The sequence below is a fragment of the Equus przewalskii genome, chromosome X, assembly GCF_037783145.1.
Source record: "Equus przewalskii isolate Varuska chromosome X, EquPr2, whole genome shotgun sequence".
NCBI classification, from domain to species: Eukaryota; Metazoa; Chordata; class Mammalia; order Perissodactyla; family Equidae; genus Equus; species Equus przewalskii.
Window position 1 is genome coordinate 92,076,806 of NC_091863.1, and position 559,642 is coordinate 92,636,447.

At 35.4% G+C, this 559,642-nt stretch overlaps 2 protein-coding genes and 2 non-coding genes across 4 annotated transcripts; 3 read left to right on the top strand and 1 right to left on the bottom strand.

Moving 5' to 3' along the window:
• Window positions 1-107,286: 107,286 nt before the first annotated feature.
• On the bottom strand, window positions 107,287-136,322 carry LOC139080873 (uncharacterized). The gene is made up of 3 exons (XM_070603365.1): window positions 136,263-136,322; window positions 134,984-135,615; window positions 107,287-107,356 (listed from the first exon to the last, which is right to left on the bottom strand). The coding sequence occupies exons 1-3, from the start codon at window positions 136,320-136,322 to the stop codon at window positions 107,287-107,289; spliced, it is 762 nt and encodes a 253-aa protein (XP_070459466.1).
• HTR2C (5-hydroxytryptamine receptor 2C) lies at window positions 135,300-443,159 on the top strand. The gene is made up of 6 exons (XM_070603676.1): window positions 135,300-135,425; window positions 158,748-158,809; window positions 274,534-274,647; window positions 279,760-280,073; window positions 372,013-372,213; window positions 439,669-443,159. The coding sequence occupies exons 3-6, from the start codon at window positions 274,613-274,615 to the stop codon at window positions 440,493-440,495; spliced, it is 1,377 nt and encodes a 458-aa protein (XP_070459777.1). The 5' UTR covers window positions 135,300-135,425; window positions 158,748-158,809; window positions 274,534-274,612; the 3' UTR covers window positions 440,496-443,159.
• On the top strand, window positions 173,508-173,636 carry LOC139081248 (small nucleolar RNA SNORA35). Its single transcript, XR_011536370.1, has one exon. It is a non-coding gene; the product is annotated as a small nucleolar RNA SNORA35 (small nucleolar RNA).
• LOC139081216 (U6 spliceosomal RNA) lies at window positions 398,162-398,268 on the top strand. The gene has a single exon (XR_011536339.1). It is a non-coding gene; the product is annotated as a U6 spliceosomal RNA (small nuclear RNA).
• Window positions 443,160-559,642: the final 116,483 nt, after the last annotated feature.

Below are 559,642 nucleotides of genomic sequence, written 5' to 3' on the forward strand. Positions count from 1 at the left end.
GGAATGAATGACCTAGTATTAAAGAATATAATGAAGACATAATGACAGAAGTAAGCAATATGTAAACCCAGTAAGTAATTTTCTGTCTATACTTGGCATTGACTACATCCTTACTACAGAACATGGAACCACATTTAGTATAGGATTCTGTATTTGGAAAAGAATGTAGGTGTTATACAGTTGTTTTAGAAGAGTGAAAATAAAACGATTAAAGAAATCTAAAGGGCTGGAAAGTCTAAAGCACCTTTTTTCTTAGATGGAGTTTGTGTGTGTAGGGAGGGGTAGGGGCAAGTGTATACTTCCTTTAGAAAAATAATCTAGGGCTGAATAAATAAAAGAGGGAGAATGTTGACCAATTAATTCAGTAAACTAATGCAGTAAATATTTATATCCTAGCCAATGCTTCTTGCTATTATGATAGGAAAAACTACATGGCATTATCTCTGATTACAAGGAATTTACATTTTCACTAGAAAGACAAAATTAGCATAATCATTCTAAACAAAATAAGGCTGTATAAGATGCTCTATGATCTATTCCCCAGATGAGTAACTCAGACAATAAACAAGACCAGTATCTAGAGAAGAGAAACATGAAGATGGACCAGGCTACATATATTTTTCTCAAAGCTTGGATTTCCTTCTCTCTCCTTGCTCCCTTGACCTGTTTAATATCAGATCTCTGCATTGTTGGAACCTCCAAAATGCCCTTTCTGAACTATGCCCTCTCCAGGATCTAAAACAATGCACTTATACAAGTGGGTTATGTTCCCAATCTGTGCTCCCTCAGCATCTTGCATTTGCCTATAACTCAGTTATTCTCACTCTATAATTGCCTGTTTACTTGTCCATGCATCTCAATAAACGTGAGTTCCTTGAAAGCAAGGACCAGGCCTTATTTATTGCTCTATCTCTCATCTACTGCATGGCTGAGCATATGTTAAGAAGCTAATATTTGAGGAAAAAAAGGAAAGGATGAATGCTGTATCAGTGCCAAGGACATTTCTTCCAACGTAACAACTTGGTACCGCTAAGTTGCCAAAAATTTCTCTTAAAATGCTCCAAATTACAAGTAGAACTAATGTGTCAAACATGCTGTCATGATAAGTTAATGAGATCATTTATGATCATTTAAGTGCATTCCAATCTCTTCAAGTTTACCTCTTACCTCTCTCTTCCCACTATATGCCACAGTCACAGAGAACTACTTGTAGTCTTTTTCTAAACAATTTTTTAACAAGTCTTTTCTTGACAATTCACTCTTCAGCCTTTCCTGTGGGTTGACTTTGGTGTCCCTGCTTCATGCTCCAGAGCATCCTGTGCTTGTGTCTTAATGAAGTCTTCTATAAGCTCCTTGAGGTAAGAGACAGAGTCTTATTCATGGCTTTACAGGCAATGCTTAGTGAAGAGTTTGGCACAAAATAACCTCACCATAAATATTAGGAGATGGAATAAATGAATGTATTTGGAAGGTTTCATGAGGGAGTTAAATATAGCTAAAAATATTGATATCTTACTATACACCAAGCCCCATTCTATATACTTATATATTAACTCATGAAATCATCTCAAAAACATTATGTTACTATTATTATTCCAAATTTACAAAAAAGGAAATGGAGGTGCAGAAATCTATGTAATTGGTTCAAAGTTATGCACATCTGGCAAGTGACAGAGAAATTGTTATTAAGTACTACAACATATTGTCTCTGTACTTAGGATCTATGCTAGTCCATGAAAGATGGATAAGATTGTGAATGAAAGAATCAAGACAGGAAAGCATCCTTACAGAATCCTTACTATGAGCCATGACATGAACTGAAGAGCAGAACAAGATGTGTGAAAACATAAGACAAGAGAATGATCTAATTGATATTGTTTTGAATGTTTGTATTGGGAAATATTAGAAGACAGACTTGGGTAGAGAAATAGGAAGATTGCAGATAGAATTGAATGCCAAAATGTGGAATTCACACTAAATACAAAGTGGTAGAAACACAGTAGGTTCTTAAGTAAGTGAGTGACATGATAAAATAACTTTGGGGAAGCTTAATACCAGGGGATGTACACAATAAACAAGAATGGGGAGAACTACCAGCCAGCTGGGGTCTTTAGGCCAATAATACTTTGGTAATTTCACTGATACCCAAGGTCCAGCTCTTATACCAAAAGGTTTAGAAAATCTCTGTTCCCCAAGGTTTATAAGACTATGTGACTTATTCAAACAAAATAATCAGTCAAGTACATTTCATAGGAAAGAAAATAGAATCCAGAGTCTCTATATCAACCACAAAGTACAGGATACAACAAAAATTACTAGGGCATGTGAAGAAACAGGAAAACATGACCCTTATTGAAAAGGAAAGCTAATCAAAGAATACCAACACCAAGACAACCAGAAATTTAGATTATTAGAGAAAGATTTAAAACAGCTATTATAATTGTACTCAAGGACATAAATAAAAATATATTCACAATGTATGAAATACAGGAAATCTCAACCAAGAATAGAAACTATTAAAAAGAAACAAATGGAAAATCTAAAACCTAAAAATATAATAGCTGAAATAAGATTTCACTAGAGAGGCTTAATAGCAGGTTGAAGATAATGCATAAAAGAGTAAGTAAATTTGATAAATGAGTAAAAACAATTCAGTCTAGAGGAGAGAGAAAGAAGATAAAAAAATAAATAAATAAACCAGTTTACTTAGTGATCTTCAAGGAAAAGTGTACTGAGGGAAGAAGAAAATAACTTCCCTTAGAATGCATAACCATGAACTTGCCATATGTGAGCTTTCATCAAGAATTTACATTACCTAGCTGGTCCAAAAACCATTCATTCCTAGAATTAAATTTCTCTGGAACTGGTGGTGCCCACAGATCATCCCATTAGAAGCAATGATAAAAAATTTTCTCTGGAGGAATCCATGTTCACTCATGCCCCAAGAAATGACAATGGATATATTTTTAAGAAATAATCAGTAATATCACAAAACATGCAAAACGAAACAAAAAATTGTTTAAAAAGAACAAGAAATTATGAGAAGAAACAGCAGGCAACAAATCATATCTTCAGTATTTTCAGATATTGAAATTCTCAGGCTCAAATGATGTGTTGTATATTTGATATTTCAATAAAAAATCTTTTGAAAGTTTTGAAAATGTGGTTATTGAGAAAAGACTACAAAAATTAGTCAATGGGTTGGAAAAAATGAAAATAGAATCTCTATAATTAAATATAATGAAATAAAATAATGGCTCAATAGACAAGATAAATTGACTCAGCTGAGAAGAGAATCAGTAAACTGGAAGATAGATCCCAAAAGATTATCCAGATTTGCAGAACAAAACAGCAATAGAGAATAAAAGATATAGAGGAAGATATTTTTACTTCTCTAGAGTAGAAAAGGAAGCCAGATTACAGTGGAACAGTAAATTCAGTGTGAAAAGAAGACACATGGTAACCTAGGATTCTATAACTGGCAAAATTGTATTTTGATAAAGAAAGGTAAAATAAGGACATTTTTAGAAAATCAAAACTGAAAACATTTGCTGCTGGCTAAACCCAACTACAGAAAGTTCTACCAAATATACTTTGATAAAAAAAATGACAGATGAGAGAAGTAAAATCATAGAATAACGAAGAAATCATTGGCTATGCAAATAAATCTAAAAAGATGTTCTGATTACCTATAGTGCATAAAAATCACCCCTTTAGGGTAATAGAAAGTAGTGACCATTTTATTATGCTTATGAACATGGTAGGATAAGAATTCAGGCAAGGTACTGCAGGGGTGGCTTATCTCTCTTCTGAGATAGCTGGAGCCTCAACTTGAAATACTCCAATAGCTGGGGTATCTTGAACCACTGGGAACGGAAATCATCTGGAGTCTTCTTCACTCACTTGTCTGTTGCCAGAACTCGTACAACTCAAAGTCTGGGCTCATGTGGGGCTATCTTTAAAAGAAAATGCGTGTAGCTTCTCCATGTGTCATGGAGTTTTCACAGCACGGCAACTGGATTATGAGAGAATGTGTCCCAAAAAGAAACAGCTGGAGAAGGAGTGTCTCAAGAGGCCAAAGGAAAAGGTCAAAACTTTTTCTAAGCTAAGCTGATTTGTCACAGAATGTTACTTTTACCACATATTGGTCAAGCAAGTCCCTAACAGTAGCCCTAACAGACAGGGTAAATAAACTCCATCTCTTGATGGTAGAGTGGCAAGATAAGAATCTGCAATGAACAATAAAAATAATGTCTCATGAGATTAAGAAACAAGATAGAACTATAGTATATTATAACAAATGCATATACGTCAGGTGAAATGGTTATTGGCAACCTCTAAAATTCTTGTTATTTCAGAAGAGGATAAAAACATCAATTAAACTTAGAGCTTGGTAAGTTACATATGTTATGTTAAAATTTGTAGTGTGACCATTAAAGGAAAAGAAACAGAGTAAAAGTATCCCAAAATACGACAAGGGAAAGCTGGAATTTAAAAACTTGATCCAAAATAAGGCAGAAGAAAGATATACAAAGAGGAGATAAGTGGTAAGCACAAAGAAGGTGATAGGAATATTATGTTAGTAATCACAATAAGTAAAAAGGGACAAATATTGGAAAAGAGTATCCAGCTATATATTGTTTACAAGATATGTACTGAAAACATAAAGACACAGAAAGTTTGAAAGCAAAACAGTGGAAAACAATATGCCAAGCAAATGAAAGAAAGCTAGGGTGACTATATAAATATCAGATGAAATAAACTTGAATGCAGATGTTTTATTAGAGTTGAAAAGGATCACCACATAATGATAAAATACACACTTCAAGATGAAAATTGTAATAATTCTCACCCTCTAAATTTGGTTCTTTGAAAAAAGTGAAGAAAACTGACAAACATCAGATAAGATTGATATTGGAAAAAAGACTGAAGATACTCATAAGTAAGATTAGAAATGAGGATGACATAAGGATAGATCTTGCCAATATTATAAGGCTAAAATAGAGCTGTTCTAAACTTCATTCAAATGAATAAAAACTTAGAGGAAATATAAAAGTTCCTAGAACATATAATTTACCAATGCCAACTGAAGAAACAAACAATTGAAATAATATGATAAAAAAGAAAAATACAAAATCAATCACTTAAAATATCCCTATAAAAATTTTCCAATCCTAAAAGTTTTGACTGGTAAGTTCTAATAAACATCCATGGAACACATAATTACAGTCTTACACAAAACTTTCCTAGACAATGGCCCAGTTACTCACTGAAATCTTTTCCTTTTTCTGAGCAGTAGAAAACTACATTTTCCCACAAGTTTGGATCTAGGTGGGGCTATATGCCTAGTTCTCACCAATGGAACACAACATGAAATTCTGTGTCATCTTTGTTCTAAATCAGTTAGGAGTGATTTGTCTTCTTCACACCCTCTACACTTTCTTTTCCTCATCTCAAGGCCGTGTTTTGAAGATCCCAGAACCATGTCATTGAAGTCTTGCTTGTTGAATCAACACATGGAAGGTTCTTGGATAAATTCTCAAATAAAATGAAGAAGCTATGAAGACTTCATGAAGATATGAAGAAGCCATAAACTTTTACTGTGTTAGTCCAATGAGTTTGACAGTCTGATTCTAAATGTATGTGGATGAGCAAAGGACTGTAGAATAGGCTGACTTGCCCTAATGAATATAGTCCCCAACTCATTTCAAGTGTCTAGTATAATCTTATGCCAAAACCTTAAGAAGACATTAGGAAAAAATTATTGGCTGATATAATTCACATAGATGTTGAAACCCTAAAAAAATCAGCAAATGGAGGTATCTATGAGTAAAATAGTTAGTACATTAAGATCAACTTGGGTTTAACCTAGCATGTCTTCAGTTACTTATTGCTATGTGAAAATCCATCCCCAAACTTAGTGGCTTAAAACAACAAACATTTATTATTTTTTGCTCATATATCTACAGGTCCACTAGGTCAGTCTCAGCTTCATTCCATGCGGTCTCTCATTCTTCACCAGACTAGCTTGGACTTGTTCTCGTGGTTGAGGCTAAGGTCCAAGAGTGAAGAAAGCCTAATAACGCAGGAGAGCAAGTGGAAGGACACAAAGCCTATTGAGTTTTAGAGTTACAACTGACATACTGTCACTTCTGCTACATCTATTGAACAAAGTAAGTAACAAAGCCAGTCCAGAATCAGAGTGGTTAGGGACAAGAAAAATAGAGGGAAAAGTATAGGGATACAAGGAGAGCATTAATTGGGGTCATCCATGTTATCAATCATATCATTTAGTATGACTTATCACCTTAATCCATTAAAGAAGCAAAATCATGTGATCAGCTCAATAGATGGGGAAAAATTTCATTAAATTACGTATCTATTTGTAAAAAAAAAAAAAATAACACACAACAACAACAACTCTTTGGAAACTAATAATACAGAGAAAATATTTATCTGATAAAGGGTTTCTACCAAAAACCTACAGCAAACATTTATCTGATGGTTCACAATGGAAAATTTCCTTCTGAGATCAGGAACAAGATGGGAGACTTCAGTATCACCATGTCTATTTAACATTGTTCAGGAGGTCTTAGCTAGCGTAGGACAGAGAGACCCCCTTTCCAATAAAAGACACAAGAATTGGAAAGGAAGAAATTAAACTGTCATTGTTCTGAGATGATATGATTACCCACTTTAAAAGCGAAAAAAAATCTACTAAAAATTATTAAGATTAACAGAAGTTGAGCAAGTCTGCTGGATTTAAAAAATCAATATAAAAAGTTGAATTTCTAGGGCCCAGCCCTGTGGCCAAGTAGTTGAGTTCACGTGCTCCACTTCGGTGGCCCCACGTCCACCGGTTTGGGTCCTGGGCACGAAGCTGCACACCGCTCACCAAGCCATGCTGTGGAGGCATACCACATAGAAGAACTAGAATGACCTACAATTAGGTTATACAACTATGTACTGGGGCTGTGGGGAGGAAAAAAAAGAGAAATATTGGCAACAGATGATAGCTCAGTGCCAATCTTCCTCAAAAAAAAAAGTTGAATTTCTATACACTAGCAACAAATAGAGTATATATATATTAAAATATTGTAAATAGTTTCAAAAATATAAAGTATCAAGGTATAAATCTTAAAAAAGATGTGCAAAATCTTAGGAGAAAATTATAAAACCTCATTTTAAAACATTAATAAAGGCTCAAATAAAGGAGAGATATCCTTTATTATTAGACTAGAAGACTCAATATTTTAAAGATGTCAATTCTCCACAAATTGATTTATAGATTCAATCTAATAGCAATCTATCTCCCCGAAGTGTTGTCTCTGTTGTTGTTGTGTTGGGTGCTGAAATTGGCAAGCTAATTCTAAAGGTATGTGGATGAGTAAAGGACTAAGAATAGCCAAGATATTGCCGAAGAAGAATAATATACCTATTATTGTCATAAAAATACAATAAGGCTTTTTGGTCTTAGTGCAGGAATAGATAAGTTAACCAAAATAGTCAGAGATCCTAGAAACAGGGCACCCCATTAATGGAAATATTTTATGACAATCCTGTCATTAAGATCAGTGGGAAAGAAAAGCAGATTTCAAAAAAAATAAATTTAAAAAAGAAAATCAGATTTCACCAAAAATAAGTTGGAACCATTGACTAACCATGTGGAAAACATGAATTGGACTCTACCTTGCATTACATACCAAAATTACCCCTAAACTATAAAGTATTCATAATTATAAACTACAAAACATTTTAAAACAATATAGAAGAATATCTTTATGACCACGTGTGAATAAAGAATTTTTTGAGCATGACACAAAATTTGCAAATCATTAAGTAAAAAATTAATAAATTCAGCCACATTAAAATTAAGGACATCTGTTCAAAACACAACATAAAGAGAGAAAAAAGGCAAGGCAGAAAATGGAACAAGATATTTAAAACATATAACAAACAAAGTATTAATGTATAAAATATATATAAAGAACTCCTTTGAATCAAGCAAAAGATAAACCTAGGAGAAAAAAAAATGGACAAGAGAGTTTAACAGGCATCTTATGGAGGAAGTAACCCAAATGGCCAATAAATATATGAAAATATGCTCAATCTCACCAGTAATCAGAAGATGGCTAAATATAAATAAAATGAAATAATATTTCATACCATCCAGATTGGCAAAATTAAGAAATCTGTTAATACCAAGTGCTGACAGAGATATAGATCAATGGGAGCTCAAACACTGCTGGTAGGTGTATATATTGGCAGAACAACATGGAAAATCATTTTAAGATGCCCATACCCTACAATAAAACAAGTTTTGTCTGAGGAATATACCCTAGAATAGGGCTTTCCTGTCTTGAGATAGATGGATAGAATTTAAGGGCCATGTGAACTTGGATGGAAAACAATTACTTTTTATTTCCAGTAGCCCCTAAATAAAATTTAACATTTCCTTTGTTTATGTCTGTAGACAACAAATCATAGTATTAGCAATACTTGTAACTCTGTCACCAAAGAAAGAAAGATATTTTCATATCACGTTGCAATTATTGTCAGATAGCTGGGTATAAATATCCTTTCCATTCATCACTACTTCAAAATCAGGGAGGTAATTAGACATACCCCTAGATCTCATTATTTAATGCATTAATAAGAAAAGATATTTAATATTATATAACAAAAATTAACATTTCTATAACTGTTTCAATATAATTGGGGTTTTTTAATCCTATGATTTTATTTTGTGCATTTAAAAACTTACTCTGAGAAGGAGTCTAGAAGGCTTCACCAGACTTCCAAAAAGGTCCACAGCACAGTTAAAAACTCTACTCTAAAAAAAGCTCTTATACATATGTGTAAAAAAGAATATTGATAGCACAAACATCCAGCAACAGTAGGATGAATAAATGCACTGTGGTATATTCACACCATACATGAATATTTGTTGCAGTGAAAATGAATGATTTACACACAACATGGGTAAATCTTAGGTGAGTGAAAAATAGAAGTTGTAGAAGAATGTATAGTGTGTGATTCTATGCATAGAAAGTAGGAAAACAGGTAAACTAAACAATATACTGTTTAGGGATACAAACATGTAGTGAAGCTATAAATAAATGAGAGGAAATGATAAACACAAAAACTAGGGTAGTGATTTACCTGAGGAAGAAAAAGTATGGGATCAGAGAAGAAACTGCAGAGGCAATGTTCTTTTTCTTAACCTAGGTAGTAGGCACATAGGTGATAATCATAGCATGATTCTTTGTAATTTACATATATTTCTTATTTTTTCATCTGCTCAGTAGTTACTAACAACAATTTTAAAATGTATATAATTCTGCCTTCTGGGTGAAGGGTGGCTTCTAAGGAAGATGTCACAATAATCAAGGTGAAAGATGCTGTGACTTGGGCTAGGGTTTTGCTAGTAGGTAGATATAAAAAGAAGTCTATTCAGGATTTGTCTTTAGAAAAAGAAGCAAAAGATGCTGTTGAAGGAAAGAAGACAAGAAAGAAGTCTAGGATTTGCCTGAGCAACTGGATGGAGGTGGAGCTATTTAAGGGCCTTATCTATATTCAGGTAGTGATTTTAGATCTTATGTAGCTAGAAAACTTAAATCTTCTGGGTGCTTTATAACCTATCTGTATGGGTATTAATGAACAGTCCACTTGCACTGAAAAAAAAAAAGCAAAGGAAATGAAGAATTCTGTTTCAGACCTTAAGTTTTGAGAAGTCTATGAGACATCCAGTACAAAGGTCACTAAGCAGTTGCTATTTACATATTTGATACATAAACAGAAGCATAGGAACCATAACATCGAGTCAGAAAAGAATTCTGAATTCATTCTCCACCTTAAATCTGGGGAAAAAAATCCAGAGGGTTTCTTAGTGTCCATGCCTTTCCAATAATTATTGAGTTTGGTAATTGCCAACAGCAATTTGTTCTTTCAGGCAAGTCTGCTTTTTCCACTAAGATTTTCTCCTCTGAGTGAATTTATTTTCTGCCTTTATTCAGAATGCCCCTTCTCCCCTTCTCGGACTTCAGTACTGATTCATATTCTAGTCAAGTTACAGTGATGAATTTATAATACCTTATATTCAGAGATCACGATGAGCTTCCACATATATTACTTCGTGTACACCTTCTAGTACTTCTCTGAGGTAGTGTGGAAAGCGGTGATTATCCCCACTTTTTAAAATGAGGCAATGTGATTTGCCCAAGGTCATATAGTTATTAAATGGCAGAGCATAAACTCAACTCGAAGTCTGCTAATTCCTTGAGATCTTGTGTTTATTCTATATCTTACAGTGGTTTGCATGTTGAGAGGAAGTACTAGTTCTTGTCTACTGGGTAATTGTACTCTAAGGACATTTGCTGTAACTTTTTAGATTTACATAATGAGATTAGCAATTAGAATGATTGCTCCAATAACTAAGGTAACATCACCAATATTGCAATTAAAATGAAAAGAAGGACTTATGGTTGTTCAGGTTTTTTTTTTTTTTCTTAAAGTCATTTCAAGACACTTTCCTATCTATTGCTATTTGCTACTTATAACACTCATAATTTGGCTGTGGCAGATAACAATTTCATAATTTAGAAAATGAAGAAATGGAGCAAGAGAAAGGTGAAGGTAGCTGCAAAACAACTACAAATAGATCCCCATGATCCTCAAGATCTAGACATTTTGCTAAATTCTACTGTCATATATAATTGAGATTTCCCTTAGAAAATCCCTACATCATGTTAAAAATCATACTCCAACAAAAGTGTACTCTAGGTGTTGTCTTAGGCAAAATTTTAATGTTAAAGAGAATGCTATGGCAAAAATAATTTCTCAGTATTGATATATTCAGAATGCAAGGAGCATAATCAAAGATAGAAATTCCTCAACTAACAGAATATATTTTAAGGTGCTAACCAAAACACAAATTTTGAGTTTTAGTTGTTCAAGAAGCTTTTGTTTCCCCTGCTATAGTCGTTTAAAAGATAGTCCCACCAAGGAAGTTCTAATTTAAAAATTTCCCATGCTAAACTCTGTCCACTTACTTCTGTTGGCCAGAGTTTGAAATATGATTTCAAGTGGTTATTTGAGGTGGAAATTACAGATCACTTTCTTTTATTGCCTTGTATTACTCCATTGTTTGAAGTTACATTTTCATAATTAGTGTGTATCGCTTTTGTAATCAGAAAAAAATAGATAAAAATGATCATTTAAAATGCTCTAAACCGCAATGTTTTCTCTGGAATTTTTCAGAAAATATCATTTCATTTTGCTATAATAGCCAAATGTAAGATAATACACTGGAAGTTACTAGATTTGAAGTAACATAATTGCTATAACTCTTTATAAGTATTATGATTCATTGAATGTTTGCTGTGTTTTTATGCTAATCTAATCAGGCCATCTTAGAAAAATTTAGGACCAGGAATCCTGAATGATGCATCTTGAAACAAATTTAGTCTTTGAAATACACAAAAATAGATGTCATAAAGATTTTACAGGAAACATTTCTGCCAGCAATTTGGTTGTTACTTAATTTACTCTTAAATTTAATAATCATGAGGACACCCATGCTTAAAATATACCCTAACAAATACATGTTGGAAAATGCAATCAGACATATTCCTAGTTCTATAATGTTGAATCTGGATTTCAGTTCTAGAACTCTGACTCAACATCTTTACATTAAGCCCATTGAATCGATGTTTGATTCAAGCTATTTCAAAACTGGCAGAAATTTAGGGGCTAAAGACTAGTTTCCAATGCCATTATAAAGAGAACAGTGATTTGGGGAATCCTTTCAGTGTGTGTAGAAAAGTCCAGAATAGAGAATGAATACTTTATTATAGGAGCAAAAAGTCTTAGTGAAGTAGTATTTTCCCTGATTGGGAAAAATTTTTAGAACCCTTGTTACATATGTGTTCTTTTTTTTTTTCTCCTAAATGCCCACAAAATCTTCTTGCTCTTCTATTGTACTTGTGTTAAAGACAAAATTATTCATGATACTTGTTAAAGACACTAAGGAAGACTTTATTCAAGAGAGCACTATCAAGATAGGTGTAGGGACCCCTGCAATAGAATCTTACAGTTGGGGAAAGGGATTGGGCTCAACTTGGAAGAGTGGGAATTTATAGCCAAGGAGCAGGCTGTGGTCAGTGGATGGAAAATTACTGAGAGGAAACATCATGGGTAAGGGAGGTTTCTGACTAAACTGACCTAACAGGACTCTTGCTGAAGGCAGGCCAGGGTGATCAGACATCACCTGGGGAATGGTGGAGGATGAGGAACCCAATTAAATATCAAGGGTGATCAAATATGGAGAATGGAGGATTTTGGTTAAACTGACTTAGCAGGATTCTTGTTAAAATTGGACAATGCCCTGACAAACACAGAAGTGCAAAAGTTGAGGTCTAGTTGAAAAAGTGCTCAGAGGAGCCTGAGTAGAGTTTAGTCAAGGAGAGAATCTTTGTCATTGAACTTGTTTTTAAATTTGATTGGGAGACATGGCACTTCTATGGGGGAGATAGGAGCAGACCCTTACACTTTGTGGTTGATAGAAAACATTGCAGCCACTCTCTCTTAGATACTGTTAGTAAGCAATTATAAAGCAAAACAAAATTTTAAATTAAATTATAAGTTTTGCAAACCCTATGATATCTAAATTATCCAACCATACAATTATTTGAAACTCATATCTTTTCACTATTGATGGTACTTTGCTTCCCTTTAACTAGAAAACGTTGCCCCCTTAAGCCCCATCTACTGGGCAGTTTACCTCAAAGTAAAAAGGTAATTTTTGTACAAAGTGAGGTACCATAGCTTGATATGTGATAAAAAAAAATGTGTAATTTGAACAACAGCCAAGTAAAGCCTAAGTAGGGAATATTGTTCTAGTAATCTCCCGTCAGTATTGAAAATCTAAGATGGAAATGACCAGAAGACCACAAACTGGAAAAGAGTCTCTGATTGATCTTCCATGCAATCAAAGAAAATCCAAGTCTGGAGCCGTGGCCTATAAAATTGTATATCTTTCTCAAACAAAACCTAACTTGGAATCAAAAGAAGGCATTGGTAACTCTTAGCTTTTAAAAATCAACAGTTAGTAAATCAAAGGATCAAAAAGATAATAATTTAACCCCAACTGTTTAAGACCACTGTTATTTTGAATTTCTATTTGTCACAATTTCCCTCATATTGGAATGACTCCAGGTAATTTTAGGATCCATCTAAGGTGAGGTAACTCATAAAGTAACACATTTAGTTTGGGTTTATTGGGATATGTTTGTGTATTTGCTAATCATTCTGGTGAATAGTTTAGTTACTGCTAGCTGTCTCAATGTAAGAAGACTTTGATGAATTCTCCCACTTATGCTACCACCCAACCATCATGATATGAAGGTGCAGAGACAGAGATTATTTCACCCAACACCAAAAATATATAGATAATGGAGGCACGACAGAAACTAGTATGCAGAAAATTCTTCTCTGTCTTATATAGAACAGAAACTATAGAGTTTTTCCAAATTTGACAAGAATTTAAAATTCAATGTGAAACATTAAATAACAAATTTTGAAGCTTAAATAAAAATTTCTAACTATCAACAACAAAAATAAATTTTGAACAACTATCCTAAAGGAGAAAAAAAGCAAAAGGATGGAACAGTAAATATAAATAAATATATTGGACAATATTAAAAGAAATTTTTCCTTTATTTTATTTTTTACATTTTATGAGACTGAAAAGTGGCATTTATGACTGTAATCTTTACCAAAAAACTATTTTTGTTGTCTTAAATAATTCCTTTAAGGAGCTAAAATAGAAAAAAATGTTAATAGTGACTTTTCAAATACTGACCCACTGCAAAGACAAAGTAAGTTCTTTAAATCACAGGTATCAGATTCTTTTGCATCTTAAAAGACTAACAAAAAAAATTATTCCTAAAGATAATTATCATTGTATCTTTTAAAAATCTAATGTGTGTTTTCTTTGGGCGGAGGACACAAAGAACTACAGATAGACTTCTTCAGGATAAGGCTCTTGAATTCCAGGTAGAAAAACCTATGTTGAGATTTAATGCATTTATGTATCAAGAAATATCAGCTGTACTCTGATGCTTTAAGATTATATTATAACAAAGTTTGTTATTCAGAATTGAGATATTCAAGAAAGGGAATACATTGGGTATAGCTTTGGAAGTCTTTTAAAGTTTACTTTTGGAGAATTGAATTTTTATTATGAATAATATTTTTCCTAGGCCAGACCAGTTGTCGCTTCCTGGCTTTTGTGACACTTGTATTGTAGGGGAGGAAGAACAATCCCTCTACCCTCTAGGTCCTTCTGGCCGGTCTAAGAATTAAATTGATATGAGATGCAATAACAGGAGAAAATGAAACAAAGTTTAATAACATGTATACATGGGAGAAACCCAGGAAAACTGAGTAACTTGCCCAAACGGCCAAAGCTACCACCTTAAATACTATCTTCAGCTAAAGACAAAGGAGGATGTTGTGACTAGTGGTCTGGGACTTCAAAGGGGAAGGAGGCAATTTACATGGAGATGGAAAAGCAAATGTTTAATCAACAAATGTTGACTATGCCTTCCAAAGACAATGATATATGGAGAGAACTTTGATTTAAAAACCCTTGTTAGGTTCCTCCCTGTCTATCACACCTAGTTCATATTATACTATAGTTATCTATGGTGATAGCTCCTTCCTGGAACAGGCCTTCTATCTTACATTCTTTTAGGTAGTTAGGAGGAAGGTCAAAGTTTCTTTCCGAGTCTTTTGTCTTTAAAAATAATCAAGGCAAAGGGACACACTTTGGGGTGGCCAATTCTGATCCACCCCCAGTATACCTTAGAACTAACTGGTATTTTTAGTAATGAAACTGAAAAAGATTTTTTTCATTGTGGTACTTTTTGTTGCTTTGCTTTTTTGATGGGATGCAAACTGCAAGCTATTTAACATACTCAACGTGCTGTTAGAAAAAGCTATCATTAGCATTTTGAATGTCTTTAAAAATCCTGTCCAGTCTGATGGCATATGTATGGGATGATAATGAAGTAAAAGGAATGATTTAATGAATGAATAATGTTTTTCTATTCATAGGTAGCATATCTACAATGACAACTACAGCTGGGTAAATGGTCATGGAATAGTTTTATTCAAGCAGGCAGAAAATCTTGGTGTGGGGTTTGAGGAACAAATTATAATTATAACTTGAATCCCTCCAATGTTGTGTCAGTAATGAAAGGTGACACTATAAGTTAAGACAGTCTTGCTGAGAAATTCCTATTTTTATTGGAGTGTGCAAAATGAATTTTTCCTTAGTGGCTATAAAAAGAAATTTGAGATTTAGCACTGCTTAAAAACACAGAGGTGGGAAAGAGTGAAAACTTTAACTTTAAAGGTAAATTCAAAGTATCATACTCAAAATGTATAAATGTAAGTAGGAGAGAAGAAACTTCAATATTATCTTGCCACTCAATCAGTATAGGATTCTCACCAGGCTAAAAAGCAATAAAGTCAAAATGAAGTGGTAGAATTTAATCAATCAGGAAATATAGGAAAATTCCATTACTATGAGCATGGAGTATATGGGAACAAATGTATACTGTTAGTAAAATCCAAATGTTCCGATGCAAGGCAGTATTATCCAGGGGTACTTACCTTAAGGAATAATACCAGTGCTGTCATATTCCTAGGCAAAGGGGCTATTTTCTAAACTACCATGGATTATATTTAAATGAGAGAATGGAACAAAAAAAGTGACTGCAACCATTTCAGTTATATGAGAAATGCAGTTCTCTTCCTGTCTCCTGTCATTTTATTGGTAGTTTAAATTAAATCTTAAATCTTAAAAAGCATATTATCAAGTCCCATTCTAATGACAGACACTGTAGGCTACATAAGTGATGTGAAAGATGACATGAATGGAGTCATATTAAAATAAAGCCAGAGAAAAATTGCCTTGCACATCTTGTTGTCTTTATCCTCTAAACTGTACCAAACCACCAACATTCCAAGAAGTCAGTAAGGATAAGAATACCTGTTTGTAAGGACTGATGAAATGGAACTTTGCCGGTGCCCAAATTGCTAACCAATCAATTATGTATGAGTCTAGCCTTTTGCCTGATGACTCAATCTTGAGCCAATCTATGAAGTACAAACCTAGCCTTAACTAATCTAGCACCAATGAACTCTTCTTTAATACAACTCACCTCATCTTCCTCCCTTTTTCTTATAAAGAACTCTGAACCCCTTTGCTGTGATCGGGATGCTATTTTGGTTTCTGCCTGAATCTGTGCTCCCCGAATTGCAATTCTTTGAACCCAAATAGACACTTTGCCTCTTAAACTGGTTTGGGTTTTTGCAGGTTGACAGTGGATATCTTGATCAGTTAGTTATAGGAGTTCTTGCTTTGATAGCATACTTATTTCTGATTATACAAATTGTAATGTCTGTATTTTTGCAGAAGATAGTTGGAAAAGGTATAGTATAATATTTATCTATTATGATACCAAATTTTCCCCTCAACTTCACAAATACTAAGTAAATGGTAGTGATTTTCCTTTCCAGTTTGAATTTTTTTCCTGTTTTATAAATATAAATCTCTACTTCTATTGCCAACTAGCTAAAATTTAACAGCAAGGAGTTATTTGTACTGGTGTCAGACTTCTATCCCTCAGTCACACATTTAACTCTTTTTAATTAAAAAAGTGGTTTATCTCAAAAAAAATAGAATAGCTCAAGGTGCATATTAAACATCAACCTGCTAGCTTCTGGTATAACAGACTTGATGTCACCCTATTATTTTGAGCAAGAACATAGCAGTAATAACATTAGCTAGATAATTTGTATTTTCTAAGACCAATTTACTATATATTTTTTAAGCAATAGCATTTTTTCTTTTCTTTTTCAATAATAGAAACAAAGTTGGTGTCCCATCAATGTTGGCATGAAGAGAAAATCTAAGACCATTCATAAGGTATCAGTATTTTAAGACATTTCTTATGTTTTTCTTATTATTGTGAGTTTCATTTTATGATAATGTAGAATGTGTTTACCTTTGCATTTGATTGCTTGTGTTTTCATTAAAATTGAAGCACTCAATTCCTACAGGGCTATTTTATAATATCACCGGTTGGAACTTAGATTTGATTATGCCTCTCCCTCTAAAAACTTAACACCTATAAAATATAAAAGTATGATATAATATCATTCATCTGAGGCCAATATAACTCACTTTTCTTGACATCAGCATGGCAAGGAGGAATCATGTTTTTCTGATGTGTTTCTGTGTAATACAGCTGTTTACTTGCAGGTTATAAAGTAGGCCAGGAGAGAAATTAAATTTTATTCCTTCTTCAGATATGAATATGCAGATTTGACAGTGGCCACATCCTAGAGCAAGTAAAGCTCTCTAACAAAATAATTTTACAGGGCAGCTCTTTGAAATAGTATGTTCTTTTCGCCCTTATTTTTCTGACAAAGTAGAACTTTCAAAAGTTAAAAACATAATTCATACAAATATAAAATTAACACATGTCAAAGATTAGCTCAAATTATTCATTGATGTCAGAAACAGTAAGATGGTAAACTGGTTCCAAGAGGATCTGAAGAGATAGATATTCATAAGCAAGTTGATGGGGTTCAGAACACAGCCCCCAAAATATGTCACCTTGGCATATTGAATATTTTAAGCTGAAAAAGTTTGAGAAAAGAGCAGAAGCAGGAAGGTCACTCTGACCTTCCCCCTCCCCACCCATCTCCCCAGAGACAGCTCCCAAAATTCTCATCTGAGAGATGCCCTCTCTCTGCCCAGAGGAAAGGAACATCGTTACCTCCAAAGACAAAGAGAAGCCAAGAAGAATCCCAACGATCAGGCCTTGCAAATTTTCCCCAAGTTCTACACTTACTTCATACTCTTTAACCTCCACAACTGTCCGGCCTTCAACAAGCCTAGCATAAAAATACTCAAATCTGGATCATATGGTAGCTCTATTCTTAATTTTTTGAGGAATCTCCATACTGTTTGCCACAGTGGCTGTACCAGTTTGCACTCCCGCCGGCAGTGTTTGAGGATTCCCTCTTCTCCACATCCTCTCCACCACTTGTTATTTCCTGTCTTGTTAATTACAATCATTCTGATAGGTGTGAGATGATATCCCATTGTAGTTTTGATTTGCATTTCCCTAATGATTAGTGATGTTGACATCTTCTCATGTGCCTGTTGGCCATCTGTAGATCTTCTTTGGAAAAATGTCTGTTTGGATCTTTTGCTCATTTTTTAATTGGGCTTGTTTTTTTTTTGTTGTTGAGTTGTATGAGTTCTTTACATATTTTGGATGTTAAAACCTTATTAGATATATGCTTTACAATTATCTTTTCCCAGTTGTTAGGTTGTCTTTCATCTGTTGCTGGTTTCCTTTGCTGTGCAGAAGCTTTTTAATCTGATATAGTCCCAATTGTTCATTTTTGCTTTTGTTTCGCTTGCCTGGTGAGACATGGTATTTGAAAAGATGCTGCTAAGACCAATGTTGAAGAGCATACTGCCTATTTTTTTTCCAGAGGTTTTATGGTTTCAGTATGGTTACATTCAAGTCTTTAATCCATTTTGAGTTAGTTTTTGTGTCTGGTATAAGATAACGGTCTACTTTCATTCTTTTGCATGTGGCTGTCCAGTCTTCCCAATACCGTTTATTGAAGAGACTTTCTTTTCTCCATTGTATGTTCTTGGCTCCCTTGTCGAAAATTAGCTGTCCATAGATATGTGGGCTTATTTCTAGGACCTTCACTCTGTTCCATTGATCTGTGTGTCTGTTTTATGCCATATTTATCCAAAAAACATGAAAGCACAAATGTGTAAATATATTTGCACCCCTATGTTTATTGCAGCCATGTTCACAATAACCAAGATTTGGAAACAACCTAAGTGTCCATCAATAGATGAATGGATAGAGAGAATATGTGGTATATATACACAATGGAATCCCACTCATCTATGAAAAAAAGATGAAGTCTTGCCATTTACGACAACATGGATGGACCTTGATGGTATTATGCTAGGTAAAATAAGTCAGACAGAGAAAGTCAAATATCATATGATTTCACTCACATTTAGAAGATGAAAACAACAACAACAAACAAACAAATAGACAAAGAGATTAGATTGGTGGTTAACAAAAGGGAAGGGGGGAGGGAGGAGGGTGAAAAGGGTGATAGGTCACATGGGTACAGTGATGGATGGCAATTAGTCTTGGGGTGGTGAACATGACGTACTCCACGCAGAAATCAAAATATGATGATATACACCTGAAGTTTATATAATGTTATAAACCAATGTTACCTCAATAAAAAAAGAATGCTCAGGTCTATTTCTCTGGGTCTTCATTTCCTTATGAAGTCTCCCATGTCATGTAAAACTTAAATGAAATAAATTTGCATACTTTTCTCCTGTTAATCTGTCTTTCTCAGTTTAATTTTCAGACCCAACAGTGACCCTAAGAAGGTAAAAAAAAATTTTTTCCTCCCCTATAAACTTAGTAAGAGAAGGCTAGGATACAATTTTTTTAGGTTAAAAAAAGAAGTAGTCAAGGGCTGGCCCAGTGGTGTAGTAGTTAAGTTTGCATGCTCTGCTTCAGCGGTCCAGGGTTTACATGTTAAGATCCAGGGCACAGACCTACACACTGCTCATCAAGCCATGCTGTGGTGGCATCCCACATACAAAATAGAGGAAGATTGGCACAGATGTTAGCTCAGCAACAGTCCTCCTCAAGCAAAAAGAGGAAGATTAGCAACAGATGTTAGCTCAGGGCAAATCCTCCCTTCCCTCCAAGGAAAATTACTCAGTGTCCTTCAAAGCTAATAAAAGTAAACTTTAGGGGTTTATTTTCTATTAAAGAGAAATTACTTATATCTCTGTCAGACATAATTTACATGTTAACATGTAACTTCACTAACTCTGGGACCTTGAACCAATAGTAAGCTGTGAGTCAAAGTATGTAAACTTAAATAATCTAAGGGTGAACCTGAAAAACATTGCCTCCACATGATATTGAAAGGACATTCTGCCCCTTTCCTTTGTCTTATTTCCAAGTATTGGCTGAAGTTTCTTAACAATTCTCTTCATATGCAAAGCTTGAACAAAGATATCAGAAGACAAAGTTCTCAAATTTAAAATATATTTAATTATGAAAAATGTACAGAGGACACAAACACGTTTCTCCAAAGAAGATATACATCTGTCCAACAGGCACATGAAAAGGTGTTCAACATCATTAACTGTTAGGGAAATTCAAATCAAAACTACAATGAGCTATCACCTCACACCTGTCAGAACGGCTATAATTAACAAAACAAGAAATAATAAGTGTTGGAGAGGATGTGGAGAAAAGGGAACCCTCACACACTGCTGGTGGGAATGCAAAGTGGTACAGCCACTATGGAAAACAATATGGAGATTTCTTAAAAAATTAAAACTAGAAATACCATATGATCCAGCTATCCCACTACTGGCTATTTATCCAAAGGACTTGAAACCAACAATTCAAAGAGACTTATGCACCCATATGTTCATTGTAGCATTATTCACAATAGCCAAGACATGTAAGCAACCCAAGTGCCCTTCAACTGATGATTGGATAAAGAAGATGAGGTATATATATATATATACAATGAAATACTACCCAGCCAGAAAAAAAGACAAATTCATCCCATTTGCAACAACATGGATGGACCTCGAAGGTATTATGTTAAGTGAAATAAGCCAAACAAAGACAAACACAGTATGATTTCACTTATATGTGGAAGATAAACACACAAGGATAAAGAGAACAGATCAGTGGTTACCATAGGGGATGGGTGAAAGGGGTAAAGGGGCACGTATATATGGTGACAGATAAAAACTAGACTATTGGTGGTGAGCACAATCCAGTCTATTCAGAAACTGATTTATTATAATGTACCCCTGAAATTACACAATGTTATAAACCAATATGACCTCAATAAAATTTAAAAAATTTGAAAAAAGAATTATACACCATAAACAGTCAAAAAAGAAAATACATTTCAGTTTTCAAATGTTTGAAAGTCTTTCATTATAACCATGGCTTTCTAAACAATCCATCTGGTCCAATAAGTGAAGTAGATACAGCTTCCTTGAAAGAAATATAAATGAAATGGGAAGCTGCATATGATACCTAATAATCTAAGCAAAAAGTTCAAGTTGTGCCTCTCCTTCAAATTTCAGTATAATCTGTGTATTTTTGTTGTTGTACGACACTTGGGGTTGACCAGAAGAGTAAATATATAAAGACAGTGCTCAGATATTCTTTCAACATAAAATAATCTTTGCAAAGGTTTAGTTAAAATGGAATATTATGACCTTTTACTAGAAAGTCCCTAGAAAAATTTAATCTTTCCTCACAGATTTTAAGAAAGCATGTCCACAGCCTTAAATTCTCCCCCAACATTTTAATCACATGTTTCTCTGGTCCTTTTCATGCCTCTCCTTTTACATTTTCTAATTAAAAGACAGGAATTCATGTAGGCAAGAATTTTGTCTTCATTTATGTTTTCCAAGACCTACTGCAATGTCTGATCTATAATAGGTACTGAGAAAATATATATGAATAGATGGATGGATGGATGAATGTGAGTCATAGACGTTGATGGCTCTGTCCAGTGATGAAGCCAGCCTTCATCTCTCTGAGTTCTTAGCAGTGACAGCCATGTCCCCTTTCTTACTGTACAGAACTATATTAAATATAAAATGTATCTTGGTTAACCCTGACACATTTATGATTGTTTTTCTTACATTCCCTTTTTCCTTCCTTCCTGATTTCCTTCCTTCCTTTTTTATCATTATTTCTTCATTTGCAATGCTAGATCTTCATTTCTAAGAAATAATTAATCTGATCCAAAATAATAGTTCATAACACTAAGATACCTGATGTTTTAGTTTAACAATTCTGTGAGGTTTAATTGGAAAGCAAGAAGAGGATGAAACAAAGAATGAGGATACTAGCAATCTGAAATGCAAGAAGAGGAAGTATTCCTCTAGCTGTGCTGAGGATTACACAGAAAATGCGGGCGAGGGAGCACTGATGATAAGCCACCTGTACACAATTTACCATAGGTTGACTTTGTCTACATCAGGCTGGTTTTTGAAACCACTTCAAGTTGTTATTGGTGGTTCATGGTATCCAGAATATGTAGCCACATATTTTATTTGAGAAACTTCAACCTCACTAAATTTTTAATCTCTTCTTAAGAATTCTAATGTTTGGGACTGTAGATATAGAAAATAAAAGAAACAAAGAAAAAGATTCTTAACAGGTTTAGGCTTTTTCCTTGATTGGGCTTTGACTTGATTACTATAGCTGTCTGAGTGATTACCAGAGCTACTATAAGGTTATTTTAGTCAGTTTCTAGTTGTTTATTTAGTGTTTCTGTGGTGAAGCAAGGGCCTAGAGCTTTCTAGTCTGCCATCCTGCTAATGTCCTACTCTATTTATAGTGTCTTTTGTAATTACATAGTTTTGCTAAACATTTTTCTTTGTTTTTTCATATGGATTTGAATTAGTGTCTGGGAACACTTGCTTTCAGCCTTGAGAATTTCTTTTAGTATTTCTTGTGAGGCAGGTCTGCTGGCAATGAATCCTTTCAGTTTTTGTTTATCTGAGAATGCCTTTATTTCATCATCAATTTTGAAAACTAGCTTTGCTTAATATAGGATTCTTAGCTGACAGTTTTTTACTTTGACTATTTTGAATATGTTGTCTCACTGCCATCTGGATTCCATTGTTTCTAATGAGAAGTCAACTGTTAATCTTAATGGGGTTCCCATGTATGTGATGATACCTTTAAAAAAAATTTTTAAATGTCCAATTTACTTTACTAATTTATAAGCACTGTCAGCTATATATTTGAAGTACCTTTGTTTAATGGACTTGGCAGTTTAACGAAATCTAGGTAAATTCTTTTTTCTCTTGCTGCGTTCAAGGTTTTCATTACCATTGGTATTCATCATTTTTACTATGAGGTATCTATTTTTGAATCTCTTTGCGTTTCTTCTACCTGGAGTTCACTGAGCTTTTTGAATTTGTGGATTGAAGTTTTACTTTGAATGTGGAAAATTTTTACCCATTAATTTGTTGAATATTTTTATTCTCTTCTTCTGACATACCCATTACACGTATGTTGCTGCACTGAAGGGTGTTCCACATTACTCTGAGCTTTTATTCATTTTTATTTATTCCTTTTTCTCTGTTTCTCAGAGTAATTTCAGTTAATCTATGTTCAATTTCCTTGACTCAAATCAAATTCATATCTACCGTTGAGCCCCTCTAGTGAATTTTCACTTCGGTTATTGTACTTTTGAACTCCAGAATTTCATAATTTCTATATCATTATTGATATTCTCCATTTGATGAGACTTTATCATTGTACTCTTTTTTTTACTCTTTTACTCATGGTTTCCTCTTGTTTTTGAATATAATTATACTGGCTATTTTAATGTCTTTTTTTTGGTAAACACAAATCTGTTCACTTTCACAGTTTCTGTTGTCTGATTCTTTTCCATGGGTATAGGTCAGAATTTCCTATTTTTTGCATGTCTCATGACTTTTTGTTGAAAACTGAATAGTTTAGATAATATATTGTAGTAACTCTGGCTACAATCTCCCCATTTCTGGGGCTTCTTGTTGTCATTTACTTGTCTATTTGTGTATTGACTAGCTGGATTATTTTAGTGAAGCCCATCTGTTATACAATGACAGGGTTTTTACTGGACCCTCTTTCACTATCTCTTTCTCTTACCACGTCCAGATATTAAGCTCCAGTAATTGGTGGCTGATTATGTTTTCAACAAATATCTAAGGCATAAATTACCTCACAGAGTAACTCAATTAAATTTAGGCTTCTTTACAAATATGGTTTTCAAAGTCAGTGTTTGAGACTTGTTCTGAACCTAGGAAGGCTCTTCTTAGCTGTGTCATTCCCTGGTTCTCTCTGGTAAACTAGCCAGCCTATAGTTGAGTTTATATCTCTAATGAATCTACCTGTCTCCTCTTTAATTGTTTTTCACAACGACCTCCCTGGTTTTTTTTTTTTAAAGATTTTATTTTTTCCCTTTTTCTCCCCAAAGACCCCCGGTACATAGTTGTATATTCTTTGTTGTGGGTCCTTCTAGTTGTGGCATGTGGGACGCTGCCTCAGCGTGGTCTGATGAGCAGTGCCATGTCCGTGCCCAGGATTCGAACCAACGAAACACTGGGCCGCCTGCAGCGGAGCACGCGAACTTAACCACTCGGCCACGGGGCCAGCCCCGACCTCCCTGGTTTTTGAGAGTATCCTTAGGCTAGGAATTCTCCCACATTCTGTGGAAAATGAAATAATTTCCTTTTGGGAAAGCTTCAGCCTGTCTCAATCCATAGGCAAAGTCTCAGAGACATGGCCCTGGAGTTCAGGGTGGGGTCAGTGGCAGACTCATCTCCGAGTGAAACTTCTGCTTTAGTTGATGAGCACTCAGCCCGTGGTGTGGGACAGCTATGGTCTCTGGTATTCTCAGTTGGCCTCTCCCAGTGGGTTGCTTTGCTTTATGAAGGAGCCAGGATAAGGGTGATCAATAAGGGCCCTGGTATTCTCATTGCACCATACCCAAAGACAGCCTATGCCCTATGATTGGGGGCTGGATGAGAAAAAGGGAGCTCCTACTTCTCGGCACCACTTATCCTCTGCAAATTGCAGCTGGGGCAGGATAGGAAAGTTTGAAGTACTGCTTATCCTGGAGAGATGCTGTAGTTCTCCAACTTTAAGCTGGGTGAACAAGTTTGGAAGCCCTGTGTGTTCTTGGCTACAACTGTCTAGCTAGCTAGTATTTGTCATTCTGAGGCCAAGTAGTGTCTGTCACTCTGAGCCAAGAGCAGGGAGAAAGGAAGTGGCTCCTGGTTGATTTGGAACAGATTCTTACTGTTCTTCCTGAGTTTTAGTTTATTTTCTTTAAAAAAAAATATTTTTTATTGAGATATAATTGACATAGAGCATAGAGCATTTTGAAAGTTTAAGGTGTACAATATGTTGGTTTGATACATTGATATATTGCAATATGATTACCACCACAGCATTAGTTACCACCTCCATCACATCTCATAATTATCATTTCTTTTTTGGAGTGACAGCACTTAAGATCTAGTTTCTTAGCAACTTTGAAGTTTATAATACAGTACTGTTGACTATAGTCACTATGCTGTGCATTATATCTCCAGAACTCATTTATCCACTAGTTGCAAGTTTATACTCTTAAACAACATCTCCCCAATTCCTCCACCCCTAGATCCTGATAACCACCATTCTACTGTCTGTTTTTACGAAACTTGGCTGTTATAGATTCCACGTATAAGTGAGATCATACAATATTTGTCCTTCCTTGTCTGACATCTCACTTAGCATAATGTCCTCAAGGTCCATCTCTGTTGTCGCAAATGGCGAGATTTCTTTCTTTCTCGTGACTGAATAATATTCTGTTGTGTATATATACCATGTTTTCTTTATCCATTCGTCCATTGATGGACACTAGGTTGTTTCTATGTCTTGCCTATCATGAATAATGCTGCAGTAAACATGGGGGTACAGATATCTCTTCAAGATACTGACTTCAATCCCCTTGGATATACATGCATGAGTGGGATCCCTGGATCATTTTTTAATTTTTTGAGGAAAACTCATACTGTTTTCTGAAATAGCTGTACTGTGGTTTCTTTTCTTTTCTTTTCTTTTCTTTTCTTTTTTTTTGCTGAGGAAGATTTTCTCTGAGCTAACATCTGTTGCCAATCTTCTTTTTTTGCTTGAGGAAGATTAGCCCTGAGCTAAAATCTGTGCTAATCTTCCTCTATTTTGTATGTAGGTCACTACCAAAGCATGGCTTGATGAGTGGTATAGGTCCACACTGGGGATCTGAACCTGTAAACCTGGGCTGCCAAAGCAGAGTATGCTGGACTTAACCACTACATCACGGGGCTGGTCCCCTATAGTTTATTTTCTTGATAAGTGTTTCTTCATTTGCTGTATGACCTTGGTTAGGACCATTTCCAGAAACTTTAAATGGTTGCTAATAATTTTCACCAGATCACCTGGGGATAAGGTCTGGGAAACTCCTCATGTTGTAACATCAGAAAGTTTTTTCCACCCTTAAATAGGATTATTTGATTTTCATGATTGAATTATAAATTTTTTTAAAACATATATCTGTGTATGTGTATGATGAATACCATTATTTATCATATAATTGTTTTGTAAATATTGTCTCCAAGTATGTCAGTGTCTTGTCTTTATTTTGCTTAACAGGAAGTTTTGAAGAGCAAGAGATTTTAATTTCCCTAAAGTAAAATTTATCGTTTTCTCGTGGTTTGTTCTTTTTTTTCTTTGTCTTCTCCCTAAAGCCCCCAAGTAAGTAGTTGTATATTCTAATTGTAGGTCCACCTGGTTATGCGGTTTGTTCTTTTGGTTTTCTATCAAAGGAATCTGCATAACCAAAGATCGGAAAGGTTTTATCATATGCCATTTCTGGGATTTTTCTAGTTTTGGGTTTTGCATTATGTCTGTGACCTAGTTAAGTTAATTTGGGGGGAGATATGGTTTGAAGTTCATTTTTTGGTGCTATTGTAAATGGTACAATTTATTTTCCAATTTCCTATTATTTATTTCTAACATATGGAAATAAAATTGTATTTTTGCTTGTCTTATATCCTGACACCTTCCTAAACACACTTACTAGCTCTAGTATTTCTTGTGTATTCTTTAGGGGATTTCCTACAAAGACAGTTGTCATCTGCAAGTAAAGATGTTTGTTTCTTTCTTTACAATCTGTATGAATTTCTTTATTTTTATTCTGTCTTTGGATTGGCTAAGACCACCATTATGATGCTGAGTAGGAAGAGGGAGAGCAGATGTCCTTTCATTACTTCTGATCTTGGGAAAAGAGCCTTTGGTCTTTCACTAGTAAGTAAGATAAAGGCTGTAGATACCCTAAGTCCAGATGAGGAAACGATCTTCTATTCCCTTCCTCAGAGTTTTTATCATGAATGCATATTTAATTTTGTTGAGAACTTTTCTATACCTGTTAAGATAATCATATTTCCTTTTTTCATTAGTTAGTTGGCAGTGTGTATAGAATTGAGTTTCTCATGTCAAAACAACTTTTTATTTCCGAGAAAAACTACACTTGGTCATAACATAATGTATATTGTACAATGTGTATAGTATATTATGACCAAGTGTAATATATATATTTTCCTGGATCCAATTAGCTACTGTTTTGTGAAGGAATTTTGTGTCTATGCTGCAGAGGAATACTTTTCCTCCAACGGTTTTGTCTGATTTGTTTTCATGCTTCAGTAGCCTTAAATAATGAGGTCAGAAGGTCAGAAGTACAATGAGGTCAGAAGGTTGGAAGTATTCAATTGTCTCATATTTTCTAGAAGACTTTGTAGATACCTGACATTATTTCTTCCATAACTATCAGTACATTACCAGGAGGACTATCTCTGCTTGGACTTTGCATTATTGGAAATTTTTAAATTAAAAACTTCAATTTATTTAATAAATTTAAAACTACATGTGAGATTTTATTCATTTTTTAGTGAGTTTTGGTAGTTGGTGTCTTCTAAGGAATTGATCGATTTAATCGAAGTTATCAAACATTGGCATAAAGTTGTTTATAGCATCTCTGTATTGTCCTTTTTATAACTGTAGCATCTGCAGAGATATCCTCTCTTTCCTTTCTGATATTTATAATTTGTGTCTTCTCTGGAATTTTTTTGTCAGTCTGCATGAAGACATATTCAAGTTCATTGGCCTCTTCAGAGACTCAGACTTTAATTTAATTGATTTGCTCTCTTGCTTCTGTTTTCAGTGTAATTGATATTTGCTGTCATCTATAATATTCCCTTCTTTCTGCTTGATTTAGTTTATTTTCCTCTTCTTTTCCTAGTTTAAGTTGGAAGCTCAGAATGCTAATTTGAGACACTTTTTCCTTTCCAATATACGCATTTAATGCTCTAAGTGTCCCTTTGAGTACTGCTTTAGCTGCATCCCACAAATTTTGATATGTTGCATTTTCATTTTTGTTCAGTTCAAAATATTTTCTAATTATCTTTGTAACTCCCTATTTGACTCATAGGTTACTTAAAAGTGTGTTGTTTAATTTCTAAATATTTCAGCCTTTTCAAATAACTTTCTATGATTGGTTTCTAGTTTATTTCCGTTGTAGTGAGGGAACGTATGTTTATGGTCTCAATTCTTTTAAATTTAGAGATATCTGTATTATGGCCCAGAATATGGTCTATCTTTGTGAATGTTACAAGTGTATTTTAAAAGATTGTGTATGCTGCTTTTGTTGGATAAAATGTTCCATAAATGTCAATGAGGTCAAGTTGATTGATAGGTTCTTCAAGTCTTCTATCAATTATTAAGAGAGAACATTCAATTCTCCAACTATGTCGTGGATTTATCTATTTGTCCTTTTGGTTCTGTCAGTTTTGGCTTTATATATTTCAAATCTCTGTCATTAGAAACTTACATTTTTAGGATTATAATGCATTCCTGGGGAATCAATACATTTGTTATTATATAATGTCCTTCATTATCCCTGTTAGTCTCATTGTATTCATTTCTAGTTTGTATGATATTAATATAGTTACTATAGCCTTGTTGTAATTAGTGTTTTCATGGTATATTATCTTCCATCTTTTTTCTCTTAGCCTATCTATGTTTTTATATTCCAAGTGAGTTTCATACAGATAGCATATAGTTAGGTCTTACCTTTTATCCACTCTCACAATCCCTAACTTTTGGGACCCTTAAACCCATTTATTTTAAGGCTTAGAAATATGGTTCAATTTAAATCTACTATTTTTCTGGCTCTTTTCTGTATGTACTATCTGTTATCTGTCCATTTTTCTTTTTCTGTGAAAATTTAGTAGATTTTTGTGATTCCTTTTTATCTGCACTATTAGCTTATTATTCACACCTCTTTTCTAATTTTTCTTGGTTGCCCCATTGCTTACATATACTTCTTTAATATGTCACAGTCCTCCTTCAAATGTTATACCAGTTCATAAATAGTATAAGAAACTTAGGACAGGATCTAATTCTTCCCTTTCTTCCCTTGTGCTGTCACTGGTATGCACTTTAATTTTCTATACTGTAAATAACCCCATAACTTATTTTTACCATTTTTGCTTCAGAATATCTATTACCTTTTAGAGTGATTAAAAATAATTTTTGAAATGCCTTTCACATTTAATGTCATTTTTACCATTTTTGCTGCTTTCCATTTAATTTATGTCTGGTATCATATTCCTTCTGTCTGAAAAACTGAATTTAGCATTTTTTGTAGTACAGGTCTCCAGTCAATGAATTGTCTCAGATTTTGTTTTTCTAAAAGAAGTGATTTATTTTACCTTTATTTTTGAAAGATATTTTCACTTGGTATAGAATTCTGGGCTAACAGTTACTTTTTTCTTTCAGCATATTGAAGATCACTCCATCTTTTTCTGGCACATATATTTTCTGACAATACATCTGCTATAATCTTTATTTTTTTAATTCAAAATGTCTTTTTTCCCTCCAGCTGCCTTCAAGATTTTCTCTTTATCTTCACTTTTCAGGACTTTTAACTATAATATGTTTAGATGTGAGATTTTGTTGTTGTTGAGTTTTCTGATCTTCTTGGATGTGTGGTTTGATGTCATTTATTACTTGGGGGCAATTATTCATCATTATCTCTTTAAATATGTTTCTGTAATGTTCCTTCTCTCTTCCTTCTATGTTAAAATATTCAATATTTTCATGGCTCTTAGATGGTCTGTTCTGTTGGTTTGTTTTTTTTTTTTTCATTCCTTTTCTTCTTTGTGTTTCAGTTTGGGTGATTTCCATTGAACTGTCTTCAAGTTTAAAGATTCTTTCCTTAGCTGTGTTCAGCCTACTGATGGGCCCATTGAAGACATGCTTTATCTCTGATATTGTCTTTTTTGTTTATAACATTTCCATTTGACATTTTTCTTATAGTTTTATCTCTCTGCTGAAATTCCCCATCTGCTCATGCAATTGTTCATCTTTTCCACTAGATCCTTTAATATGATCATTATAGTTAACTTAATGTTCCTGTTTCAAAGTTCCAATATTTATGTTTTCTCTGTATCTGGTTTTGTTACTTGATTTGTCTCTCATCAATATGATTGTTTTTCTTGCCTTCTTTATGTGTTTCAAAATTTTTTATTTAATACCTGACATCATATGTAGAACATTAGGGACTGAAGTAACATCATTTTTGGCTGGAAATGGGTGTGTCTTTTCTTTTTTCAGGCTGTTAGTGTAGGAGATTGAAAGAATCTAGTCAGGAATTTATCTGCTTTTGGGTTTTGCTGCTGCTATTGTTTTCTGCAATGCACACAGGCTGCCATTAATTTGTGCTTTGGCTAGAGGCAAGTTTGGCAGTTTTTCTCCATTCTCAGATGTACGATTTCAACCCTCTCTACACTGCTGGTGCACAGCTGGCTCACTCTTCTGACTCTTTTCCCTCCTTACCAACAGACTGCTGTGACTTGTTATTAGCTGCTAGATTCATGGTAGAGTCCACAGGGGAGAATGTTGTCCTTATTCAACTTCATTTTTAAGCAGGCATTATGTGCTTCGGCCTCAAAGGAGGGGCTTTCTCAGCATTCCTGCCTCTAGTCTCCATGGCAAGAACCCAAACTCTGCCTTTTGAGGTGAGTTTTACGCAGGAGAGAATCTCCTGTCCCTCACCCAATTGGAGGTAGCATATAATGGTATTGGTACAGTATCCTGGGCCCAGAATTGTTTCATGCTCCAGGAAGCCAATTTTATTTCTTCTACATTTCCCTTAGCCACAGCAGAAAAGGGTTCCTGCCCCTTGCCTACTAGTCTAAAGCTCTGTAATTAAGAAAAGTGTTGGGAGTGATGTCAGTGAAAACGGCAACATAAGGACCTCTGAAAATCCTCTTCACAAACAAAAAATGACAAAAACAACTTTTTCAGAACTCTGGAAATTAATCAAATCCTTGCAGCAATCTGGGGAGTATTTACTTAAGAAAAACAGGTTAATCTCAGTAAGAAGAGTGAGCTAAGCAGTAAATATAATTTAAAATTTTTATTGAAGGCACAAAATTCTCATTGTCAGGGCCCCATTTTCCAACTCTAAAAAATAAAATGTTTGCACTAGACTATACAGTTTCTAACAGGAACATTCTATAACAAATGATTCTATTTCTAATAGAAATAATTAGAGTACTGTTGGCTTTCCAGAAAGATAATTTGTGTCTATATATACCATTAATGTCATGATATAGGCAGCCATCTGATCTATCAATTTTTAAGCTAATTTTCTAATTTACTACAAACATACTCACAGTTAAAAATACTGAATTATTAAAATGGTTTCAATAAATTCAAGTTCCTAATTACTTTGCTTAATTCTCTCTATATAATTTTATCTCAATAGGAAGGACTTCAATCAACACTTTGTAACATATTATAAACAGACTAATACATACTTAATACCTTCTTCCTAAATGACTATTTAGACATTAGAAAAGCTGTACAGATAAAAATTGGCAAATACACTAAATTCCTGTGGTGTAATAAGTATCTTTTTTATCGTAGAGATGGAAATTCATTTCAGCAATTTTAGCATTGCAAGACACAAGTACCACCAAAACTAATCTCCCCTTACTGTTATCTCCTCCCTTCCTCTCCTTCCCTTCATTATTTCAGGAAGGAATCCAAGTCACGACTGAATAGTCAAATGGAGAGAATGAAGCTGCTACTTCTTCCCAAACATTTCAGCTGATTCGTATTTTTCAAGAATCTGTGGACAAACTTATTGGTGTCTAACTTTAAAACTGTTTTAGTAATTCCTGTAAAACTAATATGAAAATTTAAAAGTTCATTGCATAATAATCACAAAGAAAAACAATCACAGGGTTAAGAAATAGGAAAACACTTGATGTTACAAAATAACAAATGAATCACTTAGGATCGTCTTAATTCTTAAGCAAAAACTATTGTAGAAACCACCACCTGATATATATAAACTGTATAATAAACCACACACACACACGTCAAAAATTGAATGCAATTGGAGTCCAACTAAAAGTCAGGAATATTTTGATCCCTTTCCCAGTTAATAAATGCCTTAAAAGCTATATATAGGGAAGGTAAGCCCAAAGCGTGTGTATACTAATATAGTTCCAATTTCTACCGATGGGTCCAGAGAATTCTTATTTTAGGGAAGGAAATCCCAGCCCCATCCAGGAAGAAGGAAATCACACGTAGAAAAATCAAAAGCAAAGGCGCTCACAATTAAAACAGCCAGATTTATTTGAAGAAATGCACATGTAGGTAACAAATAATGTTTTAGCCTTGGGAGGGACTTATGTGGAGTTGTGAGATAAAATACAAGATACTTAGTAAAATCTGAATTTCAATGAAAAGTGAAAAAAAATAGTATAAGTGTGTCCCTTACAATGTTTGGGATATATACTAAAAATGTATTTGTTGTTTATTCTGAAATTGAAATTTAACTGATCCTCTTGTGTTTTCCTTTGACAAATCCGACAGCCCTAATCCTACCCCAAGTATATAAATAGTTGAATCACTGCACTCTCATTTGTACTTGTTAAATATTTGCCAGTAATAGAAAGTAGTACTGATATCCTTCCCAATTACAACAGATTCTATCAATGAGAACTCATTTATGGGAGAAGTATGGGAGAGACATTTACTCAGCACAAGATTTCCCCAAAGATTGGAGTTTCCTTTTTTCCCTCCTCTTTTCAGAAAATGGATAATCTATGCAGGAAAAATTGGCCACATTGTCTTGTTAAATTCATGGTAAATTTAGAGGAAATATTCTAGTTTCTTAGAGAGCAGAACAATCACACAAATAGTGTCCTTGGGTGACCACATGAATTAAATACTTTGATATACAAGTTGTGGTTTTTGCTTCTTTCCTATGGCAATTAAGCTGATTTGCAAAAAAAAAATCCTACTTAAAGAGTTTAATATGAGTATATTAGTTCCTGCTAAGCTGCTTCAAATCCTGTCACATATTTCTATAGATCTGCACTGTAGGAGGCTTGTTTTAATAGTCCTTTAAAACATTGCCAAACTTTCTCAATATTAATTTTAAGATACTTGTAGTTATTTCATTCTCTTTCAGCACTAGCTCAGAAGCAGATATTCTTTTTTTTCCAAACACCTTGAAAGTTAATTTTAATTTTTTCCCTTAAAATGTTGAAAGCTTGGCAAGAGTGTAAAATAATGAGAATAGAGATTTTAGTTTATATGCTGATCACCCTAAAAAGTGCTGGGTCTTGTCAATTTTTTAAAAAATCTTTGCTCTTTGGAAGATTAGAATGCTCACTGGTTCCCTTTTTCAAATAAAACACCAGACCTTCCAACATAGCAGGCATGGAGGACATTATTGGTCCTGAAGGGCAGGTGCAAAGCTGCACAGTCAGGTTACCAGAAGGTGAATGTGGGAATTGGGACTACCAAATGTCTAGGCAGGTAGGCTTCAGAGCAAAATCTAAAGATAAAGAAGCTGTTTGGTCCAGCGGGAGAGAGGGCAGAGTCCCCAGCACATTTAAGCGCTGAAGTCCTGGGAGGTCTGCTTAATGATGACAGGGAATGTCTTTTGTTTTCTGTATCTCTCCTTCCCATTGTTTCATTCCTTTTTTCTTTTTATTTCTCTTGCTACCCTCATCTTGCTCTCTATTTGATGCCCTCATTTATCTTTTTCTACAGCTTGGCCATAGCTGTAAGTTAAAATAACGCCAGCACCTCCCTGAAGCAATTTCACTTTGCTCCCCCAGGAACCTTTTTTCTATCACACCTTATGGAGAAGAAGAAGAGACAGAACTAGATCACATTTGACACACAATGCCTCACTGCATTGAAAACAGAATCTTGTAAAATGTACTTTTCTATTCCAATTTCAATTTATATACAATGCAAGTTTGCTAAGTTACCCTGAGGTTCACTTGCCAGATTACTAAAACTTTTTTAAAAAACTTGATTTTGCACATTTAATTTGGGAATTAATTTGAGGAAGATGGGAGTTACAAATGGGAATTCCTTGAATGAATTCCTTTTATTCATTGTTATAATTTTGCCTAATATAACTTTTTTGTACAAATTACTATATTCTCTTATTTACAAAGACAAACTTTCAGGGCCAGCCCCCATGGCCCAGTGGTTAAGTTCAGCACACTCCACTTCAGCGGCCTGGGTTTGGTTCTGGGGTGTAGACCTACACAACTTGTCAGCAGTCATGATATGATGGCAGCTCACATATGAAAAGAGGAAGATTGGCAACAGATGTTAGCTCAGGGCAAATCTTCCTCAGCAAACAAAACAAAACAAAACAAAAGTCAAACTTCCAGACCATACTTTGAAAACTAGTTCTTTTGTGATATTGATCGGCTTTTTACTTCATTTTCTAGAGCTTTAGTACATTTGCCAGATAGAATGAAATTAAAATATGCATTAACTGTATACATTTTAAATATGCATTTAATGTAAATACTGGAAAGATTGATTACAATTTAGACACACACAGAAAAGTTATTTTTATGTGGACTGAAAAAGTGGAGATCAGTTTTCACTGAAAAGAATCACTGAATTTCCACTGTAAACTTAAACCTTCTGCCTTTTGGCTAAACACTAGAAAATAACTATGGCTAGTTGGAGATTTATCTCTTTCCTTGCTTACTAGCTACTCTTTTCTACTTCTTATTTTGAAAGTTTTTATATTCTTCCTTCTTTAGAGATAATCTTCATCTTTATGATCTTATTTGATTTATGCAAATAAGTCTAAATTTTCCTTTTCCTTTTTCTATGAAAAAAAAGTGCATAAAATCCAACCTTCTATTTGTGCATGTTGTGACAAATGCTAGAAATTGTACGGCACCTGAAAGGCTGTTTCAACCCTAAATACCACTTGCCTACCTTTGCCACTAAGCCTAAATTTTTTCCTTTATTCATCTCTTCTAAGCTAACACATGGGAGCAACTGAGTGAAAGAGATATATATATGGAACTTGTTCAAACAATTGCGTATCACCTCAGTTCTAATAGTATCCTATTTTAGTAACTCAGTAGAGATTTAAGGGAATAAGATAAGGGGAAGGAGAATGAGTCTCATTTCTCAGGGAAAAGCTCCAGAGGGATAGTGCAAAAAGGGGATTTATGAAAATTCCTCTTGCCTTCAATCTAATCCTATCACTCTAGAATTAAGGTGGGTACCATTTCTTTCATTACAACCTTTAAAACATTGAATGTGCTAGTGTCAGTAGCAACATCCTTCCTCTTTCATGTATATTGATACCAACCTCTTTCCGTTTGTACTTCCCATCAAACTGTCACATACCCTCATTAACTATAATTTAACAAAACTATATAAACTATATAAAATGAAGAAAACGAGACAACACTAAATTGAACTTTTGCAAATCAAAGGCATCTAAAAGAAATGATTTTACAAATGAAGACAATGCAGGATAAGAAAATCTTATTAGGACGAAATATAGCCAGTGTGGCACGTATATCTAACCTCCTATTGACTCAACTTGAAGTTTCAGATGAAAACGTTTACCCTCATCAAAGAATGGATAGAAATATTTGTGAGTTGATTCTAGTGGGAAGAATTCCTGCCAATGGAAGGGCAAAAGACATGACTTTAGAGTAGTACAGAGGAAATATGTAGCTTGATCAACACAGAGAGGAGAGTCACCAGAAAACAGATAATCACCAGGTCATAGAGAATAAGAGAATATTCTTCATTGCTTGAAGAAGGAACAAGAACTAGAAGGGAAGGTAGAGGCAGAAACTATGGAAATCACTATATAAAATTTTTGCTGAAACAGAAAAAGAAGTACATAAAATGGTCAATTTTGTTTGAAAAGCAATAGATAAAAAAAGGACCCTAGGGGCTGGCCCCGTGGCCGAGTGGTTAAGTTCGCGCGCTCCGCTGCAGGCGGCCCAGTGTTTCGTTGGTTCGAATCCTGGGCGCGGACATGGCACTGCTCATCAGACCACGCTGAGGCAGCATCTCACATGCCACAACTAGAAGGACCCACAACGAAGAATATACAACTATGTATCGGGGGGCTTTGGGGAGAAAAAGGAAAAAATAAAATCTTTAAAAAAAAAAAAAAAAGGACCCTGGCAGCATTAAAGAAAATTGTATATTAAAATGTTCATTTCTTAACTCTCTCTTAATTCTGCATGAGTATGCTTTTCTCTAAAAGCCTTTTCCACTTTGGTTACATACTTTAATGCCCTGGTACGTGGTGAAGAAAGGAATGAAAAGATCAATCTGTTTTTATAGCTAAAACAATAGTGTTTATCCGTAACCATAAGAGTTAATAACTACTGATGTTTATCAGAAGTAATTTATGTCTGGTAGGTTTCAGAACCAAGTGTACAAGGGGAACACTAGAAGACAAGGAAAAAAACGTCCATTTCATGGTTGACAGAAATAATACTGATAGTGAAAAACAGTTCAGCAAAAAGGATCAACATATTTAGAAGTAAGACCATCCTGACAGGAAGAGGAAAGATAAGGCATGAAAGTTATATCATACCATGCCCCACCTAAAACCCTTCAGTGGCTCCACATACAGGGTTGTGCATGATTTGACCCTGCCTTCCTCTCTAGATGTCATGATTTGCTGGTCTTCCTCCTCCCACTCAACACTCTAGCCATGGTAACCATCAGTACCTTTGCACAAGTTGTTATCTTTTGCCTCTCTCCCTCCTCCAACTCAAAGCTAGTTAATACTTATTTACTCTTCAGATCTCAGATAACCACAGGCTGGATTCAATTTGCTTCTCATTATACCATCAGGACAGATAGATAGATAGATAGATAGATAGATAGATAATAGATATTAATTATATAGTATATGTATAGATATATTAATCAGATATCAGGAATAAATTAACAAATATTTTATTTTCGCAAATAGAAAACTCATTTTTGAAGAAACAGCTCCTTAATATTACTATCTGATAGGATGATGGCACAGTGCAGCTAGGAAGAAGATGTCCTTAGAAGAAAATAACAATATCATTCTGCTCGTATTAGAATTGGTCATCAAATATTCTTGTCTTTCCATAAAAAATACTGCAACAATTGAGAGGTTGTTGGGAGGGAGGCAGGTATGAGACCATATTGAGGCTCCTCTACAAAGTACATGGTGATGATGTGACCGATTCAAATGCTTTGGGGGTTGCCATCTTCGAACAAGCGGCAGAAGAATATACGCAGTTCAAATTCTTTCTTGGATGGACACTTTGATGAGCTGAAAATAAATGATTAAGAGGTTCCCGCCACTGGTTGGGGCTTGCTTTATTCTTATGTACTTAATGCAAACAGACCATTTCAATCTCTTTACACAGAACTGGCCCTGGGGAGGTTTGCAACAACTTTCAATTAGTACCAGATAGTTTAATAAGAAGAAAACCACTTCTCGAACACAGTAAGTACCAGACACTGTGCTAAAAGCTTTTCAAAGAAGATAGGATATATATATAGTCCATTTTATCCACCTTTTCTCTGCAGTGTATGTAGTACAGTGGTACTCAGTTGATATGAAGGAATGAAGAACGATTAATTGTCACTTTATAGAAATCAGGAACCTAAGGATTTAAAAACTTGCCCAAGATCATTCAGCTAGTAAGTGGTCGACTATAGTCATTTTTGACGCTAAGAATGTTCTGAACTTTTTCCGAAACACTTCACTATACACTGCTTCCTTATTACGTGGTCATTGGGTAACAAATAATAACTAGTTTATTGCCTTAATTGTACAAAATTTCCTTCATTTAAAATGTTTTTTATATCTTAATATTATCATATTTGCTTTGCATGTCAATGATTATCACTTCATTATACTTATTTCTTAGACGTTTTAACCAGATAGCATATGATATGTCATAATTTACCATTTGGGAGACAGGTCTAATGAGTCACATTATAAGCTCTTATTTGTCTCTAAAAACACTTTTATTGACACCAAAATAACTTTATGAGTTTATGATTGGAGTCAATGCCCCATGTAAACAGAAACATGGCTACTTGCCTCCTCACACTCTCTCCACGGGAAATACAATCAAATGCAAACTCAATCCACACATATCACTTACTAAATCATATATTTAATTACTGTTTCACTTGAAGTACTTTTTAATGCTATGTAAATAAAAAATAAACAGTTACACTGACTACCACTGTTTTCAGAATCAGACTCAGATTCAACAAACAACTAATGAGCAATTTTTATGTATGTAACAAGCGCTCGTTCTACTTGGCACATTGCGTCCCTCGGCATTTTAATTTTCACAGCAGTTCTAAAGTAGGTACTGTTATTATCTCTATTTTACAGATTAGGAGAGGTTAAGTGATTTGCTCAAGGTCAAACAACTAAATTATAGAATCAAATTAGAATTTAGTAAAATCCTTTGGACACATGATGATATAAATATATATATTTTAAAAATAGCCACTACTCACATCAGAAACTGAGTTCACAGGGGCTGGCCTGGTGGAGCAGTGGTTAAGTTCGCACGTTCCGCGTCTCAGCGGCCCGGGGTTCACCAGCCCGGATCCCGGGTGCGGACATGGCACTGCTTGGCACGCCATGCTGTGGTACTTGTCCCACATATAAAGTAGAGGAAGATGGGCACAGATGTCAGCTCAGGGCCAGTCTTCCTCAGCGAAAAAGAGGAGGACTGGCAGTAGTTAGCTGAGAGCTAATCTTCCTCAAAAAAAAAAAAAAAGAAACTGAGTTCAGGTTCAGAGACCAGATGAAAAAAAATTATAAAGCTGGTTTTGATATCTTACTACTATTTGCTAAATTTTTAGACTCAGTTATTTTTACTATTTAAATTTTGCTCTAATCAAGGGCTTAAGAGTTAATTACTCCTTAACTTCTTTGCTCTTCTTGCTAATTGCAGCAATGTTTTCATTTGCTTGTTTTGTTTTGTTTCCTAAGGCCAATGTAACCAGACTAACTGGGAGATAGCTAGTACTTGTTTCTACTTAGCTGGGAGATAAAATACACAAGTATACAAGTTCTAGATAAACAAACAGCATTATTACCATATATTTTTTAACGTATAACAGAGAAATCATACTGAATTATCACATAGAAATTGCAATTGACCTATCATTTTACTATAGAAGACAAGATCAGATTTTGGCACAGATTGCTCAAAAGCTCTTCTATTGATGACAAAATTCTGCACTCCCCGTGAAAATCTATTCAGTTTTTACTTATGCCTGAGCTTCATCGTGAAAGGTAGGAAATATTTTAATTGGTTGTGTCTTAATGGAATTGTTTTTCCATCAAGATGTTTACAAACACTTTGTTTACTTAAAAAATACTCTAAAAGTCTATACTAGAAGAAAAAGTGATTACATTAAATTGAAAAAACTGTTATCTGAGTTTTCAGATATCTATAATGTATCCAATCATTTGCATGTTAAGACATTTGGAGGTAGATTCAGCTCTGATAATTCATATATCTACAACCTTGGCCAAGTTAGTTCTACTTGATAAGCCTCAGTTTCTTCATCTGAAAAACGCAGACAGTTTTAAAAATCTACATTCCAGGGAAGTTTTGAGGATTTGTGATTATGTATGGAGCTTGCCACAGTGCTTCACCCATAATAGTAAGTAATCTGTAAATTACAGCTACTCTTATTAGTGTAGCCACAAGTTGTCTATAAACACTATTTAGTTCCATTGTGTGTGTGTGTTTGTTTGAGTTTCGTCAAACTCCTTACACAGGAGTTTATTCTACTTTAGATGACTATTTAGTAATATGATCACTGAACCAGTTAACTTTTGCTGCATTAACAAGCTATCTCAAGATTGCAGTGGCAAACAGCAATAGCACTTATTTTTCATGTATCTGAGATTGGGCTAGGCAGTTCTGTTTATGTTGTCTGGGTTTGCTCATATAGCTATGGGTTAGCTGGCTGGTCTGCTCTCTCACCTGAGGCAGACAGGCTGACTCAGCTCTGTTCCACGTGTCTCCTTTCCTCCAATCTAGGGGTTAGCAGGCCAAATTCAGCCCACCACCTGTTTTTGCAACTAAAGTCATATTGGAACACAGACCTGCCCATTTGTTTACATACTGTATATGGCTGCTTTTGCACTACGACAGCAGTGTAAAGTAGGTACAACAGAACTATATGTCCTGCAAAGCCTAAAATATCTATTATCTGTCCCTTTATAGAAAAAATTTGCCTACCCCTTCTCTGAAAGGCTAGCTAGCCCAGGCATATTCTTCTGGTGATGATAATGTTATAAAAGAGTAGGCATTAACTTGTATGCTTATTTTGAGCCTCTGTTTATGTCACATATGCTAATACCAATTGGCCAAAGCAAGTCACATGCCTGAACCCAGAGTCAAGGGGCAAGGCACTACAAAGTTACACAGTAAAGGGTGTAGACAAAGGAAGGGTCGCATGATTGGGGCCAACAATGCAATCTTCCACAATTAATTTTTATAACCTTTCTTTTCAAGGAATAGTCACATGTGTATACTTGTTTAGAATTCGCTACTTGCTCTAACTTCCAACAACACTTTGAATACATAAAGAACCAATGATCTACCCCAGGGATCAGCAAACTTTTCCATAAAGGGCTAGATATTAAATGTTTTAGCCTTTGTGGCCAATACGATCTCCATCACAATTACTCAAATCTGTTGTCGTAGCATGACAGAAGCCATAGACAATATGTAAATAAATGAATGTCGCTATGTTCCAATAACACCAACAATCTAAGATGTACAGATGACACCATCGTACTGACAGAAAGCAGCAACAACTTGAAATAACTTCTGAATAAAGTGAAAGTAGAAAGTGCCAAAGCAGGACTGATTTGAACATCAAGAAGACAAAAATCATGACTACAGAAGACCTACAAAACTTTAACATAGATGATGGAGACATTGAAATTGTCAAAGATTTTGTTTACTTTGGTTCAGTCATCAATTTAAATGGAGACTGCAGCCAAGAAATCAAGAGACTGAGACCTGGAAGAGCAGCAATGAAAGAATTAGGAAAGATCATCAAGCGTGAGGAAGTGTCATTAGAGACTAAGCCGAAGATTATCCACAACCTCAAATTTCTAATTACTATGCATAAGTTTGAAAGCTAAACAGTGAAGAAGGCTAACAGAAAATAATGATTCATTTGCAATATGGTGCTGGAGGAGAGCTCTACGGATAGCCTGGACTGCGAGAAAGAGGAATAATTGGGTCCTAGAGCAAATCAGGCTTTAACTATCCCTGTAGGCAAAAATGACAAAACTGAGTCTGTCCCACTTTGGGCACATCATGAGAAGGCAGGATTCTTTGGAAAAGACAATAATGCTGGGAAAAGTAGAAGGCAGCAGGAAAAAAGGAAGACCAAATATGAGATGGACTGACTCCATAAAGGGAGCCATAGGCATGAGTCTACAGAAGCGGAGTAGGGCTGTTGAGGACAGAACATTGTGGACAGCACTCATTCATAGGGTCGCCAGGAGTCAGAGCTGACTTGATGGCATGTAAGAATAATGTTCCAATAAAACCTTATTCACGGGGCCAGCGTGATGGCGCAGCAGTTAAGTTCGCACATTCTGCTTCTCCATGGCCCAGGGTTCGCCAGTTCAGATCCCGGGTGTGGATATGGTACCACTTGGCAAAAGCCATGCTGTGGTAGGCGTCCCATGTGTAAAGCAGAGGAAGATGGGCATGATGTTAGCTCAGGGCCAGTCTTCCTCAGCAAAAACAGGAAGATTGGCCATAGTTAGCTCAGGGCTAATCTTCCTCAAAAATCAAATCAAATCAAATAAATAAAATTTAAAAACTTTGTTCACAAAACAAACCATAGTTTGTCTGTCCCTAATCTACCACAAATGGAAAATAAGAAAACTCAGGCACAAAAAGCTTAGATGACTTTCCCAGGATCACACAACTAATTGATGATTAAACAGGATTGAGATCCATAATCATACCGTGGCCAACCCAGAAGATGTGTTTTGTTCGATTCCATATAAAGCTATAAAAAGATTTGAATTGTTTGTCAATATGTAAGAATTGAGAGAATTCGTATAAAAATCTGAATGTCCAGATTTTCTCGGAAATTGGAACATCATAGAAATACTGGACTCAAATTCCCACATTGCAACAATTGGTTGGAGCAACGAAACTGCCACCCCATTAGATATACTGTTAGTTCCACCATTTATTGTGACCCTGCATTTGGCCCAGTTCGCTCATTTGCATTATTTTACTTGCGTCTGTGGGCATATGAGTTTACTGCCATGGACTTAGAACCTAGTCCTTTTAATTTCCAAGTCCTAGGTCTTTTCCATTTGAATACCTTATCTGGTCAGGGCACTCTGATATCGTAAGTTTTAGGTTTTAAATTTTAAGAACTGCTTTGTCTTTGAAGAAGTATTTCCCTTCTCTCTGGATTTCGGGAGATGGTGAGACTTTCTGACTTAATTAGTTTAGAATCCATAAAAATGTGTTTCAGAGAAGAGATTTGTGAGCAAATCTCTCCTTTATTACAGTTGAAAGTATAATTTGCAATGCCTACTGAGGTGATTTTAAACTGTGGACTGTCTTTAATAAATATTTCTTAACACCTGAGCTAGAAATATGAGAAGAGAAAGTGAACAAAAAGTGATTTAATGGAAAGTGCTCCCTGCACACACTTCCACACCTCTCTTGTTAAAATTTTATGGTCATTAAATGAATTTTAGAATTGAGAATTATTTGGTGCCGCAACGGTTGATAGATTCATGTTCACAGAGGTTCTCTGTCTTCATTTGAAAATAGCTGAAAGCAATGTCATTCTTAGAAAATACCATCTCATGCACTGAGGTTTGTACATGACACATATCTTCCTGGTAATTAGCTTCCTTTTCTCAGGGGTTCCAATCAACCACCTAATTATGATTAAAGATATTTCATCATACAGATTTACATCACACAGCAAATATCTCCAACTAACACTCCAAAAGACTTGTAGCTAATCCCATACCACAGACTGAAGGACACGTCTGTGGAAAGAAGAAAATAAAAGAAAAGAAAACTAACATTAATTACCTTTTACTGCAATGCCAACCTATATGTTAGGTGCTTTATAGACATTTACCCTCATTTAATCCACAAAACAACGCAGTGGAGTAGGTGGTTTTATTATTCCCATTTTATAGTCGAGGGAACTGAAGCTCAGAGAACATAAGTAACCTGCCCAAAACCATGCAGCTAAGTGGCAGAAGCTGGATTTTGTATGCAGGTCTGTCAGATTCCTGTGTAGTGAGCTGCTTGAGGGTAGAATGGAAAATAACAGTAATGGATGTGTTTGATGGACAGGAAAGCTAGAGAATATAGTAATAGCTTTCTATTTAGCTAGCTAGCTCGACTAGATCAAAGCAAGGTTCAATCAGGGCTAAATGCAAGGATCAAAGATAAAATAAGCAAAGCTACTATAAGGCTTCCAGATTATCAAAAGGTATCTCTTTGTGACTATACACAGAATGAGGCCAATACTGTTGTGCTTACTCTGGCAGTCAAATGAAAAATTCCTGCTTTGGAAGGTTTGCTCATAGAAGTGTTCCCAATTTGCAGAATTCTAATAAAAGGCTTTCAAACATTTCATCAATCCATTCTGAGCTATTGTAGCATTCTTTTTGTCAAGGATTTTGAGTGAGTTTATTTGCCTGTGATTATTAAGGCTCTTGCAGAGGAATAAAAAAGTAAGCTCTCTTGAAAGAAAATTTAACTCATTAAGTTCTGTTCTGCCTAACCTGTACACTTGCATTGTTTGGTCCTCCTTTCAGAGAAAATTGATGCGTATTCACCTTGTCCTGCAAAACTACTGGCAATTTTGCTGAGAGGAAAATTCTAAGAACGGCTCTTGGCATGGCATAAAGTGAAGTCTTACATGCAAATAAATGGAAATAGTTTTCAAAAGAGCTATTTAAGCAGTCGAGTGCACTTTGCAACAGGATTTTGTACACACTGTTGCATGCCTAATTGAGCATAAAGTTGCATGTGCAAAACATCGGATACTCAAAAAAGATTTTGTGCACAGACAGACATTCTGATCACTGCCCATTTTATCATTGACATAAATGACCCAGACAGTAGGCAAATAGCTTTAGGTAAGTTTCCTGTCGCAGCAAACGCTTCTTCAACATTTTGAAGAATTGCTTTGTGAAAAAAGTGTAAGGTTACTCGATAGGCTAGCCATAATCAAATGATGACAATCATTGAATTCTTTATTTTTGCCTTCCTATCTCTGTCTCCTTCATTGTATACTAGTTATTTTTTAATATTTTACAACTGTTTCCTATTTTTTTTGATCCTCTCCAGGATGTTTTTCTAATTACATTAACAATACCAGAATAGTTAAGATTAAGCAAGATGACAAAGCTTAAGTAAATGGAGATTTACGTATGTGAGTTCTCATGCGACCTAGTTGAGGCCATCCTAGCCAACTGATACAATTGTTTTTGGAAAATTGGTTTATGCAACTTGAAGTTCTTGATAATATACTGAAATTAGAATGCTTGGCCATTTTTACATATGTGACATAATTAATGATGTAGAACTTCAGAAATGGTTATGGAAAGTGTCCATCTATAAAATAAACCACTCTAGCTATTTTGAACAGAAAGAGATTTTTTATACAGGAAATTTGGTGCTTATAATATTATTAGAAGGGCTGAGTGAGCAAGATTTACACTGGGAACCAAGAATAACTCCAAGAATAACACAGAATTGTCCCTCACAGGAGCTGCTATCTTGATGACAATCAGCTATCAGGGAAATTAAGCAGCCATTGTAAAAATTGCTGGACAAAAGTGTCATATTACTTGATATGCTATGATTTGGAAACCAGAGAGCAACTGACAGAACTGTTGGGTGTAGAACCACACTGTCTCACCAAACCTATACCATCAAAATAAATGTTTCTTATGCTAGTGTCTCTCCTAACATTTAATGCAGTTAAGAATGCAAGCATTGGGTGAATGCCTCTGATTGGTAGAAACCGGAAACCTTAGCTACAAGGGATTTTGGAAACATAACTTTTAGCTTTCCATCATCTCCCATTCAGAAGGTGATACTCTTAAGAGTTGAAACAGATATTGAATAAATCAGTGTACCACATCTACTGTATCAAAGGACCCGGAGGAAACCTTATCACAAATACTAGTTTTAAAAAACAGAGAAACTGAGATTATTTTTAAGAAGGGAATCAATATCTGTAAATAATTTTAGTATAAAAATGAATGATATAATAAAAGCCCATTGCTGGCACGTTTTATGCTTACCATAAATTGCTACATGTAAGAACTCAATATTTCAAATAATAATTACTGAGCACCTACAATATTCAAACAATTGTGCAAGGGGAGCCATATATGGTCCCTGTCCTTGAAAACTCCACATTCTAACTGGGGATATAAGAGCTGGAGACAATTAACAATAAGAAGCAACATGTGGTAAGTACTGATGAAGTGCTGACTGGACTAGAGGACTCAGGGAAGCTTTCAGGAAGGATGTGGCATTTGAACTTGGCCTCAAAGAATGAATGAGGGCAAGCAAAAGCAAACTAATACTTGTAATTTGACAGCAATTTTTAGTTTACAAAATACGTTTACATATGTTTTCTCATTTCATTTTCCCAATAATCCTTTCATATAAGTAGAGAAATGTTTTCCCTAGTCCACAGATAAGGAAATTGAGGTTGAGACCACATATCTAGGAAGTGGCAAAGATGGGAAAAATGAAATCCTGTATGTTTCACTCCAATCCTACTGATCGACCATATCATATTGGCACCCCCAAAGGGATTTAGAAACATAAGGATTCCTATAGGAATATAAAAATGAACATTTCAGGCAGAGAAAGCAGCATGAACAAAATCACATTGGACTGAAGGTTGTTATGCCTTAGAGACTGCAAGCATTTGGTTTGGCTGGATTGCAAAGAATACAAAGGAAGTAGAAACACTAGAGAACAAAGGTAGATTAGGACCAGACAGTGGATAATTTTGGATCTCAGACTAAAGCATCTGTAGGCAATAGGCATCTAATTAAATTTTTAGAAAGACATGATTAATGCAGTGATTTATAAAAATCATCTATTGATTTGTATGATTGAACTGCAGTGTGAAAAAGACTCGAGATTGAAATGGGGGAAATAAGGATCTCATAATTGCCTAGGTAACAGCAATGAGGGTGCAAATTAGTCTGGTAAAACTATGAATCAAGACTTCTAGCTCTACCAATAAGATTAGCTGGATATTTTGACACAAAGCCACAACAATCTCAAAAATGCAGAAATGATGGGCAAAATCTAATAAATATCTTTTCAAATCAATACATAGCTGAGCTCATAGGAAAGTAAGGAAAATTCTCAGGGATTAAAACTGAAGAGAAAGCTGGAAAAGGAAATGGTATACTGACACTGAAATTACTGGAGCCCTGGAAGTGTTTGCCAATCTCCTTAAATTAAGAGGCTTGTATTTTAATAATCTGCCCCTTAGGCATAAGTGGCATAACCTTGGGCCAGTACAAGGTAGAGAGTTGCAACAGAGCTTCCTTACTGCAAAAAACCTGAAATAACTACTCAATGAATGGATAGATTGGAGAAAAAAATCTACCTGATGGCAGAGGCAAATAGGCATGGCTCTGAGTAGATAAAAGCTTCCTGAGAGTAATACCGTATCAACAGGCCTGACTATATCTTTATCCAGTCTTCTGGTTTTAATTTATAGTAGCTGCTTGATCCAAGGAAATATAAACTGAGAAATTAATTTAACTTAATCTTTGGTTGGTAGTAAACTAAGGTGTCTTTCAGAACCTAGCACACGTTTATCGAGATATAGACTATCAAACCAGCTTCCCAGGATTTCCATAGATAAAATTACACTGATCATAAATTTATAATCCAAAATTATCATACATATTGTGATCAGGCAAGACACCTCAAAGATAGTGGTAGTGGTGGAAGCAGTGGTGGTAGTATGATTTTTGCCTATGCATAAACTTACATACATACATACACACATACACACACACACACATATACAGAGCAAATAGGCTAACAACAACAGTAACCCGCAGACAACAAATCCAGGTAATAAGGTATCATGTCAAAGCCCAGAATATAAGTGAGTGGAACCAAATCATTTAGAACAGAAAGACCCATGGAGGAATAGTAGTTGTATGTGAGCAAAAAGTTGTGTGGGAGACAATAAAGAGGACATTTGGCAATTCTAAGAGCTAGGAAAAACAGAAATCACCAAAAAATGCTCATTTTCAAAAAGAGGCTTTTCCACTCAAACGTGGAGCACTTTGAAGGCAGTGTTGACAACAGTTGAAAGTGGGAATTACCTTTTCAGGCTCCACCTTGCCAATGAATATAAGTAAACTGTGAAGGGTGCTAGGGTGTCCTGAGTCCTCAGGGTTTGAAAATGCCCAATGGAAAAACTTTTCCAGAAGATTGTAACCCTGTACTAAAAGGAAACTGCTGGAAGTAGAACACAAATGTATTGGAGTCAGAACACTGGGAATAAGGAGAGAGAAAATTCAGATAATGATGAGGGAAAGGACCAGAAGTGCAGATAAGGTATAGTATTGAAGATGTGCGTGCGATGAGAGGACATATTTTTATTACTTTACAATAAAATAGAAGAGGAAGTCCTAGGGCAATGAATCTAGAAAAGCTGTGCTGGCCCACCCCAAACCCCTAAAGGTTAAAAGTACAGGAAATTCCATCTTGCTTAAGCATAACAAGAGAAAAGGAAGGTGGTTGAAACCCATTAAAAGACATAGTAAGAAAAAAATGATCCAAATAACATACTACAGAAAATGATGGCACACCAGAAAAAATACATATATTTGGCTACAAAGCCAATGAAAATTCTAACATATTATTTCAAAGCAAGCTAAATGCAATTATGTAAAAAAAATTATTAGTTATAGCAGAGCAACACAAGTCAAATGATCAAACTTAATAAATGAGATAGCTTGGCAACCATAGCTAACAGCTCAGGTAAGAATTGCAAATAGGAAAAAAATGTAAATTAAGAAAAACCACAAGGGATACAAAAGTGAGTGCATGAATTTAAAGTACAGTAAGAGAACTAGAGTATAGAAAGAAAAAGGAACAACAAATTGAACACATATTAAGAAAGACATTTTTAAAAATTTTGGAGAGAATGTGATAAGTACTGAAAACAGACAAAGAAAATACAACATATATACAATAAGAGTGCTAGAAGAATAAAACTACAATAAAACATTATACATATTAAAAACCACAATCAAGGGTCCAGCCTGGTGGCACAATAGTTAAGTTCGCATGCTCTGCTTCAGTGGCCTGGGGTTTGCCAGTTCAGATCCCAGATGTGGACTTGCACACCGATCATCAAGCCATGCTGTGGCAGCATCCCACATACAAAATAGAGGAAGATTGACACAGATGTTAGCTCAGGGACAATCTTCTTCACCAAAAAACAAAACAAAACAGAAAAACATAATAAAGATTACTTTTCTGAAAATAAAGAATGTTTGAAGGTCAAGGTACTTGAAAAAATCAATCCTGAATGATCAATATAAAGATATATTCAAACAAAAGTTTCATATATTAAAGAAAATAAAACATCTTTTGGGAATACAGGTAAAAATACCAAGCAAGAGTTTTAAAAATCAGATTAGCACCAGACATGTTGACTGCAATGCTTTAAACTAGAAGTTCCTAAAGTAATTTAAGAAACTCAAAGAACAAGTAAAAAACAAAGACTGAAAACAAATTGTTGTGAATATGCAAGAATTCGGGGAATATTGCACATATGAACTCTTCCTGAATAATCTACTGAAGAGTAAGCTTCAGACTACTAAGAAAATATTCAAATGATTATGACCATTAAATATACTTACTATATCACTAAGTATATATGATGGAGATAAGGGTGAATGGATAGATGTAAATGATATGGATTCTTCTAATGATGATATATTGCAACTATCAAAAATGGTGGAGAGAATCAATGGTAAGTAGAATAATCTGACTGATTGCCTTATATATATTTTATTGTGAGTATAGAGATATAACTTTAATTTAGATGATTGAGAAAAGAAAAGGGAAAAAAGAGTTTGTGGCTATTTTCAGTAATGCTTATGGTAAGAAACTAAGAGAAAGTACCTTAAAAGAAAGAAGAGATTAAAGATACTAAATAAAAGAATTAATATAGTAACAATTATCAGAACAAAAGATAAATTCTTCCTAAATACCAACATTAATATGAGAAAGAAGAGGTCTCATAAAAAAAAACTTTAGATACAGTATGAATAAGAACAGAATTGAGACTAAATATATCACACATATTAATAGTCTTGACTCACATATTAAAAATGTATATCTTTTATATTGACTGAAAAAGCAGAACCTAAACTTTATACAAAGACATATCTAACATAAAGAGATTCAAAAGATGAAAAATAAAAGAATACTAATTTCATAATAAACAAAAGCAAATAATAAGAGAGCAGAAGTCAAGATCTTGATATCTTACAAGATAGAATTCAGACAAAAAAGCATTAAAAGAAACACTTCATAATGTTCGGTCTACAATTCACAATAATGTAATCAATATTGTGCAGGTAAATACTATCCCTGTAACCCTGGATTATAAAGAATATATCTTTTCTTTCCAACTACTCATAAAACATTTGTGAAAACTGACTGTATATTTGGTTGTTGTGAAAAAATTTCAGTAATGCCAAAACATGGAAATGTTACAGACTGAATTCTTTGACTACAATGTGATAAAACTAGAAATTAATAACAAATTTTTTTCATAAATATCTTTCTACCTGAAAAAAACTTTAAAGCACAGTAGTGAACAACTTTTAGGTGAAAGTAGCAATATAAAACAAAAATTGGAGCATTTCTTGTAAATAACAATATTGGAACACAGCAAAAGCAGTTATCAGAGGAAAATTATGGAATTAAATACCTATATCAACAAAATTGAAAAATCAAAATAAATGAAAATCCAGAAAAAGAATAAAAAAATAAACCAAAAGAAAAATAAAGAAATAATAAAACCTAATATTAACGAGTGAGAAAATTGTAGAAATCATAAGTGAATAAAAAAGCTGGTTCATTGGAAAAAAATTCAAATGATATATCATTAAATAGCTTAATGAAAGGAAGAAATGAGCCACAAATGCGCATAATCAGAAATAACAAGTGGAAAATAACCATCAATTGTTTTATGTGAGACTATTTTGCACAAATCAATGCAATTCAATTTTAAAACCTAGAAAAATAAATAATTCTCTAGGACAGATAATTTACAAAATTTGACTGCAGTCAAAATAAAAATACTAAACAAAGTATTTCCCATAGAAAAACATAGAGACTGTTGTAAAGAATTCACCTGCAAAAAAGCACTGGACCTATATAGCTTTCCAAGAGAATTCTATAAAACCTTTAAAGATCTGTTAATCCGAATGTTTCTAAAACTATTACAGAGCATATAAAAAGAAAGAAAATTTCCAAATTATTTTTGTATGGCAAATATAACATTGATAACCAAATGAAAACTACAGTCTGCTATCATTATAAATATTTAATGCAAAAATCTTTCATGAAACATTAGCAAAAAGAGTCCAGCAGCATATTAAAAAGTATCATATGATTTAAGATTGTATAACTAATTGGGATTTATTTGAGAATGCAATTGTGGTTTAACATAAAGAGCAAATGAATGCAATTATCATATTAATAGAACTAAGAAGAAAAAAACGCATTATCATCTTTATATGATGCCTAAAAGGTATTCCACTAAATTCACCAACCATTAATTTTTAAAAAGAGTAAATTAAATTAAATCTATGTATACTTTAATACATATAATCATCAGCCCCAAAAAGCATATTTTTCAGCTGGTAAACGTCACAGACTTTCCCACTAAAGTGTGTTCACTGTCCCATGATTACTTACATTGCATTAGAGGTACTGACCAGTACGGTTGGATAAGAGACAGCACCTTAAACTATAAATCTAGAAAAGGTAAAACTATCTCTATCTGCAGATGATATGATTATGTAACTGAAAACCCAAAAGAATTGATGGAAAAATATTATAAATAATAAAAGAATTTACTAAAGTAGCAATATATAAAATTAAGATACAGAACACAATAGACTTTATATATAAAACCAAGGAAGTGAAAGATCTATATACTGAAACCATAAGGAACTGTTGAAAGAAATTGAAGAGGAGACAAATAAATGGGAAGATATCAGAATGGTCAGAGGAATTGAATAGATATTTCTCCAAAGAAGACATACAAATAGTCAATGAGCACATGAAAAAGTTCTTAACATCACTAATCATCAGGGAAATGCAAATCAAAACCAGAATGAGGTATCACCTCACACATGTTAGAACGGCTATTATCAAAAAGACAAGAGATAAAAAATGCTGGTAAGGATGTGGAGAAAAGGGAACCCTTGTGCACTGTTGATGGAAATGTGAATTGGTACAGACATTATGGAAAACAGTATGGAGGCTCCTCAAAAAATTAAATCTAGAACTACCATATAATTCAGGAATCTCCATTCTGGGTATATATCCAAAGGAAAAGAAATCACTATGTCAAAGAGCTATCAGCATCCTCATGTTCATTGCAGCATTACCTGCAATCGCCAAGACACAGAAACAACCTGTGTCCATTGACAGATGAATGAAAAAAGATAAATGAATGAATAAAGATAAATGAATGAATATAATAATGGTATATTATTCAGCTATAAAAAAGATGGAAATCCTGCCATTTGCAACACAGATAGACTTTGAGGGCATTATGCTAAGTGAAATAAGTCAGACAAAGACAAATACTATATGATCTCAGTTATATATGGAATCTAAAACAAAAAGCCCAAACTCATGGAAAAAGAGATCATATTTGTGGCTACCAGAGGTGGGGAGGGGGATGTGTGTGTTGGGGAGAATTGGATGAAGGTGGTCGAAAAGTACAAACTTCCAGTTATAAGATAAATAAATACTGGGGATGTAATGTACAACAAGATGACTATAGTTAACACAGCTGCATGGTATATTTGAAAGTTGGAATGAGAGTAAATCTTAAATTTTTCATCATAAGGAAAAAAATTTGGTGATTATATGAGATGAGGAATGTTGACTAAACTTATTCGGGTAATCATTTGGCAATGTATGTATGTCAAGTCATTATGCTATACAACTTAAACTTATAGCACTATACATCAATTATATCTCAATAAAACTGGAAAAAAACCTCAAGAAACCTAAATGCCCTTCAATAGGAGAAGACAAAATTGTGATCATATTCATACAATGGAATGCTATGCACAACATAAATGAATATTACACAACCACAGCCATCAATACAGATGAATCTCAAAAATATAAAATGTAAATTGTGGAGATTGCTGGGAAGATGGCAGCATAGGAAGACTCTGAACTCACCTCCAGCCATGGACACAACAAATTTACAGCTACCTGTGGAAAAATTTCCTCTGAGACAGAAGTGGAAACTGGATAAAAAGAATACCCACAAGAAGGTACAACACTGACAGAGGTGGAAGAGGCAGAAATACCTTTCTGCTGAGGAAAAAAAAACATTCTAGCCATGGTGCTTCAGGGCCAAGAGCAATCTTAAGGTACAAAGCTTTTCTTGGAGGAGCGGGGAATGTGAACAGATCTATGCCACAAGAAGCAACCTTTGAATTCAGCACAACCAAGATGTCTACAATAATACATGACTTTACTGGCTATTAAATCCAATGTGGAGTACTCCCAGAAAAGCTATCAAACAAAAGAGAAAGGAAAGCCTGCTCTTAAAGGGCCCATGCACAGATTCACCCATTCAAGAAACCAAAACAAAAGCACCAGAAAGAAAGGTACATAATCCTTTAGTAAAAGAGACTCACTTGATAAGCTCCAAGCATATCTCAGAGATGCAGGAGGTGGCTGGGTTCACCTCCCCAGGGACTGAGACACTGGGCAGCAGCCATTATTGTGACCTAGCACAGGTGTGCTGACACAGATGCTGGCAGACACCATTGGATTTTTTCCTCTCGCGTGTTAGTGCAGGGGTTTGCCACATCCACTAGAGAACCAATCTAATCCAGCTCAGCCAAGGCAGGTAGCCTGCCCTAGGAACTGGCCCTGCCCACCAGCAAGCCCACAAGGAACTTGTGGGCCTGCCTATTTGGAGTGTATGGGACCTCTGCAGCTGGGTGAGTGGATCTGCCTTGGTGGGGCAGGGCATCCATGAGGGTTGGGCCTGCATTGGTGGGAGGGACCTCTGCAGCAGGGCAAGTGAGTCCATCTCAGTGGTGCAGTACATGCACACAGGGCAGGGCTGTGTTGGTGGGGTGTGTGAGACCATGGGCAATGGGGCTTGTCAGCTGTAGCAGACTTATGCCACTGGCCTTCTCAAACAGCCACACAGGGGACCTGCCCCACCTTCCAACAACTAAAATGGTTATCTGCTGCCACGCCTGGGGCTGGCCCCATCCAACTGTGCTCCTGAGAGAGCTGACAAGAGCCTTGCAGACCAGAAGCCTATAGGAATTGTGAAGCTCTGAGCCTAGCAACCAGCCATGCTGGGGGCCTGACTCGCTTAACAGTAAAACAGCAGCAGGTATGTGTTATTAGACCTTGCAGCCAGCTGTGCTGGGGCTCCCTCCACCAGGCAAAGTGACTAAGTTGACTTTAGCAGCCACACACAGCTGAGCCTTACAACCAGTCAGCCCTAGAGGCCAGCCTAGGGTTCCCATGCACCCACAGTAACAGCAACCCTGCCACAACAGAAAGGCACATGTAGCCCACACAGGGAACACTCTTGGAACATTTGGGACTGGTGACAAGAGGTAAGCACATTGCTGTGTCCCATAAGACATTTCTTACATTAGGTTACATCTCCAAGATTGGAAGACATAGCCAATCTACCTAATACATAGATATAAGCACAGAGAAGTAGGCAACATGAGGAGACAAAGCAATATGTTCCAAATAAGGGAACAGGAGAAATCCTCAGAATAAACTCTCTCAAATTTTCATTTATAGATTGGTTATGGATTATTTTCGTCGACAAAACAAGAAATCAACTATAAGACGAAAACTTGAAAAGTCACAAATATGTGGAGATCAAATAAAATGCTACTGAACAATGATTGGGTCAACGAAGAAAGTAAAAGAGAAATCAAAATATAACTGGAGATCAATGAAAGTGAAAAAATGACATGCCAAAATTTACAGGATACAGCAAAAGAGGTACTAAGAGGGAAGTTTATAGCAATACAGCCCTACATCAAAAACCAAGAAAAATCACAAATAAACAATATAACAGGGCACCTAAAGGAACTAGGAAAAAGAACAAACAAAGCCTAAAGTCAGTTGAAGGAAGGAAATAAAGAGCAGAGCAGAATTCAGTGAAATAGAGACTAAACAAAAAAATAGAAAAAAATCGATGAAATTAAAATCTGGTTCTTTGAAAAGGTATACAAAATTTACAAACTTTTACTTTGACTCACCAAGAAAGGAAGAGAGAAGACTTAAGTAAATAAAATCAGAAACAAAAGAGGAGAAATTACAAAACACAACTCAGAAATATAAAGCCCTATTAAAGAATACTATGAAAAGCTGTACACCAACAAATTGGATAATCTAGAAGAAATGGAAAAATTCTTAGAATCATACAATCTACCAAAACTGAACCAAGAATAAATAGAGAATTGGGTTAGACCAATCACCAGTAAGGAGGTCGAAACAGTAATCAAAAACCTCCCCCAAAACAAAAGTCCAGGCCCAGACGGCTTCTCCAGTGAATTCCACCAAACATTCAAAGAAGACTCGATACCTATCCTCAAACTCTCCCAAAAAATTGAAGAGGAGAGGAGGCTTCCTAACTCATTCTACAAAGCGAACATTACCCTGATACCAAAACCAGACAAGGACAACACAACAAAAGAAAATTACAGGCCAATATCAGTGATGAACATAGATGCAAAAATTTTCAGCAAAATACTAGCAAATAGAATACAGCAAAACATTAAAAAGATCATATGCCATGATCAAGGGGATTTATTCTAGGGATGCAAGGATGTTTCAACGTCCACAAATCAATCAATGTGATATACCACATTAACAAAATAAACAAAAATCACATGATCATCTCAAGAGATGCAGAGAAAGCATTCAACAAGATACAGCATCTATTTATGATAAAAACTCTGAATAAAATGGGTATAGAAGGAAAGTACATCAACATAATAAAGCCCATATATGACAAACCCACAGCTAATATCATACTCAATGGTGAAAAACTGAAAGCTATCCATCTGAGAACAAGAACCTGACAAAGATGTCCACTCTGCCACTCTTATTTAACATAGTATTAGAAGTCCTAGCCAGAGTAATCAGCCAAGAAAAATAAATAATAGGTATTCAAATTGGAAAGGGAGAAGTAAACTGTCACTATTTGCAGATGACATGATTTTATATATAGAAAAAAATTTTCGGTGGATTCTTCACCACCAAAAAACTACTAGAAATAATTTATTAATGCAATAAAGTTGCAGGATACAAAATCAACATACAAAAATCAGTTGCATTTCTGTACACTAAACGAAATAGCAGAAAAAGAAATTAAGAATACAATCCAATTTACAATTGCTACAAAAAGAATAAAATACCTGGGAATAAATTTAACCAGAGAGATGAAAGAACTGTACACTGTAAACTATAAAACATTGTTGAAAGAAATTGAAGAAGACACAAAAAATGGAATAATATTCCGTGCTCATGGACTGGAAGAATTAACATAGTTAAAATGTCCATACTTCCTAAAGCAATCTACAGATTCAATGCAATCCCTATCAAAGTCTCAATGACATTTTCACAGAAATAGAGCAAAGAATCCTAAAATTTATATGGAACAACAAAAGACCTTGAATAGCCAAGGAATCCTGAGAAAAATGAACAAAGCTGGAGGTACCACATTCCCTGATTTTGAAATAATTACGAAGCTATAGTGTTCAAAACAGCATGGTACTGGCATAAAAATACACAGAGATCAATGGAACAGAAATGAGACTGCAGAAATAGACCCACACATCTGTGGACAGCCAATTTTCGAGAAGGGAATCAAGAACGTACAATGGAGAAGGGAAAGTCTCTTCAGTAAATGGTGCTGGGAAAACTAGACAGCCACATGCAAAAGAATGAAAGTAGAACACTATCTTATACCATACATAAAAATTAACTCAAAATGCATTGAAGACTTGAATGTAAGACGTGAAACCACAAAACTTCTAGAAGAAAACATAGGCAGTAACCTCTTTGACATCAGTCTTAGCGGTATATTTTCAAGTACCATGTCTGACTGGGCAAGGGAAACAAAAGAAAAAATAAACAAATGTGACTACATCAATCTAAAAAGCTTCTGCACAGTAAAGGAAACCACAAACAAGATGAAAAGACAACCTAACAATTGGGAGAAGATATTTGCAAACCATATATCTGATAAGGGTTTAATATCCAAAATATACAAATAACTCATACATCTCAACAACAACCCAATTAAAAAATGGGTGAAAGATCTTAACAGACATTTTCCAAAGAACATATACAGATGGCCAACAGGTACATGACAAGATGTTCAACATCACTAATTATTAGGGAAATGCAAATCAAAACTTCAGTGAGGTATCATCTCACCCCATCAGAATGGCTATAACTAACAAGACAAGAAATAACAAGTTTTGGAGAGGATGTGGGGAAAAGGGAACTCTCACACACTGCTGGTGGGAATGTAAGCTGATGGAGTCACTATTGAAAACAGTATGGAGATTCCTAAAAAAAAGAAGAATAGAACTACCATATGATCCAGCTATTCCACTTCTGAGTATTTAGCCAAAGAACACGAAAACACTCATAATGATATATGCACCCCTATGTTCACTGCAGCATTATTCACAATAGCCAGGACTTGTAAATGCCCATCAACAGATGAATGAATAAAGAAGTTGAGGTAAATATACACAATGGAATACTACTCAGCTATAAAAAAGATGAAATCTTGCCATTTGTGACAACATGGATGGACCTTGAGGGTATTATGTTAAGCCAAATAAGTCAGATGGAGAAAGTCAAATATCGTATGATTTCACCCATAAGTAAAAGATAAAAACAACAAGCAAACACATATATACAGAGTTTAGATTGGTGCTTACTATAGGGGAAGGGGGCAGGGAGGAGGGTGAAAGAGATGACAATGTACAGTGTGCATGGTGATGGATGGTAATTAGTCTTTGGGTGGTGAACATGATGTGGTCTACACAGAAATCAAAATATAATGATGTACACCTGAAATTTATATAATCTTATAAACCAGTGCTACCTTGAGAAAATTAAAGGAAAGAAAAGAGCAAAACCAGCACAACAAATACAGAAAAAAAAGGAAATTGCATAAAAATACATATGATATAATTCCATTTAAACAAAATTTCAAAACATTCAGGTCAATATTATAATATTATTTAGAGATATATATGTAGTAAGAGTATAAACATGAACATTAAAGATAAATATAAAATTCAGAATAGTTTATTCCTGGAAGAGGAGGGAGCAATAATGGAGGAAAAAGGGGGATGTGACCACAGGAAAAAGGGATACACAAGAGTTTTTTAATGTATTATGTATTAAACCACTTAGTTGGAGCTCTGATGCTCATTACATTATTATTTATATATTTTGTATGTATGATATATTACATATTATACTTGTTTAATAAAATATAAATTGTGAGACTTCGTTATAAGGGATAGGATTAAGGGTAGGCTACTGAATTTAGCCACGTCATCGGTGATCTTTCAGAGAGAAAATTTCCACAGAATAGGGCCACATGCAAGATTGTGAAGAGTGAAGGAGTGACTTTAAGGTAAGGAAGTAAAGGTGTTGAATACATTTTAGTTTTTCTATGTGCTCCAGAAGAGTCTATACAGTTAGAGGGCAGCAAAGGCAAGGCAGGGATTTTTTAAATGGGATCATAGGTCTAGGCTGAGGGAAAAAATGTTTTAAATCTTTGCATACAAAAAAGTTCAAATACTAACAGTAATATTTGGTGAACCCAGATGGTGGATCAATTCCATATATAGGCAGATTCGCCTTAGGAAGGAATAGAGATTCTTCTTTGAAATTCTACTAATAATAAAGAGGTGAGAAGGGTAAAGATCCAGAGATCGTGGTTCTCGAGAATTGTGTATAAAAAATCTGTGGGAAATGAAAGGATCAATCTTTCAAGCAGCAAATTAATATCATTGATGATACCATTGAAAATACGACTATTGTAAACATGTAAATATATACAAACAGGCAATGTCAAGCGTCTACGAGTTTCTCTAAATGATAAAAATACTCATCTAACACAACCTATAATGAGTGTAAATTATTTCGCTCTAACACAAGCATAAAAAATATTTCTCTGTTAGATAACTTCGTTTGAACAAAAGTATATACTAGTGTTTAAACAAATTATAGTGTTTGTGTCACTGTGCACCACGGTTGAGTTAGCTGCATGCATTCTATTAGGTTTAGGGTCTCTGGAAGCCTCTGCGGTCTTTTCAAGCTTCTTGCCGCTGGATGGTGATGCTGAGGAACAAGGACTTGAATAAGGTCTCTAATGACAATCACTTCCCATCAATGACTTTTTCATCAGATTGTAAATTGTTTATTTATATTACAATAAATATCACTGTGACTTAAGTAACCAATTATTAAGTACCCAAGTCTAGGACATGATTGAGTATGAAAATAGCAAAAGGAGCAAAGAATTAAAAAGAATAATCTGTTCAGTACTGATGTACTTTCTACCTCACTAAACACACTTTCAGAATCAGTGTTTCTGAAAAAGATAAATGTTTCTACTTGAAACTTAAAATGATGACTCATTTTGAAGTCACATTGAAACTCTAATGGCTCCCAATCTGAGCAAGTCCTCAAGTGCTGCAGCCTGTATCCGCTGGCTGCCGCCCAATGTTAAGCCATGCAATTTGGGTACAAATATGAGCCATTTAGGCATGTATCTAAATATTATTTTTTTCTGAAGTTGGATTCCTTTTTGATGTGTTTGGTCTCATTTAGTAAATAGTTGAAGCTTCACTTCTAAAAATAACTTTACATTAACTGTCAGAAAAACATGATTATTTCCAGGCTTTCTGCTTTCTGAGAAAAACTTAACTGTGTTTCATGGGCTGCTAGGAAATTGGATTGACTGTTATGGATCTGGATCAAGGTTCTTTTGCCCTCTCTTCTTGCTTCCTTTCTCTACCAGAAAGGGCATCTTCAGATTATATTTGACTGGGGACACTATTCCCTCAGCTAATAAGTCACTGATTGATGTGTACTTCTGCATGTTATTCATCTGCAGAATAACAGCCAACATGTTTTAAACAAATAGATACTAATACCTTTCCTTATATCATCAAGGTGTTTCTCTCTTCTGAAAAGTAGAAAATATGAAATAATAATTGATTATACAAATGTCCCCAAGCATAAGAAAAAATAATTCTTCTGGCTTAAAGCTATATCCTTTCTCTCTCAGCTAAGCTTGGCAGCTAACAAGAGGAGCAAAGAGTAACTGAAATATCAAGACTGGGTGACTGAGAAGATGGTGGGACCAATTATCTGAAATAGTGAAGCAACTTTAGACGAGAATTTGATGTGATATTGGTGGTAGATAGATCCTGGAAAAGGATGCTGAAAGAGGGTAACAGAGCTCTCCATATGAAAATATCATCCCATTACGTAAGTTTTCATATAAGGTATTCAATATTGACAGAATATTCAAGATATCCAATACACGTGTGAGTATTCAATATTGACACACAGGGCAGGTAAAAATTAAATGACCTTTCAATTACTGTTTCAGTACCATAATTAATGTTTCTCATAGAGCTTTCTGCTCACAAAATCCCAGAGTAAACAAGTAGTCCATTAAAAGTACCACTGAAATGCTTTCAAAATTCCATGACTTTGAAGAGAAATGTTGAGCTTTTGAATTAAATCAAACTGTGACTGCATTTTGTAAAAGTTACTTTACTTTTTTTTTATCTTGCCATTTATTTTCATCCTCCACAATAGTGTGGTCCATTAATTTCTATTTCCTAAGATAACCAAGGATGGCATTATCTTTATACAATTTCCATATATACTCAATGAGTGTTTTCCACTTACTAAATGCCACACAGAATTTGGAGTATTTATTAAAATAATGTCACAAAGGTCCAGACTACTGTTGCCCCAAATGAAAAGCCTACCTTTACAATTTAAAATTTCTTTGTGTCACAGTATTTCTCTTAAAGCTTTATCAGAATACTGGCTTTGAAAGAGAAAGCTGCATTGATGTTGATTTCCATAATTAAGAATATAATTTCTATCTTTTAAAAGAAATGTAAATGTTCTCAACCATGAACAAGTAGAGTGAGATTCGCCCTCACTTCACTGTATTGAATTTTAAAGGTAAGCCCCATAGAGATTACTAATTTTGCAAGAGTCACTTTGTCTGTAATTGCGGTGGCTGGCACCAGTTGATAGATAGCATTGATATTACATGTACAGTCAACTGAGCATAACTTCAAGAGGTGAAACAAAGTCTGCGTATCCATATGTTTTCTACTACAAGTTTTGGAATGATGGTGATGATGGTGATGAGTATAATGATGATGATAAACGTAACTCATTCATTAAGCATATTATTAATGCACCAAGCACTGTGCAAGGGGCTTTACATCTAGCATTGCATGGATTTGGGTGCTCTGTCTCACATGACAACAGTAGCCTTGCCAGAATTTTGTCTGAATTTGTCACAATTTTTGGTAGGAAGCTCGTAATGTGTTTTATTTGCCCACATTATTAACTTCAGCACTATTGATATAAGGTGGATCTGTCTTATTATGTAAGTAGGTTATCTATCATAAGAAGAATTAACTTCAAACCAGCCTTTTTGCATCAACCAGAATTTTTAAAAAGATTTATAATTTAATTTACTTACCATAAAATTCATCCATTTAAAGTACAGTTGAATGTTTTTTAGTATATTTACAGAGCTGTGCCACAATCACCACAATCTAATTTTAGAACATTTTCAACACCCCAAAAATAAACTCCATCTGTAGCCATTAACAGTCACACCCCATCTCCCACAAGCCCTCAGCCCTAGGCAACCACTAATCTATTTTCTCTACATATATATTTGCCTTTTCTGGACAGTTCATATAAATTGAATCATGTAATAAGGTGTCTTTTGTGATTGACTTCTTTCATTTAGTGCAATGTTTTTAAGGTCCATCCATGTTAGAGTATGTACCAGGTCTTCATTCTTTTTCATTGCCAAATAACATTCCATTGTATAGATATGTCACATTTTTGTTTCATCTAAATCAACAGTTTTGTGTGTGCTTGTTTTTTTCAAATTAGCCCGTGTGACATTTTGAACTTCACATGAAAGAGGAATAATCTTTTTAAAACACTTAAACGAAAAAATGCAGGTCAAACTCAGGAATGGTGATGTTTATGGTTCTTTTCAAGGTGTAACAAAAAATACAAGTGGAAAATTATGTGGGACTAAAAAATTAAAACTTTTAGTTAACCTACCCATCTTCTAATTTCCATTTCCTTTCTAGATGGCATGGGATAGATATGAATACATATATCTTTATGATTTAAAAAGAGTAAACTATAATTACTATATGAATATATGAATCCATCAGAATGTTTCACATGAACATGACTCACTAATGATATTTGGAAATTAAGTTTTGAGTTCCTAACTGCTATTAAACTTGGTCTTACAGAAAAGTTTTCCTAGGTGATGGTATCTTATGAGGCGTCTTTTAATCTTTATTGAGAGAATAACATTTTAATTTCAAAGGAAATTATATATAAATGTTATAAATATACAACAGGTGCAAAACTTGCGACATAAATTGAAACATAAGTGCTGTTATTTTCTGCTTAGACTGTAAGGTCCTAAAAAGTGATGATGAGAACATGCAGAGGTAAGTTGAAAAAAAATCTTGTGTGTTTTTAGTTGTTGTAATCAACAACCATGTTCTTTCTATACCATACTCTAGATAAGATTGAAAAATGATATATTAAAAAAGTGGATAAAAATTTAAAATAATAATCAAGAAAAATGTCAAATGAAATTATTTGAAATTACGTAATGTAAATTTTAAGCCAAAAGTTATACAAAAAACATATGAGTAATGCATTATGAAAAAATATTAATGAATAAATTAACACTGCAGTCGTGCTTGGGGAAAACATAATGTATAAGTAATCTGTATATCCTATGGTGTTTATTTTCTTTTATTGTGTGTTAAAAAAGGCTTGTTGCATTCAATTTAAGAAGTTCTATTAGGTCCTTAGGAAACTTATTCATCCTACAAAAGAGGTTCATGTCTCCCATTTGTATTCAATAGTTTATATCATTCTTATCTTTTTGGCTGTATATTGTTTTTTAGGACTGCATGACTAACACTTTAGAAAATAGCATTAGATCTAAGCCACATAAAAGGTTTGATTTTTACTTTGTTTTATAATTCAATATACCACCAAAGCATATGTCTCAATTTTTTGTTCTAATCCCAATAATTATAACCCAGTTGACCCATTTCCAATATATATTTTGTATATTTTTAAAATTCTTCAAAGTACTTTATCCCCAACTGTATACAGTTTTAGGTTAAATAGACATAATCTTCTAAGACAGTGTTTCTCAAACTTGGCTTCACATTGTCAATATTTAGAAAGCTTTAAAAATTCAAGTGCCTCCTTCACACTATCAGAGAGTCTTACATAATCCATGTGGTGTGTGGTTTGGCATTCAGGTTTCTCATGGCACACCAGGTGATTCTAATGTATAGCCAAGGCTCAGAATCACTGCTCACAGGGTTTACATAGACACCATTTTCTGCACCAACTTTCATGACTAGCAAGATATAATATAACAATATTGTCCCACTAGCTCTTATATTTTATGGATCCACCAAAAACAGGAATTGAAGTTGGGAGGCTGAATTTTGTCCACATGGAATCTACTTGTCCATGAAATTACCCAGGATTTCAAATAATACTGAGTAGAAGTGAAGGCTTTTGTTGTTGCTGTTACTGTTGTTGTTTAATTAGCTAAAATTAAAATGCATCCTAAAAGACAAAATTCCGCATCATCTTTCAGCAACATGAAGCTGTTTATAAGCACTTTCTTGGTTTCGTTATATAGGGCAAAATTATAGAGGCTTATTACTTCCTATGTGCCATCTGGAGATGTGCCACCAGATGGTATGTGGGTGGTAGTGATCATATGGCTTAAACAGAAAATTTCAAACGAATTTTAGGTAACTAAATCAAAGGGATTATATCATGTTTTCCCAGAGAATCAAGATTTCTCTTTTGAAATAGAGCTATATTAAGTCAAGCCTAAAAATAAATTAAACTCTAATAATTATATGTTAAGAGAATAGCACACAGTTTTGATTAATATTTAATTCTATTTATTTATTTTTAAAATGTTTTCTCAAAGTATTTAATATATTTTCTCACATATAAAGGACTTATAATAAAAAGCAACAGTTCCTTGCTCCCCAGAAGGAACCACTTTCATTGTTGTTCTGTTGTTTACTTACATGTTTTTTAATTAGTCCAAATGAAAGATGAAGAATTAGAGTGTTTTAAAATAAAAGCAAACATATATGTAGAAGTTAGTAACATTTCCAAAAAACTTTAATGGTTGGCAACTACTGCTGAAATGTAACACTGGCTCTATTTCTAAACTAGAAAAGAAGGTATCCTGATTTTATATTGACTTTTCCATGACATAGCTCTACTCCAGGACACCTGATTGCATATCTTTGAGGTACCGAAAGCACTAAAACACTTCCTCTGCTAGTGAAAGAAATCTTTTGACTACCATAGTCTTTCTTTTTCTGCTGACTGGTGTTTGACTCTCACCTTATAATTAAGTAACTATCCTCTGTTTATTTATTTAATGTAGAAATTGACTTTTTGCTCCATATATCTTACCAAAATCAAGTGGTGAGAGAAGTGTGGGGTCACTGTGCATATGATGACTATTTTCTTCCCAATTAGGGAAAATTTTACCCACCAAAGGAATTGAGTTTATTCTCTCCCAACAAGATAGTTCTACTAGATGTTTACTGTTTAATTATTTAATGCACATAGAAAAGTAGTTTCTCCACCAACAGTTTTAGCAAAATTTAAACTCATTTCCAAATTTACCTTCAGCACACTCTCTAAAAAAGTTTTCAAATTATGAATCTTGATCCATTATGTTGTTGTTGTGTCATGACCAGAGTAAACCTTTTATCTCTCTCTCTCTCTAGATATATATGTATATATATACATATATACATATATATCCACACACACATATGTAATTCAGTAAAACCCAAAACATTTTGAAGTGCATTATTCTAGAACATAGATTATTTAAAAACAGATTTAAACAAGGAATCATAGTTCTTCTACAGAATTATAAAATAATTTCTTTACAATAGTAAATCAAGGAAAGAGTCTGCATGAGAGGAGGAGACAACATAATCTAGTAGGGCTATTACCCAAGCAGAAGTAGAAGCATTAAACTTTAGTCCCTGGAAAAATATAGAAGATAGTGATGGTGCCATGGCAAATAGGATAGGAAAATTTAAAACCCTTGAATACCATCTACCACAAAACTAGACTTAAAACTATTCAATAAATACTCAAAAATGAGTGGTTGGGGAAAGACTACTTGTGGGTACAAGACCTACATAGTATGAGTGCAGTAAAAAGTGGAGACAAGCAACAAAGGATCTGACACACACAAGAGGAGGAGAACTTCCACGCTAATAAGTTCTCACTGGAAAGAGTGGTGGGAAAATTTGAGAACAGGCATTGAAACTGGGAAGGATTTTTGTACACTCCAATTCACATATAAAGCAAAGGGTCCTTGCTGAGATAAAGTTGCTGTAACAGTCTAGACCTTATGAACTTTAGAAAAGAACCAACTAAAACTACCCTCAAGGACAAAACTTCACCTTGAGAAGAAATTGCTAAAAGCAGAATCCAAAGTGACAAGGACAGAACAACTTGGGGTGAGGAAAAAAGGTTCAGAAAAAGTAAGTGGGAGAGGGCCTTTCCAACTCTAATTATTCTGTGATTTCAAAATTTAAAAAAAAAAAAAACTAAAGATGATTCTTGCTAGAAAAACAAGGAAACCTGGTCAAGTGAAGCAAATACTTGAGCTATTTTTAAGGTGCTTCTCAGCAGCCAAACCAAAACACTTGTGTTAGAACATGGACTTATCGTTGGATTGATCTCTCCTAGTTGATATCACTAGATAATTATTCCTCTAAGTCAAAAAATAATAGACTCATTGGATGTAGAATAAAGACAAAGATAATCCAACATCTACATAATAGTAACTCTTTAAAAATTAAAATAATGGAACATCACAGATATTATAAACTATAATTCAATAGAACTTTCCTTTAAAAATAGAAAGAGAGACTTTGAACTACATATTGAAAGGGCAAATCATGTTTTCTGGGAAGATTGACTTAAAACAGCCCAATCTGAGACATTTACTAGTAAAATTATTCTATCTTAAAGAAGCAAGAAAAAATTCATCCAGGCAAAATTACTGTCAAATCAAGTTCTCATCAGTCATTTCAATGGCAGTGTTAAATATCAAAAGAGAAAAAGAAGTAACATACTTGAGATACTCAGGGAAAAAAATTAAACCAAGGATTTTATATCTAATCAAACTGATTTTTCGAATTATAAAACCTGCAAACAAATTCTTATGCAGAATTATCATTTAGAACTGTTATGATTACATAGACATTCCTATAAAGAGTGGCGCTGAGCTTTAAACTTATTTATATCATTGAACTAAGACTGAATAATATTGTAAAAGAATAAAATATAGCATGTAATGCCTATATGCTTTAACAATTTTGATATAGTATAATTATAAAAAAAAGGGAGTCAATGAAGAGAGCCCATGAAAAATAGAGAATTATAATATAGCCATGTGTCACTTAACAATGAGAATATGTTCTGAGAAATGCATTATTAGGTGATTTCCTCATGGTGCAAACATCACAGAGGGTATTTACACAAACCCAGATTGTATAGCTTACTACACACCTAGGCTATGAGGTACTAATAATATGGGTCCACCATGGTATATGCAGTCTGTCATTGACCAGAACATTGTTATGTTGTGCATGACTGTAAACATGTTGATTCCCATTTGGCCTTGACCATGAATAAACTGATATACTTTTAAATTAAATTCTAGTGAAAAAAGAAAGGAGAAAGAAGAAATTATTAGCTAATCCCAAAGTTGTTCATAATAGGGAACCAATATTCTGTAACCAAAAATAAAAGGAAATTAACAGTATTATATAAAGATGCTAATATAGAGATACAAATTTTAAAAAGTTACTAAATATTTAAAATATATTCTTCTCATACTAAAATAAACAAACAGTGGAAGGATAAGCCATAATCTTTTAAATGGTTACCCATAGGAAGTGGGAGAAAATAAGATGAAGGGGAAGAAATAAAAGGTAGTCTTCTTAAGCATATCTTGTTTTCTGTATTTTAGTTTAGAACCATGTAAATATTTCATATAGTGATAAACCAAAAATAAATTTTAAAAGATCCACAGAAATAATTTTTTAAAACAGAAACTATATTTTTACGCAGTTGATGCCCTAACCACACGATAAAGTATATTAAAACATTAAATGAAGTGACATTAAAACACAATAGTATGATTGAACATTCCTAGTGAGATATAAACTAAGGAAAAATATAATTGCAAGACAAATCTTAAATTGTATTCAGTAATCACACTATGAGTAATAATGTTAGTATTGTTATTCTGAGACTAGTGTGTGGGTATTGTGGCATAAAACAAGTGAGGGACATTTAATTCTGTCATCCCCTGTGTCCTTGAGAACTGAGATTCTTGGCATGGGAGAGAGAAAAATGTAAACTAAAGAGATCAAGTAAAAATTCTGTAGACCAGTTTTATCCCTGGTAAAGGCCAAGAAACAGTGACAAAGCCAACAGCAATGAGCCCCTTTAGTGCCCAGACTCTGGTCTTGAGATACCTTTTCCAATTCAAAAGAACAAGGACTACTTAAAGAATATTTAATTCCAGATCAGAGGCAGGAAATGTACAAAATGAACCGGAAACAACTTGTCCTGGCAAATAGAACAAAAATAATCAGAGACAACTAGGGTGTGGGAAAAATCAGTATGGCAATTCCAGAGTCAACCTAAAGAAGTTCCCACTCACCAAAGATAGACCAAAAAAAAAAATTGAACATCAATAAGAATAGTAATTTCAATGGATTGAAACATGAAATATTTCTAAATCCATCAATTCTTAATAATAATAAAATTGGTCACCATTGGAGAAATAACTTATTATTTTGGAAATTAATAGGGAAATTGAAAAAAAAAATCCAAATGTTTACCATGCTTTTCCTGTATGAACTGGACTACTGGGTAACTGAATAGTAGATGAGGGGAAATTTTTGTTTATAAAATTGTTCCAGTTAATAAATGAATAAAAGTGGATAGAATATCATCATTTTAAAACTACTAATGAATTACTGGATCCAGGCATTGGACATCTATGGATCCAGACATCACAAACAACTACAATAACCACACCAAGAGCAACAAGACCTTGAAATTCATTGTGTGCTTCCTGATGGATAGACACACCACCACCTTTGAAGTGTTTGTGAAAACAAAATTGAACTTTGATCTGATAAAGCTTTCAGATTTAACTCCTAATTTACAGAAAATACAGAAGACGGAGGGACATAGTAAATAAAATTGCAGAGAAACAGTCTGAAAATTCAAGACAAAAAAACTTCAAAGCAATAAAAGGGAAAAAATACCTTACTTAGAGGGAAAAAATCAATTTGAAATGCAGTGAACTTCTCATTCAAAACTAAGGAGGCTACAGGGAAGTGGCATAACATTTTTCAAATGCAGAAAGAAAAGAATTATCAGCCCAGAATTCTATATTCAGCAAAAATTTCCTTCAAGTATGAAAAGGAAATCAAGACATTCTCAGATGAACGAAAACTAAGAGAATTTGTCACCAGCTGATTTGTCTTAAAAGAATGGCCCTGAGAATGTCCTCTACACAAAAGAGAAGTGATAAAAGAAGGAATCCTGAAACATTGGGAAAGAGGAAAGAACATGGTATGCAAAAATATTGGTAAGTACATTTTCCTTCTCCTCTTGAATCTTAGATATCGTGTTTGGTGAATTGAATAAAAATTGTTACACAGCCTGATATAGTTCTAAATACATAGAGAGAAAATATTGAAGACAATTTATTATAGACTAGGGAGGGTAAAAGGGTTTAAAAGGAGGTAAGATTTCTATACTTCACCTAAACTGGTAAAATTATTACATCATTAGTCAGCGATAAATTATGTATGTACAATGTGATTCATAAAGCAATAACTGAAAAAATCTACATAAAGTGATACACTCAAAAACATGAAATGTAAATCAAAATGGAATTCTGAAAATAGTTCAGATAATGAATAGGAATGCAGGAACAAGAATACAGAAATGAAAAACAGAGAAAATGAAAAGTAAAATGGAACAGTAGACTTAAGCTCTAACATAGCAATAATTACACTAACTGTAAATGGTCTAAATACACCAATTAAAAGACAGGAGTTAGAAGAATGTATTTCGAAAAATAACCTAACTATATACTGTCTACAAGAAACAAACATCAAGTATAATGATATTGGGAGGTTGAAAGTAAAATGATGCAAAGAGACAATCACACAAATATTAATAATTATAGAGCAAGTGTAGCTATATTAATATTGGATAAAGTAGACTCCAGAGCAAAGAAAATTACCAGAGACATAGAGGGACATTGTACAATGATAAAAGGGTCAATCTACCAAGAAGATAGAGCAAGACATAGTTTCTGTAAGCACCAAACAACAACTGCAAGTATGTGAGAAAAACGTGATAGAAGTGAAAGGAGAAATAAGCAAATTCACAATTATAAGTGAAAACTTCAACATCCCTCTCTTGACAATTGATAGAACAACTAAAGAAACCCAGCAAGGATATAGAGGAAATCAACAAGGCCATCAAACAACAGAATGTACTCAATAGTTATAAAATAATCTACCAAATAACAGCAGAACACATATTATTTTCAAGTCCCCAGAGAACATATACCAAGACAGAATTTATACCGAGCCGTAAAACAAACCTCAACATACTTAAAAGAATTAGAATCATACAAAGTGTACACTCTAACCACAATAAAATCAAACTACATATCAAAAACAGGAAGATAAGAAAATCCCAAAATACTAGGGAACTAAACAACACACATTTAAAGAGAAAATTTCAGGGAAATCAAAAAATACACTGAACTGAGTGAAAATGAAAAAAGAACATACTAATTTTACATCCATAGCCAAAAATATGAACCTTTGAATGATGTCAGCAGGAATGGCAGAGGAAGAACCTCCAAAACTTGTCTCCTCAATAAAAGAAATTAGAACATTGGCAAAAGTGTCAAAATCAACTTCTCCAGGACTCTGAAAATTAACCAAAGACTTGCAGCAATCAAGGGAGTGTTTATTCAAGAAGAGAGTGCTTTGTAGATTTTAACTTGCCTTAGTCCCATTCTTCTCTTCCCAGGACCATGACAACCTGGAAAACAAATAACCACACAATCATAGTAAAAAGTAGCAGCCTAGTGGCTAGGGGTGTGGGAAATGGGTAGATGTTAGTCAAAGCTTACAAACTCCCCCTTATAAGATGAATAAATTCTGGAATCTAATGTCCAGCATAGCGATTATTGTTAACAATACTGTATTATATTCTTGAAAGTTGCTAAGAAAGTAGATCTTAAGTGTTCTCACCACAAAAAAGAAATGGTAGGGGCTGGCCCCATGGCCGAGTGGTTAAGTTCGCACGCTCCGCTGCAGGTGGCCCAGTGTTTCGTTGGTTTGAATCCTGGGTGCGGACATGGCACTGCTCATCAAACCACGCTGAGGCAGCATCCCACATGCCACAACTAGGAGGACCCACAACGAAGAATATACAACTATGTACCGGGGGGCTTTGGGGAGAAAAAGGAAAAAATAAAAAAATATTTAAAAAAAAAAGAAATGGTAATCATGTGAAGAGATGGAGGTATTAACTAACAATACTGTGGTAATCGTTTTGCAATGTAGAAGTGTATCAAATCAACATGTTGTACATCTTAAAATTACATGATTTATATTTCAATTATATCTCAATAAAGTTGGAAAAAATTTAATTGTATTTCTATACATTTGTAATAAACAACCCTAAAATTAAATTTAAAAAACAATTTTATTTACAATAGCATCAAAAACCAAAAATAGGAATAATTTTAACAAAACTGTGTGAGACTTGTACACTAAAAGTTACAAAACATTATTAAAATTAGAGTAGATCTAAATAGTTGGAAATAGATCACGTGTCTATGTCTTGTAAGGCTTAATATTGTTAGATAGCAAAACTACTCAAATTGACCTACAGATTCAGTGCAACCCCTATCAAAATTCTGGCTGCCATATTTGCAGAAATGTACAAGCTGATCTTAAAATTCGTATGGAAATGCATGTGATCCAAAATAACCAAAACAATCTTGAAAAAGAAGAACAATGTCAGAGGACTCACACCTCCAGATTTCAGAACTTACTACAAAGCTACAGCAATCAAGACTGTATCATACTTGTGTAAAGATAGACCTATCAAAGGATTACTGTTGAGAGTCCAGCAATAAAATGTGACATTTACGGTCAACTGATTCTAGACAAAAGTGTCAAGTCAATTTAGTGGGGGAAAAAAATAGTATTTTCAACAAATGGTGCTGGGACAACTCCATATCAACATACAAATGAATTAAGTTGGTCCCCAACTTCACACCATATACAAAAATTAATACAAAATTTTCACAGAAATAGAAACTATAAAATCAAAGACCTTAATGTAAGAGACAAAAATATATAACACTCATGGGGCTGGCCCCGTGGCCGAGTGGTTAAGTTCGCGCGCTCTGCTGCAGGAGGCCCAGTGTTTCGTTGGTTCGAATCCTGGGCGCGGACATGGCACTGCTCATCAAGCCACACTGAGGCAGCATCCCACATGCCACACCCAGAAGGACCCACAACGAAGAATATACAACTATGTACCGGGGGGCTTTGGGGAGAAAAAGGAAAAAAGAAATTAAAAAAATCTTAAAAAAAAATATATAACACTCATAAGAAAACATAGTCATAAATCTTTGTAACTTTGAATTAGGCAATGATTTCTTAGAAATGAAACCAAAAGCACAAGCAATAAAAGAAAAAGTAGATAAATAAGACTTGATCAAAATTAAAAACTTCTGTACTTCAAAGTACATCATCAATAAATGGAAAGGACAATCAACAAAATTGGAGAAAATATTTTCAAATAATGTATCTGATAAAGGATTTGTATCCAAGATACATAAATAACTCGTACAACTCAAAAATAAAAATATAGTTAACTCCATTTAAAAATGGAAAATAATTTTAATAGACGTTTCTCCAAAGAAGATATACAAGTGGTTAATGAACATGAAAAGGTGCACAAGGTTATTATTCAATAGGGAAATACAAATCAAAACCACAAAGAAATACCACTGCGCACACAATAGGATGACTATAATAAAAAAATAAAGAAATCAACAAGTGTTGGAGAGAATGTGGAGAATATGGAATGATCCTACATTAGTAATGGGGATGTAGAGTAGTGTAGCTACCTTGGAAAACAATTTGGCAGATTCTTATAAGTTAAACATAGAGCTATCCCTCCTTGCTATATACACAAGAAAATTAAAAACATATGCTAGACAAAAACTTGTCAATGAATGTTCATAGCAACATTATTCATAATAGACAAAAAATTTAAAACAACCCAAATGTCCATCAATGAATGAATGGATAAACAAAATGTAGTATATCCATAAATGAAATATTATTCAGTCACTAAAAGTAATGAAGTATTTATACTTTCTATAATATGGATGAACATTGAAAACATTATGCCAAATGAAAGAAGCCAGACACAAAAGGTCATATATTTTATGAATCCATATATAAGAAATTTCCAAAATAGGGAAATAAATAGAGACTTAAGTAAATTAGTGTTTTCTAGAGATTGGAAGGAAGAATGTATAGGAATGACTGCTAATGGGTACAGAGTTTCTTTCTGGAATATTGAAAACTTTTTTGAATTAGGTAGTGGTGATGGTTGAACAACTTTTTCAATATACTAAAAACCAATATATTGTACACTTCAACAGGTGAATTTTATAGTGTGTGAATAATACCTCAATAAAAATACTATGAAAGAAGATATTTTAACAAAATGATCTTAGAAAATTAAATGTTCAACAAAATAAATATAAGTATATTACCTTGGAATAAAATAATAAAGTCACAATAATAGAACAAATAATATTAATCTGGACCTCCCACTCACACTTTATACAAAAATTAACTGAAAGTTAATCGTGGGCTTAAATTTAAAATAGAAGCTAGAAAATTTTTTAGGAAAAAAAATAAAGAAAACCCTTGATATTGAGGAATGTGAACAAAGTTCTTAGACTGAATATCAAATGTGTGATCCATAAAAGGAAAGCTTATTAAATTGTACCTCACGAAAATCCAAAACTTTTGCTCATTACAAGATGTGAATATGAAAAACCAAACCACAGAATGGGAAAAATATTAGTAAACCATATATCTAACAAAAGACTAGTATTTAGAATATATAAAAATTCTCAAGGGGCTGGCCCAGTGATGTAGTGGTTAAGGTCATGCACTCACTTCGGCGGCCTGTGGTTCACAGGTTCAGATCCCAGGCACAGACCTGTGTACCGCTCAACAGGCCATACTGTGGTGGCGTCCCATATACAAAGAGGAGGAAGACTGGCACAAATCTTAGCTCAGGGCCAGTCTTCTTCATCAAGAAAAAAAAATTCTCAAAACTCAACATTGTTTTAAAAAAAAAATGCAATCAGAAAAAGGAAAAAAGACATTTCACCTAAAAGGATACACAGATAGCAAATAAGCATATGAACATCACTAGCCATTAGGAAAATGCAAATTGAGACCACAATGAGATATCACTACTCACCTATGACTAAATAATAACTAAGTGACTAAAATAAAACTAGTGACAACATCAAATACCAGTGAGGATGTGAAGAATCTGGATCCCTCTGCTGGTAAGAATGTGAAATGGTACAGCTACTCTAAAAACTAATTTGGCAATTTCTTAAAAAACAAAATATACAACTAACACATGACCTAGCAATGCACTCCTGGGTATTTTTCCCAGAAAAAAAATGACCATTTATGTTCACACAAAAATCTGCACATGAATTTTTACAGTAGTTTTATTCACAATAGCCAAAAGCTGGAAATAACCCAGATGTTCTTCAATGGGTGAATAAATAAACTCTTTTACATCTGTTCCATGGAATACTACTCAGCAATGCAAATGAACTAACGATTGGTACAGTCAACATCTTAAATGAATTTCCAAAGAATTACATTGAGTGGAAAAAAGCCAATCTCGAAAGCATACTTGCCATTAGATTCCATTTTTATAGCATTGCTGAAATCCAAAACTATAGAAATGTAGAACAGATTAGTGGTTGTCAGGGGTTAAGGAGGGGTTGGGGGCAGAAGGCAAGTGGGTGTAGCTATAAAAGGGCAACAAGAGAGAAATCCTGCAGTGATAGAAACTTTCTGTATCTTAATCATGTCAATGTCAATAATCTGGTTGTGCTATTATACTATAGCTTTGCTAGTGGAGGAAACAGGATCTTTCTATATTATCTCTTACAACTGCATGTGAATCTACTATTACCTCAAAATAGAACATATAATTTTTTAAAAGTAGTCTAAAGAGGCATTTTCAATTGCAGTGCATGAGCCTTATTTACATATGGATTCAAACAAAAATAAATTTAAGTCATTAGCGACATTTGGAAATTTGAACACTGATTCGACATTCATTACTTTAAGGAATTATTGTTAAACATGGTTAGTTGTGATAGCTTGCTTCTTATGTTTAAAGAAGTTTTTATTTTCAGGGATCCATACTGATACACTTATGGATATAAATATATGATGTCTGAATTTTGCTTCAAAATAATATGTGGCAGGAGGTAATGGAGGTAACAAGATACAAGTTCACCGTGAATTGATGATCGCTGAAGTAGTATGATGGGTACTTGGAGGGTTAACATACTCTGCTCAATGCTTTTGTTTATGTTTAAATATTTCCGTAATAAAGAGATGCAGCTTTAATGAACCACAAGCGAAACATTTGACTGCTAAAGTCAAGAGAGTTTTTAAAAGTAATCATGGGTTAGGTTTTGCTTTACCTCCAATGAGTCCTGTCTTGTGCAAAATCAGACACATACTGGACAAAGAAAAAAAATTAGAAGAATGTTGCTTATAAAGGACACTCTCATCCCTGTTTCTTGTATACACCAGGTCAGTCCTAACTTTACATAACTTATTTTCCCAACTATCATATCACCCCATTTACCACATTTCCAATTACCCCAAATCTAGCCATCTTTTTTTGTTCATCTTAATAAAGAGCAGATGATATGTCTATTGATAATATTCTTAATTAGTTTAGTATCAGAGTAATAACCACCACAACAAAAAGCTATATTGGAACTTTTTTCACTAAAGAATACAGGGGCTTGAAAGCACAGTTTCTGTATTGCTAGGGTTCTGGAAGGACCTAGACCCAAACCATTCTGAATCACCCAAACCATGTTCATTTTAGACTCAGGAAAACTATGCCAGTCTATCATGCTCAGAGGGTTAACTAATTTAGCTAATCTAAGTAGATAAACCTACTAACAATATAGGGGGAATAGGGCAATAAAAGGTTGCTTGTGCTTGGCATTTTCACTACAGAGCCAAACTCAACTGAATCATATTTCAAATCCTATAGTAGAAAAATGCATAATTTTATCTTAATGAAGTTTATATATTTGGCTAAGAACATTTATCAAGATGTGACGCCTCCTCTATTATCTTACTTGAGATAGAATTCTAGTATGGATATTAATGAATAAGACAACATGATCTCTGCATTTGGGGTTAGTTATTCCTCCAGAATGGTTGGGACTTTTAAAGATGTTGAATCACTCTAGTCATATTTCCATAGAGAATTTAATTTCTAGCAATTCTCTGCATTAGGCTGCAATGATGAATGAAGTTCTCCCATTATTTTACATTATGAAAAACATCAACCTAGACAGAGTTTTAGGAATAGAGTGCCAAGGGAAGTAAAAATCTTAGAAATGAATTCTGTGAAGGAAGAAAAACCCAAAAAGGGTAAGCAAAGAATATGAGAGAAAAGTCCCCAATGTTTCCCAAGTAAAAGGTGAACACAGCAATAGTCTTTTTAAACTAAAAGATACTTAGCAACAATTTATATTGGTTCCAGTCTGAGTAGGTACATATCATTCAATGGGTTCTCAGTGCCTGGGCACATTGGGCTATTCGGCAGTGAGTTTAGGTATCTCTGGGCGGCCCTTGCACCCCATACCAACCCATTTACTATAGTCAAAATGGCATAATTAGGTTAAAATGCCTCCTCTACATAAGGCAACAAATTTTGTGGCATTCAATTCATCCCATGCAACATTATCAAAGCAGAAAAATTTCCAGTCAATCAATATATCTGTTTATTGCACTTCAGATCCTAAGTCATCCCTTTTTACCTCCAGTGAAATAGCTAGAAAAAAATAGATCTTGCAGCTTTCAGATTTGTTTCAAATCACCTACATAAACATGATAAATGTTAATCCATGGATTAAGGTACAAATCTCTTTTCAGCATATTATCCATTCCCTTTTGATTAATTTCTCCAGTAATATTCCAGTCTGGAGCTTTTAGTAACAGTGAATATCAATTTTATAAATTTTTCTACTAAGCTTGTTCTTGCATCAACTGTGACTTTGTCAGAGAACTGAACAAAAATGAATAAAGTAAGTAACACATGAATATAATTAAATATAGTCTTATGTGGAAGAGTAGAAACAACAACTCCTGAGAGAGGCAGTGCAGGCCAAAGTTTGATCACTGGTTTCCATACCAGCATCTCAGGATTCTGCTCCTGGGTCTTTCCCAACTAGTTTTTTGACCCTAAGCCAATGACTTCTCCTTGTAGGAATATTATGTTTTAACAGTATCTGATCTGGTAATTCTAAGACAAAACACATGCCAGTTTTTAAGTCATAAGGCACTATCACTTTTTGTGTCATCTATGTGCTTGAACATTTTCCCCTGAAAATACTTATTAAAAGTCTACTGTATTCTTGGCTATGTCATAGACATTATAGAAAAAATAGAAGGATGCATGAAACACAGACCTTTCCCCTAGGGAAGCTTACTTAGTGGAGTACAGTAGAGGAATATTTTGTTTGTTTATTTGTTTATTTATTTATAATGCATTTCTAATACTGGATAAAAACAGAAAAACATCATGAGACAAGTAGAAATAACATGTTACGGAAATTAATAAAAGGAAGATGTTCCTTTCAGCTAAAAAGATCATTAAGGACTTCATGAAAAAGGTGATATTTGAGCTGGGTTCTGAAAGATTTTCTATATGGCAAAAGTGGGGGAGAAAACAGAGGGAACTGGGTAAATAGAGGAAGAGAGTTAGGAAACGGTGAGGACTTCATGGGGTGCAGTAAAGATTTTAGTTCGGTGTGTTGAAATCATTATAACAGTGAGAAACTGGAGTCAGGGAGAGTAGATATTTTTTACTGGAAGCAGCACTTTTTGTTTCATGGATTCTGACTCAGACCTTCCCTATAGAGCATACTCGGTTATTCTGGGCACTTCTATGTTAGTTTTTTCTTTATTTATATATATTTTATTATATCATTTAAAACAAACTCTACTTGACATTCATACATCTATTAGTATAAAATAAATAAATATAAAATAAATTGAAATAAATATGAATTTTTGAAGAGAAAATTTTTTCATTTAGTTCTTCAACAACAAAATGTTATAGATAAAATGAGATAAGTATGTGAAGGCAATTGGAATACCAGAAGTGCTTTATATAAGCAAAGTATAACGATCTACTTTCCATGACAAAAGCTATCTTTCTATGTTAAGTCATGTGGAGTGTCATTTAGTTAAGTGTATGGTTAAATATATCATTTGTTTTTGTTTCTATTTTAAAACTTGTTAGCCCACTTAGGTTAATCAATACTTAGTGGCACAGATTTTCTGAAGCAGTTTGCAACCTAGAAGCCCTAGTCATTCTGTTCCCTAGCACACAAAAAAAGCTAGTTTTCTTCACTTTAAGTGAAGCAGGCCACCCCAACATTAGAGGAAAGCAATCATTTGACTGAAGTTTAAACAATATCCTACACATGATTAATTGTGTTTTGCCTTGGATTCTGTTGGACCTAGAATTCAAGGAGACCTCACTTTCCATTATCTCTATTCCCCACAGTTCTTTTAGAGAATGGCATTCTACAAATATATTCACTAAGAATGAGCCTATTCTAAGGCACATACACTTTTGTCCCACTCCCTTTAAAAGTAGATTAATATTGCTTACTTCATTCTGGTTGCTAGGTCAAAGAATTTTCTAGAAGAATATGACAAACATCATTTTCTTAAATGCTAACAGCATTCACTGTAAGTGTGTGTGTGTATATGTAAGTGTATATGTGTGTCTGTGAGGTACATGGCCCTCTTTGATCACCTCCTTTCTTCCATTTAACTCCAGAACCTTAGGTCTGGTTTTCAAACAGCACAACTTCAAAATTCTGAACAGGTTTATTTGGATGGAACTGCAGTACTTTTTAGCACAAAAGAGAAAAAGAGGGGCTAAAGGGAAGGGTTATCTATACAGGATGGATATCAGTGTTGTGGCACAAACATGACCTCTAAGTCATTTGATGCTACAAACCACAGAGATTTGGAGAGCAGAGTCTTCCAGAAGAAAGAAGCCTTTTATAGTGGCTTTCATTTTCGACTTGTATGAGAATCTGGGCTTTCAAGAAAGAATGCTCTAAACTTTAAATGTTTTCAAGCATTTGATAGCTCACAAGCTGTAGTCAGAATGGTCTGAATTTAGGTTAGAGCCTCTTTTAAAAAGAGGATACTTTTTTTTATGTCTCCTTCATACAGTTTTGCCAGAACTTAAAACTGTTAAAATGCTTAGAATTTAAAGTGACGGATGTTACAGAAGCAGCTTCTGAGAAGTTCATGTATCTTCTTTAAAACCACCATCTCTTCTAACTTAGATTGTATTCACTGTTGTGTTGAGATGAATGCTTACTACTCTCTGGATTTATTGGAAGAGTTTCAGAGTGCTACATTAGTGAAGATCTAGAAATTATTGAATTCCAGTTCAGTGTACTTCTCAGGTCCCTGTGGCAGTTTTTAAAGGTCTCAGCCACAGAAACAGGTACCCACTGAATGTCTGCTAAGTAAAAAGCATTTACCTAAACACTCAGGTAGAGTGATACATGATGAATTTGAGACGCAATATGCTCTCCAGGAGCTTACATTCTGAGTGAGATAATGAGGCAAATGTTTCTGAAAGGATATCTATAATTTTGGGTAGTACATGCTAAGTACCCAGATGAGTACTAACCATAAGTTCTTTTGGAGCTCTGAGGAGGCAAAAATAATAATCAATAAAGCTGGAGAAGGCTTGAAAGAGAAAGAGAAGTCTAATATGTGCCTTAAAGCATTTGTCAAAGCCATTTAGAAGGATGGGTAATCCTTGGTGGTAGGGGAATTGTGATAGGCAATTTCCACAATGGCCCCCAATGACCCCCATTTCTGATATTCACACCCTTATGTACTACCTTTCTCTTGAGTGCGTGTTGGACTTATTGACTTATTTATAATTAATACAATATGGCAGATGGAATGGGCTGTCTCTTCCAAGTTTAGGTTACAATAAGACTGTGTCTTCCATCTTGGACCCCTGTTCTTCCTCTGGAGAAAGTTATCTTTCTTGTTGTAAGAAGGCCCACATCTTCAAGATAAAAACTGATATCCCCAGCCAACAGCCAATGAATAACTGAGACTTGCCAACAGCCACATAAGTGAACTTGGGAGTAGACCCAAATAGACCCCTAGTTGAGCCTTGAAATAACTGCAGCCTGCTCAACATCTTTATTACAGACCCATGAGAGACCTTGAGCCAGAGGCACCCAGCTAAACCATGCCCAGATTTCTGACCCAAAGAATAGATAATTAACTTAGATAATTAACATTTGTTGTTTTAAGCTTTAAATTTTGGGATAATTTGTTACACAGAAATAAGTAACTAATATAGGATTGAGCTTGTAATGGCTTAAACCAAGGTTCAGAGGTTTAAAAAAAAAGAAATAAAGAGAAAAATAATCTTCATGACTAGGCTTGACACTGTGAGGATACCAGTTTTTTGTTTGTTTGTTTTGTTTTGCTTTTTCTTGTTTGTCTTTTTGATTGGGTAAGTCCATGTAAAAGAATAACACAAAGTAGAAACAAATCTCTTTGTCCTAAGGACTGATATAAGGAAATAGATTGGCAACTCAGGCAGATTAAAGGTTATGGATTTAGAGAAGTAGATTCCAGTTTGGGGAGCACCTACATAAGTAATGACATCAAGTTTGCAAATACTGGAGCCCAGAGTAAAGCATGATTACAAGGCATAGAAAACTTTACTGTTTTTGAGCAGCTTGGTGTATTTTTGTTCATTAAGGAAAAATTGGGTTTTCTTTTCTTTATCTGAAAAAAAAGTGATAATCCACATTTTATTTCATACTGATAATCATTTTGTGCTAGCACTCACAAATGAATAGGCAAATGAAATGCTTCACATTTCCTTCAATACTGTCTTTTAAAAGAATGAAACAGCTAGGCCCAAGATAAGAGTAACCTTTAAAAGAAGTTTCTTTGACTAAGCTGAATCAACTTTTTGAAATAAATCTCTTAGGTAGTCAAGAATTCAACTCTCTTACCACCTTGAGATAACCTCTCATATGCAGCCAGCACCATACCCCAATTACAGATTCTGTCTGCTTGACATAATGTGATTTTAGCAAAGGTGATCCTATTAAAATTTCTAGTATATTTGGCAAAGTTTGGGCCCAGCCATTCTTGGGAGAAGTCCAGGACAAACGGGTGTTTACTGAATCCTATCTTTGTGTCTTACTTCCTCTGATGGTGTCACGTTTTCTCAACATAAGTTAGAGCACATTGATTTTTATGTTTTGAACTATCTAATCCTCACAGACAGAACAGCATGACAGAAATTCAATTACATTTCAAATTGATGATATACTTTTGAGAAATCCACGGAGACATGCCTTATTTATATGAAGCAGCACATACTGGGAATGAGGAAATATTAAGAAAAGGTTCTCCTTGTTAAAAGAATATGTCCCACTCAGTTTAAAGATACCTTGATTTATTTAAATTTTAGGCTTGAACAAGTTTTTTTTAGTGTATCTAGTGCTGCTGTTGTAATTCTTAAAAAAAAAAGAAGTTTAACTCAGTTGTCTTGAAAGACATGCTTCACTAAAGGGCAAGCGATTACTAAAACTTAGAAACTAATAAAGCTTAACCATGGCTCTTTCTTTCAGTCCCCAGGTATAGCAAAAAGCACAAAGGTAAAGAAAGATTGTTAAAATACAATGTTCCTGGGCCAGCCCTGGTGGCCTAGTGGTTAAGTTTGGCATGCTCCACTTCAGCAGATCCAGGTTCATTCAGTTCCCAGATGCAAACCTACACCACTCATCTGTCAGTGGCCATGCTATGGCAGCAGCTCACATACAAAAAGAGGAAGACTGGGAACAGATGTTAGCTCAGGATGAATCTTCCTCAGCAAAAAAAAAAAAAAAAAAAAGTTCCTTTTTTGCTTTTCCCTTAAATCTAATTTATGGATTCTTAACTGCAGATCCTGTATCTTTTCTGCAAGCTTTAACACACTATGGATATTGAGAATGGTTACTGGGTTAAAATTGCTTGTATACAATGTCTGATATAGACCAGTATGCATTTCATCACTACTCTTCTCATCCCTAGGAATAAGCATGAAGAGAGAAAAAGTCGATGTCCTTGTATTTATATACCTGTTGTCATCATAGATCTAAGCTATGGTAATTCTCTTCTTATTAATGTTATGAAGCATATAATATCATAGAAAGTTAGAGTTTTGAGATCTTGCTGTCCAACAACCTCCTTTAAAAGAGGCCAGGTGATCTTCCTAAGGTTACAGAGAGAAAAACCGAGTTTCCCAGCCCCCAGTCTACGACTCATTTAATTATATTATTTTCCATTACAAAATATTTAGCAGTTAACTAATTTAGAATTTATGAAACTTTCAAGAAACATATTCCATTAACAACTCTCGCTCTGGCTTTCCTCAGGCTACTTAAATGAAAACACTTGCCAGTTTTCTCATTTATTCACACATTCACGCCACAAATATTTATTAAACCACATTCTATGAGGTAGATAATGTTTCTGATATAGGTATGAGCAAGGCATACTCCTCTTTCCCTATGTATCTTTAATATTAATCAACTGGTTGCTTGACACAGTTTTTTCCCACTAGCTTTTTAAGTGGACGGAAAGAAATTTAATTTTCTAGGAGCTTCTAAAAATCTTAGCTAAAGTATTTGGCTTTCTCCTATGTTAGAGTAGCTAATATCAAACGAACTCTCCTGCCAAAAAACACTATGGTGGTGAAATAGAAATGTAGACAGCTATTTGAAGGCTTTGGAGAAAAATAAAACTAGAACTTAAGGGGTCATATCCCAGAGAAAAGAAAAACACATTAAGATGACCCCTGAACTCTCAGTGTATTTTTTCCTCAAATTATTTTCCAATTAAGTGTGTGGTATATACAGGCTAAAGAAAAAGTCCTAGATTATGTGGCAATCTCACTGATATCTGAGATTATGTCATCAGTGTCATGTAAGAATAAGACAAATGGTAGAGACTACAAACGTCACCAAGAAATAATGACTTAAAACTCCCCGAATTTGACAAAAGACATAAACCTACAAATTCCAGAAGCTGAACAAATTTCAAACAGGAAAAATCCAAAGAAAGACACACCAGGACACATCATAGTAAATATACTGAAAACTAAAGACACATAAAAACTTTAAAAAGCAATGAGGGAGAAACACCACCTTACTATAGTGGAGAAAACAATCTGAAAGACAGTGGATTTTTCATTGAAAACAATGGACACCAGAAGGAAATGGCAAAACCATTTTCAAGTGTTGAAAAAAAAGAACTGTCAAACCAGGGGCTGGCCCTGTGGCCGAGTGGTTAAGTTCTCACACTCAGCTGCAGGTGGCCCAGTGTTTCGTTGGTTTGAATCCTGGGCGTGGACATGGCACTACTCATCAAACCATGCTGAGGCAGCATCCCACATGCCACAACTAGAAGGATCCACAACGAAGAATATACAACTATGTACTGGGGGGCTTTGGGGAGAAAAAGGAAAAAAATAAAATCTTTAAAAAAAAAGAACTGTTAATCCAGAGTCCTATATCAAGTGAAATATCCTTCACGAATGATGGAAAATCAAGATATTCTCAGCTGAAGAAAAACTAAGAAAATTTGTCACCAGAAGACCTAAACTAAAAGAATGTCTGGAGAAAACTTTCTAAAAGGAAAAGAAATTATAAAAGGAAAAGAAAAAAAACTTGGAACGAAAAAAAGAACATGGTAAGCAAGAATATAGGCAAAATAGAATAGGCTTTCCTTATCCACTTGAGTTTTCTAAGTTAAGCTTCAAGGTTGAAGCAAAAATTATATATAACACTATTTCATGTCATTCTAAATGTGCATAAAGGAAATATTTAAGACAACTATAAACAGAGAAGGGTAGATGGATATAAAGGAAAGTAATGTTTCTGTATTTCATTTGAATTTGTTGATGACACCAGTAGACTATGATAAGTTATGCACATAAAGTGAATACCTACAGCAACTACTAAAACAAACTATACAAACATATAAACTCAAAACACTACAAATAAATCAAAATTTAATTTTTGGGGAAATCTCCATACTGTTCTCCATAGTGGCTTCACCAGTTTCCATTCCCACCAGCAGTGTCTGAGGGTTCCCTTTTCTCCACATCCTTGCAAACATATGTTGTTTTCTGTCTTGGCAATTATAGCCATTCTAATAGGTGTCAGGTGATATCTCAGTGTAGTTTTGATTTGCATTTCCTTGATGATTAGTGATGTTGAACATCTTTTTTATGCCTGTTGGCCGTCTGTATATCTTCTTTGGAAAAATGTCTGTTTATATCCTCTGCCCATTTTAAAAATTCTAAAAATTGTTCAAGTAACCAAAAGAAAGGCGGGAACAACAAAAACAGAAAAAATAAATAAAAAGGAAACCTTAATCCCTAGCATAGCAATAATTGCATTAAAAGTAGATGGTCAAAATACACCAATAAAAAGACACGGATTAAAAGAGTACGTTAAAAATTACCCAAGCATATGCTGTCTGCATTAAACTCTCTTCAGATATAACCTATAACCATAGAGTCATAATGAAAGTAAATGGATAAAAAGAAATATATATTATGAAAATATTAATCAAAAGAAAGCAAAAAGATTTCTGTAATGGTGTCATAAAGAGCTCCACAGAACTTCTCAGTGAAAAAAATCATAACTGATGAAAATTAAAAAAAATAAAACTCCTGAACATTATCCTAAAGGCATACAGCAAATGAAAAAACAATTGTTCAGTGGTGACATCAGCAAGATGGCAGAATAGGAGATCCCAGCCACCATACCTCACCCAGAAATGTCCATTTTAATAACCGTTCATGGACAGAAATACCTCTGTGGGAACCAAGGAGTCCACTGGAGAGAGACTCCAGTACTTTATTTGTGCAAAAGTTCTGAGAATAGATACGAGACTTCGAAGAACATGAAAAAAGGAGGAGAAACAGATTCACTTCACCATGTCACCCCTCCCCAAGGCAGAGCCAAGAGAGATACACGAGCAGCATAAGCACAGGGCTTCACAAGCCTCACAGAACATTGCCTAAGAAGCCACTTCTGCCTTGCCTCACCAGATAATTGAGGGGATTAGCAGGGCTGAATAGTCTGAGCGGAGCTAGAAGCAGGTAAAAATGAACAGGGTCTCACAGCAACCATAACATGGACCTGAAAACCTGACCATAAATACTACTAAATGGCTCACAGACTCCACCAAGAGGCCCCGCCATGAATCTCATGGGCCACCTCACCTGCAGCCCTCTATAACTGGTTGATATGTGCCCTCAGCACTCTGTGCATGTCTCTAAGACAGCACATGTGAGCCTCCACATTCAGTGTGCATATGCTCCCATACATGGTGAGTGCAAGCTTTGCAGAGGGGGAGCATAAACCCCCATAGAAAGCACATTGATATCAGCAGTCAGTTCAATTCTGCAAGATTGGGAGAAGGCACACAACCTTGAACACTTCAGGACACTACATTGGGAAAAAGAAACGAGAGGCTGTCAGCACCTAGCCTGATTTTGTGAGATAGGAAGAAGACACAAAATCCTAAGACTTCTCCCGACAAGAGAGAACGAGAAAATTTGGGGGAGTCACATCTATGGAAAATGTGACAAAAAGTAATTATTTTCCTCCAGGAACAAAATGAAAAGACAACCCGCCATCTGGGAGAAAATATTTGCAAATCATATACCTGACAAGGAGTTAATCTCCAAAATATATAAAGAACTCATACAACTTAAAAAAAAAAAAAACCCAAATAGCCCAAAGAAGATATACAGGTGGCCAACATGCATATAAAAAGATGTTCAACATCACTAATCATTAGGGAAATGCAAATCAAAACTGCAATGAGATATCACCTGACACCTGTTAGAATGGCTATAATTACCAAGACAAAAAATGACAAAATTTGGAGAGGATGTGGAGAGAAGGGAACCCTCATACACTGCTGGTGGGAATGCAAACTGGTGCAGTCACTTTGGAAAACAGTATGGAGATTTCTCAAAAAATTCAAACTAGAAATATCATATGATCCAGTGATCCCACTAGTGGGTATTTAGCCAAAGAACTTGAAATCAACAATTCAAAGAGACTTATGGACCCCTATGTTCATTGCAGCATTATTCACAATAGCCAAGACATAGAAGCAACCCAAGTGCACATCGACTGATGAATGAATAAAGAAGATATGGTGTATACATATACAATGGAATACTACTCAGCCATAAAAAAGACAAAATCATCCCATTTGCAACAACATGGATGGACCTTGAGGATATTATGCTAAGCGAAATAAGCCAGACAGACAAAGACAAACACCATATGATTTCACTCATATGTGGAAGATAAAACAAATACACAGACAAAGAGAACAAATTAGTGGGTTACTAGAGGGGAAGGAGGTGGCGGGCATATGGGATAAAGAGGCACATATACATGGTGACTGACAAATAATAATGTACAACTGAAATTTCATAATGCTATAAACTATTATGACCCAATAAAATTTTTTGAAAAGTAATTATTTTCCTAAGCATAGAACATTTAAAAGTAATTCACCTGAGTCACTCTGAATTTATGCCTTCAAGATTTTAGAAACTAATCTGCAAAAGCATCTTGTTATTGCAACCTACAAAAGAGGATTATTACTTCCTAAGAGATGCTTAAAATATTTTTGGCTCCACTAAGTGGAGTTTATATGTTGGAATCTCCATCACTCTTAATTGAAAACTCCAGTTTATTAGAATAGTTTTAATGTGCTAAACCCTGAACATGGTTAGTCCTGGTAAATTCATTCCCTGAGAATATAAGATTAAAGAATTTTCTCCCTCTTTTCCACTCAAATCATTTGATTTTGACTGTAACGATTTGAAATAATGGGCATTTCATTGACCTTGTTGTTCATTTATTACAATCTCTAAGATCCTTAACTCTTGGCAATATATCACCTTGTTCTGCCCAGTTGGTAATGATCATTTGGCAACACTCTAAAACAAGATGAGCCTGTATCAAAGTAGTAAATAAGAAATTGGAATTAAGTTTTCATTGAGGTAACTACTTTAGATCCATTGGGAATAATTCACCTTTGCATGATTCTCAGAATTTGGGCTTTGTATGCCTTATGCATCTAATTAATTTCCTATTCCTGAATGAATTATAATAGTAACTTATATGTATCTATTAAAGCTTGATGTGTCATCCACTCAAAAACTATTCCAGTCAGGTTGCAATGAGGCAAGTTAAAATACAAAAAGAGATTAGGCAAAAACAAGGGAGAACAAATAAGATCAGATCACAAGGCAGTTCCATACCCAATAGATGAATACGAAAGTAGTTAGTGCGTGGCTTTCTTCTTTTATATTTCTACATATAATGTAATCCAGTGCCCACAGAGAAACCTGAAATCATAGCCATTCCCAAATGGTAGTCTATGAAGTAAACTTTGTCTACCTATGGTGACATTTTTAAATGTAAACATATAAAATTTGCTAATGATCACTTGCTGAGTTAGACAATGGGGGAAACTGAAGCCCACTGACATCAATTTAAGTGTCAAAATCAAGCAGCTGATGAGTTATGCATTCTGATTCCTAATTTCCTACTTTTTCTGTTATTCTACTTACAAATATTTTATTCTTGCATTGCTGTCAAACACTTTCAAATATAGCCCATTCACTTGAGTATTTGTCATTAATGATAGCTGTTTACTGCCTGGCAATGGAAAACTGTTTTCCGGGAGTATAATCACTTCTTTCAAAAAGACGTATATGTCACTCACTACAAAAATTCAAAGCATATTCATTGAATTGGATAAACTTGAAATATGGTTACTTAGAAAGTATTAAAAAGTAATCCATAGAAATTAGTGGTGGAGAGTTTCTACAAATCCGTTGAACTTCATTTTGTCTCTGCTGTGGATATTTTTTGGAGATTCAATTTTCAATTTATGTTGATTCATTAGCAGACCACAAATACTTCACTAGGAAAGTCTGTGTACTACTCATACTGAATTTTGAAATGTTAACAGGTCTATCTTTCATTTTATTTTGAGTAAATAAAAAGCCAGGAAAATCAATTAAAATTACCACTCACAGGAAATGCAGGCAGCAAGGCTGACTAGCTGTGAGAGAGCCAAAATTATTCAAATGGAATGTATTTAACAGGGTTGTTGGCTAAGGAAGAAAAAGATAATGCCAACTTAAAAAAATAATTATATGAATTGGCAGAGAGTACCACCATGTAGCACTAGGCAAATAGCACAGAGAATTCAACATTCCCATGATGTTCTCAATTCGAAGCCTTTTAAAATTGGACATTATTTTGTTTGGACCAATAATGGCAGCCTATGACTAGTAGTTAACATTGAAATGGGTTTCTCCTGGACCTCCTTACTGGGGGCATATGTCCCCATAATCACCAGTGTTGTGCATAGTGTTGGTAGTAATCTCACTGATAGAACACTATAATTGGGCAAAGATGAAAGCCTAACTGATGTGTACATGGGATTACTATATGGACCAATAGTTCTCAGAAGACTTTTACTTAGTGCTACTGATTAGATGCACCCTTACAACTGGAAATATCAGTTGGATAAAGAGGAAATGTTCATTCATTCCAAGTAAACCACAACTTAATATCAAAGAGAGCTTTCCTGTAAAATAGTGCTTTGAAATCAGATTATTGATTTTAGGAACTTCTTAATAAGGTATTTATCTAATTCCTCCACTTACTAAGCTGAATAAAATAGCCATCAACATGTAGTGGATCATATGATTAGATTAATTTTGACATAACTATGTTCAAGATTGTTTGATGGAAGAACAAGTTCCATCTCTACTCATTCCTGGCCTGGCACACAAAATGGAAACATGCTACAAATGAAATTAATTTAAAGGAGAAAAAAATTTGATATATGTTGTGGGGTCTAAAGTACACTTTATAGAATAAGGAATCTGAGTTATCCGTGACCTCATTTTGGAATATGCAACAGAAAACAGAGGTATGGATACTGCCAAAGTCATCATTTATTATTTTTAAACAGTTACTTACTTGCATCAAAGGTATACCTTCTTAAGATTTTTTTTAATTGCGAGACCTTACACCTCATTGCTGTTTCCAGCTTATAGGTGGTTACCAACAGAATGGTTATAGTACTTGCCAAGGGACAGAAAGAAAAATTGAAGGTCTGGTGAAAATTGGTCTCAAGAACTGAACAGATTTTTTTTCTTTTTTTCATGTATATGGAAAAGTTGGCTACATAAAATAACCAGAGTTGGCAAATGCACTGTTAAAGAGGAGAATAGCACCAGTCTGTGCCTCTTTTCTCTATCTCTCTGTCTCTGTCTCACTGTCTCGCACACACCCCTCACCTCAACACACGCAAAGAAACACACACACTCATCACCACGATCACACTCATGGACCAACAAATTTATAAGAACGGATTTTATAACTCTGATATTTATGGGAGATTAATATGTCACTGTGCTATTTTTCTTTGGTACTGGAAAACTAAGCCTAAATTGTTGCGTTTTTTTTTTTTTTTTAGGAAGATTATCCCTGAGCTAACATCTGTTGCCAATCCTCTTCTTTTTGCTGAGGAAGACTGGCCCTCAGCTAACATCCGCGCCCATCTTCCTCTACTTTATATGTGGGACACCTACCACAGCATGGCTTGCCAAGCAGTGCCATGTCCGCACCCAGGATCTGAACCAGCAACCCCCGGGCCGCCGAAGCGGAACGTGCGTACTTAGCCACTGCACCACCCGGCCAGCCCCCAAATTGTTGGTTTTTCAAAATCAGGTTAGAAAATTAAATAGTTCATATTACATAGTACATATTGCTATGGAACATATCAATATACGAAAATAATAAAATGAATTTTAATTTATTTTTATCATCAAGGTAATCAAATTCTTATTAATATTCCATATGTAGATAAATTTCATCCCATAGGACTTTGGTATCCTACATGTCACACTTTCGAAATATGTTGTCCAAATGTCTTGTGATGTCTATCGGATTGCTTACTTTTGGTTGCTCACATGAATGAATGAATGCTTATGGTAAGTCACTGTTTCCCCTCTAATAAACAAGAATAATTATCTGTTTCTAAATCACATTGCCTAATGCTTTACTCTATCTAGATGTAGCATATAATCTAAATCTGCTCCCACTGCAAAGAAAACCCAAATTTCTCTGTTTCTAAATGTTTAAGTGTGTCATAGGTATTTTATATGTGCCCTGTCTATAATTTCAAAATCTTCAGGACCACATGATAGCAAAGAAATATTTGGGGAAGATTTTAACACTTTTAAACAGACTTTGACAGTCAAAATTTAAATATAGAAATCGTTGCACAATACGTATGCTATATTAAAGAGGAATACCTCAAAAATACCTAGTATGGTTGTGAGTACGCCAAGTCATGTTCACCTTCTGAAATACTTTGTTTTTACTCCAGGTAAAGAAACAATAATGAGAGAGAAAATTAGATTAGCCAGATAAAACAATTTTCTTGGAATATGTTGACTTCATGTGGAAGAGCTAAATCACATAAATTCAGATCTCAGTACTTAATCTGTAGATTAACTCTTGTTGCAAATATTACCAATTGGACTCAGAGGATCCTGATTTTTTTAAATCCTATTTGGGATTATTGGACTAATGGTTAACACAGGTGAAAGTCAGCTATGTCTTGAGGAGAGAACATCTCCTGGGGTTTCTCTCTGAACTTGTCATTAATTTTTTGAAATGTCTAGCTTCATTCAGACAGAATAACTGGCTATACAGGAAAAGGCCAAATGATCACCCCAAGAAGATGTCAAAGGGAATCAAGCCAGAGCTACAGACAGCGGGGAGGAATGAAGAACATAAACCAAGCACCAGGTTTTTCTGTTTATCTCTAGCTATCTTATGAAGAATTAATATAAACAGCCACAAAATCAGTATGGATTTAGGAATTCTTGTTGTTCTTATTAAAAGTTAGCTAATAGAAGTACAATATTTTGATACATTAAAAAAACAGTTTCTAGACTAGTAAGGCTAACATGATTGCTATTTCTGATGAGGCGTCTAGTGTGTGTGTGTGTGTGTGTGTGTGTGTGTGTGTGTGTCTGTGTGTTTTGTTTTGTCTCCAGAATCACACTGGGTTGGCAGCCACAGAGCCAAATTATCTTTTAGTGAAATACTGCCAACTGAATTATGTTTCTAGTCAGTCTTAACTTACTTTCTAGCTTTCTAGAAACTTCAAACACCTTCATAGTTTTTATAATCACCAATCTGTGATTACTTCATGCTATTCATTAATACAAAAGTTCAAAAGAAGTTCAATATTTTTTAAAGTTAAAATTACCAAAATCCCCTTGCATGTGACAGAAATACTGGGAGTAACTCTCATCAGTGTTTCCCAGTCTATGTTTAGAAATCAATACCATGGGTTTGTGACTCACAGCAGAAGTCAAAGACCAGACTAGGTGCTGGTGCCAATTGCAGTGGGGAGTTAAAGTTTATGAAAGGAGTTTCATTTGTACTTCTCAACAGTTTATGAGAGAACAGCCCTTAACAAAATCTTCTAACAAAGCAGTATATCCTGGTTTTTGATTGATAGTTTGAACTGTGATGTTAAATAACCTCTTTTAGGTCCTTGATCAGAAATCCTCCTTCCTAGTTAAGTTAATATGACTGCACTGATTGCTACAAACAGGCATGTCAATTTCTTGTGATAACATTTTGAATTTAGTAAGTGATGACAGGGATAAACAGATGGAGATCAAGATGTGTCAGTTGGTAAAGAACAATGTGAGAATTTGCATATATAAAATGATCTTTGGAATAATAATAGTGAATAAATTATTTCTCCTTTAGATAAAAAGTATTTATGGAAAGAATTTCTTTTGTTGGAGAAAAAGTGAAAATTGAAAATTTATCAGAAAATAATTTGAATCTTCTTTTCTCACTACAGTTAAGAATCGGGAGTTCTGAACTTGACAGACTCCATTTTTCTATGTATACCCCAAACTACATAAGCGAGCAAACAGTGGTTGATTCAAGGTTTGGCCTTTAAATATTTGGTCAAAAATAGTCACTTTATTTACTTATTATAGCGCCTAAAATCCTACCATTAGCATCAGTTCAGTATTATGGAGGTGTAACGAGGTTTCAGAAGAATTGGATTTAGATTTCTATTTACAATTTATGAATTATATGCAATTTCTTTAATCTCTCTAAACATGAAATTTCCTTATTTGCCATTAGAATCATTTTCTGCACAGTGTAAAATGCAACAAAAATGTAAGGCTATCTTACGATTTTTCTTTGGGTTAAGATATTTTAACTCCCAGAGTTTTAAATCCTGGAAAAAAGGTCACATTTTACTATAAGTCATTAATAATCGCTACCATTATTAACTACTCATTTTGATACCAGGCTCAATACATATATTATTACATTTAATCTATGTAATCCTTGCCACAACTGTGTGAGGTTATACTATTGTTATTGTCATTGAGACATAAGGAAATCGAAGTTTTGAAACATCTGGCCAGATAGAGACTCGCACTTGGATTTCAGCTTCATCATAATTGTCTGATGCTAAACAGTCATTTAGCTTTCCTCAACTGTACAATAGATTTAGCAACACCAGCATTAGAGAGTTTTTGGAAGAATTAGAAATAAAGACATCTGGTGTTTTTAAGAACCGTAAGACAACAATAGTAGTAGTAGCAGTAGCATTAGTCATTTGTGTGGGGGCTAGCCCTACTAGAACATTCCCTCTTCCTTGCCAAAGATTCTAGAAGAAGCACTGTCGAATAGAACTTTCTGCAACGATTGAAATGTTCTATATCTGTGTAGTCCAATACAGTAACCATTAGCCACATGTGTCTGTTAAGCACTTGAAATGTAGCCAGTGCCACCGAAGAATTTACAAATTTTAGTTAATTTCAAATTTAATTTTAATAGCTACATGTAGCTAATGGCTACCATATTGGACAAAACAGCTCTAAAGTACATGAGAGTCATTACATCAGAAACAAATGAATGAAGTAACTCATAGCTTTCTAATAAAATATTTGAAAGAGCTTGTATATATTCCAGACACAATAACTGATACATCATACTTTTTTCTTTTATTGCATCCAGATAAATAAGGCACCCTAATGTAATGAAAACAGAAGGAAACCAGAAGGAAAATGCCTGGGTCCCACTCCCAGATCTGGCACAAAGTAGCTGTGTGACCTTGAGCAAATATCTCACCTTTCTAGGCTTTAGTTTTCCCTTTCTACTTTTCCAACTCAGTGAAGATCCTTCCAAAACCAAATTTTATAGTTTTTTGGACTAATTACATATGGGTTGATTTTCTTTTACAAAATACTAATATACATTTTCTTTTTCTCTTTTAACCAACTCCCAAAAAACACTGCTTAATATTCAAAATATAAATTTCTCAGTTTTATTTCTATTGATATCTGAAGTAATAAGTTTAATATTCCAAGTTCCAAGTGGGTTTATCAAGCAGAGAGACTCGTAATTTCTATTGACCATTAACTCTATTCATACATATATTACTTAACTGGAGCTCATTCTTTTTATCTCTACAAATAGTTTCTTTCTAACACCCATTTATAAAATCGGAAGCAGTAAGTCTCTGTCACAGTCCTCTCTGGATATTGCATACACTATTATTTCAATGATATTAAAAAAGTTCTCTTTGAAAGGTGGCCAATGAACAGAGTTCACCTGTATAAAACCCATCCTGACACCCACAGCTCATCTAATAGGTAACTTGTGTCTTGTCTGCATAGTACCTCAGTCGTGCTAGTTTACTTTTCTCTAACACACAATACTATTTACCTTCATTTTTTATATGTCCTAGTCTAAATAGCAAGCACAGAATACACATATCAGCATCACAAAGACTTTGCCTCAATATATATTACCCTAGAATATTTCACCAAGTGTTGTCAATATTATAATCTACCCATAGCTTCAAAATAATTACAAAATATAACATTTGAATAGCAGACTAAAGTTTACAAAACGATTTGATTATCTCATTGATTCCTCTCAACACTTGTGGTAGGTTTTATCATCCCCGCTCTAAAAATAAAGAAACTACATATCAGAGTGGTTAAATCTTTTACACAAAGCCACATTGTTAGTAATTTGTGAAAGATAAATTCAAACCTAAACCTGTCTTTCTTTTACTCTAACATGAATTCTTCCAGGAAAATATATCAATTATCTCAAATGTTCGAAATATTCTAGTCATGTATGACTTACCTTTAAGCTAAATGTAAGCAATTGCATCTTACACTAACAGACTTCTAAGAAGATCTTTGTTTGATTTGCCTTCATCTAAGAATCCAGTTCAATAGTTTTACTGTATAAAGGATTTCTGCCTTTTCTATCAGTTTCTCCTCTTCATCAAATGATTATGGCCTTTTCATAGGTTTCTTGCTGAAAATTTTGATTGGATAACAGTTGCCCACCCTATCAAATACCATCAAGCATACATACAGCAAATATTTGTACTTGTAGATACAGGCATACTTTAGTGAAGGAGCTAACTGTATCATTTTCAAGGCAAGAAGTCTAGGTGAGACGGAGAATCTGGTATTAAACATCATCACCACCACAACAATAACAACTATAAATACATGTGCACACATTTGTGTGTGCGTATGAGTGTGTGTATTTATCTGTACCATAATCTTATGATAAGTCTCTAGGCTTATAAAAAATGCTAGAATCTACACAAAAACTTGGTGTGATTAAGTTTAATTTACAAAAGAAAATAATGAAGAAAACCAGAGAGTGGTGTTACAGCTCATCATTAAGACAAGACAACTCTGGATTATAATTTTGATTTCTTTTTTTCAGGGAAACATTTGCCCTGAGCTAACATCTGTTGCCAATCTTCCTCTTTTTTTTTCCTCCCCAAAGCCCCAGTGCATGGTTGTATATCCTAGTTGTAAATCCTCCTAGCTCTTCTCTGTGAGCTGCTGCCATAGCATGGCAGCTGACAGACGAGTGGTGTGGTGCCATGACCAGGAAATGAATTTGGGCTGCTGAAGCAGTAGGAGCGCTGAACTTCAACCACTAGTTTCAGGGCCGGCTCGACATTGTTTTCAATGTGTCAATAAAATCCTGTGAATGTTGGTTTCTTTCTGAACTTCAAGTTTGAGACATTTATTTCTAATTCTAAGATAAAAGTAAGCTTAATCACATAAATAATGATTCATATAATTTCTATTTCACATATTAATTTTATCTTGGTGTATTCTAATTTGTGCATATTTTCTTATAAACTTATTTCCCATTCTATGTGACAAATGCTACAAAATATACAGACAGGGTCTTAGAAACAGAGAATAAACATTTTTAAGTTTAAAGGACAATTGAAATTTTTAAACAATTTAAAATTTTCCTCTCTTATGTTATTTGGGCTAGCAAAAATGAAAATTAGTTCCTGGGAAATTAATGTAAGCTTTGACTAAATGTAGATTATAAATATTGAACATCATATCTTGTGGCTAGTCAGAAAACTTAGAATCTCAAAGCAAGAACTAGAAAGTAATGCTAATGGAAATAATATTCTTTTCTTTCGAATTCATTTTGTAAAAAGAGCAGAGGATAAAAAAAATGGTGGACCAGACATATTAAATATTTTAATTTGCTTGTTTCTCTCAGCCACTCTGTAACTAGTAACTACTATAATTAAAGAAAACTGTATTGTGTTGTATCTTCAAGCTACTGACTTTTAGAAGTTTTTGTAAATTTTCAAAATAAAATTAGAGTTCTGTTATGAGTTTGTTCTTTATTGAGGATATAATACAATGTATTTTGTTGAATGCAGAGTTCACACAATAAAGTATTTTTCTTATAGGTACATGTTCTAAGGCACTGTGATATTCTACACAGAAATACTGCAATGGTTCCTAGCATTTGTATATCACTTTGAGAGCTTTCATTTGCATTACTTCATCAAGTCCCTATGGCGACCTCATAAGGAAGGACAGTTATTATTTATTCTCATTAGCAACTGAAGAAAACATGGCTCAGAGAGGTTATAAAACTCAAGGTTATTTGATAGGTAAAAGAGTTGGAATTTGATGTGCACTCCTTGGAAATTCAGCCTGAATCAAAAAGTTTGGATTGTAGATTACAGAAGATGTTAAAGATAAAAAAAGTTTTGTGGAAGTGCCCTTAGCCCAGTTGCTGGTTTACTAGTTTTTAAAAAATGTAAACAATTTGTTCCTAGTTTTACTAGCTAAATAATGAATTTGATTATATTAATAATTCAAAATGTTATGTTTGCCATGTCTTGGAACCATGCATATTATTTTAAACTCTTCCGTTGAGGCAATTGTTAAAACTAACTTTGACTAACTAACTTTTAACTATTGATTTCTTGCGGTTCTGTATAAATTTTTACCTAACTACTGAAAGTGGTTGGAAAATCAAAAGAAGGCACAATGATAATCTAAAAGTTAAAAGACAAAGAAGAATGCTAAATAGCACAAATTCCATGAAGAAAAAATATGACCATGTTGCTAATATCAAAGGTAAAATGCCTATGATATAAAAGAAGGCAGTTATAATTGACTGTCTTTCTATATCCATCTACCTTTTTCTATAGTGATAAATATTAGATATTAGATATATATCTGTGCAGTTTTAGATATATGGCAACTAGGTGACAAGATTCTTTAAGATAAGAGGAAAAATAAAGCGGAAATAAGAGGTTCATTTCTGGTCTGTCAGTATAAGGAGTTCTACGGACTCGCTACCCAGTGAAACAAGCATAACTGGTTAAAAAAACTATTTTAAAAAATTAGTCTCTGGAAATGGTCCTAAGGGCCTATAGCAAGTGAAGAAACATTTATTTAGGAAAATCTACGAAAACTTGGTAATAAAAGCCAGAGTCTGTCACGCTTGAGCAGTGATACTCCCTCCCCCTGCCCACACCTTAGCTTAATATAAACTCAAATATAGGCTTTTGTGGCCAAGGGGAAGATGCTGCCTCTTCCTCCGTCAGCTCCCATTTAAGAGTTAGAGTATCTCATCATGAGGGACTGGCTAGGGGCTGCCCGGTGGCGCAGCAGTTAAGTTCACACGTTCTGCCTCTCAGTGGCCTGGGGTTCACTGGTTCAGATCCCGGGTGCGGACATGGCACTGCTTGGCACGCCATGCTGTGGCAGGCGTCCCACATATAAAGTAGAGGAAGACGGGCACGGGTGTTAGCTCAGGGCCAGTATTCCTCAGCAAAAAAGAGGAGGATTGGCAGCAGATGTTAGCTCAGTGGCTAATCTTCCTCAAAGAGAGAAAAAGGGACTGGCTACCAACATTTCTCATCCTCTCCAAATTTAATTTGCAGAGGCTAACTTTCCAGAGTAAAACTAAGAGATGGTGGGCTCTCTCTCCCTTCATCCAGCTCCCAAGCACAACAGACCAAGCAATACTGGGGCACCAATTGCTGTCACCACAGCTTGCTAGTAGGACAGAGGTTCGACATAAAATGAAGCAATTCAAGAAGACCAGAGATTACGAGCTCTGTCCAGCAACCAGACTAGTGGCTCAGAGATTTTGTGCAGGGGAGAAGCAGTCCATAAGAAAAGAGAACTCCAAACCAAAACTCTACCCAAAAGAACTGACTTTATTTGAACAAAGTTTGGGGAAGTTCAGGCCTAAAGGCACTCTCAAAAACAATAGCTCTTCTTTGTTAAGAGCAACAAGGTAAACTATATGCCAGCTAGTTCATCAGAGAGCTATGGAAAAAGACAACAGGAAGAACCTTTCTGGGGTCAGAAAAAAACTGAAAAACTACCCCTGCACAATTTTAATTGAATCAGATTGTAGAGTAATTTATACCCCAGGACATTGTCAACAACAATTGAGCAATCAGCTGGGAATTAGTGAAGCCTAACAACTGCATGTGATGCCAAATGAAGAAGGTAGCTGAAAACAGAGATCAGTGAAAGTGGCAGGACTAAAACCATGATCATCCCATGGTGACTGTGTGCATGCCCAATTTTGTGCTCTCCTAGGAGCAACAGCACAGTTTTCACAAGCAAAAGGAAATAAATTTTACTCAAATACCTATCCAAGTAATTAAACAAACAAAGGGGAAAAAAGCAAACAGCAGCAAAAATATTCCCCTAAGAGGAGGGAAAGGAATCAAAATTCATATTTGCTTCATTACCTAAAATTACTACTTTTCAACAAAAAAATTGCAAGATATGCAAAGAATCAAAGAAGTGTGGCTCATAAAAGGAAAAAAAAGCAGGGAACATAAACTTCCTGTGTAAGGGCTTGGATGTAGAATTTAACAGACAAAAGTTTCAATGCGGCCATCATAAATACATTAAAAAACTAAAAGAAACCATACTTAAGGAAGTAAAGGAAGCCATTATGGCAATGTTTCATCAATTAGAGAAGATCAATAAAGAGAAATTTTGAAAAGAATGAAAAATAGTGAAGATAGCTTAAGGGACTTATGGGACAACATCCATGGGATCAATGTTCACATTATAAGGGTCTCAGAAGTAGAAGAGAGAGAGAAAGAGGCAAAAAGTTCATTTGAAGAAATGGTGGCTGAAAATTTCCTTAACCCAGAGAAAGAAACAGAAATTATATAAACATAAAACCACTAATTTTAAAGATATATGCACCCCTATGTTCATTGCATTATTGCATTGCATTATTCACAATAGCCAAGACTAGTTAAGTGTCTATCAATGGATGAATGGATAAAGAAGATGTTCCAGTATAAATCTGAAGCAGCCTCTTTTAAATTAAGATGTATATCATGAGCACTAGAGCAACCACTAAGAAACTGAATAATATAGTGAAGAGGAATTAAATGTTACAGTAGAAAATATTCACTAAATGCAAATAAATCAGTAAAGGAAGAACAGAGAGAGAAAAAAACATAAGACGTGGAAAACAAAAGGTAAAATGGTAGACATAAATCCAACTATATCATTAATAACATTAAATATGAATGTTCTAAACAATTCAATTGAAAAGCAAAGATAATCAGACTAGATTAAAAAGAGTTGCAACTATATATTGTCTACAGAAGGTATACTTTTTTTCAAAGATACTAATGGTTTGAAAATGAGGATGGAAAAAGAAATATCGTTCAAATAGTAACCATAATAAAGCTACAGTAAGTAAAATATTAAAGTAGATATTTAAAATGTTATTAGAGATAAAAAGGGATGTCTTACAATGAGAAAAACATTAATACAACCAGAATATATAGCAATTATAAACATTTATGCATCTAAAAGCACAGCCCCAAAATGCATGAAGCAAAAAGTAACAGATGTGAGGGGAGAAATAGACAACCCAACAATAATAGCTGAAAGCTTCTATACTCCAATTCCAATAATAGATAGAACAACTAGGCAGAAGATCAACAAAGAAATGGAAAGCTTGAGTTATACTCTTAACCAACTAGATCTCAGAGGCATCTATAAACACTCCACCCAAGAACAACATAATATACGTTCTTCTCAAACTCACATGGAACATTCTGCAGGATAGACCATATGCTAGGCCAGCGAAATATAGAAACTTTACTACTATCTAGTTTCCTTCTCTGTTTTGTATTGTTATTGCTATACATATTATATCTATATATGTTACAAACCAAATTACCCATCTTCCTCTACTTTATATGTGGGACACCTACCACAGCATGGCTTGCCAAGCCCCTATGTTCATTGCATCATTATTCATAATAGCCAAGACTACTTAAGGGCCCATCAATGGATGAATGGATAAATAAGATGTTTATATATATATACAATGAAATACTACTCAGCCATAAAAGAAAATTAAATCTTGCCATTTGCAAAAACATGGATGGGCCTTGAGGGAACTATGCTAAGCAAAATAAGTCAGATGGAGAAACCCAAACACTGTATGATTTCACTCATATGTGGAAGATAAAAACAACCACAACAACAAAGAAATAGACCCATATAAAGAATAGATTGGTGATTACCAAAGGAGAAGGCAGGAGTAGGGAAGGCAAAGGGGTTAAAGGGCACATGTATACAGTGGCAGATGGTAATTAGAATTTGAGTGGTGAACATGATATAATCTACTCAGAAATCGAAATATAACGATGTACACCTGAAATTTATAAAATGTAGTAAACCAATGGTGACTCAATAAAAAGAAAAAAAGAACCAATGGAAATCTGGATGATTAAAAATAAAATAAGTGAAATGAAAAATTTGCTAGAAGTGTTCAAGGGTAGATTTCAACTGGTAGAAGAAAGAATTAACAAACTTGAGGATAGATCAATACAGATTATGCAATCCAAAGAACCAAGAGAAAATACAATGACAAAAATGAATAGAGCATCAGAGACACGTGGGATACTATTAAACCAATATGTGTAATGAGAGTATCAGAAGGTGAGGAGAGAGAGAAGAGAGCAGAAATATTCAAAGAATTAATAACTAAAAACTTCCCAAATCTAATATTTTTTAAAAATAAATTATGTAAACATTCATGAAGTTCAATGAACTCCAATTTAATGTAAATGGAAAGAGACACCAAGACACATCATAGTAAAAATGTTGAAAACCAGAAACAAAGAGAAAACCTTGAAATCAGTGATAGAAAAATGACTCATCATGTAATAGGAACCCCAATATGGTTAACATTCTGACTTCTCGTCAGAATCAATGGAGGCAAGAAAGCAGTAAGATGATATAAGAAACTAATAAACCAAAAATATTCTATCCAGTAAAAATTATCTTTCAAAAATGAAGAAAAATAAAGATATTACCAAATAAACAAAAACTGAGAGAATCTGTGGCTATCAGACCCATCTTATAAGAAATACTAAAGGAAGTTATTTAGGCTGAAAGTAAGTGACCCAGAGAGTAATTTGTATCCACGCAAAAAAAAAAAAAAAAAAAGCAGACTACTGGTTAAAGTAATTAGATAATTTAAAAAAAATTATAATTGCATATTTTTGTCCTTCTCTAAACTGATATAAAAAAAGCAATTGTACTAAATTGTACGTATATGTATGTATGTATGTATGCATGTATTTAAGTGTATTTGGGGCCCTATAACATAAAAACTATAATATACTTACAATAAAAAGTTAATATAACAAACTATAAATATATAGTTATTCTCCTTTCTTCTCTCAGCTTCCTCAAGAGATATAAAATTGTATAAAGTGATAGACAAGTGACAAAACGACAACATAAAACAAACCTCATTAAATTTTTAAAAATTGAAATAATAAAAAGAGTCATCTTTGATCACTATGGAATGAAACTAAAAATTAATAACAGAAGGAAAACTGGAAATTTACTAAAACATGCTTAAATATTAAAAGTTTTTCTACACTTTGAGATAAACGAAAATTGAAAAAACTTTGAGATAAATGAAAATGAAAAGAAAACATAGCTAAATATATGGAATGCTGTTAAAGCAGTTTGTAGAAGGAAATTTATAGCTGTAAATGCCTATATTAGAAAGAAGAACGATTGCAAATCAACAACCACTTACTGGAAACAGCAGAATAAAAACACTTCACAAGTATACATGGAACATTCTCCAGGATAGATCATATGTTAGCCCATAAAACAAGCCTCAATTAATTTAAAAAGATTGAAATAATACAAATATGTTTTCCAGTTACAGTGGAGCGATATTAGAAATTAATAACAAAGAAATTTGGGAAATTAACAAATATGTGGAAATTAAACCACACTACTAAATAACCAATGGATCAGGGGGCAAAAATGACAAGAGAAGTTATAAAATACAATGAGATAAATAAAAATGAAGATGCAGCATACCCAAACTTATAGGATGCAGCTTAAGCAATGCATAGAGGAAAATTTATAGGTATAAACGCTTACATTAAAAAAAAAAATCTCGGGGCTGGCCCCGTGGCCGAGTGGTTAAGTTCGCCCGCTCCACTGCAGGCGGCCCAGTGTTTCGTTGGTTCGAGTCCTGGGTGCGGACATGGCACTGCTCATTAAACCACGCTGAGGCAGCGTCCCACATGCCACAACTAGAAGGACCCACAACAAAGAATATACAACTATGTACTGGGGGGCTTTGGGGAGAAAAAGTAAAAAATAAAATCTTTAAAAAAAAAAATCTCAAGTCAATACCCTTAAGACATTCACCTTAAGACACTAGAAAAAGAAGAGTAAAATAAACTCAAATCAAACAGAAAAAAATACAATAAAGATTAAGCGGAAATTAATGAAATAGAAAATAGAAAAGCAATGGATAAAACCAACAAAACTAAAATGTAATTCTTTGAAAAGATCAACAAAATTTGAAAACTTTTAGCTAGACTGACCAAAAAAGAGAGAATACTAAATTACTAAAATCACCATTGACTATTACTATTGACAGAAATAAAAAGATTATATGAACAACTCTATAGTAACAAATTAGATCATTTAGATTAAATGGAAAAATTCCTAAATCTCATTAGATTTATAACAAATAAAAAGACTTAGTAATTTTAAAAAATTAACAGCAAAGAAAACCTCAGGCACAATGTCTTCATTGGTAAATTCTATCTAACATTTACAAAAGAATTTATTTCAATTCTTCACAAACTCTTCCAAAAAACAGAAGAATGAACACTTCTCAGTTCATTCTAAAAGTCCAGTAATTCCCTGATATTAAAACCAGTAAAGAAATCACAAGACAAGAAAACTACATACCAATATCTCCTATGAATATAGATGTGAAAATGCACAAAAACCTAGTAGCTAAGAGGATCCAAGAATATACAGGAAGGATTAAAAATCATGACCAAGTGGGATTTATCCCAAGAATGCAAGGTTGGTTTAACATCCAAAAATCAATTTATGTAATATACCATATTAAGAGTAAAGGACAAAACCACATGATCATCTCAATAGAGGCATAAAAATCATCTGACACCATCAAGAAAATGAAGAGCCAGCCCTGGGGGCCTAGTGGTTGAGTTCAGTGTGTTCCGCCTCAGTGACCCGGGTTCATTTCCCAAGTGCAGACCTACACCACTCGTCTGTCAGTGGCCATGCTGTGGCAGCAGCTCACATACAAAAAAAGGAAGATTGGCAACAGATGTTAGCTCAAGGCGAATCTTCCTCAGAAAAAAATAAAACAGAAAGAAAGTGAAAAGCCAACCAACTGAATGTAACAAAAATGCAAATCATATATATGATAAGGGTCTAGTATCCAGAATATATAAAAGGTTACTTAACTCAAAAATAAAAACGCAAGTAATCAAATTAAAAATGAGTAAAACATTTGGATAGACATTCATCCAAAGAAGATATAGAAAAGGCCAATAAACACATGGCAAGAGGTTCAATATTAGTCATCAGGGTATGCAAATCAAAACCACAATGAGATACCACTTCACACACACAAGGACATCTACGATTAAAAAAAAATAAGAAGAAAATTGCAAGTGTTGAAAAGAATATAGAGGAAATTAGAACCCTAATACACTGCTGGTGGCAAGTAAAATGAGGCAGCCACTTTGGAAAACAGTCTGGCCATTCTTCAAAAGATCAGAGTTATCATATGACCCAGCAATTCCACTCCTAGGTATACACCCAAGTGAAATGAAAACATATTTCCACACATAAACTTGTCCGCAAATGTTCATAGCAACACTAATTATAATAGCCAAAAGATGTAAAACCAAATGACCATCAAATGATCACTGGATAAACAAAATATGTTATATCCATGCAGTCAAATATTTCTCAACCATAAAAAGGAATGGAGTACTGATGCATGCTGCAAAATGGATGAACCCTGAAAACAATGTGCTAAATCAAAGAAGCCAGTCACAAAAGACAATATATTGCATGATTCTATTTACAGGAAATGTCCAAAACGGGCCAATGTAGATAGATACTACATTAGCTGTTGCCTTGAAATGGGGATGGGGAAACGAAGGGTGATGGCTAAAGGGTGTGGGTTTCTTTTCGCAGTGATGAAAAGATTCTAAAATTGATTGTGATGATGGTTGTATGACTGTGAATACACTAAAAAATTGAATTGTACACTTTAAATGGATGAGTTATATGGGATCTGAATTATATCTCTGCAAATCTGTGGGGTATTTTTAAAGGTAAGAAATAAAAGCACTATTCAAAGATAGAATAAAATAGACAAATGAATAGAAACAATAATACCTTCATAGTGGTACATGGCAATTTAGCAGAGATAGTTATTATAATATTTAGGAATATTAAATTTAAGAATTATTTTACATTTATGATTTCGGAAGTGCTAGAGCTGGGTTACTTTTAAAACAATTACATTTTCATTAGTGTTATCTAGGGCATCATAGGCAAAAATTGTAGCTAATGTTTAGAACGAGAGTCTCGGCACACAGTATGAATATCAGGTCACAAAATATTTGCTGCTGCCTCTGTTCCTGCTAGCATTTTATCATTATTTACTGAGTTCTAATAAAATTTTTTATAAGCCACTCAACTTCTCACTCCTTTTGTCTGAGACCATGGTAAAATGCTTCAAAATATATTTAAGTATTTAATCATAAGTTTTAATTCTGAGTAATCAATAACCATATGCTACATTAATTCCTTTCAACTCATTCCCAAAACACCACTACTTTCCCACTCGTATATCTTGTTTTAATTTGGCTAAAAATTCATAATTTTCATTCTTCTATGTGCATGGGAAAAATAACAGGTCCACATTTTCCAGGCACTCGTCAAAGTCATTTTAATTGGCTTTGTGCATCTAGTGAGTTGGCAATGCATGGCTTTTTTTTTAATCAAAATGCCTTTTTGACACACACAAACATTTGTTGAACTCTAACAACCCAAAATGCAAATCCTTTCTCTTATTAGGAGTAAATATGCCATGTTTGGTGTCACACTAACAACTAATTTGGGTGGTAAGAAGTCACTTCAGAATCTTAACTTATTTTGATTTTACTACCATAAGATTTGTCTAAATTCACTGTGTTTTAATGGCATGTTTCTTTGTTAGAGACATAAAAATCCTGAGGGAGAAATAATCTAGCAGTCAGAGCATGAAAAGTCATTAAATTCTCACAACGCTGTTAGTAAAAACCAAATATGTGTCTGGGAATCTTTGACAGAGGGAGGGACAGGCAGGGACTGAGGTAAGTTTGGGGATGTGGGAAAGAGAAGCCAATTGAAGTTCTAAGCTAGAAAGTGGAGGAAAGAGTAGGACAGGTGGGGAGAACTGGATTAGCCTTAGAGTGGCTAGAGGGCTGGGTCCTTTATGGAAGAACCTGTGACAGAGACTCAGGTTCTGCCTCCCTAGGAAGCTCCTAAAATGAGGCCTCTTGTCCTCCCCAGAGAAGGTGAATTATAATTCCGAAAATGTTTAGAAAATTTTGAAGCATAAGATGACAAAATGCATAATGAAGCAGCCCGACAGCATTCTAAGTGTCAAGCAATTGCAAGAAAATGAGGAAAAACAGGGAGAGCAAATCATGAAGCTTTGTGTCAAACTTATCAAAGAAATTGTATCAAACACCAGAAGCATAAAAGTCAGTGAGGGGGGAACAAAAGAGGAAGGGAAGTGAATATGCTTCTTAAAAGATTGAAATGAAGACTAAATGGCAGAGTTCAGTTTATTTTTTAAAGTCAGAGAATTTGATAAAGAGAAGTGTATTCTATGATGTCACCCAATAATATTTCTTTCGCATACTAAGATATGAAAACACTAGTGACCCATTCTCATTTGGGCATGCCCTTGATCTATTTTCCAGGAGCAGTAAAATATTTGTACACATCCCACCAAAATCTTTTGTTCAATTGCCTTCATTATCTCATTTTAAGGAAGGGGCCCAGTTCCAATTCAACCAGTGCTACTATAACTCTTACATTTACACCATTTGATTGACAATTTTTATACTGCTAATAATTCTCACATTTTTTACACATCTTGTCTTCCTAACTATGTTACTGAAGGACAGAGACTATGTCTTTTTTCTAGCATCTTCAAGACCTAATTATAAGACCTTAATCAGCATTTGATGATGGTGATGAGGAATGATGAAAGAGACTATGTAGAAATTAAAACCATCATGACATTTTATTAGTCCTATGACCTAAATAGTGAATTGAACAGCCACAGATAAGCTTATGACTGGCCGTATGAAAATTCAAGCCACTAACTCAGGAAACTTAAGTTGTCTACAGCAACAACATGGTTAATAAATACTTCACACTCTACTTTCCCTTAAAGCATGTTTTATGATACTGAATCTTCATTTCATTTCTCATTGCACCATATGCATAAGAAAATTTCATCCTAGGCATGTATGATAAAGATGAAACATTATGGCCAAAAGAGTAAGCCCCATAAAAAAATTAACAGTAAATGTAAGATAACTTTTAGGGCAGTTATTTGAATCTCAGCTTGCTCAACAGTATCTTTAAAATGAGTAGCTGATTCAGAATTACACTTTCTAGTCTAATGGCTCAAAAAAAAACATAAACTTTCCTCAGAAGTCCTTTTCCTAAATCTATAAATAGCAGCAATTATTTACCAGTTGATGCAATAGATGTCAACCAGTAATCCCAGCTAATTAAATGTACATTTGTGCTAGTCAATTTCTGAATGGTAAGAACAGTACAAATCATTCACCAGCCAACCTGGCTGAGAGGGCAACAAAGTTAAATTCCTGTTTTAAAACTGCACATCCCCTTGTAGCTAAGTAGCAAACATATTATGTCATTGTTTTTCTGTCCTTCTGCCTAAATAAAATTCTGCATTTAGAAAAACATATGAATCATAAAGGTGGGACGATCGCCCTTAGATCATAGTTTTCTCTTTTATAATTGCCATGAAAACTGGATGTCATTTCCCTAGTCTATGCTTCATCAGCACCTTGAAATTCCTAACTTTATAAATATTATTTCCATAGGCCATTCAGCTGAAATGCATCTACCATATAGTTAAAGACCATTTATCAAATAATATCCAATATTCATGCATATATTTTTAGAAAGGATCCACCTTCTACTAAGCAGAAGCTGTATATTGCTTGGGCAAATTTCATGTGACTGAGTTAATTTGCTTTCAGATATTTTGTAAAGCAAACAAAGTATCACGAGCAAGTTTGACATATTTGAAGAAAGCTGACATAGTAACGCATACTACACATCATTCTATAGACAGCTTAAGTTGTTTTTATTTTTGACTACATTCTGATGTTCAAAGCTCTCTATTTTATGCTTCATTCAATTCAAGAACAAAACCATTTAAACTTAAGTTATTTATTTTCACACAAACCCTGGTAGTTCACAAAATAAGTAATTAAGATATCAGAAATCAATGACCAAGATAGCAAGAGAGTTCTTTTATTCTATATCACACCCTCGATTTCCACCCCTGGATAATAGAAACAAAACCAAAAATCCTTCTCCTTCTAATTTTGCTGGCTTATAGACCCTGTATATTGTCTATTCTACAACAACAAACCTCTCATTTGACCAAGGGACTAGAAACATGTTTTCTGAATATTCTAACGTTAAATATTTCGACTCACATTTTTAAATAAAATTTATCCTTTCAACTTCACAGTATTATCTGTAGCTTGGAAAAAATTATTCTCAAATGCCTTCTGCATATATTATTTCCTTCATATAGAGAATCTTAGTCAGCTAATAAAGAAAGGCTTCTATTACCACTTTTTCATGCCTCCCCATAACTTTTGGTGGCTGAAACCAAGAAAAGGTGACTATCTCTTTTCCATATTATTTTATGTTTATATTGATACAATAAACACTGGTTGGAAGAAATATTACACTAAGGTAATATTTTGTTGCCTTGTTTCTCTTCTTACCCATCTATGCATTATTACAAAGATATTTGCTATTGAGACAATTAAATTTAATAAATATTTATTGAGTACCTACTGGGCAAGGATCCACAGGTGATGTAAGGAAGAGTAAGACTTAGTTCCCCATGTGGTACTTCTAATCCTGTAAAATAAGAAGACAAGTATGCAAGTGACTACAACAAAATGTTGATTAAATTAAGTATCAATGGAAAGGTAGAGGCAAAGTCCCAGGGGGAATCAAAAGAGTAAGTATGATACTTGGGGTGAGTCTCAAACAATATAGAAGTTTTGATAAGGAATAAAGACAGTGAAGGCAGACAGAACTGCATGAACCAAAGCATAAAGATATGAAATTGAAAAGCAGGTGTGAAAACTAGAAGTAGAGACTAGAGATAGAGATTTGGCAATAATATTCTGAGTGATAAGATAGAAAGAGGGAATCCTGGGAACGTCAGCCCATTGGCACACATGGTTTTGCCATAAATTCCTGCCTCATTCAGAAGCAACGCTGTTTGGCAAATCACGATGGTGACGAGGGTATGCAGTAAATTAATGGACAATGATTCTGGCAGAAATATGGCAAGCAATAAAACAAAATCCATATCCATAGTATGTTTCTATTCCAAAGAAGACAACTCTCTGTCTACAACTCCTCCCCACCAAGATAGAGGGTAGCAGCCAGATCTTTCAAGATGCAGAGGGGCCTCAGAATTGGTCACTGCTATCGATTGACTGTGGACACAACAGTGATGATAGCCAGGAATGCCTTGGGAAAAGAAAGTCTATATAACTGAGCCACATGCATAATCTCCGTCCCTGCCACCAAGACCATTTTTTTCATGAGTTATTTTGAATAACCCCTGAAGTAGCTGAGGATAGAAGTTGACTGACAGCCATCTCATGGGTCATTTTATCTACCTGATTATTGAAAGTTACCTCTGCAATAGAGCCTTTTAGGGAGAATCCACCCAAGACTCCAATATCCACACATTTGAAACTATTCTAAGAGGTCCATCTAAATTTCTTATTCCCAAACGTCTTGTCATCAATCCTTTAGTCTTGTTCCTGATAAACCCTTGACCATTTGGTCATTCTAATAGCTATTGTCCATGAATTAGTGTAGATCCATTCTTTAGGCCATTTGTCCTTCAGTCAAACTGTACCTCCAGATAAACACTGGAGCTTGGAGCTCTGCCCACTTCGAGAATTGTCCTTTCCCATTACCCTTTAGGGATACTCCCTGAGTGGGGTTGTAATGTGACAGTAATCTACTTCAGCCTTGTGATAGCATACTGTGTGATAGCAGAACCTTCTATAAGTCCAATGTGAGTTTTCTCCTCCTAAACCAGATTATCATGGTGATCTTGTCGTGAGGCCATAGAAAAGGATTGAGGGAGAAGCAGCAGCTAGGAGGAGTAAGTGCTATTGGAATGTAAGCAGCACGCTTGTGCAAATTATTTGTGACTTCAGAACCAACTTGAGAGTGGCCCTACATATTTCACTTCCATTTGATGATAGAAGACTGGTCCGCATATCTAACTTCATGGCTTAGTGATCAACCATTATCTTTTTTAATGATGGAAAGTTCCATGTGCATACTTAAATAATTACGTAGTTAATATGTCCCATAGTCAGGCATTCCATCTCTACCAAAGCATGGAAGTCATAATGGAAGTTCTGGGAGTGCCTTGAAAGAAGCAAAGTGATTTTAAGTGATTTCAGCAAACCAATAATATATAATACTGTATTGCTAAAGCCCTCTCATTATTTAAATGGCTTTCTTTTAAAATTTTTATAAATTAAAATTGTAAATATAATATTTCCTTATGTAACAGAAAATTACTCCACCACAAAATCTTTATATCCACAATGACACGTTGGGTTTTACTTAATGCACTAGGCTACACAATTGCTTTTATAGATAAAGCAAAGTTGAGGGTGGATGTAGTGTGAAATGGAAAGACCAATGTTATCTTGGCCTCTCAGGGAGCATCCTTTCCTGAGTACCAGTCTCCTAGAATAAATTTAATTCACCACAATGGCTGTCACTAGTTAATACTGAAAACTTGACAGGTAATATACGTATGCTTCTGGACGGATGCGTGAGTTTTCTAAGACACTTTTGATTGACATTTATCCATCATGAAATGCTGAGGAAGACTCCCTGATGTGATTAAAAAGTAAGATGTATATAGGACAAAGCATTACATGAAAATAGCTGAAGTCTTTAGGATTATGTAATTCAGGAGGTATAATTAATTTCTCTTATATACAGCCTTTTTCATATTTTACATTCGTATGTAGCTCTGTGATTTTCTAAATGAAAGATTCTTCTTTTGAAAGGCAATCTTGGTGCTAGTGTTTCCCAAACCTCATTTTAATGTATGGAAGCCAAAGAGGAGTAAGCAAAAATTTAGACTTATAACACCACTATAAAAAACTGGTCTCAAAATCGTGCCATTTACAACAACATGGATGGACCTTGAGGATATTACGTTAAGTGAAATAAGCCAGACAAAGACAAACACCATATGATTTCCCTCATATGTGGAAGATAAACAAACACATGGATAAGGAGAACAAATTAGTGGTTACCAGAGAGGAAGAGGGGGGTGTGGTGAAAGGGATAGAGGGGCACATATGTACGGTGATGAATGAAAACTAGACTATCTGTGGTGAACACATGCAGCCTATACAGAAACTGATATACAATAATGTATGCCTGAAATTACACAATGTTATAAACCAATATGACCTCAATAAAATAAGTTTTTAAAAAACTGGTCTCGACTCAGGTTTCTCAAAAAGTTCTTCTATGTACTTTTTTCCTTTATATGTGAAAAGAATTACTGATGTGTGGGAGGAGAAAAATCTTCAGCAGCAGTCATTCTGGTATCCAGACTGGAAAACATGGCTATTTGGGCAGCCCCTAAATTTTTTCTTAATTTTCATCAACTTCCTTGCAAAGCATGCCACATCGTGAACCCAGTTGGTGTAAATGTTTGTTTGGCTTGGTGGATGTTTGTTTGCAGATAGAAAATTGATTGAGAAAAAAAACCTCCTTTACTGAGCGACTTTGCATCAAGGAGACTAAGTGATGCAGAACAAAAAAAATTGTATATTCATTTGCTGTGTTGGTACAAATGAAAGTGTCAAACTTACCTTTTGGCAATGTAAATTTACTCTACAGGCAAATAAACTGCAATAATATCAACAGGCCTCACATAAACGGAAGAAAATTGCCTTCCTAGAGCCATATATGCCAAGCCTGATTCAGAACATGGCACATTGCTTTGGAATTGTTTTTGTCTAGGTGTCCTTCGCTCACAAAGATGAGCTGTGGGTACACTTACAGCTACTCCTCAGTATGGTGGGGAGACAATGATGTAACAGGAAGCATGATTTACGGATAAAGTCAAATAATTTTACCAGAATGGCAAGAAAATAGGGTGCTCTGAATTAATTTCTGATTAATAGACAATTGAATAAAACATGTTTTGTGTTGGTCTTTTAGCTATAAAGCTTTCTGAAATATGCTGGCTCACATCCCCACCTAGCAGGCACATGGTTAAGGGTCTTGCAGGACTTTCTGATTTCTGTCATTAAGTCAATGATTTTGCCAATCACCCCTTCTATACTAAGACTCCCTTCTAGGAACATAATACATATTAATTCACTTAATCTTCGCAAGGACTTTATAAGATAAGCCTTTTCATAAACCACATTTTACAGTTGAGGATACTGAGGCAGGGAGAGATTGAACTCCAGCACCTTAGATATAGAGCCCACATTCTTAACCATGATGTCACGCTGCCCCAAAACCATAGCACACAATCACATAGATGTCAAATATTGCATATCTTTGTTTATTTCTCTCTTGGTTTCCAGAACCAGTTTTCAAGTGATAATCAATCCCATACCATCCTTTAAATTGCCATTGCTTCTTTCCACGCAATTTCTGGAAATTGTTTTATGTTTCCAGAACCAATACAGAGTATTCTAATTGACTGATCCATTTGTCTTCACTCTTCACCTCTAGTTCATCACATACAATTCTACAAGATTAATCTTTCTGGAGCACAACTTGATTTATGTGCCTATACACCTGTCCCTTGCTCTAATATAAGAATCCTTTGTTCTAGCCAAACCCACACCCTAATTCTATCCTTGCGTCTTGGTTAGTTGGCCCATTGGTGACATTACGCTCAATTGGAATGCCTTCTTCTCTATCTACTGTAAACCAGTATTCATATTTCAGGTCACATTTTGGGGCTTCCCTGATTTCCATAAAGAATCGTATTTATGATTCTTTATAGGAAATATATTTTTAATTTCGCTCCTTTCTCATTACCTATACCAAACTTTTGGCAACCATTCAACATAAAATCTAGCTGTCTGCTTTCACTTCATAGGTAAAAGCTGAATTTAGAATTGATGGCAGAGTTCTATGGTTATAGAAGGTTTAGCTAATGTTCAATTAAATATTAATTGACCCCAAAATATTCATCAAAGTTTTCCTTTTACCTAAATTTCTTCTTCTGAAAGAGTTCAGAAAATTCAACTTAATTTACAATTACTTTGAGTCTTGTTAAAAGAAGGATTACTGTCTTAACCATCCAGAGCTTACTTCTCCATTGCATAAAAATTATTTAATACTAGGAATTATTTGTGTTTCATAGTCTCCTTTGAAAGTATAACTGGACCATTTAAACACTTTAAAATTACCAGTAGTAAATTCACTCTGTGCTATGAAAAATACCCATTACCTAGAAAGAGTAGAATCTGGAAGTGTGAACACTTTCAGATTTGAGAATGACCACAGTCATGGATATTTCAATGTGTGTATTTAGGAGAGGGATGGGGAATTGAGAGAAGTGATGAAAGATGGAATGACTAAAAAACCAAATATAACCAACATTCATTTCCAACCTGTGCACGTAGAAAGATTGTTTACTTGGCTTGCATATATAGTCATGATTTACCAATCTTCATCCAATTATAAGCAAGATATCCACAAATTCATAAGACTGGTTCATGAAAATCAACAATATGGAAATCAGGAGCAGCATTTACTGTCTCAGAAGAATTTACCAGAAAATGTTTTGATCCTAGGAATAAGTGAAGTAAATCTTACAAACATATGGGGGAAAGAGCAATACAACGAAACCCCACATTCAATGAAAAGTTGAAATATAACTGCAAAAGCTTTCTTTTGGGGAAGCTTTAACTTACAGCAAACATATGCAGTTAATAAACTTGAATTATTTGATATAAGAGGTTATCATGGAAACATTGACAGAAGATTAAAATGTCATGAAAATCACCACCATTATCTAATGAGGTCTTCACACCTGGTGACAAAAGAAGTAATGATTAAAGTTACATTCTCAAAATCATCTGTCACTCCCACAGGTTAACAATTTTCCCATGTGGTAGAAAATGCCTATGATAAACAGATTTGTCACATGTCAATTAAAGAAAAATAAAGATGAAAGTCCTCCAATAATGTGCTGGAAAAAAAAGTAACATGTTTTGTTATTTTAGCATTACCAAAATTCACATTTCATTTCAGAACTGCCAGGAAAATAATGAAAAGTGCTGCGTGAAAAACATGTTCTTTAAATTCAATTTCCCACTGATGTGCTAATGAACTTGAAAAAAATCAAAGTATAATATAAAAGGCACGAGGCAAGTTCCAAATAGGGCAAGATGTTTTTAACAATCTACTTCCATAAAAGCAGACATTACTCAATATTTTCATTACTGAAATTTCTACAAAGATATTTTCCATTAACAGCAAATCTGCCTTCTCTGTCCACTAAATTTTTAGAATTTAGAAAAATTTACCCAGAGTCTAAATAGAGCCAACAGTAATCCACATGAACAGGCTTTTCTCGGACAAACAGAAACCTCATGCAGCTGTTCCTTGCCTTGTATAATAAATGTGCAGCTAAGGCACAGTTTTTCTTTTTTTATGTCTTACTTTAAAAAAAAGCAAGAGAAAGTATGTAGTAAATTGTTTTGTAAAGCCGATGTCAAACATTGGGCTGCTTTTTTTATAGTCAGTTCAGATTTTCATACAAAACAATATCCCATAACAAGTAGGAGCTGTTTCATGGATAAGAATTAGCCAGAAACTTTATTGTCAAAATTGAAATAATATAGGAAGTACAGAGGTTCATAGAATATTTTCTGTGATGGATGCAAACATAGGCATTATATTTTTTAATTTAGTTATTTAATCAGGAACATGTTTCTACTTAAGAATTTAACTGACTTATGATCACTTTTTCAACCTAGAAGGCTACTTTTGTCTCTATTCTTAATTTCAAGAGCAAAATTCTCTTCTCCTAGTACTGCTTCTTTATGTGGCAGCTATTTGTTTGCTGTTATTGGACATTTAAATTCTTTGCTCATCTTAAGCTTCTTTACTTTTTCACTCCTTTACAGGTCATTGATACCATAGTGGGAAAGTTTTTACAAGGTGCTAAATCAGCAGGAAAACTTCAAAAACTTTTAAAATATCTTGAACACTGGTAAAGTGAGGAGGGGAGATTCATCAAAAAAGAGTATGGAGTTTTAAAGTGAGCTTATGAAGCAGATTAAAACAGTCAGAACTTGCAACAGTGGAAATTAATTAGTTTCAGATTTAAGGAAAAATTCTGTAAGAAAGTGTGAAAGAACTTCAAATAGCAACTGAGTGAAAGTGACCTACATTTCCATACATGAATCAAGTTGCGTTCAGATACTTCTTCTGAAATATTCACACAATTATGAACTATTAATCCAAAATTAGGCTTGTGTCACAAATATAAAGTATCCAGATCATAAGTTGCAACAGTCCTACAACAAGATAGATCATATCAGCAGTATTATTAATGTAATTCTTGGCACCATATTTTAGAAACAAGTGTTTCCAGAAGCAGGCAAATGATATTGTGAGCAAGCCTGAAACTCCACAATGTTTAGAGTGAAGAAGAGAAACCTTAGGGGACATTTGATGTCCGTTTTCAAATAACTTGACTACCATATAAGAGAAGGAATACACTTACTCTGTGAAGCTCCAGAGGGTGAATCCCAGGGAAATGACAACTCAGGCTGAGGAAACATCTTACAAAAGTCCAAAGAAACAAATTTCCTCGTGAGGTAGCCAGCCACTCATCACTGGCCGTGATCCAGCAGAGACTGAAAGACAGTCCCTCCGGGGTGCAATGCTTCAGCAAGGTTAATTACACTTGGTTGTTGTTTTAAATAAGGAACGTTCATAGGACCATCTATAGGATTGCTACAAAAAGGTCCAATGATCTCATACAGTTTATTAACCTATTGAAATTTCAAAATCCCTTCCCACTATCAGAGTAAAAAGTACATTTTATGAAAATGAGCATAAGTAACTAGCAAAATAACTCCATGAATCACTTCTTATTCAAATGTGATTATAACTCTTATTTTGGTAAAATCTAACTTTTTAGAGATTAACTAATTTCTTTTAGGCCATAGGCCATTGGTCTATGAATTAATTATATAATGTAATTATACTAACTTTACATTAAAAACTTATTAATTATTAAGAATATAAAATGGGGAAAGGGTAGTCTCTTCAACAAATGGTGTTGAGAAAACTGGACAGCCACATGCAAAAAGATGAAACTGGACCACTGTCTTACACCACTCACAAAAATCAACTCAAAATGAACTGAAAACTCGAAGATAAGACACGAAACTATAAAACTCCTAGGAGAAAACATAGGGAGTAGGCTGCTTTACATCGGTATTGGTGATGATTTTTTGGATTTGACACCAAAAGCAAAGGCAACAAAATTAAAAGTAAGCAAGTGGGACTACATCAAACTAGAAAGCTTTTGCTCAGCAAAGGAAACCATCAACAAAATGAAAAGGCAACTTATGGAATGGGGAAAATATGTGCAAACCATTTATCTGATAAGGGGTTAATATCCAAAATATATAAAGAATTCATACAACTTAATAGCAAAAGGAACAAATAACCCAATGAAAAAATGGGCAAAGGACCTGAACTGACACTTTTCTAAAGAAGACATACAAATAGCCAACAGGTACATGAAAAAATGGTCAACATCATTATTCATCACAGAAATGCAAATCTAAGCCACAATGAAATAACACCTCACACCTGTTAGAATCACTATCGTCAAAAAGACAGGAGATGACCAATGCTGTTGAGTATGTGGAGAAAAGGGGACCCTACTACCCTACTTGTAGAAATGTAAATTGGTGCAGCCACTATGGAAAACAGTATGGAGGTTCCTCACAAAGTTTAAAAAAAGAACTACCGTATGATCCAGCAACCCCACTTCTGGATGTATATCCAAAGGAAACAAAATCACCATCTCAAAGAGATATCTGCACTCCCATGTTCATTGCAGCATCACTCACAATAGCCAAGGTATGGAAACAAGCTAAGGGTCCTTCAGAGGATGAATAGAAAATGTGGTATGTATATATATGTGTGTGTGTACGTGTGCGTGTACATATACACACGCACACGCACGCACACCAATGGAATATTATTCAGCCTTAAAAAAGAAGGAAATCTTGTCATCTGCAACAACATGGATGAACCTGAAGGGCATTATGCTAACTGATATAGGCCAGACAGAGAAAGAAAAGTACTGCATGGTACCACTTATATGTGGAATCTTAAAAAAGAAAAAAAAAAGTTAACTCACAGAAACAGAGAGTAGCCAGGGGATAGGAGAGGGGAAAATAAGGAGAGGTTGGAGAAAGGATACACACTTTCAGTTTTAGGATGAATAAGTCTGAGAATCTAATGTATAACGTGGTAACTATAGTTGATAATACTATATTATGTAATTGAAATTTACTGAGAGAGTAGAACTTAAGTTTTCTTACCACAAAAACAAAGGTAAATATGTGAGGTGATGGATATGTTAATTAGCTCAGTTGTGGGAATCTTTTCACAACGTATGTATGAAACCATCACCTCGTACACTTTAAATATATTTCAACTTTGTCAATTACACCTCAAATCAAGTTGGAAAACATAAAATAAAAAATAATTAGAAATTGAGTTCTGAGGCTGACCCCGTGGCTGAGTGGTTAAGTTCACGCGCTCCGCTTCAGTGGCCCAGGCTTTCACTGGTTCGGATCCTGGGCGCGGACACGGCACCGCTCATCAGGCCATGCTGAGGTGACGTCCCACATGTCACAACTAGAAGGACCCACAACTAAAATATATGACTATGTACTGGGGGGGAATTTGGGAGAAAAAGCCAAAAAAAACCAAGATTGGCAACAGTCAGGTGCCAATCTTTAAAAAGAAAATGAGTTCTGAAATAAAGAATTTACTCATCTGTACAGTATTAAGAAATTTTAATTTTCTATTTATCTTCAAACATTCTAAAATGTTTTCAACTTAGAATTTTTGACAAGTTCTTCCAGTAAAGTTTCTGTTCAGCTTGCTGGAGACAAACTAGTCTTCAACTAGTCATGTCTAAAACTAGAGCCAAGCACTGCATGGGAGAAACCAGCCTGATTTATAGCTTTACTTCTAGAATTTTTGCTACAATTGGGCCAATTTGTTCTTCAAGTTGACCATTTGCACGAGGGTAGATATTAACATGAAACTTAAAGAGAGCTGAGGAGTACATGAAGTTTAGCCCCCTCCAACTCTTGGACAAATTCTACTTGATGAATATTAATAAACATATGAAACCTCAACTATGTGCTAGATCTATTGAGACACTGGAAATACAAAAATGATCTATATATTAACTGTCACTATGCCCCATGCAGTTCAGTCTAGTGAGAGACAGACAAGCGATAATGGCAATATGATGCAGTATGTGCTGCACAATAGAGATGGTTATCAAGGGGCCTTGTAAGCATAAAAAAGAAGAGAAGGAAAGTTTGTTACAATAGAGATTATATTTGAAAATGAGTAGGTGGACAGGCAAAGAAGAAAATTCCAGACAAAAGAAATATGATACAAACAAGCAGATCACTTGAAAGAACATGAGTTGTTACAGGGTGAGTGAATTTTATATGGATAAGTGGTGGGAGTTGAGGCAAGAGATATAGTCAAGGGCTAGACCAAGAAGGGATTTTTTTAAACTCGTAATTAGGATTTTTAACTTTATTCTATACATACAAGTGGGAGCCACTGCCAGATTTTAAACAGCAAAGAGATAAAGAAATTCATCCATTTGAAAGTCACTTTAGAAGCAATGTGGAGAATTAACTTGAAGAGGTGAGACTAGGAGAAGGAAAGGTACCTGGAAATTAATGCGGTGATATCCTAGGTGAAATATAACATGTTGCTGAAGTAAAGCAGTGGCGCGGAGATGAAGAGGAAGGGACTTATTTGATAGATTTCTGAGGTAGGGTTAATAAAACAGTTGAAAATTTGGGACAAGGATAAGGGAAAGGATAGTGGGATGATATCACATATGACTCATCTTTCTCTCCGAGGCTATTGGGTTAGTGGAAAAAACATCAACTCAAGAAGACAACCAATTTGAGAATATTATAAATAATTTTGGTTTTGAGAGGCCTTTTTAGGTTTTGAAGCACTTGTAAGACATGCATGTATTTTGGTAAAAGTGTGCAGTAGGAAGTTGGGATTCTACATTTGGTGTTGAGCATTCCTTCCTCCAAGTGGCTCCTTAATTCCCCGGTGTTGGCATATTCAAATAGCTGTTATAGGTTAACGTATTTTAACGTTTTGCTCTCCTGAAATACAACATTTCCCACATCTGATGATGACATACTGCAATTAAGCAAGATATTTATTCAAATAAAATGCACATAGAATTATAAGGTGGAAGAAAACTTGAGAAATTATTATACTTTTCATTTTTGATTTGAATAGAAAACTGCACCTAATGCATTCCCAGAAACACCATGGACTTCTTTAAAATCTCTGGCACAGATGACTAACGACTCGCTTGATAACATAATCTAGCATCTCACTAAGCTGATAGGAGGATTTTTCTGAAGCTAGTCTATATCCTTCATGCTGCAAGTGTAGTTCCTTCTTTCTAGTCTTATCCTTAGTGGAAATGGAGAACAGCTGTTAAAAGCTAATGGCAAAATCAGCAAATTTAAAATTGTTGAATACACACTTTATATTTTAACTGAATTATGAACTTGGCAATATTTATGAATTTAAAGCATGAAAATATAAACTAGATTCATCACATATTTTTCCAACTGCTTGAAAGTGTGATAAAACAGTGTTCAGAATTCTCAACATTAAAGGCTCAAAGCACTGTCCTTGCAATGATGTTCTATGAATTCTAAAGTGATTAAATATTTTTAGATAAACTATATGAAAGCATTTTTAATCCATACAGATCTCAAATGAAATAGGTAGTCCTAAAAAATGAAAATAAATCATTATTTGCATTCCTAGTTGCAATATCAGCTACCCAGTCTTCAGAACCTCCAATATTGTATCCAACTATAAAATTTGTCTTTCCTGGAGGTTTATCTGTGTTTTAAATAAAATATTAATAAACTGTAATAATTTTTATGCCGTTTCATAGGGTAAACATAATAGTTTTTTGCAGTCCTAACAGCTGTATTTACTTGTGCTTGCTCATCCTCATACCCACTGATTTCAGGGATGGATAACAAAGAGAGAGAGAAATAAAGGAGAAAAATGATTTCTTGACTTAAATATAATTCACACCCTGACCAATCAAGTCTGAGTAAAAACATCTGCCATCTTCTGAACCTATCTAGCAATGTTTTTCCTAAGAAAACACTCGCAGTGTTTTTTCCTAAGAAAATAAAGCTGCCTGGTCATTGTTAGCTAAAATTGACCACTTCCAACTTCCTACTTACTTAAACTCTAAAAGGGGAAATGTACAGGGGAACATAAATGCTATGGCTGACTGACTTAAGAGGTAGTAGTTTTGTATATTTACAAATTTAAGTGATTTTACAGTGTTGTAAATAGACTGAACTATAGTGCAAATGGGGAATAAAGGAAAAATGTTTCTCTTGAAAATGCCCCATGAACCAAAAGGCCACATGAGAAGTCAAATGCATATACCACCAATATAAAAAAAAATGTGGGATGAACTTATTTGTTATATGAACTTATTATCTCCTGAGTGTGTACAGAGGAGAGAGGAGCCATAAAGAAAACCAGAACACCTTACCAAAGATTGGCCACATGACTGTGGCAAGTATTCCCAAACCTTTACACGACTCCACTCCATCTCTAGAACAACCTCTATCAAGTCCATTGCTTAAAAAATGTCTAAGAACTCCGATCCTGGAGTAAGAAAAACCTGGATTTATAATCCTGGTTCTACAATGTACTTCCTGAATAATCTTAGTCAAATCACAAACTCTAATCTTTGTTTTTTTCATCCATGAAAGGAGGATACGAATGCCTACCTTGTAGGGCCGTGTGATGTGTAAATGTTATAATGCATGCAAAATGCCAAGCACACCATGCTAAATTATTAGAGTTACTATTATGTCTTCATTGCCATTGTATCAATCACACTGTCCCCTAATTAGCTTAGTGTTGTTGCTTGTTTAATACTACATTTTCCACTGTTTTGTTATGACTGCATTTTTCTTGAGTGCACTGGTCACACATCTGAAGTACTCCCACATCAACCCTTACACAAAAACCTAGCTACTAATATAATGTTTTAGTAGCACATCCACATGTATCTGCCAATATTTTCCCTTTAGAGAATGATTCTGAGTACAAACTAAGAAAAAGACTTATGAATTCTATAGCACACTTAGAAGTGGCCAAACTTCCACATCTTACAGCACTTAGTATTACTAAAGGAGTAATTATTAACTGCTTCACAAATCTGTGATACTTATTAAAGATTGACAACTTATGTCTACTGCTTCTATTCAGTCTATCAAGCTGGTATTGACAAAATTAGCTCAGTGTCATTCCAGAGGAAACAGATAGAGATGACAAATCACAAGTGGGACCAGATGCAAACTATTGATTAAAGCAACATATCATTACACACTATATTTGATAAAGCATTAGGGCTATTGAGTGCTCCAAATTCCTCTTCCCAATATACATCATATTTCTATGCACCAAAGGACAACTCCTGCAATAATCGAATATTCTTAAAGATAGTGCTAAATTTTAATATCCTAGAAGTCCAAACTGTCTCTCTAGGCTTGACAGACTAGTCTATAATTTAGGAAATATGACGTTCCTAATTACAGCTCAATGTTTTAAGGGGATCATCAGTATAACAAAGAAGAAACAATTACTAAAATAAGCTACTATCTTTCTGAAAGCTTCTAAGATTCGTGTCACCTATAAGTTGAGTTTTAAAATTTAGAAACCAAAATTGGATAGTAGTGATTGTTTCGAGACTCTGTGAATATATTTTAAAAAAAACCACTGAATTATATACTTTAAAGGGGCAAATTTCATTACTTGTGAATTGTATTTCAATAAAGTTGTTATTAAAAATTAGAAACCATGTTTGAAAGTAATAGAAAAAGATCCCATTTGACTCCCCCCAGGAGAAAAAAATGGAGCACTAGTTTCAAAAGAAATCGAAATTGTCAGCTATGTTTTATAAATTTTAAGATGATTTAAGGATGATTGCAACAAATTTTTCAAGCACGTTAAATACATTTTACATGTAGGTATTTTTCCTAAGTAAAATCTAGGTGAATTACAAATGATCTAAATCTAATTGTTAGTATCTGTGAAACCACATAAAATAAAAAGGCCAGCTGCTTCATTTTCTTTCCCTGTCATCATTTGGAGGGCAAGGGGGATGCAGAGAAGAGGAGAAACAGGAGGAAATAGTGAGTCAAACTTTTATTAACTAGGAATGAATTAACATTGCTCCAGATGGTCTCCAGAGCTCTTATCACTTACCTTCTTTCTAAGTTTAAATCTGAAGCTAGGGGGAAAAAAGACAGAAAATGCATAAATCACCCTCTAAGGACAATATAAGAGTAAAAAGCCCATAAAATTTAAGAAAGGGAATAGTGAATGGAATGATAAATGAAAAACTGCATCAATAGAAACCATTTCAAGTTCAAATTGAAATTTCCAGTTGTTGAAATCAATCTCAAAGTAAGACTATGTGAACAGTCACACACTTTCTAACTTGAAAATACAGCAAAGGTGTTGAAATTTTGCTACTCTTCCTAGAGGTGTTTAAATGTGATTGGCACTGTTTATGTAGATGTGGAAACTTAGCCTTACCTTCCCCTAAGTTACTAGACTGATTCACCTCAAGTTTCTTTTTTTTAAATTTTTATTTTTTTCGGATGTACATCATATTTCCAATTCTGGATACATTACATCATGTTCACCCCCCGAACACTAATTATAGTGCATCCCCTCACATGTGACCCTAATCACCCCTTTTGCCCCCCCCCCATTCCCCAATGGTAACCACCAGTCCAATCTCCAATGCAATGTATTTGTTGTTGTTGTTGTTGTCATTTTTATCTTCTACTTATGAGTGAGATCATATGGTATTTGACTTTCTCCCTCTGACTTATTTCACTCAGCATAATACCCTCAAGGTCCATCCATGTTGTCACAAATGGCCGGATTTCGTCATTTCTTATGGCTGAGTAGTAGTCCATCGTGTATAAATACCACATCTTCTTTATCCATTCGTCCCTTGATGGGCACCTAGGTTGCTTCCAAGTCTTGGCTATTGTGTATAATGCCACGATGAACATAGGGGAGCAAGTATCTTTATGCCTTTGTGTTTTCAAGTTCTTTGGATAAATACCCAGCAGTGGGATAGCTGGATCATATGGTAGATCTATCCTTAATTTTCTGAGGATACTCCAAACTGCTTTCCATAGTGGCTGCACCAGTTTGCACTGCCACCAGCAGTGAACAAGGGTTCCCTTCTCTCCACACCCTCTCCAACATTTGTTGTTTCCTGTCTTGTTAATTATAGCCATTCTGACTGGAGTGAGGTGATACCTCATTGTAGTTTTGATTCGCATTTCCCTGATAGCTAATGATGTTGAGCATCTTTTCATATGCCTGTTGGCCATCTGTATTTCTTCTTTGGAGAAATCTCTGTTCAGATCTTTTGCCCATTTTCTAATTGGATTGTTGGATTTTTTGTTGTTGAGCTTTATGAGTTCTTTGTTTTTTTGGACATTAACCCCTTATCTGATATGTGGTTTGCAAATATCTTCTCCCAATTGTTAGGTTGTCTTTTCGTTTTGTTGATGGTTTCCTTTGCTGCGCAGAAACTTTTTAGTTTGATGTAGTCCCATTTGTTCATTTTTTCTTTTGTTTCCCTTGCCCAGTCAGACATGGGACTTGAAAATATGCTGCTCAGACCAATGTCATAGAGCGTACTGCCTATGTTTTCTTCTAGAAGTCTCATGGTTTGGGGTCTTACATTCAAGTCTTTAATCCATTTTGAGTTGATTTTTGTGCATGGTGTAAGGGAATGGTCTACTTTCATTCTTTTGCATGTGGCTCTCCAGTTTTCCCAACACCATTTATTGAAGAGACTCTCCTTTCTCCATCGTATGTTCTTGGCTCCCTTGTCGAATATTAGCTGTCCATAAACGTGTGGGTTTACTTCTGGGCTCTCAATTTTGTTCCATTGATCTGTGTGTCTGTTTTTGTGCCAGTACCATGCTGTTTTGGTTACTATGGCTTTGTAGTATAATTTCAAATCGGGGAGTGTGATACCTCCAGTTTTGTTCTTTTTTCTCAGGAATTCTTTGGCTATTCGGGGTCTTTTGTTGTTCCATATAAATTTTAGGATTCTTTGTTCTATTTCTGTAAAAAATGTTGGAACTTTGATAGGGATTGCGTTGAATCTATAGATTGCTTTAGGAAGTATGGACATTTTAACAATGTTAATTCTTCCAATCCAAGAGCACGGAATATCTTTCCAGTTCTTTGTGTCTTCTTCGATTTCTTTCAACAATGTTTTATAGTCTTCAGTGTACAGATCTTTCACCTCTTTGGTTAAGTTTATTCCTAGGTATTTTATTCTTTTTGTTGCAATTGTAAATGGGATTGTATTCTTAATTTCTCTTTCTGCTACTTCCTTGTTAGTGTATAGAAATGCAACCGATTTTTGTACATTGATTTTGCATCCCGCAACTTGACTGTATTCCTTTACTATTTCTAAAAGTTTTTTAGTGGACTCTTTAGGGTTTTCTAGATATAAAATCATGTCATCTGCAAAGAGTGAGAGTTTCACTTCTTTTCCAATGTGGATCCCTTTTATTTCTTTTTCTTGCCTGATTGCTCTGGCTAGGACTTCCAATACTATGTTAAATAAGAGTGGTGACAGTGGGCATCCTTGTCTGGTTCCTGTTCTTAGAGGGATAGCTTTAAGTTTTTCTCCATTGAGAATGATATTTGCTGTGGGTTTATCATATATGGCCTTGATTATGTTGAGGTATTTTCCTTCTATACCCATTTTACTTAGAGTTTTTATCATAAATGGATGCTGTATCTTGTCAAATGCTTTCTCTGCATCTATTGAGATGATCATGTGATTTTTATTCTTCATTTTGTTAATGTGGTGTATCACGTTGATAGATTTGCGGATGTTGAACCATCCCTGCATCCCCGGAATGAAACCCTCTTGATCATGATGTATGATCTTTTTAATGTATTGTTGTATTCGATTTGCTAGAATTTTGTTGAGGATTTTTGCATCGATGTTCATCAGTGATATTGGCCTGTAATTTTCTTTTTTTGTGTTGTCCTTTTCTGGTTTTGGTATCAGGATAATGTTTGCTTCGTAGAAGGAGTTAGGAAGCCTCCCCTCCTCTTCAATTTTTTGGAAGAGTTTGAGAAGGATAGGTATTAAGTCTTCTTTGAATGTTTGGTAGAATTCACCAGGGAAGCCATCTGGTCCTGGACTTTTATTTTTTGGGAGGGTTTTGATTGCTGTTTTGATCTCCTTACTGGTGATGGGTCTATTCAAATTTTCAACTTCTTCTTGGTCCAGTTTTGAAGTTTCTTATGTTTAACACCCAGTTGATTCACCATCAAATCTGGTCAGGTTTGACTTCTGCCCTGGTTACCCGATGGAGAGTTTATCATAGAGGTATCTGGAATACCAAGTTTTTAGAGTTTTTGGTTGGGAAAACTGCCATATATTTTTTCTATGATTATTTTCTGGTGAATATTCTATAGCTGAGAATTTTCACTAAATCTTACAGGTCTTACCTATATTAAGGCAAATAAGAAACTTAATGAATGTCCAATTCGTCTGGAAAAGGCCTTATGTAATTATAAACCTTTCAGTGTACTGGACTTTATTAGCTTCTTTGTATGGAAATAAAAGGTTAATGGAGAGTTAGGTTGTCACATGGGTTGATTGCAATATTAAAAATGTTTTTTTCAATAACATCTAATATTAAATTTGGAAAATTAATTGTATGTTTTATGCATTAGTGAATAGAACACAAATGAAACATTGCTGTTATTTCTTGTGTAATGTTGACTTCAAAGGACAAAGGCATATGTAAGTCTATAACTAGCTGTAAATGAAGATCAAACAAATCACCTATCAATTAATGGATTCTGTTCAGGAAAACGTTTTCAAGCCTAACAACTCTAACTTTAAAATTAAATTATCTTCAAAAAATAAAAAAAATGTAAAATTTCCACTTTTCAAATTATTAGAAGACTCTAGCAAGGTCTTTTATTGCTAAGAATTATTGCACTTATGAAATATTTCACAATCCAATTCCCAGTGTAGTAAGAAACATTATGAAGACAGTAAGGCCAAGGTCTACACCAGCAGTATTTAGTACAACTGTCAGAATAATAGAAGGAAAAGTTTTTCAATAACTTAACACTGCTCATTTTAAGAACTTTGGAAGTTCACGGTTCTTAAAAAACTAATAGATTATATTTCATCTATAATAATTCTGGTTCTACTTTGATTTGCATTTTAATCTGGTACCTGATCAAACTGTCTCTCTGTAATCTTCCCTTTTCTGTACCACATGGTGTATATTTTAGCTTCCTTAGAAAAGCAGTCAGAACTCAGGCTTTGCGACAAATAAGAAGTCAAGCACTTAAAATTTTTTAAGAGTAGAGATGATTGAATTGTGGTACACTATCTGCGATAACACAGAAGTGACATTTTCAGAGAAAATGTCTCTTTAACTAATCCAATATTGCACTTTAACTCTAAGCTTCTTTTCCGTTCCAAATGTAGCCAGTAGACAACCAGCATAGCCAAGATCAAAACTGTAGGTCAGTTTGTGTAGTAATTTTTGGATTTGGTCACTAAATCACCTAATGTTCACTTTTTCCTAAAGTAAAGCTTTCTTAATTAACTTCATTAATTAGTTTTGTGAGAGATTATAGACATACTAATGATTCCTCCATACATTTCCAAACCATATGCATCAATATAATTTTGGGCAAAACTCTCAAATTTAAAGGATTTCTAGCCATGGTTACCCTGTGAACTTATAAATATTTCAGATTACACAGCATGTAAGTGAATGTGGAGTAGGGATCAGCAGGTCTAATTTATATTGTTAATTTATCCATTCTTCTGGAAAGGGGGGTGAGAGGAGATATATTTATTTCAGTTTTACTACACTAATACAGTTAATATCCAGATTAGTGATATGTGCTTCTACAGAAATATTATTTCTCTTGCTTCAATTTTTGAAAAGTTAACTGCAAGCTTCCAGGAAAAGTTAAATCTTGGGTTTCTACTAGAGCAGATATATAAGGAGGTAGAACAAATAGAAGAAAACTCTTGCTTACTCTGGGATAAACTGTCACTCTAAATAAATTACATAAGCAAGGCACTCTTTTTTGGTTCCACCATTAAGGTTTCGGGTCATGTGCTTTGACTTGATTTGACAAAATATTAAGATCATAAAACTTTAATCACCAGATATAACTGTTTAATGACTTTGTAATACTTCCAAAAATTCAAAAGAATGTAGCATAGATTCTTAAGGCAATTTCAAAAGAGATGTTAGGAAATATTTTGATGAATCATAACATCAATGAAATATGTGTCTAGTCTTTGAAAACTAAACTGCCTTTTTAGATGTATGTCTTCTGTTGGGAATTTTTTCTCTGAAGGGTGGAATTGCAGATGACTCTATTGGGATTTTGTTTAATGCCATATTACTTTATCACAAACTTAAAGAAAGAAAATTTCAACAAGCCAGGGCTACTGATATAATCCAGCCACAATACTTTGTAATCAAATCAGACAATAGAAATGCTGCTTTCCGCTGTATCACTTGCCTTGAAATAATATAATAAACAGTACTTCTCTACATCTTTAACTTCCTTTCTTCTGTCTTTTAAACTTCAGGCAAGTTATATTGAACAAAAAGATTGAGGTAATCAGGAAGTCAGAAAGGTACAGACAAAGTTAACAATGATAGATTAAACCATTATCTAGCTCCTGATTTAGCAGCTTTGTTGGTTATTGTCTATCACACTAAAAGATAAAGGTTGATTTTTGTATCATATCTTAGCAGATGAAGATTACTGGCCAAATGGAAGGCTAACAAAGTTGAATTCTCTGGCAAATCTTGCCCCCCAACTTTGCTCTACCAACAGTGTAACCATTCATTACTCTCCACCACAAGATCACTTAGTAGAGTATTTTTACTGTAATTTTCCTAATAACTAGAAGACTCACAAAGAGGAAAATGATGTCACTTCAAAAATCAACAGGCCAGAAAATAAATTTTGACTCAGGCAGTTCTATTCCAGGACTCTCATTGTATGATAATAGACATCTAGTCATTGTTGTATTGGCTTTTGTTTCATATTAAACTCTACTTTGAGAAAATGAAGGATTTCTATACTTGTCCATAAATAAAAGGTATATAAAACTTTTGGTGATAAGAAAATAAGATTTTTTTCTTTAGTGTTGAAAGACAAGAAATTTGCTAGCACTTGCTTTCAATGCATCATCTTGAGTGAACTTGTGTTGTTCTAGGCTTTGAAATATGTGGAGACTTAGTCCTTCAATTTAGTTGGTGAAGAGGAAAAAAGTCCTCATTTCTTTGGTGTAATATTACAGCCTGTGGTACAGACTACTTTATATTTACCAATACAGCCTAACTGAGGCATTTTATTAAATAAACATTGTTAATAGATTATTCGTAGTAGGATAGGTAGGAAAATATCCATCAGTCTGTTCTATTTCCATTAATTTACCAGAAGAAGTTGATAAACTGACAAGTGAAGCTTTTTTGAGAGAAGTGTGGGGGGTCACTTGGATAGGGGAATGATGCAGGTCTTAATTCTATGTAAAATATATCATAATGAGAAGAGAGAGAAGCAGGGTCTGATAAAGAGAAGACAGTTCCCATTAACAAAGCAAATGATTGGTGCTTATTAATCAACTGAGTAATTCTTCTTGGCCAGTTTCCCAATAATGATGATGGAAAAGATGATGAGTCTGGTGGCAGTAGAGACAGTGGTGGTGGTGGTAGTGTGTTTTTAACATGTGGTTTGGTTCTGCTATGTTAAATCTGGTGTCTTCCAATATACGTTATTTTTAGGAGATGGCAGGTACTAAGGGTTTTCCAAAACCCCATGGCAAATTTGATAACATAGGTGAATTAGAAGATGGAATATGGAGTTTATAACCCATGTTATTCAAATGGATTAGTTAAACTCAATTGATTATGTTGTTTATTGGGAAAGGTATGAATGTCAAGCAAAACAAATAGCATAGCTCTGTGACTTCTGTAGTGAAAGTGATTATTGATTAAAATTTTATGTTCAAGATTTTTCTCTGTTAGCACCTTACAGTGAAATGCAGGCTTCATTATTTATATTCTTGCCTAACAAATATACACAAAGAGAATAATCTTTTTGAAAAACACAAGGTTTTCAATGGAGGATTCTTGGGGAGGAAAAAGTGCCATATCTCAGACATTAGTGATAAGTAAATTCCTTTTTATATTTGTTATCCTATCTGTAAGGCAACTGTTAATAACATTCAAAGGGGATTTATAAACTCAAGCTATTTTTCCCCTTTTGAATTATAAATTCTAGTTTAAAGAGTTCTTTCTCATCTTTGAGATGTGTGCTTGGCTCCCATATGTATTGGAGTTACAGTACATGTCTATTTAACGTGCAGCGTGTTCATTGCAGCCTCAGGGAAATCAAGAAACAACAGCTCTCTGAACTAAACTTAACTTTACATCATGCTTAACAAGTGGCCTCACTTGTAACACAGGTTTATGTGATGATAAAATTATTTCTTGAGTTTCAGGAAATATTTTTGAACATGAACTTAAATTTTATCTTTAAAAAATCTAGCAGCACTGAACTAATAATGAATAATAACTCTTGAGACAAGAAGAAAAGAAGAGAGTCAAATAAACAAAGGCAGGTCACTCAGTTATACAAAGACTGCATGATAAAGTACGTATTTTCAAAACTCCTTAACTCTACATTCTAAGCTTGATTTGAGCATATTCTATAACTTATCCTTCACTCCCATTCATCATATCTTGGTGAACCATATCATTTCTGACTAAAACAAACGTATAACCAGAATTTAATTCACAGGCTTCTTTGGTGTGGTAGTTAGCCTGAAATTCTTGCCAATTTGTACAGTTAAATAAAATGATTAATTGGGAAACAAAAAAAGCTGCCCAATACACTATTTCCAGATGTGCTTCAATTTGTTCTCTATGCAAGTTCTTAACGAAAATTTTCTTTGTGCAAATCTCAAGACTCTTAGGCAAAGATGTTACTGGAGAATATTGACATCCATGCATACGTATGATACAGGTTAATAAAAAACTAATTCTCCTTTCACTTAAATCTAACATTCAACTTGTGTTCATCAAATTCCCATAGTAACATTCAATTTAATTTACATCTTATAATCGTAACCTGATATTTTTAATTGGATCATTTTTGTATAGTATTCTAGACTTATAAAGAATGATAGCATCCCAACATAATACTGTTGTTTTTGTGATAATAAGCTCCCCGGAGCTTATTTTCCATGGAAGTCAGTAGCTAGCAAGTGCACCAGGCTAAGCGGTCGTGTCTTTTGGACTTGGTAAGAAGCTGCTTCTTTCCTGCAGCAAAACTGAATCTACGGCAAGTCTGCAGTACACAACTTCTTTGGTGTTTGCTTTTCAGAAAGTTCAATATTCTTTTTTGTCCCCTAAAAGTAGATTCAGACAGCATGTATGGATTCTGCAAGATTTAAGATTGGAAAGAGCTTTAAGTGTCATTCACTAGCTACCCATTTTTCCCCTTTCCTCATACATGACTCTTGTAATATCCCCATTAATTGATTAACTTCTATAGGGTTGAACACCCCAAAATCAGAGAACTCACTCCCTCCAGAAACAGCTGATTCCACCTTTTGACAGTTCTGAATGCTATAAAATTCTCGTATAGAGCCATAATCTGCAGGGCTCACCGTTAATTCCAGTTTTATTCTCTTGTGCTTGTAATTTCCTTTAGTTCAGAAATATTTATTAAATGCCTAGTTTGTGTCAGACTCTGTGCCAGGCACTGAGGGAAAAAATACAAATAAGATATAAATGCCGACCTTGGGAAACAAATCAAATCTCTTTTCCATAAGAAAATCCCTCAAATATTTGAAACCAGCCAGCACATTTCCCAAGAGTCTCATCCTGTAGAGGATACAAACACACAGCTCATCATATAACATGTCTCAAGCCCCCTACTGACCTGAACATCCTTGTGGATGAACACCAATCTACTGAGTTCATTCTTAAAATATGTGCCTGGAAGCACCAAATAGAGCCCAATTGTATCCTGACCCTTTTTACCAAAGTTGCAAAAGCCCGTGAGAAACTTAGGTTTCCTGGCAATCATATCACACTGAGGACTTGTTGATCCTGGTGCCAACTAAAATCCACCAAGTGTTTCCTTCTTCTGTGATAGAAATTTGTGCAGAGAAGTTTGGTAGCCAAAATTCAGCATTTCACATTTATTCCCATTAAGTTTGATCTTGGTCAGTTCAAATTGTCATGATCTCTTTGCATGATGGGCCAGTTTGTTAAAATACCTTCTATTTTTATATTCAAGTCATTGAGAAATTCAGGTTTTAACAGTCCTGCCTTTCTTGACCTTTCATCCGAACTCCATTTGTGTCAAAAATTAGTAATTATCATTGTTATTTATATTCTTTGTGCCCAGTATTAGGGTAGATGTGAACAAAGGAAATGAAGAAAAGTATATGACTAAATCTTTGCCCCTGCGATACTTAAAATTTGGTTGAGGAGATAGTTCTTACAAAAAGAAAAGAAGTAGTCAAATAGCAAGGCATGATGGTGTATCTCACTTGAAATAGTATAATAAGACTGATTTACAGACCAAGAAAACCAAGCCCATTACTTTAGCGATGACTCTTAAACAAGCAAATATTTTGATGCGTGGTAATGCGTGGTAAAAGCCCAATTAGTACAGGAATTCAGGGTAGAGATCAAAGTAGTCTGAAAGAGTCTGAATAAGATATAAAAGTAGCAAGACAGCCAGTTCAAGGACAAAGTAGTTTTGAGCTAAGAATGAAACAAAAATCACTGTTTCCCTGGCCTTTTGATCTTGGTTTAACTTAAACAAAAGGTTCTAACTACCATCTTTCTCATTGTATGCTGGAAGAGTGGAATGCATGTCCACAATATAAAATGCATTCATCGTAGCATGAATGTGCTCCATAACAACACACGTCTCTCTAAAGAACTGACATCTAAGTTTCTAGCTCTTTCTTCTCCTTGGTGAGGCTATTAGAGTCCACGCCCCTTCCTACTCAAACTTATATGTATATTTTGTTGCTTTTTAAAATATATATTGGATTATTAGAAGCCACAACTACAAGAATGTCAGATATAATTAAGTTAATTCAATAACATTTGTTCCCAAAAATTTAAGCACAGATTTTAAATCTTGCTATACTTTTTTATTTTGAGAAGTGGCAAAAACATGGGAACTTCCAAATCCACCCAAAAGGTTTTCAGTTTCTTTCTCCTCCCATCCGTGAGGGTATCAGAGAACCAGAGTTGATTGCTGTTTTTTGGCTAAAACAGGGATCCTTTCCACAAAGAAGTTGCACTCCGAGAAAGACTGACATGATCAGAGACTGCCCCCTGCCTTCCTACACAGCACATAGAGTTCAACTTCTTTGATTTTCATTAAAAATAATCCTACCAACTTTGAAGACTTCAAATATAATGGGCCATCTGTATCTAAGATTTTTTTTGCCCACTCAATGACCCTGATTGAGGAACAATAAGAGAGAAATTTGCTGTGGAAAATACTATAAAAGTTTATCCCTCCATATGTCATGCCTCAATGATGGACATTATGGATATGATCCTGGGATTTTCCAGTTAAGCAAAAATATGAAATGCTGAAAATATTATTTTATACAATTGCATAATTAACAAAAAAAAAAACCTTTTAGCTATCAGCTTTTGCTTTAAAACTGAAAAAAATATAAGTGGAAGGATTATCAAAATGCCTTGCATTTATGTCCTGTGGTAAACAAGGGGAGAGGGAATTTCCCGGTAGAATCTTTGTGTAGCTTCTTTTGCTCTTCAAAAATATCTGCCTTAAAGTTTTTGAGAAGGTGGTCACTCATTTTTAAGTTGATCACAGTCCACAATCTTTTAAGTTTGTTAAAATAGGGCTCTCGGGTCAAGAGGAGAAATAGTAATGAGTTGAGAAGTAAACTTTTCCAGTCGGTTACTAATATTTATAAGAAAGTTCCCTAAGTCTTAAATGATAAAGAACCTTTTCCTATTTAATAACAATCTTTTTAATTCCTTCCTGAATTTTTAAATTAGTAGTTTTGGAAAGGTATGTATTTGAGGTGGGGGAAAATCCTTCTGGTGCAGAAGTTGCAAAAACACGTCTGTATCCTTGGAAAACGGGGCGAGTTTTTGGAAACTGTGTTCCCGGGGCCGCTAGGGATTTGCGTCAAACTCGAGGATTTCACAGTGAATGACTCCCATTTCCAGGGACAACTTCCGTAGACCTAAGGAAGGGAAGGGAAAACCGACTCTCGGCTGATTCCCCAGGACGCTCGAGGCAAGGGTTCGAGAAAACCTCTCTGGCGACGACAGAGCGCGTCCGCATGTGCTTGTTTTGAGTTTGCTTCCCCGATCTTAAAGTGCGCCATAAATTTCTCCTTACATTATACTCTCCGGGGTGGTGTTGCCAAAACCTTCCAAAACCCGTCGGATCCGCCAGCCCTGGGCCCGACCGCAGCGCAGAAAACCCAAAGAGGCTGTAAGCGCCGCCAGTGCGGCGATAGCGGAGCTGGCGCTCCTGGCTGAACCGGGCGCGCCAAGCCCGCTGCAACCCCAGCTCCGGCTCAGCCTTACCGGCTCCCGGCCGCCGGTAAGCGCCGCTTAAAGGCGAACTTGCCTGCCTGTGTGTCTCCCCGAATTCAGAAGCCTAGGCGCGCTTCAGCCCGCCGCCTGGCTAGCTAACTTTCTCTACTACGCCTGGAACCTTCCCAGTCCCTGAGTGGGCTTCACCCCAGGTCCCTTTGGCACTTCTGCCTTTCTCAGGGAGAAGGAGAGAACAGCCTAAAGAGGGAGATATGAAGCAGTAGTAATACTATTAATAGTAATAACAATAATAATTATTGGTAGTATTATTACTATTATCCTCATCATCACTGCCCTTGTCTGCATCATTGTTGTTATCGTGGTCAGCGGCTCTAAGCTGCTTCCCCCAGGAGCTGGTGAGAGTGAAGAGGTCCCGGCTTCGGCGGATGCTATCTCCTGCAATCGGCTCGCCAGAGCCCATTTTGCCCTAGCGAATGTATCACAGTGGTTTATATTTACATTTTTAAATGTAAAACCAATTTCTCAGCCTCCGACACAATAAATATAAGCCCCGCCAGAAAAGCCAAGACGAAGCATTCCGTGTTTACGGGGATAGAGAAAGAGGACACTTGGGGAATTTTTGAAGATTAGTGCTTAATTATTTAAAGAGAAGACATACATTTTTTCTTGGATGCTTATGAATTACTGTTCGCTAACAAAGCATTTCTAAAGATGTGCGCGTTGTGCAGTCAGTGGTCTTGGCAGCGCTGCTGCCGCCACCTGTGTGGCATCATACAGCAGCATTCAACAGACGCTTCAAGAAAACTGCAATGGGTTTTTGCTTTGTGAAACAGAACTTGGGTGTGGACCGCATGTTCACCGCCAAATTAAATTTCAGAACCCTGAAAAGTGTTTGAACTCAGTGGGGATGGACGGAATCCCGAGGATTCCCAGATGCCCCTATTGGAACAGACCAAAAAGTTCCTTTTACAAATCGGGAAACCGAGGCACAGAGAGAAGTAACCCAGAATTAGGAAGGGACCAGATCCTTATCATTGTTCATACCGCCTCCCCCATCCCTAACTTTTGGGGCTACTGAGGCAAACAGTCCCAGGCTTCGCTGGCCGCTTCCTTCCCTTCCGCACTTTGGGATTCAATACTCCAAGCCGCTGCACGGCCTCCCTGTAGCCTCTTCGGTATAATCGCCACTCTGCCGTCTGGTCCCCAGTAGCTGAACCAGAGTCTTGATATCTTCCTTCGGTCCAACTACCTCGCGCCAGCAAGGAGCCAGTCCCCACTTCTACCCACTGTGGCCCCTAGTAAAGTGCTGCGGAACCTCGACCAAGACCTGAGGCCTCCCACTCCCATTCTCTTTTGGAAGAAATCTCCTCTGCCCCCCTTCTCGGCGGGAGCATCTACACTACTAAGCTTGATCTTGGTGCCTCCCAGGTGTCTTGGCCAAGGCGGCCCCGACAGCTTTTCTCTGCGCTGCAACCAGGACACCTCAGGCACCTGCCGGGCGCCCTGGAGCCCACGGAGAAGAGCTCTGCCGGTTGCAGCTCAGCATGCTGTTAGTTGCCAAAAGGGAGATTTTGTGGTTCACCCCTTGCCCTGATGCCTTGACCATGCCATGGCAGCCCTAGCAGCAGCTGGGCAACCTATTGGCTTTGAGCCCAATGCTTTGTGCCAGACAAATAGGTGCAGCCTTGTCTCAGAAACCCGAAGGAGCTGCTTTCAGGGTGTCATTCTAAGCACCTAGCAAGAGGCCTGTAGGGTCAAGAAGGAAACTGAATTGTGCCCTCTTGGGACACGAAGGCCAAAGGCTTTGCTTTCTCCCTTCTCTGTATTTGGGGCTGGGGACAAGGGTGGGGAAGTGGGCCTTATAACAGGGCCATGGCCTTTGAACACTAAATATATTGGACCCTGTGAATGCCTCAGTTGCTCCTCCTGAGGGAAGGGACAGCAGTCAGAGCCGAGACCCTCGGAGAGAGATTCAAAGCTCAGTGGAACTTCCAAGACTTGATAAGTGTTGAACTGAAATGTTCAGGTAGGGGTGTGGGGGGGAGGGGAGGAGGGGTGTTCTTTGAACCTTTAAGGGTGCATTCTTGAGACCCTCCCCCCATGACTGACCCCAGTTCCGTCCAGTCTCCAGGCCTCATGAATCAAGTTAATCACCATGGCCACCACCACCATGGGGTCTCGCGCCCCCTGCCAGCGGGTTACAGATGCACTAAGAGACTGGTCCAACTAGGCCGGGGGCAGTTTAACGCAGAGAGCTGATTGGCCGCTCTTGGCTCCGCCCCTCATCCCGCGTTTGGCCCAAGAGCGCTGTGCAGCCTCACCAGCGCGGGGTAGGAGCTCTGGTGCTCGCCGAGGACGCTCCCTTCCTCGGGTGCACTGATCTTTCCGATCCTGCCTTTGGAGCAGCTTGATTGCCAGCCTTGGCTGCTCCATCGGCCTGCCTGTCTCTTACCTGCGATTGCATATGAACTTTTCTTCCCTCTTCTTGAACACCTTGTCGTCGGAGTCGTCGAGATCGTCGTGGCGCTCGCGTGATGGCCTTCGTCCGTTTAGAGTAGTGTAGTTAGTTAGGGGCCATCGAAGAAGAAAGAAGACGCGAATAGTGCAGAGATGCTGGAGGTGGTCAGTTACTAAGCTAGAGTAAGATAGTGGAGCAAGACCGGCCAAACCTGTCCGGGAGCGCAGGGTCGCCCAGAGGAGGTCGACTCGCCGGCGCTTCCTATCGCGCCGAGCTCCCTCCGTCCCTCCCTCCGCGGAGGCGCGAGATTGCGGCGCGCAGCGCAGAGCAGCGCACAGACTGCCAAGGGCTCCGCTGGGCGATTGCAGCCGAGTCCGTTTCTCGTCTAGCTGCCGCCGCGGCGACTGCTGCCTTGTCTTCCTCCCGGACGCTTGTGGTAAGTTGGAGCCCCGGTCGGCATTGCCAGCTGAGACCCTAACGGTGTAGGGGGGGGATGGGATGGGGAGCGGGGACAGGTCCCGGATGGTTGCAGCTTGCAGGACCGCACTGGCCCGGGTGGGGGGAGGGGGCGGGGGAGTAGATAGGGAGGGACTCTGAATGCGCAGATCGCGGGGAAACTGGGGTCTCTGGGATGAGAGAGGGTCTTAGGTTCTACGGAGGGTCACCGGAGTCTCAAATAAGGTTGAGAAGTAGGGACTGGAGATGAAGGTGCTGGGCGGAGGCGAGGGTCTCGAGACCAGGCGCCCGGGAAGAGAGAGAGAAACTGAAGGCGGGCGTTGGGGTCTCAAGAAGTGAGAGTGGAGGGAGGGAGACTGAACGTGAGTGTCTCTGGGCAAAGATTTAGGCTGCAGAAGGTGCAACTGAATTGGGGGCGTGGGCTACGTTTATAAGAAGTCCGATTTCGGGCAAGTGGGAGGGGGCACAAGGCTTTGGGACAGTGGGAACGGAGGGGGCGAAGGATCTTCTATTATATTCTCATTGAAAACCGACCCTAATTTTCGGAGGGTCTCAGTGATCACCGGTAACTCTGGGGAGATAAACACTGCGGATCCGTGTCTTGGTCTAACAGCTGTTGGCTGAATCTGAACGGCGCTGCTGATGGTCACGTAAGTTTAAGAGGAGAGTATAAGGGCATACAGCAGGCCTTTTTATTACCTAAGCCACTTGGTGACAGCTTTATATTTTGAAAAGGATTGCGGAGAAGTCGCCAGCGCTGCCTCTTATTCCGGTTCCTTTACTCAGTTTAAGCTGACAAGCAGTCTTAACAGCGTACCTCGGAATTGCTAAACATGAGAACAGGTTGCCGTTCCTGACGCCACATAAAGTTCGTCATTGCAAAACGTGTCTGTGTGTCTGTTTCTTTTCTGCGCCATGCCTTTTGCCTTTTGCTTCCTGTTGAATAATATGGGATCTGAGGTGACACTTTGTATTGTGTTCAAGACCCCTTTATTTTAAGCGACAGCGTTTCTCCGCTCAAATTCAGCGGGCGACCCTCGGCACTAAGAGAATATCTAATTTGGTTGTGAATCACTGCCGGTACCGCGCAGCTTCTTCGTCAATATTTACCATCACAAGCCTCATCCAAAGAAGCCTCTGATTGCTGAGCAGCTAAGTGCATATGCCCCTCACCACATACCTTTTAGGCAGGCTAACCAAGGGAACCTCTCTCTAGGGGGAAATAGCATTGAGCTAAAATAATTGGGGTTGGGAGAGACGTTGCAGTAAGTAACCTCTGAGCTCCCCAGTGTGCAGACGTTTGTGACCTTACACACCATGGTGCAAAAAGACATCTGGGTTTCAGAGTTTAAATTTTGATTAAGAAGTTTATCTACACATCAGCCATTCTGACGATCAAAATATGGACACGGTAGAAACAAGGCGTTACTGTAGTTGACATTATGTGTAGACACAATGAAAAATGCCAACTGACATGCCCCACAGAAAAAGTGATTTCTACCATGATCATTGCATTTCTTTTGCAGTATTTAAGTCACACTGAATATCATCCTTTCAGAAGAGTATAATTCCTTCGCACCATGATACCTTGATCTTTGGGAGTCATCTACCCACCCCCATGAGTAGGGGGAATAAAATCATTTTTTCTATATTTTGAGGGAGGTGGGTTATAGAATGCTTAATTATATTTTTAATTCCTTAAATGTGTTCTTCTGATCCTCCTGAGGAGGAAATAAAATATTTATACTTTTCATCCACACAATTTCTTTCCTAATAGCTCTTGTTATCTACAGCAACAAGCCCAACGCAAGCCCTGAAATTTGGAAGGTGGATAAGGCTTGTGATTGTAATGCCAAGGTAGGAGTTGGAGTGCTTAAGCCAACACTGACAGTGTTTTTCTATCCGCATAACCTAGAGAGGGTTTTTAACCCTTCCTATGCTTTCTTGAGGGATATGTATCTAAAGCTGTCATGGATGATGGTGATGACTTTTTCAGATAATAACATGACAGTCTTTGGTGCAGTATGAATTCATAGGAAGAAAGGTGAGAAATGACATTTTTGTGAACCTACTGAATGCCAGGTGTGGAGCCAGGAGCATTACGTATATATATTATTTCACATGGTCTTCATAGCGAGCCTATGAAGGGGAAGATATTATTTCCATTCTATTGATACCGTTGGATTTTTTCCTTCCATTTCTCAATATATTCTTGCAGATTAATTTAAGGCAGTGGAATAAGAAATATTTCTTTGTGCTTTCAAGGCTACCTGGAAAGAGCATGTTTATTTCTTTAGCAATAAGAGTAAAATCTAAAAAGCCTAAGATCTCTGATAGAATGTTGGATAATCCATCAAGGGTTTAAGCAACATGGCCATCTCACCCACAGTGGCTTACAGATAGTATATTACTCCGCTGGAAAATAAATTCTAAAATCATGTTAGATTTGCAGGATTACCGCTACCATTTGGAATTTAATTATTTAGGAACATTTCTACATTTAGCTGGTAAATACCTAAATCTAAATAATAATCTGAAGCCTGCAGCAAAGCTCAATTATTTTACTGTTCCATTTATTTCCTTCAAGTAAAAGTTATTTCTCTCCAACTAAGGGAAACACAAAAATTAAAACGACATTTGAGAGATGTTATCAGTAACCAACATTAAGTATCCTCAGCTACTCTTATTGAAATGTTCAAGGCCCACGATTGAAGAAGATGGCTGCTTGCCGAGCCCCCACTAGCAGATAAGCCCCAAGTTATAATGGTTCCTGAAGCTCCAGCCTATTTGGCCAGTATCCTTGAAGAACCTCTTACCACCTTACTTTTATTGCAGTGAAATACCTCACACAATGAGAACGTATGGCCCTTGTATTGAGATTATTTTAGTAGAGCTTCGCATAAAGCTAAGTGTTGTCTAATAGAAAAAATAGTAAATTGTGTCCCACTAACAGCCTGGATAGCCATGAGCAAACTAGGAAAACCTGACCATAACTTTGGGTTAATAACATATTATATTATTGTAATATAATAATATATATTAATATGTTACATATTAATTAATAATATATTAACCCCATCTGATTGTTGTAAAACACATGGATATTAAGCGTTTTAAAAATTTTTAATTATTTCACAAAACTATATTTATTATTATTTGTCGCCATTTCAAGATACCTATGTTATGATATCTACGACTTCTGTACTATTGAATCTCAGAGAGAAATCGCCGATCACCAGCTTAATGTGTCCCATCAATAGATCGCTCCATCACTACCTTTCTTCAAAACATTTTAAAGCTTCCTTAAAATTGCTGCAGAACAGCCTAGCAATCTCTGTTTTAGGTGAATAACATTGAAACCAACCAAGAGATTAAGCTGCACCATCATTTAGCCAGTCACTAGCAGATTCGATAGTAATGCTCACATGCAACAACACTTTGGCGGTCACTTCTGACATTTTAAGGCACAAATGGTATAGCGAAAGCAGGATTTCAAGTAAGATGCACTTGAGCTAGAATCTTAATTATATTTTTGTCTCCCTGTACCCAACATCTCTACTTCATCCTACCTATTTCTTCCTCCTTTCAGCTACGGTTAAGACTGTGTCATAAGCGGTTTACTAAGATATTTGCTTATTACAACGTTGTACTTGTAGCTGGCATTTAATAAAGTCAATCTTGTTAATTAGGGTTAACCTTATTCATAGATGACCACTCCTATGGTCTAATTTAAGAAGCACTAGAAAGACCTTTTGAGCCCCAACTAATAGCCTTCGTGGTTTTCCACAGCATTTGAAATTCTACGTTCAGGAATTTCCTTCTTTAATATTACTCATTATTTCCTTTAAATCCAAATATCCACCTAGAGAGGTAAAATATTTTTATCACTAGCTATTAATAAGTAAACATAAATTTATTGACAGCTTTCAGAAAGCCTTTAGAACTGCGCTGTCCAATACAATAGCCACCAGCCACATGTGGCTGTTTAAATTTTTTAATTAATTGAAGTTGAATAAAATTGTAAATTCAGTCCCTCAGTCTCACAGACCACATTTCAGCTACTCAACAGCCACATGTGTCTAGTAACTACCCATCGGACAGTGCAGATATAGACCATATCCATCACTGCAGAAAGTTCTTTTAGACAACAATGTACTAGAAAGTAGAGACCATCAGTTTTTTCACTGAACACTTCCTCCACCTCCTTACCTTAACCAAAACCTGGATTTCTCCTACTTGGATTACTCCTACAGAAGCTTTCCTACTTCCTGACAGATCTCTCAAATGGAGATGAATGAATTCTTATCCTCTACCTCTCCCCACTTCATGAATCTTATTACCCCCTCATATATAAGGGCTTCAAGCTATGGTTGAAACTCTCCTTGTTCCATTTTGTTTAACTTCCAACATACTAGAACACGTCTTTTCCACTTTTATTTAAACAATCCTTTATTGAAGCTTATGCCACTCAAATATTTTCGTCTTGTTTCTGCTGTCTACACCTTCATTGAAATTTTTGGCACCAGTCTCTTGCTTACTGTTCATTTTTAATCTTGCCATCCTCTGGAGACTTCAGTACTTATGAAGATTACCTAATAACTATCTAGCCTCATAATTCCTTGGCCTCTACTTTTCCATTGTCCTCAGCTTCAGGCCCATGGACACACCTAAAATGCACCACTTTCTAACATTTTAAGTTCAGAAATACTACCCTCAGATTATGACATTCAGTACCTCCCCCCTCCCACCTCTGCCTCCCTTGTATCTGCTCTTCTATCTCATCAAGACTTCCTGGGCCCTTCCAAAAGCTCTTTGTTATAATGCTTTCTCTTGACTTCACATCATTTTCTTTCTAGTCTGACCGTCATTCCAGTCATTTCAGTGTTTCTCATCATCACCAAATATACACTTTTTGTTGCCCTTCCACTGCCCCTACCTTTTACCTCCACTGTTTTGAGTTAATCTATCCTATTTTCTACTCTGATTGCTGAGCATTATTAAGAAAACTAACGAAACTACACATTTATAATCTCCAATCTTAGCTAGGCCCTCAATACTGCTCAGCAATCCTTTTGCATGCCAATTTTACATGTTAACTCCCTTTCCTATTTTCCTAGACATATGTTCCACACTTTTGCTACTCTTCTCAGCTTCTCTATTCCGCTCCCACATCCCTTAATTTCAGCAATCTGACACTGCACAGAGAAAACAGAAGATAAGGAAGTGCATAAGGAAAATATCATCTTTATTAGCTTATCTCTCCTCTACCTCTAGACATTTATTTATTATTCCTATCCTTATTTCTTTTGCTTTTCTTCAGAAAAATAAATACCTTTATTCTTCTCCATCTGTGCACGGGATCCTATTTTCTTCCATATCCTGAAGATCTCATCTATGATATATTCTTCTCTTTCTGCAGTATCTTACATGGTTCCTTTTGGTTGTTTGCCCTCCACATAAAAACTTCTTTAATCTTCCTTATATTGAAAAATCTGTCCTTTGTGATAGGCTACTGTTAATGCATTTCAAGTGAGTTATTAAAATAACCACACTTTCCTTCTGACCCACTTTCCATTAAATGTTCTCATGAGCCTATTCCCCACCCATGCCCAATCACACTCCTCCATCAGAGTTTCTTTTGGCACATAGGAAAAAGTGTGTATATAGATGGTCAGCAATGGCCGTTTCATCTGTGCTAAATTCTTAAACATGTTTCTCATTATTCAAGTTTAGGTGATTATAATAAAAAGGGATCCTCTGGTGGACGATAAAAGGAGTATGTTTCTGATAAAAAAGAGTGAGTAATAGAGGAAGCAGACCATAGAGAGTTAGTTCAAGGCAACTTGGGGCAGCCTGAACTACTGTACAAGGTGGTTAGCCGAGCATGGGAAAAACAAAGGTGAGTGGTGAGTGTGGCTTTCCAAAGAAGATGAAGCAGCTTGATTGGAAGCGAGGAAGGGATGGTGAGCATTTAGAGCTGAATCAGTATTGTAATGCAGGATGTGGGGTAGACTCAGTATGAAAATTTAAAAAATGAAAATTAAACATTAGTGAAACCAAAGACAATGTCAACTAGGGTCTAGAAAAGAATAGCAATGAACAAACTGACATGGGTTCTCTTTAGCTTTTCATTTTGGTAAAAAATGACTGTTGTCTTTAAAGTGATTAGTAAATGCCCAAGAGTAAATGTCCCATGTTCAAACCTTTTTATAAGTGTATTTTAAACTCACATATCTCTCATTTTATCTCGTAATCAAGACGTACTCACCGGTTTCAGGTACAGGTTCCTACAATCAAAGTAGGAAGACTTGCCCCAGTTAGCAAGTAATTCTTCTTCATAAAAGAGGTATAAAAGATGATAATAATAGCTGTTACATATTGAAAATTACTATGTACTACAGATATCTAAGAGATTTACATGTATTTACTCATATAAAACTCACAATTAGCATAAGAAGGTACTACTAATATCTGCAGTTTGCAGATGGGGAAACTGAGGCACCACAAAGAGGTTAAATAATCTGCTCACACTAAATGACCAAAATCAGTCTTGAAGTCAGGCACTTTTGATCCCAGGGGCCATACTGTCAAGCAGCAAACGCTACTGCCTCTGTTTAGAATTGGCTAGTTTTTCTTTCATACTGTAGCCTCTAGTCTTTGGATAGAACAGATTTGCATTTGTGAACATGAGGATATTATTACTGATAGTGTCCATTAATCATTAATATGCTGCTTGGCAAGGTAGTAAGATAGGCATGTAACATTTCATCTGGAGATTCAGCCACTAATAAAAAAGTAGAGCAAATGAGAAAGCACCATTAATGCTGAGGGACTGAGGGTCAGGAAGCCTGAGTGAAGCTCAGGGGAGTTACAGAGATCATTTGAAGACTGAAATGAAATCAGAGAAATAACACTATTATACAGAGAAGATGACTGGAAAGGGTCAGGTGACACTACAATGAATTGGACACATAGGTGTGTGTGGTTTGTCATATACATGACACTACAACAAAGGCTATTCAAATTTGGTCATTTATATAAAGTTGCCTACTTGGAATTCAAACAGGAAAATTGAAGTCCTGGAAGTCTGAGACTGGAGTGACAAAAGGGTCATTAAAAATCATTTATCATGTATCAGAAAAGTTTGAAGTGTTGTCTGATCCCGTTTGCCATATATTACCTTTTCATGCTGGGGTCAGGAGAAATAATTTGCTATCTGTGACTTGGAAAATAGATACTTTAAAAAGCGATTATCAGTTTTTTAATTTACTGATCTGAGCCCAGGTAGAAAGACTATATCAGAGTACAATAATCAAACTAAAGTTTATACAGGGTTAAAAAGAACATACTTACAAAAATTTTGCATGCTTAAAGACTTATTTTAAGTTGGTTTAGAAAAACCAAAAGCTGGGCAAGCCCCATGGCCTACTGATTAAGTTCGGAGCGCTCAGCTTCAGTGGCCTGGGTTTGGTTCCTGGGCATGGACCTAAACCACTTGTTAGAGGCCATGCTATGGCATCCACCCACATACAAAACAGAGGAAGATCGGCACAGATGTTATCTCAGGGCAAATCTTCCTCAGCAAAAAAAGAGGAAGATTGGCAACAGATGTTATCTCAGGGCAAATCTTCCTCAGCAAAAACAAACAAAAAACAACCAAACCAATTATTTCCACTTTGGTAACACAAAAACTATGACTTTTGATTCAACAGTAATTTATTACTGGAAATACTGGAGTAAGAGTGGAGAAGTCCAATACTGTGGTATGAGGTCCTCCTCCCAAACGTATCTAAATTCTACCTGATATTCAAGGTCTAGCTCAAGCCCTACCTCTTGCATAAAGCTTTTGCTGACTAGCCCGCTTGTATGGCAAACTCTGCCCATAGTAGGGAATCAATTAATGTATCTTTACTAATTGTGTTGCCATATACATATGGTATTTCTATATCTATCTATCTGTCTATCTTCCTAGGAATGTATGTCCCAATGGTTAAAGTAAAGATGAAAGAAGATAAAGGAAGAACTAGAGTATAATTTTTAGCACACTTGCACAATAGCATTTAAGAACTCAAGGCATCTAACAGAGTGATAAATTTCTCTGAAGCAATTTCAGGTAATCTCGCTGAACATATTTTAGTGCCATTAAGAAATTATAAATCTTCTTAAAACTAGTCTAGCTAAAGCTTAGCCACGATATACAGTTTTATTTTTCCATTTCACAATGAAATATATCATGTTACATATATCAGTCATATATACGTATATATACACAGTCATGTACAACATAACGGTGTTTCAGTCAACAACAAGCCGCATATCCAATAATGGTCCCTTAAGATCAGTACCATCTAGCCTAGATATGTAATAGGCTATACCATCTAGGATGGTGTAAGTACACTCTATAATGTTTGCACAATGACGAAATCGGCTAACGACACATTATTAAGAACATACCCTCGTCGTTAAGGGACACGTGACTGTACACAAATTTGTATGTGTGTGTTATATATATATATATATACATACATAAGTCATATATACATATATATGTGAAAGAGAGAGAGAGAGACACCTCACTCTATTGGCTACATACATGTCTGGTGAAGATAAGATCAAAGATTAGTATCAGTTCCACATTTTGACTATAGAATTCCCTTGTTATTTAGCCTTTAATTGGTAATGTCAAAGATCTACGTTCATTTTGTGGTATGGGTTGGTGGTTCAGAGTGAAACAGAACTTTTTTCTTTCATTTTTTTTTGAGGAAGATTAGCCCTGAGCTAACATCTGCTGCCAATCCTCCTCTTTTTGCTGAGGAAGACTGGCCCTGAGCTAACATCCATGCCCATCTTCCTCTACTTTATATGTGGGACGCCTACCACAGCATGGCTCGCCAAGCAGTGCCACGTCCTCACCCAGGATCCGAACCCTCGAACCCAGGCCGCTGAAGCGGAACGTCCATACTTAACTGCTGTGCCACTGGACCAGTCCCCAAAACTTTTTCTCTTTAAAATAACAATTCCCAAATGCATTTGCAGCAAATAAATTTGTAAAATAGAGCTTTATTGCCTCACTTTTATAATGTGATAGGAAATCAGAGGTTACTATTAATGAATTGCTTTGAGTGATAAAATCATGATTCTGTTAGGTTTTTTTTATCTTCGATTAGAATAACAGCTAAAATTTATTTAATGCTTTGTGACTTCTACGTAGATTGTTTTTGCATTTTTTTGGTTAGCCACTGACTCCCAAAGGGCTAATATGCCAATTTCTTACATTATTAAACGTAACATCAGTCTAAATTAGATTCAGAGAGAAGTTGATGACTTTATTCTTGGTGAAAGTAAAACAAGAAATATCTGGTATCTCTCCAACAGATATTTTTTTTAAAACCAAGAAAGCGGAAACGAGCTGTTTTCTCAATAGACTTATTTCTCTAGTCCTTTCATCATGCTTCTATATTATTTAAAAAATTGCTATACAAATGGAAAAGAATTTATGATGTATGGTAGAATTATAAGCCCAAAAACTATTCATTGATACAATGACTCTTATTTTTAAATTACTTTTATTGTGGTAAAAAACACATAAAATTTACCATCTTAATCATTTTTAAGTGTACGGTTGAGTAGTATTAAATACATTCATGTTGTTGTGCAACCATCACCACCATCTATCCTCAAAACTCTTTTTATCTTGTGAAAGTGGAACTCTATACCCATTAAACAATAACTCGCCATTCTCCCCTCCCCCCAAGCCCTGGTAACCACCATTATACTTTCTGTCTGATACAATGACTCTTGCTCTCCAAAATCGTAAGTTAACAAGTACAGATTCATTAGTTTGAAGGCTCATTACCCTCCTCTCATTGGATAATCGTCTACCTCGACTTTTCATGCTTCTACTGCCAAACATCAAAATTTTTGTAAGTAAATTTACAAGATTTATTATCCATGTTTACCTGCCAAATTAGTCAACAATAAGGTGAAGGTAAATAAAAAAATTGTAAGAACTATGGAATTTCAACAAGCATTTGTTGAGGACCTACTGTATGCCCAACACTTTGTTGAATGTTAAGAGAGGTGATACACATGTTATGCAATACTTCCCTAAAGAAGCTAATAATCTTATTAGACAGAAAAGGCAGTTCCATCTGATATGTACCCATATTAAAATATTTCTTAACTATTCCCTTGATAAGAGTGTTGAGAGGAAGTACTCCAGGTTTAAGCGTAATCCTTTACATAATATAAGAAGAAGAGAAGAAGAATTCTGTGACCTTCTTACCTTCCTCAAGCATTAGGAGTACGAAAGTGCTGAATAAATAATCAAGGAGAGGCAAATGTAAACAAACAAAAAAGGCAATTCCATGTAATAATACAGTTCTACAATTTATGGTCTGGACACATTGATCTCTCTCTTTCCTACCCTCCCATTCAGGCTGAATGAAGGAAGAATGGGTCAGTCACTTGCTCTGCTTTGGCCTTAGTTTCTACAACTATAAAATGAGACAGTTGTACTAGGTGATCTTTCCGTAAGGGTTTGCAAACTAACCTCTTTGTTACAAACAAGCATACAGAAACCACTGAGGTTGAATGACTTACATCCCTAATGTTACAAATCTAGAGATACAATTATTTGAATATATAAAATGGGGAAAAGAATATGGAGAAAACTCTCACAAATTTTACCACTGAAATGAAAATAGTCAAAATTTTAAAGTTAAAAACATTGAAAATCTTAGAAGATAGTACATTAGTATAAAGTGATTTGATATTTTTTTACCTTGGTTTTGTACTTTACTTTGGGTAAGTACAGTTTTCAGAACAGCAGCCAAATTTGTTCGTATCCATAGTGGATATTCTAAGTCTCTTGATTCAGAGTGAAGCAATAAGATCAAATAAAAGTACATTTATTTCTGTAACATAATGCAGACTACATCTATGAGAACACTTAACATTGTTAGAAAGCTTTTAAAAATACGTTACCCCTTCTCTCACATTTCTTGACTTTCATGTGATAATTGAAATACTGCTTGTTCTTTCTGCCTTGGAGTCATTCTTGGATCACCTTTCTCCATCTACTCTCAATTAAATCCATCAATATAGCTTCTGAATTATTTTTACAAAACGCTGCTCAAATATGTCCCTGCTTTCATTCCCATTATGATTATAGAATCTTGGGGTTAGTGCTTTAAAGCTCACTTCAGACAACTCCCCAGTTCCATGTTTGAACTCTGTATATCTCCCACTCCCACCAAAATGGCACAAAATAATGCTACCCCTCTCCTCGGCAGAGTATATGTGTGGTTAATAGCTGTCAGATGCCAAAGTTGCTGTCAAATGACAAGATAAAATAAAGAGACTACAAGGTGGGTCATGAAGTAATGAGCTCCAGGTAGTGGGTGACATTGGGAAATGATTGCAGCCAGTCTCATGCTTAATTCAGAGAAAGAAGTATTGTTTTATTAAGGCATGGGGTGGAGGGAAGACGAAGGGTATTATGCAAACTAAAAAGCCAAGAAGCAGGGCCTAAAATTCAAATGTGCTGTGATTTTGTATATGCATTGTAAAAAGACTATTGGCCACTAAAAGAAAATCATCTAGGTTGGCACCCACGTACATAAGAATACTAGAATTTGAATTTCAAACTTGAAAGAAAGTAGACGTTATTGTTTTTATCACCACGTGGCACTTAGCACGTTGTATTGCATTTTGTTGCTGTTATTTGTCTTTTAGATCTCAGGGTCTCCTGTGTACCAGGCATGAGGTCTAAAGTTTTACATGCATCATCTCATTTTTTAATTTGAGTCTTATCTTTCCTATTGGATTATAAATTCACACAGGACAAAATTATATATTATTCATGTTTATAACTCCACCCCAACTACCCTCTGCATACATCATTATACATTGTGGGTTCTTTCAATATATATTTGCTGAATAATTAATATATAAAACCACATGAGTACTGTGGGAAAAGGCTTTTATAGTGCAAATTTTGAGTTAAAGGACCTGGGTTCTAGTCTTTTATGAGCTTCTATGTTCTCACCTATTAAAAAAGTAAATCAGACTGGATGGTTACTAAGATCATCTCAAATACTGCAATCTTATATAAAAACAACAACAGTTTTCTAGTTCTGAAATTTCACTTCAGATAATAATGCTCAGGAAGTTGATTTTTATAGCCCAGAAGGTAATGGTCATGACGTTTTAACTACGTAAGAAATCTTTGAACAAGCTAAAGCCAATCCTCACTTAGGGTCCTAACCTTGTCATTTTCCATTCACTCCAGTGACCTAAATTTGAAGTGATTCATTATTTAAAGATTACTGAATGAGTGAAAATGTCTCTTCTTTTTGTCTTTTATTACTTAAAGTAAATTTAAGACATCATTGGCTATAACAAATTAAGCATAACCATTTTTAGGAGGTTTAAATGAAACTGTCTGCAGCTACAAACCCTCCACCCAAGTTCATTAATATCTTACTGAATATCAGTGTTGTCAAGGCTTCGTTTCTGACTGAGCTTCACGATTAGGAATTGTCTTATTCCTTTAACATATTCTTAAATTTAATTGAATACGTAAGCTATTACTTTATAAAGGGCTTCAGAAGAAAAGGAAATTTGTGGACAGATAGTCATCTGGAGGCTTTTAATTACATTTCATGTGATCTTTTTTTCCCTGTATCAGAACTCTTCTTTTATAAGGAGTAATCAATTTACTGTATTTGTATTCAGAACTCTTGAATCTTTGAGGATGACCCCAGGTGGTAGGAAGGCGAAAAGGAAAGGTCTTTTATAGCTTGTTCATGACTTCGCTCTGTGTTCTATTTTGATTTCTAATTCCTTCCCCCATGAAAATAATATCTAGTTCCTTTATTACCACCTTTACTGAATCTAAAGATATGCCATTTGGGTTGGAATAAAATAATTTCAAAACAATTATCTAATCTTTTGTCCTTAGCCAGATTTTACCTGTGGCAGACACTCAAGCCTACTCTGGATGTAGATCAGTACTCATGGAGATTTCTATCATCATCACCACTTAAATATTTTTTGAAGCTCAATTACACCTGATATTGTAAAAACATGGCAGAGAACATAGCATTTATTCTTAGAGTCACAAAACTGTCAAGCCAGTACTTAATGAGCATTTTTTGTGTGTTGTGGTTCCTACCATGGAGGAACTTACCTTTTATTTATTTTCTTACAATATATAGACATGCATCAAAAATTGAGACACTATATAATGAAGTACTAAAGTATGTGCCATGTACAAATGAAGGGAGAGAAATAATTAAGGGAATTTTATTGGAAGAAATAGGAACTGGACTGAAGCTTGAGGATAACTAGGGTTTAAATTGACAGAGAAGAAGGAAAACCTTCCAAAAGGGCGTGGGATGTTCTTGTTTCAGTGTGAGAAAAGGTGAACTAAGAACTAATTACTTGGGGTCAGATAGTCACCTTTGATTGAAATATATTTCAGATAATGGGTGGGTGCATCATCAGATGTTCTTTGGATAGCTGATAGTATGATACTGGATCTCTGGAGACAGGGCAAGCCTAGAGGTAAAAGAATTTGTAGCAGCCCATATTACTCTAATTTAGCTGAATTTCAAAACTTTCCAAGGGAGAGAAAGCTGTAGAGAGAAAAGAACAGAGGTCCAAACATTAAGCACTGATTCCTCAAAGCTTTGCGGAATATCTAAGGATCATATTTGTCTCAGAATCCTCAAAAGGAAACTCTCAGTTTTTTTCCCCAACTTTATACATTATCACATTCAATGATTGTTAAGGTTCTGCTCTGTGCACAACATTTGACTGAGCACTCCAAGGCCTCCCAGAAGAGGAAAAGATACTTAGTTCTGATCTCCAGTAGTTCGGAGTCTAGTTGGAGATCCCGTATATGAACTTGACATAAAGGATTTGGCAGAAAAAGGTCACTGTCAAACTTAGAGAAGTTTCAGAGAGTAGAGTAGATAAAAAAGAGATTGTATGGGGGCTGGCCCTGGGGCCTAGTGGTTAAGTTCGGTGTGCTCCACCTTGGTAGCCCAGGTTCAGTTCGAGGCACCAACCTACATCACTCAAGAGTGGCCATGCTGAGGTGGCGACCCACATAGAAAATAGAGGAAGATTGACACAGATGTTAAAAGAGATTGTATTGAATTAAAATACTGATATGAAAACCTTTTTGTCCCAAAGCCCAAGGAAGGAATATAAATTTGGATAAACTCTCTCAGGTGGCTTTTTCACTATCACCTAAGCATATAGTGCCCAAATCTTTTTTGTACTGACTCTCAGAAATTTTCAGATGCATAATATTTTTGTAAAAAAGAAAATTTCCATGAGCGTGGAGTTATTCATGCTCAATCCTGTTGCTCTTAACTTACTTAAAAAGATAAATCAGGAAACATGAGTTCACACCTTCTGTGTGTCCAGTAATGGATTAGGTTAGTCGAACAATGCAAATACAAATAGTAATATCCTTACAGGTAGGAGTCATGTGAATTATTTGTTCTTAGCCAACCCTTAGACATCTGAATTATACCTTGGCTTACATCACAAGTGAGTAAATGATGAGCTACAGATTAGACTCTCAGATAAAGTCAATTGTCTGAATATCAAGTGGCTGTTAGTTCCCAACACCAACAGTCATTCATTTTTATTAGATAATTTATGGAGTTTGATATTTTTAGGAATATTAGCAAAGCACTCTATAATTCCTAAATGAATGGATGACGTTATGAAAGCAACAACACATTAAGTACTGAGCATTTTAATAAAGCAATAGAACTAAAGTATACTGATACCATTTGTAATAGATTTAATATTGCTTGCATTTTAAAGATGAAAAAATTAAGGCTTAGAGAGGGTCCCTGACTTGTTCCAGGTCACACAGTTAATTATTGGCAAAGCTTACAAAGAGAACCCAAATCTCTTAAGCCTGAAATCAGGTTCTTTTCCACCATGGTTCACTGCTTCTTGAAGGCTATTTGGCATATTAAATGAAAGCCTTTAAAAATTTGACTACATCATACTGTCCTTGAGAATCATGTCATGCTTAATAAATTCAGAATGAACAGAAAGTGCATTTACATTGTTGGCTTCAGTCATTAGAGAGTTAGTACAAGTAGGTGAACACTTTCAAGATTATGACTTTTGTTCTTACTGACGTATAGGTAAAATATGTGTGTGTGATATGATATACATTATACATATATATTCACAATAAGAGAAAAAGAATTGTGAAAAAGACAAATAAGAGCATTTTTTTGAGTTTTAAATTATATGACTGACCAGTTGACAGGCCATGTGAACTATTTATGTTAACCTTTATTTCTTAATTTATTAGAGTAACCGAAGTTTGAAACAGCTCAAAGCTGGATGCTTCCTTTCTATAAATTACATCTCTTAAAATGTACATTGCAAGGATGAGTCACTAGCTACAGAAGTCCAGCTTTAATCCATTATGTCATTTTTATAAGGAAACAAATCAATGACTTTCATGTGGTTTTAAGGACAATGAATCTGAACTACAGAGTACGTGAAAGATTAAATCATAACATAAACAATCAAATGAGTTCAGTGGCATGATCTAAAAGGCAAAAAAAATAAAGCACATCTTATACAGTGAAGTCGGCTTACTTCTGTGATTTTTATTCCGTTATTCACTTGCATGTGCACCTCCCATATATTGGACTGATTTGAAACCAAATTGAAACGTTCACATATCTCGTAAGCAAATTTTAAATACTTAGTTTTCATTTAGATGTGCACCAGAGGAAACAGGAACCTGGAGGAAAATGCGTAGCTCAAGAAAATCTTCAATGTACGTTTTGTTGAGTGGTTTCAATTTTCTAGTCACTCAGCCTCTTGTCAGAACTTTTAAAACAATAGTATTGCTGAAATTGTTATTTATATTTACTATTCCATCTAGTAAATGCAGAGCAGAATCTCTCAGGTAAGAGGTGGTTCAGGGAAGAAATCATGGGTACCTCTAGTAGAAAGAGGACAGGAAGGAAAAGGAATGAACAAATATTGAGTCCCCACCATATCCTAGTCAGTGCATTTGGCAAAGTACATACATCTCTTGTAATTTTCATGACAACCATAATAAATAGGAAATGGAGACAGAGAGAGGTGAAGTCACGTGCCCAAACACATAACTAATATGGGATAGAGCCAGCAATCAAATTCAGGTCTGTCTGACTACGAAAGTTGTGTATACTTTTTCCACAGCACCTTGATTAACAGCCTTAAGTTTTAAAACTATGCCAAACACTCATGCACAAAATCTACTCTCAGTATAACATTTACTTAGTCACTGACAGTGTTCTCAAAGATCTAAATAAATGAAGACGAGTCATATATCAGCTTCTATAAATCAAGAATGTGTGTATTTTCAAAGATCTCAGTTCACTTTTAAAGGTGAGGGCATTGTTTTTTACTAACAGAAATAAAGATGGAAAAAGTGTGCAAAATGTTATCTAATAATAGTAATTGGCAATGAAATAGGAAAATGGAAGAAATGAATCATAATATTAAAAGCAAAAGACCAGACATAAATTATTTAATCAGAGGTCTTCGTGATTAAGTATTTGAAGGGGCTGGCCTGGTGGTGCAGTGGTTAAGTTCACTGTGCTCAGCTTCCGCGGCCTGGGGTTGACGGGTTCAGATCTGGGTGCTGACCTATGCATGGCTCATCAAGCCATACTGAGATGGCTCACATACAAAATAGAGGAAGATTGGCACAGATGTTAGCTCAACCACAACTTCCTCAAGCAGAGGAAGATTGGCAACAGATGTTAGCTCAGGGCCTGTCTTCCGCACCAAAAACAAAAAAAAAGTATTTGGAGTATGTAAAGGTAAAAAAAAAAATGAACTTAAAGCTTTTGAAGATGATGTTTAAGATTAGATGAGGAATATTGTTATATTTGGGCAGGTTAATATTGTTACCTGTCTACTCTTTACCATATAGTAAGCAAGTGTTCTAAGGGTAGTTTGTGGAATAATTTGAAGAGCAGTTTACATAGGTTTCAGGGTCTAAGCTTTCTCATCTTAAAAACATGAAGATAATAATTTGTGCCTTGCAGGATTGCTTCAAGGATATAATGTGTAATGTATACACAGAACCTGGCACACAATAAACTCTCAGTAAGCGATAAAAGAAAAGACCAGACAGATTCACCTTAAGTTCCCCCAACTCACGTTTACTAGGGAATGAAAGGCAGTCAGAATAACACAAGAAACGTTTTGACTACATATTCCATGAAATTCCATTCTGTCTTTATATCTTCATAACATAATTAATGCTTCTATTTTAATTTATTTTCATATATAGTAGTTATATATATTCATAATTTGGAAAGCTCAAATCTAAAGAAGGCATCTGAATTTTAAATGCAAAGCATACTTATGTCAAATTTTAAAGCTCCCATTTTATGCCTTTTTATATCTTTAAAATGTTTTCTTCTGGCTTGTAGCTTCATAATGATAATATATTTTGTACTGCGTTTTCCCTATGATTTTTACAGTGAAGCTTATCACTTCAAATTGAGTAAATATTATGACCAGATGGTTTTCAATAAAAACAAAACATACCAAACAAACCCACCTGCTATCTAAGAGTATTTTAAGAATCAATTTCCAAATGCTATTCAGAGCAAAAGCCTATAGAGTTTTCGGAATCTGTCTCTAGTTTTTAACTCAATTCTGAATTCATTAGCTTTAAAATCTTTTTTTTTAATGAAAATTATCAGTTATATATATGCTGGTACAATTTAAATAAAAAGAGGGCTGAGAAAAAGATAAAAGCGTGCATAACAAAGTAAAGGATCCCCCCAAATAACCTTTAATGAATATCAACTGTGAATAGAGAAGTTAAAATGAAGTATCAAACACAATTTTTGCCCATAGTAAAGAAGATATAGAGTCTTTTCTACTTGGCCGTTTATTGGATGCTTAGGGCAACATTTTCTTCCCCAGAGAAGTCACTGGAAAGTATTGTTTGGTGTTAAGATTAATGATTAAAAAGTCATCTTGAACAGAAAAGTTTGCATCATTCTGATTATACATAAACACTGAATATTTGCTGATTTGAGATAGGGGCCAGATAAAAATGGACCTTTGAATGTATCTTATTTAATTAAAAAGACTTTGTTAATGCTTTAGTTGTTTTGTCATATTTGTCATAGTTTTAGTTTTTCTCTTTAATGTTCTGCTCCAGCTTCCACATCGCTACAAAATTTTGAAGACATTTTGTTCACACATGCAGAGTTTCAGATATTAGGATTATTATTTTTAATTAAAACCTTGCCTTTCATGATTCTTAGATGTATAAACGTTTACACTATTATTGTGTGAAATTAGTATATTTCCCAGTATAACTTTTAAAAATACAATCTTTCAAAGTTATTTTTAAGATCTGATTTTTCATTTGAAGTAATGAGTTCAACCCAAAATCTTTTTTAACAGTTTTATTGAGATACAATTAGCATACTATACAGTTCGATGGTTTTTAGTATATTCAGAGTTGTACAACCATCACCACAATTTAGAACATTTTCATCATCCCCAAAAGAAACCCTAAACGCGTTAGCAGTCACTCCCCACTCCCCTAGCTTCTCCCACAACCCTCCTCCCCCCAGCTCTAGGCAACCAGAAATCATTTCTATCATTATAGATTTGCTTATTGTAGGAACCAGCAAACTTTTCACAGATGTACTTGCTGCGAATGTCAGAGAGATTGTTTTATATTAAGAGGAGTTGGCAAATAAAATAAAAAATTCCTGATTAAAGTCAGGCAATAAGGTCTTGACTTACCTGGCTCAATCCTTAATTGTAATACAATTTTGTATCTGAGCTTCCATCATCCTTATTTTTGTTATTTTGTTGTTTTTGTTATTCAACTTTATTTTAGTACTGTAAAATCAATAAAAAGAAAGGCATCTTCAAAGTACTGCTGTTCAAAATCAATTGATTAGGAAACCTAAATTCAAACTCAGGAAAGTTAAATTTCTAGTCCATTTCTTTCATTTTTCCCATCCTACCCAATCAACTCGTGGCGAACATGACTATCCTTTCCAGAAAGGAGGCATTTCCAGCAGAAAACTTCTGTGTCTGTGCTATTTGCAGTCAAATAAGATGCATAAGGCACAGTTGATCCAAGTCTACTGTCTGTTTTTTCTAAATCTCTAATATGGAACACATTTTCTTAAAATTACAGCTATTCAGAGGATTTTTATGAAGTAAAACTGCCTCTCATTCTGATTGGGTTTGCATCATTCTTTTACAATAGTGGTGTAGCACATAATACATTAGTAGGAACTTTCAATTGGTATACATTTTAGCTGCCAAGGTCAAAAATCTTTATAAAGTACATAAAACCTGAATATAAAAACTGGGACCCTCTTCCCAAAATGTGCTATTTATTATTTAATATACTTCCCATTAAAACAATCAATCTTATAATATCTAATAAAATATATAAATAGATGCTAAATATAAATATAAATATCCCCATATTTGCTCTAGGCATGCTAGAAATAACGGGTTTTTTTATCTCTATTGTGCTAAATATGAGGATGTGATAGACAGTGTATCATTTTGTATTTGAAAGCGTTCTCCGGTGGTTTTGTCTTTTATAATTGCTCCTTTGGTTTGCCATGTTCTGTTGGACTTAAGATCCATTATTCCAAGTGTCACCAAGTCCACTCCATTGCTCTCTTTGACATGACACAGTAAGTCTAAAAGACAGCATCATGTTAGACAAAGATTGAGGTAATAAAGAATCCACGATAACTTGAAAAGAAATGTAAGAAAATATAAATTAATAAATCAACAGGATAGGGCAAAGGGAAATGTGTGCTTTAAATAATCTATAAATAAGACTCAGGGAAAGAGAAAAAATGTTTTGAACAGAGGATGGAAGAAATAGAAAAAGAGAAGAGCATACTCTATGGTTCCATTTATATGAACTTCCAGAATTGGCAAAAATAACCTTAACGATAGAAGTCGGAAAGTGGTTGCCTGGAATTGGGGAACAGGTGGATGGAAACCTTCTGTATCTTCATTGGCGTGGCAATTTCACAGGTATGTCTACCTTCATCAAAACTGATCAAACTCTATATTTAAAATATGTACTTTTTACTATATGTAAATTACACTTCATTAAAGTCGATTTTTAAAAAAGTCAAAGTAGGCAGTAAAGGATAGCACTGGGTGTGAATGTGGTCATGTTTTAATCCTGAATGAAAGATGACTTCCTTCATTTTAAATATGGGATATTCATGTCATTCCACAGAAGTACATTAAGCTTTTTTGCAATGCTAGCATTTACTCCTTCTGCTCAGGATTGAGTACTGGCATTTTAATGTCGACTATTAGCCTCAGTAAGATACACATTTCTTTGATAGATATTCCACTTTAAATGCCTGCTTTTTCCCTATTATTTCAACTGAGGAGAAATAAAGCAGCAAACTTATCCATTAAATTATCGCAAGGTTCTCATGACTTTTAAAGCACCATTTTGAATAGAAACTACCATTTTACAATATCTCAGGGTAGGCTGAGAGCAAAATAACAACAATTTTTGTAGGAAAAGTAAGATGAAATCTGTTTGGAACAATCACAAAATTACCCTTAATGTCACTTTGTAAGTCGGTTACAAATAGCGTCTGAGGTAACAGGATTGCCCACGTGAAACTGAAAAACATTCTGGGCACTGTTTTGTGAGAGGCAATGATACAGTGTTTGAATTAATATGTAGAGCGAGTTTGTGGTCGGGGTATCTTTCTTTTCTATCTAGAGTCACTAGCCTGCAAAGAAAAAACATCGATCAAAATCATGTGGGAATTTTTTTTTAAAAGTTCGGTAAGGTGGATAGAAACTTGAAATGACAGAACGTTGATAATACAATATATTTCAGATTTATGTATAAAGAGCTGAGAGAAAAAGACTGAGAAATGAGAGTGTATGATAGATGCACCCATATTAATATAAAGAATGTCATGGTCGTGGGGGAGGGGCAAAGCAAGTGGGGCTAAAGAGACAGAAATTGAGAAAAGATTTAATTTCATCTAGCGTATTCCAGAATTTTTCAAAATTAATTAAAATTTTAGAAATGTACGCTAAAATCTTACAAACATCAGAAAATATATTTTCAATTGATAAGTCTTGAATCAATTTTTTTGACTCTCAGATTATTTTTTCTTTCTTTTTAGGAAGGAGCAGAAATATTTTATTATAAGGTATCACAATCCTCCCCCAAGAGAGGGAAAAATTCCTCAATAAATAAATCAATCATGAATAAATGGCATAATCACAATCTTAGCTCACATGGTTATGACTGCAATAGTCACAGTTAACCACTAGGGGGCTGTAATTCCATTGGCAGCAGTTCTCCGACCATAAACGTTTTATTCCCTGCACGTACCTGTACGTTAGGTAAAATTAAGTGGGAGCTACAGCAGGTAGGATGGGTCGTTACTACGTGTTGAGATGATTTCATGCTTTACTGCAATGCTGTGTATAATTTTTATTGTACAGACTAATAACTTGGCCACTTCCTTCTTCACCAAGCATGGAGTTTCATCATTGTTCAACAATTGCTATTGCTCTGCACCTTGAAACATATTAGGGAGAACCAGTTTTACATCCCTTTTCATGAAGAAATTATTTTTATTTACTATAGGACCCCTACCATTTTATTAAAGTACAAGTTTAATGTGATCATGTGTACTCACATATTTATTTCAATAAATCTTTGTATTATTTGGAGCTGTAGGAGAGACAATAAAATGCTAGTTCAAATTTATAACATTAATTATATTTTCTGAAATTTAGATTAAAATAGCAAAGCTTTTACCCAAGTTGATTTTCATTAATTTGAAGTGAGAACTGTTTTTTATTCACCGTCATAAGGAATGAAAAATATAACAGTTTACTGTTATAGTTCACTGTATCTTGGATGATTAAAGGGGTAGTCACACTAAACTATTTAAATAGTGATTTTAAAATTTATCACACAAATATTTTATGCTATGCTGCAAATATGTTAACTTATATTGATAAGTTTATGAGATAAAATATTTTAATGTCTTCAAATAATATGATAATTAACATTTCCTATGTATTTCTCCTAACTCTAATGATCCTTGCATCACTCTATTTCACCTACTTGGATGAATGGAAGAATTAGCTTTTCCTCTTGGGAAAAATGTTCCTCTACCCTCTTGGGTTCAAAGAATGGGGCCTGCAAATTAAACTGACAAATGAGAGATTAAAAGGAGAAAAAGGTGTATTTCATATGCATATCGGAGCCAACAAAGACAGCAACGGACTTGTTAAGTGGTTCAAGTCAAAAGTTTACATAGCTAATCTAATAGGGAAAAGGGAGATGGTGAGGAACGGATTCTATGGGAAAAACAGATTTCTTTAGGAAAGACAAATGGGTTTGTAGGACAATGCACAGGAGATGTTTATGATGTTTGTTTATACAGATATGAGTGGTCTTTCTGTCTTCTTCAGAGCCATAAAATGCCTTGGAGGGGGAATTTATGGTAGCATCATTTCCCAGAAATTACGGCTTTTTGTCAGATAATGGAAGCTCCCAGGAGGCTTTTTCCACACCTGTTGAATCTCAAAATGTCTTCAAATTAAAATAATCTTTACAACCAACTCTGGGGTTCTGAGTGGGTTCCCACAGCTATATACTTTAGGAAAATTCCTGTATTTAAAATTTTTGGTCATGTTTTATGTGTTTTGGGAAACTTTTTATGCTTAAAACGTGTTAAATCTTAACATTACACTAAATTTATTTGTCCTACTGCAAAAATCTAGCTGGCTAATATTTGTTTTAATTTTTCCTTCAAGTCCCAAAATAAATACTGTCAACTGATACTTGTAAAATAATTGATACTAACATAGTGTTTTTTCAAATGTTATTTCCCTTTCCAGCTTCTAGTATCATTTGAATACTTAATGGTAAAATACCATTTAACTACTCCTGGTCTGTAATATTTTATGTGAAATAATGTTTTAACTTAATGTTTGACTAGAATTTTGCTGATTCATTTATAATACTTAAGTGATATTTAATTTCCTCTTTGATGGACATTGACATACCTCATACTAATACTTGTTTTTTAATTCATTTTATATAAATGTCTTTCTTCTGGTGCTTATGGCTATCAGCCTCGCTGCTTTTCGATTAAGCTTTATATGTGAATAGTGTAAACAGTTATCCTAAATAGCACCTTATTTATAGAGTTCTTATCGCATTTTTCTAAATGTTTGCCTTTAGGTTTATCAACCAATGTCCACGAGCATCTGTAGGCCAACCATCGCCATCCCTCAAACATAATTGTAAGTATACTCCTAAACATGCTTCAGGACTCTCATTTTGCAATAATATTCAACTATTGTATTTAGAGGATTTCTATTATTTTGCTGATGCATACCTACTTCTGAACTATTAAAACATTTGCCATTACTCACTTACCATATTTAAAAGGAATATTATTTAATTGGTAAATGACATTTTAATGAAACCTGAAAAAAGCTGGCTTATTTTATTACTAAATGTGTTAGACACCCTTGCTAAAGTGTTTAACCCCCACCCGGACTTTACACTAAATAAACATGAAATAAGATAGCATAAATAAGAACAATTAGGTTCGTGAAGACAAAATATGAATACTCAGTTTTCTCCTTTAGAAACAAACTCTAATATCCAAAATTGGGGCATAGGAAATCCAGCTGTTGTTTTCCTATTATAAATTTTAGAAAGTGAAGCTCTTAATGTTGTTGATAGATGGACCTAAAAATCTCAGGAGGAGTAGGAGAGGAGACTGAGAACTTTGTTTCTCAAACGGGGATATCAAGTTATCAATGCTGAAAAACACTGATCTAGAGAATGGGCAATTCTGCATTCCCTAGGCTTTCTGAGCATGATATTCCAAGTTAGGCAAGGTGGGGCAAAATTGAAGCCCTTATTCTAAGCTCCCGACTGCACAAATGATTCTCAATTAGATTTCTGATTGTTCTCAGAGTCGTGCCCATACATTTAATATTACAAAATATTTTTAGAATGATGGTATTAGAGGAAGAACTGATAACATCAGAGAGGTTAACTCACTTTGACAGTAAAATTTTAGTAGACCTTTTTAGTTAATAGGCCTTTTTAGTATAAAGTTAATATGCACTCATTATATAAAAGAAACTAAACAACACAAAAATAAAGTAGAAAGTAGAATTCTGTCAAAATAGAAAGAGGATAGGGATGAAATAGGATTGGGAATGTCTGCTGAACATATTATTAATGATCGAAAAATAAAAGACGAAAACAGTGATTGTACATCAAGACAGTTGCCTCAAAACGGCTGCATTAAAATGTATCCGTAGTCAGAATGGCCAACATCAAATTGTCCTGCTTTGTTACTTAATGACTCATCATTTAAGATGATAACAAAGGTTACACTTCGTTTTAAAAATATATATTGAAGAAGCTCTAGATGCTATAGGCAGCTTTCTACAGAGAAAAAAATGAAATTCAAAAGTGTAAAATGTAAAATTTTAAAGAGCCCAGCAGCTGTCCTGAGCATGCGCAGGAAGTCAGTCACTCATTATAAGTTTGTGAAGATCCAAGTTTGCCTGCAGATGTTTTCACTGTGCTTGTGAAATGGGCTAACACAAACGTGCAGGTAAGTTTACACTTTCAAGCTTCAAAGAATGCTGGCGCGAGGCCATCTCACATATATCGATGGCGTCGTAAGCCCTGCCTGGGTGTAAAGACCAAGATCAGTCTTGGTGGAATGTGATGGAAGCCAATTTCATATTTACTATCTCCCTTTCGGTGCTATTCTATCCTTCCCATATTGACTCCATAATGCTTGCCCCTTGCTCTTCTCCCAGATACATGTACCCCTCTTTGTACACATGCCTGTTGACATCTTGTTCTTGCCCAGGTGTTAACTGGACAGGATTTGATACACAAATTCATCCTAGGGTAGCAATACCTAACAAATCCTACCCCATCCCGAGAAAGGAATGTTTTAACGTTGAAAATGGCTCCAACAATTGAGTTCCTTAATGGGCTGAAGGAAAAACTATGCCCCAAATCTTATCACGTTGGTATGTAAGGTTGTTGCCTACTTCTCTTCTCCCAAAAGGCTGGCTCGTCAAGGCATGTTAGCGACATGAAAAATATATGTACAACATATTTAATAAAAAATGTTAGAGACTGGTTATTTATGGTAAATAACGTTGTTAATGTTACTAAATGTGTTAATTCTCAATGTATGTAGAAGAATACCGAGAATTTTATTATAATGTGTATACATCCACAACCTGAAATTCTTCAGTTGTTTGAAATGTGGGTCCCTGATGATTTCTGTGGCTATTTTAAACTATATAAGATTCAGTTGACCCTAAAACATAAAAGTCAGTTGACTCGACTTGTCTCTAGCTATCATTTGAACTTAGTAATACCTTCCCCAAAGCCCTACCTATGTCACCTATGCTATGGTGAGATAAAATATATATATATATATATATATATATATATATATATATATATAAAGAGAGAGGGATAACGCAAAGTAGTAATTTAGATAATGTTTTCAATGTCTCTTGTGAAAAATGATCACTTGGACAGCTATGCTTCTCCTGAGCTGGATAAGGTTTGTAATATCAGTAAGTATTAAAGGTAAACGTTATCCTTTTTCTGTAAAACTGCATTTGAGGTTTCCTCACAGAAAAGCCTAATGTAATGAAGAAATGGTATGCATACATCGGTTCTACAATGTCGTGACAGGATTTATACTTGTGACTCTCTTAACACCCATATTAACAACTTAAGAATTTTATCTTTTATGCTTTTGTCTTTTATTTGTATGCTTTATGTTGCTACAAATAAATGCAAATTCACTTAGAATTTTTCTACAATATGAGTTTCTGTGATTTATAACTGGGTATTATTGCAGAGTTCTTTACTCTAGGTTACTAAATTACTTGAATTAAAACATAAATAGACTATAACAAAAATAAAATATTATTTACATTGATAGACAATTCCATTAGTTCACTTTGCAGTGTGTTGTAGTTATTTGCTTTATTTACATATTTTAACTTCTTGGATTTGATAAAATTAAATATATTTTACTGCTCTTCAACTCTTCATTTGGTTAAAGTAAATAACACATAATCAAAACTTATGAAAAGTATACAGAATTGAGTATTAAGTAACAGAATATATGTGTCCTATGCAGAGTATATGCTTGTTGTATCACCTACAGGAACTAATGGGGTGTCTTGCACATAATATATGTTTAATAATATATTCAATAATTAGTTCAATAATAACTATTGAACTAAGAATGGTAAAATAATAGCACTTCTAGAAGAGAAGTACTCAATCAGGCATGCTTTTTAGTAAATGAATATATATATGAATTGTAAAGCATAGGAAAATCTGAGCTTTTATGAAATAATTCCATATTCTTCACAGTTTTTACTTTTATTAATATTCAAAAAATTAAGTAATCCTTTATAACTAGTTGAACTCAAGAACATGGCATTAACTAAGTATTTACAGAAATATTTATTGATTTTAATAATCTAATTGAGCCAACTGATTACTTGAAAAACTATATCCCATACATGTTTTCACTCTGAGTAGCCTGCACCAAAAACCAACAAGGCTGACAACACAGTTTAGAATGCACACATTCTAAGACACTTCATCTTTCTAAAATAAATGAAAGTTACTTTCTTTTGGAAAGATAAGTAGTCAAGCTGCTTCAAAGTAGAGCATATCCATACTAGATAGTAACAGTAAAATGATTTTACATGTATGTTTTCTGTTTTTGAAAATAATGCCTTTTGATAATATGCTTGTACTTTTAAATTATAGATTTTCAAAGCATCTATCTCCTTAAATATAAAATATGGATGTAACTTAAGTAACTGCAACAAGTATATTAACATATGTCATATAAGAGGATATCATGATCAAAGAGTTTATGACATAAACAATGTTTATTTTTTTATTTCACTCATTTAAAATATTTATTATTCTTCCCTTTAGTACATATTGCTCTAATTTTAAAAATAGCACATATCTCTCAAATAAAATGCAGATATTTTAATGGCTTGGAAGTTTTTACATGTTGTTTGAAATGAGTATCTGCATATTTAATTATGTTTCTATTGCATTTTACCCTTATTTGAAAATGATTTTTCCTCCACCAAAATTAAACATATGACCCAGACAAGTAATACATTGCATATGTGAGCTTGTTAACAATTGCTTTTTGAAATCTTCCCTCTTCGTACATCTAGATAGGGTTGTTCATTTAGCTTTCTCAAAACTAAATATCTTTATTTGTACCTTTAAAGATACTAATAAACTAATATTAAACTAATAAAAAGATACTAATAAAATATGAAAATCAAATCGTATATTTGTGGTATCTTCATTGAAAGTATACATCAATTAAAATCTCTATATAATTAATTGCCATTCCATTGAGTATTCTCATTGACTTTATAGGATTTTGATTACGTGAGAACATGCTCTCAATGTGTTGCAAATTTCTTAGCATCATTGGTAATGATATTGTCGTAGATAGTTGGATTAGGCAAGAAACTATCAGTCATCCTTGAACACCTTCCTATCCCTTATGCCCATAACCGAATTCATCACTAACTCCTGTCAGCTTTAGCTCCTAAATATCTTCACTCCATTTCTACCGCCATTATACCAATTTGGCTTTCCATCATCGCTTGTCTCAGTACTGGAATACCTTCTAACTAATCGCCCCAATTACACATTTGCACTCCCAAATCCATTCTCCCAATTCTTGTTGTTCTTAGAATGAATACCAAAATCTTTATCATGGTTTACAAGAGACAGCCTGATCTGGTCCCTTTCTATGTCTTCAGTATCATATTTTACTCTTTCTCCTCACTCTCCTTGTGAATGCTTCAGCTACACTGTCTACTTTCAGTTCCTTGAATGCATCACACTCTCTCTTCTGTCATGATTACTTCTTGCACTCCTCATCTCTCCTGACACACATATCACTAGTTAACTCCTATTAAGCCTTCAAAGCACAACCTAAAAGATATTTCTTCTGGAAATAGAGAAGCCTTCCTGCTCACCCTACCTCCTGAGACTAGGTCAGCTTCCTCTGTTATATACCCTAGTAGATAACACTGTGTTATCTTCCATCATATTACTTATTGCAGTTTGTAATTATATTTATCTTTGTGATTGGTTGGGGATTGCTATCTTCTCTACGAGATGCAAACACCATGAGATCAGGGACAGTATTTGCTTTCATTCAATATTGTATTCTTAGCATCTAGCACAGTGCCCAGCATATGATTCCACAAATATTCATTGACTGAATAACTGAAAGATAAAATAGCTATCATCTATTAAAAAGTCATTTGTGTAACTTTCTGAGATGGTTAATCTGTGGTTGTTCAATTGCAGAGGATATTTTTCTACCTTGCTCCCAACCCCACAGTGGTAGCTTGTAAATATTGCAGCCTGGTGAAAAATGAGAAGTGTCCATTACTAAGACCTTAACATAGGGTTGCAGATATGAGCTATCAACTAACTGTGACAGCAGTAAAAGTATTGCCATGACTTTAAATGTAGCATTAGCTGTACAAGCAGCTGACACTTATAAATGCCTAATACCACATTTGAATTGTTGAGCAGTCCAACAGCGATTTTGAACAGGTCTCTCTTGCCCTGTTTCATGCACCAAGAGCTTCATATTCAGAAAACAAAATCATATCACTGCTATGCGTTATTAAATAAGCAAATTCAAATTTGTGACAAATGAATTAGAGCATAACCTACAAAGTATTAAGGCTTATTGCTAGTGGGGCTTACATTTCACACTAAAAATATATAGTATATATATAATGAATATCGTATGAATATATGATTGGATATATGAATATATGGAATACATATATTGTGTTATATATATATGAATATAATTGAAATGTAATGTTACTAAAAGAATACATTGCTAAGTGATAAATTCTCAGTTCATATTTCCTCCTGGTTAACTAAGCTTTCTTATGGCTGCTTTAATTTTGTATTGTACTTTATTCTTATTGCACTTCACTATTTTGGAGTGACCCAAATTTGTCTTAAGTTACATATATCTACCATAATTCATACACTTTAATATCCTAGTCATGTTTTCATTTTTTCATCTGTTACAATATTGAAATATTGACAAAAAAATTTAAGACAGCATGATGAGTGCTAGAGCAATATTTCTCGACCCTTATAGTGGATGGAATCATCTGGGGATCCTGTTAGGCTTCAGATACTAACTGAATGGGTGTGGAGAGGGGCTGGGGATTCTGCATTACTAACAAGCTCCCAGGTGGTGTTGATGGGGTTGGTCCACGGGTTACACTTGAAGTACCAAGGTAATAGGAGGTCGACAAGCTTTTTCTGTAAAGGGCCAGTTAGTACATATTTTTGATGTTGTGGACCATATGGTCTCTCACAATTACTGAGCTTTGCTGTTGTAGCATGAAGTCAGCCGTAGACAACATACAAATGAATGGGCGTGGCTGGGTTCCAATGAAACTTTATGAACACTGAAATTCAAATTTCATACAATTTTCACGTGGTATGATATATTATTCATCTTTTGATTTTTTTTTCCAACCATATAAAAATGTAAACACCATTCTTAGCTCTTGAGCCACACAAAAACAGTTTGTAGTTTGCCAACCACTCTGCTAGAGTATAAAAATTCCATGGACAACTTTGCCAGAGGCTGGAGGTATGTGGTGGAACAGGCTCTGTAGAGAAGATTACCGTTGAACTAGGACTTTAAGAAGTAAGGCTTTTCTGTACAGAGAAGTGAGAAGCAGTGAAAGACAGAGAGATAGGCAAGCAACAGCATTAATGTTTTCTAAACTGAAAGCATAGCAGTGTGGCATGAGAACAAGAAGCCCTTCTGGGTTGAGAGGGCTCAAAGGAAATGGGAATTCCTTATATGCATATTTAAATGGTTTCAAATTTTAAGGAGTTGTAGTTTCAGGTAAGCATGCAGAATGAGAAGTGGAGGATATTATTAAGTTCCACATTCTGGAATTTCAAGGGAGGACTGGTATGCTGGGAGGGAGAAAGAGAATAGAGTTGATTGAGGGAACCAGGAAAAAACTACATTTGAAAGATCAGGACTCTCTGCAAGTGACTGCAGACTGTTCTCACATGAGAACTTTGTGGAAGCATTTATATAAATGATCAGGACTTGCAAATTCATTGATGAAAAGTGAAATGAGTATCACAAAGCCAGGCAGAGCAAGGCAGTCAAGGCATTTGTACATTATTACAAACTATGCAGCAGACTATAGGGGAGCAGAATTTGCCACCCCAAAATGTGTCTCTTTGGCTTGAGGGTTATTTGGGGCTGATTATTTTTAAGGAACAAAAGATTCAGGAAGAAACTTTGACCTTCCTCTTAACCACCTAAAAGAATTTAAGATAGGAGGCCTGTTCCAGGAAGGAGCTAATACCACAGATAACTGTAGTATAATATGAACTAGGTGCAGTAGACAGGGATGAACCCAGCAAGGCCCATTTAATCAAAGTCCTCTCCATGTCCCATTGTCTCTGCAAGGCATAGCAAACATTTGTTTACCAAACATTTGCTTTTCCATCTCCTTATGAATTTCCTTCCTCTCCTTTGAGGTCCCAAACCACTACCCCCAACATCCTCCTTTGTCTTTAGCTGAAGATGGTATTTAAGGTGGCAGCTTTGGCCATTTTGGTGAGTTACTCAGTTTTCTTGGGTCTCTCCCATGTATACATGTTATCAAACTTTGATTTTCTCCTGTTAGTCTGTATCATATCAATTTAATTCTTAGACAAGCCAGAAGGACCTAGAAGGGTAGAGGAAAATTTTTTCCTCTCCTACAAGACTAAAAGGGAAGCTGAGAACTGAGGATTGAAGATTTAAGAGATGGTCTCTACAAATGCCTCAGCAGCTGACAAACTTTGTCGATGAGCTACAGAGTAGGCATACGCACTGAGGGGTAAAATGAGCACATAGGTTTTATAGAAGATGCTTCTATTATTTCTCTAGAAGTGGCAGTGGAGTGAGATGATAGAATATTACAAAAAACACCAGAGTTCAGAATTATCAAAGATGGAATATCAAGTACAAAATTAACACAATCTCAATACTTTTTGGAATGCTATTCTGCTAATTCTCTTTTCATTTCCCATCTCATCCTCCCCAAAAGGACTTTGTCTAGTTGTTCTGGAGTTGAGTCTCATTGGAATGCTGGAAGTGAATTAACATTTGTTGAGAACTTAGTATACACAAGGGACTGAAGGAGTTTCTTTTTTCAATTCTCCCAACAATCTAATGAATTGGGATTTTTTTTGCCGCTACTTATTTACCCAAATCTTCCCCAAAATAGAGGGTGCGTCTGGTATGTAGTTACTGGTAAGTAGCACTGGCTTTGTCATAACCCAGGGGTTAAAAAAAAGAGAGGTGGAGCAAAGGGAGAGTTTCCATTTTTCCACAACAGAGGGAAAGCTATAATTTTGGTTAAAAAGTTTTAGGTTATTTTTAAATACTGACTAACCAGATGAAAGGCAACATGGTTTTATTAATGGAAGTTAGGAAGAGTAGCAAACATAGACATAAGAAACTATTAATGTTAGTTTTTAGTTAATTAATTTTAATTAATTAATTAATTAATATTAGACATATTAATATATGTAATGTGTTATTTTTTTAACATTCAAAGGACCTATGACCAAGTTTCCCATCAAATGAAGAAAGATGTTACACGTAGTTATAATATAAATTATCATTTATTGAACATCTCCTCAATGTCAGGCAACATGCTAACAATTATATAAATTATTCCATTTAACTTTCACAGCATTCCAATTAAAGTGGTTATTATTACCCATACTTAACATATGAGGTCTACAGGGCTTAGTGAGTTATCCAAGCTCCCTTGTGTCTTACGGAGTTGCCTAACAAAAGTGCTATTGTGTAAATCCAGTAATATTAAGTACATAGCACATGCCAGATGCTAAATAGAAGTTAGCTACTGTTCTCTTGCTGTTATTGTCATTAGTATTATTGCCATTTACTTAACACCTCTAAACCTTATTTACCTCAACTATGACATGTCAATATAATATGTTTGTCAGAGGGATTACATGAAACAACCCACTTAAGATTTCTAGCATATAGAAACCACTTAGTAAATGTCAAAACCCTATACATTTTCTCGTGAAGGATGCTTTTCATGTTTAAATAAGACCAAATAAGACAGTAGATACTGATACCTCCAGTTATTTATCAGCACGCCCCTGGGTAATTAATTTAACAGTTTATCTTAAGAAAACAATATTTGACTAGAAAGTGACTTTGATTTAAATGCCTGGAATCAGGAGGTTTAGAAAGTTTATAGCTGAAATACTCAGCACATACTTCAAAGTTTCTGAGTTTTTTTCTGCCCTATCCACTACTTCCTATAGTTTGTATGTCTAAGGACTTAAATATTTTCTATTTGTGTGTTTAATGAAATACTATTATTCATAATGCTATTAAAATCACATAATTCATTCACTTGTGCCCCACTTCAAAACTTGTTTGTTAATAGTTGACGCAATGTTTATTGATAGTATGGAAGTGCCCAATAGATGTGTTCAATAAATGTTGGATGAAAGTGTGAATGAATGACTCATTTTTATTTTCTATTATTTTTATATCTTTAGATTTCTGCTAAGAAATCTTCATCTAAATTGAATATATACTTATCTCTACAAATTCATTTTAATAAGACACATCATATTCCTATGGATATGAAAGCAGAAAGGGATAAGTCTTTGTTACACTTTATTCTTTTAAATTATATTTAAAATTGATTTTGGTACTTGATGTGCTAACACTTAAGTGCAGCACACTTTCCTTACATTGTTTGCTCCTTGGTGCTTTTCTGAATTTAATATTAATTTTGATGAGTTTTGGCACTCTTCATGCTTTTAAAGGGTCAGCCAAATTTTCAGTTTACAAACAGATCTTTATGTTATTGGCTAACAGTAGCCTCTGGTTCTAAAAGGAAGGAAAATGACCAAGTATCTCTAGCATCCTAAAGAAACTTGATATTTCAGTGTCTTCTCCAAATTTGTCAAATAAAGGCAGAGCTAGGAAGTACATTTCTAAAGAGAGTGATTCTATGGGAAAAAGTGTTTACTTGAGAGCTTATCATTGAAATGATAGCTCAGGGAAGAAAGCTATAGGGTCAATTAGGGAAAACAAATGGGGTAAGATTAGCTTGTGTTGTAATAAGGTGTAGGAGTGGCCTGTGAGTTCAACACTGAACAAAGAATTGAATTTAGAATGTGGAGAGGGCAGGAAGAAGAGCACATCAAGTGTGTGCAGTGGGGAGGCAGCCTTCACAAGACTCTTGGAAATGAATGAGCGTTTAATGAGGCAGAACTGATGGAGCCTGTGACCTTATTGGGTTATACTGAGTAACGAGATAAGGTGGGATAGATAAGGTGAGAGAGCAACATGGAGAAGATAGTAAAAGGAAAACGCTGCTTAAAGGGCTTTCATAATGTTTATAGTGGTTCTTCCAAAGAGAAACTCCTACAAGTACTTAGAAATATGAGACTGGATCTCTCATCTTTCTTTGTCTCACAGCTCTGATGCATTGGTATTGTGCTCTCCAGTTATTACACCAAACAAACACCCCCTACCACCAGGTAGCTACAGAGTCATGTGATGCTAGGATGGTTTTCCAGTATTTGGGACTCTGGTGTGGTGAAAGTTTTTCCAAGTCACAACTTTAAAGATCTGATCATTTATTTAATATCTTATCTCCTCTCTAGACAACTTTTCAGGGAAAGTTAAGTTCATCACTTCTCAGTATACATAAGCTTAGGGAATTGATTTCTACATAAGAATCCCAAGGGAGGCATCAAAACAAATGAAATAGGAGGAATAAATATGATTTGTATCAAGTTTCTATACACCCTCCACTATAATCCATGACTTATTCTCAGACAACTTTCTTTAGTGTTATTTGCTATCCAACATTGAATTCTGTCATTAATTTTTTTTATTCCTCTCCCACAATTGACTGATTGAAATTCCTTATGGCAGAGTTATAGCTGTGAGAAAGGATATTCAGTGAGTTAGAAGAAGAGGAAAGGCGGTGAGGCTCTCTAAAGCCTTCCCGGGAAGGTCAGCAGCAGTTTGGAGAGGAGGAGTTGGCAGAATAGAGATCCAGCCTTCATTATACTTTATGATATCACTCTCCAGAGAACATAAAGTTCTCAGTTTATTTTCTGGGAAAATTATATAAATCCAAGATCATTATTTTTGACTCTTCATATAAATAGGTAGTGCATTGTTTGCATTAGAACGAAAAATGGTGTAACATAGTTTTTAAAAAGCAAAATACTACAATTAACATTTCAAAATACCCCTGTCACAGGAAAGGGATGCTGTTTAATGCTCTGAATTATTCAGGAGTTTTCACATAATTTCCTGTAAACATCTGACTAATAGGAAAGTCCAGAACTAGTAGTTGATGGTGATACGCAAAATTTCATCTTTGTTCTTTCTATTTGTGTCTGTGGAGGTTATAATAAAGAATGAGTGGACTGAGGTACCTGGATAATATACCCTTAATGAATAGATTAATTAACTAGAATAATTATGGAGAAGTATTACATGATCAGCACTATGCCAGGAATTACAGGGGTTGCAAATAACTATTGGCCAAGATCTCTGACTTCTCAGGTTGCTCATAATCTTATTGGTGAGACAAGATTAATTAATGTAAAATTTTTTAAAAAGGCAGAATGAGCCACACCTGATGGCCTAGTGGTTAAAGTTGCACACTCTCACCATTTTGGTGGCCCAGGTTCGTTTCCTGGTTGCGGAGCCACACCACTGCTCTGTCAGTTGCCATGCTGTGGTGGCGGCTCACATAGAAGAACTAGAAGGATATACAACCATGCACTGGGGCTTTGGGGAGTAAAAAAAGAGGCAGAATGTTACAAAGAGCCAAATAGTGTGTTCTAAACAATAATGATTTTACAGGTACAAAAAGGGTAGGAATCAATGAAGCCTGCATTTCAGAGGGACAGCCTTCAGGAAGAAAGACTATAAATTGAGATGAATTGTACATGTATTTGCCATCATTATCTCTTCTATCTCATTAAGTATCCATTTGTCTTTTTATATCCTATCCAGGCGCTCATGTAAGTACCTTCAACATGGTAGACACTCCATAATATTTGCTGATAAATTAATTTTTGAGAAGGATATAGTAAAAGCAATCAAAAGAGAGACATTTTGTTTTTCTGTCAAATACTTAGTTATCTTGAGAAAAAGATATTTCTGTATTGACCATGGATAGAGTACCTTAACATTAATGCATAGTGCCAATCTGAAAGTAAAGCATTTAGAACTGCTTCTTAAAGAGTGAGTGCCCAGTAGTTTAGCCTCACAACACTGAAGAATAAAGGTCAAAATATGAATGCCTATTGGATTCTGAAAACTGTTTTAGATCACTGGTATGCATCAATTAGTCATGACTTATAGTATCAAGATTATATAAGGCAAGTAGTTAACTTTTCAGGAGAAGTGTTTCCCTAATCCTTGGTATATTTAAAAATTGATGTAAATATTTAAGTACAGTGAGTGTTCTCCTTTGAGGAGGAGTATTTAAGTAGTATCTATTTTATGCCTAAGAAAAGTAGGGTTTTTTTAATCTTCATATCTTTGTATTTAGGAACTTTTGTTTGCTTAGAGGTGCTTCTCTCAAATATGTCTCCCACAAAAACAAAAGACATTGAATGACATTGCTGCAATCAATATTAGTCAAGTATGTAATTTTCCCAGGATATGGCTAGACACAATTAGAATAGTGGCACATCATCAAAGATAGGGATAGAATGACAACCGTTAATAAAGTCCAAACCTTGACTAAATTTCTTTTCATTAAATGACCTCCACTACAACATTGCGTTTTGATGAGTATGCCTATTGAAAGTAGTACTGTAATTTAGGATTAAAGCTGTTTTAGTCATACTTACATATAAAACAATTACTCTAGGAAACAGCAACTGCTTTGCAAAACTGTAGAATAACGAACACGTCTTTTTTCTGACTGATGAACTAAATGGGCCCACAACTTCATAAATGAATGGTCTTCTAAAGGAAGTGTAAAATATTAAAACCCATAATTAAGAAACAACTTGTCAAGTTGTTTTCCCTCTTTTTGTATTTATTTCCATCAGATGGTCTGAAAATTCAAGAAAGTGTCTATATTTTAACTGGTTAACTAATGTTTGTAAATAGGTCTCCTTGATTGGAAAAACAGAAATAATGGTTAATTCATATTTTTCCCTTAAGTTTGCCGTTATTCTGGAATTTTAAGCAGGAAAATAAGTTATTTTATGAGTAACAGATAAGCCTGCACATGCACTTTAGTTTTTGAAATGCACTTTTTTTCCCACTCTTAAATTGGATACTGCTTACTTTTAAATTGCTTTCTTCCTCCTGATTTTTAAAAACCTTTAGCCGAGAAGAGCCTGGAATGTCACCTGTAGTTCTCATTTTGCTGAGAAAGTTCTGGTATTTGATTCCATTCTGCTTCAAGTGTCTAAGAAAAGTTCTAAACCTCAACTTTGGTAATGAAACGTCCTCGTCTAGGGAGGGTAGGAAAGAAAGAAATGGAACATTTTATACTCTTCATATTCATAAAATTTAGAAAGTTTAAAAGAACCAAACATTTGGGTGAATATGAATCAAGTAGATCTCTTATGCATTGCTGGTGGAAGTGACATTCGTGCAACTACTTGGAAAAAAAGGTTGGCATTTCTCTCTTAAAATTGAATATTCACAATGCACATACAATGTACTGTTTTATTTTTAGTTAATTAATTATATCAATGGATCCGTGTTTGGTGAGAGGATAATGGTGATTCGCATACCAAGGGTTATAGTTAATCCACTTCTATGCACTTGGGACCAGATTATTCTTAGAATTCCAGGATAGCTGAGCACCCGAGTGGGCAGCATTTGGTAAGGTACCATACCAGGTTAGGACAAAACTAGAAGGGATAAAGACAAAGGCTTGTTTTGATGCAAACACTATATATTTAGAGTAGTGCTTGATTCATAGAATTTTATCAATGACTTTATGAAGCAATAAGTGGAAAAAGAAGTAATATGATTTTGCCAGTGGCTGCTTGAGGTAGCACATTTTTATAACCAAGAGAAAAAAATGGAAGGCACATCACATGGTTAGTTTTCTCTTTTGTACATTTTGGAGAATGAGAGTTCCTTCCAGCTGCACAGGAAAAATATGTCTTTGCCTTTCACATAATGCAAGAATAATGATCTACAAATTCTTCTCAGGAAACTTTAGGCAATTTTTAAATAGTCACAGTCAACATTTAAGCCAACATAAACAATTAGGTATAAAGCAACTTGGCTTTTGTGAGAGGAAATTATGAGTAGAAAAAAATGTATAATTAGAATTATTAATTTAAAAAATCCAAAGTTTTTTAACCAAGTTTCTCACAAATGGTAATTTGAAACAGCAAGAAAATTGCCATTGGCAAGAGGGGAGATGTGATAATAGCTATTATTTATTGAGCATCTACTAATGTCAGGTACTGGACTGGACTCTGTAAATTCTTTCTTCTAATTCTCACAACAGTCAACTGTCAATGAAGTAGTTATTATTGATGCCATTTAACATATGAGAAAACACAGGCTAAGAGAGCTTAAGTGAGTTTCAAGGGTTCCACAGCTAACAAGTGACAGAGCTGGGATTCTGAACTCAGACTACCTGACTCTAAACTCACATTTCCTTCCTCTGAAGCTGACCCATGTATATATACAGTAGCCATGCTAAGAGAATGAAGCAATGGATCCTGAGATGTTTCAGGTCTCCAATCCACTCGCTCCTCCAACCTGGTTCTTCTGCACAGAGCATGGGGTCCCAACCCTAGCTCTGCTGTCTACAGCACTGGCAAGTGACCCATTGGGCTCCTCCTTGACCAACTGGGCATCGAGCAGTGCAAAAGCAAATCCCTCCACAAAGCTGGGAGAGTCATGCTGTGGGCTACTCCTGCATGCAGGTGGGTACATATCTCCCGGGTTCTGTCACCTTGCGTAAGAAAAGTGATGTGGTGGAGAGACAAATCAAGCAGCTCAGCCTGCTACTACTAGATAAAGGTGACTATGTCCGTATCAGGTTAATACCAGGCAATGGATAAATATAGTCACCATTATTAAATTATTATCACTATTATTACTAGCTGTGTAGCTCTTAGCAATTTACACTAACCTCTCTTGGACTCAGTGTCTTACTCCATAAAATAAGGTTGACACTACTGGAATGATCTAAGATTGTCATGATGATTACAAGATAAATTCATTTAAATTCCCTGGCAGATTGCTCATTAAGTCTTAGTAGGATAGGAGAGATAAGTTCTTTTCTCCTTTCAATGTGATAGAAATGAGATTATAATTATCTTGCAGATGTTGGTTCCTGTGTATTTTACTTCCCCACATTGCTACGAGCTTCCTGACAGACTAGCCTTCCCCAGCCTCTGCGTCCCCTGTATATGACAGTCTGTTTAAACCTAATGTTGACAGAATTCCTTTCCCAATTATTTCTTATAATTCAGATCTACATTCAAGACCCATTCCTGGCCCCTTCTTTCCTTCATAATACTTTTAAATACTCAAGTTCCCACTAATCTCTCCTCCTACTACACAGTTTGGCAATGACCACTTTCCCATTTTTTATATTCATTTATGTTATCTCACTAGCTAAGTTGTAAACTCTTTGAAAGCAAAGATTCTGTCTTCTCAAACATCTTAGTACTTGTTGTAGCTCCTAGCCCAGGGCCTTGCATAAAGAAGAAGCTCAATAAATAATTACTGGTAGATAAACTCATGTAAGTTATCTATGAAATCAGTCATTAATTCTTGTGACCAGAACTTTAAGAAAGCCTCTAGAAAATTGAGTATCATAGTTTTAGCACCATGTAAAACATGGCACTATTTTATGTGGTAAATAAAATATAGACTGAAAACTCACTTAAAATCCAGGAAAAATTAGGTTGTGAGAGATGAATCCATGATAAGTTATTTAAATGAAAATAATGATTTTGAAGGAAGAGCTCACACTTTTTTGTGTTAATTATGAATGGTAAACTTGCCTTCCTAAGACATGTCTTCAGCGCCTTCTGCCAGAAAGGACATTGGGCTCATAAGTCTAATCTCAGGTTATAGCTATGTTCTGATAATTAGGCCAACATTGTAAAAGAATGTACACAACTTGCAGCTCATTATAATATCACTATTTTCAGACAATTTAGATGAAATATATCAGTGAAAAATATATATTGAACTAAATAAACCCTTGTTGATTGAAATACAAAACCCAGTAAAAAAAAAAAAGACACTTTTTTCTGATAATTGGCAAAGATACATTAGAGAGACTTTTTTATACAGTCTATTTTTTTAAATTATTGTTCTTTCAGCTATCATCGTCTTTATTGACACTATTGAACCAAATGTAAAAGAAATTTGAATGTCAAGTATGTAAGCGATACAAGATGGAAGTAGAAGATGGGTCACGTGCCTCTATGTAAACTTCCTTGTCTCGAGGTTCTAGAAATTGGCCTCTTTTTTGAAATGAAAATGAATATCTCCTTCCTTAGAAGTATGACAAGATAGAGTGTTCATATGCCCTACTAACCTTGTGAGTGAATGTGTTATAAATGATGCAGAATTTTATTATTTTCCCCTTATTATTTAGTGTAGAATAAATACTATCTGAATATCCCCAAACCTCTCCCCAGCCGCACACACACATATTACACTGATAACAAGATGTGGGAAGAGTCTTTTAAAGAGATTTTTAAAACTTCATTTCTTAAAATAGTGTAGTCTAGGGGCTTGTCTTAGAGGTCCATGTGGGTAGGTGAGAATCTGTCAACATAATGTCTGTTCTCAGCATTTTCCCCAAGGGCAGCATGCTATTTTGTTTCCCATGTAATTATTTTTGCTTTTTTTTTTCTGCTGGTACACTTTAATTTAATTTGGAACTTTGAGGATGCAAAAGTATGATTGATTAGATTCTCTCAATATAAAACAGTTTTTGTGATAAAGACTGAATTCTCTTTGATAAACAGCTGCTTATAGTTGAATGAAGTGTCATTTGGCATAGAATGTAGAATTCAACAGAAAAAGCAATTTACCGAAGAAATGCCTCCTCCCTCACTGCATTTACCCTCCTACAGCCTGATGGATTTGTATTGCCTATTTGTCCTTTATTACTGTCAAGACAACAAATTTCTATCTAGAGCAGATGGTATAATTGCCCCTGTTCAAGTGCTTAAAATTCATTCTGCTGCAGGGAATTTTTATCATTAAACCTCTAATTTAGCAAATTAATAAATTGAAACTATGCACTGTTCTGCCTGGGATGTCTGAACCTTTGTTATATATCTGAACATAAAAATATGTATTTATATTATGAATATTGTATCAAAAAGTTTGATTATTTCTTAACAAATCAATGTAAAGATTTCATTAAGTTAATATACAGTATAATGGGGTGGGTAAATGCCATTAAAAGTTTAGTCAGCCACTAGTTATATGTGAATTTATCATGGACTTTACTTGTTTTCTTTGCTAATGTCTCCATAATTTATCCCAAAAGGAATTAAAAATCATGATTTATGTCTTGATATATTTGAATGGAATATTTAAATTTAAATCTATTTTTAAACTTTAAACTTGGGCCCTTTTGTCCATAGCTCCTAACATGACCTCATATGACCTACCCAACATGGAAAGCCATCAGATTTCGTATTTTACCATCAGGAAAGAATTAGAAAGAATGCCATTTTTTCACCTCAGTCACATTTTCAATATTGGAATGATTAAAACTGGACCAACAAAAGTTTTGCATTTAACTTTATTCTTACAATTTTAAAAACTAAGACAACAAATGAATATTTTCTGGAAATATTCATAATAACTTTTAAACGAATAACACATACAGATATGTATTCAATAAATATAATTCCACAACTCATCATGATTTTTCAGTGATTACTGTGTTAGTGTACTAAGGTAAATTGTAAACATTATCTCATATTTGGACAATTGTATAATCAGCAATGGAATGATTCTAATTGAACACATACTGAGCAAGTCAACTGTTATTAGGGTGACTATACATTCCAGTTTGCCCAGGATAGTCACAGTGTAAATACTTACGACATAAATATCAATATTTTCTTTGACTCTCAAAAGTGTCCCAATTTGGATGCTAAGTTACATGCTTATTCTATTTCTTATGCACTCATATAAACCTAAGAGTTACATGCTAACATATAAAAAGAACTATAAGCAAATGTCCCTTACCCGGAGGAGCATGCAAATTTATTAATGACACAAGAAATACATGTGAAATAATTACTAAATAATCCATAATTCTTTGTGTTAAAATTCTAAATTTGTGGTACAGACATTAAGCACTGTGGGAATTCAGAGAAGAGATAAATGGATGTGGACTGGAGTGGTTAGGTCTAGTTTAAGGAGTTGCTCCACTAAAGGGCATTACAGGCGTGAGGTCACATGGACGAAGTTCTAGGCAGGGAGATGATTATAGTTCACAGCAGATCAGTCAACAGTGGAATGACTGAGTAAAAAGAAGGGTATAGTAAAAAGAGTAATGGATAAGGACCCAGAAATTCTGATCTCTCATCCTGGTTCTGCCACTGGCTAACTTTATGACCTTGAGTAAATTACTTCTTCCCTTTGGTTTTAGTTCCTTCATCTGTAAAAAGAGTGAACTGGATTTATCCATTCATCAGTTATTTATTGTGAGCCTACTATGTGCAAGGCACTCTACTAAGGACTATGTAAATGATCTCTAAAGTTCCTTTCCTGCTCTGACTTCTGTGGCGATCACTTCCACCACCAATGTTTCCAGTGACATAGTTGTAGCCTGTTTGGAATCATGTGCTCCTCTGTCAAAAAAGAACATTTCTTCCAGGTAAGTGAATCCAAACCAGCAAATATTTGCTGTGTTAAATTGACTTGAAACTTTTCCTAGCAAGTGTCCTTTATTTCCTAATTGAATTAAGACCATATTTTCATTCCCTGTGATGATGATGCAACCCCAGAATGGTAGGGGCCTCTACCAGGAGAAGCTGGCATTGCATATTTTCAGAGCGTGAAACCGCCATTATGCTAACAGGTAATAAGGCTACAGTCATCTCATCTGGAAAGCATGTATACCATGCACTGGTCTCTTTTGTCACTTCTCATGCCTGAGGCCTGTTCCCTAATTGCTCTACCACTCCGATCTCAGGAAGCTTGCTCTTGTTCCCAGTGCTAATCACTAACAGGAGTGATCATGCTCTCTGGAGTGAAGTTGTAGCAACGGAACAACAAGGAACTCTACCAACTCAGAGAAGCTGAGCCATCTTCTGTGAATCCAGCTGGTTCAAGGCTACAGGCCCACTTCCCTTGGCAGGTTTTCCTATTGCAGGGAGTGGGGAAAGTGGCCCTAAACCATCAGAATGGATTATACGTCACTTTTAATAATACACATGGACGCTCCACTCCTTTAACTGGAGAAGTTGGTGGTAGATCTAGTCTAAACTGAGGAGCAATAGAAAATTATTTTTACTGGTCTAATATTTATTCTGTACTTTAAAATACTGTGGTGTGATAAAAGTAACTGTTTATCCATAAATAAATCTGGGCCTTCTTAATATAGTAGATACAAAATACAAGATCAAATATGATCAATGTTTACGTTGATACTTAGTCCTTTTACCTTTGTGACTTATCAAAAAACAGAGACAGAATTTTTTTTGGTAGAAGTGCCAGGATATTTTTAAATCCAGCAGCAAGTGACTAATGTTGGCTTTCAGCATTGACGGTGGTTGTTATGGTCATAGTGGTAGGGGATGAGATGGAGAGAAGTCAAGATTTTGTAAAGAATTGTGGAATGAAAAGTTGACATAGAAAAACAGGGGCTACAGTAGATGTCTGATCATAAATGATATCTGCAAGGAAAGCAAATTATTGAAATTTAGAATTGAGGGTATTTCTTTTCTCCACATTGTACCTTTACACACAGAACACTTGCAAACATCCCTTCAAGGGGTTTCCCCTTACTTTTTGTGTGCTTACGCATGAGAAGGGAAACTAAAGTCTTTTCAGGAAAATATTCTTAGTCAGTACCTTTCACTAATTAAAAAAAAAGTGAATTCCAAGTGTTAAGAAATTTTAACCAGCTTTCCACATAGTCCCATTGGAATCTTTAAACTTTCAGTGTATGTTTTTCAGAAATACATTCTCCTGTACATTTAAATTTATAAATGTACTAAGGCAACTACATAAAACGTTAAATCAGAGATATGAACAGCTGAAAATGGAGGTGTAAGTAAATCATTGGGAGTCTTTTCTAATACACTGCACGTGAATTTTAAATCAATCTGTTTTATTCTGCCAGTCATATCAGATTGTTCTACCCCCTCAATTTATAAAGCACTTAAACTTTGAACACGACTGACTAAAAGTGGGGGAATAAGAAGGGGAAAAGCAAAAAGCATATGGAGTCACTTGACAAGGTGCTGAAATATTAAACTGCAGACATCTCTGACTAAGTGTATGTTTAAAATAAAGGCCAAATTTAAAAGTAGATTTTTTTTTAAAAAATGGGCTCAATTATTTCAGGGTCTAGAAGCTAACACAATTCAAACCCCTATTCAGTGTGTGCGTGTGTGTGCATGCAACTAATCATTGTTCTGTCAAATTAAGAGCATGATCCAAATTGTATGCCTCATTTCAAAACTTCTAGAGATTGGGGACACCTTACAGAGCTGTTGCAAGGGGCCAAGCATAGGATGAGAAAAGGAAAATGGAGATATTAACTCACACTGGGATCTGGAGGGGGTAACCAGCTGTAGAAAACCTGAAAAGCCAAGGCTTTGAGCAAGGCGAGCTTGTTCTTAAAAAGGCTTCATATTTTGCAGGTGAAGAAAGCCAGGACATCTTAAAGGTGAGTGAGGGTAAGAACTGAAAAAAAGAAAGCTGAGTTGGGACCAATAGGATGATGGGTATTCCCTTTCTTCCTGATGAGATAGGAAACTTTTCTGGGACAGAAGGAATAGTAAGAAAGCAGATGTGCACCTATGGTGTTTCAGGGCAAATGACTGGGCTCTATCACAAAGTTATAGATAACTTTGTCTTTTTAATTTAAAAGGAAATGACTGATTAATGGGAAAGTTTCACTAATTTCCCCAAACAAACGTACTTATTGAATTTCAAGAGGGAGTGCTTCTCAGATGAACCTACTCATGTCCTGAACCATGTGTTGAGAGAGGGCAATGGAATAGCCTGAGAGTTCAACAGAATATAAAACTTCATAGTTTAAGGACAGAGTTTGTTAGTTTAATATCTTCAAATAGGAATTTAACAGCATCTGTTGCTGTCCATTTTTGAAATGCAGAGGCATGAGATGTTATATTCCCAGGGCTTTTAGATTAGTAAACATAGAGATCAGATATGTTATAAATGGAATCCTTGTACAACTTTCTACTTTTAAAGCGATCATTTGTAACATGTTTTTCACCATTACGTAATGCTATCTCATTACATTATGTAACACTCTGTCAACTGTTTGAATGATATTCTAAGGGAAGAGTGAATATCTTTACTGATCTTTAATATTTTCGGTTTTGCTTTTGCTTGAGCAGCTCCATAAATAAGTATTTATTTGGTACATTATTTTTATTATGAAAAGAAAATAAATGGCTTTTCTTGTTGCAAAAAGTAGCTCTATAAATATTTTAATCAAACTTTTATTGATTTATATTGTGATAAAACAATGTGAAATAAATACCTCAAATGCCGTTTACTGATGCTTAAGTTGTAAATATTATTAAATTCCATTTACAAATTCCTTGAGGAGTTTGTTTTTTAAAGAAAAACATCATAATCAAGAGTACGGACGCATCTTTTAGGGGACTCCCAGCCTTTTTCAAAAGGTTATATTCTGCCATATATAAAGAATCCCAGTTTGTTTGAGTAATATTTTCGATCTAAAATCTAGGAGGCAGGTGCTCACTTGTCCTCCTCCATGCTTGGGAAATACAGGGAGGAGGCCATAGTGGCAACTGTCACCATGATTGATTTCGTTGGGATGGAAGATTGACCAGCTGATTATAATCAATGCATTGAGGACTCTCAGAAAAGTGAAACTGTTACATTGAAACTGCTCAAGTTAGGAGAGGCTGGCCTGGTGGTGCAGCAGTTAAATGCACACATTCTGCTTCTCGGTGGCCTGGGGTTTGCTGGTTCGGATCCCGGGTGTGGACATGGTGCTGCTTGGCAAAAGCCATGCTGTGGTAGGCGTCCCACGTATAAAGTAGAGGAAGATGGGCCTGGATGTTAGCTCAGTGCTAATCTTCCTCAAAACAAAAAAGAAAGAAACTGCTCAAGTTAGAACAAAGCAGTAATGTTTTGAAACTTAAAGATTTTGAAATGCAAGATGCTTTTCTTGTGTCATCTTTTCTTCTAAGCAACACAATGTTTAAGCCATGTGTTGTTCACAGATTATAATGTTGTAATGATAAAACATACATGCAAAAGACAAAAATAGTGATAAAATGATTGAGATTCTTTATTTTAGAACCTTGTATCTATTTGAATCTTGTATAACACTACTTGGAAAATTTCTGTAGAATCATAAGTAGATATAAGAAGATTCATATATGACCAGCATATTTTACAATCCTTATGTCCTTGAGTTTGAAGTATATTACAGGTTGAACTCAAGCCAGGAAATAAGATTATTTTATAGAACTCTATGACTCTCAAAATTAAAATTTGAAGTGACTGTGCTATCTTATAGTAGTAAAATAATAGTAATTATAAATATAATAATAATTAAAATACAAATTTGTCATTCATTTCTTTATTCAGCAAATATTTACATAATATCCAATATGTGCAAGATATTTTCCATGCATGATCCATTCTCAAGGATAATCATCTCAGCAACCTAGTAATGGAGGTAGTATTGTCTTCAGTTGACTGTTGATAATGCATCCCTGAACCGTGGAATGTAGAATTGGATGTCACCACTCTACATTTCTGCTTAGATGTGTTTAATACTCGCTTTGAATGAAAGAGAGAAACACAGATATCATTAGGAGTGATTACTCGGTAGGAGTGATTACTCGGTAGGAGTAATCAAGGGAAGCTTCCTACATGACATGGACCACTGGCTAGGGTGAAGGACACAGATGGGCCATTAGGAAGGGGAGCATTAAAGACTCTGTCAATCACATCTTCTCATCTGCAAGACCACAGGTAGACGTTTATCCACATTTGATCTTATGAGACTCCAACCTCATACTGCACAGAAGGTAAGTGTCACAGAGTGCTCCGAGGCTATGCCGTGTCACAATGAAGCTGGAGAGCACATGTTTAACTGCAGTTTGGGTAACAAATTACGCCAATTTTGAAAATTATTGAAACCCATTTTGAATTTGGTACTCAATACAGTCACACAAACATCTTTTAAAGACTTCATGGGTACCAGACTATGCAAATGCAATGAAGACAAAACCATACTCTGTGCATTCAAGTCGTTTATAGTCTAAGGGTAGAGATCTCTTGACCTCTTTTCAAAAGTGGGACTCTTCTAACTTATGCTTTTGAGTTACATCATCTTTTATTTTATTGTGCTTTCTGTTTTTCCTTGTTTCTTAGCTCAAAGGATTAAGTGTTCATTGGTAGATTTTCTGCTTAAGCAGATGCTACTTGACTACGTTGGCATATACAATTCGCAAGTAGATTCAGATATTTTCTCTTCACATAAATCTGCTTTTGCTGAGCCCTTATGTTTAAGGACATGAGATCAGAGCGCTTGTGCTCTGTGGGAGGCTCTTCTTTCTAGTGTGGAGACCTTGGTAAGTATATTCTCATTTAAAGGTGAAGAACCAATTCTGCGAAATGCTGAGAGTGATTATCTCACTAGCCCTTCAGGTTGATCCCAAGAACAGAGAAGTATGACTATATTTCCCAGCAGACGATAATGAAAAAAGATAGTTGAGAAAGGATAGTATGCCATTCCATCAGGATGTGGTCTTCATTCAGGCAGTGATAAAGTAAACTGCATTAATTTCTATACATCTGTGGAAATGTCAAGTCTACATTCTCATAGCAAAGTTCTTATTACTGTACCTTACATGAAAAAAGATGCAATTCGAGCAGAGGAGAGGGAGTTGCTATAAATTATAACTGTTTTTTTATTACTACTATGTGATAGCTATATCAAGACTTTTAAAAAACCTGAGCAAATGTCTCATTTTGAAACTATCGTGAGAATATACAAGTTAGTATTTTATGTATAACATGGGTAGATGCTATTCAGAATAATAAATGTGACATATTTATTTATGTGTTTTATTTATTTTTTATGTATTATGTTTCTAATTGTTATCTCTTGGTTTTTGTCTGGTTTGTAGGGTTACTATACCAGAAGGATAACATTTTTATAGCTTCTGAGCTTCTTTAGAAAAGTGTATGATATTGTAATTTAGAGTATTGGAGCTTATTAGTCTTTTGCAAATTAATGTTTCTTTTTTTTAGAAACCCAGTTCCAACCATATTAATTAAATATAGCTAATACAGTGGCTCAAATATCCAAACTAAAATAAAGCAGGGAGTAGTACAGGCCTTGGAATTGATGGTATCCTGGAACTTGGAAATTGTCACAACCACTCCCTTTCCCATTTCTTCGTTTCTTATTTCAACTTTTATCCAGATGCTATCCTCATTCTCTTAGGCTGCTCCATGTGTCAAGAAATGTGGCTATTATCATCTCTAGAGATCCATCCTTACAGATCATCCAGGGAAATTGAGAATGCTTTCCCTTAATTTCCACCTTGGAAAAATTGAGAAGCACTATAATTGACTTATTTGGATCAAATCATGGTTCTAGTTTCATTACAGTGACCAAGAGGCTAAGGTAATATTATACACCTAGACTGATAGACTACCCACCACTGACTGGGGGAAGGAAGTTCAACAGAATCATATAGGGTGGGGAAAGTAGTGTTCCCCAAAAGAACGAACACAATGGTAACAAAAAGAGGGAGGAGGAAATAGTGGAAAGACAAAAACAACTGATGTCCACTACATTATCCAGTAACAAAATTATATATATATATAATGTATGTATGTGTATATATGTATATATATATATGTATATCTACACACACACGTGTAAATACACATGTATATCTCCTTTTAAATCATTAATAGATTTTTATAGTCATGTTCATATGGATTCTATATACTTTCTGCTATTATTTCTGTTTTTTTTTAATTGAGGTATAATTGCAAATTAGTTTTTAACAAATTAGTTGTTTTTTGTTTTTTTGGTGAAGGAGATTGGCCCTGAGCTGACATCTGTGCCAGTCTCCCTCTATTATTGTATGTGGGACACTGCCACAGCATGGCTTGATGAGCGATGTGTTGGTCCTTGCCCCGGATCCCAACCTGCGAATCCCAGGCAGCCAAAGCAGAGCACACAAACTTAACCACTACGCCACCAGGCCGGCCCCACCAAATTAGTTTTTTTATAGAAAGATTTCTTGGAATGCTCATGAATTTTCACTTTACTACTGACACACACATTTGTTTTCTTGTTAACAATCAATATTGGGGCACAGCAATGATTTGATAATTGACTCCCAACTTTTGCATATTGGTGCTATTGATATGTAAATCAGGAAAAAAATTCAACAATGAATTTTGCAAAACAGAACTTACTTTCTAATAAAATAATCAGAAACTGGGAGACATGATTTTTTAAAAAGGAGAAACAATATTATCATTAATGAAGTGGATGTGAACTTTGTAATATCATTTTACTTTTGCTCCCTTTCTGGTTCATAGTTTCTATATAAGAGAGGTTTCCAGATAAATGAATTTTTGCAGTTTATAGAGCATCTAAAATAATACCTCTTTTAGTGTTCACATGAGCCCTAGAATTAGGTTACTAATTTGTCTTAGAAATGGATGGAGCAATATTGATTACTTTCTAGTCTCTATTTTGTCTTCTTTAATGTATGCACTGGTGTTTTTTATGCAAACTTCTCATTGCTGTAATGCTTTGTCAGCCTTCACGTATTATTTATTAAAATCTTGATGTTTTTAAATGAAAATATGAACCATAGATAAATCGGGTGGTTTAACCTACATAGTCCAGGATGGGAACAGGGTAAGGGAGAGCCTTCGAGCTCTGACTTTCTCCATCCTTCCTGCCAAACCAAGATTAATCAGTTTTAACAGGATAAAGCTCTCAGTGTGAAAGAACTTTGCTAAGAAATTATGAAAGTACAAGTTAATTAGAATACAGAGCTACTTGCGTGGGATGACATTTATTAATTACATGTTCTTGGGCTGGCTCAATTTCAGGCAATTTGCTGCTAAACAAAACAAAAAAAAATTCTGTTAGTTTTCAGTCTTGCAGAGAAAAGCAATCCCTCAAAGCACCAACTGAGAAATAACTGCTCTATAAGGTGGAAAGAAGGCAGATTTTAAATTAAAATTCGGGGGCCAGTGTTTTTGGAGGTTTATTCCGTTTGCTATATATTACAACTCCAATTATAGTTAGCTGAGCAGTTTGGGAGCCTGTGTGCTTGCCTAAGTGAATAGCTGAGATTGTTCAAAAATCGATGTAGCTAGCGGGAGATAAGTGTCAATTTGCCTTGTTAGGCAATACATTTCTGAGAAGCTGTATGTAACTGATCTTCTACCAAGTGAATCATATTTTAAGTGCATGGAAAACGTTTAAAGCACCTCATGAGCCTCCTGGATTCACATGGGAGGATTACTAGAACTACTGCGTTGTTGCCCTTTCAGGTTTTTCCCCTCACACTTTAATCAGATTAGCTTCTCATTCTTGCAAATTAGATATGTCACTCCTATTTCATGGTTTATTGAGTTAGCATATCACCTACTTGTGATATCTGAAGTTTTTAGCACTTGAGCCTCTGTTAATGAGTCACTCGCCCTTGCCAATAAAATAAATGCTGCTAGAGGCTTCAAGGTAATTATTTTGTCAGAATTCAAAGTATTAAAAATTGTTGGCAACATACTGAGGAAATAAATGAAAAGTGAGAGCATACTAAATAAGGTTTTAGTTCTTAAAGCTGAGTTTCTTAGTTGTGCTTAGTCCGTAGTCAGGATCTAGGTGGCCGAGGACCTCAGGGTATGGGTTAGACATATAGCAAGGAGATGAGTCAACAGAGAAAGGTGGCTCAAAAAATAGCCAAAGTATATCCTCTACGAAAAGCGTTTCAGGAATATAGCATTTTTCAGGAAGGGACTGTGGGTAACTGGAGGGGAAAGACACGTGAGAAAACAGCGCACAAGAAAAGTGTAAGAAAAGCTAGCACTGAATACCTCTGTTGTTTTGGAGGTCAAATGGTATTTCTGAGCTGGTGACAAGAGTCCCTGTTCTACTGAGTGCTAAAAAGCCACTTAACAGTTACAGAATATAGGGAAGGAAATTTGAGGAAGCTGAGGAGAACTAGAAGAAAAGAAATATAAATATCAAGTGGTGACAAGAATGGGAAATATGGAAGAAAATAGATACATTAAGGCTCATATAAAGAAAAAAATGCTTCAAGAAGACAGCATGAAGGTGATAGCTCCACGAGGAGGAATAAATGAATATGAGAAAATATAGGGCCGGCCCGGTGGTGCAGCAATTAAGTTCACACGTTCCACTTTTTGGCGGCCCGGGGTTCGCCGGTTTGGATCCCGGGTGTGGACATGGCACTGCTTGGCAAAAAGCCATGCTGTGGTAGGCATCCCACGTATAAAGTAGAGGAAGATGGGCACGGATGATAGCTCAGGGCCAGTCTTCCTCAGCAAAAAGAGGAAGATTGACAGTAGTTAGCTCAGGGCTAATCTTCCTCAAGAAGAAAAGAAAATATAACGGAGAGGCTGACAAATAGTCATCAGCTTCCCCAGGGGAGCTCTTCCGAGAGGGGAAGAGGTGGAAGGAGGGAGAAAGAAAAAATTTTAAAAACAAAAACTTGAGTGAATAACAAAGAATTAGGGAAACAAGCTGCCTTAGTTGGAAACTGACTTTGAAAGTATAAAGGGCAAAGTCAAAGGGAGTATTAAAGAGAGTTTAAGGGAAATCTTGAAGAACTAATTAAAATCAAACAACCAAGAGTAACACAGTTGAAAGCATGTACATGCCCCATGTTTAGTATAAGAATACAATAGGCACAATTACAAAAATGCAAAAATTTGTCGTGGTTTATGCAAGTTCAGGGCTATGAATTAAATTTAATAGTGAAGAGAGTATTTTTATGAAAAGGGGCAAATATGGACTATTTCTGAATGACCCATATCAGTCACTAGAATTTTTCCAGAACAAACATAGAGGAGTTATTAAAAATATAGGAAATCTAGGAGGGACGGTAGGTAATTGTGGACGAGATGAAAAAAAAAAGAGAAAATCAGCTTTGTAAATATTATGCACCACAAGAAAATGAGATTACTTCTTTTCCATGGACAATCAAAAGTTCTAAAGATTTTCCTATTTGTTAAAAAAAAGAATTCTAGAGAACATAAAAGAATTTATGCATGTTACTTATATTTTCAGATTAACTACAGTTCATCTTCAAATCATTAAGTAAAGATTGGATCGATTAGTTAAATTTATATATTAATTCAAGAAGTAATTTTAAAGGTTCCATTCATTGAGAAATATTGTTTGAAATTCTTAGAATTGTCTGGGTTACTAAACTTATTTAAAGCACATTTAAATTTTTGTAATATTCATAGACACATCTTTGATTTGACCATATGTTTGAACATTTTATTTTTAGTGCACACTAGATATTTGCTAATGAAGGGTAAATTGACTTCAAGTTTAGGTTCCAATTTCTGACTTACAAAGCTATAATAAATTTACATTGACTTTACAGTTTTTCCTGAATCCACATAGTAAGTTCTGAATTACTTTAGCAACACATTAAATGTCGTTTACACATGTATCTTTTCATCCAGAAGTGTAAGTCGTCTAATGTACACTACATAAAGTAGTCCATATAACATTAGGATCTCTTCTTTGTATCAAAAAAACAGTATTTTGGCAACATGTTTCGATTCCCATTTTCCAGTATGAAAAAAGTCTTTGCATTCAATGTTAAAGCAACGTTTCTATTTTCCTCAATTTCAAGTATCTGCAAATAGTTAGCTTAGCACTGTCCAGTTCAGTAACAGTTTACTAAATGCCTATTGTGTGCCAAACACTGTTCCAAGTGTTGACCCAAAAAAGGTTAAGTTACAGTTGCTGTTAATTAATTGCTCCCAGCCTCATAGAGGAGACAGATGTGCAGACAAATAATGAAAATAAAATGGTGTGAAGGCCATGATGAAATAAGTATGAAGTCCACAAGTAATCTAGAGGAAGGACTGGTTGGCACTCTCAGGGCGGGGTTCATAGAAGACATGATATCTAGCAATGCTCTATGGAATGATTCTGAGATGGTGTAGGGAAGGAAAAAATTTTCTTCTCTCCAATTCTGGGTCCTTCTGGCTGGTCTGATCATCAAATTGACATGAGGCAGATCAACAGGGGAAAAATCAATTTAATTATGTATGTATGGGGGCCCCACAAAGCCAATGAGACCCCAGGACAAGTTGGGCAGTTCAGGCTTACATGTTATTCTGAGCTAAGGAATAGGATAGGAGCCTGGGGCTTCAAAGTGGAGGAGGGTAATTCACAGGGCAATAAGAAGAGCAGGTGTTTGGTAATTAGATATTTGTCCTGCCATACGGGTAAGTCATTCAGATAAAAAGTTACCTCTTGGTAATAGCTCTCTTTCTGGGCCAGGCCCCCTATCAAAATTCTTTAGATAGTTAAGGGAGAGGTAAGATTTATTTTTCTAGAGTCTGCTGGGTGTTGATTGCCTTCAACTTAAAATAGTCTGCATGCCAAAGTGGCGCATTTAGGGGTAGCAAATTTTGTTCCCACAATGGCCAAGTATGGAAAGGATCACAGATCTTTCCAGACAGAAGAAATAGCATGTGCCAAGACAGAGATGTCTTAAAACAATGTAGTTTGTGTCGAGGAGGAAAAATAATTTTCTCTTTACTCTTGTGAGTTCTTGGCTGAGACTCCTTGTGATGAAAGACAGAGTAAAAAGAGATAAACCAACAAGTTTAATAATATGTATACCTCCTGTATACATGGGAGATACCCAGGAAAACTGGGTAATTCTCTGAAATGGCCGAAGCAACCACCTTTAGCTAAAGACAAAAGAAAGATGCTGTGGGGGAGAGGGAGACCAGTTATGAGAGGTTACCAGGAAAAGTGTGGTAAACATGGGTAAGGTTTATTATGCAGACTTAAGTGCATGTCTTCTTCATTGATAACATTCTCCTGTGATTAGAGTCATCCTTCTCTCCCTGGTACAGAGGGAGACACTCTTACAAATGGAGATTTCCTCTATAAATGTAAATTTCCCTTACAAAAGGATAACTTCTCTGTTTTCAGAGCTTCTCCTGGTCTGCTGTTTCTCAAAAGTAACTGGCTCCAAATAATCTTATTCCAAAGAAGCATATTCTGGGCATATTCTGTGGCATATTCTGCTACCCTTTATCCATAATTTGGTATTGCTGTAATACTACTGTCTTCTAGAATCCTCTCTTTTTTCTTTTCCTTTGAAAGATATACAGAGGTGAGCCCTGTGGCATAGTGGTTAAGTTTACATGCTCTGCTTTGGAGGCCTGGGCTTCACGGGTTCAGATCCTGGGCTTGGCCCTAGCACCACTTGCCAGGCCACGCTGTGGTGGCATCCCACATAAAATAGAGGAAGATGGGCACAGATGTTAGCTCAGCGACAATCTTCCTCAAGCAGAAAGAGGAAGATTGGCAACACAAGTTAGCTCAGGGCCAATCTTTCTCCACACACACACACACCACACACGCACAAAAGATATACAAACTAACAGGCTGATGTTATTATTATTATTGGTTAGATTGTATCAGGTTCCAGTATTTTAAATAGTTTTCTTCTGTATATCTCATTTTGGAGCAATTTTTGACTAATTTTCAGAGACATGAGAAATATACTGGCCTCAGTAAAATTTTAGGATTCTGTTCATCAACAAACTAATACTTCAGAATTTTCTGTTTCTTTATTAGGATATGGAAACTAACAGGTACCAGGAAGTTTAGTTCAGTGATAATTTATTGATTACCTACTGTACACTAGTTTCAGATACTTTAATATCAATAGTCCTTGGCTCCGAGGCAATAGTAGCGCATCAACCCAGGTGCAGGCATTATATGCTCCATTTTCCCCAATTATTTCATGTAAGGATTTTCCATATATGATTGTGACAATTGTAGTACTAAATCCATAATGCCTAATACACTTTTCAAGCACTTGGGCTAATATTCTATTTTTCACTTATCAAATTCAGGTTTTTTTCGATACTATTTAAATGTTATATAGAAAATATTAACAGTTGGGAGCACATTTTGTCATCTCCGTCTATCGGCCAACAATGCAAACAGTAGTTTTTATTCTTGTGGGTTTTTTCTTGATGATTAATTCATTTTGATAATTCCTAATGCAATATGATACAGCAGTATTACTTTTAGTACAGAGAAAAGCAGTAAGTATTTATCCTACTGTTAACTGCCTCTTTCTCTGAAAGATTGCTTTGTTTATTCTAGGGGGTTGCGGGGGATGGGGAGGGCATCAGCAAGGCTTTTAGGTGTAGCTGTAGGAATCTGAGAAAAGCAAGGATAGTCTTTAGTCCTTCCTCTTTGGTTTTAAAGAATATCCGCATAATAGCACCATTCGATCATTTTCCCACTGAATGACAGGTGAGGAGTAGGAAACATGTTTTTATCCACAGAGTGGCTCTGTAATTGTGCATGACTTCCTATGAAATGGAGACAGCATGGGCCTGACATGTGAGTCTACTTTGGCAGATCTGGAGAATGAGGACAAAATGGGTGGCACAGATCTCCAAGTTGACTAAATTTGTCAGTCATTACTCTATTGCAAAGCACCGTAGAAATGACTAATTAGTGGTTACTAAACCGAGATGAAGGGGAAAGCCTAAGATCCAGTTTGCAGGTCACTTACAAGGTGAAAGAGACCCCAGGTGGGACTTGTTTGAATGTATTGAGAGTATTAAGAAATCACTGGATAAACTCTGAAGGTTGGTTTTTAGTTCATTGCCACATCATTCCACGCATAAAACCAATCAATGCCTTCTTATCTCAAAACTTACTATGATTTACAACACCTCAATGATAAGGTCCCAGGTTTTTCTCTCTAATCTCATCGTACACAATTTATTCACTATTCCCCAGCCCCAGTGACTCACCCACCTTAAGCCATTTGCACTTGATGTTCTCTCCAGAACACTATTCTCCCTTATTCTCAAATGATTAATCCTCCTTGTTTTTCAATTCTTAGGCCACACATCACTGCCTCAAACAGTTCTTCCCTGACCACCCCATCCAAATTGCTCACCCCTACGTGAGAGTTCATCTATCTTATTTTATTTTTCACAGCATTGTTACTATATAAAATTATCTTATTTGTTCACTTCCTTACTAATTCTCTCCCTGCCCCTATCTTGTAAACTCCACAGTAACCAGACCATTTCTGTCTTGTTCCCAGCTGTGTTCCAACCAACCAGTTTGCATGTTTAGTGAAGTAAGAATGATAATAATAAAAATAGACCTCAGCCAGCTGACCAAATAAATCTTAGATCTAGCTCAGGGCAGTAGAATTAGACAATGCTGTAGGAGCTCTTGAAAAGATTTCAGAGGAGAGATACAAAGATGGTGAAAGGATTAGAAAACAGGACCTGTGAAGAGGAGAAAATGGTGATATAAGTTGGACAATTACTACTCCAGAGAAAGAATCCATAATAATCACTTGCTTTTTACAGTTTACAGAGCACTTTTGCATGTAGAAACTCCTTTAATCTTTTAAATAATAAGTAAGTAAATTTGTTATTATCTCTGTTTTATAGGCATAGAAACTCTGGTAAAGAGAATTTAACTGACTTGTCCAAAGTCACATGGTTATAAGGTATAATTCATGTTTTCTTAGTTTCATGTCCAATATTTTTTTCCATGACACCACCTCTGGTTTAGTCTGCAGAGCAAGGAATTTAATTTGACTATACTAAACAAAAAATGTTTCTTATTAGTTTATAAGTTCTGAAAAGAGTTATCCCAGGTTGTTCCCAGACATCTTTGGAATTGATTTGGAATAGATACTCATCTGTCTGCTGTGGTTTGGAAGAGGGTAGAGGGTAAGAGATTACTTAGTTATGGTCTCTTCAAGCTCTAAGATTCTATAGTCTTTCGGCCAAGGTTTTGACCTTCAAAAAGAATCCTTTCCAATTTATTTTACATTTAAAATTTGACTAAATGGTACTACCTTTGGAGCTTTATATCACAGCTGGACTTGGCTCTAGGATGTGCTCATTGCATGGGCTGTGTATATTTTTATTCAATACCCAGAGCGTGCAGTGTGAACATAATAGAGATTGAAAGACAGCCAAAAGGGTAAAATACAAATTCTTAAAGGGTAACTTTATGTTTCATGTAGATTTATTAATTCTCCATTTTAAGCTCTTTACTAAACTCTCAATTCCACAACCTACACTCCAAACTCCTAACTAGAATCTGTATACTGAGTCTATTTTTATAACAAATTTTTATTTCTCTTTTATTTAGATTAAAAGTCTGTTAAAATCTCACATGGATAAAGTTAACTTTCAGTAACTGCTAGAAGCATTCTTTTAATAGAGCTATAAAAAATACATTTGGAAGAAGACAATTATTATGATTTTTAATCATTTTATTGAAATTTCTTTTGCTGACACGTCCGATGCTCTCTATTTACAGTTGATAATTGAAATCTCCATAGTATGATTTTGCCCCGTGATAATATTGGTGAACACATCATCTCATTATCAGCCAACTGGAAGTTTAACTCCTTATTTAAAATTTTCCATAATTTCCAATATTTTTACAATGAGAATCTAGCACTTCAATAACTGTAAATTGATTATAAGTCCTTAAGTTGAAATAGGAAAAAAATTTTCCTAGAGTATTAGAATTTAATTAGTTTGATTTGAAATCAAATCATGTGATCTTTGCATAAAATCTCAAATGTAAAATACACTTGCTCCATTCATGACTTATTCCTTATAACTAGAAAATTAGGATTATAAAATTGTTTCATTATTCTTATTTTGGCTTCTCCTTGCTTATAATAGGAACCAAAAGCTGAACTTAGATATCTAATAGCAAAATAAATATTTAGAAGTATTTATTAAGAGACCTAGTTCAAAACATGAATAAAAAATATTATAGGCCAAAGAAAAATAGCAGAAGTTCACCTAAGTGAACCTATAAATAAAATTGAGAATAAAAGTGGGTTTATAGGGAAAGAGGAATTTTAATAAATGCTGATTAGAAATATTGGGCCATTTTCTGTAATATTATCAAACTGAAAACTATAGTATAATAGTTTTAAAGAAAAAGTCTAAATATATTCAACACATTGTGTTTCTTCATGCCTGGCATATAGCAGGTCCTCAATAAGTATTTGTTGAAAGAATAAATGAACCAACAAGTCTTATTTGAGCACCTGTTATGTGGAGGATAAAAAACTACGACTCAGACAGAGCTTATGATCTAATATGGGAGAGAAGAAATATAAGGCAGATGCACAAATGACCGCTGTGTAAGAAAGTGTGTGATGGGGTCGGCCCAGTAGCATAGAGGTTGGGTGCGCACATTCCCCTTCGGCGGCCCAGGGTTCGTCGGTTCGGATCCCGGGTGCAGACATGGCACCGCTTGGTATGCCATGCTGTGGTAGGCGTCCCACATATAAAGTAGAGGAAGATGGGCATGGATGTTAGCTCAGGGCCAGCCTCCCTCAGCAAAAAGAGGAGGATTGGCAGATGTTAGCTCAGGGCTAATCTTTCTTGGAAAAAAAAAAAAAAGACAAGACAGTGTGCAATAAGAATAAATGTATCTTAAAAGGTCAGAGGAAGGCCAGATCATTTCCCGTCTGGGAAGGTTTTAGGGAGAAAAAGGGACTTGAGCCTCAGAATTGGTAAAATTTAAGTGAGCAAAATTATTTGTTGTAGAAATTTATCAAATATATAAAAATTACTAAATCAATATTATCATAAGACATTAAACAAATTGAAAACAACAAATATTGGATCATCAAGAAATCTTTTTATGATCATTCATTATTAAAAATTCCATTGACCTTTTACATTAATATAACATGAAATAGTCTAGGTTCCCATAAGCCTCTTTGTCTCTTGTTTTTTTCCCTTAATATGTTACATATATCAGTTCTAATGTAGCATATCCAAAATATTTCAGTAATTACTTTGTCAATCATTTTTTTATTAAGGTTAAACTTCTAGCCTAAGTTATTAGAAATGAATTTAAATAATGAAAATAGCATTAGATATTTCTAGCATAAAGACTTATAGCTGTTTTTCTTCCTGAGAAGATTAAAGACTTTAACATTTTTCTTATTTCCTTTTAGGTCATCTTTGTGAGTAACTGGTATTAGGAAATGCTGATTTCGTCAGAGTAGGGAGAGGTATTAGGAGTAAAGCAAACTGATCGTCCCACCCAGGCTATTTATGCCTATCACATGAATGATGTGAAGATCCCTTTGATTCTCAGCTAGTTTTCTCACCCCTTTCACACATATTGCTCCTAACTCACTTTCCCATTTATCAGACAGGATCTAGATGTGCCCATTTTCTTCCTTCTCCTATTTCTTCTTATTGTTCTTTCATCTTTATTAAATGTACAAGGATCATGCAGGTTTTGTTCACCATTCTATATGCAGCTACTAACACGGCCCATGAGTTTGAATGGGCATCCATATAAATGTTTGTTGAATAAATTAATAACCACCTGTTCTGGAAAAGTAAAGTCATTTAAATATAGCAATCAAGAAACATAGTATAGGAAGGTCACTCTGACTCCTGAAGTATATAGTACGTCCTAAAATAAAATTCAAAAGGCTTTTATTTTATTAACTCTTTTGAAATATTTCTGCTAGGACTACTCTACACAACTCTACCTAAAAGGACAGAAGACTTAGGGCCTACCTGCCTCACTCCCATTCAACACTTATTAGCTATGTAACCTTGAGCCAGTGCATTAAGATTCCCAAGCTTCAGGTTTTCTCAATGTAAAATCTGACTAATAGTGTCTTGTCTATCTGCAGGCAGTAGATTGAATGAGAAAATCTATTGAGCCACCTTATGATGGATGCAAATGTGAATACAATTTTTAAAAATGTATGTGGTAAATGTATGTGGAGATTTTGCTCTTTACTTATTAATTAATACCAATAAGTTACTCTAAGTTATTTGACATGAGATTCCAAAACCACCAAAGTAAAAATAATACATATATATGTGTATTTTACTAACAGAACTCATGATACCTACTTAGTATCCTACTAAGATAAGATATCTACTTAGTAATGCTGATTAATACTATTATTTAGATGTATGTAATCCCTGAAATTTCTAAAAGAAAATTAAGATCAAAAGCTTTGTCATACATGATTGTATCCCTATATATTTAGTGATATATTTTGAAGGATTAAAAGTTAAAGAACCTTTACTAATGTCCCTTCAATTGCAGTCATTGTAGAATACTTTCACTGATGAGTTCCTTTTTTTACTTGCACTGAAAATTTACCCCATATTGTTCTTTTATTCATTCAATAAAGTTGTACCTAATGTTTGGTCCTGTGCTAGAAGCTGTAGATGCAGCAGTGAATAAGACAGTCCCTCTCCTCAAGGAGATCAAATTTTATTGGGAGAAGCAGGCAAGTAAGCAGACAATTAAAATGTTGTGTTGTAAGTGCTACAGCAGGAGTGAGCTCAGGATACTTTGGGAGCACATGAAAGCTCTCCCCATCCAGCCGCCGGGTGGAGGAGTCAATCAGGGAAGGCTTCCTAGAGGAGGTGGTATCAATGTTGCACTTCTGCCTATTCATGTCCTTCCCAGGGAGGTAGAAATGCAAATTATTCAAATATTTAATACCCAAGTGACAGTTATAGTAAGAATTTATTGCCTGATTACTTTGAGTTTTGTACGACATGGAACTTCAAAATACATTTCTGGTACTAAAGGTGGAGACAAAAAGAAAAGAAAAAAAAACCTAAGAGGCAAAGATGCAGTTTTCATGAACCTAGTAAATAAGGAATGAGGTGTGATTAAGAATCAAATGTTCACTAGTGAAATTCCTGGAAATTAAGAATTAGGAGGTTGAATGCAATCTGATAGGTGAAACTGCTAAGGATTTTTCTTAGAGGGTGATATACTTAGATTTTTTAAGTAACAAACAAGACACACATTTTGAGTTGTATGCATCAGCTTGTTTATAGAACTGAACGTTGCTGCCAGGGCGAGTTGTCATTGCACTACTTCTCTAGATGTGTTAAATGGTCTGGCAAAATGTGCTGACATGTTGTAACAGTTACTTTAATATCTATTCTTAATTACACTCCTTCAGTATGTTCTCAACCCTTATGAGAGTATTGCTAATGAATTATGTTAATATTCTTTTGTTATACTCGCTAATTTCATAGTTATCAGTGGCTTTTTTATTGTTCCTCAAGTTCCTATGTATTTTTGGCACATATCATCAACTAAATGTTCCTTTACTATATTTTTATAAATAATTTTACAACTACCTCATGTACCAACCCAAAGAATGTTAGTAAATGACTTGGCCGACTACAAATCCTGGAGGAGATCTATGTATGTCTGCCATTTTAGGAGACTGATGAGAATACTCATCGTAGAATTCTTTTCTACCTCTTAAATTCCTTTGACTCATTTGACTGGATTCTTTTGGAAGATATTGTACCTTCTCAAACTCTACTCATTTCAATTGACCTGTTAATTAAAGTTGCAAAAATAACTTGCTGAATCATGATACAATTATTTTGATTATTTTCATCCTGGCTTTCTTCTTATTTTCATTATCATTTCAAATATGCATTTAATTTTTGTTTGCATGGTCATTTCAGCCAAGTTACCTTCATCTAGGTCACTTTGTACAAGAAAATGAATTATCTCATTGTTTCATCCATTAGAATGATTTCTGCTACTGTATATTCTTTTGAGCTGTCCCAGATCTTTTCTGACTTTCTTTATTATCTTTTCTGAACTTCTTTTATCACAGTATCTTTTTATATGCTCACTTTGTTGCTCTTAGATAATTTATTGTCTCATTTCTTATTAATAACTAGTGAAATTAAAGATAGAGATCAAGATGAAAAGATTGGTTTAATTTATTCTCCCAACTTCTTCCTGTTCTCTCTGCCTCTTACACAGTATTCCTCCTAGAATATTTCTCCAATATGAAAAAAAGGAATACTCATTTAATCACCCATCTATCCATTTATTCATTTATTTCATAACTATCATCACAATACTTCACACTCGATTGCTTGCAAATTAATGGATATATCCATTAGTTTCTTAATGCAATCAAAGGTCCTATTTCCATCAAGTCCTCTATTGCTTTACCTTTAAATCACTATGGTCTGAAAAAGGAGAGAGAGAGTGAGAGTGTATATATATATATATATCCACTATTGCTTAGAAGGAGTTTACTAAGGTAGACTTAAGTGTCAGGTAATGTCAAGTAATTTTCTTCCTGGAATTGGTTTTATTTTGAGCAAAAATTATCTAATCTAAAAATACTCTGTGTTTGAAATTGCAATTCATTATCATAGACCTTTCATAGAAACCTTCTCATGGAAGTTGGATAAATTTTTCTGAAGTCAGTTTTAAATGTAACCAAATTATATCAGGTCATATAGCTTGAAAGTTAACATGTTGATAATTTCATTTAATTTCAATTTGGGTCAAAGGATGTTGATCTGGAAAAGGGAACAACAAACAAATTAAATACGCTTGTGTCATGCTTAACTTGGTGGGGAAAAGGTCTAACTTATCTCAAGAAATAAATATGACATAATAAAATAATAAATCAATAATGTATACAGAGATAGTAGGTTGTCTTGTTTCCAAAAATGAATTTTCAAGTTGTGATTGTGAAACAATCTTATAAATAAATAGCTGCAGCTCAATGAAATTTAGAGACATATATCTTCAACATAATTCCATTAGCTGCTATGTCTTTTGTCACACTTCTTGATTTTCAAGGTATTAGTTTAAATGAGAAATATTTTCATACATTTTTCATAACCTGATTGCTCTTTTATTCCAAAATAATGATGAAATGGAAGCAGAAAAAAATCATCTCCCAAAATATGTTCATTTATGTGGTATTTTATATTTTTAGATCACTGATATTCTAGGATATTTACCTAAATTACTTTTTTTTTTTGATGAGGAAGATTGGTTCTGAGCTAACGACTGTTGCCAATGTTCCTCTTTTTGCTTGAGGATGGTTGTCGCTGAGCTAACATCTGTGCCAAACTTCTCCTGTTTTGTGTGTGGGATGCTGTCACAGCATGGCTTGATGAGCGGTGTGTAGATCTGCGCCTGAGATCTGAACCCACAAACCCTGGGCCACCAAAGCGGAGAGTTCAAACTCAACCACCACGCCACTGGGCTGGCCCCAATTAGTTTTTATTTGAATTGTTTGAATCTTAAGAGGGTGGTTATTTTATTTGTCAGTAATAAATAGCAGGTTACATGCATAAAACTCATAATAATAAGAATATGAGCAAAACTTTTCCACTTTATAAATAATTCATGCAAATTCAGCAATGCACCCAGAAAATGCATTTTTTAACCTACATGTAATATAAAAAGCATTTAGTGATGTTAAGAAGTAACCAATTTTCATTAATAGAAGAAATCTGTTTTAATATGGTAAGTCTACTTCCTTTACGATACAGCTTGTCTAGAGCAAGCATAAATATGTTTCTATACTTCATGCACCTAATCAAATTCTTCAGAGGAGTTACTTTATTTCATTTTCATATTTTTAGAGTTCATAATTTCCATGATAAAAACAGATTATTGGTAACTATAAATTAGAACTCCTGAAAAACAAGCCAACAGTTTGTTCTTTTCTTTTGGTGCCTTCTGTAAAACTATCGGCCTTTGTCAATGACTTGATGGTTTGGGAGGCAGTTAATCATGTGGTGAAGATCTAATCCATCTAAAATAAAAACCAAGGTACCTTGGCTTAAAATCTCTTGGTTACTGGCAAGGCTCTTGACTTATTCATCTTTGAATTCCCAGTATGTAGATCAGTATACAGTAGCTTCCCATTAAATGTTTACAGAATGAATTAAATTAGTTTCTTTCAGCAGGCATTTATAGGCGTACTTGTTATTGCCTTCTGTCTCTGAACTCCTGCTACTCTTCTTGTTTGTACTATTTGATTTCTATTTAAATACATACCTCATTGTCTTATGATTATTTCACTAAATAGTTTGGCACTTATTTTATTCATATGTAGCTTATCAACAGAATTAAATTATATTTCTCATAAGCAGGAATCAGGTCACTCACTTCCTTTGTACCTTTCATAAAGCCAACACAAAAATACACAATAAATATTTTGCTGGTTAATTTGAACAGTATGGCTGAACATGAAAAAATGCTACCACATTTCCTTATAACATTCAACAAACCATTCCAAAAAGGAACACGTGTTTTAAGGAGAGGGATGATTTTTGTGTGTTATGAAGTAAAATTTATTTTTAACTCCAGAATGTCAGTTAAAAATGCTGAAAACAAAACTTGCATGAAATAATTTGTTTAAAAGAACAAATCAATTCTGGGGGAAGTCTTGCATTGTTTAATTTGCAGAATATACTTGCTTCTTAAATTTTGAGTTAGGTTTTTATTTGAAATTCAGTTATGAATTATATTTATTGCCTAATTTCTTAATTTGTGGATAATATCTTGCTCTTCTGTGCCTGTTTACTTTCCAAATAATATTAAGACTGGAAGGCAATATGTGTGCACTTCATTGTCTTATTTTTATGGTCCAATGTTTCCTTTTTGTTTATCAAAGAGGTTTGGATAATGTGAAAATAATATATTCAGTGTACAGAATTTTTCTATGCATATTTCAATTACCCAATGCCAAGATTAGAGATTCAAAGAATAGGTTTTATACATTTAAACCTAGCACGTTTATAAGAGTATGACTTCATGGCACCTATAATCTCCCAGGATACCATGCATAAGACTCAGCAACAGCAGAAAAGATTTAATTAATCTTGTCATTCTTCTCAAATCAATCATTTTTCAGGAAATCTAATTATAAATAACTATTTATTTGTCACACATCTATCCCATTCTGCCCTCCTTTTGTCATCCAGTACTCTCAAACCCCTAAACTGTTCAGGGATCACTACTATAATGGCCAACAGTGATTTGGTTCTTGATTTATTTAAATCTCTCATGCAAACACACATCAATCAAGTCTTACATTTCCTAGGTCCCATTCTTCTAAGGTTTAATTTGCAAATTGATCTACAATGCTATATTAGTCAGCTTGTTACCCCTTTCAGATGGAATCTTGCTGCAAACTAGTTAGTCATTTCAAACTGTTTAAACATATGCAATGGATTTGTATGTATTGCACAGTCAATATGTTTTTTATTCTATATTGATTTCTCTTTATTGGCAATTGTCTTCCTCTCTGGGCCTAAAACAAATGCTGAAGTAAAATAGTGGCAAAGTTTTTCAGTATTCTCTGGGAATACAAAATGAAGAGACTGCTTTTTTGAAATAGCAAGGTGTCTAAATACCTCACGTAATATTTCTTAATTTCATACTTATCATAATCATGATAAAGAATGTTGACAAGGATATAGAGTTACTGAATATTTTGCTTAATTTTGTTCACATCCGTATGACTATTATAAAATTAAATGCTTCTTTGACTGGAGGAAACAATAAAATTCAATAAGCCCTAAATCGCAGTCAGTTTGCTTTCATATACAAATACTTTCACAACCTAGAGTCAATTTGAGGTGATTTAGTTCTACACTATGTTCTGTCTATCTGCCTTTTTTTCTATCTACCTATCAACACACACATCAAGATGTAAATCACATATACAAAAAAGAAAATTGTTCCCTTGATTTAAGACTTGAAAATCAAGACTTAAAATGAATAAATGATTTGAAAATAACTTTATAGGTTTTTGCACACATAATAAATCCAAAGGATTTTATAATACAACGAAATATACTTTTTTCCTAAATGACTAGGCAGACATATGCAGAAACTGTTGTACGTTAAAAGGACCAATAACTTGAACTTACAATGGTAATAATTCACATAGTCTAATAAATAATACTAATCTTGCCAGAAGGAGATCACCTCTTATTCTTTTTAAAATTGTCAATGGATCAGACAATTTATCTGTTCTGTGCTGGGAGTAAGTGAGGAAATACAGAGAGTAAGGGAGAAAATCATCCTAAAACAAAATGTGTGTAATAGTATTGCCCTTGATTGTTAAGTAATTGCATAAGTAACAAGAAAATCAAGTTTCCTAATGTAAATGTCAAGTTAATAAGAGTGGCTAACCACATGAAAGAGTACTCAATTCTCTAACAAAGAAGTTAGGTATATAACTTAATTCTTGTAATATGTGCTGATAATGGGTTTGCCTGATTGAGTCTATTCCACGGACCTCACCTTGGTTCTTTAACTGCTTTAGATCTTCCTTCTTGATTAGATTGTAAGCTCTCCTACATCAACCTTCCCCTCTTCTTTTTGGTTTGTGTCTCCCCTAGTACCTAGAACTGTACTGAAATCTTAATCAGTAGTCAATAATTGCCTGTAGAACCTAACGGAATATATAGTGTATTTATTCCATCAACATGCTCAGCCTCTTTCATTGAGGAAAGGAGATAATAGGATGTTATGATAGGAAATATACATTGACATGGATTTTTAAATGAAAAATGAAAGAAATTAAAATCTTAAATATTAAAATAGGTACACGGAATAGTGTGTTAGTCTGTTAGGGCTGCTATAACAGAATACCATAGACTGGGTGGCTTATAAACAACAGAAATTTGTTTCTCGCACTTCTGGAGGCTGGAAGTAGGAGATCAGAGTGCCAGCATGGTGGGGTGAGAACTCTCTTCCTGGTCTCTAACTTCTTGCATCCTCGCCTGGTGGAAGGGACAAGTGATCTCTCTGGAGTCTCTTTTATAAGAGAATTAATCCCATGATGAGGGCTCTGCCCTCCTGACCTAATCACTTCCCAAAGGCCACAACTGCTAATACCAGCATATTGGGGATTAGGATTCAACATGTGAATTCATATGCTAGGATTCAACATATAAATTTTGGGGGGACACATGCAGACCATAGCAGATGTGTAGTCACATTCTTTATGAGGCTTTGAGTGAAAATATGGCAAGAAGAGGATCATAAACAACTGATGTTTATGCTTGCAATTTTCATTCACATGTGGCATGTGGAAGTTTATTTCAAAACCCAATCCTTTACAGCAGGTAGAAATCCCAGCAAATAGGCAAATCATGATATCGGTGGAGACTAGATTAGGTATCATCTCTCTTCCCATCTGATTTACACTGTAGGAAGTTTTTGGATTCAGCAGTAAAGTTTTTATTCTCCAGCCACAATCACTGTGGCTGCCACTGGCTGTGAACATCATTTCACTTTAACACAAAACCACCTCAAGCTGTTTTGTAGTTTAAGGTGGACTTTTCCACAATGCTGACAAGTGTTCAGTTTTCCACTGATGATTTTCATGCAAATTTCTGGTTAATTTCTTAAATAGCATTACTGAGCATAATTTAAATGTTTTGTTTGTTTTTGATATGCCTTTTGTTGGGGAAGTGGGAGAATTCCACCTGCCCCTTTTCCTTAAGGTTCTTATGGCTGATCAAATAATTAAAAAGGCAGGTCAGCAAGAGAAAATCAAGCCAAGTTTAATAGCATGTATACATGGGAGAAACTGAGTAACTCAGCCAACTGGCCAAGGCTGCGTGTTTAAGTATCTTCAGCTACAGACAAGGAGGATGTTTGGGGTAGTGATTTGGGGCTTCAAAGGGGAGGAAGGCAACCCGCATGGAAATGGAAAAGCAAATGTTTGGTAAATAGAACTTTATTAAGAGTGGGCTTAGCGAAGATCCTCCCAGTTTCCCTGAACCGGGCCCAGTGGCGCAGCGGTTAAGTTCTCACATTCCACTTCTCGGTGGCCCGGGGTTCGCCAGTTTGGATCCCGGTGCGGACATCGCACCGCTTGGCAAAAGCCATGCTGTGGTAGGCGTCCCACGTATAAAAAGTAGAGGAACATGGGCATGGATGTTAGCTCAGGGCCAGTCTTCCTCAGCAAAAAGAGGAGGATTGGCAGTAGTTAGCTCAGGGCTAATCTTCCTCAAAAAAAAAAAAAAAAAAAAGGAACCTGGAGTTATTTATGGTGATGAACTGTCCTGGGGACAGGCCTTTATTTTAAATTTCTTTTAGGCAGTTAGGAGGGAAAAGTCGAATGTTCTTCCTGAGTCTGAGTCTTTATTGTCTTCAGCTTGAAATAATCTGCATACCAGAGTGGCATATCTTGGGGCGGCCTGCCCTGCACCCCATCCCTTTCTTCTCAGCACACAAGCCCTGTAGGAAACTAAAGACCTCTTTCTTTTATTAGTATCCATGACATGTTATTTTCTCCTTTCCTTAAGAAAGACTTTGCTTCTTAAAATGAATTCTTTATCTCTCTGATATAACACCTGCCTCTCTTCCATCCCTATCATTTACAACCTAATTATTTTGGGGACAAAAATCTGTTTATAAAGGAGATGTGTTTACCTGCTTCATGCTGCTGACAAAAGATTCATAGTGAAAGTTGGGAAAGTGACATGTTCAGTTATCAATAAAATACAGTAAGGCAGGAGAAACAGATTAGAAATAAGAAGATACAATGACCCAGTGGCTAAGTAGATTGAAAACACAAACTACAATTGTGAGTTTTGAGCTCAATTCTCTTCTGAGCTTGCTCTCTTTGCTTCAGCTGTCTCTGTATAAAATAGAATAAGTAATGCTAACCAACCTTGAGAGATACTTTTGAGGAATGTTGCCAAAATAATAAAGTGTAACAGTCACAAAGAGAATTTTCTGGAGAAATTGAAATTAAAATCAATCTGAATATCCAAGACATAATTTTTTAAAAGTTTATTCAGAGAACAGCCTTTCTTTCTAACAATCAATTATCTTATTTCTCTTTACAATTATCTAATTTTATCATATTAGCATCACCAAGGTGCTGTATTATGTATGATGAGCAGAGAACTTGAATTCTGAGCAAAATTTACATTCTAGGATTTGTAATAACATTGAAAAGATTCAAGATATGAGCTTTGTTTGTTTATTTACATCAGTAGTTGAACACTCCTTGTTTTTTTTCCTTCTATTAGATTATTTTTAAGGACGTATACATTAGAGCTTTCCTTCCTAACTCATACACATACCTAAGTATTATTTTGTCTCTTTAAGTATAACCCATTGTACAGTCAAATTATAAAATATTTTAAAAAGAATTTGAAAATATCTTAAATTCAATAAATAGCAATATTGGATACTAAAATGCAATGGGTAGGTTATTTTTGGTAGAGCTTTATTTTAAGAGTATACTTCATATTTCAGAAAATGTACTGTAGCTAAATTACTTCCCTATGCTTTTCTGAATAACCTTTTACTTTCTTTCTTTTTTCTTAAAATGTTACTTTGTAACTATAGCGATGATGTAGATAATAGAGCTACTTTACAATAGCCTTGCATTATATTCAATTTCTGCTAGGCTGTATAGCATTCTATGGTCTATGGATTATTGGAATCATTTAACTCTTTCTTAAGTCGAACTTTTTAAATTTGGAGTGGACATATATTGGGGATTATTAAGTGAAAAGTAAAAAAAAGGTATGAGGTTTAGGAAATACTCCAAATTCCTTCAGAAACAATAATGTTGTAAATCAGAAACTCCTGGTGTTTCCCCTTGAAAACAATTTTTTTCCTTTGCATCATGCAAGATTTCTTAGAAATGCAACTGTCACATTATAGTAGAATAGACAAGTGACATGATGGGGGTTATTAATTTTATCTTGAACAATGATTTCAAGTATTGTATAGTATATAATTATATCTGTTCTTAAAATAGGTTACAGCAAGCCCTTTGCTAGTTACTTCAATCATTACTTGCTATCACTCTATAATTATTAAAATAATTTAATAGTTTTAAAATTTTATGATTCATGGAATCATTGAACTCTTAATCATTTGTTTGTTTCTTGAGGTTTAAGTGAACTCTGGGCTCTACCAAATAGAGGAATACATAATATCATATTCAAGGAAACTTAATATATTCAAACCTGTAAGCAAGAAATCTAAATACTAGATTATAGGCTAATCTGAAAATAAAACTATAATTTATAGAATCAGTTGTTTTTTAACAACAACAAAAAAAACCCTAAGGAACAACAATAAAACATTAATTATTTACACATGGCTCTAATTCTGCTCTCTGTGAGAGGATACTTGGTTTCTGTCTTTAAATGTTTTACCGAGACGTTGAGAATAAGGCAATCAAATTTTGGAGAAGAGGATTTCTTTAGTTGTGTCTCATTCTTTTTTTAGTATTAGTCACTAAACCTCCTTGTAATCTGACATAAAAAATTGAATTATTAAATTAATCTAAAAGGAGTAAAGATCAGGCATCTATACTAGGAGGATAGCATCTTATTTTTACTATTGCTCAATCTAACACTCAAAGCTTACTCTTTCCTTCTAGGGTCTCATAAAATATATACTGACTTGTGTTTTGAGGAATCTAAACTAAATGAAGAAAGGACTAATTTGCTGAACTTGGAAAGCTTATTAGAATGTTTATGTTATTTATTATATGTTGAGGCTGTTGCAGGTGGAACTGGAGCTGGGGAACTGGATGGCATTGAAGTCACATGCAACATTAATTTCTAGGAAGCCAAGGAATTAAATTGGACCCAATTAACTTTTCTTAGTTTTGTGATCACAGACTGCACACAGACCCTCTTGCAAATGTGTATTGCAAACCCAAGGCAGCTATAGAAGCAGACATCAGAGTGTGTGTCCTCATTATAAGCCAGACACATGACTTTTCCTGACAGGCAATGACACAATTATTGGCTGTTTAAATACTTCTAGAAATCCACAGACTTTTTAATGCTTGCATTAAGATAATTTTAGCAAAATTAATTTACATACTTTCTTCTTATGTATGGCAAAACTTACTTTCCTCTAAGCATGGTAAAAAATATCACCCATATCTGCTAATGTCTTGGAAGAGAGAGGACATACCAAAACCTGTTTCATTGATATTGAAGAGCAATATACGCATTTATCCAGAATACAAACATGCCTTAGTTTACTAAGCATAGTAAATAATGAAAGGGTTTTGATATAATAGACTCTCAATAACAATTCCTATGATTTTTTTCTTTCTCACACTTTTTCTTTTGCAGAAGATATTGCCTTACATTTCTAAAGTGAGACTGTCGGGTGGGTTTATCCTCCTAGCATAGATGCCTGATCTGTGCTCCTTTTAAATTAAAATGAATTCTTTCAGAAAGAGCCTTACACAATACGTTTGAAGGTACTTTGAGAACAAGTCTTATGAATACCTGAAATTAATGACTAATCATCCTAATTCAAAATGAGTGCACTCCCATCTAATTTTACACCTCACCCACACATTTTTGCTTTAAAATTTTTATTTAGCTCTCAGAGACGCTGTGAGGGAAGCCATCCTCTGAAGGACCAAAATTCTATAATTATTTAAAAGATGTGTATTTATGGCTGAGTTTAAATTAAAGATAGGTGGATGTAAAACCTGAAAAGACATAGATAGAAGGAGTAAAAATAGATTTTACAGTACATGTGCTCCAATAAATAAATTCCACTCCATATATTTCCTTTTTGCAAATACTCTAAATCTGGTGTCATTCTCTGGTGTGGTTGTAATTTGCATACCTCATAAGCATCAAAATAATAATATAATCATAAAAATGGGTACCAAGAATGATTTTCTTTGCCTATAACATTTCATAAAAATGTTCTTATATATAACTCTTCCGCTTCGGAGGATCTAAAACATAAAACTGAAGGGTGATTGTACAGCCACAATAGCTCCTCGGAATCATTTAGCTATTTCAAGTAATGTAACATACTTTGGACTAAAAATTAACCTCTACTTCAACTGAAACATATAAAATACATATATATGATATCCTTCAGGCTCTTTTTAAAACAAGTAATTTTTGAGGGGTAATGGTACTGCTAGCATATCAGGGCATGAACAAATATTTTCTTTCAAGTGACTTACAGAGGTCAAAAGTAAAGATACATGTGTTACGCAATGCTGTCTATGATATATTTTCTATATTTGTGTCAATTTTTGATATTTAAAGGAAAGTAGCACTAATTTTCCTTTTTCACTCTAATTCCTATCAACAGGTTCTTTTGTTATAAAGTACATTTTAGTTGATAAGTTGTCATTGTAAAAACTAATAAAAATTATTGCAACCATAGGTTAGTTTTTAATCTTATAAATTAAGCTGAGAAATATATTCACACATAAATAATTTCATGGTAATAAATTAGAATTCCCTCAGCTCATGAAATATTGTTTTAATTTGAAGAGCAAGTTGGTACTTTAGAACTCTTTTATTGGATTAGAAAAACTTCATAAAGCCTAATTCCCTGGTGATTTATGCAATGGTGCCCAAACCATTACTAAGCCCCCTTTGTCTATTAATTTGAATTTTAATGATCAGATGAAATGTGAATCACTTAATCAAGCATAATAGTCATCAGTAAGCCAGTATGAACCAGGCTATTGAACAAATTAAGCTCATTACCACTAAGAACACCGACTTCAACTTTTCCCATTCAATACTTGCCAAACAAAATTATATTTTTTCTCTTTAAAGTTTTCTTTGTAGAGAAAAAAATAAAAGGTGACTTTGGCATAATAATAATTGGTTATTTCCAGACTCTTCTAACCTAAAGACCATGAATTAGTTGTATCACTGAGCTACAAAATTTTCCATGCAGCTTTCATTTCTTCTCTATGTGCTGGGAACCATGTTGAACAGTTTTTTAGACACACTTTTAGTTAGAATTTACTTTTGAATAGTACCAGAAAAGATATAGTGACCACTTTATTGAGGAGACATACATTTCTATCTTTTAAGCGCTGGGTTGAAAGAATACATTTGTGCAATAAAGTAGGAGTGTTTTTTGCGCCGATAACAGCTCACATTCATTGAACACATACTATATTCTTAGCATCATTCTCAGAGTATTACATGCATTTTCACTATCTCCTATAACAGCCTTTTATGATAAGTTTTGTTAGCATCCCTACTTAAAAGATGAGGACACAATTGCAGAGAGGTTAAATTCCTTGGCCAAGATAAGACAGCTTGTATATGGCAAAGCTGTAACAACTCCTTTAGAAATTTACTCCATAAGATTTTCTAATTTTATGGTTAGAAAATCATTCTTTTTATGTTTTGTCTTTATTAACTATGTAAATATCATAATGACTTTTGCCCAAAAGCGGTGCATACTTGCCCTGAAATAAGCAGTTAAGCAGTTGTACAGTTAAAAGAAAATTGATTTTTCTTCTTCTAAGTCTAGCATGTAATAACATATCTTATGGTGTTTTCTTACCTAATAGTGTAGGTTCACTGTGTATAATGACTATGTACTGACCAAAACTGAAATTTATGCAGTATATTGAATTTCTCATTAAATATATAAATTTGTGGCAGGTAGATGATTAATACCCCCTGCAAGCAAATCCACAGACTGTTATTAAGCGTTGGCCATATGGGGGCTGGACCCGTGGCCGAGTGGTTGGGTTCGTGTGCTCCGCTGTGGGCGGCCCAGTGTTTCGTTGGTTCCAGTCCTGGGCGCGGACATCACACTGCTCATCAAGCCACGCTGGGGCAGTGTCCCACGTGCCACAACTACAAGGACCCACAACGAAGAATATACAACTATGTACCGGGGGGCTTTGGGGAGAAAAAGAAAAAAAATAAAGAATTTGCCATGTGTTTGCTTTTAGGCAGATTGCCTGAATAAAATGTATTCAGGAATAAAATATTCTTCTCTTTCATGAAAGTAGTCTGTTTTTATAATTAATGTATGTGTTTAACTGGAAAACAGAAGTGAATAAAAATTTGACTTAAAATTCGTTCTTATTTAAAGTTACTGGATACATTCTGTGAATTATCTATTCTCGGTTTCATAAATATGCCTGGGGGCAAGCCATATAAGCCATGGACTTGCCTCATCATCAGACTTACGTCATTTGTTTGATCTTGTGAAACAACATTTTTGGTCAATGATTTTAAATAGAATGTAACTAATATCTTTCCACTTTGCAAAACTGCTTCTGTACAGTTCTTAACACACCATGGGGGAAATCAGACTGAGATTAACATTTAATTTTCATACATGCCCATCAGAATACACAGAAGCAAAATACCCTAGAATGTTTTCTCTACCAAAACTTATGGATAACTCTTGACATATGAATTTCAGAAATTTCAGAGAAATTTAAATGAAAATCTAATTAAAATAACAAAGAGCAATTACATGTAAATATAGTTATATGCCTTGTTTTCAGATCCTAGATGCTTGAGCCCCCCATTACATAAAAATTCTTATTAATCTCAATAAAAAATTTTAAAATGAGCATTTTGCTGTTACTGGTAACTTACACTTTTTAATAAATAGACTGAAAATTCATAAGATTTGGGTTTGCAACATTTAGACTGCTTTAGATTTCACATTTGCTTTAACTTTTAATTCAATTATTTTTACATTTCCATCATGTTTGATATTGCACAACAATATAGTGTTCATTTCTTCAATTGTTAAGTTGATCTATGATGGCTTAGAAAATATATAACATTCTTTAGTGTTAAATAGCATAAAATTTTCAGAATGTTTCTTTGATCATTAGAATTATTATACTGTAGTCATTGACATTATTGATGGGGGCCATATTTTTAAGAAGTTGGCATGCACAGCAATGGTTTCAGGCATTACCATTATTCAGTTGGCAGTTCATTGGCAAGTAAAAATAAAATTTTAAGATACCATTATGATTTCTTGTTTAGAAATGTAGATCATTGTGTTCACTTGCTACATAGTTGAGAATGAGTCTAATATGCACTTGTCATAGAGCCTGTTCATGGAAAATGAACACTGACGGTACGCAAACGTTCATCTTCTCCTTCTTTGTAAATTACAGAAGTGAAAAAGGTCACTACTGATTTACGTAAATATGTGCCAAAAATGTCAGAATTCTGTTAGCTACAGGCAAATGAAACAAGAAAAACATCATCAGGAGCGTTTACCTTTATAGGAAAGAAGTGTTAAATCTCAAAAGTGGAGTAACTTGAACTACAAAATTAAAGTTTATTTTAAATATGGTTTAAAATAAAATTTTTCCCCACTTGAATAAAATCACGTGAAAATTTCAATTCAATTTTGTATCCTAGGTTAAATAAATTTATATGTAATTATTTACTTATGCAAAATAATTTTTAAAAAGGAATACACTAGCCATATGACTTTGGGCAATTTACCTAGCTTTCCTGTATAGTGGGATATTCTTTGCCTATAAAATGAGGATGGCAGTTTTGATATGAACATTAAATGAAATAATGCAATTACATACATAGCTAAAAATAGCCACAGGTGTGTACAAATGCATACAGACAACCAAGACTTCAAATTAAGGCATGTACACTTATTCTGCGGATTTTCAAATATGACTTTCAAAAATATAGCAGCCGTATATACCCATATATATTTAAGCTAATATGCATAAATTGAGATTATTAGGCTATGTTACAATTTTGCTGTTCTTAACTTAGATTGTTTGGTCAGTGTTTCCTGCTTTAAATTTTTATTATTAAATAAAACTTGAACAGCATAACTATGAAGTAAGGTTATTTTGCTTTAACTATAACAAGACTATTATGGATCAGGAGGCTTATCTGACTGCATCTTTAAGATCAGCTGAATTAAGTTAAAGTGCTGCTTCCCATGTGTAACTGGACTTAAAAATTCTGATTCTCCATTAGTGAGCCAGACTTTCTCAGGGCAAAAGTTGTCTACTGGTTGTCGCGTAGACAAACTTGAAAGCTTTATTAACTCTTAAGGTTGCTCAAGAACAATAATTGACCTAGATTAATAACTCACTGAATCTTACTTTAGTGACCTGAATTAATTAGAAATTAACTTCAGTTTGGGGTGAACCTTATATTGGATAATAAATTCCAAGAACACCAGAACACTAAGAAGTACAAGTTATGTGCCACATAACATTTCAGTCAACAACGGACCAGATATATGGCAGTGGTCCCGTAAGATTAGTACCATCTAGCCTAGGTGTATAGTAGGCTATACCATCTAGCTTTATGTGAGTACACTCCATAGTGTTCTCAAAATGACGAAATTGCTTAACAACGCATTTCTCAGAATGTGTCCCCGTCATTAAGTGATGCAAGACTGCAAATTATTTCACCAAATTATCAAAATTTTTACTTTAAACCTCATTTGTATCTTATCTATGTTCCTATGACTATTTACAATGGATTTTATGGAAAATATGTGAATTGATAAATTTGACATATATGATATTAAACTAAACAAACCAAGATTTTGATTATAAGGTTAAGAAATCTAAGATTGTTACAATTCAACTTTTTCTTCATATAAAATCAAAAAAGCCTCTTAGCCACTGCCTCTTCTCAGGATCGCCATCCTCAATGGAGGGCATGCAAATAAGTTCCAAAAAGAAGAAAGACATTCATCATTTGTCATTTGCTTTTCTTGAATCTTATTATGGACTATCTGACATCATATGGCAATGTGAGGTTTTATTTTAAAGGAAAAGTCTTGATGTTAAGTAGAAAAATATAGGTTTAAAATTAAATATTTGACTTCATCTACATGAAAATCTAAATAAGTTTAAAAGTAGTTATATGTGGGTGTTAAAATCACCTGGGATTTTTACATTTTTTCTTTTTTGTTTTTCAAATTTTATACAATGGACATGTTTATTACTTGTAAGCAATGGAAATAATAAGTAATATATTAAAACGTTAGAAATTTGTTTGCCACAAAGACTGAAGGGAATCTGAAAAATTTCTACTTCTATAACTAAAACTTCCTGCTTCTAAATCTCTCAAAATAGTTACATTAATAATATATTATATTATAATATAATCTACTAAGAAAGCACATTTGCCACTGGCTCCTTCAAGGCTATGTTTGATGAGTCTTTGAACTCCCAGCTTGTTATGGGCAGTAGAGAGAACAGCTCTGTTCTCAGCAGTTGTGTTTTTCCAAAGACAGTTTCTCAGAGCAGTGCAGGGGCACCTTTGAACACAAGAACAAATGTGTTTGTTGGTTAAACAACATCCAGGCTCTGCAATCATAGCCCAGCAAAGTGCTTCATATCTTTCCACCTATTTCATAGTCTAGTTTTCCAGGATATAGCTACTAAGAAAATCTTTATCAGAAAAAAATGAGTGACATATAGTTCATTCTATCCAATGTCTGAAGCTGTGTTTCTATGGCAACATGTAGAATTTGAAACACTCCAAGCGCTATCATTTCTCACGTTAAACAACAAACTTTCTTAGGGAAATTGCTGAACTCATAGTAATGACCTTAAAAGAGTGAGGCATTTTCACGAATTTATTTTTTCTAAATCTGCAGTAGGTGGGAAAAAAAGAAAAATGTGTCTCTGCTTCCCCACTTCAGATAGGCTTCTCATTGTGCTTCTGCCCATATTTTCCCAAATTGTAAATCAAAAATTTGAAATAATATATTTGTGATATGTAATCGAGGCTGATCAACATCCTTAAGTCAAAATGTACAGCACAATAAGAGATACTTTATATTGCATAGTGTCTTAACCTGAAAAAAATTATAGTGTCTATTATGTCATTTAAGCTTCCAATAATCTTTCCAAGTATGTAGTACAGTTATTATACCTACTCAACAAGTAGGTAATTAAGTTATGAGGGAGTGTCCTGCCTAAAGTCAAATGTGTATTAAAAGAAGTGGTGGTTCTAGAATTCATGTTTTATTTTTTTCATTGTGGTAACATTCCTTTATAACATTATATAAATTTCAGGTATACATTATTATATTTCGAATTCTGTGTAGATTACATCATGTTCATCACCCAAAGACTAATTACAATCCATCACCAGACATATGTGCCTAGTCACGCCTTTCACCCTCCTCCCTCCCCGCTTGCCCTCTGGTAACCACCAATCCAATCTCTGTCTCTATGCCTTTGTTTGTTGTTGTTTTTATCTTCTGCTTATGAGTGACATCACATGGTATTTGACTTTCCCTCTATGACATATTTCACTGAACGTAATACCTTCAAGGTCCCTCCATGTTGTCACAAATGGCCGGGTTTCATTGTTTCTTATGGCTGAGTAGTATTCCACTGTGTATATATACCACATCTTCTTTATCCATTCGTCCCTTGATGGGCACCTCGGTTATTCCAAGTCTTGGCTATTGTGAATAATGCTGCAATGAACATAGGGGTACATGTGTCTCTATGCCTTTGTGTTTTCATGTTCTTTGGATAAATACCCAGCAGTGAGATAACTGGATCACATGGTAGTACTATTCTTAATTTTTTGAGGAATCTCCATGCTGTTTTCCATAGTGGCTGCACCAGTTTGCACTCCCACCAGCAGCGTATAAGGGTTCCCTTCTCTCCACATTGTCTCCAACACTTGTTTCCTGTCTTGTTAATTATAGCCATTCTGACCAGAGCCAGGTGATATCTCATTATAGTTTTGATTTGCATTTCCCTGATAGCTAATGATGTTGAACATCCTTTCATGTGTCTGTTGGCCATTCATATATCTTCTTTGGAGAAATCTCTGTTAGATCTTTCGCCCATTTTTTAATTTTGTTAGTTTTTTTGTTGTTGAGATGTATGAGTTTTTGTATATTTTGGATATTAACCCCTTATCTGATATATGGTTTGCAAATATCTTCTCCCAGTTGTTAGGTTGTCTTTGCAGTTTGTTGATGGTTTCCTTTGCTGTGCAGAAGCTTTTTAGTTTGATGTAGTCCCATTTGTTTATCTTTTCTATTTTTTCCCTTGCCTGGTCAGACATGGTCCTTGAAAATATGCTGCTAAGACGGATGTCAAAGAGCATACTGCCTATGTTTTCTTCTAGATGTTTCGTGGTTTCAGGTCTTACATTCAAGCCTTTAATCCATTTTGAGTTAATTTTTGTGTATGGTTTAAGGTAATGGTCTACTTTCATTCTTTTGCATGTGGCTGTCCAGTTTTCCAAACAGCGTTTATTGAAGAGACTTTCCTTTCTCCACTGTATGTTCTTGGCTCCCTTGTCAAAAATTAGCTGTGCAAAGATGTATGGGCTTATTTCTAGGCTCTCAATTGTGTTCCATTGATCGGTGTCTCTGTTTTTGTGTCAGTACCATGCTGTTTTGGTTACTATAGCTTGTAGGGTATTTTGAAATTAGGGAGCGTGATACCTTCAACTTTGTTCTTTTTACTCAGGTTTCCTTTAGCTATTCGGGGTCTTTTGTTGTTCCATATAAATTTTAGGATTCTTCGTTCTATTTCTGTGGGAAATGTTTTTGGAACTTTGATAGGGATTGCATCCAATCTATAGATTGCTTTAGAAAGTATGGACATTTTTAACTATGTTAATTCTTCCAATCCAAGAGTGTGGAATATCTTTCCATTTCTTTGTGTCTTCTTTAGTTTCTTTCAATAATGTTTTATAATTTTCAGTATACAGATCTTTCACCTCTTTCGTTAAATTTATTCGTAGGTATTTTATCCTTTTTGTGGCAATTGCAAATGGGATTATATTCTTAATTTCTCTGTCTTTGTGTTAGTGTATAGAAACGCAACTGATTTTTGTATGTTGGTTTTGAATCCTGAAACTTTACTGTATTCATTTATTATTTCTAAAAGTTTTTAGTGTATCCTTTCAGGTTTTCTATATATAAAATCATGTCATCTTCAAAGAGTGACAGTTTCATTTCTTCCTTTCCAATTTGGCTCCCTTTTATTTCTTTTTCTTGCCTGATTGCTCTGGCTAAGACTTCCAATACTATGTTAAATAAGAGTGGTGAAAGTGGGCGACCTTGTCTGGTTCCTGTTCTTAGAGGAATAGATTTCAGTTTTTCTTTATTGAGAATGATATGAGCTGTGGGGTTGTCATATATGGCCTTTATTATGTCAAGATACTTGTCTGCTATACCCATTTTGTTCAGAATTTTTATCATAAATGGATGCTGTATATTGTGAAGTGTTTCACTGCATCTACTGAGATGATTGTCTGATTTTTATTCTTCATTTTGTTTATGTGGTGTATCACATTGATTGATTTGTGGAGGTTGAACCATCCCTGCATCCCTGGAAAAAATCCCACTTGATCATGGTGTATGATCTTTTTAATGTATTGTTGTATTCGAATTGCTAGTATTTTGTTGAGGATTTTTGTATCGATGTTCATCAGTGATATTGGCCTATAATTTTCTTTTTTTGTGTTGTCCTTGTCTGGTTTTGGTATCAGAGTAATGAGGAAGCTTATCCTCCTCTTCAATTTCTTGGAAGAGTTTGAGAAGGATAAGTATTGTCTTCTTTGAATGTTTGATAGAATTCACCAGAGAAGTCATCTGGTCATGGACTTTTATTTTGGGGGAAGTTTTTGATCACTGTTTCAATCTCCTTACTGGTGATTGGTCTATTCAAATTCTCCATATCTTCTTGATTCAGTTTTCACAGTTGTATGATTCTAAGAATTTATCTGTTTCTTCTATATTATCCAATTTGTTGGCATATAGGTTTTCATAGTATTTTCTTATAATCTTTTGTATTTCTGAGGTGTCCATTGTAATTTCTCCTCTTTCATTTCTGATTTTATTTATTTGAGCCTTTTCTTTTTTTCTTGATGAGTCTAGCTAAAGCTTTGTCAATTTTGTTTATCTTCTCAAAGAGCCAACTCTTGCTTTCATTTATTTTTTCTATGGCTTTTTTAGTCTCTATTTCATTTATTTCTGCTCCGATTTTTATTATTTCCTTCCTTCTACTGATTTTGGGCTTTGTTTGTTCTTACTCCAGGTCCTTTAGCTGAACTGTTAGATTGTTTACTTCAGATTTTTTTTTTGTTGAGGTAGGCCTGAATTACTATAAACATCCCTCTTAGAACCACTTTTGCTGTATCCCATAAATTTTGGCATGTTGCATTTTCATTTTCGTTTGTCTCCAGGTGTTTTTTTATTTCTCCTTTGATTTCTTCATTGACCCAATCATTGTTCAGTAGCATTTTGTTTGATCTCCACATATTCGTGTCTTTTCTGATTTTCTTCCTATAGTCGATTTCTAGTTTCATGCTCTTGTGGTCAGAAAGTATGCTTGGTATCATTTCAAACTTCTTAAGTTTATTGAGACTTGTTTTGTGGCCTAACATGTGATCAGTCCTGGAGAATGTTCCATGTGCATTTGAAAAGAATGTATATTCTGCAATTTTGGGATAGAATGTTCTGTATATATCTACTAAGTCCATCTAGTCTAACCCATCTTTTAAGGACAATGTTTCCTTATTGATCTTCTTTTTGGATGATCTATCCATTGGTGTAAGTGGAGTGTTAAAGTCTCTTACTATTATTATGTTACTGTCTACTTCTCCTTTTATGTCTGTTAATAATTGCTTTATATATGTAGGTGCTCCTAGGTTGGGTGCATAGATATTTACAAGCATTATATCCTCTTGTTGGATTGTTCCCTTTATCATTATGTAGTGCCCTTCTCTGTCTCTTGTTACAGTTTTGTTTTAAAGTCTATTTTGTGTTATGTAAGTATTGCTACTCCAGCTTTCTTTTCATTGCCATTTGCATGGAGTATCTTTTTCCCTCCCTTCACTTTCAGTTTGTGAGTGTCTTTAAGTCTGAAGCGTCTGTCTTATATGCAGCATATATATGGGTCTTGTTTTTTTTTTTCTTTTTTTTTTTGAGGAAGATTAGCCCTGAGCTAACTGCTGCCAATCCTCCTTTTTTGCTGAGGAAGACTGGTCCTGAGCTAACATCCATGCCCATCTTCCTCTACTTTATATGCAGGATGGCTGCCATAGCATGGCGTACCAAGTGGTGCCGTGTCCACACCTGGGATCCAAACCGGCGAACCCTGGGCCACCGAAGCAGAATGTGCACACTTAACTGCTATGCCACCAGGCTGGCCCCTTGCTTTTTTTTATCCAATCTGCCACCCTATGCCTTTTTATTGGAGCATTTAGTCCATTGACATCTAAAGTAGCTATTGATAAGTGTGTATTTGTTGCCATTTTGTTACTTTTTTTCTGGGTGTTTTAGTAGTTCTTCTCTGTTCCTTTCTTCTTCTCTTGCTCTCTTCCCCTGTGGTTTGATGGCTTTCTTTAGTATTATGTTTGGTAGAATCCATTTTTTCTGACTTTAAACTCTGCTGTCTACAAGACAGTCTTCTTGATACTGTATTCATTACTGTGGTCTCAGAAGGTGGTGGATCTTAGATTTTATTTCACATTTTCATACTCTGTTCACAATAGAACCTGAATGCAAAATCATATTTGTCTAAACTTCAAAGAAATATAGAACTATAGTTAGTTTGGTTAGAGCTAAATATAAAAGGCATTGTGCCAGTTTCTGCCTTTTGCTCCTACGTTATGTCTACAAAACAAGTAAACTAGAGGCTTTGTAAATATTACTTTAACATTTTCCTCAACACAAATGTATTATAAATAATCTAGTGGCATAATTATGAGAAAAGCTGCATATTTGGCAGCAAATGTTTACTATTATTTAATACATCTGTGGTTAGCCAGGTTAAACGTTTGTATGTATGTGATATAAGAGCTAACATATTCCTTGTTATAAATATTAAACAAAAATCACCCCTATACTATTTGACTTTGGTTAATTGGAATACTCTGGCAATAAGAGTTCTGGTTAAATCTTTTTTGTTTTTTAACTTCAACACTTATAGTTGTACATCCTTATAAAACTCATGAGTCTTCTGTTCATATTTTTATTCAAAGATCTAAGCTGTCACTTACATCAGTGGAAGGACCCCAAAGAGGTAACCAATCTATAGTTATAGACTCAAGAGTGGAAAGGGACCCGTAGAATGGTACAATCTATTTTTTCTTGATGTGCTGTACTTAGTCTAACAGGTGCTTATTTGAAAGCCTATTTTTTGTTCTCTCCTTGACAGTTGCAAATCAGGGACCTTTGGAATTTATATTATTCCTTTTATTTTCCTGGGTTCATTGTTGTACAGTGAAATAATTACTCATCAAATAATATGTGATGACCTGAAATAGTCGCTGTAGCTTCCCAAGGTGCCAGACATAGAAATAGTTTAAGTCCTGACATCTTGTTCATTTCATTGAACAAAAATCCAAAGTAACAACAGTTGCCAAAAAAAATGAAGAATTATTGAATGTTGAGAGATTTGTAAAGTTTTTAAGGAGTGTTTTGATAACCATATCTAATACTGAGTAGGTAAATATCAAGCCTGAAAATCATTTGCTTACGATCATAAGTTTTGCCTGTGGATGCCTACAATTTATAGGGAAAAAATACATATAAATGAAATTGACTAATCTATCAAAATGACTAGGCAAAAAGACTTCCTCTCCAGCACTCAGAATTTTCCTTACTTTTGTCATATAATCACCTTCGATTGTCTATAGCCATTATTCTATTCTGAAAATAGAAATGTGTTCCACTTCAGCTTTCTGAGGTAAGAAAAGACCCACTTTTGAGGAGGAAAATAAAAAGATCATTTGGGCTGCAAAATCTTTCCATTTTTATGCATATTGGAAAATTCATTGCTAAGAAATCATTTGAAAAGAAAGAATTCATTGTGATCTGCAGTAGTAACAACTTTTGAATTGCAATATAAATTTTTTCTTTCATAAGAATTTGTTAACTGCTGAAAGAATTACTCAAGAGAGTTTTTAAATAGCAATGTGGAAACCCACTTCTCCAAAAAAAAGGGTTTAAGTAATTTGTTATTACTGCCCTATGAATTTTTGGTTTTTGTTTGTTTGTTTCCTTGCTTACTTCCTTTTTACTTTTAGATCAGAATGAATATGCTCTGCACAAAGTGTTTTTTTTTAATCCTTAGAAAATCATTAAAAGATTGCTCTAGACCTATCTGCTTTTGAGCTAAAAACTAGACAGATAACAGGTGGCCTGAGTGGGTGAGTGTAAAACTCAAGTGGTACAAGAGCGATATTAGCTTACTTGAAATCCTCCTCCAGTTCAGTGTTTGATCTCCTTAATTTAATTCAAATATCGAGCAATTGTATTTTATTTCCTCTCTGTAGGAATAAAGGCATAGAGCAATAAAAGTGTCTGACATGTTCAAGAAATGTGTTATGATTTGTGTTTTATGTGTGTGCATGTATGCATTTGTTGTATGTTTGCAGTGCCAGTATTGAAGGGGTAAATGAGAAGTAGGCTATGGGAATTTCGTGATGGGCTAAAGAGTTTAGACTTTGTTCTGTGGTCAATATGGATTTCTTGAGCTCTTGGATGATATGATCATATGTCATATAGTAAGTAAGCTATGGTGGTAACTTTGAGAAGAATTGGAGTGAGTAAGAGTCTAGAGGCAAGGAGAACTATGTGGAGACTGTTGGAATAGTCTAGACAAAAGCTGATGAGGGCCTAGATGGAAAGGAGGGGACAGATTCAGACATATTTTGATGAGCTGCTGCTTAAGTTTAAATTATCTTGGAAAACTACCAGTGCATAACATCGCAATGAAGTATTGGTCGTATCTCCTCCTTGGAGGGTAAACCTTATTTAACTACAAGAAAATGTTTAGCCCTAGAGAATAATGAAGTACTTACTAATATTTTAACCATGGCACAATGAAACAGTATACTGGACAGAGTTAAAAATACTATTTTTCAGTCACCAGCCTCTTAAGGACAAAATAAGGCCTTGTATTTTAAAATACCATAAGATTTGGAGCTTTTAAAAAGTGAAGAGCTCAGAAGGTAATCTTTCATTAGTAATAAGTCACAATGGCCTTTATGGTGGGTAAAAAATATTGCGTACTTGTCAAGAAAGGGGAAAAGAATAATAATTACAAACAAGCTAAACGTTTGCAATTACATTCTGCCTTCTTAGAACATAAATGAGCTCAATCTTATGTATCTGAAATTAAGAAAAAATGAGAATATCACTATGTCCATTTCTAATATACTGCTTTTCCAAATCATCAAAATGATCGTCTAGGCCATGGCTAAAAGAATAGGTGTCCTAAAGCACTCTATTTTACTTTTTCTCTTTTCTAGAGTTCTTATGACATATAAAGACATTCAGTACAACTTTGAAACAATGCCATTTTACAATATAAAATTACTTTTGGAACAGAAGTTCTGGCCACTCTCCTTTCCTTTTTCCACGGCCTTGAATTAGTTTTGGACCCCAGAATAAGTCAAGGTAAATAGACCCTGTAAATAGAATGGGCAGAGTGATGCTTCTTCTGAACATGTAGTAAATATTAAAGTTTGATCAGATAGGATGTGCTTGAGAAGATATTTTAAGCCTGCATGTTTGGGTATGTGTGCATACACACATTTATAAAGACTTATGCAAAACAGACTTAAATTTAAAGAATCAAACTAACCCCTCAAATCCTGTCAACCTTCCCACCTGTATTCTTATTTCCACGTCCCTAACTCAAACTGGAAAACAAGTAATAGGCAAAACCACAAAATGCTGGTGTTGATTTGGTAGTGAGGATGGGAATAAGAGAGAGAAACAAATCTCTAGTGTTGCAGTGGTATTGAAGATTAGCAGCCTGACCATCCTCAGAAATGAATAGAGCCTCAATACTAATTATTGAATAGGAAAGGTGGCATTTACTTTGCTTTTTTGCCTCCTCTTTCAAATTCTGGTAATCTCAATCTTGTGAGGTTCAAATGAGACGATGAATGTGAAAGTGCTTTGCAAACAGTAAAGTACCAGAGATTTAAGGAAGAGTATACATTTGGGTCTAGGTACCAACATTTCAAAGGATATAGGAATTTTCATCTCTCCTACCCAGATTTAGTTTCTCAGCTACCTACGCATCATTTTGAAAGTGTAAGCTTAAGACGTTTCATTTTTATTATGTAACTACTTAGAAGAGCTATGAAGTTAGCTGATAAAATGCTTTTGCTGCCTAAGTAGTCTGACAATTAAAAGAGCTTATTTTCACACACAAAAAGTTGTCCTCTTAGACTTCCACAGAAGTTTCTTAAAGATAAAAAAATAAAATAAAATATAAATTAAAAAGGCAATAACATGAAATGTTGGAAAAACAAATCTGCTAAACCACAAATTGGAAACACATAGTTAGACTCAGTGAAATGATTATGTGAACAGTTATGAACTGACCTTCTTCTATGAGCATGGGTTTGATTATTTCCCTCTTTTTCTCGTTCTGTACCTAATGTGCAGTTGTTACATGCCCTTCCTTTCCCTACACATGATGATGGCCAATCCTTTGCAATCTGAAAGAACATTATTAGTACAGAATTTTAAAAGTGATTGTGAACTTAGAGATTATCCACTGAGAAAATTACACCCATATAGAATGTAAGCTCTGTGAAGGTAGAGGCCATTTTACACTTATAGCCGTATTCCTAAACCTAATAGCTTGTACATAATGCATAATTTATGTTTATAGAAGAGGAAATTTAGCTGTAAAAAGATTGAGGCTCACCTAAGTTCACAAAACTAGAATCTGTATCTTCACTCCTAGCTCAGGGCTTTACCCAGCATGCCACATTGAGCTTGCTTAAGGATCTGATCTCATGTCCAAATAAATAAAATTTAGGCTGTAGAATAATATTTTCTTGGTTATTAACATATAACTCACACTAAATTCATAACTCTTGAGTATGATTTTACTGATATATACTTGGCAAATTACAAACTATACCTACTTCACTCGGTTTTATAATTGGACGATATTTGATTACAATTTCTCTACTTAAATTTGGAACCATGGGAAAGACAAATAGAATTAGGTGACTAAAACATCAAGAAGGGTATTGTTGTCCTCTTTGAATAGGCAGTAATTAATTACCAGATTTAAAACCATTTCTAATACCCACAAAGTTTCTTAGTTATCTTACCAAAAATAAAAGCTAAAGAAAAAAAATTCTCCAGAAGAAAATTATGCATAAGATTAGTTGATAGGTCGTATTCTGTGAGGATTAAAAGCATTTAATTAAGCAAGTAATACGTACAGATATACATGTACAGAGACTTTGTTTAAAGCAAACTTTGGTGGTAACAAAAGTATTGTATCTCCCTGTATCTTTTTAGTCCCAAAGTTTTGCAATTTCAAACAACACTTTCATGGGAAAAGCCTGCCGTTGCCTTCTACTGATAAAAATATTGCCGTGCAGATCATGGTGCCTATATTCGATGTCTAATTTAGACATTGGAAGGGAAAGTCACATATTATACTAGCTAACAGGGGTGACAGCCACGTGGAAACCAAAGAATGTGTTTAGCAAGGATCCTCCTAGTCTATTATACCCAGAATTGTTTATGGTGATGGCCTGGCCCGGAGCCAGGCTTTTTATCTTAAATTCTTTTAGGCAGTTAAGTGGAGGGTCAAAGTTTCTTTCAGAGTCTTTTGTTCTCAAAAATAAACCAAAGAGACACATTTTGCAGTGGCCAATTCTGATCCCCCACAAAACAAAAGGATAAAGGGGGTTCAAGTTCTGATATGCAGTTGGCTTTTGTAAACTGTAGCTCCAAAGAGAGGAAAAGGAAATAAGAAGAGTCAATGCAGTCATCAGTAAGTTTCATTCAGACTTTTGAGTGAAGAGATCATTTTGATCAGGCTTTCCCCAATTTGTCTTTTACCTCTCAGACTAACGTGAAAAGCACTCTTCTATAGAGTCCCAGATGTTTTAGTAATCTAATCCCAAGAGGTAATCAGGATAGTCAGCTCCCTTCTTTCTAGTATAAAGTTATGCTGAAAGGACTACCCCTGATGTTTCTGTAACTGTTAAAATGTGTTAGAGCTCTCTACTGTCAAAACATGTTCCTTGCTGCTTGCCTGTTTTCTATTAAGCATGTTCCTCTTTCTGCAAACATAGGGCTTCAAAAACACATTGGTATGGCTAGCAATATCATACACACGCACAAAAAGAAAATGCAGTAAATAAAAATGAAATATGGGACAGTGGTTTTCTTATTTTAATTTTTAGAGGCAATTTTTCCATCTGAAAAATTTAAATTAACACTTATTTTTAGTCAAGTTTTGCCACCTATAAAAACTCAGTTGTTTAAAATGTATATATGCCATTAGTATATTATCACATTGCATTCAGAGAAAGTATTTAAAGATTAGGAAATTCAGTTCACAAGATAACACTTATTTTCTCAACAGAACAAGAAATGAATACCTTGGGGCTGGCCCCAGGGCCTAGTTGTTAAGTTCTCACGTTCCACTCCGGCAGCCCAGAGTTTCACTGGTTCGGATCCTGGGCACGGACATGGCACTGCTCATCGGGCCATGCTGTGGCAGCGTCCCACATGCCACAACTAGAAGGACCACAACTGAAATATACAACTATGTACTGGGGGGATTTGGGGAGTAAAAGCAATAAAAGAAAAAGATTGACAACAGTTGTTAGCTCAGGTGCCAATCTTTAAAAAAAAAGAAAATGAATACCTAGAACCATAAAGAAGCATACGTTAAAAGCATTAACAGAAGAAAGATAAATGAGTACCTTTAAAATGCTATGACTGAGATTTAATTGATGTAGATTGAAATTTGCCATTTTTCTCTCAACGATAACTTTTATATGTACTTTTAAAGTGAATAGTACTATTTTAAGTAGAAACCGAATCTTTCATAAAACCGGACCACTTAGTAGCTATAATTAGTGGGGGGTAACACATTTATATTGAAATTTCTGGATGATATTTCCATATGTAAATGTGCTTTTTATATTGTTTAATATGCTGCTCTTTTTAGAATTTCAAAGTTCAGGGAAATGAGGCTACCTTAGAAATGAGATTTATTTTTCATTGTCTTAAAGGAATATTTCATTAGCTTTCTGCTGCTTATTAAGTTTTATCGTAGGGGTTCCTAACATCTTCATTGAAATAAACCTTTTCTTTTTTCCCTTCCCAGAAAAAAAAAATACATCTACAATTCACTTAGAGATAAGATCTGTCTGTCTCTTTCCTCCCTCCCTCCATCTTTCTTTGCACTCACCCAATATCTTATACTCGTGGCTCTGAAAGCCTATAAAATACCTCTGTATAAGAGGCTTCACCCAGACTGCTTAAGCCGCTATTTTTTTAAGAAGTGGAACTGTCTATTGCATATAAGTATTTGAAAAGGAGCAATATGCCCTTATTCACTTCATTCAAAGTTTTCCATTAACATTATTCAAATGTAAATAAAAGCTCCACTTTCTGCCAAATTGGAAAATATGTACCCATACTGACGACACCAGGCAAGGAGAGCCGCCTCCCTCTCTTACTGACATAATCATAGTATGAGGTTGTAATTATGGTCGTAAGATAAAGAGATCAAGCATGATGAGGATATCATAACTTTGTGTTGCTATTGTAAGTGTGATGAAACACTTCAGTGTTCAAAGCACAGGTTGAGTTTTCAGCTATTTTTATTCGGTAGTTGTTACTGTAGGGGAGGAAGACATTTCCTTTACCCACTCTAGGTCTTTCTGGCTGGACTATTAATTAAATTCACATGAGACAGAATAACAGGAGAAAGACAAACAAAGCTTTATAACATGTATACATGAGAGAAACCGAGGAGAACTGGGTAACACTCAGAATGGCCGAGATTGTCATCTTAAATACCATCCTCAGCTAAAGACAAAGGAGGATGTTGGGGGTGGGGTAGTCAGTTATGAGAGATGACCAGAAAAGCACAGTAAACAAGAGTGAGGTTATTATGCAGATTTAAGTCCTTGCCTTCCTCATTGATAAGAGTTTCTAGAGATAAGGTCATCTCACTCTTCCTGGTGCAGAGAGGGAGAGATCTTTACAACTGGAGATTTCCCTTACAAATGTAAATATCTCTTAAAAGGGTAACTTCTACTTCTACTTGGTTTTCAGAGTTTTCCCATGTCTGCAGTTTTCAAAAGTAACCAGCCCAAAATAATCTTTATGTCAAAGAGAAACATTTTGGGATGGCCAATTCTGATCCCCTACATTACATACACAAAAGATAAATGTTTTCTCTGTGATTTTCTTTATAACAGGTGGAATTACAAATGATAAATGAAATATATTGTGGATAGAGAACTTATCTTTTTTTTTTTTGAGGAAGAATAGCCCTGAGCTAACTATTGCCAATTCTCCTCTTTTTGCTGAGAAGACTGGCCCTGAGCTAACATCCATGCCCATCTTCCTCCACTTTATATGTGGGACGCCTGCCACAGCATGGCTTGCCAAGCAGTGCCATGTCCGCACCCGGGATCCGAAGCTGGGAACCCTGGGCCACCAAGAAGTGGAACATGAGAACTTAACTTCTGTGCCACCAGGCTGGCACCAGAACTTATCTTTATACTATAGTTCATCTGTGTTAGTATATCATTTAGTCATACAAAGCAAATACTTTCATACACAAAATGTCCCTGAATGTTGTATTTGCACTTCTAAATCTTTTATTCCTAGTAAATGTAAGCTGAAGTTTCACTACATTATTGGGTGAGGATGAGTGGGGGAGACTCATCATCCATCAGACTTGTACATTGGCAAAGAAGAATAAGCCTTAAGAACCCCAGACAACGGTGAAGAATCACCTGATATTCAAAATGCTTGACTTCTGAGAATTATGTTTTTTTACACTTAAAAAATTTGTTATGAGAATTATCTTTTGAAAAAACAATATCCTCTTTACAAGTTCATCCAATTGCTAAGGTACATTCTTTTCCCTGAAAATAATGACCCTTGGCAGCAGTGAATATATTTAATTAATGTAAATTATAGTTTTATGACATAAGCAAGCAGCTCTGTATTGAGAACTCTTTGAGAGAGTCTATATCAGCAGACTAACCTGTGGTATTAACTACTTACCAATTTAGTATTTTTATATTTTTGCATCAGTTTTATCTTAGAATTTCACTGAAGTATTCTAAGATACTTTGTATTATGACTGCTTCTCACATTTTGTAAAATGGTTTGCTTACCAAGACTGAAGAATGCAATAAGATGACGTTATACACTGATCTTAAGTAAAAATATTGCTTTAAAAACTTTTAGCCTAGTGTTAAATGTAGTTGGACAAGAGTCCAAAGATTATCCTTATTTAAAAAGGGGCATCGAGTTTACTAAAATTCAATATTCTTCACAAAGAAAAATCATGCTTTGGAATGTGCTTTCATTTTCTTCTTCAAAGCCAGATGTGTAATAACAGAAAATACTTCTCATTTCACAGTTTTGAAATTTGTAAGTTATTTTCATTTAGTAGTTACCCTAGTTCTCTTGGTTATTTGTTGGAAGGGGGAGATATTTTCCTAAAGAAAAACGGACAGGTAATTTTCACTTTCATAAGACTATTTAAAAACACACTAAGAATAAGTGCAAAAGGTTTTTTGGCATATAAATTATTGCAGTTTTTCCACAAAATATCAAATTTATGAAAATGGGAATGGTAGTGGGAGGATTATATTTTTGCTCACTATGGTATTAAAAATATATCTTTATAGGAAAAAGACTAAAACAAGATACCTTCTTAAAAACCACAATATCAATAAATTTACAATTTAAAAAGTTTAATTTAAAACACCTCTTTTTCTATCAAAAACCTATACTGTAAAACTTTTATCTTTCAGTCTAGACAGGTGAGAAGTTTATATAAATACTTGAAGTGATACATTGGTTGAAAGACTAAAATCTTTCAACTAATACTGAGATGAAGTTTGATGCATTGGAAAGAAAACTAGAAGAGCAATGATAGATTTTGTGTACTGTAGTCAAAACATTTCAGTAGCCTGAAATTTGATGAATGTTTTTTCTAAAGGCTACATTCATGTTTTAGAGATTATTGTTTTACTAATTTGTATTACTGGTACTATAAATACCATTAATTTGTGTCGTTAGTAAACACCATGATAATGTATTACTGAACCAGTTAACAATTGTTGTAAGATTGATTAACATTTAAACTTTTATTAATAGTTTCTAGATGCCCTGGGCTAATTAAATCTTCTCATCCCACAAGAACAGTGTTTAATTATCTTGACTATATAGCTTATAAACAAGATTAATAGAGTATTCTTGTTTCACATCTTCAGCGGTACTTTGGTACTAACTTTCAAAAGCCACGAGATGAATTCAGCCTAGTTCTTTACCTGTTAATTATGAATAACCTGGAGACTCTTTCAGTGAAACTATTCTCTTGACTTGGTGATGCTTCATTGCACTGATCATATGAATTCTGAATTAGTCAATGAAGTATTAACCTACTACTGTAACTGACATAATTTTTATTATTACTATGTGTGCTTACGTCTGCTAATACAGCTTGAGGAGTTGAAGTCTTTGCCTAAAACAAATAAAACTGAAATTAGAGGAACCTGTTACCAGAGGGATTGTCAGTCCCTGGATTGCCTGTCAGATGCTTTCCTAGTGCCACACATTTATCTGAGACAGGTTATGACAGTAGATTGTTATAGATTTTTAGGACTTTAGAAAGAGAAGGAATCTAGTCCAATAGTTTTATTTTACAGTAGCAAAAAAGTGAGGATCCAATTAAGTGTTTCTACCTAGCCCCTACTTTTTCCCCATGAAAAATGTTACTATTCAAGTCAATGAAGTTTAACAGTATCAAACCTTCAACAAAGGGCAGTTGACATACAGCAAATCCTTTTAAAATCAACAATATAAATTAAGGTCATTTTGGTAACTCTCATGACAGCCCTTCTTGTTAGCATTCATCACTTACTTTAAATATTTTATTGTCCTCAGACATGATTAAAATGCATCTTTCATAAAAGTAACTGTTATCTAAAACTCTTGACCAAATTAGGGTCTGAGAATACTCTACCAGAAGGAAGAATATTCAGCGACTCCACTTCACAGCATGTTCCAGAAATAATTCTCCAGGGATTCCACCTCCCCCAGAGCTCTTCCTCGACGGGCAAATAGAAAGAGAAACAAGGAATGTAGGCACTCTCATGCCACTCAGCACATGTTTGGAACTAGTTTTTCTCCAATCAGAAAGTACTAACTTTTCACTCTTACTTTGAACAAGTATTTCCAGTGGTAACACTTGATGGTTTACTGCTAAGAATATTCATCTTCAGTCGAGGCTGAAGCTTCAGCATGAGAATGCTTTAGAACTTATTTCTGAGCAGGCCATAGGTCTATTGGGGGAGGGGGAAGCTTTTATTTCTAATTGAAGTAACGTTTTGTGAATTATTTAAAAATATAAGTTTTTAAAAGCATCCACAATTTAAAATATTTCATTTAATTTGGAAAGTAGGCAAAGATAGAAAGGAAGGAAAAATTTATCCATATTACTTCCATCCAGTATTATTAAATCAATTTTCTGAAATATAGGTTAAAAACAGATTATAAAAACAGATTTATGACACATGTCAAGGAACACAACTGTAAAATAGATTGGATAACCATTGTGGAATTATATTATATATACGCTTACCTTAAATAAAAATAACAGTACTTTAATAATATAATATTTCAGATAAGGACAAAATAAGTTAAATAATAAAACTTCATAAATTTTATTTTGTTTTCTTTTTGAAAGAAGTGAGAAAAATTTTAAATTACGTTATTTTAATATTTGATGTATCCTATGTAGGTGAAGCTTTTCTTAGTTTAAACATTTGTACGTAAACTTAGTGATACTGGAATTCTTGGCATTGACTTTATTAGGCTGAGGTTCAGAAGAGATTTTGTGAATTAAAAGGATTATTCCTGTCATTTACACCAGTTATCTTTTCTTCCAATAAGATTTTAAAATTTTGAAAATATTATGCAGTCCAGTTACTTGGTAAGTATTAGAAGAGATAAAATGGAAAATACAGATGAAAAACAATATTTTGAAAACTTACATTGTTCAGAAAACAACTAGGTCTAATGCTAGTTCATAGACACAATTATATTTGTACTTTCACAATACATTTTGTGCATTCTTCATCATTTAATGATATATCTATGTTTTATACATTTTATGTACTTTTATTGATTTGAGAATTTGAATGTCTTTTGACATCACCTCAAGGTATCCTATACCTTAGCAATTAGTAGTACATTGCTTACAAAATTAAATTAACTTTTTTTAACATTTTATTTTTTCTCCCCAAAACCCCCCAGTACATAGTTGTATATTCTTCGTTGTGGGTCCTTCTAGTTGTGGCATGTGGGATGCTGCCTCAGCATGGTTTGATGAGCAGTGCCATGTTGGCGCCCAGGATTCGAACCAATGAAACACTGGGCCGCCTGCAGCAGAGCGCGCGAACTTAGCCACTCGGCCACGGGGCCAGCCCCAAATTAACTTTTGTTGTATCTTTTCTTTAAGAACATTTGTAACTCCTTTAGAAGAGGATAGACAAATGCCTAAAATCTGTTTTTACTTTATTATGAATTTTATATGCTAAATTAAAATTAGGTTTGTCGAACCTCAAGACCAACTTGATATGATCTATAAAGTTTAGCAATATAATTTCAGAGTAATCTGTTTTGAAAAGTATAATTTTTTGTAATCAACTAAATAATAGAATAGACAATTCATATATAAATGTTAAGTGCGTTTGAGATTCTTAGCCTTATGGTCTCTTAATATGAAATTTATTTTATTAGCTTTTCTTTATAAATATCAATTCTATTCCTTGTCAAGTTTTACTATATGTGCTGCCAAAGTGAGCAATATTCTTTGTCAAATTTTAATGTCTCAAGCTCTTCCTTTTGTACTATGCTTCTGATTTTCATTAAATTATCTGTTGGATTGTTATAAATGTTAAACTGGTCATAAATGTTAAACTCTGCTCCAATTGTCTCATAAAGCACAGCAGTATTTTTAAGAAATGTGGAAATGAGGGGCTGGCCCGGTGGCACAGCGGTTAAGTTTGCATGTTCCGCTTTGTCCTGCTTTGGCAGCCGGGGGTTCGCTCGTTCGGATCCTGGGAGCGGACATGGCACCACTTGTCAAGCCACGCTGTGGCAGGCATCCCACATATAAAGTAGAGGAAGACGGGCACAGATGTTAGCTCAGGGCCAGTCTTCCTCAGCAAAAACAGGAGGATTGTTGGCAGATGTTAGCTCAGGGCTAATCTTCCTCCAAAAAAAAAAAAAAAAGATGTGGGAAATGAAATTCACATTAGCATCTGGGGAAAGTGCTATATCAATGCTGTAGTAATTGGCCTACAGTGCACATACCTGACCAGAAAATGAATTATGATTACCAATTAATGATAAATATATATGTAAGGTACTGAGACATAATAAAAAAGCCATCTTATAATTTAAAAGTCAGTTTAATAAGTAGTACACTTAATTCAGCTGTTGCCACCTGGGATTAGAAAACTATTTTATCATTTATTCTTTGATGAAAGCTTCACTGAAATAGGAAAATTGAATAATAAAGAGGAGAATTCTAATTTTGGCAGATTTTTATTCCTGGTCATAGAAGTGTGGATGAAAATTTTGTCCTCAGATCTACTTATTATATGGAAAGATACAATACAGAAAGAGTAGAAGAAAAAAAGAGAAGGACCAAATTTGCAGATAACATTCCTCACTCCCATCTCAAGTTCTCTTTTCTATCCAACTCTTCTTTATCTTCCAAAGTTCCCTTACTATAAGGAAGCTTTTTAAAATTCCCATGTCTCAAAGAGATGTGTTTCATATTGGCTCTCGTAACACCTTGTATGTACCTCCATCACAGTATGTGAGTCTCTGGCTTGCAATTGCCCACTTCTTTTTCTGTTTCTCCTACTAGACATTTCTCTAAAACATGATTATTTAATCTTGCATCCCCAGAAGTTACTACACAGTAAACATATATGAAAAATGGTAAACAGTTATCCCTTTCCAAAACCAACCTCCATTGTACAAAGCTATAAAATAGCCATATATAGGGTTTAAATAATAGCCTTTCTTAATGTGCTGTGGAGCATCATACTGTCCTCGCAAACCATGACTGCTGTACTTACTTAGTTTCTGCTAGGTTATGGGATGGTGCTTCTTGGTAAAATAATATGGAGTCTCAGGAAACTGCAACTGAGTTAAAAGATGACATCTGTCATTAGATCTTTAATCAGCTCTTCTTCTGAAGCAATGAATTTTTTAATCAAGTAATCGAAAATAGAAAAAATGATACGTCTGTTTTCTGTCATGATAAAAATTCTCAACAAGATAAGTAAGCTAGATACTGAAGAGGGAAAGGATCACAGCCTTGTAGAATCAGAACAAACCTAGTAGCATTTTATTTGAACCAGGTCTAATTCGCATTAGAATAGTTCAGCCTCTCTAGATCAGAGTCAAATGATGTTTCTGACGATTTTTTAATAATGCATTTAGAAGGAAATATCTGCACAAACACTTACTTCCTAAAAAGCTCTGAAAATTCAGACAACTGCACTTTTAAAATCGTCTGCCCGACTGAGAGAGAGAGAGAAAGAGGAAGAGACTTGGTTTTAAAAGAGCAAGATTTTTGGTGGCAAATATTATCCAATGGTACCTCTCCATATAGATTTATCCCCTAGGGTGTGAGTGCGATTCAAGAAGGGTCTTCTGCTTAATCTAAAGAGAAAGTTTACTTTGAGGCTAACACAATGTATTTCTGGTTCTCTTTTAGTTTTGTTACATCAATTTGGCTTCCAGAATGACATGAACTCAGTTTCTTGAAATAAGGAGACATAAGTACATTTTCTCACTTTAAATTAGTAAATAAATAGGCTTTTTGTTTGACAAATTAGACTCATTGGAGTTTGTTACCACAATTTGGCTGGCCACGGCCTTATCCATAAAGGGAAAACTGGGAACACATGCATGATTGTGGCATTCCCAACTACCATTTCTGAGACTGCAAAGACAGCATCATTTTCCTAATGGAAGTGAGCACAGGATTTGTAATGCATCCAGTGATTCCTTATAACCAAAACAATGCAAAAGCATTCGACCGTAAACTATTTATTTGTTATAATTTTAATATAGCACTAGTCTTCATATTAGTCAGTAATTTAATAGTTCAAGTGGAGCTCACAAAATGGCAGATCAACTTTGGTTTGTAACACAGTAATTTTTTTAAGAGGAATTAAGTTTGCAGTTATTGCTGGAAACATTTCTTGTCATTTGTAAAATAACTCCTCTCTCATTTTTTTAAAAAAAAATCAGTATTTATAAAAGGTATCAGTTTGACAGCTCTGGAGACACACTTCATATTTTTTTATTCAAATAATAGAAACAGCAACACTGCAACTTTCTATATAATTTCCAACTAAAGCATCTGTCGTGTCTAACACTATTTTGAAAAGTCTGTTTCCTGGGTGAGGAATTATTTTGGTCAACACAGCAGCACCCCAGAAAAGCAGCCCTTTTTCCTCAGAGCACTAATGATGATCAAGACACTTCTTGACTCTTGGGAGATGCGGATGTCTATCTGGTTAAGAATTTTCAATTTGCAACCCAGCCATCTCCTCCTCTACAAATTGAGGGCAAGAATTAAATATCTTAACGTGTGGAAGTTCCTAGCATAGTACCTGGTATTCAATACATGATAGATTTCCTTTCTTTTTTTCTTTGCACTTCCAGAAGATACTGAAAAGAAACTAAAACCAGCACTACATGATTTTGAAAGCCTGTTTTCCGTCTGCTTTGATACCCTTCAAGATGTTTTTCTTTTTTCTGCATCATTTTCTTCTGATCTAACATAAAAAATTTCTATATAAAAAATAGAATACAATGAAACAACTTTAACTAAAAGACTATATTATAGGAAATAACTCACAAACAAAAACAGATGAACCATAAAAAATTCCTTTACTCCATACTGAGTAAATTAGTGTAACTAGTCAATCATTGCTCCTGGGATAATAAAGCAAGTGCTCTTTTATGGTTAGCTTGAGGTGAGCATTATAAAAATAGAACTCAGTTAATACAGATCAAAAACAATAAGCATGCAATGTTTTACTTATTAATTCTGTGTAATAAAAACATTAATACTTAACACAATAATAGAAAAAATGTTGACAATCGCTCAATAAGGGTATTGTATGATGAAAAAATGTGGCCTACATCCTAGACTTAGACCCTTTTTGACAATACACTGCATCTTATTTATGGACAGGAGTTGGCTCATTAAATCCCTTCAATGGATATCACTATTTTTATTTTATTATCACAATCATATTCATAACAACAATAATCTTAATTTCTATCGTTCTCAATTCTCATAACAATCCTAGGAGATTGACACTATTATTAACTCTGTCTTATGGAAAAGGAAATTGAGATTAAAAGTGATTAAGTCCCTTTGTACAACAAGTCACACAGAATGAAAGGAATTTTATTTAAAAGAAATATTAGAACACTTCCCTCTTTGGTTCCCTTGGACATTTTTACTCACTAGTGAGATATTAATTATATGGAAATCAACAGCAAACAAGTGCATGTGAACTAGAAATGGGCATATGCTCTTCAGTCTTATATACAAGACTGTTGTAAAATAGAAATCACACTACCAAATGCCTGATGCTAACTGTTAGAAGTGACAAAACAATAGTGGTGAGGTAGCCTACTTAGCATTGAAATTAGGCTTATGGATTTTGCTTTGTCACATGCTAGTGAGAAGTGATATTTAGAAAGGATTTCTGTATAAAACCAAAGCTTACAGTTTATCATATAACCCTTTGCTTTTTTCTTAGCTCTGTATCTTTGACAAGGCAAGATTTATACAATTATTTGAAATTTCTTTCTTTGTTTATTATTTTCTCTGTCTTACGTGCCTCCTTAATTCTGTATAAATTCTTGACAAAAATCTCAACCATTCAACAGTTTCCTCATTGACCAGATATTTACTGAACTCCTACTATATGCCAGGTCCCGTCTTAGAGAATTTACTGTCAAATACCTTCAGTGATAGTCAGAGACATGGTTGGGACTCAGTTGATCAATTATATTTGGTATTTTCGCATGTTCAAAATAAATGACTTTCAAATATATTGGTACAAATAACAGGTTGTTTCATAAAATGTGTTTGTCCCAGATGGCTACTGCTTGTTAGAAAAAAGAATAACATCTATATATCTTGTTGATGTAATCACTGCTACTAGCTTAGAGTTCCTGAAACATTAGGAGAGAAAATGCAACAACAGAGCAATGTTGTGGCTTTCCTGCTAAGGGAAGACTCTGCCTCTTCCATAAATAAGAAATATTACATTTCTCCTATTATCTTTATTTTCACAGAGAAAGAACTGCTTTAGGAGAAGTGACTGTCAATTTTTCAGTATTTGTTCCTCTCATGTGAGAAGAAATGAACCAGAAATTAAGAAATATTTTTTAAAAATTTTTTATTGTGGTCTAAATAGCTTATAACATTGTGAAATTTCAGTTGTACCACATAAATGCGCCCCTGCACCCCTTGTGCCTACCCTCTCCCCCTCTCCCCTAATAACCACTAAATTGTTCTCTTTGTCCATAAGTTTGTTTATATTCCATGTATGAGTGAAATCATATGGTGTTTGTCTTTCTCTGTCTGGCTTATTTCACTTAACATGATGCCCTCAAGGACCATCCACGTGGCTGTGAATGGGGCGATTATGTCTTTTTTTATGGCTGAGCAGTATTCCGTTGTGTATATATATCACATCTTCTTTATCCAATCACCAGTCAATGGGCCGTTGGGTTGCTTCCACGTCTTGGCTATTGTGAATAATGCTGCAACGAACATAGGGGTGCCTAAGTTTCATTGTATTGTTGATTTCAAGTTCTTTAGATACAGACCCAGTAGTGGGATAGCTGGGTCATATATATGGTAATTCTAAGTTTTTTTGAGAAATCTCCATACCGTTTTCCAAAGTGGCTGCACCAGTTTGCAGTCCCACCAGCAGTGGATGAGGGTTCGCTTTTCTCCACAGCCTCTCCAACATTTGCTATTTTTTGTCTTGGTGATTATAGCCATTCTAACTGGCGTAAGATGATATCTAAGTGTAGTTTTGATTTGCATCTCCCTGATGATTAGTGATGTTGAGCATGTTTTCATGTGCCTATTGGCCATCTGTATATCTTCTTTGGAAAAATGTCTGTTCATGTCTTCTGCCCACTTTTTCATTGGGTTGTTTATTTTTTTGTAGTTCAATTGTGTGAGTTCTTTATATATTATGAAAATTAACCCCTTATTGGATATATAATTTGCAAATATTTTCTCCCAGTTGGTGGGTTATTTTTTCATTTTGATCTTGGTTTCCTTTGCCTTCTGGAAGCTCTTTAATCCAATGACGTCCCACTTGTTTATTTTTTCTTTTGTTTCTCTTGTCTGAGTGGACATCGTATTTGTAAAGATCTTTTTAAGGTTGATGTCAAAGAGTGTACTGCCTATATTTTCTTCCCGAATTTTTATGGTTTCAGGTCTTACCTTCAAATCTTTGATCCATTTTGAGTTTATTTTTGTGTATAGAGAAAGATAATGGTCTACTTTCATTCTTTTGCATGTGGCTGTCCAGTTTTCCCAGCACTATTTATTGAAAAGGCTTTCCTTTCTCCATTGTATGCTCTTGGCCTCTTTGTCGAAGATTAGCTGTCTGTAGATGTGTAGTTTTATCAGAAATTGAGAAATTTGGGTTCCCATTGCTGGTTTTACAGTCAGTGATATGGTCTAGTTAGACAGGTAGGAAGCTGGAAGAGAAAGAGTTTGACCGAAGTGGCAAACCAGAACTTTGTTTCCCATATAGTACCAGAGGTCAAGAGCTTATTAAGTGTTTGAGAACCAAGAAATCAAAGTTGTGCCTAGGGAGTTAAGGTGTCTGTAGAGCCAGTCTGTATGTCTTCAAGCTGAGAAATGCAGGTGGAGTTAAAAAATCTGAGGCATTCATTGTCAGGAGCAAATCAGGTCTTTGGCCATTGGATAATAGAAGTAGAATTGCATGGGAGCAACCTGACTCCAGTATTCAGCAGAAGCAAAGGTCCAGAATCCCAGAATGTCAGCTTGGAAAAGAAAACAGGACTCTGCTCCTGGTCGTTTGCTTTCTCATCCCTTTTCCCGCTGAGAGTAGGGATCCCTGGTGCTGCAGGTGCATAGACAAAGTAGTTAGGAATAAGCTGGAGAGAAGGAACTGGAGGACTGCAGGTGTGCACTAACTGCCACCATAGGGGTGGTAGGAGTTTGAGGATTGGGTCCAACAATGATGCTTTAATGTATAAATGATCTTTGTGTTGTCATTTTTTAAATCTCTTCATTGAATTCCCAAACCTGTCTACTATCTCATGGGAATGATTGCAAAAGTGAGTTAAAACTGTTTAGATCTCTTCTGCTGAAAAGGTTGTTCATGAGTTCCAGATGTTTAGGTTAAGCAGAAAGTGTTAAAGACGTGAACAATTCTAATTCTACAATAGAAGAAAGTTAAGGCAACTGGATGGTACTTTTTTTCTTTAACTTATCGTTTGGACGGGTGTTTTGTCTCACTTTAGCATCTCCTTTATTACTGTGAAAAGCAAAAGAAAATTGACATACGTTTCCAGATTGCTATACTGAAACATTTCCTCTTGGAGGAAGAATTGATTGGCAGTAATTGTTCCCAATAATATAGCATTTTGCTTTTAGAGATATGAATGGAATTGAAAGGAGACTTCATTGAGGTTTCTGAAAAGGCATGGGCTGGGTTCTTTATAGGGTTACCATCTGTCCCCATTTGCCCTGGGCTGAGGGGTTTCCCAGGCCATGGGAATTTCAGTGCTCAAACCAGAAACAACTTGGGTGAATTGTGTCAGTTGGTCACTGTGAGTGAAGAATTTGAAATGATCACTTTTATAAAAGTTTTCCATTAACTGAATGTTGATCCACATTTATACTGATACCCCTGCAAGTAAAGGAAGCTCTGTTGAGGTTTTATAAAGGTCTGGGCCTGGATTGTTTCTTTTACAACTACGCAATAGCATGTATTGCTCCCTCTGCTGTGAAAGTTTAGAGGCAGAGCATTTGCCTAACTCAGGACATTCAGTCTAGACAGTCAGCAGCCCCCGGTATTAACACACACTCATGAAAGACTTACCAAAATTCAAAGCTGGAGCTGTTATTGATGACTTTATTCAAGCAGAAAAACTGGAGGTGAGTAGTGGCAGGGAATCTAAAAGAATTTTTTCCAGATCAAACTAGAACAAAGGAAAAGTGACAGGAATTTGATCACAAATGTAAAGACCATTGTCGAGGTGGGATGGTATTGAAGATTTTAACTTAACTAGTTATACTTGGAGTTATAGTTTATAACCCCCAACAGATTCTACAAATTTAATACTTACGAGTGATTTTATAGTGAGATTTTTCTGCTGCAATTTACTATATGTTCATATTGCAATCTTTGACTATTATGCAGCTACCTTCTACCTGATTTAAATGGATAGCCTTATGGAATTCTGGGATAGGTCTGTGTTTTGAATAAATATTCATTAAGGGTGTAGATTGTGATATGCATTATATGTAATTTCCCTCATATGAAAGCCTTCATCTCTTGAGATGGAATAATGTGAAGTCTATTAATGCATAACAGGAGATATGTTTTAAAAAATATCTTAAATGATAATGCTTTTTATACTTCAGAAATATTTACTTTGAATATCAAAAATTAAGTAGCTTCACCTTATCATCTATAGTTAAAAGATTTAAGAATTTAGTGTAAGGTCCATTCTACATATACATTTATTAACTAGAGGTGTGTGGCTTGGGCATCAGGAAATGAGTTAGTATCTCAATACATTCTTTAAACTTCCTGCCTCTACTTTATTCACCAATTACTGTATGAGGTGTTTTGTTTATGCTTTAAACCTTCAGTGAAACTTTTCTTTTAATGTTAAAATAGCTTTCTAAGTGCTAAATAATACAGGTATTATGAGAATAAGTGTTATGACAAAAGAAGATCATCAGCACAAATGCTGCCTAGAAGATAAATTTGTAAAACTTAATTAGCACACCAAACCTTATTAGGCCTTTCCCATCTCAAAATACGTAACTTGCTTTTTTTTTTTGAAAGCCAATGGCTCACAGAAAATGTCGTCAACAAATGTTTCTTGAATGACTGCTATGTACAAAACACTGTGCTGGGACTTGGGAGCAAAACCATAACATAATACAAGGGAGAATATGAAAAGAACCATGTGAATAGAGGCACGTCAAAGGGCTCAAAGAAGTTCAGAGGTAGGAGAGATTATTTCTTGCTGTCAAGGATCACATAAGTAGAAAACAACCTGTTTTTCTGGATAAATATTACAGCAATCCCTCAACTTTTAAATTAAAAACAAGAATATAAATTTTTCAGTATGTGTGTCAATTAAGGAAAAGAATGTTTCAGTGTTTTATGTTTGTTAGACTGGATCGAAGGACAAAGGGAGGAGTAGAAAAAGGTAAGTGAAAAGGACCGACAGAGGAAAGAGATACGCAAATGGGTTAAAGGAAGTTTACAGAGACAATGAGAACAGGACACACATTGTGACCTAAATTTGATTTCTTGCTCTGTCAATTATTAGCTATGTGGCCTTGGGGAATACTTGTAACCTCTCTGAGCCTCAATTTCTTCATCCATAAAATAAACCAATCTCAAAGAGTTTTTTGTGAGGATAAAATGTAAAGCATATCACACAAAGCAGAAGACAAATAAACAAAAGTTATTATTAATAGGGTAGAATTCTGTGGAGTAATATCATTAACGTGGATCTTTTAAGCTTATTACTACTAAAAATATTTCATACATCTAGGTAAAATGGGGCTATCACTGGTACTAACACCCAAGATAGGGAGGTAGCGTGTCTATCCTGTGCTGCTCCACCCCTCCCAACTACCAGTTTGTCCATTGCTCTGCGATAACATTTGCTACCCTGTATTGCACTTTATCTAATTATGTACCCCCTGCAACCCACTGTGAGGTCTCCAAGGAATAAGGATGCTGTTTTAATTGTTTTTATATCTCCTAGCACTTGGCATATATAGCAAGCACTTAATAAATGTTTGAGGAATTAATAAAATCCACATTCGTTGAAGAACCTTATACTTATAAGCTAGTTATTACAGCTATATTTGGAATAGACTAACATAAGTTAGTCTACTCTGCACGTTCAGTTGCATACCAAAACACTGTTTTTCTGCTTTGAATTCAGACAACCCTAAGTTAGAATCCTGGTCACTTCCTTAATTCCTCCATGCCCAGTTTCTCTGTCTACAAATTGGTGTAATGGTACTTTTCCTCATAGAATTGTGAGAGAGGCTTTAGTAAGATAATAAATATAAAGCACTTGGCACATAGGATGAACTTGCTAATTTCCTTTCCTTTAATTTTTAATCTCTCTACTACAAAGAACTCTCCTAAATTTCAAAATTCTTGATTTCTGTAATTCTACACAGAATATTGATATTAAAGACTTACAGTGCTAATGGCTGTGAAAAATCTATTCTGATTTAACCCATTTAATGCTTACTTAAGATCCATAAGTTAACCTGACTACAAGAAAAAAAATTACATGAAGAAAATAAAGTCATTTAAAAAATATGGTTGAATCATGAATCACAGCAATTTCTAAAGATAAACTGGGGTTTAAGATCCCTGGAGACCATTATACTTAAGGGGACTTTGTTCTCTCCACTAAAGGCTACATGGTAAAGACAGTTAGGTTTCCTGAAAGTACTATTGCAACAGCAAGGTATCAACTCCATTCAGTTTTTGTATCTGTAGTAAAGATGGAATTTGTCCTTATAGCGGGTAAGGTACTGCTATCCCAGACAAGATTAACAAGGGGATGATGGGGTTCCACCTCCCTCACATCACTGTCATAATTGAGTGATTTAGCATATTAGAATTCAGATGAAAATATACCCAATGGTGTTTAATTTGGAGAGTGGTACTTAATTGAAACTTTGGTTACTGTCAATTGCAATTTGCCTTCAAATTGTTTAATGCAGTACTGACATTACAATTAGAAAATAACTTTAAAGAAACAAAGTGCTCTAAAGGCTAAAGTTTTGTTCTATGTTGTAAATAAAAGGAGGAATAAAAATTGAATTCAAAATGTGATAATGGATTTTAAAAAATAAACAATTTTGCTTGAACGAGGAAGCTTCAGTATATGAATTCTGCTAGATTGCTCTATGTTGTTGAAGGTAATCAAGAGTTTAGTGCATTGGCCACCATATTTTGAAATAGTAGTAGGCTAACAGAGTGTTTCACTTAATCTCGTGTTAATGAAGAATGTTGGAAATAAAATGGCATCATTTGAAGAATAATTAAAGACATATATAATATGAGTAATGAAAGAGAAGCATATTCATATTGAGAATTATAAAATAGCTTCAGATAACCAATATAAGACCTCTATGTAGAACGTCCCAAGACTTCTTGCCTCATAAAAGATGATAATGGAAAATAGATTACAAAGACCTGATATATATGAAATATATATCATTAAATACAAAAATCTAAAATCTCTCCGTAAAGAATTACTACAAATAAAAAGGGAAGGAGTCCTTGGCAGGGTATAGCCAGATCAGAGTTTCTCAGCCTCAGCACTATTGACATTTTGGGCCAAATAATTCTTTGTTGTCAGGGGCTGTGCTATGCATTGCAGGTTGTTTGTCAGCATTCCTTTATCCACTAGATGCCAGTACCAACACTCTTTCAATTATGACAATCAAAAATTACTCTAGACATTGCCAAATGTCTCTTGAGAGGCAAAATCACCCCCAGTTGAGAACTACCAACCTAGACACTAAATATTTCAGCTGGAGTGAAGGAGAAATTTGGAAAATGAAGGACAATTACTCTACCCAAAAATACCCACAAAATAAATGCTATAGGAAGAAGAGGCATTTTTACCTGATCTAAAGCTGTGAAACTCTCCTGTATTCAAGACAACGTGCATGGATTATTCAAAAACAACTCTGTTGGACTGCTTGATCCTCCTTTTTGAAGAAAAGAGCTGCTTTTGATGCCTAAGAATGATAAAGAAAAACAGAAGCCAGCAAGACCAGCAACTTTCCCTTCATTCTAGCCCCAAGTGAAGTCTCTCGTTAGTTGCAGCCTGACTTTAATCAGGGTGGAAGCGCCAGAAGAAACGATAACTTCACAAACTAAAGTATTTTAATGCTTTAGTTACTCACTGTTATCAGTTAGTCACTCATTCCCACCATGAGACACTAAGATGAATGTTTGAGGTTGGCAGTAAGGGTAGAAGGTGTTACCATTAAAAATAAAAACAAGGAGAAAAAAGAACCATAATGAAAACACTTTATTTTTTTTACAGTTTGCAGTGCCTCATGTCTGAAGCTTAGTCATTTTTTTCTACCTATGGAAAAATAGGCAAATAACAGTATGACCAAGCAAAATGCTAGAAAAGAAGAAAATGTTATTTTGTGTCAAACATGATTGTAATTAGCAATCAGATTTTACTACATTTTTTTTTCTGAAAGTTTTTAACAAGGCGTATCTTTGGTTCTTTCTGTCGCAGATTTTGGAATTGTTCCACCTACCTTTTCCTTGGCAAGCTCATGTTGCTCATCTTTAAAAAAAGATAATTAATGAAATTGTTTCTTTTGCTTCACTCTTGAAAGCCTGAAGAATTCACTTTATTCTATAATTTTTTTCTTGGCTTCCGTTTATTAGCAATTTCCGCATAGTAAAATCCAGGTATTTTACATAAAATTTCTTTATTGTAAATACCCCAAATAAATTTCATCTGCTTGGGCTTTATAAAACTATGAATTATATGTGTTCCAAACCCTGCTCATTCTATTCCACAACTAAATATTCATTGGACAGTTTGAGGGTAGAAATGTCAAAAACAACTATACAGACAGATCAGAGGGATATATTTTTTCCCACTGAACACAATTTTGCATGCTTAACTACCTCATCTACTCTGTTTTATCATAAACCTAGTCTAGTCCAGTCGTTTTTAATTTATTTTCATCCCTTTTTCATTCCTTTTAGGCCATCTCTCAAACTAGTCACTTTAGCAATCACAGCCAACTCAAGATGATTTATGAGAAATACACAGATTGCGAATAATGTAGTCAGCAAGCTGGTTAATTTTTAGATGTAATATTTTGCTACTTCTTGAAAGGATTAATTTTCTCAATAAATGTAGTTTTCTTTCTCTGTCACTTTTGATGCAATTCAACGTATCTCTCTTGCTATGTTTACCAATGGTCTACATTTTTCCATTATGAAATAAAATCACAATTATTTGGACTGTACATGTTACTTTGGAGATTTTTATTCTTATTATGAATTATCTTCTGTATAGCTGGAATAGTTATTTGGCACATGATTAAACAAAACTTCTTTCAATTGGCCAAGTATGTCTTTAGATATATGTATATAATGTATATTTTCAGATTTTTGTATATCTCAATATTTATGAAATCTTAAAAAATTTCCAAAACTTTCCCTTGTACAAGTGATAATGTCTTTCCAGTGGACTTCTGATTGATTCTGGAAAGAATGCTATGGAGGTTTTATGATGAAATAAGAAGCATATTTGATAATAATAAAATGTTCAATGTTTCAACTCAGGATCTAGATTAGAGATTTACTTTAGATTTTTCTCCAGGATTTAGTTAAGGAACTCTCCTCCTAATAAAATAGTATTAACCTCTAACATTTTTCCTAAACAAGGATATTAGAATCTCATTTGAGCTCGAAAAATGTATCTGCTTTGCAAAATAATTCAAACACATGTATCATCTTAGCGCCAATGTCAGCATTAACTAATGGGAGATTTTTCTTGTAAGCATACAAATAAATGAACATTACCAGAGCAGAACATTTCTTTCTTCATATAAAAAATTATTTGTAAAAATTTTTATGTGTTTTATGAGACTAATATTCAGTAATAATCACATTGATTACTTTTTTTTCTTTGAGCAGCTTCCTGGGAAGTAATGCATTTGCAATAATGGCATCTGTGATTTATGTACATCATTGCATATTTTCTGATAAATTGATATGTTCAGTTGACTAGCATTTTAATTTTAAGCTGTTAAGAGAATTTTCTTTATGAAGAACTAACTTTTTATGGGAACAAATGAAAAGTAATAATAAAATTATAATTTTTAACTGTATAGTTTTTAAGAAATAATTTTATCTCTCTGAATGTTGAGTCCTTAGATTATTTGCAAAGCCTCAATGAATGACAGATTTTGAGTTGAGAAACAATCCTAGGTTGTCCTTGACCTTCTGTTTTGTTTCAACCAACAGAGTAGTCTTCTCAGTTGTCCCTTTACACTGAGTATTTTGAAAACCATATCTGTGGTAGGGACTTTGCCAGGTGCTTTGTTTATTGTTTCATTTATTTACTTTCCCAGCTTCATTCTAATTCACCTAGCCATGATGAATAACATATTTTGAACTGAGTGCATCTTCTAGGCAGCTATTCAGTGACTTCCTCCCCTCAGGTTATTTGCCCCGAATATAGTCAATATCCACTCTTCTGAGCTCTGTGTTTTCTGAAGACACCCAAAAAGCCCTTAGTCTGTGGAGAAAATAATTCAGGTCAATGAGTGGATAGCGATCTTCATTACACATTTTTCATACAAGATTCTGAACCCTTTCTTGCTAAGGACTGTGTTTTATTTATATGTTGGTCCCCAGAAGTCTGCCATTATGTGCCTGGTACACAGTGAACAATGAATGAGTGAGCTTGTTGTTATAGACATTTTTATGAATAATTTGTCTCCTCTACAAGATTATATTAATTCTTTTCTGCAGTATTAAGAATTGGTATTTGTAATGTTGGAAATGTGTGCATGAAATTATTTTTCCAGCGTTTTATCTGTGGACAAAACAGGTATTATCCATATTTTACATATTGGGCAAATCAAGGTGCTTGTCAGAGTATATATTGTTTGTAGTACGGTATGATCACTTTTAGTCAGTCAATGCTTATTGCTTTGGATACTAATAACATGGTATTCTTCTCTACATATCCTTTTAGACTTCCTCTAACAAGATTATGATCTCTGAATACTAGTCTTTGAAAAGTGCTCCTGGCAAACATGAGCAAAAAGTATTAGACATTGTTATCTGTGAACTTTTGAGAGTACTATTTTCTGTATCTAATAATGTCAGAACAAGCTTAGTTTCTTTAGTCTGCCTAAAGTTGGCATTATAGTGCTATGTCAGTATTCTTTACCAAACATATTTCTGTCAAATTATGTATTTGAAGAAGAATTCAGTTAAAATACTTGCATACATGCTTCAGATTTCTTAATATATCACAAGGTAATTTAATCATATCAGAGTGATTTGTATTAATAAGATCATCAGTAATTCCAGATAAGAACAATGCAGCTTCCAAAATTCATTTGCTATTCATATTTGGACTTCACATTCTTAAATCAATATGATAGATTAAAATAAGTAATCAACACAGTATCTTCCTAGAGGATTGCCCATACATTTGGTAAGAACTCACAAGATCAGACAGGTTCTCTCTCCCAGGTCATAATCATGATTCTTAATAAAATATTCATGTTTGATATAGGGGAAAAAGAGATGGGATAGTTATAAATTTGTCTGATAACATATTGTATTCCTAGTATTCAAGAACATTTTAGTAGTGGAAATAGTTGTCATATTATTCTGTATTTACTTCCACAGTGTGTTTAAAACCAATGTCGCCTATCTTCTTGGATTATGCTCTCCCATCTTTGTAATAAAAGTTGGCTGAAATGGAAGATTAAAAACCAAGACAAGACAAACAAAACACTCATCAAAAATGTAGACAGAATCTCCCAAAGAAATCTAAGGGAGTTACATGAGAGCTGATTTTTGAAATATTGTCCCATGTCATGAGCAAATTTCACGTACCACAACCTTTTTGACTCTCCTTGTGTTTTTCAATCTGATAACCATAAAACTCAACATGGAAAGTGACCTTGCATGTGCAACCGCAAAGATTCAGTGAGAAAAATCATTGTTAAATTGCTCATAGGAATCTCCAAATTCCTGGTACCAACAGTAGACCTCAGTGTCGTCCACTCTGCACTTATGTACAGATAGAGCCGGAGTAAGACTTTAAAGATTCTAAGCGCTGAAAAGATTATGGCGCCTTCTCATATGGCACTTAGACCACCAGCAAGCCAAAATAAAATTTTAAAACTAATAAAGTAACATAATTTAAGAGTATTTTTAATGATCTATTAAATGTTGCATAAGCTCAGTGCAGAGACAAATATTCCTATACTTGAGACCTTAGGGCATCTTGTTGAGGGCTTCCTTTTAACTATCCCTAGCACACCAAAACAATGGATACTTATTCTAGCTACAGTTACCAATTAATTTGCTTTTTCTCAAACATATTCTTCAGTATCTGTTATGTTTACGCTTTCTTGGACTACTAAGATTATATTGCATTCACAATAAAGTTTATACTCTCCTATGCCTTATACAATCTCTTTCAAACCTCACTTGTAGCGCAATGTACTCTGTATTTCTAACCAATAATCGAGAAATTACTGCTAGATTCTGGGATTGGAGGGTTGCAAAAGGGATAGAAAAACTTTAAGAATTTTTTATTTTAACATTTCCAGTTAATTTCACAGTTTCCCACTGAGGCTTTAAAGTTAAGGGGTAAAGATTATTGACACCTTGCTTCTCTTTAGGCTTGTTGTCTAGAAGGTTATATCTTCTGGTATTTTTAAGATAAGAGTTTGCTGACTGCAATATCATCCCTTAAGGGAAATTTGTCATACAAAGCAATTATCTAATTTATTAAAGCTTATAGAAACTTTGTATGTTTTTAACAGTGAAAAAGATTATTTGATGGGGACGTTTTAAATAGAAGTGATCCTTTAGTTGTATTAGAAACTCCTAAAATGAACTGTGAAAAAGAAAATATACCAATTGTTTGATGTTGAAACATAGACTTAGTTCTGGGTTCTGTTTTCTTTTTGATATTATGGATTCAGACTCCTTAGGTGAGATTAGAACTGGGAGTTTTAAAATATGTTTGTGCAGGGGAAGAAGACATTTCCTCTACCCACTCTAGGTCCTTCTGGCCAGATAATGAATTAAATTCACATGAGACAGAATAACAGGAGAAAATTAAACTAAGCTTTATAACATGTATACATGGGAGAGACTCAGGCAAACTGAGCAACTCGCCAAAATGGCAGAGGTTCTCATCTTAAATACCATCCTCACCTAAAGGCAAAGGAGGATGTTGGGGGTGGGGGGGGCGGTTAGTTACGGGAGACTACCAGAAAAACACAGTAAATAAGAGTAAGGTTATTAAGCAGATTTAAGTCCTTGCCTTCCACATTGATAAGAGGTTCTAGAGATAAGGTCATCCCCCCTTCTTCCTGGTACAGAGAGGGGGACACCTTTACAGATGCAGATTTCCTTTACAAATGTAAATGTCTCTTACAAAGGGTGATTTCTCCTTTTCAGAGTTTCTCTCGTGTCTGCAGTTTTTAAAAAGTAACCAGGTCAAAACAATCCTAATGCCAAAGAGACAGATCTTGGGGTGACCAATTCCAATCCCCCACATTTGCTTGTATGTGAGTAGGGACAAGAGACAACAAAGAGAAAGAAAGGTCTTTGACTTTCCTAATGGTGAATATCTGCGTTTTCTAAATAATCCCACTGCTCTATCTCGAAACCAGTTATCTTCAACCTCATCATGTTTGTCTCTCTTTACCCTCACAAGTTCATTGTAATAAACACAAAGAAGTCATTTAAAAATATTGCATTATATAATTCCTAGCACTATGATCTCTATTCACTAAAATATTTTGAGGAGCTATGAAATTTTTAACAGCAGAATTATAAACATTAATTTAAATCTTTTCCCATTCAGTAGTAAACCTAGCTGGGAACCACCAGTGCTATAGAAATAGTAGCTACAGTGAATAATTCCCATGAAGTTTTGTAAGCTTTTCACTTGGTTAATTGAACAATAGAGTTATGTGCTCACCCTGACTCCCCAAACTCAGTAGGAGAGTTAATATGAGGTCATTTATCTTGCGTATTGCAAATATGAAGGACCATATAAATGTACCACAATAATAATGACAAGTTGCAGTGAAGCTTAATGTCATACTTCCCATTTAATTATATCTTAAGATTTGATTTAGCAAACTTCCCTCTTTTTATTAACAGCAGGAATCATATATTCACACTAGGAAACAAATGAATGCCACTAATGAAACTGTTTTGTTCAAGTAGCATGCTTTCAATATGAGCCAGTTCTTCAGTCATATAAAGAAGCATGCTTGATAGAGTATTGAACAGGATTATATAGGCATTACTCCTTCTCCCAGAGTTTAAGTAAGACCATGTCCTAAGCACACCAGAAAAAATGAAAATATATATCCATTCTCTAAAGACTGAGGTAAAATTTGATTCACTGGTGCCTCTTATTAACTACAACCGTCAGGTTACCCATCATCCCTTACAGTATAGTGACTTCTAAGCTATACTTGTATCTGCTTTATCCTTCTTCTTTTCACCCCTACTTGGAAATAAAATCTGTATCTAATCAACAGCACCTATTAAGGTGATGCTTGAAATTTACTAAGAAACCAATAAGTATCTGCAGAAGAAAGAAGAGAAGTCTTATATATGCTACTGAAAATCATGAAATTAAGTGTAGCATTTACCCATAACATTTGACAGTGGAAAATAAGGTTAAGAACTCTGGAAACAGTATTTTTCTTCATGAAATTATTTTTCCAGCATTTTATCTTTGGACAAAATAGGTATTATCCATATTTTACATACTGGGCAAATCAAAGTGCTCCTCAGAATATACATTGTTTATAGTACGGTAAGATCACTTTTAGTCAGTCAATGCTTATTGGTTTGGATACTAATGTGGTATTCTTCTCTACGTATCCTCAAAGATGGACTGTAATAGAAGTCCACAACGATGGACCGTGACAGAAGTTACAGGAGCAAAATTGAATAAAAGTACATTTATAAAAGGTTTTTATTTTTTCATTTAAGTTCAAAGTGGTTTATTTCCATTCTTTTGGACTCTGTTAAAGATGTACAAGAGGAAAAAGATTTGATGATTATTGACAAAACTATACAGTGATGATACTTCTTGTTCATCTTTCTTCTATTTCCTTAGAGTATTAATTCTCTGGGGGACTAGCATTTGCTCTCATGTTATATAAACTCTAAAGAGAAGAAAATAATGTCTTGTTCGTAGTAGTTGCTTATTAATCGTTTTCTATGAGGTTTCACTGCAGGGAAAGGATTTAAAAACTTAATAATCCTGCTAGCTCTTTGAGCAGTTTAGAGCACAGGAGATATTTAAAGTTTTATGACATTCTCCTGGGAAGCCATCATATCTTTGCCTTTCCTCACACTTAAGATTTTAATTGCCTCAGTGTTTCAATAACAATTGCAGCCTATTCAGAAATTTTCTTTTCAGGATCTGACAGCTCTGAGTTTTAATTTCTGAGAACTTTTCCTTAAGTAGGTTATATTTGTTATTCAAAGTCTCAGAGGAATTTCAGTCTGTGCAATGTGGAATCAATTTCCCATTTATCAGCTTTGGATTCATCATTGTTTTACCTGGTTCTGTATATTAAACAACCAGAGCTTTCCAATGTTTCCATTTTCTTTTGTGCCACCAATCTAAAAATGTACTGACTCCATCACTTGATTTATTAGTCTGCATCAATCCAAAACAGTGTCTTCCGGTTTTTTGGCATAAATTTAATTCAGTTCCTATTCATGCTTGTTCAAATCCAATAAAGCTTTTCTATTAAGATGGATTGTGCTATGTGCAGCCTGTAAGTTTTTCCCAGACTTCTTTGTCCTTCAGAACATATCTTTAGAAAAATTTGAGCCGATTCTCACATTTCTATCTAAGAGAATACTAGAAAAAATAAATCAAATTAATTAAAATGTAAACATTTTAAATGGGAGTGAGCCAATTTTCTTTGATAGGGAAAAAATAGTTTTACCTCATGAAAAGTACAAGCCTTCACCTGCCGAATCTTGCACGTCTTCTGCTCCTTGCCTCTGTCCTCTTCTAGTCATTTTTCTGACTCTACTTTTTGCTCATGCCATCATCTCCACTCCTTTGTTCTATCTCACAATCATTCCTACTCCTCACACTTTGATCCTTATTTGCTCACATCTCTGCCACTATAATAATTCAACATCTTTCCTATACCTTTTATATTAACCATATTGACTAAGTGTATTCGTTTTCTATTACCATGTAACAAATTACCAAACACCTAGTGGTTTAAAACAACACCCATTTATTACTTCACAGTTCTGTAAGTCAAAAGTCCAGGGTCGTCACCTGGGTTCTCTGCTTAAGGTCTCAAAAGGCTGAAGTCAGTTTGTCTTCTGGGCCGAGCTCTTATCTGTGGGTTCTGGAGAAGAGTCTGCTTCCACATTCATTCAGGTTGTTGGTGGAATTCAGCTCCATGGGGCTGTAGGACTGAGGTCCCTATTTTCTTGCTGACTGTCAGCTGGGGGCTGCTCTGCTCCTAGAGGCAGCCCACTTTCCTTTGCACATGGTCCCCTCGATCTTCAGAGCCAGCAACTGCGTATAAAATCCTTTCCGTGCTTCAATTCTCTCTGACGTTCTCTTCACTTACAAACCAGAGAAAATTATCTGCTTTTAAAGCACTAATAGGATGAGATTAGGCCCACCTGGTTAATCTCTTCTGCCACATAAAGCAACAAACTCGTAGGAATGATATCTCCTACTTACATGTTTCAGTCACACTTAAAGGGGAGGGGATTATGCACGGGTGAGGGTCACTGGGGTCATTCTAGAATTTTGCCTACCACGCTAACCCATTATCATGGAAAACCTTCCAGTGCCTTTCAAAATTTTTCGACTGATATGCACAGCATTGAAATACATTGTAGTGTGCAACTCAGAACACACACACAAAATAAATGCTTCATAAAAAAGTATTTATTCTTACTGTGTGCAATAAATATTTTCTATTCTCTTCTACTTCATAAAAAGAAAAAATATACTAAATTTAGAGCAAAATATTTTTTTGTTTTACCAGATTGGGAAAGACAGTCACTTTTTTTCCCTTCTTTGGGAAGCCATTTGTAATTTTGATGATCTGCAAAATTGATCTATCAAAACTGGGATGACACAACATTTGAAGTGAGTTATCTGTTATTTTTAGTAGTAACGTATCCTATTCTCCTTTTTACAGTAGTGTCTTTGCCATATGCACATAGAATTACTCTTCATGTAAAGAAAGAGGCTCAGGAATTCAATACGTACTCACATAGACTGTTGCATCTAGGTAGTAGTATTTTATTCTGTGTAAAAACCACCACAGTGCCCACCAACATAAATGACCACTTTTAGTAGTTATTCTGGTAGTCACTAGATGGCAGCTCTAAAATGTGTGCTGCCCCAAATGAAAGTTGCCTACAGAAGAGAGTCTTATTTATTAAATATTAGAATTCTACCTCAGACAGTCTATGGACTCTTGATATTGTTCAACAATAAACCAAGCAGTAATGTGGTATAGTTTAATGTCCCCCAGTTTTCTTTTAGAAACATTTATAATAGATTTTTCTTTTGCCTTAAACTGACTTTCTAATATACTCATATACAACTCCTGCACCATAAGTGGCTTAGAATCTGTTGGACTTGAGACTGAAATGCAATTTTTTTCCAATAACCTTGTAGGCTGATGAAAAAATGGCATATCATGAATCTCCCAGATCCCAGTTAATTATTACTTCTTAAAGAAGCCACATTTGACCAACCAATCGAAATTACACTTTCATAGGACCCTATTCTCTCACTTCTAAGCACCAATCACAACCTCCAAGGATATGGAATTCGTGTGATTATTCATGTAAGGTCTGTTATATGCAGTAGACTTTCTTCTTCGTACAAAAAGGGTCATGTCTATTTAGCCTATCACCATGTCACCAGCACTTCACACAGTGCTTAACACATAAAAGGCCTCAATTAAGACCATTCAATAAATTAATAATGAATATAAGTATGGATTCGTTTCTCTTTTCGTCAAGTGTTTTCTTTTCTAATTTTTTTATTGTGGTGACATTGGTTTATAACATTATATACATTTCAGGTGTACATCGTTATATATTTCGATTACTTGTAGATTACATCATGTTCACCACCCAAAGACTAATTACAATCCATCACCACACACATGTGCCTAATGACCCCTTTTGTCCTCCTCCTACCCTCCTTCCCCTCTGGTAAACACCAATCCAATCTCTGTTTTTGTGTGTTTGTTTTTATCTTCTACTTATGAGTGAGATAATGCAGTATTTGGCTTTCTCCCTCTGACTTATTTCACTGAGCATCATACCCTCAAGGTCCACCCATGTTGTCACAAATGGCCAGATTTCATTGTTTCTTATGGCTGAGTAGTATTCCATTGTGTATATATACCACATCTTCTTTATCGATTTGTTCCTTGATTGGCACTTAAGTTGCTTCCAAGTCTTGGCTATTGTGAATAATGCTGCGATGAACATAGGGGTGCATGTATCTTTGTGCATTCATGTTTTCAAGTTCTTTGGATAAATACCCAGCAGTGGGATAGCTGGATCATATGGTAGATCTATTCTTCATTTTTTGAGGAATCTCCATACTGTTTTCCATAGTGGCTACACCAGTTTGCACTCCCACCAGCAGTGTATGAGGGTTCCCTTCTCTCCACATCCTCTCCAACACTTATTGTTTCCTGTCTTGTTAATTATAGCCATTCTGACCGGAGTGAGCTGATATCTCATTGTAGTTTTGATTTGCATTTCCCTGATAGTCAATGATGTTGAACATCCTTTCATGTGCCTGTTGACCATCTGTATATCTTCTTTGGAGAAATGTCTGTTCAGATCTTTTGCTCATTTTTGAATCGGGTTGTTAGATTTTTTTGTTGTTGTTGAGATGTATGAGCTCTTTGTATATTTTGGATATTAACCCCATCAGATATATGGTTTGCAAATATCTTCTCCCAATTGTTAGGTTGTCTTTTCATCTTTTTGATGGTTTTCTTTGCTGTGCAGAAGCTTTTTAGTTTGATGTAGTTCTATCTGTTTATTTTTTCTATTGTTTCCCTTACCCGGTCAGACATGGTCCTTGAAAATATGCTGCTAAGACCGATGTCGAAGAGTGTACAGCCTATGTTTTCTTCTAGAAATTTAATGGTTCCAGGTCTTACATTCAAGTCTTTAATCCATTTTGAGTTGATTTTTGTGTATGGTGTAAGATAATGGTCTACTTTCATTCTTTTGCATGTGGCTGTCCAGTTTTCCCAACACCACTTATTGAAGAGACTTTCCTTTCTCCATCGTATGTACTTGGCTCCCTTGTCAAAAATTAGCTGTCCATAGATGTGTGGGTACATCAAGTGTTTTTTGTTAGAGACCTTGGTAACACTTAGTTACATGGGAGCTTTTTCTCAGGGACTACCAAGGCTAAAGTGAATCACCTTTATTGTCACTTCAAAAAGAAGGCAACCACTTTAGGTATAGTTTCAAAGTGTGCCTTTACAACTTTTTAATGAAAATGTTGATTTTGAAAAATCTTTCCATACCTATAATTTTCATGGAGAAAGAAAAGAAATATCAGGCTGCTAGCCAATGTGTTCCTTCTTGCAATTGTATTTTCTTGTCCTTCTTGCAACTGTATTTTCCATGATCTATCTGATTTTATATGACTGCCAGTTCCCTCATTAACATCAAAGGTTTCTGCCACAGATACTGGTCTATTGCATTTCTTATGATTCAATTATGATTTTCTTGGCTGGGAAAGCATGAGTCTACAGATTTGAAAGGATATGTAATATAAGTACAATAAATGTATCTCTTCATTTCATTCTAATAGGTTATACTGGCAGGTGATTTTGTACTCATTCACATTCTTTTTCTTTTATAATAACATAACTAATGTAATGAAGCATTGAATTATTCCTGGAGTGGAATCTGAATTATGCCTAAGTGTAAATAAGACTGACATGCTACTCTAAATCATTATGAATATATGTGAAGGTATGTGATTCTACCTGCCTTTGTCAATAAAAAGCATTCTATCACGTTCTAAAGTTTGATGGACATAATACATCTTCCCTAATTCACTGGCTCTTCATTTTATTATTGTCTTATTTTAATAACAAATGCTGTGCTGAAATAGAAGCTTCAAGGATGTTTTGCTGATGGGCTTTGAATCAATATAAAGGCTAAATGAATTAGACATGCTCATTTTCTCCACACCTACTTATTCTGATTGTTCTGAACTTAAAAGTAAAAATATACCAGGTAATTGGCTCTTTTGGGCTCATTTCAAGATTTAAGAGTAAGAAAATTGTGATCTATAAAATTTGGTTGCATAAATATACTTTCCAGTTGGCTTCATCCCCTTTATAGTAGACTGGGTTATAGTACCATCTTAAGCTGAAATCTATAGATTTTGCCAATCCAGTCAAGAGAAAGGTCAGTCACATATAACTGACATATAATTTTATAAAATAAAAATATTAGATAGTAATAAATTGAAATACAATTTACTAATCTTTCAAAAAATTAAGAGTTGTCCATGCTGGTTTTTTCTAGAGTCTATTAAAAACAACCAAACCAAGCCAAAAAGACTTCAGTTACTGTTGTATATAGAGAGTAAATACAAACTGTCAATGACTACCAGCCAGCCACCCTAACTTAACTCATAAAAAAATCTCTCAAAACTCTTTATCCTTAAAACTTCAACTCAAAAAACTCGGGAACTATTTTTGAGTGCCTACTATGCATCTGCTTAAAAAGTAATGAAGTGATAGAATTCTTCTTAAATGAATTCTTACTCAAAATATCATTACACACATTTAGATTAAAAACATATTTATCAAGATGTATTAATAATGCATTGTTTCAATGGGACTATAACACCTACAGATACAAATATCACTTTGAAAACCTACAGAAAAGGCTCACAGATTTGAAAGCATTTGTTTGTATAGTAAACCATCATGATTGTTCAGTTACCACTTTTCTCTTGACTGGATCACCAAAAGCTGTCCATTTCAGCTCAGGAGGGTACTATAATTCAGCCTTTAGTAAAGAGCCTATTGTACTGCTAAAGAGCTTTTTCTTCACTATAAGAAACAATTTCTTCTTTTGACTGGACATTTATTTCCATGCTACCGTTCATGACTTAAGTGAGTGACTTTGTTTCTTTCCCTATGTGTGTAAATTCTCAGTGTTTGGGTAACCTCCTCATTTGAGTGTCATGGAAACCCTACTAAATTCAATTCTAGTCTGGTACAAATATAGTCAATTCAGTCTTTGTGATTTCAACTTTGCCTTTTTTTCCAAGTCAGACTGTTTAGATAAATGTACTGTATTAGAACCATTTCTAACTGATTTGCTTCCCAATCTTTGAAGACAAACTTAAAGAAAAAAATCTAGAGAAAATAAATTTTTATTGTGAGTTGTTTCATTAAGAATATATCTTATTAGAGCTGCATATTAGGAAAGTAATCAACGTTAACTTAAATAATTTTGTAACTAACCATGTGACTCAACATGATTTAAAAATAATCAGATAATTCTATTCACTACTTTTAGAAAATGCACTTACTCATTAAATCAACATGCCTCTTTATTTTAGTATCTGCCAATCATTTAGCTTTTTACAGAGCAATTTCATGCTTATCAGCTTTTTGGCCACATAGTAGATTAAACAAAGTCACAGAAGGATTAAATGAGTTTCCCAAAGTTATAAAGTTAAGAAGTAAAAGTTGGTCTCAACTTTCCATCTTTAGATCCCAAAATTCTATGCTCATTCAAATATAACATATTTATGTCTCTTCTGAATAACAAAGCTAGCTTATCCCAGTACTGTGTGCATCTTATCCTAAAGGTTTAGAGACATAATGTCCTCAAAAAGTTGGTTAGCTGACTCAAAAATTTTAGCATTATTCAGCTTCATTTGTAATGGCCAAGACTTTCTCTGTGATTTAACTATGTGACCTAGAAGGAGAAGGCATTATTTGGCAACTCTTAGACTATAATTGAATACTTTATTGCTTCAAAGGAATCTCTGCTTTCAAAACAACTTGCACAATTGCACAATTTTAGCAAGATCAAAGGCAATGTCATCTTGTGAATCACTTGAGTAAATCCTAGTGAGCCAAAACTAAAAGCTATCTTCCATTGCTATTTAAAACCTCCTTAATGGACTGTTTTGCCTACAGTTGTGTTAAGTATGTTAAATTCACAAACTGTGCTAAAATAATAATTTAGGACTATTGATTGGTGAGATTATCTCTATACTACTTGCTTGAATATGTAAACTAGTGTGTTTTCCAGCAGAACAAAATTGCCTTCTTTACATTTTTGTTCTAGTCATGGAAGTGTTAATTGTATCTAAAAATCACTTTGTTTCCCTGCTGTTGTTGTGAGTAAATTAAATGATCAAAGCAACTGTAAGATTCAACAAAGTTTGCATAAACAACTTATGTTTGAGACTGGTCCTGCCAGCATATTCCTGCCAGTTAGTCCCTGAAACAGTATGTGTAACAAGTGGGGCTTCCAGACATCTAGGAATTAGTACGGATTTGAGAACAACAATTTTCTTTCCCTTTCTTCCTTCTGTTCCCTCTCCTCCTCCCTCCCTCGTTCCCTCCCTCCCTTCCTTCATTTCTTCCTTCTCTTCTTCCTCTCCCTCTTTTGTTCTTTTTTTCTTCCTGCATTTCTGCCTGTCTTCCTTTTTTTGAATATTTGAAGAGCCAAGTGTTCAGGATTGCATTCCAAAGTAGCTTTCTACTGCATTTAATTTTGTAGTCTATGACATTTCCTTCATACCTTTCACTTAAAGGGAGGATATGAGACATCAGTACTAAAAATTGTGCATAAACTAGTGAGACTTCAATATCTGTGACCGTTAGAGGCCCTTTGCTCTTGGTAAAGCTCAGCATCAAAGGCCTGGAAAGAGAATAGGATATTTGTTTCTAATCTTGGCACTGACAAAAATTACATAAGGGCATTGGACAAGTCATTTATCTCTTCTGGGTCAGCTTCCACAGCTATCAAAACAGGAAGTTGGATGGCCCTTAAGCACTCCCCAGGCAATACCTTCCCTGAAAGTATACTTATTAGACACAGAGATTGACAGGTACAATGTTCAATTTGGAGAATTTTATGGCTTCTTACAGGAATCACGAACCACTGTAAGGGTTAGTGGTACAGAGTGAAAGACTATAAACATTGGAGTGAACAATTCTGAAATTGAATCCTACTCTACCACTTACTACCTGTATGTGGTATTTTAACATCTCAATTTAATTTATAATGTGGTATTGCATTGTTGTCATGGTAAAGATTAAATGAGAAAAAGTATATAAAATATTTCTCACAGTGTTTGACATATAATAATAAATTAGTAGATGAAAACAATGATTATGCATCCCGTTTTCACACTCTGTTCTTGTTGAGAAATTTCTACAGGGATTACTCAGTCAAGAAGGTTTATTCTTCTCTCTATCTTAGGGTGATAGATGGTGAGTTAGTAAGACTTTCCAGGGCATACCACAATGACAGTTTCAATGGCATCAACTTTATAAAGTCTTATACTAACAGCTTCTCTACTGCCAAATGCAAAGCAATCAAGCCAAAAGGTATGTGGGAAGCTGATGAATAAGTTTCCACAAATATTGGCAAGAGCTGGGTACTTGTTTTATGAATGTAACTTCTCGGTTTTTGGCAAGTTAATTGCAATGACCATTTAGAATAATTTCTGGCTTTCTCTGAGTAGCAGGTGTTTTGTGAAATCTGTAGAATTTTTCAAACCTATGTATGTATATATGTGATGCAATACGATCGGCTCTGGAGACACTACATTGCCAACTCTTCTATCTTTGGCTTTCATTTGTTTTAGTTGCTTCTCTTTACAGATGGTTTTAATTTGGACCAAAATATTTTAGGATTTTAAAGTAAGATTTTAAAACTTATGGAATCTTTCTTACAATAACAAGTAATACAGTAACAACTGATTCTATTTCAGAACTCCAATATGAGCAGATGGTGGGAAAAAATGAAGTTTGAAGAGAGAGGAATAGTGAATATATGTTCACAAATATGTTAGTTAGTAATCTTAAGGATACAGGTAATTTGCCAAAAGCAGCCTGCATAACTTTTATTCCTTTACCTATAGAAGAGGTGAGTGAAATCTTGAAAACATTTGGAAATTATACCAAATTATTTTACCATACATTCTCAATAAAGAAATAATTGATACAAGAACATAACCTCTTCATCGCAGGGGTCTTTGCTTTATTTACTGGTGTATCCCAAGTGCCTAGAATATTACCGAGCTGTAGAAGGCATTAAATAACTGTGTTGAATAAATGAACAATGCCCTGATGAAATCATAAACTCTTTGCTTATATTGTTTTCCTAAATGTGCTGGTTTTTAAAATTTTGAAAATGTACTTTTAGAATCTTGATCTAGCAATTTACTAGTAAAAACTGCTTGACCTATTTGAACTTAGCAATTTCTTTTTCTGTAAAATGAGTTGTGAAACTTAAATTAGGTGAAACTAATTATAGAGCCTGGCACAGAGTAGGCGGTCATTAAATGTTTGTGGCTTTTGTTTTGTTAGCACTGTATTGGCATTCGGAAAAAATAGGGCCCTATAACTTTAACCTAGACATTGTCATTTATAAAATAAGAAAATAGGACTCCTTATGACAGCTTTTAAAATGTAACAATAGAAATAACAACACAGCCTATGATTTACTACCTAAAGAAGAACAAATGTTCATGTTGATGCATGTAATATATTTTTGTTAAACCAATGCACAATTTAGTCAGCATCCTATGCAGTTTAGAAAAGTAAAGCATTATTTAAATGCCATTTTGGTGATATCATGAAATATTGAGTCTCTGAAATGAGAGAAAAGAGTAACATACTCTCGTTAATTTATTTCCAAGCATATTTTAGAAGGTCTACAAAATCACATGTGAGACAAAAGTGTCACACCATGCCTTAGTGGTGATTTGTGCCAAACACATTTTCCTTTATAAGTTTATAAGGATGTATTAATACTGCATTGTTTCAATGGGACTATAACACCTACAGATATAAATATCACTTTGAAAACCTACAGAAAAGGCTCATCAATTTGAAAGCACTTGTTTGTATAGTAAACCATCATGATTGTTCAGTTACCACTTTTCTCTTGACTGGATCACCGAAAGCTGTCCATTTCAGCTCAGGAGGGTACTATAATTCAGCCTTTAGTAAAGAGCCTATTGTACTGCTAAAGAGCTTTTTCTTCACTATAAGAAATAATTTCTTCTTTTGACTGGCCATTTATTTCCATACTACAGTTCATGACTTAAGTGAGTGATATTGTTTCTTTCCTTACGTGTGGAAATTCCCGGTATTTGGGTATCCTTCTTACCTGATGGAAATAAGTTTGAATTTACAGCTACTAGATAAATTCATAGCAAATTTAAATACTGTAATATGCATATTGCACAGGTAGCTGTCAGCAAACCTTATTTACAGTCACATTCCTCTATATGGTCACGTTGTGGTTCTGCAAAATTTTTAAGACCTTTACCAAATTAGAGCTATGCCCTGTATTTAATGAGTCACCATTACTGCACCTCCCTCAAGAGTTTAGATGAGAGTTCAAGTTTATGTAAGCTGTTGCTAACTGGAGAGGGTAGTACTAATGCAAAGACTTTAACGAATTGGTATTGAAAATGTGGTTTACCCGAGGACTACTTTTCTCAAAATGCATTATCGTAACATCCACTAAGAATAAAGTCATCAAAGAAAGATGCCTATATAATTTTATAGTTTCTAGAAAGATCAGTTTTTTCTAGGGAAAATACATCATGCTCATCATTTTAGATGGTTAATAACAATGTTTTGTGTTTTGTTTGTCTTTGTTTTTAACAAGTGGGCTAGTGGCACATTATGGTGCTAAAAATAAAAATTGGATTGTGCATAAAATAATGAAGTCTGCCTTATTTGAGAAAACTAAATATTTTTCATGCTATATTACCTGAGAGCATATCTCATTTGTAGTTATAATTTCTTTTGAGAAACTTTCAAACACACAAAGTAGTAGAGACAATAGTACAATGATCCTCCATATACTTATCGCCCAGATTTAGTAATTATTAAGATTCTGCAATGCTTGATTCATATATCCCTTTGCCTTTGTCTCCCACTCTCTTTGTTGGATTATTTTAAATCTTTTTGCTTTACCTCAATAAGCATTTCTAAAATTGTGGGTATATTCTTGCATAACCATGATGCAGTTACTACACTTAACAAGATTTTTGTCATAAATTTTTAATTTTTTTTTTACTGAAGTAACATAGGTTTATAACATTATATAAGCTCCAGGTGAATAACATTATAATTTGTCATCTCTATGTACTACAGCATGCGACCACCAAAAGTCTAGTTTCCATCTGTCACCATACAATTGACCCTCTTCAACCATTTTGCCTCCTCTCACTTCCCTTCCCCTCTGGTAACCACCAATCTGTTATGTGCTTATATGAGTTTGTTTTTATTTTGTTTTGTTTGCTCACTTGTTTTGTTTTTTTTATTCCACATAAGAGTAAAATCATACAGTATTTGTCTTTCTCCATCTGATTATTTTGCTTAGTATAATACCCACAATCTCCATCCATGTTGTCACAAATGGCAAGACTTCATCTTTTTGTGGCTGATTAGTATTCCATTGTATATATACGCCACATCTGCTTTATCCATTCATCTGTCAATGGGTACTTAGGTTGTTTCCAAGTCTTGCTATTGTAAGTAATGCTGCAGTAAACATAGAGGTGCAGATAACTTTTCAAATTAGTATTTTCCTATTCTTTGGATAAATATCCAGAAATAGCTGGATAAATAGCTGGAACATCTGGATCGTGTGGAAGTTCTACTTTTAATTTTTTGAGGAATCTCCATTCTGTTTTCCATAGTAGCTGCACCAGTTTGCACTCCCACCAGAAGTTCATGAGGGTTCCCTTTTCTCCACACCCTCTCCAGCACTTGTTTCTTGTCTTGTTAATAATTATAGCTTTCTGATGGGTTTGAGGTGATATCTCATTGTGGTTTTGATTTGCATTTCCCTAATAATTAGTGATGTTGAACATCTTTTCATCTGTCTGTTGGCCATCCATATGTCTTTGTTGGAAAAATATCTATCAGATCTTCTGCCCATTTTTTAGTCTGTTACTTTATGTTTTTGTTGTTGAGTTGTATGAGTTATTTGTATATTTTGGATATTAGTCCCCTATCAGATATATGATTTGCAAATATCTTCTCCCACTTGTTAGGTTGTCTTTTCATTTTGTTCATGGTTTCCTTTGCTGTGCAGAAGCTTTTTAGTTTGATGTAGTCCCATTGTTCACTTTTGCTTTTGTTTCCCTTGCCTGAGGAGACATATTCAAAGGATATTGCTAAGACTGATGCCTGAGTGGATGCTCTTATGTTTTTTCCAAGGAATTTTATGATTTCAGGTCTTACATTTAAGTCTTTAGACCATTTTGAATTAATTTTTGTTTGTGGTGTAAGATAATGGTCTACTTTCACTCTTTTGCATGTGGTTGTCCAGTTTTCTCAAAACTATTTATTGAAGAGACGTTTCTTTCTTCATTGTATGTTGTTGTCTCCTTTGTTGTAAGTTAGTTGTCCATATACGCATGGGTTTATTTCTGGGCCCTCAGTTCTGTTCCCCTGATTTGTGTGTGTGTTTTTCTGCCAGTACCCTGCTGTTGTGGTTAGTGTAGCTTTGTAGTATAGTTTGAAATCAGGGCGTGTGATACCTCCAGCTTTGTTCTTTATTGTAACAATTGCTTTGGCTATTCGGGGTGTTTTTTGGATCCATACAAGTTTTAGGGTTTTTTTGTTCTATTTCTGTGAAAAATGGGATTGCATTGCATCTGTAGTTTGCTTTAGGTAATATGGACATTTTAACAATGTTAATTCTTCCAATTCATGAGCAGGGAATATCTTTCCATTTCTTTGTGTCTTCAATTTCATTCAGTAATGTCTTACAGTTTTCAATGTACAAGTCTTTCACCTCCTTTGTTAAATTTATGTTTAGACATTTTATTCTTTTTGTTGCTATTGTAAATGGAATTGTTTTCTTAATTTCTTTTTCTGATAGTTCGTTGTTAGTGTATAGAAATGTAACAGATTTTTGTACATTGATTTCTGTACCCTACTACTTTACTGGATTCATTTATTATTTCTAACAGTTTTTTGATTCTGTTTTGGATTCTTTAGAGCTTTCTATATATAGACTCAAGTCATCTGCAAATAGTGACAGTTTTACTTCTTCCTTTCCAATTGGGATGAGTTTTTTTTTTTCTTGCCTATTTGCTCTGGCTAGAACTTCCAATAGTATGTTGAAAGAAAGTAGTGAGGGTGGGTATTCTTGTCTTGTTTCTGATCTTAGAGAGATAGCCTCAGCTTTTCACCACTGAATACGATGTTAGCTGTGAGTTTGTCATATATGGCCTTTCTTATGTTGAAGTACATTCTGTTTATATCCATTTTATTGGGAGTTTTTATCACAAGTGGATGTTGAATCTTGTCTAATGCTTTCTCTGCATCTATTGAGATGATAACATAATTTTTATCCTTCATTTTGTTACTCTGGTGTATCATATTGATTGATTTGTGGATGTTGAACCATACTCGCATCCCTGGAATAATTCCCACTTGATCATGGCGTATGATGCTTTTAATATATTGTTGTACTCAGTTTGCTAATATTTTGTTAAGCATTTTCGCATCTATGTTCATCAGAGATTTTGGCCCGTAATTTTCTTTTTTGTGCGTTGTTCTTGTCTTCTTTTGGTACTAGGGTAATGTTGGCCTTGTAAAATGAGTTAATGTTTCCTCCTCTTCAATTTTTTGGAAGAGTTTCAGAAGGATACGTGTTAAATCTGTTTTAAATGTTTGCTGGAATTCACCAGTGAAGCCATTTGGTCCTGAACTTTTGTTTTTTAGGATGCTTTTGATTACTGTTTTGAACTTTTAAACTTGTGACGGGTCTATTCAGATCCTCTATTTTATCATGGTTCAGCCTTGGAAAGTTGTATGATTCTAAGAATTTATCCATTTCTTCTAGATTTTCTAATTTGTTGGCATATAGCTGTTTGTAGTAGTCTCTTATGATCCTTTTTATTTCTATGGCAGCCATTTTAACTTTTCCTCTTTTGTTTCTGATTTTATTTATTTGAGACTTCTCTCTTTTTTCTTAGTGAGTCTAGCTAAAGGTTTATCAGTTTTATCTACTTTTTCCAAAGAACTAGCTCTTAGTTTCATTGATCTTTTCTATTGTCATTTTTGGTCTCTATTTCACTTATTTCTGCTCTTTTATTTCCTTTCTTCTACTGACTTTGGACTTTATTTGTTCTTTTTCTAGTTACTGTAGGTGTAAGGGTTGATTATCTATTTGAGATTTTGCATCTTTCCTGAGACAGGTCTGTATTGGTATAAATGTTCCTCTTAGTACTGTTTTTGTCACATCCTATGGATTTTAGTATGTCGGATTTTTATTTTCATTGGTCTCCATGTATTTTTTGACATCTCCTTTGATTTCTTCATTGACCCAATAGTTGTTCCATAGCACACTGTTTAGTCTCCACATATTTTTAACTTTTCCAGCTTTCTTCTTGTGGTTGATTTCTAGTTTCATACCATTGTGGTCAGGAAAGATGCTTGATATGACTTCAATCTTCTCAAATTCATTGAGACTTATTTTATGTCCCAACATATGGTCTGTCCTGGAGAATGTTCCATGTGCACTTGAGAAGAAGTGGTATTCTGCCACTTTTAGATGGAATGTTCTGTCCATATCTCTTAAGACTATCTTGTCTAATGTTTCATTTAAGGCTTATATTTCCTGGTTAACTGTCTGTCTGATGATTTATCCATTGATGTAAGTGGATTATTAAAATCCCCCACTATTGGTGTGTTGCTGTCAGTTACTCCCTTTAGGTCTGTTAATATTTGCTTCATGTATTTTGGTATTCCTATGTTGGGTGCATATATACAATATATGTTATGTCTTCTTAATGGATTGTTCCCTTTATCATTATATAATGTCCATCTCTGTCTCTTATTATGTTTTTTGGCTTGAAGTCTATTTTGTTTGAAATAAGTATGGCTACACCCACTTACTTTTGACTACCATTTGCTTGGAGTATCATCTTCCACCCCTTCATTTTGAGCCTATGTTTTTCTTAAGAGCTGAGTTGAGTCTCCTATAGCCAGCATACACTTGGGTCTTGTTTTTAAATCCATCCAGGCACTCTGTGCCTTTTGATTGGTGAGTTAAATCCATTTACATTTAGAGTGATTATTGATATAGGAGGACTTAATACTGACATATTGTCTTTTGTTTTCTGGTTGTTCTGTATCTTCATTTTTTTTTTTTTTTTTTTTTGCTTATGTTTCTATCTGCCATTATAGTTTGGTGGCTTTCTATACTGTTTTTCTCAATTTCCTCTTTTTCTAATGTTTCATCTTTTTGCTCTAGATTTTTGTTTTGTGGTTACCATGATACTTGTATAAAATGTCTCATAGATAAAATACTAGTTTTTCTGCTGATAGTGTCTTATCTTCATTTGCCAATACAACTTCCGTTCTCTTCCTCCTCCCTTTTTACGTTTTTGTTGTCACAAATTGTTTCCTTTTATATTGTGATTTATTATCATATGAAAGTAGCTTTAGTTATTTTTAATGCTTTTTCCCCCTTTAGCCTTTATGATATAATTAAGTGTTTAACACCCTATTCTATAATAGTTTTGCAGTTGTCTTGTTCTGTCTGTTTATCACCTATTCAAAGTTTTGTGTACTTTTGCCTTTTGTTTCTGGTAGAAGAGCTCATTTCAACATTTTTTGTAAGACAAGTCTACTGGTAGTTGACTCCTTCAGTTTCTTTTGGTCTGGAAAGCCTTTATTTCTCCTTCATATCTGAAGGATGACCTTTTGGATAGAGTATTCTTGGCTGGGAGTTTTTATCTTTCTGCGTTTTGAATATGTCATTCCACTTTCTCCTGGCCTGTAGAGATTCTGCTGAGAAATCTGCTGATAGCCTAATGTGAGTTCCTTTTTAGGTTTCTTTTTTTTTTCCCCAGGCTTCCTTTAAAATTCTTTCTTTATCATTGACTTTTAACAGTTTTATATAATGTGTATTGGAGAAAGTCTTTTTGTGTTGAGATAATTAGGTATTCTATAAGCTTCGTGGACTTGTATATTCAGTTCCTACTTCAGGTTTGGGAAGTTCTCAACTATTATTTCTTTACATAAGCTCTCTGATCCCTTCTTCCTCTCTTCTCCTTCTGGGTAGTCATTATTCTTATGTTGTCTTTTTTAATGGAGTCAGATAATTCTTGTCGAGTTTCTTCGTCTTTTAAAAATCTTAATTCTCTTCCCTCTACTACCTGAATCATTTCTAGGTTTCTAACTTTGAGCTTGCTAATTTTCTCTCCAATAAGGTCTGCTCTATTTCCCGTACTTTTTAATACCTTCTTCATCTCCTTTATTGAGTTCCTCAGCTCCAGAATTTCTGTCCAGTTGTTTTGTAGAGTTTCAATTTCTTTGATAAAGTACTCCTTGTGCTCATTAATTTTCTTCCTGAGTTAATTGAACTGTCTTTCTGAGTTTTTTTTATAGCTTATTGAGTTTCTTCATAATATCTGTTTTGAATTCTCTATCAGTTTGATTGCAGTCTTCCATGACTACACTTATGGTAGTCAACATCTTTCTTATTTGTGAGGCTTTGTTTATTTTGATTCTGAGCTGCCTCTGGTTATATTTGAGAGCCAGCAATTTCTACCCTCCACGTCCTCTGCCAACAGTGTCATTGATGCTCTCATGCACACCTAACAATTTTAAGAGTAAGTCTTTGATACCATCAAATATTCTAGTCCATATTCAAGGTCTCTCAATTGTCTCAGAAATATCTTTTTGTTCTTTTCTTTTCAAATTTACTTCAACTTTGGAAGAAACTGTAGAATAGCATGTTGATATTTTAGCAAAATTGCTACAGTTTGTTTATATTATAGTATAAATATATGTGATAGAAAACTATGTCTCTACTGCACATGAGTGGGTAAAACAATCATGACTGCCTATATATAGAATAATCTTTCAGTGAGATGTAACAACACATGTTGCTGTTATTTCAGAAATGGCTTATTTTTTCCAAATTTGCAGTGATCAATATTTCATAGGTTTATAATATTAGATAAGTTAATTTGCCTGCTTCAAAAATATGAATGAAAATATTCAACCACTCATGAAATTTCACTTATGAAATCATGGTGCCTTAAAGGGTCATAACAATAAAATTTGTATATTCATTGCACTTTTCTTTTCATTAACCACCTCTAACGTAAATACACACACACACACACACTTTGAAATCATGAGCAAAAGGATTTGAGGATTTATATTGGTTTGAATTTCTTGACAGATTTTATTTTGTAAATTGAGTTGTACAATATGTACTCTAGGAGGATAATTAACAGAATTCTTCAGGCATCTAGTTACAAAAAGCCATGAAAACTTTATTACATCATTTGTGGTCTGAATTATAGCTTTAATCTCACTGAGAGGAGTTATAAAATAGGCAGATCTGTTTCTCTAAATATTGACACTATCTGATATAAAGTTCACAGACCTGGTGCAAGAAATGGAGTATTTTCAAAGTTGTCAAACTGAAGTACTATTTTTTTCCTTAAGTAAATAAAAAGGGAGAAAACTACACAAAGCAATAAACAGGTTTTAGTTGAGCATTAAACTACTAAAACAGAAGTCAGGCTTTAGATAGCGACAAAACTAGCCATTACTTCTTACTTAACTTTTTTGTAAAGTATTTTGGCAGAAAAACTTTTTAAATCAGAAAATCACATTAAATGACTTTGTTTTAAATTTTTTGTGAGTCTGTGTAGTCTCCCAACTCTTTGAGAATGAGATATGTATTTAAGATTCCTTTAGGAAAGTAGAAAGAAGAGATGAGACAGAATACATGCACATTAATTTGTGGGATATGCAGGCTGCATTATGAGGATACTCAAGCTAAAAATCACTTTCACACTCTTTTCAAATCAAGAGGCTTTCTCAGGTGATTGTCATATCTTACACTGACTTGGCAATAAGGAAGTAGAATCTAATTGTAATCAAACAGCTATTTAGAAGCCTCTTATTTGTAAAATACCATAGAATAATGTCAAATATTTATGAATAAAACCTTAATCACAGCATTTCAGAGCCAGATGGTATAGAGATCCTCTATCATATTCCCCTCATATAATGGATGAGAAAACCAAGACCGAAATTGGTTCAGTGACTTATCCTAAGTCACACATCAACCACGTGATAGAGTTAAGACTAGAACCCATGTCTCCTACTTCCCTGCCTAGTGTCCTTTATGCTATACTACATATATTTAACATATTGGGTACTGAATGATACTAGAACAAATTATATATTATTTAAATTGTTAATTATACAATTAATTTTGATTTTGACTTATTTTTTTGTTTTTGTGGTATATCTTTTTTTATGCTTTTTTTGGTAAGGAAGATTGGCCCTGAGCTAATATCTGTTGCCAATCTTCCTCTTTTTTTTTCTCCCTAAAGCCCCACTGTATAGCTGTATGTCCTGGTTGTAGGTCAATCTAGTTCTTCTATGTGGGATGCCACCATAGCATGGCCTGATGAGCAGTGCATATGTCTGCACCCAGGATCCAAACCAGTGAACCCTGGGCTGCTGAAGTGGAGTGCGTGAACTCAACCACTCAGCCACAGGGCCAGCCCCCTGTGATATATCTTAATTTAACATTGTTAATATGTTATTTATAGGTATTGTTGCATTTTAGTGATTTATATGCATTTTATAGTAATAAGTTATAAAACAACTGGTAAGATTTACTTTTTTGTAGATGGGACAGCAGAACCAGGAAAAAATTGATCCTTCTACTCCAAAGTAGATATTTGTTTCTTTCTTTCTTTCTTTTCCTTTTATATAGGTGATTGTGAAGCTGTGAAATGAAGAGCTATTGGAAAGATGAGGAGTTAAGAGTTCATTCGGCTGTCCAGATGTATCCAAGTACCCAGTTATTTGGCAATAAATACATCTGGGCAACTGATTGAACTTTTCGCTTTTCATGACTCAACTGGAACCTTCCACAGCCAGAAGGACCTGCTATATAGTCAAAAGTTTGTGATCTCTTAACCTAATGAGATGGGAAGTGGGAATTGCTTATGGGGGAGGAGGCACCAATGTAAATGTAAGTGGGAACACATTTTACTTTGCAGTTAAATCGAACGTTAAGTATTTTAGCAAAAGATGAACAGATTTTTCCCCCTGGTTTGCAAAATTAAAATCAAACTAACAGAAAATTTTAAAGTGTTCCCATCAATGACACTTGTTATATGCTTAACTCCCCAGTGTAAACAAACTGTATTTTTTATTGTGATTGAGAATAACCAGCAAATGCTGGCTAATATTATTAGTATATTATAATATTTTTTAAGTATTTAACCTCAAGCTATGGCTACATTCATAGGTCCATCTAAAGTATGTCCCCCAATCACTCTTTATCCATTATGCCATTTTAGTTTATTTCTAGCAATTCTTACTATCTGAAATTATCCTACTTATTTGTTTAAATGTTTGTTGTCTGTATCTCCTGCTAGAATGTGAGCTCCATGAGAGCAGAGGCCTCTTCTATCTTGTTTGCTACTACATGCCCAGCATTTGGCAGAGTGCCGAGCACATAATAGACAAGCAATAAATATTCAAATACATTAAAGTATTGTTATACAGAGTTTTCAGTCCTGTAAATTAGTCACAGTTGGTCTCCAAAACAGAGATTTAGCATATGGTTTGCTCCAGTGAGCTCCGCTGTTTAAAAGCCTTCGGTTTACTCTGCTATGTGGATACTTATGCTGAGATAATTCGGGGATAGTGCTACTACCACCTATGGAGAAAGCAGCTTCAAATTGCCGGGGACTCTGCCCACTGAGCCAGCTTCTCTCAATGTCTGGTACTACTATTGTGGAGTGATTTGGTAGCTATTTTAACTCTATCAATTTGGAAGCGGTGTTGTTTTTGAAGTATTGTTTTAGGTAAATGGAATAAATCTAGCTGTGAAAAACTTAGGATCTTATATACTGTAGATTTTACAAGGTAACTATCTTGTTAACGCTCACTAAATTTAACAATAATCACTCTCATAAAATATGTAAAACACAAGCAGAATCTTTTATTAAATACAAATAAGGAGAAAATATTTCATGTTTCATTTAAATTCCAAGAACAAGAGAAACGTTTAAATTTGTTTAAACGTTATCTTGAGGGGCTGGAGGAAAGAAATGACAGTAATGACACTAGACCTGCATTCAAATAAAATAATCACCTTATTACCAGATCTCATGAAATGCCCAGGAGACACCCAGAGTCTCATCCAGTTAATGCCCTCCTGCCCTTCCCTTTCAAAAGTGTCTCAGTTTGGAGAAGAAATTATAAAATCACCCAATATACATAATTGTACATTCAGATTATATACGTTAGATTTCACTATGACGCACTATGAGGAAGTGTCCAGTTCTGTGTCTGAAGCACTGCATTCTCAGGCAAGCCAAAGAAAGATACAGTAAGCAAGTCGCTAGTATTGCATTATCCTATGGTATAGATACTTGACTATTACAGAGCTAATCATTCCCATTGAAGTCTCTTACCTTAAGGCTTTTTGCCTAATATAAAATAACACTTTCCGGCAGAGCAGATTGCCAAACATTGGAACTTTATAAAATTGCCTCTCCTAGAGGTTGTTCTAAAGAACATCAATTATCAACTTTCTTCAAGTGGTTTAAATATAGACCTGTCTGAAGGCAAAGGACTAGATTATTTGATCACTCATCATTTTCCAGCCGTAGGAGTTGTGTGAATTCATAATTTTAGAATAAATTAAGACCTTATACTTGAAGATAGACAGTTGGAATTTATTTAACTTCATACAATAAAGTTTGAAATGAGCTTAACATGCTTAAAGATCCTTTGTTGACTGGTAGAAGAACAGGCTCTAGTTGCATTGATTATAACTGGACTACTTAGTAACTTTTTATTAAAATCATAAATAGTTATTATTTGATTATAGTTGGCAAAAGTGAATTTTTACTATGATTGTTGTATGTTTTATTAGAAAATCCCTACAGTACATTTGAAGTTGAAAGGAAAATTCCTACAACATTCATTAGTCCTAAGGATAGTTTTTGAATTAAAAGATTTCCCCCTAAAATGTAAATCTGTGCCACAGTAACATAATTTCCCAGGACTGTTCTGAACATTTATGACTAATTCACTTTTGATCTAGCCATCTGCCAAAAGCTCTGTGGCTATAGTACCCAGAGGGATGATTTTTGAATTATGAGTCCATAATTTCTGAACCGTGAAAACTGACAAAAATTAAACATCTACGTTTGTTATTAATTATTCAATTCTTAAAGGCTGTATTATAAAAAGTCAGACAAGAATGATCTCAGTTGACTGTATATTCAATAATTTTTAAAAACATTCAGCGTCAGATTTAGTCTCTTCAGTATGAGAGAAAGTAATCTGCTGCATCACCATGATGAGCTCATGGTATTTCCAGAAATTTAATATAAACTATGTTTTTTTATGGGTTAATCTATACCCCCCAAATTTGTTAAAACACCAAGTAGAAATGCTGGCATTTTCTTCTTAGTCTCATCAATAATATGTTTGATCTGGTATTGGAAAGAAATAATAAAAAACAGAGGACATAAAATGTGATTGAAACATGACCAATCTCTCTTCAGTGTCAAAGAGTGGAAAAGGTAATGGTACAAATGAATTATAAATGGTTAGCTTTAGAAGATCCAAGAAAATGTCCAGGGTTTTCAACAAAGTTGTAGACTTCTATCCACTCCAAACTCAATTTGGACAAAGCCACAGCTCTTCCTTTATTCTTAGGATCTTTTGACTTCACACCTTAAATCTCTGCAAGTCTCTCCCTTTCCCTTCCCTTCAATTAGCCCATTGCTTTGCACCAAGCACTTGGCTAAGGACCATGGGAGTTACATGGGAAGTACATTTACATGACTCCTCCTCTCAAAAGGGTCTTTAGTACACATTTAGTACACATCTGCTTCTGCTGCATCAGACAAAACTTTTTAAACATTTTCCATTTCCTCAACAATCACCTTCTCTCATCTGGCCATTCCTCTTCTCTTCCCCTTCATCCAACTGCATTCTAGATCCTTTCTACACTACTTTATTGCAATGGTGCTAAATTTACTAGCAGTCTTCTTTAAGCAAATCACATAGTATGAACTCTGTTCCTTCTCAAAACACTCTCCCTTGACATTCTCCCTTTTGCCTATTCTCTCCATTTTATTTGCTGCCTTCTCTCCTTGTTTTTCCTTTCTCTAATTTAATGTCTACTCTTTACTGGCTTAACAGTTGATTCTTAAACTTAATCCCCAACTATGACTTTACTGGATTCCAAAATTTTGGGGGTTTTCCTTGTTGTTATTATTCATGTTTTTACTTTTACCTCCCAATAGAGAGCAAAGTAGATGCTCTTTCATAAGCTAAATTTAGTATGTGTAAAACTGAAATGATATGCAAAACTGATTTTCCCGTCTCACCTTTGTAGTTTTCACAAATGAATTTAATATACAGTATTCCACAAGCAAAAAATAAAGGCCACATATATCCCACCATCTGGATGGCAAATTAGCATGGAAAACTAGATCCCTTAGAGAGAGCACAACACTGGTCTTCCAAGTGAATGAACCATCACATTCTTTTACAATGAATGCAGGAGGTGTAGCATGACTTAAATTCATACCCATGCAAAACCCTTAAAAAGCTACTAAGAATAAGTCAAAATAGGAGCTGTGATCTGAAGAAATCTTAGGTCCCATCATAGTCAATCTTAAGTTTAGACCTAAATAGGAATTAGCTATGAAATTGACAAATTCCCAAGTCTAGCCTGAGGTCATGTTGGAAGAGACAAAAGTAGCCTTTGCTCTTTTTAATTTGTGCCAGCCTTTCTTCCCCACAGAGTTTTTACTTTTTGTCATTATTTTCACTTCCATGATGATTATTGATAATGGCTTTTAAGTATTTCTGTGAGTGATACTGATTCTGATATTATGAAATTTATTTCTGAATATGCAGTGGAGATCTTATTTTGGTTCAATTGTTCTCAAGTGCTCACACTATGTTTTTGTGATATATGCTATATGACACATGACATTTGTTGATATATGAGCATAGATTTCATAGGCATCAATTAAACATAATGCTGAGGGTATGGCTTTTGCTTAATTAAAATTCCATATTAATTGAGGTTATTCTGCAGTTTTTGTATAAAATTATACTATAGAGAACTATATGAAAACTAATATTTGTCCCCCTTTTTGCCTTAGCAAATGTAGTTACTGTTATTGATGCCTGAAGATCTTACAGAGCTTTAGAAAGAGGATGAAAAGGTTTGTGATTTATGCTACAGAAAGAAATGAGATTGGTCTGAATGTGTATTTACTCATCTGGAACTTACTTCTGTGATTTAATCTGTGATTTTCTCTTCATGCTTGAGACAGCTAATTGATTTCAAGTTAATCAATCTTTTTCTGTACACACACACATGTATATACACACACATATAAACATGTATATATTTTTATAACATTATTACCTTGTTACATGATCAAACATAGTTTCTATGAGAATTAGTAAATTCTTATAAAAAATTAATCATTCTGTCAGCTATCCCACAAGTGACTTTTTTCTTTATTTTATAAAACACAAATCTTCCCAAATTTGAATACTTAAATTTAAAGGTATTCTTTTTGTGTTCACACAAGCATGAGAATTCCATTATGAAAAATTGGTGGAGTTTGAGAAGTATGCAGATCAGAGCATTTAATTAGATTTGTTTTATTTTTTTGTTTGTCTAACTAATTTATCTTATCCAAGGATTTAAGAGGGTTTGCATCCCCTCCTCTTTTTGTAGAATTACTCACAGAACGTTCCTCATTGCGAAATACCATCATAGTGACCTGGCCCTTTGGGGAAATATGTAATGTGGCATTACTTACTTACATAACTTACATAATATATTCTTGTCTATCATATAATATCTCTAAATTTACCACCAATCCAGGGGCATTTTCTGTCAGGTATAGTCAACTTTCAAAGGATGTAAATATTAACAGCACAGAAAGATATTATTTTGCCTTCAAGGTATTTTAGTTAATAAATTGGAGATATATACACATAATATACTTTTGTGATTACTACATGCTCTTCTCAATCAATGAAATTGGAACTTAAAAAAGTAAATATTTGTTATTCAATTTTTCTGTTTATATTTCCCAGGAAAATTACAGGTAAAAAGGATGATGCAGTTGATTAATTTTTAAAGGAATATAATAATATTCTGAATAACAATAATGAGATTTTACCATGACTCAGAATATGGATAATATAATGTTTAATGAGATGATTATCATATCAAGCTATGGCAAACACAATTTCAATTGATTTGTTATAATCTATAGAAATGAAGAATATTTTACTATGAAACTTTTGAATTATTTTAATCTTTGGATACTTGAAAAATAAAAATTGAAAACAATTTTTATATTTCATTATTGGGAAAAAAGAAGAATTTTGATATTTATTGAGGGCTAAGAAGCAAAATAAAACTTTTTTGTCTCCCTTTACCATTTTTTCTCTCACTTATTTGCAGACCTCCCAGAAAAAGGGACTTATGTGTTGTCTGGCAGTATTTTATGGAATAGAAACGGTCTGGCTAATGTCACTCTCTCTCTCTCACAGACTATTTTGAGTTTCTAGATACTGGAGGCCATATTTTACGTATTACTGTAGTTAAGGGGATGATTTTCAGATAGATTTTTGTGCAGATAGCACTGATAGAAATCACAAGTGAGAGTTGAGGGATAAAAAAAGAGAATAAATTAAATTTGTAGCTTGAGTCTAGAATAATAGTTCTATTAAATGAGATGTGAAACCTGGGAAGGGGCAATTTGTTCTAGTAAAATTTTATTTCCAGATTTCTAAAAGAACCTAGAAAACACTAAAAAGGGTTATCGACAGATTTTTATTATATTCCTTAAAAATATTTACAAATTGGACAAAATGGATGCTCTTTCAATGTTATTCCTCTCTCACACACACACAAACACACACACTCAACTCAACTAAATTTTTCTCATTGACCACTCATTGCATGCACACTTAACAACGTGACGATCTTGGCCCTTGTAATAGCTTGTGACCCCAGAAAGTAATACAATTAGATGTTAGATGTTTGATGTGGGAAAAGAGTATAATCCAAATCCTAGAATAAAAGATAAAGAAAAGGCAAGATGGAGAACAGAGGTTTACCCATTCTATTACCAGTTAGAACCTCTAGGCAGAAAAACCAGAGGGTCTGTATATTAATCACTAGAATTCACACTGAATATTTCTTCAATGTCAATGTAAAGATTCATAGTGACCTGTTCTGCTCTGTAAAGATGTTTCCACAAGGAGCACAGCAGAGATTCTCAGCAAATTTGCGTTCTTTCTACTCTTGGCCAGTATTTTAGCATTCTGAACATAGTGAGTGCTAAGTGGTGAATAATCGGCTGTGTAAATATTTGGTGATGTTTTGCAATGCAACAAATAACTCCTTGAAAAATAGCCCACAAAAATTGAAGATATTCATTCTGAAATTCTTTGAAAAGTTTCTTAGAGAGTTTTCATGCTTCCTTCCTAGTACCTCTGAAGATGCATTGTCACCTCTCAATCAATAAAATAAACTAAGGACTTTTGTTTCAATTATCTAGTGCAACTGGCCTTTTGTTTGCAATTTTCAGCATTATTCCACTTGCTGTAACTGTAACATACTATCTATTGGATACTAACTAGTTGGTTCCTAGAGTGGTTGCTATATTTAATATAGTAAACTTGACCAACTCATTTATTTTGGTATAAATCTGTTGCTGCCCTCTGGAGAATATTGTTGGTTAATGCAAAAGTCTATGTAAATGCAAATTGCTTCACTTTGAAGAAAAAAACTGGAAATGTTATACAAAATATGTTCACTTTGTAAAAATGCTGAAAACTTGTTTTAGTTTTCCATATTGCTATAAGATGAAACATTTTTTACTTTACACACGCTACTTAATTATTAGATCACAAACTTTCCCCCAATGGTTAGCAAATTAAGAAATGTATATTCTTACTTGCTTCCTCAAAACACTGAATTGAAGCTACATGTACTCTAATAGAGGGAGATTTAGTAGAAGCCCTATATAAATAAAATGCATACAAGAAATTTTAGCAAAACTATGATGGTTGTATATTAGTAAATAAATGAAAAATCTATTCTGTCTTTTTTTTCATTTATATGATATAACATGCTTACCTGTTTGCTAAATTTAGTATTGATTCTTATCACTTAATAAGTATATTTGTTTATTTAATTTGTTGTTATGCAAGTTATTTGGACTTTTGACTAATTTTCTTTCTCTTTTTTTTCTTTCCCCAGAAAGGATGGCATTATGAATCCAATCTGTTAGTTTCCTCTTCTCAATTTTAAACTTTGGTTGCTTAAGACTGAAGCAATCATGGTGAACCTGAGGAAAGCGGTGCATTCGTTCCTGTAAGGATCTTATTACTTACTATTTTTGAAAAGATAACTTTTTTATGGTAGCTTGCTCAAAAATGTTAAAAGGCTATTATATGATCATTCAGCTATATTTGCTTCAATCTGTGCAAATGACTTGCATCCCAATAGACTAATATTGTGGGTGTTTCCTAATCAAAAAAAATAAACGGAAAAAAATCTGAATAATTTGAATGTCAATTAAACACAAAAGTTCATGTATTCAAACAAGTAATATGGTAACAATACCCTCAATTCAAAAATAATTCCATTGCTCGTGGTTGCTTTCTTCACAGTTAAAACGTGAAAATGAGAAAGGTCCTTTCCTTTTCTTTCCTGCATGAACTAAACAGCCAAGGGAATAAAATATCTTTATAAGCCTCTGGTTTTATGAAATTTATTTGATGTTGCAAAAGAATGCGTCAGAAGTCAGGGCCTGGGGGTTAAGGGATGTAGTTGGACAGAGGAAAACTATGTCATGTTCGTGAGTCTTGATACAATGACTCAGTAGTTAAAGTCCACAGAATGTAATATAAAGGGGATAAGTAAAGAACTGGATTCAAGTACTGAGCAACTCTAAATGTGATCTAACCCAGGTACATCTTCTTTTTAACTTAATAAAATTTGGGGTTTGTTTCTTCCAAACCCACTTTTCGAGGAATGGGGGGGCATGGAAACAAAGATCCAGGGCTCTGTAAACTCTGATCAGTACAGTTGAGAAGCCTTGAATTGCCTCACTCCTCTATGATTCCTGTAACAGGACTCACCCAGGAAGAAGTTTACAGAGTAACGTAGATATAAAGTGCATCAACATTGGATCCTCTGCAATAGGCGCCACTGTAGCCCATCTTGGATGTCACTGTACACTGTAGTAATGAAAGTCTCAAAGATGCATTATTCCAAAAGAACTAGAGCAGACAGGAAAAGGAAAGGGTGAAGGACAATGATAAAAAAGGGAAAAAAAGAGTAAGGAACGGGAAAACGAAAGGACAAATGTTCTTACTCCATGCGCCTGTGCCAATTCAGCCTATAGCCATGGGTCTATGTACCAAATTGTAGGGCTACCTTAACAGGCACCAAATTATTCTGCTATGAAACTAAGGAAGTCATACAGAAGTTTTTACACTCTGTTAATAGAAACAAGGGACCATTCATCTTTTCTAATAATGTCCATTGTCATATGCCATGCAAAATCCCAGTAGATTTAAAATGTACTCAGACTTTTAAATGAAATTATCGTTTTTTATCTACCAAGAGTGTAAAATTATATTTTCATTAAAAATTTAGTAACAGTGAATAAATTATTTGCATTGTTCAGAGAGAAATTGTGATTTTGTGTACATATTTTATGAGATTTCTGTGGGCTTAATAACAATTAACAGAAGCTTTAGGAACAAGACCTAAATTGTTTTACTTTTGTAAAAGGACTGTACATAATTCACTGAGCAAACAAATATTAGAAATTAGGTTAAATTATAATATAGCCAATTCTTGATTACAAAACTATAGAAAACAGGATTAAACTGCAATAAAAATCATAATACTTTGCCCATAAGTAGTACTCAATAAGAATTTATTAATTTTAGTTGAATTGAAACCAGGAAACTGAAGTAAATACTCTTTCACGATCTTCCCCAGCATCATTAGTTTATTTATAATTCACAATAGATATATTTAGATTCTACAAACTTCCTCAGTAATTAGGTATTTGTCTCACAGACTCTTTAATAAAAAATAAAAATGTATCTGACCAGTTGAGGTAGGCAAGATGACCACTTGAAGTAGTTTTCTATCTCAAAGTTCTAAGATACTCAAATTATAAAATTTATAATTGGACACAGTTTTTCATCTATTCTTTCCTTATATACAATTTTATCCTGGAGTTCTCTATCATTCTTTGAGAAATATGAAAGGGTTTAGATGTTTTCATAATTTACTTAGAAAATTTGAAGTTGGACTGCATATTTTGCTAGGACTTTATTTTCTAGGCTTAAGGCTAAATATATTTGCGGTTCTCTTACTGACAGTTGAAGATGCAGTATTTTATTGTGAGCGTAAAGTCCTGTGAGACTACTTGAGATGATCGTCAGCTAATTTAAACCATAATTTTTTTTTAATGCCAGAAAGACAAGGTGTTCATCAGCTAGATCAGAAAAGACCTCAAATTTAAAATTACTATCGGAGCACAGTTCTGCATAAATAGGTATCTTCCGAAAATAAAATCAGGACTTAAATTCTTGAAAAATTTTGAAATACATGAGTTGAGGGGTAGACATCCTAAAATACTTTTGTTTATCTTTGAAGGCAGAAAGAGGGTAAGCTCCAACATTTATTGAGGGCCTATTATGACAAAGTACTCTTCTCAGGATTTTACATAGATCATTTAGTTTTCACAACAATCATGTGACAGAGATCATCCTTGTTGAACAGATGAGGAAATTGATGTTTTAAGAGGTTAAGTGACTGGTCAAAAAAAAATCATTAAGATCACGTAGCTAGGACATTGGCCACATGCCAAATGCAACAAATACAGTGACAGAATAACCAAAGCTGAGAGTAAATAACTTGCTTCTATTTATTTGGCTCTTTCTTTCAACAATTTCTTCTCACGTTAATCACAGACTAATTATGATATAGAGTTTTTGAATCATGTAGTGTTTTCACTTTTTTTTTTTAGTGAGGAAGATTGGCCCTGAGCTAACATCAGTGCCCATCTTCGTCTATTTTGTACATGGGATGCCAGCAAAGCATGGCTCAATGAGCAGTGTGCAGGTCCACACCTGGGATCCAAACCCATGAACCCTGGGCCACTGAAGCAGAGCACACAAACTTAATCACCATGCCACCAGGCCAGCCCCTAGCTTATTTATTTATGTTCCAAGAAAATAACACGGCCAGCATTTGAAGGAATTTACCAATTGCTTCTCATTATTTGATAAAAATTACTATGTATGCCTCTCCCCTCCATGTTGCTTAGGACATCAAGTAACTTTGACTAATGAGAAGTAATTTTAAGCTAAATGTCTGAACTATTAGTTTTCTATTCCTTGTAGAATGAGAAAGTCAAAATATTTTTATGATTTCTTCATTATCTTAAAATACATAGAGGGGCCGGCCCAGTGGCGCAGCAGTTAAGTTCGTGTGCTCCACTTCAGCAGTCCAGGATTCGCAAGTTCCAATCCTGGGCATGGACCTATGTACTGCTTATGAAGCCATGCTGTGGCAGGCATCCCACATATAAAATAGAGGAAGATGGACGTGGATGTTAGCTTAGGGCCAGTCTTCCTCAGCAAAAAGAGGAGGACTGGCAGCAGATGTGAGCTCAGGGCTAATCTTCCTAAAAAGAAAAAAAATTCGTAGAAGTATATTAACAAGATATTAAGAGAAATAATTATTAAATATGCTAAAAATTATTACAATATTTTTACTTAAGTTTAAATAATGCCAATAATTTTTCAGGCTGTTTCACTCAGTTCAGAAAGGATGGTGTGTGTGCATGTGTGTGCGTATAAAATATTATAGATATGATATGATTATGATAATCATAATCATCTAGCTTTACTACTGCAAGTTTCTCTGATGATTGATAGTAAGTGATGAGTCAATCCAATCACGCATATATTTTCCCTGTATGGAGATAATATTTTTAGTTCAAAGAACAAGTGAGTGAGATAATGAAACGAAGGCATTTGCATGGAAAACTCATAGACTCTGGTTGTTGTATTGTCATGTGTTCCATCTCCCCAATTCCTGAAAGAATCTGACTTCAACTGGCTAGCGTTGAAAATTGTTTAGCACATATTGTACCAGTAGAGGAAATTTTTTCCTCTATAAATAATGTCAGATTTTACAACCACTACGTATAGTATAGTTGATGCTTAATACTCGTTAAATATTACTGAACATAGAATACACATAAGACAGTCTTTTACAGATAATTCTTGCTTTTAAGTAGGAAATATTGAATATACTTGTCTGTCTTGTCTATTTTATTAAGGAAAATGTTAGTTTTATTAGACACTTTAGGAGCTTACACTTGGAGAGGACACAATGTACGTAACCTGATTAAATCTCATATCACCATCAGGGGAAATTAATTTGAAACTTGCAAAACATAACCATGTCCAGTTCTCTTGCATTAGCCTGCCACTTGGCCTGAAATTCCTACTAGTAAAATCTACCAAAATACCATCATGAGAAATGTATGCTTTAAATGACTTAGATTTCGTTTCCAGCATACGAAAGCAGCAAACCCATATGAATTAATCACCACAAATCACTTTCTAGCCTAGAACAAGGCCCAGAAAACATAGGACAGAAATGGGGAGAGTGTCAGGTAGAAGGGAAATTTATAGCACAGATAAAAACTATGTACCAGCATAAAGTCATTCTGCAGCTCTGAGAAGGTAAGACGAGTTCTAAAAAGAATGAATATGTACTGTTGCCAAAACCCACTGTGCCTCATCCAAAATCTTGCTTGAAGTTTGTCCGATGGCAATTTATTCCTTCTTAGCTTTGGATTAAAAGAAGGCAACTTCAATTTTCTTGTCAAGGTACTGCACATTTAAAAGAAAATCTCTTCTCATTCTGTTGTAGGTTGTCTCAGAGGATATCTAGAAGAAATTAATGTTTTAAAAATATAAAGAATAGACCATTACAGCAATTCAAACAATACTGTGGTTTCAGATTATTGTACAGAGTAAAAGTTTGAAACACAGGCTTTGAAATCAGTGGCACCTGAGTGTGGACCCTACCCCAGCCACTAACTGTCTGTATTGCCTTGAGAAAGTTACTTAACCTCTCTGAACCTCAGTCTCTTCATTTACGTAATAGATATAAACCAGTACTAACCTCATGAGGTTGTTATATGAGATCAAATGAGATTATACATATATATATTTCACTAAGCTAAGTGCCTGACTCATCATAAGCACTCAGTCAAAGTTAGTATTCCTCGGATAGAAAGAAGTACAGAGGTTTAATTAAGAGAATAGAAGTGATGGCGATGAGGACAATGATTGTTAAGAGAAAAGCAATTGTTTTGTATGAGTAATTTGTTAGGTATAATCAATATGATATGTACCTGATTATTTTTTTCTTAATTTTCAGTGTGCACCTAATTGGCCTATTGGTTTGGCAATGCGATATTTCTGTGAGCCCAGTTGCAGCTATAGTAACTGACATTTTCAATACCTCCGATGGTGGACGCTTCAAATTCCCAGACGGGGTACAAAACTGGCCAGCACTTTCAATCGTCATAATAATCATCCTGACAATAGGTGGCAACATTCTCGTTATCATGGCAGTAAGCTTGGAAAAGAAACTGCACAATGCCACCAATTACTTCTTAATGTCCCTAGCCATTGCTGATATGCTGGTGGGACTACTCGTCATGCCACTGTCTCTGCTTGCAATCCTTTATGGTAAGTACAATTTTATTAATTTTTCAATCTCAGATTATGTCATAAATTTGTGTCAGGTATCAGAGTAAACACTCACAAAGTTAATTATTTTACTTGTATCATTTTGGAAATGAAAAAAGCAAATTGTGTGACAGAAGAAATTGTGTGCATGTATCATATTTACTAAATACATCGGTAGCAGAGGCTTAAAAAGCAAAACAGACACTTTATAATATATTAAGATCTTACATAGATACATTATGGCTCAGTGTCATTTGTAAACAATGACAGTCGTCTTACAATGTACAGAATGGGACAGTGACAGAAACATGCTCCCGCTCCTATATTCTGGGCAGTACACATACCTAGTACCATCTCTTATACAAAGAAGGAAAAAGTGGCTTATCATCTTTAGTAAATATACTTTCAGTTATTTTTTTAAATATTGGCAAACTAAGTGTCTGGTGCATAATAAGCACTCAAGAACAGCTATTCCTCTTCATGGAGTCTACAATTCATGGTTCTAGGAGGAAACGGGCGATAACAAATTAATGACTAACTATACAAGTGAAAGGTCACGTTATCACAATAAAAATTCAAGCATTGAAAGTTTTCATATGTTGATTTTCGAGAGGTTTTTTGTTTTTCTTTTTATTTTTCTGCCATGTCTTTGTCCTATTCATTTTAACCTAAGTTTTGTTTCTAGCTAATATTTATAATTAACAATCAAAATCACTTATACAAAGTATCTTTACTAGGGAGTTGGAGAACCCAGTTTGAATTAAATTGCTGATATGCTCATCTCACAAAGGAGTGGAATAGACACTCCATTACCTGGGGTGTAAAATGGAATTAGGCCAGAAGGAATAACACTGAAAATGTATCTAGTTCTCAAATCCTAACAGAAGATCACCGCATCTAGAAAATAATCTCTCATGGAATTTGAAAATCATTTATCTTGGTCTAAACACACAGTGGTAATAGATTATCTTAATAGGCATTTTATAAAATTCAGAAAAATGCTTTTCTTATGTTTACTGAGATTCAATGATGCATTAACCTCAAAGCATAAGTATTTTACCTGCTCAGTGAGTACTTTCCCGCTCTCCAGCTCCATCATTATGCAAGAAAAGCTTACTGGAATGAATGTACTTTAGAAGGTGTACTTTGTCTTCTGGTATGTTTCATTTTGCCAGTTTCTCTCTTAAAAAATATATGGATGGTCAAATAATTGCATCAGCCTAAAACCAAATCTCCTAACGCGTCCATCCTCCCTCAACAATACAGAACAACAAGAACAAATAAAACTGCGCTATACCACCACCAAATTTGGAGAATATCTAAACTCCAAATTATCTGTAAATAGAAAAATAAACAGGATATCGGAGTGGGCTACCTATCAGGCCCCCATCACATGCTCTTGTGTAGAAGAAGGACAGTCCAGGAAAAACTGCGTGAACGGGAGAAGAGGAAAGCTGGCAGGAAGCCTAAGATTGATCTAAAATCATCACAGAAAAGAGAGTCTACCCCAAGTCTAAAAATTCTGAAAACTTTCCCTGAAAGCTCAGGCTTTGGGGAAGTGACTTAGAAGGGTGCATAGGACACAAGAAAGCAGTCTTGGAAAAGGAACTCTTTGGAGGTAGAAAAGGGTAGGAAAAGGAAGGTAGAGGTGACTTTTGGAAAAAATGCACAACAAAGGGAAAAAGAAGCAAAAGGGGAAAATTTACCACTTTATAAAAAAAAATGTTAACACGTAAAGACCCATCAACCCCCCCCCCTACTGTCCCTCACCATAGCCCAAAAGCCCTCCAGTAAAGAAACTATATTTTTTTCCATGAAGAGAAGAAGATAGTCTTGAGATTGAAATCTGGGAAACCATCCACAAACTTCCAGCCATGTTCATATAAATTCAAAAATGCAACCAATCTTATCTATACCAAGTTACTGTAAGAAGAAAGAAGAACATGAGAATCAAAAAAGGCATTTGATGGGGCCGGCCCCATGGCCAAGTGGTCAAAGTTCCACACACTCTGCTTTGGTAGCCCAGGTCCATGGGTTTGGATCCTGGGCATGGACCTACTCCTCTTGTCAGCCATACTGTGGAAGCATCCCATGTACAAAGTAGAGGAAGATTGGCATGAATGTTAGCTCAGTGCTAATCTTCTTCAAGTGAAAAAAAAAGAGGAAGACTGGCAACAGATGTTAGTTTGGTGAGGTAAGTCTTCCTCACCAAAAAAAAAAAAAGGCATTTAATGAAAATTCCCACTAATAAAGAATGATCAAGAAAAAGAAAACTATAACAAAACACTTCAAACAAAATTAAATTTCCCCAAACATGTATTTGAAGGTATGAAAAAAATACCATGAAGTAGAAATATAAAAACTAAGAAAAGAAATGGACAAAAAAATTGGTCAAAATAAAGCAAAAGTTGACTGAACCCAGGACAATAAAATAGAAGAAAAAGGCAAAACCATGTCAGAAATGAACATTAAATTAAAAGTGTCTAAAGAACAGATTTATATGAAAACTTAATGAGGAGCATTGAAGAAAAACAGGGAAACAAAGAGAAAGAAGGCAAGATAAAGAAAGAAGTAAAAGGGGTCAGAAAGAAAATGTTTGAGATGGAACACCAGCAAAAATGATCTAACGTGGGTACAGTCATGCAACGCATAACATTTCGGTCAAGGACAGACCGCACATACAACAGTGGTCTCATAAGATTATAATCAAGGTCAAAAATTTCTGTCACGTGGTGATGTCATAGCCATCATAAAGTTGAAGCACAATGCATTACTTACATGTTTGTGGTGATCCTGGTGTAAACAAACCCATTGTGCTGCCTGTTGTATACAAGTATAGCACATACAATTATGTACAGTACATAATACTTGATAATGGAAATAAATGACTATGTTACTGGCTTATGTATTTACTATGCTACAATTTTTATCATTATTTTAGAGTGTACTCTTCCTACTTATAAAAAAAGTTTACTGTAAAACAATATGCAGCAGCCTCATACGTCTAGTGTCTACTGCATCTCTTGATTACATCATTTTCTCTTGTGCTTGATTCAATCTCGTTGTTTTGTTTATCATGGCCCCTAAGCATACAAAACTGCCAGTAAAAGGCCATGTCGAGTGATTAATCAGGAAATGAAATTAAAAGTGATTAAGGACCATGAAGGTGGAAAATCAATGGTAGTTATTGCTTGCCAGTCAGACATGTCTCATTCCACCATAGCTGTGATCTTGAAGAACAGGAACAAAGTAGCAGAAGCCATTAAAGGATCTGCTTCATTGAAGACAATGAGACTAACAAAAATTTGAGAAGGGTCTATATCAGACATGGAGAAACTTTTAATGACCTGGATTGAAGACCAGGCACAGAAGCACGTCCCTCTCAGCAACATGATGATCACAGTTAGAGCAAAATGTTTGTTTGTGATGTTGAAAGAAAAGGTTGAAGATGACTACGATGCTGAAATTTACTGCTAGCGCGAGTGGTTTAAATGATTCAGGAATCATTATGCATTACATAATGTGAAAGTGAGTGGTGAGTCTGTGAGTGCTGATGTGAAGGCAGCTGAAGAATTTTTGGAAACTCTAGATAAACTGATTGGAGGAAAATTGCGTGCCAGAGCAAAAATTCAATATGAATGAAACGCCTCTATTCTGTAAATGGCTGCCTGAAAGGACTTTCATCCATAAGGAAGCCAAATCAACGCCAAATTTCATGGTTTTTAAGAACAGGGTAACAGTCTTGCTTGGGGGCAATGTTGCAGGCTACAAATTGAAGCCCTTTGTGATCTGGCACAGCGAGAACCTCAGGGCCTTCAAGCGTATCGATAAGCACACACTGTTAGTATACTACAGGAGCAATAAGAAGTCCTGTATGACCCCAATCCTCTTCCTAGATGCCCTCCTGAATTGCTATGCCAGCAAAATGGAGAAGTACTATGTGGAGAGTAACATACCTTTCAAGATTTTGCTTATTGTTGGTAAAGCTCCCAGATATCCTCCTTTTATTGGTGATCTTCAACCCAATATCAAAGTGGTATTACTCCCTCCAAACACCCCCTCTGTGATGCAATGTATCAAGGAGTTATATAATCATTTAAGGCCTACTACCTGAGGAGGACCTTTGCCCAGGCTGTTGCTGCAACTGAGGATGACACTGAGAAGACATCAATGGAATTCTGGACAGATTACATCTATGACAACAACAAAAACCATGCTTGGGCTTGGGGTGATGTCACCAGGGAGCATATGAGAGGCATCTGGAAGAAGACACCCAAGAGGTTTGTCCATGACTTCAGAGGATTTTCCAAGGATGATAAAGTTGCAAAAATCAACAAGGCTGTGGTTGAGATCGCAGACAACTTTACCCTGGGTGTGGGTGAGGCAGACATTGAGGAACTCCTAGAGGTGGTTCTTGAGGAAATGACCATTGCGTTGTTGGAACCAGAATAGGAACACATAGCTGAAGAAGAGGCTAGAAAAAGGGAAACCTCAGGAGAAGAAAAAGAATCTGCAGGAAAATTCACAGTGAAGGGTTTAGCAGAAGCTTTTTCAGACCTCAAAAAGCTCCTTAAAAAGCTTGCAAACATGGTCCCCAACACTGAAAGGTTTTCATTAATAGAGAGAAGTGTTCGTTGTGCCTTATCTGCTTACGAGCAAATCTATGATGAGAAAGACAAACAAACCAAGCAAATCACCATAGACTTACTTCTGAAAAGAGTGACACCTCCTCAAGAAGAGCCTCAGGCAGGTCCTTCAGGAGGTGTTCCAGAAGAAGGCATTGTTATCACAGGAGATGGCAGCTCCATGCATGCTATTGCCCCCGCAGACCTTCCAGTGGGACAAGATGTGGAGGTGGAAGACAGTGACACTGGTGATGCTGACCCTGTGTAGGCCTAGGCTAATGTGTGTGTTTTTGTCTTCGTTTTTAAAAAAAGTTTAAAAAGTAAAAACAAATTAAAAATTTGAGAAATAGAAAAGAACTTATGGAATAAGGATATAAAGAGAATATTTTTGTACAGCTGTACAATATGTTTATGTTTTAAGCTAAATGTTATTGCAAAAGAGTCAAAAAGTTAAAAATTTTTCAAAGTAATAAAGTAAAAAAGTTATAGTAAGCGAAAGTTAATTTATTATTGAAGAAATAAAAATATTGTTTAATAAATTATTATTTATTAATTATTAAATAAATTAGCACAGCCTAAGTGGAGTGTTTATAAAACCTACAGCAGTGTACAGTAATGTCCTAGGCCTTCACATTCACTCACCACGCACTCAGCCAGAGCAACTTCCAGTCCTGCAAGCTCCATTCATGGTAAATGCCCTATACAGGTGTGCCATTTTTGTCTTTTATACCATATTTTTACTGTACCTTTTCTATGTTTAGATACAGAAATACTTACCATTGTGTTACAGTTGCCTACAGTATTCAGTATAGTAACATGCAGTATAGGCTTGCAGCCTAGGAGCAATAGGCTGTGTCATATAGCTTAGGTGCATAGTAGGCTATACCATCTAGGTTCTGTAAGTCCCATCTGATGTTTATACAATGACAAAATCGCCTAACTATGCATTTCTCAGAACATATCCCCATCGTTAAGCAACACATGACTGTATAATGAGAATCTTTGAAAGGAAAGAAATTATTGAACAGAATTAATATTTAATACTATAATCCAGGAAAATTCTCCAGAAATAAAAGTTTCTGAATCTACATATTGATAGGGCCAACTTAATACCAGAAATTTGACCTGGAACAATTAAGTTTAAGATATACCTGAGACATTAGATTTTAAGTATAAAGAAAAAATCCTCAGGGATTCTAGGCAAAAGTAAGAAATAATTTATAAGAGCAAGAGAATTAGACTGGCTTATTTAACAAATTAAAAATTAACAAAATTTAACAGTTAACAAAAATAACAAAGCTAAGCCACTGTGAAGCAATATTTTTTTAAAAGTCAGCCATTTGTAGGGCATTCTTCAAAGGCAAATCTATAAAGACAGAAGACATATCATTAGTTTCCAAGGGCTGAATGTAGGAGGATGACTTCAAAGAAGCATTTACTTTGGTATTGTGGAACTATTCTACATCTTGATTGTAGTGGTGGTTATATAAAATATATATTTTTCAAAATTTGAAAAGCTATAAATTCCAGTCTGCAGTTTTAGAAGGCTGAATTTTACTATATGTAAATTATACTTTAAATTAAAAACAGAAAAATATACTCAAATAAAGTTTGAAACAAGGATTTTACATCCAGACAAGTTGGCCATCAAGGCTATTAAAAGTTTAATTTTTTTTAAACGCAGAGAGTTCTAAACCCACAAGCCATTCTTAAGAAATTGAATAGTGGATGTGATTCATCCAACCAAGGGATGATTAGGAAAATTTCGCCAAAAAAACTGATGGTGAGCATTTAATATATTTAATTTTAGAGCTCAGATAAAAATAAAGGTGATATAAGGGCAAAAGAATACTGTTATATCTTATATGATATATATTATTTGTTATATACTTTAACATATTAGAAATAATGCAACTAAAACTGAGAAAAGAAGAGAAAGAGAAAGAAGAAGAAAGTAGAATAATTTCATTGATTTTTACATAAACAAAGGGTGAGAATTAAATGATACCAAAAAATATTCTGGTAAACAAGAAAGTAATAGATTTAATAAGAAAAAAGGGGTCTAAGGCCATTAAACAGACGTAAATAAAAGATGATACAAATATGATATAAAGTTAACCACTAGGACAAAAACAAACCTTCCTAAAACCAAAATAAATTTAATTAATAGAAGAGGAAGAGAAGAATCAACTGGAGGAAGAATTACAACAAAATAAAACATAATGCTTTCAACAATATACCATGATATGTGACAAAGTTGAAAACAAACATATCAGTAATAGCAATAAACTTGAATGGACCTAATTCACTATTAAAAATAAAATATTTTCAATTTACCAGCTATGTTCTATATATAAGAAGAACACTTAAAACCCAGTGATTCATAATTGCCAAAAATAAAGGGATGGGCAAAGGTGTATCAAGCAAATGGAAACAATAAGAAAACAGAAATTGTAATCTTTATATCTGATGGAGTAAATTTCAAGTGAAAAAAGAAGAGTGAAAAAGAGAGATTTTTTTTTCCCATAACAAGAAAAGGATGCTTATTTATAACAACAGCCACAATTAACAACAAAGGTATAACAGTAAAGAATATTCATGCCCCCAATACCATAGCAATGCTGTTTACAAAGCAAAAACTAAAGAACATGGAAGGATACATTCATGGATACATTCTACCAATGAGAGATTTTTAACACATCACACTCAGTACAAGAAAGATTAGGCAAAAAACAAAGAAGGATATAGATCTTAATGGATATATGTTGAAATTTATACCCTTATCATAGTGAGTGTACCTTTTTCACAAGTGTACATGGAACACTCACAAAAATTAATCATATATTAGGCCACAAAGAAAATATTAGAAAAGTAGAAATATTACAAAAAGTACTTTCTGGTGAGATGCAATAATACTAGAAATTATTAACAACAAAAGTTCAAAAACCATCTCATCTTGAAGTTATAACAAATTTTAAACAACTCTTGGTCAAAAAGAGAAATGCAAATTGAAATTACAGATTTTTTTAGAACTATAGTAGCATAAACACTGCATATCAAAATCTATAGAATATACTTAAAGCAATGATCAGAGGAAAATTCTTAGCTCTAATCACATTTATCTGTAAAAATAAAAGTATCAAAATTAATTCAATTCCCAGCAAGCAATGTTAGAAAGAACTACAAGGTAAATCAAAAGAAATCACAAAGAAGAAAAAAACTAGGGATAAAAGCAGAAGTTGATTAGATAGAGAATAGAAAAACAATACATGTAATTAATAAATCAAAATCCTGGTTTTAAAAAAAAACAATTTTTTTTGAAGATTGGCACCTGAGCTAACATCCGTTGCCAAGTTTCCCTTTTTTTTTTCCTTCTTCTCCTCAAGGTCCCCCAGTACATAGTTGTATATTCCAGTTGTAGGTCCTTCTGGTTGTGCTATGTGGGATGCCTCCTCAGCATGGCTTGATGAGCGGTGCCATGTCTGCACCCAGGATCCGAACCACTGAAACCCTAGGCTGCCAAAGCAGAGCATGTGAACTTAAGCACTCAGCCATGGGGCTGGCCCCCAAAACCAACTTTTAAATGAAATAAAAAATCACTAGCTAACTTAAGGAAAAAAGAAGAAAGCATAAAAATGCAAAATAGGATGTGACAAGAAAAACAACTGCTGAAGCAAAATAAATGTTTTAAATCATGAGATTACTTTTTGGATTTACATGTAAATCAATTGAGAACATAGAAAATAGGGAATTTTCTAGAGAAAACCAGGTTAACAAAATTGACCCCACAAGATGTAGAGAGAAACATACCAATTTCGGTAGAAGAAATAAAGTTATCAAGGAGCTATTATACAAAAAAACACCAGCTATTGCACACATAAAAAGATCCAGATAGTTTCACTGGGGGAATTCTATAAAATCTTCAAAGACTGGATAGTCATAATGCTCCATAAATAGTTCAGAGCATTGAAAATAAAGGAAAACTTCCTAATTCTTATATGAAGCAAGCATAGCTTTAACACATAAACCAGATAAAGAGAGTACAAAGAAAGAAAATTATAGACCAACATGACTTATGACTATCAATACAACAATACAGTCAAGCATAACATAACGTTTCAGTCAATGATGGACCTCATATATGACGGTGGTCCCATAAGATTCGTACCACATAGCCTCGGTGTGTAGGAAGGTATATCATCTAAGTTTGAGTAAGTACACTCTATGATGTTCACACAATGATGAAATCACCTAATGATGCATTTCTGAGAACGTATCTCCATCATTAAGCGACATGTGACTGTACTATATAAAATATCAACAAATAGAATCCAATGCCACATTAAAACATATTACACCATGACCAACTGGGATTAATTCCAGTAACACTATATTGGCTCAATATTAAAGAATCTCTTAATAAAATATATTAATATACATGAACATTATTACTAATTAAAGCTAAAAATAATTAATATCAATTTGATACAATAGTACTATTAACACAGTGTTATGTTTATAACATCAACATATTATTTTAAAAGTATGTGATTTATCTCTAAAGATATTGAGTGAAAAAGCTTTTGTCAAGCTCACAGTTCTTTCCATAAAAATTGTTCAAGAAAATAGAAATGGATAGTACTTCCTTAATATAAGAAAATATGAATAACATAGTTGTACAACCTGCATTGTACTTAATGGAAAAACACTTAAGGCACTTGTTCTGAGATTAGGAAAAAGATGAGTAAGCCTCGCACTTCCACTTATATTCAACATTTTAATGAAGATGGACAATGCAGTTAGATAGGAGAACTTAGAGTTGTAAAGACTGAAAAAGAAAAAGTAAAATTATCTCTTTTTCCAGCATATCTCAAAAACTCTAAACAAATAAGGATAAAACTACTAAAAAAATAAGATATTTAGTAAGATAGCAAAATAAACATTCATATGCAAAAATCAGTAGCATTAATATAAACAAATAACCAATTGCAAAAACCCCCATCTAAAATAGCAAGAAAAAGATAATATACTGAAGAATAAATGTGCACAGCCCTTACGAGGAAAACTTTAAAACATCCCTAAATGACATAAAAATGGACTGGAACAAATGAAAAGATACCTCATTTTCTTTGATAAGACAGCTCAACAACATGAAGGTATCTGTTCTTCCTAAGCTAATTTATTAATTAACTCAATCTCAATAAAAATGAGAATGAACTCTTTAAAAATTTTTTAAATTTCATTTTATTGTCATAAGAACTTAACATGAGATCTACACTCTTAACAAGTTTTTAAGTGTATAATACATTGTTATTATTTACTTTAGGTGCAATGTTGCATAGCAAATATCTAGAGCTTATTCATTTTGCTTAACTGAAACTTTACACTCATTGATAAATAACTCATCTCCTGGCAACCACCATTCCACTCTTTGATTCTACGAATTTGGTTATTTTAGATACTTCGTATAAGTGGGATCATGCAGTATTTGTCTTTCTGTGACTGGCCTATTGCACTTAGCGTATATGCCCAAGGTTTATCCATGTTGTCACATATTGCAGAATTTCATTCTTTTCTAAGGCTAAATAGTACTCCATTTTATATACTTATATACGTATATTTTCATATATGTATATTTATATATATCTATATAAATAATGTGACACTTATATGTATATTTATTTATATCCCACCTTTTCTTTTCCCATTCATCTGTCAAATGGACATTTAGGTTGTTTCCACATCTTCACTATTGCAAATAGTTCTGCAATAAACATAGGAGTGATAATATCTTTTCAAGATCCTGATTTCAATTCTTTTGTATAAATACCCCGAAGTGAGATTGTGTGATCATATGATAGTTCTATTTTTAATTTTTGAGGAACTTCCATACTATTTTCCATAGCAGCTGCACCATATTGTGTTTCCACCAACAGGGTGCAAAGGTCCTCTTTTCTCCACATCCTCACCAACACTTGTTATTTCTTGCCTTTGTAATAAAAGCCATCCATGACAGGTGTGAGGTGATGCCTCATTGTGATTTTGATCTGCATTTCTCTGATGATTGGTCATCAGAGATCACTTATGTTGAGCATCTTTTCATATGCTTATTGGCCATTTGTATATCATCTTTGGAGAAATGCCTACTCAAATGCTTTGCCCTCTTTTTTAATGTTTTTCAAATAACAGCTTTATTAAAATATGACTCACATACCATAAAATTTACCAGTTTTATAGTGTACAATTTCATGGTTTTTAGTATATTCACAAGTTTGTGAAACCATCACCACTATCTTATTTCAGAACATTTTTATCACTATGAAAAGAAATCCAGTACCCATTAGCAGTCACTTATTCCCCCTTGCCTAGCCTCTGGCAACCTCTAATCTACTTTCTGTCTCTGTGGATTTGTCTATTCTGGACATTGCTTATAAGTGGAATCATGCAATACATGGCCTTTTGTGTCTGGCTCCGTTCACTTAGCATAATGTTTTCAAGGTTCACCCATGTTGTAGTATATATTATACTTCATTCCTTTTTATTGCTGAATAATATTCCATTGCATGGATCGGCTACATTTTATTTGTCCATTCATCTATGATGGACATTTGGGTTGTTTCCACAGTTTGGCTATTATGAATAACGCTGCTATGAATATTCTTGTACAAGTTTTTGTGTGGACATATGATTTTTATTTCTCTCGAGTATCTATATAAGAGTGGGATTGCCGGGTCATAGGATAACTATATATTCAACATTTTGAGGAATCACCAAACAGTTCTGCAAAGTGGCTGCACCATTTTACAATCCTACTAACAACATAAGAGTTCCAGTTTACCCACATTCTCGCACATACTTGTTGTTACCTGTCTTTTTAATTTTAGCCATCCTAGTGGGTGTGAAGCAGTATCTCATGGTGGTTTTGAATTTGCCTAATGACTAATGATATTGAGCATCTTTTCATATGCTTGTTGGCCATTTGTATATCTTCTTTGGAGAAATGTCTACTCAAATCTTTTGCTCATTTATAAATTGGATTATTTGTCTTTTTATTGTTGAGTTGTAAGAGATATTTTACATATTCTGATACAAGTCCCTTATCAGATATGTGATTTGCAAATATTTTCCCCCATTTTGTTGGTTGTCTTTTCACCTTCTTGAAGCACATGTTTTTATGCTATGTCATTTGGTGCACATTTTGTCTTCTGGGATCTTGTCCCACTCAGCATTATAAAGAGATCTGCTTTGTTCCATGTAATTCTTTCTGAGTTGAATTGCACTGTGATCTTCAGGTCATGACCTTGTTTTTCTTTTGGTTTGCATGTGCCTGTGTATCTTTGCCCATTTTTAAAGTGGATATCATTGTTTTGGGGTGTCTCTTCTAAGTGTCTGGTCAGTGCTCAGTGAAGATCCATTTCCTTCCTCCTCTCTGTCCTCACAGAATACCCCTCCCCAGACAGGGCCCCCTGGAATAGCCACTATTGTCACAGGGCTGAGGTCCTTAGTTCAGCCCCACACAACAATATGCGACCTCTGTCGAGCCTCACCCACCCTTTCCCTTCCCTCTTCTTTCATTGGAAGCCATTGGTGGAGCAGGTCAGAGCCACTGAGCTGCTATTCTCCTCATGTCCACCAGGGGCCACCCTGCCCCTGCCTGAGTTCCCTCCAAGAACCTGTGCTTTAATGAATTTCCTCCCACCCAGTACTCCCATCTCTCCCAACACCACCTTTAGGCTTAAAGCCCCAGAGCAGCATTCCCAGTTACCCAAGGAGCTCATCTGTGCAGCCACTGCCACTAAAGCCATCCTGTGGGAAATTAGCCCAGTGCACCCTGGCGCTCCCATTCAATACCTCTGTGCCTCAGTTTCCTCACGTGTAGAATGTGACTAATTTCCCACATTGCTCAGAATTAATATATATAGTGTTTAGCATGGTGCCGGGTGCACAGTAGGCACCTAATGAAAGCAAGCCACTTTACCAAGACTTCAAAGTCCTATTGATATCTGTCTCCACAACCCTCCCTAAAGCTCTCCAGGCCATAGGGAGATCTGTCTACCCTTCACCCATTTTTTAATTGAGTTACTGTTTTGTTTCTTTTTTTAACTTGAGTTGTAGGAGAAGTTCCATGTATATTTTGGAGATTAACCCTTATCAGATATATGGTTTGAAAATATCTTCTCCCATTCTGTAGATTGTCTTTTCACTCTGTTGATGGTTTCCTTTGCTGTGTAGAAGCTTTTTAGTTTGATGTAGTCCCACCTGTTTATTTTGGCTTGCCTGTGCTTTTGGTGTCATAGCCATGAAATCATTGCCAAGACCAATATCATGAAAATTTTCCCCTGTGCTTTCTTCTAGGAGTTTTACAGTTTTAGGTGTTATGTTTAACCCTTTTTGGATGTTATCTCACAACAAGCTTTTTTATGGTGATAAATAAGGTAATATTAAAGTTCTTTTGGAAAATTAAACATGCAAGAATAGCTTGAAAAAAACTGAAAAAGATAAGCTACGAAAGGGAACTAGCCCTATGAGATATTGAAACATACTATAAAACCTTTATAATTAAAAGAGTGTATCATTGGACCATACGTAGAAAAACAAGCAGAATAGACTAGAAAATAGGAAACAGATTCAAGTACACATGAATATGCAATATATGGTAAAAGTGTCATTCCAAATCACTGGGAAATGGTGTTGTCCAACTGTATAGCCTTTTGGAAAAAGATAAAACTAGATTTTACCACATATCAAAAACAAAGATAAACTCTAAGTGGATCATAAATCTAATTTTTAAAAAATGAAACCATACAAGTACTGGAGGTAAAGAAAGGAGAATTTATCTATAACCTAGTTGTATGCAAAGGATTTTTAACTATGACTCAAAATTCAGATGTACTAAAATAAAAGATTGATATCTTTGGCACAATAATAATAATAATCATAATTACAATAATAAACGACAAAAGTACAAATAGCAAAGTTCAAAAACAAATTCATAGAAAATATTTGCAACGTTACGTATATCACTGATAAAGGGCTAATATATAAAGAATTCTTTAAAACTGAGGTAATAAGATCCAACACTCAATAGAAAAAAAGAATGAGCTAAATATGTATGTAGGTAATTTGTGAATTTTTTATATACCATATATATTTCAAAACATTTGTGAATATTTGAATTATATATATACAGTCCTTAAATAGATGGCAATGTTTAATTTCAATCATTATAAAAGAAATATAAAATAAATGACACTGTGATACCATCTTCTACCTATCAGACTGGCAAAATTTTAAAAACTTGACTTGGCATTGTCACAAGGCTTTGGAGACATAGGCATTCTCGTACATTAGTGGTGGGGATGCCAATTGGTACAACCATATAGAGGGGAATTTGGCAATACTAAACAAAACTACATATACATTTACATTTTAATCCAGCAAACCAGCCTCTAAAAATTTGTCCTGGATAATAAACCTCTGATAATACAAAGATATGTATGTATAAGGTTATTCACATGAGCATTGCTTGTACTTGGAAAATATCTGAAACAACCTAAGTGCCCATACATAAGAGATTAATTGAATGTATTATAGAATATCCACATAATGGGGTACCAAGAAACTATTAAAAAGAATGAGGAAGTTCTGTATTAACTGACATGGAGTAATTTCCAATATATATTATTAAATGAAAAAAGCAAAATGCAACAGATGACATGGAGTATGCTATCATTATGTAAGAAAAAGGAGAAATACAAAAATATACACATATCTATTTTTCTAAAAAAGAAACAGAAAAAAATCAATGAGAACCTAATGAGATCGATTACCTTCAGGGGGAAGATGGGAACTAGAAAGAACGGTGTCGGGCAGGAGAATTACACTTCTCTGGATACACATTTTATTGAATTTCGACTTCAGAAACTGTGTTGTTTTAGATATATAAAAAAATAGAATAAACAAATATTGGAAGAAAACTCTGAAATGGATTATGGACAGAGTCAAATGAGCTTAACTCTACTTGAAATTAATAACATAACCACACTGAGTAGAGAGTACAAAAAATCCTAACCCATATAACTTTAAAGCACAATCTTTGTACTGTATACATGATCTAAAGATAAATAAAAATGTAAATAAATGAATTTTAGGTATTAGGTTTGATTTTATCATAGATACACAATGGTAATTCTGAAACTACTTCCTGTGTGTTCTGGGATGCTATAAGTATATAAGTATACGAAAGATAATAGAAACCAAGTTTCTCAGTGTTGCATAAGGGAGATGAAAACTTGGAAAGGGAGAAGCAAATAATGAATCCTGTGATGCTTGATTAATATTCATGATATCAGTATGAATGCATGGAAATGATAATATAGATAATAATAGATCAATATAGAAACCAATATTCATATGTATATGTATATGTATGCATATACTTAGAATTATTTTCTATCTCTGTCTATTATGAGGGCTTAAAATCAATGTCACATGAGTAGCAGTAAGCACAAATAGCGACAAGGACTCCACAGAGAAATGGTTGACTCTATGCCTGGGACTTGGAACATCTTTTGATCTAGAAAGTAAGAAAGTACTCAAAGAGTGATGGGAATATATAAAAAAGAGACAGAAGCTAGCTTAAAGGGGCCCCCTTACCAAAGCTGAAAACATTTGAGCATTAAAATTAATAACGATAGTTCTTTTTTTTTTAAAGATTGGCACCTGAACTAACAACTGTTGCCAATCTCCTCTCTTTTTTTTTTTCTGCTTTTTTTCCCCAAGTGCCCCCAGTACATAGTTGTATATTTTAGTTGTGAGTCCTTCTAGTTGTGGCATGTGGGACGCCGCCTCAACATGGCCTGACAAGTGGTGCCATGTCTGTGCCCAGGATCCGAACCAGCGAAACCCTGGGCTGCTGAAGCGGAGCGCATGAACTTAACCACTCGGTCACAGGGCCGGCCCCAGGGCTGGCCCCTAATGATAGTTCTGATGCCAACAAAAATGGAGTGAGCCCACTAAAGACTCTCTCTTTTACTGTATTCATGTAATAATTCTGGAAAAATTCAAAAGCAACTACCTGAGGACTCAGAAAATTAAACAAAAGCAGGCAGATTGGGAGGTAAATCAAAGCTTAGAAAAGTAACCATTATTTTCTTCCTCTTTTCTCCAGCGGCTTTGCCCCAAGGGCAAGTACCCAGTCACAGAGCTGTATGGTGGTAGTACAGGAGGGGCTAAAACTCTTATAGAAACCCAGTCTTCCCAGCCAGAGTAACTGGCAAAAGGAGTCTCTGTGGTCTACCGAATGTAGTTGAAATATCTTTTTTTCCTACCTTTTTTGTCTTCTGGTTTTGTCCAGAGGGATTGCTGTAGTCAGACAACTGTGCTTTGGTTGACCAATGGACCTGAAAAATGGGCCTCTGTAGACCAGAGAGTATGGAAGGGAATCCCATGGATGAGAAAGCAGGTTAAAGATTTTCCTGATTCTATGTATGAACCTGCACAAGTGCCAGTCTCAACTCTGACCTCTACCTAAACAGGAAAGGCCCCAAGAAGCATAGAAAAGCTTTAGAGATAGAACTGATTTAAACAATCATCCCAGTCTCAGACCATGCCCTGAGGGGCACGTGCGTGGAACAGACCCAAAGTATCATAAACAAAGCTTATGAAAACAGAAAAGATATTAAACCTATGGCCCATAGAGGCAAGACTGAATGTTAAGTCTGAAACTAATCGGATTGATGGCCTACTAAAACAAACAAGTAAAGAAAATCAGCATTCTTGAGAGGATTTTAACAGGACCTAGAATCTACAAAACATAATATTCAAAGTGTCCAGGATACAATCTAAAATTACTTGACGTAAAAAAAAATCCAGGAAATATGAAAAATTCTTAAAGGAAATGACCATCAACAGATGCAAACCCCCAAATTACCAAGATGTTGGAACTATCAGACAAAGCCTTTGAAGCAGCTGCTGTAACAATACTCCATGTAGTAATGAATGGAAATATGGAAGTTCTCAATGGAGAAAAAGAAACTACAGAAAAGAAGAAAATGTAAAATATTGAATATTTTATGACAGGAAAATACAATATCTGAAATTTTTTTAAATCAAAGGATGGTCTCAATAACAGAATAGGGATGACAGAGGAAAGAGTCAGTGAAGTTGAGGATGGATCAATAGAAATCATCCAAACTAAAGAATAGAAAAATTGAAGAAAAATGAACAAAGCTTCAAAAATTTGTGGGACTGTATTATACTGTAGAATATTTGTGTCACTGGAGTCTCAAAAGGAGAGGCATAAAAGATGGGTGCAGAAAAAAAAAACAAATTAAAACAAAAAAAATGGCCAATTATTTCCTAAATTTGATGATATAAATTTAGAACTTCAAGAAGTTCATCAAACCTTAAACAGGATAAACTCAAAAAAAACTGAACACATCATAATCAAATTGCTAAACACTGTCAATAAAACGGAATGAACTATTGATAACACACAAATGGTGGACAAACCCTAAAATAATTAAACTAAGTGAAAAGAGCTAGGCGGAATGAGTACGTATTGCATGAGTCCATTTATATGAAATTCCAGAAAGTGGAAACCAATCTACAGTGGCAGAAAGAAGATCAGTTGCTGGAGACCATTGGAAGTGGGGTGGGCAGATGAAAATGGATATTAAATGGCATGAGGAAAATAAGGTGCATAACATGTATCTTCATTATCTTGATAGTAGTTATTATTTCACAAGTGTGTATATGTCAAAACATATCAAATTGTACATTTAAATATATACAGTTTATTATTTGTCAATTATACCTCAACAAAGCTGTTAATAAAGCTATTAAAATTGTAAGACAACTAAAGTAGTGCTTAGAGGAATATTTGTGGCATTAATTACTTATTTTAGAAAACAAGAATGGTCTCAAACCAATAATCTAAACCTGCAGTTTAAGAAACTAGGAAATGAAGAGCAAATTAAACCTAATGCAAGCAGAAAGAAGGAAATAAAGTTCAGAGTAAAAATCAGTGAGATCAAAAATTGGAAAGTAATAGAGAAAAACCAGTGAAACCCAAAGCTTGTTCTTTTACAAGAATAATGAAAATGATAAATCTCTAGCCAGACTGATCAAGAAAAAAAGAAAACTCAAATTACCAGTATCAATTATGAAAGAAGAGGCATCACTACAGAATTTACAGACATTAAAACATAGAATATTATGAAAATCTTTATGTTTATAAATTCAACAATTTATATGAAATAGATTAATTCTCTTAGAGACATACACTAGCAAAGTTCACTTATAAAAAAAATGATTAACCTGAATAGCCCTACTTAAAAAACTGCCAAAAATATCTCCAAACTCAGATGGCTTTACTGGTAAATTCTATCAAACATTTCAGGAAGAAAAAAATAAGAATTCTACATGATCTATCCCAGAGAATAAAAATAAAAAGAATACATCCCATATCATGTTATGAATCCAGGATTACTCTGATAATAAAACTAGTCATTAAAAGAAAAAGAGATTAGTATGCTTCATTAACATACATGCAAAAATCCTCAAGAAAATATTAAGAAATTGAATCCAGCAATATTTAAAAAGGATAAAACATTCTAACACAGCTGGTCTAACATTCAAAAATAAATTAAAGTGATTCCCCATATCAACAGATTAAAGAGAATAAAAACCATATGATCATCTCAATTATGGATTAGTGGATACAGAAAAGACATTTTGGAAAAATCAGCATCCATTCAAAATGAAACTCTCAAAAAACTAAGAATAGGAGGGAAATTCCTCAACCTGATAAGGGAATTTACAAATGTTCTTAAGCTAACATCTTACTTAATGCTGAAAGACTGAATGATTTCACATAAAGAACAGGAATAAGATCAGGATGTTCACTCTCATCACTCCTCTTTAACATTATTCTACAAGCTCTGACCAGTGCAACAAGGTAAGAAAAATTAGCATAACTCTTACATATGGGAAAGAAAGAAACAAAACTATTTCTATTCAAAGTTGCCATGATTGTCTACATAGAAAATGCTAAGGGATCTATAAAAGAGCTCCTAGAAATAATATGGTGGGCTCCTTCTAAAATGGCACCCAATGATCCTGCCTCTTGGTGTTTACTCTCTTGTATAATCCTCTTCCCTTTTGTGTGGGCTGGACCTAGTGATTTTCTTCTAAAGAAGAGAGTGCAGAAGAAGTGATTGGATGCAACTTCTGAGATTAGATTATAAACAACTGTAATTTCTGACTTGCTTACACTTTCTCTCTTGCTGACACTCTCTCTTGCCTGTTTGCTGACTTGCTTTGATGAAGCAAGCTGCCACATTGTAAGTTTTCCTATAGAGAGGCCCACATGGCTAGGAACTGAAGGAAGCCTCCACCAACATCCAATGAGGAACTGTGTCTTTCAATCCAAAACCTATGAATTATATTAAGTGCATGAGTGATCATAGAAGTGTATCTTTCCCCAGGCAAGCCTTGGTTGGCTGCAACCAGGCTGACACCTTGATTGCAGCCTGTGAGACAAGCTAAAGGAAAGGATGTGATGTGACCACATTCCTGATCCACAGAAACTGTGAGATAATATATGGTCTTTTAAGCCACTAATTTTGGGGGTAATTTGTTATGCATCAACAGATAACTAAGACAACTAATGAGTTTAGCAAGCTCTTAGAAAGCAAGGTCCCTGTACACAAATAAATTGTACTTATATATGCTAGTAATGGAAATTGGGAGTCAAATTAAAAAGAGTACCATGCCTAATAGCATCAACAAACATGAAAATCTTAGGTGTAAATCTAACAAAATATATGTAAGAATTGTAGGCTGGAAACTTCAAAACACTGATGAAATAAATTAAAGAATATCCCAATAAATGGAAAGATATACACTGTTTACAGATTAGAAGAATCAGTATTTTTAAGATGTCAATTCTCTCTCAAATAATCTGTAGATTCAACACGGTTCCAAATGAAATCCCAGCAGATAATTTTTTGTAGAAATCAACACACTGATTCTAAAACTTATGTGGAAAGGAAAAGGAGCTAGAATAGCCAAAACAATTTTGAAAAAGAACAAAATTAGAGGACCCAGAGTACTTGATTTTAGGACTTACTGTCAAGTTACAGTAATCAAGACAGAATGGTATTGTTGGGAGGATGAATGCATATATCAATGGATCAAATAGAGGATCCAAAAATAGGCAAATACTATCAATTAATTTTTGACAAAGTTTCGAAAGCATTTCAAAGGAGAAAATAGTCTTTTCAATAAATGTTGTTAGAAATATTGGACACCCGCATGCAAAAAGAGAGCCTCAATCCATGTTTCACACCTTATACGGGAATTAACTCAAAATGGGATATAGAACTAAATGTGAAATGTAAAACTATAAAACTTCTAGAAGAAAACACAGGAGTAAATCTTTATGAGATTAGGTTAGGCCAAGAGTTCTTAGCTATGACAACAAAAGCTGTGACTCATAAAAGAATGGATAAATTAAATTTCATCAAAATTTAAAATTTTTACTCTTTGAACAGCAGTTTAGAGTGAATTAAAAGGGAAGCCACAGGTTGGTAGAGAATATTAAACAATAGCATGTCTTGTAAAGGATTTGTATCCAGAATAAAGAACTCGTAAAACTCAAAAATAAGAAAAATAAACAGCTAATAATAAATTAGCAAGTGATCTGAACAGACGCTTCACCAAAGAGGATATGTAGATGTCAAATAAAGATAAAAAATAAGATGTCAAAAAAAGCATCTGTAGTAATTAAACAACACAGTAACAGATCATGTATCTTTTAGGAAAAAAAATTAAAATGATTACCAGCTTTAAATATATTTTCTTAATAAATTGAGTGCAACCTCAAATTCACCATTATTAGTACATGATGTTTCATTTTACATATATGTTTTCACTCATAGAGCTATTGTTTACAGAGTAAAGCTGGATTACACATATGGTCCATTCAATCCCCAAATAGCTAACAGACTTTAAGTTTGAAGTTAAGTGAACATGAAGTCTTGAAATTTTAAAAATTCCTATTAGTTTAGGAGACCAGATCATACCCTCTTTCCTTATGGCAACTTGGCATTTTATTTTTCTGAGTTTATGTAGCTATGTGTAAGTACAACTACTTCAAGAAATGGCAGAATTAAATGGCAACTTCAGAAGCAGTGAAATATGAGTTATCATTGTACAGCATCCCTGCTCTTCAGTCCACAATGAACTCTCGAACAAAATGAACGAATTTGCCTCTCCTAAATCCCACTTGAAAACAGTGAATCTGTAACATTTACCCTGTCTTATTCAAATAACATCTTTTCTGACGTTCTTTTTTCATCCTGTTATCCTGTCATTGCATGCATATTTAAGATGTCATATTTACTCTGTTCTATTTTGTCTTATTTTAAAGAAATTAGAATATACATCCAAGATCTGTGTAGATAATTTAATTATATAAAGATGTGTTGTTCAGCTTGACAATACTGTCTAGAAGCAAGTCTTTATGAAAGTTGCAGAGCATATAATTAATTGTATGTAGCTTTGCAGGAAGCTACAATAACCATAGCTAACATGTGTTGAGTATTTTCTATGTGTTAGGCACTGCTTTAAATGCTTTACATGTACTAAATCATTTAATTCTTACAAACCGTACGAGTTAGATTCTGTTTTCCCCCCAATTTACATATGATAGAATGGAGGAATGAGGCTATTATGTAACTAAGAGAAGGCACATAGTGAGGATATTGTAGAGTAGGATTTAAACTGAGTCTGTCTTGCTTTAGAGTCTATTCTCAAACACTATGACAGGTAACAGAGAGGATATAGCCCCCTTTGTCAAAGAGGCAAGAGTAAAAGGGACAAATCCAGGTAAATACCTTCATAGGAAAACAGCAGACTCATAATAAAAGCACCAATATGTCCAGTTTCAGTCATACAGCAAGACATATACATATCGCATTGAGAGGTAAAGAGACTGAAGATGTGTGAAACGATTGGACAATCTAGAGCTGGGTGAAGATAGTTCAGGAAAACTTCACAGAGATGGTGAGACCAGCCAAATTTTGAGGAACAAATAGGGTTTCATTGGAGTTTTAGTATATTAATATGCCAGGGCCTTAACAGTTGTGGTAATTTTAAATTCTCACAAAAATCTAATTTTATAGATGTGGAAACTGAGAATCATTGATTCAACAGATATTTATTGAGAACCTACTGTGTGCCAAGCACTCTTCTCAATTCTATGGCTAGTGGACAAAACCATAACGAATTTCTCTCTAGGAGAAGGCTCAGGAGCCTCACTACGGTTTGGTCGCACAAAGACTCTCTGTCACTTGATGCAACTTACATATTCCTCACTTAGGCTTTGACTTCCCCGAGGTCACATGACTAGACTAGTAAATAGCAGAGTCAAGATTTGAACCTAGATGTAGTGCTGTAGCTGATTCTAATACCCATTTCATTTTTCACTATGTCACATGGATGCTCACAGACTACTTTAAAAAGTCAGGACCGTTTTGTTTTGGGGGGTTATGTAAGCTAAATTAGAGGAAAATTAGAAGTCAAATTGTTCCCAAGAATGTCAAGAAGATTGGCCTGCTGGTTTTTAAAAATGCTTCATGGTATTGGCAGGAATTAAGACAGTTCTGTGAATTAGTTCAGTGCCTGAAACGTTCATTTCACATCTGAGGCCTTTGGTTCTCACGGAGGGATTTCGTTCAAACTACGCATCAAAGTGATTATTCTTGCTCCCAAAAATATGTAAAGCTTTTTGCACTTGTGAACTTCTACGATGTCTTCAAGTCTCTAGTTTAAAAACATTGTTATTGCTATAAATGTCTTCCTCCTTTGAAATTCCTGCTCACTCCAAACTTCTGGGAAGATGTACTATGGTAACAGGTAGGATTTTGTCCTTAAAATGTGGATATAAAAAGATATGTAATTAATAGAGTGTAAATAATTAAAGTGCGTGTACATACTCAGAGGTTCAGCCATCCACATTCCCAGCTTTCTATTTCTCTCCAACTATTTTTTTCATCCCATTCTCACTTGGGCTCTACTTTCATTAAAAAACAAAACGACTTGCAGAGAGACTCAGAGCATTAAACTTCAGAGGTGTCAAATGGAGACCTGGGAATGGGTATGTAACAGAATTTTCAAATTTCTATTGCAAGTGAGCATGCACTATTAAATTTGATAAAGTTCAGTCACTTTTTAATATAATGATACAGAAGCTCTCAGACTTTAGATATTTAAGCCAGGAATAATTTAGAATGAAATAAAGCATTTAAATCAGAACTTTTCAGATTTAGTATTTTAAACAGTACGTGATTATTTTAGTAGAGTAGAGCTATAAGAAATAATGAGAAAAAATATTCAAATGTATTTGAAAGTTCATTATGTAGCTTGTGAAAGTCGCAATATCTCTTGTGCATTAAGCTGCAGTTTTACTTAGAGGATTATTTTTTTTCTTTCCATTATTAAGCTACAGCCAGGTCCCCTCCCAAGCCACCTAGCAATATTCTCTAGGTACCCTTTAACTCTCTCAAAAGAGAATCATGCTCTCTGGTCCACTGCACCAGAATTTTAAGGTTTATGGTACAGAACTGACTGACTAATACAATATGCCTAAGAACAACATAAACATGCAGCAGTAGACAAATATAAGTTAAGCTCTATTTCTCCATACAGATTGGCAAAATGCCTGAGGGGAATTATTTGTGTTTAAATAGATAAGACTCACGTCACAAGCACTCACACCCTCTCTCTCACCCAACAGACTACAACCACAGGAGTCCCCATCCTGTTACCTGCCTAGTGCCTCCTCCTTTTGACACTGGCAGTTGATTTGCTAGACTTCTTCACCCACAGCCAACTCTAGCATCCCAAGAAATCATTTCAAATAATTCTAAGTTTCATAGTAGCAATAAGATATTCTAGGCTCATCTTTAAAAAAAAACAGTTGTATTATTATGTAATATTTAATAACATAATAATTTGTAAAATACATGGTTCAGGGATAAGATGGAGTAGTTCACTTTTCCCTGCTACTTTCCTCTCAATACAACTAAATACCCTGTAAAGAATTTGACAGACAATCATCAAAGGACTCTGAAAGCACAACGAAGAAGGCGCACTGGCTAGGAAACTCAGTACTTGAAGAATGACACTGCAGTGACTTCTCTAGGGTTTCTTTTTATCTCCCATATGTCCTAGTCTGGATACTGGAGAGGTCTGCAACTCAGGATCTTCAACAGACATGGACAAAAAACCAAACAAACAAACCAAAGAAGGGACTTAGCAAGGAGACCCACACCCAGTGACAGGGCAAGCTCATCTGCCCATGGCAGTGGAAACTGTGTGCGAGGCTGAAGCTTTCCTCCTAAGATTAGGAAGGAGTAAAGAATGTCTGCTCTCAGCACTGTTACACAACGTAGTACTGAAAGGTTTAGCCACTACTATAAGAAAAAGAAAGGCATATAGATTGGAAAGGAAGCAGTAAAACTGTTCCTATTTGCAGATGTCATGACTGTCTATGCAGAAAATCCCAAAGAATTTACAAATAAAACTCCTAGAACTAATAAATGAGTTCAGCAAGGTTGAAGGATACAAGATCAACACACAGAAATCAATCACATTTTTAGACCAGCAATGGTCATGTGGAAACTGAAATTAAAATTCAATATCACTTACAATTGTCCAAAAGAAAATAAAACACTCAGGTCTAAATGTAATAAAATATGTACTGAATTTGTACACCTAACCTTACAAAGTGCTGGTGAAAGAAATCGAAGACCTATATAAAGCAGGAGACATACCCTGTTCATAGATAGGAAGACTCAGCATAGTAAATATGTCAATTGTTCCTGTATTAGTTTGCTAGGGCTGCCATAACGAGGTCCCACAGACCAGGGGGCTAAAACAACAGACATTTATTTTCTCATAGTTATGGAGGATAGAAGTCAGAGATCAAGGTGTCAGCAGGGTAGATTTCTTCTGAGGCCTTTGTCCTTGGCTTACAGATGGTCACCTTCTAACTGTGTCCTCACCCAGTCTTTCCTTGTACTGTCTGTGTTGAAATTTCTCTTCTTAAGGACACTAGTCATTGAATTAGGGTCCACTCTAATGACCTCATTGTAACTTAATTACCTTTTTAAAGACCACATCTCCAAATGGTCATATTCTGAGGTACTGGGGACTTCAACATATAAATTTAGGGGTTCACAATTCAGCCTAACACACTTCTCTAATTGATCTACAGATTTAGTGCAATTCCTATCAAAATCTCAGTAAGAAATTTTTTAGATATAGACAAGCTTATTCTAAAATTTATATTAAAAGGCACAGGCAGGTCCTAAAGTAGTTAAAACTATCTTTTAAAAGAGAAATAAAGTGGAAAGAATCACCTTACTTCATATCAAGTTTTGCTACAGAGCAGCAGTAATCAAGACAATATTGTATTGGCAGAGGAATGGATACATAGACCAATAGAACAGAGTAGGGAACCCAGAAATAGACCACGTAAATATGCCAAATTAATTTTTGACAAAGGTGCAAAAGAAATTTAATGGAAGAACAAATGGTGCCAAATAAATTGGTCATCCATGGGCACAAAAATGAACCTTGATCTAAACTTCACACCTTATTAAAAAATTAACTCGAATCACATACTTAAATGTAAAACTGTAAAACTTTTAGAAAAAAGATAATCTTCTGGATCTAAAGCTAGGCAGAGTTCTTCAGTCTGACAGCAAAAGCAGAATCCATAAAAGAAAAATGTATAAATTGGATTTGATCAAACTTAAAAACTTTGGTTCTGCAAAAGACCCCTTTAAGAGAATGAAAAGAGAAACTACAGAGTAGGGGAAATATTTGTAAACTATATATCCAAAAAAGGAATAATTGTGTAATAGTTTATTATGGCTACTGTAAGAAATTACCACAAACTTGGTGGCTTAAGATAATAGAAATTTATTCTCTCACAGTTCTAGAGACCAGAAGTCAGAAATCTGTATCACTAGGCTGAAATCCAGGTGTCTGCAAGGTCGTAATACCTCGGGACTATAGGGGAATATCCATCCATTCTTTGCCTTTTCCAGCTTCTGGTGGCTGCTGGCATTCCTTGGCTTGTGGCTACATCACTCCAATCTCTGCTCCGTGGTCACATTGCCTTCTACATGAAATATCCCTCTGCTTCCCTTTTATAAGGATACAAGTGATTGCGTTTAGAGCCCACCCAGATAATTCAGAACCATCCCTCCATCTCAAGATCCTCAATTTAATTACATCTGCAATGACCCCTTTTTACTGCCATATAAGATAGCATTCGCAGGCTCCAGGGCTTGGACATGGATATCTTTTGGGAAGTCATTTTTCACACTAGTACAACTAGTATCTAGAATATATAAAGAACTCTCAAATCTCAGCAACAACAAAAAATAATAATCCCCTTAAATAATGGGAAAAGACATGAAGAGTCTTTTCACCATAATGACTATACCGATGGCAAATAAGCACATGAAAAGATGTTCGACATCATTAGACATCAGGGAAATGAAAGTTAAAACCACAGTGAGATATTACTACATACCTATAAGAATGACTAAAATTTTAAAAAATGACAAAAGTAAATGCTACTAAGGATTCAGAGAAACTGAATTGCTCATACGTTGCTGGTGGGAATATAAAATGGTACAGACACTTTGGAAAACAGTTTGGCGGTTTCTTGAAAACCTAAACAGACAACTACGTATCCTATCCAGCAGTTGCACTCCTGGGCATTTATCTGAGAGAAATGTGTATTTATGTTTACACAAAAACCTGCACAGTGATGTTTATGACAACTTTATTCATAATAGCCCCAAGCTGGAAACTATGTTCAATGAGTGAATGGCCAAAAAACTATGGTACATCCTTACCATGGAATACCACTCAGCAATAAAAACAAATGACTGAATCACACAACAAGCTAGATGCTTCTCTAGAAAATTATTCGGAGTGAAAAAATGCCAATCCCAAAGATCGCATGCTGTATGCTTGCATTTATGTAGTATGCTTTACATGGCAAAATTGTAGAACTAGAGAACAGATTAATGGTTTCCAGGGTTTAATGATGGGGTTGCAGGGGAAGCAAGTAGTTGAGGTTGTAAAAAGGGAAATAGGAGGAGTCATGCAATGATGGAAATGCTCTGTATCAACTATGCCAATGTCAACATCCTGGTTGTGATATTTACTATAGTTTTGCAAAACGTTACCATTGGGGAAAATGGGGTAAAGGGCACTCGTGATCTCTCTGCATTATTTGTTACCACTAACTGCATGTGAATCTACAATAATCTCAAAATAAAAAGTTTAACTTAAAAATATATATGTAAGTCATATATAAGTTTTAAAGTATTGTAGAATCATTCCATTCTCAGACCTGGAACTCCTCATCTCTCAGGGGAACTTGATCTCTCTAGTGAGGAGTAACATATATAAAAATAAAAGCATATAATAATACATGTATAATATTTAAGATATAAAATACAAATGTAGACAGTAGAAAGTTGATATATATAAAATTGCTACTATTTTAGAAATTACATACTTCAGTGAGGACGGCAACTACTCCTAAGGTCATAAAAAATCAAAAGCAATTGGACTAAGTTATCCTTGGCATCATTCTATTAGAGATTAACACAGGTTTCAATTAAGTCATGAATTGAAAACCCTATTTTCTCTAAATAATATTCCACAGGTTGTTAAAGTCCTACAACACCACTAGCCCCAAATCTATATTTTAATCACATCTCAGATATTTTCAGTACAATTTTGATTTATTCTGGCCACCCTTTTAGCCATAGCTTCATAATCGTCAAAAACATAACAAAACAAAACAAAAACCAGGAGAATCTCAAAATGTATAGGATCAAGTCTTTACCTTTCCTTTATAAATACTCCCATAGCTGCACGAGTACCCAAATTGTTCAGGTGGATAAGACACTGTGTGCCTACAAACTCAACTTGACATTCCATGGTGATGACACTCAAAAAAGCCACCTAATAAAAAGTAAACTCTCTCAATATTCATATTCACCAGCCAAAATTTCTCTTTCTTCACCTACTTAGAATCACCATTATGTTAATATCAAATAGTCAAAATGTGTCTAGTTAGAAATTTGCTAACAGGATTATATTATATTCTACAATTTCAATTTACAAACATAATTTTATTATTTATCAGAAAACAATACCCAGACTAAATATTTCTATCAACATGTAGTAAAAAACAAATTTCCCTTGCCCTCCCTATTTCCTGCCAGCCTGACAAAATTCCTACAAGTAGGTCGATATGTGTTCCTATAGTTGCAATTTTAGGAGGAATAAAACCTAGAAAACACATACGCACACATACAAGAATAATAAATATATTTGCCTAACCAGGTATTATATGATGCTATGCCTTTTTCCTGCAAATGGATTTGCTACACAAAGTCTTAATAATGATCAAACTCATATATAGTGAAATTATAACAATTTATTGAAATCAGTATACAAAATTGAATATTATCTAATTTATTCAGTTCAATTGTAAAGATATTAGGATATCTCAGTTTATTTCATTTTTTAAAAATCGCTTTTCAATAACTTCAGAAGGAAACGAAAGGTAACAATGATAATGAATGTCTAACTTAAAGGTGTTTAGTCATCAAATTGCCTTTAAGTCCCTATTAGGTCATTCCAAAATGGATGGTTTTTCTGAGATTTCAAGGTCATAAAGCTTTCTCCATCATATACAGCCACCCGAAACAAACATAAAAAACACTGAATTACCACGAGAACAAATTAATGCTCAGTCAACAAGTAAAGACACATAGGTAACTATTACATTCAGACACGAATATTTGGACTTATTCACTCATATTAAACATTCCACAAAAGTGTGCAAAATATTTATTGAATCGTCTATTTGAACTATCTATCTCTCCTCTTCTCTTTTGCCCGACATGGACGCTTTGACCTCAGATGTGTAGAACTATAATAAAGAACCAAGAAGAATAATTTTTCCATTCACATAATAGTGACAATTTACCCCCATGTTCTTACACAACAAAAAGAATTTCTTCTCACATAATTATAGTCTCCATTTTTCAATAGGAGGAATTAAAAATATTCACGCTCAGATTTACAGATATTTACCGTTTCCAACTTTGAAGAAATCAGTTCCCAACTTCCTAGTGCCTATAATTCAAGTTAAATTTCCCCTTGTTCTGTACTTCTAGGGCTTAACCAGTTGTATGCCAAGCCTTTCAGATCAGCTGTCTTGAATCCTATCCTTTTCTGCCTTTGAAAAATAATTTTCTATTTCAGCCATCCCTCTTTTCAGCAGCTTCCATCTGATAGGTCTGCTAGGCTACTATTGTGCATATATTTGCATATTGGTGTGCTCAGAGTAGAGGTCAGGCTGCCTGGTTTGCTAGGTCTTCATTTATTCCTTTTAATTTGGTGATCTTCCTGCTCTTAAGACATTTTAATGTTTACACTCAATATACTCCACATTTATTTTAAATTAAAACATATATATGTATGTACATATTAAGATTATATGTTTAAAATTTAACTGATTAACATATAAAGTGAAACCTTAAAAATATCAAGTGAAGAAAATTTGGTTTCCAAACTCAATCTAACTATAGATCTTGCATGTTTAAAGTAATTTTTGTTTTGGTTTTCTTTACTAAATTTCCAAATACCTAAGTCATGTTTGACTTTTCACTGGGCTCACCAGACTAATGATCCCTAATTTATCAATCTCAACTCCTTGGGTTGTTGCTGGACTTTTAGTTCTTTATACAAACTCATTGCTATAGTGAAATAGAGCCATGCTGTCTGGCACTTTCTTGCTCTAGGGTCTGATGCCTCTCTCTCACACGTCATGGAGTAACAAGTTCCTAGTACGTTTTACTGAGCCTTAGAAATCACCACCTTTTTTCCCACCTATGGCTCTTCTCAACCCATCCCATTACCATTTACTCAGATTCAGTGGGAATCAATTCAACATCATTCATTCATCAGTTTTGACCACTTACTACACATTAGGTGCGATGCTAGACACTGGGGACACAGCAGGAAAAGGAAAGAGACATAACTTCATGAAATTTATAATCTAGTTGCTAGATAGAAGCAGAGCAGTGGCAAAGCCCATCTGCATTTCAGAAACGGACATTCATAACGCACAGATACTTTGGAGTAAGGAGGAAGGGGGAATGAATGACTGGGAAAAATACCCTTCCTGGTAATAAGCAAAAGCAGTAGGCAAAAAGAGAAAAAAATAGCTATTTAAACTACATATTTGCCAATTTATGTGGCTTTGCAGGATTAAATGGCAATTCATTATTGTTATTATTATCATTATAAATTTTTATATGGTTTTATAATGGACGTCCCCCAAAAGAAAAGTATTCCAGTCAAGTTTTTATAGCTGTTTTCTTTGGTAATTTCCTCCTACCAGTATTTGGGGATACCAGATGAAAGCGATTTCTCCTTCAAAGCCATTGGATTAATTTATGCAAGTACAGGGAGTCCATTCTTGAACTTCTGATGCTCTATCCAGACATATCACATAATATCTGTCATTGAGCACTCATGATGCTTTCACATACATTATTCAGTTTACCACAATGGAATATACCAGCCCAAGCCCTGTTTCTGATAGCTATGATTTCTTTTCAGACAACATCGTATTTATAATTCATTTGCAAGTCCTCAACCAAACTAGGCATCCAGGGGATTTGGGGAAGAGAGATTTCATCACTGGCATGTAGTCCATGCAGTCAAACATCTGTGTACAAAAGTAGATTCTAGATTATTTGTTAAGGAAATGCATTATCTATTTTAATAGCCTTTATTTTTATGTAGAGGAAATACTGTCAGAAATTGAAAATGACACAATTTATATACAACCATTTTAATGGGCTAAAGCGAGTAAATATCTATGTAATTATTTTTAAGATTTTTTAAATTTCTTATAATATTATGCTTATGTTTCTAAAGTAGGACTAGTTGTAATAATTACCTAAATATTCAATTTGGATCCTTTGAGAAGGTAAGTGTATTGGGTTTGGTCCTCCATTCACTTGCGTCAAGAAGTCTGTTCATCAGAAGTAGATCTGGGAGCTAAAATTCCTGTGGAAGTCATAAAAGGGTTAGTTGTTACCAAAATATAGCATAGGATCATCCATGTACAAGGAAAATTAAGCAACTGTTTAAGTATATTAATGGGAATTGGAAAGGATTTGAGGACTGGAAGTGGAGAAAACTGAAATTGTTGATTAGTAACTCTACAAGGCGCTGGACTACAATCACAGCATTTCATCTTCACATTCATAAGAAATGTCATTAGTTGAGAACATACTATTTCCCATGTATTCTGCAAAGAATTTTGCGTATATTAACGCATTTAATCCTCACAAAGTAATCTCTATGATTTTTTTTCATATTTTAAAGACAAAGAAACTAATGTTTAGGGAAGTTAAGTAATGTGTCTAAGGCTTCAGGACTTGTCAGTGACATAACTGATCATTACCCACAGGCCTAACAAACACCAAAGCCGCCTTTTTTTTTCCTTCTTCTCCCCAAAGCCACCCAGTACATAGTTGTGTATTCCAGTTGTGGGTCCTTCTAGTTGTGGCATGTGGGACGCCATTTCAGCATGGCCTGATGAGCGGTGCCATGTCTGCGCCCAGGATCCGAACCGGTGAAACCCCTGGGCCGCCAAAGCAGAGCGCGCAGACTTAACCACTCAGCCACTGGGCCGGCCCCAAAGCCCTCATTCTTAATCATTGTTTCATGTTACATTTCACTTAGAACATTCCTCTCAAGAATAACTATACTAAAAACAGTGAGCTGCTAAATTAGCCACCTATCCTCCTACCAAACAAAAATATATATATACAAAAAGAGAGAGAGAGAGATGATAGTGAATGCTCTTCGGAATTTAGTTATTCCATTAAAATGGAATATACGCTTATAAGCTAAATCTTCCTCCATTTTATAATTTTATCTTCACGTCTTTTGAAGAATTCCTTAAACTCTAACTCCCTTTTGCTAGAGATTTATACCTTTTAGTAAAGGATAGATATTGTCCAACTCAAGCTTCAGAAATGCATCTGGGAAAGAGGGTTTGGGAATATATTTAGAAAATATAAATCCACCCTCATATTTTCCACTGTCATCCCTGGGGATTTTCAGGGATTCCATCAAAAGTCGTTCAATGTGTCCAAGTTGTCCTAAATATTCTGGAAAAGCTATAGTTTACAGAAATAAAAATGTGATCAATACAATCTCTCTGATTTCTTTTAATTGGTTAACAAATAGCAGAAGACAATCTTCTCATATACATGAAATATCTCCAAAATTTGTATACCTGGAGTTCATTCTTAAAATGAAACAATTTTCTTATTTGTCTAAAGGTAACACCACATTCTTAGGTAAATGCTATATTAAGCTCTAAGACATTGATACTCAGTGTTCACCTAAACCAAAGGTCACGAACTGACAGCCTTTTATCTGATTTCTGCCTGCAGGTGTGTTTTGTTTTCACCTGGCCAATGGTTTTAAACTTTGTAAACTGAATACCTTTTAAAAGTGTGTAGGTTCCATCTTTGCTATGTTTTCTACCACTCCCCATTTTCTTACCCTTAGCTGTCTTGCTCACTGATATTACCTACCTTATCCCTAAAAGCATTTAAGTTTGTGACAGGTCTCACAGCTTGTGGGCACAAAAGATACAACCTTGATATTCATACCCTGGTCACTGGCTTCTTATTCCCATGTGTTTACAAAGTTACTCCAATCCTAGAAAAATACACACCTACCCTCCAAGTACTTCTAGAAGTCCTCAGAAGTTGTCTCACATGTGATTGTGAGTAAATCAATTTGCATCATGCACTGCTACCACTATTCTGGGCTTTCATTGAGCATGTATGTATCCACCATTACCTGCCACCTTTCACTCTATCTGCTGGTCATCCATCATCTCCCATTGGGCATCCATCATCTGCCACTGGGCATCCATCATCATTCGCTGGGCATTTGCTGAGTACCGCCATGTCTGTTGGGCATCCACAGTCTCCCACCAGCCATTGTGGTCTCTGCTGGTGCTCTGCCATTTCACCACCAGTGCCTTCCATGAGAATGCTGCTTACCTGTCTTGGGTGCTGTCATCTGATGCTGCCAAACCTACAAACCCTCAAGACACCGCATGGTGCTGCATTTGCTTTAGCCTTTTTTGTGCTTATGTTCCTTGTAAAAACTGAGAGTATGTCCCTCCATAAGTGTGACACACTTTCTTATCTAAACATTGAAAAGCAATCCTTGGCCCTTCCTCCTTCACAAAATTCCTCTGTAAAACAGCTTTCTATTTCCTTTTTCTTTTTCACTTATTATTGTCTCCCCAGGGCTTACACATTCCATAGGGCTGATTGAGAGTCTATTTACTGATGCCTTACTTCCTATTCTCAAGCATCTACACAAAAGCTTCCCTCTGAAAGGCTAAGTAGTGACCTTCTCTACTTAGAAGTCTTACGTAATTGTATATACCTAGCATTTATCCCTGTATCTGACATTTTTTAATGAATAAATGAAGGCCTCCTTCCCTCTTACAAATCAATTCATGAGGTTAGATACTTGGAATTTCCTGGCCCCACACATCTAAACCTGTGAATTTTTACTTTTTGGTTCAAATGTTTTCTCTTAATATCTCCTATTCCTCTCTCAATACACATAATCATTTCACTGCAGGCTCCTTAGCCTAAGGGAAAAATTTTTTTCCAAGTAAGTTTCAATTCTAAATGTAAAAAGGAAGGATGGCACAAAGTATATTTACCGAAAATTACAGTGACATATGTTAAAGAATACAGTCCAGAGGTGCTGGTTCTTGTTCTTATCCTTAGAGTCTGCTATTTCTAGTCGTTCTTTGCACTTTGTCTCTGCTTAAAGTGCTTATCTCTGCTTAATTACTGCTTTAATTATCCAGTAAGTTCACAAAATAAATTCATAATGTAATTTTAGTTAACATTCTAGTTCTACTTGCAAAGGTCATTTCACTACAGGCAGATAGGCAGCACTATCTAAGCTAAGTAATAGCAACTAACATCTAACTGAATGCTTGCTGGGTGCCAGGCCCTGATGGTAGGCAAGATGATTACAACAATAATTATAATAGCTAACTTTAATTGAGCCCTGTATGAGAGGGAAAACGTTTTCCTCTGTCCTCTTAGTTTCAGTGCTGAGATGCTGAAAATTAAATTGACAAAAGACAGATTAGCAAGAGAGTTTATTACTTATTCATATGGAGGCCTTCATAGAAAAGAAGCAAAGACCCAAAGAAGTGGTTAGACCCCAGGGCTTTATATACCATTTTAACAGAGAGCAATAAATTGTGGAGAATTGACAAGACAAAGGAAAAGGGATTTTGGTTTCTAGGGGTAGAAAATTGTGGGAAGGTAAATACATGGAAGAAAATAATGGAAGATAAGGGTTATTTATTTTATTTTTTATTGAGGTAACATTGGTTTATAATGTTCTATAAATTTCAGGTGTATACCATTATATTTCAGTTTCTGTGTAGACTATATCATGTTCACCACCCAAAGACTAATTACCATCCATCACCATACACATGTGCTGAGTCAGCCTTTCCCCACCTCTCTACCCCCTTCCCCTCTGGTAACCGCCAATTTGATCTCTATGTCTATGTGTTTGTTGTTGTTGTTATCTTCTATTTATGAGTGAGATCATACAGTATTTGACTTTCTCCATCTGACTTATTTCACTTAGCATAATACCCTCAAAGTCCACCCATGTTGTTGCAAATGGCAAGATTTCATCTTTTTTTATAGCTGAGTTGTATTCCATTGTGTATATATACCACATCTTCTTTATCCATTTGTTGATAAAGGTTATTTTTATAAGATTTGCTATACAGGCTCAGTCTCGTGTAGCCTTGGGGCTGTTAAGTGTGTCACTAATGTTTAAGAATCATTCTCCTCTTCCTGATATGGGGGGAGACACGTTCATAAAGGGAAATTTATACCCTGCCTTTAGGCAGAAAGGGGGAGGGTAGAGAGTTTTTCCTGTATCAGCTGTTTTTTAATTGCCTTCAGCTCAAAATTATCCTTATGCCAAAGTGGCATATTGTGAGGTGGCATATTCTTATCCACTTCAGCACTTACTCTGTGTCTATTACTTCATTTAATCTTCACAACCAACATGTAGATAAAACTTTATATTTTCCCCACTTTAGAGATGAGGAAAACTGAAGCACACAATTTTACCTGATTTAGGGCCATAAAAGGCTAATATCCATTCTCACTTAGATCACTGATATTAAGGGCCCCATTTCCCCAGCTAGCAGACTGGTATTTCTGCCACAGGTTCATAGAAATGTGGAACATGCTGTGTTCTTGAACACTTAAACCGAGCACTGTTTCTTGTTTCCTGTCTTGATATTACTCTAGAGACACAAAGGAGCATAACAACAAAATAATCTCTTGTATATCCAAGAGTAATTTCCAAGCCCTACAATGACAACAATAGTTAACAGTTATTGTACACTTACTAGTGATACTGTCTCAGCTGATAGACACTCTTTTAGAATCATAGCTTTGCTCAAAGTAATTTCATTTCAGTGCATTTCAGACTATATTCACACCCCGTTAAGACAGAGTTTGTAGACCCAGATTTCAATGCCTTTGTTGCCATGTGATTAGAGTATGGAATTAAGGAGAAGTGGTGGAGGGGCAGGATGTATCTTCAAATAGTTGAAGGATTTTCATGCTCGTATGGCTCCACAGGTGAAAGTAGGATAAATGGTAAAAAATACAGAAAGAAGCAGATTAGGGTTCCTTAAAATGATCTTTATTGATGAAAAAGTCTGTCTTTGAAGGAGGGGAACCATCCCATTACTGGAGGTTATACAAGGAATTTCTATTTTGAGTAGAAACTTGAGCTAGATGTTTTCTAGGTTTTCTTCTATGTTTTAAGATTCTATAATTAAGTTTTGTACTGATGTCACTTTGAACAAGTTACTTGGAGTCTGAAATTATCATTATGGAGGTAGACGTATAGTGCCTTTGTGAATGACAGGGAGATGAAAAGAAGAATTACTATTTCATACAACAGGGTTACATTTCACATGTGCTTTTATGTGCCTTTGATCTTTATAATCAATTTGCTTAGTCCCAGTAAGAGACCCTGGATGAAAAATAGACTCATTAATTGTATATTATTTTAACAACACAGAAGATGTTTCATCTCTTGTTGCCATCTAAGTGAACATAAAAGAAAATTTGCCTAGAACGAATGGATCCTATATCCGCAGCCCTCACTCTTAAACGTTATGAGATGAATAAGAATAGCCTACTTAGCCTTTACCTCAAAGGGCAGTAATTCATGCTTGAAAGCTGTCTTTCATATGCTAAATAGAATCTCTTACAACTATGAATCTTAATTGTTCTCATTTATCACTGTATAGCCCAAACATAGTGCTTGAACTGTGCAGTATCTGAGTGCCTGAACTGATTGTTAAAAGTTGATTTCTTCCTTTTCCTCCTTAGTCAAATGTCTATAGTCTGCAAGTGCTGAAATTTGTTTTGTGTTCCAAATGAAAGATATCAAAAATCTAAAATCTTTTCATGCTAATTTTTCTGCATTTAAAATATAGCAAAGACAAGCTGCTCACCAATTGTTCACATAACATTAAGTCCCAAAAATACACTTCATGAATTTTTTTCCATGACTTAATGCCATTGTTTTTTTAAAGTAAGAATATCAACAAGACAATCAGAGTTGAATGAGATTTTTTTCTCAGTGTAGAATTTCTCATTGAGAAATATTTAATAAAATAGGTAGAGGAGACAAAATTTTAATTTCCAGCCTATTTATCTCTACTTTCGTTCTTTAATTACTTTTTAAGAGGTATTTGAGGGTTTTTATGGAGGTGTGTATGACTACAAATTAGCCCAAGTCATTGTAGATTCTTTATTACCATTTTCCATGTAACTGTAGGATCACAGCATCTGTGGATTTTAACCCTATTCAGAACGAAGCAGGAAAGGAAGTATTCTGAATTAGCTCTTAGAGTCTTAGAGTATACATAAGATAACAGGGTCAGGCCAGCTTCTGGAGAGCAAAAGCTTTCCTTAGTCTAGATCAAGATTATTTTCAGAACTCAAAAGAATTTAAAAAACATATTTTCTCCTCAAAATTATGTAGAAAAAACCTTGAAAAAGATCTAAAACAAAAGGCCTTTGATATTTATTAAGCACTGATTCACTTTTCTGTTTTACTGTAACCTCATCTCATAAACTCTCAGCTTAATATGTCCTTCATATTTATAGAGAGAAAGAACTTTCCTGGGTTTCCTGCTTTAGGAATAAGTACAGAGGAAGCTAAATAAGTGCTATAGAACTAGTAGCTGAAGCTAACTTTCATGTACTTAATTTCAAATGGGAACTATATTCAAAAGAGAGCATAGATAAATAATGATAAGTAAATTCCTTACGTGCTTTGAAGTATTTCTTGTGATGGGAGAGAATGAAGTCTCTAATTTTCAATTCCTCAAAAATCTAGAATTACAATCTCTGTACATACATGAATTTCACCAGTGGGTGGCACATATAAACCATTGTAATCAACCCCTGTGTTCTCTAAAAGGGCTATTGGAGTAAAAAAATAAAGATAACAAACTATTTCCACTAAACATTGAATTATACTTTGCTTAGTTACCAATAAAAAGAAATTGTTTAATGGAAAAATTATATAAAAGCTGAACATTAATAAGTTAATCATTTATGTATTTGAATTTTGATAGTTTCATTTCCTTACCTTTAATTTTGGCTAAGATCTATTATGTTTTAACTAGATCTTTTTGATCAAATGACTCTTAAATAATGCCACATTAACATTGTGACTTTGGGTAAATCAATGGATATCTCTAAGAATTAGATTCTCCTTTATGAATGATCAGTTTTTATTGTGTACCTATCATCCTGTGTACTTTAATCTACATTATCTCACTTAGCATCAACTTTACAGGTATTTGTGACTAGTAAAGTCTTAAGGTGAAAATATTTCATAAACTGGAAATTTCTATACAATTTTAAGAAATTATTATTTTTAGTATTAAAGTCAGGTGCCACATAACGACATTTTGCTCAACAACAGACCACACATATGATGGTGGTCCCAAAGATTAGTACCATATAGCCTAGGTGTGTGGTAGGCTATACTATCTATGTTTGTGTAATGCACTCTATGATGTTCACACAATGACACAATCGCCTAATGATGCATTTCGCAGAACATATCCCTATTGTTAAGCAACTCATGACTATACATTGAACCAAGCTTCTATCTACAATTAAAAAATATTATGCAGGGGCCAGCCCGCTGGTGCAGCTGTTAAGTGCACACGTTCCACTTCCGTGGCCCAGGGCTCACCAGTTTGGATCCCAGGTGCGGACATGGCACCGCTTGGCAAGCCATGCTGTGGTAGGCGTCCCACATATAAAGTAGAGGAAGATGGGTACGGATGTTAGCTCAGGGCCAGCCTCCCTCAGCAAAAAGAGGAGGATTGGCAGCAGATGTTAGCTCAGGGCTAATCTTCCTCAAAAAAAAAAATTATGCAGGTGCTGGCCTGATGGCGTAATGGTCAAGATCATGCATTCAGCTTTGGTGGCCCGGGGATCACCAGTTCAGATCCCGAGCATGGACCTACATACCACTGGTCAAACCATGCTGTGGCGATGTCCCACATACAAAGTAGAGGAAGATTGGCACAGATGTTAGCTCAGTGACAATCTCCCTCAAACAAAAACAAAAGAGGGTTGGCAACAGATGTTAGCTCAGGGCCTACCTTCCTCACCATATGTTATGCATATGAAAATATAGACTATGTATTTCCACATCTACCAAAACAAATGTTCTGAAAGTATTTTCTTGATTTAAATATATAATATATAAATTTTCTCAGTTTAATTACAATGAAGTAAGGTAAGTTTCTTGTGGTTTAAGTAGAATATGCTTTAAGTAGAAAATTAAGTGACTACTTCCCCAAAACTTATTTCATTTAAAAATATAAGGGTGGGGCTGGCCCAGTGGCATAGTGATTGGGTTCACATGCTCCGCTCTGGTGGCCCAAGGTTCTCTGGTTGGGATCCTGTGCACAGACCTACACGGTGCTCATCAGGCCATGCTGGGGCAGTGTCTCACACGGAAGAACTAGAAGGACCTACAAGGGGGATATACACCTATGTACAGGGGCTTTGGGGAGGGAAAAAAAAAAGAGGAAGATTGGCAACAGATGTTAGCTCAGGACCAATCTTCCTCATCAAAAAAGTATATATATAAAGGCAATTTTTGAAGATCAACATTTCGCAAATAATTTTTTTAGCATGCAATACTATGACAAATTACTCAATTAACTTTTAATGTGACTTATTCATCTAAAAGTTTCATTCTAGGTTAGTCACAATATTATTTTACACATAATTGGGAAACTCTAATTAAATAACTTATATAAAGACTGAACAAAAGAGGGGAGATGTGGTAAGGGAATCTAAGGCCCTATTTAATTCTGAAGTAAAATATTGTGACAATGTAATAAAGAATTGTCCAATTTTTACTGTGAAATAAACAAAAAAAAGCTTGAAAGATATTGCATATGCCATTATATGAAACTTGTAGCCCAACCTGATGTTCTCTTATAGTATTTTTTCCAGACATGTTTTAGGATTACTTGAAAAAAGAAGATAATTCAACAGTACACAAAGGTGATAGTTAATAGGAAAAATAAGAGAGTACAGAAAGGAAAAGTAGTAGAACAGCAAAATTAAATCTAGGCTCAAACTTCTTTCTTATTGTTTTTTGTTTATTCATGCCTACTACAACAGAGCTATGGCCTTAGGGAAATTATTGTATGCTGTAAAACCAATAACAATAACAAAAATAAAACTAATAATAGTGATAGCTCTGATATACATTGGGGCCCAGCTATATGCTAAGAACTTTACTCAAATCTTATAATTTAACTTAATGAAATTACATAAAGTAGATGTCATTATTCACCTTTTACAGATGAGGAAACTTAGGCTCAGGTTGTACAATGGAGGGAGTACAAATTCAACCTCAAAGCATTTGCTCTTCCAGTATGCTTTGCTGTTTCACACAAATAAGAGCGGTTTCTTAGATTTGACATTTTTACTTCTATTGTTCATCAAAACCTCAGAGCAATCCTTTATTACAGGTATTATTATCTATACTTAACAAATCTAGTAGGGAACAATAATGTATTTGTGGTGACTTGAAAATAATACGCTAATAAGTAATAATTATACAGGAAAGCCAGCCTCCTCACATATACCTCATAAAGAATGACACATTTGGAGAAAAATCAAGGTCATTATTTTTCTGCACAATTTCCTACCATCATGACACTATTCTGCTGGATTTTGAAAGACCAACTACTACTACTCATAGAAGATTCTTCATTATTTTTTACCTTTGTCAACAAAATGAAGATGACAGAGATATTTTGTATTGTACCGTCTAAACTTCTTCGGTGAATATTTTTACTATGTCTTTTTGAATTTTCCTAGTGGTGGTTCTAGGGCTTACAACATGCTTCTTTTTATTTTCATTCCTTTATTAAAATTGAGATATAATTTATATAATGTAAAGTTCACCTTTTCAAAATATATAATTCAGTGGTTTTTAGTATACTCACAAAGTTGGGCAATTATTGTTATCTAATTCCAGACTGTTTCATCACCTTAAAAAGATACCCCATAAGAATTAGCAGTCACTCCCTACAATAAGCATGTTAACTTAATCTTGTTAATATTGATATTAAATTTCAATAGTATATAGGAACTTTGTTCTAATATACTTCCATTCCTTCCCTCTCCTTTGTGCTTTTATTGTCATGCAAATTACACCTTTATACATTATAGCACATCAAAATACTTCCATAATCATTGTTTATATAGTTGTCTTTTAAACCATTTAGGGGAAAAGTGTTTTAATTCATATGGATTCAAGTTACCATGTAGCTTTTCATCTTAGCTGAAGGATTCCCTTTAGTAGATATTGTAGGTCAAGTTTGTTGGTGAGAAATTCTCTCAGTTTTTTTAATCTGGAAATGTCTTTATTTTTCTTTTGTATTTGAAGCGTAGTTTTGCTGGATACAGAATTCTTGGTTGACAGTCTTTTCCTGTCAGCCCTTTGACTATGTCATCCCGATGCCTTCTGGCCTTCATAGTTTCCAATGAGAGGTCAACTACTAACCTATTTTGGGACTTCTGTCACTTGTTGAGTCATTTATCTCTTGTTGCATTCAGAATTTGCTCCATGTCTTTGTCTTTTGACTACCTATAAAGTGTCTAGGTGTCTTTCTTCAAGTTTAATCTAATTGGTATTTCTTGATAAGTGTAAATTGTTTTCCATCAAATTTGGGAAATTTTCAGCCATTATTTCTTCAAAGGTTTTTCTGTCTCTTTCTCTCTCTCATCTCCTTCTGGAACTCCCACTATGCATACAATTGATGGTGTCCAACAGGCTCTTTTCATTTTTCTTCATTCTCTTTTCTTTTTGTTCTTCAGACTGGATAATCTCTTTTGACCTATCTTCAAGTTCATTGATTCTTTTTTCTTCCTGCTGAAATCCACTGTTAAACCCATCTAATGAACTCACCATTTCAGTTATCATACTTTTTGACTCCAGAATTTCTATTTGTTTTTGTTTTTTTAAATATTAGATTAATTTGTATCTCTTAATTGATTTTTCTCTATTTGGTGAGACATTAACAGCATAGTTTCTTTTAATTCTTTATAGTCTCCTTTACTTCTTTAAACATATTTCTATAGATCATTTAAACCCTTTGTAGAATAAGTCCAACATCTGAGCCCCCTCTAGGACACTAGAAAGTGACCACTTTTATTCCTGCCTATGAGCCATATTTTCCTGTTTCTTTGTTACCTTCTGTTTTCTTGTTGAAAACTGGGCATTTAAAACAATATACTGTAGCAACTTTAGAATCAGATCTTTTGACTCCCAGTGTTTTGTTGTTGTTGCTGGATTTTTTTCTCATTCTGCTTTCTTTATAGACTTTTCTAGATTAATTCTGTATTCCTTGCAATTTGTAGTTGCTATTTTCTCTGGTAGCTTTCTTTTTTAATTCTTGTTTTTATCTTTAAGCCTGGCTTCTTAGGAGTTGCCCCTGAACTGCCATAGTTTGTTATCAGGTGATGGTTGGTCAGAATGTTTTTCATTAGATGCTTTAAGTCAGTTATTCCTCCTCCCTCTTTCAAGGAAATTTTGTGTGAAGTCATCCCTTCAAATTTCTGGGAGTTTGCAAGTCAGTCTTGGCTTTTACTTTCTACTTGAGCAAGGTAGCAAAGACAGCAAGAGATGAATTACTGGGGTCCTCTCTGGGCTTTCTTGGGAAAGTGCATAGCCATGCGTGTGTGCAGCCTTTTAGATCTCCTGGAATATGTTGGAGCTTTTTAAAGTCTCTTATTTTGGTCTGATTCCCATTAGCAAGGTGTTCCATCTAAATTTTTAGTCAGGTTCTTATTTGTTCTGACTGAATTCACAGACTTAGGCAACTGCAGTATTATCAAATCCAACTTATTGCTATTGTTTTCAATATTTCTATTGAAGTTTGAGTAGGAAGAAAGGGTAATATCTCTATTTTACTAATATAGTCTATATCAGTCTTTTCTGAGAAACTGAACTCAGAATCATATCAAATAGCTACAATGCTTTGAGGACAGGATTTTGCAAGGAATTTACTGTAAATGTTATAAAAATATTTACAGTGCTATGGAGATAGAGCTTTGCATGGAGCTCCAAAACAAGCCAGGCTCTATTCTACTGGCTGCTGGCTTTTCATGTCTACTGTGCTCCATTGCCGGGATGGGAGGGGTATAGGAGTGGCCCCAAGTTAAAACAACACAGACTCCACTGTTCTTATCAAAGCTTAGTAGGGTTTTTTTTGAAGAATGTCTTTTAAGTTAATTCTGTGCCTTTGGTTAATTTCCAGAATTCTGAAATAGTTGGTTTTCATAGTTTTGCAAGTATTTCTGTTGCTTCTGTGAGAGAAAGGATTCACCAAGGTCCTCATTCTGCCTTTCTGAAGTCCTTCCTTTGTAGATACTTTAATTATAATGACATTTTAAACACAACACCTTAACATTATCTTAGCTAATAAAATTTAAATGGTTACTTTATATCCTCTACTACCTAATCTATATTCACTTTTCCAAACTGACTCAAATTAGGATCTAAACAGTTGTTTTATTTAAATTGGGACCCAAGCAAGGTCCACACATTACATTTGGATTTTATGAAACCATTTTTGTAGAGGCTTGGTTCTGACCCTCAGAAGACAGAGCATTTATTAGAGGGAAACGCAAAACCTAGGAAGTATTTTAACTGCAGATGAGAGACTTATACATGTTTATAGGCTCAAGGGAAATCACAGTAGTTTCTGGCTTACAAAACAATCCTCCCCATGTTCAAAGGTCGTGTCCACTAACAGCTATTAATTTCAGTTCAGCCTGGGGTCCAAATGAAGAAGCAAAAGCTGAGACCTGAAAAAATGAATCTAGAAAGGTACAAGATCAGAGAGGAAAGCTGGAGGAGGAACGATGTCAAAATTTGAGGGCAAACCATCAATAATGCAAGGGTTTACTTTGGGATGCCAGATTCTTGGTGAATTACTCTTATTTGTGAATTATTTTTCTAATCTGCATTTTTACTTTCTCTTTCTATTCGTTAATACTAAAGGATAGTAGAAAGGTCATTATAGGCCTAGTTTCTATTTTCAGCTTTGACAGTAGCTGTGTGATCTAGGTTAAGCCATTTGGCTTCTTTGAGCCTTTTCCTGATTTGTAAAATGAGAAGACTGGCTTCGATTCTCTAAAATTGCTTTTATCTCTAAAATGTAATTATTTTAAGGCCTTTCTTAGGTAAATATATGCAATAAGCATAGATTGTCTTCAATGATTGAGCTTACTTACCCTTTTTGCTTTCCTTATCCTGAACATCAGGTACCCAAGAACTTCTTTCTTTCTTCTCATCATAACTTGTTTTATAAAAAGAATTCAAATCAGAATTAAAGACTGATATAGACTATATTAGTAAAATAGAGATATTACCCTTTCTTCCTACTCAAACTTCAAAATAAAACAATATAATTATGACAGGTTATACTTAGTTTTTGTAATAAAAGCCAGTTTCATAAGTGAAACTACCTCAAAAAAATATCTTTGAGGGAGTTGAAGCAAAATAATGTATTGTGATTGAGAATAGCCACATACAATTTTCAAAAGTTAAATCCTCGAGTAATCTTTGTCAAATTGGAGCATAGGCTCTTAAATCATCTCAAAATTGAGACAATTTTGTAGACATCATGGAGTCATACCCTTTCTCAACAATAAAAGTTATATTTGGTAATGTGCTTTTGGGATTCTGATCAGAAATTTCAGAGGTCACCTTTGCTGAACAATATGATAGGTCGATTGCAAAAATTGCAGTTGCATATTCACTTATATTATACTTTCAGTAAGCCAAATCAGATTAATGAAACCACAGAATCCATCCAGGGATTGGAATTAAACATTTTTTTATTAAACTGGTTAAATAATCCAGATAATTGCCAAAAATGCCTTTCATTTTGTGCATCTAATCCTCAAGCTATCAGATTTGATTTCTGTATCACTTCTAAAATATACACCTAAATGAAATTAAAACTTTTATTTTACTCAGAAGCCTCCCCATCCCACCCAGCCTGTGCCCAAATTCCACTATCTTTAATACTTTAAGGAGTTCTTATGGGCCCAGAAACAACCAGTAAGCCACCAAGATGGAGAGGATCAAAGACAATGATCAGAGAAAACAAACGTCAAAATTAACCTATTATAGCTCATGGGCCAACCCACAATCAACATAAAAACACTTACTGAATATCTGCTTTTTGTTAGCACTGAACAAAACACAGTGGAATATAGAAACGCGTTAATCCCAATCCTTGCCTACAAGGGAGTTTATAATGTAATTATGTGAATGCACATATGTATTTGTATATGTTGGTGGAAGGCAGAAATTTATATAAAGAGATAATGAACAATGGAGTGTTATGTGCAAATGATGCAAGATATTGAACATGTAATAGATAGTCTAGAAGTTCAGAGGAGGTCCCAAATTACCACATAAATGGTCTTTTTCATGCTTACTAAATATATTCATAAAGCCAACCCAACTTTGAGAAGAAATAGAGAAACCCAATTTCATTGTACCTATACTTTTAGGATTAGATCTTTCTACACACAGTTTATTAAAAATGCAAGTGGTTATATTTCTGTAACTTTTAGAGACACATTCTTAACACATTATTATCTAATTCTTGTGAAGGAGAAATAGATGTAGTTTAAAATGTCATGACAAGCATTATGAAACAGAAATGTAATGGCAAAAGTAAGATAAAAGCTTACAAATAGAGCGATAAGATAAAAATATAAGATAAACTACTATAAGATAAAAACTTACCTCAATTACTATCTGCTGCATTAAAAAATGGCATCAAAGCATAACTAAAATTACCACGAATAAAATGACCAGTAAATGTACAACTGTCCTTACAAGGGCTTTCTAGTCCTTATTAATTATCATTTAAAAGTGTTGAGATTAGGTACTATAAAGTTAACCTGTCTCTATACTTTTTCTGAAAATTTTCTTGGTTGCCCTTCTCTGCGTTCATACTTCTTCATCTACTTCCAGTTCAATTAGTTTTATGTTGATGTTTTAAGACATGCCTCATTCTGAACAGTTCATAGGATCTAAGGGAAAATGGCTTTTGAAGACACTTTCTGGGATCATGTGTCAACATTTCAGGTCACCAAATATTAATTGAATGCTCACCCTGTGCTTAGCATTAGGAATATAGAGGTAAATAAACAGGGCTCTAGCACCCAAGGAACTTATTCACATTTAGAAAAATATTCAAATTATTTAAATAAGTTATGTAGTCTGGTATTTTCCATTTTAGTGTCACTAGGTAAAACATCTAATTTTCAACATCGGCCTTGAATAATTTCTGGAGAATTTTCAAAATCAGCAATGACTAAATTCAGTGATTCTGACTAAGGGCAGCTAATGGAGAGCTGAAATGTCCAATTCCAATTAAAATCCTTGAGGCAAATAGTGTTTTGGTAACATTATGTAGGAGATAAGATGAATTCCTGCAGAAATGTATAATGCCTGTGTCGATGTGACAAGAAATGTTTGGTAGGAAATAAAGTGCTGTACCATTTGTGGGTGGTACTGCCAATGTGGAATTCGTGTCAGTTCTTTTCTGAAGAGATTTTTTAAAAATGCAAGTAGAATGTATTGAAGGTGCCATGTCAGTCCATCTGTCAATGCATCTGTCAATGCATCTGTCAATGCATCTGTCAATAGCATGAAACACCATTAATTCTCAGGGGTATTTTTTGAGGTGTAGTGCAGTAGAAAGTGGGCTTTGATATCAGGTGGACATGGGTATAAATCCTTACATTACCGTCTTCTCACCTTGGGCAAGTCACCTTTTATTTCTGAGTAACATCTCCATCTATATAACAGGGAAATATCTAACCGGCATGACATTGAGAGTTAGAGGTCATGTGTATAGAATCTCTGGTACTTAGTATGTGTGCCATATTTTAATTATTATTAACAACATTACTCTTAGGAATTGATTTTAGTAAAATCTTATTTTGGAAACCCTGAATAAAAGTGATAAGGCACATCATATTTGAGTTCACAAGCCAGAAGCTTCTGAGACTCTGTCCCAGATGAACAATAGGATAGTAGAATGAGATCAAAGAACAGGAAAAAATAATACAACGTCTCATAAGTCAGCTTACAAATAGGAGTGCCCTCCAGCCTTGCGAATAGTATTTGATTAGTGTTTTTGTGTGCAACATATATATCTTGGCGGAGAGGGAAATGATCAGACATATTTCATTTTCCCATTCATGTATCCCTTTGTTGCCATTTCCATGTTAAAAAAAAAAGAGTTTGTGTCTGTCATTGTGAAAACAGAGCTACCTAGATGAAGCTCCCTATATAAGAGACAGTGACTGACCTCTGGGACCTAGATGGAGGGTTGTGCTGTATGGTAAGGATTCTTTGCCATCCCAGGTCACAGATGGAAAACTTTAAGTTCCAGGCTAGTAGACCAGTTCCCATCCTGGTTCTCTTTCTTTATATCTTTTCAGACTCTACATAAATGAAAGAAATTGAGAATAAAAAATATGTATGGCAAAATAATGAAAGAGAATATTAAAAGTTTTGTGTATAAATCCTATATCCTTAATCATGGACTGACTAAACTCCCCAGGATTCCATTTCAGAAGACATTTGGCAAAAGATCAAATTGGCTCTTGCAGCATCATTTTCCAGTTGTCTGCATAGGCCTTTGAGGGAAGAAGGGGTGCCTAGGTGTGAATCTGGTTTGGTTCAGTGGATAATTTAGGAGGATAGTGGAAGCACAAGCAGCAGAAGTGTGTTATCTTGGGTGGAAGACTGTAGTTGATATCTTAAATATTTAACTCATTCATACACAGTATTTCAATTTATCCTTGAACAACCTTGCAAAGTAGATAAAACAGGTAATTTTCTTGAGCTTTCAGAAGGGAAAACTAAATTCCGAAGTGGATATACACATACAGATGATATGTGGCACAGCAGGTACTAAAACAAGTCTTCCTCCTTCCCTACGCTCATTAGAACCGTAGAATATGCTTTCTCTTGTGCCCTGCAGGTTGGAAGCAGACTTAAGCACCTGTTAACAGTATTAATGCTTTGCACATAAAATCTGTAATACAGCTTCTTATTCTAAGGAAAAATTCTTTAAACTCAAGCAGGACAGTGGGGCCCTGAGCTCATTCAGACTCATATTGTCACTACTCTGGAAGGCCACTGAGGGTATGGTTATAGTCAAAGACTAGTACATATTTCAGATAACAGCTCTACACTTTGATGAAAATCTCTCCAGTTCAGAGCCTGGTTTCCCTTTGTTTGCACGTGAACTGATTTGTAAGGGACTTAAAGGCATTAGGTACAGGATGAGATTTTATATGTTTATTTAGCAATGAGTTCTGTTTTCTAAAATATGGCAGACTAGGTTTTTTAGAACAACACTACCAAACAAGTATATTGAATATGTGTGTGTGTGTTTGTGTGTGTGCGTATGTGAAAGAGCTGACAAGATAGTAATTATCAGGGCAAACTTTTAGTCAAGAGTGGAACCCAGATGTAGGCTCAGGACTGAAGAACCTTTTGTCCTGCAGAAATTTGCTAAATGAAGGAGTTTGAAAGTATGCAGACAAGAACTCAAACAGAAGATCATCCCCATTTTAGGCTGGCATCTTAACAAACTATACCCTACTATAAGGGTGGACCAGGGGTAAACCTGAACCATACCCTCACCACTAGGGTCTCCAAGGAAAAGTGCCTTAAAGTTGAGGGGCGGAGGAAACCCGTCCCTGAAAATTTGTAACCTCAAGTCAGAAGTTGTAGTGATTTGCAGTGGTCCAAAAAGTTCAAGCTGCAAATTTAGTTGATAATATCCTTGGAATATAGTACTCCTATGCATGAATAAGGAAACAGCAAACAATGCAATTGACAAAAAGACAAAATTGAAGAGGTACTTTACAAAAGCAATCCAATGGCCAATAAACATAGGCAAAAGTGCCCAAAAATTAATAATCAGAGAAATTAAAGCCACAATTAAATACCAGTAAGTAGTCACCAGATCAGCAAAAATTAAAGTGTGACTATACTTGTGTTGGCAAGCATGTGGAAGGGCAAGCATTCTCACCCAGTTGTGGTGGGAATGTAGATTGCTACAACTCTATTGAAAAACGACACAGCATTATATAGCAATTTTAGAAAAGTGTATACCCTATGACCCAGAAGTTCCATTGCTGAGAATATAATCTAGAGAAAGGCTTACTCCTGAGCACCGAGATACTTGTAAAAGAATTTGTAGTACTATTTCTTGTAATTACCCAAACTGGAAGCAACTAAATTGTACAAGCAACAGTAAACGGGATACTTAAACTGCTGAATTAGTGATACAACCAAATGTTGTACAGATGAGGAAGCTGAGGCACAGAGAGGTGCATTTGCCCCAAATCACACAGATGTTAAATGACAGAGGTGGAGTTTGCCTCCAAGCAACCCAATCCTAAAGTCTGGTTCTGCAGGAAATGAATAATATTAAGTTGAACTATACAAAATTAACATTTTTGTAAGTCAAAAGAGTTGAATATTAGCAAATTCACATGGTTCAATCTAATAGTTCTTTAAGTTCTCAGCCCAGGTGGCCTGAAATCACGTTGCTCAGTGTATCAGCCCCCTTCTCCCTAGCTTTCTCACTCAAAATGACTTTCTATGCTGTCTTTTACTTGTGAAAAAAGTTTCCTTCGCTCATTTCCTCTAAAAGCCATCATTGCCAAAGGTCTTGGCTGCTTCTCTATTCTGGTTTTCATTTTATTAAGCGACTGTGGTACAAAATAAAACAGTCTGACTAACCATGGGGAAGGGAAATGATGAAAGTAATTACAACTGTCGACATCTGCCAAGAAATGTAGTCTTTGTCATGCATTTGTCCTAGTCACTCACTTCGGGCAATAAAGTCTTCCCAAATGCAAAAACCCATAAGGATCTTTTTCTGGGCCACCCTTCACCATGAATGACAGTGAACTTCTGTCCTTGGGCCTTGTCCTCCAGAGTATTCTGTATAACACAAACTCACCCATTTTGAAAGATCCTGCCAAAATTCCATGGAAGCAAATAAGTAAATACAATTCATCAGTTTAAACACGCAGAGAAATTTTTCTCAGAATTATAAGCAAGTGATGAAAACTTTGGTTACAAGAAATCTCTATGATTTCACAGGTCAAAATATCTATCTGTTGGGTATGGCGAAAATGAATTAAAACTTTACAAATGCTTGAGAGAACTTGTCTTATGTATAAGAGATTGAATTAAACTAAATAATTTGTGAAAAAAGAAAGTTATAAAATGGCCGTGTGATTTTATTCTAAAAGGTGCAATTTTTTCTAATGATTCAAAGCTAGGTTTTCTTTCCATGCAGAAATAAATATACCAAAGCTAAATTTTAAATTCCAAAAATAATCTCTAGAATGATGAAGAAATTTATTTTTCTGCATATTTTGTGTTTAGATAAGAATTTGGAGAATGAGAAAATTCTGTTTAAGTTCAGGGATCACTCCTCCATTTTTCACCCAATAGTATTAATAAAACTGGGAGAAAACTAAGTAATTCCCTGTGCCTGCCCCTCCATTCCCTTACCCCCCCTCCAGAACAGCTGTAAATAAAGATTTATTTTATAAATTTCAGAATCTAATGACGTTTTATTCTTCATTAATATAACCTTCCCAATTCAGATGAAATGAGATATAGATTTGGATAAAGTCAGGGACATTTTTGGAAATTTGTTATTGTATCTCAAATTCAAGCTTTCATCTTTCTACTTTAACTTACGTCTGGGGAGGAAATGACTTTATTAAAGTCAGTCTTCTCAAAGTACACTTGCCATGGTCTATTCTCAGAAGAAACATTAGAAAAATTACAATTCTCAAGAAAGCTGAGACCTCCCCCTTAGTGACACCTTCTCAAGAAGAAAATCATTTGCTTCAGACTTTTGACCCAGGGAGAGTTTTATAGGAGAGATTTTGAAACAGTTTAATTATCCTTTTGTGATTCTTAAAATAGAGGACTACTTGAGATTCTGTCACAGAATGCCATATATTTTAGTGTAGTTGTTATTTTGTTACTTACAAGAGATTTATGCTTCATCCTACTTTATACTCACAAGGAACTGAATACCCCGGTGTTTCTCATTAACTGCAAGCATACAGGCTATACAGTGTTAGATGCTCCTAGTGCTGCAGCTTCTCATTGGAAGTTAAAGCCTTTAAAAGTGTCATCAATTCTTTCTCAGTTGATTCCCGAAAGGAGGCTAACCTGTTACAGGTCTTTCTCAGAAAGAAAATAATTACCAGTAATTATAATTACTAATGATCTGAATTATAAGTTATCTTAAAGGATAAGGCAAAAAAAAGTTCCCACGTTCCTCTGAGAACTTGAAAAGTGAGCTTTGAGCTTAGAAATTACAGAGCATGGAGGCCACAAACAGGAAATACTGCAAGCACACCCACAGCCAAGGACAATATTAATAAGAAGGGAGAAAGTAATATCCTCTTCTCTTGTGTTTAGATAAGAGTTTGGAGGATGAGAAAATGGTTCAGATTCACTCCAGATTCCTCATCTGTAAAATGGGGGTGATAATAGTACATACCTCACATGGTGTGAGGACTAACCAACGTAACAAATAAGCAACATATAAGTATCACCTACTACTGTTGTAAAATAATATGTTTAGTATTCTAAAGATTTTGTTTCTTACCAAGTTTTTATATTTACCTGCAGGCCCTTAAAGTATCTTTTGAACAATGCTAAGTTATGTTTGCGCAACTAAGTACTTATATTTTGGCTATATTTTTCATAAAATAAATTGCTTTGTTTATTCTTAAAGACAATAAGTGATTGAGTGGACTGTGAAGGACATTACTGCATTTTTTTGTTCTTTAGTCATGTTAGAACATAAAAATATCCCTATGATACGTGTAGTTAGATGTCTGCCTCTTTCTTCAAGATATCTAGGAACAAAGATCCCACTGTTCTTTTTCAAGATAATCGAAGACTACTGTGGTATTCAAAAAATTCCACAGTAGCTCTAAATGTGAATAGTTACTTCTATGTCCTTCCAAAGCCTTGTTTCTTCTACTCATTCTGTTGTCTTAATACTGAACTTGAAATGCAATTGCTTCCTATCTATGGCTATGTTTAATGGCACGGCTCTCCATAAGTACTGAATTAAATGTGGGAAGTAAATAAAGTCCAAAAGTACCATTCTGTTGAAATGTTTTACAAAAACAAAAAGAGTTCTGAATGCCAGCCAATGAACCACTTAGGTTAGGCAATATTTGAGTTGATCCAATTCATTACAGAAAAAAAAAATTCTATTTTATGGGCATTCACTATAATAGGATATATGACAGGTAGGTAGGTAGATAGGTGATAGATATTTCACTCTACTTATAAAATTTCATTTTTGAAGTTAAGTTGAAAAATAAGCACTCAAACCAATATACATGTATATTAGAGATACATACAGAGTAGAAAATGATAACACTTTTTCTTTCTCCCATTTAGAATATAGACTGTTTATCTTCCCACAAACATATTGAATAGACTATGACCCTTGTTTTGTCTGCATTTAAATGAACTACATGAAGCTTTAATCACAAAAAAGGGTATTTTGCACATTTATTCTCAATCACACATTTTATTATGGAAACATAATGCAAATGTCCTTGATCAAGATCATTCAATTCATCACTGGAACATTTGGAAATTTTAAAATAAGCAAACTAAATGTTTAATATAATTTTCTAGCAATAGCAGTAAAGGACCATTTTAAATTCTGAACAGATGTGGCTTTTCTGACCATGACAATGAACAGCACCATGAGCACATCAACCAAATCCATAAATGGGATTGCATATTATGTAATAATAATTCAGCCACATTACAGATGTGATCATATGACTGGCAGAAAAATTAAGTGGCCAAACACATTTATCATGTCTTAGTACATTAATCTGAACACGCTTATGAATATTTGTATATGAGTATATGCATCAGTGTGAGAATGCATCCTGACACAAAAGATATACACAGGAACATGTCAAGAATTGACATAGTCCACAAAATTTTCTCAGCCCCTCCTTTAATCCAGAGAAAATCAAAGTAGAATTACCTTAAGAAGAGCTAATCCATTGAATTGATATGAGGGAGGGAGAGTGTAGGGTAGAGGAAACAAATTAATTCTTCCTCTCTTCTCAGAAAACATTGGAAAGCTTCCATCCATCCCTAAGTTTATGACAATTTCATGTCCAAATAATAAGTAGGAAAATGGGATAGCTTGAGCAAAATTCTCTCCAGTATTTGCCACTTAGGTAGTGAATTCACTCATTCATTCAAATATTTACTAAGTATCTATATTAGGTGCTGGGTTTACAGTGGTAAAGAAAATCAGCATTGTCCTTACCTTCCAGGAGTTTGTAATCTTGTAGAGGAGCCCAGACAATAGGCACAAAAGCAATAATATGTAGACCTTGGGTTTGAACCCATAATTATGAAGAGGCTAAGGGATTTTGGAGACGAGTTTATCAGTTCATACTTCTGCAAACTAAACTTGGCCTGTCATTTTTAGATGGTCATTCTCATTCATTGTAGCCACAATTCTTGGAATGTGACCTTCTGCTTCAGAAATACCTAGTGTTTTAATCAGCATTTTAACAAGTTCGTCAGGTGATTAGATGTACCCTAAAATTCAAGACTCACATTCTATATCATGTGTCTTTCTTTTAGAAAGACAGTTTCTACTACTAAGCCCAAAGATCCACCCATTATTATCCAGACATAGACAGCAGCAGCACAACAATTTTCTAAAGGTCATTCTGCCTTATTATTTTCTTGAGCAAAGACTCATACATTAGTATATTCATCTAAGCCAGTGCAGAAGGAGAGTGAGAATTTGCATCATCTTTTTAAAAAAAATACATTATTTAACAGTGAAGCTCTCAGGAAGATATTGATGTTTAACTGATGTAATCTCTATACTTCAAATTACTGAAGCTATGCATCACTGGCCTCTCACTGTCCCTTGGACTTAGAACAATGAACTTTTGACAGGAAAAGTTACTATATAAATCAATATTTTTCAAATAATCTTCAAAGAATGCTCTTTTCATTACATGTATTACCTGTATTATCCCATTCCCACCTTCCTATAGGGGGAAATTATTATGGATTTTTAAAGTTGTCTTTCTCTTCCGTTGATCAGTTACATGCATGGTGTAATACAGAGAGTACAGGACTGAGAGGCAGGAGATCTGGGTTCTAGGTCTGGCTGTACTACTGAATGATGCACAAACACAGGCAGATCAGTAAACAGCTCCCTAGACTTTATTTTTTTCATTTATTCATTTATCTATCCAAATTCATTCAAGCAATATATAATAAGCACCTATTTTGTATCAGGCACGCTTCTAATCACTGTGACTGGAGCAGTGAAAATAACAGGCATAAAGCGTATATTCATGGTAGGAGAGAGACCATAAGTAAAACCAATGAGAAAATATAGAATGTTGGATGGTAATAGGTGCCATGAAGTGAAATAATTTGGTGTTCTACCTCGTGCCCAGCTGGGTGAGTAGTGCAAGATAGGTTGCCAAGAGACTGAAGAAAAGACCCAGAGACAGTGAATGAGACATGTAGGTTTACTGGGAGTTACTTACAGGTAATGTCCAGTGGTGGCTGGTTGGACAGAAATGTGCATCTACCACCACCCCTTGAGAGAAGCTTGCTTGAGTAGGCAGAAGAGCAAAGGCTGCCTGCATGCCAAGGGGGATTGTCCCTGTATAGCCTGCATTCCAAGGGCCAGAGCTCCCCCGGAGGGCCTCCATGGTCCCTGAGACCAAGACATTCTTTGTGCTATCTCATGAGAAACAGCTTGTTTGACCAAGCCCAGCACTGTTAGCATCATGAGTGCTGGCACATAGCCCAGACAAGGGGCTTCAAGGATGCATGGCTTAAAAGGCACTATATAGGGGCTAGTGCCCCTGCAAATGATGAGAGGGAATAGGGAGTACTAGTGTGTATGTGTACACATGTACAGTGCTTTGTTAATGATGCCTGTACAAAACTACTTGATGGTGATCAATGATTTTAGTATTTGGTTTGTGTTTGTGACAATTTCAATCCATGCTTTACTCCTTCCTCCCTAAATCAGAAAACAATATGAAAATAGTAAAAGCTTACAGAAGACTCACTAATGTGTCAAACACCAAAATTACATAAAACCAAAATGCCTGCACCTTATTTCTAAATGTATACTTTGTTGCTTGTGTAAGAGGCAAACGATAATAGAAGCAAACAATAATAAATACCTGTCATGTTTGTTTTTACTAATTTATCTATTAAGCAGCCGAATACAATCAAGTAATATTACAAGGACGTGCCCCTCTTTAATTTACTGTCTAGTTTAGCCACACCACTTTGAAATGTAGAAGGCTATTCTGGCCTCACATCAAACAGACCAACTCACCAGGAATCAACCATCCAGGCTCCAGACTGGAGGGATCTTTCTCCTGCTTGCTGTGCTTACGGAGAGCTCTCATTCCTCAGCTAAAAGCACTGGGTGACAGAATTGTAGGATTGCAATGCCTCAGAGATAATGTTGTTGTTGCTTTCCCGAGATTTCTTCACAGATGGCAGATACTTTCTAGCTTATAGGGATCAATTTGGATACATCCATGCCAAGATCTTAAGGTGTTTGTTTACAATGAGAGAACCTTGGTTGATAGTAAGTAGCTGCAAGCACTTGGGAGATACAATAAATGCTAGAGGCCTGATTTGCTAATTCTTGCCACCTTTAAAAATTCTAAGTCACGTAAAGCTTAAGTGTTAGATTTAAGAAAACTTCCTGGATTTGTAGAAGAAATATGTCTGTAAAGTTTAATTCAAACAACTTAGAAAAAATAAAACCAAAAATAAATACCTAGAAGCTCAAGACCGAATATGCTATATTTATATCCTCTATACACATATCTGGCAGTACAAATCCATTGTTGTATAGCTAAGACTGTTAGATGCAGCAGAGGTAGCAGAAAAAGCTTATATATGACTGACTCTTTGGGAGACAGATATGCCTGGATTCAAATGCTAATTCCTGCTGCTTAATAGTTACATTACTTTCAGCAGGTTTTAAATGATCTAAACCTCACTTTTTAAAAAATCTGTAAACTGCAGAGAAGACGAATTGCTTTTAGTTATTAATATCAAGAACTACATGCTCACACAGTGCCATCTCCCAAACTTCTCAGATACAAATGACATAATTTTCTTTCTTTTGGCTTCTTATCATGCCAAAGGACTCCCATCCAGACAATTAATCTTACATTCTTCTCTTTACCCTCCTAAGACCTGATTTTCTTGATTGTTACCTTCTGTGCCCATCTTTCACCATCCAATGATGATACACAAGGGCAAAAGCTACCGTAATCTGAGAATGGCATGCCCCTGCCCCACTGCCACCTCACAGAGGATAATGTCTTAGTTAGTTGTACCTGGTCACTCAGGTGAGTATTCCAAAAAAACGTTCCTCTCATCTGGTAACAGGACACAATAAATTGTTTAGGAGAATGTCCATTGTAGTTGGAAACACTCCTCAGACAAACGTGAGTTGTCCCTAAAACAATTCATACTAGTAAAGTAACTTTCATTGAATCTGGCTCCAATATCTCTGTTTTTGCAAATCTGCAGCCAGAAAAAGATTGGAATGAAATAGCACATCTTGCAGGAATACTGTCTTATTGATGCAAAAGCCAAAGTTAGTTGGCTTCCTTTAGCTTACTTTCAATATTACCTTATTCCTGAGTAGAGCTTGTTGTAATTTATGAGACTCCAGTTAAGGAAGTTATTTTAAAAAACTATCCTGTTTTGGTAAGACCAATATATTATCACTTTAAATCCATATGGTAATATTTTTGTCTACCTTGAATTTTGATGCCTCTAAGGGCTACTTATATAGATTTATCAAAAATAGAATAGTATTGTTTCACCTATGGCCAAGAATTCTGAAGGCCTTCATTGTCTCTCTCTTCCCCAAATCCAAATACACATACTCTTCCCTTACCTCTATGTGTCTCTTCATTCTTTGTTAAATGTTTCAGAAGCAGGGGCTATGAGTCAAATATCAAAAAAGATAGTAAAAATAGAAAAGTAGAAAAAGCAAGTCTTGGCAATTCTAAAGACAGTAATAATATCATAAATAAGAAATTAGAAATTCTATAATATAACCATACTACTCAACACTCTTACATGTTAAATATCTTTAAATTTTAAAAGTACTTTCACATGTGGCATCTCATTTAATTATTATTATTTGTACTAATTACTGAATGCTGCAACCCTGCAAGTTGGGTGTAATTAGCTCCATTTTTAAAGCAAAGAAATTGAGGGTCAGAGAGATTTAAAAACTATCCTAGCTCAGGAGCGTAGAGTTTAGATTAGAGTGCAGCTCTGTCTGACCCCAAAGCTCTTTACACCATTTAATATGCCCAGTGACACAAAAAGGTAGATAGTGGAAGCAGTATCATTATTCTCATGTATCAGGGTCTAGTGGGGTATTAAGTGCAACATCTGCAACCAAGTGTTCCTTTTTTTCCTTCCAGTCCATTGACAACCACAGAGGGTGATATGCTTATAATAATAAAACTAGTCATAGTTAACATTGGAATCAAAACTCATGTGTCACCCTTGACCCTGTTCTCTTTCCACTATACCTTTATTTCTGCCAAGTTGTGGCCCTCAACTCCAACCCATCTGAATTTGGCTTGAGGTAAATTCTGGGGAAGACCATTTAATATAGGATTTTCTAATTATTAAGAGTTCAGTTTCACTGATTGGGCGACACTCTGTCTTAAGTTTCTAACTTAAGCTACAGTGTATATCAATTAAATGTCCAGGGGCACAAAAGTTATTTTACTTCTTATCCTTAAACTAAAGAATAAATTAATTGTTGTGTTATCAGGATTAAATAGAGTTAGTGGCTTTAAAAGAGCACATTGTTCCATAAATGTTCTCTCTTGGGAAGATGACAACAAATAATAATCATGGCAGACAGTGTGTGACTGAAATACCCCTAGTCAGACTGGAATGATGTCTGTACTTAAAAATAGAGCACTGGACTGTAACAGAACAGTATATATGATAAAGGATCATTCTTAGGAAATGAGGAATGGACCATCATCAGTTAGGGAAAGGGGACAAACACTGTCCCATTGGGACACAATAGAAAAGTTAACTTTGTACTTGTCACCTAGCCTGATGTTATGGTATGCTTGTGCTAAAAAAAAGTGTCTTAGGAAATCGGATATTTGAAATGGTTAGCCAAATTCTGGTAAGGATATTTGCTTCTTTCATGTGATTTCAAACAGTTCTGAGTTATTAATCTTGCTGTAGATTAATAATATTAGTATTAACACAGTCCTGTTAATACAATTTCCATGAACTTGAAAGAATGGTTTGGACAGCTCTATATTCCTCAGATAATTAAAAAGACAACTACTAGTTTTATACTCAGGGTCTGAGAACTAGAAGAGACCCTAAAATTCAAAGAGCTCAGTTCCCTTGTTTTACAAACTTGGGAACTAAGGTTCAATGAGGTTAATTGATTGTGCTAATGACACAAAGGTAAGTAGTATGAGAGCCAGAGTGGAGTCTATATCCATGGTCTGTCCATTGAACCAGACTGCAGTCCTTGAAAAACAAGAGAGCCCCAGGCACTTGAAGTTTCCCAAGCTTCCCCAGCCTTGATTCTGCCAGGAACTGATTAATCTGACCAATTCACAGTGTTTGGAGGTTTAATGTCAGAAAATGACCTAAGTCTTTTCCTGGTATGTGTGTATTTCAACATGGGCTTTCAATGACTAAAGTCTTCAGTCGCACATAATAATTTTTAAACGGGAATGTGCTTCGATGTTGATCAGTGATATCGGCCTGTAATTTTCTTTTTCTGTGTTGTCCTTGTCTGGTTTTGGTATCAGGATAATGTTGGCTTCATAGAATGCGTTAGGAAGCCTCCCCTCCTCTTCAGTTTTTTGGAAGAGTTTGAGAAGGATAGGTATTAAGTCTTCTTTGAATGTTTGGTAGAATTCACCAGAGAAGCCATCTGGTCCTGGACTTTTATTTTTTGCGAGGGTTTAGATTGCTGTTTTGATCTCCTTACTGGTGATGGGTCTATTCAAATTTTCTACTTCTTCTTGTTCCAGTTTTGGAAGGTTGTATGTTTCTAAGAATTTATCCATTTCTTCTAGATTATCCAATTTGTTGGCATATAGCTTTTCATAGTATTCTCTTATTATCTTTTGTATTTCTGAGGTGTCCGTTGTAATCTCTCCTCTTTCATTTCTGATTTTATTTATTTGAGCACTCTCTCTTTTTGTCTTGGTGAGTCTAGCTAAGGGTTTGTCAATTTTGTTTATCTTTTCAAAGAACCAGCTCTTGGTTTCATTATTTTTTTTAACTTTTTATTATGATAGTTTGCAACCTTCTGAAATTTCAGTTCTACATTATTGTTAGTCATGTTGTAGGTGCACCACTTCACCCTTTGTGTCCTCCCCCCACCCCCCCTTTCCCCAGGTAACCACCAATCAATTCTCTTTGTCTCTATGTTTAACTTCCACCTATGAGTGGAGTCATACAGAGTTCATCTTTCTTTGACTGGCTTATTTCACTTAACATAATATCTTCAAGGTCCATCCATGTTGTTGTGAATGGCACGATTTTGTCTTTTTTATGGCTGAGTAGTATTCCATTGTATATATATACCATACCTTCTTTATCCAATCATCAGTTGATGGGCATTTAGGTTGCTTCCATGGGCTCCATTAATTTTTTCTATTGTTTTTTTCATCTCTATATCGTTTATTTCTGCACTGATTTTTATTATTTCCTTCCTTCTGCTGATTTTGGGCTTTGTTTGTTGTTCTTTTTCCAGTACCTTTAGATGTGCTTTTAGATTATCTATTTGGGATTTTTCTTGTTTGTTAAGGTAGGCCTGAATTGCTATGAACTTCCCTCTTAGAACCACTTTTGCTGTATCCCACAGATTTTGGCATGTCGTATTTTCATTTTCATTTGTCTCCAGGAGTTTTTTGATTTCTTCTTTGATTTCTTCATTGACCCAATCATTGTCCAGTAGCATTTTGTTTAATCTCCACATTTTTGTGGCTTTTCTTGTTTTCTTCCTGTAGTTGATTTCTAGTTTCATTCCTTTGTGGTCAGAAAAGATGCATGGTATTATTTCCATCTTCTTAAATGTATTGAGACTTGTTTTCTGGCCTCATATGTGATCAATCCTGGAGAATGTTCCATGTGCATTTGAAAAGAATGTGTATTCTGTGGTTTTTGGATGGAATGTTCTGTATATATCTACTAAGTCCATCTGGTCTAATGTGTCCTTTAAGGCCAGTGTTTCCTTATTGATCTTCTATTTGGATGATCTATCCGTTGGTGTAAGTGGCGTGTTAAAGTCCCCTACTATTATTGTATTGCTGTCTATTTCTCCTTTTATGTCTGTTAATAACTGCTTTATATATTTAGGTGCTCCTATGTTGGGTGCATACATATTTACAAGTGTTATATTTTCTTGTTGGATTGTTCCCTTTATCATTATGTAGTGCCCATCTTTGTCTCTTGTTACAGTTTTTGTTTTAAAGTCTATTTTATCTGATATAAGTATTGCTACCCCTGCTTTCTTTTCTTTGTCATTTGCATGGAATATCTTTTTCCATCCTTTCACTTTCAGTTTGTGAGTGTCTTTAGGTCTGAAGTGTGTCTCTTGTATGCAACATATACATGGGTCTTGTCTTTTTATCCAATTGGCCACCCTATGGCATTTGATTGGAGCATTTAGTCCAGTGACATTTAAAGTTGCTATTGATAAATATGTATTTATTGCCATTTTTTTACTTTTTTTCTGGGTGTTTTAGTAGTTCTTCTCTGTTCCTGTCTTTTTCTCTTGCTCTCTTCCCTTGTGGTTTGATGGCTATCTTTAGTAATATGTTTAATTTCTTTTGTCTTACTTTCTTGCTTGCTTATTATAGGTTTCTGATTTGTGATTACCATGAGGATCCTAGTTAACATTCTATGTATATAACAGTCTATATCAAGTTGATAGACTCTTTAGCTTGACCTCTTTCTAAAAGCTCTACTTTTTCACACCCCTCCTCCCACATTTTATCTTTTTCAAATCATGTATAGTCTCTTGTTTAGTGTGTGTCTATCCATTACCCTCCTATCATTGAAATAGGTGATTTTAGTACATTTGTCTTTTAACTTTCATATTATCTTCACAGGTAGTTGATCTGCTACGTTTACTATATTTTTACCTTTTTACAAGTGATTTTATTGCCTGGGAGTTTTTGTTGTTGTTTTGCTTTTTTGATAATTTTATTTTTCATCTCTATTTGTGGTCATTGCTTTCCCACTTAAATAATTCCCCTCAGCATTTCTTATAGAACTGGTTTCTTGGTGATAAACTCCTTTGATTTTTGCTTGTCTGGGAAGTTCTTTATCTCTCCTTCCAATCTGAATGACAAACTTCATGGATAGAGTATTCTTGGCTGTAGGTTTTCTCCTTTTAGCACTTTAAATATGTCATGCCATTCTCTTCTCGCCTGTAGGGTCTCAGCTGATAAGTCTGCTAATTGCCTGATGGGCTTCTCTTTATATGTCACTTGTGGCCTTTCTCTTGCTGCTTTTGGGATTCTCTCTTTGTCTTTAATTTTGGACATTTTAATTATAATATGTCTTGGCGTGGGCCTCTTTGGGCTTATTTTGTTTGGAGCTCTCTGTGCTTCCTGAACTTGGATGTCTGTTTCCTTCCTCAGGTTAGGAAAATTTTCATCTATTATTTCTTCAAATAAATTTTCTGCCCCTTTGTCTCTTCTCCTTCTGGGACACCTATAATCCAAATGTTAGCACGCTTGATATTGTCCCAGAGTTCCCTTAGACTGTTCACATTCTAATTCTTTTTTCTTTTTTCTGTTCTGCTTGGGTGATTTCCTCTAGTCTTTCATGTAGCTCGCTGATCTGTTCTTCTGCATCCGCTACTCTGCTTTTGAGTCCCTCTAGTGAATTTCTCATTTCTAGTATCATATTCTTCATTTCTGATTTTTTTTATATCTTCCAGTTCTTTGCTGATGTGCTGTGTTCATCTAGTCTTCTCCCCATATGTGTGAGCATCCTCATGATATTTTGTTTGAACTCTTTGTTGAGTAGGTCACTTGTTTCTGTTTCATTTAGTCCTTTTTCTGGGATTTTGTCCGGTTCCCTTGCTTAGAAAGTATTCCTTTGTCTCATCATTATTCCTCTTTCTCTGTGCTTATTTCTCTGTATTAGGTGAGTCAGCTACATCTCCTGATCTTGGAGAAGTGGCCTTATGTATGAGATGCCTTATGAGGCCCAGCAGTGTGCTTCCCTCTTGTCACCAGTCCAGAAGATCCAGGAGTGACCACTTTGTGGGCTACTTGTGTCCTTCTGCTGCAGCAGGGTTGCTCCCACTGTGGGAACCCAGGGAGTCTAGTCTTTCCTTCCCTGGCCAGCTGTTTGTAAATCTGGTTTGGGGAGCCTCAGCACCATTGGCTACAAAGTCTATCAGCACATTCCTATTGCAGTTTTCCTCTTAATTGGGTTGGTACCCAGTGTAGCTGATTGCTATGCTCAGGGGCTTACAGTTGTGATAGGCCTCAGGCCTACAAGGCTGTTGTCAGTTATCTTAGGAGTGCAGCTGAGTGGGGCTGGCCCTAAGCACGGGAACACTCAATTGTTTCAGGCTTTGGAAGGTGGGGCTGATCCTTTTTATGGTTTTTTGTGAAGCACACGTCTTCTGCTGCTGATAAGCCTTACCACCACCCCCCCAGGACCACACACGCAGTCAACACAGTCCTGGTCCGTGCACACTTCTCAACCCTGTGGAGCATACCCCGATGCCACACTGCAGAGGCCCCCACCTCTCCACCAATGCCCCCCACAGTTCACCTGGTCCTCACACAGGCCCTGCCCCACAGAGGCAGACACCCTTGCCTGCCTGTAGAGGACCAAGGCACCCAGTCAATGCAGGCTGAAAAGTAGCCTGAAGGCTTGCTGTTAGGTGGGGCCAGTCCCTAGGGCCGGTTGCCTGCCTTGGCTGAACTGGATTAAATCAGTGCTCTAGTGGGCGTGGCAGACCCCTGGGCTAACAGGCCAAAGGATGAACCTCAGTGGCACCCACCAGGGTCTGTGTCAGCATGCCTGGACCAGTTCAGAACAATGGCCCCCACCAATGTCTCAGTCTCCAGAGAGATCCCTCCTCTCACCAAGATGCCCCCAGAACCCACCAGGTGAGTCTCGTTTCACCAAAGGACTGTCAGCCTCCTCTCTGGTGATTTTACGTTGCTGCAATGAGTGAGTTTGTGCGTGGGCCCTTTAAGACCCAGATCTTTTCGGCTTTCGGCCGATAGCTTTTCTGGGGGTATCCTCGCTGCAGTTAATAGCCAGCAAAGCCAGACAGTAAGACCCCTGTCTCAGTTGGGCTGAGTCTGAAGGATGCTTATAGCAGTATTGGCTCCCACTCTGGTCCTCACTCTTCCAGGGAGGGCTGCGTACCTTAGGGTGTCTCCTGCCTGGCCAGCTGAGAAGCTCCGCTGCTCCCAAAGGTGGCTTTTTTCTTCTCCAGCAGGAATTTCTGTCTTTTCTGCCTTAGTCAGAACTGTGCCTTGTTGTGGGGGTTCTTTTTATCCAGTTTGCAGTTTTCTCTCCAGGGTAATTTTTCCAAAAATAGTTGTAACCTGGTTGTGTTCATGGGAGGAGATGAGTTCAGAGTCTGCTTACACTGCCATCTTGATGAGATCAGCCCATTAAAACTTTTGGAAAGAATGTGAGTTTGATTTTAGAAAAATAAGTTGTGTAGTATTACTGGATTCAAGTAGAGGAAGATCAGAGGCAGCTATCTTTATACATACTCATCCTTTATATATGTTCTCAAGCTTTCTCAAGTCACTATCATATCTGGAGGAATTTTTATGCCCTGGAAGTAACTCATGGCATCAGACTGACCCTGGGTATACATTAGATTGATGGAGAATTTAAGCATTAGAATTTACTTCTTTGGCATTTTTTGCTAATCATATGTATTTTCCCTTGGTTGTCCTTATTTTTCTCATATATTATGCCAAAGAGCAAACATGCATCCCAGACATCAGTAGCTAGTAATAAGCTGAAACTGCTACATATGTTTCTGCAAGATTAACATAAAAATAGATGTTACTAGCAGAACTTTAAAGCGTAGCCATGACCTTTGTGATAAAGATAGAGACCAATCTGATTTAGAAATTAATCCAAAGTATTATTAATTATATAATACATACTGGCCCATTCCATAGGAGCAAGTTCTTATGGCAGTTTATTTATCCTTCTTATCACTGAAGCAACTCACACCTCATTGTAAGATGTGACTCAGTAGGCCCGTCTGTATGTATGTCAGCCCATGTTAATCACAAAGGCATTGTAATTTTGGAAACTGCAACAGGGATTTTGCAATATTTTTTTGCAATATCATGGGAGCTATCTAGTGAATATTTGGCACTGGCTATGATGTATTCATATGTGATTTTAGCTACATGAAGCTCCAAATACAAGATAATGAGCTTTCTTAACTATCATCTCTTTACTTGAACAAATAGGAATCTGTGATGAGAAATCATAGAGCGAGCTCAGGAACTTTTGCATGGAGTTTCTGTGCTGTTTCCTGACACTTCCATGAGAAATATGAGCCTAGTAAATCCAAAAAGGAGGGCAGTCATCTTAGAACATGCCATAGAGTTTTACAATTCAAATTTTTTCAGAAACATGCTTCAATATTTTCCTTTTTTAAGATTTTATTTTATTTTTCCTTTTTCTCCCCAAAGCCTGCCAGTACATAGTTGCATATTTTTAGTTGTGGGTCCTTCTAGTTGTGGCATGTGGGATGCTGTCTCAGCGTGGACTGATGAGCGGTGCCATGTCCGCACCCAGGATCTAAACCATCGCAACCCCGGGTCGCCGAAGTGGAGCACACAAACTTAACCACTCAGCCACGGGCCGGCCCCCTTCAATATTTTCAAAGAGGTCAACCCTAGTGGTCTAGTGGTTAAGACTTGGTGCTCTCACCACCACGCCCTGGGTTTGTTTCCAAGTTAGGGAACCATACCACCCGTCTGTCTGTCGATTGTCGTACTGTGGCAGCGGCATGTCACTGTGATGCTGAAAGCCATGCCACGGTATTTCAAATACCAGCAAGATCACTCATCGTGGACAGGTTTCAGCAGAGCTTCCAGACTAAGACAGACTAGGAAGTGGGAACTGGCCACTCACTTCCGAAAAAATTGGCCATGAAAACCCTGTGAATAGCATTGGAACATTGTCTAATGTAGTGCCGGAAGATAAGAGGATGGCACAAAAAGACCAAGCAGGGTTCCTTTGTGCTGTACAGAAGGTCACTAGGCGTCAGAATCAACTCCTCGGCACTAACAACAAAATTTCCAAAGAACCAAGTTAATTGCTAGAAAGTCCTCTGTCCACCTAACCAAACCCAAGCTGTTATATAGTGTGTGATGACAATCAGAACATTTCAGCATGAGGGCCCTACTTGCTTCATCAAGTTTTGCTCAGGATGATGCCTTTAGTTTCACATTCTGTGGTCTTATTTTACTGACACACTATGCTTAGGTTCTTTTTATCCACGTATCTGAAAAAAATGTTATCATCTTTCTCTTTTCATTCTTCCTTTTAAAAAAAGATAAATCAAGCCACTTAAATACTGTCTATGCATCTGTCTTTTCTAACATTAAAAGGAGTACCTAAAATGTGCTGGGCTCTGTGTTGAGTAAACACTCTCCTTTGCCTGTAGCAGTTGTAATGGGGGAAACTGACACAGTGACTGGTAATTTTAGTACAATGTGGCATAATTGCAAAGTCAGATCTGTGTCAGAGTATCTTGTGAACACAAAACGAAAGTAACTAATGAGGGAGGGGGAAGAGTTTCAAGAATGGCTTCATGGAGGTGGTGACACCTAAGTTAATGATACTATATCTGAAACTCGGGTTTGCCTACTTTCAAAGTCCACGTTCATCCCACTGTGGTATAGTTGAGAAGAAGCTGTACAATGCTTAGCTAGCAATTAAATGTTGCTGAACAGTAAAGTTCTCAATTTAAGAATAATATTCTTCTACTTTATATAAGGTTGTTGAGATAATGAAAATCATTAAGAAATAAGTGGTTCCAAAATGATGTAATGTTAAAATTTCATATAATTACTTTCTGTTTTTGCAAAATTTTACAATAGTAGAGACATTAAAGCAATCAAAAGGAATAAAACAACAATTTAGAACCCTTCAGCTTTAATATGTGGATTCTGGAGTAAACTTCTGTAATTTACTTTTTAGAAGGAGAAAAGCAAAATGTTGTCGACTTTTTACATGATTGCTTACACCAGAAGACTGTAGAATGCTGATTAATTCTAAGTATCTTTAAATGACAAGTAATCTAGTCTTTTGCTGGTAGCGTCCTGTGCTAGTGGTCCCTTGGAAGCCTTCAGCTGGCATTTCCAGGGACTTGTTGCAGTAACATAAATTTCAGGTAGAAAGTCTGCTTCCCCTATATTCTTTCCCTAGGCAATATGTCCACTCTCATGTTTGCAGCTACCATCTGCTGATGACAGCCAAATCTAAAATCCAGGCCATAAGCTTTTCTTACACTTTAAGCCCTTTATCTTCAGATTTTATGAATATTTTTATGCCAAGAGGAAAGCTTATCTGTCAAAAAGCCAAGCCACAAAAAAGAAAAAAAAGCTGATCAGGATCCAGGGAACAAAACATAAAGCTTGAAAGTTAGGAATGCAGCCAAATAGTTCATTTAATCTACAGGAAACAGACAAGACAGAAACTGGGATTCACCAGAGATATCAATGGGTTAAAGGAGGCTTTTTACTGTTATATTTGTCCTAGCGTGTCCCATGAGGCACCACAGTTGCTCCAATTTACTTTCTAGCCATTTCTGCTTGTCTTTTTTTCTTTTGCTCCCTACCTACCTGATTCTCAAACTTTGGCACATGATTCATCTGTTCCTCAAGCTGTAGACACACAGCTCCATTCCCAAGTTAGCCTTTGTTGTCCCCTTGACCGGGACTCAGGGCCTTCTCTTGTAAGTTCCACTGTCTGTCCATTACTGCAACCCTGTACCTGTCTCAACACCTTTTCTTTTGTCATTTCATGTCTTCAATTTCAATTTTGAAGCAAGACTTTCATCACATAAAAAAAATCTATAAAAATTCCTACACCTCACCACAAAGTGATCATATGATGATAGTCCAGCTAAAATTTATAGTTTTTGATTTTTAAAACCAATTTATATAAACATTTTATAGTACATTATATAGAATATTAATGAATAAAATAGAAAAAGCGTGGCATAGTCTGACTAATGAACTGCTTGTTTCTTAGATAGAATCGCTAAGTATGTTCTAGGAAGCCTGGGAATTCTTAGAAATTCTGAGTAAGCCTCTGATCAGATGTCCTTTGCGGGACACTGCTAAAGTTGCTTTGTCTTTCCACACCAGCCAAAATATTTTCCTATCACCTGTCATTCTCTACAGTTCCGATCATAGAAACTTAATTTTAATTCAAAATGTTTTATTAAATTATGGATACTATTAATGGGAGAAAGAGGTTTGAAAGTGAAGAAAGTGCCCAAAGACAGATTTTCTCATTTCATAATTTCCCCCAGACCCCACTCTACATGTTTTTTTAAAAGATTGACATGCTAATGTTTATATAATGCTTTAAAGTCTTTGGATAAAAAAATTCTAAATAGTATATGACAAAAATCTAAGTATATGACAGTAGTAATATAGTAAAACGTTCAAAGAACATATATATGTCACATATACATAGGAACACTCATATCGGGGGAACCCTTACGTATTTCCTCTTTACTTTTACATGAAATTTCTCCTTCCTTTAATCATGGCAATATCTGCCTTATGGAAAAGACAAGGATCATGGTAATACGTTCCCATTGCAGGCACTCATTGCAAAGATTTAATTCACTGAGAAATATATTAGCATATTAAATCTGCAGTTTTCCCACCAAGGCTAAATGTTTTCTGTCAGTAAATTTCTAAATGCATAGTCTTAATGGAAGATAGAGGAGTTATTGCAGGAGACTCCTTCATGGGAGAGTTTTTGCTATCTGCCAAGCTACTACTTGTTTCCAGCATGTGCTTTCATTAGTCATCCATAACAACCACCTGTTCATGCTTCAAACATTCAAGTTTCCTCATGGTAAAACAACCATTTCTTCTTAGCGTCAATTTTTCCTATTGCTTTATGCAGCCACAATTTTTGAGATATTTTTAGTCCCATTACTTTCTCTTCTGTCCCTTACTAAACTGTGAATGGTTATTTACTCACTTAAATTGATTTTCCATAGAAAGAATTATCTAGAGTGGTAGATACCCCAAAACTCTGTGGCTCCTTCCTCGGTTACCCCAATTTTGTTCCCAATCCCTTCCATGGGTTATAGACTTAACAAACCCACGTTATGAAAACCAGGCCATATTCTATGAAAACATTCTCCAGTAGCTTAGACAGATCCACAATATGTTTAAAGAGAATGATGAAAATGCCATCTTGTTAAGCCTAAATAACCTTAGTGAACTGAAGTAGCTGATACTGATTTCCAATCTTCCTGAGTAATATCAGTTTATAAATTGAATTATTATGATAACTAGTGGATATTTTGTTAAATAAAAGTAAAAACATGGAATAGTTTAGCAAGTATTTGAATATTTTTACCAGACAAAAGGTCCTTTAATATTTGTTTATGATTAGTTAATTTTTAAAAAGTATACTTTAGGCTTATGAAGTCAAAAAAGACTTTATAGTTTCATCTAATTAAATTGTTTACATTCATAAAAACAGTCACGCCACCCTGCAGATGAAAATCTACCCCCAAAAAATCATATACATTCAAAATATATTTCAGTCTCCTTTATTAATGCATGCAAACATTTAAAACTACACTCTTGATGATTAAATAATGTCAGAAACATACTGAAGAAATAACTCTTGATGACAATTTGGTGGAGGAGGCCCATTAATAGCCTTCGTAAATTTCTTCCAGGGTAGGATAAAATAGTTGAGCAGAAAATGCTATCCCCATTTTGGAAACTGGTTCAGCAAATTGAATCCAAATTCATGAGCCTAAGGTACCAAACTACAGTTCAGACATGGAGTATATGGACAGTATAAGGAAGTTGTTTGTGATGTCTCATCAGATGTTTCCAATAGTGTTGATATTCAGTCTTGAGAGAAAGTACAACAGAAGAGAAGATTTTAATGCAGAGGAATCTAGACCTGAGATGAGATGAGATGAGATATGGAAGATCAAAAGTAGATATTCTGCTTTCAGAAAGAATGACAAGTTATGTCTCTAATCAGCCAAAGATCTCTTTCTGTACAAGGATGCTGGAAAATCTAGGTACCAGGAACCTATGCAGTGAGACCAGCTGCTAAGCAGCCTGGCCACAGAGGACAAGAGTTGGTTGTTAGTAGCTCCTAATACACTGCTAGGTCTGTCTCTCATTTGTCCAGAGTCTGGGTGTGGCTGATTATGCCAATAATAATAATACTAATAATAACCTGGGGAATTGTGACACCACAGAACATGTAAAGACTGGCATCCATGTTATTAAAGGAGTTGTGTGAAACATTACACAGTACTAAGACAGGCTATAACCTCAAGAAGTTTAGTGTTCTAGGAGGGATAAGGATACAGATATACTCACAGTACTATGGGAAGATATAGCAAGGAGTAATTAACTCTGGATGTGCAGTTTTAGAAAGGGCTTCCCAGACGAAGTACTGTCTGAGCTGGGTCTTTAATTATGGGTAGGAGTTTGCCTGGTAGACCAGGAAAGGCATCTGAAGAAGGAATATTTTACAGAGGTCATTCTAGGCAAAAAAAAGTCAAAGCGTGCAAAGGTATGTGGAAATGAAAAGGGAAAAATAGCTAGAGATGAGATTGAAGTAGAAAGCAGATATCAGATCTCAGAGTAACCTAATTCTTCATAACATAGTTATGACCTGTTTACTCAGGCTTTATAGTTGATGGAATGAGGAAATATCTGTGCAAGAATACTTGCAAGTCGTCATTAATGTTGTATTTCTCTGAAAGCTAAGCAACATTTGCTACTTAATGAAATCCTATAGATTTATTTTCATAATGCTTATAATCGTCTTAGGGACTTTCCTGTGAAGTTGTGGAACCTAAAACTATACCTAGTGTGTACCTAGCCAGTGTTAAGAATTTGTAGGACAACAGACCATTTTATATGATTATTTAGTAGGGAGTAACTTGAGTACTAAGAATATAAAGCAATATTAGATAATCAACGCCTATAATGTTATGCAATTATTAATAGAATGACAAAATAATAACAAAACATAAATCCTCCTGATCCAAACTGAAGCCATGCGTTGTTCAAATTATTGGCTGAAAGAAAACCTGTGTTTATCTATCAAGTTCCACAAAGCAAATTATATGATAAATCGTATTCTGTTTTGTAAGCATTTCTTTCCCTTACTAAAATAAAGTTGTATTTATCCTTGGCAAGTTTTCCAGAGAATATTTAACTAGTACAGTGCTTTTTCTCTGACTTTTTCCTCTCTATCTGCTTTTACCTGAGAGCAGTGCCCTATTTCAGTCTATAAATTTTCATTCTATCTCCTTTCAAAATCAATTTGTTATGTTTAAAAGGGCTAAAGAGATATTTAGATGATGACCTGAAAGAGATATTGCTACTTAGGCAAGTAGGCACGCCTTTCTCCTTTATACCTTCCCTCAATCACACGCTAAAATTAAAAGAATAGCTTTCAGTTTATCTTAAAGTAACAGAATGGGTAAAAGTGCTGGAGACTGCTCTTAGCATTTCACACAAGTCCTGTAAAATCAAACAAAAATAAATCGAAACCCTACCAGAAATTAATAAGGAGTATTGAATGCATGGCAGAATTTTTTAATGTTTATAAAAGCTACAATAATATAACTAGAATTAGAAACAATACAGAAGTTTGGCTTAAGTTCTCTCTCCTCAATTAGGATGCGGAAGTGGTGAAAGGAGATCTTGACTCACTCCCAGCCATGGTTTCTAACTTATTGATAGGACAAGGGAAGCTGGAAGATGAGAAAATCTGCATTAACCTAAAAAATTAGCAGTAGAGAAAGTATAAGATACTATATAGCAGGAGTATATGCCAAATAATGTATTAATAAACATTTTTTAAAGCACAACCTTCTTGGAAATTCAGAGTCTCATGATTTTTATGGCTACTCTTATAATGGGTCAGAAGTTAAGAACTGCTCCACCTTTATAATCAACTTCCTACTTCTCAATATAAAGCTCTTCCTTCCAGCTCTTTAACTCTCATTCACAGATACTGTGTTCTATGACAGCATTGCTGATCTCCTTGACACTTTCTCCAAATCTCTTGCTTCCGCCAAACTTTACTTTCTTCCCTCTCCGGTCTTCTCTGAGAAGCCTTATCTCATAAACCTGGAGAGAGTTAAGTATATCATACTCAGCATTCCCAGAACATCATGTGTACTACCTCCGCATGGCATTGAACTGAAACGTTTGTATATTTGTTTCTCCATTGTACAGTGAATTCCTGGTTACTAATATAGAAAAATTCTAAATAAAATCCAGGACAACTTGAATAAACAGGGTGGAATCACAGCTTTTGATATATATATATATACATATATATGTATATATATATATATTCAAATCCAAATTAGCAACTGCATCACTTTGAGCATTAACGTCACCAAGCCTCAGGGTCTTTTTGTTTTGTTTTGTTTTCATCTGTAACTACTTATAAGGTTGTTGTGAGAAACAAATGACATAATTGATGTAAAGTTTCCCGCAAAAAAATATACTTAACTAATGCTGGTTTCTTTTCATTTCATGAATTTAAATATTTTTCATTATATTATGAAATATGTAAATATAATATTGCAATAAATTAAACACAATCAGCTATCGTTCATCCTAGTAGAGGTGGAAAATCGTTTAATAAACTTCAATGCACATTCCTAATAAATGCTTTTCAAAGATGGGAAGTGAAAAGCCATTTTTTAATATATTCTAAGCCAACAGCCAGTATAATAGTAATGTGTGGGTGTAGAATTAAACCAATAAAACCATAAGAGAAAAAAAGTACAGCAATAGGTCATACTATTTATGATAAATGAGGCAGCAAAATCAAAGATAGAAGAAAATATGTTGGATAAAATTAGGTTCTCACCTCATTTCACACTCAAAACTCTAGGAAGATTCAAAGTTGACTATCTAAAACCTCTCCAAAGAAAAACAAGAAGAAATTCAACAGGAAATTTACCCAACTATTGAATATTTACCCAATATCTAAGATAAAGAAACTATAGATGATTACACAATTGAGAAGACTGACAGATTTGGCTACACATAATTATAAAACTTCTGACTATGACAACATTTTCTTTTAAAATGTGAAGTAGGGATAAAATAACTGCAGCAAAAAATAAACATAAGCAAAATTAAAAGATAAATAACGGGGCCAGCCCGGTGGTGCAGTGGTTAAGTGTGCATGTTCTGCTTTGGCGGCCCGGGGTTCGCCGGTTCGGATCCTGGGTGTGGACATGGCATCACTTGGCACGCCATGCTGTGGTAGGCGTCCCACATGTAAAGTAGAGGAAGATGGGCACGAATGTTAGCTCAGGGCCAGTCTTCTCAGCCAAAAGAGGAGGATTGGCAGTAGTTATCTCAGGGCTAATCTTCCTCAAAAAAAAAAAAGATAAATTACTAGCCTAAAATATTTGAGACAATTATTGATAAGTTAAAATTCTGTATTATAAAATATACTTCTAGGTTTATTTAGAACAGTGTATAATGCACCCCCTAGATACTGGGAAATGAATACAAACATAATATCTCCATATTCTCATTCATACTTCTATTCAAAATCACCATTTCCATTCTTGGTATTAGTAATGTGGTTTCAGTGTGCAAAACTTTCTATAAATGCAATTTCTAAACTCTGTGAGATTACAAAATTTTAAGATGTGTTCATAACACAAAAATTACATTGTGGACATCAGCCAAAAGGGTGGACTAAGGACTTCCAAAATTCTCTCTTTCTTAAAAGCAACAAGAAAATTTATAAAAATTGTCCAAATTAACTAATCCAGGACTCTGGAAATTCACTAAAGGCTTGCAACAATCCGGTGAGTGTGGAGCTCCTTCAGAACCTCATTTTCAGAGAATTGTCATTATTTGGCTTGTCTAGTGGTTCCCCAGAAGAATTAACACCAATCCTTCAAAAACTCTTCCAAAAAATAAAAGAGAGAGTAATTTTTCCCAATTCACTTTATGAGACTGGTATTATCCTCATACCAAAACCAGACAAAGACATCACAAGAAAAACAAACTACAGACCAATATCCCTTATGAATATAGATGCAAATATCCTCAAGAAAATGTTAGCAAAGGGAATCCAGCAATATATAAAAAAGGATTGAACACCAAGAAAGCAGGTATTATCCCAGATATGCAAAGTTGGTTCAACATATGAAAATCAGTGAATATAATATACCTTATTAGTAGAATAAAGGGATACAAAAACTACCTGACTAGCTCAATAGACACAAAAAAGCATTTATCAAAATCCAACCCGTTTCTATGATAAAAACAACAAACTAGGAATAGAAGAGAACTTCCTCAACCTCATCAAGAGCTACTGGTGAAGGGTACAGGCTTATGAGTTTGTTATGTTTATTTGAATTCAAGGTCTTTGATTAATAAAAATAGAAGATCTTAGTACCTAATGAAATTGAACTTCACATGTTCAAATTCACCATGAAATTTTCTCACTGACTTGGGTGAAATACTGTTTAACTTCCTTTCTCTTTTGAATAGTAATATCCTTCAAGAAATCTAATGACGATCCTTACTAATATGCTTATCTTATGCAGCTAAAGCAGAAATCTTCTTGTGTGCCTGGATTATTTTTTCAATCCCCAAGTTCATGCTAATATATACAGAGTTACCTCTCTCCATGATAACCCCAAGCAGCAGCATTGAAGATGATACTGAATCGTCTCCATCAATCCTAAACCATATCTCAGTTTCACCCTTCCTAGCCCTCGAGGCCAGGGGTCCACTAAGTGTGGTCCACCGGCCAAATCCTGCTGGCTACCTGTTTGGCTAAGTGGTTTTATTGGAATACAGCCACACCCATTCTTTTAAGGATTGTTTTTGCCTTCTTTCACCCTACAACAGTAGAGTTAGGTAGTTGCAAAGACTCAAAAATATATTATTTGGCCCTTGACAGAAAATATTTGCCATTCTCTGGTCTAAGATACAGTTCGAAAATCCCAAGTTTTTACTTGTTTACTCTTTTCAATTTGTTTTGGTTTTCCTTTGGTTTTCTTCTCTCTCTGTTAATTGCTGAATGTGGGGGAAAAATGCCCTTCGACTCCGTGTGTGCTTTTCTTTTGACCAGTTCATTTATTTAGTTTTCTATCATATGATACTCCTCACTATACTATAAAATCAACAGAACAAGTATAATGCTTGCCTTCTGAATCATTATCTTCCTCTGCCTAGTACGTATTAAGAACTGAATATTTATTAAATACGTTAAATCAATGACACATGGGTAAAACACCTTAAACTTATTTTGAAACAAGGAAGAGAATATACCCATAAAGTAATAAAATACACTAGTTATTCTAAAACTTATTTCAATATTTTTCTATTATACCAACAATTTGAGTAATGTATTACTCTGTAAAGAACATTTTTGTTATACAATATAGTAGTTAACTTCAATACTTAGCTCCTGAAACACATTGTCACTGTTTTCTTTTTAAGCAAACTTGTAAAAGTTTTAGGGAAATACTGTTAAATGGCAATAATTTCATTGTAAACTACAACTTTGTAAGTCATATATATATGCAAACACATATAAATGATATGTATAATATAATTTATTCTTATCTATGAAACTGTAAGTAAATATTATTTTCTGGTCTCCTTTAGAAGCTTTAGAAGGAGTTTCTGTGCACTCAGTTAAGTTTCATAGTCCTCAACCATACTTCAATAGAAAGTAAATAAGTCTATCAAATATAACAAAAAAGTAAAATTTCATGGGCGCATTTTTTTGTAAGCATTTTTCCCCCTTCTTCTTCTCCCCAAAGCGCCCCACTACATAGTCGTGTATTCTAGCTGTGAGTGGCTCTGGTTGGGCCATGGGGGACACCACCTCAGCATGACTTGATGAGCGGTGCCATGTCCATGCTCAGGATCCCAACTGATGAAACCCTGGGCCGCCGAAGTGGAGCACGCGAACTTAACCACTCGGCCACGGGGCCAGCCCCCAGAGTCACTTTTAATCTATTATTATTCTGCAGAGTGAACTGTTTGAATAAAGAATAAATAAAAAGTGTAAGGCATCAGTGACACTTGGGATGTGGGGATGTTTGAAAATTGGGCCTATGAAAGGAGTAAATAAGCACTGGTTTCAATCTAAGACGTAAAAGAAGGGAGATGATGGGGGCATTCAAGGTCAAACACCTGGAGAACACTTAGAGATGTATTTCAAACCTTGGGGGATGATGCCAGTAATCAAGAGGATCACTAACTAAAGAAAGCAGATGTGAGTACATGTTACAAGTTCACAAACAGTAGTTATCAGGGTGATCTAAGACTGTAGATGGTGTCTCTTTGACCTAGCGGTACTTTGAATGACCTAAAATTATGATTGCTACCGGATGCTTTAAGAAATCTGCCTGGGACCTGACAGCATGTTGTTGACACCAGTATCAGCAGCAATTAATTTAGACTTGAATAGATTGGTAAATATTGATATATAAATACGTTATGTTCTGTATGCTCAGCTTAAAATGTATTGTAGAAAATAAGGTATACAACAAGGTAAGTTCCATGGCAAATTAATCAATAACAACCAAAGAAGTTAGAAACATTGATCTAAAAATTTCTAATGATGAATTACTTGGTCAAGGATGTTATTCATTATTTAGAATACTAATCTTTAACAAAATGTGCATTTTAGTATTTATGGATACATTATTGGGGATTTAAAGGATCGCTGTAAAAAAGCATTATTCAAAAGAACATTTTCCAGTTTACTGTGGTATTTGTGAACATTAGAATGCCAGAGTTGCCATTCAAGTACCTAGGAGAGTCAGCAAATTTTACTCCTGCTAGTATTGTCAAGACTTGATCAATTATGAATACTAGATACACTTTTTAAAAATTTATTTTGTCCTATTGACTTAGAAATCACCTTGCATCAATGACATAGTCAAATAGGCTTTTTTTTCTTTTGAAAATAAAGTACCAAATTAAGAGTGTGCTTAATGTAATAAAATGAAGCCAAAATCAAAACCAGAATATCTAGAAGCATAAAGTTAAAGCCACAATTATATCTTATTCCCTTGCCTGCATCATTTCTTTTCCCCCACTACTGACAAGGTAGAGCCACAATAGTACACATAGCAGAAGTTCTCATTAATGTATACTTGGTTAGGCAGAGAGCACCAGGAAAATATTCATAATTTCTTCTTTGTCCTTCTCCTTTTCCCTCTACCCAAGATCCATAAAATTGTTGAGTCTTCCATTTTGTTAAGAAAATATCAACAGAGAAATGGAAATCTTTACCATATACCCATAGGGAAAGACTTGAGGTCAGCTTGAAAGGAACTAGCTCAATCGCAAATCATATGAAAAGCTCCAGGGTAGACAGGTGGTGGGACTATTGCAGGGGAGCAAATCCAGGGTGTTTTTCAAAAGATATTGTACATCATATTGAACCTTTCAGCTGTCAGTTCCCGGTGGCACCGCAGTTTCACAAGTTTTACAGGTAAAGTTCTCAGAGCTAAGAGGCTTGAGATGGGCAAGTATGTAATGCAGAATTTGCTCAGCTGAAAGAACAAGGCTGGCAGAATCCGTCCATAGCTAAGTTTCTTTATTCAGTTCAGAATGCGGTGGTCAGATTGCACAGCCACAGACCATCAAGTCTCAGGACAATGCCTCTAGACATGCGTTTTTGGCAAATAAGTTGTGATACATATGAGATAGGTGATTTCAACTGGGGTAGCTTGGTCAAAAAATTGTATGCAGCCCATTTAGGGTCTTCCAGCAATAGAAGTGCCTCTATTGTAGTTTAAGAAGTCTCTGTCTATATTATTTAGAGAGGCTTATATTATGTAAAGGTTTATATTATTTAATACGGGTTGACTAAATTGGGAGTGGAACTGGAGATTGGTTGTATCTCGTGATATAGCTTGGAACCTGTGTCAGAAGGATTTTCTCTTTTCAAGTTGAGAATTTATATTGTTAGAGATGTGGGGTTTAAGTTTGAGTATGAGGTGGATTATTAGTTACCAGACTTCTAGATTATTTCAGCCATTAGTAATCACAGCAAGTCCATCAGGAACAGAAGACCAGGTTGGAAGAGACCTTCATGAAATCGTTCACACAGAGAAGCATCAATCAACAGCAAGCCCTTCGACAGAAACTGGAACTTCATGGTGCAGCAGTTAACCTTCACATGGGCGGGGAGGTTGAACATCCTGCATAGTGCTGCCAGGAAATCCCCATTTTATACTAAGAGGGGGCTGGCTGGTTGCATATGTAGGATGTCCCATCTCCCCGCCCGCTTCATCAGGACAGATTCCAGAAACACTACTCTGCCTTGCTGAAGAACCATAAAGTCTGCATGTCAAGGAAATACGGATGCTGACCTACATCACTAGAAAGGCACTCTGTGTATGTAACAAATGTATTTACTAGAGGATAGAGTGCTGAGTGCTATGACCTTGGCTCGTAAGAGGAGTGGGTATGCGAGTGCATCTGTAAGCTCATGGCCAGTCAGGATGTATTGAACCGTATTAGCCAGCTGAAGGACCTGCAGAGTTGCCAGCAACTTCACCAGCCATACAGATAATGCCTTGAGAATTGCACCTCCTACTCTCAGCACTACACCACGGTAGGGGAATTTAGTAGCTGGGCATATTTATTTAGGATGCCCAGAGGCATAGTAGCTATGAGAAAGAGTCCAATTTCTACTTGTAGAAGGAAGCAAAGGATATAGCCTGAAAAGCAGCCCAGAATTTCATGTCTGAGGGTCAAGGTAAAACAGTAAATTAAAAAAAAAAAAAATGTCTCAGTGTCAGAAGGAAACAATTTGGGACCAATAGCCCATAGAAGACCCAATAATTGTAAATCAAGTTCAAGTGGGTAGAAACACAGTCTAATATCAGGGGAAAATCAAGTTACAGGGGAGTGGGTGTGATTCCAAGGGAGAAAGTTAGCGGCATGCCCCCGCCAAACATTTAGAAGATATAATTGACGTCAGATGCAGTATCCAGTCATATCCCGCAAACTTTGTCAAAGGCAAGGTGTTAGGAAATATCAAGAGCAGGGCTGAGCTCTCAAAAACATGGGGGCAGCAACAAAGTAGTAAAGCAAAACTCAGGCAATCCTATGGGCTGGACTCTTCTACTTTTGGATTCTATAGGGAGAACATAATCTCAGGAAAAAAAATAAGCCATTTAAATGGAATATAGTTTTATCAAAAAACCAATCTTATACTTAATTTTCCAGTTTTCACCATAGAATGCTGAAAATTTCACTATGGACCTGTATAAGGGAATTACTGATCTATAGGAGATGCTGCTGGCGGACAATCGGTTCTATCAACACCACCAGCTTGACTGATGCTATTGAGTTTTCCACAGACTCTAAGTCAAGAGCTGAGTTACCAGGCCATCTCAAAAGACTGTAGTTCTACAAAGGGTTTATTCGATATGCGTGCAATTCTAGGTTAAGTTTCCCCTCAGCTGTCCTGGCTTTGGCTCTCTTTAGTTGGTGGCAAGTGGGCCAATCTTACACTAAGGAAAAGGCTGACTCAGGGTTGGGGATTTAGAGCATTTGTATCCTTTTTCTTGCCTCAGTAACGCAGACTCTCCACTGGAATTCAGGACTGAGTGCGTCGTTCAGAAAATTTGTGGTTTCGTGTCTAAGGACCTAAAAATCCCGTGCAAATTATGGGCAAACTGTTGTTTATAGCATTCCCTTATAATTGTCTGTGGAGTCTGAGAGATATTTCTTCTTTCACCACTGATATTGGTCATTTGTGTCTTCTACTTTTATTTCTTCCTCAGTCTGTCTAGAAGTTTATCAATTTTACTGATCTTTTCAAAAAACCAGCATTTCATTTCATTAAATTTTCTCTATTATTATCTTTCCTCTATTTCATTGATTTCTGCTTTTATATTTATTACTTCCTTTCTTCTGATACTTGGATTTAATTTGCCTTTCTTTGACTAGAACTTTGGACTAGATTATGGATTAGAACTTTTGTCTAGAATATGGAAGCTTAGATCATGGATTTGAGATTTTCTTCTATTCTAAAATAAACCATTAATGTTAGAAATTTCCCCCTTAGTAGTGCTTTAGCACCATCACACAAATTTTGATATGTTTTAATTTTCATTTAGTTCAAATTATTTTCTAATTTGTCTTCCTCTTTGAGACATGGATTATGTAGAACTGTGTTTAATTTCCAAATACTTGGACTTTTTCAACACATCTTTTTGTTACTGGTTTTTAGATTAATTCTGTTATGGTCAGAGAACATGCATTGTATGATATCAATCATTTTAATTTCTTAAGATCTGTTTTATGACCCAGGATATGGTCTCTCCTGGTCAATTTTCCATGAGTTCTTGAAAAAAAGTGTATTCTTCTATTGTTGGGTACAGTGTTTTGTAAATGTCAATTTGGTCAAATTCATTGTTGGTGCTGTTCGAGTCTTTTATATCGTCGGTAATTTTCTGTCTACTTGTTCTGTCAATTACTGGGGAAGGGATGTTGAAATCTCAACATATAATTGTGATTGTATTTTTTACTTCTTTCTTTTCTATCATTTTTTTCCTTCATGAAATTTGAAGTTCTGTTATTAGGTGCATAAATGTTTGGGATTGTTATATTCCCTTGAAGAATTGATACTCTATCATTATGAAATGGTCTCTGATGTCCCTATTAATATTCCTTAATCTGAAATTTACTCTGTCTGGTATTAATGTAGCAACTCCAGTATTCCTTTGATTAGTGTTTGCATGATATATCTTTTTCCACCCTTTTACTGTGTATCTATTTATATCATTATATTTAAACTTATAAGATCTATTATAGGCAGCATATAATAGGGTCGTTTATTTGTGTTGTTTTTAATCCAACATGGCTATCTTCTTAAGTTGATGCAATTTATACCTTATATTATTTACATTTAATGCAATTTTTGCTTTGTTTGGAATTATGTCTATTATTTTGTTTCTATTTATCTCTTCTCTTTTTCATTTATTTTTTCCTATTTCTGAATTATTTTAGGATTTGTACATTGTATTTTAGTATTCCATTTTTTGATCTATTGTGTTTCTGACTATATTTCTTTGTACAGCTTCTTATGAAGATTGCTCTCTAGATTAAAATATATGTACCTAATGCTTCACAATTTCCTTGTAGTTAGTATCTTATCACTTCAAGTGAATATAAAAACCTTATAGCAATACGGGTCCCTTTATTCTCCCCCTTTTTGTTTTAGTTATACTATGGAGTACGTCTATGTACATTAAGAACCTTCTCAGACAATGTCATAATTTTTTGATGCTCACATCTATTTTAAAGACTTACAATTTTAAAAAATCTGTTATATTTTCCCAGATTATTTACCATTTCTGTTGCTTTCCATTTATTCCTAAAGTTGATAAGTTTTCTTCTAATATAATTTCTTTCTTTCTGAAGAACATACTTTAACATTTTTTAGAGAAAGTCACCTGGTAGTCAGTTCCTTAGTTTCCCCTTATATGAAAATCTCTTTATTTCACCTTCATTTTTTTGAAGATATTTTCACTGGATATAGAATTCCTGTTGGTGATTAGACTGCCTTCTGGCCTCCATGAATTCTGATGAAAGTTCTGAAGTTGTTCAAATCATTGCTCTCCTATATGTAAAGAGTCCTTTTTCTCAGCTGCTTCAAGATTTTTTTTCTTTATCTTTTGTTTCCACCAGATTATGATGTGGCTAGGCATGATTTTCTTTGAGTTCAATCATTTGGGTTTTGCAGAACTTCTTAAATCTGTAAATTTATTTTTCATCAAATTTGAATGTTTTAGACCATTATTTCTTCAAATATTTTTTTCTGTATCATTCTTTCTCCTCTCCTTTTCAGGTTCCAATGGCATGAATGTTAGATATATACATATTGTTCCATAGGTCCCTGCTAGGTTCATTTATTTTCAATTTTTTTCTCACTCTTGTTCAGTTTGGATAATTTTTATTGATTTACATTCAGTTTTAATGATTCTTCATCTGGCATTGTATTGAGCCCATCCAGTGATTTTTTTTCTTTCAGATACCCTATTTTTTTTCAGCTCTAAACTCTTCATTTGGTTCTTTTTATCAGTTCTAGTTATTTGAGAAGTCCTCTTTCTGTCTATTTCAAGAGCATCCAACCTTCCTTCATTGAGCATGGTGATGGTAGCTGCTTTGAAGTCTTTGTCTGTAAATTTCTGTGCTGTCGAATTTTTGAATTTAATGTAATTGAAATGTACTTACAAATTATTTTTTATAATAGTTGTTGTTGGTTTTTTTCTCAAATTTAAGGAGATTCCTTTTATCCCTATATAATTAAAGTTTTAATTAGGAATGGCTTCTGTATTTTATCAAATTATGCTTCAATATCTATTAAACGATCAGAACATTTTTTTACACATGTAGTACAAGGGGTTATTTCCACAGATTTTTATGATACTGAAGTACCCTTGCGTTCCTGGAACAATTTTTATGTTCCCATGATGCATTGTTCCTTTGATACTTTGCTGGATTCTGTTGCTTAATATTTTCTTTGTGTCTTTGAATCTATATCAATGAATGCTATTTGTCTTTAATCTCATTTTTTCAGTGTTTTGTAGGTTTTGATATTGACATTAGATTGTTTTATGAAATGAATTGGGGGAACTTTTAAATCTTTTTCAGCTTGTTCATCTTTTCATATATATTAACTTAAAGACATCAGTTATAACTTCTGAGTTCCATTCTAGCTTTGAGATTACTTCACAGTTGTCCTTATATCTCTGAATTATATTACCAGAATAATGGACAATTATTCTTTTCTGTGTGGTGGGATTATGATCTGCAGGGTGGGGATATTCTTGTATGCGCTTAACAAATATTTATTGAGTGCCTAATTTGTGCCAGGCAAAGATGTTTATTTCATAAAAATAAAGCCCTTTCATATTTCATTTGCACAAATGAAATTTTACAATGAATTTTACATTTAAATTTTACAATGTATTTTATTCAATCTTTGTCATTATCTTCAATATTGGGGAGGAATGCCTGTGATTTTTAGTTACTAAGGATCATGCAAACTTTGAACGATTAAATGAATGAATGAATGAATATATGAAAATGTCTTATGAAACACTATACACAATTTTTGCCTCTGAAAATAAGGTTTAATCTCACTCAGCTATGAATTGACCTCCCCCACTGAAATTATGCTACATAGCCTCTTTGCTATGCAACTTCCACCAAACTTTTCACATCTTTCTTCTCTGCAATGTACCTGGATCATATAAATTTATCTAAAGCAAACAGACTTTAATTTCATTGAGATAACTTAAAATGTCCATTTGCCTTAAAAAGGCAAATGAGAAAACATTAAATATTCACTGAAATGCTAAATATTTTGAATTAATAGGTCTTCACTGAGGTCCAGGAAAGAATATTTTTATTAAGAATCTTTGTTGATAATCGTGATCAGTCAAGTGTGAGAAAATCTAGCTTACAGAAATTCAGAGAAAGTTTTCTGCAATTATTCTTGATTGTGAAGTGAATCCAGAAGTTACTGATTCAGTTCCTTCTGATATGGCATCCTTTGGGATAGTTTTTACTTTAGGTGCTTGTTCATTGACTTTGGATTTTGCTGTGTTGTATGTTTGGAAGTAGACGTCTTGGAAAAATCTGTATAAGGAACTTTGTCCTCTATTGGAAAAGCAACTATATTCATTATCTAGTAAGAAATAATGTATGGTGATAGGAGGTAACGTAGTGCTCAGGAAAAAATATCAGGTTTGGACCAAGATCTTTTATTCACACTGTGGACTTAATGAGTCCAAAACTTTATGAGACACATTTTCCTTACACTGTAGGATAAAGGAAACTACATTGTGAAATTGCTTTTTGTGTGTGGAAAAAATAAAATGAAGTCCTTAATGTTGTGTTTGGTACATGACAGATCCTGCAGAATAGCTATTGCCATTTTTGCCATTATTAAACAAGTAACAGCCGAGAACTGACCAGATAGTGTATTGACTTTGCAGAATGGATATGTACCCAAATAAGAATATACATTGTCATATGGTGAGGTTGAGTTTAGAGTGAAGTTACGATCTGTTGGGTAGGGATATTCTTTTATGCATTTAACCAGTATTTATTGAGTGCCTTTGCCATGCATTGATCTAAGCATTATGGATAAAATAGTGGAAAAATTAAAAAGGCAATAATGACCTACACAATGGATTTTATATTCTAGTAGTTATGGCAACAAAATTCTCCACATAATGGCAGTCAGGTGATACTTGTGCATTGGAAGCACAATTGGGAAAGTAATTTCTGAAAGTGAAACAAGTCAAGAAGAATACCCAAACCCTCAACACAGTCAACTTCCATGGAAGATACAATCTGAGGAGATTACAAGAAAATGTTGGACAGAAATGGACATTCATAACCATTTTTGCTTAGAAGAATTTCTTTGATTTCTTTAGTGCATGGTTTGAATTCTAATGATTGGTAGTTCCACTTCTGGCATGGCCAATAAGCTTCTATTGAACCAAACTTCCAGCAGATAATAACTATCAATACTAAATAAAATATGAAAACAACTACTTGAAGGTACTGGAGAAAAAACAAAACCAGAGAGATTCTGGATGGTCTCAAGACTTGGAAGAAGGGGCCAACACTGGTTGAGTTTCCAACTTTCATGACTTATAGCCTAAGTCTGTGCCATGTGAGGTGGCTAAAACTCAAAAAAAAAATCTTCATTTTTATAGGCCAAAGAAAGTGAGGACAGAGTTTGAGGAAATCTCAAACCTGGAAGGTGAGGGAACATCTGGGGAAAGGTAGAGATAGATGGAGGGAACCACAAATTCTGCTCTGGATAACTATAAATTCTTCCTAAACATTTAGCTGACCTCTGAACCATGCTTGTCTGGGGCATACTTCAAGCAGTCAAAGAAAGGATAAATGAGCCAAACTAACTTTTGAAGTGTAGCCCAAGAGACAGAGATAGCAGTTTGAGTACAAACAAGCTAGTAACCATGAAAAACAAAAACACTAACACTTTCTAGAGAAATGTAACAGAATCCAACGTTTCAACATTGTAACAGTCACAATGTTTAGGTTGTAATCTAAATTTTCTTACTTTAAGAAAAAACAGGAAAATGTAACCCATTCACATACATATATATGCATGTGTGCACACACACACAAACTTTTCAACAGAGACCTATCCTATGAACACCCTGATGTTGAAATTCACACAGATTTTATCGCTACTATTATATTTATGTTCAATAACATAAAAGAAAATATGCTCATAATGATTGAAAATAGGAAATCTCAGAAGATAAATGAAAACAACAAAAATAATCAGATGGAAATTTGAGAGCTTAAAAACAATATGTAAAATTTTTTAAAATTCCATGAATAGGCTAAACACTGTAATGGAGATAGAGAAAATAGCCAATGTACTTGAAGATAAATCAATAGAAATTATCTGAAATCAAGATCAGAGAGAAAGATATATTTAGAAGGAAAAGAATACACTCTCAGGAACCTGTGAAACAATATAAAACATGCTGACATACATCTAATTGGAGACTTAGAGGGGAAAAGAGAAAGAATGGGACCAAAAACTATTTGAGAAGAAAAAAAGGCTGAAAATTCCTCAAATTTGGTGAAAACCATAAATTTATGGATTCATGAAGCTCAATAAATAACAAGTGGTATAAGTATGAATTAATGATTTATCTAAGAAAATTACATCATCCAAATATGCATCAATAACTCATATAGATTGAAACAGCACCAATGACAAAAATGAAAAAACTAAAATTGACCACCTCTAGGATAGAGACCTAAGGACACATTAAATCCTGGTAAAGGCTGGGGATGCAGCCAACTAAAACAGGGGTATTAAGGGATAGGACCCCAAAACCAAATAATAATCAGTTGTATAGATCTCTTGCTAATTAGAAATAAGGTTAACCTTAAAAGTAAGGTGGTTTGATCAGTGCTGCCTCATTATTGAGAAAGTTTTTTAGATCATGAAGCACCTGTTGATCAGTCTATATCTTGACATCCTTCAGCCCTTTCCTGAAGAAACCAAAAATATCCGAAGAAGGATATCGGTCATCCCAAATATTTCCATAGCCAGATATCTACTTTTTTTCTCTTACTTCTCCTTGAAAATAGCATTCTGCATTGGTTATTTTGTAAAGTAGAAATGTTACCAAGTTTGCACAGGAGCAGAGCCCAGTATCTAAGATAGTTTTCAGTAACAACTCCAACAGACTAGAATACAACATTATAAAACAATTCAATAAAGAGCTGATAAAAAAGAGTTGACTTTTTTTGCCGGATTCAGTTGCTAGATCTTGGCTATCAATGTCATTACAGAAACTTTAAACCTGGAATGATTCTCCAGTGTGCAAACTTTAGCACTATGGAACACCACTTGGATCTCAACTCTTTCATTAAGAACACCAATATTTTTTGGAGCCAGCCCAGTGGCAGAGTTGTTAATTAAGTTCACGCACTCCCCTTCAGTGGCCTGGGGTTTGCAGGTTCAGATCCTAGGCATTGACCTACACACTGCTCATAAAGCCATGCTGTGGCAGTGTCCCACATATAAAATAGAGGAAGATTGGCACAGATGTTAGCTCAGGGACAATCTTTCTCAAGAAGAAAGAGGAAGATTCACAACAGATATTATATCAGAGCCAATCTTCTTCACCAAAAAGAAAGAAAAGAACACCAATATTAAAAACAACTTATTTGAAGCATTCTGTCAATCTTGACACCAGCATAGTCAGAAGTAATGCCACACCAACAATCATCATCAAAATGGAATCAGGAATTTAACCAGTATCTGGAAAAGTGGAAACAAGAGTTTTTGCCATGTATTAATATTTACTTCTAGTACCCAACAAAATATTTAGCACATAGTAAGCAAATGAATAAGATAAGTTAAATTAAGGAATAAAGAATTTATGTGACAGAGAACACCAGTGTTCTGTCCTTCCACAAGAGCAACAGATGCCCTGGCAAAAATGGTCACTGTCAACTTTTATAGAACTCTGAAACCTGGGCAAAAATTTAAAACAAACAAGGGAAGGCTTGGTGAAGAAAGAAGCAACTGCTTTGTAGTAAGAGAACACTGTATCATTTTAAGTTGCCTGCCTACCATACCCTAATTTCCAGATCAGCAGCTGATTAGGGGATGACAGCTTGCCTGCCTGGTACTGGTTCTTAGTGCTAGAGGGAATAATATAGACCCTATTCTCAAAGAATTATGCTTCTCTTTTTATACTTCTCTGGTGGATCCCTGAAGTATAGGCACAAGGATATGCCTTTGTTTTACTTGACTCAGCATTCCTAGATCTAGACTGATGTTCTGGGTGGGGTTTGCCAGAAACATTTAAAAGTATAAGGATTATCTGCAGCAGACTGATACAAGAAACAACAGACCAGACAAGCAAGAGACAGGCTGAATGACCTGAGAAGGAAGAGGTTGTGCAAGGAGATATAATGGGAAATAAGACATTATTTTTAAGGCGTCCATATATACCACAGTGAAGAAGGGCACACACATGCCCAGGGATGGATGCATGCTTATAAAAAGCCTGAGAAGACATTATTCTTTCACCTATGCTTGAGCTGACCTTCAGCCTCTGAGCCTCTGTGCAAGCCTAAATTGAAAGCTAACACAAAGTTATAAACAGCCTCACTAATTGTTGAAGAGGAGTCCCCAAACAGAGCTGATCTGCAAAGACTAAGAATTTTTTTTCTTTCTTTGTGTATAAATGTCTAAGAAACCTCTACCACAACACTAGATGGCCAGTAAGCTGACATAACACTGATTTCAGTGGCTACACAAGATAGAGAAAACAGACTTTGTAAAAGTAGTTTAGAAAAATCACTAAATAGGCAAAGAAAATTAACTCACAAGTAGGAATAACTAACCACAGGAAGGGGGGAAATCTGATTTCCAGAGATGCCACATTATAATATTCAAAGTGTTCAAGTGTCACCAAAATTATGAGGAATGCAAAGAAACTGGAAAGTATGGCCTATTCATAGGAAAAAATAAATTAATAGAAAATGATCCTGAGGAAGCCCAGGCATCAAACTTACAAGACAAACACTTTAAATCAACTCTCTCAAATATGCTGACATAGTCAAAGGAAACCATGAACAAAGAACAAAAGGAAACCAGGAGAACTCTGTCTCAATATAGAGAAAATATCAATAAAGGGATAGAAATTATAAAAATAAATCAAATAGAAATTTGGATACAACAACTGAAATAAAATTTCAGTACAGTAACTAAAATGAAAAATTCACTAGATTGATTCAACAGCGGAATTGAGCAGATGTAAGGAAGAATCAGGGAATTTGAAAATAGATCAATTGAGATTATCCAGAAAGAGAAAAGAATGAAGAAAAATGAACAGCACCTGAGAGACACATGAGACACAATCAAGTTTACTAATATACACATAATGAGAGTGCCAGAAGGATAGAGGGAATGAAAAGGGCAGAAAGAATAAAGAAATAATGGCCAAAAATTATCAACTTTGGGGAAAGACATGAGTCTACACATCTGATAAGCTCAATGAACTCCAAGCATAAATTACTCCAAGAGAGCCAAATCAAGACAAATTATGGTCAATATTGCTAGGGATCATTAACAAGATTAACAATGAATTTATCTTTAGAAACCATGGAAGCCTGTAGCCAGTAGGATGACATATTTATTTAAAGTTCTTAACCCAAAACAAAAAACCAAAAAATTCTTATCAACCAAGAATTCTATATATTGCAAAACCATCCTGATAAAAATGGAAGAAATTGAGATTTATTGCACAGTATAGTGAATATAGACAACAATATTGTACTATAATTGTCAAACTTGCTAAAGACCAGAACTTAATTATTCCAACTACTAAAAAGAAAGGATAATTATGTAACATGATAGAGGTGCTAATTATTGCTATAGTGGCAATCATATTACAATATATAAATGTATCAAATTAATATGATGTACACCTTAAACTTCCACAATGTTATATATCAAATATATTTCAATTTTTTTTAAATCCCTTGGTTAACAAAAACTGAGGAAATTCATTACTAGTACACTTGCTCTACAAAAAATGTTAAAGGGAGTCCATCAGGATGAAAGGAAAGGTGATTAGACAGTAACTCAAAGGCTTAAGAAGAAATATACAATAAAGGTAGCTACATGGGTAAATATAAAATCCAATATAAGTTTACTATTGATTTGTTATTCCTCTTTTGGTTTACTATCTTACATAAAAGGCAAATACATAAGACAATCCTTATAAATCTATGTTAACGAGCATGCAATGTATAAAGATGTAATTTGTGACAATAATAAATAAAGAGGAAGGAGATATAAATGAGCAAAAACTTTGTATACTATTGAAACTAAGTTTGCATTATTTAAAACGTAGTTGTTATAATGTTAGGTGATAATTTTAATTCCCAAGTTAACCTAAGGAAAAAACTAAAATAATATACAGAAAAAGAAACAAGAAATAAATCAAATGGTATCCTATGAAATCAGTTAATCACAAACAAAGGCAATAACAAAGGAATTTATCAGGAAAATGGCATGCATCAGATAGAAAACAAATAGTAAATGGTGTAAATAAGTTCTTTCTTAACTTCAATTACTTTAAAAGTGAATGAATTAAACTCTCCAGTTAAAGGGCAGAGATTGGGAGAATGGTTAAAAATGCATGATGTCAGAATGAATTTAAAAAATAAAAATCATGGGGCCGGCTCCATGGCCGAGTGGTTAAGTTGGCGCACTCTACTGTGGTGGCCCAGGGTTCGGATCCTGGGCACGAACATGGCACCGCTCATCAGGCCACGTTGAGGCGGCGTCCCACATCCCACAACTAGAAGGACCTGCAACTAAGATATACAACTGTGTACAGGGGGGGGTTTGGGGAGATAAAGCAAAAAAAAAAAGAAAGATTGGCAAGAGTTGTTAGCCCAGGTGCCAATCTTAAGAAGAAAAAATAAATAAATAAAAATCTTCATATATATGCTGTCAGTAACAGACTTATTTTAGATCCAAAGTCACAAATAGCTTGAAAGGAAAAGAAAAGAAAGGATATTCCATGCAAATAATAACCAAAACGAGGTGAAGTTGCTAAATTAGTATCAGGCAAAACAGAACTTAAGACAAAAATTGTTATGAGAGACAAAAAAGGGCATTATATATTGGGTAAAAGGGTCAAACCATCAAGAAGATATAAAAATTATGAATATATAGGCACCTAACAACAGAGACCAAAAAATATAGAAAGCAAAACTAACAGAAATGAAGGAGGAATAAACCAGATCTATAATACTACTTGGAGACATCAATACCCCATTTTAAATAATGGATAGAACAACTAGACAGAAGATCAAAAAGAAAATAGAGGGCTTGAACAATACCATAAAGCAACTAACTCTAACAGACATATAGAACACCCCATCCAACAACAGCATAAAAAGCACTTTTCTCAAGTGCACATGGAACATTCTCTGGGATGGGCCAAATATTAGGTCTCAAAACAAGCATAAAAAATTTAAAATATTATCATTCAAAGTATATTTTCCACAATGGAATGAAATTAACAGTAGACTGAAAAACTCATAAATATGTGGAAATTAAACACCTCACTCAATATTAAACAACCAATGGATCAAAAAAGAAATTACAGATAAGATTAGAAAATATTTTGAGAAGAGTAAAATGAAAACTTAACAAAACTTATGGGACGGAGCTAAAGCAGTGCTCAGAGGGAAATTTATAGCTGTAAATGCCTACATTTAAAAAGAAAGGTCCAAAATCAATAACCTAACTTTAGATCTTAAGGAACTAGAAAAGAAGAATAAACTTAACCCAAGATGGCAAAAGAAAGGATATGGTATAGATTTAAATGGAGATAAATAAAATAGACAATAGAAAGAAACAAATACAATTAAGAAGGCCAAAAATTGGTTCTTTGAAAAGCCAACAAAGCTGATAAACCTTTAGCTAGAGTGATTAAGAAAAAAAGAGAGAAGGTACAAATTACTGAAATTTTAAATGAAAGTGGGAGAGGGCATAATTACTGACATTACAGAAGTTAAAAGGATTATAAAATTATACAGTGAGCACTTGTACTCCAACAAATCAGATAATCTAGATGCAATGGACAAATCCTTAAACACACAAACTACCAAAAGTAACTCAAGAAGAAATAGAGAATCTTATGAGACTTATAACAAGTAAAGATATTGAATCAGGAATCAAAAAAATCTTCCAACAAGGAAAGTCCAGGACCAGATGGCTTCACTGGCAAATTTTATGAAACCTTTAAAGAAGAATTAACATCAATTCTTTTCAAACTTCTTCAAAATAGAAGATGAGGGAACACTTTGTAACTCATTTTATGAGACCAGAATTATCCAGATAACAAATCCAGATAATGACATCACAAGAAAAGACATGTGGGCCGGCCTGGTGGTGCAGCGGTTAAGTTCGCACATTCTGGTTCTCGGCAGCCCTGGGTTCGCCAGTTCGGATCCCAGGTGTGGACTTGGCACCGCTTGGTATGCCATGCTATGGTAGGCGTCCCACATAGAAAGTAGAGGAAGATGGGCACGATGTTAGCTCAGGGCCAGGCTTCCTCAGCAAAAAGAGGAGGACTGGCAATAGTTAGCTCAGGGCTAATCTTCCTTAAAAAAAAAAACAAAACAAGAGAAGACATGTATAGACCAACATCATTCATGAATATAGATGCAAAAATCCTCAACAAAGTACTAGCCAACTAAATTCAGCATCATATTATACACTGTGACCAAGTGGGATTTATTCCAGGAATGCAAGTATAGTTCAATATACAAAAATCAATGTAATGCATCACATTAATAAAATAAAGGTAAGAAAACCATGTGACCACTTCAATTGATGCAGAAAAACCATTTGAGAAAATTCATCACTCTTTCATGGCAAAAATACTCAACAAACTAAGAATGGAAGGAAACTTCCTCAACATGATAAAGGGCATTCATGAAAAGCCCACAGCTAACACCCTGCTCAATAGTGAAAGAATGAAAGATTTCATTTTAAGATCAGAAAAAGACAGGATGTCTGCTCATACTACTTTCATTCAACATTGTACTGGGAAGTCTATCTAGAGCAATTAAGTAAGAAAGAAAATAAAAGGCAGAGGAAAATTAGAAAAGAAAAAATAACATTATTTCTCTTCACAGATGGACATGAACTTATATATAGAAAATCCTAAAGACCCCCCCCACATACAAAAATAAATCTAATAAATCAATTCAGTGAAATTGCAGGATAGAAGATTAACACATGAAAATGAGTTCTAGTTTTATACACTAGCAGTGAGCAATCCATAAAGGAAATTAAGAAAACAAATCCATTTACAAGAGCATCAAAAATATCTCAAGTGATAAAAGCATCAGGCATAAAAAGGAATGAGGTACTGATAACATGCTACAAAATGGATGAACCTCAAAAACAGTATGCTAAGTGAAAGAAAAAGTGAAAAACGAAAGGTCACATATTGTATGACTTCACTTATATGAAATATACAGATTAGCTAAATCCATAGAGACAAAAAGCTGATTAGAGATTGTGAGGTATTGGGGAAGTGGAGAATGGGTAGTGACTGCTTGCTAATGGGTAGTGGTTTCCTTTGGGATGATGAAATGTTTTAGAACTAGAAAGAGGTGATAGTTGAATAATACTTTGAATGTACTAAGTGCCACTGGATTGTACACTTTAAAGTTATTAATTTTATGCTATGTAAATTTTACCTCAATAAAAAACAATGTACAGAACACTGAATGCATTATCATCATCATTGTCAGCATCATCATTACTGTGGAAAATAATGTTTCCCAAATTTCAGTCTTTAAAAAGCTTAGATTATGAGAGGAAAAATAAGTAGACTAAAATTGAAAACTATAGTCAGTATAACTTGGATAATATGTTCTTGTTTTCTCTCTGTTCTCTTTTAGATTATGTCTGGCCACTACCTAGATATTTGTGCCCCGTCTGGATTTCTTTGGATGTTTTATTTTCTACAGCGTCCATCATGCACCTCTGCGCTATCTCGCTGGATCGGTATGTAGCAATACGTAATCCTATTGAGCATAGCCGTTTCAATTCGCGGACTAAGGCCATCATGAAGATTGCTATAGTTTGGGCAATTTCTATAGGTAATTAACTTTCTTGGCCATTAGAATTGCAGCGGCTATGCTCAATACTTTCGGATTATGTACTGTGAACAACGTACAGACGTCGACTGGTAACATTTGCGTTTAATCGGGATTCTTCTATTTAATAATTATTCTTAACCTATTTATCTGATATTTAGGTTAACAATAATGAAATAAATGTAATGTGTATGAATACGTAAATGCTAAGTTTCCATTTATGCTGCTAAATTATTTTATGCATTGATATGCCAATGAATTCTGCAACACAGACACAAGATCTTTGAGAAATTTAAGACGATTTGAAGATGACAAAGATATATGGCAAAGTCCAAATTTTGAAAATAAAGCATTTAAATCTTAAGGAACATAAATATATTCCAGAATATTAATCTTAACGTTTTTATTCTAATTCCATATATTCTTCAGTTGAAAAAGTAATAGTTCAATACAAATCTTCATGAAGTAAACGTATCTAAATTTATACTTTTAATCAATCTAAAATATACTATCTCTCCTCTGTTTTTAAATATCTTCTTGGATTCTGGTTATATAAAAAGGAGAAAAATCTATTGGTTTCTTTAAAGATTTGGAAGAGGTTGAAGGGAAAGAAATGATCATCTTATTGTATATTTGAGATATTCATAAATGCCATAACAACACTAATATTCAAGTCATAAAACTTAACCCATTAAAATATAAGGGCTTTTACAATTCTTTTTTTCCTTTTTTTTCTCTTCCAGTTGGAACTTGCATTTAGTGTCTCATTAAATTATTTTTCTTCAAAGTTATGTTTCTGTAAAAGATTTTGGTAAAGTTTACAAGATCAAGACCTCTATGCATTCTTCACTGATATCATCTAAAGATTTTGACGCTAGGTTTATTGATAAAATAAGTTTTTAAGATTGTTCTATTATAGGTGAAGATAGATTAGATAGAGAGAGAGAGAGAGACAGAGAGAGAGATACACATCTTTGGATTAAAAGCAATGAAACTTCTCCCAGAAAAAAGGTGAATTTATATACATAATTCGACATACATATGCAAATGCTCACAGATTTTACCCCTTCCACCTAGAAGAGCTCATCTAAAAAGATACCCGTTCTTATGGTGCTCACAAAGGAAATACACTGCTAAATTAAATTAGACTATTAGAGGCATCAGCTTCTAATAATGACAGTAATTTTCAATGACTCGTGCTTAAGACAACTAAAAATATGGAAACAATTCTATAAGCATTGAGAAGATAATAAGTGAGAGATCCAGAAAAAGACAGGAATTCAGGAAAAATGAGTATGACTTTGAGGTCACTTTTGCCAATGAAGCATGTGCTAACGTGAAGATGTGACTGACAGATTAAGAAGCTCGTTTTACAGTGTCAAGAGCAAAGGAGGATCAAAGCTGGAATACAAAGCCTGGCAAGGGTCAACCAACTGACTTACTTTTGCATCCCAAAGGCCTGTACACTAGAAATAAGGATAGACCAGAATTAAACCACCCTTGACCAGGAATTCAGGCCTGCTTCAAGTCACCTATGTAACCAAGAAAAATCTTGAGCCTAGAAATTAGGTTAAGGAAATTTCAAATTCTTCATGTTTCCAAATTTTTTGGTATAAGAAAAAAATTATCTTCTTAGGCTCAAATTACTTCTTTCAATAATTTTCAATTCTAGTAACTGGAATGTAATGATAAAAAGACACATGAAGAGACAAGACAACATGAACCAGATCTAACACAATAAAGGATAATACACGTGAACCCACAGACACTCAAGACAGTTGAATTACCAGACACAGACTTTAAATAACTATTTGTAATGTGCACGTGGAAAGTACAAGCTGAACTTAAATATTTCATCGAAAAATTGCAAACTATAAAAAGTGACATTTAACACTTGAGAAACAACTAGAAAATCTGGAGCTTATACACAACATGAAAACTTCAGAACTCCAAGACAGATAAGACATGGCTAAACAGAGCATTACTCGAGGTCAGTTAGAAGAAACTGATGAATGAAGCAAGAAAAATTGGAAGGATGGAAAAGAGAGAAGACAGAATAAGAGGATAATAGACATACAGTATAACATGAGAAGAGTTCCACAGAGGAGAAAAGAATGGCAGAAAAGTAGTATTTGAACAGAACGATTGTGTTGCTGTATTAATAATCTGTCAGAATAGACTTTTCAGCAAAAAAATTATTTTAAAGAAAAGATTACTTGATAATAAAGATTTAATTCAACTGGAATATATAGCATAATGAACTTGCTTGTATATAATATTATGGCTTCAACATTACTAAATCAAAAATGGACAGAACTATAAAAATTGATGAAAGACACTGATTCCCACATTTAAAGAACTCACCAGGTCTCAAGCAGAATGAATAAAAGGGAATCAATATTTAGAACCATCATAGTGACATTGCAGAAAAAAATGTATCAGCTTTAAAGAAAAAAAAATAAAGAGATCAACTTCAATAGAGAAACGATAAGATGGATGAATGCCTTCTCAACAGCAACAATGAAAACTAGAAGATGTTGAAATGGTAGTGTCAATGTGCTGATAAAAAGTGAATGCTAAATTAGAATCATATACTCAGCAAAATTATACCTCAAGAATCTAAGTGCAATACAGAAATTAGCAGACAAGCAAAAACTAAGAGAACACGACAAAAGCAGACTCCTACTTAAAGAAATACTGAAGAGTGTTCTTAAAACAAATGAAAATGACCACAGATGGAAAGTTGGAGATGCAGGAAGCAATTCAGAGCAATGAAAATGGTAAATGTGTGGTTAAATATAAACAAACATGGAATGTTTAAAACAATAATAATGTCTTCTGGAGCTCAGAATATTTATGGAACTAAAATGTGCAAAACAATAGCATATAGGTAAAGAGGATTGAAAGTAAACTTTCCTCATTGCCCAGGAGAAAGATAAAAATGATATTTAATATTAAGCTTTGATGAATACAGTATAACTTGCTGTACATTCAAGAGTAATCACTAATAGAAAATGAATGTTTAACTTCCAAATTTACAGAGGAATATTATAGAATAATAAGATAAGTCCAAAAGAAGGCAATAAAAGATAGAAAAAGGAACACAGATCAGGTGGGAAATTATAAAACACATACTAAGACGGCATAATTAAAACCAAATACATTGATAATTATATTAATTGAAAATGGGACTGAATATTCTAAGACTGTCAGGATTTGAAAAAGCAATCCAACTATGGGTTTATAAGAGGCATACATAAATCATAAAGGAATCAAGGGATAAAAAAGGTACTTTACACAAACACTAACCAGCAGAAAGATTGTGTAGCTATATTAATAGTCTGTCAGAATAGACTTTTCGGTGAAAAATTATTTTAAAGAAAGGTTACTTGATAATGAAGAAAGATTTAATTCATCTGGAAGACATAATGAATTTGCCTGTATATAATAGTATACACTCAACATTACTAAATCAAAAATGGACAGAACTATAGAAACAGATAGACAAATCTACAATCATGCTATATAATTTTAACACACCTTTATCAGTGATTGTATAATGAGAATGAACAAAGCTTAACTCATTGACAAGTGAAAAATACATATTCCCATTATTTGCACAAAAATTATTTATCAAAATTGACCTTATATTTGGCCATAAATTAATTCTCAATAAATTTCAAAGTGCTGAAATCATAAAGTGTATATTCTTTTTCTGAAATTCAAATGAAATAGAAATATTTACAAAAAAGTAATTAGAAAATTTCTATATATTTTGAAATTAAGAAATTATTTCCCAACAAATTATTACCCAATGGATTTAGAATCCACTAATGATTCTTCCTTGGACCATTTATTAATATGTGATTGTACAATGATAATTTTTCTTACTTTATCATTCTTTCTTCCTTTATTAGTTGACATTATACAGTAAGGAAGGGTTTCACTCCCACTATTTGTTTATTCATATTGGTAAAGATTCCTGAATTCTGTTGTAATCAATGCAACAATTAATTACTGCCCTTAATTATTTTGATGCTCAAATTGTCCTAGAGTTGTCCAGTGAGAACTCCTTTTGATATGTCCCATGGAGCACTCTCTTACTTTCTGGCAAGAATTAGGCCAGGTTCACCTTCTACTTTCCATACCCCCATTTTGAAATCAGTCATTCATACAAGGAACCCCTCCTGTTCTTTTTAGTGGTCAGTTGTTTTATACACCAAGGTATGGAATCTAGGTATGCTCACTGCTACTAGGATATCATTGCTTCTATATATCTATGCCTTTAATCCCAGTCCGGTAACACAGGGTTCTTCTGCTACTTTCCCAATTCATTATTATTTCTCATTTTTCTCACAGTGTGTAGCCTGGTCCCCAAAAGCAACAATATATTTATTTGGTTATTATTTATGTTTTCTAAATCCTACAATACAACAAATTCATTTCAGAATCGCTATCCTCATACCACTACAATAAATAAAATGGTATGTTTAAAATTTTATTATAATTTTTTTTTGTCCTTAGAATGTTTCCCTTCAAGGGTATATAGTCAAGGCATTGTATTCAAAATGCTAGCATTAGTTTGAAACTTTCTTCTGTGTTATTCTGTTACCAATTTTTGACAGTTAGAAACTTTTATGGTTTCTGTACGTATTCAATATTGATTTACCCAACCTTGTTGACTTTATTTTTTAATATGTAAAATGTTAACATGATGTTCCAAAAGTCAAAACTATGCAAATAGTATACTCAGAGAAATGTCACTTCTTCTTCTATCCCTTGGGTAACCCATTCACTAATTTCTGAAGTATACTTTTGAAGTTTATTTTTGAAAAAAATTATATATTGTTGTTTCTCCTTTCTTAGATAAAAGATGAAATACTACATGCATGTTAATGCTTTGCTGTTCTTTACTCAATAATATGTCCTAGGAATCAATCTGTATCACTTCATAGCAAGATGGTAGATGTAAACCCAAATATCATGTAAATGGCCTCAACACTCCATTTAAAGCCAAATTTCTTCTGTATTTTACACACGCTAGTACTGCGTTGTGTAGATATATATATCATAATTTATTTAACCAATCTCCTATGTAGTATGAGCATTTGTTTCTAATATTTGTAATTACCAATAATTCCATCAGAAATAATCATGTGCTTCTCTCTCTCTCTCTGTTTCACTCTGTGTGTGTGTGTTTCATACTTTTGGAAGTTTAATTTCAGCAAAAATTCCTAGATATGGAGTTGATTTATCAAGGGGTAAATATATATATACATTTAGTTAGGGGTTGATCCATTTTTTATTCCCACCAGCAATGCAAGAGAGCTTGTTTCCCCAAAGCCTAGCTAAAAAAGTGTATTTTAAAACTGTTAAAATTTTGCTAATCCAATAGGTGATACATGTTATCTCAGGGTTTTTTTGCTTTTTAATTATTTTATTGACATATTGATTTATAACATTATGTAAATTTGAGGTACATTATTATATTTCAGCTTCTGTATAGACTACATCATGTTCATCACCAAAAGTCCACTTTCAATCTGCCACCATATGTATATGCCCCTTTACCCCTTTCACCTTCCCCCAACCCACATCCTCTCTGGTAAATACCAATCTGTTCTCCTTATCTATGTGTTCGTTTGTTTGTTTGTTTGTTTTCCACATATGAGTGAAATCACAGGGTATTTGTCTTTCTCTGTCTGACTTATTTCGCCTGGCATAAATACCCTCAAGGTCCACCCAAGTTATCACAAATGACACAATTCTGTATTTTTATGGCTAAGTAGTATTCCATTGTATATATACACCACATCTTCTTTATCCACTCATCTGATGATGGGCACTTGCATTGCTACCCAGTCTTGGCTAATGTGAATAATGCAGCAATGAACATAGTGGTTCATATAGCTTTTCAAATTAGTGTTTTCATGTTCTTTGGATAAATACCCAGTACTGGGATAGCTGGATCATATGGTATTTCTATTATTTTTTTTGAAAATTCTCCATACTGTTTTCCATAGTGGCTGCATCAGTTTGCATTCCCACCAGCAGTGTATGAGGGTTCCCTTTTCTCCACATCCTCTCCAACACTTGTTATTTCTTGTCTTTTTAATAATAACCATTCTGATGGATGTGAGGTAATATCTCATTGTAGTTTTGATTTACTTCTCCCTAATAATTAGTGATATTGGACATCTTTTCATGTGCCTGTTGGCCTTCTGTATATCTTCTTTGGAAAAATGTTCCTATCTTCTGCCTATGTTTTGATCAGGCTGTTCATTTTTTTGTCATTGAGTTGTGCAAATTCTTTATATATTTTGGAAATTAACCCCTTGATGGATATGTGATTTGCAAATATTTTCTCCCAGTTTGTGGGTTGTCTTTTCTTTTGGTTGATGGTTTCCTTTGCTGTGCAGAAGCTTTTTTGTTTGATGTAGTCTCATTTGTTATTTTTCCCTTTGTTTCCCTTACCTGAGGAGACATGGTATTCAAAAAAATACTGCTAAGACCAATGTCAAGGAACATACTGCCTATGTTTTCTTCTAGGAGTTTTATGGTTTCTGGTCTTACATTCAAGTCTTTAATCCATTTTGTGTTAATTTTTGCATATGATATAGGACAATGATCTACTCTCATTCTTTTGTATGTGTCTGTCTAGTTTTCCCAACACCATTTATTGAAGAGAATTTCTTTTCTCCATTGTATATTCTTGGCTGATTTTTCAAAGATTGGCTGTCCATAGATGTGTAGTTTTATTTCTGGGCTTTCAATTCTCTTCCATTCATCCACGTGTGGGTTTTTGTTCCAGGACCATGCTGTTTTGATTACTATAGCTTTATAGTATATTTAGAAGTCAGGGATTGTGATGCCTCCAGCTTTGTTCTTTTTCTCAGGATTGCTTTGGCTATTCAGGGTCTTTTGTTGTTTCATATAAATTTTAGGATTCTTTGTTCCATTTCCATGAAGAATGTCATTGGGGTACTGATTGGGATTGCATTGAATCTGTAGATTGGTTTAGGTAATATGGACATTTTAACTATGTTTATTCTTCCAATCCATGAATATGGAATATCTTTCCATTTCTTTACATCATCATCAATTTATTTCAATAATGTCTTTTATCTATATATGTTTTCAGTGTATAGGTCTTTCACTTCCTTGGTTAAATTTATTCCTAGATATTTTATTCTTTTTGTTGCAATTATAAATGGGATTGTATTCTTGAATTCTCTTTCTGCCAGTTCAATATTCGTGTGTAGAAATGCAACTGATTTTTGTATGTTTATTTTGTACCCTGAGGCTTAACTGTATTCATTAATTATATCTGATATTTTTTGATGGATTCTTTAGGGTTTTCTATATATAGGATCAGATCATCCACAAATAGTGATGGTTTTACTTCTTCTTTTCTAATTTGAATTCCTTTTATTTGTTTTTCTTCCCTAAGTCCTCTGGCTAAAACTTCCAGTACTATGTTGAATAAGAGTGGCAAGAGTGGGCATCCTTGTCTTGTTCCTGTTCCTAGATGAATACCTTTTAATTTTTCACTGTTGAATATGATGTTGGCTGTGGGTTTGTCATATATGGCCTTTATTATGTTGACGTACTTCACTTTAATACCCATTTTATTGACAGTTTTTATCATAAAGGGATGTTGGATCTTGTCAAAAGCTTTCTCTGCATCTATTGAGATGATCACATGATTTTTATTCTTCATTTTGTTAATGTGGTGTATCACATTGACTGACTTGTGGATGTTGAAACTTCCCTGTATCCCTGGAGTAAATCTTACTTGATCATAATGTGCGATCATTTTAATCTATTATTATATTCAATTTGCTAATATTTTATTGAGGATTTTTGCATCTAAGTTCATCAGCAATATTGGCCTGTAATTTTCCTTCTTTGTGTTGTTCTTTCTGGTTTTGATGTCAGGGTAATGCTGGCTTCATAGAATGAATTAGGAAGCATTCCATCTTCTTCAATTTTTCAGAAGTGTTTGAGAAGGATCAATTTTCTTTGAAAGTTCAGTAGAATTCACAAGAGAAGCCATCTGGTCCTGGACTTCTGTCTTTTGATTACTGTTTCAATCTCTTTACTTGTGATTGGTCTACTCAAATTTCTATTTTTTCTTGATTGAGGTTTGGGAGATTGTATAATGCTAAGAATTTATCCATTTCTTCTAGGTTATCCAGTTTGTTGGTGCATACCTTTTCATAGTATTCTCTTATAACCATTTGTATTCCTGTGGTATCCTTTGTAGTTTCTCCTCTTTCATTTCTGATTTTATTTGAGCCTTCTCTCTTTTTTCCTTGGTGAGTCTGGGTAAGGGTTTGTCAATTTTGTTTATCTTTTCAAACAATCAGCTCTTAGTTTCACTGATCTTTTCTATTGGTTTTTTTAGTCTCTGTTTAATTTTTTTCCCTCTGATATTTATTCCCCCTTCTACTGACTTTGGGCTTGTTTGTTCTTCTTTTTTTCTGGTGCTTTTGGGTATAGTGCTAGATTGTTTATTTGAGGTTTGTTTTTTTTTTTCTTTTTGAGGTACACATGTATTACTATAAACTTCCCTCTTATTACCACTTTTGCTTCATCCTATATGTTTTGATATGTTGTGTTTTCATTTTCATTTGTCTCCAGGTATATTTTATTTCTCCTTTGATTTCTTTACTGATTCCATAGTTGTTCAGTAGCATGTTTTTAAGTCTCCACATATTTTTCACTTCTCCAGCTTTCCTCTTACAGTTGATTTCTAGTTTCACGCCAGTGTGGTTGGAAAAGATACTTAATGTGGTCTCAATCTACTCAAATTTATTGAGGCTTGTTAGTTTTCCAAACATATGATCTGTCTTTAAGAATGCTCCATGTGCAATTGAGAAGAATGTGTATTCTGCTGCTTTTGGATCGAATGTTCTATGTATATCCATGGAATGTTCTATATACATCTATTAAGTCCACATGGTCTAGTGTTTCATTCAAGCCCGATGTTTCCTTGTTGACTTTCTGTCTAGACAATCTCTCCATTGATGTAAGTGGGGTTTTAGAGTCCCCTACTATTATTGTGTTGCTGTCAATTTCTCCCTTTAGATCTGTTAATAGTTGCTTTATATACTTTGGTGTTCCAGTTTTAGGTGCATACATATTAACAAATGTTATGTCTTCTTGGTGGAATGTCCCTTTTATCGTTATATAATGGACCATCTTTTTTTCTTAACTATTTTGACTTGAAGTCTGGTTTAGGGGCAAGCCCAGTGGTGAAGCAAAGTTCACACATTCTGCTTTGGCAGCCCAGGGTTCACCAGTTTGGATCCCAGGTGCAGACCTACGCACGGCTTGTCAAGTCATGCTGTGACAGGCGTCCCACATATAAAGTAGATTAAGAGGGGCACAGATGTTAGCTCAGGGCTAATCTTCCTAAAAAAAAAAAAGTCTGGTTTATATGATATAAGTATGGCTACACCCACTATCTTTTGGTTGCCATTTTCTTGGAGTATCATCTTTCATCCCTTCATTCTCAGCTTATGTTTATCTTTAGAGCTGAGATGTCTTTCCTGCAGGCAGCATGTTGTTGGGTCTTGTTGTTTAACCATTCCAGTCAATCGGTATCTTTTGATTGGTGAATTCAATCCATTTGCATTTAGAGTTATTATTGATATATGAGGGCTTAATATTGCTATTTTACCTTTTGTTTTCCAGTTGTTCTATATTTCCATTGTTTCTTTTTTCTTAGTATTTCTGTCTACCATTTCAGTTTGGTGGTTTTCTGTGATTTTTTTTTTCAGTTTTCTCTTTATTTATAACTTGTGAGTCTGCTCTGATTTTCTATTTTGTAGTTACCATGAGGTTTGTATAAAAGATCTCATAGATGAGATAGTCCTTTTTTGACTGATAGCATCTTATCTCCATAAGCCTACACAAGTTCTGTCCTTTTCCTCTCCCCTTTCTGTATTATTGTTGTCACAAATTATTCTTTTTTGTGTTGTGAGTTAGTAACCAAATTGAGGTAGCTATAGTTATTTTTTATGGTTTATTTCCCTTTAGCCTTTATGTTATATTAAGTTTTTACTTAACCTATTCTGATATAGAATTACAATTTTCTGATTGTATCTATTTATCACTTTGCTCAAAACTTTGTAAACCTTTGCTTTTTTGTTTCAGGTATGAGGGCTCCTTTCAACATTTCCTGTAAGGCAGGTCTAGTAGCAATGAATTCCCTCAGCTTTTGTTTGTCTGAAGGATAACTTTCCAGGCTAGAATATTCTTGACTAATAGTTTTTGTATTTCAGTATTTTAAATATATCATTCCACTCTCTCCTAGTTTGTAGAGTTTCTGCTGAAAAATCTGCTGAAAGCCTGATGGGGTTTCCTTTGTAAGTTATTTTCTTCTCTCTGGCTGCCCTTAATATTCTTTCTTTGTCATTGACTTTTGACAGTTTTAATATTTATGCCTCAGAGAAGGTCTTTTTGCATTGAGATAATTAGGAGTTATTAGCATCATGCACTTGCATATTCAGTTCCCTCCCCAGGTTTGGGAAGTTCTCAGCTATTGTTTCTTTGTATAAGCTTTCTTCTCCTTTCTCCCTCTCTTCTCCTTCTGGGATACCTATTATCTTTATGTTACTTTTCCTAATGGAATCGGATATTTCTCATAGAATTTCTTCATTTAAAAAAAAATTCTTAATTCTCTCTCTTCTTCCACCTCAATCACTTCTCGATTTCTATCTTTGAGCTCCATATGGTCTCTATATTGTCTGCTCTATTTTTAATGCTTTGTACTTTATTTTTCATCTCATTAATTGTGTTCTTCATCCCCAAAAATTCTGTTTGGTTTTTTTCTTTTAGAGTTTCAATCTCTTTGGTGAAGTACTCCTTCTGCTCATTAATTTTATTCCTGAGATCATTGAACTATCTTTCTTAGTTTCCTTGTAACCCATTAAGTTTCTTCACGGCAGCTATTTTGAATTCTCTGTCAGTTAAACTGTAAACTCCTGTGAGACTGTAATCTCCTTTAAGTTTGGTTTCTGGAGAATTGTCATTCTCTTTCTGTTCTGCAGTGTTCCTGTAGTTCTTCATGGTTCTTAATGTGTTGATCCTCTGCCAGCACATTTTTGGTAGTAATTATGTTTCTTTTTTGCATAAGTCTTTGGTTACTTTGGTTTTGAGCTCCTTCTGACTGTATTTGAGAGCCTATACTTTCCACCCTCCACTGCCTCTGCTAGAGGTATCATCAGTGCCCTCCTTGTGCTGCTTGTGCCTTTGAAGTTGCTGGTGCCCTGCTGCTTATGATGTCACTGCAGTCTCAGGTGTCACCACTGAGGTCATCAGACTGCAAGCACATATGCTGCTTGTATTACCCCACTGGCTTTCAGTGGGCTCTCCACGGTCTTGAATGCTGCTGCCACATGCACCAGCTGCACTGCTGCTCCCGGGTTTTCTGGGGGTCCTGTTTGCGCCATTGCTGTGGGATCTGGGTTCACGGGTATCATTGTTGCTGCTGGGGTCTTGGGGACCTGGAGACTTGCATGGAGCCCCTGCTGCTGATAAAGCTGGTGTTGGGGGTGCAGCCATTGGGGGCTGGGTCACAGGTTCCGCTGTGGTTCCTGAGGATTCTGTTCCCAGGTTCCACCTGCCACTGCTAGGGGAGTAGGAACTAAAGAGGGAGTGACTGTCATTGCTGCTCACTTGTGCAGCTTCTGGTTGCTGGTGTGAGCTGGTGTGTGTGGAAAACTCAGGTCAGGGTGCCCCCTCCAGCCAGGAAAATCTGATTTTTGTCTATCGTCCCCACTGTTGGAAAGACTGGGGATAGGGAAGAGGGGCCAGGTCACCAGCTCTTCTCTGTGTCTTGAATCCTCGGGATGTGTGCACCACCCACCACTGCTCGTGATGGGCACTGTGGCTATGCCACAAGTGCCATGTCTACCCCTGCAGCCTCTGTTCACAAGCATGTACACCAGCTCTACATTTTGGATGGCCACTTCTGGGGGAGGGGGAAGGGGCTGGGTCACTGACTCTGCCCTGTGTCCTCAGTTCTCTTGATACTTGTGCTACTCACCACCATTAAGTGTGCAGGGACTAAGCCACACATGCCATGCCTGCCCATGTAGCCTTTGTTTGCCAGCAGGCACCAGTGTAAAGCTTCGTGTTTTGGATCACTGCTGTCAGGGGAGGGGTAGGCTGTTCCCCTAGTTCCACTGCCTCTTGGCGGTCCAATCCACCCACTTTCAGATGTATAGATGCATGGATCACTTAGGCATTCTGTTGTGCTGTGTAGGGAGTCCTTTTTTGGTCAATGGATGTCTGATCAGTTGTAACTTAGAGGGGAGAGACAACGGGAAGAACTCACTCCCTCATGATGCTGATGTCACCCTTTATTGTAGTTTTAATTTGTCTCTGCTTTATCATGACAGAAGTTAAGCTTGTTTTCATATGTTTAAGTGTCATTAATAAATCAGTTTTTTGCAAAGTGATTGTGCCTTTTTCTCACTTTTCTATCTGTTTCTTTACCTTTTTATTTCTTGATTTTAGTAGCTCTTTATACATCACAGATAATAAACATTTTAAATGTTATAAACGAAAATATTTTCTCTGTATTTTCTACTTGCTATGCAAATGTCTATGGTGCTTTTGGTGTGCAAAATTATTATTTTTTTAAAGATCATTTTATCAAATCAGATTTCTTTTCTATGTTGAGTGATAGTTATAAATTCTTTCCCCACACTCAGGCTAGACAATAAATCACCATATATTCCTCATTTTTTACATTTAGACCTCTGATCCATTGAGTTTATTTTTGTATGTGGTGAGATATACATTCAATTTTATCTTCATCCACCTAATCATTCAGTTATTTCATGCTATTTATTTAAAAAGTTCATCTACCCTGTGATTTGTGATGCCATCTTTATAGTATAAAAAATTATCTTACATTATCTGGGCCTATTTCTGAAGTTTGCATTCTATTCCACTAGTGTGTCTATTTGTGTGCCAATTCCACACTGTTTTAATTATGAAAGTTTTATAACAAATGTTGTCATCTGGTATGATTAATCATCACTCATTACTCTAATTTTTCAGAGCTTGCCTAGACATTCTGGATTGTTTAATTTCCATATGAGCTTTAATATTAACTTTCCTAGTTCCATTTTAAAAGTCAGTTTCTATTTTGATGGGATCTCTTTAAATTTATAAATTAATTTAGGAAGAAATTAGCTGAATTTTTAGAAAATACTTTCTCCAATCTATATACTAATTTAGATTATGGCCAGTCTGTCTCCTGGACTTTACAGCCAAACTTATATAATCACTTTCATGTCTTCTTTGTCACAGTTTATTGTTCATCTCATGAGAATCGATTTTGCAGCTCCACCACCTACTGAAACTGTTCTCTGTAAGTTCATTAGTGACTTCTTAATTGTCTAATTCATCAGTTCTCAAAATTTTTGGTCACAGGGTCCCTTTACACACTTAAATATTATTGAAAACCCCAATGAGCTTTCATTTATATGAGTTGTATCTATCAATATTTATCGTCTTGGAAATTAAAATTGAGAAAATTTTTAATTATGTATGGATTTATTAAAAAATAGTAAACTAATTACATGTTAGCATAAGTAACATAACCCTATGAAAAATAGTTACATTTTCCTCCAAAAATGAAGTTAATGAAAAGAGTGACACTGTCATAATGTTTTAAATCTCTTTATCCTCTGGCTTAGTAGAAGACAACCAGATTCTCATCTCTACTTATGCATTTAATCTGTTGCAATGAGTTGCTTTGCTTGAATTACGCAAAGAAAATACATATCCTCATACAGATAGGCAACTTCAATACAGGAAAGTTTTCAAATAGTAGTGAACATTCTTCTTTGATACTATGCTACAACTCAGTAAGTGGTAGTTTCTTAAATTTAGTTGTAATGTGGAGTCAGAAATGATATCATTGAATGTTTCATATGCTATTACATTAATATCCACTAGTCCTTCTTGCACTTTGAATGAATATTTTATCCATGCTTTATTTTCTAACATCAAGCATAGGTCATTTGCAAAATATTGGTTCCCTGAATTGTGCGGATTTTCCAAATGTTAATACAGTATCAAAAAATCACATTCTTTAATAATCCCTACAAGTCTTAGCAGAAAAGGCTCTAAATATTGAGAAGGTGTTGACTTCCAGGGGTGGATGCAAATTTTCCAAAGTTCTGATATTCACTTGAAAGCTCAAATTTTATCATTAGCAGCAAATACCACCTGTTTTTTCCTTGACATGACAAGTTTGAGAATATCCAAGTGTGAATAATGCTAGTGTGTCTGGCAGTCATTCTTTCAAGTAAAAATGTTATTCCATGAAAAAAGTGTCTAGTTCAGCTTCCAATTCTAGCAATTGCATAAGTGCTTTTCCTCAAAGCAGCTGTCTCCTATCAGTGCACAGCAGAAGTGCTCTCTGTATACTTCCATTTCATCACATGGATTATTAAAATGGTCAAAATTTAACAATATTAATAATTTCTACTGCTTCATCAAGGACATTCTTAAGTAAAACTAGCCTTTTTTTCCCTAAAAGTGTATAATGGTGAACAATACAATGACTACTTGTACAATTTGGTGTCGCTAGCCTGATCGAGCCAGCCCTTTTTGTCTAGAGGTTAAGATTCGGTGCTTTCACCTACACAGCCCGGCTTCATTTTCCAGTCAGGGAACAATACCACCCATCTGTCTGTCAGTTCTCATACTGTGAAGGCTGCAAGTTGCTGTGAGCTGAAAGCTATGCCACTGGTATTTCAAATACCATCAAATTCACCCATGGTGGACAGGTTTCAGTGGAGCTTCCAGACTAAGACAGACTAGGAAGAAGGACCTGACCACCCTCTTGTGAAAAAGCTGGCCATGAAAATCCTATGAATAGCAATGAAGCATTTGTCTGATATAGTGCCGGAAGGTGAGAGGATGGCACAAAAAGATGGGGCAGAGTTGAACTCTGGGGTACACAAGGTCACTAGGAGGCAGAATAAACGCCACAGCACTAAAAACAAACAGCAAAGTTTGATTTATGCTAAGACACCAGCAATTTTACCCACTATTATTTTGCACCATCGGTAAAAACATAAACACAGTAAAAACAGCAAATGGCACATTAATATTATTGTGGAAGTAGTTTTGGCTTCACAAAACCATTGAAAGAGTCTTATAGACACTGAGATACCCATGGACCACACTTTAAGAACTATGTTTCCAGCCCTAACTCCCTTTGTGGCATTTGAAACAGTTTGAGAATGCTTTTCTCATAATTCTATCTTCCTCTGCACACTATAACATCATTTTGTTTGTTTTCTTTTCTCCTATCTTTCTGTCTGCTCCTATTCATTTTCTTCATTTTCTGCTTTACTCTCACACTTCCCCAGGATTCTATTCTTTCCAGTTGCTTGTACAGTTTTCCTGGCTTACTTTATCCACAGAAAAAAACAAAATCTATCTACCAACGACACTCAAAAACTATTTCTATCCAGGTTATATCTAGATCTCTAACTCAAGCTATATGGGGGTATAGAAATGAACGTTAGACATATATCTCAAATGCCATCTCGCCAAGATTTCACTCATCACCTTTCTCCCATCTCCATTTTTCCCTCCTCCTACATTTTCATTTCTCAAGTGATGGCAATGGTGTCTCCCATTTACCCAAACAGAAACCTGAGAATCATTTTAGATTTCCTCTCCCATAGCCAATCAACACAACCTGTCCTTAATATTTCTCACATCCCAGTCTCTCCACTCCCTCACTTGCTTTCTTAGTTTAAGCCTTTATTGCTAATCATTCTTAAGCCCACATCTCCTTCTCTCCTATCTCTGTGGAAGAGATGGGAGAGATATCCAAGACACAGCTTTACTTCCTTAAGTGAGCAGGGTGCACACAAGGCAACAAGAACTAAAGATTCTTCTCCAGATCTCTATGTCCAACTACTCAGAGAATTCCTTCAAACATTGCTTTTCCGTTATCTTCTCTGTATCTTCTTTGTTTTCTGCCTTGTTTGACTTCCTAATCATTTTACTTTTTTTTCTCTTCTCCTTTGGCCTGGGCCATTTTGTGTTGCTACTCAAAATTCTCTACCACATTTGCGATTGAATTATTTGGACAACCAATAAGGCGGTGCCTCAAGGAATTTTGTCCACCTTCATGACTCGTTAGTAGCCATGGCTCACAAATTCAACCCATGCCCTCAGAATATCCCCTCTGTCGCATCTTTCAAAAGCATCTTACATATAATTTTCATCTTAGGTCAGTGGTTGTAACCTTCAATGTCTGTGAATAGAGTTCAGGGTTTCCACAAACTTTAGAAGTTTAAAAAAATTTAAGTATAACATATACAGTAAAGTGTACGAATCTTAAGTGTATAGCTTGATGAATTTTTACAGATGTATACACTGCTGTAATGAACACTCAGAAAAAGGCACAGAACACTCCAAATATCCAGAGGGCCATCTATTGCACCCTTTCTGTCAGTAATCCCCTATGGGTAACCACTGTTCTGACTTCTATAACCACAGATTAGTTTTGCCTGTTTTGGAATATCATATAAATGGAAGCGTATAATATGTACTCTTTTGTGTACTCTTTTGGGTCTGACTTCTTTCAATCAATGCTGCTTCTGTAGGATCCATCCATGTTGTTGCATTTATCAGTAGTTGGTTCTTTCTCATTGTCACAGCGTTCCACTGTATAAATATCAAAAAATAAATTTACCTTCTTAATGTTGATGAACATTTGGTTTGTTTCCAGTGTTTGGCTATTATAAATAAAGTTGCAAAGAACCTGAGTGTCTATGCTTTTTCATGGATATAAACATTCATTTTTGTTGTACTTAAAAGAAAAATCTGAGAATCTTTTTAGACTTCTTTAGTATATACTATCAAAGATTTTTTCAAAGAGATTGTATTCATTCACAAAGTCATCCACAATATTAAAAATGAAAGAAATGCAATGTAAGAAATGGAAGAAAAACTAAACTTTTGTCAAAAATTAGTATTAGTGGTCATAGTTGCAGGCCAACGCACATTTTCTATTAGGGTCAGTTAGTAAATATTTTAGGCTTTGTGGGCCACATATGATCTCTGTTGCATATATTTTTAACAACCTTTTAAAAAATTTAAAATAATTTTTAGTCCACAAAAACCCAGCTGCAGTCCAGATTTTGCCCATGAGCCACAGTTTGCCAAACCCTGGACCTAATAATTAATGTGTTCCGGTAAGTTTGCGGTGATTATCTCATTTTAGTATTCATTTTTATATCTCTATTGACTCATAGTGTTTAACACTTTTCCTTATGTTTTTTATGCGTTTGGATGTCCTCTTGTATATTTTCTGTGGTACATCTTTTCTAATCATTTGCCTATTTTCAATTTAATTCTTTTCTTACTTGATTTCTAGAGTTCTTTTTATAGTCTACATATGAGTCCTTTGCCAAATATATATATTTAAAATATTTTCTCCCAATCTGTGTTTAGCTTTTTACTCTCTTAATGAAGTTCACTTTGTCACTGTTTACTTTAATAGTAAGCAATTTTTGTGTCCAGTTTAAGAAAAATTTTTTTATCTAAAGTTCAAGAGGATAAACCTCTCTGTTTTTTGTTTTACTTTGTTTTTTCTTAATAGCTTGACGATCTTAGTTTTCACATGTAGGTCTAATAGACATCTCAATTTAATTTTTATGTCTGATATAAGAGGGGTTGGATTTTATTTCTCATACGGATATCTAATTGATTCAGCACCATTTATTGAAAAGATTATCCTTGCCCACTGAATTGGAATGGAATCATTCCCAAAAGTCAGGTGACCTTATGGATGTTGTTGCTACGGGACTATCTGTTCTATTCTAATATTCTGTCTTTGTACCAGTATTACGACATCCTAATTGGTGTAACTTTATGCTAAGTCTTGATATCTAGTGGAGTAAGTCCTTTAACTGTGCTCTTCATCAAAATTGTCCAGGCTGTTCTAAGACTTTTTCATTTTCATTTAAAATTGAAATTACCTTGTTAATATTCAAAACAAAATATACTGTTTTTTTTAAAATCAGGATTACATTGAGTTTACAAACCAGTTGAATGAGAATTCAAGTTTTAACAATATTCTGGCTTCTGATCCATGTACCTATGTGTATGTACATGTAAATATTCCTCCATTTACTTAGGCCTTCTTTAATTGATTTTGTAGTTTTCAGTTTAGGTGTCTTGTATATCTTTGTTAGATTTATCCCTAGGTATTTGATTTCCTAGAATGCTTTTGTAAACAGTATTAGTACTTCATAAATTTATTTCCACAAGTTTATTGCTAGTATACAGAAAGACATTTGATTTTTGCATATTTACTCTGTACCAAGATATCTGGCTAAATTCATTTAGCATTTCTAAGAGTTTGTTAATAGATTCATTGGAATTTTCTGCATACCCAGTAATGTCATGATAATAAATTTATTTCTTCTTTTCCTATTTTAATACATTCTTTAATTTATTGTTATTTTATTGCACTGAAAGGACTTGCAAAACGATGTTTAACAAAAGTGGAGGTAACGAGCATCTTTTTCTTGAGTGGAATAGTGGAAAAGTGTTCAATATTTATTTCAACACTAAGAATAATGTTTTGTTTTTTGTTTCTTGGGATTTTTTTTAAAGATTGACACCTGGGCTAACAAGTCTTGTCAATCTTTTTTCTTCTTCTTCTTCCCAAATCCCCCCAGTACATAGTTGTATATCCTAGTTGTGAGTGCCTCTGGTTGTGCTATAGGGCACGCCGCCTCAGCATGGCCTGATGAGCGGTGCCATGTCTGTGCCTGCGAACTGAACTGGTGAAACCCTGGGCCACCGAAGCGGAGCATGCGAACTTAACCACTCAGCCATGAGGCCGACCCCTAAGAATAATGTTTGTTAGTTGTAGGTTTTGTGAAATATCTTTCATCAGATTAAGGAAGTTCTCTTTTATTCTGTATTTGCTTGGATTTTATTATAAACAGTTGTGAATTTTATCAAATCCTTTTTCTACATCTATTGGGATGTTCATAGGATTTCTTTCTTTGTGCTGTTAGCATGGTAAATTAAATTTTTGAATTTGTAATTAATCTTATATTCTTACAATAAATTCCACTTGGTAATGGGCTCTTTTTTCCTATGTCATTGAATTCTTTTTGATAAATAGAATTTTTGCATGTGTTCTCATTTCAAGTTTAAAATTGTATACAGTGTGAAGAGATGAGATTCCTTTTTTTGCACATGGCTATCTAATACTTCCAGCACAATTTATTAGAAAGATTATCCTTTCCCCCTTGAATTGTTACATCACCTGTCTCAAAAATCAACTGACCATATGTATTTTGGTCTATTTATGGACTGTCTGTTCTGCTCAGGAAATCAATATGTCTATATTTATGCCACTTTCACAATGTCTATAGTAATGTAGCTATAGTAAGTATTGAAATTATATAATGTGAATTCTCTCTATTTCTTTCTTTCTTCTTCTTCTTCTTCTTTTTTTTTTTTTTTGCTGAGGAAGATTGTCCCTGAGCTAACATCTGTGCCAATCCTCCTCTACCTTTTATGTGGGTTGCTGCCACAGCATGGCTGATGAGTTGTGTAGCTCTGTGCCAGGGATCCAAACCTGTGAACTCGGGCCACCGAAACAGAGTGTGCAGAACTTAACCACTATGCCACGGGTTTGGCCCCTGAATTTTCTCATATTGCTCTTCTTTTCAAAATTATTTTGGTTAGTCTAGGTCCTTTGTATTTCCATATAAATCATAGAATTGCACCATAATATTTGTTAAAAACTCCAGGTGGAATTTTGGCTGAGATTGCATTAAATCTGTGAATCAATGTGAGGAGAACTGACATCTTAACAATGAGGAATAAGTTGATCCCTGAACACGGTATATTTAATGTCTCTTAACATTGTTTTATAGTTCATGTTCTTGCACATATTTAAAAAAATTTTTTCCTAATTTTTATCCCTAGTTGTTTTTAATTTAATATTTAATTATACATTCTTATTTCACAGAAATACAATTGATTTTATGCTGCAAACTTGTTAAACTCATTTAATATTTCTAGCGTTCTGTATATTCCTTTTGATTTTTTATATGGATGATCATGAGATCCATAAATAAAGACAGTTTTGCTTCTTATGTCCAATCTGTACAATTTATATCTATTTGTTGATTTTTTGCATGAACTGGCACCTCCAGCACAGTGTTAAATAAAATGTATGGTAAAGGCGGAAAAACTTGCTTCATTCTTTAACTGGGGAAAAGACATTCAGTCATTCACAATTAAGTACAATGGTAGCTATAGTATTTTTGTTTGCTTGCTTGTTGTTTGTTTTGGTAGGTGCCGTTTCAGATTGAGGAAGTTCCCATCCATTACTAGTTTGTTGAGAGTTGTTATTACGAACAGATATTGAATTTTTTTTTATTTTTATTTTTTTCCGATGTACATCATATTTCAAATTCTGGATACATTACATCATGTTCACCACCCGAACACTAATTATAGTGCATCCCCTCACATGTGACCCTAATCACCTCTTTTGCCCTCCCGCCTCCCCCCTTCCCCAATGGTAACCACCAGCCCAATCTCCAATGCTATGTGTGGTTTTTTTTGTCGTTTTTATCTTCTACTTATGAGTGAGATCATATGGTATTTGACTTTCTCCCTCTGACTTATTTCACTCAGCATAATACCCTCAAGGTCCATCCATGTCGTCACAAATGGCCAGATTTCGTCATTTCTTATGGCTGAGTAGTAGTCCATCGTGTATAAATACCACATCTTCTTTATCCATTCGTCCCTTGATGGGCACCTAGGTTGCTTCCAAGTCTTGGCTATTGTGTATAATGCCACAATGAACATAGGGGTGCAAGTATCTTTATGCCTTTGTGTTTTCAAGTTCTTTGGATAAATACCCAGCAGTGGAATAGCTGGATCATATGGTAGATCTATCCTTAATTTTCTGAGGATACTCCAAACTGCTTTCCATAGTGGCTGCACCAGTTTGCACTGCCACCAGCAGTGAACAGGAGTTCCCTTCTCTCCACACCCTCTCCAACATTTGTTATTTCCTGTCTTGTTAATTATAGCCATTCTGACTGGAGTGAGGTGATACCTCATTGTAGTTTTGATTTGCATTTCCCTGATAGCTAATGATGTTGAGCATCTTTTCATATGCCTGTTGGCCATCTGTATTTCTTCTTTGGGGAAATCTCTGTTCAGATCTTTTGCCCATTTTCTAATTGGATTGTTGGGTTTTTTGTTGTTGAGCTTTATGAGTTCTTTGTATATTTTGGATATTAACCCCTTATCTGATATGTGGTTTGCAAATATCTTCTCCCAATTGTTAGGTTGTCTTTTCATTTTGCTGATGGTTTCCTTTGCTGTGCAGAAAGTTTTTAGTTTGATGTAGTCCCATTTGTTCATTTTTTCTTTTGTTTCCCTTGCCCAGTCAGACATGGGACTTGAAAATATGCTGCTCAGACCAATGTCATAGAGCGTACTGCCCATGTTTTCTTCTAGAAGTCTCATGGTTTCGGGTCTTACATTCAAGTCTTTAATCCATTTTGAGTTGATTTTTTTGTGCATGGTGTAAGGGAATGGTCTACTTTCATTCTTTTGCATGTGGCTGTCCAGTTTTCCCAACACCATTTATTGAAGAGACTCTCCTTTCTCCATCGTATGCTCTTGGCTCCCTTGTCGAATATTAGCTCTCCATAAACGTGTGGGTTTACTTTTGGGCTCTCAATTTTGTTCCATTGATCTGTGTGTCTGTTTTTGTGCCAGTACCATGCTGTTTTGGTTACTATGGCTTTGTAGTATAATTTGAAATCAGGGAGTGTGATACCTCCAGCTTTGTTCTTTTTTCTCAGGAATCCTTTGGCTATTCGGGGTCTTTTGTTGTTCCATATAAATTTTAGGATTCTTTGTTCTATTTCTGTAAAAAATGTTGTTGGAACTTTGATAGGGATTGCGTTGAATCTATAGATTGCTTTAGGAAGTATGGACATTTTAACAATGTTAATTCTTCCAATCCAAGAGCACGGAATATCTTTCCAGTTCTTTGTGTCTTCTTCGATTTCTTTCAACAATGTTTTATAGTTTTCGGTGTACAGATCTTTCACCTCTTTGGTTAAGTTTATTCCTAGGTATTTTATTCTTTTTGTTGCAATTGTAAATGGGATTGTATTCTTAATTTCTCTTTCTGCTACTTCGTTGTTAGTGTATAGAAACACAACGGATTTTTGTACATTGATTTTGTATCCTGCAACTTGCCTGTATTCCTTTATTATTTCTAAAAGTTTTTTAGTGGACTCTTTAGGGTTTTCTAGATATAAAATCACGTCATCTGCAAAGTGTGACAGTTTCATTTCTTCTTTTCCAATGTGGATCCCTTTTATTTCTTTTTCTTGCCTGATTGCTCTGGCTAGGACTTCCAATACTATGTTAAATAAGAGTGGTGACAGCGGGCATCCTTGTCTGGTTCCTGTTCTTAGAGGGATAGCTTTCAGTTTTTCTCCATTGAGTCTATGAGATGATCATATGGATTTTCTTTTTTAATCTCTTGATATGGAAAATTATATCAGTTAATTTTTTAATGTCAATGAATCTTCTATTTCTGGAATAAACAGCATTTGATCATGTTGCCTTAATTTTTTGGTTACTGGTGGGTTGAAGCTGCTAAAATTCTGTTTAAAATTTATGCATCAATGTTCATGAAGGGCATTCGTCTATAGTTTTCCTATTATGTATTTGTCCAGTTTTGGAATTGAGGTAACACTGGCCTCATGGAATGTGTTGGGAAGCATTACTTCTTTTGTTTTTAGAAAGAATTTAGAATTAGAATAATTTCTTTCTTAAATGTATGGTAGAATTCACCACTGAAGCCATTCAGGCCTGGCGTTTTCATTGTGGGAAGATTTTGAACTGCAACATCAATCTCTTTAATAGATACACAGTTATTTGGGTTTTCTATAACTTCTAAGGTGACCTTTGATAAGTCTGTATCTTTTAAAGAATTTATCCGTAACATCTAAGTTGTCAAGTATATTGGCTTAAAGTTTTTCACATATTATTCTCTGTTAATATTTATAGGATCTGTAGTGCATTCTCCTACTTCATTCCTGATGTTGATAATTTGTATCTCGTCTATTTTTCCTGATTGATCTGACTGGATTTTTATCAACTATATCACTTTCTTGATTTCATTGTTTTTTCTTTATTGCTTTCCTATATACTTCAGTGACGTATTTTTATCTTTAGTATTTGCATTCTTTTGCTTTACTTTGGGTTAAATTTGATACTTTGTCTAGTTCCTTAGGGTAAAATCATAGGTCATTGCTTTTAAACCTTTCTTCTTTAGTAATATAAGTATTTAATGCAATGAATTTTCCTGTAGGCATCACTTTAGCTGTGTTCCAAACATTTCGAGATGCTGTTTTTATTTTCATTCATTCAAAAATACTTTATAATTTGCCTTGTGATTTCTCCTTTGAACCATGAGTTATTCAGAAATGTACTGTTTAGTGTCCAAATATTTGGAGAATTTCCTTATGTATTTCTGTTATTTAAATCAATATTGAAATTAATGACATCATTATAAAATATATTTTATATTTCATAAAAATAATTGATAAATTAATAGTTATTAAGGTAAATAAAATGGTCTACATTGCTAAATGTCCTGTGTGCCCTTGGAAAAAATGGTATTCTGCTATTTTTGGACAGATTATTCTCCACATATTAATAGCACGTGTTGGCTGATAATGTTGTTCAAGTCCTCCTTGTTTTTATTGGTCTTTTTCCTCCTAGTTCCATGGATTACTGATGAAGGGTGTTGAATTCTCTGATTATATCTGTGGACTTTTTTATTTCTACTTTCAGTTCTATCAGTTTTAGTCAATGTATTTCTAACCTATATCATTAGGTGCACATTTATGACTCAAATGAACTTTTGATAAATTTAGATATTATGATATTAAAATAGACACATCCGCTTTCTTTGATTTGTGTTAGCATAATATAACTTTTTCCATGTCTTGCTTTCCTGTAATTGAGATATAATTCACATATGTTCACAATTTTAAAGTGTAAAATTCAGAGATTTTAATTTTTCCAGATTTATTGACATATAATTTCATTCTAATATTGTGTAAGTTTAAGGTATACAACATGATTTGAGATATATATATATATATGATTACCATAATAAGGTTAGTTAAAAAATCCATCACCTCACATAATTACCTGTGTGCATGTATGAGGTGAGAACATTTAAGATCTACTCTCTTAGTAGCTTTTGAATATGCAAGTATTGTTAACTGTAGTCACCATTCTGTACATTAGATCCCCAGAGCTTATTCATTTTATAACTTGAAGTTTGTACCCTTTGACCAACATTTCCACATTTCCCCCACATCCTGGCCCCTGGATAACACCAATTACTCTTTGTTTCTATGAATTTGGCTTTTTTAGATTCTACCTATAAGTGAAATCATACAATACTTGTTTTTCTCTGCCTGACTTAGTTCACTTAGCATAATGCCTTCCAGGTTCATCCATGTTGTTGCAAATGGCAGGACTTCCTTCTTTTTTGTGGTTGAATACTATTCCATTCTGTGTGTGTATATATATACATCTTCTTTATCCGTTCATCCATCAACGTATGTTGATGTTGTTTCCATGTCTTGGCTATTGTGAATAATGCTGCCATGAACACAGTGGAGCAGATATCTTTTCAAGATAATGATTTCATTTCCTTTGGATATATACCTTTGGATCATATGGCAGTTCTGTTTTTAGTTTTTTAAAAAATCTCCAAACTGTTTTCCATAGTGGCTATACCAATTTACGTTCCCACCAACAGTGCACCAGGGTTCCCTTTTCTCCACATGTTTGCCAACACGTATTATCTCTTGTCTTTTTGATAATAGCCATTCTAACAGATGTGAGGTGATATCTCATTGTGGTTTTTATTTGCATTTCCCTGATGATTAGTGATGTTGGTCACCTTTTCACATAACTGTTGGCCATTTGTATGTCTTCTTTAGAAAAGTGTCTATTCAAGTCCTTTTCCCGTTTTTAAAAATTTTTAAATAAGCTTTTCATTTTGAGATAATTGTAGATTCATATGCAATTACAAGAAATAATAGAGAGATTCTGTATACTCTTTTCTCAGTTTTCCCCATAGTAACATCTTCCTTTACCCATTTTTTAGTTGGGTTATTTGCTTTTTGCTGATGTCATATGAATTTCTTATATATTTTGGATATTAACCCCTTATTAGGTATATGGTGTACAAATATTTTCTCCCACCCCATAGGCTGCCTTTTTACTCTGTTATTGTTTCTTTTACTGTGCAGAAGCTTTTTAGTTGGATGTAGAGCCACTTGTTTATTTTTGCTTTTGTTCTGGGTCCTTTTGGTGTCATATCCAAAAAATCTTCACCAAGACCAATGTTAAGGAGTGTTTTCCCCTAGGAGTCTTATAGTTTTAGGTCTTATATTTAAGTCTTTAATCCATTTCAAGTAAATTTGTGGTGGTGTAAGTGATATAAGGTAAGGGTACAATTTCATTCTGCTGCATGTGAATATCCAGTTTTCACAACACCATTTCTTGAAGAGACTATCTCCTCCCCATCGAGTATTCTTGGCCCCCTTGTCAAATATTAATTGACTGTATACGCAAGGGTTTATTTCTAGGCTCTTGATTCTGCTCCATTGGTCTATGTGTTTGTTTTTATGCCTGTACCATACTGTTTTGATTACTATAGGTTTGTAGTATAGTTTGAAATCAGGAAGCATGATGCCTCCAGCTTTGTTCTTCTTTCTCAAGATTGCTTTGGCTATTTGGGGTAATCTTGGTTCTATACAAATTTTAGGATTGTTTTATCTAATTTTGTAAAAAGTGCCATTCACTGCTCGCTTCGGCAGCACAGATACTAAAATTGGAATGACACAGAGAAGATTAGCATGGCCCCTGTGCAAGGATGACACGCAAATTCATGAAGCGTTCCATATTTTTTAACTCCTCAGACAAGGGAAACAATAGAAAGAATAAACAAATGGGACTTCATCAGACTAAAGAGCTTCTTCAAGGCAAGGGAAAACAGGATTGAAACAAAAAAAGAGCCCACTAATTGGGAAAAAATATTTACAAGTTATATATCTGACAATGGGTTCATCTCCATTATATATAAAGAACTCACACAGCTCAACAACAAAAAAATCAAACAACCTGATCAAAAAATGGACAGGGGACATAAATAGACATTTCTCCAAAGAATATATACGGTTGGCCAATAGACACATGAAAAGATGCTCATCATCACTAATCATCAGGGAAATGCAAATCAAAATTACACTAAGGCACCACCTTACACCTGTTAGAATGGCAAAAATATCCAAAACAAAAAATGATAAATGTTGGAGAGGTTGTGGAGAAAAAGGAACCCTCATACATTGCTGGTGGGAATGCAAACTGGTGCAGCCACTATGGAAAACAGTATGGAGATTTCTCAAAAATTAAAAATAGAAATACCTTATGACTCAGCTATCCCACTACTGGGTATCCAAAGAACTTCAAATCAGCAATTCCAAAAATCCCATGCACCCCTATGTTCATTGCAGCATTATTTACAATAGCCAAGATGTGCAAGCAACCTAAGTGCCCATCAACTGATGATTGGATAAAGAAGATATGGTATACATATGCAATGGAATACTACTCAGCCATAAAAAGGATAAAATCGTCCCATTCACAACAACATGGATGGACCTTGAGGGTAGTATGTTAAGTGAAATAAGCCAGACAGAGAAAGATGAACTCCGTATGACTCCACTCATAGGTGGAAGTTAAACACATAGACAAAGAGAACTGATTGGTGGTTACCAGGGGAAAGGAGGGGGTGGGGGGAGGGCAAAAAGGGTGAAGTGGTGCACCTACAACATGACTAACAATAATGTACAACTGAAATTTCACAAGGTTGTAAACTATCATAGTCTTAATAAAACAATTTTTTTAAAAAGTGCCATTGAAATTTTGGTAGCGATTCCACTGAATCTATAGATGGCTTTGGGTAGTATGGGCATTTTAACAATATTGATTCTTCCAATCCATGAACATGAGATATCTTTTCATTTATTTGTACCTTCTTCAATCTCTTTCACCAAAGTCTTGTAGCCTTCAGTGTACAGATGTTTCACTAACTTAAATTTATTCCTAAGTACTTTGTTGTGTTTGATACTATTGTAAATGGAATTATTTTCTTTATTTCCTTTTCAAATTGTTTGTTGTTAGTGTGTAGAAATGCAACTGATTTCTCTATGTTGATTTTGTATCCTGAAACTTTATTAAATTAGTTTGTTACTTTTAATAGTTTTTTGATGAAGTCTTTAGAAATTTCTGTGTATACAACTATGTCATCTGTAAACAGAGTCAATTTTACTTCTTCCTTTCTGATTTGGATGTCTTTTCTTTCTTTTTCTTGCCTAATTGTTCTGGCTAGGACTTCTTGTACTATGTTGAATAAGAGTAGCAAGAGTAGGCATTTTTGTCTTCTTCCCGATCTTAGAGGACAAGATTTCAACCTTTCACTGCTGAGTATGATATTAGCTGTGGGCTTGTTATATAAAGACTTTATCGTGTTGAGATACATTCCTTCTATACCCAATTTGTTGAGAGCTTTATCATAAAAGAATTTCAAATTTTGCAAAATACTTTTTTTGCTTTTATTGATATGATCATAAGATTTTATCCTTCATTATATTAATGTGGTGTATCACATTTACTAATTTGTGTAGGTCAAATCATCCTTGCATCTCAGGGATAAATCCCACTTGATCATGGTGTATGTTCCTTTTAACATTCTGTTAAATTCAGTTTGCTAGTATTTTGTTGAGGATTTTTTCATCTATATTCATCAGGGCTATTGTCCTGTGGTTTTCTTTTCTTGTAGTGTACTTATATTGTTTTTTCTCAGGGCATGCTGACCTTGTAACATGAGTTTGGGAATGTTCCCTCCTCTTCAATTTTTTGGAAGACTTTGAGAAGGATTGGCCTTCATTCTTTAAATGTTTGGTAGAATTCACTAGTGAAGCCATCTGGTCCTGGGCTGTTCGTTGTTGAGAGGCTTTTTATTATTGCTTCAAACTCCTTACTCATTATTGTTCTGATCAGATTTTCTAATTCTTCATGATTCATCTTGGTAGGTTGTATGTGTCTAAAAAAGTATCCATTTCTTCTAGGTTATCTAATTTATTGGCACATAATTGTTCATAGTAGTCTCTTATGATCCATATATTTCTGTGGTATCAGAATTGTAATGTCTCTTCTTCCATGTATAATTTGGTCAGAGGTTTTTAGTATATTCACAAAGTTGTGCAACCATCACCACTAACCAATTTCAGAATATTTTCATCACCCAAAGAGAAACTACTTACCTATTAGCAATTATTACCCATTCCTCCTCCCCCTAACCCTGGGCAAACAGTAATCTACTTTCTGTCTCTATGAGTTTGCATATTCTGAACACTTTATATACAGAAAGTCATACACTATATGATCTTTTGTGTATGACTTCTTTCAAATAACATAGTGTTTTCAAAGCTCATCCATGTTTTAGCACATGACCGTGCTTCACTCATTTTTATGGCTGAATAATATTCCATTGTATGACTATACCACAATTTATCTATTCTTCTGTTTATGGGCATTGGAATTATTTCTAGTTTTTTAAATTATGAATAATGCTGCTATGAACATCCATATGTAAGTTTCTGTGTAGACATATGTTTTCAGTTCTTACAGGTATATCCTAGGAGTGGAAATCCTGCATTACATGATAACTCTATGTTTAACTTATTTAGGAATTGCCAACCAGTTTTCCAATGCAGCTGTACTATTTTAAATTCCCATCAACCACGTAGGAGAGTTCTAATTTTTTCATATCCTCATCAACATTTGTTATTGTCTGTATTTATGATTATACTCATCTTAGTATTTGTTAAGTGACATCTCATTGTGGTTTTGATTTGTATTTCCTTAATGGCTAATGATGCTGAGCATACTTTCATATTAATATCAGTCAATTGTATGTCTTCTTTAGAGAAATTTATATACTTTGCTAATTTTTAATTGGATTATCTTTTTGCTATGGAGTTGTAAAAGATCTTTATATAGCCTAGATAAAAGACACTTAGATGATATACGATTTGCAAATATTTTCTCCCATTCTATTAATTGTCTTTTCACTTTCTTGATCTTGCATTTGCAACACAAAAGTTTTTAATTTTGATGAAGCCCAATTTATCTATCGTTTTTCTTTAATGGTTTATGCTTTTGGTCTCATGTCTAAGAAGGCAGGGTCTTGAAGATTTACTCCTATGTTTTTTTCCTTAGATTTTTATAGTTTTAGCTCTTCCATTTAGCTCTTTCATTCATTTTAAGTTAATTTTTGTAGATGTTGTGAGGTAAGAGTCCAACTTCATTCTTTGTGAGCAGATATGCAATTGTCCCATCATCATTTGTTAAAAAGGCTATTCTTTCCCCATTGAATTGTATAGGCATCCTTCTCAAATAATGAGTGACAATAAAATAAGAGTTTATTTTTGGACTCTCAATTCTATTCTGCTGATCTACAAGGCTCTCCTTATTTCAATACCACACAGTCTTAATTACTGTGGCTTTGTAGTATGTTTTGAAATGCGAAAGTGTGAGTGCTCCAACTTTGTTCTTCTTTTTCAATATTGTTTTGGCTATTCTGAGTCCCTTGCAGCTCCATATAAATTTTATAAGCAGCTTGTCAATTTCTTTTATATATATATATATTTTTGAAAGTCTTGGGGTTTTTGTAAATTTCAGAAAAATAAGTCATTTAAAATTTTGATACATATTACATTGAATCTGTAGAACAATTTGTAAAGCATTAACAAATTAAGTCTTCCAATCCATGAACATGAGATATCTTTCCATGTATTTAGATATTCTTTAATTTCTTTCAATTTTTCTTTTGCAATTTTCAGTGTACAGATCTTGCACTTTTGTTAAATTTATTCCTAAATATTTTATTACTTTTTGATGCTATTGAAATTGGAATTGTTTTATTTCATTTATAGATTTCCCATTGCTATTATATACTACTACAATTGATTCTTTCATATTATCTTTTATCCTAAAGACTTGCTGAATTCATTTCCTAACACAAGATCATGTAATCTTCAAATAAAGATGGTTTTACCTCTTCCTTTAAAATCTGGATGCCTTTAATTCTTTTTCTTACTTAAATGCTCTGCTTAAACTCCAGTATAATGTTGAATAGAAGTGGTGAAAGTAAACTTCTCCCTTTTTGATCTTCGTTTTTCATAATGAAGTATGATATTAGCTGTAGGTGTTTTGTAGATGCCTTCTATAAAGTTGAGGAAGTTCCCTTCTGTTTCTTGTACGTTCACTGTTTCATCACAAAAATGCAATGGATTTTGTCCTTTATTCTATTATTATGGCCTGTTGTGTTGATTAATTTTTGTATGCTGACACAGCCTTGCGTCCTTTGGATAAATCTCATTTGATATGATGTATACTCGTTTTGTATGTTGCTGGATTTGGTTGGCAAGTATGTTGTTGAGGGGTTTTTTTGCCTATATTAATAAAAAGTATCTGCCTGTGGTTTTCTTTTTGTATGATGTCTTTGTCTGTTTTTGGTATCAGGGTAATACTGGCTTCATAGAATGAGATGGGAAATGTTCTTTCCTTTTCTATTTTTTGGAAAAGTGTTTGATGAAAATGTTTTTATGACCACAAGGAGAAATTCTATAGCTATCACTACCCCTACCTACCCAACAACATATGCCTAGGCAAGAACTAATCAACTGTCTCTACATGCTTACTCTGGCAATAGTTGGAATCTCATGTAGTTGCAGTAATATAATATGTAGTCTTGTGTGATTGGCTTTTTCACTTGGTAATGTTTTTAAGGTACATCCATATGGTGGCATGTATCTATGATTCCTTTTTTAAGCCTGAATAAGATTTCATTATAAGAATATACCACCATTTACTTTTTTTCATTCTTCTACTCATGGGCATTTGAGTTGTTTTCATTCTTTTTCATCGTGAATAATCCTGCTATGAACAGTTTGTGTTTGAACACCTGTTTTCAATTCTCTTGGATACATAACTAAGGAATTCCTGGGTCATACTGTAACTGTCAAATTGTTTTCCAAAGCTAATGTACCATTTTAAATTCCCATCATCCGTATAGGAGGGTTCCAATATCTTCATATCATTACTGACATTTTTTGTTGTCAATGTTTACGATTATACCCATCTTAGTGTGTGTAAAGTGTTATCTCATTGTGGTTTTTATTTGCATCTCCCTAATAGCTACTGATCCTTTTCCCAATTTTAATTGGGTTATCTATCTGTTATTATTAAATTGTAAGCATTTTCATGTATTCTGGATGAAAGACATATAGAAGATATATGACTTGTAAGTATTTCCTGCCATTGTGTCAGTTATCCTTTCACTTCCTTGATGGTATCATTTGCGGTGCAAACATTTTCAATTTTGATGAAGTTCAATTCATTTTTATTTTGTCACTTGTCCTTTTATTGTCATATTTAAGAAAACATTACCAAATCTATAATCATAAGGATGTATGCCTATCTTTTCTTCTTAAAATTGTCTAGTTTTTGCCTCTTACATTTTGGTCTTTGATCCATTTTGAGTTAATTTTTGTAGATGGTGTAAGAGTCCAATTTCATTCTTTTGCATGTTGGTATCCACTTATTCCAGCACCATTTGAAAAGACTATTTTTACCACATTGAATCATTGTCTTTGTCCTTCAGACTGCTATGACAAAATCCTATAAACTGGGTGGCTTATAAACAACAAATATTTATTTCTCACAGTTCTGGAGGCTGGGAAGTCCAAGATCAGGGCACTGGCAAATTCAATATCTAGTGAAGTCTCACTTTCTAGATGGCCATCTTTTCACTATAATCTCACATCACAGAAGGGCAAGGGAGCTTTCTCCAGCCCTAATGGAATAAGGGCACTAATCCCATTCACAAGGGCTCATCTCTCATGACCTAATCACTTCCCAAAGGTTCCTCTTAATATCATCACCTTTGGGTTAGGATTTCAACATATGAATTTTGGGAGGGACACAGTCATTCAGACCATAGCAATGGTCCTGGCAGCCTTGTTGAAAATCAGTTGACCATAAACACATAGGTTTACTTGTGGACTCTCAATTCTATTTCATTGATCTATCTATCTATTTTTGTCAGTACCACATGGTCTTGATTATCATTGCTTTGTAGTAAGTTTCAAAATCAGGAAGTATGATTTCTCCTACCTTGTTCTTCTATTTCAAGATTACTTTGGCTATTCTGAGTCTTTTGCAACTCCATATGAGTTTTAGAATTGGCTTGTCAATTTTTACAAAGAAGTCAGCTGGGTTGCTGACAGGAATTGTGTTGACTCTTTAGTCTACTTTGGGCATCTTTTCCATCTTAACAATTTTAAATCTTCTGATCCATGGACATGAGCTTTTTTCTATTCATTTAAATTCTCTACTTTTTTCAACAATGTTTGGTAGTTTTCAATTTAAAAAGTTTGGATTTCTTTTTTAAAATTTATTCTTAAGTACTTTATTCTTTTCAATGTTATTGTAAATCGAATTGTTTTCTTAATTTCATATATTGGATTGGACATCAATCTTGTATAATGCAATTTTCCTGACTTATTTACTAGTTCTACTAATTTTTTAGTGTATTCTTTAGGATTTTCTGTATACAAGATCATATTATCTGCAAACATAGATAGCTTCAAGTTCTTTTCCAATCTAGATGGCTTTTATTTTGTTTTTTTTTGTGTCATTGTCTTCTCTAGAAATTCTAGTACAGTGATGAGTAAAAGTGGCCAGAGTGCACAGCCTTGCCTTGTTTCTGATCTTAGGGGGATACCAAGAGGTCTTAGGAGGTCTTTCATCATTAAGTGAGATGTGAGTTGTGAGTTTTTCATAGATGTCCTTTGTCAAACTGAGGAGTTCTCTTCTATTAATAGTTTACCGAGTGTTTTTATCATGAAAGGGCAATGGAGGTTTTTCAAATGTTATTTATGCATTTATTGAGGTGATCATGCATTTTTTAAAATTCTGTTGATGTTAAACCAACCTTACCTATCTGGGATAAATCCCACTTGATCATGGTGTGTAATTTTTTATGTTGCTTGGTTCAGTGTGCTAGTATTTTGGGGAGTATTTTTGCATCCATGTTTCTTTTTTTGCTCAAATATAATTGACATATAACATTGGTTAAGTTTAAAGTGTACAAAATGTTGATTTGATACATTTACATATTGCAATATGATTACCACTATAGCGTTAGTGAATACCTCTATCACATCATATAATAATCACTTCCTTTTAGTGGTGGGAACAATTAGCATCTAGTCTCTTGGCAACTTTGAAGTTTATAATACAGCATTGTTGACTATAATTACTATGCTGTGCATTAGCTCTCCAGTACTTATTTATCTACTTGTTCCAGGTTTGTACCCTTAAACAACATATCCCCAATTTCTCCCACCCCACACCAAGCCTTTGGTAACCACCATTCTAATCTCTGTTTTTACAAGTTTGGCTTTTTTAGATTCCACATATAAGTGAGATCATACAATATTTATCTTTCTCTGTCTGACTAATCTCATTTAGCATAATGCCCTCAAGGTTCATCCATGCTGTTGTGAATGGCAGGATTTTTCTTTTTTCTCATGGCTGAATAATATTTAATATTATATATATACCACAACTTCTTTATCCATCAATCTGTTGACTGACACTCAAGTTGTTTCCGTATCTTGACCACTGTGAATAATGCTGCAATAAACATGGGAGTGCATATATCTCTTCAAAACCCAGTTTTCTTTTCCTTGGAATATATATCCAGAAATGGAATTGCTGGATCATATGGTAGTTCTATTTTGAATTATTTGAGTAATGTCCATACTGTTTTCCATAATAGGTGCACCAATTTATATTCTGGCCAGCAGTGTAAAAGGGTTCCCCTATCTCTACATCCTCACAGACATTTGTTAGCTCTTGTCTTCCTGATGATAGCTATTCTAAAAGGTGTGAGGTGATATCTCATTGTGGTTTCGATTTGCATTTCCCTGATGATTAGTGATTTCGAGCATTTTTTCATGTACCTGTTGCCTATTTACATGTATTTTTAGAAAAATGTCTATTTAGTTTCTCTGCCCATTTTTTAATTGGATTGTTTGTGTTTATGTTATTGAGTTATATGAGTTCTTTATATATTTTGGATTTTAACCCCTTATCTGGTATATGGTTTGCAAATATTTTCTCCCATTCCATAGGTTGCCTTTTTATTTTGTTGATTGTTTCTTTTGCTCTGCAGAAGCTCTTTTTAGTTTGAGGTAGACCCATTTGTTGATTTTTGCTTCTGTTGCTTGTGCTTTTGGTATTGTATCCAAAAAGTGATTGCCCAATCCAATGTTGAAGAATTTCTCCCTATGTTTTCTTCTAGGAGCTTTATGTTATCAGATATTATATTTAAGTCTTTAATCCATTCTGAGTTAATTTTTGTGATTGATGTATAGAGGTGCAATTTCATTTTTCTGCATGTAGTTATGCAGTTTTCTCAACATCGTTTGTTCAAGAGACTGTCCTTTCCCCTTAAGTGTTTTTGGCTCCATGTGAAATATTAGCTGACTGTATATGCTAGGGTTAATTTCTGGGTTCTCTATTCTGTTTCACTGGTCTGTGTGTCTATTTTTATGCCAGTACCATACTGTATTAACTACCATATCTTTGTTATGTAGTTTGAAGTGTGATGCTTCTGGCTTTGTTCTTCTTTCTCATAATTTCTTTAGCTATTCGTGGTCTTTTGTGGTTACATACAAATTCTAGGATACTTTTTCTACTTCTGCAAAAAATGCCATTGGATCTGTGCCAATCTTCCTCTGTTTTGTATGTGGGTTGCCAACACAGCATGGCTGACGAATGATGTATGTGTATGCCCAGATGCGAATCCGGAAACCCAGCCAACCAAAGCAGAGTGCACCAAATGTAACAAGTACGCCACAGGGCTGGCCCAAAATCATTTATATTAAGTGATAATATATTAGCATTTGTGTGAAAAATAAGGGGAAGGATGTTTGTACATTGAAAAAAATGCCATTGGAATTTTGATAGGGATTTCGTTAAATCTATAGCTGGCTTTGAGTAGTATGGACATTTTAACAATATTAATTCTTCCAATCCATGAACACAGGATATTTTCCATTTGTTTGTGTCCTCTTCAACTTCTTTCATCCGGGTCTTGTAGGTTACATTGTACAAATCTCACATTTATTTGGTTAAATTTATTCCTAAGTATTTTGTTGTTTTTGAAGCTCTTGTGAATGGGATAGTTCATTTCTTTTTCAGATGTTTTGTTGTAAGTGTATAGAAATGCAACTGATTTCTATATGTTGAATTTATATCCTGCAACTTGATTGAATTCATTGATTAGTTTCAATAGTTTTTTGGTTGAGGCTTTAGGGTTTTCTACATATAAGATCCTAACACCTGCAAATAATTACAATTTTACTTCTTCCTTTCCAATTTGGATGTTTTTTTATTTCTTGTCTTGCCTAATTGCTCTGGCTAGAACTTCCAGTACTATGGTTAATAAGAATAGTGAGAGTGAGCACCCTTGTCTTACTCCTGATCTTAGAGGAAATGCTGTCAATTTTTTACCACTGAGTATAATGTTAGCTGTGAGTTTGTCTTATATGGTCTTTATTATGTTGATATATGTTCTTTCCATACTCAATTTATTGAGGGTTTGAATCATGAAAAAAATGTTGAATTTTGAAAGATTCTTTTTCTGCATCCATTGAGATGATTGTATGATTTTTATCTTTCATTCTATTAATATAGTATATCACATTTATTGATTTGTGTATGTTGAGCCATCCTTGCATCCTGCAGATAAATCACACTTAGTTATGGTATATGTAAAGTTAGGTTGTTTATTTGAGATCTTTCTATTTTCTTATCTGTGTTTATTCCTATAAACTTCTGATATATTGTTTCCATTTTCATTTGTTTTGGGATATTTTTTATTTCTCTTTTGATTTCTTCTTTGACCCATTGGTTGTTCAAGAGTGTGTTGTTCAATTTCCACATATTTGTAAATTTTCCAACCTTCTTCTTTTTGTTGTTTTCCAGTTTCATAACATTGTGGTCAGAAAAGATACTTGGTATAATTTCAACATTCTTAAAATTTGCTAAGAGTTATTTTGTGACCTATCACATGATCTAGCCTAGAGAGTGTTCCATGTGTACTTGAGAAGAATGTATATTCCACTGCTGCTGGATAGAATGTTCTATAAATGTCTGTTAAGTTATTTTGGTCTAATTTATTGTTCAAGTCCATTGTTTCCTTGTTGTTTTTCTGTCTGGATGATCATTGCTGAAAGTGGGATATTGAAGTCCCCTACTGTTATTGTATTGTTGTCTATTTCTCCCTTCAGATCTGTCAGTATTTGCTTAATATATTTAGGTATTCTGATGATGGGTGTATATATATATTTACAATTGTTTAATCTTCTTGATGAATTAACCCTTTTATCATTATATAATGACTTTGTTTGTCTCTTGTTACCATTTTTTGGCTTAAAGTCTATTTTGTCTGATATAAGTGTAGCCATCTCTGCTTTCTTTTGGTTTCACTTGCGTGGAATATTTTTTTCCATCCCTTCACTTTGAGCTTATGAGTGTTCTTAAAGCTTAAGTGAGGCTCTTATGGACAGCACATAATTAAGTTTTGTTCTTTTAATGAAGCCAGTCACTCTGTGCTTTTTGATTGGTGAATTCAATCCATTTATGTTTAGAGTAATTATTGATATGTGAGAACTTACTAATGCCATCTTAATAATTGTTTTCTAGTTGATTTTTTATTTCCATTGTTTCTTTTTCCCTATGTCCCTGCCTATCTTTGTAAATTGGTGATTTTCCGTGGTGATATGCTCTGTTTTCCTTTTCTTGATTTTGTCTGTCTCTGTTCTAAGTTTTTGCTTTATGGTTACCATGAGGCTCACATAAAACATCTCATAGGTAAAACAGTCTATTTTAAGCTTAAAGCAACTTAATTTTGATTATCTACAAAAGGTTCACCCTTTTACTCCCCTCCTTTAAGACTTTTGGTTCATTACTTATTTCCTTTTATATTGTGTATTTGTCAGTACATTATAGTAGCTATAATTATTTTTCATACTCTCTTCCTTGACCTTTATACTATAGTTAAGTGATTAATCCACCATCTTATTACAGATTTAGAGTTTTCTAAGTCTGTTTGTATATTTACCTTTACTAGTGTGTTGCCTACTTTTGTATGTTTTCATATTATTGATTAGCGTCTTTTCATTTTTACTTGAAGAACTTTCAGCATTTCTTGTAAGGCAGGTCTAGTGGTGATAAACTCCCTCAGCTTTTGTTTGTCTTAGAAAGTCTTTATTGCACCTTCCTATCTGAAAGAAAATTTTGCCAGATAGAGTATGCTTGTCTGGCAATTTTTTCCTCAGTACTTTGAATATGTCTTACCACTCTCCCCTGGCTTGTAAGGTTTCTGCTGAAAAATCTGCTGATAGCCTAATGGGGGTTCCTTTGTACGGTACAATCTTTTCTTCCTTGTCTACTTTTAGAATTCTTTTTTTATCTTCGATTTTTGACAGTTTCATTATAATGTCTCTTGGAGAAGGTCTTTTTGTATTGAAATAATACGTGATCAATTAGATTTGTAAACTTGGATGTCCAATTCTCTCTCTAAGATTGGGCATTTCTCAGCTATTATATATTTAAATATATTTTCTGCTGGCTTCTCCCTCTCTTCTTCTTTTAGAGTCCCAATTATTCTAATATTTGTGCTTTGCATGGATTCCTGTAGATCACATAGGTTCTCTTCACTCTTTTTACTTTGTTCTCCTCTGAGTTATTTCAAAATCCCTATTCTCTAACTTATTCTGTCTTCCATTTGCTCTACTCCACTGTATATGCTCTGTATCATAGTTTTCATTTCATTCATTGAGAAATTAAACTCCAGAATTTCTGTTTGGTTCCTTATTATGCATTTATCTATTTTGTAAAATATCATTTTGATCATATTTTTTTCAAGATTTTGTCAAATTGTCTGAGTTTTCGTGTAGCTACTTGAATGTCTTCAAAACAGCTGTTTTGAGTTCTTTATTAACTAGATCACAAAATTACATGCCTTCAAACTTAGTTATCAAAGAAGTATTATTTTCTTTTCATGATATCACATTTCCTTCATTTTTTATGTTTCTTGTAGTTTTGCATTGCTGCTTTCATGTTTGAAGTAGCAGACACCTTTGTATTTCTATTTCTGCAGTGTCCATTGTACCTTCTCCTCTTTCATTTCTGATTTTATTTATGTGAGTCTTTTTCTTCTATCTTTCCTTCCCTCTTTTCTCAGTGAGTCTGGCTAAAGGTTTATCAATTTTGTTTATCTTTTCAAAGAACCAGCTCTTAGTTTCATTTATCCTTCCTATTGTTTTTTTTGGTCTCTATTTCATTTATTTCTGTTCTGATATTTATTATTTCCTTCTTTCTACTGACTTTGGGCTTTGCTTGTTCTTCTTTTTCTAGTTCTTTTAGGTATGGTGTGAGATTGTTTATTTGAGATTATTCTTGTTTCTTGAGCCAGGCCTGTATTGCTATAAATTTCCCTCTTAGTACCATTTTTACTGCATCCCATAAGAGTTGGTATGTTGTGTTTTGATATATTTGTCTCTAGGTATTTTTTGATTTCTCCTTTGATTTTTTCATTGACCCAATAGTTGTTCAGTAGTATGTTGTTTTGTCGCCACGTTTTTGTGACTTTCTCAACTTTTTTCTTGTAGTTATTTCTAGTTTCATACCATTGCAGTTGGAAAAGATGCTTAATATGATTTAAATCTTCTTAAATCTGTTGAGGTCTGCTTTGTTTTCAACATATGGTCTATCTTTGAGAATGTTCCATGTACACTTGAGAAGAAGGTGTATTCTGCTGCTTTTGAATGGAATCTTCTATATATACCTATTAAGTCCATCTGGTCTAGTGTTTAATTTAAGGCCATGGTTTTCTTGCTAGCTTTCTGTCTGAATGATCTATTCATTGACGTAAGCATTATCTTAAGGTCCCCTACTACTATTGTGTTGCTGTCAATTTCTCCCTTTAGATTACTTAACAATTGCTTTATGTACTTTGGTGATCCTGTGTTAGGTGCATATATATTAATATGTTATGTGTTCTTGACGGAATGTCCCTTTTATCATTATATAATGCCTGTCTTTGTCTCTTATTGTCTTATTTTGAAGTCTGTTTTCTCTGATATAAGTATGGCTACACCCACTTCCTTTTTTTTTCTTTTTTGTAAAGATTGGCACCTGAGCTAACAACTGTTGCCAATCTTCTTTTTCTTTTCCTTTTATTTCTTTCTGCTTTTTCTTCCCAAATCCCCCCAGTTTATAGTTGTATATTTTAGTTGTGGGTCCTTCTAGTTGTAATCAGTAGACATAGGAGTGGAGTCATACAGAGTTTGTCTGGGATGTCTATAATCCTTATGTTATTTTCCTAATTGAGTTGGCTATTCCTCAAAGAATTTCTTCAATTTTTTTTTTCCTTAGCTTTCTCTCCTCCACCTAAATCATTTCTAGGTTTTTATCTTTGGGCTTACTAATTCTCTCCTCCATATGATCTGCTCTATTTTTAATGCTTTATAGTTTATTTTTCATCTCATTAATTGTGTTCTTCATCTCCAGAATTTGTTTGGTTTTTTTTAAGCGTTTCAATCTCTTTGGTGAAGTACTTTGTTTGTTCATTTATTTTACTCCCGAGCTCATTGAACTGTCTTTATGAGTTTTCTTGCAACTCATTGAGTTTCTTCATGACAGCTATTTTTAATTCTCTGTCATTTAGATAGTTATCTTCTGTGACTTCAAGTTTGGCTTCTGGAGGGCTGACATCCTCCCTCTGTTCTACCATGTTACTGTAGTTCTTTGTGGCATTTGATGAATTGATGCTCTGCTGGCATATTTGTTGTAGTAACCACCTTTCTTATTTGGGTATAGTTTGGTTACTTTGGTCCTGAGCTGCTTCTGGTTATACTTGAGAGCCTCCACTTTCCACCCTCCACTGTATCTGCCAGAGGCATTGTCAGTGCCTTCCTTGTGCTGCTTGTGCCTCTGGGGTTACCGATGCCTGTTATTTAGGACGGTGCTTCAGTCTCTGGTGTCACCACCAGGGTCACCATGCTGTGAGCACTTCTACTGCTTCTAGGATCACCTGGATCTTGTGTTCCTCCACTGGCCCACCACAGGCTCAGATTCTGCTTTCTCATGCACCACCAGTGCTGCTGTTCCTTGGTTGTCTAGGGGTAGTGGTTACACCTCTTCAAGGCATGCTGGGTTCATGGATGTCACTGTCACTGTCAGGGCCCCAGGGGTGCAGAGAATTGTACACAGCCCCCACTGCTGGTGGAGCTGGTGTTGGGGATGCCACCACTGGGGGCTGGGTCACCTGTTCTGCTGTTTATCCTGAAGCCTCTCACTGCAGATTTCACCTGACACAACTAGAGAGGAGCAGGGGCTAAGCAGGGAGAGGTTTTTGTTGCTGCTTGCTGTGTAGCCTCTGCTCTCTGGTGCTAGCCAGTGTATTTTAAAAACTCAAGTCAGGGCTCCCCATCCCAGTGGGGAAAACCAGAATTGTGTATACTGCCCACACGGTTGGAAAGACCTGGCCTCTGCTGGGAGAATGGGGGAGGCATGCATACTGGGTCTGCTGGGAGATGGGCAAGGAGCAAGCTGCACCCACCTTCTCTGCTCCCACTGCAAGTGCTCACGGACTTGCAGCCTGAGTCCACTGGGAGACAGGCAGGGTGAAAGCCATGCCTGTTTTCTCACAGGTGTGCAGGCCAGTGTGAGGATCTGCACCCCGGATCACTGCTGCCAGGAGAGGGGGAGAGAGCTGCTCCCCTAGTTCCACTGCCTCCCTGGGGTCCAGTCCACCCACCTTCAGATGTATAGGTGCATAGATCTGTTAAGCATCCTATTGTGCTGTGTAGGGAATCCTCTGTTGGTAAACGGATGTCCAATTGGTTGTAACTTAGAGGGGAGAGGCAAAGGGGACAACTCACTCCACCAAGATGATGATGTCACTCCCTTTGAAATTCTTATCTACCTCTTTTCTAACCTCCTCCCTCTCCCCAGTCATGGAGGCCCTGCCTCATTAATCTGGGTGCTGCTGGAAAGAAATAGGTTTCTCCAGCCACATCTGGCACTACTAGGGTAGCCAGGCACTCAGTCACCAGTCTTCCTTTCTCCTGCGGGAGAGATCCCAAGCACTGGACAGATCAGCCCCATGCAGTGTTTCCTTTGTGGGATTGGGGCGGGGGGTGCAACACTCAAAAACTTTCTCTTACCACCTCCACTGCAACCAAACTTGTACTTCGTTGTTTTTGTTGTTGTTTGCTCCATTGGTGTTTGGAACCTCCTCTGGGGAAGGCTGGACTTCTGCAAATTCTCTCTTGTGCATGGGTATCTATCTAGGTCAGCCCTTTCCAGGTTTTTTCCCAACTGCTGTGAGAGGGGTCTGGGAAGGTTTGCTGGCTCTGCTGGTTCTGCAGCTCATACCAAGGTCATCTCCCTATTGCTAGATGCACAGTTGGGTGAGAATTTTCCTGCTTCCCTTGGTGTATGGAGCTAGATCCCACAACTCTCACAAATGCATTTTTGTTCATGGATGAATGGTTAATTTGTTGGTAAAAAGGAGGAACATCTTGTGCTGCCATGATGCAGATGTCCCTCTCATATTTCTATGAAATATTGGTCTGTAGTTTTCTTTTCTTATAATGTCTTCATCTTCTTTTGGTATCAAGGTGCTACTGACCTCCTAGAATAAGTTTGACAGTGTTACTTCATCTTCCATTTTTTGGAAGAGTTTATGAAGAATTGTTAATTTTTCTTTAATCTTACTTAGTTGTCTCATTTATTGGCATACAATTGTTTTTTTAGGGATGCCTAGTTTTCTTTTTTTTTTTTAAAGATTGGCATCTGAGCTAACATCTGTTGCCAATCTTCTTTTTTTTCTTCTTCTGCCCAAAGACCTCTCCACCCCGCCCGCGCCCCCCACCCCCACCCCGCCAGTACATAGTTGTATATTCTAGTTGTGAGTGCGTCTGGTTGTGCTATGTGGGATGCCACCTCAGCATGGCCTGATGAGTGGTACCATGTCTGTGCCCAGGATCCAAACCAGCGAAAACCTGAGACACCAAAACAGAGCACGAAAACTTAACCACTCCGGCCACAAGGCCAGCCCTAGCATACAATTATTAATAGTATTCCTTTATAATACTTTATTTCTGGAAGGTAATTAGTAATGTTCAATTAGTTGATTTTAACAATTTGGGTCCTCTCTATTTCTCTCTCTTTCATCAATCTAGATAAAGGTTTGTTGATTTTGTTGCACTTTTCAAAGAACCAGGTTTATTTTCATTAACTTTCTCTACTGTTCTACTATTTTCTATTTCATTAATTTCTTCCCTAATCTTTATAATTTCCTACCTTCTGCTTACTTTAGGTTTAGTTTGCTCTTTATTTTCCAGTGTCTTAGGTGGGTCTTAGGTTATTGATTTGAGATCTTTTTTATTTTTTAATATAGTCATTTAAAGCAATAAATTAACCTCCACATGCTGTTTAACTGCATCTTGTAAGTTTTGGTATGTTGTATCTTCATTTTTATTCATCTAAAAGTATCTCTAACTTTCCTTTTGATTTCTTCTTTGTCTCATTTGTTATTTGGGAGTGTTTAATTTCCACATATTTGTGAGTTCCCCAAATTTTGTTCTGTTATCAATTTCTAATTTCATTCCATGTGGCCAGAGAATATACTTTTTTATTTTTCTAGTCTTTATAATTTATTGAAGTTTGTTTTATGGTTTAGAATATAATCTCTCCTGGAGAATGTGCCAGGTGCACTTGAGAAGAATCTATCTAATGTATACATGTCTTTTAGGTCTAATTGCTTTATAATGTTATTCAAGTCATCTATTTCTTTGTTGATCTTTGCCTAGTTGTTCTGTTGAATGTTAAAAGTGGGGTATTGGAGTCCCCAACTGTTAATGTCAAATTGTTTATTTCTCCCTCTATTTCTTTCAATTTTGCTTCATGTGTTTTGGTGCTCTGTTATTAGGTGCATATATGTGTAGAATTTTTATATCTTACTGATGGATTGGCCATTTTACCATTATAAAATGTCACTCTCCATATATAGTAAACTTTTTTGTTTTCAAGTCTATTTTATCTGATATTAGTATCAAATCTCAAGTGCTCTTATGGTTGCTCTTTGCATTATGTATCATTTTTCATCTTTTAATTTCAATCTATTTGTATCTTTTAGCTCCTGTGAACAGCATATATTTGAATCATTTTTTATCTAGTCTATCTCTGCCTTTTGATCGAATTTTTTAATTGATTCACATTTAATACTATATTGATTTAGTTGGGATTCAGATCTGCCATGTTACATTTTGTTTCTATATATTTCATGTCTTTTTTTCCTTCTATTCCTCCTTTACTACTTTCTTTTACATTAAGTGAATATTTTCTAATGTAACAGTTTATTTCTTTAAGGATTTTTCAGTATATTTTTTTAGTTACTTCAAAATAACTTAAATAATTATTTTGAGTTATTTTGGTAGTTCTAGCGATTACTATATACGTCTTATGTTATCAAAATCAGCTTCAGATATGTACTAATTTAATTCCAATAAGATATAGAAACATTCATTCTCTATAGTTCTATTCCCTTTCATCCTTTTGTAGTATTATTTTTATACACATTATACCAATAAATTTTAGAAACAAAATATATTACTGTAATTATTACGTTATATAACTTTATATCTTTTAAAGAAGATGAGAGAGAATAGAAGAGCAAGTATATATTTATAGCTTTGTTATATTAACCTTCATTTTAGATTCTCTTCCTTTTTTCCAATGGATTTAAGTTACCATCTAGATCATTTCTTTTGCCCTTTACATCTTTGTTTCTACCTATCTCCTTTGTGCTGTTATTGGCAAATATGTTACATTTCTATATGATATGTGGCCAACAAAAGATTATATATATATAATCAATTAAGAAAGGAGAAACGTTTATACTTATGTAATTAAAAAATTACTTTTGCTGGCATTCTTTTTATTTTCTGCATACTTGCATTACTGTTTCAGGCCACTTGCTGTTAGCCTGAAGAATTTCCATTAATGTTTCTTGTAAGATGGATCTTTTGGCAAAAATTCTCTCAGGAAATGACTTAACAGTCATGTACCACATAAAGACTTTTTGGTCAATGACAGACCACATATGTGATGGAAGTCTCATAAGAAAATAATGGAGCTAAAAAATTTGTATTGCCTAGTGACATTGTAGTCATTGTAACGTCATAGCACAACACATAACTCACATGTTTTTGGTGATGCTGGTGTAAACAAACCTACTGCACTACCAAGCATATAAAAGTAAAGCACAAACAATTATGTACAGTACATAATACTTGATAATGAAAATAAACAACTATGATACTGATCTATGCATTTATCTTACTATATTTTTAATTGTTATTTTAGAGTGAGTGTACTATTTCTATTTACAGAAAAATGTACTATAAAACAGTATACTGTGTTATGCTGGCAGTAGCTTCATACATCTCACGTTTACTGCATCTCTTGATTGCATAACTTTCTCTTATGTGCTTGATTTAGTCTCATGTTGTTTTGTTCATCATGGCCCGAAAGCATACAAAACCCACTGCTAATGTTGTTAGAAAGAGGCCACATTGAGTGATTGACTTAAAATACAATTAAAAGTGATTAGGGACTGCGAAGGTGGAAAATAAGTGATGGTTATTGCTTGCCAGTCAGGCATGTCCCATTCCATCACAGCTATGATCTTGAAGAGTAAGAACAAAGCGACAGAAGCTGTAAAAGGATCTGCTTCATTGAAGGCAACAAGACTAAAAAAGAAACCAAGAAGGGCTTTTATCAGGCATGGAGAAACTTCTAGTGACCCAGATTTAAGACCAGACACAAAAGTTTATATCTCTCAACACCATGATGATCACAGCCAAAGCAAAAAGTTTATGATATTGAAAGAAAAGGCTGGAGATGACTATGATGTTAAATTTACTGCTAGATCTGGGTGGCTTAAACAATTCAAGAATTGTTACTCATTACATAACGTGAAAGTGAGTGATGAATCTGCAAGTGTTAATGTGAAGGCAGTTGAAGAATTTTTGGAATCTCTAGATAAGCTGATTGTGGAGGGAAATTATTGCCAGAGCGAATATTCAATATGGATGAAACCTCCCTATTCTGGAAATGGATGCCTCAAAGGACTTTCATCCATAAGGAGGCCAAGTCAACACCAGGTTTCAAGGTTTTTAAGGAAAGGATAACAGTGTTGCTTGGGTGCAATGTTGCAGGCTACAAATTGAGACTGGCACAGTGAGAACCCAGGGCCTTCAAGTATATCAATAAGTACACACTGCCTGTCTACTACAGGAGCAATAAGAAGTCATGGATGAACCAGTTCCTCTTCCAAGTTGCCCTGCTGAACCACTATGCCAGCAAAATGAAGAAGTACTGTTTGGAGAATAACATATCTTTCAAGATTTTGCTTACTGTTGATAAAGCTCCCAGATATCTTCCTTTTATTGATGATGGTCCTCCCAATATCAAGCAGTGTTTCCCCCTCCAAACACCACCTCTTTGATCCAACCAATGGATCAAGGAATTATAGCAGCTTTTAAGGACTACTGCCTGAGGAGAACCTTTGCCCATGTTATCACTGCAACTGAAGAAGACATGAGAAGACACTGATGCAACTCTGGAAGGATTACAACATATATGACTGCATCAAGAACCTTGCTGGCACTTGGGGTGATGTCACCAAGGAGTGTATCAAAGGCATCTGGAAGAAGACACTCAAGATGTTCATTCATGACTTGAAAGGATTTGCCAAAAGTGAGAAGGCTGCAAAAATCAACAAGCCTGTAGTTGAGATGGCAAGCAACTTTAACCTGGGTGTGGATGAGGATGACATTGAGAAGTTCCTAGAGGTAGTTCATGTGGAACTGACTAATGAGGAGTTGTTGGAACTGGAACAGGAATGCATAGCTGAAGAAGAGGCAAGAGAAAAGGAAATTGCAGAAAAAGAAGAAAAACCTCCATGATAATTCACAGTAAAGGGTTTAGCAGAAGCTTTTGCAGACGTCAACAAGCTCCTTTAAAAGTTTGAAAATATGGACCCCTAACACCAAAAAGTTTTCATTAATAGAAAGGAATGTTCATGGTGCATTGTCTGCCTACAAGCAAACCTATGATGAAAAAACCAAGCAAACCACCATGGACATATTTCTGAAAAGAGTGACCCCTCCTCAAGAAGAGCCTCAGGCAGGTCCTTCAGAAGGTGTTCCAGAAGAAGCATTGTTATCACAGGAGATGGCAGCTCCAGGGGGCTTTCTGGAGAAAAAGGAAAAAATTTTTTAAAAAGTGTACATTTTCTCATTGTATTTTTCAAAATTTAATTAGTAACTCAAAAAAACATTATAGCAATATGTCGTGGGGTTACACCATATTTAGAAATAAACCATATGTAAACAATCACACATATGTCAGGGGGTATAAATGGACATATATAATTATATGATTATTAAATTATACATGAAATAGATAATACAGCTGATCATAACTGATTGTAGTATTTCCTTATTTTTATTTAATGTCTGTAGCATATGTCATGATACCTTCTCTTTTGTTTTTGATATTGGTAATTTGTGTTCTCTCTCTCATTTCTCTCCTTTTTGTTGATGTGTCTTGTTAGAGATTTATCAATTTTATTAACCTTTGCTACGAACCAACTTTTACTTTGTCAGTTTTCTCTAATATTCGTCTGTTTTCTCATTCATTGATTTTTTGTTATTGTATATATTACTTCCTTCCTTTTACCTAAAATGTAGTTTCCTCTTTTTTTAAGTTTCTTATGATGGAAACCGAGATCACTGACTTTAACCCTTTCTTCTTTTCTACTATAGACATTATGACTAAAATTCCCTCTAAACACTGCTTTTGCCAAACTCACAGATTTTATGTGCTGGGTTTTCAATATATTTATCCAAATGTTTTTACCAATTTTCCTTGTGATTTCTTTTTTGACCCATGAATAATTTATATACTTGTAATTTGATTTCCAATTATCTGGGGAGTTTTCTCATTATCTCATTGTAAATGATTTCTAATTTATTTCTGTTGTCAGAGAACATGCTGCAGAAGATTTCAGTCTTTTGCAATAATTAAGATATATTTTATGCTCCAGCATATGATTTATCTTGGTGAGAATTTCATGTAAGCATTCAATACCCGCTGAAAAGAATGTGTATTCAGAAGTATTTGGTGTAACGTTCTGTATATGTCAATTGCATCGTTAGTTGATAGCATTGTTCATATTTTCTATATCTTTACTTTCCTTTTCTAGCAGTTACTGAAAGAAGAATGTTAAAATTGCCAATTATGATTTTGGATTTGTTCATTACTTCCTTTAGTTCTGTTAAATTTTGCTTCATGTATTTTGAAGTTGTGCTATTAGAGAAAAACATATTTAGGATTGTTATGTCTCACTTTTAAATTTATCTTTTTATTGTTTTGAATGTCCCCCTTCATCTCTTGTAATATTTCTTGTTTTAAAGTATACTTTACCTGATTTTAACATTGCCACACCAGTTTTCTTATAATTACTGTCTATACAATATATCATTTTCCGTAATTTTCCATTTTCAACCTATAAGTGTCTTCATATTTAAAGTTCATCTCTTTTAGACAGTGATAGTCTTACTTTTATATGCTACTCTAAAAAGTGCTGCTGGATACTCTAGCTGGAGTATTTGGTCCAATTACATTTCATGTAATTATTGATATGACTGAGTTAAAGTCTGTCATCTTGCTCTTTGCTTTCTATTTGTTTCATTTGATTTTTGTTCCTCCATTCTTCTTTTCTTGCCTTATGTTCTCCTTATCAAATATTTCTAGCATTGCATTTCAGTTACTTTATTGAATTTTTTTTATTCTTTTTAATTTAAGTAACATTGGTTCATAACATATAAATTTTGAGTTTACATCATAGTATTTCAATTTCTGTGTAGATTACATCATATTCACTGCCCAAAGTCTCATTACCCTCTGTCATCATACACATGTGCCCTTTTACTCCTTCCTCCCTTCCCCCCTTCCTCTCTAGTAACCATCAATCTAATTTCTATATCAATGTGTTTGTTTGTTGTTGCTGTTTTTATCTTCTACATACGAGTGAAATCATATGGTATCTGGCTTTCTCCATGTGACTTATTTATCTTAGCATAATACCCCCAAGATCTATCGATATTATCATAAATGACAAGGTTTCTTCTTTTTAATGGCTGAATAGTATTCTATTGTATGTATACATCTCACATCTTCTTTATCCATTCATCCATTGATGAACACTTTGGTTGTTTCTAAGTCTTGGCTATTGTAAGTAATGTTGCAATGAACATATGGGTGCATACATCTTTTCAAATTCATGTTTTCATGTTCTTCAGATAAATACCCAGAAGTGGAATAGCTAGATCATATGGTACTTCTATGCTTAATTTTTTGAGGAATATGCATACTCTTTTCCATAGTGGCTGCACCTGTTTGCATTCCCACCAGCAGTACATGAGGGTTCCCTTTCCTCCCCATCCCCTCCAACATTTGTTATTTTTTGCCTTGGTGATTACAGCCATTCTAACGTGTGTAAGGTGGTATCTCATTGTATTTTCGATTTGCATTTCCCTAAAATTAGTGGTGTTGAACATCCTTTCGTGTGACTGTTGGCCATCTGTATGTCTTCTTTGAAAAAGTATCTGTTCAGATCCTTTGCCTGTTTTTTAATTGTTTTGATTACTATGGCTTTGTAGTATATTTTGAATTCAGGCAGTGTGATATCTCCAGCTTTGCTCTTTTTTCTAACGATTGCTTTTGCTATAGGGTCTTTTGTGGTTCCATATAAATTTTAGAATTTTTTGTTCTATTTCTGTCAAAAATATTGGGATTTTGATTGGTATTGCATTGAATATGTAGATTGCTTTAGGCAATGTGGATATTTTAACAATGTTAATTCTTCCAATCCATGAGCACAAAATATCTTTCTATTTCTTTGTGTCTTCTTCAATGTCTATCAACAATGTCAGTTTTCAGTGTACAGGTCTTTCACCTCCTTGGTTAAATTTATTGCTAGAAATTTTATTCTTTTTAATTCAGTTGTAAATATTATTATTTTCCTAATTTCTCTTTCTGATAGTTCATTGTTAGTGTATAGAAATGCAACTGGTTTTTGTATTTTGATTTTGTACACTGAAATTTTACCTTATTTGTTTATTATTTCTAATAAATTTTTGGTGGAGACTTTAGGGTTTTCTATATATAAAATCATGTCATCTGCAAATAGCAAGTTTTACTTCTATTCCAACTTGGATGCCTTTTATTTCTTTTTCTTGCCTAATTGCTCTGGCTAGGGCTTCCAATAATATATTGAATGAGAGTAGTGAGAGTGGGCATCCTTGCCTTGTTCCTGATCTTAGAGGGATAGCTTTCAGTTTTTCACTGCTGAGTATGATGTTAACTGTGGATTTTTCATATATGCTCTTCATTATGTTGAAGTATTTTCTGTCTATACCCATTTTATTGAGAGGTTTTAGCATAAATGGATGTTCAATCTTGTCAAGTGCTTTTTCTACATCTATTGAGATCATATAATTTTTATGCCTCATTTTGTTAGTGTGATGTATCACATTGATTGATTTGCCAATGTTGAACCATCCTTGCATTCCTGGAATAAATCCCACCTGATTATCGTGTATGATCCTTTTAACGTATTGTTGTATTCAGCTTGCTAATATTTTGCTAAGGAGATTTGTATCTACGTTCATCAGAGATATTGGCTTGTAATTTTCTTTTTTTGTATTGTCCTTGACTGGTTTTGGTATCAGGATAATATGGGCATCATAAAATAAGATAAGAAGCATTCCCTCCTCTTCAATTTCTTGGAAGAGTTTGAGCAGGATAGATATTAAATCTTCTTTGAATGTTTGGTAGAATTCACCAGTGAAGCTGTCTAGTCCTGGACTTTTGTTTTATGGAGGGTTTTTGAATACTATTTCAATCTCCTTACTAGTGATTGGTCTATTCAGATTTTCTATTTATTCATGATTCAGTCTTGGAAGGTTGTATGAGTCTAAGAATTTATTCATTTCTTCTAGGTTGCCCAATTTGTTGGTATATAGCTGTTCATACTAGTCTTTTATAATCCTTTGTATTTATGTGGCACCCACTATAGCTTCTCCTCTTTCATTTCTGATTTTATTTATTTGAACCTTCTCTCTTTTTTTCTTAGTGAATCTAGCTAAGATTTGTCAGTTTTGTTTATCTTTTCAAAAACCAGTTCTTAGTTTCATTGATCTTTTCTATTGTCTTTTTAGTCTCTATTTCATTTATTTCTGCTCTGATTTTTAATATTTCCTTCCTTCTACTGACTTTAGGCTTTGTTTGTTCCTCTTTTTCCAGTTTCTTTAGGTGTGTGGCTAGATTGTTCATTTGAGATTTTTCTCTTCTTCTTTTTCTTTTTTTCTTTTTTTGCTGAGGAAGATTCACCCTGAGCTAACATCCATGCCAATCTTCCTCTATTTTCTAGTATGTGGGCTGCCAGCACATCATGGTTGCTAATAGAGCAGTGTAGGTCCATGCCTGGGAGCCAAACCTGGGCCAGTGAAGCAGAGCTTGCTAAACTTAACCACTAGACCACCAGGGCTGGCCCAATATTTTTCTTGTTTTTTTTTCTTCTACTCCCCAAAGCCCCCCAGTACATAGTTGTATATTCTAGTTGTAGGTCCTTCTAGTTTTGCTATGTGGGATGCTGCCCCAGCATGGCTTGATGAGCACTGCTATGTCTGAGCCCAGAATCTGAACTGGTGAAACCTCAGGCCACAGAAGCAGAGCACACAAATTTGACCACTCAGCTACAGGGCTGGCCCCTATTTTTCTTGTTTTTTGAGGTAAGCCTTTGGTGCTATAAACTTCCTTCTTAGTACTGCTTTTGCTACCTCTTATAGATTTTGGTATGTTGTATTTTCATTTGTCTTCAGGTATTTTTTTATTTCTCCTTTGATTTCTTCATTGAACCAAATAGTTGTTCAGTAGCATGTTGTTTAGTCTCCACATAATTGCGATTTTTTTTCAGTTTTTTTCTTGTCATTGACATCTAATTTCCTACTGTTGTGGTTGAAAATGATGCTTGATATGATTTCAATCTTCTTAAATTTATGGAGACGTTTTTTGTCCCAACACATAGTCTATCCTTGAGAATGTTCCATACGTACTTGAGAAGAATGTATATTCTGCTGCTTTTGGATGGAATGTTCTGTATGTATCTATTAAGTCCATGTAGTCTAATTTTCCCTTTAAGGCTGATTTTCCTGGTTGACTTCCTGTCTGGATTATCTATCCATTGGTGTAAGTGGGGTGTTAACGTCAGCTACTATTATTGTGTTGCTATCAATTTCTCCCTTTAAGTCTTTTAATAGTTGCTTTATATATTTTGGTGCTCCTATGTTGGGTGCATATATATATTAATAAATGTTATGTCTTCTTGATCGATTGTCTCCTTTATCTTTATATAATATCCATCTTTTTCTCTTGTTATCTACTTGCCTTGAAGTCTATTTTGTCTGATATGAGTATGGCTACACCTGCTTTCTTTTGCTTGCCATTTGTTTGTAGTATCGTCTTCCAACCCTTAACTTTGAGACTGTGTTGTCTTCAGAGTTGAGATGTGTTTCCTGGAGGCAGCATATTGTTAGGTCTTATTTTTTAATCCATCCAGCCACTCTGTGTCTTTTTATTGAAGAATTCAATCGACTTACATTTAAGGTGATTATTGATATATGAGGACTTACTACTTCCCTTTTATCTTTTGTTTTCTGGTTGCTCTCTATTTCCATTGTTTCTTTTCCCTTGTATTTTTGTCTGACATGTAATTTGGTGGTTTTCCATGCTTTTCTCAGTTTCCTCTTTTTTTATGTTTGGTGTCTCTGCTTTAGATTTTTGTTTCATAGTTACCATGAGGTTTGTATAAAAAATCTCATAGATAAAATAGTCCTTTTTCTGCTGATAGTGTCTTATATTTTCATTTGCCTATACATGTTCCACCCTTTTCCTCCTCCCCTTTTATATTTTTGTTGTCACAAATTATTCCTTTTTATGTTGTCAGTTTGTTACTAAATTGAAGGAGATATGGTTATTTTTAATATCTTTTTCCCTTAAACCTTTATGCTATAATTATTTAACAACTTATTCTGATATACATTTGCAATTTTCTGAATCTGTCTATTTATCACCTTAATCAAAGTTTTGTGTACTTTTGCCTTTTTATTTCCAGTAGAAGAGCTCCTGTCAACATTTCTTGTCAGTAAGGTCTACTGGTGATGAGCTCCTTCAGCTTTTGTTTGTCTGGGAAAGCCTTTATTTCTCCTTCATATCTGAAGGATATCCTCACTTTATAGAGTATTCTTGGCTAAAAGTTTTTATCTTTCAATATTTTGAGTATGTCATTCCACTCTCTCCTGGCCAGTAGAGTTTTGGCTGATAGCCTAATGGGGGTTCCTTTGTAGGTTACTGTCCTTTTTTTCCCTGCCTGCCTTTAAAATTCTTTATCATTGACTTTTTTTTTTTTTTTGAGGAAGATTAGCCCTGAGCTAACTGCTGCCAATCCTCCTCTTTTTTTGCTGAGGAAGACTGGCCCTGAGCTAACATCCATGCCCATCTTCCTCTACTTTATATGTGGGACGCCTACCACAGTATGGCTTGCCAAGCAGTGCCATGTCTGCACCCAGGATCCAAACTGGTGAACCCCAGGCTGCTGAAGCAGAATGTGTGCATTTAACTGCTGCACCACTGGGACAGCCCCTATCATTGACTTTTGACAGTTTTAACATACTGTGTCTTAGAGAAGACCTTTTTGCATTGAGATAATTAGGTGTTCAGTTAGTTTTGTGAATTGTATATCCAGTTCCTTCTACAGGTTTTGGAAGTTCTCAGCTATTATTTATTTAAATAAGCTCTCTTCTCCCTTCTCCCACTCTTTTCCTTCTGGGATATCTACTATCATTATGTTGCCTTTTCTAATGAAGTCGAATAGTTCTCAGAGTTTCTTTATCTTTTTTTTTTAATCTTAGTTCTCTCTCTCCTTTTCTATATGAATCATTTCTAGATTTCTATCTTCGAGCTAAATAATTCTCTCTTCATATATTCTTCTTTATTTCCAGTGCTTTCTAATGCATTCTTCATCTTGTTTATTGAGTTCTTCAGGTCCAGAACTTCTGTTTGGTTCTTTTTTAGTGTTTCAATCTCTCTGATAAAGTATTCCTTCTGTTCATTAATTTTATTCGTGAGCTCATTACATTGCCTTTCTGAATTTTCTCGTAGCTCATTGTGCTCCTTCATGACAGCTATTTTGAATTCTCTATCAGTTAGATCACAATCTTCCATGACTTTAAGTTTGGTATCTGGAGAATTATCATTTTCTTTTTAGGATACCATGTTATGATGGTTTTTCATGGTGCTTGATGAGTTATTCCTCTATCAGCACATTTGAAATAGTGAACACCTTTCTTATTTAGGTATTTGTTCACTTTGATTCTGACAGTTCACAACATTGGTAATTAGAGGCCTTTCCTTTTTTTCAGTAGGTGGCAGTATAGCACAAGTTTTTGGTTTCTCCTACCTGAGCTGCCTGGCTACTTTTGAGAATCAGTACTTTCTACCCTCTTCCACTTCTGCCAGAGGACATTTTGTCACTCTCTTCATTGCCGCTTGTGCCTCTGGGGTCTCTGGTGCCTTGCTGCTGCTGGTGTTGCTGTAGTCACTGGCATCATCTGGCTGCCTTTTAGATTTATTATTTATATTGTTTATACATAGTTTGATTGTGATATTCTTATGTTTTGGATTTGTCTTCGGATTTATTCTACTAAGAGCTTAAGCTTCATAGATCTATAGATTCACACTTTTCACCAAATTTTGGAAGTTTTACTATTATTTCTTCAAACATTTGCCTGGCCCATTATTTCTCCTCTTCTGAGATTCTAATTACCCGTGTGTTAGAGTGCTTTACATTCTCCCACAGGTCACTGAAACTCTATTAATTGTTTTAATCTTTTTTTCTTTCTGTTCTTCTGATTGATTAATTTGTATAAATGTCTTCAAGTTTGTGGTTCCTTTCTTCTACTATTTCCGATTGTCTATTAAACTTGTCTAGTTTATTATTCATTCAGATATTTTTGCCTGTACTTCCAAAGTTTCCATTGCATTCTTTTTTAAAAATTTACATTTCTCTGCTAAGAATCAACATCTCTTCACTCAGTAGAACCACATTTGCATTTAAATCCTTGAATGTTTGTGTAATAATTGCTGCAAATTCCTTACCTGATAATTCCAACATTAAGTGATATAGTCTTTTTTGACTTTTTCTGTGATTAATATAATAATTTCCTATTTCTTAGCATATATTTTTAAATTTTTTTAATTAATTAATTTTTCTGAGGAAGATTAGCCAAGAGCTAACATCTGCCACCAATCTTCTTCCTTTTGCTGAGGAAGATTGGCCCTGAGCTAGCTTCCATGCCCATCTTTCTCTACTTCATATGTGAGATGCCTGCCACAGCATAGCTTGACTAGCAGTGTGTAGATGTATACCCAGGATCCAAACTGGCAAACCCCAGGCCACTGAAGCAGAATGTGTGAACTTAACCACTGTGCCACTGGGCTGGCCCCTATTTTTTAATTTTATACAAGGTATTGTAGATGATACATTGCAACAAAACTGGAATATATTGTTTTCTTTTAAAGAGTGTTGAATTTCAGGCTGGCATGCTGTTAATTTATTGTTTGTTCTTCTTGAACCTGCTGAGGTTTAGTTTTAGGCTTTATTGTGGTGCATCTTTTAAGGCCATGATCCTCATTGCTAAGCAGAGTCTTTCTTTTGTTTTAACTGAATCCTCAAGATGTTAGTGATGTCCTAATGGAGTCTCTTCATTCTGTCTGGGCCAGACTTCAACTTCTAGGACTATATAACCTCTAGTATCTTTGTGCTGTTCTTGTCCCCATAGCTGCCACTCTCCGCTAGGCCTTATGGAGTTTCATCTGTGTATGTGCAACCTAGCCCTCAGCCAGGTACCTGGAAGGTATGCTCACAAGTACTTCTTGGTGTCTCCTTCTGTATAATTTCCTCTTCTCTTATACCTTGCCCAGAAAGATCCAAGTGCTTTGGCAACCCTGAACTCTGATCTCTACCTCCTTAGTTCAGGAGGAAAATCAATCCCTGCTTGGTCTCTACTTCTCTGTGCCACAGTCAAGAAATTGTCTCCAGGGGCTGGCCTGGTGGTGCAGTGGTTAAGTGTGCACGTTCTGCTTCGGCAGTCTGGGGGTTCACCAGTTCAGATGCCAGGTGCAGACATGGCGCTGCTTGGCATGCCATGCTGTGGTAGGCGTCTCACATATAAAGTAGAGGAAGATGGGCACGAATGTTAGCTCAGGGCCGGTCTTCCTCAGCAAAAAGAGGAGGATTGGCAGCAGTTAGCTCAGGGCTAATCTTCCTCACAAAAAAAAAAGAAATTGTTTCCAGATAGAGAGGGGAAGGGTGCATATAGGAGTTATCTTATGTGCTTCTTTTATCTTAAAAAGCACAGTCCTAGACCAATTGTTACCAAATGCCTGAAAAGAGTTGAGTCATATATTCTGTCCAATTTTATAGTTGTTTTTGGCAGGATGGCAAGTCAGGTACCAAGAATTCTGTCATAGCTAGAGACATGAGTCCAATGTTTAAAAATATCTTTTTATCCTTGTGCTCAAGTTTGAATGTATTGACCTTCTTCTAGTTAATTGTTCACTGCTTCTACTATTAATCCCATTCAATTATTTTTCTTAATTTTAAGTAATGAATTTTTTCAGTTACACTATTTCCTCTTTTCTCTAGTTTCCACATCTCTCCTGAAATTCCCATATCTACAACCATGTATTTATCTTTTCTGGTAGATTATTTAGCATATTTATCATAGGTAAAGCCCTTGTCTGTTAATTTCAATCTCTGGGTCATGTATGGATCTGTTTCTATTGACGTATTTTCCTCTTTATTATGGGTCACATTTTTCTGTTTCTTTGTATATATAGTAATTTTACAAATATACTCTTATGGAGGCTTTGGTATTGCTTTTTTATGGTGGACTCTGGGTTTCCTTTTAGTTCTAGGGCAAATCCTTTAGTCCTAAAAAACTGGCTTTTCTCCTAAGGCATGCTCCTTCTCAGTATAAATAAACAGGCTAAAGTGTTTACTAACCTTTCTGACTTGGTGTGATGCAAACTCCCAACTCTGTTTTCTCTGCAGTAGACAACTGTTGTTCTTGAGTAAATACTTTCTTCTCTATTAAATACGTTGAACCTCTCAAATGTTGCTGGCTTTATGGGTTACTTGGAGTCTCGCACATAAAGGATACAAGTGTCAAGCAAGAATTTGAGGGAACTTTGTTAAACTTTTTAAGCCCCCTCCTCCCCGTGGCTTGTCCTTTCTCTGATTGCACCCTTCAAATAGCAGCTGTTCTGGCAGCCCTTAACGCTATTTTTTGACTCCTCAGTTCAATTAGATGGCAACTTTCTGTTTTAGATCTAACCTCCATGCTGCAGAATGCCCTCAGGGGAAGAAAAATGTAAATTTAGAACTCAAACAGCATGGTTCCCTTGTTTATATGACATGTGATAGATGCTCGTCAATATTTCAAAATTTCACTAGCTATTAGACCCAATACTAGATTTTGTTATTTAATGGGCTAATTAAAAGCACATATTTTGTTTCTAAAATTTACTTTTAATATTTTGATAGCAGAATGCCAAAATAATTTATTTCCTTTGCAATCCCCTCTATGTCATTTTATGCATTTAAAATAGTATTCTGAGAAGAGGTCCTCAGATACAAAAAGGTTCAGAACTCTTGCTGTAGATTCTTATATGATCTCTTTTCTCTTTTCACAAAAATTCTCCCTAGAAGGTCATGACCTTAAAATTTTCCCTTATAAGAAAAATACTGTCCCCAACCCACACCTGTCTCATGAGTTCCAAACACCTATATTCACATGGAATTCCATATTCATACTCCACAAGCACTTTAAATTTAACACAATCCAAACTGAGTCTATTACCTCCCCTGCCACAATCCTGCCCTTTCACCTGTGTTCTTATGCTTAAATAGCACCCCCATCTACCTAGCGACGTAGACCAAAAACCCGCAATCACTTATTCACTCTTTCCTCTCTCTCACATGCCACATCCAATCACCATATCCTATCAATGGAACTTCTAAATATCTCAAAAATCTGCCCATTCCCCTTAGTCCCCTTTATTCCTCCCTTAAATTAGACACTCTTCTTTCCCTTGCATAATAATCTTTTTTATACCTCTTACAAGAGAATTGAGGCCACCTTTTACTCAAGTCTTGACTTTCTGCCTGGGACCCAGGAGTCCATCTTTTCTCAGGTTCTCAGGGTCCGATTCCATTTCCCATTGTCTTTCTCGCCTGCATCTTCAAACTCGCTGTCTTGAATATTTTGCCAGTAACATATGAGTGTTCAACTGTTTTTATTTTTAAGAAAAGCTCACTATCCACACATATCTATCTGCATTCACTCTCCTTATTTCTCATTGCTTCACAGAATCAACAAATATTCATTTGAATCACTCTGTGGATCCAGCTAACAATTCTGCTCTTTTGCCACCTAACACTTACTTCTAATTTTTATTACTCTTTCATCTTCTTATATAGGCTCTGATAATTTCTGCCGCTCATTCATACTACCATCTCTTCTAACAGGAAGTAACAGCCATTCTTTAGTCCTAATGTAATTCTTTCAATTGTTTCTGACTTTGCCTCCTCAGGAACCTTTATCCATCATCTGTAATCTTTCTTTTCTCTATCTTTAAGCTCTTCCACTCGACTGGCTTTCACCTTTAACGTTTAAGCACGTTATTACACCTTAAATGCAGTCTTAGTTTCCTCAAACTTCATTAGCTTGTGAGTAGTGTAGGGGAGGAAAAATAATTTCCCCTCTACCCTTCTGAGTTCGTAACTTAGACATCTTATAATAAAAGAAAGATTAGCAAGAGAGAAGCAAACAGAAATTTATTAACATGGTATCCTTATGTATACATGACAGATATCCAGAAAAATTGAGTAACTCCCCCAGATAGTGCAAGCCACCACCTTAAATATCATCTTCAACTAAAGACAAAAAGATGTTGGGTGGGGGGAGGCCAGTTATGGGAGGTTAGTAGGAAAAGCACAGTAAACAAGAGTAAGGTTTGTTATGCAGATTTAAGTGGGTGCTTTATCCATTGATAAGATTCTCTTGTGATTTAGAGTCATCCTTCTCTTCCTTGTACAGAGAGGGAGACACTTACAAATGAGAGATTGCCTGTATAAGTGAAAATTTCCCTTACAAAATGGTACCTTCTATTCTGTTTTCTGAGCTTCTCCTGTGTCTGCCATTTCTCAAAATAATCCTTATGCCAAAGAGGCATATTTTGAGGTGGCATATTCTGCTGCCTTTCAGTAGTAATATGGCCATATTTCAATGCTACTTCAAATTTCACTTCCTTATGCCCTCAGCCCTATTGTAGTTAAATACTAGGACCTCCACACCCACCTCTCACAAATTCCTATCCAAGAATATCTTCCAAATCATGGGCATTCCTCTTGTCACCTCATGGACTGCCTTTTCATGCTTTCCTGCTTACAATCTTTCTCTTGTAGTTCAACTTTCCTCAGTCATTTGAGGTCTTCTCCTTACTACTACCATTGTAATTGCTTTCTTTTATTCATGCATGCCTATGTTCCTACTCTTCCCAAAGCTAAAAACCCCTTGAAGTTCAAAGTTGACTCTGAACCTAACTCTGAATTCCTTAAAATTCTCACTGAACCAACACCATACTGATTTATTTGCTAAAGCACACAACAAGCTTTTCTCCCCAACTCTCAGTCACATTTTATCCCCTCAGAACTGAGGCAGAGCTGCCTGTGTTTGTTTCTATGATCTTCTCTGAAAATAGTTCCTTTACCTTCTGCTGTCAACTCTCATGTTCAAGAGGCTCACTTATTACTCCATGAGGCAACCACTCGTGTTAGCTTGACATTGTGAGATCTTCCTAGGTCTTCATGAAAAAATTCTTCTCCATGAAAAACAATTCACGAAAATAGATACCTCTGAGACAGCCCTGCACTTTAGAAATATTACAGAGCAAGGGCTGTCTCCACTTGTGTACACAGAAGCCAATACTATGTACACCAGTCTTTGACGGAAGAAAGCTTATTATGTAATCCATTGGTAAGGAGATAGGAGGCCAGGCTCTCAAATCTGTCTCCCTGAGCCAGTGCATGGGATAAGGTTTAAGTGATCAGAGAGGGCAGACTGGTATGCAGAAGCCCCGGCAGGATAAGTTTCAATTCGCGGATCAAAACTTTCTCTTCTGTGCATACTGCTGGCTGGCTCATCACCCCTGAAAAGTAACTTTAACATTCTGTTATTGCAAATAGGATGATTTTGTCTTTTTTATGGCTGAGTAGTATTCCATTGCATATATATATATATATATATATATATATCACATCTTCTTTATCTATTCATCAGTAGATGGGTACTTGGGTTACTTCTATGTCTTGGCTATTGTGAATAATGCCGCAATGAACATAGGGTTGCATAAATCTCTTTGGATTGTTGATTTCAAGATCTTTGGACAAATATCCAGTAGTGGGATAGCTGGGTCATATGGTATTCCTGTTTTTAATTTTTTGAGAAATCTCCATACTCTTTTCCATAGTGGCTGCACTAGTTTGCATTCCCACCTCAAAGGAATGATTGTTAAGCAAAATAAGCCAGACAGAGAAAGACAAACACTGCATGATTTCACTTGTTTGTGGAAGATAAACAAACACATGGATAAAGAGAACGGATTCGTGGTTACCAGAGGGGAAAGGAGCTGGGTGGTGGGTGAAAGGGGTAAAGGGGCACATATATGTGATGATGGATAAAAATTAGACTATGGTGGTGAGCATGATGCAGTCTATTCAGAAATTAATAAATAATTATGTACACCCAAAATTATACAATGTTATAAACCTTTTTGATTTCAATAAAATAATTGAGGGAAAAAATAACTTTAATGTTCTGTTGTTAGGATGAGGTCAGCACAGTAAACAAGGGTAAATTTGTTATGTAGATTTAAGTCATTGCCTTCTCTATTGATAAGAATTTCTAGAGATTTAGTCATCCTCTCCTTCCTGGCATGGAGAGTTCTCTTATAAATGTAAATTTCTGCTATAAATGGGCAACTTTTACTAGGTTTTCAGAGCTTTTCCCTGTGTCTGCTGTTTCTCAAAAATAATCAGCCTAAAATAATTTTTATGCCAAAAAGGTATATTTTGGGGTGACAACTTCTGTTCCTGGTCTGTGAATACAGTAATAATTCCCCTAAGTTGTTTTCATTTTGATGTTGGCCAATCTGTTCCAGGAAATTTATCCGATAATCTCTCTCTCCTTTTTTGTATCACTATTTATTATTCATCTCTTGGCAATCTGTTTCCTTTTTTCACTATTCTACTATAACTGTTCTCTCTGTAATCACCGGTGACCTCCTTATTTTCAAAGACAGAGGAAATGTTTTGAACTCTAGGACCCCTCTGTGTCATCTGATGCTGTTGAGGATGACTTCTTCAGAACAATCCCTCCCTAGCCTGTTATGATGTAATTTTTCTTTCACACTGAATTGCTGATACCCATTTTGCAAATTTTCTTGCTGGTAATTTTGGTCATATCAGAACATGTCAAAAGAAGTTTTTCAGGCCAGTTCACATGTGCACTGACAATGACAACTATGTAATAACTGCTGTCTGGCCAACAGTGACTGCAAGACACTATTGGCTATAAGATGCATCACACTTTCAAAGATGTTAAAATCTGAAAGACATGTGCATTGAAGAATCATTGGCATATGGTGTTACTATCTGATAGTTTGAAGAGAACTGATCTGTGTTGCTTGAATTCAAGGCTTTAAGAAATAATTTGAGCATCTTTATACATTCTCTGAACTCACTTGCCTTATTTGCAGTAAAATAACCTCATCAAGTTATTTTATGGCTTTTGTGAGGCTGGAATGAGATAATGCATATAAAGTATGTAGTGGAGATAAAGTACCAGAGTCAGTAAGCACTCAATGAGTGATAGTAGTAGTCATAGTAGTAGTAGTAGTAACATATTTTCAATAGAAACTTGAGCTATAACTATGCTACTGAATTCAACGTTTCTAAAATGCTAAGATCTTATATGCTTATTGAGGGTATTTTTTGTCTCTGAGTTTAAGTTACCTTAATAAATAATAATCACTTTTCAGGGTTTTTTGAGAACTAAATGAGATAATGCATGCAAAATATTTGACTTTATTGGTTGAAGTAGTACCTGACACTTTCAGCAGAACATAAATTATAACTTATCTTTGCTGTTTCTAAAATTCTAAAGAAGGTGATATAGATATATTGAAGTTAATTTCAGAAAGATTAAGTGATTCTAGCTAATAATTCCTTCTTTCTATGCTCTTTTCTGAATTGAATAAGATAATATATGAAAGTATATACTATAAAGTAATTGACTCAACGTGTGACAAATAGGAAGCATAGGAAGCATTCAGTAAAAGGTAGTTATTATTGCAATTATTGTTATTTGTATCTGGTATTTTCTATGGGAGTTCATTTTTACTTTTTCTTCTTGGCTAAATCAAAGGTTTTTAAAATACCAAAGATTGTTCAATTATACTTGCTAAACTTAACTTTTCTGAAGTTAACTTCACCAAATAACATGTGCCTTTCAGAATTTTTATGAGAATAAATGAGATCAAGTATATAAAATGTTTTGTTGCTATTACTGATGTTGCTTATATTTACCTGACCTTAAAGTATCGCCTAAATTTCTACTGGTTGACAAGTTTAAAATACTGAGAAAGACTTCACAAATTTGCTGAACTTAACTTTCCAGGGCTTAACTTCATCCATTAACATAGAACAGCAGTTCTCAATCTCTTTGATGTCAGGACCCCTTTAAACTCTAAAATAATTGATGACCCTAAAGAGCTTTTGTTTATGTGGGCTATATCTACACTCATGCACTGCATAACAATGTTTCCGTCAACTGTGTATGTGAAAGTGGTCCCATAAGATCAGTACCATATAGCCTAGGTGTGTAGTAGGCTATACCCTCTAGGTTTGTGTAAGTGCACTCTGTGATGTTCACACAATGACAAAATCACCTAACGACGCATTTCTCAGAACATATCCCCATTGCTAAGTGATACATGACTATATTGATATTTACTATATTCAAAATTAAAGCTGAGAAATGTTTAAAATATTTACAAATCACTTCACTTTAAATAGCAATAATGAATCCATTTAATGTTAACATAAATAAATAACATATTTTTATGAAAACTAACTATATTCTTCCAAAAGAAATCAGAGCAAGGACTGGCATTGTTTTACAGTTTTGAAAATCTCTTTAATGTTTAGTTTTATGGAAAGATAGTTGGATTCTTATATATGTACCTGCACTCAATCTGTTGTGATACGTTGTTTTGGTTGAAGTTTGTGAAGAAAATGCAGTTTAAAAGACAAATATTTGGTAAAGGAAGACTAGAAAACTCTTTAAAAGAGCATCAGAGGCCACCAGGGTCCTTGAATCACACTTTGAGAACTGCTGACGCATATCTTTATTTCTTTAAAGCATTGAATAAGATAATCAGTGCAATATATATTATTATTAGTGCTGCTTTACTTCTTGCTATTATTTATCACTTCCTGATATTGTCAAAAGAACGTGAATTTCTTCTTGTTTTGTTGACTGCATTCACTGTTTTAAAAAAAAGCAACTAATGATGGCATAGATTTGGTAAAGTGGTTAAGTTGCCTTACCAAATAATATCTCTATTATAGAGATTTTAACCAAATTGGGATAATACATTTTACACCTAACCCCTAACCCTAACCCAAATTGGGATAACACATTTTACATCTGTTTTGTCAGTGATGTATGGCTCAGTGCCTGGCACATAAGATAGACTCAATAAAGGGCAACTTCACTCTTTGCTCAATGTACATAAAATTATACAAATAGATGCCAGGGATAAAATTGACCTCACATATCCAATAACAGCCTCAGCTCATCTGGAATCACTCTGCTACCCTCTTTTGTTGTCCCTTGACAAGGCCTACTTTTAAGCCCAATAGTCTCTTAGGAAAGTGAAGAAATCTTTTAATAGAGGCAAGCTAACACCACTCCAGAGCTGGGCTCTGAATAATACTGACTTCCATTGCTCTTACGGTCACTGTGTGAGGCCTTTCCCAGAGACTTCTGGTGTCTCTAGGAATACCTAGAAGATTGTGCAGCATTTTCTATGGGGAATTGAATCTCCACTTCACCATTTTTTTCCTGAATGTAGGTATGTCTACCCTTGTCAAGATTCATCCAGAGTGCAAATTCCCCAGACCAAGTCTCTAGGCTCTAGTTCCCACATTGCTGGGGGTAGAGGACGAGGAGAGGTTGGAAGGGGAGCAGTTCCCCTGGACTTCTCTCACCTTGCTATAGGATCCTGAGAAAGCATAACGGAGTTTTCTACCAATATTTTTGTCAGAAGATAGCCTTCTTCCCTAAAATATATCAAAGTGGCGAGTGTTTCCACCCAGGAGTCTAAGTCTTTTGCTCTAGAATTATCACTTTCAGGGTCAGCAGTGGCCACTAAGTCTTGGAGACTGTTATAATTCCTTCAAGCATTTCATCAAACTTTGTGAAAATTGCCTTCTGATACTTGCCACCCTTCCCATCCAGGGTCCAAAGGTCTCTTCGCCAGGATCCCACACTGTATTACCGGAGGAGACTTTCTGTTTGCAGTGCCTCCTGGTTTTCACAGACTTTCTTAGGTTCTTGCATGGCATCCCTAGGTTCAGTGTTATAGGCATGTACCAATACCCCAAGGAGTCTTGTCACATTTGTTACTGCTTCTCACACCATCAGTCGGTCTTTTTCTCTAGGACTAATAGCAACTTCATTGTCTGTTTCAGACAGGACCTCTACGTCTTCTTTTAGTTTTTCAATTTTTTAAAATATTATTAAATGTTTTTATGGAAACTTTCAAAGATTACAAAAGTAGATAGAATTATGTAATAAAGACCCATGTACTTGTCATCCAGCTCCAAGATTTATCAATGTATAGACTATCTTGCATCATCCATACTTCCATTCATTTACACCTCCCATATTATTTTTAAATAAACTCCAAGCATCATAATACTTTGTCCAAAATATTTCAGTATGTATATCTAAAAATATAAGAACTATTTTTCTACATAACCACAATATCAACATCACTCTTAAAAATTAATGAGCCATAATTATTTAATATCATCAAAAGGTCAGTCATTGTTCAAATCTGTAGCTGTGTCCTCAATATTTTTAAAAGTTTGTTTGTTTGCATCAAGACCTCAAGCAGATCCATATATTATAATTGCTTGCTAGGTCCTATAAATTTCCCTTAATCTGTAGATTCTCCCTCTAATTTTTTCTCCTGTAAATTATTTGTTTTGAAGAAACCTTCCCTCTTTTCTTAATCCCATATTAGCTTCCCTAACTCCAGAAAACTTCCCGTAGCCTGATCCATCACTAAAACACTTCATGAAGGATAAACCAATACTGAATTCTTTCAGGCAAGCTTGATCTATACTCTTTCTAGAGATTCCCCTATATTTTTGACTTTTGGAATGAAGCTTCTAATGATAGAAACTGACAGCTTTCTTACTTGCGTTTTTATAACTGTTAAGAAATGTAACCTGTGTGATTCTATATTCCCAAATGCTTGTTGAAATTCCTTCAAGCATTTCATCAAACTTTGTGAAAATTGCCTTCTGATACTTGCCACCCTTCCCATCCAGGGTCCAAAGGTCTCTTCACCAGGATCCCACACTGTATTACCGGAGGAGCCTTTCTGTTTGCAGTGCCTCCTGGTTTTCACAGACTTTCTTAGGTTCTTGCATGGCATGCCTAGGTTCAGTGTTATAGGCATGTACCAATACCCCAAGGAGTCTTGTTACATTTGTTACTGCTTCTCACACCATCAGTCGGTCTTTTTCTAGAGAAAAAATTTCAGAAATTCAGTGTCTGAGGAAGAAGGTTTAAAGATCACTTTCCAAACACTCTCCATTCCTTGTGTATTCCCAGAGATTAAATATCAAGCAACATCCTCAGCAAGCTCTTGCAAAGAAAGGTTGACCATTTTTTCCTTCTTGATCATCCAGCCAAACACTCTATATCTGATGAAAGGCATTAAAACGGCTTGGAGGGACTTTCAGTTTCAGATTAGTTACTGTTCCTTGTGTGTTCCCTAAGGCCAGCGAAGATCTCTGACAGTGCACTTCTACCTCCTCTTAGAGTTTGTAGCATAGATATCCACCAGCCCAGGATTCCTAATAATAATCTCTCATAGAATCCTGAAAAAGCAATCTGAATTTCCCAGGCTTCAACTTCCTGTGGCTCCAAAAGAAAATAAATTAACATTAAAATTTGAATTTCGCTTGCAGGTTACCCCTACTTATTGATGCAGGACCTCTCCAAGATCTACCATAGTGATTTCTGACCATTTCCCGTTTCCTTATTTATGCTCAGGCACAAGATCACCCTCTGCTCCTATCTCCTTGTTGATATTTTCTGCCTATGAGCCTATTTATTAGTGGAGATGCTTACCTAGAGTACTATCTCTCAGTATTCTGTAAAACAAAAATGCTCAAAATTCCACACAGAAATGGAAAGACTGCATCTCTCCCAACTCTGCATTTCATTCTGTCTCTTGACCTTGAAACAATATTGCTTATACCCAGAGTCTCACAAAAACTCTTTTTTTTTTTTTGAGGATGATTAGCCCTAGCTAACTACTGCCAGTCCTCCTCTTTTTGCTGAGGAAGCCTGGCCCTGAGCTAACATCCGTGCCCGTCTTCCTCCACTTTATATGTGGGACGCCTACCACAGCCTGGCACGCCAAGCGCTGCCATGTCCACACCCAGGATCCGAACCAGTGAACCCGGGGCCACTGAGAAGCGGAACGTGCAACCCTAACTGCTGCGCCACCGGGCTGGCCCCACAAAAACTCTTATTAAAGGCCAGCCTGGTGGCACAGTGGTTAAGGTCACACATTCCACTTCTCGGCAGCCTGGGGTTAGCCGGTTCGGATTCTGGGTGTGGACATAGCAGCGCTTGGCACGCCATGCTGTGGTAGGCGTCCCACATATAAAGTGGAGGAAGACGGGCACGGATGTTAGCTCAGGGCCAGGCTTCCTCAGCAAAAAGAGGAGAATTGGCGGCAGATGTTAACTTAGGGCTAATCTTTCTCAAAAAAAAAAAAAAGAAAAGAAAGAGAGAGAGAGAGTTCTTTCCGTTTCTGCATATAGATTATTTCTGCATAGTGGTCAGATCTAGTCCCTGTAGCGTATTTGGGGACCACACTCTCCTCATCATCTCCAGTAACTCCAGAGCTCCCCAGCCTTGTCTCCAAAGGACTCATACATAAAGTTTCCTCTTCTTGGCCCCTTTCCTTGGGAAAGCGGGGAGAGGAAATAGATGTTGTCAGCTAAAAACTCATCTCAAACCCAGTCTAGCCAAGGCTGATATACTATTATTACTCTTATAGGTGGTATTCACATCATTTTTAATGCATTTGGAAGATGACATGCTAAAAAATGAATGATTGGCTTTACTAATGTCATTGAGTACAGATATAAATTTATTCATTCATTCAACAAATATTTATTGAGTGTCTTCTATGAGCCAGGACAGTTCTAGGAAGTAGAAATAAAACAAAATAGGCATAATCCACTCTTACACACAACCATATCTATAATAGTTTATCCCAATGATAGTAATTTCATGCCTTCTACAAAGATTTGGGGAGAAGGCATTCCTAACATGAAAAAAGTTGTCATTTTCTGATATCATACGACTACTCTTTCATGTGGCTATCAATTTATGCTGTGAATTGCTTTCAACAAATATCAGCTCTAAATTTTGTTCAGTAAAATGCAGTTGAATGTATGCCATTGCACAAACCGATTCAATCCTTCCATATGCTGTACCAATGTTCCACCTCCTTTTTTTGTTCGTTTAGGTGTATCAGTTCCTATCCCAGTGATTGGACTGAGAGATGAAGACAAAGTATTCGTCAACAACACCACCTGCGTGCTGAATGACCCAAATTTCGTTCTTATTGGGTCCTTCGTAGCTTTCTTCATACCACTGACGATCATGGTGATTACATACTGCCTGACGATTCACGTTCTTCGCAGACAAGCTCTGATGTTACTGCGCGGCCACACCGAGGAACCACCTGGAATGAGCCTGGATTTCCTGAAGTGCTGCAAAAGGAATACAACTGCTGAAGAGAACTCTGCAAACCCTAACCAAGATTTGAACCCACGCCGAAGAAAGAAGAAAGAAAGACGTCCCAGGGGCACCATGCAAGCTATCAACAATGAACGGAAAGCCTCGAAAGTCCTTGGCATTGTTTTCTTTGTGTTTCTGATCATGTGGTGCCCATTTTTTATTACCAATATTCTGTCGGTTCTTTGTGGGAAGGCCTGTAATCAAAAGCTCATGGAAAAGCTTCTGAATGTGTTTGTTTGGATTGGGTATGTTTGTTCAGGAATTAATCCTCTGGTGTACACTCTTTTCAACAAAATTTACCGAAGGGCATTCTCCAACTACTTGCGCTGCAATTATAAGGCAGAAAAAAAACCTCCTGTCAGACAAATCCCGAGAGTTGCTGCCACTGCTTTGTCTGGGAGGGAGCTTAATGTTAACGTGTACCGGCATACCAATGAACCGGTGACGAAGAAAGCTAACGACAATGAGCCCGGGATAGAGATGCAAGTTGAGAATTTGGAGCTACCAGTTAATCCCTCCAATGTGGTTAGTGAAAGGATTAGTAGTGTGTAAGAAAGAGCAGCACAGTCGTTTCCTACAGTAAAGCTACAAATGCAGGAAAATGTTCTATAATTCTTCTGTCGGTCATAACTAATGTAAATATTGCTATCTGAAAAGAGTGTTTTTATATATAGCTTTGCAACCTTGTACTTTACAATCATGCGTACAATAGTGAGATTTAGAGTTCTATATTTACTGTTTATAACAGGTTGAGAATAACTTATTTTGATTTTTTGATGCATAAAGTGTTGATTCTTTTTCTTTCCCTTCCTTCCTCCCTCCCTCCCTCCTCCTCCTCCTTCTCTCTCTTTCTCTTTCTTTTGTTCATAAGGAAATGTTGATGTTCATCTCAGGTGGCATTTGCAGGAGACCAGAATGATGCACATGACAGTGGTTATATTTCAACCACATTAAAATGAACAAATTTGGAGGAATCTTTTTCCAGGTTAACAGTAAATATACACTTTAAATTCTTGCTCTGCTCATTTACACACATAAACACAGTAAGATAGGTTCTGCCTTCTGGTACTCTATCACACCTATTAGTGAGGCAAGGGCAGAACTTAGACTTGTTATCACACATAGGGACAAAATTTGACCTTGTCAAAATGTTGTGTTGGTATTTCACCACAATGTCTGTCCCTAAATGTAGTGGTATTTTAACATAGCAGCTTGTTAACCAGGACTACAGAAGTGGAAGGATTATTTGAGATATATACACCAATAACTTTTCACTTCTTAAGGATAATGTTCAAATTCTGATTACAATGACAAGCAAACTGGAATTAGTGTTTTCATTCTGGTCCTTCGTAAATACCTAATTTGATGATTAAACTGGGAAATGAGATCCCAAAGTTATTTCCCAGTCCAGGATTCAACATCAATTGGGTTTTGATCTCAGGATCCTGGAAATTCATGTGCTACACCCAAAATAAAGTTAGCATTTGAGCCTTATTAAAATATTTTCTTAATTATCGTACCTCTATCTATAGGACCTAATTTAGCAGTCCATTTTTGAGTAAAACTTGTGTTGGAAACATAGATGATCAAAACCTTGGAAGTTTTACTTGATTAAGGACTACAGAATTAAGCCCTTGGAATGTGAAAAAAGTAATTTAAAAGAATCTTACTGAACTCTGGGAATAACAGAAATAGAGAGTTTCCATTTGAATTTTAAACAAAATTTATCTCATTTTCAGATCCTTCCAAACTCTAGTGCAGGAAAAGGCTGCAGCTAATTTGTGAAAGTGGCAAGCTCTTCATTGTACTGAAATTATGTACCAGAAGTTTAAATCTTTGTTAAAATATAGTGTTGTGTAACAATAAATGTTGGCCATCGTTTCATTCATGGGCCTGCTGCTCTCTAAGAATTCAGTACCATTTTATTAGTTTGTTAACCGTGAAAGGTTTTCAAGCACTGCTAATGTCAGACCATTAAGTCTATGCTGTGTGCAGAGTATACGTTTCCAGTAACTGTATTTCCATGTGTGTCCATTTCACACAACTGTGGATCAATTTCTGAAGAATTCATGATGCTATTTCTTATACCTGACAGTTACTTACACACATTAAAGTGTGTGTCTCTCAATACCTTGAAATTGGTGAAGGCAGAACCTGAATTTCTAAAACCCCCGGTCTGTGTCCTCAACACACAGCATAGATAAATCCAACAGTCTGCCGCAGGGGCAGTGAGAGAGCTGCTGTATTTGAAGAAACTCATACAGTCTCTACTTGATTTGCAACACTGCCAAATGTCAGTCAATTGCTTGAGCATGCCCAAATATAACACGAAAGTAAAGTCTACCTGCCTGTTAGCTCTGTCTAACTGCATGTAAAAACAATTATATGAAATTGAATGAGATCATCTAATTCTTACTAAAATGAAAATGTCTGAAGAAACACAGCATGCATTCAGCATGAGTTCTGCACATACAGATGGTTTCCTGCATGTATGCCATGTATGTTGCATGAATCCATCAATTTATAGGGCATCAGGACATCAATTAACGTAGGACAGAGTAGGTGATATAAAAAGAACTGAAGAAAATCCTTCAGCAGTCCTTAAAAAGACCATGTATTCAGATCTGAAGTATTGTGAGTATTAGAGAAAATTGGAAACATCTGATTTCTTAACTATCAGGGCAAGCTCATAGCACATGTTTTACAAAGAAATAAAATATAAACCATGGATTTTCAAAAGCACTAGCAATAAGTTGAATGATAACAGCTTATAGCACATTTGTTAATAATTCTTATGTCATCAAGTAGTAGTACTAAATAGTACCCAACACAGTAATTATCCTCAAATTGTGTGCTATTCGTAAGTTCCGTGCAGTTTGGTATGAAACAAATATGCTCATTTGGATATAAATCTTACAGTTCAATGTTAAATCTACAAACTTTTATAAATGTTTTAAAAAAAAAAGTCCATGTGATAAATGTAAACGTGGGAATTTACTGTCAAACAAATCATTTTGATGTACTATTATATACATACGTATGTTTAAGACATGTGCAACAGACTGCCTTATATTATTTCCTGTAAATCTTCTCCTTCATCAAATGGTACTTTTTGTGAGTGGTTGCAAAGTGCTGTCTTATTCCTGGTTCCTGTATGTTATCCACTCCAGGTTTTTGTGATACTTCCTATTAATTTATTAAATTTATTAAATGTTGGCTAATATGTTACATGTCTTTCTTCTCCCTGCATCTTTTGAGGGGAAAATATACTGCTTCACTTCATTTTCTTTGAAAATTAAATTGTACCCTGTAAAATAAGTTCACAAAGATAAACACAACCAGGAAATATCACTCTGCTGAGTAATTCTCCATGTATTCAAAGACTACACCACCAGCGGACAGACAATTAAGAGGCATAAACAACAAAACCAATATTAACACCAACATCCCTGATTCCTCATGAGCAGAATAACTGTACTCCCAAATTATCCTACCTTTCTTAACCTGAGCAGGGGCCTGGGGTGGCTCACATGTTCTCCTTGCTATGGGTATCATTACTATCTTATTACCACCAGACTCTAAGCTTCCCAAGAACAGAAAGGACCATGTCTATCTTGTTGATGGTTTTATCCCCAATTGTTAGTGGCCACTCTACATTCCACAGATATGTTTTGAGCATCAACATTTGTGGGCATTGTATTATCTGTTCCTGTTGCCAAAGTGGGCCTCACAACTCCCCGCTCTTCAGTCATGCAACATGAGATGATCACCTTAATTGCCCTCTATCCCAAATGGCTTTGGATACCTCTGAAATCATCAGGGTCACCATACTAAGTTGCTCTGTTGCTCCACACCTGGAGACAGGGATGACAAAACACATTAGCCTTTTCTTTCAACATGACTACCTTCCCAATGCTGAGTGAGCCTGGGCAATACTGGTATGACGTCAGTTGCCTGAGAAGAAAGCAAGAATACTTCATTCCCTTGCCACTATGACTGGGTTGATTCCTAGGAGTGGATCAAGAGATAAATGTTGAACTGTCCCTTGAAACAATGGGACCACTGCTCTCCAAAGCCAGAAATATCTGTGCCCCTGAAACTAGGGGCTGCTCTTCCCCAACAACCAGGTGATGGAGAGAGGTTGAAATTTCTGATGGCAGAGATCTGGAGTCTCTACTACCAGTGGAAGGAAAAGTGGGCAGGAGAAGACTGAAGTGGCTCGTTCCACAGCACTGGAAGGTCTTTGTGGTCTGAAGAGAAAACAATGCTTCTTGCTATCAAGTAGCAGTAAGTTTCTGCTTACTGCAGAAACACATGGTTTCCACACAGACTCTCAGCTCCCACTTAGGCCAATGCAGTCTCCACAGTGGAGGCTCATTTCTCTTTGCATACTCTCCCTACACATATGTTAACGTATTACCTAGAGAGCTGAATATATTAGAAAGAGGTATTTTTAGAGGCAATGCCAGTGGGAGTAGGTGACATCATAGTGGTTCTCAAATATTATGTGACCTATAGCACACTTATAAACATAAATAGCTCTAAGAGATAGGTTGGGTTCCCTGGGATGTAAATTCTGAGATGGAGATAAAAGTGGGTAGGACGTTTATACATGGGGAAAGGGAAGAAAGCAGGACTGGGCAGAGGGAGAAGTTGGGCTGTGACGTAGTTACAATAAGGACTTATTCCCCCTGCACCTTTGGAAAGGAAAATATACCACTTTACCTCATTTTCTTCGAAAGTTAAATTGAATTCTGTAAAATAAATTCACAAAGACAAGCACAACCAGAAAGCCTTCCTGATTAATTCTGCATGTACTCAAAGACTACAACACCAGGGGAAAGACAATTAAGAGGCGTGAACAACAAAAACAGTATAACACTTAGTTGACTCCCATGGGGAGTTTTGAACCTAGGATATCGCTTAGGAGTTGTTTCAAGTTGAAGCGTGAAGACCAAACCTCTATACTTCCACTGCCCTCAAAAGAGATGCATGACCTTATGCCAGGCCACTCTCTGCAACAAAGGCAAGTACCATAGAGGGCTTATAGCTGAAAGCTGCCAGTCCACAATCATCCCCGTACCCAAGGAATAAACCCTTCAGCCCTGAAGGTAGGATCTTGGCAGGGTAGCATAGCATCCATAACAAGAGTCTATTTGTTAGTGGAAATCTAGTTCACCACCTATATAAATAACATGAAAGAACCCGGCTGGTTGTCACTTTAGCCAAAATCAAAGCCAATGGAGGTGAAAGGAAATACAAGTTTTTATACGTGGTTTCTCTTCTTATTAAAGGTGTTCTCAAACAGCAGCTTACTAGGATTCTTAGATTTCTGAATCCATCTGGGTAGTCTAGGCTAAGCTACAGTAAAAAGCAATCCCAAACTCTCAGCGACTTAACAAAACAAATGCTCATTTTGTGCTCACACTCCATGTCCAATGTGGGTTACCAGGAAATCTCTTCTCATTATGGTTACTCCAGAAAAAATGGTGATAGAGACTCCATGGGAAGGGAACTTAGTGAACGTATTTCTTCCACTAAAGCTAACCCCACCTTTAATTTTCAATTTAATCTTAACTCTATCCACATCCTCATGCCTTATATATAACCTTATTTCCATCCTTAACTTTATTCTTAAAACTATCTCCACATGTAATCCTACCCTTGGCCTTAACTTTATAATTAATTCTAACCCTAACTCTTGTCTCTAAATTCTAACGTTACCTCTAACTGCGATCCTGCCTTTCTGCAAACTCTAACATTACTCAAACCTCTAACTCAACACTTATCATTAACTCCAATGCTTCCCCTTCTTTTAAGGCTCCCTCAGAGCTAGCTCTAAACTTACTTCTAACCTTACACCTAAGCTTAAGCTTTAGCACTATTTATTTCTATTTTATTCTGAAAAATCTTCTTTTTGTTAAGATCCTGAGAAGCTTAGACAGGAAGACACAGAAGGAAACGTTATGACTGATCCTTTTTAACCTCTCTGCCTTAAAACCTCACACCCAAACCAGCTTCACTTGGCCTACTCCTGGAATGCTCTCTTGATATTATTAATTTTAATATAATTATCATTTATTGAGCACTGACAATGTGCCAAACACAACTGTGCTTTGTTTTATGTAGATAAGTTGGTCTATTTAAAATCCCCACTTTGCTACTGTAGAAACTGAGGATCAGAGAAGTAAGGAGTCTTCACCTAAGTCACGCTGCTGGAAAGAACAGAGGTGGAAGTGTCTGGTTTATAAGCCTGTGCTGTTCCCAATATGGCACATGACTCCTTCTTAGTGTTCCATAAGCAAAATTCACTTTCTCAGAGCAGAAGGCATAGCCCATCTCAAAGTGCATCTTTCCACGTATTACCACTTCAAAATGGGGTAGGGAAGTAGATGGGTGGAAGAGAGGAATAAGCCTTTAAAAATTCCTTCACTCCTGCCAAGAAAGTTAATAAGAATGGCCATGTATAGTCCACTGTGAATCCCTATCATGAGAAAGCCCTTCCCTGAAGAGGTTGGAAAGAGGGACAAGGACTGGACAAGCAACTAACATGAGATTCGTAGCGACAAAGACACCTTTTTCAGAAGGGACTTGTTTATGCTTAAGAGGAAAGGGGTGCTTGAAGCACAGTAAAATAATTATGATGATGAAGATCATGTTACCGATGATGCTCTAACATCAAAGAAAATACAGCTATTGTTTCAACAGAGGATTCATCCTAGTGTCTTAGTCCGTTTGGGCTACTATAACAAAATACTTCACACTGGGTGGCTTATGAACAAAGAAATTTGTTTCTTACAGTTCTAGAGTCTGGGAAGTCCAAGATCATGGCATCAGCATGACCCATTCTGGTGAAGGCCCCCTCCTGCATTGCAGACTGCCCCTGTCTTGCCTACATCTTGCCTGTCTTGCTGTGTCCTCATACGGTGGAAGGGGGCGCAAGAGCTCTCTGGAGCCTTTTTAATAAGGGCACTACTCATTCAGCAGGGCTCCACCCTGATGCCTGAGCACCTCCCAAAGGCCCACCTCCTAATACCATCACATCAAGCATTAGAATCTCAACATATGAATTTTCGGGGGACACAAACATTCAGCCATAACAATAAGTTTAATTTTACTAGGCAAAAGGCTAACACCTTATTTAAATGTTTAATTCATAAATTAACTATTGCTTTTATGCAGAAACCAAGCTTAACTCCTCCTAGCTGGAGTATTCTTTCTGTGTAGGAGAATCTAACAGAGGCAGTCAACACAAAGCCTCAAAAGGAAAAAAGTAGGGAAGACACTCAACTCCAAAATCTACTAGGATATTTGTTTACAGAACTGGCAATAACTTATATGAAAGCTTCTCCTGGATGCTAGTATATTTTGGTGTCTCCACTGTATGGTTTTAAGGAGAACTTTGCAGGCTTTTAAGCATCAAGGGTCTGGGTTCTCAGTATACCGTGGAAGTGTGGAGCTACTCCAGTTTCAAGTGTCTCCAGACCCCACCATCAAGCACTTGCTCTCTAATGCTCACTCCTTTCCTCTTTCTTACTGTACTATTTTTTTTAGTTTTAAAAATATTTTATTTTTGACAATAAATATAATCAATATTGCAGGAAGCAATATATGATAATATTTTATTTGGATTACTTTTTAACAGTTTTGCTGAGGTATAATCTACATGTCTAAGGCTGGAAGTAGGAGTGAAGATACACTGCAAACAGGCACAAGGGAAGTTTGAGGGGTGATGGAAATATCCTAAAACTGGATTGTTGTGACAGTAGAACAACTCTATCAATCTACTAAAAATTATGGAATTATACACTCACAATAAGTGTCTGTATTATTTTGAATAAATGCTCTGTGAACAAGGCATTCAAGCAGGTAATGATACCGCCACAGGGAGTTTGGCAACCTCTGGACAAATCACAGCCCATGCTGCCACTGGAGCTTCATGACAGCCTGGGTCTTTTATGTGGGTGGAGACTAAGGACTATGGTAATTCTATTGGTTTCTCCAGAACACTTTGACTTTTTTACACTATCGTTGCTGTGCTATAGCCTACAGGGGTTTGCAATAAACTAAACCACCCAGATGCCTCCTGGTCCTGATGTCCCAATTCAGAAATAGCACCTCAGGAATATGTCATCTTTAACAATTGGAATGGGAGCCAAGTGCTTTGAAAGTACCTCTGATAAAAGCAGCTTAGAAGTACACAATATGTCTATACACCTTCTCAGCCCCTCCTCCTAGCCTACCAAAATGATATCATAGGCCCAAGACTATCTCGAAAAGATGTTGCCTCAAGGGAAAGACATTGGGTCCTTCATTTTGTTGTAGAAAACACTTTTTAGTTCAATTTTGGAAAATCTTCACTCATTTCTCTGCTAAAATTCAGTAAATAGGTCTTCTGCTCTCCAAATGTACACTATTTTCCCTTAAGTGATTAAAAAAGAATAGAAAATAACATTGCATATTACTTAGTAGTTCAAGTCACTGGGTTTACACACGTCTTTCCTTTGTTAGTGGCTGATAGCTCAATGAAACCAGTAGGGACAAAAATGATAGACCAGACAGAAGTTTAACAAAGAGAACCAGAAAAAGAGGCAGCCAAAAAGGGCCCTGTTAAGGTTATACTCATTCCTGGAGGTCTGGAAGGCTGTGCACATGTGCTAGGCTGCACCCACTCAGGAGTAACTAGAGTGGGAGTTTGAGAGCTACTAGTCCTTGGCTCAACATGGGACAGAACTGAAAGCCTTCCCAAGTCACACACAGATCTACCTGCAGAGAGTGGAAGTTTTACCGCCTCATAGGACCTGAGAACCAGTTATCACAAATCACTGGCAGAATACTAAGCTATGATAACCTTAGGGAAGACTCCTAGGAAGCCAGACTTAAAAATATAGGCCAAGGGAAAAAATAGAGTTCTGTCATCAGAGACTGCACACTGTGTGGGAAATAAATTTTTCAGAATTAGCCTGGATAAGCCATTAAGAAACAAACAAAAACAAAAAACCAAGCCCTTTTGGGTAATCAAAATCCATAGTTGCTACAATACACGATCTAAATATTCCATTATCGGTAAAAAAATATAAGACATGCAAAGAGACAAAACAGTGTGATCAGAGTTCAGGAAGAAAAGCAGGCAATAGATTTTTATTCTGACGGGCTCCAGGTGTTAAATTCAGCAGAAAAACACTTCAAAGTTGCTATTATTAAACCATGTCTAAGAATTAAAGAAAGTATGACCACACACCTGACTAAACAGAGAATATCAGTAAAGAGAAGAAATTATCAATAAGAACCAAATAGAAATTCTATAGTTGTAAAAAGTACAATAATTGAAATGAACCTTTTCTAAGGTAGTCTGGCAGGTTCTCAAAAGAGTAAACATAGAGTTCCCACATGATCCAGCAATTCTATCCGTAGGTATATACCCAAGAGAACTGAAGACATATGTCTACACAAAAACTTGTACACAGCAACATTATTCATAACAGCCAAAAAGTAGAAACAACTCAGATGTCCCTCAACCGATGAATGCATAGATAAATTGTGATAGTCTCATAAAATGAAATATTATTTGGTAACAAAAAAATGAACTACTGATAGATATTACAACATGAATGAACTTTGAAAACATTATGCAGAGTGAAAGATAGACATTTTCACTTCACATACTTCATAAATATGATTATGTTTACATGAAATGTCCGGAATTGGCAAATCCATAGACAGAAAGTGTATTAATGGTTGTCTAAGGCTAACATTGGGAACATGGATTAACTGTAAATGAGCATGAGGATCTTACTGGAGCAAATGAAATATTCTAAAATTAAATTGTACACTTAAAACAGATGAGTGGTGAATTTTATGGTATGTAATGAAAATTTAAGAAAGCTGTTAAAATATATATCTATTTATATAACATATATATAGTGTGTGTTGTTGTGGGACTATAAAAATGAGTGATTCAGCCATGTCAGAGAAGTCAGAGACAAAGAAATCATATAATTAGTTTCTGGCATTATTATTATCTCTCTCAACATTGATTCACAGTGTTTCATAAAATGAGTTTGGAAGTCTTCCTGAATCATATCTCTAGACTAGTTTGAATAACAAACTTTGCTCTTTCCTTGAAGTTTAGAAAGACTCCATCCATAAATCCTGGGTCCTGGGGCTATAAAATCCTGCCCTAGGAATTTTCTTTGGAGTTAGAGGGAAACCTCGACAACGTTTTCCATTTCTTCCATAGTAATTTATTTCTTCTTATTTTCTGACTCTTGTCCAAGCAATTTTAAGTTCAAAAGACTAGTTTCATCTTATTTCAAACATATTTGCATAAATGTAGCAAAGTATTATCTAATTATTTTCATTTTTTATCTATCAGTGATTATGTCCCCATTCTTAGTTCTAATTAAGTGTATTTATGCTTTCTAAATAAATTTCTTGATTATTTTAGGCAACTTGCTACTTCCATATTTGACAAATTACACTTCTTTGATATATTGATTACATTTCACCTGCTCTTTTTCAGTATTTACATGAATTGGTTTAATTTCCTAGAAGTTATTTTAATTTTATAAAAAACATTTTGAATCTATATTTCCCTAACAACATGAATGTAAGAATATTTTTTCCATTCCCACATGTAACATGAGATATGGATTATACTTTTAGGCCCTCGTTTATATTTTCCCTCTAGCTAGTTTTTCAATAATAATCTCAGGGACTTTGATATCCATATTATTGATTTATTTTGTGCATTATTTAGATTCTATATTGAAGGGTTTTTGACGTGTATATTAACTTCACAACCTTATATACATTATCCATTAATTTTGAAGCTTACTGGTTTCAGTGATCAATGCCGTGAATAACTTGTCCTTGCTTCTTAAACTCTTGATTTAGCTCCATTTTCAGTTTTCTAAAATTTTTTAAACAATATTTTTCCAGGAAGATTAGTTGTCAGTATACTTTCTGAGTTTTTGCAAATATGAGAATATCTCTTTGTTATTCTTGCACATAAATGATAGCTTAGTTAGGCATAGAATTCTTGGGTAAAATATTCTCCCCTCAAATCTATATACCTGTTACCTAAATTTCTTTAGAATTTTTAGTATTGTGATATTATGTTTATATTTTCTTTTATTAGTAATGTTATTTTCTGACATTTTCTTTTTGAGGAAGATTAGCCCTGAGCTAACTGCTGCCAATCCTCCTCTTTTTGCTCAGGAAGATCGGCCCTGAGCCAACATCCATGCCCATCCTTCTCTACTCCATGTGCAGGACACCTGCGACAGCATGGCGTGCCAAGCAGTGCCATGTCCGCACCCGGGATCCGAACCCCGGGCCACCAAAGCGGAACGTGTGAACTTAACCGCTGCACAACCAGGCAGGCCCCTGACATGTTATTTTCTTGATGCTTGTAGAATTTTGCTTCACTCTTAAAATTCAATACTGGATGCATGTAGATTTCTTTTCACTAATTTTGTCCAGGGCTTAGTAGGCTTGACAGTCTGAAACCCCTGTCCATAGCTAAGGGAAATTTTTCCATTATTTTTTATTGTTCCTTCTGAGCCATGTACTCTGTTTTGTGCTTCTTGGATCCCACGATATACATGTTAGATGTTCTGTATCATTTTTCCATGTCTTATCCTTTTATTCATGATATTCATTTATACATCTTTTTTTCTAAGTACTAGCATAATTTCTTTTTTTAACTTCTTTTTTAAAGATTTTATTTTTTCCTTTTTCTCCCCACAGCCTCCCGGTACATAGTTGTGTATTTTTAGTTGTGGGTCCTTTTAGCTGTGCCATATAGGACTCTGCCTCAGCATGGCCTGACAAGCAGTGCCATGTCCGTGCCCAGGATCTGAACCTGCAAAACCCTGGGCCACAGAAGTGGAGCACGTGAACTTAGCATAATTTGTTAAACTGAACTTTGACTTACTGATATCCTGTTCTGAAATCCTCAATATGTTATTAACTGAGTATGTTTTTTAATTTGTATTTTTTATCTGAAAATCATTATTTCTGATCTCAAATTGTTTCCTTTTTATGGATGCAATGTCCTCTTGTCCACTTGAACTGTGCTACTCTTTTGGTTAGAATTATTATTGTTTTGTTGGTGCACTAGTTACATATATTTTGCATCATCTTTTGCAAAGTTGCATACATTTTGAATCATCTGCTTCTACCTTATTTTCCAATAAACCTTGTTACTTTTAGTGAAAGATTATGTGCTATATGAGATTTATTTTTCTAGAATGTATATAACACATTATAATAAAATGTGATATTCTGTAATTTAATTTGACTGGATTAGAGAGGAACCACTTAGTCTAAAGATTCTCACAATAGGGATAGTCACCAGTGTGCTCAACGGTTTCTTTCCACTACATTTTCTGAGAAAACTCTATTTTAGCTGGCACATCACCCAGGGCCACTGAGTTGCATGACTTTGGCAGTGTAAGTGTATAGCACCTTGCAAAATCCACCCAGCCATAAATGATAGCCATGGCACTGCACTTCCTATTTAGTTGTCATGCTTGTTCTCATTAGGAATCTGTAATTAAGGTTCCCACTTTAGTTATTACGCACTTCCATAGTTAAGTATCTCGTCAAAATCTGAAGTGTCTCCCTTCGCTACATCCCCCTCCATCTAATTCACTGACTATTTATAAAAGGAAGGAGAAAAGATTTCAAAAGACCAAGAAAGAGAGATTAAAGTGTATTTATACACCTCCCTTTCTTTTCTTTTCCTTAAACAACAGACAATTATTTCTCACAGTGCTGGAGGCTGGAAGTGCAGATCAAGGTGTCCGCAGATTCGGTTCCTGGTGAGAGCCACTTCCTGGCTAACAGCCAGCCACCTTCTGGCTGTGTGTTCACGTGGCGGAGAGACCAAGTTCTGGTCTCTTCTTTTTTTTTCCCCCACTTTAAATGGTTAATTTCATGTTAGGTGACCTTTACTTCCAAAAAATGAGCACACACAGAAGATAAAGGACAGAAAGGTAGGGGTAAGAGTGCTGTGGTGTTCTAGCCCCAGTGAGAATACAGAACTGCCAGACGTCTAACCTGGCACTAGGCTTCCTAGAGCTTCACCTATGTCTTACGATGCTAAATTAACTTCTCTCCTCCTTGGCCTTGAGTTAGTTTCCTTTTAGGGGGGCAGGGAGGTATCTATTTTTTTCTTTTTTAATTTATTTTTTTATTTTATTGAGGTCATATTGGTTTATAATTTCTGGTATATAATAAATATATGTGCCATTTTAGTTTTTTCTAGTTCTCTTAGGTGTCATTTAAAATTACTTGAGATTTTTCTTTGTTGAGTGATGCCTGTATTGCTGTAAATTTCCCTCATAGTCCTGCTTTTGCTGCATCCTATTAGAGTTGGTATGTTGTGTTTTCATTTTCATTTGTTTCCAGGTATTTCTTGATTTCTATTTTGATTTCTTCATTGATGCAATGGTTGCTCAGTAGCATGTTGTTTAGTCTCCACATATTTGTGACTTTCCCAGCTTTTTTCTTACAGTTGATTTCTAGTTTCATAGCATTGTGATTAGAAAAGATGTTTAATATGATTTCAATCTTCTTACATTTATTGAGGCTTGCCTTGTTTCCCAACATATGGTCTATCTGAGAATGTTCCATGTGCACTTGAGAAAAATACTTATTCTGCTGGTTTTGGATGCAATGTTCTATATATATATCTATTAACACTATCTGGTCTAGTATTTCATTTAAGGCCATCATTTCCTTGTTGGTTTTCTGTTTCGATGATGTATCCATTGATGTAAGTGGGATGTTGAGATCCCCTACTTTCATTGTATTGCTGTTCATTTGTCTTTTTAGGTCTGTTAATAGCTGAATTATATACTTTGGTGCTCCTGTATCAGGTGCATATATATTCATAAGTGTTATGCCCTCTTGATGGAGTGTACCTTTTATCAGTATATACTACCCCTCTTTGTCTCTCATTGTCTTTTTTATCTTGAAGGTTGCTTTGTCTGATATAAATATGGCAACACCTACTTTCTTTTGCTTGTCATTTTCTTGGAATATTCCCTTCCATCCCTTCATTCTGAGCTTATCTTTGTCTTTAGAGCTGAGACATGTTCCTGGAGGCAGCATATTTTGGGGTCTTGTTTTTTAATTCATCCAGCCTATCTGTGTCTTTTGATTGGAGAATTCAATCCATTTATATTTAGAGTGATTATTGATATATGAGGGTTTAATACTGCTTTTTATCTCTTGTTTTCTGGTTGTTCTGTATTTCCATTGTTTCTTTTCCTTTGTATTTCTGATTGCCATTTCAGTTTTGTGGTCTTCTGTGATGATTTTCTCAGTTTTCTATTTATTATGATTTGTGGCACTGCTCTGGTTTTTTGTTTAGTGGTTACCATGAAGTTTGTTTAGAAGATCTCATAGATGAGATAGTCTATTTTCTGATAGCATCTTATCTGCATTATCCTAAGTATGTTCCACTCCTGTCTTCTTCCCCTTCTAAGCTATTATTGTCACAAATTATTCTTTTCTGTGTTGTGAGTTTGTGACTAAATTGAAGTGCTTAAAGGTATTTTTGATGCTTTCCTTCCTTTGTCTTTTATAATTGTGTTCTAACCTATTCTGATATAGAGCTACAATTTTCTATTTCTATCTATCTGCCCATCTCCTTACTCAAGGTTTTGTAAGCCATTCCTTTTGAGTTTCACATGGGACAGTTCCTTTCAACCTTTCTTGTAAGGTGGGCCTAGTGGTGATGAACTTCCTCAGCTTTTGTTTATCTGGGAAAGCTTTTATTTCTCCATCATATCTGAAGGATAGTTTCACTGGAGAGAGTGAAAAGTTCTGTCTTTTGATTCTTAGCTGAAAGTTTTTGTCTTTCAGTATTTTGAATATATCATTCCACTCTCTCCTAGCCTGTAAGGTTGCTGCTGAGAAATCTACAGAAAGCCTCAGAGGAATTCCTTTGCAGATTATCTTCTGCCTTGCTGACCTTAATATTTTTTCCTTGTCATTGACTTTTGCTAGTTTTAATATTATATGCCTTATAGAAGCTCCTTTTGCATTGATGTAATTAGTAGTTCTACTGGCTTCATGTACTTGTAACTCCAGTTTCTTCCACAGGTTTGGGAAGTTCTCAGCTATTATTTCTTTGAACAAGCTCTCTGCTCCTTTGTCCCTCTTGAATACCGATAGTCCCTATGTTGCTTTTCCTAATTGATTCGGATAGTTCTCAAAGAATTTCTTCATTTTTTAAATTCTTAGTTTTCTCTCCTCCACCTGAAGCATTTCTCTATTTCTATCCTCTAAATAACTAATTTTGTCCTTCATAATATCAGCTCTATTTTTTCTGGATTCTAGATTATTTTTCATCTCATTGTGTTCTTCATATCCAGAATTTCTGGGCTTTTTTTTTTATTTTAAAGTTTCAATCTCTTTGGTGAAGTATTCATTCTGCTCATTAATTTTATTACCAAGCTCATTGAATTGTCTTTCTGAGTTTTCTTTTAACTTGTTTAGTTTCTTTATGATATCTATTTTGAATTCTCTGTCATTTAAATTGCCAATTTCTGTGAGTTCAGGATTGGTTTCTGGAGACTTGTTATTTTCCTTCTGCTCTGAAGTGTTAATGTAGTTCTTCATGGCGTTTGATGAAGTCATCTTTTGCTGGTGCATTTGTGGTAGTAATAGGCCGCAGATTCCACCTGCCACCACTGGGGGGTCAGGACCTGTGTTTTCTGTTCTCCCTGTCTGCTGGAGTTTGTGCCAGTAGGGTTTCTCTGCATTTGTGTACTGGCTGCGGCCATTCTGCAGGTCACACACATATGCACAGGTGTGGCCTCTGTGCTCCACCATTGGGTCATTCTGGTATGGAATCACTGTGCTTGGCAGGGGACCAGCCAAGCTGATGCATTAGGTGGGATGGGAAGAGCACTTTCTTTTGCATGTGGGTCAGCTCTGAGTTTGCAGGAAGCTAGGCTGAACTGCTGTGTTGGTAGGGGCTCCTTCACAAGGGCTGAGCCTCTCCACTTGGTGAGGAGTGTTTCCACAGGCAGAGTGCTGCAGCACCGTGGGTGTTCCCATGACCTGGGCTACAACTCCAAAAGTGTTCATGCAGGCTGGGCTGCCCCTACCTCCTTTCACTGTCACACCAGCCACTGGGTGAGGACCCATGAACTAGATTGCTGCTGCCTGGGAGGGAGAGGTGTGCACTCACCTAGTTCTACTACCTCCCAGGGATCTAGTCCATCCAACTTCAGATGCATGGATGTGTGGATCTCTCACATATCCTGCTATGCTGTGCAGGGAGCCGTCTGCTGGTTATTGAATGTCCATTTGGTCATAACTTAGAAGGGAGAGACAAAGGGAACAACTCACTCCACCATGATGCTGACGTTACTCTCTCACCTCCCTTTTTTTTTACTTAATCTAATATTAATGGTCAGATATTACTTTCAAGGCTTTTCAGATCTCTGTTAGTGAGATTTCTTTCTCTTTTTTTCAGAAGTTTTAATAGTTGTATATCTCTTCCAAATGAAGGAATAAAAAGTGAAAGCCAAGCCCAAAGTCAAGCTTCATGGACATATTCTAGTAACTGCTTAGAAAGAGAAAAGTGTCTTGATCTTGACTTTTATAACCTTTACTGAGGCAGCATTAATTGACAGTAAATAAATTCAATTTTTGCATTTTACATTTCATCTCCATTCAAAGCACTGAAAGATAGACTTCTTTTTCCTATCTTACAACAGAAACATTAAAATGTTGTACACTTACGTGGTTTATGGACAATGAGATATATAAAGATTTTGGAGATTAATATCTGTGTTTATTTCCTGCCCTTGTTTACAGACTGTATAAATCATCTTGGAATTGAATAGACAGAGACTTCTAGTATTATGCTCTAGGAACACTAGTGACAGTTCATCAGTCCTACAGCAATAGGAAATCAACCATAGAATGAATGTGTTTATTTTTTATAAGTCTTAGGAATAAGATTTATAAAATAAGAATAGGAAAATATGAAATGAAAATAGTCAGACATGTAGAAGAACCAAGTAGAGTCTTAGGAATAAAACAAAATAGTGACTGAAAAGAAGAGATCAAGTAAACAATAGGCTAGACAGAGATGAAAATGCTATTAGTGAATTGACTAATAGATAAATTCCCCTAAACATAGTGGTAAGGGATAAACAAATGGGAAATACATAAGAAATGTCAACAAATATGAAGTATAGATTGAGCAGCACCAGGATAGGGCTAAAATTTTCAGAAGAAACAAATAGAGTGAGGTATAAGCAATTTTTGAATGTACGATGGATTATTCAGCCTTTAAAAGGAAGGAAATTCTCACTTATTCTACTACATGGATTAACCTTGAGGACATTATGCTAAATGAAATGAGCAAGTCACAAAAAGACAAATACTGTATGGTTCTACTTGCATGAAGTACTTAGAGTAGTAAAAATTATAAAGGCACAAAGTAAAAACATAGTTGCCAGGAGGTAAGGGAAAAGGAAAAGTGGGAATTATTGTTTAATGGATATAGGGTTTTAGTTTTACAAGATAAAAAGAGTTCTGGAGATGGATGGTGGTGATAGGAGCACAACATTATGAAATGTATTTAATACCACTGAAATGTACACTTAAAAATGGTTAAAATGGTAAATTTTATGTTATGTTTATTTTACCACAATAAGGAACTGGGTAAAAAAAGGATCATAGATGTAAATGTAAAACATAAGACTATAAAATCTACATGATATTAACAATAATGAGTTGTGAAGCTGAAAGAATTTTTTCTAAATTTTGAATAATAAAACTATTTTTATCAATCATAGTAGAAAACAGACTGAATTATCATTCAATAAGATCTATAGCAAAATATACCACAAAATTTTTGACATATGAAGGGGTTATCAAACATATACAGCCAAAAAATGCACAGTAAAAAATCTGATGGAGTTTAGGATATGCTGACTAAAATATGTCACCTTGGCATATTACACTTGTGCTAAAGAAATACTTCTCTGGAAAGCTGCCTGCTGCTCCATAAAACTACTCTCCAGTTATGATTTCTAAGAATTTGAAGCATGCATAAGTGAACTATTTAAAGTTGCTTCCTCAAAGGAGATAAGTTTTTCATAATTTTGAGAATTCATTAGGAAAAGTCACTTTTGGGGAAAAAAACACTTATAATATGTGTCCTAAAATTGCCCCCACGGTTTTTCTGAATTCTCTATCATTCTTTGACTTTGGAAAAAGGATTGAGCTCTGATTAATTTCCTTAAAGAATCTGTACAATAATTCCTTTGAATTATTAGGGACCATGGATAACAAAAATATATTTTTTAGCAAGCACGCATTTTTGTTACTGCCTATCTGATAAAATGAACTAAGAAAATTGTTTGCCTCTGTTAAAAAAGAAACAGCAGGCCCCAAATGGAGTCACGTGTGCTAAGCCCACATCACCAAACTGAGACTTAATACCTAACCTAATTGCAGCTTCAACCTTCCTCAGGAGTGTAATCTTAACCAGTCAATCTGGAATTTTCTGGTCACCAGCAGTGAAATAATTTGCCTAATAGACCCCTCCATCCGCCAAAGAAGGATGGCGTAAGCCATTCTTTCTTTGTCTTGGCCAAATCTCTGCCTACAAAAGTACAGCTCTTCAGAGCTCACTTATTTGCTAGATGGGAGGCCCAATTCATGAATCATTAAATAAAGCCAATTAGATCTTTACATTTGCTCAGTGGAATTTTGCTTTTTTAACAACGGATATTTTTTACATTGCAACCTGCACCTCACCTCTCCCCTAAACCTGAGCCCTACATTTTCTATCTTCCTCCCCTGCTTCCTTTTCTCCACAGCACTTATAATCCTGTAATAAAAATCTTTTTTTTTTTACCAATTTTTAAAAAGTATTTAATTCTTCCTACTACAATGTAGGCCTAAAGTAGTGACTGGCATAAAGTAAATGCTTAAATAAGTATTTGGTGAATAAATGAATTATGCTGATCACATTATATTCTTGACCACATATCTCAAATGGATAATCAATAATGCCTAACAATCCACGTATATTTCCCTAGCATGTTTTTGCCTCCACTCTCAAAAATGACTGTCAAACCTTTTTCTCATTTCTTAAATACTCAAATTTCCCCCACCTTCACCTGATGACTTTGCCTCATATTTATTGAAGAATATAAATGCAACCAAGCTGGTTCATGTCTGTCCCTCCACCACGAGAATGCAAGCTACCTGAGGGCAAGAAGTATTTTCTCTGTTTTACTGCTATATCCACGGTGCTTAGGAGAGTGCTTGGCATATGGAAGAAGCTTAATAAATATTTATAAAATAAACAGATGAGTTAATCATCACAAAGATGGATTTTAATCCTGTTTCCTTGAATTTATGACATCTAGTATCTTATAAGAATCCAGATACCTATCATTGGTTGACAAAATGGACTTCTAGATTTTATCCATGGGTTTACAGCTTTCTGGAATTTGGCCTCATATGTTATTTAATTCTTTAATAACAGCTCTGAATCCAAATCCAGTAATACGTTCTGCTCACTTTGCCAGTATGCTCATAAAAAGAAGCAAATAATGTTGTTTTAATCCTTATGTATTGCTATAATCAACATTCACTTACATGTGTGCAAGTTGTTCTCTACAAAAATAAATGATGTGTTAACACTTGCCTTTGACTTACTCAAAAAAGTATTTTTAGCAGATTCTTATGTGTGCAAATTACAAAAAAACTCACTAACATTGTTATGTTAAGGCTAAATCAGCCAATAAAGACTTGACTTAAATTTAGGACATAATAAAAACTCATAAGATGTTGTGCAACTAAAGTGAGTTTCATCTGCTTCCACTTTTTTGCTGGTTTGTTTTTTACCTAATAATAAGTGGTTGTAGCGGAGGAAAAATTACTTTCCCTCTACCCTTCCAAGTTCTTGGCTGAGATGTCCCTGTAATGAAAGACAGATTAACGGGAGAAAAACAAACAGAAGTTTAATAACATGTATACCTCCTATCTACATGGGTAAGACCCAGGAAAACTGAGTAACTCCCCAAAACGACCCAAGCCACCACCTTAAACACCATCTCCAGCTAAAGACAAAAGAAGATGTGGGGGGAGGGAGGCCAGTTATGGGAGGTTTCTAGTCACAGTAAACAAGGGTAAGGTTGTTATGTAGATTTAAATCACTGCCTTCCCCCCTGATTAGAGTTTCTAGAGATTTAGAGCCATCCTTCTCTTCCTAGTACAGAGAGGGAGACACCCTTACAAATGGAGATTTCCCTTATAGGTGTAAATGTCTCTTACAAAAGGGTAACTTCCACTCAGTTTTTAGAGCTTCTCTTGTATCTGCTGTTTCTTAAAAATAACCAGCTCAAGATAATCCTATGCCAAAGAGGCACATTTTGAGATGGTATATTCTGCTCCCCTTTGTGGTAAATAAGAACATAGTTCTAGATTCAAACTATATGTTCAAACAAAATAGTACATGATATTCTGGGTACTCTAGACCTTAGATTTACCTATATGAAGTACAGTTAAGATTAAGACAGTATTAAGAAGCAGGCAATATTTGCATTAGACAGCCAGAGAAAGGAGATAGAGGGTAGGCTTTGTAGAAAATATGGGAATAGAAATACGGGAAAGGAGGATATTCAGAAGAGGAAGAAGAGTGTACTTGGTACAATTGAATGCAATCACAGTACCTGGATTTTGCTTGATGTTGGGGAGAAGGAGAAGGAGTATAAACTAAGCTTATGGTATTTAAAAATTATTGAACACTGGTGTTTATTCTATCTTCAGATAAAATGTTTTGATGGTAAGAAATTATTTTAATTTCATTGAGATGACTTTTTCAAGTACAGGAAGACAATCATGTTAAGAGAGGAGAAAGAAGTATAAACAATTAACAGTGTTCTTTGTACTATATTAAGATTTTTCTTCTGATAGTAGTGAACTCATATTTTGCTTTGAAGACTCAGAGTAGAAATATTTAGAAATGTCTCAAAATGCTTCGCTGCGACAAATAGAAATGGCAAGCAATAGGATATATAGGGGTATACGACGAACCCATTTTCTGTAAACCTAATTTGGCCCGATTTTGTTTTTCCAAAGAGGCCTGACATGGCTGTTGAGCATGCATTGTACATCTGCTTTAAGCATTTGCTATGGGAAGAACAAATGCCCTTAAGATAAAGGTGCAACTTCCTTCATGTTGGCATTTCCTTAAGGATAAGCATCTTTCCTTAGGCTGGGAACTGATGCTGTGCTCAGCTGTGACCACCCAGTTTGAGACACCAGACCTGCCACCCTGCTGTGTCCATCAATCGCTTGCCAACAGAGCAGTCTCGTGACTATTGTAAAAGGGACATCTCGATAATGTGTGAAACATCCTCTTTGAGGGTATAGAACCACTCTGTACACCTCACTTCTTCAGAGCCCTTCCTTCCTTGGGGAATCAAGGCCCTGGGCTATGGTCCTCAAATTTCGTCTCAGAATAAACTCACCCCAATTTTCATTTATAGATTGGTTATGGATTATTTGCATCGACACCTGTAATATTTAGTTAAATATGAACTTTTTGTTCAAAGTAAATGCATGTACTTTTCATTCTTTTAGCACAATTTATTGATACTTTCTAATATAACAGTAATATATATTTATTATAAAATGTTCAAAACATAGTAATATATAATGAAAAAACTAAAATTTCCCCATAATCCCAGTGCTGAGAAAAAAACCTCTATGCAATGTTAAAAGATAAACTGAGGCACATTAAAAAATTTTAAGAGTTTATCTGAGCAAAAATCAATTTGCATCCAGCAGCGTCCAATCTAGCACATAGAAAGGAGCTCTGAGGAGCCGTACAAAAATGAAAGACTTATAGGCATATTAACCCACAAAAACATATACTAGTTTAAGAGGCAAAGCATTTATTCGGGATCAAAGAATTGCAATTTGGGAAGCACAGATTCAGGTAGAAATCCAAATGGCATCCCACTAGGGAGTAAAAGCCAGGGATTTTTAAAGGCAAAGAGAAGAGATATGCATTACAAAGAATGTTAATTGCGGTTGGAGGCAGAAAGCTAACCTTGGGGAAGTGTAATTGATTGCTAAACCTATCACTAGAGGGAGGCAAAAGTCTGTCATTGTGACAAGTTGCAGGTTTTCTTTCAGTATTCTCAGAATATTTGTCTCAGTTCAAACATTCATGTTCTGCCCAATGAGGAGGTGCATAAGACCCACTTCCTTAGTGCCCTCCCACTTCCATTTTAGAGCCCTTAGACATAAGTGACCCTATTTTGTTTCACATTTCACGGGGAGAACGAAGCGGAACAAGGAAGTTATACTAGGCAAAAAAGCAGGTTGGTTATTGCAAGATTACCTTCCTTTAGGGGATCGCAGGGGTCTATCAGGCAGATCACCTAACTAGTGCTGATCAGGAGATTCCTGAATTACTAGTTTAAGATTCCACTTCTGGGAGAGCCAAAACTAATTAAATCATGGTTTGGTGATGTGGAGCTTAGCATAAGCAACTCCATTTTGGATATGGGGTGGGGGTGAAATGATCGTGACAATCTAATTAGGAATTGAGCTGACTTTTGCTCGATTTAACTTTTCGTAGCGCTGTTTACCTATACATTACCAGTAATGCTACAGCATGTCCTCCATTGGTTTTAATTGAAAACTTGGTAGAGCTTTGTCTCCTCAGCCTGAAAACTTGTTAGAGATTCAGTTCCACTCTTTAGAAATTTTCAGCTTCAAAATTGGGTAAATGTCTTGAGTAGGAAATAGCTATCTTTTTGAAGCCCTTCAAATTTTCCAGTTTTGTCATTCCAGCCTCACACAAGTGCTGAAATCTCTGCTGATCCCTTTGCCCCTCAACAGTGGCCTTCTAAAAGAGACCAGGTGAGTCCAGGATTAATAATGCCCCCGGATAAAAAGGGACCATACAGCCTGAGTATTAATTCACCACCTCTTCTAAGGCTTTCATTTCTTTTCTGTTTTGGCTTTGCAGGCCCTTCCTGTTGGCTAGTCTCTCTTTCCTCAATACCCTGAGACTATAGGATATTTTGCTCAGCTCTTCAGATGCTTTGAGCTTAGCTATTTAACTTCCCACACAGAATCATAATAAAGCACTATCTGTGTATTTGATGCCTCTCTAATTTCTAATTTTGTCGCCCCAGCCTCATGTAACCAATAAAAGCTTCGCTGGTTTCTCTTTCCCCAGATGTGGCACTTTGTTCATACCCAGAATCACAATATGGCTCCAGTGGGGAAAAGGTGCCCAATAATCTACTCACTTGTGGGGAGTTTTCCAGAGTCTGAATTTCAATTAATTTTGTGATTGCTGCTTCCATAGTTTTCTGATGCTTTTAAAATATAATTTTGTAAAATACCCAGATTTTTTTTCGTTATAGCCAGTGGAAGCATTAACGTTCCATACTTATTATGGGATACCTAGAAGTAAAACCCCTTTTGTTGCTTTTCAAAAAATGATTATGAAAATAAAACTTGCTTTGGGTGAAAATTTTTATTGTACGTATGTGCAGTCAAGGAAAAAGCTCCCTCTAACTCACTCCATACTGCATAATCACATATCTTAGAGATAATCATCATCACAGTTGTTTTGTTTGTCCTTTCAAAAATCTTCCAGATATATACATACATACACCTATCAGTACTGTGGGTATCTCTTATTTATAAAGGGCATTACTCTGCATTTGAGTTTCTCAGTCAACTTCATATTCCAAAAGATTCTAACTCAACTGTGAAACTTTTTGCATTCAAAATCAGAAAATGAAAAGCTACTTCATTCAGTTGCAGAAAATTCTTAATAGCTTTTGAGATTTCAGTGCTTTGACAAAAGTTGTCTACATTCTAAAATTACTTGAATGTATACATTGCCCAGAATTCCTGCTCAGACTTTAAGGTTACAGTTTTAATAAGTGGAAGTTAAATTTAACTAGTATTTCTGGCAAAACAACGCAGTATCTTTTTTAAAAAACACCAAAATGCAACACATACATATCTTAAATTAAAGATAATAAGTATCTTTTATATGTGCAGTTCTCAAACCTAGCTGCCATTATAAACAGTTGGGGAACTTTAAAAAATACTAATGCCAGGATCTCAGTCTCAGAGATTTGTATTTAATTATTTTAAGTTGGAGGCCACTCACCAGTGTCAGGGAGTAAAACTTTTCCCTTCTTCCTTTCTAGGCTCTTTGGTTGGCCTAATAATTAAATTCACAGAGGGTATGTAAATAGGAGAAAAAAAATTAAATTTTGTGTGTACAGGAGGCCCAGAAAGAAATGAGAGACTCTGACAGTCAGGCAATTGAGGCTTATATGCCATCTTCAGCTAAGGAGAAGGGAGTAGGTATCTGGGACTTCAAAAGGGAGGCATAAGATTCACAGAAAGGTGGGTAAAGCAAATGTTTGGTAAACAAATGTTTGCCATGCTAGGCAGATAAGTCTTTCTGCTATAAAAAGTTATCTCTGGTAATAACTCTCGTCCCAGTACAGTCCCCCTATCTAAATTCTTTTAGACAGTTAAGGGAAAGGTAAAAAGCTCTTCCTCAATCTGTTGGGCCTTAATTGTCTTCAGTTCAAAATAATCCACATGCCAAAATGGCACATTCTGAGACAGCCTGCCCTGAACCCCATCATCAGTATTTCAGTATTATTAAAAGTTCACTCCATGACGCAAAACATGCTATCTGGGTTGAGAACAGCTGTTTCCAATTCATAATAGCACTCAAAACAAAAGACAGTACATCTCCAAGGATCAAAAATAAAGAAACTGGAAACCAGGGTGTTAAGTTACAGTGGAACCTATGGCTGCCCTGGGAGCGTTTTCTCATTACTGTAATGATGAGACCTGCATGTTAAATGGCCAACTGCCTAAGGAATAGGAGATGATGTCTTTGTCCAACACAAGTTAGGGAGACAAGAAAAGATTGAAAGTAAAAATAAAAAAAGATTCACCAAGTATTTACTAACCAAAACACACAGACAGACACACATGCTGTTAAAGAAAAAATTATTCGGCAACATTTGTTAAAGATGATAAAGAAGATTTTATTCAAGGAGGGACTATCGTGGTACATATAGGACCACTGCAATGGGGTCTTGCAGTGGAGGAAAGAGATTGAGCTCAACTCTGAATACAGCATGGATAAAAGGGAACTGATAGCCAAGGAGCAGGGTGGGGCTCAGTGGACGGATGATTACTAAGAGGAAGCATCAGAAGTACGGGAGGATTCTCACTAAACCAATCTAACAGAATTCTTGCTGAAGGCAGGCCAGGGTGCTCAGACATCACCTGGAGGATGATGGAGGATGAGGAACTCCATTAGATATCGAGGATCAGAGATGGAGGATAGGGGATTCTAGCTAAATATATTTAGCAGGATTCTTGCTAAGATGGGAGAATGCAGAGAGGAACACAAAAATCCCAAAGTCAAGGCCTAGTTGAAAAAAGTTCAGCGGAGCCTGAGTAGAGTTTGGTCAAGGAGAGGATTTTTGTCAACACGTATGCATACACACATACACACAGTCATATCCATTTTGGGTAGTTATACTAGTATCTAGCACGATATACTTTAAGACATGAGGCATTGTTAGAGGGTTACTACATAATGATAAAATGTTCAGTTGACTTAGAAAATATAATGATCCTAAGTACTATAAACCAAGTAAAGTTGACTCAAAATGTAAGCAAAATTGACACAACTATGGAGAAAAATTAATAAATTTACATTCATGGTGGGAGATTTCAAAATGATTTTCTAAACTGCTGATTAGTCAAGGAGAAAAATACTTAGAATAAAGAAGATCTGAACAACACAATTAATAATCTTGATTCAGTGGTCACATATAAAACTGGTAGGAGATCAAAATATGCTATCCTAAAATGTGCCTCTCTTAAATAAGGGTTATTTTGAGCTGAAGACATTTCAGAATCAACAAATGCAAGAAGAGACTTTCTCTGAATTCCCTTCTCTTCTTAAAAACAGATGCTCAAAAAAAAAGAACTCAATTGTCATAAATCCCCTCCCTGAGAACTTAATCCACCAGGGAAGACTGACTCTAATTAGAGGAGAGGAGAAATCAGTATCATACTTGAACAGACTGTCACACATTATCATATCTCCCATCTATTCTTCTAAGGGTCCATTTATCTTTCCTAAAAATCATTTGCTCTGCCATAAGTGACCTTTCCTCCCTTCTCTTTCCCCTATTAAGATGGCATATAAATTCTCAAATCTCACTGCTCCTTTGGGTATTCACTTCCTTCTGTGATGCTCCCATGCATATAAAATTAAGAAGTAATAAATTTGTATGCCTTCTCTTCTGTTAATCTGTCTGTTATCAGTTTATTTTGCAAATGCTGCCAGAGAACCTAAGAGGGTAGAAGGAAAAGTTTTTCTTCCCCTACAAACTCAGCACCCAACAATTAGGGACTATAACTTCTTCTCAAGCACACAAAGGATATTTATAAAATTGGTCATGTACTAAGCAATAAAGTAGAAAGAAAATTTTAAAGAATTAGTATTATACAAACTATGTTTTCTGACCACAGGCAATTAAAAAATAAGTAAATAAAAGATACATTTAAAACTTAATATATTTAGAAATAAAAAATACTTCTAAATGGGTCAAAGAAAAACTATTCTGGTGATTTAAATCTTTGAAGCAAATACTGCATATTAATCATTGCAGCAAATGATATACTAAAAGTGGCACTTGCAGGAAATATAACCATAAATGCTCGTGACAAAAGAGAAAACAGAGAGAAAATTAATGAGTTAAGCTTGTAACTTAAAAGGCAATAAAAGGAAAATTAATAAAGCTAAATAAACTAGACGGAAGATGATTATAAAGTCAAGAGCAGAACTCTATGAAACAAAGAAACAAAGATATAATAAAGAGGATTATCAAAGCCAAAAATCAGATCCTTGAACAGATAAATAAAGTTGAACGTATTTTGGAGGGTGGTACCAAGATGGCAGAGTGAGTAGTCTTTTTTGTCTCTCCCCTTTCGAATCTACAACTAATTGGACATTCACCATTAGTGGAGAGGCCCCGCCCAACATTCAGAACACTGGGAGGCTCTGGGAGAGGAGGATCCCAGGCAGGGCAGCAGCCTGCCAACTGCCTCTGACTCACGGACTCTGGCTGTGTCCCAGAGGGGGCAAGGGACATGCAGAGATCCTGTGGGAGTGGCCAGGGGTTGGGTGGAGCTTCAGTGGCCCAGCTCTGCAGCCCAGGGGGAAACTCTATGGTCCCACAGCAGCCTCAGTGAAAGCCTCTGCAAAGCACTAGTGGAGAGGCCTTGACCAGCAATCAAAGGGCTGGAAGGCCCTGGGGCAAAAGTAGCACAGCTAGGTAAGCTAACCACAGACTGCAGAAGATACCCATAGCTCTGCTGTGACCTATAGTGAACAAGTGAGATCTTGTGGGCTCTGACAGTGACAGAGCGGCAAATATAGGTGATCCTGCTTCCAGCCACTGGGAAAGCCCATAACACCGCTGCAGACCCCAAGGAGGGAGCGCCTCTAGGTGGTCTGCAACAGTAGACACCAGCAGCCTGAGGCCCCCTTGCAATTGCCCCCACAGCTGACAAGGGACCCCACAGGACCACTGTGACTAGGAGGAGGGGCCCAGGTCCAGTCAGCAACAGCTGACAGGGCTCCCGGTCGGTGAAGTCTAAACAGCTGCTCCACCCCCCACACCAGTAGAAACAAGTGGAAGCAGTAACTAAACTCTATCTCTATGTGGAGGCACAAATCCACACCATGAAGCAGTATGAAAAAATATATTAAATCTCCAGAACAGAAGGAAAATGAGAAGTACCCAGAAAACAATTCAAAAGACCATGAAATCTATAACCTAAATGAAGATGAATTCAAAACAGCTATTATTAAAAAAAACTCAATGAATTAAAAGAGAATTCACATAGACAACTCAACGAGTTCAGGAGCTATGTCACAAAAGAGCTTGATACTGTAAAGAAGAACCAATTAGAAATACTGGAGATGAAGAACACAATGGAGGAGTTTAAGAAAAATCTGGACTCTCTGAACAGTAGGGTCGATAATATGGAGGACCAAATTAGCAATTTGGAGGATAGGAATATAGAAATGCTGCAGACAGAGGAGGAGAGAGAACTAAGACTAAAAAGAGATGAAGAAACTCTCTGAGAATTATTCGACTCAATTAGGAGATGCAACATAAGGATTATAGGTATACCAGAGGGAGAAGAGAAGAAGGGGGCAGAAGGCCTGTTCAAAGAAATAATGGCTGAGAACTTCCCAAACTTGGGGAGAAAGATGGAACTTCATGTGACAGAAGCCAATAGATCTCCAAACTTTATCAATGTAAGAAGACCAACCCCAAGGCATATAGTAGTGAAGCTAGCAAAAGTCAACAACAAAGAGAAAAATACTAAGGGCAGCCAGGCAGAAGAAAATAACCTAAAAAGGAACCCCCATAAGGCTATCAGCAGATTTCTCAGGAGATACCTTACAGGCTAGAAGAGATTGGAATGAAATATTCAAAACTCTGAAGGACAGAAACCTGCAGCCAAGAATACTCTAACAGCAAAAATATCCTTCAAATATGATGGAGAAATAAAAAGTTTCCCAGATAAACAAAAGTTAAGGGAGTTCATTGCCACAAGACCTCCTCTTCAAAAAATGCTCAGAAGAACCTCATACATGAAAAATCAAAAAAAGGAAAGGGGTTACAAAATCCAGAACAAAGGAGATAAGCAGAAGGACAATAACAGAAAGTAGCAGCTCTTCATCAGAACAGGTTAGCAAAAGTTAAATAAAACATTAAAGATAAACAGAATGGAAACAACAAGAATAAATATAACCTTGTCATTTTAACCACAAACTCACAACACAAAAAGGAAGAGAAAAAAAAAATCTGACAATAACAACCTAGAAGGGGAAGAGAAAAGGGATGGAATGTTTTAATTTAAGGAAATAAGAGGCTATCAGAAAAAGGACTATCTCATCTACAAGATGTGTAATACAAACCACCTAGTAAGCACTAAACAAATAACAAGAATAAAGACACAAATTACAAACAAGAAGAAAGCCAATACAGAAATTTACATACCTGAATTAGGAATCCAAAAATCATGGGACGAGAAACAAAGGAAATGCAAAAGAACCGGAAAACAAGTGATAAAATGGCAGCAGTAGGCCCTCACGTTTCAATAATCACTCTAAATGTAAATGGATTTAATTCTCCAATGAAAAGACACAGAGTGGCAGGATGGATCAATGAACAAGATCCATCAATATGCTGCCTCCAGGAAACACACCTCAGCCCCAAAGACAAACACAGACTCAGAGTGAAGGGATGGAAGGCAATACTCCAAGCTAATAATGAACAAAAGAAAGCAGGTGTTGCCATACTTAGATCAGACAAAGTAGACTTCAAAGCAAAAGAGATAAAGAAAGACAAAGAGGGGCAGTATATAATGATAAAAGGGACACTCCACCAAGATGACATAACACATAAATATATACGCACTCAACACAGGAGCACTGAAATTTGTAAAGAAACTATTGACAAAACTAAAAGGAGACATCAACAACAATACATAATAGTAGGGGACCTCAACACCCCATTAACACCAATGGATAGATCATCCAGACAGAAAATCAACAAGGAAATTATAGAATTAAATGAAAAATTAGACCAGATGGACTTAATAGATATATACAGAACACTTTATCCAAAAACAGCAGGTTACACATTCTTCTCAAGCCCACATGGAACATTCTCAAGGATAGACCATATCTTGGGAAACAAAGCAAGCATCATTAAATTCAAGAGAGTTGAAATAATATCGATCATCTTTTCAGATCATAATGCTATGAAACTAGAAATCAACTACAAGAATAAAGCTGGGAAAGGGGCAAAAATGTGGAGACTAAACAACATGGTACTGAACAAACAATGGATTATTGAAGAAATTAAAGAAGAAATCAAACATTATCTGGAGACAAATGAAAATGAAAACACGCCATACCAACTTATTTGGGACGCAGCAAAGGCAGCCCTAAGAGGGAAATTCATTGCAATACAGGCACACCTCAATAAGCAAGAAAAATCTTACATAAACAACCTCAAACAACACCTAACAGAATTAGAAAAAGAAGAACAAACAAAGCCCAAAGTCAGTAGAAGGAGGGAAATAATAAAAATTAGAGCAGAAATAAACGATATTGAAACAAAAAGGACAGTAGAAAGGATCAATGAAACAAAGACTTGGTTGTTCGAAAAAATTAACAAAATCAATAAAACCTTAGCCAGACTCACTAAGAAAAAAAAAGAGAAGTCTCAAATAAATAAAATTAGAAATGAGAGAGGAGAAATCACAACAGATACTGAAGAAATACAAGGATCATAAGAGAATACTATGAAAAACTATATGCCAACAAATTGAACAACCTAGAAGAAATGGATAAATTCCTAGACTCTTACAACCTCCCCAAACTGAATCAGGAAGAAATAGAGAATCTGAATAGACCAATCACAAGTAAAGAAATAGAAACAGTAATCAAAAACCTCCCCAAAAATAAGAGTCCAGGACCAGACGGCTTCTCTGGAGAATTCTACCAAACATTCAAAGAAGATTTAATACCTATCCTTCTCAAACTATTCCAGAAAATTGAGGAAGATGGAGCACTCCCTAACACCATCTATGAAGCCAACATCACTCTGATCCCCAAACCTGACAAGGACATCACAAAGAAGGAAAACTACAGGCCAATATCACTGATGAACATAGATGCAAAAATCCTCAACAAAATTTTGGCAAACAGAATACAGCAATACATCAAAAAGATTACATACCATGATCAAGTGGGATTTATACCAGGGACACAGGGATGGTTCAACATCCGCAAGTCAATCAACGTGATTCACTACATTCACAAAATGAGAAACAAAAACCACATGATCATCTCAATAGATGCAGAGAAAGCATTCAACAAGATCCAACATCCATTTATGATAAAATCCCTTAATAAAGTAGGTATAGAAGGAAAGTACCTCAACATAATAAAGGCCATATATGACAAACCCATAGCCAACATCATACTCAACGGACAAAAACTGAAACCCATCCCTCTGAGAACAGGAACAAGACAAGGGTGCCCACTTTCACCATTCCTATTCAACATAGTACTGGAGGTGTTGACCAGAGCAATTAGGCAGGAAAAAGAAATAAAAGGAATCCAAATAGGCAATGAAGAAGTAAACCTCTTGCTGTTTGCAGACGACATGATCTTATATATAGAAAACCCCGAAGAATCCATAGGAAAACTATTAGAAACAATCAACAGCTACAGCAAAGTTTCAGGGTGTAAAATTAACATACATAAATCAGTAGCATTTCTATACGCTAACAATGTACTAACAGAAAAAGATCTCAAGAACGCAATCCCATTCACGATTGCAACAAAAAGAATAAAATACCTTGGGATAAATTTAACCAAGGAAGTGAAAGATCTATACATTGAAAACTACAAGACTTTCTTGAAAGAAATCGATGATGACATAAAGAGATGGAAACACATTTCATGCACATGGACTGGAAGAATAAACATAGTTAAAATGTCCATACTACCTAAAGCAATCTACAGATTCAACGCTATCCCAATCAGAATCTCAATGACATTCTTTACAGAAATTGAACAAAGAATCCTAAAATTCATATGGGGCAAGAATGGACCGCGAATTGCTAAAGCAATCCTGAGAAAGAAGAACAAAGCTGGAGGCATCACAATCCCTGACTTCAAAGCATACTACAAAGCTACAGTAATCAAAACAGCATGGTTCTGGTACAAAAACAGGTGCACAGATCAACGGAACAGAATTGAAAGCCCAGAAATAAAACCACACATCTATGGACAGCTAATCTTCAACAAAGGAGTTGAGGGTCTACAATGGAGGAAAGAAAGTCTCTTCAACAAATGGTGCTCGGAAAACCGGACAGCCACATGTAAAAGAATGAAAATTGACCATTCTTTTCCACCATTCACAAAAATAAACTCAAAATGGATCAAAGACCTAAAGATTAGGACTGAAACAATAAGTCTTCTAGAAGAGAATATAGGCAGTACACTGACGTCAGTTTCAAAAGGATCTTTTCGGACACCATAACCCCTCAGACAAGGGAAACAATAGAAAGAATAAACAAATGGGACTTCATCAGACTAAAGAGCTTCTTCAAGGCAAGGGAAAATAGGATTAAAAGAAAAAAAGAGCCCACTAATTGGGAAAAAATATTTACAAGTTATTTATCTGACAAAGGGTTAATCTCTATAACATATAAAGAACTCACACAGCTCAACAACAAAAAAATCAAACAAACCAATCAAAAAATGGGCAGGGGACATGAACAGACATTTCTCCAAAGAAGATATACGGATGGCCAATAGACACATGAAAAGATGCTCATCATCACTAATCATCAGGGAAATGCAAATCAAAATTACACTAAGGCACCACCTTACACCTGTTAGAATGGCAAAAATATCCAAAACAAAAAGTGATAAATGTTGGAGAGGTTGTGGAGAAAAACCAACCCTCATACATTGCTGGTGGGAATGCAAACTGGTGCAGCCACTATGGAAAACAGTATGGAGATTTCTCAAAAAGTTAAAAATAGAAATACCTTATGACCCAGCCATCCCATTACTGGGTGTCTATCCTCAGAACCTGAAATCAGCAATTCCAAAAGTCCCATGCACCCCTATGTTCATTGCAGCATTATTCACAATAGCCAAGACATGGAACCAACCTAAGTGCCCAGAAACTGATGATTGGATAAAGAAGATATGGTATATATATACAATGGAATACTACTCAGGCATAAAAAAGGACATAGTCATCCCATTCACAACAACATGGATAGACCTTGAGGGTATTATGTTGAGTGAAATAAGCCAGACAGAGAAAGACGAACACTGTATGACTCCACTCATAGGTGATAGTTAACATATAGACAAAGAGAACTGATCGGTGGTTACTAGGGGAAAGGTGGGGTGGGGGGAGGGCACTAAGGGTGAAGTGGTGCACCTACAACATGACTAATAATAATGTACAACTGTAATTTCACAAGGTTGTTAAATATCATAATCTTAATAAAAAAAAGTTGAACGTATTTTGGTCAGACTAATAAAAAGTGAGAGAAGACACAAATAAACAATGCTGGAAGGTAAAAGAGTAACACTACTATATATACAGAAGTGAATTAAAAAATACATATTATAAATAACTTAATGCCAATACACTGAATAACGTGCAAAGAAAAGTTATTATAAAAATATGGGTTATACAAATTGAGAGGAATGAACAAGCCTGAATATTCCTAAAACTGTCAGAGAAATTGAGTAAGTAGTTAAATATTTTTACACAAAGGAAGCACCAAAAAGTTTTCAGGTGAATTCTAGCAAACACTCAAGGAATAACTCATGCAATCATATATAAAATCTTCCAGCAAATAATCAGAGAATACTCTCCCACTTATTTGATGTGGTCAGTATGAATCTGACACCCAAGTCAGACAAAGAAAGAATAAGAAAACTGCAAACCTTTCACTCATGAATACATATGCAAACATCCCGAAACAAATATCAATGAAAGTAATCTAGTAGTGTAAGACCGACACATTTCGTAACAAAGCTGTTTTATCCCAGAAAAGTAAGGGTGGTTTAACACTATTTAGCCAGTAAATATAATATGCTCCTTTAAGAGATCAAAGAAGAAAAACAACGTGATCACCTCAACAGGCAAAGAAAAAAAGCATTTGGTAAAATACAACTTGCAGCAAATTATGAATAGAAGGAAATTTCCTTAACTTGACAAAGCATTACCTACCAAAAATATACAGGAAACATCATTCTCCTGTGAGAATATACCATAAGAACTAATCTCTTTAAAATCATTAAAATGGTAATAATGCCTATTATTACTGTTTCTATTTAATGTAAATCAGGAGGTCCTACGAGCACAGTATGACAAAAATAACAATCACAATAAAATTTGAAATAAATAAGTAAAATTATTATTTGAAATAATATAATTTCTACACTGAAAACTCAGAACAAGTTACAGGTAACTATTTTTGGAAATAAGAGGGTTTAGCAAGGTGGTTTGGTGAATAAACCAAAAGCAATTTCATTTCTTCCCACCAACAATAAATATTTAGTAAATGTAATTATTTTAAAAGATGCCATTAACAATCATATTATATAAAATATTTGAAGTACCTCTAAATAAATCTAACAAAAGATGTACAAATCTGGTGTGAAGAAAATTATAAAATTTCATTGAAAAATATACAAGACACAAGTAAATGGAGAGATAAGAAGCCTAGAGGTCAGTTCTGCCCAAATTGATCCACAGAGTCATGCAGTGCTAATTGAAATTCTAACTCCCTCCCCTCTCTTTATTAGGATGGTATTTAAGCCTGAATTCGAACCCACCTTGGGGAGTTATTCTCTTTTCCTGGGTCTCTCCCAGGTCTGTTTGGTTTTCTCTTGTTAATCTGTCTTTTATTACAGAGGTCTCAGCCAAGAACTCAGAAGGGTAGAGGGGAAATTATATTTTCTCCCCTACAAAATTAAGTCCTATCATAAACCTATAGTAACTAAGATAGATTCTGGTATTTCAGACCTGATGCTGATACAATTTGTGTGTGGGCTGGGGGACTATAGAATAAAAATACATTATTAAAAACTCAAAAGTAGGGATGAAAGCAGATATTATGTAAAATGATTGAAATCACAAGAAATTACAAAACTTAAAAAGTTGACACATAGGGCCTGCCCGGTGGCACAGTAGTTAAGTGCGCACATTCTGCTTTGTTGGCCTGGGGCTCGCGGGTTCGGATCCCGGGTGCAGACATGGCACCACTTGGCAAAAGCCATGCTGTGGTAGGCATCCCACGTATAAAGTAGAGGAAGATGGGCATGGATGTTAGCTCAGGGCCAGTCTTCCTCAGAAAAAAAGAGGAGGTTTGGCAGCAGTTAGCTCAGGGCTAATCTTCCTCAAAAAAAAAAAAGCTGACATATAACACAAACATTACAAAACCCATGACGATAATATAATATTTTAATAGTAATAATAACTGCCTGACACAACTCTATAATACTTTTTTCCTACCTTTTTGTGGCTGTATACTCTTTCATCAATCCTTTTTATAACAATAATTTTGTAATATTATTTTCTATAGAGAGAACAGAAAGATACCTCAGTCTCCCTTTAGTGTGGTTGATGAAAATTTTTTGTATCACTGACAGCTTAGAAAAGTTTCTTTTGTTTCATAACTCGTATTTAGTAAAGCCATGTAAGTTTTACCATTGTTAAAATTTGGAAAACCTTTATAAAGTCTCTTTCATATATGAACAGTAATAGTCCACGGCATTTAAAGTTATCTTATACAGTCACCAATCTTAATATTATTTGAATCCATAACACTAATTACCCAGAACAATTCAAAAGCACTTCAAAGTTGTTGCTCCATTGTATTGATCTTCGTAATTGTGTAATCAAATTACTTTTATACTACATACATTGATAAGTGATGAAAGGGAGCAGGATTTGTCAATGGAGCATTTTATCCTTTAGACCGTTTTGCTGGGTTACTGGCAATTTGTGTGCTATTTTCATCTGTAACTGACAGCCTTCATCAGGACAAGATACATCAGATATAAGATATGATCCAGTATGTTAGGATGAATAAAATATGCAACTTCACACAGATTTTTAAATTACTGTTACATGTTTGTGTACTACAAGTACAGGAATTCCGGTAAGTATATTTTGTTGATTCCAATAAAGAAAGATAAAATATACAGTGCATTTCTAATTTTATATACTGGATTATCCAGTAAGTTCCTCACAGGAGAAAACGTTGAATTAACTAGGTATTGATGACAACTGAATTCCCTGCTTACAATTTCGTACATCTGAAAGTGGAACCTTATTCCATAGACAAGATTCTGGTATGTACTATACATTTCAAATGTGGTTTCTCTACACCACCCAAATAGCTCCATTGTCAGATGTCATAGAGCACGTTCATACTGCAACACAGCTGCTGGCCCTATGCTTTCCTTTTATGATGCCAGGTGAGTCAATACTGCAGGCAATAGAAATGTTTTCATAGACAATAGGAGTATTCTTGGAATGTTATGCAACATAATGCAATTCATGCATAAAAAACATTTGGCAAAAATTTAACACCCATTCATGATTTTATTAATTATCTCAAGTTAATAAACTTAATAAAGAGCATATACATTAAAAAATAATAAAAATAAAGAGCATATGCAAAAAAAACCTCTAACTAATACACTACTAAGATTGGGAACAAGCAAGGATGTCCATTTTCATTACTCTTATTCAACATTGTAGTTCAAGTTCTAGCGACTAGATTAAGGCAATAAAAAGAAATAAAGGGCATATACATTGGAAAGAAAGAAATAAAACTGTCTCTATTTGCAGATTACAAGACATACAAAGTTTCAAGAAATTTACCAAAAAAAAATTCCTGGAATGAATAAGATGAATAAGTGCATTCAGCAAGGTCATAGGATACAAGATCAACACAAAAATATCAATCTATATACCAGCAATAAACATATGAAAACCAAAATTAAATACACAATAATATATAAAATCACTACAAAGAAAATGAAATACTTAAGTATAAACTTAACAAAATATGGACAGGATCTGTATGCTGAAATTACAAAATGGTCATGAAAGAAATTAAAAACATAAAATAAATACAAAGAGACATACAATCTTCGTGGATTGAAAGATTCAACACAATAAAGATGTTAATTCACCCCAAATTGATATACAGGTTTAACACAATTTCTATCAAAATCCCAGCAAGGATTTTTGTAGATGTAGACCAGCTTATTCTCAAATTTCTATGGAAGGCACAAGCGGACCATAGAATAGTTAAAACCATCTTGACAAAGAAGAATTAAGTGGGAGGAATCACTCAACCCAATATTAAGGCCTACAGTATAGCTACAGTCATCAAAACAGTATGATATTCTTTAACCATATATATTTTTATTTGTGAATTATACTTCAACAAAGCTGGGAGCGAGAAGAGAAGGTGTGGTATTTGTGGAGGGATAAACATGGATCAGTGGAACAGAAGAGAGAAACTAGAAATAGACCCACATGGATGTGTCCAATTGATTTTTGACAAAAAGCAAAAACACTTCCATGAAGGAAGGATAATTTTTCAACACATGATGCTGGCACAATCAGACACCAACAGACAAGAAAAAAAATGAGCATTAACCATATGACTCAGCAATTGCTCTTGTTCATACAAGAATCTGTATATGATTGTTCATAGCAACTTTATTCGTAATAGCCCAAAACAGGAAACAACCCCATTGTCCTTTAATGGGTTGTGACAGATTACTTTATGTGTCAACTTCATTAGGCTACAGTGCTCAGTTGTTTGGTCAAACAATGGTCTAGATGACGTTTTAAAGGTATTTTGTAGATGTGATTAACATTTACAATCAGTTGACTAAGTAAGATTACCCTTCATAATGTGGTATAGACCTCATTCAATCAGTTGAATATCGTAAGAGCAGGAAGTCAGGTTTCCCGAAAAAGGAATGCTGCTTCAAGACTGTAATGTAGAAATGTTGCCTGAGTCTCCAGTCTGCTGGCCTGCCCCATAAATTTCAGACTTAAGACTGTAACTTCAACCCTTGCCCATCAAATTCTAACCAAAAGAAAGCTGGTGTCACTATATTAATAACAAACAAAATAGATTCGAAGTTCAAAAAGGAAATATAGTGCAATAATAGCTTATAAAATTGAAGTACAGAAATCAAAAGGCTTAAGCAATATACAAATATTGACCAGTTAAAAGATATAATGGAAGAGAATGCTCTACTTACAATAGTCAAAAGAAATACTTGCTCATAGAATTAACAAGAAATTCCCAAAATCTATATAAAAAATTATAAAACATTTGTGAAGGTTATAAAAGTAAAACTCAACAGGTGAAATCACATAGCTTTTCCTGCATAAGCATACTCAACATCAGAAAATATCAAGTTTTCCTAATTTAATCTGTAAATTTAATGTAATCCCAACAAATTGCAATCAATTTTTTGAGGCAGATAAGTTGATTATAAATTATATTTGGAAGAATATATGTGGAAAATTATTCAGGAGCACCCTGAAAAAAAAAGCAATATGAGGGAGTAGTCTTTCCAAACAGTAAAACTTCTTATACTCTCTAGATTGACAAGAGTGCCAAATTGGCCTAGGAAAAAAAAGTGGAACTTAACAAGAAATCCAGAAACAGACTCAACTGCACATGGAAATTCAGTATATGATAAAGGCGGCATTCAAATTAGAGGGGAAAGATGGATATTTTTTGGCATTTTTTTACTTGATTTTTTTATTTTTGAAAACTCTTTTATTGAGGCCATATTGGTTTATAAGACTGTGTAATTTCAGGTGTACATTATTACATATCAGTTTCTGTATAGACTGCATTGTGTTCACCACCAACAGTCTCATTTTTACCCGTCACTGTACATATGTGCCCCTTTGCCCCTTTCACCCGCCCTGCCAGGCCCCTTTTCCCTCTGGTGACCCTAATCTGTTCGGAATGATAGATTTCTTAATAAGTGGTATTATAATAACTCAATTTCCATAAATAAAACAAAATTGTTTCCATTCCTCACAACATACATGGAAGTATTGAAAGAAAATATGGCAGTATTTTACTATCACCTGGAATTAGAGAAAACGTTCCAAATTCGGACTCATAATCCGAAAGCAATAAGGTAAACAATGAACCATTTTGATAAAAAAATTTAAAAATTTTACAAGAAAAGAAGCACCATAAGCAAAATAAAAAGACTAATGTAAAACTGAAAATATTTTAAATGTATATCACCAAAAAAGATTAACATCTCAGATACAAAAAGTTTCTAAAACTTGAGGAGAAAACTAAAATTCTATTAGAAAAATGGGCAAAATATATATGAAGAGAAAGTTCACAGAAAAAGAAATACGAATGGCACTTAATCACATGAAAAGAGTCTCAAACTTGTTCATATAGAAATTCAAATTACACTTTAACCTTTTATTAGGTAAAATTTCAAACCTACTAAAATAGAATTATATAGTGAACCCCTATGAGCCTATCACTCAGCTTCATAAATGATCAAGAGAAACAGTGTATTGTATTCTGTAGTAAGCCATCCATATCAAACCACATTCCCACCTCCAGGACTGAAACAACCATTTCTCCAGCTGTTGGGAATGTTGATGGCTGAAAACTGTGAGCTGAGTCCAGGAATTGCCCTCAGCTTCAGAAAGCTGCCTTGTCCCATATGATGCCCCATTTCTGAGGGCAGCCTGCACCCAATAGCTGTCAATGAAGGGATATAAAGGCCTGACTCCTTGCCTCAATCAGGATATCACTTATAGTTAATCCCAGCTCTAGAGTTCCCTCTGGGATCTGCTGAGGCCTTTGTTCTATGCATCGTAGTTTAACTTCTCCCTCTGCCCAACTCCACTTCCATCAAATCAGTCTGTTTCCTAGGGAACCAACTTGCAACAAATATGAATCAAAATACATTGAGAAGCCATTTCTTACCTATCAGATTAGCAAAAATCCAAAAATTTGGCACCATATTCTGTTGGCAATGTTGTAGGGGAGAGGCATTCTCATATGTTGAGAAAATGAAATGATAAAATTCATCTGGAGAAGAATTGGCAATACTTAGGAAAATTCCACACACATTGACCATTTGACACAGGAACTACTAGTTCTAGCAAACTATCCTAAAGATGAACCGGCAAAAATATGGCATGACATATGCACAAGGACATTTTTTGTAGCATTATTCTTCATAGCAAAAGTCTGTAAAGAAGCCACGTATCCATCAATAAAGGACTTTTTGAATAACATATGGTACATTCTCATAATAAAGTAGTCAGCAGCTAAACAAAGGTCTAGAGGAAAGTTCTATATATTTCAACAGAGTAATCTCAAGGACGCATTGTTAAGTCAAAAAACCAAAGTGCCAAACAGTGTGTATAATATGTCACCTTTTATCTAAGAAAGGAGAAATAAAAATGTATATATGTTTTTGCTTATATTTAAACATTGCTGAGAGAAATTAAAGAAGGCCTAAATAGATGGAGAGATATACTGTTTTATGGTTCAGGAAGACCCAATATTGTAAAGATGTTAATTCTTTCCAAATTGATCTATAAATTCAATACCATGCCAAATGAAATCCCAAAACACTTTTCTGTGGAATGTCACAAGCTGATTTTAAAATTTATATGAAAATGAAAAGGACCTAGAATTGCCAAAACAACTTTGAAAATTAACAAATTTGGAGAACTAACACCACCTATTTTCAAGTCTTTATTATAAAGCTACAGTAATCAAGACAGTGGTCTTGGCAACAAGATAGACAAATAGATCAATGAACAAAATAAGAAGTCCAGAAGTGCACACACACACACATATGGACAACTGATTTTTGCCACAGACTCAAACACAATTCAGTGGAGAAATAACAATTGCTGGACAATTGTATATTCACATGGACAAAATTAACCTCAATTCATAATTCACACCACATACAAGCATTAAATCATTGACCAAAACTAAACCTATAAGTTTCTAGAAGAAAACATCAGAGAAACTTTTGCAACCTTAGCTTAGGAAAAGATTTCTTAGGTAGAACATCAAAAACATGACCCAGAAGAAACAAATTAATAGATTGGACTTCATCAAAATTAAAACTTATCACTGTGAAATACCCTCTTAAGAGAAGGAAAAAACAAGCTACAGATTGCGAAAATATATTTGTAAATCACCTATCTAATAAAGGACATATTTCCAGAATATATAAAGAATTTTCAAACCTCAATAATATAAAACAAGCTAAATTTTAAAAAGACAAAATATTTGAACAGACCCTTAACCAAAGAAGATATACATTGTTCACAGATGATGTGATTGTTCATGTAGAAAATGCGAAAAGAATCAACAAAAAACTCCTGGAACTAATAAGTGATTATAACAAACTTGCAGGATTCTAGGTTAATATACAGAAGTCAACCATTTTCCTACACACCAGCAATGAACAAGTGGAATTTAAAATTAAAAACACAAAATCATTTGAATTACCACCCTACAAAATGAACTATTAGGTATAAATCTAAGAAAATATGTCCAAGATCTATATGAGGACCAGTATAAAACTCTGATGAATGAATTCAAAGAAGAATGGAGAGATAGTCCATGTTCATTAGTAGGAAGACTCAATATTGTCAAGATGTCAGTTCTTCCCAACTTGATCTATTGATTAATGCAATCCCAATCAAAATCTCAGCAAGTTATTTTGTGGGTATTGACAAACTAATTCTAAAGCTTATATGGAAAGGCAAAAGACCCAGAATAGCCAACACAATATTTAAGGAGAAGAACAAAGTTGGAGGACTGATGCTACCTGACTTTCAGACTCACTATGAAGCTACAGTCAAGACAATGTAGTACTGGCAAAAGAGTAGACAAATAGATCAATGGAACAGAGTAGAGAGCCAGGAAATAGACCCACATAAATATAGTCAACTCATCTTTGACAAAGAAACAAAGGCAATACAATGGAGCAAAGATAGATAGTCTTTTCAATAAATGGTGCTGGAACAACCGGACATCCACATGCAAAGAAATGAATCTAGACACAGACCTTACACCCTTCTCAAAAATTAACTCAAAATGGATCACAGACCTAAAAGTAAAGTACAAAACTAAAAATCTGTAGAAGATAATCTAAGAGAAAACCTAGATGACCTTGGGTATGGCAATGACTTTTTCGATATACCACCAAAGGCACAGTCCATGAAAGAAATAATTGGTAAGATAGACTTCATTAAAATGAAAAACTTCTGCTCTGTGAAAGACAATGTCAAGAGAATGAGAAGACAAACCACAGACTGGGGGAAAATATTTGCAAAAGACACATCTGATAAAGAACTGTTATCTAAAATATACAAAGAACTCTTAAAACTCAACAATAAGAAAAGAAACATTGATTAAAAATGGGCTAAAGACCTTAACAGATACCTCATCAAAGAAGATATACAGATGGCAAATAAGCATATGAATATGCCTCAAAGATTATGTCATCAGGGAAATGCAAATTAAAACCTCGAGATGTCACTACACACCTAGTAGAATGGCCAAAATCTGAAAAACTGACAACACAGAATGCTAGAGAGGATGTGAAGCAACAGGAACTCTTATTCATTGCTGGTAGGAATGCAAAACGGTAGAGCCATTTTGGGAGGCAGATTGGTGGTTTCTTACAACACTAAATATACTCTTACCAAATGATCCAGCAATCACATCCTTGGTATTTACCCAAAGGAGATGACAACTTACGTCCACACAAAAACTTGCACATGGATGTTTATAGCAGCTTTATTCATCATTGCCAAAACTTAGAAACTACTAAGTAGGTGATTGGATAAATAAACCGTGGTACATCCAGGCAATGAAATATTATTCAGGGCAAAAAAGAAATGAGCTATCAAGCCATGAAAAACCATGGAGGAGTCTTAAATGCATATTACTAAGTGAAAGAAGCCAATCTGAAAGGGCTACATATTGAATGATTTCCAAGGAATGACATTCTAGAAAAAGGAAAACTGTGGAGACTGTAAAAAGGTCAGTGGTTGTCAGGGGTTGGGGTGAGGGGAGGGATGAATAGGGGAAGCATAGAGGATTCTTAGGGTGGTGAAAATACTATGATGATACCATAATGAGATATACATGTCATTATACATTGGCCCAAACCCACAGAATGCACAATACCAAGAGTGAGCCCTAATGTAAACTATAGACTTTGAGCGATAAAGATGTGTTAACACAAATTCATCAGTTGTAACACAGGCATCACTCTGGCAGAGGATGTTGATAGTGGGGGAGGTTGTGCATGTGTGGAAGGCAGAGGGTATATAGGAAATCTCTGTAGCTCCCCCTCAATTTTGCTATGAATCTAAAACTGCTCTAAAAAAATAAAGTTTTAATGGTAAAATGCAAATAAATAAATAAATAATTTTATAAAGAATATATACAGATGAGTCATAGGCACTAGTGTAATGCAAGTTAAAATCACAATGGGATATACTCCCAGATACCTATTAAGATATTTAAAACTTAAAAAACTAATAATATCAAGTTTGGACAAAGTTGTGGAACTCTCACACACTCATGGTGGGAATGTAAAATGATAGAACCACTGTGGAAGACAATTTGGCAGTTTCTCAAAAAGGTAAATGTATGCCTACCATATGATCGAGTGATTCCACTCCAAGAGAAATGAAAGTGTATGTTCACACAAAGACTTGTACACAGATTTTTTTCTAGCAGCTTTATTTGTCACAGTCAAAACCTAAAAACAATACAAAAGTGCATGAACAGGCAGATGGATAAACCAGCTGTGGTATACCCATACAGTGGAATGAAACTTGGCAAGAAAAATAATGAACTACTTATACACACTATGACATGAATGAGATTCAAAATAATTATGCTGCATGAAAGAAATTGGACAAAAAAGAATACATACTGTATGATTCCACTTATATAAAATTCCAGAAAACGAAAACTAAGATAAAATGGCAGCAAACGGATCAGTGATTGCTTGGCATATGGAGGAGGGTGGTAGCGGAGGAAACAAAGAAATTTTGGGGGTGATAGATATGTTGGTCATCTTCATTGGGGTGATGGTTTCACTAGTGTATGTATAAGTATGTCAAAATATTATCAAATTGTACACTTTAAATATGCATTGTTTACCATATGTCAATTATACTTAAGAAAGGTATTTACAAAATAAAGACAGAAGATAAGTAAATAGCATATCATATATTCATTGTGGAAACATAACTCTGATATACACATCTTTAGGCACAATAAGAGTAATACTATTAATGGGAGTTAGCCAACTTACTATTTCATTTAAAAATACCCCATGTATCATAGCTAGAAATGGAATTTAATTATTCTACTACTCTATTAAGGAAAAATGGCAAAAGGTACTAGGAAATACAGAAAGGATGATGAATTGCCTCCTGATTGAAGCAGTCTGGTCCCAGAGCCCTCACTTTTAATCACTGCATTATAAAAATTATCCTTCTCAAGCCATCCCTTCCCCCCACTTTCTGGGGATAATCTTTTAACACTATGCCATATTTCCTTTCAGGACATTACCCACGTGAATACAAAATCCATCTATCTACCTATTCATATGGATCTATGAATATATTAGATATATAAGGGAACAAAATAAAGCCCCTGCCTTCATAGATCTTTCGTTCTAGTGGAGAAGACAGAGGAACAAAAAAAATGACTGGCCTGTTATGTATTTTAGATTTTAGTCAGGAAAGGTCTCTTTGGCAAAGTAATATTTCAGCAGAGACCTAAACAAAGTGTGGGGATGAGTCACTGCATATTTGGGAACCGTATATTCCAGCCAGAGGGGACAACAAGTACAAAAGCCCTGAGAGAGGAGCATGTTTGTTTTATTTGGATAACTGCAAAGAGGTGAGTGTGCTTAGATCAGAGTGAACAGATAAGAAGAAAAAGTTGCAGAAGTAGCCATTGGCAAGATCACGTAGGGACTTGAATTTGTAGGTTTTGAATATGGGAATAACAAGAAGTGTTTGTTTTAAAAGATGATTCTGGTTTCTGTGTTGAATAGAATATAAGGCAGCAAAGGTGCAAGCAAGGACAGCAGTTAGGGATTGTAATAGTCCAGTAGTGGTGACAAGTGGTTGGATTCAGAATATGTTCTAAAAGGCAAATCTGACAGGATTTGTTGACAGATTAAACATTGGGGGTGAAAGAGAGAAAAGTTGAGGATATCTTCAAATTTGATTAACTGAGTGAATAACGGTGATTTTACTAAGACGAAGAACGCGAAGGAAAGCAGGTTGAAGGTGAGGGAATCAAGCACTTGATTTGAACATTTCTTATATATGTATGCTTACAACTATATACACACATACTCGGATATGCTAATATATATTTATACACACACTTATATAGATATTTTTTTAAAATAGCTAGATTTCTGCTCTTCCTTTTTGTTCTTCACAAAAGTTAGAAAGCTTTTCATGTCCATACATATAAATAAATCCCACTCTTTTTAATGTTCTCGTGGTATGCCACAGGATAAATAAGCCATAATTTACTTAAGCATTTCCCAACTGATAAATATTTAGACCATTTACTAATTTTTTCTAATATTATTCATCAATGTACATGCTTCTACATTTATCCTCATAACTTTTGTGGGTATTTACGCATTTCTACAACCACTGAGTTAGGATTTTTATTATTATTGACAATTATCTTGAGAGATTTTTGAGATAAAACAGTTAGTTATCCTGAGATAATTTTTCATTATTTCTCTAGCCTCATCCAAGAGACAGGATATCTGAGTATATCACTTACAGTCCAACCAGGAAAAAGGAACCACTCTGGATCTTTCAAACAGAGGAAATTTAATACTGGCATTTGTTAGTTAGAACATGGACACGCTTAGAAGCCAAATAGGAGGAGGCAAGGCAACTCATATTACAAATGACAAGAAGCCATGCTTATCCCTACGAAGGAGTGACAAGGATAAAGAGCTATTACCAGAGCCCAGAGGCTGGGACCATACTGTAGGACCTAGAACCAAGGCTGGAACTGGGACCATAGAGGAAAAGACAATGCAGCAGAAGGTGAAGAGCCAGGACAGAGAATCAGCCATTGTTAGAGATGCTAGAGAAAGCAGAGAGAGGGAGATAAATATCTTGTCTTCTTGCCTTCTCACATCTTCCAATATTCCAGTGCCTCACATCTGCCCAATCTGCTCACCGAGGAAAGGGCAAAGATACCTAGAAAAGACAGTTTGTTTTGATACAGAACACGGCAAGGATTCTAGAGCGAATAGATAATTTACCAGCACACAGCCCAAGGCAAATACTCTAACGGATAGTCGTACCCAAACATAGGGAGTAGAAAAGTCATCACACTTTGCAATAACTCGATTAGTTCTCAGTTTATGTTTACAGATTAGTATTCTACTTATTGATTTGATTTGCGAGATCTTTGATACCAGAAACATAGTGTCCTAGGAAGCAATCATAGATATTCCAGTATTGGCAAGCTCTCCTAACAATTGCGTATTAATAAATTTCCATTAGAATGTTTAATGCAAAAACAGAAACTGAGAAATGAAGAAAAAAACGAAAGAAGAGAAATGATTATAGCATAGTGTCATAGAAGAATTTATTTTCTTGGCTAGATACTTTGGAGAATGACTCTGGTGCTCAAATTATTATATTCCAAAATATAAATTCATAGTGCCTCCCAAAAAGGAATGATTGTGACTGACTTGAGGATGAAGCTCCCTGAGACCTTTGGTTTAGATAGGCTTGTCTTATGTGTCTGTACTTGCCAAAGCTGCTTGACACACATCTTATTTTGTCTGAAGACTAGTTTGGATAGACAGTGCATCAGTGTTTATTGTCTGGCATTAAGTTGGATAGGAACTTGTCTGAACAGTCTTTTATTTTCTTGGCTCTATGCTGCAACATCCTGCTCACCACAATAGACAATTTTTTTCCATAGCCTTACCTACCACTTCATACTATTGTTGAAGGACAGAAAACACTTTTCTGTCTAATACTTATCACAATTCATGATTTGAATTCCATGTGTCTTTCTGATGTCAGTTGGAAGACTGAGTTATTTCTTCATCATGTAACAGATACCCGATTATGAAGGCACTGACGGAGGTCCAGTTCATAGGCATTGAAGGAATTACCTAGTTTTACCTTTATCCAGCAAGAATCTTCTACCAACATAAGCAAAGTGCATGCTTCAGCAGATCTCTCCTGGCCATTTAGAGATCAAAAATGCGAGAAACAATTGAAATGCACCAGAGCAGTGAATCTCCAATGCTCATCTACAAACATGTGCTGGATGAGTAGTCTCACAACCACCAGGGGAATTTGTTTTTAAAAATAAATAAATAAATAGAATAGAATTCCTGGGCCCCACTCAGCCCAGGAGATAATCATTTACTAGGGCTGTGTGGGGACCAGGGATTTGTGTTTCAAAAACCTCTCCTCATGTTTCAGCCAAACTTGGGAAATAATATCCCATAGTATCTCATATGGTCTATAAATGTACTCAGAATGTGCTGGTTTAGTTCTAAGACACTACGAGTGTCAAAAGAAAGGTAAATTTGCACATATGCAAAAAATCTCTTAGAACCGCGTCTAAATTGTCACAATCAAGAGGAGCTTAAGGGGGCCGGCCCGGTGGCCGAGTGGTTAAGTTTGCGCTCTCCGCTTCGGTGGCAGGGGTTTTCGCTGGTTCGGATCCTGGTCGCAGACATGGCACCGCTCATCAGGCCATGCTGAGGCGGCATCCCACATGCCACAACTAGAAGGACCCACAACTAAAATATATAACTATGTACTGGGGGGATTTGGGGAGAAAAAAGCAGAAAAAAAAAAGCTTGGCAACAGTTGTAGCTCAGGTGCCAATCTTTAAAAAAAATAAAAACAGGAGCTTAAGGAAACATGATATCTAAATGTAATGTAGCAATCTAGATGGGATCCTGGAAAAGAAAAAGGACATTAGGTAAAAACTAAGGAAATGTGAATAAATAACAATATATGAATATTGGTTCATTAATTATAACAAATGTACCATACTGATGTGAGATGTTAATAATAGGAGAAATTGGGTATTAATATATTAAAAAATTGTACTGTATTTACAGTTTTTCTGTAAATCTAAAACAGTTGTAAAATAAAAAGTTTATTTTAAAAATGCATCTATATCAGAATGTACAGATTACAAAGTGTCTAAACCTACATTATTCATTTTAAATTCTAAAAATCTTATAAGATATATAGGACTCTTAGTATTTCCATTTTACAAATGATAAAACTAAAGATTAGAGAAATTAAAGGACTTGTCTGATAACATAGCTAGTAAATGCCAGAGGAGAGACTCTTGTCTACCAGGATTTCTCAAACTCCCAACTAGTTTTCCCTGTTACTAACATCTTAGGTCAGTATAGTACATTTGTTACAATTAATGAAACAACACTGACACATCATTATTAACTAAAGTTCATATTTTATTCAGATTTTTTAAAATTTTTACCCAATGTCTTTTTTCTTTTCCAGGATCCCATCTAGAATACTACATTACATTTAGTTGGCATGTCTATTATGGGCTGAATTGTGTCCCCCTCCAAAATCCATATGTGGAAGCTGCACCCCTCAGTTCTTCTGAACATGAGTGTATTTGGAAATAGGGCCTTTAAAGAGGTGATTAAGCTAAAATGAGGCCATAAGGGTGGCCCCAATCCAATCTGACTTGTATCCTTATAAGAAGAGGAAATTTGGACACACAGAGAGACATCAGGCATGAGCACACACAGAGAAAAGACCACGTGAGGACACAGCTCGAAGGTTGCCATCCGCAAGCCAAGAAGAAAGGCCTGAGAAGATCCAAACCTGCCTACACCTTGACCTTGGACTTCTAGCCTCCAGAACTGTGAGAAAATAAATTTCTGTTGTTTAAGCCACTTAGTCTGTGATATTTTGTTATGGCAGCCCTAGCAAATGTGTACAATGTCTTACTAAAAAAAATACCTGTGGACACTTTTTAATACAGTTGTGCGTAGCTTAACGTCAGGGGTATGTTCTGAGAAATGCATCATTAGCCGAATTCGTCATTGTGTGAACATGATAGCGTGTACTTACACAGAACTAGATGGTATAGCCTACCACACACCTAGGCTCTATGGTACTAATCTTATGGGACCACCATTGTATATGCGGTCCATCATTGACTGAACCATCGTTATGCTGCACATGACTGTTATTAAGATTTCAATGTCCTTACCCATATTTTAGATTCAGTATGTGTTGTGGGGGCAAATAAGAATCTGTATTTCAAGCACACTAATTCTTGCTATGATCAACCAATTTTGAGAAACACTGCTCTAAGTCAATGGTTTTAAATCTTCAGTGCTCCTAAAAATCTCCTGGGCCTGTGGATCTAGTTAAAATGAAGATCTTAGGATACTACCCTTAAAGTTTCTGATTAAGTAGGCAAGTGAAGGGCACAAAACTATTTTCAAAGGTATCTCAGGTGATTCTGACACGAGTGGTCTTTAGATCACAGATTGAGAAACATTTTGCTTTCTAGTCCAATGTACACCAATGAGGTACACATTCCCCAAGAGGGAGGGGGACTCATCCCCAAGATGATCTATTGAGGTTTGGAAAAATAATTTAGAATGTCTATGTATATTTTTAACCCATCCTCTAAAAATCTCAATGTCTTGTTCATGTTTTACTATAAATATATTTTACTCATACAGTAATATACATATGCTGGAATTCATGGGATTTCATGATCCAAATTATTTTACTGAAAATGGTGTACCATCAAAATTTTGGTGACTATTGACCAAGAACATAGAGATGGAGAGCAAATTAATTTCCTGGATGCTTTCTGCCTGAGGGAAACAATCTGTCTGAGAAACTATTTCTTCATACGCAATAATAAGGCTGACACAATAGGAGTCTTAGCAGATCGGCCCCAGTGCAAGACAAGAGCCACATCTCCCAGCCAGTCTTCACTTATCTTTAAAGCTAAATAATGTCAATAATTTGGATTTTGTGACCTTATATGTAAAGTGCTATGTGAAGCACCTCAGGTTCTATGTGGGGCCTAAGACAGGAAGAGAAAAACAAATATTGCTGCTCCTGGCTTTCAGGTAAAACCTAGGGATGACCATCACCTGTAGGCACATCAACTAATGCTTGTACATGCATGAAGTTCTGGCTGAGTATAAAATACAATTTAATAAGTGACTAAAATGTTATCAGTCAATTTACTTCAATAAATACTTAAGGAGCACTTACAATGTGCCAGGCACTCTACCACTAACACCCACAGAAGATTCCCCAAAAGTTTCAAATCGGTGACACCAGATTATTCTGGAAGTTAGGGTGAAAGGGAAGAGATAAATAAGTAGAATTAATTGGAAATCTGTTTAGACACACTAAGATTCTGCAAATCTCTTCTCGCACTTAATGTAGACGGTCAGCAGCTACTCTCACCATATGGGAAAAGGTTAAAAAAAAAGAGAGGGTTTCTGGATTAGGGAACATGTGGCAGAATTGAAGACAGGAAAGGAATATTGTACTTAATATCATACTGAAAATAGAAGGCTGAGAACTCTAACTCATTTCCTCCAGTGGGCAACCAGAATGCTGGAAATCTTCCTGTTGGGAGATGAAAGGGTTTTCTCTGGGAATCTGAGGAACACAGGATGAAAAATACCAATAATACTGACATTGTTGGCTCCCAAATGAAATGACCTGGTGGGATCATCCTACAATAAAGTCCAAAGCCAGGAAACCCAACATCTATGAACAGAGATTTGAAACTGCTTCCTTCCCAAAATTTCATTTTAAAAATGTTCAAATACATGGCAAGGTTGAAAGAAGGCACAGTGAAAATTTGTATACTAGCCAAAAAGATTCTGTCATTGATATATATTTTTTTGCTCTTTAAAATTGAACTAGGTACAAATTTCCAGTTATAAGATAAATGAGTTCTTGAGATAAAACATACAGCATGGTGATTATAGCTAACGATATTGTATTGTATATTTGAAAATTGCTGAAAGAGTAGTTCTTAAAAGTTCTCATCATAAGGAAAAAAATTGTAACTATATGAGGTGATGGATGTTAACTAAGTTTATTATGGTAATCATTTCACCATACATGCATATATCAAATCATTTTGATCTACACCTTAAACGTTACAATGTTATATGCCAATTATATCTTAATAAAACTGGAAAAATAATAAAATAGAACTATAATTCACACACCATAGGATTCACCCTTTGTCTCTTATAACTTCCTAACCTTTCTTGTAAGCATGTTCTTTTCTTTATTGAGATCATATTGGCTTGTAACAGTGTGTAAATTTCAGGTGCACATTATTATATTTCAGTTTCTGTATAGACTGCATCGTGTTCAGAACCAGTAGTCTAGTTTTATCCACCACCATACATATGTGCCCCTTTACTCCTTTCACCCTTCCCCCACCTCCTCCTCCTCTGGTAACCACTAGTCTTTTCTCCTTATCTATGTGCTTATCTTCCACAAATGAGTGAAATCATATGGTATTTGTCTTTCTCTGACCAACTTATTTTGCTTAGCATAATACCCTCAAGGTCCACCCATGTTGTCACAAATGGCACAATTTTCTCTTTTTAATGGCTGAGTAGTATTCCATTGTATATATACCCCACATCTTATTTATCCATTCATCCATTTTTGGGCACTTGTGTTGCTTCCACATCTTGACTGTTGTGAATAATGCTGTGATGAACATAGGGGTGCATAAATCTCTTTGAACTGTTGATTTCATGTTCTTTGGATAAATATGCAGCAGTGGGAGAGCTGGACTACATGGTATTTCTATTTTAAATTTTTTGGGAAATCTCCATACTGTTTTCCATAGTGGCTGCACCAGTTTGCATTCCTACCAGCAGTGTATGAAGGTTCCTTTTTCTTCTTTTCTTCACATCCTCTCTAACAGTTGTTATTTCTTGTCTTGTTAATTATAGCCATTCTGACCAATGTGAGGTGATATCTCGTTGTAGCTTTGATTTGCATTTCCCTAATAATTAATGATGTTGAACATCTTTTCATGTGCCTGTTGGCTGTTTATCTTCTTTGGAAAAATATTTGTTCACATCCTCTGCCCATTTTTTTGATTGGGTTGTTCATTTTTTTGTTGTTGAGTTGGATGAGTTCCTTATATATTATGGAAATTAACCCTTTGTTGGATATGTGATTTGCAAATATTTTCTCCTGCTTTGTGGGTAGTCATTTCGTTTTGTTCATGGTTTCCTTTGCTGTGCAGAAGCTTTTTACTTTGATTTCCCAGTTGTTTATTTTTTCTTTTGTTTCCCTTGCCTGAGTAGACATGGTATTCAAAAAGATACTGCTAAGACCAATGTCAAAGAGTGTATTGCCTATGTTTTCTTCTAAGAGTTTTATGATTTCAGGTCCTACATTCAAGTCTTTAATCCATCTTGAGTTAATTTTTGTGTGGCTGTGCAGTTTTCCGAACACTTCTTATTGAAAGGACTTTCCTTTCTCCATTGTATGTTCTTGGCTCATTTGTCAAAGATTAGCTGTCCATAGATTTGTGGTTTTATTTCTGGGCTCTTGGTGCTGTTCCATTGATCTGTGTGTCTCTTTTTCTGCCAGTACCATGGTGTTTTGACTACTATAGCTTTGTAGTATAATTTAAATTCAGAGAGTGTGATACCTCCAACTTTGTTCTTTTCTCTCAGGATTGTTTTGGCTATTTTCAGTCTTTTGTTGTTCCACATAAATTTTAGGATTTTTTGTTCTATTTCCGTGAAGAATGTCGTAGGGATTGGGGTTGCATTGAATCTGTAGATTGCTTTAAGTAATATGGACATTTTAACTATGTTTATTCTTCCAATCTATGACCATAGAATATCTTTCCATTTCTTTATGTCTTCTTCAATTTCTTTCAATAATGTCTTATTGTGTTCAGTGTATAGGTCTTTCAACTCCTTAAATTTATTCCTAGGTATTTTGTTCTTTTTGTTGAGATTGAAAATGGGATTGTTTTCCTGACTTCACTTTCTGCTAGTTCATTGTTGGTATACATAAATGTATTTTGATTTTGTATCCTACAACTTTACTGTATTTGTTGATTATTTTGAGTATTTCTTTTGTGGATTATTTAGGGTTTTCTATATATAGAATCATGTCATCTGCAAATAGTGAGAGTTTCACTTCTTCCTTTTCAGTTTGGATCCTTTTTATTTCTTTTCCTTGTCTAATTGCACTGGCTAAAACTTCCAGTACTATGTTGAATAAGAGTGGCAAGAGTGGGCATCTTTGTCTTGTTCCTGTTCTCAGAGGGTGGCTTTCAGTTTTCCTCCATTGAGTATGATGTTGGCCGTGGGTTTGTCATAAATGGCCTTTATTATGTTTACACACTTTCCTTATATACCCATTTTATTGAGAGTTTTTATAATAAATGGATGTTGGATCTTGTCAAATGCTTTCTCTGCATGTATTGAGATGATCATGTGATTTTTAGTCTTCATTTTGTTAATGTGATGTATGACATTGATTGATTTGTGGATGTTGAACCATCCCTGCATCCCTGAAATAAATCCCACTTGGTCGTAGAGTATTATCCTTTTAATTTATTGTTGCATTTGATTTGCTAACATTTTCTGGAGGATTTTTGAATCTATGTTCATCAGCGATTGGCCTGTAATGTCCATTTTTGTGTTGTCCCTGTCTGGTTTTGTTATCAGGGTAATATTGGTTTCATAGAATGAGTTAGAAAGCTTCCCCTCCTCCTCAACTTTTTGGAAGATTTTGAGAACGAGAGATGTTAAGTCTTCTTTGAGTGTTTGACAGAATTCACTAGTGAAGCAGTCTGGTCCTGGACTTTTGTTTTTTGAGAGGTTTCTGATTACTGTTTTAATCTCTTTGCTCGTAATTGGCCTATTCAGATTCTCTATTTCTTCTTGATCCAGTTTAGGGAGATTATATGAATCAGAGAATTTATCCATTTCTTCTAGGTTATCCAGTTGGTTGGTGTACAGCTTTACATAGTAGTCTCTTATAATCCTTCATGTTTCTGTGGTGTCTGTTGTAATTTCTCCTCTTTCATTTCTGATTTTATTTATGTGAGCTCTCTCTCTTTATTTCTTACTGAGTCTGGCTAAGGATTTATCAATTTTGTTTATCTTTTCAAAGAACCAGCTCTTAGTTTCATTGGTCCTTTCTATTGTTTTTTTAAACTCTATCTCATTTATTTCTGCTGTGATATTTATTATTTTCTTCTTTCTATTGACTTTGGGCTTTGCTTTTTCTAGTTCTTTTCATTATTAGAGTAAGATTTTTATTTGAGATTTTTCTTGTTTCTTGAGGTAGGCCTGTACTGCAAGAAATTTCCCTCTTACTACTGCTTCTGCTGCATCCTATAAGAGTTGCTATGTTGTGATTTCATTTTCATTTGTTTACAGGCATTTGTTGATTTCTCCTTTGATTTCTTTGTTGGCCCAATAGTTGTTCAGTAGCATGCTGTTTAGTCTCCACATATTTGTGATGTTTCCAGCTTTTTTCTTGTAGTCGATTTCTAGTTTCCTACCATTGAGGTTGGAAAAGATGCTTAATATGATTTAAATCTTCTTAAATTTGTTGAGGTTTGCTTTGTTTCCAAATATATGGTCTACCTTTTAGAACATTCCATGTGCACTTGAGAAGAATCTGTATCCTGCTGTTTTGGGATGGAATGTTCTATATATATCTATTAAGTCCATCTGGTCTAGTGTTTAATTTAAGGCCACTTTTTTCTTGTTGACTTTCTGTCTGGATGATCTATCCATTGACATAAGCTCTATCTTAAGGTCCCCTACTATTATTGTGTTGTTGTCAATTTCTCCCTTTAGGTCTGTTAATAATCGCCTTATACATTTTGGTGTTCCTGTGTTAGGTGCATATACATTCATAAGTGTTATGTCTTCTTGGCAGAATGTCTCTTTTATCATTATATAATGCCCATATTTTTCTATTATTATCTCTTGTATCTTGAAGTCTGCTTTGTCTGACATAAGTGTGGCTACACCTGCTTTCCTTGCTTGGAGTATCATCTTCCATCTCTTCATTCTGATCCAATGTTTGTCTTTAGAGCTGAGATGTGTTTCCTGGAGGCAGCATATTGTTGGGTCTTGTTTTTTAATCCATCCAGCCACTCTTTGCCTTTTGATTGGAGAACTCAATCCATTTACATTTAGAGAGATCATTGATACATGAGGGCTTAAGACTGCCATTTTATGTTTTGTTTTCTGGTAATTCTATATTTCTGTTGTTTGTTTTCCCTTGTATTTCTGACTGCAATTTCAGTTTGGTGGTTCTCTGTGATGGTTTTTCTCAGTTTTATCTTAATTTATGATTTGTTGCTTTGATCTGATTTTTTCTTTAGTGGTTACCATGAGTTTTGTTTAATAGATCTCATAGATGAGGGGCCGGCCTGGTTGCGTAGTGGTTAAGTTCGCATGCTCCACTTTGGTGGCCCAGAGTTTGTGGGCTCAGATCCCAGGCGTGGACCTAGCACTGCTTGGAAAGCCACACTGTGGTGGCACTCCACATAAAATAGAGGAAGATTGGCACAGATGTTAGCTCAGGGCCAATCTTCCTCACACACACAAAAAGATCTCTTAGTTGAGATAGTCCATTTTCTGACAGTCTCTTATCTCCATTAGCCTAAGCACGTTCCATCCCTTATTTCTTCCCCTTCTATGTTTTTGCTTTCACAAATTATTCTTTTCTGTGTTGTGAGTTTCTGACCAAATTGAAGTGTTTACAGTTATTTTTAATGCTTTCTTTCCCTTTATCTTTTATGTTGTAATTGTTTGCTAACCTATTCTGATTTAAAGGTGAATTTTCTGATTTTTTCTTTCTGTTTTTTTCCTTGCTCAAAGCTTTATAAACCTTTTCCATTTTTTTTCAAGTGGGAGGGCTCCCTTCATCATTTCTTGTAAAGCAGGTCTAGTGGTGATGAACTCCTTCAGAGTTTGTTTGTCTGAGAAAGCTTTTATTTCTCCATCATATCTGAAGGATAATTTCACAGAATTGACTATTCTTGGGTGATAGGTTTTGTCTTTCAATATTTCGAGTATGTCATTCCACTCTCATCTAGCCTGTAAAGTTTCTGCTAAGAAATCTACTGAAAGCCTGATAGCATTTCCTTTGGAAGTTATTTTCTTCTCTCTGGCTGCCCTTAATATTCTTTCTTTGTCATTGACTTTTGACAGTTTTAATATTATATGCCTTGGAGAAGGTCTTTTTGCAGTGAGGTAATTAGGAGTTATTTTAGCTTTATGTACTTGCATGTCCAGTTCCCTCCCCGGGTTTGGGAATTTCTCAGCTATTATTTCTTTGAATAAGCTCTCTGCTCCTTTCTCCCGCTCTTCTCCTTTTGGGATGCCTGTAATCCTTATGTTACTTTTCCTAATTGACTCAAATATTTCTTGAAGAATTTCTTCATTTTTAAAAATCTTAGTTCTCTCTCCTCCTCCACCTGAAGTATTTCTAGGTTTCTATCTTTGAGCTCCCTAATTCCATCTTCCATAAGCTCTGCTCTATTTTTGTATGCTTTCTGCATTATTTTTTATCTCACTCATTGTGTTCTTCATATCCAGAATTTCTGGGCTTTTTTTAGAGCTTCAGTCTCTTTGGTGAAGTATTCCTTCAGTTCATTAATGTTATTCCTGAGCTCAGAGAACCGTCTTTCTGAGTATTCTTGTAACTCATTGAGTTTATTTAGTTTTTTAAAGATTGGCACCTGAGCTAACAACTGTTGCCAATCTTCTTTTTTTTTTCCTGCTTTTTTCTCCCCAAATCCCCCCAGTACATAGTTGTATATTTTAGTTGTAGGTCCTTCTAGTTGTGGCATGTGAGCTGCCGCCTCAACATGGCCTGATGAGCAGTGCCATGTCCACGCCCAGGATCCGAACCCTGGGCCGCTGAAGTGGAGCATGCAAACTTAACCACTCAGCCATAGGGCCGGCCCTTCATTGAGTTTCTTTATGACAGCTATTTTGAATTCTCTGTCAGTTAGATTTTAATCTTCTGTAACTTCAGGTTTGGTTTCTTGAGAGTTGTCATTTCCTTCTGTTCTGCAGTGTTACTGTAGCTCTTCGAGGTGTTTGATGAATTGATCCTCTGCTGTTGCATTTGTGGTAGTAATCACCTTTTCTTATTTGGGTACAACTTTGGTTGCTTTGGTTCTGGTCACCTAGGTCTCATGTTCCTCCACTGGCTTTCTGTATGCTTGGTTACTGTTGTCTCATGCACCACCTGTGCTGCTGTTCCTGGGTTGTCTTGCAGTGCTCGTTGTACCACAGCCAGGGGTGCTGCATTCACAGGTGTTGCCACTGGTTGTCACTGGTGGGGGTCTGGGGTCCCAGGGACTTGTATACGCCCTCTACTGCTGGTGGAGCTGGTGTCAGGGTTGCCACCACTGGGGGCTGTGTTGCCAGTTCTGCTGTGGTTCCTGATGCTTCTGGTCAGATTCCACCTGCCACTGCTGGGCAGTGGGCATCATCTCATAGTTGTGCTGGTCAGGCCACTCTGAGTTCACACAGGCAGTCCTGCCACCACTCGGCTGGACACACTTCCATGGGCAGGTCTGCTACCACTCAGCAGGCTTTCACACGTGGGCCTGGCTACCCTCACCTCCACTCACAGTTGCACTGGCCACTGCATGAGGATCCACATCCTGGATCGCTGTTGCTGGTGAGGGGGCCACTCCCCTAGTTCCACTGCTTCACTGGGGTCAGTCTACCCACCTTCAGATGTATAGCTGCATGGATTTCTCAGGCATCCTGTTATGCTGTGTAGGAAACCCTCTGTTAGTCAATGGATGTCTGTTTGGTTGTAACTTAGAGGGGAGAGACAAACATAATGACTCACTCTGCCATGTTGCTGAACTCACTCCAGAATTCACTCTTTTAAAGTATATTGTTCAGTGATTTTAGTATATTCACAAAATTGTGCAATGATCATCCCTACCTAATTCCAGAACATTTTCAACACTCCTAAAACATATCCCATATACATTAGCAGTCACTCTGTACTCCAATATCCCCCCAGCCCCTGGACAGCAATAATCTACTTTCTCTCTCTATGGGTTTAGTCATTTTGGTCATATAAATAGAAGCATATAATATGTGCCCTTTTTTATCTGGCTTCCTTCACTTGGTATTATGTTTCCAAGGTTCATCCATGTTGTAGCATAAATCAATACTTAATTCCTTTTTATGGAGGAATAGTATTTCATTGTATGGAAATATCATATTTTGTTTATCTATTCATTAGTTGATGGACATTTGAGTTGTTTCCACTTCATGGCTATTATGGAAAATTCTACTATAATCATTCATGTATAACATTTTTTGTCGATATGTGTTTTCTATTTTCTTGGGTACATACCTAGCCATGGAACTCCTAAGTCATATGGCAACTCTATGTTTAACTTTTTGAGGAACTATCAAACTGTTTTCTAAAGTGGCTGCAACATTTTACATTCCCATCAAGAATGTATGAGGGTTCCGATTTCTCCACATCCTTGACAACATTTCTTATTATCTGTCTTCTTGATTCTAGCCATCCTAGTGAGTGTGAAGTGGTATCTCACTGTGATTTTGATTTATATCTTTTTAATGTCTAATAATGTTGAGCACCTTTTCATGTGCCTATTGGTCATTTGTATATCTTCTTTGGAGAACTATATATTCAGGGCTTTTGCCCATTTTTAATTGGGTTGTTTGTGTTTTTGCTGTCACATTTTAAACGTTCTTGATATATTCTGGATACTAGACCTCTATCAGATATATGATTTGCAGATATTTTCTCTCATTCTGTGGGTTTTCTCTTCACTTACTTAATAGTGTCTGTTGAAGCACAAAACTTCTTCATTTTGATGAAGTCCAATTTGTCTATTTTTTTCTTATGCTGCTTATACTTTTGGTGTCATATCTAAGAATCCATTATCAAATCCAAACTCATGAAGATTTATCTCTATGTTTTCACTTAAGGGTTTTATAGTTTTAACCCTTATATTTACATCTTGGATTCATTTTTGAGTTAATTTTTGTATATAGTGTGAGGAAGTGTTCCAACTTCTTTCTTTTGCATATGGATATACAGCTGTATCAGCATCCTTTGTTCAATAATGTATTCTTTCCCCATTGAATAGTCTTAGCAATCTTATGGAAAATTTATTGACCTTAGAAATATACATTTATTTATGGAATTTCTATTCTATTCCTTTGTTCTATGTGTTTATCCTAATGCCAGTATCACATAGTTTTGATTACTGTAGTTCTGTAGTAAGTTTGGGGTTTTTTTGTTTGCTGAGGAAGATTTACCCTGAGCTAACATCTGTTGCCAATCTTCCTCTTTATGTATGTGAGCTGCCACCACAGCATGGCCACTGACGAGTGGTTTAGGTCCATGCCTGGGAACCAAACCTGAGCTGCCAAAGCAGAGCATGCTGAACTTAACCACTAGGCCACCAGGGCTGGTCTTGTAGTAAGTTTGGAAGTAAGAAAATGTGAGTTCTCCAACTTTGCTCTTTTTCAAGATTATTTTGGCTGTTCTGGGTTGGTTGAATTTTCATATTAAATTTTTTAGGACCTGCTTGTTGATTTTTGCAAAGATGTCAACTAGGATTTGGGCAGGATTGTGTTTAACCTACAGATCAATTTGGGGAATATTACCATCTTAACAACACTGAAACTTCCAATTCACGAACACAAGATGTCTCCATTTATTTAGATCTTTAATTTCTTCCAATGATGTTTTGTAGATTTCAGTATACAAGTCTTCTACTGCTTTTCTTAAATTTATGCTCAAGAATTTGATTATTTTGGATGCTAATGTAAACAAATTTGATTTCTTAAGTTTATATTCAGATTGTTCATTGACAGCGTATAGAAATATAATTGAATTTTGTATATTGATCTCATAGTCTGCAATCTTGCTCAACTTATTTATTGCGTCAATAATTTTTTTGTAGTGGATTTCTTAGGATTTTGCAAGTACAAGATCATGTCACCTGCAAATACGGATAATTTTACTTCTTCCTTTTCTATATTAATGCCTTTTATTTCTTTGTCTTTACTAATTGTCCTGGTTAAAACCTCCAGTACAATGTTGAATAGAACTGGTGGAAGCAGACATCCCTGTCTTCTTTCTGATCTTGGGGGGAAATATTCATTTTTTCACCATTAAGTCTGAAGTTAGCTGTGAGTTTTTCATAAATGCCCTTTACCATGTTGAGGAACTTCCTTTGTATTCCCAGTTTGTTGAGCATTTTATCACGGGTGGGTGTTGAATTGTGAGTACTTTTTTGTACCTATGGAGATGATCATGTGTGTTTTGTTTTATACTACATTAATATGATGTATTACATTAATTGAGAAGAACAGATATTCTTCTCTCATTGGGTGGAGTGTTCTATATATGTCTGTTGGGTCTAGTTCATTTAGAATGTTGTTCAAGTCTTCTATTTCCTTTTTTGATCATATGTCTAGTTGTTCTATCTATTATTGAAAGTGGGTTATTGAAATCCAACTACTATTACTGAGTTGTCTATTTCTCCCTTCAGTTCTTCAGTTCAGTTCATCCAGTTTAGATGCATATATGTTTATAATTGTTATAATTTTGGATGGATTGATCCTTTTAATATTATAAAATATTCTTCTGTCTCTAGTAATAATTTTTGTCTTAAAGTCTATATTAGCTTCCTAAGGCTGCCATAATAAATTGCTACAAATTATGTGGCTTAAAACAGTACAAATTTATTCTTTCATAGTTCTGGAGGTTAGAAGTTTAAAATCAAAGTGTCAGCAAGGCCATTTGCCTATTCCTAGCTTCTGGCAGTTCCTGCCAATTCTTTACTTACCCTGGCTTGTATGTGCATCACTCCAATTTTTGTCTTTGTCATCACATGACTTTTTTTCTGCCTTACTGTCTCTGTCCAACTTTCCTTCTTCTTAAAATGATACCAGTCATTGAATTAGGGCCCACTCTAATCTGGTATAGTCTCATCATAACTTGATTATGTCTGCAAAGACACTATTTCCAAATAAGGTCACATTCACAAATTTCAATTGGACATGAATTTCAGGGGGACACTATTCAATCCAGTACACTCTATTTTGTTTGATATTAATATAGTGACTCTAGCTCTCTCCTAATTACCATTTACATAGTTTATCTTTTGATATTCTGTTACTTCTGACCTATTTGTGCCTTTGAAACGTGTGTCTCTTGTAGACAACATATACTTGGATCATCTTTTTAAATCTATTCTATCAATCTCAGCCATTTAATTGGAGCATTTAATACATTTACATTTAATGTAATTGTTAATCAGGTAGGATATAAATGCATCATTTTCCCATTTGTTTTCTGTTGTCTTTTTTTCTCTCTATTGCTCCCTTACTGCCTCTTTGTGTGTTAAACAGATATTTTCTAGCATGTGATTTTAATTGCCTTATCACTTCTTTTACTATAACTTATTTTATTAATTTTCTTAGTGGTGACCCTGGGGATGACATGTAACAGCTTAATTTATAATAATCTAATTCAGCTTAATATCACCTTAGTTTCAATAGTGTACAAAATGTTGCTTCTTTATGATTCCATTTTCTCCTTCCTCCTTTGTGTTGTTATTGTCATACAAACTACACGTATGTAAATGCTATGCTCTAAAACACAGTTTTATAATTATTATTTTATGTAGTTGGCTTTTAAATATAATTAAGATAGGAGGAAAAAGAGTTACAAACAAAACACACATTATACTGTCTTATATTAACCTGTGTGGTTACCTTCAATTGGTCTATCTATTCCTTCATGTAGATTTGAGTTATTGTTTAGTGTTCTCATTTCAACCTGAAAGACTCCATTTATTATTTCCTGTAGGAAATATTAGAGAACACATACTAAATGACACTTTCTTGTAATTTGATAACTTTAGAAATTGAAGACCTTAAGAAATTTTTAGTGGATTGCTGTGCACCCTCTTCAAACTTCCACAAAAATAAAGACAACCTATGTGAATCATGATATGCATAGTACACTTGAACTTGTGAAAATCAGAGCTGGTACTGAGCTACACATCCTATTAGATATATTGCTGAAACAGTATTAGCAAGGGACTAACTCTCTCGGTTTTTCTTCATGTGGGAATGTCTTAATTTCTCCTTAATTTTTCAAGGACAGTTTTCAAATGTTCTTTCTTACCCTTTTTCTTTCTCCTTGTCTTCTGTGACTCCCCTTATGCATATGTTGATATGCTTGATTATGTTGCACAAGTCTCTAAGGCTGTGTTTTTTTTCTCATTCTTTTTTTTTCAGTTCTTCAGACTCACTAGTTTCAATTGACCTATCTCAAGTTCACTAATACTTTCTTTTATCTCCTCAAATCTGATGTTGGTTCCTGCTAGCAAATTTTTCATTTCACTTATTGTACTTTTCAACTCCAGAATTTTTATTTAGGTTTTTGTTGGTAGGGGGGATATAGTTTGTCTTTATTGATATTCTCTATTTGGTGAGACATGCTTCTCATACTTTTGTGTAGTTTTCTAGACATGGTTTCTTTAGTTCTTTGATCATATTTTAAAAACTGATTTAAAGTCTTTGTCTAGTAAATTCAATGTCTGGGTTTCCTCTGGGACGATTTCTATTGAATGTTTCTTATATCCTGTGTATGAGCCATACTGTCTTGTTTCTGTGCGTGTCTTATTTTTTTGTTGTTGAAAACTTGACAGTTTTAATAATATAAGGTATTAAATCTGGAAATAAGATTCTCTCCCCTCCCCAGTGTTTGTTGTTGTGTTGTTGTTGTTGTTCTTATTGTTGTTTTGTTTAGTTACTTTCCTGAACCAGTTTTATAAATTCTGTATTCTTTGTCATTTGTGGTCACTATAGTCTCTGTTTAGCTAGCTTAGTGGTCAGCTAATGATTTCTCAGAGGTTTCCTTAATTCCTGAAACAAATAAAAAATATAAAAAATCATTATAAAAACTATTAATACAAAAGAAATTGAAAAGAGGGATGGGCAAATTGAAAGCAAATAACAAGATAATTGATTTAAACCAACATAACAACAATTCTATTAAGTTTAGGTCAACTTGACAAAAAAGACCCAATTATATGCTTTCCTCAAAAAATTCACTTTAAATGTAAAGACACAGATAGCTTATGAAATAGAAAAAACATGTAATGAAAGGAATAATCATAATACAGCTAGACAGACTATATTAATATCAAACAAAGGAAACATCAAAACAAGGAATATTACCAGTAATAAAGAAGAACATTTCAAGGGGTCAATTCATCAAGAAGTCACAACAATACTAAATGTGTGTGAAACTAACAGTAGAGCTTCAAAATACAAGAGGCAAAAATGAACAGAATTGAAAAGAAAAATAGACTAATACAGAATTATACTTGAAGATTGCAATAGTTATCTCTGCGTGATTGATGTAATAAAGTAGACCAAAAATCAATAGATATAGAGAAGATTCAAAGAACACTGACAGCCAAATTGACCTAAATGGCATTTATAGACCACAGTAGAATACATTATTTTCAAGTGCACGTGGAACTTTCAATAAGATAGACCACATGCTCAGCTATCAAATGAGTCTAATACATTTTTAAAAGATTGAAATCTACAGAGTATATTCTCTGACCATCAAGGAACTAAATTTGAAATCAACAACAAAAGAATATCTGGAAAAAAATCCCCCAAATATTTGGAATTTAAGCAATACTTTGATTCAAAAGTTTCCAAACTCATTTTTAAACAAATATATTTAATATCATAGAATCATTTAAATAATAATATAGTGAAGGTACAACATTTTATTCATTTAACATGTAATATCAAAATTCACCATTAGGAAGAAATATGTTGAAAAGCTGTTGAGAGTGAATCCCCAAAAAGGTTACTGAAGTACAAAATTTGGTTCCTTAAAAGAATTTCTAAGGTAAGCGGGTCCAGATAAATGTGAGACACTTTTTATTTGAGCACGTGGACACACTTCTATAAAGATGTATAATCAAAGGATAAAGTATTTGAAGGTGATATGGGTATACTTAATCCAAGAAAGACAGGAGACAGAAGCTTCCCAATATGTAAGGAATTAAAAAGTACAGAATCGCATAGGCAGCTTTACCAAGAAGGGCTTTTGAAAAAATGAAATGTCTAATATGAATTTTTAGTGGATTGCTGTGTGCCCTCCTCAAACTCCCACAAAAACAAAGACTACCTATGTAAATCATGATATGCCTAGCATGTTGAACTTGTGAAAACCAGAGCTGGTGCAGAGCTGGCCATCCTGTTAGATATATTGCTAAAACAATATTAGCACACCTGGACTGCAAGACAGTTGAATACCGGGGTACAATACTTATATTTGCTAAACGATTAAGTAATATTCCACTTCACATACCATCTTGATATCTTGGCCAACTTTCCGGGCTCCCTGACAGAACTTGTGAAGCCTGGACTACACAAGATGAAGTCTATATTTGTCCAGATATGGTAGAGATCAAAATTTTAAGTTATTCATAGTCCATTGATCAAAGAGAAAGGAGTAAAACATTTCTTTCTCGGTAAAGGGAATCTTCTCAAGTCTCTGTCACTCTTTTATACCTGGCCTCCAATGCATCGAGTTTCACCATGTTTTTATGAAAACATCAACCAGGACAGAAAGTTTTACCACGTCTCATGAAAACAGCACTTTCAACTTCAGTCTCAACATTTCCTACACGAAGAGTTCAATCTTCAGTTATCATGACAGCTTCTTCTGTCATTATTCTCTTCAATTCCCCCTCAAATCCCTATTCCAATCCAAAAGTCTTCTGCTCTACTCTATTTAAAAACAAAATCTCCCATATAAATAAGCAGAGCAAAGAGATGAGAGGATAGAAAATCTTCCCTCTCAACAGAGCCTGGCTTTTAAGAGGAAAATTGCTCCTTCAATTTAGTCCTAAAATTTCACACATTAGGGGCTCAATCTAATCTATCATGAATATTAGAAACATATTAACTAGTTATGTCTTTGGATTTCCGCTGTAATTATCCTAAACCTCACCAGACACGTGTGCCTCTTTTAGAATAAGAGGGAGATCAGTACAAGGAAAAGCAAAAAAATCACATTAATATATATCAAAAAATGCGCTTCTTGCTACAGCAGTGTAAGATTTCTTAAGGTGATAACTTTGAAGCAAATAGTACAATTATTGTTTACATTTTGCATGATTATTTACAAAATTATCCTCATTACTCTATTTTTTCGTGTTATAATGCATTATTCAGAGAAATCATGTTAGTATGCTTTTTAAGTAAAAATCTCATATTCCTAATGACTTCTATTTCTTTCTGCCATCAGTCTCAGAGAAGCATCCCCATCACTCATCCTAAACGTACCCTCGTCTCTGTTATAAGAGTGATATATTTATAACACTAATCACATAATTCCAGAGCTGAAACTCCTTGAATGGCTTCCTTATCCATCATCGACACCCATGACTTCAACTATCAATTATATGCTGATGACCCCCAAATCTTTCCACTGTACTTCAGACCCATATCTTACTATCTACTGAATATACTCAGTGGGAAGTCAACCAAGATCCTGATATACATGTCCACTGTTTTTGCAAGGTCATTAACTTCTATGGCTGTATACCCACCATACTAAACAATTTTAAGTTCTCAAAATGTATGCATACTTTTGCAAATGCTGTCAACTTTGGAAGGAAGTTCCAATCCTATAACTACCCACTTTCAGCCTAAGTGCTTTGCATCCAGTGCTTTAAATTGATTATTCCACTTAATTTTCAAAACAATCCTATGAGAGGGCTATTATTATTATCATCGTTGTACATGTGAGAAAACTAAGGCTGAGACACATTAAATATTTTTGGTCAGGTCATATAGCTGGTAAAACCAGGGATGTCCAGCAAGACAGCCAGACTCCAGAGCCAGAACACTTAACTCCAATTCTATACCGTCTCCTCTTTACGTAATACATATCACATATCACATTCCCTATAATTGTGATTTTACTTATTTGCTTTCCCAACTAAACTATGAACAACTTGAGAGAAGGAATGATGTTTCTCTTGTTCACCCCTTTATCTCCTGTACCATGAACAATTTCTAACACACAGTAAGCATTCAGTAAATATGTGTTGAGTGTATGACTGTTGGGTTGAATCAATGAATGGCTTCCTTAATGTGTTTTCTGGGCAATTCCGCTCTATCTAGTACTTAAATGGTTTGAATCTACAAAACACACACACACACAAGCACAAACATAAAACTGTAACCTAACAGCTTGGTCACATTTTGTTTACCTTCTTGAGGTCTTCGATTTCTTTTTTTTTTAATTCTTTTTTTATTGCAGTAACAGAGGCTTATATATTTTTTTTTTCAATTTCTTAAGTTACCAAATTACAAGTGTCATTTATCATGTGTTCTACAATATTGTAGTGATTATGAAGCATTATCAGCCAGGAAATAAAATTATTACTAATATATAGTTAAAGATTAGTTCAATAATAAAAATCTCAAGTGAAAACAAATATTACCTCAAATGCTAACACAATAAACTTTAGAATTATCATACAACTTTATTTAGAGATTGCCAGTTGAAAGTCATACATTGATGACACCCAGTGGCAGTCAGATATAAAGCAAGCTTGACTTCTATAATGATTTTCATTTCCAATTACATTGAATGGTTTTACTATTTTTATTTTATATTTATGTTTAATTTTATTTTTTATATACATAATGCTTATTTAAAAAATTTTTTTGGAAAGCACAGAAATTTCAAAAAATATTATATATTAGCATATCATCAAGAAACAACAATTCTAATTCTTTTCATGCAATTTTAAACATAACTGAGGTCACGACAATAGTGCTTTAGAAAGAGTATCCAAACACAGAGTCGAGGACTTTTCTCTAGCACAAGAAAAGTCACATCCATGTAATATTAAAACTAAAAGGAAAGAAGAAAAAAAGTGGAGAAATAGTTTTTAAGTGGGTACCATCTAATAATATTTTGCATTTCTCTAGTACTTTAATCTTTGCAAAGCATTTTAAATGCCTTATATGATACCTCAGTGCAACACAAGAAGTTATCTCCTTTTTTGATAGAATTAACGTGAGAGCATTAAATAGAATCAATAGTCCCATCTAATATTCTCATGTCTTAATTGTTTAATAAAAGACTAGTAAGTCATTTTGGTCAGTGTGAAGTCCATAAATAATCCTAAAATGACAACTAGAGACCACTGACACCATCGTCATGAATCATGCCTCTTGTCCAAGATTCGAGCAAAGTCTATTGCTGTGTTTAGTGTCAAGGTGGCAACTGCTCTGTGATATTGTCAACTGAAAACCAAAACCACATTCAAAGACAGGTAGAAGAAATGGGTATTTGCCCTACTAGATAGTCAAAGGAAGTGAGAACTTATGTTTTGATGATTTAGCTTTAAATGTATTTCTTGGTGATCATAGACCTTAGTATAGTGGTACTTAAACTATTGTATTTCACAAACCAGTAAAATTTCAAACAAATGTGAAGATCTGATGTAGGTTTGTTATTCTGAAAAAGTTTATTCAAGCATGAGAATTTTTAAAAACATACCACAAGCCATTATGTCAGTCCCTTAAAGAGGGTATTTTAATCCTCCCAAAATGTAGGAATGAAATAAATCTGTGTCTAAAGAACAATCCTTCTTAACCAATGACACTTGGCAATTATACCATTTTATTTTTTCCCACTTTTCACAAACTGGTGAAAACATGATCAAGTACTAGTAAGTGGAAACCCCATTTCTAGAACACATTGTTAAATCTTGCCTTCCGTCACTATTTGGAAAATGCAGCTTACATGTGAGAGGTTGTTCAATTCACAAAAAATGTTTATTTTAGGGAAGGGAATTAGAATTCTATGGAAATTCTGATACATATATGTAGAAAATTTATTAGTTACAAGGAGATATACAAATAAATAAATATTTAGCCCATCTTATGTGTCAACAGCTGTTTAAGTTATATTCATTATTTCATTTAATTCTCATAACAATCATATGAAGTAGTGATAATCCTCATATTATGGTTGAGAAAACTGAGGCACAGAAAGTTTAAGTCACTTTCCTAAGATTATACAACTGGAAAAGGGTGAAGAAAATATTTGAACACGAGAAGTCTGAATCCAGAGCCTGCACTGTTAACAAAAATACTGTAACTGAATTTGAATAGTTCATTTGCCTTGCTTTCATAGATGAGAGACAACAAACAGAAAAAGTTAAATAGGTTTTAATTGGATACTGCTAGTCCAAGCTGGCTACATTTGGATCTTCCATCAAAGAGCATAAACATCTACAGTTCTATTGGCCTTAAAAGTGGTTTCAAGGGAGTCAGGAATAGAATAGTCGATGGTGTTGTTTCTCCTTTATTCCAAAGGAGGATACGTCTGATACAAATTAAGTCATTATGGTGGCAGAGCAAAAAGTTCTCTCTCGTTCTTAACCAACCAGTCCTCCTCCCTGACTTGGATCAATAAATGAGCATCTACTTTGTGTGAACGTTGGACTATTGATTTTGGACAATAAAAAAATGTGATGGGCCGGCCTGGTGGCACAGCGTTTAAGTTCGCACATTCCGCTTCTCGGCGGCCCGGGGTTCGCCGGTTCGGATCCCGGATGCGGACATGGCACCGCTTGACAAAAGCTATGCTGTGGTAGGCGTCCCATACATAAAAGCAGAGGAAGATGGGCATGGACGTAGCTCAGGGCCAGTCTTCCTCAGCAGAAAGAGGAGGACTGGCAGTAGTTAGCTCTGGGCTAATCTTCTTCTTCAAAAAAAAAGTGAAAAATATGTGGTCTCTGCTCTCAACAAATACAGACCTAGAAAAGAATATGCTGTGGTTTCCAAGCCTGGCGCCTCATTGGAATCACCTGGAGAGCTTGTCAAAAAATGTATATTCCCAAGCTCCATCCCAGATTTGCTCCATCAGAAAGTCTAGGAGTACAATCACGTGCCATGTAACATTTCAGTCAACGATGGACTGCATATATGATGGTTGTCCCATAAAATTATAATGGAGCTGAAAAATTTCTATTGTCTAGTGACGTCATAGCCATCATAAAGTTGAAACACAATGCATTACTTATGTGTTTGCAGTGATGCTGGTGTAAACAAACTTACTGTGTAGCCCGTTGTATAAAAGTATGGCACATAGAATTATGTGTAGTACACACTTGATAATGATAATAAATAATTGTGTTATGGGTTTACGTATTTGCTATACTACACTTTTTATCATTATGTTAGAGTGTACTTCCTATTTATAAAAAATAGTTTACTATAAAACAGTATGCCATGTTACACTGGAAGCAGTCTCATACATCTCATGTTTACTATGTCTCTTGATTACATCATTTTCTCTTGTGCTTGATTTAATTTCATGTTGTTTTGTTTATCATGACCCCTAAGTATACAAAATACACTGCTAATGTTGCCAGTAAGAGGCCACATTGAGTGATTGACCTGAAAATGAAATTAAAAGTGATTACGGACTACAAAGATGGAAAATCAGGGATGGTTATTACTCGCTAGTCAGACATGTCCCATTCCACCATAGCTATGATCTTGAAGAACAAGATCAATGTGATGGAAGCTGTTATAGGATCTGCTTCAGTAAAGCTAACAAGACTAACAGTAATTCAAGAAAGGCCTATATCAGACATGGAGAAACTTGTAATAACACGGATTGAAGACCAACACAGAAGCGTATCCCTCTCAGCACCATGACAACCACAGCGAAACCAAAAAGTTTGCTTGCAATGTTGAAAGAAAAGGCTGGACCCGACTATGATTTCAATTTACTGCTAGCTCTGGTTTAAATGAAATATGAATCATTATTCATTACATAATGTGAAAGTGAGTGGTTGGTCTGCGAGTGCTGATGTGAAGGCAGCTGAAGAAGTTTTGGAAACTCTAAATGAGCTGATTATGGGAAAAAATTACTTGCCAGAACAAATACTCAACATGGATGAAACTTCCCTGTTCTGGAAACGGATACTTGAAAAGGCTTTCACCCATAAGCAGACCAAGTCAATGCCAGGTTTCAAGGCTTTTAAGGACAGAATAACCGTCTTGCTTGGGAGTAATGTTTTAGGCTACAACTTGAAACCCTTTGTGATCTGGCACAGTGAGAACCCCAGGGCCTTCAAGCATATGAGTAAGCACACACTGTCACTGTACTACAGAAGCAATTAGAAGTCACAGATGACCCAGCTCCTCTTCCATGATGCCCTCCTGAATTGCTATGCCAGCAAAAAGGAGAGGTACTGTTTGGAGAATAGCATACCTTTCAACTTCTTGCTTATTGTTGATAATGCTCCCAGTTATCCTCCTTTTATTGGTGACCTTCATTCCAATATCAAAGTGGTGTTTCTCTCTTCCAATATCACCTTTTTGATCCAACCAATGGATCAAGGAGTTATAGCAGCTTTTTGAGGCCTACTACCTGAAGAAGATCTTTGCCCAGGCTATCACTACAACTGAGGAAGACACTGAGAAGGCACCAATGCAATCTGGAAGGATTACAACATCTATGACTGAGTCAAGAACCTTGCTTGAGCTTGGGGTGATGTCACCAAGAAGGGTATAAGTGGCATCTGGAAGACACTTCAAAGGTTTGTCCATGACTTTAAAGGATTTTCCAAGGATGAGGAGGTTGCAAACATCAACAAGGGTGTGGTTGAGACGGCAAACAACTTTACCCTGGGTGTGGATGAGGATGACATTGAGGAGGTCCTAGAGGTGGTTCCTCAAGAATTGGCTAATGAGGAGTTGCTGGAACTGGAATAGGAATGCATAGCTGAAGCAGAGGCAAGAGAAAAGGAAACTGCAGAAGAAGAAGAACCACCAAGAAAATTCACAGTGAAGGGTTTCTCAGAAGCTTTTTCAGACCTCAAGAAGCTCCTTAAAAAGTTTGAAAACATGGACCCCAACACTGAAAGGTTTGCATTAATAGAGAAGAGTGTTCATGGTGCATTATCTGCTTACAAGCAAATCTATGATGAGAAAAACAAACAAACCAAGCAAACCACCATGGACATATTTCTGAAAAGAGTGACACCTCCTCAAGAAGAGCCTCAGGCAGGTCCTTCAGGAGATATTTGAGAAGAAGGCACTGTAATCACAGGAGATGACAGCTCCATGCATTATTGCCCCTGAAAACCTTCCGGGGGGACAAGATGTGGAGGTGGAAGATAGTGATATTGATGATCCTGGCCCTGTGTAGGCCTAGGCTAACGTGTGTGTTTGTGTCTTAGTTTTTAACAAAAAAAGTAAAAAGAAAATGTTAAAATAAAACTTTAAATAGAAAAAAGCTTATAGAATAAGGAAATAAAGAAAATATTTTTGTACAGCTGTACAATGTGTTTGTGTTTTAAGCTAAGTGTTATTGCAAAAGACTCAAAACGTTTTTTAAAAATTTTGAAGTTTAGGGACTGGCCTGGTGGCACAGCAGTTAAGTTCACATGTTCTACTTTGGCAGCCCGGGGTCCACCGGTTCAGATCCCAGGTGCGGACATATGCACCACTTGTCAAGCCATGCTGTGGTAGGTGTCCCACATATAAAGTAGAGGAAGATGGGCATAACGTTAGCTCAAGGCCAGTCTTCCTCATCCAAAAAGAAAAAAAAAAGAGGAGGATTGGTGGTAGATGTTAGCTCGGGGCTAATCTTCCTCCAAAAAAAAAATTTCAAAGTTAACAAAGTAAAAAAGTTACAGTGAGCTAATATTAACATTACTGAAGAAAGAAAAATATTTTTTATAAATTTAGTGTAGCCTAAGTACACAACGTTTATAAAATGTACAGTAGTGTACAGTAATGTCCTGGGCCTTCACATTCACTCACCACTCACTCACTGACTCAGCCAGAGCAATTTCCAGTCCTGCAAGCTTGATTCATTATAAGTGCCCTATACAGGCATACCACTTATATTTATACCGTATTTTTACTGTACCTTTTCTATGTTCAGAGATGTTTACATATACAAATACTTACCATTGTGTTACAGTTGCCTCAGTATTCAGTACAGTAACATGCTGTACAGGTTTGTAGCCTAGGAGCAATAGTTACACCATACAGCCTATGTGCGTAGTAGGCTAGACCATCTAGGTTTACGTGAGTACACACTATGATGTTAGCAGAATAAAGAAATCGCCTAACGCTGCCTTTCTCAGAATGTCTCCCCATCATTAAGTGACATGTGACTGTATAATCCAGGAATATGTATATTTAATAGGTGCCCCCAAGTGATTTTTTTGTGTATCCTGGTTTGAATCCTCTCTGCAGATTACTGGGAATCCTTGTAGTGACTGGAGGATTTTTGTCTGTCAGTTATAGCTCTTCTTTTCCAGATACCACATGGGGTCCCAAAACTTCTATTTCAAGAGTATCCCCTACCACTACAGCAGAAAGCTGAGAATGTAAAGACAGGCTAGCTAGGTCATGTAAAGCCTTGAATGCCATGCTAGGGAATATGAATATTATTTTCTATATTAGTGGTTCCCAAACCTTACTGAAAATTGGTTTTATAAAAAAATAGAGTTTTATCAAAATAATCTATAAAATGTACTAAATCATTATTTCTAAGAATAGAGCCTGGACCTCTGTATTTTTAAAAAAATATTTGCAGAGATTCTGAAGCAGCCATTCACAGAGCAAACTTGGGGATCCACTGCATGGAGGACCTGGGCTGCATGCTCTACCAGGAGATTGCAGACTTGGTTACAATTCAACCTTAGTAGCTCTGCCCTGGTGTAAAATAGTAATGATCATAATTTAATAATAGCAGCTGTTATCTATTGAATACAAATTATGGGTAAGGCACAGTGCAAAGTGATTTACATGTATTACATCATATAATATTTACAACAAATCAGTGAAGCAGATAATATATTTAGCTTCATTGCATTGAAGAGGAAAAATGAGAGACAGATAGATTAAGTCATTTTATGTTTTTATTTTTTATTATATATTGTTATTTTATTATTAATATTATATTATTAACATTTTATACTTAATAAAATCATTAAGAGGCAGATTCGGGATTTCAATCCAATATTTCCCAACCTTACTTTTCCATAAAACCTTTTTATTTCATGTAATATCTATTAACTGTCATAACACCTATTAACTAAGTTTCTATGAGGAAAAATTGAGAAATACTGAGGTTTTGCTTTTCTAAGCAGAGGATAATGCAACCAAAATGGAGGAGAAATATATGCTGAGGGTGAAGGAAAGTATAAAACTAGAAGCCCAGTCTCCTCAGAAGTTAGTAACAGAAGTTCTCTGTCTATAAGGTTGCAGAGATTAGAGAGAATAGACGCAGCGATGATGTGGTAAAGATGAATATTGGTCATCAGCTTGGCGGGTGATGGTTACTATTGAGAGCTTAAGGAGGGAGAAGGCTTGAAATAGCTGCTGTAGGTCCCGAAGGGTGAATAGAATAACCCATAGTAGACAGATTCAGTTGGATTTGAATATCTACTAAATCCTTAGAAAAGAACTTACCTTCCTTCCCATAGAATGTTACTCTCTCCGTAGATTGAATAGATTGGAAAAATAAAGTTTACATAGTATGGTATAGTAGACAAGAGCATGAGTTCTGCAACCAGACTGTTGGGTTCACATTTACATAATAGTTATGTGACTCTGAGCAAATTAAAACTCTCTGTATGCCTCAGGTTTCTCATTTGTAAAATGGAAATAATACTAATTACCTACCTCTTGGGGTAGTTATGAGAGTTAAATGAGGTAATACAAGTAATTCTGTTAGAATAGTCCCTGGCAAACAGTAAGCCCTATATGTGAAAGTTATTAGTACCAATTCATTTTATGTTCTTAACATCTATGCCCTTATCATTTCTATGTGGGAAGAAATCCTACAGACTTACAATAAGAGCTAAGAAGTTAGTAACTAGTACCATGAAGCTACCATATAAAAATGAACAAATTAAGTCTATTAGTGAAAGAATTCTAACATTCTCCTTAGTGAAGGCTTCACGAATTTGTACACTATAATATTAGATTAACTTCAAGTCTTTTCATTCTATTACCATCCATCCAAATTTGTATGACCTTGAATGTCTGCCTATGTCATTTACAAATTATCACCTAATAAAGGTTTATTTAATTAAAAAGGAGCAAACCAATTAAAATATTATTTCTATTTATTTCATGACTTCCAATTTTCAGAATCAATTTGCTAATTATGTGGGTGGATGTAAGCAACATGCACAGATATATGATACATTATCTGCACATTCCAAGTTCCAGGAAGATTCCAACGTCAAAGAAGAATATCGGCACAAGGTTATTGCTGCCCAATGGTGCTACGGAGTGAAATTCTCAACCAAAGGAGCGGTAAGTTTAAGAACTCTTGCTTCCATGTGGAATATCCATTTGAATTTCTTTACTTAAGATTTTCTCTTTAAAGAGTCTCTCTTGAAACCCTATGAAACTAGTGCAATAAGATGGACTTGAGAAACCCAAGAGAATCGGGGAGAGATCCAAGGAAAAAAATTTAGAGTGGATAGCTTAAACCACTTTTGTTTTCAACTCAAAGGAAGCCCTGATGTTTGATATAAGCACATTTCCTTGGGGTTACCTTTGGATGCCCTTAAGGATCAAGACTTCAGAGTCTAAAACAAAACTCTACTTCTTACTAAGTCATGTGACCATGGGAAGGTCATTTAAACTATCTAAGATTTGAGCTTCCTATGTTTAAAATGTTAAAGATAAAGTACTTATCTCACAGGGTGCTGTGAGCATTAAATAATATACTTAAAGTGCTTAGCATGTGTCAGGCACATAGTAAGTGCTCAATATATGGTAGTAATAATCATTCTTATGAGAGTGGGAAGATCTTTGGGGCCAAAATTAAAGTGTGGTACTAGAGTAAAGAGACCAAGAAAGTCTGTTTTTAGAAAAATTAGGTGATAGAGACAAAGCTCAAAAAAAAAAAAGAAAACCAGGATACGTTTGGAATAAAAGGAAGGCCATTTTTCAAAGTAGACACCTTAAAAGTATACATCCTAATTTTATAATGACCATATTGCTCAAGACAAGATTGGAACTACTCTTATCGAATTTTCTTCAGAGCCTATTAACCAAAGACACAGATTTTAAAAAAATTCTGCCTGGGAACCACAGTTCAATTATGCTATTGACCAGCCTGCTCACTCACTTGTAATCCAGCCTTGGCTACAAGTTCCTTTTGGAAATTTTCCCAGCTCTGAGGACAAAGTTTTCTCACTTTGAGATTATCAAAAATTTATATGACTCTAAGCATAACTGCCCCTTCTCTTTGTTAAATTTCTCTGCCAAATTTCAAGTCAATATTAGGTGACTTCTGTTTCAAAGGAGCATCTCTATTCATTTTGACTTGATTTTCAAGATAAGCTATTTGGTAGATGAAAGTAAAACAGTACATGACGTGATCTGCCTAAGGCCAGAATATCTTGCATGTCCCTAAAGATAGTTGTCATTCTACTAATGAAGAAAATGCAATTCACTGTCATATGCTCTTGTGACTAAAGGTGAAAAACCCCAAACAAAGATACTAAGGAAGGAATACATGGAACATGTATACAGAATGACAATTAGTTCAGTTTGATGGAAGCAAAATGTCTCTGTTGAAGCATGATAGGAAATAAATAATGGAGATTGGATTGGGATCTTACTTTGGAGGGCCTTGAATGCTAGGCTGAGAAATTGTACTTTATTCAGTAAGTAATGGGGACCCATTGAATGTTTTGACCTGGCAAATAACATTATATGACGGCTCTTTAGGAAACTTAACCTAGAAACTTTTTATTAAATGGATAGAGCGGAAAGAGATTGAATATAGAAAGACCAGTTAGAAAACTTAAAATAGTCCAGGTGATGAGAGCTGACATTGGGTCTTGGTAATAGAAAGATAAAAAAGGATGGGAGAGAGAATGTGGATCAAAAGGCTAGAGGTCTTGTAACTTATGGAATGTTTGACTCCAAAAAGAGGAAGGACCCAAAAATGAGAGACATGAGCCTAAGTGGCTGGATGTATGATCATGCCATTAACAGAAACTGGAAATCAGAGGACAGAATTAAAATGTGGCAGAGAAAATATTTGCTTTTTAAAGTCCCTGCTTTGAAGTGTGCGTAAATATACAATGGGCAGTTTCAAATGTAGAACTGGTTCTTGGACGAGGGAATGAGAACTGGAGAGATACATCTCATAGACAACTACGCAGAGGTTACTTGAAACTACAAAAGTACAAGAGGAAATGAAGATGAGAAAGACAAAAATAAAACTTTGGGGAATACTCACATTTAGAAAGTGGGAGGAGAAAGGGAAATCAGTGAAAGAAACAAATTATAAGTAGTCAAAAGCAGGATTACGGTTATAGCTTTATAACCATCCTCCCTGCCCCCACTCTGCTTCATGATCATCTTCTACATTAACTACTATAGCGATATTTTCACTATTAGAATCTTCCTGTATCATTCCCTAGTTTAAAGTAGTTCAGAGAACTTTACTATCAGGCCATTTTTCATTCTAAATGCCCATTGAGGGTGCAGTGAAAACACCATGTAAATGTGTAATTGGAGTCTCCAAAGGAAAGAAGAGAGAGAATGGAAAAAACTCAATACTGGTAGAAATAATGGCAGATAATTTCCCAAAACTGAAGACAGACATCAAGCTATGGATTCAAGAAGACCTACAAACTTCAGGCAGGATAAGTAATAACAATACCACTCCTAGGCACATCATAGTAAAACTTCTAAAAATCAAAGATGAAGAAAAAGTTAAAAGTAGCCTGATTTACAAAAAAAAAAAAAAAAAAAGATTTTTTTCTTTTGCAAAGCAGCCAAATTAAGACTGACAAGTGACTTCCTAAGTAAAAAAATGGAAGCCAGAAAACAGTGGTACAACTTCAAGTTACTAAAAAAGAAAATGATCAAACTATACATCTATATATAACAAAAATATCTATTAAGAAGGAAAGACATTTTTAGATCAGAAAAAAAGAGAAAATTTGTCAACAGCAGACACTCACTTGAAAAACTACTAAAGGATGATATTCAGGCAGATAAAACACTAAAACAAATTTGAAGATAGAGGAAGGAACAAAGAACAACAAAAGGATAAATATGCGGCCACACCAAAATTAGTACTGATTATTATTAATAATAATCTATTGAGTGGTTTAAAAATGCAGAGAATTAATATCCACGAGAAAAATAACATATAAGACAGAAAGAAGGCAAATGGAGTTTAAAAAGTCTATGGTCATTGACTTGTCCAGGAAGCAGTGAAAGTACTAATTTATATAGTACTTTGATATCAGAGATATACATTACAATATCAACCACTATGAATATTGCAAGAATGTTAAAGAATAAAGATAATATGAGGAAATATGACACAATAAAAATAAGTGACAAGAAAGAAGGCAAGAAAGAAGGGATATAAAACAGTGGCACAAAGAGAAAGCAAATAGCAAGATATTAAATTTACGCTAAAATGTATCAGTAAATACATTCTACAAAATGGACCAAATGCTACAGTTAAAAGATAAGTATCTCCAACAACCACAACTTGCTTTTAAAAAAAATTCTTTTATTGTAAATATAGGTAAGTAAAAGTAAAAAGATGGAACAAAATATAGCAAACACTAATCAAAAGAAAGCTCCTGTAGCAAAAGTAATACCACAAAAAATAGAGTTTATCTTACTCATGCACACAGTAGCAAAAATTCTAAATTAAAAAATAAATAACCAAGTTGAGTTTGTTTCAGGACGACAAAGTTGGTTTAACATATGAGAAATCAATCAATGTAATTCATGACATTAATAGAACAAAGGAGAAAAAAAAAATCATCTCAATAGATGCAGAAAAAAAGTACCTAAGAAGATTCAATTCACATTCATGGTGAAAACTCTTATAAAACTAGAAACAGAAGGGTAGACACTTAATCTGATAAATAGTACCCACCAAAAAAAAAAACAAAAAACCCCTATTACAAACAAAAGACTTATGAGTGAAATGTTGAAAGCTTTCTGTCTGAGGTTGGGAAAAACAAAGTAAGTCCACAATCTCTACTTATAGTCAACATTGTACCAGAACTTCTAGCCAGTTCAATAAGGCAAAAAATAAATAAATAATAGATACAAGAATTTAAAAGGAGAGGTAAAATCAACATTACTTTCAAAGACATGATTATGTTTGCAGAAAGTCGAGAGAATATTCAAATAAAGTACTAGATAAGTGAGTTGAGCAAGGATGCAGGTGTTTCAATCATCTATTCACCATGTTGATGAGGGAGGGATCCTTGCCTTAGGGTTATGGGGCTGGCAAACACAAGACACTTAACACCGGATATATGAGATTAACAGCAGTTTATTAGTCATGTATACTTACAGCCCAAGGGAGGAGGGCACTGCATACCACACAAGGCCGCGTGGCACTCAGGAACAGAGTGAACAATCAACATCTGTAGGAGGCAGGCTTTGTAGTATCAAGAGGATGGGTGACGCTGGTTTCTGGGGGAGAATGTGATTGGCTTGTTTGAATAATTCTGTGGGCTGTCAAGGAGCTGAAGCTCACTCGTTCAGAAATTATGCCTGGTCCCCTTGATAAGGAGGATATTTTAGCTTAGGGGACCCTATCTGAAAAAGCAGAATGGGGAGGAAAGCTTGCAGTTAGTCCATTAGAGTCCCTTCCAATTTAACCAGAAGTCAAGGCACATAATATTTGACCTTAATTTTAGGCTTTACACCACAGCTGTATACAAAATCGATATTTTAAAAATGCATTTCTATATGCTAACAGCAAACTAAAGATGAAGTTTTAAAATATATACTATTTGCAATGGCACAAAAGTTAACACATTCCTACTAATAAGTCTAATGAACAATATGCAAGAATTCTACACAGAAAATTATAAAACACTTGGAAATGAAAGAAAACCTAAATCAATAGAGTGTTATACTGTCTTAATTACTTGAAAGACTCAGTATCCTAATGATGACACTTCTCCCCCAAAGTAATCTAGATATTAGTACAATCCCAATAAAAATCCCAGAAAGGTTTTTGTAGAGATTGGTAAATTCATGCTAAAGTATACATGGAAATGCAAAGAGCCAAGAATATCCAGATAATTCTGTGGAAGAAACAGAACAAGGCCAGAGGACTTATACAACCAGATGTCAAAACTCATAAAGCTGCAGTAATTAAGATAGTGTGAATTGTACAAGGATATAGACCAATGGAACAGAGAAGTCCAAAATAGATCCACAATTATTCAAACACTTAAATTATAACAATAATGGCACTGAAAAGAAATGTGGAAAGGACTTTTTCTTTCAATAAACAGCACTGGACCAATTGAATATTCATATGAGAAACAGAAAAAATATTGCCTTTATCAGGCACACAAATCAATTCTAGGTAGGCTGTAGATCTAAATATAGACATTAAAACAACAAGGCTTATAGAGGGGATAACATTGAATCTATCTTGGTCATCTTGTGGTAAGAAAATCTTTCTTAAACAGGACATATAAAGACTAACCATAAAGGAAGTGATTGATAAACCACATTAAAATTAAAGACATCTACTCACAGACTAAAAAGGCAAGTCACAGTGGTAAAAGATACAACACATAATCAGCAAACAATTCATATCTATAATGTATAAAGAACTCATAAAAATCAAGAAGAAATGAAAGACAACCCAATACAAAATTAGGCAGAAGACTTCAACAAGCATTTTACAAAATAGTATGCCAAAAAATACATTTAAAGGTCCCCAACTTCATTACTAACAATAGAAGTGCAAAATAAAATAATGAGATACCATTAACAAACATCAGAATAGGAAAAATTAGAAAGACTGACAATGGCAAGTGTGAGTGACTATATAGAGTAAATACAATTCATATATTTCTGGTGGAATGCTAAATGTTACAAACACTTTGGAAAAGAAACCGGATGTTTTTATAAAGTTAAACATACATTTACCATGTGACCCAAAAATCCACTCCCAGATATTTATATAAGAGAAAAGAAAATATATCTCCACAAAAATAACTATATATGAATGAATGTTCATTGCAACTTTACCCATAACAGCCAAATACAGGAAACAACCCAAATGTCCATTAACCAATGAATGGATAAACAAATTGTTGTATATCCAAACAATGGAAGAGTTCTTAAAAATAAAAAAGAATAGAGGCCAGCCACGTGGCATAGTGGTTAAGTTCACGTGCTCCACTTCAGGGGCCCAGGATTCGCCAGCTTGGATCCTGGACACAGAACAACTCATCACTTATCAAGCCATGCTGTGGCAGGCATCCAACATATAAAGCAGAAGAAGATGGGGACAGATGTTAGCTCAGGGCCAGTCTTCCTCAGCAAAAAGAGGAGGATTGGCAGCAAATGTTAGCTCAGGGATAATCTTCCTCAAAAACTAACTAACTAACTAACTAACTAACTAAATAAGAACAAACTACTTATACATGCAACAACATGGATGAATCTCAAAACCATTAAGCTAAGGGAAAGAGACAAGACTCAAAAGACTACATGCTCAACGATTCCATTAAAATGATATTCTGGAAAAAAGTAACCTATAGGGACAGGAAACAATGAGTGGACGTCAAGGGTTAAGGGTGGGGAAAGGAGTTAGAATACAGAGGGTCATGAGGAAACTTTTAGGGTAATAAAAATATTCCACATCTTAATTGTGACGGTATTTACATGGGTGGAAATATTTTCAAGCCTCATCTAAATGTACACTGTAAATGATGCATTTTATTTTATGTGAATTAAACTTTAATGAAGTTCATTTTCAAAAAAATTAAAAAGTGCTAAAGAAGATAAAACTAAATAATAAAATTCTGATATTAAATGCTATTTAATCATCAATGAAACATTCACTTTAAGTGAATAAAAATGTATCTTGAGGGGTCAGCCCCATAGCTGAGTGGTTAAGTTCATGCCCTATGTTTCAGCGGCCTGGGGTTCACCGGTTCGGATCCTGAGCATGGACATACACACTGCTCATCAGGCCATTCTGTGGTGGCATCCCACATAGAAGAACTAGAATGACCTACAACTAGGATATACAACTATGCACTGGGGCTTTGGGGAGGGAAAAAAAAGAGGAAGATTGGCAACAGACATTAGTTCAGGGCCAATCTTCCTCACCAAAAAAAAAAAAAAGTATCTTAAAAGAGGAAAATACTAATTATACCTGTTCATCAAAGACATAAGTAAGAGGCTAAAAAGACAAGGAGATAAAGTGGGAGAAAATAATTACAAAACATAACCAGCAGGGTGACCTAACAAAAATTTCTCTCCTCCATAAAAGCAATAAGAAAACTGGCAAAAATAGTTAGAATCAACATTTTCAGAATTCTGCAAATTAACCAAAGGCTTGCAGTAATCCAGGTAGAATTTATTCAAGAATTTATTGCAGGTAGAATTTATTGCATCTTGATAAGCTTTGGGGTGTGTTTACTTGCAATATTCCTATCTCCCTCTCTCAAGCTCTATGATACCCTTGAAAACTAAAATCTAGCTGTCATGGTGAAAATCAGCAACCTGGCAGCCACCGTAGGGGCAGAAGAGGATTGGAGGTCCTCCAAAACCTTGCTCTCACAGGTGTGTTATTACCACATGTAACTGATAGTTCCCCAGAACACCTCAATTTCAGACTATCTTAATTTGACTGGACTCAGAGCTCAGCTAATACAAACAACCTTTTCCCAGGGGAAGTTTGATAAAAGCATTTAGAGATCGTTGTTTGCATTTGAGGCTGCCCGAGGAGGTTGATAGAGGCTGGGGCAAGTGATAGGCTAACCAAAAGCCTGCAAAAAACAAGGCTGGGGAGGGCGAGATCCAGAGATGATTTCAGAAGCTCTGACAGATTCCTGTGAATCTAGAATGCCACAAGCAGGCATAGGGCTACGCACATGCCCAGAGATGTGCACATGCTCAGGAAAGATCTGAAAAGGCCCTAAGCTCTCATGTCTGGCTGACCTTGAAGCTCTGCACAAGCAATAGTAAAGGCTGAGGCAGATTTGTCGATGACGTGGGTGGGTGCTGTAGATGCGACCCGACATGCACACAAAGCCCTTCAGCAAATATTAGGAGACTGCTTGCTTCCAGGTGTTTCAGGAAATCTCCATTGATTCATCATCTTATGAGTTAGCTAAGTGAATGGAGACGTCAGCGATTACACGCAACATAGAATTGATTCAGTAAAGTAACTAAGAAACAGTTAGCAACAACATCAAAACAACAACAAAAACAAACACTGGGGAGGGGCAGGAATCTGATTTCCAGAGTTGACACAGTATATTAATTAAAATGTCTAGTTTTAAAAAAATGATGAGACATGCAAAGAAACAAGAAAGTATAGCATATACACAGGAAGAAAAGAAATCACAGACACTATCCCTGAGAAAGCCCAACATTGGACTTTAACTAGACAAAAACTTTAAATTAGTTATTTTCAATATGATCAAAGAACTAAAGGAAACCATGCTTTAAAAACTAAAGAAAAAGTATGAGAATAGTGTCTCACCAAATAGAGACTATCAATAATGAGATAAAAATTATTTTTAAAAAAAGGATGAAATAGAAATTTAGGAGTTGAGGGGCCGGCTCCATGGCCGAGTGGTTAAGTTCCCGCACTCCGCTGCGGCGGCCCAGGGTTCGGACCCTGGGCACGGACATGGCACCACTCGTCAGGCCACGTTGAGGCGGCGTCCCACATCCTACAACTAGAAGGACCTGCAACTAAGATATACAACTATGTACCAGGGCGGGGGGGGGGGGGGGGGGCGGGAGAGGGGGTTGAGAAATAAAGCAGAAAAAAAAAAAAAGGTTGGCAACAGTTGTTAGCCCAGGTGCCAATCCTTAAAAAAAAAAGAAAAAAAAAGAAATCTAGGAGTTAAAAAGTACAATATATAGATTCATGGAACATCCATTTGTGTAAATAGATTTATTTACAGAAATAAACTTTACATTTAAGGCCAACTGATTTCAACAAAAGAGTCAAAATAATTCAATGGGGAAATATAGTCTTGTCAACAAATGATTCTGGGACAAATGGATATCAAGAAGTAAAAGAATGAAGTGGGGCCATTATACACAAAAATTAACTCAAAATCAATCATAGATCTAAAGGTAAGAGCTAAAACTATAAAAATCTCAGAAAACACTGACGTGAATCTTTTTAACCTTAGATTTGACACTAAAATCACAAGCGAGAAGTGATTGATAATTTGACTTCATTGATATTAAAAACTTTTGTGCTTCAAAGGACTATCAAGAAAGTGAAAAGGTAATCTACAGAACAGGAGAAAATTTTTACAAATCATATATCTTATGTTTTTGTTTGAACACCTATTTTTAATTCTCTTAGGTAAATACCTAGAGGTATATACTAGAATATATAAATAACACTTACAGCTCCATCATAAAATGATAAATAACTCAACTTAAAAATGAGCAAACACTCAAACAGACATTTCTCCAAAGAAAATATACAAACGGCCAGCAACCACTTGAAGAGATAATCAAAATTATTAGCCATTAGGGAAATACAAATCAAAACCGCAGTAAGATACCACTCTACACCCACCAGAAAGGCTAGAATCAAAAGGACACACAATAACAACTGTTGATGAGGATGCAGAGAAATTGAAACCCTCATACATTGCTGGCGGAATGTAAAATGGTGCAGGCATTTTGGAAAAGATTTTGGCAGTTCCTCAAAAAGTTAAACATAGTGTTACCACATGACTGAGAAATTCTAGTCATAAGTATACAACCAAGAGAATTAAAAACTGGCGTTCAAACAAAAATGTGTTTATTAATAGTCATAGCATCATTATTCATAATAAACAAAGAGTGGAAACAACCCAAATGTTCATCAACTGATGAACAGATCAACAAAATGTGGTATATTCATACAATGGAATTCAGCCATAAAAATGAATGAAGTACTACTGATTCACACCACAACATGGATGAACCTTGAAAACATTATACAAAGTGAAAGAAGCCAGACACAAAAAGGCATATGTTGGATGATTCCATTTATACGAAATGTCTATGATAGGCAAATCAATAGAGCATAGATTGATGGCTGCCTGGGGTGAAGGAGAGGATGGAGAGAGAGTGGGGGAATGCCTGCTAATGGGTAACAAGGTTATTTTTGTAGTGATGAAAATGCTCTAGAATTAGCTTATATGATGGTTACACACTGTATAAATATACTAAAAAGCACTGAATTGTACACTTTCAGTGGCTGTACATAAATCCTGTATAAATTATATCTTAATATAATTTAAATGTTTAGACACATTTATAACTTTTTTAAAAATAATTAAAGAGGTGCATATCAATAGAAACAGCAGAGTCTTAAAAGATAATACCATGAACAATTTTATGCCAGTGATCTTGACTTTCTCAAATTGAGTGGTTAATTACCTAGAAAAATATAAACCTACTAAACCAAACCTGACTAAAGATGATATAGAAAGCCTGAATAGCCTTCTAACTTTTAAAGATTTTAAATAGTAGCTTAAATTCTTTCCACGAAATAAAAACTAGTCATAGATGGTTTACAGGTGTGCAATACAATACTTTCAAGGAACTCATTATTTAAATATTATTTAAAATCTTCCAGAGACCAGGAGAGAAGGAAACACAGTATTACTGTATTTTCAATTTTAAAATAAGAACAATATGAGCATGGAAATTTATAGGCAAATTCCACCCAAGATCATAAATGCAAAGATCCTAAATAACTTTTAAAAAAGTAAACAGAGGGGGCCGGCCTGGTAGTATAGTGGTTAACTTCGTGTTCTCTGCTTCGGTGGCCCCAGTTTTACAGGTTTGAATCCCAGGCACGGACCGCTCATCAAGCCACGCTGTGGCAGCATTCCATATACAAAATAGAGGAAGATTGGCCCAGATACTAGCTCAGGGCCAATCTTCCTCACAAAAAAAAAAAAGCAAACAGAAACTTGTGGTGTATAAAAATAATAACACATTATTAAAGTTAATTTTATCTGAGAAAAACAAGGCTGGTTTGACATTATCAAACCCATAAATGTAATTCGCCCTTTTAACAGATTAAAAGAGCAAATATATGCAACAATTTCAATAGATACGAAATGTTTTGATAAAATTCAAAACATATTCAAAATAAAAAGAATAAAAAATCTTACCAATGAGGGATAATTTTAAATTTTGCTAATCTGATAAATGGTATCAACCAAAAAATATAGTAAATATCATTCTTAATGGTTAAAGCTTTAAAGCACTTCCTTTAAAATCAAGAAGAAGACAATGATCCCCTATTATTGCTACTTCCATTCAACAATGAACTACATTTAACCAGCCAGAGCAGTAAGGCACGAAAAAGAAACAAAAGGCATGAGGTTAAGAGTCTAAGAAAGGAAAAATAATGCTGTTAGTACTCACTATGACATAGAGACTTAATTGTCCAAAGATCTATGCTGTTTTTCCATAGTGTAGAAATTTCCCAGCCCCCTTACATTGAGGTGAAGTTATCTGACTAATTTTCACTAATTGAAGGTGAATGTAAGTGATATATGTCACTTCTTGGTCAAGGTGGTTAGGAGTAGTATGCTTCCTATACACTTTTGTAGCTGGAAGCAAAGGACTCCAAAGGCCTAGGAGATAATAAAGCATCAAGAGAAGAGGTGTCTGTGTCCTTGAGTCACCAAATGGAAGACTAACCCCTGAAAATGCACACTGGACTTTATGTGAATGACAAACTACTATTGTGTTAAGACACTAAGATTTATGGGTATACTTGTCAGAAGAGCAATTCTTACCTTAGCAAATACATTCGCAGAAGATATAATTATTTAGTGAGAAAGTGCAAAGATCTACAAATTAATAGAAATAATAACCATTTAGCAAAGTGGGTGAATTTGAAAATCAAAATACAAAAATCAATTTTATTATGCCAGCAATAAACAGAAAATGTAAATTTTCTAAGAATCATTTCAATAGCAACAAAATATTAAGGTACATAGAAACAAATCTAATAAAGCTGTGAACGATCTTTATATAGAAAATTATAAACTTATTAAAAAGTAATCAAGAAGATCAAAGTAAATGGAGAAATATACCTATTTGTGGATAGAAGTCTTGACATTATCAATTCTACCAAAATTCACATATAGATTCAATGAATTCTAATAAAAATCCCAACAGTTTTTTAAAGAACTTGACAAGCTGATTCCAACATTGATATATAACAGCAAAGGGCCAAGAATAGCTAAGACACTCCTAAAGAAAGACAAAGAGGAAGTGAAGGAGGAGGAGGGAGATACGAAGGAGAAGGGTGGGGGATATGGTATGAAAACTTGCCCTATCAGATCTCAAGACTGATTATAAAGCTATAGAAATGAAGACAGTATGGTTTTACCACAGAGATAGATAAATTAATCAGTGAAACAGAATGGGGAGCCAGAAATACTCATTCACATATGGAAACAACATATGTCAGAGCTCATTGCAAATCAGTGGGGAAAGGAGAAACTGTTCAATAAGACGTGCTGGCATAAACTGGTTACTCATTTAGAAAAAATGAAGTTGAAGCCCTGTATTATACCAAACACAACATTTAATTCAAGATGGATTAAAGACTTAAATGTGAAAGAGAAAACTCTATAACTTCTAGAAGGAAATACAAAAAGAATATTTATATCACCTTAGAATAGGAAATGATTTCTTAAACAAGACTACAAAAGGACTAACCATGAAAGTATCCCCACAGCACCTATCCCTTATTTCCAAAATTCTGTTCTATCTAGATTTTACACGGGATTGTAAATGCTCACTTGATTGTCTACTCCACCGAACTGACAACTACTCGAGGATAGGGACCCTTCCTTTTAATTTTATCTTCCCCCATATCCTGGCATGTTAGTTCTGTCTCTATGACACAAGAAAGGAGAGAGTTTAAAGAAAAAGTGGGTAGGTTTTAATTTTCCCTTGATTTGGCACTCTAGCGCTTTCCCTTCCCTGATAATTACCCAAGTTTTTTCTCCCTGTAAGATATATGAAGTGACATTCACACAGCTGTAACACCATTTTCCTCATCCAAGCCATGTTTTTCATTATTCACTCTTGATCACCTACCCCATTTATAAACTCTTGGTCCAATATCCCATTCCTTCATAGCTTGAATTTCTGGGCTTTCAAAGGGAATAATTAAACAAAGAATAAAGCTCTATTAATGACTAAAGGAAAAAAATCCGTAGGAGACCTTTCCCAGGTATTATTTGTTCAGTTCTGAATTGGATCCCTAGAGGCTAACCTCCAGAAGAAAGATTCTAAAGGTGCTATTACAATTCAGAATGAGAGGACTTATGTCACTACAGACCAAGCTTAAATCTGGAATAGATCTTCCCAAGGCAATCTGTTCTAATTCCCCTTCCAATGTGAGAATATCTTCTTTCATATTCCTGACATTCAGTGAAATAGCTCAGCTGTAAGTCCTTCAAACAGAACACTTGTGGTGACAAGAAGCTCACTGTTTCAGATGCAAATCTGTTTCATGTTGTTTTGTTCTAGCTAATCATTCCAAATCTAGAAAAGAGAACACACAGCCTTTAGGCAATAGGAGTTCGTGTGCATTGTCAAAATTTCCATATTTGCGTAGGTGGTTTCCCAAGATATTTTCTCCAGAAAGCTTTTCAACACGACTCCCTAGATTGCATAACTAATGAAAAATACATAATGCCCCAAAGCCTCTTGTATATGGAAAAGCAACTAGTTGAAGCTAGTCACTATCCTCTAAATTCTGCATTCCAGAAATGTCGAGTCATCTGAAAAGGCTCAGGAAATTGAATCATGAAAACCATACACCATCAGCTCTGTAGCGTGTATTAATCGGGTTATCAATCAGTGATGAATGCTTAAGGCTGCTTTGGAAAAGAGTTTAAACAAGACCTAGAGGCCAAGCGTCAAGCAATTTCATTAAAAGAATCAAAATGTGTCAGAATAGGAAAGGCCCCGAGAGATTATTCAGTCCAGCTGTACTACACAGAATATGAGTTCTACAAGAACATCAGAAGAAGTTCATGGTTAATACATGGAAAAAAACATTTCATACTAAAGTCTCCTTTAAAAAACTCTAGAGGATGTTAACATGTCATAGGATCTTGATGACTGAAGAAATCTAGTTAACTTTGCTCAATTTAGTGTGTCTCAAATATATCTAGCTGCAACCAACCTTTTTAAATAGCACCTCGCAAAATATTAGTGCACCTCAAATATATGGCAAGAAATGCTAACCTAGTTGACTATTCTCATTTTAAAGATGAAGGGATAAAGACCCAGAAAAATTTGCAAAATGCCTGAATCAACAAAACTACTTAGTTGCAAAGCTGGGACTACAACTTGGGTATCATGCCAGTTTATTAATCTGGAGCATTCTTCTTATCTGCCTTTACTGTCTCCAAATCCCCGGGGAAGGATGACATTCCAAACATAACCACAGACTGGTTTGTTGGGACTCTCCTTCATCCCCTCTTTAAGGAAAATTTAACTACCTATAGCAGTGATTTGCAACCAGATAGGTGGGGTGCTAAGGAGATCAGGAAAGGATGTTGACAGAATCTGTAAGGCCTGAAAGGTATATTTTTAAAGCATATTAAATGTTACAGTATACTTTATTACTTGGAAAGAAAGAACTCCTAATAATGTTTCATATTTTAAATTACAAAGAGAATGACACTGCTGTTTACCTAAAGTACATATGCATTTTAAAAGGTTGCAAAACACTGACAATAAGAACATATACAATGGGAACATAACCTTGCCTTACATAAGGCTTTCTGGAGGAAAAGACATTTAGCCCCACAAAGAACAAACAGTAGTCAGCCAGCCCAGCCAAAGCAGGAGTGGTTGAAGGATGTTCCAGGCAGAGAGGGTAGTAAATTTTAAGAAGTAGAGACAAGAGAGATGGTGCCATGACTAAGGACTTGCAAATAGTTCAGTGTGGCTGAAAGAGAGAGCAGGCAGTTGGGGGAGGAGAGAGGAACCAAGCGAGTGGGGTGGTGGGAAAAGTATGCACTCAGAGATAAGCGACATAGTGAAGAACTGATGAGGGGTCAGATCATGAAAGCCCTTGGATCCTAAGCAATGAAAGCGATCTTTATCATGACAGCAACAGTAACACATCAAAAGGTTTAAGCAGGAGAGTTATATAATCAGATTTGCATTATAGAAAAATCACTCAGGGAAAACATTCAGACATTCTCACAGAAGTAAGTTTTCATCGTGCTCAAATTTTTTTGGTGCTTAATTTCCATTTTCTTAACCAGTGTGGCCTTTGTTCTGTGAGCTGAATGATTAATCTACAGGGCCTAAAGAGAGATTCTGACAATCTAAATCACTCAGAGACTGAGGTGCAAGTGTCAGCTCACCAAAAGGGCACAGCTGACTCATAAACAGTAACATAAATTGACCAAGTCAGTATTTCAGCAGAGTATAGTTCACAAGGAAACGCACATTTGCTATTGCTATAAGATAGTAGATTCTACGGGAATACTTTATTTTTAAGTTCTGTTAAAGTTTATAGCATTCCAATTGAGGAAATGAAAATTGTGAATTTTCTTTCATAATTTACTCTAATTCATCTTTGTCTTGGAATCAGTGGTCCACCAAGAAATTGTTTCAACCACCCTCACCCCAGGACTTGTATTGAAGCACAAATAAAAACTATACTAGAAATATAAACAATAATAGAAACAAAAATAATACTAATAATGCAGTACTTTCTATATCCTAGGCACTGTGCCAGACACTGCATGCATTATCTCAAATATGTACAAAAGCCCTTACGAAAGCCCATGAGTTAGATACTGTTAATATCCCAATTTGGCAGATGAGGAAACTAATTCTTAGACTAAGTAAACTTCCCATGGTCATACAGCTTGTGATCAAAATCAGAATTCAGGGCTGGCCTGGTGGCACAGCAGTTAAGTGCGCACGTTCCACTTTGGTGGCCCGGGGTTCACTGGTTTAGATCCCGGGTGCGGACATCGCACCACTTGGCAAGCCATGCTGTGGTAGGCGTCCCACATATAAAAAAAAAAAGTAGAGGAAGATGGACACGGATGTTAGCTCAGGGCCAGTCTTCCTCTGCCAAAAGAGGAGGATTGGCAGTAGTTAGCTCAGGGCTAATCTTCCTCAAAAAAAAAAAAAATCAGAATTCGAATCCAGCTCTGTATGACTGCAAAACCTAACTCTAAACTCTATCCTCTCTTTCTAATACTTCTAGTTACCTGTTATATAGCATTTACTATATGTTTGGAACTGTACCAGTCAATTTACAAGCACTCTATCATTTAACCTTCAAACTAAACTACCAAAAGGCAACATTATCCATATTTTACAAATGAAGAAACTGAAGCTCAAAATATTTATTTAAATTCCCAATGGTAGATTGGTAATTGCCAATACAGGGAGAAAGAAGCAAAGGCAGGATACAGATCTAGATTTGTCTGATTCTAAATCTGTGTGTTTAACCACAATCCATTATACTAGGGTGTGATAATATAAGCCAGTAGTTCTCTATTCCTCGTAGAACTCCATGGCTCTGAGTATGTGCATCAAGGGTCACCATGGTAGAGAGAGGAGTTGTCATGGGGACGGAAGGGAGGCTGAGAAAATATGCTTCTTTTTCCCAATTTCACTTCAATTGGTGCACTTCACTTTCATCTGTTTTATATTTTAGTGTCCAAAATTTCCAAAGAAGAAAGCATTTCACTACTTTTGAAAGGTAGATGTCCATTGTGTGAAGTTTTTTTTTTTTTTTCCTTTTTCTCCCCAAAGCCCCCCGGTACATAGTTGTGTATTCTTCGTTGTGGGTTCTTCTAGTTGTGGCATGTGGGACGCTGCCTCAGCATGGTCTGATGAGCAGTGCCATGTCCGCGCCCAGGATTCGAACCAACGAAACACTGGACCGCCTGCAGTGGAGTGCGCGAACCTAACCACTCGGCCACGGGGTCAGCCTCCCATTGTGTGAAGTTTTTATCCAGTAACACCTTAACAGAGATTGGTTGACTATCATCTGAGAGATGAGGGAATGGATCTCCAGAATGACACTGGGATCAGTGCAGCTGTGAAGATATGACACAGAATCCAGTAGGGAAATCTAGGGAATGTGGATCTTATGTGAAGCACAGGGATCTTTTTTTCTCTCTCCTCCTGTGATGGTTCCAGTCTCTGGGTCCAAGAATACAGAAAGAAGGGAGAGTTACTCCAAAGCCAACAACTGCAACATCAAGTTCCCTGCCTCCTAACCTCTCAGGGGGTTCAGACTCCAAGCCATTAAAGCCTGTCCTGGCCCAATCTTGTGGATTATAAGGTCACACTTCTGCTGTTCTGTCCAGAAGCAGAGTGACAGGCCTCAAGAAACTAAATGTTCTTTACTCTGCCGTAAGATGCTTACAGTCATAAAGATCAAATAGATTCAAATACAATGTTTCCTAAATATAGTCAATGGAGCCTGTAACACACTTCTTAAAAATAAGTTCCATGGATGAATAAGTGTTGGAGATGCTGCATAAGCTCTGTGTCTCAAAGATAGGGTGACCTATAATTAACCATCCGAAGTAGGCCACTTCTGAGTGCAGAGGGGATGTTATTAATAATTACACTGAGACAAGAAGTACATACTGGAAATGTCCTGGAAAAACTGGGACCTATGGTTAGTCTGCTGTTTAACCCAGAACTTTCCAAATTTATTTGGCCATAGACATTTTTCCCCTTGTAACACCTGCTAACCTCATGAGAGACCATTATTCCACAGAAGATACTTTGGGAAACACTAAACTTAGAGGTTTTAGGAGAATCTGCATGAAATGCAATAGACCAAATCTTCCCACTCATTTCTTGTCAATGCACACCTAGGAAGGAATTGTTAATATTTTTGTGGCACAAAAAGGTAAATGGATGAGGCTCTTTGTAGCCGGAAAGGACTGGCCAAGGGCGTGAGGTGTTTGAGGGGATTACTATCTCAGCACCCCTGTAATCTTCTGATACATATAGAGATCAGACATACAGGTCAGGAAGCTAGGAATAGAACAAAGCACACCCACAAACGACCTCCATGTATTTCTCTTCCTTGAAGACCAATTGCAGATGATTAAATTAAACGAAGGCAGTGAAGGACTTACAGAAAAAAATTTGCCCTTTTCACCTTCTCTTGGACACTTCTGTTGCCTAAGATTTGAGTCAATGTCAAAAATTTTGAAAATTACGGGAAATCCAATAACTCTCCTGACTGACTCAACCTATTCATTAAGACACTGGGAAGAAAAACACTTCCATAGAAAAACAGAAACTATATTAGGCATTTCAACATAGAGCCTATACAAGGAATGGTTAAACAGACAGTAGAAGATTGAAAAAGCAAAAAGGGAACTCTGAGGCAACAACGAGGCTCAGCTTGGGCCTCAGACTTTTGAGGAGGGGACATTGCCCAAATGATTCTGGTACAGCAGAGGGGCACAGTGTGGCTGGCTCTGGAGTGCTAAAAGAATGTAGAGACTTTGGCTATTAACAGCTTTCTGACCAATAAACCAACTGCAGATGATTCTAGTCATTCAATTGTGGAAGCATTTGGAAGGCAGAAGATTCTGCATCTTCAGGCACTGGATTTACCACCAGCACCAGCAGATACTCCCTCCAGAGACCCTTGCCATTGAATTGAGGACTGGGCTCTCAGATAGCTCTTGATAAGTCTGGGTTTGCTTAACTCAATAACCCCACAGAAAACACCTTGGAGAAGGGTTCGATTTACATGGGCATTTGAAGCACTGAAGCCTTATAAATTTGCTTTGAAAATTTCAGTGAAGAAGAGGGAAGCAAAAGAGAGATGGGGGGAAGAGAGAGACTTGAGAGAAAAATGTGAGTATTCCCAAATTTTCTATTTGGGGGGAAAAGAAACCATTTTTAAAAAGTTTTAATCAAGGAAACAGTGTTGATGGTCAGTCTCCTGCCATATGCTTTTACTTTGTACTATTCATTTCATCAGGATCATTTCGCCCTGTTCAGCTCTTCAATTCAAAGTCTGGAGCCATACACTTTAAAGGCAGCCCTCCAAAGTTTATTCCAGAGAAGGCCACTCTCTGCTTACCTTCCTCAAAGCTCTATGTAAAGAGGAAGGGCAAAGGAATCCCCTAGACCCTGGCCAAGGAGGACACATTGTAGTGCTTCACTGAGCCAGAAGAATACAATGGGCCTCAGATTAAAGGTTATGGTCTGAGATTATAAATTGATAAAAACATTTAAAACTAACATATTCAGAGAGACAGTCTACCTTAAAGGTTAAGATTCCAGATACTGGGATATTATAGAACAGGGATTAAATCTTGACTCCTGCACTTCCTAGTTATTAACTTTGAACAAATTTCTTAACCTCTCTAAACCTCATTTCTTTATTTGTGGAACAGCATAATCCATATGTTGGCAGTATCCACATACATCTCCTTTTGCCCCCCCACCAGTTGTAATACAGGACTCAGAGCTTCATTGCGTTCTCCATAAAGAAGTTCTTTGTATCAAATGTATGTCATACTGAAGGTTTCAGAGGCAAGCTGGAGTAGGTTTACAAAACAAAATATATTTTCTCCAAAAAATCTCCCTTGTTACCTCTTTCCAAGTCTCACTTGTCACGGCCATAGTTCTCCTTTTCTACATTCTCTTCTGTTACACTTAGCCTTCCCAGTTTTGGCTTCTCCCTTCCAGCATCATTATTATCCTTCTCTTTCTATCCCTTTCTTAGGCAGAGTGAGTTATCTCTGTCTAGGGACTTCTAAACTCACATATCTATACTCAAAATCCTACGCAACAAACAAAGGACTCTCCAGTTGTTAGTAACATCCCTCCTCAAAGGGCAGCAAAAGATTATAAATAACACTTTTTGCTGTCCCATGTCGATAATTATAGTAGCTACGAAACAGGGTTATTATGAAATTAAATGAGGTAATGGATCTAAAGTGATTTGCACACTGGCACACAAGTGTTAGCCAAAGGTTTGCTGTTGTTATTTTGATTATTACTATTTAGCTTATGGACTCCTTCACTGAGCATATTTCTCCAATGCCTGTTCAAATGATAATATAGACGAAAGGAAAGTACTTAAGGTTTTAGCGTAAAAATATTTCTTTCAAAAACACTCACAAACTCAAAAGTCAGGTCCTGTGTCTTTAAAGAGGTCCACTTTGCCTGGGCATTTGTATTCTTTCCCCCTTGAATATTTGCAATGCAGCAGTCCTCCACTAGTAAATTGGCTCAGGTACCATCCACATGCTGTGTTCTGGGAAAAAGATATAATTTTACAACTTTTGAGAGAAATAAAAAGAAACATAGCACTTATTGAGCTCTTACTTTGTGCTCAGTGAACTACTACATACTATGGTTATTCAATCCTCAAGGAAACTCTACAAAGTGAGTGGTGTTATTCTCCTATTTGGAATCTTAGTCTCAGAGATGCTAACTAATCCTAACTTTATCCCTTGGTTTGGATAAAAAACCAGATCAGCCACAAAACCCCCACTATAACCAAATCTCTTAATCTAGAGAAAAAAACCCCACCTTTTCCAGGGTATGTGCACAGTGTTTCAAAATATCTTGAAGTCTAAAGTCTTTATAAAGTGATTTTTCCCTTTGCCAATGGCTTTACTTTGTCATAGACACTTTGTCACAGCTGTTGGACTGTCAAACATAAATAAAAGAACTTTCTTACTATTCTGTTTGCCTCCTCTGATCCTTGTTTCTTTACATCCAGAGAGAATAGAAGGGCTGAGTGCCTGAGCTCCCTCCTGCCAGCAGTGCACATCTATTGACAAAAACAGTGTCATAATCAGCCAGATTTCTCACCCTTCACTCCTTTCCTCTCCAACTACCTAAGACAAGAGGTCATAGGATCTTTGACCTTGGGCTGTCCCTGGTCAGAGACTTCAAATTCTCTACTTCTCTTTTTAAACTGGCATCTAGAAGCGGCCTGGAGATGATTACTTTAACACTCCCACTCAGACCATGTCCTCAGCACCAACCCATCCCACCCTCTGCCTGGGATCATCCCTTTCACGCAGCACCAAGCAGAAGCAGAAGCAGTGGGTTTGAAGTGGGAAGGATGGGGGAGTTAGAATTTGGAGAGGATGAGTGTGAGATGATTGTGAGACATCCGAGTAGAAATGCAGATCTGGGGCTCAGGTCAGACCTCTGGACTGAAGACCCAGAAATGGGAGGTGGTACCCAAGGCCAAAGAATGGATGAGATTATGCGAGAAGAAAATAAAGAAGAAGGGAAGAGGAGAGTGTTCAGAACAGAACTCAGGGGCCAAACTCCATGGCAATGGCAGGAGAAAAGGGAGGAAGATTTGTTAGAGAAGTAAGCAGAGGACAGACTGCCCATCTATCTACCTCACTCTGTTCACAGTCTCCTCAGCTGTTGGCTGGGCAGTACTTGAAGCAGTTGTATGAACTCCACCATCAGCAGCCTATTATTTATTGGCTTAGGTACTTGCTATTGTCTCACTTCTAAATGTTTTTTTCCACTCTTAAGAACTCCAAAGGACAACTTTTTTCTCATTCAGCATCAGACTGAATCACAGATTTTGGTTAGGCAGTTAGTAAATAAATCTAAACATCGGTGTGCCCAGGATACACAGGCATCCTCCCTTAATGACTACCTCCTCCTAAGTGGCATTCTGAGTTAGCATCACCTCAATTTTCAGGCGGGCAGGGTTTAGAGCTATTAATGTATCTCAAACGGTTTTGTCTCTGGAATACCCTCTTGGGAGATGTAAATAGCTGTGATCTGCTTATATGTGGAATCTAAGAAAGCCAATCTCATAGAAACAGAGAGGAGAATGGTGGTTAACAGGGGCTAAGAAACAGGGGAATTGGGGAGATGCTGGTCAAAGGGCACAAACTTCCAGTTATAAGAGAAATAGGTTTTGGGGATCTAACGTACAGCATGGTGATTATAATTAGTAATACCGTGTAATAATTCTGGAAGGTTGCTGAGAATAAATCTTAAATGTTCTCACCACGAAAAAGAAGTGGTAATTATGTGGCATGATGGAGGTTTTAGCTAATGAAATGGTGGTAATCATTTTGTAATATATAAGTATATCAAATCAACATATTGTACACCTTAAACTTACACAGTGTTGTATGTCAATTATATATCAATAAAGGTGGAAAAAAAAACAGCTGTGGTCTAAAACAAGCGGCTCCCCAATCAAACAAATTTGGAAAATGTTGAATGCTACAATCAGAGAGTCCTAATACATAGTCTAATAAAGGCTCTGCCAGGTCATGCAGTTAAAAAAAAAAGGTTTAACTTGGGTTAGCCCAGAATTCCCCCAATTATTTCATCCCAGAATCCTTTTTCCAGGGAACACTTACTAACATCCAGTGGAGCAAAGTTCCACAGAGCACACGTAGGTGTTTTATTAATCCAAAGCACCCTTTTTAACACTAACCACAAAAATCCATTTTACAACTTGGAAACTGATCTGCACTTAAAGATGTTCTTATTTTCATGGGGACTGCTATATAGCATGGTCAGTGGCACATACTGGCCAGAGAGCTGAGGAGGGATGAGCGAAAGTCTGTTATGGAAGAGCGAGTTCACTGGCTGTCTTAGTCAGTTCTAGCTGGCATAACAAATTATCATAGACTGGTGGCTCAAAAAACAAAAAATTATTTTTCACAGTTCTGGAGGCTGGAAAGTCCAAGACCAAGGCACCAGTAGATCTGGTGTCTGGTAGTGCATGCTTCCTGATTTGTGAACTACCTTCTTGTATTCTCACACGGTGAAGAAGAGAGAGAGAAGAAGCGAGTTCTCCCATGTTTCTTCTTATAAGGGCACTAATCTCATCATGAGGGCTCCAATCTCATGACCTAATTACTTCCCAAAGGCCTCACCTCCTAATACCATCTCATTGGGGATTAAGATTTCAACATACGAATTTTAGGGGAACATAAACATTCAGTCCAGAGCACTGCCCATATTGGAATACGGTCTTTGTCTTTGGCCTCATTAAGATGATGTTCTCAATAGCTGAATGAATCAACCTCAGACAGGATAATACATACCTCAGGCACATGCAATTTTCCAGTGACCTTCTCTGTTCTTTAAACATGGAGTTATTGTTAATTAGTAGAGCAATTCTTGTTCTGGAAAGTCACTTTCCAAACTCATGGTGTCCTCTACAGAAAATAGCTTGCAGACATCTTTTAATTTAGTGCTTGGAAAAGTAGAAATTTGTATTTCAGTTCATTTTTCTTAACTGGTATCATGTTTTAGGCACTATTTTGCCTTAAAAGTTTTTTCTTCTACTTTATTAGTTTGGAATTCTAATTGCATACAGTAAACTTGAGTTGCGGACCAAGTTCCTTTAAAATTAGTAGCTCAGGTAATTGTTCAAAGTAAGACATTAAAAAAATAAACTGCAAGAATTTTTTATATTCCTTGAATGATGGAAAATAGCATCTGACCAGTGAAGAGAGTGAATGAGAAAGCACTTCATTCATGCCATTATGTTTTCCTTTATAAACCAAGGTTTTTACTCTTTGCTGTTACTATGAGAACATTTATTGAGCCCTTACTCATTTACTGTAGGGTAGTATAGTGATATGGCTCTAAAGTTGAGTACTGACTTCTATTCCACTCCATAACCGACTTACTAAGAAATTCTCTCAACTCATTTAACTTTGTTTTGCCCCATTTTCTCATCAATTGCTATGGTATCTAGAAATTTCTAGGAAAAACTTAAATCCCACAGCCAACTCTTCCAACTATCTCACTTGTTTAACTCTGAGAATGAGTGCTGGTAGAGATGACCAAAGCCTAATATTTCTGGGCCTTTTGCAAAAGATTGGAGCTATCTGGATGAAGAAGAAATAGAGTTCAAATTCTTCCCTTCTTGGAGTATAATCCTTTTGGATTTGACTCTGTTAATCGACCCTTTTGGCATGTGCTCCATACAATCAACGCCATTAGAGGGGTCAAGGGAATTCACCTGTTGGTAAGCAGACACAATTTGCTTAACCACCCACTACCAAAAAAAACCCCAAAATTAATGAACCTTGAACTAAACCTCAGATCTTATATGAAAGTTACCTCAAAATGGATCATAGATTTAAATGTAAAACTATAAAACTTTTATAAGTTAAAATAGGAGAAAATCTTCAGCACCAAGAGCTTGGTGAGGAGTTCTTAAACATGACACCACCAGGACAATCCATAAAAGAAAAAAATGAAAAATTGGATCTCATCAAAATTAGAATGTTTTGCTCTGTGAAAGAGTCTGGGAAGAAGGTGAAAAAACAAGCTACAGACTGGGAGAAAATATTTGCAAACCACATATCCAAAAAAGGCATCATGTCTAGAATATATAAAGAAATATCAACACTCAGCAGCAAGAAAACAGTCAACTTAGAAAATGGGCAAAAAACATAAAGAGACATTTCACCAAAGAGGATATAGAGATGACCAATAAGCACATGAAAAGATGTTCAACATCACTTGACATTGGGGAAATGTAAATTCAAACCACAATGAACTATCACCACATACTTATCAGAGTGGTAAAAATAAAAAATAATGATAACACTAAATGCTGGAGAGCATACAGAGAAACTGGATTACTCATACATTGCTGGTGGGAATGAAAAATGGTATAGGCACTCCAGAAAATATTTTGGCAGTTTATTGTAAAACTAAACATGCAATTACCGTATGACCCAGCAATTGCACTCTTGGTCATTAATCACAGAGAAATGGAAACTTAAGTTCATATAAAAACCTGTATATGAATATTCATAGCATCTTTATTCATAATAACCAAAAACTAGAATCAGCCCAAATGCCCTTCAGTAGGTGAGTGGATAAAACAACTGTGGTACATCTATATCCTGGAATTATACTCAGCAATAAAAAAAAACTTGATACATGCAATGTGGATGATCTCAAAGAAATTATGCTAAGTGAAAAAAGCCAATCTCAAAATGCTATATTGTACGATTCCACTGAGATACACAAAGTGACAAAATTATGCAGACAGAGAACAGATTAGTGGTTCACCAGGGGATAAGGACTTGGGGTGGGGGTGTTGGAGAAGGGATGGATATGGCTATAAATGAGTAACACAATGGATCCTTGTGGTGATAGAACAGTCCTGTATGTTGCTATCTTGATTGTGGTCTACACATGTGATAAAATTGCATAGAACTATACACACACAGACACACAAGTGCACGTAAAACTGGTAAAATCTAAATAAGGTATGTAGATTTTACCAATGTTGGTTTTCTGGTTATGTAGGATGTTACCACTGGGGTAAACTGGATGAAGGGTACGTGGGACCTCTCTGCGCATCATTTTACAACTTTCTGCGAAACTATCACTATTTAAAAATAGCTGTTCTTAGAAGAAATTCCAAACACTTTATCAAGACCTGCAATACCTGGCTCCTACTTGTTGATATCATCTCACGTCATTCTCTGCCACGAATGACATACCAACAAAGGTGACACTTTTTTGGTTCCAAAATACTGGCATTTCCCCATTCTGGGTACTCTGTATTTGCTATTCCCTCTGCTTAGTGCCTTTTTCCTGCCACCCCTTCCATGGCTCACTATTTTTCATTTTTCAGATTTCATCAGAGAGACCTTTCCTGAGCACTCTATTCAAAATACTAGTAAAAAAAAAAACAACCATATACACAATTTCACGGCACACTATTTCCTTGAAAATACTTACCACAATCTCTATCTTATTTCTTTGATTATTTAGATTTCTCTGTCTCACTAGAGTACAAGCTCCATGGGAAAAGGTCCTGTTTATTTTTGGCCACAATGTATTCCCAGAAATTAACACAGTGTCTGACATATTGAAGGCACTCATTAAATGCTGTTAAAATTTGTTGTTAAATGTTGTTTAAAAAGATAATGAATGAATGGTACAGTTCAGCTTGGTGCTGGGGATGCACAAAGCCTAATTTAGTAATATACAGCGCTCCTTTACACAGAGTATCTGCTCTGCTCTATCAAGAAGCTACCACAGCACCGGTGTGAAGCTGACTAAGATTTGGGGACACAGGGTCTCAGGCAAGGTTTTAATGTTTTTTGTCTTTTCATCTCATTATGATTAATCTTGCATACCTTATAGGTTTACTGTGAGAAACAATTAGGGGCATGTTTATAGACACGCTGTGAAATGCATAAAAAGCCACAACAGTGCCCAGCAGCACCACCGTCATTGTTATCACAGGGTTGTTTTGGCAATATGCAGAATAGCCTGATGTAGTCAGCTTTATGGGGGCTCTGAACCTTTTTGCCAGATATACACAAATTCTAGTCAACAGTTACATATTACAAGGGTCCCTGGCACACAGGGGAAAACTGCTTAGTGAGCAAATAGACCCGGAATCTTTATTATCTGAAGCAAAGGGGATTTTATGATTGAACACTAAAATCATGGGGAGAAATCACATTATTTCAAGGTCATAGCCCTGGAAGAATAATGTGTATTATTTTCTTTTATTAGGCTTTCAAAGAGCCAGCCAAACACGTTCTTATAGCAAGCCTATGTTGGATAGGGTTAGCGCAAGTATCGAGGATTGATTTACAATTTACATGACCTTCCGTTTCTCATGTTTATGTTCCCCCCACCTCCATCCGTAACATTCAATGTCCTCAAGCTGCTTCCTGGCTGCCTACCATCCCAAGCAGTGTTCAGTGGTGTCTCAGACTTTCTCTATTCTTCTGGAATAAATAAAAATAGTGTATGTATGTAGGTAACAAGTATAGTTACCCTATTTCTTCACTCTCTGTCCCTAGGTTTCCACAAGAACAAGCAAATCCTGCAGCCTGCTGTGCAGCAAGTGCCCTGCCTACAGATGTGGGAAGATTTATGGACTGGAACTATAGATTTCTACTTTTGTGTAGTTGGATGGAGCTGTTAGTGAATTTATCCTTTAAGATGCCATCAGTTAGCTGTATCTTTAATATGCATTAATTTGTTAAGAAGTGGAGTGTTTTTTTTCAGTCACTCAGCAAATAAAATGTATAGTCAAGGTATCCTAATTCTTTCTAAACATCATTCCCTCTACAAGCACAAGACCTACACACTACCTCCTAAATATCCAGAAACACTCAATCTGGTGCCTCACTCTAGCCTACACTTGCTATCCACCAAATGAATTTCCCTTTCCCTCAGTATAAAGCACTCAGCAAGGGAAAGAATAAAACATATAATTATTAATTAATACTAATATACCAAAGACTGATAAAGGCAAGATGCCCAGGAAACCTTTTCAAGGGTAGTTACATTTTAAAAGAGAATGCAAAGTGTATACTCAAAATACATGAATTTCACTGTATGTAAAGAGAGAGAGAGCAAGAGAGAAAATGAGCAAAGTCAGAGAGGAGGAGTTGATGAGCACAGGTATAGGTCATTTGTGCTAACAGAGAATTAGGTGACCTGACTGAACCTTCAAATAAAAACGAGTAAAAATACTGAAAAACATATTAACATTTAATAAATATTACCAAATAACTGTCCTAAGTTTACCAAAAATTAAAGAATATTCAGGCCAAGGAATGATTGAGGGTAAAAACCCACAGCACTCAAGCTGGCTTTACTCTCAAGGGAATTTAATGAGATCATGGTTATCTGCAGAATCATGGGAATCTCAAGAGAAGCAAAATCCAAGTGGTAAAAATTCAATAGAAGACCCTACACAAAACTGGAAGAGCAAAGTTTACCCTGAGTATAAGGGTAAACTAGAATTAAACTCACCCCGTCCCCTTGAACCACAGAAAGACGAGGTTGGAGGACTACAAGTTAAATCATCTATCTGGAACTTTGTTAGTAAGTGGAAGGACAAAACTCCCTGAGAATTCATAACCATAGCCAGCCCTCATATGAGTCAGAAGCCTCAATTCACATTAACTGGGTTGTCTCACAAAACCTCAAACCAAGAATTTAGTTTCCAGTGGTCCCAACCTGACAGAAGAAAATTAAAATCTTTTTTGGAGGTGTATTCAGGAGGGGAATGGCCGAGGACTGGACCACGGGGCTTGGGGAGTTGAAAAAAGATGCGCAGAGCCAATGGCAATGTAGACATGCTTTATTCTCTTCAGCTGACAGGGGGAAGGAGCCCCCCCCCCCAACCCCCACCCCGCGGCTTCTCTGGCCACTTTTATATGACTTCCACACAAAAGTAGCACACAGCCAGTAGCAGGTTACATAAGATCTGTTTACATACACGGTTTGGCGCAGGCACTGCCTGCAGCGGACATGACGAGTCACGTCTGCCCGGAAACTGCTCCGGTCTAATTGTCCATAGTGCCTCCATTTCTCTTCACTTGACCCCCCATTAGACCACAGCAGTGGGGGGCTTGCAGGAAGCGCGGGCATATAGTGCAGTGCCTTGGACCCACATACCACAACAACAATACAGAGAACAGCAAATGGCCACCAAGAGACAGGCGGCGGGTTCCCCTAACTAGCGGGAACCCACCGCCACGGGGAGGAGAGGTTAGACCACTAAGCATCAGAGGGTCCCCAGGAATACAGCCAGGTCCAGTTCCCTTCCGAAGCGGGGTGGATATATCACGGCAAGCCTCCTATCACGCTGATGGGCAGTTCTGTGCACACCAAGCAGTTAGATATCTTGGCCATCTCAGCATAGGTGTGCACCCATTCCACAACACTGTTCACCACACTCCATCAATGGGTGAAAGGATAAAGCAGTGAGAGGAACCAGCAAAGGCAAATCACGTCCTTCAGGCAAAATGCAGGCTAGTCGCTTATCTTGGGAGGTTGGCTGCCAACTGGGGCCTTCCGGGCTGTTGATATCATACCTTTTCTGCCCATAGGAGTGCTGAAAGCGCTGGCTCCACATGGAGCAGTACAGAGGAACTATTGGCCACAAAGAGATCACACATGTTCCCTTGAGGATAGAACCAGCATCTGTCTGTGGCAGCCTGACAGTTACCTGAGGGGGCCAAGTGCTAGTCACCCACAGGGTGACGTGTAAGTCCCGTTGTTCCCCAAGTCCCCATGGTGCTAGAAACACCAACCATCTACAGTGGGGGGCTTTTATTTTCCAAGGCCATTCCCATTCTTGTGCCTCTCCCATGTTGAGGCACATTGTGGCTGGCAAAAGAATGTTTCCATTTCAGCCATAACCAGGCTTTCGTAACTCATCCGTGGTTACCACATGTAGTTGCATGGGAGCCGCGCTGTGGTGTAGCAAAGCCTCTACAGGGACTGGCCCTCCATTTCGAGGCCTTTCATTTAACACCATCAGCACCTGCCACAACTGGGTCGCCCATCCTCGCAACAAGGGGGGCTGTATGGCTGTGCATAAGCCCTGCTTCAAAAGCCCATTACACCTTTCTATCATCCCTGCAGCAGCTGGGTTGTAGTGAGTATGGAAGGTCCATTGGATGTCCATGGTGCTGGCCCACTGTTGGACTTCTTGTCCTGTAAAATGTGTCCCTCTGTCACTTTCTATGACCAAGGGTCGGCCATAAAGGACACACAGAACCTGCAGGGCTTGAACCGTCCACCTCTGATCTGCAGCTGCACAGGGCCATGCAAAGAGCAAATCAGTGGCCGTGTCAACAGCCACGAAGGCATATACAGCACCCTTGGTCTTCAATAAAGGCCCAATATAGTCCACTTGCCATTGGACCAGGGGCACACACCCACTAGTTATTTGCTGCTGTGTGGACACCAGTTTCCCTCTATTAGGGAAAGCCTGTGCACATACGGCACATTCTTGACATGCTGTCATTATCTGTTGCCACGTGAGGGGTAGCCCCCAACACTTACTCACCGTCCCCATGGTCTTGCTCCATGTATGATTTAGGCATCGATGTAACCAATGTGCCACATCTGTAGAGAGGTCCCTTTCTAGCCACTTCACGTGGGCCAGAGCATCAGCCTCATCATTTCCAGGAGCAGTCAGAGGCATATGACGGGGAACATGATACACTGTTAGCTCTTTCTCGTGGCCCAAAGCCCACAGTTCCTGCCACATGGCCTGCCCCCATATGGAGCGGTTTCCAGCCAACCATTGTTGAGCCCACCACGTGGATGACCACAGGGTCAATCCCCGGTATACCGCCCAGCTGTCCATGCAGATAGCTAAAGGCCCTGGTTCACGGACGATAACCATCCCTACAGCCCGTAATTCTGTCCACTGGCTGCTTTGGCCGGTGCCAGTATCAAACCAAATAGTATCAGTGCTTGGCTGCACAGCTATGGCTGTCCACGTAGCAGCTGGCTCTCTATTAGAACCATCAGTATACCAAGCATCCTCCGGGACAGGGGGCTTCCCTTCAGCATAGGACGTGGGCTCTATCTCTAGAGGAGCTATTGGGGCCTTTTCCCCGACAGCAAGGAACTCAACTGGCCCTAATACTTGCTGTAACTCCATACTCAAGGGGCTGGAGCTCACCGAGCTCCTTTGCTCCAGATAGGACCCCCACTTTGACAAGGTAGGGGTCTGGGCCGTATCAGACCCTGGCCGGGTAGCCCATGACCAGAGCCATCCCTGAATAGGGTACGTGGTTCTAAGTTGAACAGGAGCCGTTCGTGTGATGGCCTCACACGCTATTAGGGTGGCACAGGCAGCTGCCAACTGTTTCTCCACTAGAGAATATTGTATCTCTGCCCCTTTCCACAGTTGGGACCAGACCCTGACAGGGACTTGTACCCTGTCATGCCACTGTCATAGGTCCCAGCCAAAACCCTCTTGGGTAACAGGACGTCCAATTCATATGGTCGTCCTGGGTCAGCCACCTGTAAGGCTTGTGCCTGCTGTACAGCACACTTTGAGGCTTTAAATGTTTGGTCCACAGGGTCTGTCCAGTCCCAAGGGGCTCCTTTCTTTATCATAGCATACAGGGGTCTCACCACCTGGGCTAAGTGAGAGATAAACACCACTAATACCCCAACAGGCCTAGAAGTGTTTGCAGTTGAGTTACAGTCATTGGCAGTGGGTATGCCTGTATTTTGTCAATGATCATTTCCGGTATCACCCTTGTCTAACCCGACCTGACAACCCCCAAGAATTTGACAGATAAGCCAGGTCCCTGGACTTTGGCGTCCTTGACGGCCCACCCACATGTTGCCAGATGTCTCCGTAGGGAGTCATCAGCCTGCTCTAGATCTGCAAGAGAGTCAGAGGTTAACATAACATCATCAATGTAGTGAAATACAGGCACTGCATCACTGTGAGCCCAGGTGGCTAAGTCCTAAGCAATGAGCCCATGACAAATAGTGGGGCTATGCAGGTATCCTTGCGGCAACACGCAGAAAGTCCATCATCTGCCATTCCAGGTGAAAGCAAACTGGTCTTGGCTCTTGGTGGCAATGTCGACAGAAAAAAAGGCATTAGCAAGGTCTACAACATAGTGGTATTGTCCCAGCCGGACTGCCAGTTGATCCATTATATCATGTACGGAGGGCACAGCAGCATGCAACAGAGGTGTCACTTTGTTTAATTCCCGTTAGTCCACAGTCATGCGCCACATGCCTTCTGGCTTCTTCATGGGCCAAACCAGGGAGTTATAAGGACTACGGGTGAGTCGCACGATCCCAGCCTCTTCTAGTTTTGCAATGGTCTGTGTGATCTCCTCATGTCCACCAGGAAGGCAATTCTGTGGTGTGTATGCCCCCAGACAACAGTCTTGACCACACGCACCTACAGGTGGAATTCGCCTAGGGTGGTCTATAGGCGCAGTCCTTGCAAGACGTCCACCCCCAGAACATACTCAGGGATAGGGAACACATAAACTGTATACACTCGGGGCAGCAAGCGACCAACACCAAGGGACAGGGACACCGGTTTCACCTTCACCGTACAGCCCCCATATCCATCAAACATTTGCCGGCTTCCCTGGAAACTTATCCGGGTTGCCATAAATCAAACTGCAATACGTTCCCGTATCTACCAAAGCCAGAACACACTGTACATTGGTGGGGGACCAGTAAATCGCAAGTTCCACATGTGGCCTCTGGTCCTCCAGGGACTCCCCAAAGCCAGGCGCCTCGGCCTTCCCCCTAGTCAAACAGGGACACAGGCTCTCCTCCTGACGGCTGCATGAAGTCCTGGAGGTGGAGGCTTACCTGTTGGCTCTTACCAGGATTCTTCTCCAGTCCTACTGTCTCTTGGAACTGTTGCTCAGGCTTCAACTGGCGCCACAGCGCCACCAAGACAGCATTCGGTTACCAGTCTAATTTCGCCTAATCAATGCCTGCGGCTAGCAGGTCTATCTACATCTGCATGTGGGTGACTTGCTTGGGCCCTTTCTCCGCCAAGCCTGTTCTCAGCTTGGGCGCCACCTGCCATGCAACACTCACAGTTCTCTCCCTCCTTCGGCCATCTACGTCCCCCAAAGTGGCCATGGCAGTAGTTACTTCATGTATCTGGTGCCCCACATAAGGTGCCAAAATGGCCACAAAGGACCCAAAAGAATTAGACAGGGCCATGTTAAGAACCAGGTCCTGCATCCCAAATGTAAAGCACTCATCATCGGGCCCCTGGGTATGAACGTTAAAAACGGCTTGCTACAAAAATAACCAAAACAAAAAGTGACAAATGTTGGAGAGGTTGTGGAGAAAAAGGAACCCTCATACACTGCTGGTAGGAATGCAAACTGGTGCAGCCACTATGGAAAACAGTATAGAGATTTCTCAAAAAATTCAAAATAGAAATACCATATGACCCAGCCATCCCACTACTGGGTATCTATCCAAAGAACTTGAAATCAGCAATTCCAAAAGTCCCATGCACCCCTATGTTCATTGCAGCATTATTTACAACAGCCAAGACGTGGAACCAACCTAAGTGCCCATCAACTGATGATTGGATAAAGAAGATATGGTATATATACACAATGGAATACTACTCAGCCATAAAAAAGGATAAAATCGTCCCATTCACAACAACATGGAGGGACCTTGAGGGTATTATGTTAAGTGAAATAAGCCAGATAAAGAAAGACAAACTCTGTATGACTCCACTCATAGGTGGAAGTTAAACATGTAGACAAAGAGATCTGGTTGATGGTTACCAGAGGAAAGGGGGGGTTGGGGTGGGCACAAAGGGTGAAGTGGTGCACCTACAACATGACTGACAATAATGTACAACTGAAATTTCACAAGGTCGTAAACTACCATAATCTTAATAAAAAGTAAAAAGAAAAAAATGGCTTGCCACATTCCCAATTCTCAGATAACTTGGACCCGTTCCGCATAGATCTACCACTGGCTTACAGTCTCTGGAAGCTCCCCGGCATTATCCCACACTGTCCGGGTGGCAGCCGTCACCCACTCCATCATGGAGTGATTTCCCTGCCCTTGGGCTAGCCGGTAGCTATTCTGTAGCCGCCGCGAAGGGAAGGATGCAATGTGACGGAGGCCAGCTTCTCCATCTCGTCACGGGCACAGATTATACCATCTGCCCCCTCATCCCACAGCCTCAGGAGCCAGGCCGATAGGGGCTCACCTGGCCATTGCCTGCACTGCTAACACAGGTCCCACAGTTCCGTTGGCATATAGGGGGTATATGCGGTGAACTCTGTCATGATTGGGGCTCCTTCAGCGACACCTCCTGGGCCCAGGGGCTGCTCATGCTTTACCTTTTGCTGGATTACTGGCCCAGCATGGAGAGGGCGTACTTCCTCCACGTCCCGGTCTTCCGCCGTCTAGCTGTGAGGTGCCATTTCCATCTCCTGTTCCAACTGCTGCACCTGTGCCTCAAGGCCTTCCTCCTTGGCTCGCAGCTGCCGTATCTGGGCCACATCCCACAGGGTAGAATCCATGTTGTGGCATAGGGCTGTCAAACAGCCAAGCCGCCCGCCCAACGGCAGGCCGCGCAGGCCTTCTCTGGCACCTGGTCCCCCAGGGTACGCAGAGCCAATTCAACAGGACCTCCACCACCGGGAACCACATACTAGTGGATGGCCACACGTCCATGCCGTCAGCCTCAGGAGCCGTAGGCCCACTCACCTTGGAACTACGCGCCAAGTGTATTCAGGAGGGGAATGCCTGAGGACTGAACCGGGGCTCAGGGAGTTGAAAAAAGATGCTCGGAGCTGATGGCAGTGTAGACAAGCTTTATTCTCTTCGGCCGACAGGGGGAAGGACGCCCGCTGCCCACCACGGCTTCTCCGGCCGCTTTTATATGACTTCCACACAAAAGTGGCACACAGCCAACAGCAGGTTACGTAAGATCTATTTACATACATGGTTCGGCGCAGGCGCTGCCTGCTGCGGACGTGCTGAGTCACGTCCGCCCAGAAACTGCTCGGGTCTAGTTGTCCATAGTGCCTCCATTTTCCCTTCAGGAGGAATCCCCTTTATCCTAGCCCTCAAAAATTTTCCACAGAAAAATTTCAGAGGAAAATGAGCAGATCACACACACAAAAAACTTAAGTCTTTAGACAATAAAGCGCTATCATCAATAGATAGTAAAAACAATAGTCAGAAATATTAGAAAAGCAGAACATTACACATTGGAATTATTAGATACAAAATATGAAATAAGATTGTTTACAATATTTTAATAAGTTAAAGAGATGAATAACGAGCAAGTAAATAAGGAAAATCATAAAACATTTTGGAAATCAAGATCTAAGTAGCCTTAAAAATTTTAGGACACATACTAAGTGTATGTGTGTGTGTGTATGTGTATGTTTATTAATAAATGAATCTAAAGAAGTGTTTTCCTGAGCACTGAGAATTTGACCATGGTGAGGGACCAGCAGAGTGCATATCTGTGGCTACAAATCACATGCAGAGACAATAAAATAAGTAGGTCTCCAAAGTCAGCGAGTATCCTGAAAGACAAAACCCGCCTACACCTTCTTTATGACCAGACTGGAGTTTGTAGGCTATCCAGTCAGTGAAGCCTTCCTAAACTATACAAACATCAGAAAGTAGCAAGGAAGACAAAGTTAAATAAGAAAATATGAAAACACATGATATTTGCAACTGTAATGCAGGGTGGAGGAAATTTTGTGAGTGATAAGAAGCATTTCAGATGCAAATCTTTGTTTGTGAAAGGGAAAGAAAGCTTAAACTGGTTAACAACATGCCAGACAGAGTTTGGTTAAGAAAAGAGAAAACACCCTGGTTTCAAGGGTAGTGGATGATATAAAACTATTAGAAACAATGAAGGAGCAAAGGTCAAAGAAGGACACAGCTAACTCGCAGTTTACCACTAGTTCTCAGAAAATCAAAAAGTTTCTACTGTCAGTAAAATGAGAAACTGCAGAGAATACTATCCCTAGTCACAGCTGGCTGCATCAGTGAGGTGGGTGATTTGCGTGAGACTAAACCTCACCTCTCCCAAAGGCCAAAATTTTACTACCAAACTCTTTTTTTCCATCTTGCACATCTCACGTGAGTGATCCTTATTAGAAAAATGTCAAGTAGGTGGGAAATGCAGTTCCCAAGCTTCCAGCCCCTGCAATATAGGAGAAGTTATAGAAGAGGGCAGGAAAGGTGTTGACTATTAAAAGACAAGGAAAAACATACACTGACACAAAATACTGTACCTTACAGATCTTCATTCTGAGTCTGGAAGACTCTGCTGGCTTACAGCTCTTCCCTGGACCCTGTGCCTTTTATATCTTCACATATCGGTGGTCCAGGAAGAACTATGGCATTTAAAGAAGAAAAATGTAAAAAGGAACCAAATGAAAATTTTAAAGGAACCATATTTGTAGCAAATATGCTATAAGGGAAAAAAAGGAAAGAAGAAAAAGTAAACAAATAGTAAGCGAAGAGCACACTCTAAAACATATTACTGTGGCACGGGGCAAATCGTAATTAAACATATTGCTAAAAATTCGAAGAAGTCAATAAAAAAATACTTTGTCTTTTAAATAAAGCACTTCACAAAGAAAAGTTAAGACAACAGAAGACAATTGAAATGAGTTAGAAGAGCACAGGCAAGAAGTGGAAGAGGAAAATGAAACAACTACAGAAATTAAGACCATATTGGAAGCAGCGTAAAGAAGATACATCATTAAAATCACAGAAAGGGATAGGCAGAGTGGCATGAGAAAAATGATCCAAAAAATGGAAAAGAATATAAAAGAATTAGAAAGACACTGTTGGCTTTGTAAGACATAAGTAGGAGATCCAACACATACATAATCGGTTTTCCAGAACAAGAGACAAAAATAAATTAGAACAGGAAAATTATGCAAAGGCATGATATAAGAAAATTTCCTGAAATTCAAAAGAAATACTTTAATCTATATAGTTAAGAACATATGACATGCCAGTGATGAGGATCAAGGCTGCCCCAGGGAGAAGCCCAAGGCATCCTGGCCTACACACTGATCTATATCATCCTCTGGGAAGCATAAGATGTCCTGACCTGATGTGATCTGATTCTTATCCAAAGTTATAGGACCACCCAATAACCAGACCCCACCTACACTGATACCATTTTAATGACTTTTTTATATGATCTTTCCTTTGTCTTGTAAAGAGATAACTCACATACCTAGGCCTTAAATTTAGCCCTACCCTCACCCCATGTTTGCAGCTCTTACTGCCAGTGGGTCCTGTCCCCATGCCTGCAACTCTTCGCTGCCCGTGGGTCCTGTCCCCATGCTATTCCCTGAATAAAGGAGAACTACTACCAGACCCTGAGAGTCCAAGAAATCTTTCTTTTGACTCCTCGGCCTCCCGAGCTTGCATCACCAGGAATAATAGACATTAAGACAATATCATAGTACAGTTCCTGGATTTCAAAAATACAGAAGGACTCCTTTTCACACTGAAGCAAAAAACAAAAACAAACAACAAAAAAGTGTGGGGGGGACTTAAACTCTTATGTAGAAGCACTAAACATTAGTGGACAAAACAATACTCAGAAGAAGAAAATGTGGCCAGTGTTCAGTTAGAAAGAAATATTTTCAAATATACATAATCTTAGAGAATCAGTCCTTCGTGAGAAAAATTATTAGAAGATTAATTTAGCAAACCAAGGACTGATTGTATAAACAGCAGCGAAAGTTCTGTAGAACACTGAATCTATTTAAACATAAGATTAAAGATTAAATATCTGTGGAAATTATGGAAATAAAGCAATGTAAATGTTACAAACAATGGAAATAACTTTTAAAAGCAGAGTTATGAAATTAAAACAATGAGATACTACTACACACTTATTGGTGTGGTCAAAATCCAAAAATCAGACAATACCAATTGCTGGCAAAGATCTGGAGCAACAGGAATTCTCATTCATTGTTGGTGGGAATGCAAATGGTAAAATCAGTTTGGAAGCAGTTTCTTACAAAGTTAAACATTGTCATACCATATAAGCTAGCAATCATGCTCCTAGGTATTTAACCAACTGATTTGAAAGCTTATGCCCACACAAAAACCTGCACATGAATTTTATAGTAGCTTTATTCATAATCACACACACAACTGGAAGCACCCAAGATCTCCTTCAATAGCTGAATGGATAAACACACTTGCTACATCAATATAATGGAATATTATTCAACAGTGAAAAGAAATGTGCTATCAAACCATGAAAAGAGATGGCTGAACCTTGAATGCCTATTGCTAAGTAAAATAAGCTAGTCTGAAAAAGGCCATACACTGCATGATATCAATTATATGACATTCTGGAAAAGGTAAAACTATGGAGTGAGTAAAAATATCAGCAGTTGCCAGGGGTTCAGAAGGAAGGGGTGAGGGTTGAATAAATGTAGCATAGAGGATTTTGGGGGGCAGTGAAACTATTCTGCATGATGTTGTTATGGTGAATACATGATACTAAATATTAGTCAAAATCCATAGCACAAAGAGTGAACCTTAATGTATGCCTATTTTTAAAAAAAACATTTAGGACATCAGGAATGGAATGCAGAATTTGACTAAACAATCTGTCTATATTACAAATATATGAAACAACCTCACTGAAGGGAGTAGGGGAAAACAGTGCTGACCTAAGTAACTTTGGAAATGAATGGAGTCTGTAAGACTAAATGCAAAATAAAAAAGCACTGTACTCTGGTTGATAACGTCCTTTCCCAAGGGAGTACAGGTTAACAATCCTCATACTGCTATCCATGTACACTTGAACTGAACAATTAATTAAATAGATAGTAGATGGTGGGAGACAGGTTTCTTACTTTTGGTGTGAAAGGTTATAGATAATCAAAGAGAGAAGGCTAGAATGATTTGTGTGGCAATGGATTACTGTTGGATACATCAGTATGAATTCATCTTTAACTCTTATAAATACAGATGGTTACATATAGATATATTTATAGATGTGTGTATATAGACTAATATGAGTATATGATATGATTATGAGATATGAATACACACACATGTATTTCTTTGCTCCGTCAGCTGAAAGGGCCTATAAAAAATGACACTTCAGAAATCTGAAAGAAACAACCAGGTTATCAATAAGCACAGATCTTGGTTTCTAATACCATTTCCCAATCAAAGGAACCAGGCTCCTTGGAGAAATGACAGATTGTAGGGCTCAGAGAGGAAAATAGAAGATGAGCCTGGAAGATCTTACTGTGCCAAAAAGTAAGGACGTGCTATAAAAAAACAAACCCACAATGATGAGGGTATGTCAAAGAAGACAGGAGAGAGCTCCCAATGGCCAAAGCTGTAACAATATGAGCAACTTAATAAAGTAATATTGGATTATAACTCAAAGTATAAAATAAATATCTATGAGTCCATACTGATATAAATAAATGATTGAATGAATAAATAAATGTGGGAATATAGACCAATCTCCCATGAAGAAGAATTCCAAATAGGTTATGTAGATAACTGCTCTCAGGGAGGTGGAGGATAACTCTCTATCTTTAGGAGTAGGCTACACATAGTGACTTCCTTCCAAAAAGTGCAATATGGAAAGGGAGAAAAATAGTAACTTTACAGTGGAATAACCTGACAAACACTACCTCCGCCAGGTGGTCAAGGTCAACATCAATAGGGACAAGACATGTTGACAGTATGCACCCTTGATATCATGAATGAAAACTCTGCCTCTGTGGTCTTCATCTCCCAAAACTCATAGCTCCAGATAATTATGAGAAAAAATTCAGGCAAATCCCATTGAGGGATATTCTATAAAATACCTAACTAGTGCTCCTCAAAACTGTCCAGGTTACCAAAAAAAGGAAAGTCTGAAAAATTGTCACAGCCAAGAGGAGCCTGAGGAGACATGACTACTAAATGTAATGTGGGATCCTGGATGGGTTTCTGGAACAGGAAAAGGACATTAGGTAAAAACTAAGAAAATCTGAATAAATATGGACTTTAGTTAATAACAATGTGTGTGATATTTGGGAAATCTGTACTATCATGCATTTTTTTGTAAATCTAAAACTGTTGTAAAATTTTAAAAAGTTTATTTTTAAAAAGTAGAGTGATGGAGACAATGTTAGCATTATTGGCTGATGACATTATTGTATATCTGGAGACCTCAAGAGAAAATTACTATATACTTTAAGAGAACTGAGCAAGATGGCTGGATAAAAATAATAATATACAAAAGAAAGGGTTCCTATATACTAACAACCAATTACATTTATAATGGAAGAAAGATACCATTTATGATAAATACAAACTGGTAATTACTGAGGGATAAATTTAACAAGAAACATGCAATATTTATTTGAAGACAACCTTGAAGCGCTACTGAAAAACACAATGTAATATTTGACAAAAAGGAAAAGTACTCATTTTCTTGGCTAGGAAAAAACTTTGTACAGATATGAATTCTCTTCCAAATTATTCTATAAGTATGATGAGATGTCAATAAAAATATCAACATGATTGGTGTGGGGAATAAAACAAGCTAATTCTAAAATATATGTAGAAAAATAAACATGTAAGAAGAGCCAGGAATTTTCTGAAAAAGAAGTCTAATGAGTGGAGAGGGCTGCCCTTACTGGACATTAAAGCATATTTCAGGCTATAGAGTTGGAGAGGTGCTGGTGCGTAACTAGTGCTGGTACATGATTAGACGTAGAGTTCAATAGGGAAGAAAAGCGAGTCCAGAAATAAACTCAGCTACACATACACGAACACACACACACAAAAACACTGCTTTTGTCTGAATGTTTGTGTCCCCCCCGAGATTCATGTTGAACTCCTAATGCCCAATATGATGATATTAAAAGGTGGGGCCTTTGGGAGGTGCTTAGGTCATGAGGGTGGAGTCCTCGTGAATGGGCTTACTGCCCTTATAAAAGAGACCCCAGAGAGCTCCCCAGCCCCTTCCACCATGTGAGAATAAAAGAGAAGTCTGCAATCACCCAGAAGAGGACCCTCACCGGACCATGCCAGCACCCTGATCTTGGACTTCTAGCCTCCAGAACTGTGAGAAATAAATTTCTGTTGTTTATAAGCTACCCAGCGTGTGGTATTTTTTTATAGCAGACCAAATAGACTAAGATGTATACACACACATACACATACAAATTAAATATATGATAAAGGTGGAAGGTGTCATTTTTACATTAGGAGAATAGAGTGTGTTCAACAAATTGTGATGTAATTATTGGGTAACTTTCTGGAAAAACTATAAACTCGAAAAATTATTTTTCTATATCCCATAATGCACATATAAGTTCCTTACCCGAAAGGCCCTTCTCTTTGATTGGCAATGCCCACTCGTCTTTCAAAATTCAATTCAAGCACCTCCTCCCCCTTCCCCTTCTTCCTCTTGCTGAGCGATTCATCATAAAGCAGTTAGGTGGGACAGATCACGGTAAGCATCCTTAATGGGGAGGAGTGGAACCATGGTGGTCCAGAGTGAGATGTTAGGGGTGAAGTGGGGGTGAAGAGCATATCCATGCAGTCAGAGTAGCCTAGTATGGGGAGTCAGAACTCAGGGTGAAGTGACAAGATCCACAAAGGTGGGGGATGGGGGCTGGAAAAGTGTAGTATGAGATGTCAACACCTGATCAGGGTAAATAGGATGTCCATGCTAGGACCGGTCCGGCACAGGCAGTCAGTGCCCAAGTGGGATTAGGAAGGCATTAACAGAACGGAGCAACTTGACACAAGAAGTCAATTCAATCAGAAGGATATCCAAATAGGAGGCTGGCCTGGCATGCAGAGTCAGAGCATGAGCGGGGTGAGGAGGAAATCCACAAGGAGGAGAGAGGATGGCATAGAAAGAAAATCAGGGGCCAAGCAAGGTGAGAAGGGCATCCATGCATGGGGGTGGGATAGCCCTGTGCGAGCAGTCAGAGGCTGAGGGGAGTAAGGACGTATCTGTACATGGGGGCGTCCCAGGGCAGAGTGTCAGAGGGGTGAGGGGGGCATTTTTGTGAAAGGGTGGCTTGGAGTGGGGTGTCAGAGTCAGAGCGGGTTGAGGAAGGCATTCACATGGGTTGGGGGCAGTCCAGCATTTTGTGATATCAGAGCCTGAGCTACATAAGGGGGATACGCACATACACAGATACACGCACACATTCACACATACTTTTCCCAAACTGTGCAATGAGAGGGGCTAGAAATAATGAGTACATACAGCCCTCATATACTGGCTTCTAAATTCCATTTCTCACTAAAAGGAATTGGAACTTCTTGGAGAAATAGTTAATTCCACGGCTAGGGCAGGGAGAGTACAAGATGGGCCCAGAATGTCTTCTATCAAAAGCATGGAACTGCTCAAAGAATGATGGGTCTATGTCAAAAGGACAGGGAAGACAGCTTAAAGGGGTTCCCACTGTCTAAATCTGGAACAAGGTGAACATCAAAATATATAATGATAGTCACAGGTTGTAATTCATTGAATAAAATAAGAACCATTAATCAAACATATAAATTAATAAATCTAAAGTTTGATGAGGAATAGGATATTTACATACTTTAAATACAAAACACTTATTCATTCCAAGGTGAGGAGAGAGTAATTTTACAGTGAAGAAACCTGATAGCACCCACTTTAGTCAAGTGAACCAAGTGAACACCATCAATAATGGGTTACATTGAAATCCTTCACCACATAATAGAATATAATGAAATGAACACAGCATCATTTCTGTGATGTTTCCGTCAAAGATGCATAACATGAAAGTAATCATGAGGAAACTCTTGGTGAACCAAAATTGAAAAGAATTCTACAAAATAACTGGCCTCTAGTTTTGGCATCTGGGCAATACTGGCTTCATAGAATGAGTTGGGAAATTTTCATTCCCCTTCTACATTTAGAAAGAGTTTGTGGAGAATCGGCATGAATCCTTGTTTGAATATTTGGTAGTACTCACCAGTGAGGCCATCTGGGCTTATGCTTTTGGTGGGGGGTAGGGGGCGGGTAGGGTGGGCAGGAGGAGTTTAAAAATTACTAATTCTATCTCTTTTCTTTACTATTCAGATTTTTTTATTTCCTCTTGAGGCAATTTTAGTCATTTGTTTCTTTCTAGGAATTTGTCCATTTCATCTAAATTTTCTAATTTGTTTCATGGTATTACCTTATAATCATTTTTGTCTCTCTAAGGTTGGCAGTAATTTCTCCTTTTTCATTTCTAATTTTAGTAATATAAGTCTTCTCTCTCCCTTTGATGAATATAGCTAAAGGTTTATTAATTCATTGATCTTTTCAAATAACCAAGTTTGAGTTTGTCGATTATCTTTGTTGTTTTTCTATTCTCTATTTCATTTATTTTGCTCTAATCTTTATTATTTACTATCTCTTGCTTACTTTGGGTTTAGTTTACTCTTCTTTGCCAGTGTCTTGAGTGAAAGGTTAGATTATTGATTTTTTCTTCTTTTTTAATATATGAATTTATAAGCTATAAATTTCCTGCTAAGCACTGCTTTGGCTGCATCCCATAAATTAAGTATGTCGTGTTTTTGTTTTTATTCTTCTCATATTATTTTCTACTTTCCCTTGTGATTCCTTCTTTGATCCATTGGTTATTTAGGAGTGTGTTGTTTAATTTCTATATATTTATCTGTTTCTCAATTTTTATATTTTATTGTTTTCTAATTTAATTCCATTATATTCAGAGAATATACTTTATATGATTTCAATCCTTTTTTTTTTTTGAGGAAGATTAGCCCTGAGCTAACTACTGCCAGTCCTCCTCTTTTCTGCTGAGGAAGCCTGGCCCTGAGCTAACATCCATACCCATCTTCCTCCACTTTATAGGTGGGGCACATACCACAGCATGGCTTGCCAATCGGTGCCATGTCCTCACCTGGGATCTGAACTGGCGAACCCCAGGTCACCGAAGCAGAACATGCGAACTTAACCACTGCACCACCAGGCAGGCCCCTCAATCCTTTTAAATTTATTTAGGTTTGTTTTATGCCCTAGCATAGGTGTATCCTGGAGAATGTTCCATGAACTCTTATGAAGAATGTGCATCCTGCTGCTGTTGGATAAATTGTTCTATAGATGTCTGTTAGGCCTAATTGGTTCATATTATTGTTCAAGTTCTCTATTTCCTAGATGATCTTCTGACTAGTTATTCTATCCATTATTGAAAGTGGGTTAATGAAGTGTAATTATTATTATCGAATTGTCTATTTCTCTCTTAAATTCTATCAGTTTTTTTCTCCATATATTTTTTGGCTGTCTTATTAGATGCAGATATAATTATGTCTTCATGATGGAGTCACCCTTTCATCATTAATCATTATCATCACTTTTTAAAGATGAAAATCCCTTTTGTTTGACATTAGTATAGCCAATTCTGCTCTCTTTGGTTGATGTTTGCATGGTATATCTTCTTCAGTCCTTTCACTTAAAACCTATATCTTTGAATCTACAGTGTGTCTCCTGTAGATAGCATGGAGTTGGATGTGGGTTTTTTTTATCCAGTCTCAAAATGTCTGCTTTTTCATTAGGTTGTTTAATTCATTCACATTTTGTCATTATTAATATGATTGGACTTACGACTGCCATTTTACTTTTTGTTTTTTCTATGATTCATGTTTCTTTGTCCTTCTTATCCCCTTTATTTGTAATTGAATATTTTTAGTGTGGCATTTGAATTACTTTAATAATTGTTCACTTTTTAAAAATTTATTTTCTTAATGGTTATACTAGGGCTTTCAGTATACATCTTAACTTAGATCTACTCCAGATTTATATCAACTTAATGACAGTGAGACATATAAATCTCACTCCTATATAGTTCTATCTCCTTTTCTGCCTTTTTGTGTTATCATGTTTGCTCACTAGCAAAATCCATATTTTTTTTGACAGCCAGCTGAGACCTGAACTTCCTCAGTCTCTATGCCAAACAAAGTCAGTCCCCTTTAGGGACAGCTACAGAGCTCTCTGTTCTTATGGCCTGATTCTCCCCCTATGGAGAACCTCTGTGCTATTGCTCCAGAGATGGGAGCAGGAACATTTACCCTGGCAGTATCACCCATTACAAGAGACTCTGGACTGGGGGGCAGCAGGGAAGGGGCATTGCTGATCTCCTTGCTTTGTCCCTCCCAGCATGGAACCTCTGCCCTACACAGAAGCTGGGGTGAAGGTTACTGGAGCCCAATATTCTCAGCTTGCTGTGCAGGGGGTAGAGTTTCTGTTCTATGAATGGGGGCTGGGTAGAGGAAGGGAGCCTCAGACCTCTTTTGTCTGGAATAGAACTTCTGCAACACAGAGCTGGGAAGAATAAGGAGTGCTGGTGGGCAGCCCCTCCTGGAGAGAAATCATAGTCTTAAACCGGAATAGGGATGTTTTAATGGTAAAGCCTGAGCAGACTAATCAGAACTGATACTGGCTATCAGGAGTGGATACATAATTAACAGGGCACAGTGAAGAATGAAATCTGGGGCCCCTTCTTAAAAATACTATTAAGAATTTCAAGATGGTGACAGATCATTAAACCATGTGTGAGGCCCTTCTGAGCATCCAAGCATAGGACCCTGTGTACTTCCACGAGACACATCCCATGAAGCCATCCTCACTCACTTTCACCCTAAAGTAGGATCCTGGGGAACTCCTGCTGTGAAAGGTGTCATTCCTTAGTTTCTGGGAGATCCTAGAGAAAGGGCTTCAAAGTGAGGGGCTAGGGCAGCCCTAGCTGGCAGAAGTCAAATGGGCTAAAGGGGGACCGTGAGTTAAGGCACTGTCTCTGTATCAAGCATTGGGGAAATATTTGATACCTTAAAACTCTATCATAATGCAAAAAAACAGAGGTTCAAAAAATTCAATCTCAGAAAATTTGGGGTCACATTATTAAATGGTTAATAAACCTACACAGCTAGCAGGCCAGTAGTTCCAGGGGTCCTTTTACAAGGTCCAACTCTGTCCAGATTTGGTGCCACTTGGTTGTTATATCCACTTTATTGCAGAAATTCTGCTAGGGACTTCTAGGTTTATGGCAAGGATTCAAGAAATCCTTTCATTATTAGAGCTTGTTATGCATGTTCTGAACAGGGGAATTGGAATATGAGGTCCCTAAGACCAACTCAGCCTCCGAGGATGGGGTTGTTTGCCTCTTCTCTGCCTAGCCTTGACCTCTCCCCTCCACATTCCTCCTTCCCCCCCAACACACCAAAAACAACTTTAGCAAGCCCTGCTTTGAGAGCAATTTGCCAATCATATTATATCTTAATTCATATCACCATGGGAGGTTTAATGTTTAACAAGGATAGGTCTACTTAGGGAAATGGTGATGCATCCTATCATTGATTACAAGTGACAGTAGAG

Excerpts from the sequence above, each read along its gene's own strand:
- HTR2C (XM_070603676.1), top strand. The coding sequence starts at position 274,613 with ATGGTGAACCTGAGGAAAGCGGTGCATTCGTTCCT. Across the intron at positions 280,074-372,012 it reads TCTGCTTGCAATCCTTTATG|ATTATGTCTGGCCACTACCT; the intron begins GTAAGTACAATT and ends GTTCTCTTTTAG. Across the intron at positions 372,214-439,668 it reads AGTTTGGGCAATTTCTATAG|GTGTATCAGTTCCTATCCCA; the intron begins GTAATTAACTTT and ends TTGTTCGTTTAG.
- LOC139080873 (XM_070603365.1), bottom strand. The coding sequence starts at position 136,322 with ATGACGAACTTTATGTGGCGTCAGGAACGGCAACCTGTTCTCATGTTT. Across the intron at positions 135,616-136,262 it reads TCATGTTTAGCAATTCCGAG|AGACCCCAGTTTCCCCGCGA; the intron begins GTACGCTGTTAA and ends CTCTCATCCCAG. Across the intron at positions 107,357-134,983 it reads AAGTTCATATGCAATCGCAG|GATTAGAAGTACCACATGGG; the intron begins GTAAGAGACAGG and ends CTTATTTTACAG.